General features: G+C 39.9%; 1 protein-coding gene and 1 long non-coding RNA gene across 15 annotated transcripts in view; one reads left to right on the top strand and one right to left on the bottom strand.

Annotated features, from left to right (window-relative positions):
- Positions 1 to 126,013: 126,013 nt before the first annotated feature.
- LOC118930175 (uncharacterized) lies at positions 126,014 to 484,133 on the bottom strand. 6 transcript variants are annotated; one of them, XR_008997686.1, is made up of 10 exons: positions 466,876 to 469,972; positions 465,953 to 466,120; positions 464,381 to 464,460; positions 439,548 to 439,653; positions 410,429 to 410,544; positions 407,216 to 407,277; positions 404,705 to 404,859; positions 242,189 to 242,359; positions 238,824 to 239,054; positions 126,014 to 126,278 (listed from the first exon to the last, which is right to left on the bottom strand). It is a non-coding gene; the product is annotated as an uncharacterized LOC118930175 (long non-coding RNA). The 6 variants fall into 6 exon arrangements; XR_008997687.1 differs by lacking the exons at positions 407,216 to 407,277; positions 465,953 to 466,120; positions 466,876 to 469,972 and adding exons at positions 476,459 to 476,542; positions 484,017 to 484,133; XR_008997685.1 differs by lacking the exon at positions 407,216 to 407,277.
- An 81,348-nt stretch (positions 484,134 to 565,481) lies between these two features.
- Positions 565,482 to 576,716, top strand: part of CPEB2 (cytoplasmic polyadenylation element binding protein 2) — a 63,229-nt gene continuing 51,994 nt past the window's right edge. For 3 of the 9 annotated variants that reach the window (XM_036921093.2, XM_036921094.2, XM_057502110.1), the window contains exons 1-3: positions 565,482 to 567,236; positions 569,707 to 569,988; positions 570,730 to 570,819. In XM_036921093.2, the coding sequence (XP_036776988.2) occupies positions 565,632 to 567,236; positions 569,707 to 569,988; positions 570,730 to 570,819 (1,977 nt within the window). In that variant the 5' untranslated portion in view covers positions 565,482 to 565,631. The other 6 variants (XM_036921095.2, XM_036921096.2, XM_057502111.1 and 3 more) reach the window with 4 other exon arrangements.

The following is a 576,716-nucleotide window of genomic DNA, read 5'->3' on the forward strand; positions in this document are numbered from 1 at the left end:
TTGCTTCCTTTCTTTTTCCTCTTTCATATCAAATAGGGGTGTTTCCTCTAAAACCTTCCACTGTGTTGAGTTTTTGGTCTATAGGCTATTGATGTGTATAACTCTTCATCAGGCCTGTGTGGGCCACTCTCAACCTCAGACAGAAATACATCCCATTGTCACCAGCCTTGTGGCTTTACTGCTGGGATTGTTGTTAAAGTTGTGAGTGACACTTATGATCCTCCACCTAATAAATGTTTCTTCTTATTTTCTTTGTTTGAGAGCCTGAATTTTATTAGATCCAGTGAACTAAGTGAAAGTTTAATGAAAATCAGGGTCTGGACACATAAATAATCTGTCAGATTTAGCTAGTTCCCAGGATGTCTGTCTTTATTTGAAGAAGAGCTCAATTTCCTTTAGTGGGCAAGTGATGATGCCCTAATGCTCTACCTGGAAACTCTCTTCCCGGAAGTACCTACTAGCTCAGTTTTGGGAATCTTGATCCTTCGCTTCTCCTTTCAACCCTGAGGCCGCATCCCTCATGCCGGCTTCCCTGTGCCTTCCTACTCTCATTGATCCTCTTCTCAAAATAGCTTCATGTAAAATTCACTGTAATGTTTATGTGTATCAGTTCCTTGTGGGTCTATAATTTTATTAATAGGTAACTTGATCTATATGATACTTTGCAATAAAATGTTGAGAGGGAAGTTAACTATTTTTTAAGAAATTAAGGGAAAAATCACAAAATATCCTAGAAGAGGTTAAGAGAGAAAAAAATTGATAAAACATATAAATCCATGGCAAGTAAGGATAAATCAAATTGAAAAAATCCTTTAAAAATTGACTGTTATAAATGAGATAGCATGTGTGAACACAAATGTGCAATTGCAATTGAATGGAATTGATTTTGTAGACCAAGTTGATGTTTCCTAGCAAACTACAACCCACTAATATCAATAAAAAATGATGTAGGAAATATGAACATTTAGAAAGGTAGATAAAAGTGTTCCAATTAAAAGAGAAACATACTTTAATCCCTTGATAAATTTCTATCTAGCCTTTAATTAGAACATACTTCCAATATTTATTCAAAGTTCTAAATTATATAGGGTAACTTCTCAACTCATTTTAGGGATAAAGCATATGTTTGATATCAAAGCTTTATAAACATAATACAAAGAAATTGAAACTGAAACATTAATTTGATCTATAAACACAGCTGTATGTTAAAATTTGTGAAAAAGTAACAAATGACATCTAAAAGTATGTCAAAAGAATAATACACTGTTAACAAGCTTACAGAATGGTTTAGCATAAGGAAATCCATACTAATAATTCCTCATGACAAAAAAGTTCAAAAATGATATGACACTTTCCAGTAAAACAACTGCCATTAGTACTAAACACTCTACATAAAATAGAACTAGAAGAAAACCATTTAATATAAGAAAGACTGTTGTCCAATAGCAAACATTAAATTAAATAGGGACATACTCAAAGTTACTTTTATTAATGTTAACTGTAAGCCGGAGATGTCAGCCATTACATTGTTTGGGAAATTTTAGCTAATGAAGGAAGGACAGATGAAGAATATAAGTATAAAGTTTAGGAAAAAACCCTTTATTTTAATATTGAATGATCGAAAACTTTAGAAAGGAAGTAAGGATGGAAGGAAGCAAGGAGTAAGAGAAGGGAAAAATGAAGAAAAGCCCTAAGGGAAAAAAACATCAAGTGCTAGAGTTAATAAAATCAGTTGACAAGGTACCTGGATCCGATATAAATGAACACAATTAATATTTTTCCCTTATACTAGTAATATCCAATTAGAAAAGAAAATGAAAAAAATACAAATTACAATATACATAAACTGCAAACCCCAAAGAATAAATGTAGAAAAATGAAACCACAAAATCTATGTGAAAACAACCAAAACCTTTTTTGTTGAAAATAAAATACAACCTGATCTAATGGAGAGAAACTGCTTGTTCCTGGATGGGAATAACTGATAGCATATATATAAATGTCAATCATTCCAAAACTACTAAGCATATGCAATTTTAATAAGAATGCTATTTTAATTTGAATACAACAATTTTAAAATTAATTGTGCAATAAATATCTTTGAATGGCAACAAAAGGAAGTAGATTAGTGAGGCAAGCATAGTTCTGCCTTTTCCAGATGTTAGAACATTGTATAAAACCATGTTATTACACCATGGAACTATCACCCAAGAGTAACCAAATTGATCACAGAAAAGGAATATATTTATCAAGTCTGAACATTGATGAAACCCTATATTAAATATATGACAAAAATAGTATTTCAATTCCAGAATATTAATATTTTATTCATAAATAGTGCAAATAATTATTCGTCTAGAAAGAAACATAATTAAGAATATATGAAACATTCCAAATGGGTTCATGTTTAAATATTTTTAAAATCTAAAACACTAGAAGAGAAGTTCAGAGAATATTTATAAGGGAAAGAAAGGTCCTAAGAAATTGAAGAAATTCAGAATACATTGAAAACAAATTTGACTATAGTGAATTCATGTTTTTTTAAAAGGCTAAAGCTAACATAAAAGTCTGGAAAGAATATTTGAAATATATATGACAAAGAATTGTTATTCTTATTCTGAAAAGAGTACCTTGAGACCAATAAAAATTACACAAATCATCTAATGGAAACATGGGTAACATATTTAAGGAGGCAATGCTCAGAAGATGAAAAATCAAATCATCAATAAACATAAAAAGCTAGTTGACCTCTTTTGCAATCACAGTGAGAAATTACTTAACCCACTGGGCTTTGCAATTTTTAAATGATGTAACTCAGAATTGGTGAGAATGTGAAGAAACAATCCATTATAAATTATTGGCTAGACTGTGAATTGGTTCCATCAGTAGAAGCTTCCCATGAGCCTGAAAAGAGACTCTTTTTTGAATTAATCCTTTCATAGCAGGTGAGTTTCCTATTCTACTAAATGACATATAAACCCTAGACAGTAACCCAAACATTCTTTTTTTTATTTTTTAAAAAGGTAATCAAATAAATATGAGTTTCAAATACAGCGGCTCTCAAACACATCCAAATCCTTGCAAGAATCATGTCGACATTTGCTGTCCTGCGTTTGTGTGACTAAGACAAAAGCTGACATAAGGCGATCCTCAAAGGGCTGGGGAGCCAAGCCGGGCTTGTCACCTGACACGTCCACCTGGGAGATGTAGACGCGTCTAGGACGAGCACATTATCTGCAGTCAGAAAGACCCGACTGGCGACACACCCTGTCCTCTCAATGGGAAATAATAAGGTTTCTATTTCAAATTTATTTCTATTTCAGACATTTCGTAATGTTTGAAATTTATGAGATTACAATGTATAGAAACAAGATGTGCATGTGCATATGTATTTGGATTTAATGATCTTATGAATATGAAACAACACATAATACATGAAAACACAGTTCTAAAAGCTTTATGTATATTAACTTGCTTAATTCCACAAAAATGGAATTTTTGGTTGTTTTTGGTTTTGTTTTTGGTGTTTGTGTTAATTCACCTCATCAACTAACCACTGCATAGAACATGTGACTTAGTTTACAGACATTCGGGTTTGCAAAGAGTCCTTCAGGAACATACCTTTTCACAGTATGAGGCAAAACTATAGAGATGCTTTCAATAGCTCAAGAACTGAATAACCAACATACGGGTCTTTGAGGCCATTGCTTACACGTCTCCCTTCCCCATTTGGCAATTTTTCTGCTCATTAGTCATTTCCTCCTGAGGATGATTAAGATCAGAAGGAAAATCAAGTTCCAATCAGTCAATTACATCTACTTGTCAGCAACTGAAATGAAAGGATGTAGGCTTGGTGGGCAAGGATTCAGAGACAACTGGAGGGATTATCTGTGAATTTCAATTACCCTAGTACTTCTTCTATTAGCATGAATAATTGAGAGTCCAGGAAAACTAGAAAGCTTATAAAAATGCAGGAGCTGGATGGCACCTTAAGGGTAATCTTGCCCTTCCTCTCTATTGATCACCGAGGAAACTTCAGACTCAAGAGGTTTGTCTGTTTGTCCAAGGACATGCAGCTTGCTAATGGCAGATCTGGAGATCCCCACAAATTCAGCCTCTTGTACTTAGTAGTTACATGAAAAAAATTATAATCCTACATTAGTAACAGTACAATTCTATTTAAAATAACTCATGGGTTACTTCATTATGATATATCCAAAATAGATGAAGTCTCAAAAGGAGCAGGGTATGATGGGAAAGTCCTTATGAATCAGAAGGCTTAGTTCTAATTATGGCTGAATGTTATAGTAGCTCTGTGATCTTGAGCAAATGCCTTGACTTCTCTGGGCTTTCATTTTTCACTTGCCAAAAAGGGATACTTACCTTTGCCTTGACTATTCTCACAGGGTGTGGGATAAAAAAACAAATCAGAGGATGTAAAAATAATAATTAATTAATGGTCATAGCTGTATCTCCAGATGCTTCTATAGCTAGAAAGAATGCTAAGTGCTCACCATGCATCATCTGTTAATGCTCATGACAGTTTGATGATTCAGGTAATGTTGAGGGTTTGGAAACTAAAGTTCAGAGAGATTAAATACTATGTTGAAGATCACATGGATAATCACATGGGGAATATTTTGTTAATTCTAAAAGTCAATTATAAATGTGTGTGTGTGTGTGTGTGTGTGTGTGTGTGTGTGTGTGTGTGTGTGTGTGTGTGATATTTCCCCCAATCAGTGCTAAGACAAGTTGTGTTCATTACTGTGGGCCCAACACTAAACCTAGGTTCTAGATTCTGGATGACTGGAAGTGAAGGCAGCAATTTGAGAAGGTGTTGAGATATGCCTTCTCAAAATAAGTGAGTCAGGAAAGTGTGTGTAAAATCCGTGAGGCTAAACTAACACTTTCAGACTTTAGTCTGAGAAAACAGCCAACTGTGGAAGAATTTTAGGAAGAAGGATTTTATCCAAGGTACCATTTATGAAAAATCAATCAGCTATCTGAACTGATGGTTGATGGCCATATGTGTTGAGGTGGGTGGGATGTATGTAAATAAGATCATGCTTTTCATAGCTTTGAACTATTAGGACCCTTTGCATGATGCTTTAGCTGCTTCTAAGCACATTCCCATGTGAGTCATTCGAAAAGCAGGGAAGGGAGCTGGAATGGAATTCTTTCTCTTTGTCTACATGAATATTTGTCAATGAAATTTTTCTAGGAGATGAGTCACATGTCATAGCATGTAACAACTGGAAAGACTTTATAAAATGAAGCTCCATATCATTCATAATTGTGAGATGGGGTTTTCAAATGGCCCTTCCCACCTTGACCCAGCCTGTTCTTAAATCTGAAGCCCAGAAGCACTTTCTGAGGAGAACCTAGCCTTGAAATAGCACTGAAGCCTTGCTCCTTCCCCATGTTTATGTTCATTTACTCAGGTGTCCCCCCAGTAAAATACCAGGCGATGTCAGGCACTGTGCTGGGCACACGGACTACAAAGGTGAGTAAGACAGAGTCTCTGCCTTCAAGGATGTCACTATCTAGCATGGAGATGGCTGTGTAAATACACAATCATAACCTAGGTTGGGAAACTTCTGCCTGAAAGCTCAGTCTGGCATGCTGCCTATTTTTGCAAACACAATTTCATTGAAACACACCATGCCCATTCGTTTACATAATGTCTATGGCTATTTTCAAGCTACAATGTCAAAGTTGTGTAGTTGTGACAGGTTATGACCTATAAAACCTTTACTGAAAGAGTTCACAGCTGATCTGGAAGACAGAATGCTGTTCACAGGATTGGAAAGGGGGGCAGTGAGACTATATTAGTAGATCTTCGACCCAGCTACTTACTGGAATCATCTAAAGAGCCTCTAAAACATATTGATGCTCAGTCTCTTCAAAATGATTTGAATTCATTAAACATTAAAAAAAAATATTCCTAAAATGATGCAATCTTAGCATGCCATTGTGACACCAGGGTAGAGAAAGACTCTTCCGGAGAAAATGTCATCTTGACCAACCTCACTGGCATCATAGTATGTACCAGGCACAGTAAAGTGGTTGAGTGTTTTATGGAGAGAGAAGAACATGAACAAAGATCTGGAGCAGAGAGATTGCATGGCCCATCTGCTTCCATTCATCCTATAGAGGAGGTGCTGCCAGGGAAGAGGGCAGGTGGCAGAGAAAGCAGGGACCAAATCACAAGTTCTTATATATCCTGTTAAAAATGTCTGGGGCTTATCTTAAAGAGAAAAATGTGGAACATGTATCACTGAAGGGTTTTAAACAGGAAGGATAACATGGTCGAATTTGTATTAGAATAATATTATCAGCTGTCTGTGGTATAGATTTTATTTGATGGGATGAGGGCAGAAGGCAGGAGCACTGATAATGTAGGGAACTGGAGGCAGGGGAGAAGTTAGGAGTCAGCCTCAGACCCCATGAAACTCTTTACCATGTGACTGAGCCAGGATTTGGAAGATGGTCCCTGAAGTCCAACTGTGCTGTTTGTAAGAGCCATGTGGACCTGCCATCACTCAGCAACTTCCTATCTGGAGTCTCTTTTGTCCCTTGATCCTATGTGGAGCAGGTCTCACTGCCACATTCCATACTAAGCTGCTCCAGGGGCAGCTCATGTTCTGGCCACCCTGTACCTTCCTTCCTCCTTTTGCATGCCCAGAAGAGCTCTTTTGCACATAGAAACTGCTGAAGAATAATCCATTAAACAACAAACATCTCTCTTATTATTATTATTATTATTATTTATTTTTATTGGAATATAGTTGATACACAATATTATATTGGTTTCAGGTGTACAACAATATTATATTGGTTTCAGAGGTATAACATAACAATTCAGTAATTTTATGCATTACTAAATGTTTACCACAGTAAGTATAGTTACACCATCACTGTTCCAAGATATTATAATATTATTGGCTATAGTCTCTATTCTGCACTTCCATTCCTGTGATTATTTATTTTGTAATTTTAAGTTTGCACCTTCCTATCCTCTTTGCCTACTTCACCCATTCCCCCACACTCCTGTCCTATAGTAACCAACAGTCTGTTAGTATTTATGGGTCTATTTATTTTCTGTAGGTTACACATGTAAGTGAAATCATATGGTATTTGTCTTTGTCTGACTTGTTTCACTTAGTGTCGTAAACTCTAGGTCCCTCCATGTTGTCACAAATGGCAAGATTTCACTCTTTTTTATGACTGTATAATATTCCATCACATATATACTCACCACATTTTCTTTATCCATTCATCTATTAATGGCCAGTTGGGTTGCTTCCTTATCTTGGCTATTGTAAATAATGCCGCAATAAACAAAGAAGTGCATATATCTTTTTTAATCAGTGATTTTGTTTCCTTTGGGTAAACTCATAGAAGTAGAATTGCTGGGTCCTATGGTATTTCTATTTTTAGTTTTTTGAGAAACCTCCTTATTGCTTTCCATAGTGGCTGCACCAATGTACATTCCCATAAGCATGTATGAGGGCTCCCTTTCTTCCACATCCTCAGCACTTGTTATTTCTTCTTTTGAGTAAGGGAAGTGACTGACACAAGCCACCGGGCCACCAGCCACAGAGCCTGGGCAGCAGCAGTGTGACTGGACTCAGGAATCAGATATTTCCCAGGCCAGGATGCCAGAGTTCTGCTCTGGTTCATGCCACACATACAGTACAACTACTCCATCACTTACCTCGTGAGAAGCACTCCCGTAAAGTGGTGCAATTTACACTGGACAGTGAATACCAGCACCACGTCAAGCAAAATGGTGCTCGGTGATGCTCACAATTTAGCGATAATTCCCAGCAAGTGGCTTTTGCCCCTTTGATTTTCCCTCTTTCTCTGCCAGCTCTTATTTTCTGAAATTATCATTTACTTTTGTATCTTAACACAAGGTCCAAGCTGAACTCCTTCTTGCCCTACTGAGAATTCCTCATCCCTCCTTCTATTGGCAAGAACTCTAATGACTAGTATTTGAACAATTTTATTTCTGTTATGAACTCTAATCCCCTGGTGCTAAAGCCTCCGTGAAGAAAATAGAATTATTTATGCTATTTTTAAAGAAGGCAGCTAGATTTCCTCTCCTCTTTTTTGTCAGGAAGATCTTAAAACGCTGCAAATGCTGGCCAGCTCAGCTGGGACCGAGCAGTCTCTCCTCCTGCTGGTGCACACAGCCGCTGCTTAATTTAGAGCGATTCCAAAGGCATGGGGGCAATAACGCGGCATTCATGCTGTTAGGAACGATCACTTTGCTTGGAGACATATGAAGCCGTTGAAGGCTGAACAGATCACAGTAGCTTAAGGTGCTGGGAGATAAAAGGGGCGGCTTTCCTGAGAGAGACTCCAGAGATGGCTGGTCACCAGCACACGCCGCCCGCTGATTTCATCGCTGCTTCTTTATCTCTTTCTTCCTTCCCTTCCCTCCCTTCCCTGCTCTTCCCTTCCTTCCCCTCCCCTCCTCTCTTTGCTCCTTCCCTCCCTTCCTTTCTTTCTTTCCTTCTTTAATTTCCTTAGTAAAACTCATGTGAATTTAGGGCAGGAGAAGGAAATGGGAGGATTCAGACCTCACAGGTGTAGTTATCATTTCACATAAAGAATCAATGCCCTGCATCTACAGACCCACTGAGGTGCAAAGACCAGAACTAAGATTGCCACAGATGCGGATATTGTGCTGTGCTTTCTGCATCCCAGTGGATAATAATCTCTAACTTTGAAAGATTAAATAGCATAATAAAGATTAAATGACGGTATAGTTATTGGTACAAATGAGTGATCAACAAAACCTACCTGTCTTCTAGCTTTCATCTATAGTTGTATAACCTCAGGACAGTCACTCCAGCACACTGAGTCTCACATTTAAAACAGGACTATTGGTGACACATTTAAAAGTATTAAATAAGGTAAGATGTTAACGTCCTTGTCACTTATGACGTGCTGTATAAATCTGGAGCATATACTTTGTTAGTTTATACGTAGCATGTCAATGATCAACTAAAAAGCACCCTTGTGGACAGATTAGTATATGGCAACCACTGTACTAGGAACTTTTAAAATATATGCTTTTTAATTATTACAACCACCCTGTGCAGGATGTAAGATCATTTTTACCGGATGGATTGCAAACTGGGTCAACAGCAGATGACAGCTAATGTTTATGTTCTAATGCTTTAGATGCATTATGTCATTTAATGGTCTCATCAACTCTATAGCATAAATACAGTCATCCTCATTTCCTGGTGAGGAAACTGGGGTACAGAGGGACTGAGTCACTTTTCCAAGGTCATATAACTAGTATGAGATAAAATAAGATTTGGAGGCAGGCAGTCTAACTCTGCAGACCTCAGTGTAACTCACCATGTTATATGGCAAAGTAACAACTTGGTTGTGAGTTTATTCCTTGAGCTCATAACTGCTGTCCTTACTTGAAATTAACTCATAGTAGTATTTCATGAGATACAATGTCCTTTCTATTTACTGCATTATTTCCAAAGACACAGAATGTAATATTTATTGAAGTAAATTCTGTTGGGAAAAACAGTGCCGTTTGTATAGAGATCACTCATTCACTGTCATCAGTGGATATCTGGGTTTGTATACTTATGCACCTATTTATTAATATATGTAATATATACTCCCTTGGAGTGGGGCTGCTATTTGGTGATTCCTCTCTGTAGGATGCAACAATCAGAAGACATACCAGACCAATATCTAGAAGTAATTAAAAAGTAATATAAAATCGTTATTTGCTGTGGGCTTGCATTCACAATCTAAAAAAGTCTACAAAACTCTAAGAATGCAGATATCTGGAATTTTCCTTTTTCTAATGTCTTCTTTGCATTTTCCCAAATCTGTTCTGCTTCTTCTGCTAGTATCTCCTTAATAGTACAAATTATTTTTATCTCTGTATTCTCTACCCAGTAGCCTGATCAACAAAACTGCTGAAAAATCAGCATGGTAGAAATAAAACAAGAGCAAGAGATGGTAAAAACTTGTGAAAACACAAGGAAACATTTAGCTTTGATGTGTGTGTGTGTGTGTGTGTGTGTACACATATACACGTATTCATATATATGTGTACACTTTATGTATGTGTGCAGTTTATATGCATATATATATGCAAATGCACATATATAAACTATTAAGAATTAGTGTCACTTGTAAGAGGGTAAAAGAAATACATTGCACCTCATTAAGATACATCTAAGATAAATGATTTGTCACAAATGTTTAACAGTTTTCTTAAAATGCCAAGATTTTTGTGTTATTTTGTATTATGTAACCACAATGACCTGCCCATGTGTTGGAAACGCATTCAGCTTCCCCACTTTCCTCCGTCACCTCTTGGTTGGAAGGCTCTGAGGATCATTTCTGTGTGTTTGCTGGCAGGCAGAGCCAACAAAGGGAAGCAAGCCTCCCCCAGTTGGACGGAAGCCTCACCCTTCCCCAGCAGTAAACAGGGAGGCCAGGGCTGTCTAATTGAGAAATCGTATGTCAGCAAAGGATTATATAAAGCCAGTGGGACATATTTTATTCAGCTTTTCACTTTTAGCTACCTCTCTCCCTCTTCCTAGAACAGATTTTCCTCTGGCTTTGAAAGATGCTAATGGAGCGTTATTAGTTCAGGAAGAAAATTGCCCTGGAGAATCATAATGACTTCACTGCTGCGGTGACATCAAACCAGACCATTTAAGAATAATGGGGTTTTAGTTCCTACAGCGAGAGTCAGATTTGGGAGATAAATAGCAAGTGAAAGTCCCATGACATGTAAGACAGAAAAGGAGGGCAGGCTTCAGAATTTCTTTGGTTGCTGAGCTTAGTGCGAGGCCACCCCAAAAGTCTCCTGACATCAGAGATTGGAAGACAGAAATTAAATATTTAAAGCTGAATTCAGCTCTTTCCTACTATTCCACGGCTTTAGGAGGTAAAAGACTCCACAGCAAATGAAACAAAACAAAACAAGAACACTTCCTCTGTAAGTTCAAAGCCTTTATTCTTATAACCAGATTTTCTAGAAGTTTTTAAGAACTGAGGCATACATAGCTCACTGGGCTTTATAATTTAATAAAACACAAGAAGAAATAGGAAGGTTAGAGAAGGGTTGGGTTGCTTGATGTCCAAAACGTGCTTATTTGTATACCATTAGGAAAACCATTTTGGGAATTCTAGGGCTTTCTTAATGGGATCTGTCAAACAAGAGGGCAGCTAGCCTATGCAGCGTTCAGGGCGTGATAACACAGAGAGCGTCAGAGCACACTTCACCTAAGGACCTCTGGCCCGTATGAATTCTGAGATGGACATGGTGCTAAGCCAGTGTCTTTGCTGACATGAGCAGGTGCAAGATAAAGATTTCAGAGCACGTGTCCGGGTCTTGGAGGAAGGGAGCCGTGGTGGGAGAGCAAGAGGGAAAGAGAGAGAAGGAACAAATGGCTTTGGAGGGAGACAGACCTGGGTCTGTGCCTAAGACGCTACTTCTCGTCCACATTTGTCGTGGGCAGTAGACTGATTGCCAGCATCGTGAGCGTCAGAGCTCTGCAGACCACCACGTTTGGAATCCCAGGCTGGAGATGGATTCGCTGTGCCATCTTAGTCAAGTTACAGAACATCTCTGAGGTACCATTTTTTAATCTGTCAATCTCAGAGAATCTATGTGAGGATTAAAATGGATAATGTTGAATATGGCATTTAGCACATAGTAATATGTAGTGGTATCTGGCACAGGAACTTAATTTTTTTAGTTACATGAATATTGTAAACTCTTTGATCTCCTAATATTCTCTCTTTTGCTAAGCCTTGTTGTTGGCCATCTCCCTTCTGATACTAGACTTCATCTTAAAACAACAATAACAAAACTAGTAGTAAAATATGTAAAGCATACAGAAAAGGAAAAGAAAATACAACAGATCCCTATGTTTTATGAAGGGCCCCCACCCATAAGATGGCGAACCTCTTGCTTCTCTTCCGAGTCCTCGGTTCCCACCAGCGCCACCTGAAGCCCAATCACCCCTCGCCCCCCTAATCCCAGCACCTAGCCACCAGCCCCCAGCCCCGTAGAAGTGACACCACAATCACCCCGTGCCCCTTCCTATATAACCCAGCACCTTTCCCTAATAAAGCGGAATTCTCCGGTGAATTGCTGCTGTGTGTCGCTCCCTTCCTTTCATTGGTGCCGAAACCCGGGAGATGGGACACCCCAACTGGGCCCCGTCTTCCCCCGACACCAGCAGCAGCTTGCCCTCGTCCTCTTTTTCCGGCGCTGGCTCCTCACACTCACCACTCCTCTCTGGCCTTTGGGTAAGTTTTCCCCCGGAGTGGGCCGCTCTTCCCCGACGAGGGGGGAACTCTCCCCGCCTCAGGCCTTCATGGCTGCGGCGGACGCTCAGGCCCCTCCTCCGACAGCCATAAACGAGGTGACTCCTTGGGGATGAGAACGCTCCCTTCCCCCCCACCCCCCCTTCTGTTCCTTCTGCCAAAAATTCCTAGTACTAGGCTCCTCGTGACTCCGGCATCTGCCTTCTTAGAGGAGTCTGGGTGACGACCCACACTTCCTGAGAAACCGACTCGTATACGAGTGTCCGCAGACCCCCAAGGATCACCGGGGACGCCCTTTGTCTCCTTGCCGTCTGCTCCCAGTCCGAGGGTCTCCGTTCATCTTCCCCTGTGTGTCTCCTTCTCTGTCCTTTAGCCATGGGAGCCTCCTCATCCCTCCCTGGAAGCTCACCTCTTAAATGCCTGCTCAAGCATCTAGCCACCCTCTCCCTGACGCCTGATATAAAACTAAAACTTCTGCATAAATACTGCTCCCAAGATTGGCTGACATGCCCCCTAGACAATCACAACCAATGGCCCGCAGGGGGAGCTCTTGATCCTAACATCACTCGCGATCTCTTTAACTACTGCCAGCGCCTGAAAAAATGGAAGGAGATTCCCTATATCGAAGCTTTCTGCCTACACCCCCGCCTCCCCCAAGTTCTCCCAGCCTGCAAGCCGTCTCCCCCGCAGAAGCCTCCTGGTCACTCCCTTCCCCCTCCTCTCCTACAACAGCCCCTCCCCCTTCCTCCCCCACCATCTCCTCCCCCACCTCACCCCCCTGCAGATCAGGCCTGAGCCTTTCAGCCCCCCTCTAAGTCCCAGGAGCCTCCTCCGTCTTTGCCCCCATCACCTGTTTCTCCCCCACAGACTGAGCCAGAACCCTCCAGTCCCCCACCGCCGTGGGTCTCCGCTCTCGAGATATCTTCGCCTGCTGCTTAATAGCAGGTCTGAAAAAGGCAGCTCGTAAAGTAGTCAATTTTCAAAAGCTCCAAGACATAATTCAAAGGAGGGAGGAGACTCCCTCCGAGTTCTTAGACAGACTCACTCAAGCCCTGTTACAGTTACCAGCCTGGACCCAGAAACGCCTGACTGAAGACATGTCCTTATGACATACTTCCTGGCTCAGAGCTACCCCGACATTAAAGCTAAACTCAAAAAGTTAGAACAGGGCCCTGCTACCCGACAGACTGAGACCCTAACAGTGGCCTTTAAAGTCTTCCAAAATCAGAAGGAGGAGAAAGAACGCTGTAAACAAAAGGCTGATCAGGCCAATTTCCAAATGTTGGTCCAGCTGATAAAACCACAACCTGGGCGCCCTTCTATAAACAAGCCCCCCCCAGGAGCTTGTTTCAAGTGTGGAAAAGAGGGACATTGGTCAAGGGCATGCCCCTCCCCCAGATCTCCTACCACCCCAGCCCCAGATGCACAAAAAGGGCCACTGGGGGTCTGATTGCCCAACCACCTGAAGGGGAGGCTGGACGAACAACCCCCATCCTAAGCCCGCTGTAGTGGGGCTGGCAGAAGAAGATTGACGGGGCCTGGGGGCCTCTCGCCCGACCATTTCCATCACCAAACAGGAGCCCAGGGTTACTTTAATAGTAGACGGTCGCCCCATCTCCTTCCTCCTAGATACAGGAGCCACCTTCTCAGTCTTGCGGGAATACCGGGGCCCTACCACGCCTGCCATTACTCCTATAGTCGGGGTAGGAGGTAAACAGATTTTCCCATTAAAACCTCCCCCCTTTATGCACCATCCAGGACAATTCCATACCTTTCTCCCACTCCTTCCTGGTTATGCCCCAGTGTCCCATCCCCTTACTAAGACAGGACATCCTTTCTCTCCTCCATGTTTCCATAACTATATCCACTCCCACAGCCCCCAGTACTCACTTTCTGATGGCCCTCATAGCCGACGACCCCCCCTACCCAATGAAAGCTCCAGTTCCACCCTCATACACCCTGTAAATCCCAAAGTTTGGGACATTACAAGCCCCTCCTGGCTCTATGTCCTCCTGCCTCTATCAAATTATGTGACCCCTCTCTCCACTGGAAACTGTTCCTGGAAACAATGGCCGCAGACGCCTGGCTTCTGGCACCCGTGTCCTCTTGGCACCGTTAGAATCAACAAGTCCTCGACCTATGGTTACAGGGAACCTTCACTGATTTCCAACCTGAGGAAGTCCACGTCTACTCGTCCTTACTGTGGGGAGTCCTACCAACCCTTTCCTCACGGTCCTCAAGCCCTCACTCCCTTCTCCGCCCCCGTTCAGCAGGAAGCAGTCAGAGAGACAGCAACGTCCACAACCCCATAGAGGAGAAAGGGGGGAATGAAGGGCCCCCACCCATAAGATGGCGAACTTCCTGCTTCTCTTCCCGGGTCCTCGGTTCCCGCCGGCGCCGCCTGAACCCCAATCACCCCTCGCCCCCTTCCCAATCCCAGCACCTAGCCAATAGCCACCAGCCCCGTAGAAGTGACACCACAATCACCCCATGCCCCTTCCTATATAACCCAGCACCTTTCCCCAATAAAGCGGAATTCTCCGGTGAATTGCTGCTGTGTGTCGCTCCTTTCCTTTCATTTTCAATGTCCAAAGTTCACATATTAATTGACTCACCAAGTATTGATGTGAACAAGCTAGAGGCTGGGGATGTGGCTGGGAACCAAACAGATAAATACCCTGGAGATTGTGACTGACAAATATTAATGAGGCTATATTTGCTTCAGGTATTTTTAAAGAAGTGATTGGTTACAGATATGGCTGGAGTCAACTGCCTATCCTATATTCTCCTCCTAAGCCTCTTAAAAAAGGTGTCTATCCACAACTGATTGATTATAAGTGATAGCGTGGGGTCAAGCCCAATCCAACCCTCCCCCGTTGGACTTGGTAGGCATTTTTTCACACTGACTTTCAGAACATCAACAACCAGGGGTGCTGCAGGTGGTGCTCTCGGAGTTCAGGGGGCAGCTTGCAGCCTCCTGAGGGGCCCCTGTGGATTAGTCTAATGGGAATTGAAAGGATCAGAGGAGAGGACATGTAGGAGAGATTTTATTCACTGTAAAAACATCCCCAAATGCTATGCATCTATGCATCTTTCTTTCATTGGTCATCTCTTGGGGGCCACCACACATTGGCTGGACCACACCTGTCTCCAGAGTCTCACTACTTTCTCTATTGCAGGGGCCACCTTGACCAGCTCTGGGAGGGCTCGGAGGCCATGCCTGGAGTTTTGAGCTCCTCAAACTCCATCAATGAAGGATCTCAAAACTGCTCAAATAGGAGCATCAAATGTTCCAAACACCCTCACACCCCGTTGTCCCAGCAGACAGTGTGTTGGAGAGTGCAAATAGTGAGCCCCCATCTGAAAGAGCACAGATCAAGGAATCAAAAGGGAGCAACAAAGAGGGATGAGAGACTAGGACTGAAACAGCTTCACCTTTTCTTGCTTAGATTTTACTCAAAGGAAAGAATATGAGACAAATGGGCTTTAATATAGTGAAGGGCTGAAACCTTTTGTTCTCCTCCATAATAACATTTTATCTTTCTTGTTAATGTACCAGCTCCTGTTTATAATTGTCTCTAGTGAACTGAACACCATTAAGGGCTATCTCTCTCATTCTATCCCTCTCTCCAGCCCCCATCACCCTGGGTCTGTCCTGCATTGCAGGTGCAGCCTCCCTACTGGTTTCCTTCCTCTCCGTCTCGCCCCAGCCCTCCTCCACACTGCAGCCAGAGCTCATTAGTCGCCCAGGCCGCCATAACAAAATCTCACGGACTGGAGGCTTAGTTCTCACAATCCTGGAGACTGGGAAGTCCAAAATCAACATGCTGGCTGATTAGGCTCTGATGAGAGCTCTCTCCCTGGTGTGTAGATGGCCACCTTCTGGCTATGTGTGCACATGGCCTTTCTTTGTGGAGAGAAAGGGAGGCCACTAGTGTCTTTTCTTATAAGGACACAAATCCTGTTGGATCAGTGCCTCGCTCTCATGTCTCATTAAACCTTAATGGCTTCCTCAGATTCCCTGCCTCCAAATCCAACCACACTGGGAGTTAGGACTTCCACCTATGAATTGAAAGGAGACACAAACTTCAGTCCATGACATTTTGTCCCTGGGCCCCCAAAATTCATGTCCTTCTTACTTGCAAAATGCATTCATTCCATCCCAGCAGCCCCCAAAGTCTTAATTCATGTCCTCACCAGCTCTAATGTCTAAAGTCCAAAATCTCATTTAAATACCGTGTAAATCAGATATGGGTAAGAAGCAAAATATGATTCATCCCAAGGCAAAATTCTTTTCCAGCTGTGAGCCTGTGAAACCAGACAAGTTAAGTGCTTCCAAAATGCAATGGTGAGCCAGGGGCATAGGATTAATATTCTCATTCCAAAAGGGAGAAATCAGAAGGCAAAAAGGGATGACAGGTCCGAAGCAAGTACAAAACCGAGCAAGCAGATTCCATGAGATCTGAAGGCTGGTGAATTAGTCCTGCTTGGTTCAATACTCTGCCCTCGCAGCCCATGGGGGAGGCAGTGTCACCCACAAAGCTCAGTGGGGTGCCCCCACCTTGGGCTTGGTGTGGCAGTACAGCCCCGTGGGGCTGGGCTTGCCCTTGAGGTGCTGGGTGGTGGCACCTTAGCCCTGAAACCAAACAGGACCCCCACCGTTTGAAACCAAAAACCAGTCCTATGTGGGCTGTGGTGGAGTGGCAGCCTTGCAGACACCTGAGTCACCTCCAGGGTCCTTCTTCCCTTTTCCAGAAGGATAACTCGTATTCCTGTTGGATAGCTCTATTGTCTGGTCCAGCTGAATCCCAGAAGTCAGACAGCCTTCTTTCATTCTACCCCCATAGCTTTCGTTCCCTTCAGTTCCTGCTGACAGCGTGTCTGCTGGTATAATCCCATGCCCACTGCTGACTCCTGCTGAGGCGATGAATTCAATTCATGGTTCATACCCACAATAATCCTAACAAACGGTTGTTCGGCTATACCCTGAGTGTGATCTTCAGAAAAGACTTCCTCACCTTTTACAACACAGATAGGCTGAAAAATTTGCAAATCTTCAAGTGCTGGTTCTTTTTTACTTAACTGTACCTTTGATCTCTCTCTCACATCGCACACTTCACTAATTAGCAAGAAACATGCTGATCTTTGCTTAGAAATCTACTTAACTAAATATCCAGTTGCATCGTTCACAGTTTCTTCCTTCCACAAAACACTAGAGTGCAATTCAGCCAAGTTTTGCCGCTTTATGATAGGGATTGCCTTTTCTCCATTTTATAGCTTCTTCCTTATTTCCATCTGAGACCTCACCAGAATGACCTTTACTGTTCGTATTCCTACCAGTGATCTCTGCACAGAATTCTAAGCTTTTTCTAGCAACTATTTTAAAACTCCTCCTGCCTCTACCCACCACCCAGTTCCAAAGCCACTTCTCCATTTTTTAGGAACTTGTTACAGCCGTCCCTCACTTCACTGTACAAAAACCTTCATTAGTTGGTGTTCCCGGAGAAAATATCACAACATGCATATATATGAGAGAAATGGAGAGATTATAAAGAATTGGAGAATTGGCCCCTGTGATTACGGGCTCTGACAAGGGACAAGTCCCAGTACCTTGCACTGGTAATCTGGAGACTGGTATGCTGGTAGCATAATCCCTGTCCAAAGGCAAGTTTGAATCCAGTGTTTGAGTTCAACTTGAAAGGTAGGAAAAAAAAATGTTCCAGCTGAAAGGCAAGCAGGCAGAAGGAATTCCCGTATTCACTCTGTGTGTTCTATTGAGACTTCAACTGACGGCCTGGATGAGAACCGCCGTGTTAGGCAGAACTGTTTTTACTCGGTCTGCCAATTCAAGGGTTAATTTCATCCAGAAATGCCGTAACAGACGCTCCAAAATGACGTTTGACCAGATATCTGAGCAGCCTGTGGCCTGGTCAACACATAAAATTAACCATCACAGTGAATGACTTTTCAAAGGCAAGTCTATGATATGATGGGTTGAATTGTGTTCATCAAAAAGGGTATGTGGGAGTCTTAACCCCCAGCACCTCAGAATGTGACCTGATTTGGAAAGAGAGCAGTTGCAGATGAAATTAGTTAAAATGAGGTCAGATGATAGTCGGGTGGGGGCCCCTAATACAGTATGACTGATATCCTTATAAGAAAAATGCTATGCAAAGAGACAAAGACACAGGAGAAAACCATGCGAAGCTGGGGGATGGAGTGGTGCATCTGCAAGCCAAAGAATGCCAAACATCACCAGCACCCCAGCCGCAGCTGGGAAGAGCAAGCAAGGAGCCCCCTGCAGCTCACAGAGGGAGCACAGTAATGCTGGCCCCTTCATTTTGGACTCCAGCCCCTGAAACTGTGCAACAGTACATTTCTGCTGTTCTAAGATACCCAGTTTGTGATACTTAGTTGCAGAAACTCTAGGAAGCCAAAATACTTTCCTATAAACATTTAATGCCTCTCTATGTTGAACAGAATTCAGATCACTCTATAGAACAACCTTTGAGCCCTCCTCACCATCAGGCATGATCTTCCGTCTTCCATTTGCAGTTCTCCTTCCTTGCAGTCACTAAAGCTCAGCCACAGTGGGCAACTATTCACTATTGCTGAAATAGGCCCTGAATTGTCACCTCTTCTGTCTTGATCCCACTTTTAAATGGGTCAATTTTGTCTTCTCCCCTTTTACTGCCATAATAGCTCACCATTCAAAATCTTAGTCGTTCTTCAGAGTTAAGATGGAATAATCTCACCTCTAGGAAGAGTTCCCTGTTGCCTCCATTGGGTAAGGATTAATTGTCCCTGCCCACAGATGGTTCTACAGAAAATTGCCATTGCCATTACCTTTAATTAGCATTCATGTCTTCCTATTTATTTCACTCAAATGCATATTTACTACAGCTTCTAGCATAGTAACTAGCACACAGGAAGTGCCCATACATTTATTCAACAAATATTACTGAATATGATGTTCCAGGCATTGTTCCAAGACAGCAAAGTCTCTGTTGTTATATAACTTATACCTGCTAGTGGAGGGGGGAGTACAGACTGCATAAAAGGAGATAAGTGAGTAAGTTCATTTGCAGCATTGGGAAGAATTATGAAAATACAAGAGAGAGCTCTGTGATAGGAAGTGGCTGCCATAAGGAGTGGGGAGTAATAGTAGATCAGAAGGCCAAGGATTTCCTCACTCAAGAGGTGATTTTTGAGCTGAGACCCAAATGACAGGAAGAAGCAGCCCATGCAGACCAATCACAAGTGCGTGGCAGGAAGAGGGCAGAGGAGGTGAGGAGGCCAGGGCCAGGAGTGCCCTTGGTGTTTCTGAGCCAGAAGTGGATGAGGAGAACAGTGGTGAGAAATAACTGCTGGATGGCTTTTAATGGCTGATGATTTTTCAACCACCTTGGAGGGTTTCCTTGAGAAATGGAAAGGGGATAGAGAAACTTCAAGTCTGGAAAGAATACAGAATTGAGAGGTAATTCGAAATCTCTCATCAGTGTTTATGCATGTTTCCCCCAGAAGTCACTGCAAAATGTGTAACAAATGCCCTCTCTGTTAGTCTCTGTCATTCAGAATCAACCCGGTACTTACTGAGCTGCCATCACAGGTCTCTTATCATCCTATTTAACCCCCAGACTGGCTGAAATGTTTCCTAACACTCTGTGTTGGTTAAGTAGGCTGGCCACCCCATGGTAACTGAAACACTGGTGTCTTCTTACCACAAAGGGCAGTTCCTGCTTATGTCCTTGCCCACCACAGAGTGGGGTGAGCTCTATTCTTCTCATGCACCAGGCACAGGAGGACCCTGGTCTCGGCACAGGCCTATCTGCCACCTTGACCTTTGCAACAAGGAAAGAGAGCCTCTGGGGAATTGCACTTGCTTGTCACAGCTTCAGCGTGGAGCCAACCAGTCACATAGGCGAGGAAGCTTTGTCCCAGTGCAAGGGAGCCAGGGAGTGTCAGAGAGCAAATAATAGTGGGTGAGCATTACCATCTCTGTCCCCACACACCCACTTTTGAAATAAGTCAAGGAGAGTCCCTAAAGGTTAAACACGTGCATGAAGTATGTGTGGTGTGTATGTATTATGTGTGTTGTGTATATTTACATACATTTAAGAGTTCCGGTGAGTGCCTATATTTGCCCTGTGAAAAACAAGAGAGATGTTTTTAAGAAAGTTCACTAAAACAAACAAAAAATCAACTAAAAGATGTTAACAATGGCTATGTTTGGATGCTGGGATTTGGTGTGATTTTTAATTTTTCTTTCTTTTGACTTTTTAATGATTTACTCCATTGTTTTGAGTTTCTGCAAGCATATTAAACACTCAAAATCAGAACAAAACCAGGAAAGCTATTTTCATTAAAAATTAAAAAATAAGAGCTCCCTGAAGGTTACCAGCCACAAGTCATTCCTGTTTTGATCATCAGGAATCACAGCAGTGCCTGCGCCACCGCCCGGGCATCCTGCTGCTGCCATTAGAATGCAAACGGAGAGAGTGTAGGGTGACCCACTTCCTCCGCAAGATCATGGAGGTTTTCCATTCCCTTCCTCTACTCTCCTTCACAGCACATACCTTTGAAACTAGTTATTGGGTGTCTGTCCTTCCAGTGGAAAGTCAGTTTCCTGAGAGGAGGGTTCTGCCTCTTTTGCTGACTGTGGTATCCTCTACAACTAGTTCCTGCAAGAGGAGATTCTTAGGAAATATTTCGAATGAACGAAGAAAAGAAAGGAAATAAGAAACCTACTGTACAACTACTAACAACTAGCGTGTGTTAGGTGCTCTGAATATGGTATACATGTAATCCTTCCCCTATCTTATGACCGAGCTACAATCATCCACAGTTAACAGCTGAGGAAACTGAGGATCAGAAAGAATTGTTGCCATGGTAGAGGCACAGGGTGGCAGCTTGGCTGGACTATGACACCCATAACATCCCTGCTGGATGGGCCCTGATTTTGTTCTCTGTTTCTGAGTCTCGCTGCTATGCAAACCCCTACCCCCACCATGTCCCCAGATCCTCAGGACTCAGTCCATGGTGTCCTCTAGCCAGTGTCCCTTCCTGCAGTTCTTGCCCCAAACCTACTGGGAGACTTCGATCCTGCTTTCTGGTAAAGCCCCCGCCGTAACACACCGTCCACATGACTCTTCCCTCCTTCCGCCCTCCTGTCCCATGTCATCCCCTTCTGGTCCTCTGACATGCATTGATCCACCAGAATGATTTCATACACTCTCAGTAAAGTCAAAGGTGCCTGATTCGTTCCAATCCAGACCTGAGACTAGTCAGGTAATAAAAGAAATGGCTAAGGAGAAAAGTCATAAAAATGGTACACACATGCATACATGTGTGCCACACATATTTTCATTACTAATTTGTTTGCCCATCATTTTGCTTGAGGCCATGATCTTTTCTGTGAACACGAGTATTGTAATTGTAGTCCTATTCATTCCATCTTGAAAAAGTAAACTCATAATTAACTCTTTCAAATGGAGTGATTTCTTATACATACTTGCAAATCAAACTAAGAGTAGATTCTCTTTATTTTTACTATTTTCCTCCAATCACACCACCATTAGGTAAAATTCCTCATGCCACCTTCAGTATGAATGTTTTTTAGTCATCTTTAACAAATTCTTCCACTGAATTTTCAAAGAAACAACAAGTTTCTTTTCATATTCCTATACATTAGTTTAGAAAATATATTATCAAATTATGTACTTAACATAGAATTACAATTGTCATAAATAGTTTAGTGAACAACATAACTCTTAAGTAGCTTACAACTCAAGGGGCTGAAGCAAAATAATATGGTGTACTAGACAGCTGTCTAATAGCTCCAAGAAATTAGGATGTCATGGTTATTGGAGATCATGCTTTAAAAAAGGAACCTAAACCTGATGTGTGAATAAGCTCATTTGCAGCACTGGGTCTGCCTGGCTAATTGTACTGCCTCCCAAGTCCTGCTGCTCAGCATTCTCCCCAGTCTTCCATGTGCCTGCTCCTCTATTAATATGTCACCTATTTGGGCCCACATCTCTGAGGAGCCCTAACTCCTTGCAGATAAACCAAGATGCCACATCAACAGTCTTGCTGGATTCCAGGCTGACTCTGACTTTCCAGAAAGCTGAGCGCCGTAGTTGTTATAGAGCTCCATCCGAAATGCACCGAGGGTATTGCACGCTGATTTCAGTCATCGTTGGGCATGTTGAACCTTGAGGATAGAAAGCACATTTAATTCAGATAAATGCCTCGCTCACTCTCCCGCCCTCATCCAATCAGGCAATTACAGCGCTGGGCCAGAATTTTCTCCCACATTTTGTACATAAACCATAATTCTGCCACCAGCTGCTCACCAGCATTTTGTTGTCTCCTCAACAGACAACAAAATGACAAAACAGATCAGCAGACGGTGGTCTGCCAGCATCACCAATGAGATGCGACCCCCTCCAAGCAGCCTGTCATTAGGAAGCTGTTTTCTGTTTCTAAAATAAACCCTCTGAAATCATTGCCTTCCCGCATCTGCGCTCCTACCTAGGAAAGAGACGTTCTCCCAGCTCACAGGTGCTGGGCGTGTGGAAGGGGCCCGCAGGAGGGCTGCATATCAGCAGTGAAGGGCACAGGGGCTGCTGTCCAGGCTCAGAGAATGGAACTTTTATACTTTTCATATTTACAGTATTCAGATTATTTTGGTATTAAGTATTAGGACTGTTTAAGAATATGATCGCCTGACCTGGAACCTCTCTCTTGTCACATCAGCTCTATGCTTTTCCTTCACGGTTACCCATTTTCTTCCTGACCTGACCATACTCTGCACACACTTCATTCAATCTCTCCGCACACCCCTTTTTTTCCCATACTCATTAAGAATCTACTACTGGTGAGATGCTTTCTGTGTAGGAAAAGAGGGATGGGAAGGAGGCAGTATTTCAGACCCAAACTGGCAGGAGCTGCCTCTGCTCTGCAGCGCGGTGGTGCATAGTGGGAACACATATTATGGCTCCCTCCCTTGGCAGGCAGGAGGAGGCGGAAAGGAATGGCATCGCGGAATCTCTATCAGATTTACTGGGTCTCTGAAGGGCAAGCCCAGGGCAAGATGATCCATGCATCCTGGAGCACGCTGGGGAGAGGAAGACATAAACATTTTGGAGGTTTCTGGAGGGAGGTACACTGAAAATTGGAGGCCCAGTGACTTTAGTAGGAGACAAGAGGGCCCAAGTTCTGCACAGTCTTTCTGGTGCTGCTTCAAAATTCAGGGAAGTCATCCATGTACCCAGCGTCGATGAAAAATTCATTTAAGTCACCTTTAAATAAAGATGGAGTTTTATTTGAGTCTGGCTGAGGGCTTATCGGTCTGAAACATTAACTCCCATGGATAGGAGAAATGTTTCAAGCAGTCCAAGTCATATAAAGGTTTTTATATCATCAGGGAGACAGGCAAGAAAGTCGGAGTTTCAAAAGTGATACATCCATTTATATAAAATGTGCAATGCGGAAAGGAAGGTTTAAGGTTGATATATATATTGGCACAAAAGGGCAGTAAGGGGAAGGCAAACGTTCTTGCTTATTTTATATCCTGGAGCAGGAATCAGCACAGCAAAGCAGAACAGTTGTGGTGATGCATACTTTGTTTAGCTTTTAAAATGGTTTTAATGAATACCTGGCATTACAGAGAAAGTTTAAGTTTTCAAGGGTGGCCATTTTGAGACTCCCAGAATTAATGAAACTTTCAATACTTTGGCCCTAGAAATCCTTTTGGTGGTCCTAGTGTTGGGTGGAAAGAGAGACAAGCAGCCGGGGAAGGGGAAGATAAGGTTCAAGTTAGGGGGTCGCACTTGAAGACAACAAAGGCTTTGCAGGGAGATAAAAGTCCCTGCCTATCGGGACCAGGCGCAACCGGTCCCGATCAGATCACAACGCAGGCACAATCGAACAAAGCTAAGAACCACCCAAACCACACCTCTTCATAATCTCATTAAAATAAAACTGCGGGTTTTACAGCCCACCCCTATGGGCATTTTTGTGTGCATTTTGGGAAAAGACATGTGCACCAAGAGGAAGGGATATATAACTAGAACTGTCAATCAAATGACTGAACCCTGTCAATCAAAGAAGTGCCTTCCAGCTTGGTCACGAGAAACAGACCCTCCGCTAAAAGTCTGGTGCCTTTTTCCACCTGGACTATGGCCCCCTCCTCCCTAGAGTGCATTCAAATAAAACTTGAGCTCTGCTTTGCTATTGTGTCTCTGCCTTTCAATTCTTTGTTTCAGCAGGACAGGAACCAAGGAGAACAAACCCAATCTGCAATACATTTGGTGTTGTGTCTAGGATTGCTACTCATTCCATTAAGGTGTGCTAAATAAAAGCTTCCTGTGGCTTTAACTCTCTGTCAGGTCTCTGGACTGAATTCTTTCCTTCTAGAAGACAAGAACTGGGGATTTCCACAATCCACCCCCTGGTAACATAGCATGGGGGTCAGCTTTTCTTTATTTCACCCCACACACCTTGTTGAGTATGACGTTGTTGACAGGGATAGAACAAAAAGGACTGGGTTTTACAGTGTGGAATGTGTCAATATGAGAGGGAAAAAGATCATGGCTTGACAGAACTCATTTAATGGGGTTTAGGAATGAAGGGGGCCAGGAAAGCATTTGCCTTCCTCTCACTACATGCCATGGAATTCTCGAGGGGTTGAGCCACGCATGGGTGGATGTCTCACAGTGCGTGGCACAGAATGTGAGCAGATTTCCTCTGAATTCTTCAGGACTGGACATTTCACCTGACATCTGTGCATAATCATGAATGCCCACAGCTAACATTTTCATTCCCATTTGACAGGTGAGAGAGCTGAGACTTAAGACAAGTTATATAATTTGCTTAAGGTCACATAATTAGAAGTAAAGCTATAAGGAAGTCAGGTATATCTTTTTTTACAGTGCCAAGGTTCATTAAGAATATCAAAATATCAACAGTAACATAGACCTTCAATTTATGTGGTCATTAATATATCTATGACTAGCTTCATAGATAAGAAAGTGTGGTAAAACACACTGCTAAATGCCACAGTTTTTTATTTTATTTTAATCCATTTCTTTCTCATTGCTAAACCCTGCATTCTGAGAGATGATGGATACCCACTTCTCTGCTCTGGTTGTTTGGGGTCCATGTTCTAGGAAGGGGTTCTTTTAGGGGAGAATATAAGGCTTAAAAATAAAGGAAACAGGTAAAATGAACTCTAATTTGAGACAGAAAGGAAAATAGAAATCCAAACAGATGCCACAGATCATCTCCAAAGGAAGCCAGAACATCAGAAAAAAAACATGACAGAGAAGACTATAATTTTTGAACCTCTTTTTAAAACCACTCTTTCATGATTGTAAAGTCTATATGCCTTTTTTGCATGATTAAAAATGTTCTAGAAAATGAAAATGGTCCATGTGGTCTTGAGGAGCAGCGAGGAATGTTAAAAATCTTTATGACTTTATTCCATTGTCCAAGAAGGCACAGAGGGAAAAGAGCTCACACAGGTAAAGCTGGCCCTGACAGCTCCAAAAAGCAAAGAAAAACAAGGTCAGACTAGGACAGAATTGCACCATGGCAGAAAGGATGAGAAGGTGGCCCTGGGACTAAGGAAGGAATACATACGGTTTCCCGATACGAACATCTATCCCCTTACCCCGGTTTTCCATAAGTCAATATATACAAGAACAATTTGTAACAATAAGCCATCCTAGCACATGGCACTGGAGTTCCTCTTGCGGGGAGATAGCTTCGTTTAGAAAATGAGTTGATGGATGACCACTTAGATGTGACAATGTAGGCTCCAGGGTAGAATCTAAAGACACCTTCAGAAGAAGGAAAGCCAAATTGTTATGCATAAGAAAAGAAGAGGATTTGAAACATGGGAATCCCAGAGGACAGGAGTTATGAGGAACCAGGAAGAGCATGAGGGTTGGAGGTGCACCGCTGGGTGGCCCAGCTCAGCTGTGGCAATTCCGAAGCTGTGGTCTCCACCGGGCTGTCGAGGAAAAAGTTGCCTTAACACTCAGTTGTCCACTGAGGTGCTGGCTTGCAAACCCTCTCTTGCCAAATTTTCAGTAGAGCCAGCTATCCAGAGACCTTGTGAATGTCATTTGAGTTGCTTTGTAGCTACTGAAATGCAAAAGCAGATTTGCATTCTTTACCTAGAAAATGTAATAAGAACAAGGTAAGCACATTCAAGATGCTGCGAAGGCATGAAGCAAAGCCTTCGGGATAAGTATAAGCACGGAGGTGTATACAGACCGAGTAGTCCAGCATCCTAAGAATTCACAGACATCTGCCGTGGGGAGGGACACTGGACTTCACATGTCACGAAATGGCGTGTTTTAGGCCATTTTTTAAATCTTAAGATACCAGTTTACGTTAGCTGACACTGCAGTTATATATATTTGAAACATCCTACTTCGTTTCAAATGATTTTCAGATGTAAAATGTGTGTGGCAGTTTTTTAAAAAAGTAGGTTAAATGAACAAAAGAAGGGCGTTTTTAAAATAAGTTCTGACATTTATAGGCTGGAGTGCCACTGAAATACAGGGAGGACGTTATCGTGCTCTTCCTCCAAACTGCCTCAGCTCGTGGCCAAGCAGGCGCGACGCCCTGCGATGTCAGGGGATCCCGCTCAGTCTGGGTGTGACTGTCCGTGTGGACTCCTTGCCGCTCTGCCACAGAACAAATGTCAGCTCACCGGGAGCCCCACATCTGGTGGTGATGAGCCAGCTTCCCTGCCATCCTTGAGCATTTAGGCCGGGTGGGGTGGACCTCAAACTGAGCAAATTCATGGATGCTGAGCTAGAACAGAGTTTATGCACCCCTATTATGTGGATATAGGAATATACTATATTTATTAACTTACTAAATAATTCCTTTGGTAGTGGAGTTTGAAAGGATTTTATTTTATTTTTTTCTCTTGGCTACTCCATATTACTTAGTCTTTCTATAATAACTATTTACCTCTGCATTTAAAAAAATACCAACATATGTTATTTTTTTAGTGGAGTGAAGCCAGTGTATGTGTCACTATTGCCGTCCTGTCACTTCTGGAGTTTGTCAAACAGAGTCAAGTATCCAAACACTCCTTAAAGCACTGTTATTCCAAGACAGATAAATCTGCTGCCAGAAAATCACAGTTTCATTTCCATTTCTGCAAGAGAAAAGGAATTTTATGCTGAATTGTTCAGGCTGGGCATATCAAAGGAAGCCCAGCACATGAAATATGAGCCATTTCCCATGATACAATACATCATGAATCTCCTGGAATATACAGCCTTCAGCATTACTTGTGAGTTATGTGTTCACTTGCAATTCACATAAATAAATAGTTTCCTTCTAATGTTTATATTGTCACACTCTCTTCTTCATATAGTTGTCCAGCTTAGCTATAAATTTGACATTCAATGCATTTCTAAAGATTGTATAAAGATTTCCAAGATCTGTTTTGAATACACTTTAATGTTTCTTTTTTTTAAATCCCCTTTTCATGTAGAGTTAAAGATGGTATGAATCACACTGCAGGAAATGAGGACCCAAATTAAAGTGAATAACTTTATTTGAGAACTCATCAGCCTATCTACCTATCCATCTACCCAGCCAGCGAGCCAGCCACCTATTCATCCATCCAATGATGAAAACTTCTGAATACAAATACCACCTTTTCAATTTACTTGTAATATGACCTAAGGCACTTTAGGTAGACTGTCTAAAAATGTGGCTTTCATATCCATATAATAATGGAGCAGTAACTATTAAGTCATATAATGTTGGAAATATTAAATGAAGTCATACATACCAAGTGCTTCTGATCATTCCTTTTTCTATCCAGTTGGGGGAGAGAGCATAAAAGCTATTGTTTGGATGCCAAAAAATTGAAATGTCTAGAGTGTTTCAGTATTGTTTAAGACAGCTGATGGGAATTGTGATTGTCCAGGCAAGTCCAGAGCAGAATGTCCCTGTAGCCAGCTCAGTTGTATTGAAGTTATGCTTTTTTCTGTTCTCTGCAACCTTTCCCATCTCACAGAGAGGCGAGTCAGGTTCTTTCCCAATGACTAGTGCTTTCAATGCCTCACTCATCTTGTACTAGGTATTGGCTGTAAATGCACTCTACAAAGTTTAGTTACACCTAGGAGTTCTTCATACTACACACATCCCAACTCATATCAGATGATAGGAGTTTTGTTTAAAGTGCTTCCATCATTAATTTGCTTTTAAGAGGAAGTCCTGTCTCTGACTACCCAAAGGAACTTGAACTCATAGATCTGGTACCCCACGTCCCCCTCGTTCCACAATGTAGGTTCTGCCGTTCATGCTGTTGACTGAATGACTCCCGGGTAATCGGCTAAAGTACATGATCACCAAATCTACCCATCAATATTTGAGCACAAGAGGATCCACTTGGGGGCTTGGTGACTGGTAGTAGATTTCCGTGGAAGCCATCAGGGAACTTATGATTATGTTCATGCTGGCCTTGAATTCTCCAAGGATGCAGTGACTCCTAGCTCTGAGTGCCAACCTTAGAGACTGCATTTTGCATGCCTGGATCCTTCCTGTTCTGAGTGCACTGGGCCCAGACACTGCCCTGTTGTCTTGGTGAACACTCTGTTTCCACAGCAATAAGAGAGATGAGATCCCTTGTTGCCACTCATCCATAGTTGCCACCACCATTTCTGTAACAAAAGGGACATTGACTGTTAAGGTTATAAACAGTTTTATATTATGTATGCACCAATGAATGATTTTCTATGCTCTTATTCTTTTCTGATGAATGTTTTCTTTTATTTTTTTTCCAGTGTTCAATACAGTGACAGAGAAAAAGCAATTAGAGTATGTACTCACCATCTATTTTACCATTTCTACTTTTTCCCTTAAAATAACTTTTTTTTTCTATTCATAATCTGTGACTGGTGTTTGCTATTATCTTCTATTTTGATGGTGAGTGTGGTGGCTAATTTTATGTGTCAGCTTGGCTGGGCTATGGTGCCCAGGTATGTGGTCTATGAGGGTTTTTTTTTTTTTGCCTTTTGGATGACATTAACATTTGAACTAATGGTTACCATAGGGGAGGGTTTGGGGTGGGTGGGTGAAAAAGGTGAAGGGGATAAAGAGGCACAAAATTTTAATCACAGTATTAGTTATTCATGGGGATGTGTAACTCTAGGGGGAAAATATGTTCCCAGCCCAGGGCAAATAACCTTTGAAGCTGAAATCAGTCAAAGGGAGAAATAAAGTGGGAGAAACTCATTTACTGCCTACAAGCAGTCGTCTACTTCTGTTTGACTGCGTCTTTTGCCACCCAGCTGCAAAAAGACCCCACCAAACCTCTCTGGGCCAGGTGTGCATTCACTCTCCATCCCCCTTGTAATCACCTGTTGATATGGAGATGGATTACTTCTCTCCATTTCCTTGGAAACACCTACTTATATGGAGATGCACTAAGGCCAGGCAAGAGATTCTGGAAATGTCTCCATTTGAACAATTAAAAAATATTATGTATTAAAATTTTTGAAGTTTTAAAATATTATTTTTTAAGGTTTTATGTTTTTCATAATTCCAAACCTACTTTCTACCAGGCAACACACTAGGATCTCAAACATAGGAACTTTGTCCTGATGCAAAGCCCATGAGGTGGGTGTGACTATTCAGATGAACAGGTAAGGACACTGGGCAATCCCTCATCAATGGGTAATACATACTGAGGGCTTCCTATATGCCAAACACTGTTTCCAAGCACTTTGTGTGTGATATCTCATTTTATCTTCATAACAGCTCTATGAGATAGCTGCTAGAACTATCTCCATTTTTACAGTTGAGGAAATCAAAGAACTGAAAAGTTATGTAATTTGCCCAGATTTACCCAGCCAAGGGATGAGCGGTCTGGGCAGTCATCTCAGTTGGCTTGGGTGCTGTACTAGAATACCATAGCCTGGGGGCGCCGAAACGACAGACGTTTGTTTCTCACAGTTCTGGAGGCTGGAAGTCCAAGATCAGAGGACCAGCCAATTCACTTCCTGAGAGGTTGATCAGAAAGGAAAGAGAAAGAGCCTGCGTTTGCATACAGGTCTGCGTGACTGTAACTTTTTGCTCTGTCCACTGCTGCATCAAAATGCTGTCCAGGATAGAGTCATTAGGCCTCTGAATTCTAGGCCTAATCCTAGCACAGATTAGTGATAAGACGTGTTGGGCAAGGAACTGAACTTTACCATTTGATGCCACAGTTGCTAGAAAGAATGCTTTCTTCTCCATTAAAGATGATTCTTTTGAAAAACAGGATGATGTTTTGGGGTAAAAATAAAAGCTTTGAAACTAATTGTGCTTTTCTTCATTTATAAGATAGCCCCCTCAGACCCAACCTGAACCTACTGGAGTTAGTTTAGAGCCTTTGAATATGACATGTAGGGTGAAATACTATCGTGTTTGTTTTTATAGTCTCACCCAGTCCCTTCTCAGAGCCGCATAATGATGGGATCATAAAATCTGGAAAACCCTCACGTATATTTGGCTCCTCTGGTTTCAGATATAGAACTGCAGACATTTACTGCATGCAGCAATACACCATTTCTTTCTTGCTCCCAGCCCTGTGAAACGTGTTCAGGTTTTTCTCTTTCCTAAAACCATTCTGACTGGGATAGTTAAACGGGGTAACTCAGTGAATGCTGTATGCTCCCTCCCCACAGGGCAGAGATAGGAGAGAAGGAAGCCTGAGCCTCCCTTCAGAGAGATGACGTGACCGGTTAGCTGCATGTGACTATCTTCAGAGTGCTTGGTCATGAGAAGGTATGAAATAAAAGATTCTGGAATTACAACAAAGATAAAACAGGGTTAAGGGAAGACATGTAATAGCGTGTGAAGAGCCCAGACTTTGGCACCAGACTTGGCAGCTATCTCATAGGGCTGTTATGAAGATAAAATGAGATATCACACACAAAGTGCTTGGAAACAGTGTTTGGCATATAGGAAGCCCTCAGTATGTATTACCTATTGATGAGGGATTGCCCAGTGTCCTTACCTGTTCATCTGAATAGTCACACCCACCTCATGGGCTTTCCATCAGGACAAAGTTCCTATGTTTGAGATCCTAGTGTGTTGCCTGGTAGGAAGTGGGTTTGGAATTATGAAATACATAAAACCTTAAAAAATAATTTTTTTTTCAGTATTTTCAGTAGCTGCATGTGACTATCTTCAGAGTGCCTGGTCATGAGAAGGTATGAAATAAAAGATTCTGGAATTACAACAAAGATAAAACAGGGTTAAGGGGAGACATGTAATAGCGTGTGAAGAGCCCAGACTTTGGCACCAGACTTGGGTTCCAAACCTTGCTCAGCTCTTTGTTCTTGGGCACAAGAATCCAGCGTCTCTGAATTGGATTCCTAGCTGGGAATAGCAATTATATCTTTCACAAGAATTAAAAAGAATAAATGAGTCCTAGCAGAGTGTCTGGCATTTAAACTTCCTGCAGAAATGAACGCTGTTTTAGTTAAATGCACACGTTAGCATGTTATGTTTAGCTGTGGAGTGCTGTCATCACAAGCTGTCTGTGGCAATCATGGTCGTCACCGTCACCACTGAAGTCCACTTCCATCTCTTGCTCTTTAAGTTCCTTACAATGGCTGGAAATGTAGCAGCTGTGACTTTGGAACTTCTTGGACTCTCGGTTCAGAATTGCTGATTTTTTCCCCCGCTATTTTGTCAAACATCAAGCGTCACTGAAGAAACTTCCCCAGAGGTCTGTGAGGAGGGGGTGAGCTGCTCCTGCTACAGTGATTCATAGCTGCAGGTTCTGGGCTGGGTGATTTAGGAAGGTGAGATTACGGCTGCTCTTCAAGGAAATATCATCTGTAATGTGACTCCTGAGCCAGGAAACCATTAACTCCCCCCCAGATCACAGCAGCTGTGCCTGAACATCAGGCTGTGTTTAGAAGATCCTCTCTCCTCCTTTTGTAATGGGCCCTTATTACAGAGGCCGAAGGCCTATTAAACCAGGATGCAGAGGCTGCTACTGTAAATTCGCCATGAAATCCTGTTGACTTTGGTTGACTGTCAGGCACATAAAACTGTCAGTGGCCACATTTTCAATTATAGAGGACAATTACTCTGTGCTTGTCAGGACACACACGCCACAGCTCACATGTGGGCACCATCCTATTCTCAGACATGTGTGGGACCAGAGGCAACCTGTCTGCACACAGTGAGCTGGGGGTCCAATCAATGGTCCCAGCCTGCCTCAGATGTGAATACTCAAGAAGGAGACGATGTGCTCTGGCTTGTTCCAATAATGTTCTGGGTTTTCCTCCATTACAGAGCATCAGAGGGTGGTGGAATTGGCATTTTATTTATTGATCTCCCCCACCAGCCATGTGAAGGCCAGAGCTGTGTCTGTTAACTTGTTTTAATCTTCAGAATCTGGAAGAGCGTCTTCTTTACTGTTGGTGCTCTATAAATATCTCGACATCGGCCCATGACCTCAGGACTCAAGACAATTAAGCTGTTGTGCTTTCATGTCTACACCACTTTCTGTCCTTGAGAAACCCTAGAATGGGTGCACTGAGCCAACTGACCCACTCTGGCTGAAGCAGACGCCACCATTCAAGGTAAGTCCTTACCAACTTCTTTGGGTCCGTCACCAAAGATGTCAAAGTGTTCTCTGTCTGACTCCCTCCCCCTGGAGGCTGACAAACATACCTCCAAAAAGAAGAGCGTTCTCCTGACACAGACAATGTGTCCTGCTAAGAACCCTATACAAAATGTTGATTTTGCAAACATCAGGTGGAAGCCCTTAATCTTAGCATTTGAGGCCCATTACTTCTGCCCTTCCACCCAGCTCCATGCGTTTCCTCAGTGACACAGGCTTGTAGCTTCACTGAGGCTTTTATCTACCAGATTTGGGGAGTTAAGACTTGCCACATCCAACTACATAACCTTGGAGTAATTAGGGTATCTTCACGAGCCTAAATATCTTCACCTGTAAAATGGGAATACACAGTGCTATCCACAGAGCTGTAGTGAGGGTTACATGAGACACGGAATGCAAATTTTCTGATGGTTTGTAGTGTAAAACAAATGCTAGCTCTTTTCTTATAAGCAGCACTGTTTTTCACTTGTGCCTGATTTGTCCCACAATCACTATCCAAATCCTACCATTCTTCACCAAACATCAGGATATACAGGCATTTGTAATTTGCAATGTGGCTTTTGTCCATACGATGCCATTTGATCCATACCCATGCTGAAGTGAATGACAGGGTCTTTGCATCCTCTACTCATGAGAGTAGCATGAGGAGGTTGAGCCCAGAAAAAGTAAGGGGGTTTGCAGGATGACAAAGCCCTAAACTTCAAAACTAAACACAAAGTCATGTTTATAAATCAAGTTCCCCATTTCCCCAGGCTCAACTTCTTAAAGCAAGGACCACATTTGAAACCGCTCAGTTGTCCTCTTTGCTGTGTTTCCACATCCTTTGGCAAGGCCCTGTCTCCTTACTGGGTCCTGTTCTTCATCTGCATCCCCATGTCTGTAGACAGACTCCCTCAAACCTGCTCAGTGTCTTCTATGGCTGGGATCAGAGGTGTTGACTGTCAGTTGTCAGTGATTTTGATTTTCATAGGAGACATTGGAAGACCTCTAATGTCAAACCCTAAATTTCAGACTGTAATTTTTTGGGGTGTTGTGGCAATACACAAATTTAGACATAGAGTGAGGATGTCAGATGCCACAGCCATCCAAGGACTTCACTGGCTTGTCAAAGTAAACCACCCACTTCATTCCTTTGCAAAGGTGCCCTTCCTTTTACAGTTATGTGAACCACATCAACTGATTCCTGCAGCATCCAGAGATTGTACCTCCCAAGTAGTTAAAAATTTTGCTCATACATCCCTAAAATATGCATGTTTATTTATTTATAAATCATGTATATGGATTAAAATACTAATATATTTTGTGTGTCATAAAAGTTGACATTAAGAGGAGGTCATAAATATGACATAAACAAAATATTAAATGTCTTTCTTATTTTGATGGCATTACAGCAAGCTACTAAACTTGGGCTTCATAGTTCTGTACTTCACAGTAAATAACTTCTCTGTTTCTCATTACTAAAGTGGGATTGTAACATGCAGAAATTATATTTACTTGTGTTATAAGATATGCATACACTTGAGAGGCTATGAATATAATAGAATTTTATAAGTATAATATAACACAGAGACTGATATATGCATGATGATGCATATATTATTAACCTTGCACTTTACCTTAAATAAGTGTTCATTAAATGTGTATTATACTGCAAGATATTAGCTAATGCTAATTCCAGAGCACATGTATCTATGTTTCACATGTTCTTCCAGATAATTTCAGGACGTTTGTTTGTTCACTGTTGTCTTGTGTGTCACAACTGTTTGTACCGGTATTATTTTAAGTCATTAATATGGCTGCAAAGACCTCAGAGCAGAAGGGCTGTCGGTTCTGACTTTTCTTCTTTGCTTGTGCCTATTTGGTGGCATTATCTTCCACCTGTTGTTTCTTTGTTGAGACCCTGCTAAGCCACTCATCTACTCTTGAGTGTTAGCATAGTGGACATGAGATCATGCAACCTGTAAATGTAATTAACCAGGAACATGAGCCTTACAGTACACATTGCATAACCCACTCACTGCCCTTCAATATCTGCATTCTCCTATAAAAAAAAAAAGAGTAGTTTCAGCTGGATGCTAAGATTACATATCCTGGTATTGCTTGCAGCTGATTTGATCATTTGACTAGGTTCTGGCTAATGATTGCAAACAAATTGATGAGTGTAACTTAAATAGGAAAGGAGAGTGCCCCCCCATCCCTTTTTCTCCACTTTCTGGAGAGCTGGGGCAGCCATCCTTACTCACAACAGAGAAGCATCATGCTCAGGGTGGCAGAGCAGCACTCCTGTAAGTTCATGCGTGTCCCACGCCACGGAGCCGCCACATCAGCCCTGGACAGCTCATGCCCATGCTGTAAGGACAGTCAGAAATGAATCTTTTTGTTTTTTTTTAAGTCATTGGTATATGCATGATAATGTGTGCATCCTACTTTTATTGTTATTGTGGGCTTAGCTATAGCAATGAAACCAGTATCCTAGCTAATAAAATATGTTTAAAGTGAACAAATTAGTGTGGGCCCCTATCAGTTCCCCTGTGTGGTATAAGTCCAAGTTTTCCTCCATCCCACAGGATATCTTGTCAACTATATAAATAATATTCATATCGTTTAATTTCTTTTTACCTTTTAGATAGAAAGTATAACAGAGATTTTTTTTCTTTCTGTGCTCCAATGTGCTACCTCGCTGGGGTATGGCAAACGCAGTAGATCTCTCATTACTTATCTCAATAATCAGACAATTGCCTTTTTTTCCCTTTTCCTTATTATATGCACTGATATCATTAGCTGAGAGTAGCTGTAACCTTCTTGAAGACCAAGCTATTCTGTACATGTAACTGTTTCTATGTATCAGTGGTTCTCAAAATATTGTCCCTGGAATTGGTAACCCCTGGGAGTTTGTTAGAAATACAACTTCTTGGCCTCTACGGCAGACCTGCTGAATCAGAGACTCTCAGGCTGGCCCCAGGTATTGGTGTTTCAACAAGCCCTCCAGGCGATTCTGAGACCAGCTTAAGTTATGGGGATCATAACAACTCTGCCAGCCACTCAGACTTCAAGAGCTTAAGGGGGAGCAGACTTCTGAGCAACCACTGGAGGTGAGGAGGGTAGACATGGGGGCATTAAAGTCATGTTACGCAGGAAGTGCTCTGGGGCTCCCTCAAAAGAAAGGGTTTCAACATGTCAAACAATGAAGGGCACATGTTTCCACCACAAGATTTAACAATATCACCTTGTCATAGTGAGATGGCAGGTGACAGGGCAAAGTCCTTCCTGAGGGGGGGTGTGAGGGTGCAAGGAGAGGTGGCAGAGTGGACTTCTTGTATGTCCTGGGTCACCACTGGGCTCCTTGAGGAAGAAGCCTGAGCAGGATTTCCGCCTAAGAGAACACACAGAGATGGAAGTATGATCCGAACTGACTACGTTAGTGGCCCCTGAAGGATAAAATACTGGCTTCGGAGGGCACATATAGGTTTTATGCAAAAAGGAAATTGTATGAGTGAATATATTTGGAAATTGCTGAGCTCAACAGAGTTGAACACTTCATCTACTGCATTACTGCTCAGAACCTTTAATATGCTAACGAACATTTTGAATCTCCAAGAATGGGTTAGAGTAGGCAGCATTGCTCAAAATCATTTATCACCTCACCCCAGGGAAATATGTGGATCGAATATTCTTTGAAACACATTTTGGGAGCCGTGTTCAGGAACAATATGTGTATAGACTTTAACTCATGAGTTTTGAATAGAGGGAAGGAATTGTAAGAATGAAGACTGAGCTTAAAGAAGAGGATTCCTGGGTGACTTCTCTGTGTTTACAACTTACTTTGTGATTTGGAAATGGCATGGGGCATTTCCTTCTCAAGCTCTACGGTGTGATTGCTGACCATTGGATTTTCATGATGGCTGTTTTATAAGTTGAATTCCGTTGGCTCTTGGCTCTTCTGATGTAGGTGCATAGATCACCCGAGCACCCATGAAGTAGGCTGGCTGCAGTGGGTGACATGTGGCAGTAGGGATTTCCTTAAAGTCAGCAAGGCTTGAGAGACATCACTGAAGATAAGGATTTGGGATGTTTTCTTGAGTCTGATCCAAGATGTTGTCCCTTACTGAGCGTATTGAGAGATTCTTGGTCAAAATCAGCCATTGTATCAGGGGAATGGCAAAAGTGGACTTGGTCCCAGCAGGAACTCATCCAGGTAAGGAAACCTGGTGTAGATGGGAAGCCAAAGCAGAAACCCAGTGGGAAAATGGCCAAATTCTGTGTCTTATGGGAAAGTGCCTATATCCTAGTGGGCAGATAGGTTCAATTAAGGCATTTTGGAAATACAAGACTCACTTCAGAGAGTTCGGTAGAACAGAAGCCCTGCGGCCCAGCGAGCTTGTTCTGTGCGGTGACTGGAGGCAGTCAGTACAGTTGGATAGTGACGGACAGCAGGCTAGGGGATGAGGCTTGAGAGATGCGCAGGGCTGAGAACAGCCTATACTCTCACATAGCAAAGGGCAGCAATCCTGGGGAGGAAGTGTGTGAGATGGATCAGCCTCTAACCAAATGCTCTTGGATGCTGAGAAAACACGGTTTCGTGGTTGGGTGCTTGGGCTCTGCCATCAGATGGAATAAACTGTACCCCAGTCCAGCCTCTCATTTGTGGGGTGACCCTAGCCTACTTAAGCTCACTAAATGTCATTTTCACACCAGCAAATAAGAGTCATAATAGTGAATGCCTTGTAGGGTTATTGTGAGAAGAGAGTGATGTAATGATATGTAACAGGATCACAACGTTGTTTCTGTTAGATGTGCACAGAAAATGAAAATTAAAAAAAAAATCTGGTCTTCCTCATAATCCTCATAAGGATGAGAATAATATGGTACTCATCTCAGATGCAAAATTTAAGGGAAAGCCAAAATAACTCAATAATCAAGATAAATAATATTATTTACAATAGTTGAAAAAGTAAACAGTAATGCCAAAATTTCCACGATGAACAAAAAATATCAAAAATGGAAGTCTTGATATACTGAACAATTTTCCTGAAGCAAAAGATAAATTCAGTAATGTTAACCTTGCCTTTATTTAACATGTTGACATTTTGGTCATCAAAAATGCGTGGACTTAATTTTGATTTTTTTTCAAATATTGTATGAAATATTTATCTTGAATACTGAGGTTTTTGGCATCTCCTTAACCTTTTGCAAACAAGACATCTGCCTTCCTTTGGTCTAGTCTCTACCCTTCCAACTAAATCCTCTCTCATTATGAATATATGGATTCTTGCCTCTAAGCAATCATGTTGGGTTTAAACCAAGTCTCACAAAAAACCTGTTCCAGTCCTCAAGTCAGGCAGTTGGAGAGAAAAATAGAGAGGTAGGAAAAGAATAAACCCTCTCTTGCACTGTTATTTTATGATACTCCAAGTAGTTTTGGGGGCAATAGATTATATCATTGAGCTCTCAAACAGCTCACCAAAGGGAAAAAGGAAAATACATCTCTCCTTGATTTTGGAGAAGTTTGCAGTGAAAACATAGCACTCACGACTGATCTCTCCATACATTCACTGCTATGAACTGAATTATACAGTCTCACAGGTATGACTGAGTTATAAATTAACTGCTGGAACTGCAAGAAGATCCATTTCAGGTCTATAATCTTTGAGGTTTGCTGAAGGAGGTATTCAGAGCTGGAGAACAGGGTTCTGCTTTTCAGCTCTAATGTGGGTTCTGGAAAATGGGGAGAAAGTATGACTCAGAAGGTAATTCCAGGTCCCCTTGTAATTGAAATTAACAGTGATTGTTAGCACTTAAATGTTGCCTAAGCCTGAAGTTCCTGCACGCAGACCATGCTCATAATCTCTGCGCAGACACTGACTCTGAGATAGGCCTTGTGGGCAATGAAAGCTGGTTCACTGTGAGCATTATTCAGTAGCAGAGATTGGAATCAGTTACCCTCCCAGGTCCAGGCAGAAACAGAGGATGAAAGGAATTTAAAGGAGGCCACAGAAAAATAACCTTTAAGTTACTAATTGGATGACTGAGTCATATGTGCACACACATATATATGTGTTTATTTTTCAACACAGAGTTGTTCAGAGCTTGCTCTCATCAAGATACTGTGCTAAATACTGAGTATATCAGGCTCAGCAAAGAGCAACAAAACTCTGCCTTCACAAATCCTAAAGTCGCTTAGGGAAAACAAATGGTAATAAAATGATCATAGAAAGTAGAAGAAAAAACACAAAACATGGAAGGTGCTTTTATGAGAAAAGGCATACAATGTCACGAGAGTAGCTACACCCCCCAGACCCAGGGGCCAGGAAAGGTTGCTTGGAAGAAGTGGCACTTGAGTGGTAGAAATAATAAGACAGACAGTGGGGACCTTTTCTGGCAGAACGACTAGGGTTCATCTAACATGGTGGTTCAGCTCAGGTTATCTTGAGTCAAGCTATTGGGGTACTATTATACCATATTATTAAGAAGGGGAGTAAAATCAGCAAGATTAAATCTTTCTTCTATGTTTGGTTAGTAAGTGGTATAGATCTGTTTCAGTTCTTGGTTTGCCTCATTCAAAACCATGCTTTTTCCATGCTTTCTCCCTATGAGCACTGGGTTATTAAGGAAACATTTTGGGTAGGGAATCTGGCATCATTGTTGGCTGGTAAGAGTGAGGAAATCCACCTCAAAGTCTTATTATTTTTAACTGAACTTCTTTGAAAATACACAGAGAAACCTCTACCTCCCCAGTTGATTCTGTAAAAATCCCAATGTCCAGTAAGATTGTCATTCTGAAACTCTCTCTTACCTGACCCTACAATGGTGAAATAATATAATGTTCTTCCATGTTGACCTCAACAGTTCTTGGTATCAGAATTAGAAATACGTTTTGAAACTCAAAATAGACTCTACCTGCATTACACCCTGGTCTCTACTGCATGGCTGAGTCTGTGACTGCTTTGTCTACTCTGGGTTTTCCTGGGCTCACCTTCTGGGATAAAATTTTGGATTGGATACACATTCCTGTGTCCAGATCACAAGTATCACCTTGAATCTATGTTTTTCAGTCCTTTTTGGGGAACTGCTGACTTCCCCACATAATGAGTAGTGAACACTTTTATACCGTTAATGGTGTTCACATCAGAAGTTAAAGCAAATGCTGGTGCAAATGGCTCTTATCTGAACAAAAGGGAAAGGTTAGCATAGGATGGTGGGATAGAATCGTTAGCATTGGAGCCACACATACTTGGCCTAAAATCCTGAGTTTTTCCTTCCTTCATTTTTTATTCTTTTATCATTCAGTAAAGATTTATCAAAACCCTATCACATGTCAAGTGCTGTCATAGGCACTGAAGATACAGCAGGCAACAAGAGAAATGCAAGTCTCTGCTTTCATGAAGCTCATATTCTGATACAGAAACAGAAAACAAATAAATGTGTTTTGTACTTGTCAATTAGATGGTGATACATCTCTGTCTGATACTACGTTACAGCTCCATAACATTGGTATAATATTCTCCCAACGTACAGGTGAGAGGGAAATAAAGTCCTCAGGGATTATTACATAGATGAGGTGGCAATTTCCCTTACAAAGCCAAGGTCGTCAGAGAGCACCACACTGAAAGGGCAGCATTTTGACAAGTTCCTGAAGGTTGACTGAGACACATGCATGCAGCTTCTGGGGGGAGTATTTTTTTAGGAAGAGGTAATAATAGCAGGGGAAAACCAGCCAACAGGACTAAGAAAGAGCAGAATGATCACTGGTTCTGAGAGAAACAGAGCATTAACACAGGCTAGAGCATCAATGGGGAGCCCAAGCCAATGGAAAAGTGCTAAGTGTAAGTTCTCTCCTTTTTGGAATAAAAGAAAAAAGAGGAAGAAAGGAAACTAAACAACCTAGCCTTAAAAAGAAAAACTAATAAAACATAGCACTTTTACAGTACTAGTCTCTTAGTCCTAAGTGTAACGTTCTTCCCTTTAAACAAAAGCATCCCACTCCACCATTCCAGGTAGTATCAGTCTATTGAGGCAGCGAGGCACTGAGCTGGGAGAACCACCTTAGGCAGCTCATTCTTCTGTGGGGGCATTGCCCCCACCCACATTGTTCTGCCTTACATTCTTGGCCTTGGCCAGCCTAGTGCATAACAGGAATAGTATTAAAAGATAGGAGGCTAACCCACTGAGAATAATGCAGGAGCACAGAAGTCTCTTTTACCTGTCCCTATTATCTTCTCCTTTCATACTAATCACTATGGAAAATTCTATAGGCATAAAAGTTACAGAATCACACAACTGTTTAAAATATGTATTTTTATGTATTTCTTTTTAATTTCAAGGTTCTTTGAGGTTTTATATGATTGACATATAAAATTATAAGATATTTAAAGCATACATTGTGATGATTTGATACACTGGGAAAAGATCCCCCCATCTAATTAATTAATACATCCACCACCTCACTTTTTATCATTTTTTTTAGATTCTACATATTAGTGATTCCTGGCAGTACCAGTATTTCTCATCATTATAATTTATGTTCATTCAGAGTATGAAAAAAACAAAATTCAACTGAACAGATTATAAAGATCTTATTGCCTTTATTTAATGATTCATAAATTGAGCAGCATGCAATCTGGAAGACAGAAAGGATCTCTGAGGAGCTGTACAAAATGAGACTTCTACAGGCAGAGGAGAGTGGTAACAAGGAAGCTATACTAGGTAAAAAAGTGGGTTGGTTATTGACAGGTTACTTCTCTTTAGGGGATGGCAGGGGTCTGTCAGGCCTGTCAGACAGATTACCTAACTAGTGATGGTTAGGTGATTTCTGATTAAATTCTTGATTGAATGTATCTCTATATCTCTATCTATCTGCATCTGTGATTCTAATTCTGGGAGGGCCAAAAACTAATTAAATTAGGTATCAGTTTTGGTGACAATGGGGCTTAGTAAGGGACTCCGTTTTGAACCTGTTGTCTTATTTTAAAAGAGAGAGATCTAAAAATCAGCAAGTAATTTTCAAAAGTCTCTCATATTTTGATGACCCCAGTAAGTCATTCTTGTTTATTGATGAGATTGAGGTTACAAATCCTTTGGGAAATAATCACAGAAAAATTACGATCAGAATATTGTCACCATTACTAGTATACTTGTGTTGCATGATGTGACTTGATCTGTGGACAGAATCAGATGTTCTAACCCTTTAACCTAACATTTATTTGGGATGTTCCACTTAAGCATGTACTCAACCAACTATAAGAAATACAGCCTCACACCCACTGATCTCAGACAGCAAAGAGAGCAGAAAAAGCAGGTCCTGGTTCTCATTTTGGCAAACTGCGACCTGGAGGCAGAACCATAGGTAAACCGGTGTCCCACGGCACTCCGTTTCCTCATCTGGAGGTGAAAAGGAGAGCATTTATTATTTTGCCAATACTCCCAAAGAGTAGGACTTCTGTTTTAAGATGTAATCACAGTCAAAGGAAAGGCAAAAACTGATTTTTTATAAAATGATATTTTGGGATCTAAATATCCAGAGTTTCATGTATATATATATATATATATATACATACATATATGTATATGCATGTGTTTGTGTTTCTGTGTGTGTTCATTTTGAAGTACCTCACACATTTCTTCCAATTTTCGAAGGTAGATTTTTATATATGTATATACATGCATACGTAAACATAAATACCTAATAGGTATGAGCTTAGTGTTTTAAGTTGTAAGATGCCTTAAAAGTCCTCTAGTCCAGTATTGTGTGACTAATATGAATTCTCCTATAAATGTCTCCATGCTGGGAAGCATAGGACTCTGTTTCTCCCAATAAACCCTTATGTAGCTCTGACCTTTCATTCCTTCTTAAAAATTGCTGAAACACTTTACCTTGTCACTTAAACATACTGGTCTTGATTTCACTTAAACATACTGTTTTCAGTTTTGTTTCTTGGGCCCCAATAGAACAAGTGACTTCCATATGACAATACATCAGGACTTAAAAAATAAATACAAAGACTGTTAATGTCTTCTACCATCTTCTCTTATCTAGGCTAAATACTCCTGGTTTCTTCAACATAATTCTTGCCAAGAACAACCAGTTGATACCCACTCTTTTGATGTGTACAAGGTAAAGGGGAGAATATGATAGAGGACTCTTCACTTGAATAATAACCATATCCAATCTCTCAGAGAAAAAGGTTATCATAGAAAGCAACTTCTCATTGTCCCTTTATAAGCCAACCTCTTTACTAATGAGGTCTCATTAATGGTATAAAAATATCTCTTTGGTGCAATTTCCTTCATTAAGTGTAGAAATTAAATTAAATGCACTCATTAATGTCATTGGGAGTATGAGGCTATTCCTCATACTAAATTTGTATGGACCTGGGACATAATGTGCATGAATTTAGGATAAATGGAGGTAAGGGGAAATATCAATCCCCAAACCCCCAAACTGAATGATAATTTATCTTGTAAATGATGTGATATCCAATTAATCAGGGAAATTAATTTACACCAGGCCTGGGATCGAGACTTTGGTTGTGCAACTTTACTTTATGTGGGACACAGGCCAACTAGAGCCTGCTCAAAGAAAACCAAATGGATTGCAGAGATCTGAATTCAAAGTTCTGGCTGTCTGGCTCAGTGCTGTGTTCCTAGTGTCTAGCACACTGTCCAACACATAACAGGCACTCAATAGATAAAAGCCATCAAATGGAAAATACTTGAAGTCTTCTCATATGGGAGGAATCAAATATTTTGAGAAAATTGTCTTTGGGGAGAGAAGTAGAGTACATAGTAATGGTCTTCAAGTGACCAAAGTGCTTAAGAAAAATCCCTTTGGGAAAGGGATTTTTTATGTCAGTCAGAATTTACTCAAGAAATGTTTTAACAAGCTCTCTCAATTCATAAACACCATGATTGTGAAGTATATATATTTCATATACACATATATATTTATATTTCATTCAAATATGTGAAAATGCATATATGTAATATCATATATATTTCACCAAATACAGTTTTTGTGATATAAAATTCAAATTACATTTGAAAATTTAAATTCCATTAAAATACATACACACACACACACATATATATGTGTATATATATGTGTATATATATATATGAATGAGAAGTGTTCTCTGTCTCCTGAAGGTATTGAAGAGTATATTAGACCTTGTCTGGTTGATTTCAACTAGCGAAACCAAGACTAATGATCAGAAGTTACAGAAAATGAAGTATTGATTTAATGAAAATATAAACTCCACCATTTCCTCATAACTCTCCTCCATTTGCCTAGAAGGCTGGTCATGGTCATCCCTTTCCTCAAACTGACCCCCTCTTATCAGTCTGTCTGCCAAACTGCTGCTTCTCCATCAAGACTCAATTTAATGGCTGCTTTTCTGCAAAGCCTTCCCTGACTCTCCAGGGATCTTTGACAAGATTCCACTGTACTTTACATGCTTCCTCTGAAACTCACCATCTTGTGTCATAATTGTTTGCATCTCTGTTTCCACCAGACAGAATTTCTGGGACCTGGTCATACTTCCTGAGCTTGTCAAGGACTGGTTAAAAATTGTGTTCAAGAATGCATCTATTGCTTGAATAAGTAACTGAATGAATGACTGCTTGAAAGAGACAGTGGTGAAAAATTGAGACAAGGTTGCATGTGTGAGTTGGGGGATTGGTTACTGGCTGCAAGGCCTCCTAGGACCTAACCTTGGCAGTCACACATGGCCACATGGACCTTTGCCCTGCTTTCTATTGCTCAAAACCTAGTCACAGTATAGGCTGGATTCTAGGGAAGAAGACCACATCAGGGTGTGCCAAAGTGGGCAGGAATCACTGGAAGGAAGTTACCACAGTTTGATCATCTGTAATTAAGATAATTATTCCAAATGGCCTGATAGTATGCTGTCTTCCTTCAAAACTGCCTAGTTTAAATCATTCAGAGGATTATGAGACTCTTTACTTTTACCCATTTATGTACTTTGATCTTGAAGAGATGTCTGCTCTTTCCCCATCTTAGTCAAAGGAAGTATCTAGTCCGGGGGCTAGCAACCTTATTTTGTAAAGGGATGGATAGATAGTAAATATATTAGGTCTCTGGACCATAGAGGTTGCTGTGAAAACTTTTCAGTTCTACACGTGTAGCACAAAGGGAGCTGTAGACAATATATAAATGCATGGGCATGGCTGTGTCAATAAAACTTTATGTACAAAACACGTGGAGGGCTGGATTTGGCTGTAGTTTTCTAATCCTTGAAATAGTCCAGCATGTAGTAGCTTCCACTCAAGTGCTAAGAGATACATTTTTCTACCTGTCACAACAACAGTGACAAAATCCTACCAGGAGAAAACAAAAACAACAGACCTGTCCCAGTGTCAACAGATGACAATTTCCTCTTTTAAAAATATGGCTTTTATACACAAAATCTAAGCACACAAAAGCACCACTGAAAATGGATATTTTGTGCTGAACAGCACCATAAATAACAAGATAATGATGACATTATTTCATATCCACTATTCCTCCAGTATCTCTGTTTCTAATTTATCTTCGATAAGATTTGAAGATAGAGCCAAAGTATTATGTAAAAGTGACATGATTGCAGGAGTGCTGCCAGCTACTACGGAAAGCTGAAAATGCCTTTGGAGCAGGTTGGAGCCCCAGGTTCTGAGGGTCTGTACATAGGGTATTTTTTTATGTCATAGGAACTCTACACTCTATAAATCAACTTTCATGAACTCCACATTTGTTTTCTTCAGGCTCTAATCTTGAAATAGGCTCAAATTCTGGGCTAGAAGGAAGATAGGCTAAAAACACCAGCAGCACAAGGTCTGTGTGGAATCTTTTCCGTTTGAGTTTCTCTAGGAACTTGATGACCTGAAGGATTTTTGGTATTTCTTCTCCCTTTTATGTTGCCTTCAGGCTCTGCTTTGAACAACTTGCAGTACAGGTCTGTGATTTTCCTGAGGACATTTATTTGTAAGGTCATACATATTTAGAGGCACGGGGTATCTATGGGCATGTGAAGAAATTGATACCATTTCCTAAAAAATGATCCTGTCACCTGACATACCTAAATCTTAGGGCAATATGTTGAGTGCCCCAAACCTCTTTGATACAGAGTTAAAGGATAATTTATTGGATGTTAGAAGGCTGAATTAGCCATCTTCATTTATTCATTGTTAGACTTTGTGTCTGTTGTTATTTCTGCCTTCTAATGTAGAAATTCTGCATGCCTAATATTTTATTTACATTTTCCAACTTTCTGGCTGATCATGTTTGATTACTCCACTAAATCGTGTATGTAGGAAACTTAGATGCCTGCAGATGCCAAATAGGTGATAAACAAAACAAACAAAACAAGAAAGATGAAATGATTCTACAAAATAAGAAAAAAATGGACATGAACAACACTAGCCTTCATGTTCATGGAGAGCACAACGACAGGAGCTGTGGGTCGGGAAAGCTCTCGCCCCATTCCAGGAGGGGGAGGGCAGCCACTACTTAGTTTAGCCAACATGCCTCGTGGAAGTGCAGACCCAGAGATCCCATTTCTTCTGAGTGTGAAAAAAGAGCTGTGTCTTTCAATTTAAATGTAAAAGCTCCAATTATTAAATCGATATTTTTAAATGCACCTTGTGGTCAACTATTGTGTATTTGTGGGTCAAATAGGAACCATGGTCCATCAGTCCGGGGTCTCTGTTGAAGTTCCAGGGGGAAAAGTGTTTCATTAGGTGTTTGTTTGTTGTTCTGCCTGTTTGTTACTGTTGCATCACTGCAATTATCATAGTAAGTAGAACATGGAAGATGCTCAACAAATGTCTGTCAAATGAATAAACACACAAGTGAATTGTGATTGTGAAGGGACACCTGTATCGAACTTGATCTCAGGTGGAGTCAGAATAAAGTTTCTGTGTCAGTATTTACTGCATAACAAAACACCCCAAAACCTAGTGGCTTAAAACAATAACTAATGGTCTGTTCACAGTTCTGTGGAATGGCAAATTAGGCATGGCTCCATTGGGGCAGCTTATTTCAGCTCCATGTAGTATTTCATGGGATCATTCCTGAATTTATCATCAGATGTCAGGTTATCTGAGTGCTGGCTGCTCCTGGGTGTCCACACTCACAAGGCTGGGGTTATTAGCTACAGGGCATCCATGTGTCCTCCTGAGCATGACAGAACTTCTTTATATGGTAACTGGGCTCTAAGAGGTAAATCCCAGTGTGCAAGCATTTTTCAAGCCCCTATTTGTATTACATTGATTCTTTCCCCATGGGCAGAACAAAACACATAGTTCAGCACTGAGTGTCGTAGGAAAGGACTGTAAAGGTGTGAGCACCAGAATGTGATTAGTTAGGGATAATTAATTTATCAGCCTACTGTAGTATGTAAAGTTATTTTAAAATGTCTTATTACTATGTGAACAATAAATATAGTTTTTAAGGAATAGGATCACAATATATCCCTAGCTAAAAAGAAATCAAACTTCAATGTCAGTTTCTTTTCTCCCTGAGAAGATCCAACTCTGCCAGGAAACAATATTTGGTTTACCTGTTTCTTTTCTCCACACAGAGCATTAATACTTATCTTTCCATTCAGGTTGTCATATGACACCAAGCTTTGTTGCGACGCTGGTGTCAGTGTTGTTTTTTATTTAATCTAAGACATTGCCCTCTATGCATGAATATAAGACCTCCAACTCATTCTACATAGGTCACTGAACAACTGTCAGGTAGTAATGACTCATTACAGACCTCATCAGAGAGGATTTGAACCAGTGAACTACAGGTGAAGGGTTCTCTACCCCATTAGCCTGGGGACATTTAATTCCTCTTGGAGAAGACTTTAGGTCTGAAGAATATTTGTGACCTTACATCAGCCACACTAAATACATGTATTTATTTTTGAAAAAGCAAAAGAAGGGCTGCAAGTGCCCCCCTTTTCCCAGTATAGTGAAGAATCTAGCACAGAGCTGAGTATGTGGCAAATTAACCCTACAGCAGGGGGTTATGAGAGGTAAGTACACCAACTGCCACATATCTATGAGTGGTCAGTTGCTCAACACACACTGACTGACTGTATTGAATGTTAAAGATCTATAAATGGGGATGCATGGTTCACATCCTCAACTGTGCACAATCTATAGTTACATGAAGAGCCAGTCTGCAGAGAGAAGGGAAGTAGGAAGTGTCTGGGGGGGAGAAGCAAGAGATCTGGGTTCTTCAGATTATTGATTTCTTCAATAAATCACTCTTTGACCTTAAATTACTTAATTCACTTTTTGAGAACACTGGCTTCTTTACTTGTAAAAGGGCATTGATTAAATCCCTACCATATTTTTCAAGTGTTCTGAATCAATTTTCACAACATTCTTATAATAATGAAAGTTTTATTTCTGCCTTATAGATAAATAGTAAATTGAGGCTCAGAAATATTTAAAATATGCTAGGATAGCACTCAACTCATAAGTAGCAAAGCTGGTATTTGAAACCAGATTTGACCTGGCCCTGGTACCTACTGTTTATTACACCACCATGTCTCTTTCTGGGATCCTGCTATGCCTGATTTGGTCTCATCAACACTGGAACTTGTACTGTGGTTAGCACAAATAGCCACAAGTCATCTAGCTCAGCCCTGGAATCATTGTTCCTGCACAAAGGTGATAGATAGGATGAGAGATTTCTCATTTCTTATAAGTACCCCAATATTAGCCACTATAGGCTTAATAATACTGCAGTAGCATTAATCCTCCCCTATAATCTAAGTGTCCTAACAATATAAAAGTTGACTTTTTCTCATATCATGATTCACATGAGTTGATGATGTCTTCTGATTCAAAGAATTATAAAAGTTTCACAATCTTGTAACTGCCCATGTAGAATCCATGGCTTTCTCAGAGAAAGAGACTAGAGAATTATGCATGTGTTTTACTAGGTCTCTGTTTGGAAGGGACCTATGCCATTTATGATCATATTTTATTAACTCAAACTGTTCTCATGTTCTGTCCATCTGCAGTGTAGCAGAGAAGTACCATCCTTTGTATGCCTAGAAGGAGAAAAGAAAGAAATGCTGGTGGATAACAGTCGTGCTTACCCTTCAAAAAATGCAAAACATAACAAAACAATAGCATTTCTTGCTACCTTGCTATAAGGCTAGACATATGTTATTTGGCTAGGGCAGTCTTCTCTGGATTAAAGTAGCATTTCTCAATCCCATTGGGCTACAGTCCATCAGTTCTTCTGACACGAGGACTTTAACAGGACTGAGTTCCCCAGGGGGAGATAGCAAGCTGCCTACGAGCTTCCTCTCCAGTCCTGGCTTCCTACCCTTCCCAGGGCATGTGCCCTGGAAATAGAACCTTGTGCTGCATAGCAATCTAGCTGTCTATCTTTTTTACAAATCAGATCTGCTTCAGTTTACCATGTCTTACTTTTGAGATTAAATTATTGGAATAATTATGCCAACCCTGGCCCTAACATTGCCTTTGCTCCGTGTTATAAGTGGTGATATGAAGAACTCGGGCCTCTTTTTCCTTCAGCATCATGAGAGCATATGCCAGTTTAGACTCCTTTGGTTGAAGGTGACAGGCAACAAGGCTGACTTTTTTGAATGGTATTTATTAGTTTACAAATGGTTAAAAGGTGTAGATGTGGCTTCAAGTATGGTTGGATAAAGGGATGTGAATAATGTAATTCTGGATTTGTTACTTTCTCCTCATTTTGAAGCTTTATTTCCTTTTGAGGTTGCAAACGGCTGCCAGAACCACTTAAGGCTACGTGCTTCCAAGTTCAACCCCAGTGGGAAATGGTAAAAGTTTTCTGAGGTTGCTCCTGTGAAGATCCTGAAATTAATTCTCTTTGGATGACATGCATCACATTCTAGTAAAGGCACTATACTTGGCATGTCAGCCCACATGTTCATCCTTTAATCTTTGCCTTCATCTACAATAGAGGCTAAAAACAAAATTCTTTCTTTCCTGTATGTGTTGGATATATAAAATAGACACTCAGTATCTATTCTCACCTCTTTCTATAGTGTCTATTTTTAATTTTATAGATAGAAAAAGTAAGAACTACGTTTCCAAGACTCCCTCCCTGCTAGGATTCTTACCACAAATTAGAGCTTTACTAATCTTATGTACACACATATTATTTAGAAGGGAAAATTAAATGAAAGACTATTTTCCTGCTGATCTAGGCTGTTTTCTGGAGACATTTTCCCACCTCCTGCAACGTTCTTGTTTTCAATATCCTGCTTTGGAGTTCTCAAGAAAGAGTTGCAAGAGGCAGTGGCCAGACACCACAATCTGATGCCTCATGACAAGCTTTCAGGATCTAAGATGGCAGTTATAATGATGGTCGTGGTGGTGACTGATCCTGGTTTTCTTCCCCCTGCTTTAATTTATGGTGCAGCAAACACATGCAGATTCTATATGGGCCAAGATGTAATCTTTATAGATACAGGTAACAGCAAAAAAATATAAATCAAAAAGTGACTGCACAGAGGAAGGGCAGAATTTCCTTATGCAGCACAGTGATCACGCACACAGGCTTAGTAATACATATTCAAATCCGGGGTCCACCATTAAATTATATGCATGTGGTCAAGTTATTGAAATGTGTAAGTTTTCGTTTCCTTCTTGAAGTATAAGCATAGTAGCATAAATGTTGAGAAGCTGTAGAAAAGAGTAAATAAAACAATGCATACAATATAGTGCCCACTCCAGCATCTGAAAACAAAAAAATAAAAAATAAGAAAACTTGTATGCTCTTGCCTGGCTGCCTGGCTGCCTTCTACCTCCTCACCTGCGGCCAGGTAACACCAGGCACTGATCTCAGCTTGGCTTTTCCTTGCCGTTCTGGCTCCCTGGCCCACTCTGTGGTTGTTCCCTTTTCTCTTTAGTCTCATCTTGCTGCCGTCCCACGTCTAGAGTCTCATTTGTACAGCGTTTTTCCTGTTAACACTTCATGACATCAGAATGCTCTTCTTTTAAGTGACATGTTCAGGAACGTGATCTTGGGAGGTGTTCAGCCCATAATTTGGACACTCCTATAATTTGGAGGTTTTGCCTGCCCTTTAGGGAACGGTGCTATTCGCAGAGCAGTTTATTTTCAGAGGGAGAGACCTGCTTCCCATGATTTAAGAGCACTCTGGCTTGCTGCTTCTGAGAATCATTCTTCCCTGATCAGTTCATCTTCAGGCCTTAGCTTTGGGTGCATGAATCCCATTTTGTCACCTTTATTCATTTGGAAGGTTCTTGCTATTTCAATTTATTAGAACCTATTTAAACAACAGTGAAAAAGGAAAACTCTTCTGTATAAATTTAATCCTAATTACTCTGACTCCTTTGCCGTCTTAGGGTTACATTTAAAGCTTTTTCCAAACTGACATGTTTAAAAGGTGATAATTCACTTAACAGCTGGAGAAATGGGATCATTAAATGGAGACAATTAACATTATTTTTAATGCAACATACTTATTCTCTGTGTTTTCAGAACACTAGCAATGCTCTTTGACATTTTGCAGCATTGCTTCCTTACTGCATGGCTGAAGATTCAATTTATTCTTTAATTTATTCAATAAATAGTTTCTAAGCATCTGCCGTCTGCCAGGCTCCCTGCTCAGTCTTGGGGACAAAAAAAAATGGATAGGACATGGTCTCACTTTTCTCCTCTCTTTTTATAACCAGCTATAGGAAAACATAAGGAAATGAATGGAAGGAGGTGGAAGAAAAGTCATGTGGTTGAAAAGAAGAAAAGAAAGAAGAGATGGTAAAAGAATAAGAAAAGATTAAAGGGGTTTGGAGAGGAAGAGGAGAAAAAAATTTGAAAAGAGATAGAGAAAAATACAAGTAAGAAAATGGTTGCAGAAAGAAGATGCAAGAATAAGAAAATGTGGTAGCCTTGAAATTTAGATTGCAATTCTTATATGCATGCCTGTAATTTTCTGTATTTTCTATAACTCATGTAACTTCATAATAAGCTCTCCACTTCCACTACTGTCAGCAAAAAAAAATGTCATCTTAATCATTTTAAGGTTATCTGTCTCTTCCAGTTTAAATCATAAACTCTCTTCAGGTTAATTCTGTGTATTCATGACTTTTTCTATTTCCCTTCTTCCCAGAATGTTATCTGAGCTCAGTAGGAAGGTTTTAAGACATCACGAATGCAGATTTCTAATCAGGATCTCTGTTTTGGGGCACCTGCTGGTTCTTCTGGTGCTGCAAGCGGTCTCTTGCATCCTAGTAATGGCCTTTGGCACCCAAGTCCCCTGTGGTAGACGGGACAATGGCCTGTCAGAGGTGGCTACCTCCTAATCCCCAGAACGGGTGACTGTTACTTTACATGCCAGAAAGAGTTAAGGTTGCATATGGAATTAAGGCTGCTTATTAGTTGACCTTGACATAGATAAGGAGATTATCCTGAATTATTTGGGTGGGCCTAATATAATCACACAGGGTCTTTAAAGGAACAAGGAGGCAGAAAAGGCAAGTCTGAGGGCTGTTTGGATAACGGAAGGACGGTAAGGTGACGCCATGTGCTGGGTTTGAAGGTGGAAAGAGGAGGCCACTAAGCAAGGAACATGGGTGGCCTCTAGGTGCCGAGAAGGGCAGGAGAACAGACTTGCACTTAGAGAAAGAGGTTAACACCTATTGATACTTGATTTGAGCCCAGTGAGACCATTGTTATGTATGTATCCACCATTTGGGTGAACAAGAAATCTTGGATTGAGTACATTTTAAACAAGCCATGGGAAACCAGAAGAGGACCCTTAGCCATCTTTCTGCCCAAACAAGCCATTGCACCATCTCAACTTTCCTGAGCTACTTAACTCCGTGTGAGCACAGGGCATCCCGCAGAGGGCTCCCCTGAGCAGTCCAAAAGAGAAGAGGGCACAATCCCTCTCTCCTCTCAGATTTTTCCTCAAAGGAAGGCTTGCTGATGCCTTGAACAGGCTTGGGGTTTCTCAGTGCTGGTCCATCTCAGGGAGTCAGGCAGTATCTTCCCTGGAGCTCTGTGCTCTCCAACTCTCTGCAAATGTGCCCGCCAGTCCACAAGGGGCGCTGCTTTTCTGTGTGAAGGGAGCTTGCCGTAGAGCACATCTTCCATCTCTCCTATGCTGTGGCTCATGGTGAGGCTCTATGATCTTCATTAGCAAGCCTGTAGTCCTTGACATTTAAAAGAAAGCTTTTAAGTTTTAGAAAACTCTGTTGTCCCTCAAAAGACTCTGACTCTTTAAAGCAAAAGCCTTTGCTTTCACAGTGTTGGTTCCTGAGTGCATTTTAAGAGCTTATTTTTAAAAGCAAAATGCTAAATAACTTCCCCCTTTTCTCATCTTGGTTTTCTGCTTCCCCAGAAGCAATAATTGCCTCCCTTTCAACGGATGGGGCCTAAGGAACAGGGAGACTTACCAAGACTAAAAAATTACCTACTCATCTTTCAAAATATTACCATGCTATAAAAAACTAGCAAAAGAAATTAGAGGGAGAAAAATGATAAAAGGGATGGAAAAGGGAGATGAGGCAAACATGCTTTGGCCCATTTGGAAAACAATGAACTAATTTTCATTGACAAAACTGATTTTCCGAAAGTTTCTTTGTAGAACAACTCAACTCTACTATGAAAGTGGTAAGGGTCTCACCCCCCCACTCAAGTGTGGGAAAAACTCTCCTTTTTCCCCTTTCCTTTTCCACAGAGCTGCTTGTCCCTCCAGACTCAAGGCTCTGCTCCTGCCAGGGAAGGCCCTTCTGTCTCTTCCCATAAGGTGAGCTGAGCCAGGCAGCACACCTGTGCATCTCACAATCGTAGTTCTTAGTTTCCTGACATTCTGCTAGCAGCAAATTTACCTTCTTTGTGACTCAGGTTTTCCATCCACAAAAATGGGGTTACATTAAAAATAAAATTCGCTGTCTAAAGCAGGCCTGCAGTCATTGATGCTATCACGTTTATCTTCTCTACTCTTTGTAACTGAACATGCATAAGCACTCCACATCTAAGAGCAAGTTGCATGCTGCCTCTTGGCCACAAAACTTGGGATCCACACTCAATTGTGCTCCTCTTTTCTCAATACAATCACTCTAGAAAAGAAAAAACCAAACTCCTCTCAAAAATGAAAAATAGGCACCAAGGTGTCCCAAGTTAATTGCACTCCAGAGTTAATAGGCCTAAAGGAATAACTGAGCCTCCAGTTTCTTTGCCAGAGAGAATTGCACAATAATACTTCTCTTTCCCTTTCACCCTTAGTTCAACTGATTTCACACAGGTTTTCACAAGCATGCACATGAAAACACACACACACCCTCTCTCACCTTCCCCTTGCCCCTCCCTCCTTCTGTGTCACTCTCTCTCTCTCTTTCTGCACTGCTCATTCCTGGTCCTGTAGAGCACACTGTCAAACAGTCTTACACATGTGAACTAACTCTCAGTTGCCTTATTACCTACCACTCCTTTTCATTCCTTCTCTTGAGGAAATACATGAGGGAAAGTGCACATCTCCCTTCTTGGCTCTTTTCTAAAACCCCACATGCATCTCCTCTCCTCTCTTGCATTTTGTTTTCCTACACTTCCTTCTCCAACCCTGCTTCATGATGGACACTGTGAATAGTGTGGCATGTGTGGTTATGAAGTGCTGCACATGTGAATGATAGAAGGCAGGCTTTGTTGAGACCTGCAGCTGTGTGGTTTGGGGTTTACCCTGGGGACTGAGAGAGTTCTGTAAATAGAACTTAAACAGAAGAGGCAATTCATCTGATTTGAGATTTATGAATTCATTTTGTCAGCCGGCAGGCTTATGATCTGGGATGGAGATCCCACGTTTGAGACAAGAATGATGAGGACCTATCTCAAGTATGGATGGGGGAAGCTACTTTGGGGGCTGAGTTAGGGGATACAATACAGATAATCATTACTGCTCACCATGGTGACAAAACCAGGCAAAGTAGGTGTGTGAGCACAGGCAGTATACAATGGCAAATATGAGAATCTCACTGTAAGTGCTAAGTGTTCCTGGGACTGAAGTAGGTTGGCTTCCTAGGATAATGGACTGCAAGGCTTAAAATTAGGTGTGTGTCTGATAAACCTGTTAATTGGAAAGGACAAGGATGGATTGTGAACTCAGTTTTGTGAAGGGTTTTGTTTTCTTTTCGTATATCTGACCAAAACCATCATTCTGCAGATGAAAAGCATCCCATCAGTGTGTTGAGGAAAATTACCTCCCAGAGAATTCTGGAACATTCTTAGACGAATTTTCTCAAGGTCAACTAAATGTGCATAGTAACTTCATGGGGCAGAAGAGCACGGATACAGAAAAAGTGAAGGGCATGTTATTTAAGGATCATAGAAACAAACAGTGTTTGATGTGAAAATTCTCATCAAGCTACCAGATGAACACCTTTTAACTTCAGATGCTGGGCCATGGCGGTGTTAGAGTAGGAAAATAGAAACCTTTTTTTTTTTATCTCCTAAAGAAACTTCCCAGCAGCCTTTTGCCTGGGTGACAACTTTGGTGTGCCTTAGTGTCACATTCATCACCCAGAAGATGAAATTTCTGAGAAGGTTTAGATTCAGAGCTCTCATCACTCAAACCACCCTCTTTTGCACAAGCTTATGTAACAACAATGATAGATGCTGGGTTATGTTTAAACAATAAAATTGGTTAAAACCATGTACTTCAAAGAGAGTAATCTATGAAGTGGCAGATAGGGATATCAAGAACTCCAACTGCAGCGTAACTTAGAACCTGTCTGAAGAAAGAAAGAAGGTTTCAGACAAGACGGTTACTCCCCAAAACTCCTGGCTCAAGTCCCCAGTACCCAGGTGAGAAGGGGTTGGGAGTTAACCCAACTCTCTGATTGTAGTCACACACGTGCAGTATTAATACGGCATCTGAGACATGTGAATTTAATGAAACTGTGATTTCCATACCTATACATCATTAATATTGTCTTAAATATATTTGGGTTTAAGTGTGATGTCAGAACGTGCACATTTGCAGTAGTGGGTTATAGACTGTGTGTTCTGGCAAGGGTCCATTGGGCATATTTCTTCCCAACTTCACATTAAGTGAAATCAAATTAGTAGTTTGAAATTAACCAGGACGGAAGTATTTCTCTATTGAAACCTTCAGGTTCTTTGAATCAGGGATATTTTTCTCTTTTGAGTACCAGTTGTTAAACATTTACTGGCACACCAGTGTATATTGAGATTTCTCAATGTAACAACTTCTCTGAATCCCTTACATGTAGAACGAAGCCTAGTCTAATGAATGTCTATTGAACAAATGGACAAGGAAAAGCAGGAGAGCTTTGGGAGAACAGAGAGACTCTTCAAAAGAATGTTTTAAGGAGAGAAACCTGAGTCTTGAGGAATGCAAAGGGGAAAGTACAGTTGAGAATGGCCGGTGAGAAATGTCTTCCAGGGAGAAAGAGGGGTTCGTTCAAATGAAGAACATAAGGAATTAGAATGATTTTTTAAAAGTTGAAAATGACTTGAAAGTGGAATGCATGTGGATAGAGTCAGCAGATGAAGACATGTTATGACAGAGAGATCTGGAGAAGCTAAGCTATCCCCATCTCTAGTCAGTGTCTTAGACCAGCAAAAATGAACAGACAGGAAATTATGCAAGAAGTCCCTGCTTCACAATGATGTTCTCAGACACAGCTTGTTTCTAGGCAATCACCCCTCATGGTAACTTTCTGAAGTTTTATTGAGGTATAATCGGTATATAAAAAGTATACACATTTAATGTAGACACTTTGATGAGTTTGGGCATATACATATACCTATGAAATCATCACCACAATCAAGGTTGTAAACCTATCCATCACCTCTAAAAATGTCCTGTGTTCTTTTATGTTGTGCGTGTGTGTGTGTTTAAAACACTTACCATGAGATCTATCCTCTTAACAGATCTTAAAGTGTACAATACTGCATTATTAACTATAAGTACATGTTGTACAGCAGATACCTAGAACTTATTTATCTTGCATATCTGAAACTTAATACACATTAGGCAAAAATGCTGCACTTCCTCTCTCCTGCAATCACCATTCTATTCTCTGCCTATGCGTCTGACTATTTTAAGTACTTCATATAAGTGGAATCATGCAGTATTTGTCCTTCTGGGACTGGCTTATTCATTTAGACTTCTGTCTGTCCTATCATATCCATGTTGTCTATTGTGAACAATGTTGCAATGAACATGGAGTCCAGATATCTCTACTAGACCTTGATTTCAATTCTTTTGTATAAACTTTTTTTTTTTTGAGAAAAGAAACATACAGACCAGATATCGTAGTCACAATGTAACTTGGTGCTGTGCAGTCTTGTTAGTTATAAACCCAGGGAACAATTTTCCTTATTTTCCAGGTGAGCTATTGAGGACCATGCCCAGAGGCTAAGAGCTGACCTGCAGCCACTTCCAGAAACATGACCAGGTGGAAGCATGCCCTTGCTTTTCTGGTGTCTCAGTCAAGAACAGTGGATGCCATGGTGACTTCTGCTAAACTGTAAAAGAAATGGTACACCAAGCATGTTTCCCCCAAAGAGCTGTGGATGGTGGAAACCCTAGGGATGAGGAGAAAAAGAGGAACAATTTCAGTCCAACACAGCACTGGCATACTAGAGACCTCATTCAACCCTCCATCGTACACCGTGGAGGAAAATGAAGATTGAAAAGGTGATTTCACTGGAGATGTTCCCTATTGAGGTTCCCTGACACTCCCTGTTTTGATTCTGTCCTTTACACCTGGAATGAGTGCAGTGAAATCAGTTGGATAGTGGTCAGTGACGGCCTTCGGAGTCAGGATGTGCTGGATCTGAGCGTCCACTCCAGAGGCGAGCTGGGTGACACAGCAGAAATTGTATGACCTTGCTGAACCACAGTCTTCTCACTTATAAAAAAAATGGGGAATTACAGGTGGCTGTGGGCATTAAATAAGCTCAGTAGGCAGATTGCTTTGTGTAATCTAGTGCATGCGATGAAGGCTTAATGTGTGTTAATATTTTTTTCTGTGAAATGACGATTTTATTTTAACTTAATCTCTGGATAACAATATTTTCATAGTTGAAGTGTTTTAGTAATCGGCAAGGATTTTTTAAAAAAAATACATTTCTAATATATGCAATTTAGAAGATCCCAGTCGATAATAGGCTTTCAATTTATTCCAACTGATATTTGGCAGTCTTGACACTACGCCATTAGCATCTCTCTAAAGAAGGACTATAATTTGATGAATAGCTGATAATTTTTAACCAGGTCCTCTCTGTCATGGGTCCCAGGTGAAGTTTTATGGGAAGGGATGACACAGAGGGCTGCAATAAAACATAACAAGCATCACCCAATAATTAAACAATTAATCACTTTGACCACCAAAGCAGTTGACCACCACAAATAGAACATTAAGACTTTGCAATTCATGATTAAAAGTCAAGATGTTCATAAAAATCAGTGTCTGTGAACATCCCAAAGAAAACTCACTTAACTCTGCAATATGGATTCCCTCAAGGGTTCTGGAGCACAGCCATCCATCACCTGCTCCTCATGTACTGCGGGGAACAGTCACTGGGAGGCGGGGTGCAAATCTTCAGTGGTTTCAGAGAGACCATGTGAGTGACGAATGTCTTGTGATGTCAACCTTCAGACCTTGCGGCTGCTAACTGACCTCCTTGTTTCCACTTTCCGTCATCTCCAATCCATTCTGCACATTTGGGCCAGAGGAGTCTTTAAAAAATGAGACTGGGTCTTGTTATGCACTTGCTTAAAGCCATCTGATGAACCTCCATTGTGCTTTAAAGTAAATCCAAATCCTTTACATTGGCCTTCAAAGTCCAGACTGATGGGTCTCTGCTCAGCCCTCCGGCCTCATCTTAGACCTCCCCACTCTTATCTCTGCCCTGCAGACATCGATCATTCTTTCAGAGCCTCAAACACAACTCTCTCTTCCTTCAAAACGCAGAGCCTTTGTGTTAGAACGCTTGGCTAGGCCACTTTGGGTGATGGGCTCCTGCCCATGCTTCTGATCTCACTTTAAATGTCACCCCCTCAGTGAGTCTTGGTTGGCTGAACTCCTGGATATTCTTTATCCCTGTTTCTTTGATTTATAGCAACTCACATTTTTAAAAGACTTCTTAATGATCTGTTTGCTTATTTATTACCTGCTTGTGACAGCTCTGTGAGGAAGAGAGTCTGTTTTGCTTGTCACCATACACCCAAGACACTTCAATGCTTGGTACTTATTAGATAATCTAGAGATAAATAATCATCAGCCCTAATGCTGTAGTTAACATGCACCAGACATTTGCAATGGGCCAGGTACTGATCTAAGTGCTGCGCATGGATGTTCTCATTTATTCCTCCCACCAAGCTGGTGAAGACAGCTACTATCTTGCCTATTTATTCAGAGAGGGCTGAGGCACAGAGTGGTTGTGTATTTAATCTGCGGTCACAGAGCTAGTGTTCGCAGAGCAGGATTCGTACTCGTGTAGAGTTTAGGATAATAATCTTTCCCTTGGGACTGTAAGAGTGAATGCAGGGCTCTTGGCCTCATCTGGTCGGCCAACTCCCTCTGGGTCTCTGAGACTTTGCTCAACCATCAGTCACTCGGTGAGACCCCTCCTCTCCATCTGAAATGGTGGCTCTGCTGTGATCTTTGTCACTGAATTCATTCCAAACTGAGCTTTTGTCCCACTATTTTGATACTGAATAGTTGTCTGTTTCCCCCACAACATCTAGAACTTCTTCTTGGTGGAGACTGTGTCTCTTTTATTCTCTTTTTCCTTTATTCATCTTCCATATAGAAAATACATGCTGAGCACATAACCTATCCCAGTTTCATATTAGAGAGTAGGAATATGACAATGAACGAGGCAGATAAAATCCTTCCCTTATGGAGCTCACAATTTGTGAGGGACAGAAGCAGACACTAATCATTTAAATTATTTAACAAATAAAATAATTTTAGGTAGTGATATGATTTATGAAAACAAAATGAAATGAAACAAAGAAACAGTGGAATGGGATCAAGAGAGTTCAGGGGAAAGGATGTTACCGTAGACAGGGTGGCCAGAGAGGGCCTCTCTGAGGAAGTGACATTTGAGTTAAGACCTAAGGATGAGAAGATCTGGGAAGAAAGTATTCCCAAAAGAGGACACGAGTAGAGCCCCATATGTAGGACACAGCCTGGAAGTCCTAAGCTGATAATGGGCCAGGTCTGTGCCAAGAACAGGAAACAGATACACTGGACCCAGGCTATGAGTTGCCCCAGAGCTGTTGAGCCTCACTTGTCCCTGGGTATGATAATTTTATGTACTAACTTGACTAGGCCACAGGATGCTCAGATATCTGGTTAAACATTAGTTCTGTGTATATGTGTAAGGGTGTTTCCAGATGAGATTAGCCGTTGAATCAGTGGACTGAGTCAAGCAGGTGGCCTTCCCCAGTGAGGGTGGGCATTGTCCAACCCACTGACGACTCGAAAGGAGCAAAAAGATGAGGAAGGTTGAATTTGCTGTCTGCCTATCTTCCTGAACTGGGATATCAATCTTCTCTTGTCCTCAGTGCTTCTGTTTTGCAGACCTTCAGACCTAGCTTAGGACTTCTATCATCAGCTCTCTAGCTCTCAGGCCTCCTAATGGCCTTCCTGGGCCTCCAGCTTGCAGATAGCAGATTGTGGGATTTCTCATCTTCCACGATAGTGCGAGCTAACACCTTCTTATCAGTCGCCCCCTGGACCTGTTGGTTCTGCTTCTCCTGAAAACCCCAGTTAATGCATCAGGCCTCAGCTGATTGTTAACAGCTTGGCTATCAATCACCCTGGGTGCTCTTCCTCCTTCCCCACATCATGTCCCATGATTTTCCACGATTGCTTCCTTGGAATGGCACACTCCAATGGAGGGTTGCTGCATAATTCTGCCTAACTGTTTTCAAAGGAGCTGGAATGAAGTCAGAAAGCTAGCCTGGCGGGCACATAGCAAAAGAGAGTACAAGAGGCAGGACATGAAAATGAGAAGATGGATGGCTCACATCTAGACTGGTCTTGTGAGCCTGAGGAAGGAATTGAGACTTCATCCCAACTGCAGTCCATGAGAAGGGGATAACATGTTCCTGTTTACCTGCTTTTAAAAGGTCACTTTGGCTACTCTGTGGGTAATAGTCCTTCACCAGCAGAGTTCATGCTGTGCTTTAAGAACTCAATACATGTTGGTTGATTGATTGCATGAATGCATGCCCTTAATAATGGGTTGTATTCTCCTAGTTAGTCTGGGTCAAACCATTTATCTTATGCATGGTCTCACCCATTAATAAATATTTGTGGTAAAGACTCAAGAAGCATACACACATTGTCATTTAACCTAATAGCTTTTGCTTTGATCTCATAAACTTTCTTCTCTCTCATAGCTCCGCATTCCCTCCCTTAGGCACCATTTTTTTTAATCGAGTTTGGGTTAAGAGCTTGAACTGTTAACTTAAATTTAAGTTTTTTAAGAGGTGATTTAGTAAGACTTAGCATTTCTGAAATTGTTCTGCAACTGAATTGAAAAGAGGAATGTTCTTTTTGTCAAGTAATTAAACTCTGATTATTTTGTGAGGAAGTCTTTTACATTATCTTTGCTCACATGCACTTGAAGTAGAATTGTGGCCACTTATAAAGGGAGAGCTAAGAATTTAAGCCTCTCCGCATAAGCCTCCAGGCCTTTTCTTTCCATTGAAGATAAATTGTGCATGCTGGAAGTTGTCAGTCTTAAGAAAGGATATTATTAATTTTCTCTGAGAGACAGAGTTCAGCCTTGGGTTGGTGGGGCATGGTAAAGGGTGGCGGGAAAGTAGGAGGCAAGTGCCACTTCCTCACCAAGGCTATAAAATTCCCCATGTTCTTGGTAAAGTCTTCTATAAATATTCACAGCAGAAGCAGAAAGAATGAGCAATTTAGTAAATTTTATACTGTTATGTTCCTTAGCCCATTACTCTTGAGGTCCTGCATAATTTTGCTACATCCTACCCTATCTTTCCTCCCACCTGTATAAACCCCTTCTTCTACTCCTCCTTCAGTATCGATAGATGAAGTAGGCCAGACAGGAAGGAAACTGAAGGGCCCACTACCGTGGTCCTTAATTCAAAGATGTTCTAAGCCAGTTCTGAGTAGCAACCAAAAGACAGTAGTTGAAGATTCCAGAAGCAAATCCCAAGACCAGAGCCTTAAAAAGAGAAATGTAAATGTAAGGAATTGAGAGACAGGATCTAGGGCTGAAATCAATTTAAATAAGAGTAGGCAGAGGCTATAAGTAGTAAGTTGGTGTGATTTCCTGAAACCTCTTTGAGGTACCCGGATCTTGCCTGTTTCAGTCACTGGGCTCATGGTATGTGCTTCTGTTGGGCTCAGTTGAACCAAAGGTTCAGATCAGGGACAGAAATCCTTCAATAACTCCAGCAGCTGTTATTCCAGATTATGCCTATAAATACCCTCATGGGATCACAGCTTCTGTCATTTCCTCTTTCCACCTGGAAACGCCCTCCTCTAAGCATAAGCAGTCTAGTATATGCCGTATATTCTACTACCATATATTCTACTAACAGCTGTGGTACCACAAAGGAGACAAAATCTTAAGGTTTTATGGAAAACAACTTAGAACCCAATGGTCTAGACAGATAATTAAACAGATAATGAAATGTAGAGATTTCCATAACTAAATTTTTATATTCTCACTATCCAAATATTTGCTATGACAACTTGCAGAATTTTTATGCAAATTCCACCACACAACATCAAACAAGGAAAACCTGTATGTGTGTGCTAGTGAAAACATGCAAATTGTATGCAAAATCTGGCGATAGAATGTGGATCACACTGTAGTCATTTCTTCAGTGCTCTCCTGAAAGATGTAACTTATTGCTCATGTTATTTAAACATGATATAAATGATTGCTACCATTTTCCCAATATTATTAAGTGAAAATATTTCCTAAGAAGCTGGAAGAGGGAAAATCACAGTGAAAGACTCAATGCCAAAGCTTTAAAAGAAATTATAGATCATTCAGACAAACTGACTCTTGGGAATAAACATCGTTGTGACATAAGCAGAGGTATCATATTAAAAAAATTGCAATTATAAGCCCGGTATCTTGTTATGAACTGTATGACTAGAATCAAAAGGGACAAAAACAGAGCTTACATTTAGTTTTCCTTATCATTATCATTGCTTGGTCGGTGACACTGCTTGGTACTATATGACACTCTACTTAACTTTCAGAAATCAAAAACTCCAAGAAATGAAGACTGTCCATCAGCTTCTCAAACTTGAACATGGGCAAGTCTGAGGTATTTTCCAATTTACTCATTCATTCATCAGCTCCATTCTCCTTTTCTTATAACCACATCTCACTCAGGCAATTATTCAATGGACATGTAATACTTTTTAATTGTGTTGTTTATAGGTTTTATTTTGCAAAGACCTATTTTCATTCATCATGCGTTTTGACATATTTCATGGTTTGTTTCCCTTATAGTATGCACTGGCTCCATGAAGATGGCGAATGTACTTTGCATCTAACATACACAGTATCAGTGTATGCTACTCCTGTGATACTAAGTAAAGGACAGGACACCAACAGCATCTGCCATGATCTGGGAAGATAATGATTTTTAAGACTCTCAATTTTAAGAAAATAAAATGTGGGCTTCAGCTTTCCCAAAAGTTGCCATCCAACACAATTTTAGGAAAAGATTAAATTTGGATAATGAAGGATGTTTTCAATAACAAAAATACTTATTGACTATTTAGATGGGGAAACACAAGATTCAAAGAAGGAGCCCAAACCATTTGAACCAAAAGCTGAGGGGTAATTATAGTTAGATAGGCAAAAATGGGGGAGACCTTGGCATTGGAGACAATGCAGGAGGAGACATTCTTAGATAAAAGAAACAGCAGGTGCTAAAACCTTATGCAAGAGTGTATTCTGTTCCAAGTTCTGAAAAAGAGTAAATATAAGTATGACGTAGAAGAGGAAGGGATGTGTGGTGAGAGGAAAGCCCACAGATCAAGGTATCTCATTATGTTGAAATACTTGGACTTCATCCTAGGAGCGAGGGCATGCTCCAAAGGATTCAGGTAGGAGGGCACTATGGTCGATTTGAATTCTAGGAAGATAGCTTCATGTGCTCAGTGGAACCTGGATTGGAGGGTTTAATACTGCAGTGGGGAGAGCTGTTAGCAAGCCATTGCAGTCGCTTCCCAAACTTTAATTTTCCCCTAAGCGAAGGTTATACTACTTTCCTAAATATCATTTGTAGTCCAGGTCTTTCCATCTTTAGTCTTCGCTAAGTTCAATGTTATTTCCATTTATGTTTGTTCAATAAACTAAATTATTGATATTTCATCTTTATAAATATTTACTCTTTTGCATAAATATAGATGTGTGATTTACTAGAGTTCTTAGTTTACCTGGCTCCAAATTAAACATGCTAATTATATCCAACATTTTTTGAGAACTTGCTGTGTCAAAGCATTGTGCTTAGGGTGTGGAATGCAGTTTTTCATTGAATCCTCATAAATCCATTTGGGTTATTATTATGCTCCTTTTATAGATAATAGATCTGAGGCTTAGAGGTCACAGCTTTCGCTCAAGGTCATGGGAGTAGCTTCTCAGAGAGCTGGGCCCCAACTCAGGTCCGCCGGACGCCAGGACCAAAGCTTTTACCCAGCAAATGTCAGGTGACCGAGTGCCACTCTTTCTTCTGTGAGTCACACAATATGGGGACATGAGAAAAGCAGAGGAGAAGTACCTCCTAGAAAGACAGAGACTGGAGAAGCAGTGAGAGGCTGTGAGGACATGTTCTAGCTCCTCAGACAGTGCTAGGTAGCCGGAGACACTCTATTCAGGGAAGATCATTTTTCTCTCTAACTCACCATTTACAGATGAAGAAATAGATACAGAAAGCTGACTGGATTTGCTTCTCATTCACCTAGTCTGTGGTAGAAGTGACATTCAGGTTCTCAAATATTCAAACTCTTTCCGCTTTCTTCAGTTGGGGATGAAGAAGCATTTTAGAGACTCAGTAGATTTTTAAAACCACTTGTGCTGGTCCCACAGTACGAAGATACATGAGGCAAGGTTTCCAACAACTTGATGAACTCACAGTCCCACCATGTTCACCCTTTCCTTCCTGCTCTTCTTCTGTGTGTTCACTTCCCTGTTCTCTTCACTCTCTGCAGCACTCACTACTCTTGGTGATATATCATATTATCGTTTGTTTGGAGGCTGAGTCATCCCGTATGGAAGAATATAGAAATGGACATAAGTAATCATCCAACCAAAGAAATTCAAGCAAACAGAACTGCCGGCATCTCCTAGAGAATACAGGGCTAAGTAAGAATTTACACAGTAGCCCAAGATGAGAAGATACCCTCTAAAGTGCTCTGATGATCCTTTGGGAAGGGTGGATGGGGAGAGTGGGGAACTTGTGTAGGAGCCACAGGGCTTTTGGACAGATTGTCATGTTTCTACCACTAGTTAATTTGTTTCTATTTCATAGCAGGAGAAATTGGGATCCTAAGTCATAATCAAAAAAGGGACTAGATCCATTACTCTTTGATTCTGCATTATTTCATACCCTCCCTTCTAGCTCTAGGTCTCAATCACTAGTTTGTGCATAATTAGTGGCAGTTCAGGTGATAACAATAATTTCTGTGACCCTAAGTGAGTTTGATGCCATTCCTAAATGGCCTCTAATTCAGACGGCATGCTTCTTCTATTGGATATTTCAAGGTGATAATTGATTCAAAACAGCTAGGACTTGTCTTAGAATTATAAATCATGTTTCAATACCTATGTATTTAGAAAAAATGTTAGTACTAAAATAAATAGAATGAAAGGGTCATTATCAATCATCCAATCTAATGTTTTAGTTTTGTTTTTTGACTGTATACAAAAAATGTCAGCATTCATGCCTTTATTACTTATAATGCCAAGTATAGACTTCTGGATGTATCTATGGCATATAGGGCAAAGAAAATGAATGTTTATAACTTCTCAATGCTTCTAACAGAGATGATGCAATGACAAATGTTACTTTTATGCTATAAATGTCAAGTGGGTTAATTCATTGATTAGTGAGCAAACTATCTGAAGAGTTAGATAAGAAACTTGGCTTATTGGACATAATTTTAATAAAAATAACATAAGCAGCTCTAACAAGAGCAATTATCTGTTAGTATCTTCTATGTTTAAGGCATTTAAAATATAACTAAGTAAAAAAAATCTCAGGAAGATCCGGTCACTTTCCCAAGGTCACACTACTCTAGTGAAACCAACTGATACCAGGTCTCCCTGACTTCACAGCCAATGTTCTTTCAACAGGCTAACGCTGCTATAATAATCAACAGGTTTGCAGCAAAGTTGACACCATCATAAAAAAAACTCCCCCAAACTAAAAAACTAACCAACAAAAACACTGCTTATCTAGAGAAACTTTCTCATTTGACAGAGGGATAAAATGAAATATTTAGGAAGGGACAGGAGCTGGCATGGCTGTTTAGCAGCAGAGCTAAAATAAGAATGATCCAGCTGTCTAGATTCCCATCCAGGGCTCTTTCTTGCCCACTTGCCTCTAATTTATGACATGTGCAAATCCTAGATTATTTCCTACAAATCTAACCTGGCACCACTGCAATGCTTGGTTTCCTTCAGGGGTTCATTTTTCTCATTCTAAGAACCCTAAGGCTTAGGAGAAGAGACAGAAAGACTCCAAAGCTGGTGAAGAAGAAAGAGAACTGAATGAAGATCCCAGAGATTGAACTCTGACCCACCTCTTCACCCACCTGAATGGGCTTGGGCAAGCACCCAGCCTCTCTGGGGCTTACATATCCAACTTTGTTAGGGGGAGAAACTACCCTTACATAATGCTGGTGGTTGTTGAGGAGACCAAGTGAGGGAATGAATGAGAAGGCCTTGCAAACTGTGGAGCACTGTATGAACTGTAATGGTCCACGAGTCCAGGACACTGTGAAAATGATCGGGAAATGTGGAAGACACAGTCTGAGCCTCTCCCACAGCGCACTCCCTTGGCACACATAACATATGCAAAGCTCTGAAGGGCATCTCGGTTGTGCTTCCTATACTGTCCCTTCTATTTTTTTTTTTGGCCACCAGGTTCATTCTGAAGTCTATAGAACTTCTCATTCCAGGAACAGGTGCAACCTGGGGATATGGGTGCAGTAATAGCTCACATTTGCAATGAATGGAAGAAGTGGGAGAATAAATGCTCCAGATTCCTGTGTTTCAGAGGGACTGTTCTGGGGTACATTCTACAGGATTCCTCAGGTGGCTTCCGTGGGGTTGAGCCTCAGCTGCTCCCCTGTGTCCAGCTCAACACCCCAGCCCTTACTGACTGTTCTGCTGTCTCACATCCTCTGACCTTGTTGGTACTTCAGAGAATCCTCCCTTGTGATGGTTTTTATGTGTCAACTTGACTGAGCCACAGTGTGCCCAGATATTCGGTTAAACATTATTTCTGGTTGTGTCTGAGGGGGTTTCTGAACAGGATTAACATTTAAATTAGTAGACTGAATAAAGCAGATTGCTCTTTCCATTATGGATGGGCCTCATCCAGTCTGTTGAAGGCTTGAGTAAAATGAAAGACTGAATGAGAAAGAGTTCTCTTTTGCTGCCTGACTCTCTTCAGGGAAGTACATTAGGTGTCCCTCTGTACTGGGACATGGACTCAGACTAGAACTTGTACCATCAGCTCTCCTATTTTTCCAGCTTACTGACCACAGATCTTGGACTTGTCAGCCTTCATAATCACATGAGCCAAGCCATTTCTTTATAATAAATATATATCTAGCTATCACCTATCCACCCCTCTATCTAGTCTCTTGTTGGTTCTATTTTTCTGGACAACTGAGAAGAATATACCTCCAAAATCAATTACTTGCACCTAAATCATTGCCTCAGGCTCTGCTTTAGGGCGATCTCAAACTAAGACCATTGAGTTGATTTTTAAGCTCTTTTCATTCTATCAACTGATTCCTTTTGCAGAGCTTCTACTATGTGCCAGGCACTGTGTTTGGATAGGGGAATATGACAGCCTAATAACCTTAAAAATATGCGGACTAGTGAGGGTGACAAACATGGAAATGGATGGTTGCAATGCAAAGCAGTGAGGACCAGAGGGAAGGAAGGTGTCCCTGCATCGTGTTCTCATCTCTGTCTCTGGATCAGCATCCATGTTTGGCTGCAGCTCCATTTATTGAATTTCTGGTCATGCTTCTTCAGTACAAATCCCCTCCCCCAGGCTTGGCACAGACTTCCAGCCAAGACATCTCCCCTAATGATATTTCTGGGCTTGTGCGCTGACGCAATGACAGCTATGAAGAATGCTCCATTTCCAGAAAGGTCAAGGAACAGTGTAATCCATGGACTAGCAGCCACTTTGCACAAAGCCTATTGCTAAAACACAGATTTTAACCTTTTGGTTTTGCTAAGCTAGTCTTCAGCTCCTGCCCCTTGCCTGGGGCTAGCAGTGATGGGGAAAAGTGGAGGTGTGATTCGTTACAGGAGGCACCTAAACCAGACCCCCTCCATTCCTGCCCTGCCAATATCTGCAAATACTGCATCTGGTGTTTTGTACCTGGGATTGGACAACAAATGCCTGATTAAAAGGGACAACTCTGCAGATCGCACTACAGCAAATACAGAAAGGCAGAGCATGGATATGCCACCCCACTTCTTCCTTCATGCTATGGCCCAGATGAAAGGACTCAGCTGCTGGGGTCCTGGCCTCTAGTGCAGCAAATCCCTCTTCTTTTGACTCTTACACAAACTAAATGGTTACTCTGAACCAGACACTTGACTGGCACTGAGGGTCAGAAGGTAATAGGATTACATCTGCTGTCCTGAGGCTCCCACAGTCCAGCAGAGAAGCCCAATGCAACACAGGGCTACAAGGCATCGAGGCCTTTCTTGTGGACACCTTCCTAGATGGGCATCGAGGCCTTCCTCGTGGACACCTTCCTAGATGGGCATCGAGGCCTTCCTCGTGGACACCTTCCTAGATGGGCATAAGTGAAATGGTTTAGACAAGCAGGCTTAGGGGCAGGCATGCTCATGTTTGAATCCCATCTCCAACACTTACTACCTTGTGAGTGCAGGCAAGTGACTTGACCTCTCCGAGCTTCTAATTCTTCATCAGAAAACGGGAGAAGAGTCTTGAATAACATCTCTCCTATTGCCATTCCCCAGACCCCAAGAAGTAACGATTACTAACAATTGCTGCAATGACAATCATATTACAGTGTATAAATATACCAGATCAACATGTTGTACACCTTAAATTTATAAATGTTATCTGTCAAATATCTTTCAATTAAAAAAATTAAAAAGGAAAATGGGACAACAGCATATCTATATGGTGCGCTTGTGGGAACAGTCTGTGGAAGAGACGATGCAGGGGGGTACCAGCGGAAGAGAATGTTGCTCTTTACCTCTATTCCCTGCCCTCTGTGCCCACTCCTGCTTATCGCTGCTATGCCTGTGACACTCCGTTTTGCCCTTTCCCCTCCAGACTGTGATCTTCAATAGACATGAAGTCACTGAAATGATGCTGAGTCTCAGTTTCCCATCTGTAAAATGGGAATGGAATACAACTACCAGGTCTATCAACCCCAGTGAATTGGTGAGTGCCAAATGAGGCAGTGGTTATGACATTCTTTTGTAAACTATGACACCCTCTAAACAGCCACTCATTATCTGGGTAAAGTGACACACAAGATGATAGTAAAGTGTCAAGGGGATTTTCCTGGGTAGTAAGTACCGCTATTCCTTCCTATTTGAGTTACGTAGCTTCGAGGTGTATCTTACATATTTTGTTGTAAAGCATATATTTTCTTCTTATGAATGAAACACATTCTCATAGTATTGCATTCCAAAACACAGGAAAAAGTTGAAGAAAACGAAGCCACCCTTTATACACAGTTTATCCTCCTAACAGCTTTGCATAGTTCCTTGCATAATCTCTGCATGTTTTGACTCCATCTGGCTTGGTTTCCAAGTGGCACAGCCCTCTGCCCAGCAGCTCTGGGTAGACTGGAAGCCAGCAGAGAGAGCAAGGGGAGAGTGAGGTCAGAGCGGATGAGTGAGGGGACACTGCTCCTGATTTTAGGGAAGTGGACCCGATTCTTACGCTTGAGTCCTTGATCTGAATAATAAAAGAGAAAACCCCAAAGGGGTGAAATGTATGTCCTCCCTCTTCAAAGTGTCTTCAAATAGTCACAGGACTCAAAGGCTTCTGGTTCAAGTGCCTAAACAATCACTTTACTAGGTACTAACACAGTGGCCCAGAGGAGAGGACTGGGATGAAAAGAGGCAAGCCTGGAGAATGAAGGGTGTGTGTGTGTGTGTGTGTGTGTGTGTGCGTGTGTGTGTTTCTTTCTGGGCTTCAAGGGAACACAGTAAGAAAATCACAGTGGGCCTCAGGGATAAGGGAACATTCATCTTCAGGAAGATTCAAGGCTTTTCTTACCTCAGCGATGTGAGAAAAGCCCCTGGAGCTGCCTTAACAGAGGATTCAAGGCAAAAGGCTTGCGGAGCAGAGACTGGTTCCCGAGGCCCTGGGAGTCCATGGACTTGGGCCTCGCTGCTTTCTCCATAGCTCAGGGCCCCTAACAGGAGGTCCAGGAAAGTCCAGAGCTGTTTTTAGTGTCTTGATAACTGGAATCCAATCACTGGTTTCACTTATAATTTGTTGTATTGTATTATTTTTAATGCAGTAAAAATGTTATTCTGGCAATGTGTCCAAAAAATAAATGATAGTCTAAAGGGATCCATGGCATAAAGAGGGGAAGAACCCCCACTTCAGTGCCTGTAGGTGAGCGTTTGGTTGTCAGAAACAGAAGAGTGGACACTGATTTAACATCAAAGGTACTTATGATCTCAAGTAACTTTAAATCCAGAGGAAGGGCTGGCTTTGGGGTGGCTTAGCTCGGCAGATCAGTAATCACATGAGCGACCCAGGTTTTATCGGCATCTCCCCTCTGCCATCCACTGCGACAGCTCGGTGACTGGGTGGTTCCCTCAGGCCACCACTCAGCTGACGTTCTAAGGCTGCTTGTGTTGTCTTTGTTTACATCTAGTGAGAAACAGGGAAATCTCTTTCCTGTTGCTCTCTCACAAGTAAGGGAAAAATGTTAAAATCTCTAGCAACTTCCCCTGACAACTCACTCATCAGAATTTGGTCACCTGCCTCCTAAACATAACCAGTGATAAACAGGAATGATGTGATCAGCGCAGATGGCTTGGGCTGATCAGAAACACCTCCTTGCCCCTTCAGGTCTAGAGTCAATCCCCAAAACTACATAACGTGGCCACACGGTGGGGAGGAAGAGGGGTGAGTCTTGTGCCGCCCACCCTGGTGTGTGGGGGCTTTGCCATCATCACCTTCTTAGTCTACAGATTAATGTGGCAGAGATGCTGGGTCCAGGAGTTTAAACACCTGCTCTGGCATCCTGCTGTGAGTCTCTGCATGCAGGAGTACCTGGAAAGGAGTGAGTGGGTAAGCAGGGTGCTAGGTGTGGGCTTGGGGGAAGGAACAGTGATCCTTCTCAGAGAAGCAGCAATGATTGGCACAGCTTTCCAATCAGTGTGCCCCAAATGGGCTAGAGGTAAGCAGAGACACTGAGCCCTGCAACCATCCAGGCAGCTTGACAGGGTCCAGGGCAGCTGCAGTCCAACCGTAAGAAAATGCCCCCACTTCTCCCACTTTATTTTATAAGTGTTCATCATATTTTCAGTGCATGCCAAGAAAAAGGCAGGGAAGCACTGGCTTAGTGATTGAGACCAAAGCCGTTGGAGTGGGACTGCTCCGTTCACATTCAAGCTCCAGAGCTATGCAGCTTCTCTGGACTTCGGTTTGCTTGTGTGTATAACAGGAAGTACAGGAGCGATGATCTTCTCACCGGATCCCGGTGTTTAAAGTGAGTCGTGATAAGTATGTTTTCAAAGTCCCAGGCAGATATAAAGGATGAAATAAATCCAACTGTTTAAAACTGGGCTCATATCCAGCGGGGTGTAAAAGAGATTGCACGGCCACTAATGGCTGCAGAGTGGTGTAGGCTGACCATGGAAAGCCATCCCTGCGGCCCAGCCCTCTGCAAGGGGCCTAAGCCAGACGATTCCACAAGCAGCCTGGGGGAGCGTCACCTACGCTCAGGGGCAAACCCGTCCCTGCTCCCTCCTCCCCTCAGGCTCCCATGCCGGTTCTCCCGAGGCACCTGTTTGTCCTCCTTATTGCTGCCACTGCCGCCAACTCCCTGGAAAACAGGTGCCTTCCTAGCATACTTGGCCCGGAAGCTGCCAAGCTGTTGAGGGGCCAAAGAGACCTGCATTCCCTCGAGACGTCCCCCCTCCCCGGAAGGCCGGGCCTCCATATTCTGTCACCTTTTGTTACCTGGGCTCTGGCTGACCCTGCTTGTTTATGAGTCTGAACTGCCCCTTGGCATTCTTCCTGCACATCCTGTATCTATAAGGGCACAGGGACCATCCTGCACTTCTGTGTCTTTCTCCAGGCTCCTCGCCTTCACACACGTGTGTATGCAATTATGCATACGCACAGATCCCTATTCACTCCTGAAAATAAAATAACCAATAACCCGCGGGGACAGTCTGGCCCCCACCGGTATCCTCACTCTCCTACCCCGCGGCTTTCTCCAGCTTAGGCGGCATGCCCTGCTGATGAGATACAGACAACTAGCTGCCCAGGCAGTGAGGGAAGGAAGGCACATGGGTGGTCCAAGGAAAAATTCAAGATGACAGTTTCATCAGGCAACAAGAAAAGAAGTCACAGGAGAAACCGTATTGTTTTCCTGCTAGGAGAGCAGAGCGTATAAAGAATAAATTGGGCAGTGTTGACGAATTAATGATGGCAGCATCTGCTAGGAAGCAGGCGGGGGCTCCCAGCGGCCATGAAGATGCTCCTGGAATCAGGAAACGCTCCCCAATCCCACCCCCGACCCCCGCTACACACACACGGGCTTTTACTTCCTGTCTTCACTTCAGAGTGTGTGAGATCAGGATGCTGCACACGATCCAAGAAGGAATCGGCTGAATGTGATGCTGACCTTGACGTGTCAGTCAGGCATTGTCCCTGTTAATTCAATCTTTCTCTGTTCCTGTATGTTCCTGTGTTATGAGGATCCCATTGCGAGACAAGAGAGATGGATCGGCCTGTTTTGTGTAACACGTATTTCTAAGATTGTGAAAGAAATGTGAGATCAATGACACTTTCTGAAGCTGATAGCCCAGGAAGCTCAGGGACACCGAGGAAGGTAGTCCCAATGAAGGAAGCCTGGGATCCCCTTGACTTCAGCGGGGGCCATGCTCTTGACTGACATTAACACACATACACGCACATACACGCACAGTGACAATCCCTCACCTTCTTCTCTCCCTGGCAGACGAGCTTATTAATGGGTGAGGGATAACCTCTGAAGAGTGTTACCATAGATTCTGGACTGCTGCTATCGAGTTAGAGGTGGAAAAAAATAATCCCTCTGTTTGTTAAGGCATCCAGGAAGGTAGGTAGGTAGCTCAAAACTTAGGACACGACTGAGAAGTGGTGTGCGTTGGTGTGGACAGGCTTGACTGTGCACAACTTCAGTGCCCTCCCCTAACACCTGAGGACCTGCAGCTTTCTGTAAGATATCTTACTGCCCTGCAGCATCTGGGGTGGTGTCCACTGCAGGACTTCTGTTCTGCTGAGCCAGCCGTCCTGTTCGGTGATCACTACTTTGTCCCAACTTGGCCCTGGGGTGTGATGACAGGACAAGCATTTCCATTTATGGAAGTACAGAAACGATGAGCTTCCTGGGCCTTTGTCTCCTCCCCTCTAAAATACAGAAAATACCAAGAGGTAACGCTTACTGAACACTCATTCTAAGCAGGTGCTTTTCCAAGCATTTTGCATGTGTTAACTCATTACATCCTTCTCTTAGAGTTATGGTAAAGATTAAGTGAATTAATAGATTGAGTGTTTAGGACACTGGCCTATAGCAAATGCTCTGCAAGAGTTTCTGCTACTATTCCTGTGATGACTGCAACTCTGTTTTTGGTGACTGTGTCCATCTGCTAGGGCTGCCATTACTAAGCACCACAGACTCAGAGGCTTAAATGACAGAAATTTATTTCCCAAAGTGGTGGAGGTTGGAAATGTGAGATTAGGTGTCGGTGGTGTTGGCGTCTTCTGAGGCCTCTCTCCTTGTAGGTGGCATCTTCTCCCTGTGTCCTCACACGTTCACGCCTTGGTGCACGTCTGTGCCTAATCCTCCTCTTATGAAGACACCAGCTATGTTGGATCAGGGTCCATACCTACGACTTCATTTTACTTTAATCACCTTTTCAAAGACCCATGTTTCAAATACAGTCATGGTCTGAGGTCCTGGGGGCTAAGAGGCCAGTATATGAATTGGGGAAGGGGACACAGTCTAGCCCATCACAGTTATAATACGTGTGTTTGCTCCTGGGCTCCTCTTGTGAACCTCTGGAGATGACTTTACAATAAGACTTCAAAGGAAGTTGAAATTGAAAATAAGAGAGAGATAAAGAAAGGGAATACAGAAAATGACTTAAAACTATGGCTTGATGTGACCAGGGGGATTAGCATCCTCAGGTCCCCTTCCGGAGTCCTTGAAGGTGGACACCACAGGACCCCTGCAGCCAGCAGCCAGCTCCTCTTTCCCAGCTGACAGCATCCTCTCAGTCCCAAGTCTGATCTACGATGAGTCCACAGAGAAGAAAGGAAATAACACGACTTACGTTATTCTAAGGTCATCTATCTCACTTCTGATTTCTTGACTCAAGATACACAGTTTCCCAGGATGCATGTCCATTTCCTTCAGGAAAAATCCCATCCAGCCTCATGGGGCTTGTTCTCTGGCCCTGACAATACAATCATAGTAAAACCTAATAGGTAATTCTGAATCATTCTTTAATTAAAAGACATTGCCAGTGTGATACAGGCTCTGAATATTCTGATACTGTTTCATTTTATATTCTCATATTATCCTTTGGCAAATTGTTCTACATTATTTTTTTTTATGTATGATTTCTTCAAGCCTATTTTCCTGTCCCAGCCATATTCTGTTACATTTAAGTAATTTTGTGTTGCTGTTGTTGTTTCAAAATATGACTATCAGCTGTGGTTTTATATTTCTCTTCCTTTATTTTTCTTTTTCTGATTTATTCTCACTTTCTTTTCCTTTTGTCATTTTTAGCTGAAGTATCATGAGACCATTTTCTTACACCATAAGCAAAAATATATTCAAAATGTGGTAAAGATCTAAATGTAAGACTTGAAACCACAAAACTCCTAAAAGAAAACCTAGACAGTAAGCTCTTGGACATCAACTTCAGCAATTATTTTGTTTTCTGGGTCTGTCTTCTCAGACAATGGAAACAAAAGCAAAAATACTCTCACTTTCAACCTCTTTCTGTAGCATTATCTGTTCATTTTCCTTTGATCTCTAAGATTTATCCTATGAGCTTTTCTTCCCCCTTCCCCCGCCCCCGAGTCAGAGGAACTGTCCTCTCCAAGCTCCAGACAAATGTAACAGAAGAGATGGCTCAGGGCTTCTGCATAGCTGTAACATGAAGATAATAATAATGCTGATGAAAGCAAAATAAAAGTTAAACTTTATCAGAATCAGATTCCAGTGTCTGATTCTTTGCTGTTTAGAGTAATTCTGAGTCAGTGATTTGCTCCCAGCAGTGGGAAAGCTGGCCAAAGGTGACGGGCTGAAAAAGTCAACACCTTACTTGTTGATTCATAGTCTCATTCATTCCTCAATGGCCTCTGCCCTGAGGGCGTGTATTCCCAAAGTCTGAGTATTCAAGGAGCTTTAGGGCTCACAGAAAAGTCCTAGAAACCACAGATTCTCCGTGTCATTTGCTTTTCTTCCCTCTCCCAGATTGCGCCTAGGTGGCTGCTTCATTAATATTTTTCTTAATACAGTTGGCATGTCTTTCTGCTTCTTCCTTCTGCTCCTTTTCCCAACCTGGCCTGTGGTCCCTGTGAGGCTATTTCCTCTTCCATGTTTCCATCTCTCTTACATACTTTCATCATTAAGAGGTTGCTGGTTGGGTCTTTCCACACTGAGACAATTATTTTAGAGAACTATATCTCTATCCATGAATTTGAAGAGGCTGTTGCCTCCATTTTAAAATAGTTTATATCTGACATTCTTCATATTTTGTGATTTGTTGTGTGGCCACTTCTCCCTTGTGTTACTGGCGAAGGGATTTTACTCCCATTTTAGTGATCTTTCCAAAATTATTCTGATGGATTTCTAGACAGGAGAGTGGATACAAATATTTAATTATTCCAATTGCTATTCATGCTTACATATAATTTACTTGGTTTAAGACATTTACCCTGGATATATTTATTTCTATTGATGTGTTTATGTAATGTGATGTTTTTCTCTACCCGATCAATTTGCATATTCATAATTAATGGCTTCATAAATAATAATGTCAGATTTGGAAAGTCAATGGCTAAGTGTATTTAAGGAACACAAAGAGCACGCTTTATTTTTTCCTAGTCACTCTTCTGGGATAAGGTGAAAACACAAGATTCATGAAGGCTGAGGCTTTGTTTTATTACTTAGCATAGCACATTGCTTATGCTAGGGCATGCAACATAATAAATCTCAACAAATTACGTTGACTGAATGAATGAAGTCCATGCCTACACGTCCTTACTGCCATCTTCAAATTCTCAGCTCTACACTGACAGCAAACAATCCCTCAAAGAAAAAGAACAAATAATTCACAAGAAAAAAGCTATAGATTAACCTTTGGTCCAAAGGAATAACTTGGTCTCCAATGTCTACATTCTGCTAAAAAATTTATCCAATTTATATGACCAGTAAGGACATGTTTTTCTGATTCTAGGATGATCAAGTTAACTTTGGCCTCAGGATCCTTCCCCTAGGCCCCCAAAAGAGTAATAATTTTTCAACCTTTTCATAACCAAAAGGACAAGGTCCTTTCCTTTACTGCAGAGCAAATAAACTCTTTGTTCCAAAGTTCAACTTAATTTATCTCCAATTAGAAGACAGGAAATGCTTGGCTTTTTGGTGACAAATTTTTTCAGCTTACATTTCTTCTAAAGTTAAAGAAAATAATTCACCACAGGTATCTTATCATGGGTATTTTTAAAACAAATAGCTGGTGGGTTGGGGTCAATGTAGGTGTTGATGAAAAGAGGAACAGTAATTAAAACGTGCAAGTGGTGTACCACAGAACAGCAATTAGGAGCTACAAACCAGATTTGTCCACAGCAAAATGGCTACACCTTCAAAACTTAATGTTGAGTGGGGAAAAAAGAGAAACGAAATAAAGTCTATAGCATACTACCATATAATGTAGGTTAAATATTCACATTAAAGAGTCCATGTTCTACAAGAATATATACAAGTGAAAAGTCAGAAGTCAAAAACACTAAGATGTTTGTTTTTGGAAGAGGAGAGAGATAAGAAAGGGAGACGGGGATACAATGTAACAAATAAATAAATAAATACAGTTAGACAAGTGCCTTGCAGAAATTAATGATAAATTGAAGAGTATGACAGACTCAACCTAATGAAATATGAGGTTATAAAATCATGTAAACTTGTAGGGTGTAAGAAGGAATATGATGAGAACTCACTGGATCAAGGGCCCCAAAGAAAGAATCTATGATAAGTAATAGGAAATGTGATAGGGGGCATGAAAGAGGATGGATAATAAAATGGATCTCCAAGGTTCTACCTAGAGAGAAAGACATCTAAAACAAAAACCAGGAACACCCATTCCAAGTTCTCTTAATTCTCCGGTGGTGTCTACACTGGAATGAAACACCAGTCTTTATCGTTCTAAACAGTTCTACAGTACACGGGGATAGAAGGAAGTTGTGCACTGCATGGGCAGACATACAAACATGAAGGTCACTGTCAGTAACTGCGGGAGTAGATGTGGGGAATTCTCAGCTCTGTCTTTCAGGATGCTGAGGCAGGATTGAGCCTTGAGGGAGAGGAGATGGAGACAGGAAGGGTATCCAGGCAGCAGCACAGAAAATGAAGTAGAAAATAAGAAAGAGCTTACTACAGAAGCCAGTTAAGTTAACAGGCTGGTGGTTTCATCACATCCATACATCTCCGTGCAGGCAGGAAGTGGGGATTTTATTCAAGTTTCTGAGCATTAAAATTTTTATTTAACTTAATAAAACACTGTATTTTGATTCAATATTTAATTGTAGAACATTTTGAAAATGAAGAAAAGCAGAACGAAGGGAAAAAATGTTCATTCCAGTGAACCACAACTATCATTTCAATGTATTTCTTTCCGGCCTTTTTCCAGATAGAACATTATTTTATAACCTTGGTATACATAACTGTAATTATACTTGTATAATACTTTTTCCCATTTGACATCACAATTTAAACAATATGTGAAATTATTGTATACTCTTCACAAACATCCATTTTAATGTCTAAATAATATTACATTGAGGTGGGTTAAACAAAACTGATACAACTTTTAGGTTATGGTCTCTCCTTTTCTCCTCATAATATGAAAAAAAAAGACTATTCTGCCTACTTAGTGCTTTATTTTTTTCTATATTTCACAATATTTTCTCAGGAAAGATTGCCAGATGTGAAAGTACTAAGAAAAAAGGATATAAACATTTTAAGGATGTGGACACATATAGTAAAGTGGCTTCCGAGAAAGGCTGTACCAATGCATGCCATCACCAGGGAAGGCCAAGCACATTTGTAGCAGTTGCCACAGAGACTAGAGGCTTCTAACCTTAGTTGTTTGCAAAAATCATATGGGCAGCTTGTTATGTTCCAGGTTCCGGTTACCTCTAATAACTACCCTGATCCTAGGTCTGAAACCTGCATCTTTATCAAGTAATCCAGTATAGCCAACATAAGAATTCCAAAGAATACATGCTGAAAATACCATTTGGAGATATGAGGATAGTGGAGATGCCTTTTACATAGAATTTGTTTCTATAGCGAAATGAGATTTCATAAATCCAGAAATCCCCCATTTTCAATAAAACATTAACAACCAATGATTCTGACAACACTGTCCTGGCTCTTAATGCCAGATTTGCACATTTAACTTTTCCCAGATAAGCCCAGACCAGTAGGCTCTTGATTAAATGATAATTTCATGAGCATAAATAAAACTACTTCCTCTCATGCCAAACAAAAATGCTAGTGAAGCCAAGTTGTCCATAGCCAAAACATTTTGGTAGAAAGCTATCTACAGGGGAAAAGAAATGAATTTCTGCATCTAGGAATCATATTCCTCCAAATAAGCCCCCTATTATCCTCTCCTGGGCTGATTCAATCCAAATATACCCGGGCTCTGGGCAGGAGGCAGGTGTTTGTCTAGCGATCAGTGTAAATTCTCCCCCTGCACTGTGGAATGGTCTTTTCGGTTTGATTTCCTTGGCTTCCGTTTGCTGGTGCAGGGGAGGCTTGGGCCCTTCTCTCTAGGTTAGGCTTTTTGCAGTGATTTTGAGTCAGAGTCACAGCATTTTCCCATTGGATAATGAGGCTCCTGGTGCCTGGGAGCTGTCTGTGGTCCTGTCCGCAGTGAAGGAGAAGGAAGGTGGCACAGAAACAAGGAGCAGGCCTAGGAGATGAAGCAGCTCTAATGGCATTTAAGTTCTCAGTTTTGAATGTTTCTTAGATCTACATGCTTCCTGAACTTTTGACAGCTTGACTATTCTACAGAGCACCCCAATATACTGGAACGGTTTCCCTTTTTATTCACAAGGAAATTTGAATTGGGTTTTTATCCCTTACAGGTGTAAAAACCCTAATTCATGCACAAATACACTAATGTGTGCTCTCTGAAACTGCCAACAACACCTTTGGGATTTGTCCAAGAACAATCAGGAGGTGAAGGTGGTGTGGGGAGGAATATGACTGTTGTTAGCAAGGCTATGACAGAGGAGTAAGCGTGAGGTTTTCCCTCCAGTTTTATTGAGATATATTGGACATATAACATTGTATATGTTGCAAGTGTACAACATAATGATCTGATACAGGTAAGTAGTGTGAAATGATTACCACTGGAAGTTTAGTGAACATCCTTCTCTTCACATAGTAACTTTTTTGTTGATGAGAACTTTTAAGATATAATCTCTTCACAACCTCAGGTAGATAATGCAGTATTATTAACTGTAGTCACCATTGTACTTTAGATCCTCAGAACTTAATTATCTTGTAATTGAAAGTCTGTATCTTTTGACCACCTTTACCCATTGTCCAAACCTCTTATGTATGTCTTTGAATCCACAAGTCTGTTCTCTGTTTCTTTGGGTTTGCTTTTTTTAGATTTCATATCTGTGAAAGATCATACCTTTTTGAATTAGTGTTTTTGTTTTCTTTTGGTAAATACTCAGAAGTGGAATTACTGGGTCATTTGGTGTTTCTGTTTTTAATTTTTTGAGTAACTCCCATACTATTCTCCATAGTGGCTGCAGCAATTTACATTCCCACCAACAGTGTAGGAGGGTTCTCTTTTCTCCACATCCTCAACAACACTTGTTATTTCTTGTTGTTTTGAGACTAGCCATTCTGACTGGTGTTGAAGTGCTGTCTCACTGTGGTTTTGATTGGTATTTGCCTGATGATTAGTGATGTTGAACATCTTTTCATGTGTTTGCCACCTGTATGTCTTCTTTAGAAAAATGTCTATTCAGCTCTTCTGCCAATTTTTTAATTGGATTATTATAATTGTTCTGGTGTTGAGTTGTAAAGCAAAAATAAATAGGACTACATCAAATTGAAAAGCTTCTGCTCAGTGAAGGAAGCCATCAACATAATGAAAAGGAAACCAACTAAGTGGGAGAAAATATTTGCAAATCATTTTCTGATGAGGGGTTAACATCCAAAATATACAAAGAACTCACAGTTGTTTCGATTTGCATCTCCCTAATGATAAGTACTGTTGAGCACCTTTTCATGTGTTATGCTCTCCATTTGTAAGTTTTTTTTGGAAAAATATCTTTCAGCTCCTGTTCTCAATTTTTAGTTGGATTGTTTGTTTTTTTTGTTCTGTTTTGTTTTGTTGCTCTTGAGTTATATGAGTTCTTTTATAGTTGGAATATTAACCCCTTTTCAGATATATGGTTTACAAATATTTTCTCCCACTCTGTAGGTTTCCTTTTCATTTTGTTGATGGTTTTTTTTCTGAGTAGAGCTTTTTTTAGTTTGATGTCATCCCACTTGTTTATTTTTGCTTTTGTGGCCCTTGTTTTTGGTGTGCGCTAAGCTTTTTAAGTCACAGAGATACGGATTCACTTCTGATTCTCTTATCTCGTAGCAAGTCTGGCCTTGGGTGAAAGTTAACCTCTCTAAGCCTCCATTTCTTCTATATGTAAAATTAGAATATTTTTCCTTGCATAACAATTATGGGGGCTTTGGTGAAATTTTAAGGAAGTGGCTCTAATATGGAACCTTGTACATGGTAGTGCTTGTATTTCCCACTTAGATTGCAGCAGGAGCACCTTCCTTCAAAATGACAGCTTTTGTGGCTTTAGGTGTTCTGGTTCTATTAACTCAGCCTCATCCAGAACCTCTGAAACCCAAAGTCTCTTATTCTTTTCACACAAGGGCAGGAATTTATGGGAATAAAGAAGGAGAGATCCTTTGAAATGGATTTGGAAAATTTTCCCAATAATCATTTTCCTCGGGTGTGACACCCTGGGACATGCCAAGGTCACCTACAGAGGAGGTTGCAGATAATCCTAAGAGAAAGACTTTCTAATTTTGCACCACATTTTAAGTCTACACATTTTCCAATGCATTATATCACCAAGTTTTATAAAATCTCTCCACTCCAAGATAGTTAATATGAATATTATCATCCCATAAACAGAAGTCAAAACTGAGGGTCTCTTATCCTTTACTTCCATCACAATCCATTGAACAAAACATTGTATTAGACTCTGGAAATAGATGAAATGAGAAAAGGATGTGATCTCAACCTTCTAAAGCCAGGATGGAGGATAGAAAAACAAACAAAGTATAATAGGAGGTGACGGAAGAGTCAGGGGAATACGAGGGCTCACCATGCAGATAGGCAGAGAAACCATGTCTGAAATAAGTGACTTTGCTTCACAACCAGAACAAAAGTTAAAGATGGAAAGTTACGGCTTTTTCTGATATTCGTTAATTGTTGTGTCATAGGAGATAGGCTAGATACTGTGTGTTCTGGTTAATCTAATATTTCATGTAATTGTGAATTCTGTCTATAATGACAATAGATGATAGTTTTTGAAAAAATAAATTGGAAAAAAATGTAACCAGGCACTCTCAGCTCTGGCCTTCACAGATGCTGTTCCAAATGTCAGTTCATATCATAATATAAATGAGAAAGTCAGTAGGCTGTAGCAATTAAAATTGAAGGCTGTGGAGTCATGCTGCCTGTATTAAAACCCTAGCTCTCTCACATGCCAGGAAAAAGTTGCTGAAGTATTCTGTGCCTCGGTTTCCTCATTTTTAATGGAGATAGTGATGATGCCTACCTTACAGGATTCTTATGAGCATGAAGCAAGCAACCCACAGCCTGTAGCAGAGTGCCTGCACACGGCAGGAGCTCCTTAATGTGTCAGGGCCAGAGGACACCGTGGCAGCTCAGGACAGAAAGGGGGTCCCTTTAAGACCTAGACCAGAGTGGTCCTAGGCAGCTGACCATGCTTTCTGAGACCTGTCCTTAGTTCTGCCGCACCAAGGGTGAGCGAGAGTCCCAGGCCTAGGTTATTTTACCAACAATAAATAGGCTAGACGAGAAGGATGAAGTAATTTCTTCCATTTCTACCATCTTCCTTCCACAAGAGGCTCTGTGGCCCTGACACTGAGTATTTTGCCTGTCTAGTCTTGCAAGCGAGAGCTCCACAGCCTAACACTCTGGCTCAGATGTGCTCGCAGAGGTTTCATTACATCGTAATCTCCTTAGGGATGGATCACAAGTAGTCCACCAAAAATTTGGAAACCTTCTCGGTCTCGTTCTCATTTTGATGAATAATTTAAAAGTCAACTCACTCATATTAATAGCTCTCATATACTAATTAGTAGGACTGATTAATAGGCACATTTAATGATCCAAGATCAGAAAGTTAAAATTCAGGGTTTTTTCAGCTAGATATTGCCTAAATGACTCATGCATATCTCAGAAAAATCTCATTACTCCTTACTAATCACCCTTCTCAATATAAGTACCCATTTTAATGCTGCACACATTATCCAGCCCTTCATAAAGGCCAGGAGTGCAAAGTCTGCTTAGAGAACTCTTTCCCACTCACCACAGTGCTTGTTTCTGACTACCCAAGGCCACATAAATCCACCTGAGCCCTAATTATCAAGCTAATGGCAAGTACAGATACTTGAGGAAGTTTTTTTCATATCTAATTTACCTTTTAGAGGAAAAAATAAACATTACACCGATTTTCTAATTTAACTTTTCACATAAAATCCATTTGTAACTATTTTGTTCATTTCTAAAAAATTGATTTTGTTTGCATATATATTCTCTTTACTAGAAAACATATCATGGAACTTGGATTTTCAATCAAAATTATTTCCTTTCAAACACAAGTTAAAAATCACTTTTCCTTGATATTCATACTTTATCAGGAGTATAAGCTTGATGTTTTTACTTTCTGATGAAATATTTATGAAGGGAAGAGAATTCCCTTATCTATGAAATTATATACTCTAATTCAGCAAATGCTTCATCTTCTGGAACATGCGTTTAATTGGCAAATACAGGCCTGGGCAATTCTTGCAAGATTACTTCAGATTAAGATCTCTAAGGTTTTGCTCTTATGCCAACCTTTCCAAGGAAAAAAAAAATCTGTTCTAACTTCCCCCAAAGTGTTTGACTTTTCGCAAGCTATATAACAATGGTTTTATTCAAATTGATGCAAATTTGAAAAGCCCTTGACATTTTCCCTTAACCAGGCATTAAAAAAAAAAAAAAACCCAAGTAGCAGGTGTTGACTTTTATGCAACCAGCCATCAAATGAGCTTCTTATTTTTTTTCTTCTTAAGTTTCCAGCAAACTCTGAACCCACTTTACAGTCTGGAGAAATAGTCCATTGATCCAGCAGCACATAAAACCAACTGAGTGTTTGCCCTGAAGTGGAGTGTTTGGCAGATGTTTCTGTGGCAATATGAGGAGCATCCTAAAACTGATTGTCAGGGACACTTTGGAACAAGGACAACTGTAAATCACATCCTTCCCTGTCTCTCCCTCTTCTTCCCACCTTCATCTATTAAGTCTGAAATAACAATTGAAACTTTTCTGCCAATACCAGGAGTGCCATGAGGACTCACATTTATTGCCAAACCTGTGAAACTCCAACCTTGTGTTTAATAAGGTGGGAGGAGAAGAGAGGGGAGAAGTCCCACCAAGTGAGGAGTTTATGGAATTCATTACTGGAAAATTCCACTGTGTGAAGTTTATAGACTTGTGATTTGATGCTGGGAACCTTTAAGAGCCTGGCTGTTTGTTTTTTGTTGTTCTTTTTTGTAATACTTTTTTTTGTTTCAGTGATGTTTATTTTGTTTTTTTCCTAATGTTTTAACTCAAAAAATTTAATTTTGTTTTTTGCCTTACCTCACAATTGAAGGTCAAAGTGTGCAGCCTTTTCATTGTCCAGTGCAATTTTTATGAAAATTTCCAATTACTTTCTTTCATTCTGATCTATGAGGATTTGTAGAAGGTGAATACTGTGGTTTGGGGGAGAGACATTTACTATAGATCGATATTTTGTACCAGGTCACTCTTTTTTTTCAAGCTCAGAAAGCATTCTGCCTTCTCTCAGGCATTGGAGTCCCTCCAAAACTCAGCCTCTAAGGTCTTGGCCATGTTTTTCTCTCCTTTTTTCTTTCAGTTCCCATTGTACTTTATTTATGCGCTTGTTAACACTTCCTGGTGCCAAACTACCTGGGAGGCAGTCCTGGGAAATGGGGTGAAAGTTGGGATTTGGTATCAATCAGACCCATTCTCATTCTATGAGAATCACAACGTCCCCATGAAGTTGGAGCTATTGTTACCCAACCTTTACTGGTATGGAGGCACGAAGGTCCTCGAGTAATAACAGCACCAGCATCACGGAAATGTTGTGGGAACTAATGAAAATTCACCATAAAACACCATGTAAGGCATGCACTGGTGGATTGGCCACTGTTTGTTGAGCCCTTGTTTATCTTCTCTGCTAACTGAAAGCTCCTCAAAAACAGAAACAGCATATTAATTCCTCTATACTTCTCAATCCAGAATAGTCTCTTGCATATAATTCACAGTCAACAAATAACCGTTGAGTGAGCAACTAACTGACCAACCCAAAATCCCACTCTCAACTGTTTTCCTGAATGACTGTCAAGCTTGGGAACACAATTTATGTTTAATCTGTACACACACCACCTCCCTCTTTTGGTGTTCTACGCGTCTTTCAAGACCCATTGCCTCCACATCAAACCCCGGACACTTCAGCCAGCCATAGCTGTTCTTCTGTCTGGACTTTGCAGCCCTTTGTGTACAGTCTATGCAATCCTAGATTTATTTCTTTATAAGACAAAGATGTAGATGGTGCAACTCAGAAGCCATCAACATGTAGGCTCCGCTGTCTTCAGGGTGGAGTCCACAGCCCTCATGGTGACATGGTGCTACACCCCCAGGCACTGCCCGCCTCTCCAGTTGCCTCACTGGCCAGGACTCTTCTAACACTCATTTTTCAAAAGACAAAAATCACTTTTCTCCCTCTGAGCATATTCCTAATGCTTATCATCCCACCATCCACACTTTCAAAGATTCTCTTTCTCTCATGTATTCCAGGCACATGTCTTCTAGACCATCAGGCTGCAAAATCTACTCTCCAACAAGGGTTTTACCAAGAGCTATCTCTTCCAGTTTGGTGGCTTGTTAATCAGCACATTTTCATGAATTGCTCAATAAGAGCTTGAGTCTAAATGATGATCAGAGATGATCAAATTGCCCTTAACAGTGTTCTGGGATTGCTGGAGATTAGTTTGCTGGATGAATGGGAAACCTGCCACTATTTGGAAATCAGAGCAATGAATTAACACACTGACTAAGCACCTCTGATGTGCCAAGCCTCTTAGAGGTGTCAGGACCTCAAAGGGTGTTTGACACTGTTACTGCCCGCCGAGAGCTCACATCTCAGTAGGAATAAGCTACACATGCAAATGCTTTTCTATCCTGTATCCCCTAAAATAAATGTTTAAAATTATGCTCAACCTTCATCTTTATTGCCAAGAGGGAATGACTCATGCTTTTACTTTTTATATTTCTTTTTAATTACATGTTTTGCCCTCAATTTTTTGTGTATACATTTAAGGTACAGCTAATCCCAGGGTGCTACAAAGAGAAAGAAGAGGAGCATGTAGCAGATTGTGGATTCAAGAAGCTGTTTTCTGGGGGACATGCTCCCTGGCTTGAGTGTAAGGCAAAAAAGAAAGGGATTTCAAATAGAGAGAACAGCATGAACAAAGACCTTAAGTCTAACATAGCATGGTAATGTGAGCATAACATATGATGGGAAGAGAAGCAGAGTGGAGACTGGAACAGGGAAAGAGATGAGATGTAGAAAGAGAAATTCCAGGGTGCTGGGCAAGATTGCATGTGAAAACTGATGGGAGGGATTTTAATCAGAAGGTGAGAAAATCGTGTTTGTATTTTAGAAAAATTACCTTGGCTTTAATGTGCAGAAGGGATTGGAGTTGGGAAAGACTAGAGGTGAGGACCTAAAATTGGGAAGAGATTGCAATAATGTAGGAGTGAGATGATAAGGAACTAGTTTAAAGCAATGATTGTTACTTAAACCAAAAGATAAAACCTCTTCTATGATTCAAAGGAATGAACCGTCTTGTCCATTTGTACTTCTTTCATAATCACCCAATATTTCCTTGTACACAGGCACCTGCCTACCTCCTCTGCCTTCCCAACCTGAGTTTCTCAACTCATCATCATATGCCCAAATGCAGCGTGAAAGTATTTTCACATACAGGTAAGAATGTAAGTGATCTGGGGATGAGAGAGACTTGAGAACCCTAGAGATAACAGCAAAGGAGACTTATAAAGGATTTAAATAAATGCATATTTTAAATGTCAAATATGCCATATGCAAAACTAAAATGAAACAGCCTCATAAATATTTGCCATAAAAGTACAAAAAGAAAATATCATTAGTATCCAAATAGCTCACAAAAATCAATTAGAGAAGCACTTAACCTCAAGAAGAGCAATGGTCAAAGAACTTGAATGGCACATTATAGAGAAAGAAAAACAGCTAATAAATAGGAAAATATTCAGTCCTACCAGTGCAACACAATGAAAATTGAAGAAACATGGAAAAACATTTCCATTTCAAATTGTCATAGTTGTTATAAAAGTTTATTGTCTTACACTAATGCAGATGGAGAAGGGACCACAATGTCCACAGAGGCTTCAGGAAAGAGGAGGGATAATTTTTGAATGGTTCTGGAAAGTAATTTCACTCTCAATAAATGGTGAGATAACATACATGTGAAATATATATGCATACATGCTCTTAATATGTATTATAAATAAATATTACATATATACATATATATATGTAGAGAGAGGGAGAATCTTTAAATAGTTATACCTTTTAAGTCATTAGTTTCATTACTAGGAATCTGTTGTAAGGAAATGCTAAAGATGCAATGAATATTTATTCCCAACAAATATACATCCCAACACTATTTACAGTGACCAAAATCTGAAGCATTCACAATACCTAGCAATGGAAAGTTGTGTCAATGAATAATGGCTAATGACACAGTGACCATTACACATTTTTAAAACTTCAGCTTTTGAATAATTTTATCAAGAAAAGTGTCCTTTTGTGGTGTAAAAGGGGAAAAATGCTACAAAAGTGCATATAGACTTCATTTCTAATCATGCAAACCTGTTTGTGTTTGTGTGTAAAAATGTGTAGGTATTTGTAGATATGAGAACATACAATATATAGTCTTGTTGAAGCATGACTTAGAATCATATGCTCTGCAAAGTTTACTAAACACTACTGTATTTCTGTTTTCATATCATACAGTTTGCTATTGCCAACTTATTGTTCAAGGCAGCAACTTTTGAAAAGTAATGAATGACTTTATTTCATTGAAAAAAAAAAGTCATCAGAAGAGATACAAAATGCAATGAAATTAAACATAACAACCCTTTGTTATGAGGAAGAATTCTGTGAAAAATGTGACTTTTGGCAGAAAAGTAATTATGGAAAACCCTAGAAACGTTGTTCACAAATTTGGTGTCTACTGATTAGGCATATTAAATAAACTGGAACAAAAACACCAAACTGTTAACAGTGGCGATCTGTGGGTTGGCAGATAGAGAAGAATCTATTTTCACTTTTATGATTCTGAATTTTCTTTGAGCATGCAGTGTCTTGAAGACAGGAAAAGAATATTGTTACATAAAAGCTAAAGTTATAAAAAGTAAAGTGAGGCTCCACTGACCTATTCACACCTCTGGAACTTCTCCAAGGAGACCAGGGAAAAGAGGGACACACAGTTTGGTTTACACCATGGTTCTGGGTTTAGTGTCTATTCTGTGTCTTTAGAAAGCTTGGAAAAGATTTCATTTTCAAATGGAGAGAAACCAGCAAGTCATTTTCCCTCCCATTAAATCTTCCCTCTCCTGTTACCACCTTCCCCAGTGCCTTCCCAACGCCTAGCGACTTGCTCTCCAGCCCTTCAATCGTGGATGTAGCCACCCCAAGGACCTCGTATTCTGGAAACTAATCATCTCCTCCGACTCCAGGGCAGGGCCTCTGGCTGCATGGCTCTTTAACTGATCCAGCTCCCAGCGCTTGGCAGCTCCGTCTGCAGACCCTGATTCTGTTGCACCTCATGAATAATCCTACTTCAGGGTGTCCTCCCTGCAGTTTTCCAGCCTGGCCTGTGATATTACTTGATCCTTCCTCACAGCAAGTGTGCAAGAGTTTGGAATTTGCAAGCAAGAATCTGCCAGCCGGGGTGAACTGAGGGCATCCCTGATGGCAGGATGGCTGTAGAGAGCAGAAAACATCCTGTGCACATCAGAGAACACCTCCTCCGGAAAAGAAAAATAATGAAGGGAAAATCACCCATGAATTCATACTGATCCAAAACCTACCTTGTACCTGTTATTAATTGCTATGACATTGTTAAATAGAAAGGATCATATTTAATTATCACAGCAACAGAATGGAATAGACATGATTAGAACCCTGCTTTATTGGTTAGAAAATTGAGTGCAGAGAGTCTAAATAGCTTCACAGAGGTCAAAGAACCAGGAATCACAGCCAGATCTCCTGACTGCAAGCGTGTGTTTTGCTCCAGATACTAATGTTCAATAGGCAGAAAGCAAGGCCTTCTTGGAAGGTACAGTTCAACTTGATTGAAAGGAACCAAAGGCTTGGAGGAAGGACAGCCAGTCCTCCCCATACCAGAGAGGTGGGGCTTGAGGAAGGGTCAGAGAACCAAGCTGGGACCGTCAGGCTGAGAATCACCAGGCAGGCCATCACGAGACTGCCCTTCTTTACTCTCAAAGGTCCAGATGAACTTGGGTGAGTCGCTTCCCTGGCTTCCAGTATATGTCCCAGTGTTCAACTTAAGTAGTATAGCTGTGCTCCTATAGTCTCCTTGCTTTTGTTATTCTGTAGATAAAGAACCTGTGGGTTGTTTTCCATGCCAAATACGTCCAGATTCTGACTCCACTATCTCATCATATCCACCCTGATCCACCATCATCGCTTACCTGGATGGTCATGATAGCTCTAAACTGGTCTCTGTCCATTTACTCTTACTTCCCTAGAGCCCATTCTTACCAGAAACCTGTGTAGGCTTTTAGAAAAGTCCAAGTCAGATAATGTAGTCCTCTGCAATGGCTCCCCTATCTATCAAAAGAAAAGGCAAAGCTGTTTGATGGCTTAGAAGGCCCTGTATCAGAGGTTGGCAAACTTTCTTTAAGGGCTAGAAAGTAAATAATTTACACCTTGTGGACCATATGGTCTCTGTCACAACTACTCAACTTTATCATTATAGTGTGGAAGCAGCTATAGACAATATATTTACAAGTGGTATGGTTGTGTTCCAATAAAATTTTATTTATGAAAGCAGGTGGTGGGCCACATTTGGCCCATGGCCCATGGTTAGTCAATCCCTATACTACAAGACTCTAGCCTATTTGCTCATTCCTGTTTCTGACCTTATTTCTTATCACTCTTTCTCTTGCTTACTATACTCCTACCACACCAGCCTTCTTGCTGTTCCCCAAATATGCAATGCAATCTCTTGCCCTCTCATCTCTTGCCATAGAATATGCCAGATGCCCAGGTATCTCTACCACTAACTCTCTCATTTCCTCCAGTCTTGGACAAATCTTACCTTCTCAGTGAAGCCTGATCTAGCCATCAGCTACCTTACCACAACCATACCCCTTATCTTGCTCTAGTTTTCCTGTTCTCCATAATATTTATCACTTTTAAACAAGCTATACTTTGGTTACTTATTATGTATCACTCATGTTTCACTCCCCAACTAGAGTGCAATCTCCATATGGGCACAGGATTGATATATTTTATTCACTCATGTAAGCCAAGTACCTAGAGGAGCATCTGGCATGCGACTGACACTCCATACACATTGTGGAATCAAAGCTGAAGACAAAACTAAAGCTGGAGAAATTTAAAAAATGTACAGAACCACTTTGCTAAGATCACTAACCTCCCTTTTAGCTTATCTGAGCAGAATGCTAGGAATGAAAGGAGATTGCATTAGACCAAGGAGCTGCACTTTGGGGAAAACAATGTGGCATTTTCCTTCCTCTCACTGTGTTTTCTCCATAAAAACTACGTAAGGACTCTTCAAATAAACTACTAGTAAAAATTAGGAGAGGGGTGAAGTTATTCCAAAAAAAAAATCCCAATTTATTTCCTGCTCCCTGAATCTGTGCCCTTTCCTTCTTTACAAAGTGAATTCGCGAGAGGCGAAACCTATCCCCCAACCCTTGAATCTGGGCTGGCCTTGTGATTAGTCTTGCCAAAAAAAAAATACAATGAAATGGCATTGTGCACTCTTCCATGTTTTCACCTGGTGCATCCCCAGACATCCTGCGAATTACCTCGACACAGTTTTCTGGAGAATGAGACACACAGAGCAGAGTTGAGCTGCCCCAGTTGTCCCAGTGAAATGGGTGGGAAATCCTAGACAAAGCATCAAAACTTTTCAGCCTAGTCATAGCTGACTACAGATGCATGTGGGAGCTCAGACAATATCAGAAGAACTGCCTGGTTGAGTCCATCCAAAATTGCTTGCCTCAAGAATGATGAATTATATTAATTTAAGTAAGTCACTAAAAAGTCACTAAGTAAGTCACCTAAATAATATTTAAGTAAGTCACTGATAACCAACCGATAACACATGCATTTTGAAGTGATACTTGGCATCTTACTCTTTGGTTGGCTGTACAGAAGCAGAGCTGATGAAACTCAACAGGCTTGTAAGGGTTTGCTGGTAGAAGAGAGTACAGTGAGCAAGTTCTTGGGGATATTTGATGCATGATCCAGTAAACTGGGGGTGAGGTGTGTAAACTGTGTTCTGTGGACCATGAAAGCATTACCCTAGGAAGAATGGTAATTTTTTTTAAAAGGAGTAAGAGATTGGGATTCTGGATGTGAAGCTTCCTTAGATCATCTTAGAGATAATCAATAGATGACACAAAAGGCCTAGCTGTTGGCACCTGTGTTTATAAAGGAAATTCTTGGAGAAGAAAATAGTGAATGGGGTGGAAAGCCCACGTGGAGGGATCAGTGAGGAACAGCAGAAGGGCCACCCACACTTGAGCCAGAAGGATGGGAGAAAAGATTAATAGAGAGGCAAGTGATCATGTACTTAGATGTGTGTGGTGGGGGGCAAAGGAGGATGGAATGAGGTAATTTATGGCTTTAGAATCTCAATGAACTAAGGGCAAAGCATTTTACATGGGGGAGGTGGTTATTAACTGAGTCAACTAATTAACTAAGATTCAAGACAGTGACGATGATTTGGAAGAGTGGCTTGGAGAGGTAGCTTGACCTTGAGCAAGTGAAATGATCACTGGGTGAGACAATGGACCCAGCTGGGATGGAGAATTATGGCCATTGTCATTTTCTCCATCACGCTTTCTGATGATCTTAGCATTTATTTCAAGAGTTCAAGTTTCCGAAGAAGAACAAATATGAGATAAACACAGATTTGGGGTGTTGTTAGGCAGATGTGGCAGAAGACGGGAACGTCACAGAGTTGAAATTATTAATTTTTTTAAAAGGAGCAATTTATATAGCCAGAAGTGAGGTCCAACTTGGTCAGGGAACTCTCTATGATTGGAAGGGCCTTACAGACTGAACAAAGTAAAGTGATGAAAGGCTAAAGGATTATTTGAATCAAGAAATGGAAGTGGTGGGTTTAAGAAAGTGGGAAAGTTGTAAGGCACAGAGACTGAGCAAAGTTTTTAATGCTAGAGTTCAAGATTTCAGAAGTGGAGCCTTTCTGGGTCTTGACGGCTTGAGGTATTATCATAGCAGTGACTCTTTGAAAGGAAGTTAGGAGCTAAAATTCACTTGAGCTGAGAAGGACAAGATACTCAAATTCTGGAGTGTTAGGAAAGAAATCTCAGAATACTACAGGTGAATAAAGGAAAGGAAAGGAGATTATGATGTGCTTTTTTCATGATCCCAATAAAACTTTCAACTGTTGGAATGCAGATGATGCAATCTAACTACACTGGGCATGTGAAAACTTTTCATAAATACATGCCAAATGACTGAAAGGGCTTGCCTTTCCTCTTCCTAGCTTCTGAGTAGCAACAGAGCTTAATGGAATAGATACCTGGCAAATGCTGAGAGGCAGAAGAAGACTAGTGGTGAGAGTGTAGGTGTATCAACACAAACCTCAGGATAAAAACAGGGACGCAGATACCCCTGCTTGTCCATTTCTAGATAAGCACCAAGGACAGTTCTTTTCTGCCCCCATCATCTCCCAGTTGCCCGTGCTCTGGGGGATGCGTAAGCTACTCCCCAGACTGAAGGTCTCAGAGAGGACAGTGGAGTGGGAGTTTTGGGAAGCCCTGTCCCCCAGGGCAAGTAAACAGCCCACAGAGTGCTTGTGAAGGTCTGAGGCAGAGAAAGAGTCTATTTATATTAAAAGTATTTTAAAAGACTAGTATAAATTATCCAACCCACCTTCATTTTGAAGATGAGAAAACTGAGAGCCCTAGTTCCGTAACCAGACACAGTGTGAGTCCAGCTCTGACACTCAGACCTACAAGACCACAGCCAAGCCACTTTCTTCTCCTAACTTCAGGTTTGTCATTTGCAAACTGAAAATAATGCTATCAAGCTCATAGCTGTGTTGAGGATTAAGTGATCAAGAACAGCACAGAACATAGGACAACTGTTAGCCATGTGTGAATGTCAGTATGTCCTTAAACTGTTATCATTATCTGAGATTCTGCAGACTGTTACTTGCACATCAAGGAAGGGAACGAGAGCTAGACCCCTTACATCAAGGATGGCCACCCCTCCAATCCCTGAGAAGTGGGGAAATATTATCTCTTGGTTTCCAATGAATGCAAATTTTACATACTTTGTCCTTGATAGGTAATAGATCTAAAATAAGCTCAATCTGAGGGTAAAGCCAAAACTCATTCCACAACATAATTCCTCTGCCCCCACCAAAAAAAAAAAGTTTCTAAAGGGTTTTGATAAGTTTCTGATTCTATGTGATTAGCAGGCATATGCAATAGAGTTTCATCTTCCTATATATGTGCTCAGGGTACCAATTATTTAAATATTTGATGCCTGATTTGAAGAAAACTTTTCTCAAGTCATGAGGTAGTATAGTAGCTACATCGCCACTAGTACCAGTCTTGGATGGATGGGATTTTATTAATATCCTAGTATATACACCATTATTGCAGTTAAGCTCCATTTTATTCATGTTTCTTTGCCAAAGCAAGTGTTCTATTTTCTGTGCAGTACTTTTTAGGGCTGATGTCACAATTTTAAGAACTTGTTTAACAGATGACACCAATTGAGCTCTCTATTTCTGTGCACTAGGTAGCATCAGAAATATATTAAATCACAGCATGATCAATGCCCAGGGATTTATTTATTCTTCTCCCATTTTATACTGAAGGAACTGAGAACAAAGCATAGCGAAGGGGAAGGGCCCTTTGTCAGAGTTAGAAATCTGTCAACCCAGCTCAAGTTAGTCTGTCATTTAGGCTTTAGGGAAAGGCATTATCCCTTGGCTTTGAGGGCTGATCTCAATAGAGGTAAAATAGATCATAAATTGACAAATAGTATCTCCCAGAATAAACCTGAGTTTGTTGTAGCCTGTGTACCTAATAGCTTAGCAGTAAAACCTCCAGTTAATGGAAAAGAATTTCATAGTTCCTGGAGAGAGTTGTGTGCCCTTGGTCAGTTTCAAAGTTTCTGAGTCTTCATTTCCATAACTATTAAATGAGGCTTATAATATCTATTTTTAAAGACCATAAAGGCATTTAATGATAGAACATATATAAAAAAATGGCTGAGATCTGATAGGCATTTTAAAATATGTTAATTCCTTAGTTAGAAGTACAGAGAAACTCACCCAGCAGGCTTCCTGCTTCTACAGAGATTCAGGGCCCGGAAGAGTCAAGCACCTTTTTACCAGTCCCCATTACAATGCAGTATACCACTAGGCTTTAGCAGCAAAAAATGATGATAATTACCTTTCTCTGAGATGCTCCTAGGATTAATACCTGAGAATTAGTATCAGATGTGAATGTGCATTGAAGATAGCAAGGCAATATGTGCTGAATATAATTTATGCATATTGTTATTTATTCAATGTTCTTCCAATAAACATTTTTGAGCTTCTGCTGTTGGCAAGGAACCCAGATAGATGTTGACTGAGCAAGATGGTCCTGCCCTTGCAGCATAAAGAAATGATTGCACAAACAAGTATCATACTTCATCTGGGAAAAGTGGTGTGTAAGGGAGGAGTGGCATGCTCTGGAGGCGGGGGAAGTCGACCTCATCAGAGAGGCCAGGAAGAGCTCTTCCTAAGAAGGCTGAAATCTGAAAGAGAATTAGATTCATGTAGGGGGAAACAAAGAGAAGGAAGTGAGAACGAAGAGCTCAAATGCTTTATGTCAAGGAGCAGCAAGGTAGGTAGGGGAAAATAAGAATGCCAGGATGCCCAGACCTTGAGGAGGAGATGGTGGAAGATGAGCTTGAGGAGGTATACATGGCCTTATAAGACACAGCAAGGAGTGCTGAGTTATGAGGTGGGTCTGAATATCTTTAACCGGGCAGCTTGGGAGTGTGAGTAGATACACATTTTAAAGGTCACTCTGGCTGCAGGCTGGATTTGTAGGGGTGGATAGATAGTGGTAAACCAATCAGGAGGCCATTGGTAATAGATGGTAGTTAACCTGGACTAGAGGGATAATGTGTCAAATATTTAGGAGCAGAAATTGACAGTATCTGGTGATACAGATTATCTACAGGAATTAGAGAAAGAAAGTTGTATCAGGATGATTCCTAGATTTATTGTTTTCGTAATGTTTTAGTTTTATAGTGAAATAAAAGCATTAAAAGAGGTCTAAGTTTGCTGGAGAATGATGGAGTAGTTCATTTTGGACCATACAATTGAGATGTACTTAACAAATGCAAGAAACGATGTCATGTGAACTACTAGATACAAGAGTCGTGATTGGAGAAGGGAGCAATGGGCTTTGGAATATATGTTAGCAAATTGCCTGAGTAGAGATAAAGCCAAGGGGACAGACAATCTAACTCTACTAAGGGAATTATGAAGTGGACAAAATATTGTGAATATTGAGAAACTATTGGACAAATAGAGAAATAAAAACAAAGCAAGAAGGCAGAGAAATGATAGAAAAAGAAGTAGGGAATCCCTAAGAACACCATAGATGGTATGAACTGAGAAGATTTTACATAAAATGTGTAGTTGACAGGGTAAGATGAAGCCGAGAAGTCAGGTAAGAGGAAGACCCTAGTAGTATCATTCTTGAAAGCAACTAATAATACACAATATGTGGAGAGACAAGGATTGAAACCCACTGAGATTTTATTAGATCACCTTCTATATTAAACTGTACTTCCATCACATACACACATGAAATAACCATCCATTCATCAAACCACAGGCACATTTCTTAACAGTAAGGTCAGCAAACCAGTATTCCAGATGAAAGATGGATCCCAATTTTCCCTGGAACAATACTAATTTCTTTTACACTAAAATAACCATTGGGTCAAAATATTTGCTGAACAATTAAATGAACCACTGAAAGAAAAGAAGAGAGAGCATATATAGACCAGTACCTAAGGTTGGGAATGATAATTCCATGGCAGAGAAGACCTGAGCCTTGTCGATCAACAGCCACCTCCTCGGGCCTCACCCAAGCTCAGCTCCCTCCTTGGAGTAGAAAAAAAGCACTGATGCATTTTTACTCACTTTTTTCCCATCAAAGTAGCATAGCAAAAACTGTTTCTTTTCTTTTATTTGTTTTAACTTCCTTTTCTCTTCTTAATTCTTCAGTCCTGCTTGTTTGTGTTTCCCAATGCTTGCTAATAATCTCCCATTTCTCTGGCTCATCCTATAAAATTCATTTGACCTTCACAGAGGGCATCATCATTAGCAAAGCTTCCTCGACAGCAGACCTCATGGACGAAGAAGGTGATCTGAATTTGAATTCATATCTCCCAAATATTGCTAATTATAATGGAAATCTAGTCTCCAAGGTGGCTCCACGTGGAATTTTCACATAATTAAAATCTGTCTCCCTCTGACTTTGAAATTCAAGGTGTTATTAGAAGCTGCGGCTAAAAGAAGAGAAGGAGGGAAACCCTGGTGTTTTTTTCAGATACAGTCTCTGTTTTGAGTATAGAGACAGCTGGACACTGGAAGAAAACAGTGAGAGGAGTAGATAATGAAGCACAGTGGAAAGAAATCTGTATGAGATGAAGAGGTAACATTAAAACACAGTGGAAAATTAAACCCTACCTTGGACATGATTACTGAGAGAGCTGGCATTGCATAATGTCAAATTAACGTTGTGCAATAAAAACTGAAAATGAACTACCAGAATAAAACAAAAGAACAAAATGATTAAAAAAAGCTTCCCTTAAAACCAATAAGAAATTCAAGTTTCCTAGAAGAAAGAATACCTGAAAAAAGAAAACTAGAATTTCATTAACTCTAAGGAAATGCAATGAATAGGCCACTTTCTGATCACATTAAAAACAATCTTTAAAAAAAAAAATCAAGAAAAATTCCATAACCCTCCAGGGCAAATAAATGTAGTTTCCTTCCAGAGAAAGAAAATCAGTGTCTCAGGCTTATCATCTCAACAGTAGACAAAGGAAAACAACAGGGCAACACCTGGTGAACTTTTAGGAAAAATGGCCATGGAACAATAATCCTTTATCTTAACACAGTTTTTTATGAGGGAAGCACAAAAAATCAATTTCCTTTATGAAGGGACTAAAAGATGGCCTCTGGCCCATTCTTGAAAAATAATCATTTAAGTGATAATCTCAACAATCAGTACAGGAAACAAAATTACAAAACTAAGACAGGGAAAACTGTTGTATAAAATAATTGATGTTCACTTTTCTATTAAAAAATATTTAAGAATCAGATATTTATACATAATTTTATGCTAAAAATGGTGCTTTTATAATAGCATGAAAATGGAAAGAATCTATCATATTAGGGAAATTCATAGGAGTAGAATTGAACATTCATTATATATAACGTTTTGAAAGAGATTCTAATGACATGAGAGAATGCGTATGATGATATGACAAGAAAACATAAATGCAGAGGCTCTAAACAGTTATAAACAGTTTAATTGCAACTATGGAAAGAAAGAGAAGCAGATAGGACAGAAAAACATATCTGTGATACAGCTGAGAAACACAGCAAGGCCAGGGCAGATGGAGATCAGAAGGCAAGGGAGAGTCCAACTGGAACCTTTCACACTGTTGATGGGAATGCAAAATGGTGCAGCCATTATGGGAAACAGTATGGGGGTTCCTCCAAAAATTAAAAAAAGAAACACCATATAAACCAACAATCCCACTCCTGGGTATATTCCCCAAAGAACTGAAATCAGAATCTGACAATACTTTGTTCTTTATGTGCTCATACTACTCCTTTAATAAATAATTTGAATCTTATTCCTCTCCCCTTTAATCTAGGCTGGCCTTAGTGACTTGGTTAACCAATAGAATGCCACAGAAGTGACATTTGGGGACTTCCAAGGCTAGATGCAAAGAACCCTGAAGTTTCTGCTTGGGACCTTGAAACTCTCATTTTGGGGCAAGCCATCTATGGTATAAGATGTCCAACTACGCTGAGGCTCTACCCTACCACGCTATAAGGAAGCTCAAGCTATCTCTGTGCAGAGATAGAGTGATTCCTGGCCATCCCCAGCTAGTCCAGCCGTCCCAGTTGAAGACCCACACATGTGAAAGAAGAAGACACTTTGAACTTCAAGACTAGTAAATCCTTTGGACAACTCAGCTGTTATATGATTGCAATTGTAAGAGAGACATGAAGCAGTAACTGCCCAACTAAGGCCATCAATCTACAGAACCATGAGAAATAATAAATTGTAGTTTCAAGCCATCAAGTTTTGGTGTTGCTTGTTATACAGCAATAAGCTAATCAAAAGGAACTCAGAAGAGTAAGATGAAGATAAGTAAACAGAAAGTTTTATCCCAGGAAGGAAAAAAATATGGGGAACAGAAAAGAACTTACAAATATCTCTGATTAATATCCTCAAGAATATTAGGAAATGCATTGCACCTGAAAAGCAGAAAGATATAGAAAGTCTTGGATAAAGGGACAATCAGAAAACTAGAAAAAATTACTTTGAAAATTTAAAGTATAATTGTCAAAATAAAAAAAATCATTTAAGTGTTGAAAAATTAGGAAGATAAATTTTTTTCCCCATCAAAAAAAGAAAGAAACATAAAATGAGAGAAAAGAAGCCATACGCATTACTCCTTAGGTCCAATATATGACTGAAAGGAGCTTCAGATTGAGAAATCACTGAAAACAGAGGAGAGGAAATTATTCAAAGAAGAAAAGAAGATAATTTACGAAAGCTAAACAACATGGAATTTTGCATTTAAAGAGCCCTCTAATTACTAAGTATCAGGAAGGAAATAGCCAATGACCCTCATTTAGAGCATCACTTAAATTTATAAGTACCAAGCATAAAAATACCCTGAAAGTTACCACAAAAAAAAAATAGGATCAACATTGGGTTTTGATGAGCAACAGTGAGTGCTTAGACACACAAAAAATGCAATGCCTCCAAAATTCTCTTGAACTCTTTTGTGAGGTCTACAATATTTCAGTGAACCTAATATACCCTTAACTTTAAGAAGCTTTGTTATTTTATATACTAATAAAAAGTGCAAAATTAAACATTGATAATATTGTCAAATGCCATTTGTATAAGATGCATCTTGATTTCAGATATTAAACTATGAAAAGGTGCAATTTAGAATCAATACAGTGTAATAGTCAAGGATTACCTCTGAAAACCCCTTAGAGTGCCCTTCTAATATCTGATGCATAATTTTGCATATTCACCACAGAGCAATTCTTCTGTACTTTCAAGTTTGAGAACCACAAAGCTAGAATAAATAGAAGCAATAAAAACAAAAGTTTATAAGCAGATGTCTGGGCTTCAAAATGATTCATCCTTCAATATAATTATGGAAAATAGATGAGAAATTCTAAAGTTCCTCTGCTTTCCTTCAGGGTCTATCTAATCTGCTTTATTATTAAGAATATATAACCTTATGATATTAATATATTTGTTGCTGAAGGGATTAAAGAGTTGCAATCTGGAAGAAGAGTGGACTTGGGGTCTGAAGTTTCACAAATGTGAAATATGGATTGATGAGGTAGCTCTTTATCCAATCAAACTAACATTTATTCTTAAAGGTAACTATGATTGAGATAATTTTAAGACATGAAAGGACTCTAAAAGTTGACCTTTTTAAAGCTACTTTTTTTTTTAAAGCTACTTTTTTGCTAAAATGCCTGAAAATATATCCAGCAAAGTCAAGAACAATGTGGATACAGAATAATGCATTTAATCTGGGAGAGCTAGAGAAGAAAATCTTATAAACACAGCTATGGAACAGGACTTGAGGTCAATCAGTCTTCATTACACAGAAATGAGAAGGGGGCTTTGGGAGGGAGGCCCCTGAAAAACAGAGAAGTCTCAGAACAACAGATTATGTAATGACGATTTATTCAGCAAACGAAGAGCTATCCTTATTAAGGCTAACAGCATAAAAAAAATAGACCAAGAAAAATGCAGTAAAATAAACACTAAACAAGGAAATAAATCATACTTTATGGACTGTATGAAATTTGCCCAATCATAATTATATAAACTATTGTTAACGTTTAGAATCAACATACAGATGAAGTAAGGAAGGTGCTTACAGAGTAGGATGTAGTGGTACAAATTTTGACATTGAAAAAATAAAAGCAAAGATAACCAAAATTGGAAGGTTCTACCAGGAGAAAGAGGGCTGAAGGAAAAAGACGGAAGGGGCATTAATATTCTTATCATACTGATGGAGAATCAGGAGACTATTTATATTTGATGAATAAAAAATGAAGTTGCAAATATATTCATAAATTTACAAAGAAAATGAACAGATAAACTGAAAATTGGAAAAAGAGGAAAGAGGTCTAAAGGAACCAGAGCAACATCAACCACATCAGAATATATGAAGAGAAATCAGTATAAAAATCAAAAGAAGTCAAGAGAAAGTTAAGCAATATAAAAGCAGTAACTAGTTTTGCAATGCTGAAAGGTGGGTAAGTAAGGATGGGTAGTGTAGTGCATAACACTATAAACCCTATTTCACTATTTTAATCTTCATTTTTAAGCCATAAGCATATACTATCAGGGGAAATTTTTTAAAATTAAATAGCAGGTTTGGATAATTCAGGTTCCATAGGGAGAACATAGTTCTGGGGTAAGGGGCAACTTGGGAGGGTTTAAGTGGTTTCCAGTGCTCCTGGCTGAAGATCAGGGGAGATGGAGTACAGTTTAAAGAACATGATCATTTCTGGTCAGCAGCTGAGAGGTGGGAGGGTACTGAGAAAAGCAATAAAGAGAGACAGAACAGGAAATGAGAGAGATCTGTGCCTTGAATCAAATGTACGAGGCTTTGGGGTGCTGTCAAGCTTGGAGACCACTTTCTTTGTAAACACCTCCATGGGCTTGTCATTTATGAGCCCTAAGTTCCGGGATGATCAAAGGAGCTCTTGAGTGAGAAGACAGTCTAAGACATTCATTGGCTGGGGCACGTTTTGTCAGCCCTCAAGGTGAATCTAACAGCTCCTGATGCCCCAGTCTGCTGATGGTGGAAACAGAGCGTGGCCAGGTTCTGTAACTAAGCAACACCACGGAAAGGTTTCAGCAAGTCCAAGTTGTGAATACCTGCTTTGGCAAAGCCGATTCCACCTCCATGTTCTGTTGAAATGCCCCCTGTGCTTCTGTCCGTGGTGACTCCTTTGCAAATGCCCCTTAGCTACTCTAGTCCTTGGGGGGAATATAAGGTAACCAACCAACTCTCTCAGTTTGCTCAGGACTGGCCCAGAGTTTTAGCTCTGAAAGTCCTGTGTCCACGGACTGAACTGGTGGGTCAGTTTCAGGGAAATGAGGACAGTTGACACATATCTTCTTGGAAGAACACCAGGTAACTCACTGTGTGAGAAATAATGCCACTGGGTAACAATTCCTATCTTAGAAAGTGCTGTAGGTTCCTTGTGATTTTAGTTAGTTCTCACAAGCCTATCCAGGCGACCTGGCACGGTTTATGCTCATCCCTGTTATATATGGGACTCAATTGAGGCTAAAGAGAGTAATCATCGGTGAATGACCACAGTCAGAAATTAGTTGATACAACATTTAACTCGATGCCTCTTGACTCCAGATGGCATGTGCTGTCCCATATGTAAAGTTGCTGTGTTGAAATCTCTTTCCTAGTTGATGATGGTAATAATGTTTCAGGATGTCATCCTCTGATCAGTAGATGCCATGAGAGTCTCATGTTCAAGATGAGGAATTAAGGTGCAGAGAAATTAAGAATCTCATTTGGGGACACACAGTGAATGAGGGTGGTCAGGATGGACCCATATTCTTGATACTTGCCTCAGCACCCTGAGCAAAGAAAATGCATCTTTCTCCTAATCCTCATGGATTCCTTGTGTGGCTCCCAAAAACACTAGCCCACTTTTTCAACTATACTACCTACCAGTTCCTTCTCATGGACCCTATGTGACGGCTGAGTTGAACTGCTTTCTGATTCTAGAATATGTATCTATTATTTTCCTGACTCTGGACTGATATTTTTCATGCCTGACCTTTATTCATTCAGGCAGTCATTGTACATTGGAAGTTGAGAAAACACAGCTACAATCAGACCTGTGCTTATTTCACAAAAATACTACCTATGAGCATGGGTGATCTTTGGAAATTTTCCCAAATTTCTCCAAGCCTTCATTTCCTCATCTGTAAGTTGGAGACAGTTGGGAATCATGCTGGACCATTTACAAATTAATAATCATATGCTCGTAAGTCATCTAACACTATGCATGGCACCCAGTCTGTGCACTCCAGTCTCAGGTCATGGGCAACACAGAGAAGACTGTACAACTGTTGCCATTGTGGTCACTGGAAGTAGATGATTAATTCAAAGAAAATTATCAGTGGACAGACCTGTATTTTGTTTATAGATGGGGGCCTAGGAAAGTTACACATGGTCTTTGCCGGGGAGCACTGCACTTCTTAGACGGTTATACGTGGAGCCTTGTGAATTCTTGCATAGTGTCTGTGTGACATTTTGTAGGGAGTATGGTACTCTCTGTACAGTGAATTTGAGGACATCTGAGTCATGCAGAGACATGCAGCACACAGACGTCAGCGCATTTGTTAGGCAACCATGCATTATTTTTTAAAGGAATTTTTAAAAATTCATTTTATTATCACTAATCTGCAATTACATTGAACCCACATGGTGAGATGAGCCGTGACATCACTCCGGTTGTAAATGTATCTCTAATGTCTTGTTGGTTACTGGTTTGTCTTCTAAACTTTCATTTTCAGTCTAAGGCTAGAGCCTTAGATATTTAAGTTTGCACTTGAACAAAAAACCCACAAAAATTCTTTCATTAATCCTTTTTAGTTGTGACTGAACATCTTACATATAAACATATGCATGAATGTGTTCAACGTTTTCCTGGAAGCACAGAGATTAAGAGGCTAAACATCCATTTTCAAAGTCTTTTACAGTTTAACTTAGTTTCTTCTCTTCTCTACCACTTCTCTTCAGCAAAGATATCATGGATTGAAAGAAAAAACTGCAACAGAGAATACGGAGTCATTAGATCTATATTAAAAATCATAAAAAATGTTAAAGTTGAATGTCTATAAATTAGGTATCAGGAATATAAGCACTGTGGTAAAGACTGAAACGTTTTTCTTTTTCTCCCTGGCACACAGCTAAGCTACATTCCCTGGCCTCCCCTAGAACTAGCTGTGGCCACATAGCTGAACTCCAGCCCAGGCCAGGAGCCACTCTGAACCAACCACCAACTGAGATGCATGAGCTCAATGAATGTTCTCGGTTTACTTGTGAGGATCATGTCAACCGCCTTTTAAAAGTGAGGAATTGGAGTCTCCCCAAAATGATACAATTTTTAAAGATCCCCAAATCAGTGCTCAGGGGACCAAGAAATTAATCTGAGTATTAACAATTAGATAATTGACGTAGAAAATCAAAAGTCTGTACAGACCATCTATTAAATGCAACGGGAAAGTCTGGCAACATGGCTGGAAACAATGTCCCTATATGACAAATTAATTAGAATAGTACTATTTCAATAGAAACACAAATTACAAAGTGTGTAGAAATTAAGAAATTAAGCTAGTACAATACACACAAGTGTTAAGAAAAGTGTGACAACATCATGGATATAAATTAAACAAATAATTTGTATTTGAGCACTCTGAGCCCAATACTTTTCAATACACACTGCAATTTGGGAGAGAAAACAAGATGCAGAAGCAGACAGAGACACAGAGGGAGGAAGCAGTTGAGAGGAAGGCGGAAATCTGGTCTTCCTATGGTTACTCAGTATTGATAGCAGGTCAGCAATTGAAGGGCCCAACCCTTTTGCTCTCAGGCCAGAAGTTGGATGAGAACAGAGTTCAGACGTGAGAAATGTTCATATGCTGCCGCTATTTAGACTGACAGGGCCCCTTTCATAACTCAAGGGGCAAAAAGAGATCAAGTAAGTGGTCCATACAATGAAGCTTGGTAGCTTTGTGCCAAGACTGAGCACGGTGCCCAGGATTCTGATGTAGCCAGTGCTTTCGCAAATTAACTGGCACAAGGAACAGACCCCAGGTTCCAAAGTCCCCCAAACCCATAGTCAGAAGGCGAGTCTCTGAATCTCCAGCCACGTCCCACCCATTGGGTAGGTGGTTTTCCTGGGAAGTGAGCTCATTTTTTGGATAAACTATGGAAACCCAGCCAGAAAGAATAGGAAGAGGTAGGTTGAGGTTGTGAAGAGAACATCTAACTATTGGTTGGGGTCCTGTGACTTGTCCCTCCTCTGTAACAGGCAAGATGGTCCTCTGCACCACTATGGCTTCTGTGAATGGCTCTTCCATCTCACCTCCCCTGAGGCTGTGCTTCTGTTGTTCTCCAAGGAGGAAAGGATCTTCTCTTCCACTTTGCAGAGAGGGCGGGCACACGGGACCTCCCAGGGGTGAAGTGATGGGCTCTTCCGAGGTCTGTAGGGTTGAACACACCCTCTGTGTTCAAGAGTGTTTCAGGGAAGATGTTCAGAACGGTGACCCCAGGCAGTCCGGCTACCACTGCACTCGCCTCCCTCACACAGGGCTTCATCAAAGCCCTGGGCTCCGGGGAACTAGCCACACGCCCTGCTGTGGCCCTAGTGACACACTCTCATCAAGAAAAATAAACCCTACTATAAATTCTTGAACTTTATCTTGGTTCCCAAGAAGGACATGCATGTAGCCCTTGGGTCTTACAAGTCTCTGGTGACCGGAAGCCCCAGATTGACCCTCTGGCTTTGCCCCTCACCATCTGGGTGACTAAAGGGAAGCTGCCTAATTCTTACAGCCTCAATTTATTCAATTTTCAAAGGGAAGCATTGGTCTGATCTCAAACTATTGTCAGGAGGACGTGAGTTACTGTATGTAAAAGGATCACATCATACAACTTCACTCTTATTTAGAGTATTTGCTCAAGTTTGGGGTATTTAACTCTGGATCCTTCAGCATGCTGCTGCACCTGTCTGACCCTCAATTTGTTCATCTGAATAATAGGATTAATATTATCTACCTCATAGTTAAAGTGAAAATAATTTCCAGCCATACCATATAAACTCTAAAAAATGGAAGGATTAACACCACTGCTATCAGCATTTGATTATTGATTTATTTTTCATATCCTTCTCTGGTAACCTAGTCATCTTCTTGACCCATTTATATAAAACAGTCAAAAAAGGGAAATCTTCCCTATCATCCACCTTGAGTTTTGGAACAGAAAAAAAGAGAGAGAGAGAGAGAGAGAGAGATTGAAGCCTGGAAATGTCTTTAGAACTTTTAAAACAAAAGTCTGGTGTTTTCCAATTTTCTTAGGTGAAATACAGCAAGGTCACCCTTTAAAAAATTAAAACTTTTCCTCTGGCTTCTTCACAATGGAGAAGCTATAATGAAACTTGCCTAAATTACTTTTTAATTGACAAAGCAATAAATCAGTGAACATGTATTCTTTCTGTATTACAGGATGACTCTATTGGATCTGGAAATTAATGACTTTGTGTGGAATTGTTTCTTTCTTTTCTCATTGGCATTCTTTTTTCTCCCCACAATTTATAGAGATAGAAACACTATGGGTGAGGAACAATATAAAGCCACATATGAGTCCTGGAATAATGATTTGACCTCTGGATCAAATGAGAAAATCCCTAAGCTTTAATTTAACCTAGGATCACAACATTTCAGAAATGATCTTCAATATCCTAAGAATTGTTAGACTTGATGGTATTTTGACAATAACTAAGTGCCTCAAAGGGCCAATCAAGGATTGTAGATAGTTTTGGTCTGTGCCTTCAGCACAAAAATGACAGTGGCAATGATGTTGTAATCATTCTGAACATTTGTGTAGCACTTTATATTTTACAAATCACCTTGCCTTTCATTAGCTAATCTCATCCTTCCAACCATCCTGGGGGCTACACAGGGAAAATATTGCCATTCTCTTCTTACAGATAAAGAAATGGAGGTGCACATAAGTTTCATGACTTGCTCAAAAGTATAGAAAACCTACAAAATGGCATAGTTGAGATTGAAATTAAGCTTTGTCTGACTCTAAAGTTCTAGAGGAAAACTATTACCAAGTTCTTACATTTCACAGAAAGAATATGCACACAGGACATCCCAGCAATGAAAGGGTATGAGATATCCCAAGAAAGAGTTCAATATTCCAAACCAGAGAATGATGTCAGTCCTAAAGATTCAAAAAGAAGGAAACCATACCCAAACAGTAAAATACCAAAATTAAATATCAGAGGAGAACCAACACTTTGGTCCAACATAAAGCATTTCTTGAAATCAAGAACCAGATGTTTGAAGACCAGAAGAAAACACAAAGTTGATAAAGCACAGGATTTGTGAGAGGGCTGCAAAGAATTTATTGCATGCACCTTAGGCAAGTTACTTTATTCCTCTGTGGTAAAATGAGAATAATGAGTCCTATCTTACTTGTAAAACAAGGAAACCAGTTTCTATCTCATGGAGTCACTGTGAGGGCCTGCACTTGATGATGTAGATGATTGTTATGGCTCTTAACAGATCATTTATATGAAAAAAGTCTGATGAGCCATCTTTTCCCTGCAACGTGCAGTTTATGGTGCCCTCCACTTGACCTTGGGCCCTGTTTGTCAGTGCATTCAAGCGGCGGAGAGCAGTGGCGTCTGCCTACACACGGTGAAGGACTGTAGAGTCCAGAGTCTAAGACACCTTACCGGGAGTATAGGCAGTGCTGTCGGAGAGGTCGGGAAGTGTATGTGGTGGAGATCTTGGCTCTAGAACCAGGAACTGGGTCTTACTCTGAAGGCTATGAAAGCCTCTGAGGGTTTTAGAATCAAGGGGTGACATTCTCCAGGCTGTTGGTGAAGAAGACCCATCAGGCAGTCACCTGTGTAGGTAGAGGAACCCGTTGGAAATTTGCCCAAGGACTCCACCCTAAGGAAGGAAGAAGTCAACCTATGGAGACAGCATTACCACTCCTAGGGGCGACTAGGGGGCACAGGCCACTCAAGGTTGGACACACCTCAATGCTGGACTCACTTTTAAGAAGGTTTTGTGTATTTTTAAAAATGTGTTTGCTGTGGTCCAGCCCATCAGATCAGGTGCTCTACACAGTCACTAGCTTCACGTGGGTGTGGTGTCTTTAAATATTGGTTTTTAATACTTGCTCTTGTTCTTTGTGTCCATCTGCAGGTGATTACAGTCCTGTCTGGTTTCACCTGGACTCAAACACCAGCACCTTATCAATGTAACTCTCTGCTGGCATCACAGGCCCTTTCAGGGACAATTTATTCCTTTTGTGCCCAAAAGGCCTTCATGTCAGACACCACCTTCCCTCACCCTGACTCTGCCCTTCATCCTGCAATCCAGGCCATTATCCATTCTTTCCACCTCTTAGCTCAACCCTGTTTTGTTTTCTTGCTATTCCTTTATTTCTTTTCACTCCTTTGTATAAACACAGACCTCTTCTCTGTTTTTTTCTTTTTCTTCCCTGTATAGTTGTTGTTTGATGGCATCCATCATCCCTGGGTATAGGATCATTTTTCCCCTTGCATCCTTTCTCTCTTGTTGAAGTTCACTCAATGTTACCTCTATTTCCCTCTAATTCTGCTCTGCTGCAACCTTACTCTCCACTTATCATCAGTCTGTTATTTATAGAGAGGAGAAATAAAGTAAGTCCCTTCTAATCAGATGGGACACAGGCAATTGTAGCTGGGAATAAGAAATGTGAAAAGGAAAATAAAGCTGCAAAAAGCAGAACTAGAGGGGCATTGCTGATGGTTGGAGGAAAAGTGGATAGCAGAGAGGACTGGGGTTGAAAAATGAGCTTGCAGCAGATATAGGTGTCTCCCAGGATTGGGGACAGAACGCTGATCAGCTGCTCTGTGCCAAGCACTGTGTGGAATTCTCTCACTGAAGCTTTCCTCTAGACAATGAGGTAGGATTAGCCCTACTTTCCAGGTGAAGAAACTAAGGTTTGAAGAGGTTATTTTCTGTCTGGAGCAGAGCCTGCACACAAACCCAAAGATTATAAAGATATAAATCATTCATAGGCAGTTATTGGGCTGTATCTCAAAAGGGTTAAAAGCTTACATCCAATGATCCACTATTTCTATGTCTAGGAGTCCATCATAAAGAAATATTCTTAGGTCCAGACAAATATTTAGGTGTGAACTGCTCACAGGATTGCTATTTGTGAAATATATAGTGATATCTGTATAGGCATAGATACAGATATATAGTGATCGTGAAGATGCTATCACACCATATTTCTAGAGGAATGGTAAATAATGGCATATCCATATCAAAAAATGTTATGAAAATGCTTTAAATGATACAGTATTTGTAATAAAAATCAGAAAGTCCTTATGTATTAAAAGTAGACATGCATATGTATTTGCAATTAAAAACAAAAATTTACAAATAAAATATTCAGTTTTATTTCATATTTTCTTTCTTCACTAAGCTATAATAAAATGTTTTTCCTAATTTAAAAAAATTACAGAATTATCCCAGAAACTTAGAAAAGACATCAAATTTAAGAGAGGATGAAAATGAGAGCCCTGATCTTTCAATTATTTAACTCTCTTTAATCTTCATAACAGGAGATAGACAATTGTTTATATGTACAATTTTCTGACTTTCCGATTCTCAGTTAATATTTTTGGAAAGCATGTTCAAAAGAAGAAAAATATATAAAAATTTCTCATAATTTTTATTTTCCATGGTAGAAATCTGGCTCCCTATACTGATATCTTAACAGAGGAAAAAAAATCAACACAGGTTTAATCCAAGGTGACTGGTGGTCTGAAGATGTGCGTTTATCTCCACCATTGTGCTCTTACTACAATTACCAACTTGTTTGTGGGCATCACACAGTAGACTATAAAGTCCCTCATGTAGACATATATTTTTCTTACAGATGTCCTGAAATCTAGAATAATACCTGGCATTCAGTAGATATTCAAAACATACAACGAGAGAGTGCATGATGACACAGGAGAATATGTTCTTGTATGGTGTATTTAACTGTAGATTTAAAAAATGGCTCAGCTAATTGAATGCATTTCAGAGATGCAGAAAATTATTTTTCTATTTCCTTGATAACAAAAATGGCCATCGATAGTCCAATGCTACCCACCTTAGTGAAAGAGTAAAAGAAAAAGGAAACATGGTTTGTTTGACAGTATTTCTGTCACTGTGTCCCAAGCACTGGATATGGTTAAATGATGGAAAACAAGAGCATCAGTAATTATTTTAAGTGATTTGAAACACATCAAGAGTGCAGTTTGCTTGTAAAGGAACACAGTTGCTGAGACTGATGAAAGCCTGAAGCAAAAAAGGGCCAAGATTTTTCACCACGGGAAGAAAACTCTGAAAAACATACAACCTTGATTTTGTAGAGTTTGGGGTACATATGAAGCAAGAGAAGAGCCACAAGTTCTTGAAAACCACACATTTTCCATTAGACGTTTCCCCAGTTTGATCGAGGCATAATTGACAAATAAATTGTAAGATGAAGTGCACAACATGATTTGAAAAAACGTATACATTGTGAAAGGATTCCTTACTCAGTTAATTAACACATCTAATGTCTCACCTATTTACTTTCCTTTTTTTTTTTAAGTGAAAACATTTAAGTTCTACTTTTTCAGCAAATTTCAGTTATATAATACCGTGTTACTGACTATACTTGTCATGCTATATATTAGATCTTCAGGTCTCACTCGTCTTCAAGCTTTCTACCCTTAAAATGTTTCTACCCTTTTACCAACCTCTCCCTATTTTTCCCACCCCTCAACCTTCAGTCCCTGGCAACTACTTTTCTACTCTCTGTTTCAATGAGTTATTTTTATTTTTAGAAATTGCACGTATCACATAGGAGGGATACCATACAGTATTTGTCTTTCTTTCTTTGTCTGACTGGATTATTTCACTTAGCGTAATGCCCTCTAGGTTTATTCATGTTGTCCCAAATGACACGATTTCCTTCTTTTTTATATTTACATTTATATTTTATACTATATTTATATTTGTATATATAACTATCACATTTTCTTTACCTACTCACCTGTCAATGGACATGTTGGTTGTTTCCAGACCATTATGCTATTTCTGATTATGATTTGTCTTTCCACCAATTGAAGCAGATCATAAAGTGATTTTTAAGGTCCTTTTTTATCATTCATTCATTTTTTTGTCTTTGCATAATAACATTTTCATGTTATTTGAAAGTGTGTCCGTATTTTTCAAATATGAATGTTGGCTTGGCTGATGTAACATGTTTAGTAACCTTATATTTTCTCCAAAAGCTGAAGCCTGGTTCCTTTGTCTTCTAATATTTAGTGATACAGAAAAATCTGAGAATAACTGAATACTCTCTATCAGTAGATATTTATTGCTTCCTGGATTTATTTTATTTTATTTTATTTTTTTGCTTTAACCTTGTAACTCTAATTGTCCCTAGAATATGCCTACATTTAGATCATTTAAACTCAGGATCTTGAAAAAAAATGTATCATTGATTTTCTTCTCTTCAAATACTCTTTTTTTTCCTCAGAAGAATACCTACAACTTTCAGGTTGGATTTCTATTATCTATTTTCCATACTTAGAATCTCCTCCATTATTATATTACTGTACATATGAAAAAAACACTTTCACACTTTAACCATCATTCTTTTAATTGATACATATTGTTGTTTTATCTCTTATAATTTGTTCCTCTTTCAGACAATGTCTTCTTAGAAATCTGCTTCTTGGAGTTCTAAAATTAATTAACTGAAAACAAAAATAGTTCCCTTCAAAAGTAATATTCAGAGGGTAGTTACCCATAAGTCTCGAAAATATTCCCTTCACCTTGGTCTGTAGAATATATTTCATGATCCTTGAGTCATTACTTCAATTATTGCACATTTTATATCTTATCACGATTGTCCAAATATTTGGAGATTTTATTTTACTCATTTTCAAAAGCGCTACCCACACTCAGCATTTGCCAAAAGACATCGTGCATCCTGCCTGGGTTCCCAGCTGATCCTGGCTGAGTTCCAGTCATGCCCCCTTCGCAGATCAAAAGCGGGTTATCTTATCTCATAGTCCCATAAGCAGCATCAAAAGGATTTTCACGCAGGTCTTCTTGGATGAAATGTAATCTTTTCCTGCCCTACTACTCTTCTTTTTTTTTTTTAGATAATTATTTTTTATTGAAGGGTAGTTGACGCACAGTATTACATTACATTAGTTTCAAGTGTACAACACAGTGATAAAACATTTATATACATGATTCTAGGTTCCAGCTATCACCCTACCAAGCTGTTACAATATCTTGACTATATTCCTTATGCTATACATTACATCCCGGTTACTTATTTATTTTACCATTGGAAGTCTGTCCTTTTTTTTTTTTTTTTGAGGGCATCTCTCATATTTATTGATCAAATGGTTGTTAACGACAATAAAATTCTGTATAGGGGAGTCAATGCTCAAGGCACAATCATTAATCCACCCCAAGCCTAATTTTCGTCAGTCTCCAATCTTCTGAGGCATAACAAACAAGTTCTTACATGGAGAACAAATTCTTACATAATGAATAAGTTACATAGTGAACAGTACAAGGGCAGTCATCACAGAAACTTTCGGTTTTGCTCATGCATTATGAACTATAAACAGTCAGTTCAAATATGAATACTCATTTGGTTTTTATACTTGATTTATATGTGGATACCACATTTCTCTCTTTATTATTATTACTTTTAATAAAATGCTGAAGTTGAAGTGGTAGGTAGATACAAGATAAAGGTAGAAAACATAGTTTAGTGTTGTAAGAGAGCAAAAGTAGATGATCAGGTGTGTGCCTGTAGACTATGTGTTAATCCAAGCTAGACAAGGGCAATAAAACATCCACGTATGCAGAAGATTTCTCTCAGAACAGGGAGGGTGAGGTTCTAAGCCTCACCTCTGTTGATCCCCAATTTCTCACCTGATGGCCCCCCTGCAACTGTGCCTGTCTTAGGTTGTTCCTCCCTTGAGGAATCTTACCTGTCTCTGGCTAACCAGTCATCTTCCGGGGCCATACAGGGAAATGTAAAGTTGGTAAGTGAGAGAGAAGCCTTATTGTTTGAAATGGTTAGCTTTTTATTTCTTTGCATATTTATGCCCTGTAGCTTCTATGCCCAGCATTTGTCTTGAGGTATCTTTACCACTTGGAAGAATTATGATACTCGGTAAATTTGATATGAGGCACGAATTCTATTTAAGGGTTGTAATTAGGAAGGAAGAAGAAAAGCTATAGAAGTAGCAGGCGGAAGAAAACATGGGAAGATTGATTATTTCTTTGACATATCTTCTTGTAGAGTAACTTCAGCATGTATAGGTTTTAAGCTACTACTTAAATTGTGCACACACATTAACATAATAGGAGTATAGTTACATAACCAAAGCATATCTGTAATTACCAGCCATCTCCAGTGAAACCAAGAAAACCAGTTAGGCACCTTAGGCATTTGTGAAAACTTATCTATGATATGGTGGATATTGTCCACCTGAACTTGAACAGTCTTAGAGAAATCAGACAAATTAAAACAACCCATTCCTGGGGAATGTTCACATCCGTTATGTTCTTTTAACAGTAAATAGTCTGTAGTTGTAAGATTTTGGAGCGCTACAATTTGCACTTCTCCTAATTCTTGGTTGAGTTCCAACAGTAGAGACCCAGTCAAATTTGTTGTTTTACTGTATGCACAGGCCAGCTTAGATATCTCCTTCATTCCCATGGCAAGTCCAGGAGCTGGTGGGATGAGTGCATTTACAGCTGTAGCAGGGCGTGGATCTTTGTTGGGGTTTTTTGATGATCATCTTCTGGCATGAGTCTTCCAGAGAGTGCTGATGTTGGAAGTTCTTTTTCATATTGTATCTTAGTTCATTTTCAGGGTAGCCCAATTAGGCTTTGATCTTCTGTATAAACGCAAACAGACCCTTTGCCTACACTTTTATATGCCCTTTATACCCTTGTGTAGAACTCATTGGAGGTCTCCACACAGGAACTGCCCTTTTTTTCTTTTGTTTTGTTTTTGGTATCACTAATCTACACTTACATGACGAATATTATGTTTACCCGGTCTCCCCTATAAATCCCTTTACAGTCACTGTCCATCAGCATAGCAAAATGTTGTAGAATCACTACTTGCCTTCTCTGTGTTGCACAGCCCTCCCTTTTCTCCTACACCCCATGCATGTTAATCTTAATACCCCCCTACTTGTCCCCCCTCCCTTATCCCTCCCTACCCACCCATCCTCCCCAGTCCCTTTCCCTTTGGTACCTGTTAGTCCATTCTTGAGTTCTGTGATTCTGGTGCTGTTTTGTTCCTTCAGTTTTTCCTTTGTTCTTATATTCCACAGATAAGTGAAATCATTTGGTATTTCTCTTTCTCCGCTTGGCTTGTTTCACTGACCATAATACCCTCCAGCTCCATCCATGTTGCTGCAGATGGTTGGATTTGCCCTTTTCTTATGGCTGAGTAGTATTCCATTGTGTATATGTACCACCTCTTCTTTATCCGTTCATCTATCGATGGACATTTAGGTTGCTTCCAATTCTTGGCTATTATAAATAGTGCTGCGATAAACATAGGGGTGTACTGATCTTTCTCATACTTGATTGCTGCATTCTTAGGGTAAATTCCTAGGAGTGCAATTCCTGGGTCAAATGGTAAGTCTGTTTTGAGCATTTTGATGTACCTCCATACTGCTTTCCACGATGGTTGAACTAACTTACATTCCCACCAGCAGTGTAGGAGGGTTCCACTTTCTCCACAGCCTCGCCAACATTTGTTGTTGTTTGTCTTTTGGATGGCAGCCATCCTTACTGGTGTGAGGTGATACCTCATTGTAGTTTTAATTTGCATTTCTCTGATAATTTGCGATGTGGAGCATCTTTTCATGTGTCTGTTGGCCATCTGTATTTCTTTTTTGGAGAACTGTCTTTTCAGTTCCTCTGCCCATTTTTTAATTGGGTTATTTGTTTTTTGTTTGTTGAGGCGTGTGAGCTCTTTATATATTCTGGACGTCAAGCCTTTATCGGATGTGTCATTTTCAAATATATTCTCCCATACTGTAGGGATCCTTTTTGTTCTATTGATGGTGTCTTTTGCTGTACAGAAGCTTTTCAGCTTAATATAGTCCCACTTACTCATTTTTGCTGTTGTTTTCCTTGCCTGGGGAGATATGCTCAAGAGGAGGTCACTCATGTTTATGTCTAAGAGGTTTTTGCCTATGTTTTCTTCCAAGAGTTTAATGGTTTCATGGCTTACATTCAGGTCTTTGATCCATTTTGAGTTTACTTTTGTATATGGGGTTAGACAATGGTCCAGTTTCATTCTCCTACATGTAGCTGTCCAGTTTTGCCAGCACCACCTGTTGAAGAGACGGTCATTTCGCCATTGTATGTCCATGGCTCCTTTATCAAATATTAATTGACCATATATGTCTGGGTTAATGTCTGGATTGTCTAGTCTGTTCCATTGGTCTGTGGCTCTGCTCTTGTGCCAGTACCAAATTGTCTTGATTACTATGGCTTTATAGTAGAGCTTGAAGTTGGGGAGTGAGATCCCCCCTACTTTATTCTTCTTTCTCAGGATTGCTTTGGCTATTCGGGGTCTTTGGTGTTTCCATATGAATTTTTGAATTATTTGTTCCAGTTCATTGAAGAATGTTGCTGGTAGTTTCATAGGGATTGCATCAAATCTGTATATTGCTTTGGGCAGGATGGCCATTTTGACAATATTAATTCTTCCTAGCCACGAGCATGGGATGAGTTTCCATCTGTTAGTGTCCCCTTTAATTTCTCTTAAGAGTGACTTGTAGTTTTCAGAGTATAAGTCTTTCACTTCTTTGGTTAGGTTTATTCCTAGGTATTTTATTTTTTTTGATGCAATTGTGAATGGAGTTGTTTTCCTGATTTCTCTTTCTGTTGGTTCATTGTTAGTATATAGGAAATCCACAGATTTCTGTGTGTTGATTTTGTATCCTGCAACTTTGCTGTATTCTGATATCAGTTCTAGTAGTTTTGGGGTGGAGTCTTTAGGGTTTTTTATGTACAGTATCATGTCATCTGCAAATAGTGACAGTTTAACTTCTTCTTTACCAATCTGGATTCCTTGTATTTCTTTATTTTGTCTGATTGCCGTGGCTAGGACCTCCAGTACTATGTTAAATAACAGTGGAGAGAGTGGGCATCCCTGTCTAGTTCCCGATCTCAGAGGAAATGCTTTCAGCTTCTCGCTGTTCAATATAATGTTGGCTGTGGGTTTATCATAGATGGCCTTTATTATGTTGAGGTACTTGCCCTCTATTCCCATTTTGCTGAGAGTTTTTAAGATGAATGGATGTTGAACTTTGTCAAATGCTTTTTCAGCGTCTATGGAGATGATCATGTGGTTTTTGTCTTTCTTTTTGTTGATGTGGTGGATGATGTTGATGGACTTTCGAATGTTGTACCATCCTTGCATCCCTGGAATGAATCCCACTTGGTCATGGTGTATGATCCTTTTGATGTATTTTTGAATTCGGTTTGCTAATATTTTGTTGAGTATTTTTGCATCTACGTTCATCAGGGATATTGGTCTGCAGTTTTCTTTTTTGGTGGGGTCTTTGCCTGGTTTTGGTATTAGGGTGATGTTAGCTTCATAGAATGAGTTTGGGAGTATCCCCTCCTCCTCTATTTTTTGGAAAACTTTAAGGAGAATGGGTATTATGTCTTCCCTGTATGTCTGATAAAATTCCGAGGTAAATCCATCTGGCCTGGGGGTTTTGTTCTTTGGTAGTTTTTTGATTACCACTTCAATTTCGTTGCTGGTAATTGGTCTGTTTAGATTTTCTGATTCTTCCTGGGTCAATCTTGGAAGGTTGTATTTTTCTAGGAAGTTGTCCATTTCTCCTAGGTTTCCCAGCTTGTTAGCATATAGGTTTTCATAGTATTCTCCAATAATTCTTTCCATTTCCGTGGGGTCCGTCGTGATTTTTCCTTTCTCGTTTCTGATACTGTTGATTTGTGTTGACTCTCTTTTCTTCTTAATAAGTCTGGCTAGAGGCTTATCTATTTTGTTTATTTTCTTGAAGAACCAGCTCTTGGTTTCATTGATTTTTGCTATTGTTTTATTCTTCTCAATTTTATTTATTTCTTCTCTGATCTTTAATATGTCCCTCCTTCTGCTGAACTTAGGCCTCATCTGTTCTTCTTTTGCCAATTTCAATAATTGTGACATTAGACCATTCATTTGGGATTGCTCTTCCTTTTTTAAATATGCTTGGATTGCTATATACTTTCCTCTTAAGACTGCTTCTGCTGTGTCCCACAGAAGTTGGGGCTTAGTGTTGTTGTTGTCATTTGTTTCCATATATTGCTGGATCTCCATTTTGATTTGGTCATTGATCCATTGATTATTTAGGAGCGTGTTGTTAAGCCTCCATGTGTTTGTGAGCCTCTTTGCTTTCTTTGTACAGTTTATTTCTAGTTTTATGCCTTTGTGTTCTGAAAAGTTGGTTGGTAGGATTTCAATCTTTCGGAATTTTCTGAGGCTCTTTTTGTGGCCTAGTATGTGGTCTATTCTGGAGAATGTTCCATGTGCACTTGAGAAGAATGTATATCCCACTGCTTTTGGATGTAGAGTTCTATAGATGTCTATTAGGTCCATCTGCTCTACTGTGTTGTTCAGTGCTTCCATGTCCTTACTTATTTTTTGCCCAGTGGATCTATCCTTTGGGGTGAGTGGTGTGTTGAAGTCTCCTAGAATGAATGCATTGCAGTCTATATCCCCCTTTAGTTCTGTTAGTATTTGTTTCACATATGCTGGTGCTCCTGTGTTGGGTGCATATATATTTAGAATGGTTATATCCTCTTGTTGGACTTAGCCCTTTATCATTATGTAGTGTCCTTCTTTATCTCTTGTTACTTTCTTTGTTTTGAAGTCTATTTTGTCTGATATTAGTACTGCAACCCCTGCTTTCTTCTTGCTGTTGTTTGCTTGAAATGTGTTTTTCCATCCCTTGACTTTTAGTCTGTACATGTCTTTGGGTTTGAGGTGAGTTTCTTGTAAGCAGCATATAGATGGGTCTTGCTTTTTTATCCATTCTGTTACTCTGTGTCTTTTGATTGGTGCATTCAACCCATTAACATTTAGGGTGACTATTGAAAGATATGTACTTATTGCCATTGCAGGCTTTAAATTCGTGGTTACCAAAGGTTCAAGGTTAGCCTCTTTAGTATCTTACTACCTAACTTAGCTCGCTTATTGAGCTGTTATATACACTGTCTGGAGATTCTTTTCTTCTCTCCCTTCTTGTTCCTCCTCCTTGATTCTTCATATGTTGGGTGTTTTGTGCTGTGCTCTTTCTAGGAGTGCTCCCATCTAGAGCAGTCCCTGTAAGATGTTCTGTAGAGGTGGTTTGTGGGAAGCAAATTCCCTCAGCTTTTGCTTGTCTGGGAATTGTTTAATCCCACCATCATATTTGAATGATAGTCATGCTGGATACAGTATCCTTGGTTCAAGGCCCTTCTGTTTCATTGTATTAAATATATCATGCCATTCTCTTCTGGCCTGTAGGGTTTCTGTTGAGAAATCTGATGTTAGCCTGATGGGTTTCCCTTTATAGGTGACCTTTTTCTCTCTAGCTGCCTTTAACACTCTTTCCTTGTCCTTGATCTTTGCCATTTTAATTATTATGTGTCTTGGTGTTGTCCTTCTTGGATCCTTTCTGTTGGGGGTTCTGTGTATTTCCGTGGTCTGTTCAATTATTTCCTCCCCCAGTTTGGGGAAGTTTTCAGCAATTATTTCTTCTAAGATACTTTCCATCTCTTTTCCTCTCTCTTCTTCTTCTGGGACCCCTATAATATGGATATTGTTCCTTTTGGATTGGTCACACAGTTCTCTTAATATTGTTTCATTCCTGGAGATCCTTTTGTCTCTCTCTATGTCAGCTTCTATGCGTTCCTGTTCTCTGATTTCAATTCCATCAATGGCCTCTTGCATTCTGTCCATTCTGCTTATAAACCCTTCCAGAGTTTGTTTCATTTCTGCGATCTCCTTTCTGGCATCTGTGATCTCCCTCCGGACTTCATCCCATTTCTCTTGCATATTTCTCTGCATCTCTGTCAGCATGTTTATGTTTCTTATTTTGAATTCTGTTTCAGGAAGACTGGTTAGGTCTGTCTCCTTCTCTGGTGTTGTCTCTGTGATCTTTGTCTGCCTGTAGCTTTGCCTTTTCATGGTGATAGGAATAGTCTGCAGAGCTGGGACGAGTGACGGCTGGAAGAACTTCCCTTCTTGTTGGTTTGTGGCCCTCCTCTCCTGGGAGAACAGCGGCCTCTAGTGGCTTGTGCTGCGCAGCTGCGCGCAGACAGGGTTTCTGCTTCCTGCCCGGCTGCTATGGAGTTAATCTCCGCTGTTGCTGTGGGCGTGGCCTGGCTCGGGCAGCTGCTCCAAAGTGGTGGAGTCGCGTTGGAGCAGGAGCTGCTGGGAGGCTATTTATCTCCGTAAGGGGCCTCCCTGCTCCCTGCAGCCCAGGGGTAAGGGTGCCCAGAGATCCCGGATTCCCTACCTCTGGATTAAGTGACCCGCCCTGCCCCTTTAAGACTTCAAAAAAGCACCCGCCAAAACAAAACAATGACCACCAAAAAAAAAAATAAATAAATAAAATTTTAAATAAAAAAATAAAATAAAAAAATTTTTAATTAAAAAAAAAGATGGTCGCTCGTTTTTCTTTATTCTCCGGTGCCAGCTTCAGGCCTCTGCTCACCGGTCTTGCTGCCCTGTTTCCCTATTATTGGGTCCCTATCCCTTTAAGACTTCCAAAAAGCGCTCGCCAAAACAAAACAGCAAAAAAGAAAAAAAAAAAAATGGTCGCGCGCTTTTCTTATGTCCTCTGTCGCCCAGCCTCCAGTGCCTGCTCACTGTTCTTGCTGCCCTGTTTTCCTAGTATCGAGCGCCCTGCACTCTGGCCCAGATGGCTGGGGCTGGGTGCTCGGCAGCCCTGCGCTCCGTCTCCCTCCCGCTCTGCCTGCTCTTCTCCCGCCGGGAGCTGGGGGGAGGGGCGCTCGGCTCCCGCGGGGCCGGGGCTTGTATCTTACCCCCTTCGCAAGGCGCTGGGTTCTCTCAGGTGCGGATGTGGTCTGGATATTGTCCTGTGTCCTCTGGTCTTTATTCTAGGAAGGGTTGTCTTTGTTATATTTTCATAGATACATGTTGTTTTGGGAGGAGATTTCCGCTGCTCTACTCACGCCGCCATCTTCCGCCCCTCCTTCCCTACTACTCTTCTTAAGATAGAATCTACAACTGCCAGCCACGTACAAACCCCTCTCCTAGATTGCTTCTGCTTTGGCATTTTCTGAATAGGGAGATAGTGAAAAACAGGGCAAGAAACCACAGAAAAGTGACAGCAACCTGGTTTTCTGACTGTTACAAATGTGCCTTTGAAAGGCAGGGAAAGGTGACAGAAAGCCTTCCTACCTTTTTTAAGTTACATAGCAACTTTTTTTTTCCTACCTAAGTTCTGAAGCAATTGAAGATTGACATAGAATCCAGGCATATTGAGACTAAAACTCACTTATTTAATAATAAAATTGGTGAATTTGGACTTAGGTCTCCAGCCATGTAGGCTTCTATTATTTTACCCTGAATTACAGACCTACTCAGTCCCAGGCAGAGGAAGACAAACTCAAGGAAAATCTTCAGCCTGCTGGTGCCCCCTCCATAAGGCCTGACCTGTGCTTCCCGTGGAAAAGTGAATAAGGGGCACTTATGGTGTTGGTGTAATGCTCTAAACGGGGTCCCTCCTAGGACCTGGAGTCGAGGGGGATAAACCTTCCCATCCGAGCAGGGCAATGTTCCTCCTACTGGAAATGGGCACCACGGAAGTGGATGGGACACCAATTGCACATTTCAATTCAATTCAACAAGATAAACAGTTGATGGAATTTTCTCTTAGATTCTGAGACTGGGTTGGTAAGCTTTCAAAATGGCATGCTATCTTTTTTCCTGTGTTTTGGAGATTTTAAGAGGAATTTAGGAAGTTTATTGTCAGGAAAGCTAGGCTGTCTCTATTTTTCTGTTCATATTTCCCTTATTTTTCAAGATTTTCTACAAGGAACACATTGCTTGGAATCAGAAAATAACAACTAATAGGCAGATGATGGTAAAGACTCTATTCCTTGATTGTAGATGGCTACCTTCTTGCTGTATCCATGTGTCATGTATCCATGTATCTGTGGCCCCTCCCTCTGTGCTCGTGTGGAGGGAGAGAAATCTGTTTTCTCTCTCCCTCTTATGAGCACACCAATCCTTAGATTTATTAGGGCCCTACCCTTAGGATCTCATTTAACCTTAATAACCTCCTTAAAGACCCTGCCTCCAAACACGGTCTTAGTGGGGGTTAGAGCTTCAACATATGAATTTGGGGAGGATGTTATATAGTCCAAAACAGTGTAATGCTAATTGAGATTATGATAAAAAAGTTTTATCAAGTAAGCATTCTGCCCAGTCTTGTGTACTAAACATAAATTTCCCCAAACATAATCTAAGTTAGCGGTTTTCTTAAGTACATAATGTGACCAAAGAACAATTTCTTCAAAGAGTCAGATACGTTATAGAAGTCCCGTGTCCTTTGCCAGCTCTCCTCTTCAGAGTCAAAACAGCAGTAGTCAGCTAGTTTCCCCACAATTATTGATGACCATCGTTATCAAGTATTTTATTTCAATGAAGTTTAACAAGTATTCATTTTATTGTTTTTCTAAAAATTTCTGGATATAAGCTTCATTAACACTTTAGTAAAAACCAACACCATTAATGCAGAGCTAATCTAGAATAGTCAGGAGGTGGCAAATGTATTGATTATAAAATAAAGTATTTAAAACTATGTAATACAGTGAAGAAAACATAAAATTTTAAGATCACCATGCTATTTTAAAAACAAAACTTACATTCCAGTTTTGGAAGTGTTATACTTAGTAAATGTTATGGTGGAGATAGTTTATCTTTCTGTTTGCTTACTTTTCACTTCCTGATGTGTCCTGGGTTCATGTGTTTATTGAAATATATTAGTTATATTATTAAAACGATTAATATGGCATTTCTTTTTGTTTAAATGGCAGCAAATAAAACTTTGAAGAAAAGGAGGCTCCTGGAAAAGTTAGGGATTGTATTTCATTGTTAATAGCCAAGATCTGAAATAATGGCACTAAGTCAAATAATGGCTTATTTTTCTTTTACAAAGTATCAAAGTCAGATGTCATCCATTCATGGCGGTATGAGAGAGCCAGGCCACTTATGCCTTTCGGCTCTGCTTTCCTTAGCGCCTGTGTCTTCGCCCTTGAGGTTTCTTCATGGGCCACAGACCGTCCCAGGAGCTCCAGACTTAGGCGGGTGTTTCAAGAAGGAAGCGGCAACTGAAGGGAAGGATTAGAAGGGTGTTTGCCAGTTGAGTAAATACCTCTAAAGGACTCTCTGCTTGTACTTATACGTCACCGACCTTCTCTGTCTGGTGGGGGGCTTGGGGGTCATCATTCAACTGGCCTCACTGACACAGTCTGGAGGTTGTTCAGTAAGGCATGAAAATAGATCCCGCCTGAACAACTGACCGCATCAGCCACGGCTCTTAATCATCTGTTGTTCAGCACAAGATTGCTTCCTGCTGTGAATGTGTATTTAAACATGCAGAATAATATTCTAAGTAATAAAAATTTCAAAGTTCTAGGTATTAAAAAAAAAGTTCAAACCTGTAAGGAACCTCTCAACAGGTAGTAAATAAATCTCTCAGTTCCATAGAAGCTGCTTTAGTGGGTGGGCTTGGGGGGTTGGAGCAGAGTAGACCAATTCTTCACATACTTATTAATTAATTAATTAATTCAATGAACATATATTCAGCACCTATCTTATTTAGGCATTATATAATTTGGGGGGATAATTACTAGATTTGTATGGTGGTTTATAGTTTATATGGGACTTTCATCTGTTTTCCCACTTAATCCTCATCTAACACCAACAGGTAGGAAGCAGGCATGATTTTCTCATACTATCAATGAGGATATTGAGGAACAAGGTGGTTAAATAAGAAGTGGACTTCATAAAATCAGTGTGGGTCAGACCCAGGACTTGAACACTTGAACTAAGAAATTCCATCTTCTGTGAATTTTCTATTCTCTTGGCCTTAGAAATTGGGTTCTGCGGCGGAGGCTCTCTCTTTTTTAAAGACTGGGGTGTATGCAGGTCAGGAGTCACCCAAGATGAGTATTTTGGGCCGCCTGCTTAGTTTTCATATGCACATTGAATGTAGCCATTTGAGTCCATCTAAGTGACAATTATTTTTTTAATTGTGGTAAAATTAACATGTAACATTCTGTTAATTTCAAGTGATTAATATGATTAGAATTATGGAAATCGTTGGAAACACAATGATTCCATACTTGTATATTGCAAAATGGCCACCAGGATAAGTTTAGTTTACATCCATCACCACACATCATTGTAATTATTTTCTTGTGATGAGAACTTTTAAGATCTACTTTCTTAGCAGCTTTCAAGTACACAAACAGCATTATTAACTACAGGTACCACACTATAAATTACATCCTCAGGACTTACTTATTTTGAAACTAGAAGTTTATACCTTCTAATGACCTTTATCCATTTTGCCTACTTCCCCCACACCCCACATCCAACAATCAGTGATCCTTTTTCTGCATTTGAAGTACTTTAAAATTTTTTTTAGGTTCCACATAAAAGTGAGATCATATGATATTTGTGTTTCTCTGTCTGACTTCACTTAGCATAACACCCTTAAGGTCCATTCATGTTGTTGCAAAAGTCAAAATTTTCTTCTTTCTATGACTGAATAATATTCCATTGTGTGTTTTTATATATATGATGTTCTCTTTATTCATTTGCCAAGTATTTTTTGATTAACTATGGGCAACCTTTTATCATAGGGGATATAAACATAGATAAGTTATACTTTTGCCCTAAAGGCAGAATATTGAGGAGAAATAATGCATTTATGTAAACAATTTTAACACAAGGCAGCTATTACTAGATGTAACACAATAAGGGGAGTGCCTAAAGAGTTTTGGACTCTAAGAAATTGCAATTTATTGAGCATCTGATAAATGACTTACATGGAGTAGGTATTCAATATTAGTGGACCAAACGAACAAGGAATAAGTAAGTAGATGACTCAAGAGCAGTAGAATGTAATTTTTACGGGCATGGTCTCTGGAGGGTAATACCTGTGAATACCATGCCCTTTAATAATAGAGTGGGACCCACGGATCTCCTTGGACAAGGTGTCATGTATAGACGGTTAAAGAAAAGACCCTGCTCTTAACCCGTGACCAAGAAGGGCTTAACACAATTGCTGGGAATTTCTTAAAGAACTGTGACATAATGCCCCTTTGGAGGTCAAAGGGCCTGGGAAGAATGAAGAAATTTGTGTCATTTGCTGCTCAGTGATCCAGGTGAGATAATGAGAACTTGGGTGGAAAGGAAGGTCAGCAGCTGAAGAGGAAGTTTCAATGTTGTGGACCCTGGTTTTATCTGTACAGAAGTACTCACGAAAACATTGTGAGTAGATGAAGTGCCCACATGAGAAAGTAAGGGGGAAGGTGGACAGGGAGGGAGACACAGAGAGATTAGGGTTGTGGAAGATGAGTACCAGCAAATGAATATGGGAGCATGCCATGAAAAAGGACACTGAAATGAAGAAGCAAATGTGGCAAAGACTGTGAAGGAAACATTTAAAATGTATGAAGAGACTGGCTTTTCTAAGAAGATCGTTAATTCAGGAAAGGAGGAAGGAGACATGTAGCCTGGGAACTCTCCTGAATGTGGTGAAGCTTTGATTTTCATCAAATAGCCACTTGCATTTTCCGAATTCATATCTTCTGATATCATTTTTTGGTTTCTTATTTGAGAAAATTGTCTTGAGAGTCTAATGAAGGCCAAGCTATGTTCCCAGTCAAGATAATGAAAAACTGAGGCCCTATGTGCAGACTCTATGCTTCAGTGGGTTTGGTACTCATCAACACAATCACATTCTGCGAGTCTGACAAATCCACCAAAGTCTTCTTTCTTACAAAGATAAGTCCCTTCTCATTTTTTATAAATCATTTTCAGTTTTATTCCCAATGTTTTCTGTTATGATTTAATAAGGTGAGTTGTCTCATGTGTGACACAACATGACTTACTGGTCTCTTTTTTGAACCAAATCATTCTGAGCCTTGGGGTCTGGGGTTGTCTTGTCTCTGTGAGGGATGAGCAAAGAAAGTGAATTTTGTTTGACAGAGAATAAGAAGATAAGACCCAGAGAGCCACATTGAGGACGAATGCTAACCATTCTCTTGATCTATTTTTAAATGAGTTGTAGTGGACGTAGCACAGTGATAGAATCGCAGAGCATACATTAGCATTTGGGATTCAAATCAAGTCCTAATAACTACTGTGAATTGAGCATATACACTGTAGCAGGTGTTTTCCATACGTTTATTGTCACATTCAATACTTCCAACACCACCTTTTCTCCCATTTTACAGGTGAAGTTTCAGTAAAATATCCGAGGATTCAAAGGTGTAAAAATAGAAAAATTAGGATTTGAAGCTCGTTCTGTTCAAAATGAAGACCTGTCATCACATCTTTCTCCACAGAAAGAAATGCTTTACAAAGGGTTCATGGATCACTGAAGCATTTTCCAAAACAATTGTTTTGGAAACAAATTAATTTTTATTGTGTTAATAAACTTTCCTGAATATTTTTATGAGGAACCATGGGGAGTTTTATGAAACTAAGAATTTTCATTATGTTTAACACATACCTTGAAGCCACTGGGAAATACTTTGTCAGCCCTTTGAGAACTGTTGAGGTTCTATTTTTGAAGTTAATAAAATACCATTCTGTTTTGATTTTTTGTTGTTATTTAATTTTGTGATTGCCAATGTCTGCAGTATCTTATATTCAGAAATTTAACATTCTCAGCAACTTACAGTTAAAACAGTATGTTTTTACCGTTCTATTGAAAAGTACACCTTTTGATTGTGGTTTTCAGGTGTTGACAATCTTATTGAGATTGTATACTTGGTTGATGAAGAAAAAATAATCCCTCTGCACTCCATCCTTGTTATAACTTTTTTCCTGAGTTTGCAGTCTTCTCATGATCAATATTTCTTCCTTTTTTCTATGTTCTATATTCTTTTCATTTCTCACGTTTTCCCCCTTACATCTCTTCATTTTGTCCTTCAGTAATGCAAAGTCTTTTACATTTTATTGAGTATTCACTTTATGAATTTTATCGAATTCCCATGATGCCTTTGAAATATGGGAATTCCCCATCTTTGATGATGAAGGTACCCTGCTCAAAAGTTTAAGTAGCTTACAAAAGATCACACAGTCCCTAAGTGACAGAATCATTCAAAGGCAGAATCAAATCATATTTCTACACATGTGAAAGAACATAAAAGTGGTTTACTTTCCCATGAGGTTGGCCAAATGGTGATCTCCGTCAGTGTGGGCTCTCGGAGCTTCTTATATGCCTTCGGGCTACTCTTTATTTTTCTGTTTAGTTGAATAACACTACTCGGCCACAAAGACTGGAAATCTCCATTTGGATCATTAGGCATGAAGAGGTTTAAGAAGAGATCATGGGTGTTTTTATCCCCCTTAGCAGAATTGCAGCAATGCACACATACTCCCATAGAAATACCAAGGACCTGCAGTAAAATAATCACAAGAAATATTGTATTGTCTTCATCATTATTATTTTTATATCAGATATTCTGTAAATGAAATCCTGCATCTAGTTGGCAGATATTCTGACCTTAAACTTCATCCTCGAGACTGTGGAATGTAACTATGGCTTTGTGACTAATTAATTCCATAAATACTTATTATGTTTCATATAAATCTGTCTTTCCAACTCAGTGGTAGTCATGCTGGCTAGAAGAAGATTAAGTCTTAGCAAGTAATATGTAAATGCATATATAAAAATGCTGATCCCCAACACTGTCAACTACTTCAATGGTTTTATAAGCCTCTAAATCTCTGTATTAAATAGTATTTTGGTCAAAATTTCTGGAGTGATTTGTATTTTACTGGTCAAACTCTGACTGATTGAATATATGGTGTCAGAAATAGGGAGTTGCCTAAGAAAATAAATCTCTATGACACTGTGGCTTAGTGGGTGGAAAGGAGATGGATGTTACTGGCTAGAATGATGATTATCATGTTACATTGTCAGAAACCAGCATGTAGTTCTAGGGGAGGATTCGGTAAAACAGAATATTAGCAATGTGTGCTGGTAGTTATTAACCATATCAAGGCATGAAAAGGAAATTAATTCAGGAAAGAATCAACTGGCTTACAAGCATAAGTAAAAAAGAATAGTCTAGAAATCTGAGACCTCAGTTGGAAGAAAAACCTATTTCTTCTGGACTTAAAAGAGCAGGGAATAAAGTTGAGAAAGCCAATTAGAAGCCAGCATTGTAAAAACATCAGATGAAGGGTACGTAGCCTTCTTACTCAATCCTGAGAGCCTAAAGTTACCAATAAGCTAACAGGGACAGAGGGGTGGGTGGGCAGGGTGCTGTGGATTAAAAACAGGAAGACTATATGCAAGTTTAAAAATGATTCTTAAGAAAGAGTTTAGATGTAGTACCTGGTACATGAAACCAACTGGAAGTCAATAGATCAGCAGCTGACTAAGCTATTGAGGGAAACTATTCCTGACAATAATGTTTTTGACTAGTTGAAATTGGTTGAGATCTCCCTTTACCATTGAAGACATCTCCCAAGATAACCGATACCCACTTTGAATGTGCCCAAGGGACTATGAAGCACAGAATTGGGGAAAGAGTTTGGTGGCTTGTGGGGGGTCTCACTCCCATGGAGAGATTGGAAGCAGTGCCCGGTCAAGTAACCTTCCACTCTCAAAACAGACATCTTTACAACATACACCCAGAAGGATCCCACAACCACTGTTGACTGGAGCCTATTGTGGATGTTTTAGTCCCCCATTTTTTGAAGAAAACGCTTTATTATGGTCATTTTGGACTCTCTTTAATCTTGTAATTTTGTGATTTGTGTATTGGCATATGGAAACATGTAACTTATATTTTTACTTCATAGGTTACTGGATACAGAGCTGCCGCATCCGGATCAATGGCACATACTATACTTAACCCAGAAACCCTGTCCTTTTAGTTAAACCTAGTGACTGAATGGAATGTTTGGTTTTCTTCACTGGGGAAGAGCAGAATGTGTTCTGTGATTGAAAGAAATATGTTTTGGTGGCCACCATGGTTCGCACCTTCTGGAATTCACACCCTTGAATAAACTCCCCTGGAGTTATTAAAAGCAATTACTTGTTTCTAATCCAGAGACCAATAACAATAGCAAAGGAGATGAAAAGCCTCTCCCATGATTATATTATGGTGCATGGCAATTGTGATGAGATATTGCTGCCATGTTATGTTACATTATATAAGATTGTCTTGGTAGCAGACACATTCTGGAATCTCTCTCTCTCTCCATTGCTGGCTGTGAAGAATGCTGCCTTGAATCCTATCTCCAGAGCAAATAAATTCCAGTAGTGCCCTGAGAGAACTAGAGAGTAGAGTTCCATCCAGTTGAGCCTCCAGATGAGAATTCACAGCTGACCTTCACCTTGATTGCAGCCTTGTGAGAATCTGGATAATGAGTCCAGCTGGGCCATGTTTGAACTCCTGGCCTATAGAAAATTTGAGATGGTCATTTTAAGGCTCTGAGTTTGCTGTCATTTTTTAGGTAGTAATAGAAACCTAACAGGTGCACTTGGATATTTGTTGACCAAAAAGAATGACAGTGAAAGAAATGGCTTTCAGACCACCACAAAATTTATCTGTTTTTTTCATGGTTTAGAATTATTATTGGGAAGGGGTTCTAATCAGGAACACATTCCCCATCTGTTTGTATCAAGGTGGGGCCATGTGGCCAGTTCTGGCTATTGTAATATTACCAAAATGATGGGTGCCACTTCTGCTTAAGGTTTTTTGGTGCTATACATGCCTTACACGTGGTCTCTTCCTGTGGGATCATATGTACTGATCTTAGAATTCCAAAAAGGAAAGAGCTTGGATCCCTGAAAGACTGTGTGAGGCAGAAGCCTTCCCCAACTCACTTTATTAATGGACCAATACATTTGGACTGTAAAGTAAAAGACAGATAAACTTATATTATGTTAGCCTACTGACACTTGGGATTATTCATTAAATAAAAGTCTCCTTTATTTAAAAGACTAGCACAGTAGAAGCAAAATATTTTTATTGTCTTTTTTTTTGTAAAAACAATTTCTGGAATTAATTTTATGATATTTAAGTAACAAGTCTTATTATATATACCAATGAATTTCATCTCTGAACTTGAGAAAAAAATATTTTTAAAAGTTAGTACTTGCTTCTAAGTGCATGAACACATCAATGGAACAAATGAATAAATGAAGCAAGGTCATGCAATTCCCATTTTGTGGACCAATGTATGAATCTTCCAAGGTGAACGTAGTATATACATTGCTAATCATATCATGCAGTTGAAAATAGATAATGATTGTGGCCTTTGGCAACTAGTAGAATGGAACTCAAAGCCTGGTTCCAAAAAGTACTAGGTGTCTGACCTTGGCAATATTATTAACCTGTTTCTCATTTCTGTCAGCTTGTAAATGTGCATAACATTTATAGTGGAAAACTGTTGTGAGAATGTAATGACAGAATATATTAAGAAGTACACTTAGGTCTTGCCACTTAGTAGGTGCCCAGTCACTGCTAGATCTCTTCCTTTTCCTCCTGTGTCTTTACATATCATAAAATGTCACACAGATAATGAATGACATCAATTAAGTATGACTTCCTTAGGACATTACTAATAGGGGTCATGCATAAAAACATTAGGCCTTTGAGATTTGCACCTTCTTGCTGAAGCTGTCCCTACTTTATTTTTTGACAGTGACTTTGTAGCTTTCTAAAACAGCAAAGACTGTATTTACTTTGAAATCTGTGAAGTGCTTTGTTTATAAAAGCAAGCTGACATAATTGTGCATTTGAAATAATTACATCTTTACAGAATCCTCTTTTGTGTCCAAGTATTTCTACCTAGAAAGTGAAAATTCTGGGAGCCTTTCCTAACAGCTACCTGTGTGTGTGCATGCATGTGTGTGTGTGAGAGAGAGAGAGCACTTGCAAATAGTTCAAGAGCTAAAGAAACTGGAGGTAAGTTTGCAGCAACTTTGGGATTAAATGAACAGTGTTCGCCTCTCACTCTCCCTGGCTGCACTGTGCTCACTCGACCTGCAGCAGGACACACAGCTGGCTTAGACATGAGTGGTTTGGAAAGTCCATGTCCATAGCTAACCCCATAGGAGATACTGGTATGGAGAAGCATAAGCCACACTGAAAGCTGTAGGATAAAGGTGAACTTAAATACCATGGAGAAGGTCTACACACCAATTCTGAAGGGATAAAGGTGTGGGTTTGCAGTTTTACAGTTACAAGAGATTAGTTTAATAAATGGAGTAAGACATAAAAAAATGTTTTTGTAATGCTACAGGATGAAAAACTGATTGGGCCAGCTGCCCTAGACTCTCCTGTGGAGACTGCCTTCTTTTTGTAGTTATAAAACTTCACTCTTTCTACTCATAGATTAATTATGATGTCAGGCTACATAGCCTGCAGACTTACATCTTGGCAGCTGAAAAACAGTGTTCTAGGTCTGGTTTCACAATTTGTTGACTGTGTCATCGTATTCGTGCTGCTGAGCTGCTTCTGGGACTCAGTTTACTAAGAACACAGGAAGTCAAGTAAGAGCCAGCTCATGGAAGGATGGCATATCAGGGAGATAATGCATTAGGAAATGTTTGCAAACTCAAAAATACTGAAGAAATGATAGAGAATATTATCTGTGCTATGAAACTGAGCACTAATAAAATGTTTCTTATTTATTAACTCAACCACAGATATGAAATGAGTTTTTCAGCCTCTTATAAAAACTTGATGGCAGGAATCCATATAGCATATAACTAAGTAGTTCTTTAAAGTATAGGTCCAGGAGTACATTACATATTCAACACAAGTTCGATGTTCAATGATTATTTTTCTCTCTGCACAAATTTACTAAACTGCTGGTTCTCTTACATCTTATAAAAAGCACAAACTTTCACAAATACTAACAATACTAACATGACAAGCTAAGTGATGTGATTCATTATTGTGAGAAATACCTGAATTCAATCCCTAACCTTATCACTCACAAAGCTTTTTGGATAAGTTGTCTACCTTCTCTTTATCTCAGTTTCTTCATCAGTAGAATGGAAATATGAATAGTTGCTCAGAGTGCTTCCAAAAGACCAAATGACTTAAGGTTTATAAAGTAATAAAACAGGTCATCTATAAATACTGCTTCCCTTTCTTTTTTGCCAGGATTGTCCTTTCCTTGAAGGATATGTACCTGGACGGTCTCACTATCTGGTTTTTGATGGGCTATCTTTTTTTGTGACCATCTCTGATTTTAAGTGTTATAGCTATAGAGGAGTTATTTCTCAGTGAGTAGCTGGAAAGGAAAATTTTCTTTTTATTCAAGCTAATAGATTTTACAAGAACAATAGCTCTGGTTGTCCCTACTTGATAATCCTCGCACCATCAGCCTACCTACAGATGAAAGGGCTCTCTCTCTTTCATAGCAAGAGGAAGGCTGTTTGATGTCATTTTGAAAGTTTTAAAGAAGATAGAAGGAAATCTAGAAATAAAATAACAGAGGCTGGCTCTTAGGAACTTTAGAGTAGAACAATACAGTATTTCTGTTCACAGGAAACTTCCCCATTCAAATGCATTCACTTTTCATAAAGCACCTCCTCAATTTCAGCCCAAACATTGAAAACTGAGCCCATTAAATCAGAACAAAAACACTTTTGAAAACATCTTTGGAAAAATACAATTTTGGCACAAAGCGATGAGAATCGAGAGGGATGAAAAAATCAAAATGGAATTCAGTATGAGTGAATGGTAACACTGGAAAAGTAGCCATCAAAGGGGGAGACTACACCCATCAGCACGTACTGTTCTGTAGTGCCCCTGATTCACTCTCCCAAACATTGAAAGAATCGAGTAATTATAGGGGCCAAGGATCCTATTTTATAGAGAAGTGAGGACATAGACTCTGTAGTTAAGGTATTTGGGGAAGTCTTCAAATCCTCTCCCTTCCTAATAGCCTCTTTGCATGTCCCACTGCACTTATAAAGCGTTCCCTGACCACTGTGCTTAACCATGCTTTTTCTCTCTTATGAAGTCTGGGAAGAGGTCTTCTCTGCACTGTTGAGGGCAGTTTGTGTGGTGGTTAGAACACTGGCTCTGGAAGCCACACTGCCTGGAACGAATCCTGGCTCTGGCACTTGCTGGTTCTAACATCTTGGGCAAGGTTATTTAAATGATTGTGAGTGTATTTATTCATCTATAGAATGGGGCAGGGTAGTTTTTGCTGGTATAACAATACCTAATTTATAAGGATTGAATGATCTGAGGGTTGCAACATACTTCATATGATGCCAGAAATAGGGTTAGTACTCCACAGTAAGTTAGTTTTGATCAGTTAATAAGACCATTTCCCTATCATTAGTTTGAAACCAAACACGCAGAAACCTTTCAAAAATGCAAATGAGTTTTAGCCACTTTGTGCCACAACATCTTCAATGATTATACTCATCTCTAGAAGAAAGCCCAGACTTTTTAACATACTGTGATACAAAGAATAATGCACACATATCCCCCAAAAGACATCCACACTGTAACACTGGAGCCCGTGACTCCATGACCTCACACAGCGAAAGGGGCTTTGCATGTGTGATTACAGCAGTAGACTATGAGATTGTCCTGGATTATCCAACCTGAGCCAGGGCATCCTTAAAAGTGGAGAACTTTTCCTGGCAATGGTTAGAGAGAGAAAACATGATAGAAAAGTGATCCGAGAGATACAACAACTGATGGTTGTAAAAGTGGGGGAAATGGGGCCATGAAGCCAGGAATACAGGCAGCATCTAGAAGGCAGAGGAGACAGGAAACAAGTTCTCCCATAAAAATTCCAGAAAGGAATGAAGCCCTAAAACCTTGGCTTTAGCTCCTGAAGCTCATATCAACCCTCTAAGATACAGAATTGTATGATAAAAATTTTTGTGTAATTTTAAGCCACTGAATTTGTGTTATTTTGTTATAGCAGCCATAGGAAACCACTGTACATGACATGCAAAACCTCGGCTTGCCTCCTGCCTTCCTCTGTGCCTACTGACAGGCCCTGCAGAATAATATGAGAGGCACTGAACCTTCTTTGGGTGTGGGCAAGATTCATGTGTGCATGCTGGCATTTTTCCAAGAAGGAGATAAAATAATTATCAGGAGAAAAGGTGGAAGTTTGACACAGACTGAAGGTAATGTGAAGGTAAGGGGAGGGTGTGAGATGTAGAGTTCAAAAACGTCCTTCAGTATTTTCATCTCCTTGTATACATGCCCTGTACAATCCCCAGGTCTATGACTATGATAGATATCACTTGCTGGTTACAGCTTGTTATAAAGCAAAAAGGATTTTGCAGATGTAATTAACCATCAAAATCAGTTGACCTTAAGATAGGGAAATTATATGAGTGGATGTGCCAATAGTATGAGGCTTTTGTATATGAATCTAGAGGTCACAAAAAGATGATGACCGATTCAAAACACAAGGAGGGTTTGAAATGTGATCACTGGCTTTGAAGATGCAGAGGACCGGGCAGTAAGGGTCATGGGTGGTTTCTACCCACTGAAAGTGGCCCCCAACTGACAACCAGTAGGTTACTGGAAACCTCAGTCTAACAACTACAGGAATCCTTTCAACCACCTGAATGAGCTCAGATTTGGTTCTTCTCCCGAGCCCCCAGAAAGAAATACAGTCCAGCCAATATCTTGATTTTGGCCCTATAATACCTTGAGCAGAGCACCCAGCTGTATTGTGCACTCTGTGTTAGGACTTGTACATACAAAACTGTGTGAGCCATCAGACAAAACAAAGAAATAAAGGGCATCAACATTGGTAAGGAAGAAGTCAAACTGTCACTATTTGCAGATGACATGATTTTGTACATAAAAAACTAAAAATTCCACTCCAAAACCACTAGAACTAATATCTGAATTCAGCAAAGTAGCAGGATAAAAAATTAATACACAGAAATCTGTTGCTTTCCTATACACTAATGATGAATTAGCAGAAGGAGAAATCAGGAAAACAATTCCATTCACAATTGCTTCAAAAAAGAATAAAATATCTAGGAATAAACCTAACCAAGGAAGTGAAAGACCTATACCCTGAAAACTACAAGACACTCAAGAGAAATTAAAGAGGACACTAAAAAATGGAAACTCATCCCATGCTCCTGGGTAGGAAGAATTAATATTGTCAAAATGGCCATCCTGCCTAAAGCAACATATAGATTCAGTGCAATCCCTATCAAAATACCAATAGCATTCTTCAATGAACTGGAACAAATAGTGTTAAAATTCATATCAAACCACAAAAGACCCCAAATAGCCAAAACAATCCTGAGAAGGAAGAATAAAGCAGGGGTGATTTCGCTTCCCAACTCAAGCTCTACTACAAAGCCACAGTAATCAAGACAATTTGGTACTGGCACAAGAACAGACCCACAGACCAGTGGAACAGAATAGAGACTCCAGACATTAACCCAAACATATATGGCCAATTAATATACAATAAAGGAGCCATGGACATACAATGGGGAAATGGCAGTCTCTTCAACAGATGGTGCTGACAAAACTGGACAGCTACATGTAAGAGAATGAAACTGGATCATTGTCTAACACCATACACAAATGTAAATTCAAAATGAATCAAAGACCTGAATGTAAGTCATGAAACCATAAAACTCTTAGAAAAAAGCATAGGCAAAAATTTCTTGGACATAAACATGAGTGACTTCTTCATGAACATATCTCCCTGGGCAAGGGAAACAAAAGAAAAAATGAACAAGTGGGACTACATCAAACTGAAAAGCTTCTGTACAGCAAAGGACACCATCAATAGAACAAAAAGGCATTCTACAGTATTGGAGAATTTATTCATAAATGACATATCTGATAAAGGGTTGACATCCAAAATATATAAAGAGCTCATGTACCTCAACAAACAAAAAGCAAATAATCCAATTAAAAAATAGGCAGAGGAACTGAACAGACAGTTCTCCAAAAAAGAAATTCAGATGGCCAACAGACACATGAAAAGATGCTCCACATTGCTAATCGTCAGGGAAATGCAAATTAAAATCACAATGAGATATCACCTCACACCAGTTAGGATGGCCAACATCCAAAAGACAAACAACAACAAATGCTGGCGAGTATGCGGAGAAAGGGGAACCCTCCTACACTGCTGGTGGGAATGTAAGCTAGTTCAACCATTGTGGAAAGCAGTATGGAGGTTCCTCAAAAAACTCAAAATAGAAATACCATTTGACTCAGGAATTTCACTTCTTGGAATTTACCCTAAGAATGCAGCAGCCCAGTTTGAAAAAGACATATGCATCCCTATGTTTATTGCATTTACAATAGTCAAGAAACGGAAGCAACCTAAGTGTCCATCAGTAGATGAATGGATAAAGAAGATGTGGTACATATACACAATGGAATATTATTCAGACATGAGAAGAAAACAAATCCTACCATTTGCAACAACATGGATGGAGCTAGAGGATATTATGCTCTGTGAAATAAGGCAGGTGGAAAAAGACAAGTATCAAATGATTTCACTCATCTGTGGAGTATAACAACAAAGAAAAAACTGAAGGAACAAAACAGCAGCAGACTCACAGAATCCAAGAATGGATCAACAGTTACCAAAGGGAAAGGCACTGGGCAGGATGGGTGGGAAGGGAGAGATAAGGGGGGAAAAGGGGCATTATGATTAGCAGACATAATGTAGGGGGGGTGGGCACGGGGAGGGCTGTGCAACACAAAGAGGACAAGTAGTGATTCTATAGCATCTTACTACACTGATGGAGAGTGACTGTAATGGGGTATGTGTGGGGGACTTGATAGGGGGAGTCTAGTAACCATAATGTTCCTCATGTAATTGTACATTAATGTTACCAAAAAAAAAAAAAAAGAAATCATAATCCCACATACACACACACAAAAAACTGTGAGAGCCCAGGTCAGATTGTAGACTCGGTTCTGGACTCCTTGTATGAACTTGGAAAAATGACATCTTCTCTAAGCCTTCATCTTCCCACATGGGTGTGGTGAGGAATGAATGAGATGACACATATGACAGATTTTCATGGCACCTGACATACATTAACGCCATCACATTATGTCTTTTTCTGCTCCTTAGTATCAACTTTTTCTTTCCCCTCCATGGGAACTTCCAGTGTAATTGGAAAGAGTAGAATAAAATTATATAGGAAGATGATTAGGAGTCAGATTGCAGAGATGCTTGAAAGAAAAGCTAAAATACTGTGTGTGTGTGTGTGTGTGTGTGTGTGTTTTGTCTAAGAGGCAATGGGATAATTAGCAAATGTTTTTGAGCAGATAAAGTACTTTAAAATTCCATTAAACATCCTGCAACAGTTGTGTGATTTCTGTCTGCTTCCATTTCTTCATTTGTAAGATGAGAAGTGTATCTGTGTGTGTGTGTGTGTATAAACACACACATACATACATATATATATATATAAATAAACTATCTCATGAGATTAAATGAATTAATACAAGTATATTGCATGAAAAAGTGTCTTACATGGTAAAGATGGAGTGTTATTTTTAACTCATTCATTCACTTACATTGCCTAATATTTATCAAGTACCTACTGGTGCAAGGCAGTGTTCTAGGAGTAAAGGATATATTCAGAATAAAGTAAGATAAATTCCATAAAGCTGACATTATAGTGGGGGCATTCAGATAAATAAAATAAATAATTTATAAAATGTGTGTGTGTGTTATTTCTGTAGCATGTTAAATGGTGATATTCTGGAGAAAAAATAAAAACTGGAAAGAGGAATCAAGGTGACAGGATGGAAGCAGGAAACACAGGTTCCAATTATAAATTGGTTACCTAGGGAAGGTCCCTGGGAAGATGACCTTTGACTGAGGATGGATGGGAGAGTGTGCAGCTGTGAGACTTTGAAGGGGAAGAGCAGTGCAGGCATAGAGCAGGGCTAGAACTAGGCCCCAGAGGCAGGTCCCTCAAGGGTATCTAACAGACAGAGGCCAGCATGGCTGAGTCAGTTTAGCCAAGGTACAAGAACTGGTCAAAGGAAATGACATCAGTGAGCTGGCAGGAAGGGTTGATTTTGTAGGACCTTATGGCCATTGGTAGAATTTGGGCTTTTACTCTCTTGGGAATAAAAGACAAGGCCTTTGATCTATGAAACATGAGAAACAGGAACCTAGATTCTAAATGTTTAAGTATCACTGTCTCTCCAAGTATAGATATTGGAAAAAATGCTTCTATAAGATTATGGATGAAGTAAAGAATCTTGTCTATAAATCTTCTGGAACTTGGGTAAATAAAATTTAAAAAAAAAAATAAGTCAGTCACCCTTGAGAAATCTAAATCCCAGACTTGTGCTCCTCAAGATTATGGGATTGGAATTACTGGCCACATTTGGTGCCAGTGTCTCAAACTAAGGAAATAACATGAAAATAGCAAAGTAACTTTGAAATCCATAGGAGCTCTCCACAGCCAGAACAGAATTGCTCTATAGATTCACTCATGGATTCTCATGGAGTATAAAATAAGTTCATTGGAGATACGCTCACAATTAAAAAGTACAAAGCAAGGAGCAACCTTGGAAAAGGGAGTGTCAGCAGACACCACAAATAGAATAGGTATTCTAAGAATGAAAGATAACCAGTAACTATGAACGCCTCAGTGATTAAGGAGGGAAACACAAATATACCAGGTAAATATAAAGGTGAAATAAATAAAGTTGCAGGAGGACTATTTCTAAATCATGACATTTTTTCTTAATTATATCAAAATGCATTTGAAATACAGATAAAATAGTCAGTACCAAGGAAGAGAAAATTTAACAAATTTTTTTCAAACCATTTGTGAAATATTGCTAGACTAGCTACTGCAGAAGTAATCAGCAAGCTGTCAGAGCTCTTTTCCACTTTCCAAGTCACTATCATTACATAGTTTTAGAGGTGAATTCTAGAAAAAAATTACATATATATTTAAATTATTTCACTTGAGAATGTTATCTAAATACCCAAATTATGTTTTTTCATTTAAAAAAAAGACATTGCTTTTCAGAACATGTTGAAACATCTATAGAAATGAGTACTACAAATCTTTAGAAAATAGAATGTTTCCATAATATTTATTCTAAACAGAAACAGAAGTTTCAAAATTATTTTTATCAAGTCAGTAAAGAAGTGATACTAAAACTTAACAGATTGCCCTGATTGACTTTACATTAGGATTTAAGTTAGATATACATGTTAGAAATTTAAAGACAACAATTAAAGTAATAAAAATAAAATCCATAACTTTCAGACAAATATATAAGAACAAAAACTTTGTTGTAAGATATTTTCTAAAAGAGAGAGTCTTACACTGAATTCACAAACAACAATAGCTAGCTTTATGCTGTTTACAAGAGATTTTGACAAGTTAATAAAACAGGTTTAAAGTAAAAAGTGGAAAATTAATGTCAGAAAAATATTAACCAAATGAAAGTTAGTAAAATATATTAATATCTGACAAGGTATACTTTAAGATAAAAATCTCTGTTAGTCTATACTATTTAGTATTAATAGTATCATTATTCTATTATTAAAATTCTGTATTTACCTATTACCAGATAGTTACAGGAAATTTTAAGAAAAATATTGAAAATATATATATCTGCCTCAGAATCCAAATAAACATCTAAAACTAACAACATAGAATATTTGAAAGGGGCAGTTAACACAAATGGATTTATGTAAAAGCTGTATCAATCTTCTCAGTCACAAATTGATCTTAAAAATACTAAAGAATTTGTAACTTATAGCTCACATTCTTGAATAAATACAATGAACTTAGAAATAAATGCTCCCCCCAAATTACTTTTCAAAAAACGTATGTTGAGATAAAATTAATACTTGCAAAAACAAAACATTTAAAAATAGTTATTGCATAAAAGAAGGAATAATGAAATTTGCAAAATAATTAGGAATGAATGACAAGGGAAACACTACACAGAGAAAACTGAAGAATATTGTGTTAAGTGATCCTTGTTGAGGGGGGCTGTGTGGGGTGGGGATGGCAGGGATTTGTAGCCATAAATGTTTACACAAGAAAATAACAAAGATTAAAGTTATAAATAGAATTCTTCAACTCAAGGAGTTAGTAGGAAAAACAAAACTGCAAACTCAGAGAAAGAAAATAATAAAGATAAGAGGAGAAATGAAAGAGTAAGCAAAGACACCATAAAAAAAAAAATCAATGGAATTCCAAGCAGAGCTGGTGCTCAATGAATAGCAGCTTCTGCCTACAGTGCATTTCCCTGCCGTTGGCTCTGTCAACCTGATTGGAAATAACTTCAGTCTTACTCAAGAGAGAGTTGGGACAACTGCTTGTAAGAAATAAACAGGTTTCTTAAACTTTATTTCTCCCTTTGACTGATTTCAGTTTCAGAGGTATTTGTCCCTGGGATTCCCCCCCCTGGAGTTACAGGCTATTTTGAAAAAGAAAGAGAAAAGGACTGACGAACAGGGTGCTCTGAGACGTCAGGTATTCAGGGGGCTCTTGGAGATGTTACTGTGGAGCAGGAGCAGGGAGACTGGAGTGACTGAGGAAGGAGAGGGAGTGGGGAGGGAATAGAGGGAACAGAGGACAGTGGGAGAGAGCGGGAGTTAGAGGCACATGCGGTTTTGGAGATTATTGCATTCATGATTGGAGAGATGTGGGAATATTTGCATACTGATAACATTCCAGTTGAGAAGGAAAGTTTGAAATATTTAGGAAAGAGAGGTGATCAATAATTTAAAGTTCAAGGGACTGTTTCAGGAAAGATAAAAAACAAAGACCACAATACAAGGTCCAGCCTTTCTAATAGACCAAATTGTTGAGTAAAAGTATCATAAGCCATAAGAAGAAACTAAGGATTTATCCAGCACATTCTGAGCTATGCTTGCAAATGGTATCTAGAATTACTTAATGAAAATGAACTAGCTAATGTGAACTCTCTATATATTATAGTAAATTATAGTTTACTAATGTTTATAGTAAGGAACAAAAGGTTCTGAGTACAAAATGTGGACTTGGCTATTTCTACAAATAACAGTCCTGAGCTAAATAATACTTAAGACATTATTACGAATAGCTACTTTGTGCAAATGCTATCTGGTAATTAGAGAAAAAGTTCAGATGTCTAGCATGTATAAGACCAGGTAAAATTCCCATCAAGTCTTCTGTAATAAAATAAATTTGTCTAGGAATGTTGCTTTTTTCAGATGTGCAACTGATGTAAAAATGTGTGGCAGATTTAGTATTACATTGAAGATATTTAGAATATTTAGAATATTACAATGGAGGAAAACTTGTACATTTGACTTCATCTTAATCTCATGATTCCACGATGGAGCTCATACAGGGAGACCCAACAGTCTGCCTCCCCAACTTGATCTTCCCAAACCTCCCCTGACAGTCTTTCATGCCCCCTCAACTTGACAAAATGAATCAGTCTTGGATGTCAGTATGTTTAGCATGTACTGACTTTTTAAATTTTCATTTTGACATTCTAATGATCTCTCTATAGAGTTACACAAAAATCATCTTGCCATTATCTTGGCACTTAAGTGTAGGTATTTTTGACTTATGGTTCTTTTGGAATTTCAGTATTGACTAAAAAATTTGACTCTATTTACATTAAATCAGTTTCCAGTAGTCCTCTATTGATCAGAGAAGTGCCAACTAAAGATAAAGGATATAATTTTCATCCTTAGATTGCTTGAAATTAAAAAAACTTAAATATGTACTGTTCAACTGATGATTTGGGGAATTGTGGGTCATAAATAATGCTGATGGTAATGTTAATGGATACAAACTTTTGGAAAGTGATAGAGTATTATGTATTACAATTAAATATACAAGTCCTTTGACCCAGTAATCCTTTTATGGTATGTATTTTCTACAGATATATGTATATAAATAGGCACAATAGCATTATCAAGACAAAAACATGGACATAAACTCATTGTCCTTCAATAGGAAAGTAGTTGAAAAAGTATGATATGTCTATACTGTGTAACAATATGCAATTCTTAAAATCAACATTCTAGACCCTCATGCAGTTGGTCTGAAGTGTTGTCCACAATACATGCTATGTTTTTAATTAAGAAAATTTAAACATACACTAATACATAAGCTCATTTTCATAAAAATGAACAACTCTGTATATGTGTGTATGAATATGAGGAAACATTGGAATGTCATAGACCAAGCTATTAATATTGTTTATTTCAGGAGAATTGGGAAGTAAAGATTCGGGAGAAGGTTATTAGCTGTCTTCCTTATTTTGTGTTTGAATTCTTTTCTTGCTGACATTATCATTTAATACTTTTGGAAAAAGAAAACAAAAGGACAAACAAAAAACAAAACTAAGGCTGTGAAGTAGAACTGATTACCAAGGAGAAGTATATAGAAGGAAAAAAAATAGATGCATATCCAAATCCTAAGGCATTCCAGCATTCTGCAGACAGAATTTTAACAAGGGGAAAATAAAATGTAAGTTTCTGGTAATGGCTATCTAAGTTGTTTTGAAATGACCAACCCTCTGAGAACAACTAGAAATGCTATAAAATACATTAAACATCTATTTGAAGGCATATAGAGCTTGCAAGGCAGTGGGCAGTTTGGGAGCCAAAATGTGAAAGAGAAATAAAGCCAAGAGAGGTGAGCTCATATTTGATGCTGGTTTTCTCCTTGAGATGAGTGTCTGTTCTTAAGGTGGGTGCTACCAGGCTGAGAAGCCCAGCAAGGATGGGCCAGTGTCACAGATCTGGGAGGCAAAGATTGAGGCTCAAGGCCCTATAAAGAGAAGGATCTCTGGTAAACACTGTAAGTTTTTTATTAATACTTTGAAGGGCTACACCCTGGAAATAAGGGCTATGCCCTGGCAGTAAGTAGCATGAAAAGAGCCTGTCCTCACAAGGACTGAAGCTAAACCTCAACTGTCTTAGTACTCAGTTGGATTAAGACTATCTGCCTCCCTAAGATGATAGGTAGACAGATAGGTAGATAAAAATTTGACTACCAAACCAAGATAAAATAGAAAGTAGGAAAAACTACTGGAGATCTTGATATCAGAGTTTTCAGACATGTAATTGTATACTAACTCTCATTATACATTAATTAAGTAGGAATAAAAGAAAAATAGGATGAATGAATAGATAATTAGAAACTATAAATAAGTGAATTGCACAGAAATTCTAGAACATAACAATATAATGACTAAAATTATGAACCCAGTGGGTATGTTTTGTTTCTCAACCAGGAATGATTCTGTCCTGCAAAGGACACTTGGCAATGTTTGGAGACATTTTGGGGTATACCAGCTGGGAGATGCTACTGGCATCTTGTGGATAGAGGCTAGAGATGCTATTGAACACACTGCAATACACAGGGCAGCTGCTAAAACAAAGACTTATCCAGCCAAAGTGTCAACAGGGCCATGGTTGCAAAACCTTTAATAGCAAATTAAACCACTTAAAAAACTAGCAAGCTGGAAGATAGGTCAAAAGAAAATGTACAGACCGAAAGGGGCAAATAGTGGCAGGAGGGAGAGATTACAAAGGGTCATGGGGAATCCTGATTGTGGTAACATTTGCACTTTGCATCCATATTTCAAATTATACTTAAAATTGTGCAGTTCATTATATATCCATTGCATTTCAATAAAACTATTAAAGCACAAAAAGCAAACTGCAGAGTGAGAGGAAACACTTGCCAAGATATACCATTAAAAAAAAGCTCTTAGAAATTGTTAAGCATAGATAATTCAATATGGGTGAAAGATTTGAACAGATATTTCATAAAATATATTCAAGTCTCAAGAAACATGAAAAGAAAACACTCATCCTCAGAAATTATCAGATAAATGCAAATAAAAGCCACAGTAAGATATTGCACACTTACTATTAAAAATACTGACAGTACCAAGTACTGCCAAGGATATGAAGATTCCTGGAAGTCTCATACATAACTGGTGGAAGTGAAAAACTAGAATTATCTAGTGAAATTTAACTAATAAAAATACCATGATCCAGCACTTTCTCTTTTAGGTATATGCTGAATATATATGTGTATATATGTGTACAAAGGTCATGGATAATAATGTACAGAGAATGTACTGTTCATGGTAGCCTCAAACTGGAGGCTAATATTCATAATGAGTGGTTAAAAGAAATGAACTTATAGTATATTTGGAATATGGAGTACCATATAGTTAAATAAATGAACAAATTTCTATTGTATGCATTGATATGGATGAATCTCATAAGCATAATATGCAGTGAAAGATTTTGAGACAAAGGAATATACACTCTGATTTCATTTATATAAAGTTCAAACACAGACACAGCTAAGATGGTGTTAGAGTCAAAGAGGAACTGGTAACACATTGTAGGAAAAATGGAAGTTCCATGGCCAGGATCCTCACCTGATCCAAATCTACTCACCCACTGTGGATGTGCAGGATGTAATGCTTAGCCTATTGCACAGGTGAGAGCTTGCATACCTGTTAGTGATAAGCCATTATTGCATGTACTGTTATAAAAAGAGCTCTGCCCAGTGCTAAGAGCAGAGGAGAGCAGAGGCTGGAGGTGAGAGCAGAGCCTGGAGCTGAGACAGAGCCTGGAGCAGAGGCAGCACCTGAGGAACAGGCAGAGACAGAGGCAGACTTGCAGGCTGGCCCAGAGGTGGACGGGATTCTAGTGCTTGGCCTGCCTCATGGTGATGAGAATAAAGCTTGGTATAACCCTTTTACTCACAACTTCAGTTGTTGTTATTCAGTCTCAGTGAATCCAGAGTGAACCTTCCCTGGCCAGGAGCTACGTACATATTTTGACCTGTGGTGATAGTTGCATGGGTTTGCCTGTTGTGATAACCAATCAAGCTGAACATTTATAAAATACACAATATATGCATATATATCATGTTTCAAGAATTAGGCTTATTGAAGGAAATTGAAAATATATAGCTTCCTTGCTATTTTTTGGTGTTTTGAATAAGATTATAATTCAGTCAATACACATTTATTAAGAGAATATATATGTACAATATATTGGTACATGTACTATGCTATTGTTTTGAGTTGAATTGTGTACCTTGAAGTTCATAGGTTAAAGTCCTAACCCCCAAGTCTTCAGAAAATAACTGAATTTGGAGTTAGAATCTTTAACAAGGCAACTAAGATTAAAGAGGTCAGTAGGGTGGGCTTTAATCCAATCTGACTGGTATCTTTATAAGATGATGAGATCAGGACACAGACACACACACACAGAGAAAAGCCACGTGAAAAGCAAGACTAGGAGAAAAACCTCAGAAGAAACCAACACTGTCGAGTCTTGATCTTGGACTTCCAGACTCCACTGTGCAAATAAGTCTGTTGTTTAAGCCACTCAGTCTGTGGTCCATTGTTAATGGCACTTAGCAAACTAATACAGATAGGTACTGGGACAATTAGACAGATAAGTCCTTGATACAAGGCATTGCCAGTCTGACAGGGAAAGCAATTCCATACCTCCTTGAGCCTCAGAACTATAAACACTAATTAATAGAATTAGAACTAGAAATCACAGTAGCCAGAGTAATGGTTGCCCAAACAGTCAGTGATGGTGTCTACTTAGGTGGATAAGGACAGGTTCACAGAATTAAGTGCAGTATTAGAGGACTTCAACTCATAAGGGCATTTTGATTCTCTTCAATTAATCTCCCAATTGTTTCGTAAAGAAATTCAGTTAAAATAGAAACCCCTGAACAAAGGATTCACTCTGCAAGTCACTTTGTCATCTGTTAAGGGACACCCCCCAAGATGCTACAAGCATTGTCTATGAAATGGGTCTGAAATGGTATTAGGTCAGGCATCAATAAAAAGTCCACACTTTTAGTGGACTTTTTCCTATGAAAATTATGGATGATTTCAAGATATACCTCAAAGAAAAGTGTTCACATTAGCAATGATAATATTTTAATCTTATTGTTACTGCATAAGAAATGTGTTGAGATATTATAATGCAGGGTTGAAAGAAGTAAAATTTCTAAATCATAATGAGCAAATTACTTTGTTTTACTGATTATAAATGAATGTTGACATTAGAATGTTATAATACATATTCAAGGAAGAAAATATTTTAAATATTTCCTTTTACTGAGAGTGATAACAGCATTTAGAAGTGCAAAGAATGGGGTTTAGGTTTTCTTGACGTAATTTTCCTCACTTGTAAAATATGTACCTCACTAAATTGTTATAAAGATCCAATGAGATTATGTATTTGAAGGCATTTCAAAAGCCTCAAAAATCACTAATAAGTCAACTGATTATATGTATCAATGGCTTTTGCCATTTTGGAATGGTTTTATGTGTTGACACACAAGGAAATGTTGCTCAGATCTCATCTTTGTCCTTCCCTTTTTGCAAGCAAATCACAAACTAGAATTCCTCTGCTGCAGATCTGAACAGTTCTGAAGTCTTTTCACACAGTTTGGTTCCACTTTAAATGCTTCTGCCTAACTCTTGAGTCACATTACCTTTTGAAAATAACCTATATTATTTTTAGTACCTAAGACTGTGGTTTTCAACCTTCTATTTATTTATTTTTCATTAAGACACCCGAAGGAGGTTTTCAGATAATTTTTTCCTAATTGATCCCCATGAAATTTTAATTTCATAGATAAGCTATATACACTTATGTAATGTGTGTATATCTGTGCTTTACACATAGAAGAATAAAATCTTCTTTTCATTCCACCAAGAACCAATTTTCACCCCTTTGGGAATGTATCTCCCCCCAGCACCCATTTCACCCACCCATTGAGAATGCATGGTCTTTGAGAAATTCCGTTTTAAATTTATGTTTTCCACTCATGTTGTTTAAGTCAATATTCAGGAAATGTTTAGAATAGTGCCAGGCATACATTGAGTTCTGTATAGTTCTGTATCTATTAAATAAATAAAATACGGAGTCACTTCAAGTACAAAACACATTTTTAATGCTAACTGTTGTTTGAAAACTAGGCTGTCTGAGTTTTTTGTTCACAAATCTCACTGGGGAAAAATTTCTGAATATACACCACAAAAACATTTATGTGTTTGCTCATCTGTAGGTTAACGGCAGGCATTAGTCTTCCTATAGTGCTATGAGGCTGAGATGCAGACCAGGCATGACTTGAGAAAGGAGTATGCGTGGTAAAAGGCAGAATCATTACTGGGTGTCATGCCTGCCTCTTTGCTCATCTTTGCTTAATTTTCCTTCTCAACCTTCCAAATACAAATGTGAGGATGGTGATTTTCCCCAACTGCACTAGTCTTTAAGGTTTATTCTACAGGTGAGTTCCTCTTGAAACCTCTATTCATGCACCATTCATTTAACAGACTCAGTGAATGTCTGCTTGTATGCCTGGAAAAATTCTAGGCACTAAAAATACACTATTTAAATAACAAAGAGATAGACAAAGTCTCTGCCTGGTAGGAAGACAAAAACAGACTAAAAATCACACATGCACACATATGCATATGTGTATCTATGTGAAAAGTACTGTGGAGAAGATCCTTGTGGAAGGTCATTGGTTGGGGTGAATTTTGACCAGATCTCTGATGTGCACAAGGGAATGAATTATGTGGATTTCTGAAGGGAGAACATTCCAAGCTGAAAAATTGCCAAGTTCTGAGGTGGAAGTGTGTGGACATGTTTAAGGAAAGCAAAGAGGCCAGTGTGACTGGAGCCATTTAAGCAAATCTATAGTGACACAAGTCTTAGCGGAGGAGAGGGAAGTGGGTGAGGAGCTGGGGCAGTGGCCCTCCATGACCTTTCCCATACGCCATCTCATTAGCCCTTATAATCTGGGAGGGAGGACTTCAAAGACTAAGTAAGTCACTTTTCTAAGGCCTCTCAGTTAACCTTCCCTAGAGTCAATGTTCATCTCCAGGTCAGGCCAGAACCCATGAGGTTTTCCCACTATTCCTCATGTGTACACACATGTTCACTTAATTTTTGCACAAGAGAAGCATTTATGTAAACCATAGCCATACTTGTAAGCTATACCTCCTCCCTTTCAAAATTATTTATCAACTCTTAGTCACATAGTATGACACTCAGAGATGCAAATGCTCTAGAGGACTGGTTATTCTTTTTTTAAAAGCTTTATTGAGGTATAGTTGATAGACAAAGATACTACCCATATTTAATGTATACAACCTGATGAGCTTGGACATATGCAAACACCTGTGAACACATCACCAAAATCCAGGTATTAGACATACCCAACATCTCCCAAAGTTCCCTGCTGCCCCTTTTTTTGTTTGTTTTTGTTTTAGAAGAACACTTAATATGAGATCTACCCTCTTGACAAATTTTTAGGTGCACAGTATACAATACAGGCACTATATTGTACAGATCTCTAGAACTAATTCATTTAAAATAACTGAAACTTTATGCCAATTGAACAAGTCCCCATTTTCCCCTTCCCCCTGACCCCTAATAAACAAAATTCTGTTTTCTCTGCTTCTGTGAGTTTGGCTGTTTTAGATTCCACACATAAGTGAGATCGCGTCATATCTGTCTTTCTTCCTCTGGCTCATTTCACCTGCTTAATGTCCTCCAGGTTCATCCATGTTGTCACAGATGGTGGAACTGATTTTTTTCTCAACTCTTAAACCAGTTGTAAATAGTAGACACTATTAGGTTCATCTGAGCAATTGCTTATGGACTAGAAGAATCTAACTGTTTGAAGTTAGTTGAGGTAGTATGGGCCACAGCTCCTGATCTAGAGGAAGAAAGTAGGTTGTATTGTATAATCCTAGCAATCTTGAGCTAAGCTGAGGGTGTATGTAGACACAAAAATTGGCATTAAGATTACAGCAACAGTCCATGCGACAAGTCTCATTAACTGTACTTGTGAAGGAGACTCTAGGCTCTTATTGAAATTCTATTTATTCATCCATTACAGGGATGTCTAACATGCTGTGATCTCAGTTTTACTAGATGGCAGCTCATAAGTAGAGCGACCAACTGCCATCAATGTTCCAAATTGAAGGGCTTCCTAGGATGTAGGCTCTTGGTACTAAAATCCGGAAGCCCAGGGGAAACTGAAGCTGGTCACTCAATTCTAAGCAATCTCCCAGAGTCATGGCAAGAGAGGCGAGGATGGAGGCTGAGGGAATGACAGCCCAAGCTGAACGCTGATTGGCTAGAGAGAGAGAGAGATGCCAAAACAAGACAAAGGACCAGACACACCCATGGTGAGCAATCTGGGGCAGAGTGCAGGGGAAATAGGCTTTCACTCATCACATGCATGGGGATAGCCTCAATTATAGCACAGCACAAACACTGATATTATTTTAGTTAGTAGAGTAGGGAAACACAAAATGCATTTGTCGTGTTTCCATTCACAGTATTTACCAAGTTCCATTGCTCTTCTGAAAGTATAGCTTTTGGTAGTATGCAAAATTATCTCCTATCAAAATGTGTATTTTTAGATTGGAGCCAAGATGGCGGCGTGAGTTGAGCAGCGGAAATCTCCCAAAACCACATATATCTATGAAAATGTAACAAAGACAATCCTTCCTAGAATAAAGACCAGAGGACACAGGACAACATCTAGACCACATCCGCACCTGAGAGAACCCAGTGCCTCGTAAAGGAGGTGAGATACAAGACCCGCCCTGCGGGACCTGAGCGCCCCTCCCCCCAGCTCCCGGCGGGAGAAGAGCAGGCAGAGCGGGAGGGAGACGGAGCCCAGGGCTGCCGAGCACCCAGCCCCAGCCATCCGGGCCAGAGTGCAGGGCCCTCGATACTGGGAAAACAGGGCAGCAAGAACAGTGAGCGGGTACTGGACGCCTGGCACCGGAGGACATAAGAAAAGCGAGTGGCCATTTTTATTTTTTTCTGTTTTGTTTTGGTGAGCGCATTTTGGAAGTCTTAAAGGGATAGGGACCCCAATACTAGGGAAACAGGGCAGCAAGACTGGTGAGCAGATGCCTGAGGCTGGCGCCGGAGAATAAAGAAAAACGAGCGGCCATTTTTTATATTTATTTTTATTTTTTTATATTTTAAATTAAAAAAAATTTTTTTTTTTGTGGTCGTTGTTTTGTTTTGGCGGGTGCTTTTTGGAAGTCTTAAAGGGGCAGGGCGGGTCACTTAATCCAGAGGTAGGGAATCCGGGATCTCTGGGCACCCTAACCCCTGGGCTGCAGGGAGCAGGGAGGCCCCATACGGAGATAAATAGGCTCCCAGCCGCTCCTGCTCCAACGCGACTCCACCATTTTGGAGCAGCTGCCCGAGCCAGGCCACGCCCACAGCAACAGCGGAGATAAACTCCATAGCAGCCGGGCAGGAAGCAGGAACCCTGTCTGCGCGCAGCTGCGCAGCACAAGCCACTAGAGGCCGCTGTTCTCCCAGGAGAGGAGGACCACACACCAACAAGAAGGGAAGTTCTTCCAGCCGTCACTCGTCCCAGTTCTGCAGACTATTCCTATCATCATGAAAAGGCAAAGCTACAGGCAGACAAAGATCACAGAGACAACACCAGAGAAGGAGACAGACCTAACAAGTCTCCCTGAAAAAGAATTCAAAATAAGAATCATAAACATGCTGACAGAGATGCAGAGAAATACGCAAGAGAAATGGGATGAAGTCCGGAAGGAGATCACAGATGCCAGAAAGGAGATCGCAGAAATAAACAAACTCTGGAAGGGATTATAAGCAGAATGGATAGAATGCAAGAGGCCATTGATGGAACTGAAATCAGAGAACAGGAACGCATAGAAGCTGACATAGAGAGAGACAAAAGGATCTCCAGGAATGAAACAATATTAAGAGAACTGTGTGACCAATCCAAAAGGAACAATATCCGTATTATAGGGGTACCAGAAGAAGAAGAGAGAGGAAAAGGGATGGAAAGTATCTTGGAAGAAATAATTGCTAAAAACTTCCCCAATCTGGGGGAGGAAATAATTGAACAGACCACGGAAATACACAGAACCCCCAAAAGAAAGGATCCAAGGAGGACAACACCAAGACACATAATAATTAAAATGGCAAAGATCAAGGACAAGGAAAGAGTTTTAAAGGCAGCTAGAGAGAAAAAGGTCACCTATAAAGGAAAACCCATCAGGCTAACATCAGACTTCTTGACAGAAACCCTACAGGCCAGAAGAGAATGGCATGATACATTAAATGCAATGAAACAGAAGGGCCTTGAACCAAGGATACTGTATCCAGCACGACTATCATTCAAATATGATGGTGGGATTAAACGATTCCCAGACAAGCAAAAGCTGAGGGAATTTGCTTCCCACAAACCACCTCTACAGAACATCTTACAGGGACTGCTCTAGATGGGAGCACTCCTAGAAAGAGCACAGAACAAAACACCCAACATATGAAGAATCAAGGAGGAGGAATAAGAAGGGAGAGAAGAAAAGAATCTCCAGACAGTGTATATAACAGCTCAATAAGCGAGCTAAGTTAGGCAGTAAGATACTAAAGAGGCTAACCTTGAACCTTTGGTAACCACGAATTTAAAGCCTGCAATGGCAATAAGTACATATCTTTCAATAGTCACCCTAAATGGTACTGGACTGAATGCACCAATCAAAAGACACAGAGAAATAAAATGGATAAAAAAGCAAGACCCATCTATATGCTGCTTACAAGAAACTCACCTCAAACCCAAAGACATGTACAGACTAACAGTCAAGGAATGGAAAAACATATTTCAGGCAAACAACAGCGAGAAGAAAGCAGGGGTTGCAGTACTAATATCAGACAAAATAGACTTCAAAACAAAGAAAGTAACAAGAGATAAAGAAGGACACTACATAATGATAAGGGGCTCAGTCCAACAAGAGGATATAACCATTCTAAATATATATGTACCCAACACAGGAGCACCAGCATATGTGAAACAAATACTAACAGAACTAAAGGGGGATATAGACTGCAATGCATTCATTCTAGGAGACTTCAACACACCACTCACCCCAAAGGATAGATCCACCGGGCAGAAAATAAGTAAGGACACGAAAGCACTGAACAACACAGTAGAGCAGATGGACCTAATAGACATCTATAGAACTCTACATCCAAAAGCAGCAGGATATACATTCTTCTCAAGTGCACATGGAACATTCTCCAGAATAGACCACATACTAGGCCACAAAAAGAGCCTCAGAAAATTCCAAAAGATTGAAATCCTACCAACCAACTTTTCAGACCACAAAGGCATAAAACTAGAAATAAACTGTACAAAGAAAGCAAAGAGGCTCACAAACACATGGAGGCTTAACAACACGCTCCTAAATAATCAATGGATCAACGACCAAATCAAAATGGAGATCCAGCAATATATGGAAACAAATGACAACAACAACACTAAGCCCCAACTTCTGTGGGACGCAGCAAAAGCAGTCTTAAGAGGAAAGTATATAGCAATCCAAGCATATTTAAAAAAGGAAGAGCAATCCCAAATGAATGGTCTAATGTCACAATAATCGAAATTGGAAAAAGAAGAACAGATGAGGCCTAAGGTCAGCAGAAGAAGGGACATAATAAAGATCAGAGAAGAAATAAATAAAATTGAGAAGAATAAAACAATAGCAAAAATCAATGAAACCAAGAGCTGGTTCTTCAAGAAAATAAACAAAACAGATAAGCCTCTAGCCAGACTTATTAAGAAGAAAAGAGAGTCAACACAAATCAACAGTATCAGAAACGAGAAAGGAAAAATCACGACGGACCCCACGGAAATGCAAAGAATTATTGGAGAATACTATGAAAACCTATATGCTAACAAGCTGGGAAACCTAGGAGAAATGGACAACTTCCTAGAAAAATATAACCTTCCAAGATTGACCCAGGAAGAAACAGAAAATCTAAACAGACCAATTACCATCAACGAAATTGAAGCGGTATTCAAAAAACTACCCAAAAACAAAACCCCCGGACCAGATGGATTTACCTCGGAATTTTATCAGACATACAGGGAAGACATAATACCCATTCTCCTTAAAGTTTTCCAAAAAATAGAGGAGGAGGGGATACTCCCAAACTCATTCTATGAAGCTAACATCACCCTAATACCAAAACCAGGCAAAGACCCCACCAAAAAAGAAAACTACAGACCAATATCCCTGATGAACGTAGATGCAAAAATACTCAACAAAATATTAGCAAACCGAATTCAAAAATACATCAAAAGGATCATACACCACGACCAAGTGGGATTCATCCCAGGGATGCAAGGATGGTACAACATTCGAAAGTCCAACAACATCATCCACCACATCAACAAAAAGAAAGACAAAAACAACATGATCATCTCCATAGATGCTGAAAAAGCATTTGACAAAGTTCAACATCCATTCATGATAAAAACTCTCAGCAAAATGGGAATAGAGGGCAAGTACCTCAACATAATAAAGGCCATCTATGATAAAACCACAGCCAACATTATATTGAACAGCGAGAAGCTGAAAGCATTTCGTCTGAGATCGGGAACTAGACAGGGATGCCCACTCTCTCCACTGTTATTTAACATTGTACTGGAGGTCCTAGCCACGCCAATCAGACAAAATAAAGAAATACAAGGAATCCAGATTGGTAAAGAAGAAGTTAAACTGTCACTATTTGCAGATGACATGATACTGTACATAAAAAACCCTAAAGACTCCACCCCAAAACTACTAGTACTGATATCGGAATACAGCAAAGTTGTAGGATACAAAATCAACACACAGAAATCTGTGGCTTTCCTATATACTAACAACGAACCAACAGAAAGAGAAATCAGGAAAACAACTCCATTCACAATTGCATCCAAAAAAATAAAATTCCTAGGAATAAACCTAACCAAAGAAGTGAAAGACTTATACTCTGAAAACTACAAGTCACTCTTAAAAGAAATTAAAGGGGACACTAACAGATGGAAATTCATCCCATGCACATGGCTAGGAAGAATTAATATCATCAAAATGGCCATCCTGCCCAAAGCAATATACAGATTTGATGCAATCCCTATGAAACTACCAGCAACATTCTTCAATGAACTGGAACAAATAATTCAAAAATTCATATGAAAACACCAAAGACCCCGAATAGCCAAAGTAATCCTGAGAAAGAAGAATAAAGTAGGGGGGATCTCACTCCCCAACTTCAAGCTCTACTATAAAGCCATAGTAATCAAGACAATTTGGTACTGGCACAAGAGCAGAGCCTCAGACCAATGGAACAGACTAGAGAATCCAGACATTAGCCCAGACATATATGGTCAATTAATATTTGATAAAGGAGCCATGGATATATAGTGGCGAAATGACAGTCTCTTCAACAGGTGGTGCTGGCAAAACTGGACAGCTACATGTAGGAGAATGAAACTGGACCATTGTCTAACCCCATATACAAATGTAAACTCAAAATGGATCAAAGACCTGAATGTAAGCCATGAAATCATTAAACTCTTGGAAGAAAACATAGGCAAAAACCTCTTAGACATAAACATGAGTGACCTCTTCTTCAACATATCTCCCCGGGCAAGGAAAACAACATAAAAAATGAGTAAGTGGGACTATATTAAGCTGAAAAGCTCTGTACAGCAAAAGACACCATCAATAGAACAAGAAGGATCCCTACAGTATGGGAGAATATATTTGAAAATGACACATCCGATAAAGGCTTGACGTTTAGAATATATAAGGAGCTCACACGCCTCAACAAACAAAAAACAAATAACCCAATTAAAAAATGGGCAGAGGAACTGAACAGACAGTTCTCCAAAAAAGAAATACAGATGGCCAACAGACACATGAAAAGATGCTCCACATCGCTAATTATCAGAGAAATGCAAATTAAAACTACAATGAGGTATCACCTCACACCAGTAAGGATGGCTGCCATCCGAAAGACAAACAACAACAAATGTTGGTGAGGCTGTGAAGAAAGGGGAACCCTCCTACACGCTGGTGGGAATGTAAGTTAGTTCAACCATTGTGGAAAGCAGTATGGAGGTACATCAAAATGCTCAAAACAGACTTACCATTTGACCCAGGAATTGCACTCCTAGGAATTTACCCTAAGAACGCAGCAATCAAGTTTGAGAAAGACAGATGCACCCCTATGTTTATTGCAGCACTATTTACAATAGCCAAGAATTGGAAGCAACCTAAATGTCCATCAATAGATGAATGGATAAAGAAGAGGTGGTACATATACACAATGGAATACTACTCAGCCATAAGAAAAGGGCAAATCCAATCATTTGCAGCAACATGGATGGAGCTGGAGGGTATTATGCTCAGTGAAACAAGCCAATTGGAGAAAGAGAAATACCAAATGATTTCACTTATCTGTGGAATATAAGAACAAAGGAAAAACTGAAGGAACGAAACAGCAGCAGAATCACAGAACTCAAGAATGGACTAACAGTTACCAAAGGGAAAGGGACTGGGGAGGATGGGTGGGTAGGGAGGGATAAGGGGGGAGAAGTAGGGGGGTATTAAGATTAACATGCATGGGGGGGTAGGAGAAAAGGGAGGGCTGTACAACACAGAGAAGTCAAGTAGTGATTCTACAACATTTTGCTATGCTGATGGACAGTGACTGTAAAGGGGTTTATAGGGGAGACCTGGTATAGGAAAGAGCCTATTAAACATAATATTCGTCATGTAAGTGTAGATTAGTGATACCAAAAACAAAGCAAAAAAAAAAAAAAAAAAGGGCAGTTCCTGTGTGGTAACCTCCAACGAGTTCTACACAAGGGTATAAAGGGCATATAAAAGTGTAGGCAAAGGGTCTGTTTGTGTTTATACAGAGGATCAAAGCCTAATTGGGCTACCCAGAAAATGAACTAAGATACGATATGAAAAAGAACTTCCAACATCTGCACTCTCTGGAAGACTCATGCCAGAAGATGATCATCAAAAAACCCCAACAAAGATCCATGCCCTGCTACAGCTGTAGATGCACTCATCCCACCAGCTCCTGGACTTGCCATGGGAATGAAGAAGGAGATATCTAAGCTGGCCTGTGCATACAGTAAAACAACAAATTTGACTGGATCTATACTGTTGGAACTCAACCAAGAATTTGGAGAAGTGCAAATTGTAGCGCTCCAAAGTCTTACAACTACAGACTATTTACTGTTAAAAGAACATGCGGCATGTGAACAGTCCCCAGGAATGGGTTGTTTTAATTTGTCTGATTTCTCTCAGACTGTTCAAGTTCAGTTGGACAATATCCACCATATCATAGATAAGTTTTCACAAATGCCTAAGGTGCCTAACTGGTTTTCTTGGTTTCACTGGAGATGGCTGGTAATTACAGATATGCTTTGGTTATGTAACTATACTCCTATTATGTTAATGTGTGTGCGCAATTTAAGTAGTAGCTTAAAACCTATATATGCTGAAGTTACTCTACAAGAAGATATGTCAAAGAAATAATCAATCTTCCCATGTTTTCTCCCGCTTGCTACTTCTATAGCTTTTCTTCTTCCTTCCTAATTACAACCCTTAAATAGAATTTGTGCCTCATATCAAATTTACCGAGTATCATAATTCTTCCAAGTGGTAAAGATACCTCAAGACAAATGCTGGGCATAGAAGCCACAGGGCATAAATATGCAAAGAAGTAAAAAGCTAACCTTTTCAAACAATAAGGCTTCTCTCTCACTTACTAACTTCACATTTCCCTGTATGGCCCCGGAAGATGACTGGTTAGCCAGAGACGGGTAAGATTCCTCAAGGGAGGAACAACTTAAGACAGGCACCGTCGCAGGGGGGCCATCAGGTGAGAAATTGGGGATCAACAGAGGTGAGGCTTAGAATCTCACTCCCCCCCTGTTCTGAGAGAAATCTTCTGCATACGTGGATGTTTTATTGCCCTGGTCTAGCTTGGATTAACACATAGTCTGCAGGCACACACCTGATCATCTACATTTGCTCTCTTACAACACTAAACTATGTTTTCTACCTTTATCTTGTATCTACCTACCACTTCAGCATTTTATTAAAAATAATAATAATAAAGAGAGAAATGTGGTATCCACATATAAATCAAGTATAAAAACCAAATGAGTATTCATATTTGAACTGACTGTTTAGAGTTCATAATGCATGAGCAAAACCGAAAGTTTCTATGATGACTGCCCTTGTACCGTCCACTATGTAACTTATTCATTATGTAAGAATTTGTTCTACATGTAAGAACTTGTTTGTTATGCCTCAGAAGATTGGAGACTGACGAAAATTAGGCTTGGGGTGGATTAATGATTGTGCATTGAGCATTGACTCCCCTATACAGAATTTTATTGTCGTTAACAACCATTTGATCAATAAATATGAGAGATGCCCTCACAAAAAAAAAAAAAAAAAAAAAGAAGGACAGACTTCCAATGGTAAAATAAATAAGTAACCAGGATGTAATGTATAGCATAAGGAATATAGTCAAGATATTGTAACAGCTTGGTAGGGTGATAGCTGGAACCTAGAATTATGTATATAAATGTTCTACCACTGTGTTGTACACTTGAAACTAATGTAATGTAATACTGTGCGTCAACTACCCTTCAATAAAAAATAATTATTAAAAAAAAAAATACATCAAAAGGATCATACACCATGACCAAGTGGGATTCATCCCAGGGATGCAAGGATGGTACAACATTCGAAAGTCCATCAACATCATCCACCACATCAACAAAAAGAAAGACAAAAACCACATGATCATCTCCATAGATGCTGAAAAAGCATTTGACAAAGTTCAACATCCATTCATGATAAAAACTCTCAGCAAAATGGGAATAGAGGGCAAGTACCTCAACATAATAAAGGCCATCTATCATAAACCCACAGCCAACATTATACTGAATAGTGAGAAGCTGAAAGCATTTCCTCTGAGATCGGGAACTAGACAGGGATGCCCACTCTCCCCACTGTTATTTAACATAGTACTGGAGGTCCTAGCCACGGCAATCAGACAAAATAAAGAAATACAAGGAATCCAGATTGGTAAAGAAGAAGTTAAACTGTCACTATTTGCAGATGACATGATACTGTACATAAAAAACCCTAAAGACTCCACCCCAAAACTACTAGAACTGATATCGGAATACAGCAAAGTTGCAGGATACAAAATCAATACACAGAAATCTGTGGCTTTCCTATACACTAACAATGAACCAACAGAAAGAAAAATCAGGAAAACAACTCCATTCACAATTGCATCAAAAAAAATAAAATGCCTAGGAGTAAATCTAACCAAAGAAGTGAATGACTTATACTCTGAAAACTACAAGTCACTCTTAAGAGAAATTAAAGGGGACACTAACAGATGGGAACTCATCCCATGCTCGTGGCTAGGATGAATTAATATCATCAAAATGGCCATCCTGCCCAAAGCAATATACAGATTTGATGCAATCCCTATGAAACTACCAGCAACATTCTTCAATGAACTGGAACAAATAATTCAAAAATTCATATGAAAACACCAAAGACCCCGAATAGCCAAAGTAATCCTGAGAAAGAAGAATAAAGTAGGGGGGATCTCACTCCCCAACTTCAAGCTCTACTATAAAGCCATAGTAATCAAGACAATTTGGTACTGGCACAAGAACAGAGCCACAGACCAATGGAACAGACTAGACAATCCAGACATTAACCCAGACATATATGGTCAATTAATATTTGATAAAGGAGCCATGGACATACAATGGCGAAATGACAGTCTCTTCAACAGATGGTGCTGGCAAAACTGGACAGCTACAAGTAGGAGAATGAAACTGGATCACTGTCTAACCCCATATACAAAAGTAAACTCAAAATGGATCAAAGACCTGAATGTAAGTCACGAAACCATTAAACTCTTGGAAGAAAACATAGGCACAAACCTCTTAGACATAAACATGAGTGACCTCTTCTTGAACATATCTCCCCGGGCAAGGAAAACAACAGCAAAAATGAACAAGTGGGACCATATTAAGCTGAAAAGCTTCTGTACAGCAAAAGACACCATCAATAGAACAAGAAGGATCCCTACAGTATGGGAGAATATATTTGAAAATGACACATCCGATAAAGGCTTGACGTCCAGAATATATAAATAGCTCACACGCCTCAACAAACAAAAAACAAATAACCCAATTAAAAAATGGGCAAAGGAACTGAACAGACGGTTCTCCAAAAAAGAAATACCGATGGCCAACAGACACATGAAAAGATGCTCCACATCGCTAATTATCAGAGAAATGCAAATTAAAACTACAAGAGGTATCACCTCACACCAGTAAGGATGGCTGCCATCCAAAAGACAAACAACAACAAATGTTGGCGAGGCTGTGGAGAAAGGGGAACCCTCCTACACTGCTGGTGGGAATGTAAACTTGTTCAACCATTGTGGAAAGCAGTATGGAGGTACATCAAAATGCTCAAAACAGACATAGCATTTGACCCAGGAATTCCACTCCTAGGAATTTACCCTAAAAATGCAGCAATCGAGTATGAGAAAGACCAATGCACCCCTATGTTTATTGCAGCACTGTTTACAATAGCCAAGAATTGGAAGCAACCTAAATGTCCATCGATAGATGAATGGATAAAGAAGAGGTGGTACATATACACAATGGAATACTACTCAGCCATAAGAAAAGGGCAAATCCTACCATTTGCAGCAACATGGATGGAGCTGGAGAGTATCATGCTCAGTGAAACAAGCCAAGCGGAGAAAGAGAAATACCAAATGATTTCACTCATCTGTGGAATATAAGAACAAAGGAAAAACTGAAGGAACGAAACAGCAGCAGAATCACAGAACTCAAGAATGGACTAACAAGTACCAAAGGGACTGGGGAGGATGGGTGGGTAGGGAGGGATAAGTGGGGGAGAAGAAGGGGGGTATTAAGGTTAGCATGCATGGGGGGGTAGGAGAAAAGGGAGGGCTGTACAACACAGAGATAGCAAGTAGTGATTCTACAACATTTGCTATGCTGATGGACAGTGACTGTAAAGGGGTTTATGGGGGAACCTGTTATAGGGGAGAGCCTAGTAAACATAATATTCTTCATGTAAGTGTAGATTAATGATACCAAAAAAAGAAAGAAAAAAAAAAGGCAGTTCCTGTGTGGTAACCTCCAACGAGTTCTACACAAGGGTATAAAGGGCATATAAAAGTGTAGGCAAAGGGTCTGTTTGTGTTTATACAGAGGATCAAAGCCTAATTGGGCTACCCCGAAAATGAACTAAGATACGATATGAAAAAGAACTTCCAACATCTGCACTCTCTGGAAGACTCATGCCAGAAGATGATCATCAAAAAACCCCAACAAAGATCCATGCCCTGCTACAGCTGTAGATGCACTCATCCCACCAGCTCCTGGACTTGCCATGGGAATGAAGAAGGAGATATCTAAGCTGGCCTGTGCATACAGTAAAACAACAAATTTGACTGGATCTATACTGTTGGAACTCAACCAAGAATTTGGAGAAGTGCAAATTGTAGCGCTCCAAAGTCTTACAACTACAGACTATTTACTGTTAAAAGAACATGCGGCATGTGAACAGTCCCCAGGAATGGGTTGTTTTAATTTGTCTGATTTCTCTCAGACTGTTCAAGTTCAGTTGGACAATATCCACCATATCATAGATAAGTTTTCACAAATGCCTAAGGTGCCTAACTGGTTTTCTTGGTTTCACTGGAGATGGCTGGTAATTACAGGTATGCTTTGGTTATGTAACTATACTCCTATTATGTTAATGTGTGTGCGCAAGTTAATTAGTAGTTTAAAACCTATACATGCTGAAGTTACTCTACAAGAAGATATGTCAAAGAAATAATCAATCTTCCCATGTTTTCTTCCGCCTGCTACTTCTATAGCTTTTCTTCTTCCTTCCTAATTACAACCCTTAAATAGAATTTGTGCCTCATATCAAATTTACCGAGTATCATAATTCTTCCAAGTGGTAAAGATACCTCAAGACAAATGCTGGGCATAGAAGCCACAGGGCATAAATATGCAAAGAAGTAAAAAGCTAACCTTTTCAAACAATAAGGCTTCTCTCTCACTTACCAACTTCACATTTCCCTGTATGGCCCCGGAAGATGACTGGTTAGCCAGAGACGGGTAAGATTCCTCAAGGGAGGAACAACCTAAGACAGGCACAGTCGCAGGGGGTCATCAGGAGAGAAATTGGGGATCAACAGAGGTGAGGCTTAGAACCTCACCCCCCTCATGTTCTGAGAGAAATCTTCTGCATACGTGGATGTTTTATTGCCCTGGTCTAGCTTGGATTAACACATAGTCTACAGGCACACACCTGATCACCTACATTTGCTCTCTTACAACACTAAACTATGTTTTCTACCTTTATCTTGTATCTACCTGCCACTTCAGCATTTTATTAAAAATAATAATAATAAAGAGAGAAATGTGGTATCCACATATAAATCAAGTATAAAAACCAAATGAGTATTCATATTTGAACTGACTGTTTAGAGTTCATAATGCATGAGCAAAACCGAAAGTTTCTGTGATGACTGCCCTTGTACTGTTCACCATGTAACTTATTCATTATGTAAGAATTTGTTCTCCATGTAAGAACTTGTTTGTTATGCCTCAGAAGATTGGAGACTGACGAAAATTAGGCTTGGGGTGGATTAATGATTGTGCATTGAGCATTGACTCCCCTATACAGAATTTTATTGTCGTTAACAACCATTTGATCAATAAATATGAGAGATGCCCTCACAAAAAAAAAAAAAATGTATACACTTCCAATGGTAAAATAATAAGTAACCGGGATGTAATAAATATAGTCAAGATATTGTAACAGCTTGGTATGGTGATAGCTGGTACCTAGAATTATCATGTATATAATTGTTGAATCACTATGTTGTACACCTGAAACTAATGTAATGTAATACTGTGTGTCAACTACCCTTCAATAAAAAATAATTATCTACAAAAAAAAAAAATGTGTATTTTTTTTATCAATGTTGGGCAAATGACGGACAACTATAATATCATATGTTAGATGATAACTAGCCACCCGCAACTAAACTACTATTCCATACTCTGGGCACAGCAGCAATTCTTTTAAGCTTCTACTAATTTCGACATTAAAGGGATAATTTATTACATAATATTCCTGTGGTGGGAAAAGGAAAAAAAATGAGGAAAAACAAGGGTTCTGTTCCTTCAAGAGTATTGTATTGATCACATCAGCAGTGTCATTTGCGCAGCAGTAAAATTTGTTCTTGCATGTGACTTAAAAGTGAGAAATCGTGATTCCATATGGTGGAAAATTGGCACAGACCTTGTCAGTCAGAACATATATTTTGTGGGCTTTAAAAATACTTAGTGCAAAGAGTCTAATTTTAGACTTGCCCTATTTAAAAATTTTTTAAATAAACCCATTTTTGTCAAAAACATCTTTGACAAAAATGTCTGAAATGAAGCCTTTAGAATCTTTGCAATAAAATATTTTCAGCTCTATTAATTTCAATTCTAATAATGAAATATTTTAACAGTGGTTTATTGTTTAAAGGGCACTTTATATATATTACTTCAATCCTCATCATTCCATAATAGAAATGTTACCATGCATTTATAAATTCAGACAGTTATTCTTGGAAAGAGGGATAAACTAGTGCCTAGTGCATTTTACAAGACATTATTTTATTTAATCCTACTAATAACCTGATGAGGCAGTAATCTCTAACACCATTACAAATGAGGAAACAGATTTAGGTAAATTCCATTCTTGGCCTTTCAAAATTCAAAACCCATATCCCCTGTACATTCCTCTCCTTCCAAATATCCTGTCAGGAAGCACTTGACAAATCAGCAAATTTCAAACATAGATCTATCATTAAGCCTATGGCCTTTCTGCTAAATTAATAAAATTAACTTGGTTGTTAAATTATTATTTTTTAATTATAATGATCATGCACTGACTCCCAATTGCAAAAATAAACAAAAAATCACAAACTTTGGTTATTTCCATATCTTGACTAATATAAATAATGCGGCAATAAACATAGGGGTACATATATCTTTTCAAATGAGAGATTTTGTTTTCTTCAGATAAATTCCTAGAAGTTGAATTACTAGATCATATGGTATTTCTATTTTTAGTTTTTTGAGGAACCTCCATAATGCTTTCCACAGTGGCTATACCAATTTACATTCCCACCTACAGTGTAGGAGGGTTCTCATTTCTCTGCATCCTTGCCAGCATTTGTTATTTCTTGTCTTTTGGATAGTGGCCATTCGGACTGGTGTGAGGTGATATCTCATTGTGGTTTTGATGTGAATTTCCCTGATGATTAGCAATGTAGAGCATCTTTTCATGTGCCTGTTGGCCATCTGTATGCCTTCTTCTATGTTGACAGATAGTAACTACACTAGTTGGGTGAGGATTTAGTAATGTATATAACATTGAATCACAGTGTTGTATACTTGACACCAATATGATATTGTATATCAAATATACATCAATAAAAAAAGTAAAAAATAAAGAAAACAATGAATTTGGTCTTACACAGTGAAATTTACATAAACAATGAGTTGTTTTGACAAACTGTCAATTATCACGTATCAAGCATGGTTTACTGGAATAGCCTGGTTTTTCAAATATATCATCCTTAAATTTGTCAAAATGGGTTAGGTATATTTTTTCTGTTTTATCTTGTAATCAATATGCAGTTACACAATTTAAACATTTGTTGAGCATCAACTATGTGTCAGATTTATCCTAAAACTGAGATTTGAAAGGGAGTAAGCTCAGTGCTGGACCCAGAACTCTCACAATCCAGATATGGTTCCAAACTGTTGGCTCCTCCTTGTGAGGAGAATTGCTGAGTTTTAAGTCTGACCATACAAGCAGCCCTGGCTGTTGGAGATGATGGTCCAATGTAGGGAAGCAGATCTACCATTTGGAGACATGCATGATGAGAGTTAGCTAGAGCCATTTTTATGTGAAACAACAATACAAAAGAGATGGCTATGGTGATCATTCTGTTGGGCACTGTATGTGTCATTTCATGGTCACACACCTGTGAGACACATCATTACCACCATATTACCAGAGAGGGAGCTGCACAGATGGTAAGTAGTGGAAATAGGATTCAAAGGGTAAACACTGACAATAGATTATTATAACACAGCAGGATAAGGTTTGAGATAGTTACACAGACATTGTTGTGGGACTATAGAATGCAAGCAATTCAATAAAAGGCCTATTTCCAGCAGCCTTATACTGCCTAGGGTAGAGACTAAATTTTGTCTAAGAGGTCAAATGTGGAAATATGTCAGTGCGTAAATGAACATAGCCATCATTGCATGACTAAATTGTTGATTCATAAAACCATCTGTTGCAATGCAAAATTAACCGAAGTTTAAGTTAAAGGAGACCAATCTGTAGTATAACTGATGGATACTCCCAATCTGGGTTTGGTCCCAAGAGTCAGAGCAGGACTACGTTAGCCAATAATGATGTGCAGTCCATAGGCCTAGAGAACCATGCTTTGATGACTCTAGCTAATATCAAAGAGTGATTTCTTTTTCTCTTAAAATAAACTCAGTGCTAATAGTATGATTAGTTTTGAATAATTTTGAAGGATACTTTGATTTGGGTAAAAGGTCATTCTAACCATCCTAGACATTACACCAGCTCACTGGAACCTAGACTATACAAACTAAATGCTTAAATTGAAAAATTAATGCAACTTACTAGAACTGTGTTTTATTAATAAAATGCTGTTCCGTGGTGGGCCTTCAAAATGAATGAAAGCCGCTGCCAGAGCCCTCTTGCAGTAGCAAAATCATGAACTTGGTTTTACATGGTGACATTTACATAAAATATAAATTTGTTTGATAAACTGTCAATTATTATGTGATAAGCATGGTTTATTGGAAGAACCTGGTTTTTCAAATACATCATTCTTAAATTTTTCAAAATGATTAATAGATATATTTTATCTGTTTTATCTTGTAATTCATATGCAATTATGCATTTTACCCTTTTAACAAATATTTATAAAGTATTAACTGTGTGTCAGATTTATCCTAAAACTGAGCTTTGAAAGGGCGCTAACTTCACCTTTCTTCAGCCTCACTTTCTAAGTTCTTCTAGCATCCGTAGCCTTTGTGAAATACTCATATTTGATAAGTACTACCCAACTCATAAGGATGTAAATTCAGTGGGGAAAAGGGTTTGTATGCATGGTCAACCCTTGTATTGCCAATTCTTACATGGTGGAACACAGTTAATTTTTGTTACATGAATAAATGAATGGCTCTTTTACATATATCTTTCTTGGAATTGTCCATAACTTTGTGAAGGTGATATGGAAATAATATTTTTTTATTTTCTTATAAATGTAAAAGCTTAAGTCAAGAAAGTATACACATTTGCCCCAAACTGTGTAGAAAGTCAATGTAAAATCCAGACTTCTTCCAGAGCATGACGATCACCCTTGGACGTATCATCTTTTCTCCTTCCAGCACACATCTTTTCCCCCTACCTGTACACAAAATAGATGCCCCATAAATGTTTCTAAATGAATGGCCATATGCTTTTGGCATGCATTTCCTTCAACTTATAATTCTGAGCCAGCTGGATTTGTTCTTTTTCTTCTAAAATTCCCCGCTTCTTACTAATTCTATCCAGAGCACAGGCAGAAAACTGTGTTAATGTTCATTTCTTGAATTCAGCTTATAGGCTAGAGCTTCTTTCAGATGATTTTCATCAACACTATGTTTGCTTTTTAAAATGATGATTTTGTTTTCACAATGTAAGTGAAATCTCTTTCCACATTGAGTGTGCTATATGGATGAAACACTCTCAAAGGGATGGGAATAAAGGCTTTTCTGGAACTCAGGTTGATTACTTTACATTTATTATTTTAATGGGTTTTTCATACTAGCCATGACATTTAGGCTTTGTTAGCATCCTTTAACAGACAAAAAATGTGAGTTTAAATGTCTTGCTCAGTGTAGTTGGTGAAATTGGTGGAGAGGCTATTTGGGCTCAATTTAGCTTACAGGTGCTTTGCATCATTTCCCACCCATCCTCGGAATGGCATTGTGTATAAAAAGAAAAAAAAATGGGAAAGGGGCAGAAATAGGATTTGCCTTGATCTTGAGGATTTGCTATGTGCTGGGAACTCTGCTCTTTTAGATGCTGGTGGTACATCAATGAACAGAACAAAAAGACAGGGCTCTTTAAATCAAGGCATGAAGGAGACAAGCTTAAAATCTAGTGCTGGAGATAGAAGGTGCTTAAGCAAACACATCAGTGAACACATCATTAGTCTTGGGCTCATCACGATGAAGGACATGATTGGAATTCAAGAAGAGGAAACAACAGAGGGGACTCACTTAGACAGAGAACCCATTTTCATACACCTGTGTGCATCTCTGAACTGGCAAAATGTTAGATTTTTTTCTAAACTGAACGGGCAAGATTTTTTTCTAAACTCTGAACTGGCAAATGTTAGATTTTTTTCCTAAAATTCCCCCCTTCTTACTAATTCTATCCAGAGCACAGGCAGAGAACTGTGTTAATGACCAACTCTCTCTGGTTACTAGTCAGACTTAAAGAAAATTATCTAGACACTTTTAAGACTCAGTTTCCTTATCAGAAAGATATTTATCACTTATTGATATTTTGAAAGTTAGATCATTTTGGTTGTGAAAATGCCACCTACTTGGTCACATATTAAGATTTCAATGTAACTTACTAAAGTTTCTACATATACCTGCATTTAGTAAACATTTATTGAAGACTTAACTAGGCCCAGAAACTAGGCAAAATGATCAAATACAAAGACGAAGAAGTCACAGTCCTGCTCATAGGAACTCATTCACTAGAGGATAAAAAGCAAGCCATAATTGGAAAATTAGATCCCACTGGGGCAAGTGAAATATAGATAAGCACAGAAGAGGAGCATCTAACACAAGACTTCCTGAATGATATGACCTTCCACCAAGGGGCAGAAGCACTTCTGGTAGAGGAAACAGCACAGACACAAAGATGGAGGGGGCCAGAGCTGAAGCCCAAAAGCACTGGAAGGGATTGGGCAAGAGATGGCCCATGTGCTCCACTATTATCACAGTCATCCCCGCCACCTGGAAGAGTATGGCAAGCTTGGCATAGTATAGTGGCCATTTCACAAATTAGAAAATGTTTGAATAATAAAAAATCCTGGATTCTGAGAACATGGGACTGAACACCTTGGATTAACAGGCAAATAACTGGAGGTGAGTTTAGGGGTGGGGAGACACAGAAGCATAAAAATCACAGAATGATCATAATGCAGAAAGGAGGGAGACTGTGGTATAGAGAGATGTATGGTCAAAGGACAGGTTTTGCTTTATGACAGGACGAATGATGATTTTGGAGAAAAGAGCAAAGAAAATATCAGAATACAGGTGAAATATAAGCCTTAACAATAATAATAATAATAAAGTTGGCATGGGTTTTAATGTTTACTCTGTGTGAGAAACTGTGGTAAGTGCATTAATTTACCTACTCATTTAATCTTCACAGTCTGTCTGTAGGGTATATGTCAATTACCCTCACCATTTTACAGAAGCGAAATACTAAGATTATGGAAGGGTAAAATAATCTTCCTAAGATTACTATGCTATTGAGTGATGTAAATGGGACTCTAATCCACCACTAAACTTTGTGAGATTACAAATAAGGTAAATATGCCTCAGTTTGTAGTCTGTGACATGACAGCACATGGTACACAATATTTCTTCATGAGTTCTAGGTGTCCAAGTGATAGACTTTAGATCTAATTAACAAGAGTGTATTGAAAGCAAAATTTTAATTCCTGAAGTGTAACTGCTATTTTTTTTTCTTGGTCAAGCAAAACAAAAGCTTAGCTAAGGTGATTTTATAAGCCCTTGAATTTTTTTCTTGTATAATACATAACCTATACCTTATTTATTACAGCTCAAGAGGTCCCATGAAAAATATTTAAAAATAATTTTAAATTTAGGGGCACATATTCAACAAAGAGTTATAGTTCATCTCCCAGGAGTATGTGTCTTCTGAAAAAATTTTTCAAGTGGTTGTTCTTGATACCGCTCTTATGGAAAATCAGCTTTATAGGAATCAAAAGGTTGATTTCTTTAGATTCAAGAAATGAATTAAAATGTTCTTCTTCTCTCATCTCAGGGCAATGATTCCTGCTAATTTAAATCCATCAGAATATTTTGAGACTGAAGTTCTTTATTAATGTGCTGAATCAGTTTTGGGAGACTGCTGAACGGAGCTGTTTAGTAAATCTGATAGTAAACAGTATCTCATAGTACTTGCCCAATCCTTGTCATTTTACTCGTAGGATTCAGTCATTCATTTCCTTCCAGTGATATCTGCCATAAACTGTTTCAAGCAGAAGTAGGGTAAATTGAAAAATACAGGATGTTATTTTATTTCCTGGCTATAATGGATTAACATAATCCAAAATTATTCTTTTAACAAATACTGCTATAACACTGGACAAGATATATGACCCAATTATTTTCAGACATTGAAAAATAGGTAGGAAGGTTCTGCAATTCCTGAAAGAAGGAGAACAATAAGGCAGGTCCTCCGATCACCCCAGCATTCTAACTGGAGGCACCTGTCAGCCCCGGAGCAGGGAGGAATAGGGCAAGCATAGCATGCTGGCCTCATTGAATTTAGGTGACAGAAATCAGAGTTCAGAGAGACTGAGGTCAATGGGAGCTGCTGAGCTTCACAAAGGTGTGAGCTAAACAGAAAAAAAAAAAGAGCTCCACAAGTCTGTGCAGGGATGCTTCCTTGCTGAAAACCAAGCAGAGGGTGAATTCCATTCACAAGGCCAAAGAACACAGGAATGCTGTGAGCAGAGTGGTTCCCATAGCCAGTTCAGGGCTAGACAATATTTGAGTTCTGACCTGCCTGAGAACTAAGTACTCACTAATCATTCGGGGCATTTAAGGGAGACTCCAGAAGGGCCACATCTTATCAGTGAGCACAAACAGTTCCTAAAATAAAGACTAGTTCAGATCTTCCTAAACAATGATTAAAGGCAAACCTAAGATCACTCTGAAGTAGAAATAACAGTCAGCCTGGACGAAGCCCAACACTCATTAAATAAAAACTAAAAATTCCAGACAATTCATAATAAAATATCACAATATGCAGAACCCAATCTAGAATTACCAGACATGCAAAATAGTGGAAATAAATAAACTGTGACCAGGAGGAAGGAAACAGTCAATAGAAGTAGACACATAAATGAAAGAGAAGATGGAATCATCAGATAAAGATGTTAAAGTTAAATAAAGTTGGTTATGTTATAACCAATGTAAGATTATTTAAATGAAGAGGTAGGAAGATACAGAAGAAAGATAAAAAAAATAACCAAGTGTAACTTCTAGAATGAAAATATACAATGTGTGAAAATGAATAGGAGGATTTGAAAAAAAGTGTGATGGGATTAATGTTAGGCAAGACATGGCAGAAGAAAATATCAATGAACTCAAAAAGAATTGCAAAAGAATTTATGCAAAAAGGGAGAATGGAAGACTAAAGAAAAAAGCCAATTGAGCATCAGTGAGCTAGAGAACAGTATCAGGCAGCCTAACATACAATGCAGCCACGATATCAAAGAGAGGAGCTGGAGAATGGAAAATACAGTTTTGAAAAAATAGCCAAACATTTTCCTGATTTGTTGGAATTTATAAACCAACAGATCCAAGAAACTCAAAGAACATTAAGTGAGATAAGTACAGAAAAAAGTCATACCAAGACGTATCATAATCAAATTGTAGAAAATGATTCATAGAAAAAAAATTCTTCTATCAAACAAGATACACAATCTATATTTAAATAAACAGTCACTTTATAAGAAATTATGCAAGACAGAAGTAAAGGCAAAGATATTTTTTAAGTGTTCCAATAAACTCACAACTCGGAATTCTTCATCTGATGATAATATGATCAATAATAAAAACAAAGTAGTTTGTCAGAGAAACAAACACTGAGATAATTCATCCCTGCAGAATTATCTCTGCTATAAGAAGTGTTAAAGGAATTTTTTGAGACATCAGAAAAATACCAAATGGAACTTTAGATCTACACAAAGGAATAAAGGAGACTGAAATAGCAAATATTAGGTAAACAACTTTTTATTCTCATGTTTTATATTCTTTTAAGGGTAATAAACTGTTTGGCAGAAGAATAACAATATATTGTGGGGTCAACAAGATTTGTGAAGTAAAATATATGAAATAAATTTCTAAGTGATGGGAGGAGGAAATAAAAGTATATCTTAGTAAAGTTCTTGATATATTTGAAATTAAAATTGGCAGGTTCAGTGATAGGAGTCACTAAATAATACAAGTAACTATAGACAATAAGGCAGTAATGGAGATAAACACTAAAGAAATATTTACCTCATTCAAGAAAAAGCTAAGATAGAGAAAATATGGAAAGTAGAATATATGAGACACATAAAAACAAATAATGAGATGGTAAATTTAAACCATTTTCAGGCATTTATATTAAAAGTAAATTATCTACACACTTGAATTAAAAGACAGAGCTTGGCAGACTGGAAAAAAGAACAACACCGAAATATAATTGTCTTTAAGAATCTCTTCTTAACCATAAAGTCATAAATAGTTTCTAAACAAAAAGACCTGGAAAAATAAAAATCATCAAACATTAATATTTAGAAAATCTCATTGGCTTTAGTAATGCCAGATGAAATAGATTTCAGAACAAACAATATTGCCAGGGATACAAAGGGATATTTCAATATGATAAAAAGGTGAATTTGTAGATGATAACTAATAATTAAAATGTGTATGCACCAATAAAAATGCCTCAAATTATATGAAGCAAAACTGATAGAAACAAAAGTAAAAATAGATCAACTTGAAATATTATTGGAGATTTCAACATTCTTCTTTCAGTAATCAATAGATCAAATAGAGAGAAATCTGTAAAGATATCAGTCTTGAACACTATTAACCAATTTGAGCTAATTGTCATTTATAGAAAACTTCACACCAACTATAGCAAAAACAAACAAAAACAACATTCCCTAAAAGAGACCATATGATTGGACAGAAACCTAGCTTTAATGCATTTCAAGAGACTGAGTATGTCTTCTGCTCACAACTGAATAAGATTAAAAATAAATTTTAAAAGAATGTCTGGGGAGCAACTAATAGTTGGGAATTAAACAACACATTTCTAAACAGCCCATGGATCAAAGAAGAAATCAAAGGTAAATTGAATAATACTTTGAAATAATTAAAAGCTAAAAAACTCTATATTAGATGCACCTAAAACAATGTTTAAAGTGAAACTCAAAGCTTGTAATGCACCTATTAGGAAACAATGAAGGTGTAAAATCAATTACCAAAGTTCTACTATAGGAAACTAGAAAAGTAGAGGGAGTGAAACCTAAGGTAGGTAGCAGTAAATAAATAATAAAAATAAGTACAAAAGTAAATGACATAATAAAGTAGCAAATAAGAGAGAAAAATCAATGAAATGAAAAGTTGTTCAAATGAAAAGACTAATACATGATTAAATTCTGCCTAGACTGTACAGACCAATAAAGGGAAAAAGAAAAGAAGAAATCAATCATGAGTATCACAAATGAAAAGGAAATCACTATTGTTCCTTCAAAATAAAAATGATAACAAAGGAATAAACTGAAGAAAGTGTTATCAGTTAATTAAACAAAATTAATGAAATAAACATTATTTGAGGAATACGTGTTCTCATAACTGATTCAAGAATAGAAAATCTGAATATTCTTACTATTAAAACATGGGATTCACAGTATTTAAAATTTCCCACAAGAAAACCTCAGTCTCAGATAGCTTCACAGGTGAATTCTATATAAACCAGAAAAGACACAAAGAAGGAATAACTTTGCAACTCAGTTTCTGATACCATCATTACCTTGATACCATCACCTTGACAACTATACCTGGCAAACCATTAGGAGAAAAAAAACAACAAACCTGCAGACCTACATTTCTCATTAACATAGACTTAAACTTCTGAGCATGTATCCAGAGGAACTGAAATTACGCCCTCAAAGAGATGTTTCTACTCTCACATTCACTGCAGCGTTATTCACAATAGCCATAACGTGAGAACAAGCTCAATGTTGATTGACAGGTGAATGGATAGAGACAAGGTGGTATACATATACAATGAAATATTATTCAGCCTTAAAAAGAAGGAAATCCTGTTGCTTTTGCAACAACATAGAGGAACCTGGGGAACACTATACATGGTCAGTGAAATACCACACAGAGAAAGACAATACTTCATGACCTCAAGTATATGTGGAATCTAAAATAGTCAAACTTATAGAAGCAAAGAGCAGAATATTGATTGTAAGGGGCTGGAAGGGGGAAATGGAGTTATGCTGGTCAAATGGAACAAAGTTGCAATTATGCAAGATAAATAATTCTGGAGATCTAATGCACAGCATGGTGACTATAGTGTAAATTTTCTAAGAGGGTAGGTCTTAAATGTTCTTATTCCTATGCCCCCAAAAAAGAAAATAGTAACTATGTAAGGTGATGAGTATGTTTATCAGCTTGATTGTGGTAATCATAATGCATGCATATATATAAAAGATCAAGTTGTATAACTTAAATTTATACAATTTTTATTTCTTAGTTATACTTACATAGCTATTATGAAAATAGACAAAACAAAAAATATTAGGAAATAAATCCAGCAATATATAAAAGAATAACAACACATGACCAAGCTTGGTTTATCCTGTCAATGCAACGTTGGTTTAACATTTCAAAAAAAAATCAATTTAATTCACAAATTAATAGAACAGAGGAAAAAAAACAATTTTATCATTTAATTGTGCAGAAAAAAAATAATTGGATTAAATTCTATGCCTGAAAGGACTAAAAAAACAATATTTAGCAAGTTAAGAATCGAAAGGAACTCCCTCAATCTGACAAACGGCATCTACCCAAAACCCTCTAGCTATCCTATGTAACGTTCAAAGCTGAACGCTTTCCTCTGAAGATCAATAACAAGGCAGTAGGATATTCTTATCATCTTTCTTCAACTGGGGGAAATTAGAAGTCACACTAATTGGAAAGGAAAAAATCTAGTCTTTATTTGCAGAAGACATACCGTATACATACAAAATATAAAGGAATCTATAAGAGCAACTAGAAGTGATAAGTGATTTCAGCAATGTCATCTAATATAATAATTAATGTTTTAATTAATAGCAATGATTAATTTTGTTATTATAAACTGGGAGTTTAAATTTCATATTTAAAATAAAAATGCAGTAATGTTTAAAATAGCATACAAAAATATAAAGCTAACAAAATATATGTAAGTCTATGCATTGAAAAAATTTTTTTAAAGAATGGCTGTGAATAATTGAAAACATAAAAAAATGGATAGAAATAGAGAGTCCAGAAATAACTCATATTGTTCATAGATTTTTGACAAAAATACCAAATAGAAATACCAGGTACAAATTGGAGTCTTTTCAATACATGCTGCTGAAAATCCAAATATCCTTATGTAGGGGGAAAAACATACCTGTCATAAAAAGAAACTTCAGGAAATATTAGTTCTGTTCCCCGTTTTTCCATGTGCAATTGGTATGATAATGTCAATCCTATTGATCCCTCTAACTTACGGTAGTAGGCAGGATGTTGTTAAGTGGAAATATCTTAAATTATAGTTGCTGTGGGTCATTGAGGAAATGGAGATGGTTGTTTATGGATGAATACTGAAAATGTCATTGTTAATGCTGGTTTATTTTTTTTTAATTTAGGAAGGAAAAAGTATTGATCCATTTTTAGCTTTTTGCAAGAAAGAGAAGTCTTTGTATCAAAATGATTTTCAAGTGTCCCCTTTCCATTGGAGTGACCAGAGAATTGAATGCACCAAGAGAAGATAGGAGAGAACAGAAAGGCAGGTGGGGTCTTGTGATCAGAGAGAGGATTGTGGAGAGAGACGATCATTTTGACTTGGCAGTAAAGCAAACAAACAGCATATTGCAAAGCACACTGAAACAAGATGAAGTCTTCCTCAGAAATAAATATTGATGTCTCAAGGGTTTGTTCGGAGCAAATGCATAAGGAAGATAAAACTTTAGCAAGTAACATGCATGTGTGTATGTGTGTATAGGGTGTGCCAGGACACTAGATGTAAAAACAAGGCCGCATGAAACATTCTGAGAATCAGTCTAAAAAATAAAATATAAGAATAATTTTGTTATCTCTACTCTGACAACTGAAACCACTTTTTTCCAGCTCCTTTCAACATGCATGATGCATACATACTACTGTCTTTGAGTCTCAGTTTCTTCATTAAGACCAGAAATCCACTCAGTTAGAGGGTCCCTGGTTCATTCCAGCTTGAACACTCTCTATAGCATTACCCTTTCCCTCTGAAAGAATGGATCATCTTTGAGAAACCTCAACCCAATCTCTAAAACAGCCTTGACAATGACAGCAATGCTCCATTGGCCCCTTGTTTCTTAAAAAAAAATGTTTACTTAATATGGAAAAATGTTTGCAGTCTGTGGGGTGATGATCAGGAGAGAGGAAATTTTATAACGTTTCTTACAGAACTCGTAACAGTCACCATTGCTACTATTTAAAATGTCCTATAAAACATCTGCCAGATGTTTCCAATGACTCTGGCTTTCCTAAGAGAAGAGTGAAGCCATGTGAGCCAGATGCCAACCCCATCTAATTTGTCGAGACATAAATCAATCCCAAAAAGGATATTAGATGAAGGAAGAAAGTGTTTTTATGACCTGTGGAGAAGTAAGAGTTGAGGAAATAACTTGCAATGGACTGAGGAGGATTGGTGGCCCTTGGAGACTGGAAAGTGAAACAGGAGTTCTTTTGAAGCCTCTTTTAGGGCCTTAGGCTTCTTTTTAAAGTGCCGCATGAGTCACTGGAAATCCTCCTCCTTTTCTTACCGTAACTATTAATAATACTCCTTTGGTTGATCTAGGGCTTTTACCTACGTATGTAAATGTCTGTTACTGTTCATATGGGAATGCAGGAGAACTCAGGTACAATCAAAATCGTTTTGTCATTGCCTAATAACGACACTTTTTATCACAAAGGTCATTCATTACTGAACGGGTCTGTATGTGTTTGTGTGTGTCAGTGAGCCATCCTCAGGAGCAAAACGCCAGGTTACAACAGATAACTGGTAGCCTTAGAGTCATTACTTCAGGCCACATCAAAAAGCTCTCCAACATTCTTTTCAGTTTCTCCTACACTGGCATGGTTTCTTGTGCTTTTAAACCTGATCAGATCTCTTTCCTGTTTGTAGGTGTGGTAATAATATTTCATTAATGTGACTACTCTTCGTGATTTTATGCTCAAGGTAAACGACACTGCCTCTCCACTTCTGTTTGCATGTGTGCTGTAAAGTCGGGTGACAGACTTTTTGTCATTAGACTAAGGAACAAAGGAATCACAGAAGGGCATCTTAAAGAGAAAGGAATGGGAACAAGGCTCTCAGGCCTCTGTTTTGGTGATGGCCTTGGGACTGAATGTGTGTACACCAGCTGTGGGTGGACAATCAAAAGACTAAAGGATAATCCAGAGGTCACCATTCCAACTGAGCTGCAGGCAAAGGTCAAACACAGTCTAGGAATCAAGGTCAGGGGCAAGAATTAAAGCCAAGTCCATTTCTTAATTGCCAGGGCCTAAGGCACAAAGAATCTGGCACAAAAGATCTCAGAGTCAGAGAGTCACAGTTGAGAACCAAGGTTCAAATCCAGTACTAGAAAGTAAGAATCAAGCCGGGGACACTGAGACACAGTCTAACTTAATTAGAAAAGAGCTCCTTGGGCAGGAGATAGCCTTAAAGGACTGGGCACCCAGGTTCTCGGATAAGCAGCATGCAGTCTCCCAAAGGTGTTGGGAGCTGGCAGCTGACACTAGATCTTACACGGCGCTTACTTTTACAGTCAGTGCCTTCCTCTCATGGGTGTGTTTCCCTGACTCATGACTCACTGCCAACAGCTTGTCTTAACTAGCGGTGCTACAAAGGGAGCCGACACCACTACAAAGCTGCTACATCATTGGCTGGTCTGATTGCACTCAGGTCTGCAGATGGTCCAGCAGTTCACATGCCAGTGTGTTCTGAGGATGTCTGTAACCCAGAGATTTAAAAAATGGCGACTGAAACAAAATTTCTATACATAAAAAATGGTGATAGAAATACACAAGTCCTACAGATAGAAAACAAAATTTTCCCATCTTCAGTCTTACCCAAGAACAGCCAGTAATACAGATTTCTTCATGTCCCTCCCAACTCCTCAGCATGCCTTTAAGGGGTACTCTGGATCCTTTCTGTCTCAGCTCTGGGCTTTGTGTTACAGGAGGCACTCAAAACACTTCCCCTCACACTGCGCTCCTGCGCCCTTCATCTCCCACGCCAAAGCGAAACAGGATGTCTTTCCCTCCAGCAGTTACTGACTTTAGAGAAATTGATCTTTCGTTTTTACCATCTCTTCTTCCCAGATCTAACGTATCTGCAATGTGGGCTTAGTTGGGAGTGGAAGGTGGATGAGATAGAGAAAAACCCTGGGACTCCCCAATCCTTTTTCCATTCACTGCCTTTCCTTGGCCTCTGCTTTTGCATTTTAGCTCCTTGTTTTCTTGGGACAACGTCTTTCTGTGGAACTCCCAGACCCCTCCTACTTACAGATTCCTATCCCTGCTCTCCATCAAGCCAACAGATGCTTGAATCTTGGAAGAAACAGGTTGTTACGGCACTGCACCTTTGAATGCTATGATGAATAGAAGCATTGGTGTTCTCAGGTATAGGGGTAAACACATGGATCTGAACACTCTGTAAGTCTTCCAAAGCTGAAGCACAGACAATTTTGCTTTCAAAATGCACTTAAAGTCTTTAAGTTGCAGCCTCTTTATGCACAGAGTGAGCAGTGATGAGTTGTCTTAAGTCTGTCTGGAACACAGGTGTTTTTCCTAAGCCCTGTTTCCCTCTCCATAAACCAGGGGGGTCTTTAAAAGCTCGTTCATGATATTTTTCCTGAAAACCATCAAGAAACATCAAGTATCACCTTATACGTCCCATGAGGACTTGATCTTTGTCTTCTTGAATTTTCAGTTATCATCTACCTATATATCAATCTATCTATCACCTATCTATCTAACTAACTACCTGTCATCTATCTGGTTTGGGAAACCCAGAAACAAATCCCATCACTCAGCGAGCAGCCTGAGACAAATTGAACCACCAGGTGTTGAGCTTCTGCTCTGCACATGTGTTGTCTGACTCTTGTGACTTGCTGACATGAATATTAGTAACCTCATTTTGCCATAAGGAAATAGAAGCTCAGAAAGGTTAGCTATCTCATTCAAGGTCATGAAGCTGTCAAGAACAGAGGCCAATTTTGAACCCAGATTTATCTCCAAAGCTAGCACTCTTTCCATTACTCATAATTCACTCATCTTTAGAGCTCCTTTTTTCTTTTCTTGGTGCCAATAATGCTAATCTCATGGGACAGCTGTGTAGATTAATTAGAAAATGCGAATGTGTCTGGCACAATGCCTTGGGTACATTGGAAGCCAAAAATACTATTTTTACTTAAATTTATCCCTTTGTTTCTGGAATTTCTTACTTCTTTTCAGCAGAAACCACTCCATAAAGGTATTCCGAGAGATAGTCTCCTAGAGGTGCTTAGTACACCATGGGGCAAGAGGAAGGAATTCTTCCCTGGAATACTGAGGGGGATGCTGCAGGTGTGCAGACAAGTTGACTGGATTCTAAAGGAAGGACTAAGGAGAAGAGAGGTTTATGAGCGAGACTGAAAAATCTGATCAAGAATTGGAGGGAAACTAAGAGAACAAAATATTACAAAGGGCAAGGAAGGGAAGACCTTCAAGGAGATGTTCAATCATGTCAAAGTAATGTGTCATAGGTAATGATAATAGTTAAGCTTGTGTGCCAGTCAAGTTCTGTGTCATATATATTATCATCGCATTTTTTACAATAATGCTCCAGGATGGATACGATTGTCATTTCCAATTTAGAACAGGCAGGGATCTAAGACATGGAAAGGTTGGCACCCAAAGTCACTGTATTAGTTTTCTGTGCTTCATGACAATATTATTACAGATTTAGCAGTTCAAATAAAACATACACTTATTATCTCACAGTTTGTGTGGGTCAGGACACCAACCATAGCTTAGCTGGATCCTTTGCTTTGGAGCTGCACAATGCTGCAGTCATGGTTTTTGCTGAGCTGTGTTCTCATCTGGAGGCTTAAATGGGGAAGACTGCTTCTCAGCTCTCTCAGTTCTTTGCTGATTGTGACTGGAGGCTTCATGCATTGCCTAGAGGGTCCCCACAGTTCCTTGTCATGGGAGTCTCCCCAACATGGCCATATCCCTCATCAAGCTTGCAAGAAGAATCTTTAGAGTGAGTCTTCCGGCAAAGCTTAATCTTATATAATGTAATGCAATCATGAAAGTGAAAACCTTTGTCATATTCCATCGATTAGAAGCAAGTCCCAGGTTCTACACACACCCAAGAGAAGGAGATTATACAAAGGCTGGACTAGCAGAAGGCAGGGATCATGGGGGGCATTGTTTAGGGTCTGTTAATTATGATTACCCAGCAGAGATCACTGGGGTGGGTCTTTCCATCACAATCACCCATCTAGTTTGTGTCAGACAGTTTAACTCCAGGGATTTCTCTTATGCATTTTGCTATTGGGTTTGGCAATGTGGATGCCAACAGAAACTTAAGAGAGCAGTTTCACAGGGATGATGAGTAGAAACCCAGTTGCTAGGGCAACAGGCATGTTTCATTTTTGTATGTTTGCTTCTTTTGTTCCTTTGTTTTGTATTCTTTCCATTTCCACTTCTCCTTCTGCTCTTTTTTTCTTTCTCTTCCCCTTCCTTCTCCTCTCTTAAGCAATCAATTGCTGATACTATATTCAATTGCAAATCTCATTTAGTCAAAGGTTTGTTTGTACCAGGTACTCAGCAAGTTGTTCAGGATGCAGTTCTGAATTAGAAGCATGCTTCCTGCCTCCCCAGAGCTTATCTTCTGCCCCACCCTCTGAGACAAACCTATTGTCTCAGAAATGACTGACCCTCAGCGAAGTCATTAAGCGAGCACAGTCGTATCCTTTGTCACTGGCCCTTTTATTCTGGGTCCTTCCTGGGAGGAAGGGAATATAACTGCAAATCTATAGGGACTGTGAAGTCAGCTTAGGCTAAGTTTGAAACTGGCTGGTAACCATAAAGTTTCCTAATGAAAATACTAACTCTTTAGAAAGTATGGAAAATTCAAACAATGTATCTAATGCATCGACTGTAAGGGCTGCTAGCCCCTATAATATGTTCTAATTTATAAGATAATGACTTCTCCCCTATACAAAGTACTTACAGAATGATCTCTAAAAGTTAATTCACCAAAAATGAACAAGCAAACAGAAGAAAAACAAACTGATAAGCCAAATGAATTAAACGTTCTATTTCTCTATTTAGTCCTTGGGGTCATCTTATAATAAAATCAATACAGACCTTAGTAAAAGTTGGTCACATTTCTTGAGTTACCACATGAACAAAAGAACAAATGAAGGAATGAATAATAGAATGAATGAACAAAAGAGGAGTGAAAGCTGAATGAATGAATAGATCAACTACCTACCTACTATCAACTACCTACCTACTACAAAGAAGCTAGTGTTGGCCAAAGAGGATAAACTCATTTATGAAAAGGCATATGTTTCTTTTGCAGTTTCCCACTCTTCTTCCATTTAAACGATCTATGGCAAAACATAAAGAGCAGACGTAGGAGTCTTACTGAAATAACAGTGGCAAGAGTCCTGGTGACCTTAGGGCTCAGACATTCACCGGTCTGGCAGAGGCGACTGGAGCTGAAGGAGAAACTCCTCGGGTCTCAGATGAACTCCAGCAAAGACAGCACGTGCTAAAGGGGAATGGAAGTTTGATCTAAAGCCAGATGTTTCCCAACTAGACAGCCAGGGAAGGGGGAGTGTTTAGTCAGGGAGAGCCCAAAGAATACCTTGAAAATGGGCTACCACTGACTGAGTTCTTACTGTGAGCCAGGGACTCCGCCTTCCTTGAACCACGGCAGTTAACTCTAGGCAGGAACAGGGCCACAGTCCCTCAGGTGAAGCTCCTGAGGCCTGCTGGCTTTTGAGATTCAGGGGTTTATGGCTCTCCAAAGGCAGCACAGTGCATATGTTGTATGCAGTATAACATTCCTAGCATGATCACATTAATATTTCCATATCTAAGATTGTATAATGAAATTGTGACAAATGATGACAAATAGGTGTGTGCCAGTTCATGAAAGAGTTTGTGGCCAAAAGAAGCTGTTGCAAATTTAGGAATACAATCTTTCAGGTTCCAGGGCCTTTTGGATTTCAGAAATGTGGAAAAATGATCACAGACTTAAATTTGCATCGCCATTTTATAGATGAAGAAACTGAGACCCAGAGAGCTGAAATGATTTATGTTGCTGAGAAGCACAGCGGCTGGGATGTGAGAATGAGGGTATCCTAGTCCCAGCGAGCTGGGGGCCAGCGGAAGGAGGTCAGGCCTTCCCATTGAATTTATAAGGGACTGTGGACATGGAGCCTTTAAATGACTGGGGCTTTGCCCAATTTCTGAAGAATCCAGGGTATTAAAAAACAAAGTAATGCCAAGAGTAGATTATGAAAAATACACATGTGAACAGACAAACACACAGACTGACCTCCATTTGAGGGTAACATTTGAAAATCTGAGTTTAAGGACTTTTGCTAATGTGCACTGGTGAAATGTCCTGCAGTTCCCTTTGCCAGAATCAAAACCCTCACTGAAATAGTCCCCACTGCTGAGCCCTGACTGGTCTTCTCTCTCAAGAAGAGTGTTATCAGTGTAACCCACCATATCTCAACAGCATTAGGCTCGAGAGAATTGATGATTGATGGAGAAGCTGTCAAGGAATTAGAAAACACAATAAGCTAGTGCACAATCATCATTATTAATAAACAACTCTAATCTCTGCAGCCACAGGTTCTCTGAATTAGATTTTTCTGCCCTTTTTCAGTCTATATGCAATGGTAGGCTGTATGTAAAAATAATGCTGTCAACTCAGCAACATTCTTGCCCATATATTAAATCTTACATAAAGCCCTTGGCATATAGTTATATGAAAATTTTGATTAAACACAAAGTAATGCCTATTCCCTTCAACACAGAAGCTAGTGCATACCACCACAGGCCTCTCTTCTCTACACTATCAAATTCCCAATATCTCTTAATATTCTTTATTTCCATCATGATGACTATAAATGCAGGACATTTAGTTATCCCATTGGACATCATAATTTCTGGCATTTAATCTATTGAAATTCATTTATTCAGCAGATATTGAGTACCTACTATATCTTTGCCACTGTGACATGCATTAACAATGCTGCAGCTAACTAGACAACCTCCTGACACTGGGGAGATTTTAGTCTAGTGCAAGAAGCAGAGAATGAATAAGGAATCATTCAGTAAGTATTAGCCTATGATTGTGAAAGTGTAGTAAAAAAAATACAGCATTCTCTGAGAGCTTGTGAAAGAAGGGCAAAATGAAAGCTGGCTTGGGGAAAGATTCGGTCCAAGACCTAAGAGGCGGTGGGAGGCACTCAGTGGAGCGTGTGAGATCATCTCCAACACAGGGAAGGTGGAGAGATCGGCATATTCCAGACATGAATAGAAGGCCAGCGAGTGGAGGTATGAATGTTGTGGAAGGAAGCTGTGGGCAGGCTGGATCCCGAAGGACCTCCCAGGTCAAATTTTGAGGCACTGGCACTGCCCATGCAGATTGCAGCTCTGCTCTTTTGGAAACTCCATCCGACCTAGAAGTCGTATGTTGTCCCAAGCTGTGTAACAGAGACGTACTCTGTGTCAGGCACTGTGCTAGAAGCTGTGCATCTAGCTCAAGTAAGACATGGCCCCTTCCTCCAAAGTGCTTGCTGTTCAAGGGGAAAGCGATGATTAAGGAAATCAATCACACCCATGTGAACAGTGATTCCCAGGTGCCTTCTGGCATGCCCCCACCTCCTAGTAACACTTGGTGCTCCCCTCTACATATGCCAACCTCTCTGATTTCCAGTGTCTGCCTATGGAAGCCTCTCTTGGGTCTTATTATCTTTCATGCTTCAAAATAATCTCTCTCATATTCTCTACCCCAAGATCCATTAAACTAAGCCAGCAAACTCTTTAAACTAATTCCTGAGGTACAGAATGAGGGATAGTGTTTAGGAGGAGTCTTTCAGTACCCCCTACAGAGCTTTGTAAAATCCCTGGGAATTCAAATATCCTGCCTTTCACAGAATTTGGTAGGTTGGCCTGGGGACAGAGGGTGGGATTCATTTAAAAAGGGGCTCATGAATGTTATGATGCCCCTTACGAGTGAGATGTGGTATTTACCTATTTCACTGTAAAGACAGACCTATTTGAATTTAAATCCCAACTCTGCACATATATGCTGCTTGATCTTAGCAAAATTACTTAGTGTATTTTGAAGGTCAGTTTTCTCATCTGTGTAATTAAATTATCATACTACATTCATGTTGTAAGGGCTGAAATTGTCTAAGGATAGCAAAGATGCCCAATGCCATCCTAGCTGTTGCCATTAATCCTTCCCAGGATGACTGGTAGTCCTGGTGAGCCATATAGTTGCTTTGGGACACAGAAAAAGTAACTAACGTTATCCTGTGATGTGGTACATTATATGCTCTTCTCTTGTAACATTTCCTATATTGTGTTACAATTATTTGTCTCAAGTCTTTCTTCCATCCTAAGCTTGAAATTCACTAGGGACAGGGAGTGAATAATTTTATATGTACTTGTATTCCTGTTCAAAACATGAAACAAACAAACAAAAAGAATTAGGAGCAACATTGGAGAAACTTAAATCTCTTCAGACCAGGGAGACTAAAGATTTAGCAGTGGGAAAACAAGATTCTTTTCATTTATTTTTGAGCAGGAAGTCCCATTTATTGAAATTTTAAGAACAGTAGAATGAGAGGAAGACATCTGCTTCTCCCCAGAATATCCCTATTCTCTCCACCCCCAGGGCTCAGCACAGGAATCCTCACCCAGCAGGTCCCCCAGAGCAGTGTTCCAGGGTGGGGTGGGGAGGGGAGGGAGATACTCTATGCTAGGTGGGGGATGGGATAAGTGGGTAGGCATGTATACTTACCACTTCCCTCCCCTGCAACCTGGTGTTGCCCAGACCCTGGGGTGGGCTGGTATACGGGCTCATGCAACAGTGAGCACACCTTGGCCCCGTGGGCAAGATAAGACAAAGGTCTGCATCCTGTTGAGATGGTGAGCTATCATGGCTTTAGGAACAGCATGGCCACATTTAATTTTGAAAAGATGATGTTGAATGCACCAGAAGAAAGTGGATCTGGCAGCAGGGATGCCAGTTAGGTGGCTGTGGCCACAGTCCAGAGGAGAGACGTGGCAGAGGAGATAGAGGAAAAACATCTAGTTGATTGCATCTTCAAGATAAAGAAGAAAAGCATCCAAAAGATTGCAACTTCACTCACTCAAATGATTTTTGCTGGTTACTCACTGTGTACTGGGTGTACTCAGCAGACTAGGTTGGCAATATCTCCAGCCCAACCCTCAAAGAGCTCGACTATTTTAGATAGAGTAAAAAAGTTTGTCAGAATCTTTCTAACCTATGAAATGAAAATAAATACGTTTTATATGCAAGTGTTTTAGGAGAATAAAATGCAATACTATCTATGATAGTACTCCTTAAAATATTAATTACTACTTATCTCTTAATATTCTTTCAAGTAATAATACTGGCAAGAATTACTTACCATTTTACAGTTGAGGAAACCAGATTATTGTTGTTATTGCATCATACCAACTAGCCTGTCTAATTGAAAAGTCTTTCTCCCTCTTAGAATATGGTCTCAGTGGATGATAAGAACCGATTTAATAACACAGGACAAACTGGGTGGTCTTTTTTCTAAATTTTAGTGGCATATGCTGCATGAATATAGGTGAGCAAGACTGGATCAGCTAGTACTTTGCTGGGCTTCCCAATCCAACTTGCTGAACTAAATAGGTGGCTGGGTATATGGAGGTGTGGATGGATGGTGGGATAATGGATGGATAGACAGATCCATCTCAACACTTGACTTTTAAGGTATTTGGACCCACTTGAGCCCATGCAGATAACACACAGGATAGCCCTTAAAGAGAAGTCAAAACATTCGGGAGTGTCTGAAGACACCCGCCAGTATCTGGATGTATTTCCTGTGGGACTTCATCATCATGATATATTCTCGCCTTTGCATTTAGAGTTTAATTCAGCATCTGGCTTTTAAACTTGGCTCCACCTGCTTAGATCATCTTGGACCATTCACATTCCACATTCAGAACTTTGCAGCCAAGCCCCAGTTCAGTGATCCACACTCCAGCCCATCTAACCAATGTCCATGAACAGAGGGATTCAGACTAGACGGATGGATGGACATATTAGCAACTGGGCCTTATGAATAACTAGTTTAGTGATGACTGTTGGACCCAGAAGTGTATCTTTTATTCCTCAATACTACTTTATTTTTGTTTCCACTTTCTATCACATGTCTTGGCAGAGTAATTTTTTAAAAGATTAACTCTAATTGACTGTCTTGTTTAAGGTGGTGTTACATCCATGCCCAGAGCAAAATTATATAATGTTTCGCTAGGGTAAGTGGGAGTTCAGTAATTAATGACACAAGCATCAAGCCATGAGATTTTCCATTCTCTCTGGAGTTGCCTGTTTATATAACTTTGTCCTTTGAAGGTTTTTCTGAGATAGCAGATTTCACACTTCAATGTGTCCCTACCCTCAGGATTAACTAATACGCCTTTCTTCTCACTATAGCTGATTCTATTCTGTTTTACTTGGACTCTTAGTATCTCTTCTTTTAGGGTTTGGTTTGATTTCACACACCCAACATCTGGTCCTTTTATTATTTTCCACTTCTTTTTTTTAAAGGAACATCCAGATTGCCTCCAGTTCTATCACCGAGTCAAGTGCCTAAGAGTGGGAATCAGACCATGGATCAAGGGAGGGCCAGATTTTACAAGACAGAAGGACGAGGCATGACTCCGGGGTGCCCTGGGGACTCCAGGCTCAATTGAATTTATCTGCTTTGTACGTAGTATTCCTCCCAAATAGAGTTTATCTATCAGAGAGACAAGATGGTTTAGTAGAAAATACGTCAGCTTTGTTACAAGAGTAGAAAGTTATGAGATAACCCTCAATTTACTAATTTTAACGTCTTCTTGACTTTCTTCCCCCACCCTACCCTCCTTTTCTCCCTTTCTTCTTTCCTTTTTTAAAATTTTCTTTCTCTTTTTCTTTCTTCCTTTAAACACATATTTACTGTGCGCCTGCAATATGCTAGGCCCTGTATTTGCATGAAGAGGAAAACCACATATTCCTTATTTCAGATTCTATCAATTTAGAGCATGAGATGTTAATCCCCCTGCCCTGGGGCTCAAACCTATATAGAAATAGTAAGTTTCCCTGTGAACATCACGATCTGCTTATTTAGCACAGCCAGCTGGGAAGAAGAGTGCTCCTGGCAGAGGGGTGAGCAAGAGCAGACACCCCACGGAAAGAGCAGAAGGGCAGCTAGTGCGGCCAGGGCCTGAGGCTAACGGCCAGGCAAGGAAATGCAGATGCTCTACTAAAGAGGGGAAGAGCTATGTCTGAAGTGACTAGATCGGTATTTTGAAAACAGCACTCTGGCTACTGAGTGAAAAGCAGGTTAGAGAAATGCACAGGACATGTGAGTGGACCAGGTGGGAGGGTGTGGCAGCAGGCCAAGGGTAAGATCTGGGAACTTCTACTCGGGTGGGGCTGATGGGCATGGAGAGAAATAGATTGACTCTAGATGAAATTAAGGGGAAAGTCCTTCTTTAAACTTCTCCAAGAGAATTTCTGTTCTTTTGGAAGCCTTTTCCCTTTTGTTGAGATAAATGGAATGCATTTTTATATTTATACCATCTTGTTCAACTTTATGACGAGGTTGAGCTTTATAAAGTTGCTCATTTTATGTTTGTTTTTAACAAGGCAACAAGTGAACAGGTGAATAAAGCCATTGTAATTGGCCTTTGTGTTTCAAGCAATGTGGTGTGAATCTATTCCCTCAACCCTGAAGAAATCGTTCTTGAGAAGCACCTAATATTAAGCCCTGAGGAGTTCAGAAATAAATAAGCCACTGTGCTTATTTGTCCTGGAGGAAATCTTTGACTAGTAGAGAAGGACATGCAAATAGATCATCCCAACTGAAGTCAGTAGGCTGTGATGATATGATGTGAACAGTGGGGGAAAGTATGTGGCAGATGCAGAAAAGGTCTCAGAAAGGAATTGGATGATTCTGACGTCAAGAGAGAAGAGTTCTAGCATCACAGATCACACAGTATTGAGATAGACAACGCTTTCCTACTGAAGCCAAGCTTATCACTACCGAGGCAGAGCCTGGGTGAGTGGGCTGAGTAACACAAGGGAAATTAAAGTGGTTCTGAAAGGCTCTGGAGGCACATGGTGTTGAGCTTACCATCACCTCTGTACTTTCACAGAGTTAACTGTTTCCCAATTATCCTAACAGCAGGCTTTCACAAATGTATATTCATTTAGAGTCATTTTTTTTTTAATTGCAAGGTTTGCATACTTCTGGTGTTTGCAGCAGGACTGAGGGAGGTGATGTAGCAGCAGCAAATGCCCTGCCGCTCCCATGGCAGGGCTGCGGGGCTCTGGAGGGGCAATGCCCCTATGATTGTCCTGAATTTTGGTAAGGCAGTAGGGCTTTTATACTTCAGCATTGGAACAGTCACTGGATAAATGATGCGCCTGAGAAGAGGTTATTGTCTTCTGTGAGGTGGATTTCCCTAGAGCTGTCACTTGAGAGTCAGATGAAGCTCTGAGTTATTAATACTTCTTTCCCTCGGGGGAATGAGCATTTCAGTCTTGAATGGAAGCAGGGGTCTGATGGTACAGCCTTGGCCACATTTCTTCGCCAGTTACAGCACAGTGTGATGGTAATTCAGATGCGTACTTCAGCCCGTGACTCCGTATCAGTGAGCTGGTAACAGTTCCACCCCAGAGGCAATGCCACAGTGTGGACTAGAATTATCCTGCAGCTGTGGTTACAGCCACCTTCCCCTGATGTTCCACAGGAGGACCTAACAGGAGCTCTCCCCAAACATCTCCTGGGCCTGTTACTCTGAGGTCACAACTGGAAGCAATCTGAATCAGAGTTCTGCAAAGGATTAGGCCTGTGGGCTTGTGGTGCAGAGTAGGGAGGCTGAGCTCCATGAGGTCATTCAAAACCCCAAATCCGCCCACCTTTGGCTCTGTCCTCTTCAAGAGCCTCAAAGATTTCTTTTTCCCATCAGTGGAGGGGAACAGGTGCTCTTAAGGACCAGGATGGACATGTCTTCAATCACTTCTGATCACACTGCCCGTCAGTCAGTTTCCTGGGATCATCTGAGCTAAACAAGAAAGTGTAAAAAATGCATTCCACCTGTTTGTCCAGGGAAGAAAGGACAACATGAATATTTGTCCTCAGGAGTGGACTCTACCACACAGCAGAAAGACTTTAGGTGGATGAGTTTCACATTCTAGTCATGATATACTTAGCTGTGCATCATGGAGCCAATTGTCTAACTTTTCTGAGCTTCACTTTTCTTGTCTATAAAATGACAACTATCAAACCTTCCTCAGCATTGTTGGAAATATTAAGTGAAGTGAATTTAACCTCACAAGAAGTGTTTTCCCTTCTCTTTTCTTTTTTAGCTCTACTGAAGCATGGTCTTGCTAGTATTGGAGCTATCCAACAGGGTGTGACAGCTTAACTGAATGCTATGTGCTGCGGGGCAGACCCCTGCATGAAGTCGTAGATGGGCCTCATCGACCTCTGAAGTCCTTCAACTCTGTAGGAGCCACTGAAATAGTCATTAACACATACCAGGTTGAGGCAGAGTCAGATGGGGCATTTATACTGGAACCAAATGCTGGTATGTGCTCAGTAACCACAGCTTTCCTTTTCTCCTGGAACTAAGTCTTCTCAGCAGAATATTGACATCTGTAAAGCCCTCTGACTTGGCTTTTCATTTCCCCTCTTTGCAGAAGTGTGCTTGTCTTGGCCTTTTCGTCTCGACATTTAACTGAGAAGAATTTCAATTGTTTGCAGTCAATCCCACAGTGCTTTTCCAATTTCCCTTTGTTTTCTTTGGGATTTTCGGGAAACTTCATGTGCCCTAAGTAATTCAGTTATGATTCCAGAGGAGCCTGGTGTCTCAAAGTCACAGATGATTTTTCAAAGATATTTCAACACCTGAGTATTAGCAGCAGCATCGGCTTAGGGGCCAAGAGGCCAGAGCTCTTCCTGGCCCCGCGGTTCATCAGCTGCGTGCCCTTCAGCCTGTGATTTGTGCCTTCTCAACTGCGTAAGGAGGCAGCTGGATCAGTGGTTTATAAACCATGCTCCGTGGAATGCAGGGGTCTCAGAGATATTTCTAGGGTTCTAGGGGTGACCGAGGGGAGTCTTTGTCCTCCTCAACTTTGCTTTTCATTTACTTCGTATACTTGGAGTTCTAGTAAGGTCTCATTGACAAAAAGTTTTCTCTGAAACATTTTTCTTAATCACTAAATTCAGATGATCTGTAGAGGTCATTTGTTCTACATTCTTCACCACTGTAATTTGACTAATGAATATGTGTTTTTGAAATGTATTGTGGAATGAGGAGCTGAGCAAACCTCGACATTAGAGGAATTCACATGAAGCCAGTTGTATCATAAAGACTCTGATCCAGTTCAAATACAAGTCCTACCTTTATCTGCCCTCTGGTAAAACAGCTAAGTTCTCTAGCGTTAAGTCAGTCCTCGTAATATGGGAAAGGAAGTGCTTGCCTTGTAGGTTACGAGTCCTAACGTTTAAGATAATGCTGTGTCGTGCCAAGCGCAGTGATGGCTAATGTGTGCACATGCCGAGGGGTTCATTCTGTGCTCAGACATATAGTTCACCCATCTGTGCCCAGCTTTCTTCTGAGTCCAGGCCTGGCTCCAGAATCCTTCTCTTACCAAGAGCCAGGTAACCACCACTGATCAGAGGGAGTCAGCATTTGGGACCAAGCACAGCTGACACCCTGTCTGGTCACAATTTTCTATCTGTAAAATGGAAATTGCTGTGGACTGAATGTTTGCCTCCCCCACCAAAAATTCCCTATGTTGAAGCCTCAGCTCTCAAAGTGACTGAATCTGGAGATAGGGCCTTTACCAAAGCAATTAAGATTTCATGAGGTCATAAGGTACCCTGATCCAATCGGATTAGTTCCCTTATAAAAAGAAACAGCAGAAAGCTTGCTCTTGCTGTCTCCCTGCCATGTGAGGACATAGTGAGAAATGGCCATCTGTGAACCAGGAAAAGGGCCCTCACGAGAACATGACCATGCTCCCTGCTACCCTTATCTTCTAACCTCCAGAACTGTGAGAAAATCAATCTCCATTGTTTAAGCTGCCAAATCTAAGGTATTTTGCTATGGCAGCCAGAGCTAACTAATTAAGGAACGTCAACACCTTCCTTAGATGTTTATTGTGACATTTAAAGGCGTCATCATTCATTCAATCAGCATCATGGAATGTCTACTGTGCATGGGACTCTGAGAGAGGTGCAAGGCTTACAGAGACTCATGTGACGCGTATCCCATTCCCAAGGAAGTGACTTAAAGAAGGTGTTAATAGACTATCGCTGTATGAAAGAAACTAGAAGCACATGCCAATTCTTAGATACACACACACAATTCTTAGAGCACAGATGCCAGTTAGATGCAGAGTTAGATGTAAGTAGTAATAACTGCACATTTGCATTTAGTGTAACTTGGAAAAGAACTCCAATTAATATTGAGTCTGATAATAAAATACTATATTATCTCTAAGGTCAGATTCCAGATCCCTATTGCTTAGCTTTTACCTCTTACTCCCCACCCCTAGACATAGTAACCCAAATTTTAAGCATTTGTAGAATAAACACATCAATCAATGTTGAAGTGTAATATATTATATATATTAGTTATAGCATGACCCATATATATGAGGTGATAAGGGGGAAATACACAGTAAACTGACAGCAGATTTTCTCTATTGTGCACACTTTTACTTTTATGTACATAATAAAATTAAGATTTTACTGACCATAAGAGGAATGCAGTCTAGGGATTCTGCTGTGGACTGAATGGTGCTCCCAGAAATGTGTTCCCTAACATGATGGTGCCTGGAGGTGGGGCCTTTGGGAGGTGGCATTCAGATGAGGCCATGAGGATAGGGCCGTCATGAGGATTGAAGGTGGCTGTCTCCAACCAGGAAAAGAGTTTACAGAGGAAGCAAATTGACTGGACCACTGACCTTGGACAGTTTGATGAGGATCCAGGGGCCCTCAAATGCTGGGACTTGACAATATGTGAAGCCCTAAGCTTTGAATTTGTTGCTATGCTCCACATAGAACAGGGTTTCTCACCTTAGTGCTATCAACATTGGATAATTCTTTGTTTTGGAGTGACAGTCTGTGCACTGTGGAATGTTTAGCAGAATTGCTGGTCCCTACTCAGTAGCACCCCTCCCCACAAGTCATGACAATCCAAAATATCTTCAGACACTTCCAAATAGTCCCTGACAGCTATTGTAAGGTCTTTGTGTTGAGTGTAGTGGGAACCATCAAAGGGCTTGGTTTTATGGAGAGGAGAGAGATGAGCTGATATGCCAAATTGTGGACCAGAGACAACAGGGGATGGGGCAAAGGTCATGAGCAGGAGGAGCAGTGGGGAGGCTATCCCAGGGGCCCAGATGACACAGGATAGTAGCTCAGAATAGGGTGGATTATGTCGAGGAGGTGGAGCCATTAGGACATTCTCATGCATTTTGGGTGTGAGAGAAAGACAAAGGATGACTCCACTTTTTATGCGGCAAGTTAAAGCATTGCAGTTAAAAGCCAAAGCTCTGCAGACAGACTGCCTCACTGTGAAGGTCATCTGTTATCCTGGAATGAGTTGTCTGTATACTGGAGATGAAGGAAATACCTGTCTATCACATAGGATCATTGTGAGGATGTCATGAGATGATATGTGGAAAGAGCTTAAAAGAATGGCTGGTATACAGTAAGAGCTCAATAAATGCTAGCTATGGGAAAACAGGAGAAGAGCATGTTTACAGAAGCTTCTCATACAGCTGTGGAAACAGAGTCTGCCTACTCTGCATCCAAAAGATAAATTCAGCTTATCTTTGTTTTATACTAAAAATCAATGTGTTTTTCAAATCACCTAAACTCTGGTTGACACACACACACACACACACACACACACACACACACACACACACACACACAGGGAGACCGGTAATACAGACATCTGGTGAAATTCCTAAATCATTGTAAGTGTGTTAGTTTTCTATTGTTACATAACAGATTAGCACAGGATAATGCTTTAAAACAATACTCATTTATTATCTTACAGTTGGGCAGATGTCTGGGGGTGGTGGGCAGCTTGGTTCTTTACTTAGGGTCTCCCAAGACTGAAATCAAAATATCAGCCAGGCCAGGCTCTTATTTGGAGGCTCTGGGGAAGAATCCACTTCAGCTCATTCAGGCTGGTGGCAGAATGCAGTCCCCGTGTCCTTGCCCTCTACCAGCCAGCTCTCAAATTCAAAGCACCCCGCATGCCCCGTCATGGGGCTCTCTCCATCATCAAACTAGCAAAAGTGACCTGAATCTTCCTCATGCTTCAAGCCTCTCTGATTTTTCATTCTGTCACCAAATGGAGAAAACCTTCTGTTTTTAAAGGGTTCATGTGATTATAATAGGCCCACCTAATTAATCTCTGTGCTTTTACTGAAAGAAAATCATAGACAGAAATATCACAGGCAAAGGTCATGATGTCATTTTGAAATTCTGCCTCCCATGCTCCTTGTACAATTTGATGAGTTTTGACAATTTTTATACCCATGTTACATGATCCCCATTGAGATTCAGACCATTTTCCATCAGAAACTTCCCCAATCCCTATAGGCAAATGCTGTTCTAATTTCTACCACCCTAGATTAGTTTTGCCTTCAGATAAGTGGAATCTTATAGTATATATCTTTTGTGTTTAGCTCCCTTCTCTCAGCATAATATTTTTGAGATTCAGCCATGATTTTGTTCACATCACTAGTGTGTTCCATTTTATTAAGGAATAATATTCTTTTGTATGACCATACCACAGTTTATCAATCAAAGTGTTTATGGACATTTTAATTGTGGGTATTATGAATAAACCTGCTGTGAACACTCAAAAATGTTTGTGTGCTGGTAACATTTTATTTCTTGGGAAAATAACAAACTGTGGCAATTTTGGGGTCTTTCGGTAGATGTATGTTCAACTACCAAATAGTGTTCCAAATTGGTTGTGGCATTTTATATACACACTCCCACCTCCTGACGATGTATGAGAGTTCCAGCTGGTACACACTGTCACCAACATTTCTATCAGTCTTTCTAATTTGAGCTATTTTAGAGGCTATGTACTGGTATCTCTTTGTGGTTATAATTTGCATTATCTAATGGCTAATGATCCTCTGCACCTTTTTTACATGTTCATTGGTCATTTATGTATCTTTTTTCTGAAGTGTCTGTACAAGTCATTTGACTAACTTTTAATTTGGAAATTAGTCTTGTTTTTGATTTGTAAAAGTTAATCTGGATAAAGTCTAGATAAACTACATTCCTGGATAAAGTCCAGATTAATATACATTATATATTCATCATACATATATGATATACATAATTGAATATTTGTAAATGAACATTCAAGAAAAGAAGGGGTGAAAAGGAAAACAGATAAAGGAAAAAAAGCTTTAAAAATGTTTAAAATTCTGATTAATTAACTTACATATCTGTCTCTTCCCAATATGACAGATAAAAAATAAAACTTACAGTGATTGAGCAAAGGACTATAATGTGTGCTGTAGAAATTGTATCTTATCCCATAAGAGGGAGAGCTTCTTAGACACAGATATCATATGTTTATATTATCCATCTTTCTATCACTCAATTTGTTATAGTATCTGTCATTTGAAGACAGTCAAACATATTTGTTGAAAGAATGAGGTAGTAAGTTAATTGGCTGATTATCTCTAGCACAAAGGAGCGGTTCAATCAATGCACTTTGGGGGAAAAGAATAAATGCTAATAAAAGCAACATGTATATTATATATTGATTGTGCTTGGCTTCCCCCAGGTGAGGGGTGGCCGCAGCATGGAAACAAGATAAACAGGAGGGAACACACATCCCCAGCTCCTAAACATCCATAAATCCCTTGTAGCCAAAGGCTAAGAACCAAATCATGCACCAGTATTTCTGGACATAATCAATTTCCCTCTGTTGTATCATGACTTTTCTACCCTCTCCTGGATCAATCTTATCAGCATTCACATGATTTTTCCTCCCTTCCCAAACCCTCCCTTGACCCCACATTCTCCTCTAGCATTTTCAGATTTTAAAAATATACATATATATATTTGAAAAAGTTGATGACACTAGATGTCTGTTCTTTCCAATCTCCCATTTACTCTTTCTACATTTCCCCTCTGGTTTCTGCCAGTCACCGTGCCATGGATATTGCTCTTGTTAAGGTAGTTCTGCTTCTTAGTCTTCCTTGGGAATCTCCGTAGCACTGAAGAGGACTGAGAGAGTCAGTTTCACAGAGCAGCTTACGTGGGGCGTGAAACCACACTGCATGGACTGGAATCTCAGCTCAACTGCTTAGACATCCTCCCAGAGCCATCGTGATATTTTTGCTCTTCCTTGAAAGTGGTAGTTCTTTCCCACTTGGAGTCTGTACACGTGTGCTTTGAGCTCAGAATGCTCTTTGCTTTGCCCTTGCCCAGGCTTCAGGTCTCAGCTCAGATTTCCCCTGCTCAGAGAGGGCTTCTGAGTCCACCTTTGTGCTTAAATGTCATCCCCTGTAGATCCTGTATCTGGTTCTGAAGCAAGACTCCCATGCGCCCTAGCCCTGCTGCAGGCCACCGCCAGGACTCACTCAAGTGAACACCCCCTTGCCCTGCCGTTTCCTCCTTCATAAACCACGGACACTCATGACACCTTCTTCAGTAGATTGCTCTGAGCACGCAGTGTGTTAACGCCAGCAGACTAGTAAAGGGCTTGGCACATAATGAACTACTGTTTTAAGAAATGTCCACATTCAGTTTTCCCTTTCCAGCTACACCTAAAATAATTGGTGTGATTTAGATTGCCCACTTTCCTCTTTTAGAAAAAAATCCCATGGTATGGGAACAGACCATATCTGTGGGGTAAATAAAATTATTCATTTTAAGATGGTCACACTAGAGGCAGGATAGTGGTGAAAAGGCTCTAGAGACAGTGGGAATGGGCCTCCCCCATATTTTTTAATAGAAGTGCTATTTAAATCTCATAGGAGTGCTGCAGAGAAGAGACCCATTTCTGCTTGGTGAGCTTACAAACAAAACAAAATAAACAGGCAAAAGAGGCAATGGGCTTCTGAGGAACTTCCCCAGAAGACACACAGCAATTGGAGAATCAAAGTTAACTGGCTGTGTTTATTCCCTTTTAACTTCTGGGCTAAGCTTTCATTTCTGCCCGAGCACGTGCAATCTCTCACTGCTTACTGTGGACTTTTCCTTAAGAAATGCTAGACCCAAACTCCCTCTCTCTCTCCTGCATGTTCTCCTTGAACTGGTGACCCAAGCATGTGAAGGGGCACACGCCAGGCCACACGGCACCGTGGCTAAGGAAAAGCTCCCATCAGACAAGTGTCACTCTGTCTTCTGACTACCACCTGACCCAGAGGGATTTTCTTAATAGTTCAAGCCACGTTTTTAAACTGAAGAAAGAAAAGTCACCTGGCTCATAGAATTGTGGAAAGGTTTAAATAAGATGATTCATGAAGAGCCCTTGACAGTTGTCTGGTCTGGAATAAGCCATGTTCAGTATTAGGTTGCTTCCCACCACCAGAATCATCATCACTACCGTTACCCTCACCGTTAACATCGCCATTATTAGAAGCAACATCTGGTGGGCCCTCCCGTGGCCCAGCCTGGCCGGTTGGCTTTCAGTCTCTGACTTGTCCTGATACTGGGGTGGTCATATTTCATAGAAGACATTCAAGGAGAGGTTGGTCAGCACTTCTCAGAGTGCTGGAGAAAGGGGCCTGACCACGTATGTTCGGTCCTCCATCTGTTCAACTCAGACAACACAAATCTGAACAACTGTGACAAGTGCACCAGCCATTTATACTTCTGCTTCAGGTCTTGGCTTGTTCTTTCACATGAATTCTGGACTCCCCTGGGTTATTTGAAAAAGCCTGATATTTTTCCACCATAAAGAGGAAGAGGGGAGGCGGGTTAGATCACCTAAAGTTCATCAGAGCACCAAAAAACCACTATCCTCACTCCTTTGCTACAAAAAAGGTAACAACAAAACAATGTGTGCATGCACCCTGCAGTAATAGAACTCCCAGACGCTTGTATTTTATTCTTTTGCATCCATCATTCTGTGATTACTCCCTTCGTGATGGAGGTCCCTGAATTGCTCCATCTCTCTGAATGAATGGAGCTGCTCCTCTTTGCACCTGTACCTATCCAAACGCCCCTGTGAAGACCCATGATCCTTGGGTGAAAACTGTAGCCCACGGACAGAGCTGGGTCAAGACTCCAACCTCCTATTGGAAATGAGGACCATCATTACTGGATGCCTTCTCTAGGCAGGGCCTGGTTTGAACAATCCCTCTCCAATGGAGTGAACTCTTTTCTGATTAACGCCGGATAAATATGGAGACTATTACTTAGATACCACATGCCAGGAAGCGGGCATGATAATTATATCTGTCAATCTGCAGAACCCCCTGGTCTCAATTGGAGTGAAATGCTACCATTTCAATCTCATCTGCTAGAGAGGCAAATGGAGAGGGGACGCTAACTACGGAGCCCGCTGAAAGCACCCCAGCTGTCAGTACCCGTGTGGGAGGCAGCCGAGGCTTTGGACGGCATCGCATTAGAAATCTCTTTCAATGAAAAGGAAGTCTGGCTGCTTTGTGCCTTGAAAAGGAGCAGCAGTTGAAAGCATTAAAATTAGTGCCATTTTGCTGAATATCATGATTATTTAAAATGTCAGTTGCTTTCCCTAAAATTATCATTTATGACGGAACACAGGGAAGAATATCAACACAGCAAGAGTCTGAGCCTCACATCGAAGAAGATGCACCATTCAGATGCCGCCAAGGAGTCACCGAGGTAGAGGGCGCATCGCACGGCGCATGTGTGTGCACGTGAGCCTTCGGTGTTCCCAAAGCCCCTCTGAATTTTCTTTCACTGACTGGGAGAGCTCGCCACTGGCCCCAAGCGCAGGCTGGGGAAGTCAGTGGGGAAGTCCAGTCCATGAATGAAAGGGAAGAGGCTCAGTAAGACACAGTGAAACACCAGCAACGTCCCAACAGGAAAGAACCTCAGAGCAACAGCAGGAGCTACATAATAACGACGGTGATGATGTTGGTGATGATGGCAGCTAAATATCTACAGACTGTCAAATATAGGACTATTTTACTCCTGCTAATCCATCGAAGGCTTACAACAGCTTTATGAATTAGAAAATATTTCTAATCGCCTCTTTACAGATGAGTAACCTGAAGCACAGGTAGATGAAGTAGCTAGCTCAAGGTCAAATGATGGTGGGAACTTTGGGAAGTAGATGCAGAGTTTATGCTCTTATCTTCCAAGCTGGATGCATCCCAGAGTCATGGGTTGGGTAAACAAGGAGACGAATGTGGAGTAGTAGTTGGTTCATAAACAGGGAATGGCCAGGGCAATTGCTGCAAAAATACCTGGGTACAATGTGGGGGTACAGGTGGGGTTGCAGCATGTAAAAGGACAGGTGGGTTCTAACAATATCAAAGCTCACCAGGGAGCTGGGCCAAGATGTGCAGTTGGCATTGAAATGTGCAGTCCAGAGCATGTTCCGAATGTGTGTGAGCAGAGACTCCTAGGATCTGTATTGGCCAAGACATCTTGCTCTTCTTTTTTCAACACCTTGAGACCCTTCTTACCACAAGGACTTTTTGGGTGCTTTATTCTCCTCTTGACATTCTCTTCTCCAGAGAAGCTATCCCTGACCTCCGAATTAAGCAGCACCATATTAGCCCAGCAATCCCCTTTATGCACTTAACACCATGCAGAAGGATTTCATTTTTATTTACTTGCTTTTTTGTCTTTTCCACTGAAATGTAAGTTCCTTGAGGGCAAGGGCTATGTCTTTTATTAATTACTGCATCTCCTAGTCCTAGCACAGGAATAGTATACAGAAATACTGACTAACAATGTTTTTTTGGTGAATGCTTACTATATATAGCAGACTGTGTTCTAAATGTTTATATGTATTATGTTTTACATCTTCATGATAGCTCTATAGGATATTTTATTATTTTTTTACAAATGATGGAACTGAGTCACAGAGCATTTAATTCCTAGTGATTGAAGCAGTGGGGCTGAGATCTGAACACAGAGAGTTGGGCCCCAAAGTCTAGTCTCTTCATTGTGCTTAAGTAACTGTCTCTTCTATAAGTCCTCAGGTAGGATTTATTAAATAAATGAAAGGACAAATAAAAATGAATGAATGAATAAGTAGGTTGACAATAGGCCAAGGTAAAGTTTCCTGAGGTCCAGTATCTGAGGTAGAGCAAAGCCTGGGGGGTAAAAAGTCTGAAAAATTCTAACAATGGTAACTGTCCATAGAGAAGGGAGGCAGATTCTGCTCCTTGGTTTGATGGATTGGGGTTGAGAGTCTGAGGGAAGTCTGAGGGTCAGCAGGACAGAGGTCACACAGCTCAGAAAGCACAGGATGATTTCAGTGTAGCTGCTCTTTTACCACTTTGCAATTTCTAGATACTTCTTAGCTGCAATCTTAAGGAACTGAGGGAGATCCCACACGTGACCAATACCTGAGTGTGAATATTTCCATCAAATTAAGCAGAGCTGTGATCATATTGATTAATCCACCATTAATCAAGTCAATCACTCAAAAATACTATCTGTATCAGATCCTTTATGAAACAGACACCAAGACAAAATTAGATGCATGTGAGATTTATTGGGAAAATAAATCTCTTCACAGCAACACCTGTGAAGAACAATGGGCAGTGTGAGCAGGAATAAGAGGGAAGAGCCTTCGACTGTGATGTTGCTCTTGCACCTATGAAAGGAGAGAAGGCAGAATGATGGCATATAAAGAGCCTCAGACCACACTGAAGCTGTAAGATGGTCTCAGCCAGGTCAATGGGAAGTCCCGGAGCAAAGGTTCCTCATTAGAGGAGTCCCACAAAGAAACAGCCCTTCTTGAGGAACCCCATTATGTTCAGTCATTGGCTAGGAATCGCAGCCTGAGGTGAGGGCTATGATGGATTCAGAGAAAAGGTATGGCAGCTAGAGGCTGTCAGTCTACAGTGATTTTTGCAGTACTTTCTCTTGAAAGGAGTTCTGAGTGGTACAACTCCATGGCCACTACACTACCAATTCTTTAATGCTTTATTCAAATACTACCTTAACTTTGAAGTTTTCCCTATCACCCCACCCGGCAGTAACTTCTTCCTCCAAAACTCTTGAAACTTGCATTTCCCCTCCTCTTATATCACTTTGAATTTTAGTTTAATCATGTATGGCAAAGTTCAAGGTAGGGTGGGTGACTCTGGCCTACATGCTTATCATGGTAATTCTCAGATATCAGAGCTCAGTGATATTTGGACACCCATGGCCTTTGCAGAGAAAATGTCATGTGAATATGGGATATGCAATGAATAAGAAAGCAAGACTCATGAAGCCATTATGGGGGAAATGTTACCCAATAATCAAAACAATAATTACCATTGTGACATGTACAGCCTAAGAAATGGGCATGATGCTATGAAACATAAAACAGGGAAGCTGATCAATTCTAGAGTTATGGTCTCTTCCAACTTACAATTCTATTTCCCCTAATGTCAGGTTGCTGTGAAAAGATAGCAGTGATTCAGTGGGGGGATAGATATAGTACCATCCATATCTTTCTGTGGAAACAACTACTTCTTGCTTTAGAAAGCTCTTAGACCAGTCTTAAATATCTACTCAAAATATAGAGTTTAAGGACTGAGTCTCTACCATCTGGTCTCAAAAACCAAAGTTCTGCTTCCTTTCAACATGCTAGATTGTTGCTCTATCTGTTAGGAAAAATGAAGAGAATGCTACAGCTTTCTATTGTATTGTTCAGGAAATTTTGTATCTAAGTTTTTTCTGCATACTTTTATTTTGAGTCTTTACCATGGCATTGAAATATTAAAAGTACCTCTGTCACATTAAAAGTTATTTTGCAACTATTTCAGATTAATATAGAAGATGCATAAATAGTAAAGAAAATTCCTGTGTCCTCTTCATTCAGTCTCCTCCAATGATAACATCATCCGTTTAGCATGGTAACCATAATAATGACAACTATAGACCATAATCAGAATTCTCCAGTTTTCCTATGTTTCATTTTTTTGTGTGTTTGCATTGCTGTGTGTACATGGTTCTGACATTTCATAACTTGTATAGATTTGTGTAGCCACCAGCACAGTCAAGAGGACTGTTGCATCACCACAAAGGAAATTCCTGCTTTCCTTTTTATAGGTGGAGGGAAGACCAGACAAGCAGCATTAGTGAAATTCATAAAAATGTGTACAAAGCCAATGGCAGTGGAAATGAAAAGGAGAACGACAAAAACAAGTGCATCATGTTGTGAAAGAAGAACCCATATAACAACAGGATGATAAGATTTAAGGTGACTCCAAGATGATTAAAACAGAAATAAGAAAGATGAATTAAAGCCTGGCTTGGTATAAATAGAGTGGCTGGGGAAGTATTATCAACAAACAGGACTAACAGATGGCTGTGCTGTGTTTCATCTGGATCTCATGATCCTCACCCTGGCTCCATGACACGCAGACAAGCAGCTCCACCTACAGATGAGGAAACTGAAGCCTAAAGAGGTCAGGGACTTGTCAGATATCAAACAGCGAGTAGAAATATGGTCCCATCTGTGAAATGGGACAGTAATAATAGCAGTATGATTGTTGAACCATTTAAATAACATCATATCTATAAGCTTTTATGGGTCATATGTTATCTGGTATTGTTTTGTCAATGATTCTTCTCTAAAGATTGAATTCACCAAAGAACCCCAGGAATTTAATGATGGGCAAATGTTTTCTACAGAAAAAAGACATTATCACTCTTTAAATGCTTTTTATATCCAAAGTACAAGCTCTGTGGGCCTAATTCCATGATCTCCCATTAGAACCCTTAATTTAAAAATTGAATATGATGGGGCACTCAGGAATCTTTTAATTTTCTATTATGCATGCATATAAATGTGTGTACAAGCAAATAATGCAGTACTAAAATAATATTTTATCCCCATTTTTCTAAAGAATGTCAAGAATGATAAATTTGAATATTTGGGGTAAACACTCAGTGAAATGTCAGAAACATAACTTCTGCAAGACATTGTCTTACTGTCAGCTCTTTGTAATCAGTTTAATTTTTATTGAGGAAAAGCAACAATCACAAATCAGCCTTCTTGTGTCCTTTGAATTCTTATGGCTGCAAATGAGGCTTCCAGCCGCTTCAATTTCATTTGCAAAGGCACCATGTTGAATCATTAATTACCTAAGAAGGTACTGCATTCTCATCTCCTTCTTAGAGAAAAAATTATAAATCAGATTGGAACCTGGGGCTGTGAAGTCATTTTTTTTTCTAAATGCCATCTGCCAGGTTCCACTTCAGAACATCCAGAAATCATTAAAGGAAAGGGAAGGAGGGAGGTGGGAGGTAGAGAAGCATCAGAGGGTCAGGGTGTCTTGTTGTAGCAGTCTGTGTTGTCACACGTGCTCCAGCCTTCTTCAGCCCACCACCGCCACCCCGGATTACTGACGTAGCCTCTGAACTCATCTCCCTGTCATCAGTCTTATCCACCCATCAATCTGGGCAGTTAGAGCAGTCACTTGATTAATGCCCATCTGACCACGTGTCTTTCCTGCTCATAATCTTTCAAAGGCTTCCTGTCCCTGCAATGTCAGGAGTCCCTGCAAGACCAGCAAGGCCATTCACACTCAGCTCCTATGTGCCTCTACAGCCTCATCCTTCCACACTATCCAACGGATGCACCATACTCCCATTGTCTTTAACTATTAAAGTCACCTTAACCAGAACCTTATTGCTTTGGCAACCCCTACCTGAGGCCAAGTCCAGAGTTCAGGCCATGTTTCACCTTTTCTAAGTCCTCTGTAACCATCTCTGGTGGCGGATCACCATTACTCACCCATATCAGTCAGCAGGTTATGGTGCTCTGCACACAGGTTTCAACTACCTTCAATAGTTTTCACATGGTGATATAATTGCCTATTTCCTTTTTCCCATCTTTTAATAGATTGTGGGATGCTAAAGAGCAAAGATCCTGTTATATTTTCCAGCATAAGTGTGGTCCCAACATTGCAAAGTGGCTGGCAGGGAAAGAAAAGTCACCTGTGAAGGCATTTGGAATGAGACAAAGAGGGGAAGGGAGAAGAGAAGCATGGAAGCCAGGGAATGAAATGTAGGGTCTGGGTGACTATGTTTTAGACCATATGAGCCTATGTTATTGAATCTGTATAGTAAGATCTAAAGAACCCATGGGGTTTATTTTTACTTTGAAAATTCTGATTCCATGATGCAGGGTCAATAGTCCCAGAGTGACTTTAGCAGCAGGAAAAGGCAGGACTTCTGGGGAAACTGGACATTCGTGTCCTATCCTGGGAGCTCAGGAACTGCCTCAACACACAGCCTTCATTTAGATCTACCCAGGCACAAAAATCTCTATAGAAACCCACAAGCTAATGGTAGCATTCTGAATGTTCCTCACTTAGCACCATTATGAAACACAACCTGACCATGTCTGGGGCTTTCAACACTCCAAGCAATCTGAGTAAGTGAGACCACATCTCAGGGAGTCTGGGGCCCCCCTGGAGTCTGACACCACACCACACATATCCATTTCACAAGTACGTATGAGGAACCTATTCTTTCACTGTTATTACATTAGGCACTAGCATTTTAATTAAGAATGAGACCCAATTCCTTTTCTCCTAAAGCTTCACCTTAGTATTAAAGATGACACTAAATAAATGTATCAATTTTGATGATTTTTTGTAGCATGACAGTAAACCCATCTCAAACTGGATAAATCAAAGAAATGTTGGCTGTGTAACTGAAGACACAGTACCTGTGTCCGTTAGGTACACATCGAGCCAATTACTCAACTGATGATCTTAAAGACATGTACACACATGCACATGCAATGTGCGCACACACACACACACACACACACTCCCTTTTCTCTTCCTTCACTATCAGATGGCTACTTTAGCTCCAGTCTTTTCCTGATTATGTCCACAGGAAACAGGAATAACTTTGTGTAACTCATAATTGCATTTCATTTGGCCACACCATCCTGATTTGAGTCTGAGAGAGAGCTGTGACCCAATCCCCATGAGCAGAGGAGTTCTGTGACTGTTATAATCCAGGCCATGTAATTCTGCTCTGCAGCTTTGGGATGAAATCAGCTTCCCCTAAAGCTCATGGTCTCCCAAAACCTAAACTGCAACTCTCCTGAACCAAGAAGATTCTGGGCAGCAAAACCCCAAAATATGCTCTACTAAAATTTACTGGTAAGTGATGCTAAAGAAGGACTCATCTTTCAAATACAAGAAGGAAACAGCCATATGGAAATCCATGGGAACACTGCAGGCGAGGGAAATGGCACAAATGCCCTCAGTCTGAGGAGGCTGCCGTTTCGGGCACCATCCACCCAACACGGCCACTGTGAGACAGGCGGGAAAGGGCCAAGGAGGAGGTGAGAGAGGTAGGCAGGGGCCCGGTATGGAGGGCCTTGTGCCACTCAGGGAGCTTTAATTATATACTAGATATTACAGGAAGCCCCTCCCATGGGATGATTCCTCCCAGTTTTGCTGAGCTAATTATTCAGCATATCTTTATACTTGATTTATTTGATAAATAAACACACGGAAGATGCCCAGAGGCAGGTGCGCTCTGAGCCTCCAAGGGCCTTTGTAGTCTCTGCACAGGCTGAAGAGCGGGAGGGAAACAAGGCATCAGCATCACAAAGAAATAGAAAGGGAAGTGGTCGTACCTGGGCATCTGCTGGACACCCGAAACTGTGCTGGCATGTTATCGGCATTTCCATTGGTCTTTACAACCAGCGCACAAGATGAACATCATTTTTTGAGAAAGAGGACATCCAAGAATCTAAAAGCTAAGGAGCTGGCCCAAAGTCTTACCCAGAGATTAAGTGGTAGAGATGGGGTTTGAATTTAGGCCTGGCTGACTCTTAATTATACTAGCCCCTCTTTATGTAATAATTAAGCCATAATTTACATATAGCTTCTGCTAGTCCTCCCAACAGCCACACAGTGGATAGGACCTTCTCCTTAATGATATAAACAGAATGGGCTCAAATACACAACCATTTCCAAGGTCACAGAGCAAACATGTGCCACAGGAAGATGCCAAAACCAGGTTCATCTGGGTTCAGGGTTCTCTCCATCCTACCACGCTGCCACCAAGATCTTCAGAAACAAAGTGCTTTGGTGACTCAGAAAAAAATGAGGGTGCGGGTCAGGCTGAAGAATTAAGGGAGGCTTCTTTTTTGAGTAGCAACTTGCTGGTGAGGCGTTGGATGAACCTCTGCAATCTCAGGAGGAGCCTGTAACTCTGAGGAGCTCAAGCAGTTTCCACCACTCCTGTCTCCCCAGAGGGTCCTGCTGGACAGAAACTAACATACCCCTCCTACGGGCCAGTCTTCCCCATATGGTCTCATGCTGGTTGGGACTCCTGCCCCTTCACAAGTCTCCTGTCCCTTTCTGTTGGCCATCAGGGAAAATTAGTTTCCAGTGAACAGAGAAAGTAGGAAGCCAATGATCTTGGCTTCTCCCACTAAACGCTAAGCTAGTACTCACAGTTGACTACTGTTTACTATCTCTAGCATCCCCCATAAGATACCCATGAGTAGCAGTGGAGGAATGAAGCTGGTATAAGACTCAGGCGATATCACTACCCATGAATCAGTCCTTCCAGGGTGCTCAGCTTAGTCGTGCTTCTCCATAGTATATACTAAATAATGTGTGGTGAGCTTCCAGTGTGTGCCAAGCAAGGGACTGAGTGTCCTCAGTGAACATAACAGGGAAAGGAAGCAACAAGCACTACAATTCAGTGTTATGTTTTTCTTTTCTTTTTAGGAGGGGAGGTCCACTGGATCCATCAATGTCCTCTACAGGAACCTTCAGAGCAACCACTCTGTCTTGCCTGGACCCTAAGGGCTTTGAACAGTCTTAAACCCTGTGCTTCCACATTTAAACCTCAGGGGACACATGCCCTCTTTTGGGTTTGCTGAGAGTCCAAATTAAATAAAAACCTTTCCAACAAGGATTTATTTCCTTGAACTCAGAAGGTACCTGTTACAAGGACAAATAGCAGACTGCATATTGAGCAAAAGGCACTGATGATAGGGAAAAGATAACTCTGGTGCGGGGTGCACAGTCATGCTCCTTGGCAGCCCCTCTAGGGCTCACAGGAAAAACGGCCAACTCCTCAGTTTGGTTACCAGCCCTTCTGTCCCTGGCTCCTGGTCTGCATTTCCAGCATCGACTGCCACCACTTCACCATTACAGCTGCTTCACCAGACTCCCAGCACTTCCCATGCCTCCTACCCAAACTGCTGCATCCTACTTTTCTCAAAAGTGGATAGCTTAATGATCCAGCTCAAATAGCTCGAATTTTTACAGGCAAATTAATAAGTCTTGCTTCTGTGATCCTGAACCAGCTGATAGGACACTTATCATAGTACAGCCCAGAGAAGTGTGTATGTGTCCCTCTTCATGGTCTGTGACTCCTCCATACCCCTAACATGTAGCACAGTGCCTTGCCTTGCACATGGTATATTCATGATATATTCAATGATTATATTCATGATAATAAGGTAAGATCATGGATCTAATTAAGTTGCAGAACAGTAGTCTAACAAACGGCACTAAGTACAAAGGGAAAAGGAAGGAAAGGGAATTGGCATGGTACACTTGTCTAAGCAAAAAGAGATGTGTTTGAGAAATCCCCACAGGAAGCTTCATAGCTCTTTTTCCATCTATACCACGGTTGGAGGTCAATTTATCAGAAATCAGCAAACAACAAAAAATACAGACCAGCATAAAAATCGAACCATTTGGTTTTGGTATTAAAAACATATTTAACACAAATGTAACATACGTTCTTTACAGGAAATTTAGAAAATGCAGAAAAGCTAAGAGAAAAAAAGAGCATTAATCCCTCCACAGAGATAAAACCACTAACAATTTAACGTATGCTCTCCATGTGTGCTGGTTTAGCATCTCACATATACATCTTGACTCTGTCCTTCCTCCTCCTCTTCTTTCTCTGTCCTCCCTTCCTTCCTTCCACCTTTCCTCCTCCTATGTCTCTTTCTCTCTTAATACAGGCAGTTCTCCAAGACATAAAATGATAAAGAGTGCATCATCTCCTTTTGTGTAGGAACTAGGGAGAATAGAATGCACATTTTCTTTTGCTTATATTTCTATAAAGGATCCGGAAGGACATGTAATAAAGAAATAAAGTGGTTACCAGTTGGAGAGAGCTGGGACCAACCGGGAATATGAGGGCAAAAATGGAAGAAAGTCTCCCTTCCTCCTCACCAAGTGCCAGTCCAGAGTGCTCTGCTTTTGCACTGGGTGTGTGCACTATTAAATAAAAAGAACATGTAGCAGGTGACATGTGCTCTTCTTCAATATGCTCTTGCTGCTCCCTGTCACATGTTTCCTATGCCCTCTTAATCCAGTGGAAGCCTGGACTGCTTGTCCAGTAGAATGTGGTGGAACTGATACTGTGTTCATTCTGGATGCCATTAATTGGCCTACAAGCTTCCACTCCTGGTCTCAGGGAAGCTAATGGCAGTGGAGGAATTGCAACTATATGTGGACTGCCCACTATAGGAAGCCTAGGCTTGTGGAGAGGCCAGGAAGTGGCAGGGCCCCAGACATATTGTAAGGAAGCCCAACCATACCTTCCACTACAAACACACTGCAGCAGCATGGCAGACCCCATGTAAGAGCTGCCCAGTCAACCCACAGAAACCTGTGAGTTGTGCACAGTAATTCATTTGTATTTTAAGAAATTACATTTTGGAGTGGGTCAGAATGCAGCCATGGATGACTTGAGTAGAAATAATAAAATGTATGTTAATTGATATTTAATCTATGCCTGTTCTGCAGCAAAGAACTCAGATTTTAGGGCTAGACTGACTGTATTTAAACCCTGGCTCTAGTCCTATTATCTGTGTGACTTTGGACAAATTTCTTTACCTTTCTATGTCTAAGTTTTCTATAAAATGGAGACAATAATACCCATCTTGAAATGGTGGTATCATGATTTAGTAACATTCAGAATAACACCTGACACATAGTAAGTGCCCATTAAGTATAAGCTATTATTATTATGTGCCAAGAACTGTAAAAAAAAGAAAAAATTGTCAACTTATTTCTTAATAGTAAACTATTCCTCAGGTAAACAATGCGCATTATTCTTGAAAATACCATGATGAATTTCCTTTGTGACGTGTGTGTGTGTGTGTGTGTGTGTGTGTGTGTGTGTGTAAACTTGAACCTCTATGTTCATAAGTGTGGTTGGACTAGAATTTTGTTTTCGGGACTGTCTTTACAGGTTCACAAGGTTATCTTTGTCTTAAAAAATGCCCTGATTTGGAATGTTTGAGATAACATATGACTAATCTGTTCCTTAATAGTTGGAAATTCACTATAAAAATAGTGGATTTTGACTTTGAATTTATTCTTTGAAAATATATATACAACGAGTTTGCAATTTATCCTAACTACAGTGGGAAGAAACAGAAGCTATTTGAATGGGTGGTATCACACTTGAATTATTTGAGTGGGCTTTTGCCATGTGGTGCTATGGAGGAGAAGCGGCAACATGAAATTTTTGCCATTGTAGGTACAGTCTTATTTTATTTACCTGCCTAAATTACAGATTCTTGCTTGTTTTCCTTTTCACTGGGAATGTCACAAGTCCATGTCTAAGAATTCTAGTTATGAACCTCATAACATTAATTTGATGGATGAGCTTTTCTGATATGAACATTAATCATTCAGTCTTATTTTATTATTTCTTTCATTTCTGAGCTTATCCTACATATCATTTATTCTCTTTTGTCATATTTCTATCATTTTCCTTGACAAATGGAAGTATATTTGAACCAACTTCTCAAATACTAATGTGTTAACTTTACCCACAAAATTCAATTCTGTCCAGTGCCTCCAGCACTTTTTTCCTCAACTCTGAAATCATGTCTTTCAACTTTCCAAAATGTTTTGGTTTTAAATCATTCCATTTCAAAATCACCTTTTTTAAAAATCAATTTGATATCTCCTCTTATATCCTAGGCCTCTGATGGGCGTGGCTTCCACCTACTCTCCAGGTGTGCCTCCACCTGCTTCCCAGGGAACCTGCAGGAACTCCTGAAAGCTTGTGCCAAGTGGAAGGTCCTCTGCTCTCATTTCTGTATCTCATGAAATGTTGTTCTAGTTTAACAGCACCTAAAGCACGGTGCCACCCAATAGGTCAGAAGTGGGCACAGAATTGAGTGCTTTGTGCTCGTGAGGGAATTCTGATGGGATCCTCCTACCCTTAAAGGGCCCCCTGGAAAGCTGCTCACTGCCATTCCGTGTGCCAAATGTCTTTTAGAAAGGAGAATAAAAATTGAGGTTATCTTAAAGAGGCCAGTTACCCTAAACTATGCCCTGGAGGACAGCTCCTGACACTTCACCCTACGGATTAGTCTGCACAGCTGAAGTGGTGCATTTGTGCATCCATCGCATCCCTGGGCTGTGCTGGACAAGAAACCTAGAGCTCAGAGAAGGAAATTAACAAGCACAGGGCAAGTCCAGGTCACAGAACCAGATCTGCAAACGCCGGCCAGTGTGTCTTCCCTGTGCAGTGTAAGGCCGCAGGGATAGGCTGGGCCCACATGCCCATCTGCCCATCTATAACATACATGATGTGGGCAATCGAGCATACAGTAATATTAATAAAAGATGTCACTTCATTCTTTTACATTTATTATGTCATTTAACCCTTAATACCATCTAGTAAGGTAAGGAAGGGGGGCAGGATGCTTACAACATTACAGCTGAGAACCTGAGTCTCAGAGAGGGTGTGTGGACTGTTAGAGGCCATGTGACAATTAAAGGATAGTGGAGAAAGGACTCCAGCCTGACACAGGCCACTGAACTCCTCCACCCAGAGTCAGGGCCAGCATTCTGTCTTTACAAAAACGGATGACAAAAGTGGTTGTGGGATCACAGGGTGGCGAAGGGATATGGAAAGGATTTAGAGGAGTCTGGGAAGCAGGGACTGGCTGAATGAAAAATGCTCAGCAAAGGACTTCAGCACAAAGAGGCTCAGAAACTGAAAAAGAGGATGTGGGAGAATGGCCGAGAAGAGGAAGACGGCCTGAAAAGTGGGAAGGAGGGAGAAGCACATCACCGTGCTTCACGAAGACCTGCACCTTTTGTGTCTCCCTATGCACACGGGGGGGAGCTATGGGTCTGACACCCCCACAATGCACAGGAGAGCCTGTGCCTTATCCATCCAGACTAAAATGTCAATAGTGCCAACATTGAAAAACCCTGTCCTAAGCTGGTCAAACCAGAATTATGGCCAGAGGACTCCATCAGAGATCAAACCCTGGCCCAGCCCATACCCTGCCTGCTAAGGCAGGATTTCTGAGAAGACAGGAGAAGACACGGAGGGCAGGGTCCTGGCTGCAGCAAGCCCAAGGCAGGCGCCCCTGCCGCATCACTGTGCCTGAGAGTGTGACTCTCCAGTCCAGGGCTGAGGCTCAGAGCTCCCAGGGCCTGGGGATGCAGGGCATTTTAATAGACAGAGAATGTCCAGGAGAAAGCAGAGCCACCCACATAGTTCTGAAGCTCCTGTGGTAAAAGCACTCAGTTTCCAGGGGAGCCCTGGCTTGGGAGTACAAAGGTCAGCTCCTCACTCTGCCCCTGGTGACCTAGGTGCTAGGGGATGTAGTAAACGACACTAGTTTTGGGGGCAGGTAGACTGGAGATCATTTTCTGCCTGCTTCTTGCTGTCTTTGTGACTTCAAGCAACTCTATCCACTCTGAGTTTTCTTTTCTGTGTAAGTTCAAAACAGTGATGACACAACAGTTTCCAGGGGCACTCGGAGTAGAGTAACTCACATAAAGCTCATGGGACTAACTCATAGTGCCTTTTCCACCCTCCGCCTTCACAAGCCTTAGGTTCCTTAATGATAAAGTCAAATCAATGTGCTCATTCCATTCCAAAATCCTTTCCAGTCTGAAAAATCCAGGTTTATGAGGCTCTCCGGGAACTTTCAGGCTCCAATTTGGGCATTGTCATTCAAACAACCAGCACTCTCTCTCTCCTTAGGTGATGAATTTTTCTATCAGCCTTGAAATTTTGCCCTGCTACAATTTGCATGCTCTGATGTCAGCCACCACACCTCACCCAGCCATGGTCTGTGCCTGGCTGCTGTTTACACCGCCTCTAACTTATCTCAGGTCTGGTGGGAGCACACACCCCTTCTCTCTGTGACCCACCTTGTAGACATCCAGCGGAGTACTATCTGGCATATTTCTAAAAGGAAGACATTATGTTACAGGAAAGGGTGTGATTTATTATATAAGAGTGATTTTAGTAGAATGATGTTTTCACTTTGATATTTAACGTGTTATTATTTTTATTACAGAAAATGCACACAAAAAGAAGAAAGTGAAATTGTCCATAATTCTACCTTCTAGAGGTCATTACTATAATATTTAGGAATAATCCAAGTGCAAGATAGATCATACTGTACAGGTCAGTAATCTGCATTTTCCCTTGACAACATATGAACACTTCCTAAGTCAATTCATACAGCCCTGCTATATGAGTAAGGGAGTAAGGGGGTTCCCCTCCTTGAGCAAATTCCCTATGAATCTGGTGAAACCAAAGTAAGTCAAGGGAAAGGTCAGGTTGGGAGAAAGAGTTTTTATTGCTCACAGCTTGCTCGAGTTCACAAGCCAGGCCTGGCTCCATCTATCTCTTCCGACCCTGGTTCATGCTTTCCTCCCTGCCCACCCCTGCTGGTAGGAACTCCACGGGTATGTCCTTGGTGACTGGCCAGCACCAGACCAGAGTGAAGTAGAGAACGGCCATTTTCTCTCCACCCCTTGCCCCGGATTGACCCCAAGGCTCTATGGTGATAAATGCCAATTGATATGTAAATGGACTAAAGCTAGGTGGGAGATCCTGGAAATTCTGCCATTTATCCCACACCTGCTCTTACCTTTTAAATGGCTTCATGGTGTGCTTTTCTGGAATATGCAACGATTAATTGATCTAATTTGTATTGATGGAATTTAAGTTCCAATTTTGAGCTATTATCAACTATTTGAAAAAAAAATCCTAGCATCCATATATTTGTATACTTGTCCAACCATCTATTTAAGATATATTCCTATGGAAATGGAAATACTATATGAAAAGGAGGGAGGTATAAAGATCTCTTTATCCCCAGTGTCTAACCATAGTATCTAGCAATAATACAACCTTAAAATATGTATTTTTGATTAAGTGAATTTTCTGAAATGGAATTATTGAGCCAAAGGGTATGTATATTTTATATTTTAACATGCATTGTCAAGTTGTATACAGAGATACCAGTTTCATTTTTTTCTTGCCAGTATTGAACATCACCAATGTTTCAACCATTGCCAAAATTATAGTCAAATAATTATATCAATATACTCATCTCTTAGAGTCCTTGTGATACTGAATTTTTTCACTTATATTATTTCCCCTTTATATATATATATATCTTTTTATCTGTTTATTTTCTTTGTTCATTATTGTATTGAGTTTTTTTTGTTTTTTTCAAATTGATTTGTAAGTGGTTTTTGTATATTAAGGATATTACCAGTCAATTTTTCATTCATGTTAAGTATTTTACTGAATGTGGTTTTTCTTTTTACTTTGTCATTTTATTTCTTATATACATACACACATTGTTTGAACTAAAATATTTCAGAATCTATTCTTCTGTGATTGGGGAGAGGTCACAGAAAATGAAATGTCTTCAGGAGCTATGCACGTAACAGAAATGTGTAAAAGGATTATGTAAGACCACCGAATATTTCGTTATTGAGACAAACCAGAAATGGTGTATCTTTGGAGCCTCCATTTCAATTACTTTATTTCCTTTCTTTCGTCCTTATTTCTCTCTCTGTCTCTCTCTTTCCTTTCTGAAATTTCTTTCCTGGCTAACCTGAATGCATCTGTGGGCAGCATGGAGCCAGCTACCATCAATTTCTTATATCTGTTTTCATGACTCCTTGGATCTCTGCCCTACTGTGAATGCATATATATAAATCTATCTATCTATCTATCTATCTATCTATCTATCTATCTATCCATCCACAACTTCATGTTAGAGTTTCTAATGTTTATCTCTTTTTAGATCCACCAGGAATTCACTTTAAAGAACAGTGTCATACATAGATTTGATTTTGTTTTCTAATTAAGTAGCCATTTTTCTCATCACACTTTTCAAATTGCCCCTCTTTCTCAGGGATTTCAAATGCCTGCTGTTATCATACACCAATTTCTTACAGATAGGAAAGTCTATCTCTGTGCATTTTGTCCTTTGCTGTCAACTTACGTGTCTCTAACTTTGTGCCACTACCTCTCTATTCTTTTGCTGCATATCTATAGTAGATCTTTTATAAAGCAATCCCCCAAGTCACCCTACACAGCTCTCTGTGGTATTATATTCTTCCACAGAAGTTTATTGGATATGCTTATGCATTTATTTCTGCACATAACCAATTTGTCATGTAGGAATGTTTTATTTGAATAGGGATATATTTATATTTTGGAAGAACTAACATAGTAGATACTGAGTTGTTATCTAGTACTATTACAAATAAATCCATTAAGTTTTCTTTCTTTTCACCTGGGTGCAATTTTTTATTTTTCTTAGCCAAAGTGGAAACTTTCCACTTCTCTTGTTAATTGATATCTAGGTATTTAAAATTTCTATTGCTCTTTAGAATGGGAGATAGATAGATGGATGATAGATAAATAGATGATATAGGTAAATATACAAATAGAAATTATGTATGGGTATATATAAATTATAAGAATGAATAGATACATACATGCACACACACATAATCTTATGGCATTTTTGGTAACCTCAAAATGCTGAATATTAATGTTCATACCAGGCACCTTTCCCTAGTATCTTGTACTAGATTTTAGCTGAAGTGCTTGTAAATGCTCATTATGGCTTTTTGCATAGTAAATCCTACTTTAAAGTCAGCTGCCCAGCTCAAATGACAGCTCTATTGTATGATTTTGGTGAAGTTGAATCACCTTTTTACTCCTCAACATTCTTATCTGTAAAAAGATGAAAAGAACACTACATTCCTAGATGTTTTTGAGTACTAAATGAGTTAATGTATCATTAGAAGTATGTAGAATCATTCCTGCCCCATAGCAAATGCTTAGTGCTAACAGTTATTAGTAAACATGATATTTACTGTTAGATTTTGATGCACACTCTATTATGCCAGGGAAGTTTTCCCCCAAGATTAATTCACTAAAATCAAGAATATATATTTAATTTTATTCACAGACTTCTAGCAATCAATCAGGAAGTTCAAAACTATTTTCTCTTAATCCAATAAATGTTATTAACAATTTCTTAATGTTGAACCATACTTGAATATCTGGAAAAAATTACTTTTGGACATGCATTATTCTTTTAACACACCGATTGGTTCAATTCATTGTTATCTTTGTAGTTATTACACTGTTCAAATATTCTACTTCTTTGTGATAAAATTTTGTTTTATATACTTTCCTAGGCAATTGTTCATTGTGTTGAGCTATTCAAATTTGTTAGTAAAGTATAACTTCAAACACATTATAATTCATAAACTTCATGTCCATATATATTATTTCCCATTTTAGAATTTCCCTTTTAAAATTTCTGATACACATTTTCTCTCTTGAAAAAACTTAAAAATATAAGTATATTTTATGAGTTTATTTATAAGACAACCTGAAAGAGTCTCCTTAAGACTTACTCATGTACACCAAAGTTTGTTCAATGTTCAAATAAATCTTTCTGAAAGATTTAATGTAGTAGATTTAGCTGTTTTATTCTGGGATTTAAAATTTTAACAGGCATCTAGAGCCTCTTAGGTCAGGACTTCAAAATTAAAATCAGCCATTTAATGAGTATCTACTATGTTCCCAGTATCTTAAATATATTCATCTTACTTAATCCTAATAATAACAATAATAATTAATAATAACACAATGGGTACCATGGACTACTACTCAACATTGGAAAGGAAAAAACTATGGATATCTGCAACAACCTGGAAGATCTCGAGGTGATTGTGCTGACTGGGATAAAAGAAAACCAATTGCCAAAGTTCAGATACGCTATGTTCCTTTAGATAGCATTCTTTAAATAGCATGATTATAGCAATAGAAAACAGTGATTCAGAGGGTTTAGGGATCTCGGAAGAAAGGGTGGCTGTGATTTAACAGGAGCAGCAGTGGTGATGGAATGATTCTGTACCTTGATTTCTGTGGTGGTCACACATAAAACAATACGCACACATAACACTCATATCAAATTTTTGGTTTTGATTTGTTCTACAATTGCGTATGATGGACCGATATGGAATCTGGTATTTCTTTCAGTACTACTTTTACAACTTCTTGTGATTTTGCAATTATTTAAAAATAAGAGCTTATAAAAATTTTTTTTGAATTTTTACTCATTAGCTTGGCAGTGACTGGCTGGCTGATCCTGCCACTCCCTTCTTCACCAAGAAACCGGTTATGTCTGTCTTTGCTCTGTGGTCAGCACTATACTCCTCCAACTGTCACCTGCTTCCCCCACTCTGATCATGGGGCAGGCTTTACAGTCACTTTGGGGAGTAGAGTCTCTTTACGTTTGGGCTCTAAATCAATAACAAGGGTACCATCTTCTCAGTGCATGCCCCTTCCTATGTCACACCACTAAAGGGCCCAGCTAGAAGTAATGCACAGCATATAACTATTTAATCATATCAGGTTTAATTTTGTATAGATTACACTACAGTTTGCTTCCAAAACTTATGTAGCTTTCCTTTTGCAGCTTGGCATGTGCCATAGTCTGAGTGTTTATGTCCCCAAAATTCATATGTTGAAAGCCTGATGCTTAATGTGATGGTATTAGGAGGTGGAGACTTTGGGAGGTGCTAAGGAATGGAATTTGTTCCCTTACAAAAGAGACCTCAGGGAGCTCTCTTGCCCCTTCTGCCACTTGAGGACCCAGTGAGAAGACGGCCATCTGTGATCCAGGAAGCAGGCTCTCGCCGGACACCAAGTCTGCCAGCAGCTTGGTCTTGGAGTTCCCAGCCTCCACGACAATGAGCAATACATGTTTGTTATATATAAGCTACCCAGCTTATGGTATTTTTGTTCTAGCAGCCATCATAGACAAAGACAGTATGCTATAGTTCTTCTCTAACAATATAACTGTCAATCAAGGAAACAGCACAGTTTGTTAAAAAGAACATTGGACTAGGCATGACAACTTAAGTTCAAACTTTTACACTATTTAATTATATTACTGAAAGCAGGAGAACAACTTGTTCAGAGTTTTAGAAAGACTGGTCTCTGGACATCATCTGGAGAAGAGGAGACTGAAGACAGTGAGGGAGCTATGGAAATAGTCTGGCAAAGATAACATGGCAGCTCCTTCTATCTTTGCTAATGTTCAACTTCCTGCCTAGAAGTTACTATTCCACCTCAATTCAAATATAATATATGTTGAACAATGGGTGAAGAACTTTTGGTTGTCTATCCAACAAGAATACCTGATTTTGTTTCACACCTTTCCCATAGGGTCAGAGCCAAACCCTGCTCTATTTCTCCCAAACATGGCAATCCTTTTCCCATTGACAATGACTGCCTAGAGGGACGTCCATGACCCAGTTTTAGTCAGTAAGTTGTAGAAGACAGGTTTGCTGGGGGTTCTTCCATAAAAATCCCCTAACCCTTAGACATAAACAGTAGAAATAAATAGTCCCTCTTCCTCCGCAGAAAGTGACCATGCAGGGTTGTAGCCAAGGACAAAGTTAAATTAATGAAGATGGTAACACTGAAAGATGGAAAGAACCTGGGTGCTTGTTGAAATCGCTGAGACACTGAACAGCCAACTACAGGGCCACACCTCACAGACATGAGCTAAAGTATAGGTCCCTAAAAAGTTAAATAAGCTTAAGTCAGTCACAATGAGTGTTCTCTTAGTTTCAGCCAAAAGCATCATTACTGATATAAACCATTACCAAGAACCAGGCACAGTCCTCCAGATTAGAAGCCAAAGTATCATTGCCATGTGTCTTGCCCTCTAGGAGCTTGTCGCTTTTGGGAGAGTTCATAGTCTGGGTGCTAAGTGTTAAAATTCATCTCATCCTTCCAAGCTCCAGACAAATTCCTCTGGGTCTTATAAGGCCTACTCAGATCAATTTCATTTTTCTCAAGGATTTTTAAAATACTTCTTTTATTGCACTTATTTTAGTCTGCCTTGTCTTGCCAGTGAATAAACATATCTCCCCACTACAGGAGAGAACTGAAGCTATACAGGAGTAGTGTATTGGTTTGATTTGAATTGATGTGATTATGAGGCTGGGAATTCAAATTACACAAACAGGTATAGCCTATACATAATCACAGCCCTGCTGTAACTCTGGCCTGATGATTTAATCTTCTGGCCCTGACCACAGGCCCACAGACACTACTAGTAAATATTCAATGGAGGAAAGGTGGACTACTCAGTAAACAGTGCCATTTTACCTCTTGTTCCATTCCCTTCTGAGGTTAATGCCACAGGGGCATCTTCAAACCATCCTCTTTATCCCCCTGCACATTATTATGGCACTAACCATTTGGTGATGAAAACACACATGGTGTATCCTATTATCAGAAATACACACTTTATTCTATTGAGTTCTTTTAAAAAGAGCACACACTCACTGGTACCCTTCTGTTTTATCCGCAGGCTTACTCCATCACACACAAGTTGACAAGTCTGAATTTGGGGAAATCTATAAGAGTGTAACACATTTACCGAGTGTAATCGTGCCATCTGTCAACATGTTCACCCCTGAGTTTGGTTCTCATAATAAACTTTAAAGCCCAAACTACCAAATTAAAATGGAGAAGTTTGCTCTTCAGGTATAGGAGCAGTTGCTACATCTTAAATTGAGAGAAGATCATGTAAATAAAATAAAATGCTGGGGCAAAAATGTTATGCGAATACTCTATATAGTGAAGATCCTTTAAACAGAGATTAAATTCGACAGTTTTGCCTTATACATTTAACTTGCTCATTGCAAGGAAGAAGGAAGGTTTTAGGTAGATGATCCGGTTGGTTGTCCTAAGCTTATCAACAGTACCAGAAATTTCTCTGGTGCTGATAATCATATACAGCCCTATTATTGTGAGTCACTTACTGATTTTGCTGCCACAATGATTCTAAATCTTTGAGCTTCAGAATGCCTCCTTTCTGCAAAAATGTTCTCCATAGTTTCAAAGGTAAATAGCTTCTAGTCAGTAACTATAGTTTGACCCACTCTGCAAAATGTATTAAATGTGTGTACAGTCCTCAATCTTACAGTCTCTGTGGCATCTCCTGCAGCTAAACCAGCACTCAGAGGCCACAGGGGATCAATGATCAAAGTCCCTAAATCTGAAGTTGCTGGTGATTCCTCTGCACGGAGCCCTAAACACAGGCCCTCCAAGCTAATTGGATTTTCCCATCTTTGGGAAGGGAAAATGCTTGGATGACAGTCCTTGGAGTCTGGTACGTGGTCTGGGTCTCCTCAGCTTCTATCCTGACACCCTAAGTCAGGCCAGATTTGCCATCTAATGCTCCCCTTCCTTGGTTACCTCAAGTAGTAGAGACAATCTTTACCCTGCTTGGAAGCAAAAAACATGGCCTTGTTCCCCCAAGGGTGATGTTTAAATGGAAAGACAGTTGAGAAGAAAGAAACCAGAAGGGTGATGGAAAACTGACAAGAATGGAGTTGAAGGGGCTTTGTGCTGATGTCATTGGTCGCCTCTGTGGGAGTATGTTGGTCAGGATAGTCATGTGAACAGGCTTCAGTAGACATTAGCATAGCAAAGGTCAGAAGGGGAAATGACTAATTTTGCAAAATTCATCTTAACTCTGCTTCTCTGATACTCTGGCCTGTCTTCAAAAATTACCACATTGCTGCCTCCTTGTCACAAGCAAAATTGGATCTTTCAGTAACTTTGGGGGTGGGTACTTTTGGTTTGTGGTCAGGTGTACAAACTCTGCCTTTCAGAGTGAACGAGTGTGAAGAGCAAGTTGTATAGTTTAACTCTATACAGAGCCGAGGTGTGGTTCTTGAGGGCCAGACCTGGATTAGAAATAAATGGGCCAGGAATAAAATGAGTTAATTGAACAAAGGAATAAAACATGTCACTGAACAAATGATCAGTTGGAAACAAAGTCCCTAGACTGGGTCACAAAAATTAGTGATAGATTTATGGTCCAAAGAAGAGCATTGTCTGAGTTAGCTATAAGAACCCACACCAAAATTAGTGGTTTAAAATAATAATAATCATTACTTTCTTCATGAATGAGCAATTTTTTTCAGGGTTCACGTGGTATTACGGGGATGGAGGACCCACTTTGAAGAGAGCACACTCACACAATTGGCAAGTTAATGCAAGTGTTATGGGTAGAATTTTGTCCCCTCAAAATTCATATGATGAAATTCTAACCCCCAGTACTTCAGAAGGTGATCTTATTTTGGAATAGGGTCTTTACACAGGTAGTCAAGTTAAAATGACATTATTAGAATGGCCCCTAATCCAATATGACTAGTGTTCTTATAAAAAGGTGGAATTAGGACAGAGACACAAACAGAGGGAAGACTGTGAAGACATAGGGAGAAGGCGGTGATCTACAAGCCAAAGAGAGAGGCCTGGGAGAGAGGCCTAAAACAGATGCTTCCTTAACAGCCCTCAGAAGGAATCAACCCTGTTGGCACCTTGATCTCAGACTTCTGGTCTCCAGAACTGTCAGACAATACGTTTCTGTTGTTTAAGTCACTCAGTTTGTGGTACTTTTTAATGGAAGCCCTAGGAAATTAGCATCACTAGCTATTAGTTTCCCTGCTCATGGGCTTCTCCCTGGGTGATTTGAGCTTCCTCCTAGCATGGCGGCTGTGTTCCAAGAATGAACATTACAAGAACAAAGAAGCAGAAACAGCCAGTTTCTTCCAGCTTGGGTCCAGAAGCTGGCATGGTGTCATTTCCTCTGTATTCTATCAAAAATCAATAGGTCAGATTGAAAGGGAGGAAACATAAACTTCACTTCTTGTTGAGACAAGCATCAGAAAATTTTGAGGCCATGTGCAAAAACTATCTTGAGCACTGAGACTGGGAAACCAAGTCAAGGATAGAGCATCTTTGATATGCTTTGTCAAAGATGACAGCTAACACCTGTGGAGTACTTAACATGCCTTATTTCTTTCTACTTGCCTCATAATTCTCAAATATCAATGGTGTTGTTACTATTCCCAGTTTGGAATCAGAAAGATCAAGCAATATACCTGGGATCACATAGTTAATTCAAGTCAGTGCTGTCAGTTGAAACTGGTGTCTGACTCCTGAGCCTGCAGTTTTTTTAGATGCTGCTGAATGGGTCTTTCAGAATGGCTGGAATAGAATTTTCTCTATTGGACATTACTCAGACCTGAGGCTGGTTGGTAGCATTTTCTTCCAACACATGTTGTCCCAATCCTCTAGTTTAAAAAGACAATACAACCCACTTTCTCTCATTTCATTTTTCCATAAAGGATGAGAATGAAATCTAGCAAGTTCTATAAAACACCCATAGATTTAAGGAGGAGAGATACAGGCCAGATGAAAAAGTTTGCTACTCCAAGAATAAACTCAAGTGCATTGAGTTTATAGGCACTGGTAGGAGAGTAAATCAATTTAACTCTGTATCCCATCATTCTTTACAGGTTTGTAACAAGGTGTACTTTGTTAGATTTTAATCTGCCTACATTTGAGACAGCAGAGCTCTCCACAATCATCTTTTAATGGCATCGCAATTTATAGACAGTAACTAATTTCAAACTTCATAGCACTTGGCTTTTATGATTATTTCAAATCATTTAAATGCAAATGAATTTCCAGAGAGAGAAAACATCAAATGCCCTTGAGTGGCACATGTAATAGAACTGTGCACGGAAGCCACCGTAGGAATCTGAAGCGGTCACATGGGGTTGTATGGTAAGGCTGCATAAAAGTATTTGCCTAAATCTAATTTACATTTTGTTCCACACTATATTCTATTTACCCATTTTGTCATTTTAATATGACTTATTTACTTAATTCTCCTCTGAAACCCCATCCACTTCTTACTGCAAACCTAAGATTTACATTAGGAAAAGTAGGAGTGGTAATGCAACATTCCAGAACAATAATCAAACACTCCTAGATACCTCTTGCTTCTCCACACCTCTTTGCAGTTAATAATGTTAGCGCTTGATGCAACCCCAAACATCCATGCATGCATTAAACTATTGTTCTGCTTTCAAGCTAAGCTTGTGTTTGCCTGCTGATCAAGTAATATCCCCTGCACAGAATTGCTAAGCAACAATATACATATAGTGTTGAGGAACAGAAGGCTGGCCTCTGTGTGAATTCATCCTAGACTGAAGTTCATAAAAGCAGTGGAACTACCATGGCAGAGTCCATTTAGAGAAAAGCTGAGCATAGTGATGTGCTCTTCACAGACGTGGAAAGATGATACTTCATTCCCTTACTCAGTGTATGTCAAGCTCTGGGTTAGGCAGTGGGGATTTAATCATAAACAGAGCATCCTTGGTCTGTATGGTGTCAATATATGACAGGGGAAAAAGACGTAATTAAATAGCTATATGTCACGAGCTATGCAGAACGGCAGAGCAATGGACATCTCTGTGACTTAAAGAATATGGAGGCAAAGGGGAGTGTGGAGGACGTAGCAGATGTTAGAGAACAGATTGATTGGGTCCTTGCTTTCACTTCTCGTCCTTGAGGCTTTCCCTTAACATTTTTAATTAGTATGCCTTCTTCTAGAGTGGAAGATCCATTCAGACTAGGGCTGTTTCTGTCCTGTTCAATGCCATATCTTACAGTTTAGCACAAGGCCCTGTACATAGTAAGATAAGTTGAATATAAGCACCAATCTAAAATCTTTAATTTCCATCCTCACAGTTGGCTTTCATGCCAGTCATGTGATTTCTTATTCATCCCTTTCTTACCTGGGCTCATGCCCACTTCACATTTACCTGTTTGAGTCTTTCTGTTTGGACCACATTCCTCACTCTTCTCTATGTGGCCCTTCAAGGGTTAATTCAATGACTTGTTTTTATCATAAGAACTGACCTAATAATTCCATCTTTAGTGATCTCCATGCCTCTGAATTTGTATACCGTAAGTCATCATTTTCATGCCTTTCAACATAAAATTAGAGTGCTGTTTGTGGTTTCATGAAATGGATGTTGGTGAATCTCTGCATGTATGTGTGTTCAGCATGGAATTCCTTAATAAACTTCTTTAAAGTGAAGACTAATAAATAAGTCTTCTGTTGTGTTCTCTACTTTGTAGAACATTAGTGCCAACCTCAATGAACAGAATTTCCAAGCCTGATAGGCCCTTATGATCGATCACCTGAACATTAGACATTGCTTTCCATTTTCTAAAGGAACTAAATGAATGGCAGGGGCATGAAGTGCCCTGCACAGCATCAAATAGCAGGTGGGGACAGAAAGATCAGGGTCCATTCTCCTGAGGTCTAATCTGCTCTTGTTTTCACTTTTTCATGTTGCTATTCTTAGATGCACAATTATGAATCACATGAAAGATATTTGCATTGAAAATCCATTACTGTTCAAGACCAGTTATTTCCCTCTTCTGGACCTCTGTCTTCTCACCTCCAAAATAAAAAGTCTAGATTTGGGGACTTTCTCAATCTCCTCACAACCCAGAAGTTCCAATTTCCATTTTCTCAGTTCTACTGCTGAGGGAAAAGAATAAAAGGTTCTGAATCTCAAAATGAACCCTATAATTTATGACATAATAAACTTCTCACCCTTGAATTTCAACATAATTATCTTTACACATTAGCTTGTACCAAAAAAATCACCTAGGAGGGGAATACAACATGTAGGTATCACTCCCAAATTTTTCTAAGGAGCTTGAAATTCAATTAGATAGACTGACAAGTGAGATGAAAATTACAGGGTAAACATGAGTAGCTACTCAAAGAACATATTGCCCATGGGCACGCCTCATTGTTATGTGCTATGATTATGGTTTGTTCAAACCCCATCCACTAATTTTATAAGAATTTCATGAGAGCTTCTAAAATAATATTTGGAAAAGACTGTGAAAGGACATTAGTTAGATACTGAGAGTGATTCATTCAGGGCCACGGGACATGATGGGTGACATGAAATAATGGACAAGTGCATAGACTTTGGATTCATTGAGATCTGAGTTAAACATGGACACTCCATAACTTCTATATCCAACCTGAACCAAGTTACTTAATAGCCATAAGCCCCAGTACAATCATCTTCAGATAGCGGTAAGTAAAAATATTTCTCTCAAGTGTTTTTTGTGTAGTTTTGGTGATATGATTTATGTAGCTCCCAGGGCATAGCAAGTGCTCAATGAAGTTAACATAACAGGAGATCAATATTTATTAAGTTGAATTCATACGGTTTTAGAAAGCTATATTGCCGAAACTATTGCTTCAGATCCTTTTGGGAAGTCAGAGATTGTAGATAAGCCACACAGATTGGAAATGGGATGGAACAAGAAAAGCAAGTCGAATAAAAATTGTCACTAATTTTGCAAAGTACTTTAAAGACTTTGTCAGTGCTTATCTCCCTGGATAGTCTCAGCAGTTCTTGGAGCATGCAGAAAAGGTGAGATGTGGAGTGCCTTGTTTGAAGTCCCCTACTTATAGAGATGTGGAGACAATTCTCATGCCATGAATTCTGTCTCCAGCTCTTCCAAACCAATGTCCTCAAAGTTTGTGTCAGGAGACTTTCAAGTAAAAAGCATGGATTGGGTTTCAATAGATGTCAATAGGGGTTACAAGTCAAACTTAGAGGGGAAGGATGATAAATTATAGGAGGGTGCTAAGTGGGCGACAAGTTGACACAAAAACACAATTAATAACATGGCAAAAGATGGCAAAAGAGGCAGGAAAATGGCAAAGGAAGAAATTTCAAGGAACCATTCCAGGGAAAAGAATCCCTGGTTGTGGTCTCAAAGTGTGGGCTAAGATTTTTAATTCTTGTTCTGTAGTGTTGGTATACACATGTGAGCACCAACTTCATATCTGTTCCCAAAAGAGGGCTCTTATCTGGACTTGGGATGGAGGGTGGAGAGTATCAATTCCCTGCCACCATTTCATAATGTTTCATAGTATGGGCCACTATTTTAGGGGCTAGAGGTACATAAATGAGAAGCTAACTCTGCCAGTGTTATCAAGACCTAGTAGGGGAACCAAATAAGGAAAAATACAATTAATAATATGGCAAAAGATGGTAATTGAGGAAAGCATGGGGTTCTCTGAGATTGGAGTGGAAGGGGTTTATACAGGGATACAAGTCAAGGAAAACTTCCTTGACCAGTGTTGGGGGGCCTCAAAGGATGAGCACGAGGTCAATAGGGAGGGAATAAAAAGAGGAGATTCAAAAAGAAAGACCCCAAGTTACAGGCAGGAGCACAGCCCATGCAAGAGCAAAACAATGTCGGGTGGGTTCATCGAAGTTTGTCTACTCCTAGGCCAAATCAGGAGAACCACTGGCTAGAGATGTTCCTGATCCACCCTTTGCTCCTTCTGAAGATACCTTCTCCACTCATGGTAAGAACTAGCCACTGTAGTTTGTCCCACATGGCATGACCCCAGCTAGCCACAGCTGATAAGACCAGGCTGGGCACCTGGCCCATGGTCAGAATAATCAGTGGCATCTGAAGTACGACCTAAGGACTGAAATGAAAGGATGGTTTGATCGCATGACTCATGCATTAACTTAAGATAGGTAAACAGAGGGACCAAAGTAGTGAATCATAAAAGCAATAGTCAAAATAATATATCTTGAAGAATATATATCTTGTCAGAAGATGGGGGGAGATAAGAAGACAAAGTGATAGAAGACAAAGTCAGCAGGGAAAGGGACAATGAACAATCAAAGACACTCAGTGGGTAGAGAGAGAAAAGTAAGGATATCAGCAGAGAGGTATCAGAGCTTCCTGTGAGAGAGAAGAGAGGTCTACTGCAGCCTAGCCCCTGGCATTATTGCCACATTACATGCTATGGGAGATTTATAGTAAAACAAAGTGAAAATAACTGAGAAAATTCTGAGTCATCATTCTTGACAGTTTTCTAACCAAAGCCTAATTTAGGGGGCTAGACCAACTTAAAACAAAAAGAACATTTGTGTAGCAATGCTAACAAAATTTAAATTTTAAAGAAAGTGAATGGAAAGGAAATATTTGAACCATAAAGATTGAGAACTAATTTGTCCCTGAACTTTCCAGTAGCCAGAGCAAGAAAGGAAACATGCTAAGTTACTAAATTTCATTAGTACAAGAAGAAAAATCCCAGTTGAAAAAGCCCATAGGAAAGAAAATATTTTCTGTCTCAAACTTCAAAATGAATTTCCACATGTATTATTTGTTGGAGCTACTCGTATTATGTAGTAGACACTGTTCTCCATGATAATCTCATGCAGAAATTGCTTTGCAGAAATGGATTTGAAATGAGCACATAGTCCTAAAGCATAAATGAATGAAGAATCCTGGGAGAACTCCTACGGCACAGCTGTAACCACAAGGTGGCTCTAACTAGAACTCATTCTCTGGACTCTGGCCAGAACCTAGCCTCATCTCTTCCCTTCCTCTCACTCTCCATGTCCCAAGACATGTGGGCAATGGAATTTAACATTCAAGAAGACAGGAAATTTTGTGTTTTTTTTAGTAATTGTTGTATTACCAGTGCCTAGAATAGGGCCTGGTACACAGTTGGAACTAGGTAAATATGTGTTGATGTGTAATGACTCACTCAGATCTCAACCTATAAATAGCAATAGATTCTCTTTGCTCAATGTCCTATCCAGCCTTTTTCACTCATTACTGGAGTTCCGTCCTTGAAGCCAGTCTTCCTAGATGACTGTAAACTCCGGGCAGCATTACTTCCTGCTGTATCCGAGGCTGGCCCTGAGTGCTGCATTTAGGTGTTCAACACATAAATGATCAATGAGTGCTGACAGAAATGAATAACCTGTGAGGCACATATTAAATGATGAATGCAGGCTCTAAGTGCAAGGTTATTGGAGACTTAAACAAGATGGAAGGCTTTCAGGACTATTAAAAGCAAAGAGAAGGGATGTAGTGAAGATGAAGGGCAGAAAGGTAACAGGGATAGGTGGAAAGAGGTCAAGAGCAAGGAAAACTGGGACAAGGCTGTATCACGTATCAATGATAAGAAGGAGGATGAACCCATATCTATCATCTTAATTTTCCAGATTCTGTGAAACCTAGATTATAATTCACCTTATAAAGAGACTAATAGTCAAAGTGTCTAAGTAAGATATATTCAATGGATTCAGTTGAAGATATAAGGGCGATGCTTGTTAAAGTTTGTGCCAAACATCCACTGAATCACATTGCTGGTATAGCTAGCTCAGGACCTCCTGGCCTACCCACTGTTCACAGACAAGGGAAAAAGGTCCTGAGAGATGTCATTGGTTGGCCAAATTTGCCCAAATTCCTGATTAATGTTGTAAGTGTCTCTCTTAATTGACACAAAAGATGAGTCTTCAGTGTTGTCACATGGATCCTTTGGAAGTTGTCAGACCCATAGCAGAGGCTGACTGGGGGAGAGAAAGTGCAAGAGGCCGCTGTTTTCACTCACTGCTACTCTTCTCAGAGGGGCCATGCCAATCCTGGAAGCACACTGAACTCCAGGGCCTTGTGAGTGTGATTAGCCTCTCTCTATATATAATTAACTGATGCTCTTGACCCTGAAAAATGACCCAGCAAAAGCCAAAGGTCAGATCAACCAAAGACCAAAACAGTAAGTCTGACCTATGCAAGGATGAGCATACTGCATGGAGATTTGTAAGGATGGGGGCTTGTCTTGCAAAGATCAGCTGCCTCGTCTGAGCAGAAGCAGCATTCTGAGCATCTGATGCAGAGGGATGGCTGCAGGGGCCCCTGACAGTGGGCTCATCTGGCATCGGTGAGGCAAGTGGCTGTCCTCACACTGACCACCTGCTGAGCCACACACGCGTGGGAGTCTGAGAGAACGGACCTTCACTCCCTGAGGGAATTCAGAAAATTCTCCTGGCTCAATGCAGTGGCATTCAAGAAGATAAACACAAAAGAGCTGGGCCTAGAAACAGTAGAACCCCCTGAAAAATATGATTGCTTTAGCATATAGCACATTATTCATTCTAGAATCCAGGAGTCTGGCATTTTTGCATGTGACAAAAATTCTTTTTCAAGCAAAACCTTATTACAAACTCCAGTCAAACAAAATCTGAGTGTTGCTAACTAAAACAGAGATGGGGACCAGATCTTTCCTTTAAGCCCCCTTATTCCTACAATTGCCCCAGAATCAACTCTAATGGACTTATTTTTTAAAATAGCTGTGTAATAAAATGAACTTCAATAGCACACTTGCTTGTGTGATTATTCGCTTGATGTCTACCTGCCCCACTGTACTACTGCCTCCCCAAGGGAACAAATCCCATTTAATTTTGTTCAGTGTGGCATTGCCAGTTCCTGGCAAATGCTTGAAACAGTGCTTGAGACAATTTGTGGGAAAGAACTTTGTAACTTCTAAAAAAAACTCTCGAAGGCTACCGCTAGAAGGGAGTAGTCTCCATTCTCTAATCAGAATCTATTTTCAGGAAGCAATTATGTTCAGTCGAGTTGAAAGTGTTTTCTCAGTAAGTTCACTGGCTCCCAACAAACAAACAGAGAATTATTGTTTGACTGATGCCTGACAGACATTTGAAATGACTCCCAGGCCTATTGTTGCTTGTCATCCTTTGAAAAATACCCATCCTTCTCGCTCGTGCCATGTTCCACAGCTCATTGTGAGGCATCCGTTGTCTCTGAGTTCTCTATCTCAAACACCTGCTTTGACTCCTTTCAAACTGCCACACAACAGCAGAATGTAACTGCACTTTCATCTTCCTTAGGTATCATGTCTAAAGAAAAATCTGCAATGGACCTATTCTTCTGATTAGGTGGGCATGCCAGCAGAAAATAAATTGAACCTCTGTCTTTCTATGAAATCCAATATTTCACAATATACTGTTTGACACAGCTTGGACTGCATTGATCTGAATCGGAGCATTGGAGCACACCAAAAGAACATTCCCATTTATTATGTTGTGTGGATAAAGAGAGGTTTAAAGGACCAAGGCATAAACAAAATCTTGAGCCTTCAGTGCTGGATCACTGACATACTGTATATTAAATTAAGTCTTCAGAAAACGTGTTGCTTATTGCATGAGCTGAAGTTACATAATGACAAAGACTTATAGGTCTTATGGGAGCATCTTAGAAGGTTATGTGGCATAAAACAGGGATTAGGAAACCTATCAGGCAGAACTCCCTGCCTCATGGGGAGACACACCCCCGCAGCCTAGCCTGTGGTCATTCCTTTCATGGAAATGCCATCTGCCTGGAGATGACAAGAAAGCCCCTCTTGAGGAAGAGCCATTGAGAGGAGCCTTGGAAGGTCAGTTGGCTTCACCTGGTGGCACCAGGGATGAGAGTTCCAAAAGGAGGGAACAGAATGTGCAGGTGAGCAAGCACAAAATCTCTCACATCTCTGGGTTTCTATATTCCTCCAAAAGCATCAGTAAGGTGTTAGTACACCTGGGGTCATCCAATGTGCAGAAATGAGGGGCTTTAACAGCCAGGACTCTGCTCCTTGAATCCATCACTCTACGGCTGATTAAAGAAGGCTTGCAATCAGTGAAATCTGCAGTTATACTCAGTGAGCAGTTGTCTGGTCAGACCTTTTCCTTCCTGCAGTCATGAAATTAGTTTGTAACCTTTTCTCATGAGCAGTTCCACTTTTACTACTTTTTCACTTTTACTACTTTTCAGAATATTCATGTCTCTGGGGATTATTTTAATCTCATCTCTTTTGTTAATCATATGAACTACCAATACCTCCCTCTTTTGTCGTATGAATAAGCTTCATAAGCAACTTGTCTCCATCTCTATGCACATCTCATAAAATTGCTGTTCACAAAGGATCAGGAGAGCCCTGCAGTGCCCCAGGAGAGGACTGACTTGGGGGTCGCATAGAATTATTCATCAGTAGGCTCTGCAGTTAGGATTCACCTACCATCTTCCACTGTGACTTCCATTATTACTCTGTAATCAAATGATTTCTGGCAACACAACACAACAGAGTAAAAAAACATCAGAGAATGAGATAGGGTTTAAGTGTGAATTCTGACTCTGCCACTGTCTGTACAAAGAGGGGAGGGATGTTTTTTGCTAAGCCTCGGTTTCTTAAACTCTAAAATGGGGATAAAAATGCCTACCTCTGATGAAGAGTTCGAAAGAGTAGTTCACTGACTCTCAAAGCCTGGAGTGTAACAGGCCCACAAACACACAAATGCCTGTGGTGCTCGTGTTGATGCTGATACTGGTCCATGCCTAAAAATAAACATCTCTCCTTCTTATTTCCAGGTGTTGAATAACTTAGAATGTTTTCCTCCATCATTTGTTTAATCTGTCTGGGACCTTTACTCAGTGACACCTTTCAAAATATCTTCCATCCGGCAATAACGGCTTGCTTCACTGTGGAATAATGAGGGCTAACAAAACTGATTGCATCTGTTCTTTAATCAGAAATAGATTGCTTCTCCTGAGCAATGTGTTTGTTTGTTGCAGAGCTCAAGAAATGAAGGCTTACAGATCAGACAAGAATGGCCTCCTTCTACTTGCTCCTTTGAATGTCCATGAATTGCAGGTGTAGCTGGAACAGAACAGCCGCTCGTAAGGGAACATGTGAGCCACATCAAAAGCAAACACAAGTTTTACAGTTAAAACTGGCATTCATGCCCAGGTCCACTTCTGAAATCACTATGCAATCTTGGAGAGCTTATTTTATTTGTCTCTTTCTTTTCCTTATCTAGAGAGTGGGGACAATATTGTCTACTTTGCAGCATGGTTAAGAGAATAGTATGAGATAGCACAAAGTACACCTAAGAAGAACGTACATGCTATTCATAAAATGGCTCTGAACAAATGCCACTTTCAGGGTCTTCCACCTTGTTGAGGAAGCTGTTTTCTAATATGTAAATTCATGAACCAAACTATTGTTTATTGAGCATTTGCTGAGTGAAAGTCCATGAGGCACTCCAGAGAAAATGAAATGCAAATCATGCCATCAGTGAACTACTGTTCTCATATGGGATGATATTCATCAGATGTAAATATACTTCTGAGAAGGTATGGATGGTAATGGACATGAGAGAGGTGAAGGTAAAACTTGGTGTGCCTTTCCTGGGTCTTTCTAGAATCATGGGAGAAATCTGAACAGGTGTCATGGACCATGTTCCAGGGAGGAAGATGGCTAAGCAGGAGAGTTGAAATGCCTCATTTAATAGAATAATTATTATAATACAAATAATAATACGCCTCATACTATTATACTCATTTCCTAAAGAGTTGTCACTGAAAGAAAACAGAGGCAGAGATCAACTGATCCAGGCATTAGATGGCAGATAAATCTAAGAGCAGCAGCAGGTTCAGCCATGACTAGCCAGTCAAAAAAGGAAAACAGCCAAATTCTCCAAGAGGCACTAGGGGACACTCTGTAGCGTCATAATGTCGAGGGACAGACCTAAGCTCTCTGATGGGCATTTCTTATTGGTAACCTCTGCTGCTGTAACTCGTGATCTTTAATCACATAGTAGGTAATGTTCTATGATGCCTCCTGGGAATTTGACACAAAACGAAATTTCAAATTAACAGGTGATTAAATTACAGGTTCACACTGACTTGAAGAATAATCAGATTGATCTGAGAGTTTCCTGGAATTGGTGAGGTTGAATTGGCTGCTAATACAGTAGCAGCCACAGCTTATATCACTTCTGATGTTCTCTATATCTCTTAAGCTGTGATAATGAGATATATTCTAGTACTCAGCAGAAGTGTCAGTGAAAGATTCTAGACTTTGCAGATGAGAAGACATGAGTGTAAATTCATCCTCTACCACCACTCTGGGCAAGATTTTTTCTTCTCCAAGACTCACTGGCTTTCCTCCATGTCACAATGGGGATAATAAAATGGTGTGAAGATGGGTGTGTGATTCAGATGCCAGTGTCTACTAAGTCCTTTGCATAACTGGACTTCCTCATGACTGACCCCATATCCTGTGAGAAATCCTTCACAGGAGTTCTGGGAATCCTGAGATTTTGCATCTCTCCCAATCACCTTCAGCTTTAATTTTTATCTTTTGCTAAATTCTCCATCTTCACTCTGTGAACTGTGGCTTGTTATTTATTTCTGCTTCAGTATAAATCCAAATTTGGACATGTGTCCTGCTCAGTTATTTGTCAGCTGCCTCTAGTAGATTATTATCCCTTTAGGGGATTCACATTAAATTGCACAGAGAAAATACATTTCTATTGAATATTAAATATTCCTAATATTTTTAAGGCTCTTTTCTATTTCTAGCAAGTCAGGTTTAGCCCCCCACTATGTCTCTCAGCTCTTATCTCCCCCAACCTGCTTTCTCCTCTCACCTCTCCCCTTTCATATTTTTTCCCCTTTACTTGTGAATGATATGTGTGTATATAGAGAGAAGTCACATATATGTCATACATAGAACATGTCATATATATGTAGACATGTATATAATTATAATTATGTTTATATTTACAGTTGTATTTACATAAATATAATAAATTAATAAATATATAAAATATAAATAAATATTATATATTTATATAATTATGATGTAAAATTCGAGAAATAAAGGAAAGAACTAAAAAAATGAAAGAAACAAGTCATCCTAAAATAGCACTCCATTGGAACATGCCCCAGCATTAGTGGTTAAAAATTATCTGGGTTAGAATCCTAGCTTTACCACTTACTATCTATGTTGGTTTGAGTAAGTCACAAAACCCTACTATGCCTCAATTCTCTCATCTCCACAATAAGGAAGATAATAATGGCACTGTCTCTTAATGTTGTTGTCAGATTAAATGAAGTATTATATGTACAGTGCAAGGAAAATTCCTGCACTGGACAAAAATTATTAGCTGCTATTATTACTTTTATTATTATTATTAGCATAAGTCTAGATACCAATTTCACATATGCATATATGTGAAAAGGATAAAGACATGAATAAATAGAAATAATTCTTAAAGGAAAGAATCAGTCTGATAAATGCTACTTCACAATTTTTAGTTTTTAAAATAATATTGAACTTAATTTTAATAAACAAATTAAATAGAAGAAATTGTTGAATGTCATTTAAGAATTCCTTCACAAAAATATGAAATATCCCTTTACAGTTAAGAGGAAAAGATTATGAAAAAAACTATAGAATTGGACTCATTAGTTCTTTTAACTACATGCTTTAATTTGAGGAAGTTTCAGTTTATTCTTCACTATGAAATATGTCAGATCAGGCAGTGACCCTAGCCTGCCTACAATTCCTCTACCTTATCCATTCCCCACTTCTAATCTTCATAAGCTGTATTATTATTTTTATACTATCAAGGTTCATAGTATCCACATTCTGTTTTGCATATATAATTTCCTAAGTCTTAGGTATAAATTAAATAAATTCAATATTCACCTCAGGCCTTTTAACACAGCTTTTTCTTTTTTAAATTTTGTGTGTTCTATCATGCCAATTTTGTTTGTTTTGTTGTAAGAAAGGCCCATGGCTATTTTATTTCTTGAGTATTTTACTTAACACTACTGTACTCTTTATTCGTGCCACTGGACCTATATAGGAATCGATCCATTATCTTTAGGCCTTGAATATCACTATCAAGAATTACAGATACAGACCCCTCATTCCCCTCGCGGGTGGCTCATTTTTCTTCCAGGCTATCTGACGCATTCTTTCTTTATCTCTGACGAACAACCAGCAACTCCATTGGAACGTGCCCCAGAGTTAATCAGTCTGAATTTTATTTTCTAGCTACAGGTTTCACTTCTTTATTTCTTTCAAGAAATCTGCATGCATTATATCTTTAAGTACTTTTGTTTCATTTGTTGAATTCACTACATAAGGACACAGTTTATCCTTATGCTTTCTGCCTTCCACATCAATCACCTGTTTTCTGTTAATCTTTGTCCTTTTTATTCTCTATGTTCATTGTGATCATCCTAAGATTTTTTTCTATGACAAACACTCAATTATCAACCATTTTATTCTCTGCTGTTTCTAATTTACCTATTAGCTCTGTGTTATCTTCTCTTATAGATGATGTATGTGTTATCTTTCTTCATGATGTTACAATCTGTTTCTTATCACACCAATCCAGTTTTCATACTGAAGGTGGCTGTAGGTTGTCACTAACCCACTTCCTACCCACTACCTCAAAAATCTTCAAGAATCCCCTGACTCTTCCACTTACTCTCAGGCGTTAGAGAACTGCTGTCATCAGCCTCAGTATCCTCCCGTTTGTTTTGGTGGATTCCAAAGCGAAGCTTCTCATGGTGATGGCGATGCCAATGAGAACAGAGGACACACACTGGAAGCCTTGCTCTGCGCTAAGGGCTGTTGAAGCCCGACTTAATTATTGCCTCATTTAACCTTTGTAACAACTCTATACGGGAGGTGTAACTACTATTATCACGCTCACTTGGCAGATGAAAAAACAAAGGCACAGAGCACTTATGGAAATTCCCTAAAGTCAGACAGCAATTGAAAAGAGGCTGCTTGACTGCAAATTGTTTTTCTAATATTTCTTAGAATTGTTGTGTCTTTACTGGTACAAAGGAGCCACCTGCCTAACAGAAGGAAGTTCTTCCACCGACTGTGCCTATGTTGTGAATTTCTTTAACAGCAAACAACACCATTCACTTCACAATCCTATCCAGGCCATTTCCCACCTGGATGTCAGAGTCTAACTGGTCTGTGTCCAGCCTCCCCCGTACTAACCCAATCTACACACAGTTGCCAGTATTTTTCTTCAGAACATACTGTTGAGCATGTTACCTTTCAATGGTCCTGTAGGGAATTTGAAAGTTCCATGGCCAGGATCCTCACCTAATACCCATTGTGTACATACGATGAGGTAATGCTTAGCCTACCGTACAGGCTCAGGCTTACATACCCATTGGCAATAAATATTATGGCCCGTATTGCTCTAAGAGTTCCACCCAGTGCTAAGGGCAGAGGGAAGCCGGAGAGCAGAGCCTAGAGAAGAGAGCAAGAGAGCATGAAAGAGGGGTGCAGGGGCTGAGCCAGGGCAGAGACGGAGGTGGATGGGAGTCTAGTGTTCATCCGTGAGAATAAAGCTTGACATGAGCCCCTTTTTACCCCCAACATTCCATTGTCATTGTTCAGTCTCACCAAATCCATAGTGAACTTGTCCAGAACTCCCTCTGGCCAGGAGCTAAGGTCCCATTGGCTTTAGTATAAATCTCTAACTCTTTAATATGATTTAAAAGGTTCTATATACCATCTGAACCTTATCTGGTTCTCTGGCCTCATTTCCTGCATCTCCTCATCTTGAATTTTTCACTGCAGACAAAATGAACCCCAATTTCCCAATGCTACATTAGTTTTTGTACATTTGCCTTTCTTCTCAGTCCTCTGTTCCTACTCCTTTGTTTTGGGTCAATCCCGTTTGTCTTACTTATCTCCGCTTTACTAGCCTTTCCCCAGGGCTTTCCCTGACCCTATACAGACGTCTTCTATATAGTCCTATACCTCTAAATAGTCCATCTCTTATTGGAATTATTCATTCAACATGCAGAGTCCTCCACTTTGATTTCCACAGTGCTTAACACTGGGTCTGGAAACAGTAGACTTAAAGTAAACATTGCTTTGTTGATGAATGAATGAATACTATTATATTATTTTTTATTGTATTTATTTTCATTTTTTATTAAGATATCATTGATATACAATCTTATGAAGGTTTCACATAAGCAACATTGTGGTTATTACATTCACCCACATTATCAAGTCTGCCCCACACCCCACTACAGTCACTGTCCATCAGCATAGTATGATGCTATAGAGTCACTACTTGTCTTCTCTGTGCTATATTGCCTTCCTCGTGACCCCCCTACATTATGTGTACTCAATCCCCTTCCTCCCTCCCTCCCCACCCGCCCTTGCCTTTCATAACTGCTAGTCCCTTCTTGGAGTCTGTCAGTCTGCTGTTGTTTTGCTTCTTCAATTTTGTTTCATTTTATACTCCACAAATGAGTGAAATCATTTGGTACTTGTCTTTCTCCACCTGGCTTATTTCACTGAGCATAATACCCTCTACCTCCATCCATGTTGTGCAAATGGTAGGATTTGTTTTCTAATGGCTGAATAATATTTCATTTTGTGTATGTATCACCTCTTCTTTATCCATTTATCTACTGATGGACACTTAGGTGGCTTCCATATCTTGGCTGTTGTAAATAGTGATGCAATAAACATAGGGGTGCATATGTGTTTTTGAATCTGTGATCTTATTTTCTTTGAGTAAATTCCTAGAAGTGGAATTCCTGGGTCAAACAGTATTTCTATTTTTAGTTTTTGAGGAATCTTCATATTACTTTCTACAGTAGTTGAAATAATTTACATTCCCAGCAACAGTGTAGGAGAGTTTCCTTTTCTCCGCATCCTCACCAGCATTTATTATTGCTTGTCTTTGGGATGCTGGCCATCCTAACTGGTGTGAGGTGATATCTCCTTGTGGTTTTAATTTGCATTTCCCCGATGATTAGTGATGTGGAGCATCTTTTTATGTTCCTGTTGGCCATCTGAATTTCTTCTTTGGGGAAGTGTCTGTTCATTTCCACCATCATTTTTTTAATCAGGTTATTTGCTTTTTGGGTGTTGAGGAGTGTGAGTTCTTTATATATTTTGGATGTTAACCCCTTATTGAATATGTCATTTATGAATATATTCTCCTATACTGTAGGATGCCTTTTTGTTCTACTGATGGCGTTCTTTGCAGTACAGAAGATTTTTAGTTTAATGTAGTCCCGTTTGTTCATTTTTGCTTTTGTTTCCCTTGCCCGAGGAGATGTGTTCAGGAAAAAAAATCACTCATATTTATATTCAAGAGATTTTTGCCTATGTTGTCTTCTAAGAGTTTTATGGTTTCATGACTTACATTCAGGTCTTTGATCCATTTCAAGTTTACTTTTGTGTATGGGGTTAAGCAATAATCCAGTTTCATTCTCTTGCATGTAGTTTTCCAGTTTTGCCAATACCGCTTGCTGAGTGACTATCATTTCCCCACTGTAGATCCATGGCTCCTTTATCATATATTAATTGGCCATATATGTGCATGTTTCTATCAGGGATCTCTATTCTGTTCCTTTAGTCTATTGGTCTGTTCTTCTGCCAGTACCAAATGCTTTTGATTATTGTGGCTTTGTAGAGCCTGAAGTTGGGGAGTATAATCCTTTCAGCTTTATTCTTCCTTCTCAGGATTGCTTTGGCTATTCGGGGTCCTTTGTGGTTCCATATGAATTTAGAACTATTTGTTCTAGTTCATTGAAGAATGCTGTTGGTATTTTGATAGGGACTGCATTGAATCTGTAGATTGCTTTAGGCAGGATGGCCATTTTGACAATGTTAATTCTTCCTATCCATGAGCATGGGATGTATTTCCATTGTTGGTGTCTTCTTTAATTTCTCTCATGAGTGTCTTATAGTTTTCAGGGTACAGGTCTATCACCTCCTTGGTTAGTTTTATTCCTAGGTATTTTATTCTTTTTGATACAATTGTATATGGAATTGTTTTCCTGATTTCTCTTTCTGCTTTTCAATGTTACTATACAGGAATGCCACAGATTTCTGTGTATTAATTTTGTATCCTGTAACTTTGCTGAATTCAGTTTTTAGTTCTAGTAGTGTTGGGGTAGATTCTTTAGGATTTTTATGTACAACATCATGTTATCCGCAAACAGTGACAATTTAACTTCTTCCTTACTGACCTGGATGCATTTTATTTCTTTGTGCCGTCTGACTGCCATGGCTTGCACTTCCAGAACTATGTTGAATAAAAGTGGGGAGAGTAGGTATCTTTGTCTTGTTCCCAATGGAAGAAGAAAAGCTTTCAGCTTTTTGCTGTTAAGTATGATGTTGGCTGTGGGTTTGTCATATATGGCCTTTATTATATTGAGGTACTTGCCCACTATACCCATTTTGTTGAGAGTTTTTATTAATGAATGTTGAATTTTGCCAAATGCTTTTTCAGCATCTATGAGATAATCAGGTGATTTTTGTCCTTTTTGTTGATGTGGTGTATGGTGTTGATGGATTTTTGAATACTATATCATCCTTGTATCCCTGGAATAAATCCTATTTGATCATGATAGATGATCTTTTTGATATATTTTTGAATTTGGTTTGTTAATATTTTGTTGAGTATTTTTGCATCTATGTTCATCAGGGATATTGGTTTGTAATTTTTTCTTTTTGTGGTGTCTTTGCCTGGTTTTGGTATTAGAGTGATGCTGGCCACACAGAATGAGTTTAGAAACATTCCCTCCTCTTCTACTTTTTGGAAAACTTTAAGGAAGATTGGTATTAGGTCTTTTCTAAATGTTTGATAAAATTTGGTAGTGAAGCCATTTGGTCTAGGAGTTTTGTTGTTTTTTGATTACTGATTCAATTTTATTGCTCATAATTGATCTGTTCAGATTTTCTGTTTCTTCCTGAGTCAGTCTTCGAAGGTTGTATTTTTCTGAAGAGTTGTCCATTTCTTCTAGGTTATGCAATTTGTTAGCATATAATTTTTCATAGTATTCTCTAATAATTCGTTGTATTTCTGTGGTGTCCATTGTATGTTTCATTTCAGATACTGTATTTTTCAAAGTTTATATCTCTTGAATTTTTACCTGAGGTTCTTGAATATTTTTCTGTAGCTCCATGAACATGTTTATGATTTTTATTTTGAAATCTTTATCAGGATGATTGGTGATTTCAGCTTCACTTAGCCCTCTTTCTGGAATTTGATAGATTTTGTTTTATACCAGGTTCTTTTGCAATTTCATATTTCTAATGATTACTATGGAATAATAACTTTGTGTTGGCAGTGCCTCTAGTGCCCAGAAGCTCCACTCTCTGGAGCTGCCCAGTACCTGGAGCAATAGCAGAGTTTGCAAGTGCATGGTGCCAGTGCCTGTCAGGAAGAAAGAGCTCTTTCCTTCTTCCCGGCTGCAGTGCCTGCCTCTACTTCCAGGGCCAGTGGACCAAGTGTGCAGGGAGGAGCCTCTATGGTATGACCTTGTTGCTGCCATAGGCAAGGCTGCCCTCTGGCTCACCTGGCACAATGGGGGGCAGCAGGTTTGCAAACCAGTTCAGCAGAAGGAACAGCAGGCTGCATATTGCAGTGTTGGCCCTCGGCACTGTATTGCCAGCCAGGGGGATGGAGTACATGAAGCTTCTGAAAGTTCCCAACCTGCTGGGCTCAGTGTGCCAGGACGATTTTTCCCAGCTGTTCCTTCTCCTGAGCAGCAATCTCTGTGTAATCCTTGCCCCTTTATCAGCCCTCTCACTATTGGGAAGTCTTTCAAAGTGCCTGCCTTTCTTTTTTCCCCGCAGAGGCCAGTAGTGAGTACCTGTTCTCCCCAAGCAGCTGGATCTCAGTCTCTCCAAGTATTTCACCTGTCTTTGTTTTCTGACCCCTCTAATCTCCAGAGAACCATGTGATGTGGGTTTATGCTCCCACAGTAGATCTCCATGGGTGGATTTTTAGTAGTCCTGGGCTTCTACTCCCTCCCCATTCCATTTCTCTTCCTCCCTTCAGTGAGCTGGGGTCGGGGGGAGGGCTTGGGCCCTGCCAGATCACGGTTTTGCTACTTTACCCTTTTCTGTGAGGTCTTCTCCTTTCCCCAGATGTAAGCCATCTGTTGCAGTCTTCTTTCTGGTTGCTCTTTCAGGTTTAGTTGCATTTGCTGTATTTTCATGTTATATGTGGTTTGGGGAGGAGGTTTCTGCCTTATTTATCATGCCGTTATCTTGTTTAATCCCCCATTCTGTTGACCAAATGAAAACCATTTTAAAGTAAAAACTAGAAGATAACCTACATGAGGAAGGTCACTATGGAAGAAGTAGTTAGGTTGAGGGATGAGGTGTGCTTGATAATTTTTCTATGCCCTGCAAATTCATTGAAAATTATTTACTTTTGTGTCAGTTTTCACCATTAGATTGTGGACTTCTTGAGGAGAGGGACCATATATTTCTCATGTCATATATTCATTTACTAAAAATATATTTGGATAATAATAAATTTTTTGTTTCCTTAATTGTCAGTTAGTACCCACTGCCCACTAAAAATTAGCAAAGTAATCACACAGTTAATGAATGCTGTTCCTGTCTTTTCAAAAGGAGGAATTACACTGATTTTTAGTAATATATCTATTGCATAAAGTGAGGCCCTCCATTTAAGGTTGCCTCCATTTAAGATTGGCTGAGTCATTTTCTGTTTCCAAGTTTCAACTGATTTTAAGGACAGCACTCTTTTTCTGGTTTGGAGTATGCTTTGCTTGCTAATAAAGTTCTACCTACAGGAGACAATGATGAGGTTTATTTGAATTACAAAGCACATAATTCATAAAACCCATGGTGCCTTAATAATGCAAAAATGTCTTGCCATACTTCTGGGAGGAAATGCTATATCTCATCTTAATAATAAAGACGCAGGAAATGTAACTTGTCTATGGTTTTTCTCTACATAGTAACTTCCCAGAGAGAGAAAGCAAAAGTCCTAGAAGATGAAGACTCAAAAGTCAGCTACCCATTACAACACTAAACTATGTTTTCTAATTTTGTCTTGTATCTACCTACCACTTCAGCATTTTATTAAAAATAATAATAATAAAGAGAGAAATGTGGTATCCACATATAAATCAAGTATAAAAATCAAATGAGTATTCATATTTGAACTGACTGTTTATAGTTCATAATGCATGAGCAAAACCGAAGGTTTCTGTGATGGCTGCCCTTGTACTGTTCACCATGTAACTTATTCACTATGTAAGAATTTGTTCTCCATGTAAGAACTTGTTTGTTATGCCTCAGAAGATTGGAGACTGACGAAAATTAGGCTTGGGGTGGATTAAAGATTGTGCATTGAGCATTGACTCCCCTATACAGAATTTTATTGTTGTTAACAACCATTTGATCAATAAATATGAGAGATGCCCTCACAAACAAACAAACAAAGTACACACTTCCAATGGTAAAATAATAAGTAACCGGGATGTAATGAATATAGTCAAGATATTGTAACAGCTTGGTATGGTGATAGCTGGTACCTAGAATTGTCATGTATATAAATGTTGAATCACTATGTTGTACACCTGAAGCTAATGTAATGTAATACTGTGTGTCAACTACCCTTCAATAAAAAATAATTATCTACAAAAAAAAAAAAAAAAAAAGTCAGCTACCCAGACAAACCACAGAGATGATGAATGAGCTGTCAAGGAGATGAATAAACAGTAACTCTGTCATCACACTCAATATTTTATTTTGATCAAATAAGTATCATTATAGAAATACTTCATTTGAGAATCACTGAGGTGGAGACAATCTAGAGATATTATTAATAAGAGTAGCTAATGTGCATTCAATATATTACCTAGGGGACTATCAACTTATATGGATTGCAATATATAGTCTTCACAACAACCTTATGAAATAGTTAAACTGGTGCCATTGTTATAGACTGGGTCACTGATGTAAAGAGAGAAGTAACTTGCTCAGAGTCTCATAAAGATCATATACCAGAACAAGGATTTGAATGAAGACAGTATAGTTCCAAACCTGTGCTCTATAATGCAGTTAATTCCTTTACCATACAGATGAAGACAACAATGTAACAAAGCTACAATTTGCTGAATTCTTAATGCAAGTCTCTCTATAAATAGCATATATTTGTTATGTTTCTATTTCCAAAATAACACTAAAAATCTAATCCTAAACACCTGGGAGTGGAGTAATTATGAAAAAGTAAGTCAGTTAAACCCAAAGATTCTAAGAAATGTTCAAAACTCATGTTACTATGTACTCTGGAAAATTCAAGTAAGATCTGGAGCCTAAATGTGGGTTTGTCCCCCAATTATCTCCCCCACCCCATGAAGAGGCAGTAAGCTATTTTTTCCTGGCTCCTTTAAGAGGCCAGAATTAAATTCTTTAGAGAAATGAAACCCAGAGAGGTCTTAAAAACAGAGTCATTGTGTCTGGCAGAAGTTGAGGGTGAGACACAGAAAATGTGGATTGCATGGAAGCCTGAGTAATGAATGAATCAAACCCAACCACCACTCTTTATCCCCACACAGCAGCAGAATGGAAAGTACAAGATGGTTTCACTCACATGCGTGGATCTTCCTCAGGTTGGCTTGAAGACTGAATTTAGCTGAATGCTTCGCTCTCTCCATGCAGTTGCCAGATCTCTCCATGTGGTCAATCTCATAGGGTGCATTCAAGGATCCAAAAGACTAAGGCAGATGCTTCTTGCCCTCTCAAATGCTAGGCAGAAGTCAAATGTCACTTTCCAAGCATCATTTCCCCATGCTCCATCAGTCCAAGCAGCCACAGGTCAGCTCTGATTCAGGAGGAGAAAAACAGACCCCATCTCTCAAATGGAGGAGTATTACAAAATCTGTGGCCATTCTTAATCATCTATAGTCCATTCTCTGACCACAAATCATTTACATTCCTCCTAAATCCAAAATATGCTCTCTGCCTTCCAAGACTTCCTAAGCATCACATTAAAGCATCAGCTCAACGTCTAAGAGGTTACATATAAACTATTACCAGGGATGGTGAGGCTCTTCAGGTGTGGCTCCTTAGGTACAGTTTGTCTCAATTTAAAGACCTAGGAACTAAACACAAGTTATATGGGCCCTGCACACCCAGTATACAATGATGGAACAAGACAGGATAATCGTCATAGACACTCCTGTTTAAAAAGAGACAAACTAAGAGGCACGTTGCAGTCACTAATCTAGAGAAATTTTGAAATCTAAGTAGACATTTGTTTCCAGGGCTCATATTCCACCCCAGTCCTGCTTCTTGAGACAATTCTCATGACTCTTGAGTCTACCCTATAGGCTTTTGGTTCCTTCATGAATCATCTTTCTTTCTCCCGAAGAAATGACCTAAGTAGCATATATTCCAGTCTGATTCTTGCAGAGAGGTTAGAGGTTCTCATGTTTCTTCTATGTCTCTTTTCATGTCTCTTTTCACATACAGTAGGTGATATATAAATCATTTAAATTATTTTTCAAGCTTCCTGGGTTTCCTTTGAGTATTATAGAGATTCACTATATTAGACAATTTCACACCCATATAACTTCCTGACAAAGGTTCTTTTATATTATTATTTGGTTGTGAGGTTGCTGTGGGACATGTCTCAAATTCTTCAGAGCCCTCCTTCCTGGCAAAGAGAGACCACAAGTAATTCAAGAGGATCAAGGCAAAACTACCAGTCCTCCTAAAGGCTCGATCCAGAGCTGATAGAGGTAGCATCACTTCTTCTGCATTCCAAAGACCATAGTCACAGTCTTAAAGGAAAGGGTGTTAAAGAATTTGCAGAATCTGAAATCCCACAACTGTTTTAAAGAATGTAAGGGGAGAAGAAAGATATGAATGTAAGAGAACTAAGTATTCAACTACCATGACACACAGTTGATAGATAACATTTACAATTAACCAGTGAAGAAAGAGAAATAAAGGGATATCACAAATACCAGAAATGACAGCTTTAATAATTGAAAGCAGGTGCCTCTAGGGAGAGCATCTTGGGTCAGGAGTATTTGTGGGACGGACAAAGCTCATGCTACATTTCACTCATAGCCTTTTAAAAATATCTAATTATGTTCACTATGCACATGAATTGCTTGACAAAAATAAAAGTTAATCTCCAAAATAGTTTCTCTCCATTTTTTTCAACTATACTGAAAATTATACCTCAGCAGTCTAAAATGCAGTTTAATGAATTTGGCAACTTGTTATTATTCTGCATTAAGTCACACAAAAATTGACCAGAAATCCTCTCTATCTCTCCCTCAGGATAAGCACAGTAAGTTTTAAGAAAAAATGGAGGAGCCAATACTATCATTTATGGAAGAAAAATAACTGAGATAATAAATGTACATATTCCTCCATTTAACCAGCATTTTTCACATTTGTCTCTTAAAATGCATGCCAATTTTATAATTGAATTCCAAAATAACACCCTTGATAATATCTGTGTGGTGCTGTGCCTTTGATAAATGACTTTCCTAGGCAAATATACACTTTTTTTAATCCTCACAACATCTGTGTGACTTTCATTGAATAGGCATTATTATTATCTTCTTTTTCCAAAAAAGGAAAGTAAAATTCAGATGAGCCAAATACCTCATCCAAGGTCATACGGTTATTAGGGTCAGAGCTGTTCTAAACCCTGTGCTCTTTCTTCTCACTTTGGTATTGATCTGCCAGACCTTAACAGGCCATGTGCAGAGGTGGGAGGAGACAGCACCACGAACATTCCTGTGGACCTGGAGTGGACCACCACATCACAGCAACGAGTGCGGCGGTCCTGACGTATGTGGCCATGGTCGTGATTGTAGTTGTAGTAATTACTATTTCTATAGCAGGAAGAAAACAGTGTCTTTCTTGCTGCACACAGTGACAGAAAAGAATTCCAATACAGTAATGTTTCAATGAGAGTGTTGAAAGTCTACCTCTATAAGCAAAGGAATATTATCCCAAACACTTCCTTCAAAACAGTGCCAAAGCATATGTGATTTAAACTTGGCCACATTTCAAACTTCCAAGAATTCAAATCCTGGGTTGCAGGAACTCTGACATGATTTTTAATAGGAATGAAAATCTGGGACCTGGGTGAGACACATTTCACGGCTCAGAGGACTGAGACTCCTCTTGAATGGAGTGGTGTAACAACTCCACACCTGCTCTCTGAACAGACTCAGCCCACAGGCCGTAGCTTTGGCTTTGAAGAACAGGGTTGTGGCCTTGTAAAGCTGATGAGCCCATAGGAGGTGTGGGCTGCAAGCTCGGCCATGAGTGAGGCAACATTCTCATTTGCGGGTTGATTAAGTGGCATTTTCCAAAGTGTGGTGCCTGTAGCACTGATAGCCCACAAGCCATTCACACTCAGGACAGTGTTGAAATGTTAAATTGTGATAGTTATTTGGTTATTTTAATATGACCTAGAATTAAAAACACAGCATCTTAGCTGCTTTGAGATTTCATATATCATTGCTTGGGGATGAGACTAGAGTAGGCGTTTGAACTGCCAAAATTATTTCCCTTTAATTTGGTTGTGAGATTGCTGTGGGACAACATGTCTAAAATTCTTCAGGGCCCTCTTGTCTCACAAAGGGAGACTTTGTTAAAGGGAAAAAACCAACTAAATAAGAATACAACAAAATAATTAAAAAACAACTAAATAATAATATAAGGAGCCCATAGAGAGGAAAAAATTCTTAAAGGTGAGGAAGAAAATGGGAATGCTAGAGAAGAAGAGTCGTTTCTGCTTGAAAATGATTTTTTTCTTAAAAGATGAGAAAATCAACAGCAAAACAAGGAAATATTTTGTACATAAAAGCAGCTACAGTTTACAACAACATTGCAAGGAACTATTTTTTTCCTTATTTAATAAATAAACGGCAGTTCAGAAAGATTGAATAATTTGCCAAGAACCAAACAACTAACATGCAGCCATACCAGCATTCAAAGAAGGTTCCTGATAACTGAAGCCTATGGTATCTGCAGGCTGTGGTAGAAGATAGCGGATAAGAGCTGGGCAGTCCGGACTGGATTTGACATCTTGGATCCATTATTTTCCAGTTGTGAGACTTTGAGCATGTTGCTGAACCTCTGTCTTGCTTCCCACATCTGTAAAACAGGGCTAATAATAATAATGAAATGAGAAGGTGTTGGTCAAATGGCAGAAAGCTTCAGTTATGCAGAGTGAGTAAGTTCTAAAGCATGGTGACTATAGTTATAATGCTGTATAATATAGTTGAAATTTGGCAAAAGTAGATCTTTAGCATTGTCACCACACGTTACCAGATGGTAACTATGTGCAGCAATGGATATGCAATTAGTTTGATCATGACAATCCTTCCATAATGTATATGTATATCCAAACATCACATTGTAAACCTTAAAAAAAAAATCCAATGTCTTGGGACTTTCCCAGTATGAAAGCTGTTTTAACCTGCATTGGCTGCCAATTTGAAAGACTCTTTTTCCATGGTTTTGGCCTTTCAGAATCAATTACAATGATCCTCTATGAGCTATAATATCTTACAGTAAAGGAATGACCATTAAGCAGCAGTCACCTGAGAGCTGAGAACCTTCTATTCCTCTTTTGTTGTCAAGAACTTTTCTCAGGTGCTTCATTATATGTGAGCATCCAGTGATATTTCCAATGGGGATATGACAGAATTGAAACTGAAATGCAGGTATAGGAAAAGAGCAGACAGGAAGGGACTTGGGGGGATTATCACCTATGTGCCTGGCATTGTTTTGAATCCTTGTATGGATATTCAATAGGTGATATGATTTAGTCTTTTATTAACTTCATTTCTGTTTATGTCTGTCTTTACCTATTTCCCTATCAAGACATCAGACTCTCTTGTCTAAACTCAAGCACAGAGTGAAACCTGGGATGAGGATTAGCTCACACTAATGTTGGTTCTTACTAGGTATGACCAGTTGGGTGATTTTATTCTTGTTTTCCCTTTGTACAGTTTCTTTTTGTACGACTATTTTTATAAAAATACATTATTTTCAAGATAGATAAAAAGGGAAAGAAAGTGTCTTTGAGGAGGTAATTGTAGAAAACTTCCCCAATATGGGGAAGGAGATAGTCTCTCAGGCCATGGAGATGCACAGATCTCTCAACACAAGGGACCCAAGGAAGACAACACCAAGACATATAGTAATTAAAATGGCAAAGATCAAGGATAAGGACAGACTATTAAAAGCAGCCAGATAGAGAAATAAGATCAAATACAAAGGAAAGCCTGTCAGGCTATCATCAGACTTCTCAGCAGAAACCTTACAGGCTAGAAGGGACTAGCATGATGTATTTAATGCAATGAAACAGAAGGGCCTTGAACCAAGATTACTTTATCCAGCAAGATTATCATTTAAATTTAAAGGAGGGATTAAACAATTTTCAGATCAGCAAAAGCTGAGAGAATTTACCTCCCACAAACCATCTCTACAGTGTATTTTGGAGGGACTGCTATAGATGGAAGTGTTCCTAAGGTTTAATAGCTGTCAACAGTGGTAATAAAACCACAGTAAAGAAAGCAGAACAGCTAATTACTAAGTAAATGCAAAATTAAATTAACTATCCCCAAAGTCAATCAAGGGATAGACAGAGTCCAGAATATGATACCTAATATATAAAGAAAGGAGGAGGAAGAAAAAGGAGGAGAAAAAGGAAAGAACCTTTAGATTGCATTTGTAATAGCATATTAAGTGAGTTAAGTTACACTCTTAGATAGTAAGGAAATTAACTTTGAACCTTTGGTAACCACGAATCTAAAGCCTGCAATGGCAATAAGTACATACCTATTTATAATCACCCTAAATGTAAATGGACTGAATGAACCAATCAAAAGACATAGAGTCACTGAATGGATAAAAAAAAAAGACCCATCTATATGCTGCCTGCAAGAGACTCACTTTAAACCCAAAGACATACACAGACTAAAAGTGAAGGGATGGAAAAAGATATTTCATGCAACTAACTGAGAGAAAAAAGCAGGAGTTGCAATACTTGTATCAGACAAAACAGACTTCAAGATACAGAAAGTAACAAGAAACAAAGAAGGACATTACATAATGATAAAGGGGTCAATCCAACAAGAAGATATAACCATTATAAATATCTATGCTCCCAACACAGGAGCACCCACATATGTGAAACAAATACTAACAGAATTAAAAGGGGAACTAGAATGCAATGCATTCATTCTAGGAGACTTCAACACTTCACTCACTCTGAAGGACAGATCAACCAGACAGAAGATAAGTAAGGAGACAGAGGCACTGAACAACACAATAGAACAGATGGACTTAACAGACATCTACAAAACTCAACACCCAAAAGAAACAGAATACACATTCTTCTCAAGTGTACATGGAACATTTTCAAGAATAGATCATATACTAGCCCACAAAAAGAGCTTCAGTAAATTCAAAAATGTTGAAATTGTACCAACCAGTTTATCAGATCACAAAGCTATGAAACTAGAAATAAATTACACAAAGAAAATGAAAAATCCCACAAACACATGGAGGATTCATAACATGCTCCTAAATAACCAATGGATCAATGACCAAATAAAAACAGAGATCAAGCAATATATGGAGACAAATGACAAGAATAATTCAACACCACAAAATCTGTGGGATGCCGTGAAGGCCATGCTTAGAGGAAAGTATATTGCAATACAGGCATACCTCAGGAAAGAAGAACAATCCCATATAAGCAGTCTAAACTCACAATTAACGAAACTATAAAAAGAAGAACAAATGAGGCCCAAAGTCAGTAAAAGGAGGGACATAATAAAGATTAGATCAGAAATAAATAAAATTGAGAAGAATAAAACAATAGAGATAATCAATGAAAGCAAGAGCTGGTTCTTCGAGAAAATTAACAAAATAGATAAGCCCCTAGCCAGACTTACCAAGAAAAAAAGAGAGTCTACTAACATAAACAGAATCAGAAATGAGAAAGGAAAAATCACTACCGACACCACAAAATAAAAAGAATTATTAGAGAATACTATGAAAAATTATATGCTAACAAACTGGAAAACCTAGAAAAAAAGGACAACTTTCTAGAAAAATACAACCTTCCAAGGCTGATCCAGAAACAGAAAATCTGAACAGACCAATAACCAGAAATGAAATTGAATTGGTAATAAAAAACCTACCTAAGAAAAAACTCTTGAACCAGATGGCTACACCATTGAAATTTATCAAACATTTAGTGAAATCTTAATACCCATCCTCCTTAAAGTTTTCTGAAGAGTAGAAGAGGGAATACTTCCAAACTCATTCTATGAGGCCAGCATCACTCTAATACCAAAACCAGGCAAAACACCACAACAAAGAAAGAAAATTACAGACCAATATCCCTGATGAACATAGATGCAAAAATACTCAACAAAATATTAGCAAACCGAATTCAAAAATACATCAAGAGGATCATCCATTATGATCAAGTGGGATTTATTCCAGGGATGCAAGGATGGTACAACATTCAAAAATCCATCAACATCATCCACCACATCAACAAAAAGAAGGACAAAAACCACATGATCATCTCCATAGATGCTGAAAAAGCATTTGACAAAATTCAACATCCATTCATGGTAAAAACTCTCAACAAAATGGGTATAGAGGGCAAGTACCTCATCATCATAAAGGCCATATATGCCAAACCCATAGGCAACATCATACTTAACAGTGAGAAGCTGAAAGCTTTCCCTTTAAGATCAGGAACAAGACAAGGATGCCCACTCTCCCCACTTCTATTCAACATAGTACTGGAGGTCCTAGCCATGGCAATCAGACAACACAAAGAAATAGAAGGCATCCAGATTGACAAGGAAGAATTTAAACTGTCCCTGTTTGCAGATGACATGATATTGTATATAAAATACCCTAAAGAATCCACTCCAAAACTACTAGATCTAATATCTGAATTCAGCAAAGTTGCAGGATACAAAATTAACACACAGAAATCTGTGGCATTCCTATACACTAACAATGAACTAGCAGAAAGAGAAATCAGGAGAACAATTCTATTCACAGTTGCATCAAAAATAACAAAATACCTAGGAATAAACTTAACCAAGGAAGTGAAAGACGTATACTCTGAAAACTACAAGACATTCATGAGAGAAATTAAAGAAGGCACTGATAACTGGAAATACATCCTGTACTCATGGATAGGAAGAATTAATATTGTCAAAATGACCATCCTGCCTAAAGCAAAATACAGATTCAGTGCAATTCCTATCAACATACTAGCAGCATTCTTCAATGAACTAGAGAAAATCATTGTAAAATTCATATGGAACTACAAAAGACCCCTAATAGCCAAAGCAATCCTGAGAATGAAGAATAAAGCTGGGGGGATTATGCTCCCCAACTTCAAGCTCTACTACAAAGCCACAGTAATCAAGATAATTTGGTACTGGCACAAGAACAGACCCATAGACTAGTGGAACAGACTAGAGAGCCCTGATATAAACCCAACCATATATGGTCCATTAATATATGATAAAGGAGCCATGGACATACAATGGGGAAATAACAGCCTCTGCAACAGCCGATGTTGGCAAAACTAGACAGCTACATTCAAGAGAATGAAACTGGATTATTGTTTAAACCCCATACACAAAAGTAAACTTGAAATGGATCACAGAACTGAATGTAAGTCATGAAATCATAAAACTCTTAGAAGACAACATAGGCAAAAATCTCCTGAATATAAGCATGAGCAACTTCTTCCTGAACTTCTCCTCGAGCAAGGGAAACAAAAGCAAAAATGAACTCATGGGACTACAACAAACTAAAAATTTCTGTACTGCAAAGGACACCATCAACAGAACAAAAAGACATCCTACAGTATGGGAGAATATATTTGTAAATGACATATCCGACAAGGGGTTAACATCCAAAATATATAAAGAACACACACACTTCAACACCCAAAAAGCAAATAACCCAATCAAAAAATGGGCAGAGGATATGAAGAGACAGTTCTCCAAGGAAGAAATTCAGATGGCCAACAGACACATGAAAAGATGCTTCACATCACTAATCATCAGGGAAATGAAAATTAAAACCAAAAGGAGATGGCATCTCACACCAGTAATGATGGCTAACATGGAAAAGACTAAGAACAACAAATGCTGATGAGAATGTGGAGAAAGGGGAACCCTCCTACACTGTTGGTGGGAATATAAGCTAGCTCAACCATTGTGGAAAGCAATATGGAGGTTCCTCAAAAAAGTAAAAATAGAAATACCATTTGATCTGGGAATCCCACTCCTTGGAATTTACCCATAGAATACAACTTTTCAGATTCAAAATGACCTATGCACCCCTATGTTTATCACAGCAATTTTTACAATAGCCAAGATATGGAAGCAACCCAAGTGTCCATCAGTAGATGAATGGATAAAGAAGAGGTGGTACATATACACAATGGAATACTATTCAGCCATAAGAAAGAAACAAATCCTACCATTTACAACAACACGGATGGAGCTGGAGGACATTATGCTCAGTCTAATAATCTAGGTGGAGAAAGACAAGTGCCAAATGATGTCCCTCATTTGTGGAGTATAACAACAAAGCAAAACTGAAGGAACAAAATAGCAGCAGACCCAGAGACTCCAAGAAGGAACTAGTGGTTACCAAAGGGGAGGGGTGTGGTAGGGCAGGTGGGGAGGTAGGGAGAAGGGAATTGAGGGGTTTTATGTTTAGTACACATGGTGTGGGGGTCATGGGGAAAACAGTGTAGCACAGAGAAGGCAAATAGTGACTCTGTGGCATCTTACTGCACTGATGGACAGTGACTGCATTGGGGTGTGGGTGGGGACTTGATAATATGGGTAAATGTAGTAACCACATTGTTTTTTCATGTGAAACCTTCATAAGAGTGTATATCAATAATACCTTAATAAAAATTAAAAAAGAAAAAATCAAACTGATTAAAAAAACAAACAAACATTATTTTCAAAGTTGTTACTCTTAAAGTAAATAATAGCTTGGGGTCCCCAGAAGCAGATTCTTAATAGTTTAGGGTGCTGACTGTACCCCTGGGAACAACACCTATGGAATAGGCAAGGGGGCAGTGAGCAAATAAGCTGATGCAGACCTGCCAGAAGGCATGGAGCGGAAACGGCCCATCACAGTTGTTTCACATGGGGCACCAGCTCTTTTGATGCCTGCCAATCAGTTGGGTTTTTTGGTTGGCCCCAGGAAGTTGTAATCTTGAACACGGTAGCTTTCTACAGCTGAGGCCATCCTTAACATTCCTTGTAGGTGGGGCACCAAGCTTTTTCTTGAATGGTCATCTGGCTAGTGCCAGAGCCCACTTTATGGGCATATGATCTTAGGGCCCTGTGTCAAAGCTCTGCTATTGCTGTCCTAAATTCTTGATAATTACAAATAAGTGCCTGCATTTTCATTTTTCACTAGGCCTTTTAAATTAGGTAACAGGTCCTGGTTGTCACATCTCTATGTCCACCAGAATCATTACTCCATGAGATTCTGATGTAACCTGATAGGGTGGCCCATCCATCAAAGATGTACTTCCCAAGTGAAACAAGCCTAGTGAATACTACCCACAGTTGTACTGATGCAAAATAAAAATCTTGAAATCCACTTCAGTAGATTTAAAATCCCACACGATTTAGCTAGTTAGGTCTAAGTAAATGTAATTAGAGGTTACTTAGTGAAATTAGGTAACTGAGTCAAAATAAAGCATTATGAATTTTTTTTCTCCTTTTTGTTGTGACTTTTTCGTATGTTTTATTATGGGGACGAATGTTGAATAGATTCAGAGCTGATTTGTTTGTATCATCACTTCCTATCTCCTTTTTCCCTTAGCTTATTGGTAACAGAATAGAAATAGATTACTAGGACTAGAGGCTCTCCAAATGTGGCCCTTTATTTATAAGTGAAAAAAATAAGCCCTTGCAAGGACATTGCCTAAGGTCATACAGCTGCTCTGGGCCAATCCATGAACTAGAACTCAATTCTCTTGATTTTAAATGAGGTGTTCTTTTCCACATTATATTTGAGATATAAATTCTTCAGTATGTTACATCACCAATAATCCTGACATTAGTTCTCTGATGGGAGGCATTTTAGATCACGCTTAATTTCTCAGTAGCTCAGAAAATTTCTAATAAATCAAATCTAAATTAAAATCTGTATACCAAAAGTAGGACAGCAGATTTATGAGGTGACTCTCCCAGCTGCAAATGCTGTCATTTTCTCTATTGAGTTGGTGTTGTCAGTTGCTGCACCTGGAAGGTTTCCTTCCAAATGGTTGCAGTGTATTCACTTCCAGATGCTACCTGTTTCCCTTTGTGTGAGCAGAGAGTTGTCAAAACAGGAAGACCGCTTATAATGGGGCCACAGAATCAGCCTAAGGCTGTATTTGCACATCTGGTAACTTCAAATATAACATCCCCAGAGATGAGAGCCTTTATGAAAATGTAGAGGGCAGAAACTGTGATTCTGCCCTCAGAGACAAAAATGTGTTGATGGAAGGCTGACGGTTTAAAACAAAGCCAACATGCAAAATTATGCCAAATATCCTTGCTACTGAGGCTGGTTGGAGGATGAAGTATTCAGGACAATTATTCTTTCCTGGAAGCTAAAATAAATGTAGAACAATGGAATACAATGCTGGATACAGGCCAGAAGTGGTCACAGAGCTTTGAGTAGCCTGGGAGAAGTCAGGATAAACCCTGTCTTCAGAATTTCAAATCACCAGCAATCACAGGTGATTCTGATATATTGTTTTCCTAATGACTTAAATTCACATTACAGATGCATTTTTCCCTGACAACTCCTGCAGCTGTACATGTTTGCCTCCATCTTCAAACAGAAAAAAACAGAAAAGAAACCCCCACCTATAAGTAGCATTCTTACAAAGTAAGAAAGAACTTCACTGATGAACGAGAGTGGGTATTTCTTGTGTCACCTCATCTGTGTCCTTTCCATCCTTTTACTTTTGGGAATCCATGCCCACCCATTTAGCTAATACATTTAAGTTGGGTTAATCTACTTCCAAAAGTGAGTCCCCATTGGCCTGAACTAATCATAAGATCATCTGGCCATGCCTCTGGACATAATCGTCAGTTCAGACTTGGGTTCATAACGAGGTTAGAGCCTCCAGCATGCTGTGGCTTCTTCAAGGAAGCAGTTCTTTCCTTGCTGTGGTCCTCGTAGTAAAAAGATACAAGGCTTAGGGCCATTTTGCCACCATTAGAAGAGACAGGCTGGTGATGAAACTAATATAGAAGAAGGCAGATACAATAAAATAAGCACATGCCTGAGTTTTCTAGAAGAAGCCATATCTTTGCACTTTTGGGGTACCTAATCCCCAAAACTCCCTTTATGGCTTAGCCAATTCGAGTATATTTTTGTCCTTCATGGCAAAAAAAGTAAAAGCCATTAAGTCATCAATTAGATATCAAACCCTTTACATGAACCCAATCTGCCTACCAGTACATTCCACTAGGAAATTCAGAAATTCCTAGCCTCAGGATTTGACTTCCACCTCCCAGTATTTGTTACACTTTCCCTACCCAGGATTTCCACACCACTTTTATTTGTTCTACCTTCCTGTGCATCCTTGCTCCAAGTCAATCCTCTTGATTCTTGACCACAGAACTCAATACTTCCCTAGAAATTCCTACTGCGGCTACTCACGTGGGCTTGCTTCATCAGGATGACCCTGAGTATTCTCACCTGGGGAACATGGTCAGTGTGGGGACTTCTTGCCACATTATTTGGCTGGGAGTAGGAAGTCCCCTAAAATCCCTAGCTCTGGGAAAGGAAAAAAGATGGCAGAGTGAGAAGTGATGCAGAAATCTTCTCCTAAAAGCACATATAATATGAAAATACAGCAAATACAACTATTCCTAAAAGAATAACCAGAAATAAGATTGCACCACCCATCTACATCTAGGAAAAGAAAATGGAAAATCTACATTACGGAAAAGGGACAAAGCTGTGACCCGGTCGGACCCAAGCCCTGCCCCCACCCCAGCTCACTGGTGGGAGGAAGAGAAACAGAGTGGGGAGGGACTAGAAGCCCAGGACTGCTAAATACCCAGCTGTAGAAATCTACTCCAGAAGCACAAACCCACATTGCATTGCATGGTGCTCTGGAGATTACAGGGCTTGAAAAGCAAAGTCAGAGACTGAGATTCCAGCTGCTTGTGGAGAACAGTTTTGCACAACTGGCTTCTCTGGGACAAAAGAAAAGTGGGCACTTTGAAAGACTTCCCAACAGTGAGAGCATTGCTAAAGGGGCAAAGATTACACAGATTGTTGCTCAGGAGAAGGAACAGCCGGACAAAATCATCCTGGCACACTCAGTCCAGCAGGTTGGGAACTTTCGGGAGCTTCAGGCGCTCCATCTCCCTGGCTGGCAACACAGCTCTGAGGCCCCCCACTGTGATAAGCAGCTCGCCGCTCCTTTCCCCCGGCTGGCACCTGTGTGCAAACCTGCTGACCCCACCATTGCACCAGGCCACCTGGAGGGCAGCCCCACGAACGGTAACTACAGCTGCTTAACACAGAGGCTGCTCCTTGCACATGCACATGGCTAACTGGCCCTGACAGCGGAGGAAGGCACTGTGGCCAGGAAACAGGAAAGAGCTCTGTCCTGTGGCAGGCACTAGCACTGCTCACCTGCCACCCCCGCCATTGCTCCAGGCCAGCAGGAGGGCAGCCCCACCTATGGCAACTACACAGGCTTAACACAGATGCTGCTCCTTGACCATGGCTCACTGGCCTTGACAGCAGAGGCAGGCACTGTGGCCGGGAAGTAGGAAAGAGCTCTGTCCTCCCGGCAGGCACTGACATGGCTCTCTTGTGACCATTGCATTGCTCCAGGCCAGCTGGAGGGCAGCCCCACCTATGGCAGCTTAGGGGCTTAACACAGAAGCTGCTCCCATGCACAGCTCACTGGCCCTGACAGCAGAGGTTGGAACTGCGGCCATGAAGCAGGAGAGAGCTCTCTCTTAGGGTAAGGACTGGCACCACTCATCTGCATCCACTGCCATCGCTCCAGGTGCTGGGCAGCTCCAAAAAGCAGGGTTTCTGGGCATTAGAGGGTGCAACCTACACAAACTTAATATACCTCATTATCAAAAGGATTATAAAAAAGGCAGAAGAACCTTGTTAAATATGAAATCCCTCAAACACCAGAAAGAGGGCTCAGTGGAATTAAATCACCAATCTTCCTGAGAAAGAATTCAAAATAAAAGTCATAAGCATGCTAATGGAGCTATAGAAAAATATTCAAGAGCTAAGGGATGAATTCACAAGGGAGACAGACACCTTGAAAAATACAGTAGCTGAAATGAAACATACAATGGAGGAATTTAAAAGCAGATTAGATGAGGTAGAGGAGATGGTAAATGAAATGGAAATTAGAGAAGAGGAATACAAAGAAGCTGAGGCAGAGAAAGACAAAAGGATCTCCAGGAATGAAAGAATAAGAAAAGAATTGTGTGACCAATCCAAACGGAACAACATTCACATTATTGGGGTACTAGAAGTAGAAGACAGAGAAAAAGCGATGGAAAGTGTCTTTGAAGAAATAATTGCTGAAAACTTACCCAATCTGGGGAAGGAAATAGTCTCTCAGGCCATGGAAGCCCACAGATCTCCCAACAGAAGGGACCCAAGAAAGACAATGCCAAGACATATAATAATTAAAATGGCAAAGATCAAGGACAAGGACAGAGTATTAAAAGCAGCCAGAGAAAGAAAAAAGATCACCTACAAAGGAAACCCATCAGGCTATTATCAGAATTCTCAGGAGAAACCTTGGAGGGAATACTTCCAAACTGATTCTATTCGGACAGCATCACTCTAATGCCAAAACTAGGCAAAGACACCAGAAAAGAGAAAATTACAGACCAATACCCCTGATGAACATAGATGAAAAAATACTCAACAAAATATTAGCAAACTGAATTCAAAAATGCATAAAAAATGTCATACATCATGATCATGGGGGGATGCAGAGATGGTACAATATTTGAAAATCCATCAACATCATCCACTACATCAACAGAAAGATGGACAAAAATCACATGATCATCTCTATAGATGCTGAAAAAGCATTCCACAAAATTCAACACCGATTCATGATGAAAACTCTCAACAAAATGGGTATAGAGGGCAAGTACCTCAACATAATAAAGGCTATATATGAACAACCCACAGCCAACATCATACTTAGCAGTGAAAAGCTGAAAGCATTCCCTCATAGATCGGGAATAAGACAAGGATGTTTACTCTTCCCACTTTTATTCAATGTAGTACTGGAATCCTAGCCATGGCAATCAGACAACACAAAGCAATAAAAGCCATCCAGATGGGCAAGGAACAAGTTAAAATGTCACTGTTTATAGACAACATGATATTGTACATAAAAACCCTAAATAATCTACTCTAAAACTATTAGAACAAATATCTGAGTTCATCAAAGAAGCAGGATACAAAATTAATACACAGATATCTGTTACATTCCTATATACTAATGATGAACTATCAGAAAGAGAAATCAAGAAAACAATTGCATTTACAAATGCATCAAAAAGAATAAAATACCTAGGAATAAACCTAACCAAGGAAGTGAAAGACCTATACCCTGAAAACTATAAGACACTCTTGATTCAGTGCAATCCCTATCAAAATACTGAGAACATTCTTCAACAAACTAGAACAAATAGTTCCAAAATTCATATGAAACCACAAAAGACCCCAAAATGCCAAAGCAATCCTGAAAACAAAGAATAAAGCAGGGGTGGGGGGTGCTTATGCTCCCCAACTTCAAGCTGTACTACAAAGCCAAATCAAGACAATTTGGTACTGGCACAAGAACAGACCCAAAGACCAGTGGAACAGAATAGAGAGTCCAGATATAAACCCACACATATATGGTCAATTAACATATGATAAAGTAGCCATGGACATACAATGGAGAAGTGACAGACTTTTCAACAACTGGTGTTGGAAAAACTGGACAGCTACATGCAAGAGAATGAAACTGGATTGCTGTCTAACCCCATAAACAAAAGTAAACTCAAAATGGAAAAGAGACCTGAATGTAAGTCATGAAATCAAAAAACTCTTCGAAGAAAACATAGGCAAAAATCTCTGGAATATAAACATGATTAACTTTCTCCTGAAGGCATCTCCTGAAGGGGAACAAAAGTAAAAATTGACAAGTGGGACTACATCAAACTAAATAGCTTCTGTACAGCAAAAGGCACCATCAGTAGAACAAAAAGACATCCTACAGTATGGCAGAATATGTTCATAAATGACGCATTCAATAAGGGGTTGACATCCAAAATATATAAAGAGGCTCACACACTTCAACACCCAAAAAGCAAATAACCCAATTAAAAAATGGGCAGAGGATCTGAACAGACACTTCCCCAAAGAAGAAATTCAGATGGCCAACAGGCACATGAAAAGATGCTCCACATTGCTAATCATCAGGGAAATACAAATTAAAACCACAATGAGATATCACTTCACACCAGTTATGATGACCAACATCCAAAAGACAAGCAACAACAAATGCTGGCAAGGTCACGGAGAAAAGGAAACCCTCCTACACTGTTTGTGGAAATGTAAATTAGTTCAACCATTGTGGAAAGCTACATGGAGGTTCCTAAAACAACTAAAAATAGAAATACTATTTGACCCAGGAATTCTACTCTTAGGAATTCACCCAAATAAACAAGATCACAGATTCAAAAAGACATATGCACCCCTATGTTTATCAAGCACTATTTATAATAGCCAAGACATGGAGGCAACCTAAATGTCCATCAATAGATGAATGGATAAAGAAGATGTGGTACATATACACAATGGAATATTATTCGGCCATAAGAAGAAAACAAATCTTACCATTTGCAACAACATGGATGTAGCTAGAGGGTATTATGCTCAGTGAAATAAGCCAGGTAGAGAAAGACAAGTATCAAATGATTTCACTCATCTGTGGAGTATAACAACAAAGCAAAAACTGAAGGAACAAAACAGCAGCAGACTCACAGAACCCAAGGAAGGACTAACAGTTACCAAAGGGAAAGGGACTGGGGAGGGTGGGTGGGGAGGGAGGGATAAGTGGATTAAGAGCATTATGATTAGCACACATAATGTAGGAGGGGCATGGGGAAGGCAGTATAGCACAGAGAAAACAAGTAGTGACTCCATAGCATCTTATTTTGCTGATGGACAGTGACTGTGATGGGGTACGTAGTGGGGACTTGATAATAGAGGGGAAATGTAGCAACCACAATGTTGTTCATGTGAAACCTGAGCATAAGGTTGCATATCAATGATACCTTAATAAAAAAATTTCCTATTTCTGCCTAATGGGGCCTGAGATAGTTGGATACATCTGTCCCCCAAACACCCTAATGAAAAATTAATTAGATTGCATTGATGTATGTGTCCCTGTGGTCATAGGTCAGACCTGGAAAGGACATGCTGAGGAGTGAACATATTTTTCCCCAATGAAAAGTTAGGTGAGCAAGGTGTAAAGAGGAGCCTAACTGGGAATGAACACCTTAGTGTTGCTTCTGTGTTTTTTTCAACTGCATCATCTTTCCCCCAAAAAAAGAGGTTCTCAGCCTAGAGATCTTGACTACTATAATATTAATAACTTCAAAATATGAGATACTTTAAACTGTTTGGGGTGGGAGTTAGAGGCCTCAAATGTCTTTACTCTTTGGAGAAAAAAAAATCTTAATGAGGAGGCCTAACAAAAAAAAAAAAGGAAATCAATAGGCTCCACATTCCATTAACTGGTGTAGAACCTTTGCCTTAGAGAGCAGGGAGGGAGCACAGAGCAGGGCCACCTCCCCCATCTTAACAAATGAGAAAACTGAGGCTCAGGATCCTTCCTCCACTGGCCTCAGATCACACTGAGATTTGGTCTAGTGCCAGAATAGAGCCCAGTACCCTGGTTCTGCTCAATGTACCTGCTCTCTAAGCACTAAGTCATACATATGGCAGTTACTGCCCATTTACCAAAATCTGACTGAGCACCTGCTATTTGTGGGATAACATACTAGTCACTCTAGATGAAAATCAGTGGGTCAATTCCATATGCTAGGATCATCAACTTGCTTCCTTTCTCTTTCAACATGAAGACAGCTCATTACATTCCAGGCTAAAGGGGTTGCAATTATACAATTTCATAAAGTGAAGATAACATCAAGAGCTGCAGAGGATCCAACTACATAGTTTGAAGAGGCCCAGAACTATCCTTTAATTCTCCCATGTTGAATAAACTCTTATATCTTACCTATAATCATAATTTTATATACTGATATCAATATTTATCTTTTTATCTCAAGGCATTAAAAAGATGCCTTTTTTCTCTCTTCAGAGCAGTAATAAAGCCTATTCAGAAGCAATGGTGAGAATAAAATTTATGGTCCAAACTTGTCAATATTTTCAATACATTGCATCCTGGAAGTTTTTAGCTTATTGGGCTATACTCTCATCATGTTTCATGATTCAACCTTTTTTCTGTAATAGTGATTCTAAAATACATTATCTCCATCAAAGGCCCTCTTCCTCGCTCCAGACCCAAATGTCCAAACATGTATCAGATTCATTCAGCAATGTCACACTGAGGCATCACAATAGCTCTAAACTCATCACTTCCAAACCTGAACCGTCCACCTTTCTTCCAAAGTTTACCCCTCTCTTCTCTAACTAGTGGCATCAGATGGCTAAATTAAAAATAAACCCACTCTAGCTTCTCTCAATCCCTCCTCCTATACCCAAACGATTACTAAAGCTTATCATTTTTTGTCTCACTAAATTACTTTGTCACTTAAATTCTCACTGCCCTACCTGAGACCCTTACTGCCTCCTAATTGAACTTCTATTAAATATGCCTTCCAATTCATCTACTACTTTACCACAAGAATTCTACTTCTTCAAAATAAATTAATCATGTTACTTCTCTACCTAAAACATTTCAACATTTAACTACTACCTACTAAAGTTTAGATTCCTATCTGATAGTCTAGACTCTGCAATCAGACTCCAACTTTCATCTATACTGATGTCTGTCACTCCTCCTAAGGTAAAATATTATTTAACCAAACTACTAGCCATTGTCATAATGTGGTGTATATCTTCATAGCTGTCTTTGTCTGGACTCTTCTTCCCCAATTCCTTACTTGTGCAAATTTTACCCATTAATATCTATCATATTCCACAGTTGAATGTCATGTATTCTGTCAAGGCTTTCCCCACCATCCTTACAAATGGAACTAGGCTCAGTCACTAGCCCTTTCTTCACACCTATACTATAGTTTTCTTCACATTATGCTATCATTCACAGCACACCTGTTAATCCCCTTAATTAAAATGTACACTCTGAAGATGGCGGCGTGAGTAGAGCAGCGGAAATCTCCTCCCAAAACCACATATATCTATGAAAATATAACAAAGACAACTCTTCCTAGAATAGAGACCAGAGGACACGGGACAACATCCAGACCACATCCGCACCTGCAAGAACCCAGCACCTCGCAAAGGGGGTAAGATACAAGCCCCGGCCCTGCGGGACCCGAGTGCCCCTCCCCCCAGCTCCCAGCGGGAGGAGAGGGGTCGGAGCAGAAGGGAGAGGGAGCCCAGAACTGCTGAACAACCAGCCCCAGCCATCTGTACCAGAGTGCAGACACAGTGCATGCATGGGGCCCTGGATTATACGGAAACAGGGCACCAAGAACAGGGAGCGGGTACCGGAGGCCTGGTGCCGGAGGGCATAAGAAAAGCAAGAGGCCATTTTTTTGTTGTTGTTGTTGTTTTGTTGAGGTGAGTGCTTTTTGGGAAGTCTTAAAGGGACAGGGACCCCAATACTAGGGAAACAGGGCAGCAAGACTGGCAAGTGGGTATCGGAGGCCAGTGCCCGAGAACAAAAGAAAAGTGAGCGGCCATTTTTTTTTGTTGTTGTTGTTGTTTTGTTTTGGCGAGTGCTTTTTGGAAGTCTAAAAGGAATAGGTACCCCAATACTAGGGAAACAGGGCAGCAAGACTGGTGAGCAGGTGCCGGAGGCTGGTGCCGGAGAATAAAGAAAAACAAGCGGCCATTTTTTATTTATTTACTTTTATTTTTAAAATTTTTATTTTTCTATTTTTTTTTGTGGTTGTTGTTTTGTTTTGGCGGGTGCTTTTTGGAAGTCTTAAAGGGGCAGGGCGGGACACTTAATCCAGAGGTAGGGAATCCGGGATCTCTGGGCACCCTAACCCCTGGGCTGCAGGGAGCAGGGAGGCCCCTTACCGAGATAAATAGCCTCCCAGCCGCTCCTGCTCCAACGCGACTCCACCATTTTGGAGCAGCTGCCCGAGCCAGGCCACGCCCACAGCAACAGCGGAGATTAACTCCATAGCAGCCGGGCAGGAAGCAGAAGCCCTGTGTGCGCGCAGCTGCCCAGCACAAGCCACTAGAGGCCGCTGTTCTCCCAGGAGAGGAGGGCCACAAACCAACAAGAAGGGAAGTCCTTCCAGCCGTCACTCGTCCCAGTTCTGCAAACTATTCCTATCACCATGAAAAGACAAAATTACAGGCAAACCAAGATCACAGAGACACCAGAGAAGGAGACAGACCTAACCAGTCTTCCTGACAAAGAATTCAAAATAAAAATCATAAACATGCTGACAGAGATGCAGAGAAATACACAAGAGAAATGGGTTGAAGTCCGGAGGGAGATCACAGATGCCAGAAAGGAGATTACAGAAATGAAACAAACTCTGGAAGGGTTTATAAGGAGAATGGATAAGATGCAAGAGGCCATTGATGGACTTGAAACCAGAGAATAGGAACGCATAGAAGCTGACATAGAGAGAGATAAAAGGATCTACAGGAATGAAACAATATTAAGAGAACTGTGTGACCAATCCAAAAGGAACAATATCCATATTATAAGGGGTACCAGAAGAAGAAGAGAGAGGAAAAGGGATGGAAAGTATCTTGGAAGAAATAATTGCTGAAAACTTCCCCAAACTGGGGGAGGAAATAATCGAACAGACCACGGAAATACACAGAATCCCCAACAGAAAGGATCCAAGGAGGACAACACCAAGACACATAATAATTAAAATGGCAAAGATCAAGGACAAGGAAAGAGTTTTAAAGGCAGCTAGAGAGAAAAAGGTCACCTATAAAGGAAAACCCATCAGGCTAAAATCAGACTTCTCGACAGAAACCCTACAGGCCAGAAGAGAATGGCATGATATATTTAATGCAATGAAACAGAAAGGCCTTGAACCAAGGATACTGTATCCAGCACGACTATCATTTAAATATGATGGCGGGATTAAACGATTCCCAGACAAGCAAAAGCTGAGGGAATTTGCTTCCCACAACCACCTCTACAGGACATCTTACAGGGACTGCTCTAGATGGGAGCACTCCTAGAAAGAGCACAGCACAAAACACCCAACATATGAAGAATGGAGGAGGAGGAATAAGAAGGAAGAGAAGAAAAGAATCTCCAGACAGTGTATATAACAGCTCAATAAGCGAGCTAAGTTAGGCAGTAGGATACTAAAGAGGCTAACCTTGAACCTTTGGTAACCACGAATTTAAAGCCTGCAATGGCAATAAATACATATCTTTCAATAGTCACCCTAAATGTAAATAGACTGAATACACCAATCAAAAGACACAGAGTAATAGAATGGATAAAAAAGCAAGACCCATCTATATGATGCTTACAAGAAACTCATTTCAAACCCAAAGACAAGTACAGACTAAAAGTCAAGGGATGGAAAAACATATTTCAGGCAAACAACAGCGAGAAGAAAGCAGGGGTTGCAATACTAATATCAGACAAAATAGACTTCAAAACAAGAAAGTTACAAGAGATAAAGAAGGACACTACATAATGATAAAGGGCTCAGTCCAACGAGAGGATATAACTATTCTAAATATATATGCACCCAACACAGGAGCAAAAGCATATGTGAAACAAATACTAACAGAACTAAAGGGGTAAATAGACCGCAATGCATTCATTCTAGGAGACTTCAACACACCACTCACCCCAAACAATAGATCCACCGGGCAGAAAATAAGTAAGGACATGGAAGCACTGAACAACACAGTAGAGCAGATGGACCTAATAGACATCTATAGAACTCTACATCCAAAAGCAACAGGATATACATTCTTCTCAAGTGCACATGGAACATTCTCCAGAATAGACCACATACTAGCCCACAAAAAGAGCCTCAGCAAAATCCAAAATATTGAAATTCTACCAACCAACCTTTCAGACCACAAAGGTATAAAACTAGAAATAAATTCTACAAAGAAAACAAAAAGGCTCACAAACACATGGAGGCTTAACAACATGCTCCTAAATAATCAATGGATCAATGAACAAATTAAAATAGAGATCAAGGAATATATAGAAACAAATGACAACAATAACACAAAGCCCCAACTTCTGTGGGACGCAGCGAAAGCAGTCTTAAGAGGAAAGTATATAGTGATCCAGGCACACTTGAAGAAGCAAGAACAATCCCAAATGAATACTCTAACATCACAATTACCAAAATTGGAAAAAGAAGAACAAATGAGGCTTAAAGTCAGCAGAAGAGGGACATAATAAAGATCAGAGAAGAAATAAACAAAATTGAGAAGAATAAAACAATAGCAAAAATCAATGAAAACAAGAGCTGGTTCCTTGAGAAAATAAACAAAATAGATAAGCCTCTAGCCAAACTTATTAAGAGAAAAACAGAATCAACACAAATCAACAGACTCACAAATGAGAATGGAAAAATCATGACAGACTCCACAGAAATACAAAGAATTATTAAAGACTACTATGAAAACCTATATGCCAACAAGCTGGAAAACCTAGAAGAAATGGACAACTTCCTAGAAAAATACAACCTTCCAAGACTGAACAAGGAAGAAACACAAAAGTTAAACAAACCAATTACAAGCAAAGAAATTAAAACGGTAATCAAAAAACTACCCAAGTACAAAACACCCGGGCAGGATGGATTTACCTCGGAATTTTATCAGACACACAGAGAAGACATAATATCCATTCTCCTTAAAGTTTTCCAAAAAATAGAAGAGGAGGGAATACTCCAAACTCATTCTATGAAGCCAACATCACCCTAATACCAAAACCAGGCAAAGACCCCACCAAAAAAGAAAATTACAGACCAATATCCCTGATGAATGTAGATGCAAAAATACTTAATAAAATATTAGCAAACCAAATTCAAAAGTATATCAAAAGGATCATACACCATGACCAAGTGGGATTCATCCCAGGGATGCAAGGATGGTACAACATTGGAAAATCCATCAACATCATCCACCACATCAACAAAAAGAAAGACAAAAACCACATGATCATCTCCATAGATGCTGATAAAGCATTTGACAAAGTTCAACATCCATTCATGATAAAAACTCTCAGCAAAATGGGAATAGAGGGCAAGTACCTCAACATAATAAAGGCCATCTGTCATAAACCCACAGCCAACATTATACTGAACAGCGAGAAGCTGTAAGCTTTTCCTCTGAGATCGGGAACTAGACAGGGATGCCCAGTCTCCCCACTGCTATTTAACATAGTACTGGAGGTCCTAGCCATGGCAATCAGAGAAAACGAAGAAATACAAGGAATCCAGATTGGTAAAGAAGAAGCTAAACTGTCACTATTTGAAGATGACATGATATTGTACATAAAAAACCCTAAAGACTCCACCCCAAAACTACTAGAACTGATATCAGAATACAGCAAAGTTGCAGGATACAAAATTAACACACAGAAATCTGTAGCTTTCCTATACACTAACAATGAACCAATAGAAAGAGAAATAAGGAAAACACTTCCATTCACAATTGCATCAAAAAGAATAAAATACCTAGGAATAAATCTAACCAAAGAACTGAATAACCTATACTCTGAAAACTACAAGCCACTCTTAAGAGAAATTAAAGGGGACACTAACAAATGGAAACTCATCCCATGCTCGTGGCTAGGAAGAATTAATATCGTCAAAATGGCCATCCTGCCCAAAGCAATATACAGATTTGATGCAATCCCTATCAAATTACCAGCAACATTCTTCAATGAACTGGAACAAATAATTCAAAAATTCATATGGAAACACCAAAGACCCCGAATAGCCAAAGCAATCCTGAGAAAGAAGAATAAAGTAGGGGGGATCTCACTCCCCAATTTCAAGCTCTACTATAAAGCCATAGTAATCAAGACAATTTGGTACTGGCACAAGAACAGAGCCACAGACCAATGGAACAGACTAGAGACTCCAGACATTAACCCAGACATATATGGTCAATTAATATTTGATAAAGGAGCCATGGACATACAATGGCGAAATGACAGTCTCTTCAACAGATGGTGCTGGCAAAACTGGACAGCTATATGTAGGAGAATGAAACTGGACCATTGTCTAACCCCATATACAAAAGTAAATTCAAAATGGATCAAAGACCTGAATGTAAGCCATGAAACCATTAAACTCGTGGAAAAAATCATAGGCAAAAACCTCTTAGACATAAACATGAGCGACCTCTTCTTTAACTTATCTCCCTGGGCAAGGAAAACAACAGAAAAAATGAACAAGTGGGACTATATTAAGCTGAAAAGCTTCTGTATAGCAAAAGACACCATCAATAGAACAAAAAGTAACCCTACAGTATGGGAGAATATATTTGTAAATGACAGATCTGATAAAGGCTTGACATCCAAAATATATAAAGAGCTCACACACCTCAACAAACAAAAATCAAATAATCCAATTGAAAAATGGGCAGAGGAACTGAACAGTTCTCCAAAAAAGAAATACAGATGGCCAACAGACACATGAAAAGATGCTCCACATCGCTAATTATCAGAGAAATGCAAATTAAAACTACAATGAGGTATCACCTCACACCAGTAAGGATGGCTGCCATCCAAAAGACAAACAACAACAAATGTTGGCGAGGCTGTGGAGAAAGGGGAACCCTCCTACACTGCTGGTGGGAATGTAAGTTAGTTCAACCATTGTGCAAAGCAGTATGGAGGTTCATCAAAATGCTCGAAACAGACTTACCATATGACCCAGGAATTGCACTCCTAGGAATTTACCCTAAGAACGCAGCAATCAAGTTTGAGAAAGACAGATGCACCCCTATGTTTATTGCAGCACTATTTACAATAGCCAAGAATTGGAAGCAACCTAAATGTCCATCGGTAGATGAATGGATAAGAAGATGTGGTACATATACACAATAGAATACTACTCAGCCATAAGAAGAGGGCAAATCCTACCATTTGCAGCAACATGGATGGAGCTGGAGGGAATTATGCTCAGTGAAATAATCCAAGGTGGAGAAAGAGAAATACCAAATGATTTCACTCATCTGTGGAGTATAAGAACAAAGTAAAAACTGAAGGAACAAAACAGCAGCGGAATCACAGATCCCAAGAATGGACTAACAGGTACCAAAGGGAAAGGGACTGGGGAGGATGGGTGGGTAGGGAGGGATAAGTGGGGGGGAAGAACAAGGGGGGTATTAAGATCAGCATGCATGGGGGGGTGGGAGAAAGGGGAGGGCTGTACAACACAGAGTAGACAAGTAGTGATTCTACAACATTTAGCTATGCTGATGGACAATGACTGTAAAGGGGTTTATAGCGGGGACCTGGTATAGGGGAGAGCCTAGTAAACATAACATTCTTCATGTAAGTGTAGATTAAAGATAATAAAAAAAAAAGAAAGAAAAGGGGGATTACTCCATGATAGGATAAAACTAAGTGTAAATGAATGATTAATGCATGCTTTAAATGTCCTTAATTTTGATCACTTAAAGGGTGTCAGATGATCGGCTATGGAGGTACACTTTTCTGATAATATTCCTTTCTCTTAAAAAAAAAAAAAAAAAAAAAGCAGTTCCTGTGTGGTGACCTCCAATGAGTTCTACACAATGGTATAAAGGGCAGATCAAAGTGTGGGCAAAGGGTCTGTTTGTGTTCATACTGAGGATCAAAGCCTAATTGGGCTACCCCGAAAATGAACTAAGATACGATATGAAAGAGAACTTCCAACATCTGCACTCTCTGGAAGACTCATGCCAGAAGATGATCATCAAAAAACCCCAACAAAGATCCAGGTGATGCTGCAGTTGTAGCTGCATTCATCCCACTGGTTCCTGGACTTGCCATGGGAATGAGGAAGGAGATATCTAAGCTGGCCTGTGCATACAGTAAAACAACAAATTTGACTGGATCTACACTGTTGGAACTCAACCAAGAATTTGGAGAAGTGCAAATTGTAGCGCTCCAAAGTCTTACAACTACAGACTATCTACTGTTAAAAGAACATATGGGATATGAACAGTTCCCAGGAATGGGCTGTTTTAATTTGTCTGATTTCTCTCAGACTGTTCAAGTACAGTTGGACAATATCCATCATATCATAGACAAATTTTCACAAATGCCTAGGGTGCCTAACTGGTTTTCTTGGCCTCACTGGAGATGGCTGGTAATTATAGATCTGCTTTGGTTATGTAACTATACTCCTATTATGTTAATGTGTGTGCGCAATTTAATTAGTAGTTTAAAACCTATACATGTTTAAATTACTCTACAAGAAGATATGTCAAAGAAATAATCAATCTTCCCATGTTTTCTTCCGTCTGCTACCTCTATAGCTTTTCTTCTTCCTTCCTAATTACAACCCTTAAATAGAATTCGTGCCTCATATCAAATTTACCGAGTATCATAATTCCTCCAAGTGATAAAGATACCTCAAGACAAATGCTGGGCATAGAAGCCACAGGGCATAAATCTGCGAAGAAGTAAAAAGCTAACCTTTTCAAACAATAAGGCTTCTCTCTCACTTACCAACTTCACATTTCCCTGTATGGCCCCGGAAGATGACTGGTTAGCCAGAGACGGGTAAGATTCCTCAAGGGAGGAACAACCTAAGACAGGCACAGTCGCAGGGGGGCCATCAGGTGAGAAATTGGGGATCAACAGAGGTGAGGCTTAGAACCTCTCCCCCCCTGTTTTGAGAGAAATCTTCTGCATCTGTGGATGTTTTATTGCCCTTGTATAGCTTGGATTAACACATAGTCTACAGGCACACACCTGATCACCTACATGTGCTCTCTTACAACACTAAACTATGTTTTCTACCTTTATCTTGCATCTATCTACCACTTCAGCATTTTATTAAAAATAATAATAATAATAAAGGGAGAAATGTGGGATCCACATATAAATCAAGTATAAAAATCAAACGAATATTCATATTTGACCTGATTGTTTATAGTTCATAATGAGTGATCAAAACTGAAAGTTTCTGTGATGACTGCCCTTGTACTGTTCACCATGTAAGAACTTATTCACTATGTAAGAATTTGTTCACCATGTAAGAACTTGTTCATTATGCTTCAGAAGATTGGAGAATGACGAGAATTAGACTGGGAGTGGATTAATGATTGTGCATTGAGCATTGACTCCCCTATACAAAATTTTATTGTTGTTAACAACCATTTGATCAATAAATATGAGAGATGCCCTCAAAAAAAAATAAAATAAATAAATAAAAATGTACATTCTAAGGGAGTTGGAGTCATGTATTTTATCCTCTTTGGTACTCCTAATGTCTGCCAACTTGCCCAGCATAGAGAGGTCAATTCAATAACTATTAAATATAGGAATACATGAATGAACTCAGGAACAGTGAAAGAGACATTTTGTAATTTGACATGTAAGTGTTAGATGCACATAGATCTAGTCTAAATCTCTTGCTTAAATTGAGGAAAATCAAAGTTCAGAATTGTGGAGGCTGATGAGAGAAGACTCTTATAGTTAGCTGGAAGCAAAAGAACAGGATTAGAGTGCAGGTCTAAATCTTAGTACAGCCCTTTCCACTCAACCAGTTCTTCTGTATAATTCCATAATCTAAGCCTCCACTACCCCAAATTACGATGCTACCCTTCAAGTAACTTACTTAATTAAGAAACCAATACTGACTTGTATTTGTCACTATAAAATAGGAAAATTCAGTGATATAAGCATTTGCATGAAATTCAGGACAACTAACTTTAATGCTGGGTACTAGTTTTAAGAGTGCTACTAATGAGCCATGTGGTGTTGGAAAAGATGTACTAACAGTAAAGAAACATTTGCTGGTCAACTATTCACTTTAAAGCGAGCTTCATGAGGGCAGAGGTTTTGATGCCAGTCACCCCTGCATCCTCAGTATCTAAATTGATATCTAGCTGCACAGGAAGTCCTTATGCAAATATTTAGCCAGTACAAGAATAAGGAAATATGTAGATTACTATTGCTCTTGGTGCTTTATATGTATTATTTCATTTATTATTTATAATCACTCAATAAACTAGGTCTCATTTGCTTTACTGTGAAAGTGAGATAATCAAGGATCAGAGGATAAAGATGCTTCTGGAGCACTCAGATTTATTCAGTTTAGCAGGTGTTCACAATCAGGTTTGTCCAACACAAAAGGTCTTGTTTTTCATTCCCTGTCTATGAAATAGGAAAGCTAGAAAAGTTCAATATGTTCTAGCAATTCCTCTTCTGGGTGTACAGCAAAAGGAGATTAAATCACTATTTCAAAGAGATATCTGCACTCCCATGCTCGTTGCAGTAATATTCACAATAGGCAGGACGTGGACACAACCTGAATGTCTACTGACAGATAAGTGAACAAAGAAAACACCACACACACACACACACACACATACACAGGAATATTATTCAGCCATAAAGAGAAGGAAATTCTGCCAACTACAATAATGTGGATAGACCTTGGGGGCATTATGCTAAGTGAAATAAGTCAGACAGAGAAAGACAAATGCTGTATAATATCACTAATATTTGGAATATAAAAACATCAAACTCATAGAAGCAGACAGTAGTAGAGCAGTTGCCAGGGATGAGGGGTGGGGGAAATGAGGAGATGCTTGTCAAAAGGTACAAACTTTCAGTTACAAGACAAATAAGTTCTAGGGATCTAATTACTGCATGGTGACTAGAGTTAGCACTATATACTGTTATTATATACTCAAGAGTTGCTATGAGAGGAAAGCTTTAGTGTCCTCACCATAACAACAACTAAATAGTAAACTTACACAGTGTTATATGTCAATTATATCTCAATAAAGCTGGGAAAATAAAACAAACATATCAGACACATATACAAGCACCAGCAGGGCACACACATGACAAACACGGATACTCAATTGTGTACACACCTATCACAACTCAGAGACAACAGTGACACACAAACAAGAACATACCAGGAATGACAGATAGGCAGATTTGAGCATGTTTAGACCCAAAGGAATGTTAAAAAAAAAAAAAAGTTTGGAAAAGTTTAAAGTCAAGGTTAAGAAAAAACAGAAGAATTAAATAAATACCTAAATGTTTACACAGATACATACATACATACATACATACATATATACAGGGAAGAGAAAATAAACTCATCCTTTACAGATCAAAAGACATACATTTGAGTTAGAAATTTAAAATCACACTATTCATTACTTAGTTTGTTCATAAAATTGTCATGATTGACATATTTAGAATTGTTAAGGATGAGAAGAAAATTCATGGGAAGAATGTTAAGAGTTTTCTAAAGAATTTTTATACAGATGAATGTTTCCCTTTAAAAGTTCTTAAGAAATATTTTCAAAATAATCCAAAATTTATTATTTTTCCTTCTGGGCTTTCACATCTCTAGGACAAGATTAACACCAAGGTCTAATCAAGCAATAAAAATTTTATGGTTGTAATAAAGTACAGAATGGAATATCAAGAGCCAAAAATGTATGCTCCAGAGACCAAGTGTGAAGAAAAGTCAGGAAGGAAAAAGATAATTATTGCCTGAAGTCATCGAGGCAGGCCTCTCAGGGGGTATGAGACGTGAGCCATATCAATACGGGGGATATCTCGATAGGCTTCCTTTTTACTTTTTGCCTGTCCAGCGTCCATTTCCCAGTTCTGTTTTTCTCTTGGAAACTTTCCCCAACCCCACTTCATCCATTTGGTTTGGAAGGGGACTAACTATCTAGTACCCCCAATCCATGGGGTGGGCTCTGGCCTGGGGTTTAGTTAGAAGTATTACATGGGTTTATTAAGGATGTATAATAAATTTAAGCCAGTAGAGTGAAACATGAGACTTTTGTTAGAATATCTGGGAAGGAGAAAATATCTTTCTACAGGAGCTGCATTCTGGAGCTATGAATGATCGTCTTCACAACTCATGGGAAAAATTCAGAGATGAAGACCCCAGACACACATTTCTGACATGGCGTCATGAGTTCCTGGATCTGCTCACACCTGAAGGAACTGGGCATCCTCCTGAGCTTTTCACTAATTTTATTCACAAATTCCTTTTTTTGGTTCAAGCCTGATTGAAATGTTTGTTTCTTGTAACCAAAAAAGTCCTGACTAATACAAGTACAGATGTGAACAGATTAGAATAGGTGGGAAAAATGATGAAGGCATTCTAAATGAATGACTGTACATCTTGAACAAAGGCCAGGCACAGGATCAGGAGCTACAGTGGGAAGCAGACTGGATACAACATACTGGGGCAGAACCTGAGCTAAATGTTTGTACTGGTAAGATGAGGCCAACAGATGGAAGAGTAAAACATACTGATGGAGGACCTCATGCCACTGCTGTCAGAGAATCACTGAAGATTTCTGAGCAGTAGCCATAGTGATAAAATAAATTTATATCTCTGTAGAATCTTATAGCTTCTAGAGTGATTACACATGCATTTTCTTATTTAATGATCTTTCAAGGACATTAATATTATTATACCTATTTTAAAAATGGAGAGGCTCGGATTTAAAAAGGTGTTACAAAACATTCATCACATGTATTGCCGCCCAACCCCTTCAACAGTTTTTCTTTGTTCTTAGAATAAATTCAAACTCCTTACAGAGACTACAAAGTCCTGCATGATCAGACCACTCATGTCCTGTCTAGTTTTGTCCAGCTCCCTGCCTTTACACACTCCCTGCTTTGTTCACAGTTTTTCAGGACTCAAGAGTCCTAGCTCATGTTCCTTTGCCTGGAGAAATGTAGAAGCAGTGGAAATATGTACTTTTAAACTTTGTAGTAGTCACAGTAAATCAAAGTAAAATATGCAGTGCAATTAATTTGAAAAATGCAATTTAATCCAAATATCTAAAATACTTCAACTTTCAATCAATATAAAAATTGCTGAATATTTACATGTTTTTTTCATACAAAGTAATCAAAATCTGATATGCATTTTATGCTTACAGCCTATCTCAATTTAGACTAGCTAATTTTCAAGTGCTCAAATAGGAACATGTGAGTAGTGGCTATCATATTAACAGCACAGGTTAAAAATATTTGGCTAAATTTAGATTGGACTAGATGTTTGATTTTTTTCCCTGGATGGCAGTGCATGAAGTTTACCAGGAAGACTAGAGCAAACAGAACAATTAAAGGAATTACATTTTGTCTGCATATCTGAGTTTCCACTTGAGTTTGTGTTTCAACCCTTTCAACCTCCCTATATTTATAAATTACTTACAATGATACCTGGCATAGTGCAAGGACTCTAAGAGTATGAACTATTTTTATTATCACCATTATTAATAACATGGACAGAATGGGGGTCCAGGTCTCCTGACTTTTAGCCAAATGCCCTTTCCAAAATCCCAGGGGTCCTCCCATGTTGGCAATACATTCATGCTACGAATACAACGTCATGGGCAGCTGCCAGCATTATGAAAACTTGCACATTGGGTTCCTAGTGCTGTAAGATCTGAGATGCTTCAAATCACCTGCTTGCAAAACAAAGCACTGAAAAACAAAACAACTTCATTTTCCTGGATTGACCTTTAAATCCATGCATGCTGCCTCCACTCTGCAGCCCTGGATGCTAAGCACCCTGATGCTCTTATTAAAGATGCAAGATACATCCAGCTTGTTGTGTGCAGGAAGCAGGAAGCCCTAGATGCCTGTCACGGATGAAAGTCGGAGCTGGGAGGCTGAGTATTTATGTGAATGTACTCCCATCAATGAAAGGAATTAATGAAGCTACACCTGAGCTACATTCCTACTAATTAATCAGCAGAGGAAAATAAGGCTAAAAATACCTCATAACCGTCTTTTAGTAACATCCTCAGAACTGACAATTGAAAAAAAATGCATTTTCTTAAAACAATATCTCAAGGACAACCATAGTAGCCAAATCAAGGCCAGATTATGACACAGAAGGGAGGGGATAATAGTAAACAGCTAAAGTACCTAATTAAGTCTATATTCCAGACATGAATCCCCAAGATACATTTGTTTTTCCTACTCACTAAATATTTTTTAAAGGTTACTTAGTCTCTCTGGAAGCCTGTCATCATATTACTAATTCAGTGAAAGACAGGAATGGGCACAAATGCTTTTGACCACTGATGTGACAGAACCTTAGGTAGCCAAGTAGGACCCTCATCCACACCTCCACAGGTAATATGCAAAATCCACACTTTCTCACTATGAGCAGCAAATGCAGCGGCCCAGGTATAGGGTGGATTAGAGGGCTGTTATCAGCAACAGAAAGTGGTGACTTCATTGATTCCTTTATCACAGTGAAGATGTTCATCTAGCACTGGCCAAGTACTATGTTAGATCCTGAGGCGAGAAAATAAATATTGCCTTGCCTTCATGGAACTTACAGTCTTGTGTGTATGTGGGGGGCAGGTGGGTTGAGGGACATAACACTTATCAAATAGTTACATAACAATAAATAAGTTTAACAACTTGAGTAGCTGAACACTACATTCTAAGACTTGTAATCAGTACTTAATATACACTATCTCAATTAATCTTCCTGCTAGAAATGAACATCAACTTACAAACAAGGTAAGAGCGCCAAGGGAGAGAAGCATGGTTGTGATAGCTTTTAATAGGAGGCTTTAATTTGAGAGATCAGGAAGTGACAAATGAGCAGCGGCATTCTGGTAAAGGTCTGACAAGCAGCTCTCCAGGGGAAAAAGCATAATGTGCCATGTTTGCCCATTTCCATGGTATAAATATTCCCACCATGCCTTATCTTAAGCTACCAATGTGATGGCACTGATGGGGGATTGGGAGTAGATGTGCACAAGCAGCCCTCCTCATGAGCAGATATAATCTAGCTCCAGCATATCACTTCAATAGGCTAAGTTCTGTTGAGAGAACATGGGCAGCAAGTTCAATGGGTCCCAGGCCTCCTGTTGCCAATGAGTGTATGCTGCAATCCTCTGACAAATTTTATTTTGACTTGGGGTCACCGTCTATGAATATACATTATAACTATGATTCTAAGCACAATTTTTACCAATAGCATTTGGAGAAATCTATATTTTGTTTCACTTATTTATGCTAAAGATCTCCAGCTTAAGGCCTTTGGTTTAGAGTACAACAGGGGAGAAAATTTTGTTTCCAAATGAAGGATTTGGAACAGAGTTTTGTTCTGACTTCAAGCTAAATAATGCTTTGTTTTCTTGTTTTTAAAAGTTTAGAATCATTTTTTCTAAAAATTTGGGACTTCAATCTGTCTGTGACAGCAAGAAATAAAGTCAGAGAGTGGAGTAAATTCAAATAGCTGAGATCCTAATTGATTTCTGTACTCAATTTTTGCAAAATGTTCAGCAAATTCTTAAAGGAACCCGATTATATGTTTTTGTCCTCTCCAGGCACTATGGCTAACTTCTCCCCTTATTGCCCATATCTTTTAACTTAGAATATTATAAAAATAATGGGAAGTTTTTCTGAGAACGATCTAGCCCACAAACTGGAAAGAAAATTTTATACAGTTTCCATTTCACCACTTTAAAAATGGCTGTCAATGCAAATGTACTTTCGGATGTGAATGGATAAACAAGCTATGGTACATCCAGACAATGAAATATCACTCAGTGCTAAAAATAAATGAACAATCAAGCCATGAAAAGACATGGAAGAAACTTAAACGCATATTACTGAGTGAAAGAAGCCAATCTGAGAAGGCCACACACTGTATGATTCCAACTCACTGACATTCTGAAAAAGGCAAAACTGCAGAGACAATAAAAAGGTTGTCAGGGACGGTGTAAAGGAGATGAATAGGCAGAGCTCAGAGGATTTTTAAGGCAATGAATATACTCTGTATAATATTATAATGATGGACACATATCATTATACATTTGTCCAAACCAACTGAATGTACACCACCCAGAGTGAACCCTTAGGTAAATCATGGACTCTAGGTGGTTATGATGTGTCAAGTAGGTTCATACTTGGTAAAAAAATGTATCACTCTGGTGAGAGATGTTGATAATGCATGTATGGGGAGAGAGGGTAAAGGGAAAATCTCCATACTTTCCTCTCAACTTTGTTGTAAACCTAAACCTAAAACTGCTTTAAAAAAATTAAGTCTTTAGAAAAAAACAGATCTTGAGCATTTGCATGCCATATTCTGTTAAATTCTTATATCAGTTCTATGAAATAAACACTGTTATTATTCACACTCTATAGATGACGATTCTGAAGCTTTACTTGTTAAAGGCACCAAAGTCAAAAGTGGTGTGAGGACAGATGGAGACTTTTCTGGGACTTTTCTCTGACTCTAGAAGGATGCGCTATTCTCTGACTTCAGAGCATGGGCCTTTAACCATGCCACCGTATATGTGTTTTCTTTTTCTTCTATGTCCAATCAAGCCCCAAGGATAGCCTTGAATCTGTCATCTTTTGCCCATTGCTCAAAGCTACCATCCAGCTCTCCTGGACCATGGCAACCACCATCTAACCCATCCTCTTCCAAAACAGACTCCAAATACAAATCTGATCAGACCATTGTACTTATTTGTATATACCACTGACATCATAATAAAATCAAATATTTTCAGTAGTTTTAGAAGGGCCAACATGAGCACACCCCTACTTGATTCTACAGCCCCTACACTTCATGATCTATGTTCTAGACACACTGCATTATTTGTATGCGATCATCTCATGAATACATAACACTCTTTCTTACCCTGGCTTTTTACATATGATATTTGATCATAGACCTCAGAGAACTGGAAGGCAAATTAGCTGTAGCCCCAAAACTTCAATCTAACATAAAAACATTGGCAAATGATCACTTTGAAATACTTTTACATAATACAAAGACAGGGAGGCTTTCTTTATAAGGTACACCAGTTGTCAGCAAAAGTTATAAATAAGATCACATGCACCAAAATCTAGTGTACCATGATTTCCCAAATGTCCTAGCTCTCTCCATTCTACCTTCTGGAGTTACTTAGAATAAATCTAATTCATTTGTACACAATACTATAATACCAAATATTGAAAGTCAACTCTCATATATTTCTATGTTAATGTTTATTTTTAGGCATAACTATGTATGTACGTGTGTGTGTGTGTGCTTTGCATCAGAACATAAGAGAAAAGAGAGCATAAGACACAAGGAAGCAGATGAGAGTAAGTGGTGTTATTTTGAGAGCAAGGGCCAGTGTTCTCATCTGGTTATACCATCTTACAGAATATGGTTTCAAGATCCTACCTGCCTCATTCACATATTCTATAATAGTGGTTCTCAAGCTTCATTTTGAATCCACCAAAAATAGTACATTCACATTATGGCCCAGGACACACACACACACACACACACACACAAACACCCCTCAATTACTATCAGCAATGAACTCTACTGTCTTCTTTTCCATTCAGTTCTAGCCAACTTATTTTCAGATACTGGTCATGATTCACAAATTTGTTTCGTAAGTTGCCAATGTGTAACAATCAGCATTTTGAAAAGCACTGTTCCAGAAGAACTTTCTTAACCATGTTCCTCCTAATATGTAGATTGAGAAACTAAACCAACGAATCCATCTCACTGCATCCCTAATCAAAGATTAGCTAATTCCACATGGTCAACTATTACATGGCAAAATTCTAAAGCACATGGGGCTCCTAAACTACCAGAGACATAAGGGTCAGATGTGGGCTGCACATGTTTCAGGGAACAAGATACACAGCCCGGCCAGCAAGGATTTAGGGATCATAGCAGACTGAACAGTTAAGTCTCTGAAAGTAGATAAAAGGTAAGTTCTCAAAATGAGTTTAGAAATATTCTCTGTGCCTCCATCCATATGCAAAACAAAAGACAGAACCAAAGTAGGACACCTCACTTCCCTATTCCTGGACTAGGCTCAGATCTACCAGGAATGAACTATGAAATATCAAATACATCTTTTATCTCAATGGGCCTTAATCTCCTCATCTAGATATGAATCATCTCCCTAGAGAAGATAAATGGTCCTCAGTCCTGGCTATTGCCTGGCCACCCCTAAAAATTGCAGAGTTGGTACCATCCTCAAGAAGTCCTGGTTGAATCAATTGGCTGAGAAAGTACCTGGGGTGAAGCTAGTGATGATCCAGGGCCGAGCACTGCGGCCTCAGATAGTTCCTAGGGCCCTTACAGCGCATGCTGCCACCCTAAAGGAAAGGGGAAGAAAGCTGTACCTGCTGAGCCAAAGCTGGACCCCAAGTGCAGGACGGCAAGCTGCTCGCAGCACAGGCCCTGAGGTGAAGGCCACCCCCCCTCACTTGCCTGCCGCAGGTCTGCCATCTGTGAAACAGAGCAGTAGTCCCTACCCTATGAAATCGTGACAGCAGTTAAATAGGAAATACAGATTCTTCTTTTGCACAATGCTAAGTATATATATGCAGAGAGAGAAGTCTTTCCATAAATGTGACTGGTCCCCCTTATCAGTTTACTCAGTTAATTAACTGAGCCTATTAAAAAATATATAAGTGAAAGTGAGCTATGTGTAATCTCATTCCCAAACTTAAAAATTTTCCTTTCTCCCCAAAATAAAGGAAAAGAGAATCTGGAGAGGACACCAAAGTAGGGGTGAAATGACAATGATGTCTGAATTTGCTTTGAAATTATTCACAAAGAAAAAAAAGAGAAAATGAGAAGTAAAATAAGTGTGACAAATTCCTGGCAATGTCAAATCTATGAGCATATGAGGGCTTATTGCACCCATAATTCTAAGGTATTCTAAACAATTCTAAATATTGTACTAGTCATTCTTTGTACATTTTTTGTGTTGTTTGAAATTTTTTATAATAAAATATTTTCAAAAACATAATCCAAAAATAAAAGAATAAAATTGTGGCCATGTTACTGTTAGATATGTAGACAACATACAAATAAAATTAGTTTGCATGAGAATCCAGTATTCTTTCAGAAGAGCTGGGAGAGAAATTCATGCACAGATTTCACAGCAATGAGAAAGAAATTTTAAAGTCACTAAGTAAATCCAGTTCTTGTTGGTTTTGCTTTGTTATTCAATTGGTATTTTCTAGAGAAAAACATAGATAAAGTGTCTACTTCCTAGGCATCTTATACAACATGGTGCAACAAATAGCACTGCTGAATTCTATCCTTGAAGAAATGACTTTGGAAACTTCTGAAGTTCCTGTATCTGAATGGATATTCAGAGAAATCTCTGCTTTCGGTGTGAACTATTATAAGAAGTTTTAGTTTCTCAGAAATGTGCCCTCTTAGAACCACAGGAAAGCTTGAGACCTGTTGATGCAATGGTCTTTATGATGTGACACATGGAGCTCCAAGGATTCCCTAAAGGAGCCTTATTCATTCAACAAGCATTTAATGAGCACCTACTGTGTGTCAAATAATGATCTAGGAATTTAGTGTACAAAACAGACTCAATTCCTGCCCTGTCCTGGAATGGAAAGGAGTGGGTTCTCAGTGTCCCAATCATTAACTCCTGTAGGATTGCTTTATGAGTTAGTGGTGTGTTGTAATATTTGAAGAAAGGATTTTGATAAAAAATGAGCCAAAGCTATTTAAAAATAACTATTCTTTTCCTTAACCTTACTTAAAGATTGAAAAATTATGGTTCAAAGAGAGAAATCAGACTGCCCAAGGCTATACCCAGCCTGGACGAGAATGCAGTGCTGCTGGTTTCCAAGTGATTGCTTTTCCCACTCACCCACATTTTCTGTTCTCTTTTCCCATGGCCAACTAACCTAATGGAAGCTCACGGGTTTTGAGTCTGAGTTTGGAGGCTAAATTCCATGTAAATTAATTACATTGTCTTGGCCTTTGATTTCCTCATTCATAAGATGAAGATGAATGTGGTTTGGTGAATCAAATTAACCAACACATTTTGTACACAAACTATAAACTATAAAATACTATACAGATGTTAACAATTATCATCTGAGCCCCTAAGTCTTTTCACTCATACTTCTCAAAGCAAAATAATTGAAGGATGGAATAATAACAATAATAACAGCAAAGTGAAAGGGAAATAAGATGTGCCAGTTGGTCAAATTGTTTTAGTTGAAGTAAAAACATAAAAATACCTAGGATGCATCCTGGCCTTCCTGCTTCTTGTGTGATGTGAGTTGAGAGAGGCCCTTGTCTTGTCAATGGATTTCAGCCCCGGACAAGTTCACTATGGATTCAATGAGACTGAAAAATGACAATGGAATGTTCTTGGGGTGAAAGGGTTATACCCAACTTTATTCCCATGGTGGAAGGTCAGTCACTAGAATCCCGTCCACTCTGAGCAAATTTGCATGCAGCAAGTCGGTCTCTGCCTCTGGGCCTCTCTGCCCCCACAGCCATCCCAGTATCTGTCCTCGGCACTGCCACCACTCCAGTCTCATCCCTGCTCTCCTGCAGCCTTGCAGCCATGCCACCGTGTCACTCAGAGCACTGGGCAGAGCTCTTTATATAGAGTCAATAACAACGTATTGCCCACACGTGTATAGTGAGCTAGCCAACTAGGGCCAGGTGAGAATCCTGGCCACAGGAACCTTCACTTTACCCACACGGCACATTCAGTGGTTGAGGCTTGTGCCCTCAAGAGTCAGACAGACTCTCATATAGTTTAAAGTCCCAAAGCTCCATTGCTTGTACTATAAAGCTGAAATGAAATAATAGGGCCCATTTCATTGGGCTGCTCTTTGAAATGGTGCTTTGAAAGGATTTAGTACTACTAGGACACAGTAACTTCTCAGTAATAATCATGTTAATTTTAATTCTAGAATACTGACAATAATTCCCATTTCATAGGCTATTCATTAGGGTTAAATGAACTAAAGTTACTTGCACATCCAGCAAGTGACTGATACATATAAGACATTGAAAATATGTTCTTTTCTGTCCTTTCTCCTGGAGTGTGAAACCAGTTGCAAGAACTACACTTAAGGAAAGTTGTAAGGGGTGTGACATAAGTCCATTTCTCTAAGTCAGTGGCTCGAATATTTTACTATATGCCCTAATCTTCTCGAGATTCATTAAAGTAAAAAAAAAAAAAAACATAGCATCCTTGGTCCTACCTCCAGTGGAGAGGGAGGCTAGAAGTCTGTTTTTTAACAAATAACCCCAATGCAAATAATACAAATGCTGAGTAGACACTTCCTGAGTGGTCTAAGTCCTTGTTACCTAAGTGTATTCCTTTTTCAACAGGAACAGCAGTATCGGGGGATTTGGTTGAAACACAGAATCTCAGTCCCATTCCTGACCTGTGGAATCCACATCACAGTTTAACAAGATCCACAGGTGATGCCTGTTTGTGTCACAGTGAGATGTGTTGGGCTAAGCTCTGTCTCTGGGGAGTCAGGTAACTGATGCTCACCTGGATCTCATTAATATCTCCTCTAAGAAAATATCTTCATTGTATTTCACTATAAATGTCAGCCTTACGGAAGACTCATAGAAAAAAAATGGGCATATTAAAAATATCTCAACATTTCTACTGAGTTACTATCAGAGATCTGGTCTATTATATAGTTTCAATGTCTTTTATTTGAAAGATTACATGGTGAGTTAATTGTAAAAGGAAAATATCACTTCCAAAATCTCTCTTTCCTGATGATTTTAATTCTTCTTTTAAAAAATGGTAGTAAAAATGATTAGAAGTTTTTCATTGGCTTCTGTCTCAAAATTAAACTTGATATTTAACAACAGTAATTCTATTAGCCTAAGTTTCAGGTATGTTGATTTTCTTTCCTTCAGCATAGCTCCAGTTTTTCTATTGCTCTTAAGAAAATTTTTTAAACATAGGTATAATTTCTATACTTAAAGTGCACAGGCTGATGGATTTTTGCATATGTATACACTCACATAATCACCACCCAGAACAAATCATAGAATATTTTCATGTTCCCATAAGCTCACCTTGTGACCTTTCCCAGCCACTGGCCCCAACTCCAACTCCATCATTTTGATTTCTGTTACATAGATCAGTTTTGGCTATCCTTGAACTTCAGATAAATTAAATCATCGAGTGTACAATTCTCTGTGTCTGGCTTCTCTTATTTAATGTAATGTCTTTTAAATCCATCTGTGTTACTGTGTTTAGCAATAGTTTGTCCTTCGTGTTTCTGTGTAGTATTCTAGTATATAAATATATCACAATTTTTTATCAATGCTTCTACTAATGGGCATATGTACTGTTTCTAGTTTGAAAGTATTAAAAATACAACTGATATGAACATTTGCAAATAATAATTTTACTGGATTTGTGAACTTATTTCCATGTGTATATACCTAGGAATGAATTGCCCTTTTAATAGTCTTCTGTGTACTTGAATAAATCCTTTCTGGATATAGGTAGAGTATACATTAGGATTGGAAGGAAAGAATAAAAATGTACAAGAAGAAGCATAAAAGAAAAAAAATAAATGAAATATAAATATAACAGCATTTTAAGATTAGAGGTGTGATAGGGGACATAAGATAGGGGAGAAGGCTGATTTAGGAATCTGGGTCCCGGAACTCTTCTATCCAGCCAAGTCACTTCTTTCCGGAGCTTAGCTTATTCATTCATTCATTCATCAAAGAGATGGGTTGGTAGAGTATATGTCCTCCACGATCCTTCCATCTTGGTAATTTAGGAATATAGCAAGAATTTTTTTAAGTGAATTATCTGGTAGTTTGAAAAAAAATACACTGAAGCATCTTTATGATTATTAACTTGTGGGAGAGGAGACTTCTAGAACTTTTCCTTCAAATGTTGAAGATGTTTTTCATGCAAGGTCTGTTCATACTCTTTCCTGAATCCCTCTCTCAGAATGAGGACTTGTTGAGCTGGCTGATCAGACCTCATGTATTCATTAGGCCACATTTACTGGAGGGCAAGGCCATAGTGCCACATAGGGCAGGAACTCAGGTTGCCCTGTCTCTTTTTCATGTCTCGTGGTACAATACACTCCTCTGAGCAGGGCCTGAGCTCCAGGGCAATCCAGTCCTCCTTCTTTCCACGCCATGTGCTTGGCTGGGGCAATACATTCAGGGAACTTGGTGCCCATTTACATGTTTCCCATAGGCATGCTTTTGCATATGAGTCCCAATATTTAAACTTGGGGGAGACCAGACACCTCACTTCACCCCTAATCTATCAAACTCTAACTCAAAGTTATCAAAGATCTACATATTAGTGGGAACTGAATTTTTTGCTATTAACAAAGCGTTTGTTTTTTCAGTTGAGGTTTTCTTGTTTTTATTTTTTTCTTTCTCCCCTTACGTGAAGGGCTCTCTTAAAAAAAAAGAGAGAATTAAGAAAGGGTGGTAAGATAACTCAGACTCCCTCAGGCTGTCAGAGAAAAGATACTGAGAGATCACAGAAATCCTACACCCAGGGTAGTCAAGAGTGTGCCAAGAAAAGTGAATTGTTAAAACAAGGAGCCATAGGAGAATCCTGGCCCTGATGGTGGCAGCCAGAGAGCCATACTCCCTAAACATTCAGACACAAACCCCACAGCCACAGACCAGAAGACTTGCCTGGGTTGGGATGCCAGAGGAAATAAAGGTGCCGAGAGAGGCAGGCGCTCTGGGAGCTACACCCCATCTGCAGACTCACCCGCAGGACCTGAGCATGTCACGGAGCTCTGACCTGGGCATCTGCCAGATCCCCTCCTGAGCTTTTCTCGTCATAACCCATTCATCTGCCCCCAACAACTTTGTAATTTAAAGGTTTGCTACAGCCCTAAATAATCCCAGCAACAAGGTCTCGGTCCTCCCCTGCACTGCCCTTCCCTACCTGCTTCCCTCCTTTATTCCACCCATTCTCATTTTCTTCTTATTCTGTCCTGATTGCCTTCCATTCTCTTTGACCCTTCAATTAGAAAAAAAAAAAAAAAAAAAGGTTTGCTACACATTAAAAGATGCGGAAAAAAAAAAAAGACATTTAGAATGACGAAGGCACCTGCCCTACCTAGCACACAGTATGTGGTGAAATCAGCTTTAGACTGACTGCAGAGTCCACGCCTCTTTGTCTCAACCAGTGAGCTCCGTCTATCATCTTGCAAATGAAGACATTATACTCCAGGAGGCCAATGCGGGGTGTCAGAGACAGGATGAGAATCTGGGGTTCCTGATTTCCCTTGGGTCAGCTACAGCCCTGCCTTATTAATGCAAAAACAAAGCAAAGCCCCATGCAGCTCTCAAGACATTTTCTGGGATGCCATGAGAGGCTGTTTTATCGTTTCTTCTTTAAAGACTAGAGTACTGGAGTCGCACTGTCTTGATCTAAAGCCTAGTTCTTCCATCTGGAGTATGACATTAGTAACTTACTTAGTTTTTCTGTACTTTAGGGTCATTATCTATAAAATTAGAAAAATGCAGTGCCTTCTTATTGAGTATTATGAAGACTAAATGAGGTAGTCCATGTAATTAGTTTACCACCAGATTGAGCATATAATCACTGTGCCACAAATAGTAGCCATTATTATTTCTGTTCTGCTTCTGACTCATTAGCAGGGAAGGTGGTTCCACTGAGAGATCAGAGGCTTGGGGGTGAGGCGGGTGATTATTTGTCCCATGGCGCACAAGAGTCTATGTGGGCACACTTTGCTGAGTTCTTAGGCTGGATCTGCATCATAGGCCAGAGCAAAGGGACAGTCCCCATCTCACCCTCATAATTATCCAGCAGGTTATTCATCATAATGTGCCAGACCTTGACCTGGGCTCCGAGACTCTGAGTGCCTCCCTCGCAGCTCAGCCAGAGAAAAGCACACGAATGAGTGAAGACAGTCCCATGAAAATGACTCCTGCTGTGTGGAGGCAGAAGCGACACCCAATCTGTTTGCTGACTCAGGGCCCTCAGACAGCTGGGTGGCCACCACCAAGCTTCTTTGCTTTAGAACCAGCTAGGTCCCCTGGGAGAAACAGGAGAGAATGCTCTGGGCTAAAAATCAGGGCCGGGACACTGGGATTAAGACTGAGGAAAAGGGAGAGGATTGCTTGACCCTGATTAAGGCTCTTCTCTTCCCTGGGCTTTTGATCCCTCATCTGTAAAATGTGTAGATTTCTCAGTATTACTATAAACACTAAGGACAAAATATGTTTGACATGTAGGAAGTACATCCTAAATAATAAGAATCAACATAATAATAATAATAAATCTTAGAGTGCAAAAAAAAAGGTTTCCATTAAAATATTCCCTGAATCAGTCCTAGATTAATTTGTTCCAAGATCCAAAAAAGAAAGAGAGAGAGAGAGAAACAGAAATGAAGGAAGGGAGGGAGGGAGGGAGGGAGAGAAAGAGAAGGCTGTAAGGAAACTGCTGAGGAGCTACCCAGCCGGTTCTAACCTCATGAAGTGTTTCTTTCCCACCCCACACGAAGCTGCCGAACTCCAGTGAGAGTCAAGGGACAGGGCCTGTGGGCCCAGAGAGTTGAATCCAAGACAGAATCAGCAACTCTGGCTACAACCATAAGGCAAAGAATAGAAATCAGTCCTAGAACTACCAGAAGAACACTTCACTAGTCACCAAGGAGAATACGTGAGTCTTCCAGGACCTTGAAGAGGGGCAGAAAGTTAAGGGATTGGAAGTATAGTAATCCTTCTGAGTGTGAGCTCAGATTCCAAAGTGACTTTTTCTTACTGTTGTAATATCATCCTTCCCTGGGCCAGCATGGCTTAGGGAGTCAAGACTGTGTGTGTGTGTGTGTGTATGTGTGTGTAGTTACCCCAGGAAATGACCTGTGGACTAAGGTTTTAGGAGCACCAAACACTAAAAGATGCACTTGAATGTAGGAGGTAGAGGTGAGGTGGGAGTGAAATGAGGGCAAACTTTACAAGAGAATCACTTTGTCCCACAAACACCATCAGAATGGAGACTGTGTCAATATAATCCACCACTGAAACTTCAGCCTGTAGCACAATGTGTGCAGCAGGCAGTCAGTGAGTGTTAATTGAAAGGATAGATGAATGGAAAGGAGGAGAAGAGCATTCTGGACACATGTGTACAAGACATAGGACATCACTTTCCTCCTTCTAATTAGTTAGACACTTAAAGTCTAATTAATAGAGATGAGAAATGATTACCTAAGAGAAGGTCGCATTACCTGCTTTTTATGATAAGCATGGGCCCACATATTGGCAAAGATAAGGCTGCTTATTGGAGAAGGTGATGGGGTCTTTTATCTTGTATCTCACCTGTGACTTACCAGTCAGACACAGGTGGGCTTCCTCCTCAGCAAAAGGACTGGCTATTGTGGACAGACCACAAGTGATGAGGGAGAAAAGGAGAGCCTGCTCCTCCAGAGAGAACAGTAACCTTTACTTAAGAATCCCTGTTCAAGAAACCCACGGGATGTCAAGCTGTCTTCAAGAAAAAAAAGACACTTCTTTTTTGGATAGTGGTGGTGAAGAAAGGGAAATATTTGGCTCCAGGATGGGTTAAAACAGAAGCACAGAGGACTAGAGGATAAGGATCCCTTACTGTGGGTTTAAGTTAGGCAAAGACACAGGAGAGGGGAAGATAAAATAGTTCTGCCTCCAGCACAGCGTGTTATGAACGGGCACAGTGAGGCTGCCAAGGTAGGCAGGGGCCAGACCATGCCAGGCTGACTTCCGGAGTTTATTCTGAAGATCAAGGGTGTCATGAGAGGTTTATAAGTTGGGGAGTGGCAGGGTCATATTTGAAGCTGGAGAACAAATTCTCATTCAGATTCCTAATGTGTGGAAGACTGAGGATGACCCCAAGCCGTTCCTGCCCCGGCATGCAAATCACTTGCATCCAGGGCAGAATACATTCTTCCCTTTCACTCCTCTTGAACCTGAACTTGGTTATTTGACTTGCTTTGACCAATAGGACATGAGTGAACATGATTCAAACAAGGTTGGAAGAGCTTGCACCTTAGGCTTTCTCCTCTCTTGCCACACTCAGAATCCTGAGACCACCAGGGAAGCGAGGCTGAACTAGCCTGCAGAAGGATGGGAAGCCATGAGCAGGACACTGAGGCACCGACGGGAACAGCAAACCGATGGTCAGACTCATGAGTGCGACCATCCTAGATGATCCAGCCACTGGCCAATACACCAGCTGACCACAGGTCCACGGGCATGCCCAGCAGAAACCAGCAAAGTGACTCGGACTAAAAGAGCTGCCCAGCCAACTCACAGAATAAGACTGATTAAAAAGAAAAGAAGAGAAAGAGAAAGACTGTGGCTATAAGGCACTTAGCAACAATAACAAACTAGTACAGAATGTGACCTGAACGTCAACTCCTCTACACTGAGACCAATATAGTACTGGACGGTAATAGACAAATAGAGACACTGAAAAAGTATTCCAGAAATCAATCTCAGCATACTTAAAAAATGTTATATGTGGCAAAGGTGGTACTTCATGAAAAGTGGAAAAGGATAGGTTATTTAATAAATAGTCCTGATGTAGGTGCTTATCTTTCTGAAGAAAAATAAGGTTGGATATCTATCTCATGCTAAATATAAAGAAAAAATGTAAAGTGGAATAAACTACTTAAATGTAAAACACAAATAATCAGGGGAACATATACATATACAACCGAGGGGTTGGGAATACCACAATAAACACACAAAAAGCAATAAAAATAATATTGATATAACTGACCATAAAAATTAAAAAAATATATGCATGCCAAAAGATACCATAAAGTCAATAAAATGGGGAAAATGGGTGAAAATATACCATAAAATAAATAAAATGGGGAGATGATGGATAAAGGATCAGTATCTAACATACAGTTATCACATATTATCAAAAAATAAAACAGTGAAGTCTATATATATGTAAATTGTAGAAGAGAAAATTCAAATGGACAACAAACACATAAAAAATGCTCAAGTTCACTCGTAGACAGGAACAACAAAATGTTGTCATATATCAATTTACTACCAAGAGTTAAGAAGTGCAATAAACTGCTGGCATGGATGGGAGGAAGGTATTCACAGACACCGCTTGTAGGCATGGTACTTATTACATCCACTTGGAAAGAAATCTGGCAACATCATTTTAAAATTAAAATACACTTTTGACCTAGAAATCTCAGTCTCAGGAATCTATCCTATAGAAATAAAAGGAGCAGTATGTATGTAGAAGTGTGTATTGCAGCATTGTTTCATGGGGGCAAAGAATCAGAACAAAAGACATATCCATTAGTAGAATAAGATGGAATAAATTTTAGTGCATCTACATTGTTTATGCAATACTGAGCGGTCATTAAAATAAATTCGAGCAATAACAGTTAACTTAATGGGATTTCTATTAAGTACAGACAAATAGGAAAAATAAGATGTAGAGAAATGTATTTAAGATACAATGCATGTTTTTCTAAAGCAAACAATGAGTCCTCAAAGCCCTTTATTTATGTATTTGTGTGTGAATAGATATCTGTATGTTTATAAATGGTTATAAATGGTTATAGATGCATGGAGAAATGATGCATAAAAACGCACTTCTCAAGTTAGCATGGGTTGAGGAAGAGAGGAAGGAACAATGTGGGCAAGAAAAATAGCAGAAATTAGAAATAAAAATAGGAGAAGGAGAAAAGATGACACAACAGAGTGACATATAGGGTATAATCCCATTTGTGAAAAACATAAGTTTGCCTATTAAAAAATAGAGCAAAAAATTATATACAACTTATATTATACATGTATTTTATATATAATAGTATTATGGAATATAATATATAATTATATATGTACATAATTTATAAATATTATATATAGTCTAGTTTAAACCAAAATGGAGATGATAGAGGTAAGAAGCATTTGAACTTGGAATATACTGAAAGAGAGTCAAAAGGATTTACCTAAGGGTTTGGTGCAGCCTAGGAGAGAAAGAGGACTGATGGGTGGCTATAAGATTTTTGAGAGATGAGCCAATAGAATGATGGACTTTCCATAAATTCAGATGGGGCAGGTACAGGTGGTTCAAGGGGAGAGAATATTAGGAGTTCCATGTTGGACCTGTTAAGTATTAAGTATCTATGATAGGAGCAAAGAATGATGATGAGTAGGCAGCAGGATACACAAGTCTGACTTCAGGCAAAGGTCCCATCTATTAGCATAAAGGTGGGAGTCAGCAACCTAGAGATCTGTAATGGCTTGGGACTGAATGATATCACCAAGAGACTAAGTGGGCTAGAGAGCAGGTCCAAGATTAAACTCTGGATGAAAATAACCATGATTTATGGTATATATTCATGTATATACATGATACGTTATCAAAAACAAGTTTCAAAGCAATATGTATAGTATGATGCTTTCTGGTTTAAAATAAACCTAACTAAACCCTTACATTACTTTATATAATACATATACAAGAACAAGGGGAAAAATAGAATAGACATGAGCTTATTATCATTGCTGTGCTCTGGGGCATGGAAAGCAAAGTGCCACTGTGGAGGGGATCATTAGCTTTGCCTTTAACATTTCCACAGTGTTTTTTTTTTAATGTATTTGTTAAAACAGGCAATTGTTATATGTCATAAAATCTCAAATAATGAACAAAAATGAAGTTTTCTTCCCACCAATATAGTAATTTCCAATTTCCTTCTAGGTGGGAGGAATAATAACACAAGTTCTCTGCAAATCCCCATGCAAATATTCAGCTAAATTGGAAAGGTAGGAAGGCCTCTTCCTGCACTACAATTTCATGGCATATCATCTGGAGATTCTGAGGAAGGAACTGGTATTCAAAGTTGCCTAGAGAAAGAGCTCAGCTCCAGAAAAAGGTTCAGCTCATTTTCTTTGGCTGTGGTTAACTGAGCTGGAGAAGAGCAGAATCCGTTCTGAACACTGGAGATGAAAATTGGGAAAGCATATCCATATAGACAGGATGTTTCAAATGGAAAACAAGGGAACGGCAGCAAGAGAGAGGCCCCACATGCTGGACTGGAGCTGGAGGAATTATTTGCATTTCTGCTGGTTTCAGGAACAATTCCTGGGTTAGAAACGGATGTCAACTGTACAAGATACTGGTTGAGACTATTGGCTCTGGACTCATACTGACTTTCTTCCAACTCTAGCTTGGCCAATTCATTGTCTCACCTGAGGAAGGTATCCGACTTCTCTGTATCTCAGTCTCCTCATAGAAAATGGTGTGATGACGGTTATAATGATGAGAATAATCATAGTAATGGAAATAACAACAGGGCTTGCTTCATAGGGGTGCTTTGCTTAAATAAGGCAATACCTGTATAACATCTAATTCAGTGCCTAGTATATAGCAAGCATTTAATAAATATCTGCCATTTTTCCATTATCATCACCATTATTATCTCAGTAATATCAATTTGGTTAATGTTGTGGTTGAATTGTGTCTGCCAAAACAATATTTCTATATCATATTGCCTGGCACCTGCAAATATGATCTTATTTGAAAATAGAATCTTTGAAGATGTAATCAAGTTGAGATGAAGTCATACCGGACTGAAGTGGGTCCTAATTCAATAACTGGTGTCCTTATAAGAAGAAGAAAATTTGGGCACAGACACACAGTGAGAATGTCATGGGAAGATGAAGACAGATAGGAGTGATGCAGTGATGCAACTATAAAACAAAGAACACCGAGGATTGTAGGCACCCACCAGAAGCTAGAAGAAAGGTAGGGAACAGACTCTATCCCAGAATCTCCAGAAGGGATCAACCTTGTGAACATTGATTTCAGACTTCTCACCTACAGAACTATGACAATAACTTTCTGCTGTTTAAGCCACCAAATTTGTAGTAATTTTTAATGGATGCCATACGAAATTAATTATAGCTTAAGATAGGAAAGCAAATGAAGAACTTTTCTAGCAGTAGCCCCAACATCACAGAAACCACTTTGTCTGAGGATGCTTAGTCTTATGAACTTGCATATGTTGATAACTGAACATAAAAAGGAATATTTTGTCATCCCTTCTATTTAGTGGGACCTCAGATAACTTATGGACTTCATAATAGGTCAAAGAAGACAGACAGCCCCAATCTTTCCTGGGAAACAAACTCTTCAGGCACAGTAAGCATTAAATAAACATCTATGGAATCAAATAGATTGAAGTGAATACCAGTGTAGAATAGGATCTTGTTGGAACCCTAAATGACCAGTTAAAAAATAAAGCTAAAAGCCTATTTTCTTAGAATATATAACAAAAATAATAACTATTAATTTTATACTTATTATGTGCCATTTATTATTCTAAGCATTCCACATTTATTAACCTATTTAATTCACATTACAACCCCATCTAATAGGATTAAAGAGTAGTTGATACCATACTTTTTCACTTGAGGAAAAAGGTATTATATAAATGAACCTTGGAAAGTGCCCAATACATATGACAAATTCAGACTACCAAAGATTCATGTGCCCTTATTATGCTACAGAGTTGTTGCCAGGAAGTAGTTTCCAAATCAGGGATTATATTTCCCAGTCCTCTTCCATTTACTTTACTGGGGCCCTGTTACTCATGGGCCAATATGAACAGAAGGGATATGTATCAATTCCAGGCCAAGGAATTTAAATATATGGCAAACATCCACCATTTTCTCTTTCCCTTCTGCTTCAGTTCTGGAAGCCCAGTGATGAGTATGGCTTCCCATGCCAGAAGGAGGCTGCCTCCTTCATTGGAGGCAAGTCACCGAGGAGGGCTGCCCCACTAGGAATGCCAATGATTCCAAGCCACCATGGGCTTCTTGTTTACATCACTGAACGCACCTTGTTTCATTATTATTGTCTTCATTAGGATTACTATCACCTAACTTTTCACTTTTAAAAGAAAAGAATGGACAGTTGAGAATCACTGCTATACTGAAGCCATCCCAACCAAAGAAACTTTGCAGTCTAGAAACTCACTATGATGTCTCCAACGTCTGAAGTTTAGGTCAAGGGAAAAATCTTTCTTGATGTATTTGTTCATTTTCTTTCCAGGCCCCATCTAAACAAAAAACAAAAGAGACATTTTTCCCTGAAGTGAATGGATATAACACTTTTGTTTTGTTATTTGGCCTTCAGGTTGTGACTCTATCTGTATATTAGGATGGCAGCTAGACCTGGCTGACTAAGCTCACCCAGCCCCTGTATCTCGGCAACTAACATGTCAGAAACAATTTGATACATGTCCACATCACTGAGTGGCTAAGCAGATGAAAAACTTGTTCCTCTCAGACAGCAATTTAAGTTTATAACTTTGCAATGTTTTCTGGAAAGAGAGAAATAGAGAAATGAGTAGCTGCAGTATTGGGTACTATTTTGAAAAAGATCCCTAAAAGCCAATCCCCTCTCTCCAAATTTGAACTGGTTGAAACTGATTAAGGGACATTTCCTTAACATGTCAGCAGTCTGTTTTCCCTAGGGTAATATGCTGGATACTATTTGATTTATCTTTTTCCCTAAATCTATCAAATTGTCCTTTATACACTCAAGATTTGCATCCAAGTCAAGGTGGTTGGAGAAAAGCACTTAGCACAATTCATTGCACAACTTGTGGTAAACACTCCATAAAATATATTTCCTTTCCCTTTCATCATTCATCATCTGCTGTCACACATGGCTCAGCTGTGCCTCTGTAGCATGCAAGCAGTCAGAGGCAATATGTAAATGAATGAGCATCACTCTGTTGCAATAAAACTTTATTTACAGAACAAGAATTTCAAACAGCATTTCAAAGATGAGAAAGCAAGTAAAACAAACCTAAGGCATCAATCTGAGTGTCACATTCAAGGGAAAGAAAGGTCATCTGACCAGGGATTGATGAGTAAGGAGTAGAGCAGTGGGAGAAGAGGTCCCAGAGATGTCAGAGGCCAGACCAGGCTGGACACTGTAGATAACAATTTAGATTTAGTCTCTGTGCTTCTGATGGATTAGATGTGCAGTGAGAGAAAGAGAAATCAAGGAAAATTACTAAATATTTTACTTAAGAAACAAGGTCACCCATAGAGGGAGACTGGGAAAGTTTGGAGAACAGAACTCAAAAATTCTATTTCGGCCAGCATGTGATTTGCAAACTATTTTCCCTACAAAAAGTTGAAATGATAATTAGTAACCAATCTGTTCAGTCTGAAACTCTGGTTCTCATAATTCCCATAATTCTATATTATGGTTTGGGGCCTTGGAAGGAGGGTACTGTAGTGTAGACAGAAGCAGGTTGAAATGCCAACTTTCACACTGTTCAGCTGTGTGAATGAGAGACGCCATCCTCTCCGAGTCTCTGTTTTCTCATGTGGGAAATAAGTCTATTATTATCTACCTCACAGAGTTGTTTTGAAGAAAAGTTCTCAATGAAGGATCTGGCATTAAGTATGCTCTCCATAAAAGTTGTTTCTCTTCCTTCTCATTTATTTATTCATTTAGTAAATACTTATTGTATCTTATGTCAAGTATGTGTCAGATACTGTTCCAAGCACTGAGATAGAAATGTGAGCAAGACCAATAATCTCAGCCCTCATGAGCCACACATACATACTGATGCAATATATATGGATATGGATGCATATAGGCACACATCAGTTATTCTCAAACAGGAGTGATTTTGCCCCTAAGAAGACATTTGAAAATGTCTGGAGATATTTTTGTTTGTTATAATACGGGAAGTTGCTACCTGCATCTAGTGGGTAGAGGTTAGGAATGCTGTCAAACTTGCTAAAATGCACAAGTCAGCCTCACCCACAACAAAGAATTATTTATCCCAAAATGCCAATAGCATGTTGAGAAACCCTATATAGGGACGTGTGTGTGTGTGTGTGTGTGTGTGCACTGGGGGGAAAAAAGCCTATGAAGAAGAGTACAGGGAGGGAAGTAATAGAGTGTTCGAGAGTTCTATTTGAAGAGATGAGCCATGAGTAAAATCAAAGCTTTGTCTTGGTAATATCTGAAAAAATTATGTCCCCAATAAAATGACTGGGACTTATACATGACCATGAGCACAATTTAAAAAAAAACTTGAATCCAGCCATAAATGTGAATTCCAAGTCAGCTATTAATTTTGCTTTAATCTTCAAGGCTTTATGCACTTTCTTATTTTCTCATATTATGAGCTATGATGAGAAAGACAGTTTTGAAGTTGAAAAGACTTAGGACCAAATCCTGGATTTACAATTCATTACATAACCTTGAGCAATCTCAATATCTTGTAGCCCTGGTTTCTTTACCTGTAAAATAAGGTTGATAATAGATAATACATAAAGCAGAGTTGTTTGGAAGCCTAAATGAAATATTCCATTTAAAAATGCCTATATTAGTGTCTGACACACAATAGGAATTCAATAAACAACCATCCTTCTCCTACCCAGTCGTCTTGGGAATGGGAGTGGAGAGAGGGATGATACAATGACCCCTGGCTTTTTCTATCTGTTCATTACCATCAGCAAGTCAGTGACTAAAAATCCCAGACTCATTTATGAATTTAATGTCTTTCCCTCTTCTCTGGCATTCTCTATGTGAATCTGTCCCAGTCATATGGATGCAGTCTTTTCAGTAGAAGTGGATGAGTTTGGTATATAACAGTTTATAAGCGAACCGAGGGAGCTGTCCAGCAGTAAAGCAATACCAGATTATATAAACGAAGCTAATTCTCTCCTTGACATTAGGGGAGTACATCTTATAGCAATACGACAGATGAAGAGAACCTCAAGGGAAAACGAAGATAAATGGACTTTAGGGAAGACTTTCATATAAGGGAGGCTACCCATCCAGTTGCCAGAGAAAGAAATTTCTCAAAAGCCTGAAGAATGGAGGCAGTCAGCAAAATCAGATGTGTGGTGGGATACTGAGGACAAAATCAATCTGGTAATTATAAGGGCACTGTCAACTCATCAATTTAGTGGAGTTGGGTGACTGGAATCCAGATCACAGGTGGATCCATTGGAACATAATAACATGGTGGTAGTTGATATATACAGGATATTCTCAAGCTGCTCATAGCAAATGTAAGAATGTAATCTTTAAAAGGAAGTAGGAATGGTAACCTAGTGCAGAGGTAAAAATATTAATTTCAGCAAACAGTAGAGGAGAAGCAATGGAAGAGAAGCTTTGTAAAGATATAGAATAGATATGAAAGACAGTAACAAACAGATAAACAACAACAACAACCAAAAGAAAAACCTCTTACCATATCTCACCAATATTTCCAGTGAGGCAGGAGTTGAGACAATGGTGAGAGAGTAGGTAAATAATTTAGATGACAATGAAAAAGGTTTGCAAGTGTTATTTACAGAATACAGAAGATCTCTTTAGAGGTAAATCAGGAGCTGCTAAGCTGTGGGCAAATCCTAACTTGAGGTTAAATGGAATCAACTTGTCATGAACTTAACTACCACACTTGTGTGACTTTCTTCAATGACAGTGGCTGGCATGGAGCAGAGTAAAACCAGTCGACTGGACAGTGGATGACCCATGTCAGCATCTTGGGATGACAACAGTGAAGAAGATAAAAGTTGGAAGGAAAAACCTCAGTATGGCAGCAGGATGCAGGGTTGGTCTATACATTGCTGTTCAGTGTGGCTGAGAAGATGTGGGGGAAGAAAAGGAATAGGGGGAGCAGTTACTCTTTCAGCTGTTCATCAAGCATGTACACCTAGTACATAGGGCATAAGTGAGACTTTGGGGAGACAACTATGGCAGAACACAGCCTTGGCTTTTAGGGATCTTGCCATCCAGTGGGGAAAAGAATTAGTCATCACCTCGCAAGTTTTAGAAAGCATCCAGTTACAAGGAAAGAAAGCCAGTGAAATGACTTTAAACTCACTAGGGAATTTTCTATAAGGACAAAGATGTATCTCATAGAACCAAAGGTCAGGGAGTACAAATACTATTCAGCAAGGGCTAGAAACAGGAAGAGGAAAGACCCAAGGAAGAGGAATAGGAAAGCTCTACCTCCTCAGTCCCTGTTTTTATTGAATCTTATCATTTTTCATTCCTTTCAGTCATCTTTATCTACAGTCTGTTTTTCTCTACTCTCCTATATATTCTCATCGATGCTTTAGCACCTCCCAGTTAAGAACCCAACCAAAAGAGACTAGTGCCATGATATACTGATATCAAATTCTAGGGAGAAACAAGATTGGATCAGCTCTATCAAGGGTATTGATTCCCTATGGATCAGATGTCCACCCTTCAGGCAGTCAGCTATAGTCAAGGGCTACAGGGTTACTCATTCAAGATGTAAGGGGTTGTGAATGGGCAAGAGACTCGAGAGGAAGAAAAAAAACTGTCCAAGAGGTCAGTCTCAGAAGGGAAATTTTGGTGGATCTTTTAGCTGGTTTCACTTCAAAGCAGTGGGTGCATGAAGTAAACAATTACACCTACTATTTATTGTACTATGTGGCAGGAAATGTGTTTTAGTGGGATGAGGGGGCTTAGCCTGACTTTCCTGAAATTAGGGACTGAATCAAAGGCTTGTACACAGGTTGCTTGTTTAGGAAGGTGATCCCAGGGAGGATGAGTGAGGGTTGGAGACATGAAACAAAGGAGGAAAGCCAATTGGTCATTAGTGTTGAGACTTTCTGAAGAGATTTATGAAATATTTCTCAAAACTGTTTGTGCGGGGGATAGGTGGGTACAGAATTTATGGGTCAGATCAAGGAAGACTCCATAGTTACTTCTTTCCCCATGCTTCCAGATATGTGTGCAGTCCATCCCAATCTTCAGTGTCAGGGAATCTCCAGGGAAGGAAGTAAGAGGTACTCAGTACAGGTTTAGGTGAGATGCTGTCAGGTTGCAACTGGTGAAAGAGGTCCAACTTCCATGAAATTGATCACTACAGCAGTGGCTGTATAAAAGTAGTACACAAGGCCATCAAGTGCTTTCCATGAATAATGCATCATCATGGGACATAAAGGTAAGAGAGACAGCTGTAACAGGAACCCAAAAGGGAAGGGGGAAAATATTTACCTGGCCTGCATTTGTTGCCATGCACAGAAATATAAATGCAGAACCATATTAATTTCCCCAATAGCTCTAAGGTTTCAATATTCATGTCTCTTATTAAATATAAAGAAAGGTTCAGGTTAGTAAATAATGTGTACAAGGTCACATGACTAGTATTAAAATCCAAGTCTACTCTTCTACACACACTTTTTCTTTAAAACTTTATTACATACAGCTCTACTCTTCAAGAAGCTTGCAGATTAAGGGAAAGGAATAAAACATATAAACACTAGTGATCAGGATACCATGTGGAATCATCTGACCACTGAGCAAGAGAAAGCCAATAATTGGACTTTGAATTCCAAGGATTGGGTAGAGATGCTCCAAAATATTGATTATGCCATGCCATTAGATGACTTTAGGAAACCTAGGATAAAAAAACCAATAGGTGAGTACTTAAAAAAATTTTTTGGCTACCATGCAACACAGCATTTATTAACATTTTGAACAGGTTCTGCTAATAGGAATAATAGAAGGGAGAGTGGGAAGGAACCACATATTCACTTGATGGGCCCCATTAAGTCGCTGCCAGGCTGGAGACGTTGGCAGTGTATCAGGTTAGGACTCTGGAGGCAATGAGCAGAGCAGAAGTAAGATGGAGAGTCTTACCTCTGTAAATGGGGGAAATTAGTTATTTACGAGGTTAAGATTTGCTTGCTGGGACTCTCTGTTTTCAAACAGAAATTTAATATTTGTAACATACTTTGCATATTAATGAAATAGCTTCTTACAAAGTTGTCTTTGAGGACACATACATGAGGACTATCGGGGCTGCCCAGTGCTGTAACTCTTGGTGGTTTTCCAAATGGAGTCCTGTTAAAGCAGCACGAATCATGATAGAGCGCAGAGAAGCTAAGCCATAGGCAGAGCCCACAGTGGAGGTCAGAGAATATAGTCCTGCCGTGGCTTTCCCCTGTGGCTTTCTTCAGTAAGAGTGGCTGGCAAGGAGAAAAGCAGAATGTGGTGTATTTGATAGTGGACGTCAGGCAAGACGTTGGAAGGGTGGGGTGAAGAAGCCAACCTGAGTCTTTGTGGCCACACACAGTCTCATCACTAGGTGGTGAGAGCTTTTGGTCAAACACACTGATCCCTCTTCACTTCCCCTAACCATAGCCATTCGCACACACATGCATGCACAACACATTTAAATAAGAATTTGGGGGGAGGGGAGGAGGAATAGGAAACCAGAACTCTTAAGAGATGAAAATTCTCAGCTGTCAGTGAGATGTCTTGTTCCTGAGACAATTTGTTTAGGCTAATAATGATAGCTTCTGCTTATTCGGTGCTGATGATGGACCAGACTCCCTCACACTTAATGTTCAAAACAACTCTTCGGTGTGAGTGTTTATTATGTTCATTTCACAGATCAGGGAGCTTCAGTTCAGGCAGATTAAGGAACTTGCCCAGAGTCCTCAGCTAGCGAATGATGAGACTGAGATTTTATTCCATTTCTCCCTGATTGAGAGCTCAGATCTTCCCAGCATACACATCTGCAGACCCTACCTTAAGATTCTTTTACTGAGGAGATATTTAATTGATTACCCATCCTATCTGTTCTGTTTCACTAGACAAAAGTAAAAATCACCACCCTCAACCATAACACTGGATCAAGACTAAAAAGTGACAGATTTTTGTACATTTCCCATCTAGTTTTTACTTCCTTGTATTTTTATGTACTTTTTGGATACCATTAAATGATCATTAAATGATTTTTTGAATGACGGACCATGGTACCACTGCCCTAAATTTTTCATTAATTTATTCAAGAGTTATTATATTGAGCATTGCACCAGATACTTAGGAGCAAATTAGAAATAGTGTGCTAAATGTCACATTGACAGTTTATACAGCATACTGTGAGAGGACAAAAATCTTTGCCAAAACAAAATAACACATCCTAAATGGGTTGGGAAGATTCTTGGACTTGGCAAATGAAAGGAAGGAATTATCATCATCTGAAATGGGAAGGTGGCAGAGTAGATCAAGTTTTGATGGTGGGTGGATGTAGGGAGATAATTGGCATGTTGAGTTTGAGCTATTAGACTTGCAAATAGAGTTGTGAAATCAAGAGCTGAATATAGGATCTGGAGTTAAGGTGAGGTTTGACTCTTCAGCATATAGATGGTGTTTAAAGCCTAATATTGGGTAGGATTATCAAGGGAACAAATTTGTAAGGAATGAGAAGAAAAACAAATGCTGAGCCTGGAACAACCCCAGATGAAGAGGCCATGAGGACAAGGCACAAATAAAGGAAACTGAGAAAGAACCGCCAGTAAAGTAGGAAGAAAATTTTGAGGCTTTAGCATTAGGGACCATAAAGAAAGTATATCAGTGAGAAGTGCATCACTTGCATCAGGTGTTGCTGATAAATCAACTAAGACAAAAATTGAGAACAGACCACCAGATTTAGCAATTTGGAGGTCAGAGGTGACCTTGAAGTGAGAAGTTTCCATAGAGCAGTGGGAAGAAAACCTGCTTAAAGTGGCTTTAAAGGAAGAGTACAAAAATTGGAAACATTGAAAATAGACAGCTCTTTCAAGATTTGCTACAAAGGGGAACATAGAAATGGGGTGAAGACTCCCAGGAGAATTAGAGTCAAGTAATTGTGCATGCTGATTGGATAGATCCAATAGAGAAGAACATTCAATGAGGATGTAACACATGGGGGAACAATTGGTAAAGCAAAGTCCTTGGTAGGAGATGTGTATATAGGAGTATGATGTGAGTTTTTCATTTGTCATATTAAACATAGAGAAGAAAACTAGTTTATTTGGCACCCACTGCATGCTAGGTAGGCACCATGAAAAATATTTTGCATTCACTATTCTATACAGTTTTTTGGAACAGCTCTTTTAGACTGTCCTCAAGGCCCATAAGGATTAAATATCTTGAATAGCAGAGCCAGGGCTCAAATCTTCACCTTAGCCCAAGAACCATTCTCTTATCAGGACACATGCTACTTCGTCTGAGGAGGAAAAGAAGCAAACAAAATGGAGCTTCTAGCAAGTGTAAATGATGGGGCAAATCAGGAGTCAGGAAACAAAATAGGAGGCTGGTTTAATCATCAGCATGAGCAGTGGTGACCATAACGGTCCTAACTAAGAGCTTGGCAGTAGGACAGGAGAACTGAGACCCAACCCAAACACCTCTCTGAGGAGGATTCCCCCAGGCCTGGGCTGCTGAGAGGTGAGGAGAGGCACTGGAGTCAGAAGAAGCATAGAGGAGGGCAGGGGAGGAGCCTCAAACATTTTCTGGCTTCCCCTGTGGGTATATGGTGACCCTCTGGGCTGATGAGATTAGGAGAGGGAGTTCTCAAAGAAAAAAAGAATTAACATGGAGGCTTAATGGTTTTGCCTTTCTCCTTTCTTTTTTGCCTGTCACTCACTCCCTAATGCCACCTCCCACCTTCACCCCTCACTCACTGAGCAAACACAGGTCAATTCCTGACAGAAGGATCACCTTGGACAAAGAAGAGTGGTTATAGGAAAAGAACAATATGAGAGCAGAGGAAGAGAGGCCCTATGAATTGGGTAGAGAAGAGGAAAGGGAAGGTTGTTTCATGTAGTCATTGTTGATATTTACTAACCACTTATATACATGGCAGATTGTGCACATGTGTGTGTGTGTGTGTGTGTGTGTGTGTGTGTGAGTTGTGGGGAGGAGGTACCACGTTTAATCATCACAACATCCAATGAGGAAGGTGCTTTCATAAGATCCATGTTACATTTGGGAACAATGTGGTAAAATAGCCACCCAATTGATATCCACACTCTAATCCCTGGAACGTGTGAAAGTTGCTTTACGTGGCAAATATGGGTTTTTCACAGATGATTAAATTAAAGATCTTTACTACACATAGAGGAGAATGCATGTGAAAATGGAGCAGAGAGAGATTTGAAGAAGTTGGTCTTGAAGATTAGCAAGATGCAACCACAAGCCCAGTGATGCCAGCAGCCATGGCAGCTGCAAGAAGCAAGGAATGGACTGCCCCTTGGAGCATCTAGGGGGACATGGCCTGCTGACAACTTGATCTTGGACTCTGAAATACTGATGTAATGTTCTGACCTCCAGAACTGTGAAGGAATAGATTTCAGTTGTTTTAAAAGACAAAGTTCATGGTAATTTGTTCTAACAGTCATAGGAAACTACTACAGACACCAAGGGTCTGAGAGTTTAGGTAAATGGTGCATTAAATGGCCAGGCCCTCTTACAGCCAGGCAGTTTGATTTAAGTGGCTTTAACAACTTTGTGACTGTCCCTCTCAGTAACTGGTCTCCTTTAAATGTTTGAAAAGATAAGAGCAAATACCGGAATTCCTGTTCATTTTAAGTCTTGAACAGCAACGCCACTCTGCCACTGACCTTCAGGGTCTTAATTGATAAGCATTTTAGTAGGAACACAATAAAGATAGTGAATTATTAAACTAAGTTTTTAACAACTACCCTGCAACAGCTCTGGATAGGGTCTCTGGGAGGCGGGTGAATATTGCCTGTGGGGTTGGAGCCTTCCCATTTGCATAGTCTTGTACTTCCAGCCAGCCTCCAGGGGAGGCAAGTCTACTCCCATGGCTGTTGTCTGTCTCACCTTTCACCAAAGAGCAGATGGAACCTTGCCTTCACAGAGGGGAGGGGTTTCAACCTTTCTGCCAGCCCTTCACAGCCCCTTGTGCATTTTCTGTGGGCATTTCCCAGTGACTGAAGGAACTATGTTTCTGGCATGAAAAATATTTGGCAAAAAATTAAGTTTCTTCATTCTCCCTCCTTTCCTGAATTGGGAGTCCTCTTCACTTGTGCTTTTGAATAAAATTGTTTCATATTTCCATGAAAAATCTCATCTGAACAATTGCAGAGTCTCAGTATTAAGAATCTAGTACCTCTGTGCTCCTCAGCACCATGGACAGTCCCTCATCCAGTGGAGGGTGAAACCTGCCTACTTAGTTTTATCCTTGCTTACTCCATTTCCTGAAATACTCCTTTATGCACACACATCTTATTCCAGTCACAGGATTGCCTCACCTCCTCCTGTGCACATGATACTCTTTCTTCCCAAAAGAACATTTTTTGCACCATCTAGGACATGCACAGCACTCCATCCTCTTTGGCTTGACTTCATCATACTCTCAATGGTCACTCTGCTGCCAGTTCCTCTAGGAAACCCTTTTGGAGCAACCTCCCACTAGATTTCTGGACACTTCTGACCTCTGTACATATCCTTGTCATGGCTTGTAATATTGAACAATATAATCACCTATTTCATTGTCTATGAACTCCACAGGCAAGCATTTTATCTCATTTACTCATTTAATTTTACCCAGAATCATAGCACATCATAGGGGTTCACTAGGATTTGTAAATGACTGGATGTGTGTATGAACAAATGAATGTGTGACTTCAGGTCTGCTGTGTCTGCACTCTTTGTTCCTCAGCAGAGAGTCTAATGTGGAGATAATGCATCTTACTCTTTCTTGTCTTTCACAAAGCCTTGCCCAGAGCAAGTACTCTATACTGTAATATTGATTCATTCCCACCAAAAATCAATTTTGATTGAAGAAATTTCAGATGTTTCTGATCATATCAACTTCAGGTCTTTGAGTTCTAAAAACCTAGACCCAGAATCCATTTTCAAATCACTTACAATACCCTCCCCCCTCAAAATCCTTTAACATACTGGATTACTCACTGTTCACTAACAGGACATACATTTGACTATCTCTGTCTTTTTGTCTATGCTATCGTCTCTACTTAGGAATCCATTTGCATAGTCTTGGACATCCCCCTTCTGTCCAGCTAGAAAATACTTTCCTGCTCCAAGTTCCAGCTTTAATATCTTCCTTGCCAGCCAGACTTCTATTGGATTTTTCATCCACTCGTATAATAGTATTTTATATAATTAAATCAATTTAGTTGTTTAAGTGTTGGTCCAAGTATGCTGTGAAATTCTTGAAAACAGAACAGTATCTTGTTGAACTATATTCCAATGCCTAAGGCTTATTCTGGAGCCCGGAACATTGAAATGTTCAACAAGAGTCAGGAATGAATTGGGATACCCAGCTTGCCCAAACCAGAGCCAAGGAGGTCACCCCAAAGAACAACAAATTAGATTCTGTACTTTCAGAGCCACTTTCCTAAGAAAGTATCTGAAACACATAAAAGGCAAATGGCCAAGCCCAATAGCACTGTGTAAGTTAGTGGGGTAGCCAGAACAAGAACTGAAGCCCCCCCACACACCCTCATCCCCCTTAATGCCTTTTCCACCTGCCAGCCCAGCCTTGAAAAGATACAGCTCCGTCTTCTACCATCTTCCTTTATCACTAGGGCCGGCAGGGTCTGGTTGCCTCAGAGTCCTCGCACTTTTTTGACTCCCAGAAGCAAGCAGCTCCTTGCCCCAGCCAGATGCGTCCTCTCTGGGGGAGCTGCAGACAAACGTGATTAGCTCCCTTCTCAGTAGCCTAGGAAATGCAAATGTGTTTCACTCTCATAGCTGTGACATCCATTGTCTGCCTCTGCGCAGGGGCTGATAATGCCAATTAAATGCCAAGGCTCACTAGCAGGTGTGCTGATTGCCTCTGTAAAATGATTTACTGGAGCAACGCTCCAAGTGTAAAGTAGATAGGAAAGATCATTCTGCCTCCCCGTGATCCTCATCTCGGTTATTTATTAGCTTTTACACTTGGTCTTGGATGCCGAAAATTAACTTCTCTCCCTAAAAACAAAATCAGAATCATACTTCTTATGTGAAAGCTAAACTAGCAACATTTCTGGTATTCCACCTCCCCCTCACTGCTTCACCACCACAGTACTGATCCTGAGGTCTTTCTCCTAGTCCCCTCCTCCAAATAAAACACCCAGCTTCTGGGGTGACCTTCCTACTCAAAAGCCGTCAATGACTTCCCATTGTCTGTTCAATCAAGTACATATTCTTCAGATGGGCATTCAAAATCTTCTATCGGCCCTGTCCTATTTTTACAAAATAGTCTCCCACTCCACAACAGCCTGCCATGAACCTTGTACTCTACTTTTCATGTCTGCTTCCTTGAGCAAACTGCTGTCTGAAATGTCTTTCTTATGACCCCGGTCCAGTGAAGTAATATTTCCTCCAGAGTCACCTCTGCCTTTTAGAATCACCTTAATCAGAACTTCTTTCTCTTTCCCCACAATCCCAAAGTTATTGCTGTAAAATTACCGGTTTTTGAGCATTTGCTGCACATGCCAGACACATGCCAACTGCTTTGTGTAACTTCATTTCATCTTCACAGAATGAAATATTATCATTCTCATTTTACAGATGTGGAAACTGAGTCTCTGAGGGATAAAGTGACTTGCCCAAAGTCAGAGTTAATAAGAGGCAGAGCCTCATATTAAGCCAACATATGGAGCAATTCAGATGCACAGGCTCTGATTCTGTACAGTATGTGTTGATATCCTGGATAGAATATTACTGATTTTCATGCACATGACAATTACTTCTGTGACTATTCCTATTATCAAGTTATGAATCCTGAGAGAAGAGGGAACATGCCATTCACCTGTGTATGCCTCTTACTCTAAATCAGAAGAGCAGAAATAGATAGAAATGATGTTGCTGAAATATTTAGAAGCAATTCAATCTGTCCTGGGAAGAACATGTCTATCCCTGTATCCATCTCTCACTTCAAGAGCATCTATAAACATGCTACATGAACATGTGGATTTAAATCCTCCTGGCATATAGGCCGGGATCAGTGGTCGTATCTCTAAGGTCTATGGCTGGGAGCCACAAGGGTGATTCATTTCATTTTACACACTGTGAAATCAAGTGGTATCACCCCAGACTCATTAGAGCACTGTATTGCCATCATCTTTGGTTTCTGCCCTCTACTAGCCCAACACCCTACCCAGAGAAAAACTTTGCCCATCCCTGTTGCCTCCTCAGGTCTGACTTCCCTCCCTCAAGTCCATGGCATGATGCAAGTCCCTGCTGCTCTCAGATGGAGCTTCAGAGAAGCCTGACAAAAGACAATTTTCATTTCAAAGCTCAAACATGAAAAGAGCTCCCTTGCTGAGAAAATGAATCCACTGTTTTCTTGTTAAAGCAAGCTCTGTTGAAGGGAAGCTAGAATGAAACTGGCAGAGGGATTGGAAAGTGGGGGAGTGGAAACCAAAACTTTGATAGCTTTTCTTTTTCCATTTTCAATTTTTCGGCTAAGCTTACTTAACTTGGCTGAATAAACAAACTATGTTTTCCTAAGATGCACTGAGAAGGGTGAATAGTGGGGAGGCCTTGTTTAATGATAAGGTCTCAGTCTGTGGCCCTTGATCTATTTAAATGGATAATTAAACTGCTTAATCCAGCACTCAGAGAGCTGTAGTAGTTGAGATTTCATTTGTAAAAAGGTAGAAGTTCAGCTTCCTGGAGCCCATATCCATGAAGCAGCAGTCTCTTTACTACATCGAGAAAACTACAAAAGAAAAAAAAAAAGGCAGGAAGGCCTTCACAGTGGGCAAGATGCAATTCTACCTTCCTTGAATTTATCAGTCTGCTTTGGGTCTAAGCCATTTCTTCTACAATAGACTGCAATAATTCTAATGGTTTAATGATTAGTAAAACTCAGTTACTTAGTTCCCTGGAAGAAAACAATCTTTTGTTTCTCTGGGAATATCTGTGTCTTCAGACGGTTTTAAGAGAACCCTGCATAGTCAGAAGAAAGGAAGGAGACCAGGAGAGAAGAAGGGGACAACTGCCGGACTGATTGTGCAGCTGGTCACCATGATGCCACAGATAGAGAGTAGCTTTCCCTTCACAGATGATCTCTCAGACTCTGCCCACATGTGTGAGCTCTGTGATTTTGAGGACACACACTAGTAACCCTCAGATAAACAGCAACGAGCCCCATCCACTATGATTTGACTCTTTCTGTGACTATTCCTATTATCAAGTTATGAATCAAGATATCATATCAAGATATGAATTTCAAGTTAGTAACAGGAGACCTTTAGGGCCTCAGGACTCTGGAGCATGCAATTGCTTCAGATGTTTCTTGTACAGCCTCCTTTGGCCATCTACCCCTTCTTTCTTCTTGATGACTGAATCCATTCCTTCAAGAGCTGTGGGAGAGATATAAGAGCACATGCATGCCCACACATGCACAGGTTGGCATGGGTTGGACTCTGGCTGAGGCTGGGACAGAGCTAGAAATAAAACCCCAGCACCTAATGCAGTTAACTGGGTTTGCAGATGGGACCACAGAGAAACTTAACACTCCATTAGTTCCCCAATTCTATATTACTTCCCTCAATTCTTAACCCCTAGTCCTAAATGTTAAAATATTCTGGGTAACTGCAAAGAAGAACAAGAGAACACCAGCAGGACCTCCTTCCACTGAGAGTCAAGGGAGAGCTTGCTTCCTCTTTGTTCTACACCATGTTGAAGTTGACAGTCTGCAGACTGGAAAAGGATTCTCACCAGAATCCAACCATTCTGCCACCTTAATTTGGACTTCTAGCCTCTCAAATTGTGAGAAATAAATTTCTTATTTTTATAAACAATCCAGTTTATGGTATTTTGTTATAGCAGCCTAAGAGAAGACACTGCTAAAATAGAAGATTCAGATAGGAACAAGAGTCTTATAATATTCAAAACATCCATACTACAATCCAAATTATTCATATACCAAGAAACAGAAAAATCTCAACTTCAATGAGAAAAGACAATGAACATATATCAATACCAAGATAACACAGATGTTGGAATTGTCATGTGAAGATTTAAAGGCAGTTATAATAAAAGTGCTCTAATGAGTAATTATAAACACTCTTGAAACAACAACAATAAATCTTAAATACACAGAAGATATAAATAAGAATCAAATGAAATTTTAGTTCTGAAAAATAAAATAACTGGAATAGAGTTAAAGTGACTGAGTTTGATGCAGCTACTTAATAACTGTGATTCTGTTAAAATGACAGCCTCTTAGAATTCTAGCTTTATGGATTCCCCTCTTAGAGTTTGGGTTTAAGTCCTGCGAAAAATGAGAATAAAGCATAATGTCTCTTAGAGCTTCTGAATTAAATGTTATCAAATAACCATTTTAAAATGTATTATCAATTGTTATGCAACAAACTTCTAAATTTTGTGGCTTAAAACAATAAAAACATTTTCTTTGCTCATGAATCTGAAATCTTGCAAAGGCTTGACAGAGCAAGACTGGTCTCTGTTCCATTTGGCTTCAGCTGGAGTGACCAGAAGATTGGGAACTGGAATCATTTGAAAGGTCACTCATGCATGTGGTTAGCAGTTGGGCTGGGAGGACTCAAATGCATGGGAGCTGGAACTCTGCAGTCCCTGCATGTGCTTTCTCCAGTATAGCAGTTTCAGGGCAGATGAACTTTTTATGTATGAGTTCAAGACTCTCAAGTTGTATATCCCAGGAAAGACAAATGAAAGCTGCCTCATCTTTTATGATTTAGCCTCAGAAATCATGGAGCACACATCTGCTATAGTGCCAGGCACACTCAGATTCAAGGAGTGGGATTCTAGCCTCCATTTATGGGTGTAAGAATATCAAAAAAGCTTTATATGAGGAGCATATGAGATGGGATATAGTGGTGTGGCCACCTTGGAAAACACAATCTGCTGCAATATATGAAAGTACATTGTCTAATACTGTAAACCATGGATTGGCAAACTACAGCCAGCTCGCCAGTCTGGCCCTCTTTCTGTTTTTGTAAATAAAGTTTTATTGGAACACAATCAAGCCCATTTATTTACATATTGTCTTCTGCTATGCTTGTGTTTCAACAGCAGAATTAAATAATTGTGTCAGATAGTGTCCAGCCAAAACTTAAAACATTTACTGTCTGGTCCTTTACAGAAAAAGTTCACTGGCCCCTGTCGTAGACAACTTCAATATCCTCCTAGAATCTGTACCTCCCCCAGAGCTTCCGTAACACTTTCTCCATCCTCTACTGGATTTGGAATTATCTGTGTAAATATTAGATCTGACTCTTACCTTAGGACTTTTGCTATTGGTGCTTCTTCTGCTAAACGTGTTTTCTTAAACTCCTCTAATGAGTAGCTCCTTCTCAGAACGGGTTCTCATGTTCATGCCATCTCTTAAGAAAGGCCTTCTCTGTCCATCCAGACTGATTCCCAGTTATTTATTTCTTTCATCACGCATGTCACTATCAGAAATTACCTTGTTCACTATTACCCTACTCTTCACTACAATATTAGTTTCAAATGGTACGTAACATGTCTGTTTTTTCTGTTTGTTTGTTTTTGGTTTTAGAGCATTCCTGGGACTCTAGGCTCTCAATTAATACCAATAGAATTGAGAAAATATGTCAGTTTTGACTCAACAGATTGTGAGTAATTTTAAAGCAAAGTGTTATATTAATTACTAGCCTTGAGTGCTCAGCAAAGACCAGGGCACATAGTATGTGCATTACAGATAGCTTCTAAGTAATGGTCAGATGACAGACCTCTTAGAGTCTGCATCACAGTGTATTCTACAGGACATTCCAACAGTTTTTGGCTGTTTTCTATGATCTTAACTTGTCTCCTCATTTATGTCACATGCTACTTGAAGACAGAAATTGTTTGTCTACTTCTGGGTATTTAGAGTGACATCTGGGAGTTAATGAACATATATTCACCCACATGTCACCATACACAAATGATGACTGCAGCAGGATGATGGCCAGTGAACAGAATCCAAACACTAAGAGAAAGCTCAAGTGAGGAAGGAGTTAGGATCAGATCATGAAGAATTTCCTGGAGGCCTCAGCAAGGTGTGAAAAATATCAAGGGTCTAGAGTAGGAAAGAAGGATTTTAGGAATAAAGATCATGTTCAGAGGAATGGCATTTTAAACTTCACACTTCTCACGTGCCAAATACTATGCTTAGTGTTTGCATGCATTATGCCATTTTTTTCTTACATCAATCACATGAGAGAAGTAATAACTATGTCCTGCCTTAAAGAAGAGCAAACAAAATTTGAGTACTCTAACACAGGTCATTATGATCATCAATAATAATAATAATAATAGCTAATATTCATATAACAATTACTATGTGCCAGACACTGTCCTGGATAATCTTTGTATATTATCATACTTAACCACATAAGATCCCTGTGAATAAGGTACTATTATTATTCCCAGTTCTACAAATAAGGAAACAGAAGCACAGAAGTTAATTGCCCAAGTTCACTCACTACAAAGGTTCAAACCCAAACAGTTCAGAGTCCCTATTTATAACCACCACACTTATCTGCTGTCTAGGGCTTTCTTCTTGTCTTTTGTCTTGTTCTTACTGAAATCTCTACAGTTAGCATCATCATTGTCAACATTTCCTTATGTGTCCAGTTTAGCTCAACCGTAAATTACAGGGTTAGGGATGATGACAAATGAGAACAGGTGTGTCTTAGGTGAGATGACAAGTAAACTTGGTTTATAACAAGAAGGAACTCAAGTGCCATACTTGAAATTATATGGAGATTTACCTATTGGAAGTTTAGAGCTAGCAAACAATTTTCAGTAGAATTCTGGGAACCCAGAAAATAAGCTTCTAATTATTCTTTTGTTGTAATTCTTGTTGAGACTGGTATTGAAATATTTGTGCAAGATGTGTGGACTGGACTTTATAGCAGATTTAAATCTCATTAATATGGAAGATGATGAGTTGGTTGGAGGAGATACATAGCCTAGCTTTGAATCTTGGGTTCCATTAACTTACTAGTCATATGACTTTAGAAAAATGGCTTAAACTTTCTAAGCCCAGTTTGAACACTTGTTAAATGGAACTAATATTAGTTTCAAGCTCCTAGGACTAGTGTTTGAAGTAAGCCAAACCACCTTTACCTTTGATTGTATCCATGAGCAAAACTGAAGTATTTTAATAGATGCCCTGCACAGAGTAGTCAGTATAAATAAGTACACTGAGTAAAGAGTTTGCATCTAGTATCCCAGCTAGTATAAATCATATACTCAGTAAGAATCCACCCGGCATTTTTATATCCAGATGATAAGAATGCAAAATGGTTATCTGACAAAGAAGGAGAAAGTAATCTGGAATAAAATTATTTTAAAAAGATAAAAATGATAAAGAATTATCAGAAAAGGACAAAGGGGAGATTCGTTATTATCTGTCTTAAGTGAAAATTAGAAGAGAGATGCCTAGCTTCCATAACCACATCCTTGACTCATCCCCTGTGTTAGACAAAAGGAACTCCATGGGCAGGGCCCTGTTTTGGACTACATAATTAGATGGCAAATGATAATTAATCTTAGGCCCTGAATTAGCCCCCTGCCAGTACGCATCCTTCCTCTCTTCCAGTTCTCCAAAGTCCACACTCCCTCAGCATCTCAAACCCAAAACCACTCATTTTAGTTGGCTTAATTGATTTCCCCTCCAAAGTCTCACCTATTGCTCTGCTCTTTGTTAAGCTTCTATTGACTTTCCCCACAGATTATATCTGTTTCCTCAGAGCCTGAAGGAAGGGTAATACATACGGAATCTCTCACTCTTTGCAACAGTCTTCAAGGGCATGGTGAAGAGCACCTCCCCCTTTTCATTTTTGCCAAAAGTCTGCATGAAGTTGACATTATGTTCATGTATAGTTTGTAAAGGATTGCCAAGAACAAAGCCCAAAGAATGGATGTGTTTTTATTTTAAGTTCTGTTATGGATAAACAAGGTTGAACATATTTCGGTGGCTCCCACTATCACCAGTGACACCTAAGTTATTCTTGGTCCAGTCTTTGCTGATGCTCAGGTGTGTGGTGTAAAGGGGATGGAAATAAGAAGATCAGGTACTGACAGGGAAGAACTGGAGATCATGCAGGTTTCTGCTTTCGTGCCAGGATGAACAATGTGGGCATTCTCTGAGAACATTGGTAAAGAAGCTAATTTGAGGAGAAAATGTTGATGGGTTCAGTTTTGGAAATTTTGAATTGGAATTGCGTTTGAGATTTAATAGTCTTATTCCAGTTTCCTTTCTTTATAGGAGAATCCTATCAAAGAAGTATTTGTCTCAGGTTAGGGTTCTCAGACGGGGACAACACAAGGATTTGTGTGGAAGTGATTTATTAGGAAGTGTTCATCAGGCAGATTCCCACAGAGGGTAACCTGGCTCAATTCCTTGAGAAGCCGTTGAGATGGTGCAAGTGACAGCTCAGAGTATGCAGAATTGAAGGGTGAGCACTGAAGCCTCAGTTTTTCTCACTTTTCCCTGCTTGGAATGCTGCCCTCTTGGGCTTTTGCAGGACTGTCTCCTTAAGGTTCAGATTTCCACTCAGATATCATTTTTTCATGCAGACCTTTACCAACTTCCTAATCTAAAGTAGCTTTCTACCACTGCACCACCACCACTTCCTGGGACCACCATGATCACTGCCACCTCCACTGCCTCTGCTGCCACCAACATCACCTCCACTGAGACCAGCCGCCCCCACCCTACCGCGCTCACCACCATCGCCATCATCACCACCTACAGCTCCCCTGCTGCTGCCTCTCACCTTGTTTTATTTTTCTTCCTGGCATCTTGTTCTACCTGACGCTGGATTACACATCGTAGACTTGTTTAGAGCCTCCTGTCTCTCCCTTCTTGAATACAGACTCCTCGGCCACGAGAACTAATCTGCGGTTGGCTCTCCAGTGTCTTCAGCTTGCCTGCCACACGGCAGACATAAAAATGTCGACAAGTTGTCTGTTAAAAGGATACCTAATGAGGAACTGGAAAGAAATGGAATTGCTATGAGGAATAATATGAAGGAAATTGAAGTAAGAACAGGAAAGAAGTGGAGTTACCAGGGCAAAGAGAAACCTCCCATTCTGATGCTGAAAATAAGGTGTGGGTGGGATTTCAGACCCGACTGGCTCCATTTCCTGTGTGAAATGGAAGGTGCCCTAAACCTTTGCCAACCTCAGCCCCAGATGAACTCCTGAAACATAGTCTAGGGAAATTTATACATTTTCTAATATTTAAGAATCTTGTTTCATGACCTTATCAATTAATCCAGACACTTCATTCATGTTTGATATTAGAGGCCTTTATGACATTTTATGTGCTTGAAACCAGAGACTTGGGGTCGGGGGATGAAATCTCAGATGGAGGCCTGGGGTTGCCTGCGTCCTGGTCTCACCGGCTGCAGAAGCCCTCCCAGACGGCAGCGGAAGAGAAGCAGGCTCCCAACGCGCTGGCATAGACACAGCCGTGTACTGCTCGTCATATTTGATTCCACAGGAACAACACGTTCGAGAAGACAGAGTTTTAGACACGAGCCAGGCTCCCCTCTCCTGGTAGCCAAATGGCCTCAGGCCAACGATGCCTTGTTTCTGAGTCTCCGTTCCTTCGGGTCCACATGCCAGATGGAGTAAGCAGGCCTCCTGGCCCCTTCAGCTGTGGGGTCCTCACAACTGTACAACATGATCAACCTTGTATCGTCACACACTTTTTATAAAAGAGGAAACTGAGGCTCAGGGACAAGGAGCAACTTGCCCAAAACCACACAGCTCCTGAGCAACAGTCTAGCCTAAAGCCTGCAGCTGTCCAGTCCCAAAGCCGGCCTCTTGCCCTCCATCCACACAGCCATCCTTGGGGCTCCTCCCAGAGTAGTCCCCAGACACGCTCCCGACAATCCAGCAGCTCAGTTCCAAGCCCCAGGCCGGGCGTGGCAGAGGTGGCCGCCTGCGCCCTGGCACCTTGGCACTAGCTTGCTTGGTCCTCCCTCCTCGGCTCTGCCGGTTCTGCATTCCACCGAGTTGCATCATGCTCCCTATCTCAGGCCCTGGTGCCGGTGCTTAGGCCACAACTACCCAATGGTCTGGAGACCCAGGAAGAGAGGGGCAGGGAGATGGGCAAGACGAAGAAGCGAATGGCTCAGTGAGCGTAGTGCCAGTTTAGACTCAAGGCCTTTGGGGACCACCATGCCTTGGCGTGGGGAGCAGCGTAGCTGGCTGGGGAGGGCCTGGCCTTGTTCTCTGGGCACACCTGGCTTTATTCCAACCTGCTATTGTGTGTGCCGATGAGGAAGGGAATTCTGCTCTCCAAGCCCCAGTTTCCTCCCTATAAGTGGGGAAACAATACCTACCTCACAGGTGGTCATTGTCATATGAATCAGAGAAAAAAATCTTGCACAATGCCTGACACCCAGCAGGTATTTGATAAAGGGTGGTCATTCTTATTTTCCCCTGAACTGAGTAAGGGAGGGCTTATATGAAATGGTAAGGGTGCAATGAGCTATTTGCCATCCTGAGAAGGGGGTGGTCTTCAGACAGATGGCTGCACCTTCCTGGGGCACAGCATCTCTCCCTGACATCTGTCACCCCAGCTCAGCAGGGTACCACTGCACAATGCAGGCAGGTGATGTCGTTGCCATGGTGATGGAGTTCCATGCCAGTCCAGCCCTGGTCATCCAGGACACACCAGATGCAGGTCAACAGCTCTTTGTTTGGAATGGAAATGAAACTTCTAATGATGAGGGAGGCACGGGATGATCGGCAGCCTCAGAACTGTCACTAATGCCCAGTGTGTCTGGAAGCAACTCACTTGAGTGCAGTACACTGGTTTCTTCATCTGTGGGAGGGAAATACTGACACCCTACTCACAGGGCTGTTTGGAAGACCGAATTAGGTCATGCATGTAAAATCACCAAGGATGGTGCCTGACACATAGGAGATCCATCTTGAATGCTAGCTTTTTTCTTCCTTTCCTGTTATTTTTAATGAGATAAGAAGGAAGAGGGAAGGAGGAGGATGAGAAGGAAGCAAGTAGTAAAGAAGTATGAGGGAGAGGAAGGAAAGAGGGAAGGATGAGGAAGGGGGAGAGAAAGGACAACAACCACCTGTATACATAGTTAACAATCTCCACTGTATTTGTTTCCCATAGCTGCTTAACTAATTATCGCAAAGGTGGTGGCTTGAAACAATAAAAATGTATTATCTTGGGGTTCTAGAGGTCAGTCTTCTAAAATGGGTCATCAGGCAGTGCTCCTTCTGCGAGCTACAGGCAGAACCCGTTTTCTTGCTGTCCCAGCTTTTAGAGGCTGCGCTCTTGCCTTGGCTTCTAGCTCCCCCCACCCCCGCCCCCGCCTGGCTGCATCACACCAGCTGCTCTTTCCTTTGCAGAATCTTCCTCTGACCCTAACTCCTGGTTTCCTTTATCACTTAGAAACGTGCTTGTGAATACATTAGATCCACCTGTACAATCCAGGATAATTTCCTATCTCGAATCCTTAATGCCATTTGCAAAGTCTCTGGCCATGTAAGGTAACGTGTCCACAGGTTTCTGGGGATTAGGATATAGATTTATACACACATAAAATTTTTTCGGAGGGTATGTCATTATTCTACTTACCACATCCACACAGACTACTAGGTAGGTATTATCATTGTTCCCATTTTAAAGGTTGAAAATATGTAATAATAAAAATATGACTCATAAAAATTAATTCTCCAAAGATCACACACTTGTAAGAAAGAGCAAGGATTCAAACCACACTCTGATTCTGCTGCATATGCTCTTTCTGTTGAATATATATTAAGATACTCAGGAAATGTTTCCTCTAAAGCTAAGAGGCTTGTATTGAACGATCTTTGTGGCTCACCTTATGTCTAATATTTGGTGGTTCTCTGCTGAGAAAAATCAAAGTCTCACTTCCAGCCAGTCTAGACCATTGTTAGTTCTCCTCTCAGTCTCTAAACAAAAGGGGGAAAGCAAACAAGGCCTGGGCATCTGCAGAGTGGAAGAGAAGGATGGGGAGGGAGCATTTTCCAAGCAAGAATTTAGAAAGATGCAGAATAAGCTCTGCTCCTATATATACTACCTTGGAATAATAAATACAAAATCTGCTTAAGATCTTGAAATATTCCCCCATTGAATTTTTGTCCTGGCAGCCCAACAATCAAAATAAATGACAATCACATTGGTGTTCTGCTAATTGAACCAAACAGGAGGTAACTGGTCTTGAGAAATCCTATAATGAAGTAATTAGTTACTCCATCAGAAAACGGAAATAATCATCACAGATTGTTAAAGCTGAAAATAAACTTTCTGATTATAGACGGGGTACTGAGAGCTAAGAAGTGTCTGACACCTGACACAGCTGTGAGGGACAGAGTCGGAGCAGGCACCCAGGTCTCCTGGCTGCTGCTTGGGAATTCTTTCCACAGGACCATCAACATCTAGAAGTCTGAACATGACGAGGTGGTTTGCCTATAAACCAGAACATCAGAGGTAAAATGACACATTGCACACACATGACAGGCTTTGGGCCAGGTGAGGAATGGATCGCTGCCAAGTCCAGAGCCTGTGTGCGGCCCGGTCTGAGGCTGAGGCAGGAAGAATCCTTAGTGGGGCAGGACTCGTGTACACACCATCTACTGAGCCCACCAGCACACTCAGCTCTCAAGAACCATTTGTTCCTCTTTCTTTTCAATGATAAAAATAATGCATCATGACTAAAGATCATTTAGAACCTTTTTTTAAGTAAGAAATAAAATAATCATCCATTATGAATTGCACATGTGAGTCACTACTGATATTATGGAGAATTTCCTTCAAAAAATTTTTCCCCATGTCTACTCAACAATTCTTTGGCAAAAGCAACCACCTCCTTTATATAAAAATAATAAAATATCATTGTGGTCCAACAAGCCTCACCCACTCCCCAGCCTCTGAGTGTAGTGCAGTGAGCCCAAGGGATCTTTGCCACAACAGTTGGTTTAAGTACGCATGCGAGCCGAGCCCAGGCAAGGAAGACTTCTCTAGAACTACTGGGAAGGCACCCTTACTCTGAAACATGAGTTCTCTGCATCAGGTTGGCCATAGGCTCTGTTTTCATGTGGGGGAAAATGTGATTGAAAATAAATTCTGAGCTGAAACAAACAGAACTTGGAGAGAGAGAGAGAAAATAAGGGAAGAAGCAAGGAGAGAAGAAAAGGGAAGGAAGAGAAGGAGGAAGGAGAAAAGGAGGGAGAGAGAGGGGGAGGCAGAGAGAAAATCCTGACAGCATCATTCCATATGAATGCCTCAGCCTAAATTTGCTTAAAACTAGCTTTTGCCTAGTAGATTTCCTAGTTTTTATGAACCAATAAATCCTCTTTTTGATTAAGTCAGTTTGAGTGTCTGCCCCTTACAACTGAGGGAAAGCTGAATGGCACCAGAACCGGTGTCTGGTTGGCATGTACAAGAGGCAGGTACACAAAAACATGAAAGCGGTTAGTTGAGGCAGGGTGTGGAGCAGTAATAGGGAGACTGCCTCGCAGCTTCAAAGCAGAGGTTTGCGGTGATGGGGACTCTGTGCAGTCACTTCACGCAACGCATAATGACAACAGTTTGTAATTACTGAACACTGAGAACTGTGTGCTGTACATTTTCCAGGCACTCTCTCATTTTATTACCCACCCTTTCTCATAGGCAAGTGCTAGTATAATCAGCATCTGTGGGCCTAAAGAAGTTAAGAAACCTGCTTGAGTTCAAACAACTGAAGAATTGAAACCCTATTATTCCTGGTCCAGAACAAGAGTTCTAAACTACTGGTTAGTTATTAATTTATTTAATAATCCTGTTTCAATGGATTACTTAGACCTTGTAAATATTTTTAACAGTGGCATACTATTCCATTGAGGACATGTAGCAACCATTTCCCTCTTTTAGGAAGTGACACAAATGAAGACACAACAACACATGGGTCAGGGCTGCTTAAACAAGGTTTGGATCTTGGTGACAAAAAGTTGATCTTCGTAGGGAAAGCTGATCAGCTAAAAATCTTCACATGAGGTTTATCATTCTCCTTCCCTTCCCACCAAGCCAACCAGCTCTCTTCATCCCCACTCCCACTGGCCCTACACAGATAACAAGGTGGATTGTAACAGCAGAAGGAGCCTTCTACAGCTGCATATTGTGTATGACTAGAGCTAAAGGAGTGAACTAGAAAACAGAAACTCCTGTCCTCATAAAGCTAACATTCTTTTTTGGGGAAACTGGCTAAACCAAGCAGCCAATCAATTGGACATGCAATGAGAAAGATACTGGTAAATACTAAAGAGAAAAATGAAACAGGGAAAGGGGTTAGGGAGGTGGGAAAGGTCTCAACTGAACAGAGTCATCAGTGGAAGCTTTCAGGGTGAGGTGACATTTGAGCAAAGATTTGAAGGCTCTATGAAACCCAGCCATGTGGATGTACAGAAGAGCATTCCAAGGATGTGTTAAAGCAAACACTAACGCTCTGAGGCAGGAGAATGCCTCATGTGTTTGAGGAGTAGCAGGGAGTCTAGGAATAGCATGTGTCAGGAGTAGAGCATGTGAGGAAGATAGTATTAAGGGATGAGGTCAGAGACGGGGCAGGATCAAGAACACACTTGGCATTTCCTGCGATGTGCGTGCTTTGGTGTGTTCTCTGAATGTGAGGAAAAGCCGTTTGAGCTGAGGAATGGACTACCTGACTTAGACTTCAACAGGATTCCTCTGGATTATGCGTCAGAATAGACTGCAAGGAGAGCAGCTGATCACTGTAGTGCAGTAAGCGTGTGTTGAGAACTGGTCAGGTCCTGTGTGAGTTGAATATAGAGCAGAAAGGATTTGGTGATAGGTCACATGTGGGATGAGGGAGTCAAGGATGGCCCCTGGGATACAAACACCTCCCAGAAAGTACCTCTGCACTGGAAAGTTGAAGTGGACCATGGCCATGGCCTCCCACTTCCCTGGAAGGAGGAGTTGGGTGACCGCAGATGGCCCATGCCCTGCCCCTTCTACGGTCATTTCATAGAAAGTATGGCAATTTAAAAATATCCCTGGTAATTGGTGTCTCTAATACATATTTGGTAATACTGGAGAACTGTAGGGCTATTGGTCTTAAAAAGTGTGCCTTTCTCAGAATGTTCATGGTGAGTTCTACATTTTTTTCTATTTTTCTATTTTTTTCTTTTTTTATTGAAGTATAGTTGATATACATTATATTGGTTTCAGGTCAACGACATAGTGATTCAACAGTTATATACATTAATTAAATCCTCACCCCTAGTGTAGCTACTATCTGTCAACACAGAAAGATGTTACAGAATCATTGACTATATTCTCTATGATGTACTTTCATCCCTGTGACTAGTTTATATTATGACTGAATTATAATAGCCCACAAATGCTGATTATAATAGCACTTGCCTATGAGAAAGGGTGGGTAATAAAATGAGAGAATGCCTGGAAAATGTATAGCACACAATTCTCAGTGTTCTGAGATTTTGTACGTCTTTAACCTCTTCACCTATTTTACCCACCCACCCCAAACCCTCCTCTGTGGTAACTACCAACCATTTCTCAGTGTTTATGAGTCTACTGCTGTTTTGAGCATTTTGTTTTGTTTTTAAATTCCACATATAAGTGAAATCATGTGGTATTTGTATTTCTCTGGCTGGCTTACTTCACTGAACATAATACCTTCTAGGTCCATCCATGTTGTCACAAATGGCAGGATTTCATTCTTCTTTTATGGCTGAATAACATTCCACTTTGTAAATGTACCATGTCTTTATCCATTCATCCATTGATGGACACTTTGGTTGCTTCCATATCTTGGTTACTGTAAACAGCATGGCAATAAACATAACGGTGTGCATATCTTTTCAAATCAGAGATTTTGTTTTCTTTAGGTAAATTCCTTGAAGTGAAGTTACTGGGTCATATGGTATTTTTATTTCCACTAGTCCATTTCTAAATCATGTTTTGCCAATTATTTCTCTTCTGTGCAGTTTGTGGGATTGAATAGTGGGGATAACCTAAATGTCATGAATTATTTAGAGGGCTGAATAAACTGTGGAAGATAACAAAAGAGTATATTAAATCTCATCATTTTAGTCAATATGTAGAGAGATATTAGAGAAGATTTTAGGCACCTACAATGCACAGTTTTAACAGTAGATGTTTAAGTGGGGAAGATTATGAATGTTCTTCCAGATTTCTCTTTAATGAGTTTCTATTACTTCTTTAACAAGAAAAATAAAATAAATGTAATAAAAGATGCAATAATAAAAGTAGTAAAATAATTCTATTGCAGGTTGTTGGGGCATTTCAACTATCTCTTGCTATTGGACTTCAGGTTCTTTCATGTTATTATTCTTAATGAATAGATAATCAATCACCAGCTGAATCATTTGTCATTGAAAAAGAAATAGAGTAGAAAAATATAAACATTAACACATTCTTAATAATTTTGCCTTTTTTCAGAAATTTTCACTGTAACTTATTTATTAATTTTAATTAGAAATTTGTACCTCTTTATCCCCTTTCTATGTTGTCCATCTCCCCATTCTCATCATGGCAACCACCAGTTTGTTCTCTGTATTTATGAGTCTATTTCTATTTTGTTTATTTGCTCATTTGTTTTATTTATTCAGATTCTACATATAAGTGAAATCATACGGCATTTGTCTTTCTTAGCCTGACTTATTTCACTTAGGATAAGACCCTGTAGGTCCATCTATGAAGTCTTAAATGACAAGATATCATTCTTTTATGGCTGAGTAATATTCCATTGTATATATGTTACTACACTCAGTTTGTTTTGGCCAAGTTGTCATCTACAACTTATGCAAAAAGAAAACAGAAAGGCATCTGTGACCTCATGGAGAAGATAATAAGTGGTGGGCTCAGCTCTCTAGACTTTAACTCAGATACAACTTACCATTATCCTTTTGACATTGGGAAATGTATGGAACACCAGTTTTATCTGAACAGTGCTAATGACAAGTTTCTCCCCCTTGAGATTGTTGTTGTGAGAAAAAAATAATAATGCACCAAAAGTCCCTAAGCATTTAGGGTTTTTTCTCAATAAATGGTGACTGTTGGTATTCCTTCAGATGACTCTTGAACATCTTGAAATCCCTACATGTCAATCTTCAGCTTCCAACCTTCCAATCTTCAGCTGCCTGCTAAGCTAGGTACCTACAGCATACCTCTTACGTGGTAAGCACAGCTTCTCAGGTGTTGCTGTGTTCTAAGGGGATGAAACAGAGTTGGAACCAGAAAACACCTATTTACTCATTACCCCAGACCTAATGAAACACTACGCAACTCCCCTAGTGTGGCACTGAAACTTTTTTGCCCAAAAAAACCATATGTGGATTGCTATCTATGCAGCACATAGCACACTGTATTACAATTAACTGTAATGTTTCCCCATTTAGTCTATTTCCCCAGCTAGACTGAAAGCTCTTGGAATAGGGATTATACCTTATGCACATTGCCTTTGTAGTGCCTGGGACAGTCCTTCACACAGGGACATGCTTCTTAGATGATGGATGAATGGGTAAATGGATGTATCAATAAAAAATACATAAGAGTATAAAGATCATAAAGATCAACAAAATATAAGGCTTTCTCAGGTGTATATGTTTTTTCTAGCTTATTTGTTTTTTGAATAAACAAACAATTCATAACAACAGGGTAAAAATAGTCATATGAATATCTTTCCAGGGCTATAAATGAGATAGATTTAGCTTTCTCTGAGCAGCTACCAATAGTAATAAAAAGGCATAGAACTGATTTCCCAATTCTCTGAGATAATACATCAGTTAATATTTTGTTCACTGGAGGGGAATAGAGTCTATTTAAAACTCTAAAAATGTATTTAATATTCTTTTTCTCAAAGTGATGAGAGCTTTAGTATTACTAATTGGCTAATGGGAAGGAAGGAAGGCAGAAAACAAAGAAAGAAAGCTTAGTAAATTCTTAAGAAGGTAATGGTCTGAGTATTATTTATTAAGGCTTACTTTAGAATCATTATCTTTTCTCTTATGCAAATACACGCAAATTTTAGGAGGTTCAAATTGATGTTCAGCCCACCTGTCTAGCCCTCCAACTCCTCTCCTTCCCCTTCTAGGCAGATTACCTCCTTTCCTGTCTGAGTTTTGCCCCCTGCTGCCCTTCTACAGTGTTCATAGAACAGTCAGACTAGACTTAAGTCCTCAAGAAGCTAAACTCTCTCCAGACTTCATGTTCCAAACCTCACCTGCCACTCCTGCCTGAAATACTGTCTCCCATTATCTCTCTTTGACTCACTTTTACTAAATCTTTAGGAGAAAGTTAATGTCGTCTTTTGCAGGAGCCTTCCCTGGCCTCTCTAACTGTGTGACATTTCTTAGATGCTCCTGAAGCACACCATTCTTACTCTAATATAATACTTACCACACTTCCCTGGAATTCTGTACTTAAACTTTTGTTTTTGCAGCAAGGCTGTAAGTTCAGAGAGAAAAGGGTCTTATTTGCTGTTATAACTCTGGAATCTATTAGAGGTACCCACAAACTGTAGATATGATAAAATATTTATACAAGAATGGATGATAGATACTAATCAATTGATTAAGCAGCCCACTATTGTAGGTGGTTAGTGGGAATGAGTAGAGTTAAGCAACCATTGCCCAGGGAAGTAGGTATTTTCTTAGATTATAGATTATGTTTAAGACTGAACATGGATCATACTCTTTATCCTTGCTTGATAATAGCTATTGTTGAATATTAATAATCTCCATTCTCATCATGGAGTCTGCAATAGGCTTTAAAAATCACACACACACACACACACACACACACACACACACACAAATATATTGATGAATTTCCCGATCCTTAAAAGAGCCCATTAGCAGTCTGTCTACATCACCTTAACATTCTCATTTTACAGCATTCCCCAGCTTTAAACAAACTTTTTCAAGGTTTCCTGATCATTCCATATCCTCTCATCTGTCAGCATCTTTGCATCTTTTTATCAGCTTTTATCTCCCTGAGAGAACTTCTGTTTACTAAATCTTACCAGATTTCCTCCTTCTAACTTCCAAACTTACTTCACCTGAGACTTCCCCTCTTCTCTATACAGCGCCAGAAGTGGAAGCCCATTTTTTTTCTCATCTTATATTTCCCAGTCTAGCACAGATGAGACTTTCAGAAAAATGAATAAATAAAGTGAACAAAATGAAAGAAAGAATAGATGGGTGGATGAAACAATGGATGCATGCATTCAGTAATTAAATGAATGATGTATTCTTTGGAAATCTCCCTGAATTGTGGCGGGGATGAGGGCATACACTGACCTCATCTCACTGGTTGCTAAACTAAATCTCAAAGACATACTATATGTACAAGTGATTAAGCAAAAAAATCATAATGGGAGAAATAATTCATTGTCCTAAGTACACATAAGGAATCTGTGTTCCAGGCTGAGAAGTACAGCTTCTGTCTGACAACATCAATGACAGATACCACTGAATAAATACAAACTTCTCTCCCATGAAATCCCATATATGTTTCATACTTCTCTGAAACTTTCTCTAAGGGGAGTTTTCCATGAGTGGACATCTAGTCCTCATAGATCACCTCTCCACTGTTCAGAATTTGGACTTGACGACCTCTAAGATCACTCTAAATTTGATAATTCTATAATTTATTACAGGCCCTGAAAATTACAATGGAAGAAAAGAGTCTCAGAGAAGAATCAGCGTGCAATCAGGAAAACAGAAGCCACACAAGGTATTTCAAGAGAGGAAATGCAATATTAGGAATTAGTGAAATGGGTGCTAGAGAACTGAAAGGCAAACATACATGGAGATTAACCAGGTAGCTACTACAGGAAGCAGCTGTCATGGTCAGGACTGGGGGTCCTATTTGTAACTCTTGGGCAGTTGAGTTCCATTGCTGGGGCCCAAGTGAAAAGAATAGCAAGCAAATAGGAGTCCAATCTTTTGTGCCCATTTCTGCCTTCAAGTCTTACTCTAGCATCCTTTATTGGCAGGTCCTAATAGCTAACAAAGCAGAAATATAGTTTGTGGGTTCTCAGGCCCAGCATTAAAAGAAAGAGCACAGAAGAATGGAGTTGGTATTGAGACACTGAGAGATGATAGCTTACTACAAGGCAAATATAGTAATCTTGCTTCCTAAAAACTGAGATGCTTAAAGCAGTGTAGGGGAGAAAAAAAAATTCTTTAATAACACTAAGATCCTGAAGAATAGCAGCTGAATAAGCAAAATGCAAATGGAGGATCAGGAAAGAAAAATTAATTTTATAACTTCACGATAGCTTTGGTAGCCAGTAGAAAGAGACTCAAATGGAAGATGCCAGACTTTGGAAAATTAAAATGTTCATATGATCCAAGCTATGTGTCTACATTAAAAAAGGAACCCATGTAAAAGAGAGTAGAGCTGAATCCTGTTCTTTCCCCAGTGAGGCAAAGCGGGCTTGCACGTCCAGGAGGACACACAGAATATCTGTTGAGAGCCAGGTCTCTGGATCCATGAAGCCAAGTGTTCGGTGCTGCTGCTGCTGACCTCTGTGACTGGCACAGTGTATGTTACCTGCCTGGTCTGTGTTTCCTCACCATTAAAATTGAGACACAAGACTGCCTTCCTCCTAGTGCAAGTCAAATTAGATAATTTTGAGGAATAAATAAAATAAGATTTTAACATGCTTTATATTATTTTCTGATCAGATTCTGTAGTTGGCTCTGGTTTCATAGACTTTTTCATCATATATTTTTATTGCTTATTTTATCAACAGAATGCAAGTTTTTGTCCATGTTTGACAAAAATGTCCCCCCAAAATTATTGTGTCCAAATTGCTCATTTCCCTCACCCTCAAGTATCCAAAGCATGGTAGCCATTATTGCATGGCTGCCTAACCCCCTCCTCCCTTCAGTGGGCTCTTGTCATATTTTCTTCAAAACTAAAAAGTTGACAGTTTAGGTCTCTTGTGGAAGAGAGTGTGTTAGGGAAATGTCTAGAACTAAGAAGGTTATTAAGTTCATTCTTGTTCTCTGCCTCTACATGTGAAAGCTCCAATTTTCCCCTACTTCTTTCTCATTAGACAAGATTAGTCGAGATTCCTTTGACCAACTCTGTCATTTGTACCCAAGGACCAAGGGAATCCCCTCCTCTGCCCCCAGCTGGTCTAAAATTTTCAGTCATGCCCTGCTTTCCCTGGGTGACTTCTTCCTGCCCCCAAATCATGCTCATATAAAAGCACATTAATTGGTCAAACAACACATGGGTTAAACTCAGGTTAGAACAAAATGAAATAGACTTCTTCTCTTTATTAACCCAAGCTGATCTTCAGTTAAGGAGGTGCTGCTACTGCGAGCATTTGTTTTCTCCACTGATGAGCATGAGAAATCATCTTTTTCTCTACTTGAATTTGAATTATTCCATTTTCTTCAGAAGGGGGTTGAGGGTGAGGGAAATGAGTAATTCGGACACAATAATTTTGGTGGGACATTTTTGTCAAAAATGGACAAAAACTTACATTCTGTTGATAAAATAAGCAATGAAAATACATGATGAAAAAGCCTATGAAACCAGAGCCAACTACAGAATCTGATCAGAAAATAATCTGGTTTTTCCTTCGTTTTCTTTCTTTTTTGCTTACAGGATTGAAGCAAAACAAAACAAAATATGCATTTGGCCCATTTGTCATTGATCCATAGAAAATAGTATGAGATTTACTTAAATTCAGCTTGTTGACACAATCACATATTGGGCAAAACTTATTTAATTTTGTCTCCAAAATCAAGTAAGGGTTGGCTACACTGGAGTCTTCTCATAAACTGCATTACTATTTCCCTTATTTAACTAATTACCCACAAGTGTCCTTCTTCAGAGGGTGAACATTCTATCATGGATGGTTGCAACTGGTTAAATGAGAGGTGCTTAAAATGTTTTCTGCTTTCTTGGGATCCCAGTGGCTCTTCTAACTCAGACTCAGATGAAGTCCTAAGTGGAAAGCATGAATTACATCTCCAGATCCGGGGAGTGTTTCCCATCACAAAACAACATTCTCTTGCCTCTTACTCTAAAAATATAACAATAATAAGATGGTTATGTGGTTTCAAAGCAAGCTTCTCCATGCTTGAAAATCATATGAACATGCTATCATAGTTTTTAAAGAAAATCTGAAAAGAAAAGATGAGGAGGTGCTAATTGCTTCAGGATAAAATGTAAATGCTATGGATTTTTCCCACGTTAAAATTTTCTGTTATTTTTCAACAATTTATCTCAGTCCTGTATCTCAATTCCCATTTACAGAGTGTTTTTCAGTTCATGATGTACTCTTATTGTGCATTGTATGGATATCACAATAATATTTGAGGAATTATTCTCAAAACAGGAAATATACTGCTATGCCTTTCTTACAGGTAAGGAAACTGAGGCCCAGAGATTGAGTGATTTTGTCACCAAGGTGACACAGCTAGCAAGAGGCAGAGCTGGGACTGGAGCCCAGGCCGGCCTGATGTCAAAGCAAATCTCTTTTCTAGAAATCCTTATTGTCAACAGTCCTTGTTCTCCATTTCCTTGCTAACCTCAAGAAATTCCTCGAGAATTTTCCATGCTTAGAAAAGATTTCTAATTCATCCCCATAGATTTGAAGGACAGAGGCTAGTTCTTGTCCATCTGTACATTCAGAGTCTAGTAAAGGCCGGCAGAAGAGCATCCATCCATTAGAACACTGCTGACTGAGGGACTGTTTCTCTATTTAACCTATACTTGTTGAGCCCTGTGGGAGAGGGAAGCGGAAAACAGTGATGAAGACCTATAGTCTAGTCCTGAACCCCAGTGGGAAAAGGGGAGTGGGGAGGGATGGAACTGAGAATGGGGGCAGAGAGCCCCAAGGATCCCCAGAGGAACACTCATGACATGTGATGCACTTGAAACCCACTCAGATTTTGGTCGACCTCAGAGAGGCCTTTTGGGGACTAGAGTGAGAAGAATAGGCCTGAAATTAAAAACCATCAGGATAAGAATACCTAGTACAGAATTTTCTTGGGTTATCAGCAGGAGAACCAACAAGAGGTAGAGGAAACAGGTTCTTAATAAAACTTGTCCTACTCTCACACTGTTAAATTTTACATCCTTGAAAATGGAGACAGGCAAATTTACTAGTTTAAAAGCAATGTTAACCAGCATTTATTGAGTTAATAATCTGGATCAGACACTCAGCTAAATGGTCTTGCATATTGGTCTGATTTAATTTAATCTTCACAACAATTCTATGAAATAATTACTATCATTTTCCCTTTCACAGATGAGTAGAAAAATACTCAGAGAGGTAAGTAATTTGCCCAAAGTCACAAAGCAGTAACTTTCTAAGTATAAACTTTCTCATCTGTAAAATAGGGATTATAATCCTATTAAGGTTATGTCAGGAAGAAAAGAGAAAGTGTATGTATTGGAACAGAGTCCAGCATATAACAAAAAGCAGGTCTTCATTCTTCTGTTTAAAGCAGAAAAGGAGATATTGTGTGAATGCATGTAGTTAAAATCCCAAGTTTTACAGCCAAATACAAAGGTTCAAATACTTGCTCTGATGTTCACATGTGTGTGGGTCATCTTGGCTCTGTAAACTGTAGCTGTTTTCTTGTCTCTAGGTTCTAATAATAGCAATAGGATGTGCCTTCTCAATCTGAGAATTAAATGAAGTTACACATTATGGTAGACAGAATTCTACTGTGTCCCCATGATCTCTACTCCCTGGTGTTATGCCCTGTGTGATCTTCTCCCCCTGAGTGTGGGTGGGACCCATAACTTGCTTCTAACAAATAGGATATGTCAAAGGTGATAGGCTGTTACTCCAATGATTCAGTACCATTACATAACACTATTTTAGCAGTGGAGAGGAATTCCCTTGCTGGCCTTGCAGAAACAAACACCAGTACTGTGAACTGCCTGTGGGTGGGGACAATTTGGGAAGGAACTGTGGGCAGCCAGTAAAAGCTGAGTGTGGCCTCCAACCAACAGCCAATAAGAATTGGGGCCTTCAGTCATAAAGTCACAAGGAAGCAACCTGAGTGAGCTTGAAAGCATATACTTCCCTAGTTGAGCCTCCAGCTCAGAACATAGCCCAGTCAGCACCTTGATTGCAGCCTCATAATTCCCTGAGTGGATCAGCTTAGAATCCTAACCCACAGAAACTAACATCATAAATGTGTGTTGTTTTAAACTGATACGTTGTGACAGTTTCTTATGCGGCAATTGACAACTAACCCATGCACATAAAGCATTTGATACAGAGCCCTGAATATGTTAAACCTGCAGAAATATTAGCAGTGTTTTCCACATATATCAATCAATAAATGGATGTTTATAAATATTTGCATACATGCATAGTACATCTCTACAAAAGGTTACTCTAATGCATTACTGGATTCATGCTTTCTATATTATTGAGAAAAATGTTTTTGTAGAATTTCAGTAAACTTCTCCTTGATAAGGTCTAGAGTGAAAGAATTATATCAGAGGCTGTATACAGTTGTACTGTAACAAAATTTCAGAGAGGCTGTGATTGTATAAAATTTAACTATACCTAAAATATTAAGGGCCTCCACATAAAGAGGGACCCTGTGGAGTGGGTGGGTGGGAACAGATTTTATATAATAAGCCATGTCATTTCTTTGTAGATTTTCACCATATTATTAAATTAAATGACAATTTTTGGCAGATTGAATAATAGCAGCAAACATTCAGTTTAACAGCCATGATACAATATGCACATGGTTTTAAAACTTCTCTAACAGCCGGTTGGAATGCCTGAGATGAATTCTTAAACATGTATTTTATAACCTGCTTAGTGGGCTATTAAAAAATGAGGCTGGATTTATCTAGAAATTATTCAATGAGTGAAAATAGAATACCTTCCGAGTAAGGACTTCTCCTTCTCTAAAGCTGTCACTGTTTGGGGGTTTCTCCCTCAGATCCTAGATATCTTCAGAGAAGCTGGAACAGGATGATGAACACCCTCCCAGCAACACCAATGACAAATGAGAAGGATGTCAGTCTTTCTATGCACAGAGTTCTCTTTGGCTGCAATGCTGAATGAAAACTCCATTGGCACAGCCTTTTCATACTCAGTCTTGCATTTTTGTTTTCATTCTGTCAACCATGGAAGACGAAGAGAACTTTTGTTTTTTAATAAATTCATCCATTATTTCAGTAAATAAGTTATTGAGTACCTATCATAAGTCAAAAAAATAAGAACCGAGAAATCTAAAAAAGTTTAGTGACTTGACTGTTGTTGCACACTTGGAAAGCAGAAGAAATAGGACTCCAACTCATGGCTCAGCTCTGTTCGGCTACTCCCCACACATCCTTGGCCACAATAGCACCTACTTGTTTCTGTCATAATGATATAAGACTCAACTTCAAAGGGAGCAAGATTCAGTAAGAAAGACTTAATTCCAAAAGACAAATGATGCCTTTTTGTGCTGAAGGGTTTTGCCTAGGGCTGTAATCATCACTGGGCACATACAGAGGTATCCTCCAACCTCTACCCAACATTCGAAGGCTGCAGACAGTGTCACAGGAGGCACCTGACCATCTACAGTCCAACAACATTCAGATTGACCAGTCACTTCTGTTGAGTTTTGTTTGCCATTGTTTCAGTCTAGTATGGACCCCTGCTCTGAAGTACGCCACCTATTTCAATGTATTTACCATATACTACTATTAGTACTTATAATCAGCTACACTGAACATTCATTCATTTATAACAAATGTTGATAGAATACCTCCTATCTAGAGGCAAGTCAGGGTGAAATTGGTTTCCACTAAATAAGAATAGCTTTCAATAATTTCCCTCTGTGTTGTATGTATCTCCCAGCTTTACTATGAATTGCTTCTAACTCCTGCTGTGGTACCCTAACAAAGCATTCTGTTATTTCCAGATCTTGTACCGAGATTGGCATATACTGCTACGCTGACCAAGTGAACAGGCACAGGAATAATAACCGTAGAAGCAGGGACTCTTGAACCCATGGCCATGAAGGTGAGTGGCAAGAGCCCTATAGCTCAACCACATGGATTTGAAATATGGCTCTGCCACTCAACAGCTGGGCCTGATCCCAGGCAAGCTACTTTCTCTCTCAAATTATCTAACCTTACCTGCTAAAAAAAGAGAATAATGACTATTGTAATCATCTCATAGGGTTATTGGGAGAATAACAGGAGCTAACACAAGTAATGAATGCAGAACAGTAACGGATATTTGGTAAGTAGTCAGGGTGAGCCATTGTTATTATAAAGAATATTAAATATTTTTATCCAAACTCCAGATTTGAGACTTTTTCTTTAATCATAAAACTATGATTTAAAGCATGCATTTTTTTCTCTTATTCTGGCTGCTGCTTCTCCTCATCACAGTTAAAATTTGTCAGTTCTTTTGTATGTACCAGGCCCTATGCTACTCTGCCTTTTTGTCCTGGTTGCTCTTTTCTGGCTCTCAAACCAGACTTTCTAGGCTGGTGTTTTGGTTCTTCTACTGCAAATGTACTTAACTCTCTATGCCTCAGTATTTTCTTCTACCCAATGGGGAAAAAACCTTGGGCTCACCCCTTAATGCTGTTGGGCCAGCTAACCCTTTGTACATAATAAGATCCCAATAAATTCTAGCTACTGTTATTACCCTGAGATCTCAGGACAATTTCTGACACTGCAGTTGTTAAGACCACTGAATTTATTTTCTATGAACAGCAGTAGCAAAGACTCAGAACAAGGAAAGTGCAGAATGGATTATGAAAAATGCAGAGTTCCATGAAGCCTGAGCATGCATTGTTCCAGCCATAAGAGCCAGCACTCTCTCCGATGTCAAAGCATTGCTACTCCCAGGTGTAACCCAAAGCCAGGCCTCCCTGGTTTGCTTGGCAACTAAGGCCAATAAGCCGCCTTAATTTGGAAAATTCCACTCACGTTTCTGGTCTCTAGCTCTCCACACATCCCCAGGGGCTTTTATGCCAGCCTTGAATCCCAAATGTTCAAGAGGAAGAAAGGAGGGAATGGAAAAAAAAAAAAAAAAGAGGGAGAGAAAGGGTTGGAAATTTAAACTGAATTGTTTGGTAATGGAAAGTCCCTTTCAAGTCTCTTTAATTCTTTATTTGGATTCCATTGAGTGTGTGCCAAGAGAGAAAAAGGAAAGGTTAAATCCTTCTATCAGATCTGGCAAAGGAGCTCAGTCAAGCAGCTTAAGAGACGGATTAGTTTGCCTGCAGTGCAGAAGTGTTAATACACAGGATGCCAGCAGGCTCCACAGACCCCTCCTCGCAGGCCTTGGCATCCGCTCGCCCTGGGAGGCGGCCTGCGGGAGGAAATTGGCTCACAAGGTGAATAGTTAGATCCCCAAGGAAGTGCAAAACGGTCCCTCTACCCAGGGATGGACCTAAGCCTTACATTCACCCTTTGAGAATGTGATAAAGTTTCCGCCTCCGAGAAAAATTCTCCCATATGCAAGATTTTGCCAAAAACCTTAGGGGATGCAAAGACCTCATATATCCCCGCATAGACCTCAACCCCTGCCTTAAAACTTAGAAAACTTTTTTCCTAAAACTCTTACTGTTTTTCACATGCTTCTTCTTGGCACGCTTCCCTGGAGTCAAAACACTTTTTTTTTTCTTTTTAACTAGGATTGGATCCAAAACTCAAAATGTATTTGTCTGTGGACTCATGAGTCTGTTTAATTCAACAGAGCAGGAGAGTTTAGTGAAAAAACAATGAAATGAAATAGAATAAAATAAAATAAAACAAAACCACAAAACCTGGCCTTCCTTGGAGTAAATCCTGGGCTCTGCTCTTAGTTAGAACAATCCCAAGCTAGGAAATGCTTAGTTTTTCAGAGTTTCTTCAAGAGATTTACTAGTCACCTGCCAGCCTCTTCAGTCTTTTGTCCGGTCACATTGCCTGTATGGCAAAGTGATTTTATAAAAAGGACTATATAAATATGAAAGGTAGTAAGCTGCTACATGACAAACACTGGAGATGCTTCCATGGAGTGAGGAGACAGACCGAGAAATCAGTGACCACAGGCCTCGCAATGAGGTGCTCAGATAAAGGCCTTGTGGGGAGAGAATCCATCCCTTCTGAGAGGATCAGGAAAGGCTTCCTGAGGGAGAGAGATCTCTGAGCTGAATCTCTAAGGTAGTGAGAATACCACCTGGGAAGAGGAGGGACAGGACATTTCAGTAGAAGGAGTCACCAAGGTCAAAATCAAAGAGGAAAGGTGTGACCGTAACTGCTGAGAGTCTCATGCCACATAGGTACAAGTACTTACTGTGTCGCTGGGAGTCCAGAATTAAAACATAAATACTTAGAGGACACTTCAGAGCCAGGGTAAAGGGGCTCAGGAGAGAAAGATTTTTGAGCAAGTCCCTTCTTGCTGAGTGTCTTCACTGTCCCACAGAAAGGCAAAGGTTGGTTGTTGAGAACATTCCTGTCCTCTACCTCCGCAAGTCCTAGACCAATGCCCTCAGCTTCCAGGGCTCTTTTGAGGGGAGATGCAACAAATGGCCACACTGACCCCAGACTTCAGATTCTTTTGCCTTCTTTTGAATTCTTCCCCAAATTTCAGATTAGGGGAAATGCTTATGTCCTTGGAATCTTTGGGGTCTTGTCTCAAGTGAGAGACCCAGGAGAGATGTCTAGCTCTCTGGGCTCACTGTCTTCAAGAGATTACAATTTCAAAATATAATTAGTATGATAATATTCATGAGATACTTATATTTCCTTTACTCATACTAAGTCTTCAAAACTTAGTTATGGCATATGCCAAATTGGACTAGTCATATTTGAAGGGCTCAGTAGCCACCTGTGGCGGTTGGCTACCATACTGGACCATGCAGTTCCTGACTGGGAGAAGAGTGTCACAGAGTCCCTTCCAAGTAGTAGCTAATAACTCTGTCTGTAAAAAAACGTAATATAGGAGGAGCATGCCCTAATTCCTACCATTGAAGTCCTAAGGCAATAACTGAGTTTTGTCATCAACCTCATCCATAACCCATGCCAATTTTCCCAGGAAATGGTAATTCAGTTCAGTTAATGGACCTTTCAGTCTCCGAGTTAACTCACATTTTTAAACTAAATGAGAAACCACAATTTTCTGTTGCAGAAAGAAAGGAAGAGAGGGAGGGAGGGAAGAAAGGAAGGACACTAGTTATCTATCCATCTGTCCCCTTGCAACAACACTATCTTTTAGCCATTGCATTTATTGCATGCTGTCCTGTGGGTCAAGGTATTCGGATCACCACTTTGACTTTGCTGCACACATTGTAATTATGCCCACCTGTTTCAGTAGTTAAGTGCCACCGCCTGGTCTTTGCTAGTCTAAAAACCCACCATTTCATTTGGTACTAGAGAACCAACTCCTTGACAATATCTTCCATGGTCAACAGTGGCCTACAGAGGACTGACACTCTTAAACTTCTCAAAGATCTCCCCTCTCTTAAAGCATTTCTTAGTGTGGGTATGTCCTTTCCTATACATTTGAAAGTGTAGTCAGAACACTAAATTCTCTTAAACATTACATGTATTAAAAAAAAATATGTAGACTACTTAACACCAAGAAAATTAATTTAACATATTTAGAAACTTGATTCTCCCAGATAATTTTATAATTTGAAGCTGACATAGTCTCAGTCTTGTACATGGTGTCAACAGTGGCTTCATGACTTAAAGAAGGGCTAGTCTCAAGATCCTTGTGCTAAACATGAAGCCCCTTCCAGACCTACTCACCTAAGTCATCAGGCTAATCTTGTGCTTGTATTTTGTATTGGGGGGCTCTTGAGATAATAAAATGAATTTTCCTGCTAACTCTGTAGACCTTCGAACTTGATGGGCTCCTGCATTCTTTCCATGCACAATCTATATAGTACTGAAATTATATCTGATTGAAGTCTGGATCTCCCTCATGGCTTTACAGGACTATTTGCTTACAACATCAAAGGCCATTCACTGACAACTGCCACTAGAAATGAGACTTTCTCCACAGCTGCTGTATCTGATGAGTGGTAAATCCAAGTCTCATTTATTGTCACTTCCTCATCAAAACAGGTTGCTATGTGTGGTCTTATTCATCTATTCACATGTGTGTGTGTACACACACAATTCTTTGACCAATTCTTATATGCTTTTGTGAATTATTATATTCTTAGAGCATCAATTTTATATGAATTTTCTCCTTCTCTTCCTGGATTTTTGCCTTTGGCACATAATAAATACTCGATAAAATACTTCTTGGCTAATTGATATACTGAACAGATTCTAAGAGGGAATAATTTTGTTTAATCCCTTTAAAAACTCACAACTGAACACTTAAACACCCAAGAGCAGTTCCGTTTCTCTATCACTACAATCCCCTCAACAGCCTCACACCATTTATAATGTGAAAAACTCTATAACATAAAGCTGATGCTGTTAGATGGTTAATGGGACAAAAATTACAGTTACTATGAAAACTTTAACTTAGAATCCCCAGATTTGAGGATAATTAAAATCACAGCTTGGATGCTGCAGGAAGAACTATTTGAATTTAATTTACTATTGTGTGTGTGCAGTAAAAGGGCTGATTATCCCCCCCCCCCCCCAGCATTTTGGACTTTATATAATTTCCTTTTTGTGAGTTAAATTTACTTAAGTGTCAATATTTTGCAATTCAAAGTACAAATTAACTTTATGTGTTTTTTTCCCTAATAAAAGCAGCTTTCAACAAAATTGTAAATGTTCTCTTGTTTTGCTTCTGTCAAACATTTGCACTTGAGTTTTGTTTTAGAAATGTGTGGGTGTCAGCACCAGCAAACCCAGTATTCCTAGACCAAGAGCCTTAATTATGAAGTGGATCCATCATAACATTGGTTTTACCCTTGGACTCCTCCTGCTTTTAAACCTGAGAAGGCAGTGTGGTTTAATCAAAAGAGCATGGGGGTCTAGAGAACATTTGATTTGGAACCCAGCTTCTGTGGGACATTGGATAAGAAATTTTAACTTCTTTTAGTCCCTCCAAAATAACAAGAATAACATCAATAATAATTGTTGTTGTTATTATTTAATGCCAGGCTCTGTTTTAAGTACTTCTTGAAGATTATCTCATATAGTAATTATGAAAACTGATCTCTGCATTTTGAAAATAAGGAAAATGAGGCTTAAAGAGGTCAAACAACATTCTCAGAATCACATAGCTAACAAAGAGTAGAACCTTGATCCCAATTCATGCCACAGAGTTCCGGGTGCATGCTCTTAACCCCTCCCTACTCACTGGCCGCTGTTACCGGGAAGTGGCACCATTAATTGCACACAGACCAGGAAAGTTGATGCAGGGGCCATACACCTGGCTCAAGACATTGTTGAGAGTTGATCATTAGTGTATAGACCCCTAAATTTGTCTTCTTTCTGTCCTGAAAAAGAATCACCTAGAACCAGAATGTCAACATCTTTTCAGGGGTCCAAACACACAATCCTGCAAAATAAATATTGAACCAACCACTAGGAGCAAGTTGTTTCCTAGGCTCACTTTTGGACAACCCTGCAGGCACAAGTCCCAGACCTCCTCATGGTATCTGGTCAATGCAACTTGAGGTTCAAAGTCATGGAGAGCCCCAAGGGGCCTCACAATCAGACAGCGTGACCAGACCTGGAAGCAAGGGCTCCAAAAGTTCATCAGCCCTTGATGCTCAAGCCAAAGCAGGGGCCCCTCTTGTCTGGGTCTAAGAACAATACTATAACCAGTCAGCTGGCTACCATGAGGAGAGGATGAATATGAGAGTTGAGAAGAGCAATGGAATGACCACATTGACAGCATTCACTTTCCAGAGGCCATATTGCCCCCACCCCCTCCTTTTGCTTACATGTAATGTCCTTCCACTAAACTTACCTATTTTTGCTTAAGCAAATTTGAGACAAGTACCTGTCTCTTGCCAAAAGAATCCTGAAGAATATACCAATGAACAGTTTCATGCTGGTGATCTGTCCTGTATTTGGCTTTGATAAAAAATTCACAGAGCTGAAGTCAACTAAATTGAGAGTATGAGACCATGAGATAGGACACTGAGGGCAGGTTCCTGTCTGTCACTTTTTAACTGCATGACTAAGCAAGTTATTCCATTTTTCTTGCTCAGTTTACTCACCCTGTTTAAAATTAAACACACACACACCAGCACTCCCTATCTTCCTTCCTGGCTGTATTTTCTCCCTAATACTTTCCATTTCTAATATACTAAGTGATTTACTTATTAATTTTGTTAATTATCCTCACCACTAAAATGTAAGCTCCAGACAAATGCAGCTGGATCTCCCTGGTCCAGAATGGAATCCCATATAGAAGAATGCAATACATATTTGTGGCAATTGCTGAATGTGTTCTGTGAGTTGATTAAACCATACTCAGTGGTTACCCTCTTGAGAGCCTATGCACTCTGTGAGTTCATGAAGACAGTATTAGAAAAGCCTTAGGCTAATTTGAATATTACTAAAAGCATAATGGAGATAATACATTTCAACCATCATGATGTTTCTCTGGCTTATACATCTACTATCTCATTAAACAAGAGAATTTAATGTTGTTTAGAATTGCTATTTATTATTGCTTTTCACTCTTCTCATGAATTATCTATGCCTCTCATTTAGTAAAAATGATAACGCCATTAGTATGACTGAAAGTGCAGTTTTCTGAATGACCAAAACAAGGGAGAAAATGGGTGCAGGGGGAGAGAAGCTATACAAGAATTATTTGGTGTGTGACATTTCTAAAGTTAATTAGCCTTCTCCAACTGTATGTCACTACCTTAAACATGGTCATGGCCTAAGATAGCACACATATGTAACACATCAAGGATTCTAAGTTTCAGCAGTTTGTACAAGTGTAAAACAATGTTGAAGTTCAGTGGAAGTCCCAAATTTCTAAAATATCCTGTTTTCAGGTTAATTCTTTAAAAAAATTTTCAGCAGATACATAAGATTCAATGAAACCATATTAAACTAGCATACTCTCGACCCTCACAACATTACAAAAATGGTTGAGGAGATGAGAGCTTAGAAAAGTCAAATCAAATTCAAAGGCAAGAGGCACAGGTAAGGACAGAGCTTACCTCTCTGATTCTCAGGAAAAACGACCAATGAGAATGTTTATTTGATTATTTCTGATTACAAAAGGAGAGTGTAGGCACAGGTGGAGGAATGAGATACGGTCTTAGAAGAAAGAAGAGGACATTGGAATATAGGGAACGTAGATAACCGAGACTAGGTTTTGCTTTGTGCTGATGCTCCTGTTTATGTGCAATTAGCAGCTGGGGAGTATAGGAAGAGCATATTGCTTTTTTCTACCAGTTGCTAAGCATCTACCATCTCATTACCAAAAGAATTGAATGCTGCTTAAAATGGCTATGTATTATTGCTTTTCACTATTTTCATGAATTATCTATGTCTCTTGTTTAGTGAAAATTATAACGCCATTAGAATGACCAAAAGTGCAGTTTTTTAGATGAGACAAACAGGGGAGAAAATGGAAGGAAAAAGCTGTAAAAGAATTCTTTGATGTTAGCTAACCTTCTCAAAGAAGATTTTATACCATAGAGAAGGTCAGAAAAGGAAAATTTGAAGTGGAAATTTCTTAAATTTCTCATTATTTCCCATGCTCTTTGATGGCAAGGACCTTTTCATGGTTGCCTCTGTCTAGGAACCGTGAGAGTATGCACTGGATCTTAAACATAATAATAACTATCATTTAGGAACAATTATCTTATGCCCAGATGTTACCTTGAAGCTTTGCACATATTATCTTATTTAATTTTATCCTTCAAAAATCCCACAATTATGTACATATGATTAGTACTGCTTTTAGGAAGAAGAAACTGAGGCTTAGAAAGGTCAAGAGGTTTTATTAATGAAAGACAAGCTAGAATATGCTAAATTAACTAGCCTTCCCCAAATCTCAGTTGCTCATAATAAACATTTATTTTTCACACAAAGTACTTTCTGATCTGAGTCCAGGGGACTCTCCAAGAATGGCTTTCCTCACTGTGTTGAATTACCCACTCTTCTGAATCTGTTATCTTAATCTCAGGCCTCCTTGATAATTATTGAAGCAGAAGAAGAGAAGAGAAGTCAAAATGGAAGAACTCACACTGACAAATGCCACAGCCCGGAACGGCCTGTGTCACTTCCACTCGCCACTCACAGGCAAGAATAAGGCCCCACTCAACTGAGGTTACCCACAAAGAGAGAAGAACTAGATGTCAGCGAGGTTGCTACCCAAGGTCACACAAGGAGAAGACAGAGTGGCAAAGATCCCATCCTAAATCTTTTGATACCAAATTTCTATTCTATTGCTTTGTCAAACATCTCAAAGAGAGTTTGCATTTAAATAGAAATCTCAAAATGTATAAAGGAAAGATTCTTAATTATGGACAAAATTTTAGGAACCGTGAATACTTAGAAGAGATTTAGGACAAGTGAGAAATTTCTTCCCACCTTGAATTATGCTCTAGTGTCAGCCAAATATGCAGGACACCTCAGGGGCTTTGGAAGAACCAGAAGAAGTCTAGCCCTCCTCCCTAGTAGTGCCATCAAGATCAGCTCGGTACACTACCCCACATAAACAAATAACAGCGAATATTACTATTGCTAATGTTATTATAGCCTGCATTTTTTGAGCAATTCCTCCATAACAAATGTTCTTCTAAATTCTTTACATATATTCTTTTTTTTAATTTCATCCTTATAAAAATCTCAGTGAATTATGTACTGTCTTGTTTTCTCCTGTGGGTAAAAATGGGGTCAAATAATCTAAGTTCAAACTGTGGGCTTACTATGTAAATGCAATTGAAGAAACATCCCATACCTTTACCTTCTTTTGACAGATTGCTCTTCCTAGGTTACTTATATATACAAATTCTAGAGATATCTCCATGTACAGCCATCTCCAAGCAGGAACTGAACATGGACAAGTAAACACGCCAAGTATCAATAAATCAGGAAAAGTAACTGGCCATGTCTAGAAAAGCTGGTATCAAAGTTCAAAGTTTTGGTTAAGTACTAGGCTATACAAATCAGTTTCCAAGTAACTCAGTGAAAGAAAGAACACTAGAAACAAAAGAACAAGCGCTGGTGGGAGCTTGTTGGACCAGAGCAGCGGGAGAGCTCAGCATGCTGCAGAGGTCAGTTCTATGATGCAATCCCAGCCCTCCGCACTGAGCAGCAGCCCCGCTGGAAGCTCACTGTCAGCTGTGACAGTCTGTCTTCCCAGAGCACCCTCCTTCTCTGACCAGTTTTCAAACAAAAGAAAACAGCAGAGTAAAATAACAATCAACTCTCCAAATGTAACAGCTTTTGGGTAACAGGTGAGCACTGTTCATGCAGCTTCGGTAGCTAGATTGTTACAGATTAAAGCTCTAAGAACACACCAGAAGGGATTCAGTGTACCGTCTTTCAAGGCCCATCTGTATCAGTGGTGGGAAGACCACTGGACTTAGAGTCAAAAGAGAAGATTTTCAGTTCACTATCCATGGCCCCATGAGCAAATCAGTCAATCTCTGTGAGACTCATTCCCTTATATTTTAATGGTGAAAACCTGCTTCTCTTACCTCCTAGTGGAGGAATGAAGATCAATATAATAGTGCCTGTGGGAAACACAGAATTCTCATAATACCCCAGATTCATCCTCTAACCCTGGGGCCTCTGCAATGTGTCTCCCTCTTTCCTGAATGTCCTGTTCTACTCAGTCCTCTTTCTACGGCTAACTCCATGACAACATGTATAATCCTGTATTGTAATGTCCTGTTTACACACCTGTCTCCCACCTCTACTGTGAACTCCGTGAAGGCAAGCATGGTGTCTTGTCATTGCATCATTGTATGCCCAACACACATAGGGGGTGGGCTGCATGCTGGGGACTTGTAACTCCAGAAATATAATAAACAAGATATTCTAATGTTTAAAACCCTGAAAGCATGGGATACAATACAGAAAAGCTTTCTAAATGCATCAGTGAGTTTTGACAAGGAAGAATACATAAAAGTCAACATCTAAGTGCAAAAGGGGATTCTAGAAAGTCAAGCAAAGAACTGAAGTCAGCTCTCATAGTGCAGGGGTGTTTGCTGAACCCAGGGACCTTAAGCCCTAACTAGCAAGGAGACAAGCCCAAGGCCCACCAAATAGGGCATCTGATAGGAGATTTCCCACATGTTTATAGTTGGGACTTCAAAGGGCTACTATTGTAATTTAAGGGTAGACACAAAATAATCCCAACCTCTCTCAAACCCTTACGCCAGGAGAAGCGGAAAAAGTTCCCTGAAAATTCTTTACCACAAGTTGGCCTCCAATCATGTTTGCAGTCCTGAATCTCTGTAACTAGGTGGCCTGGAAACCTCTAATGGAATATTTTCTTTAAAGTATTCCTAGACTGGCAGAACAGTTCTTGTCTGGAGGAATCCAGCTCTATTTCAGCCTCAAATAATTCTCTGGATCAGAAATAAGAAAGTAGAACTTACTATCACATCTTTCATTAAATGTTTGTTGAAAACCTTAGTAGAAAAGAAGGTGTCAGTTCATAAAAATAAAATAGCAAGACCCTCATTATTCATGTATATATGATTATCTCACAGAAAACCCCAAATCTATAGATTGTTATTTGACTCAATAGATATATTATCAGAGATTCTTGATGAAAATAAATACAAAACAATGAATAAGAGAAAACACATTTTTAAAAAGAAACAATGTATAATGGCATAAAGTATCAAGTACTTAGACATAAGTCTAACAGAGATGGGAAGGAGCTTTATGGAAAATCTTATAAAACTTCATTGAAAACATGAAAGAAGAACAAAATTAAAGAAGCACTATACCAAGTATGTGAACAGAAAGTCTCAAATTTATGCCATTTCTTTCCAAATTGATCTGTATATTAAAGTCAAGGTAATTCTAAGAATGTAATTCTAAAAGGTTATTTTTAAGAAACTTGACAAGTTGACTCAACCATTTGATGCGGAAGAGCAAAGAGTTAACGATAGCCAGGACACTCCTGGGGAAGGAGTGTTAGGATTTGGCTTTCAAAATACCAAGTGTCATTATTAGGTGATGGCTATTAAAGCAGGCTGGTGCTGCCTGCATATGCAGCCAAATAAGAACATGAGGAGAAAGAAGATCCTAAAGAAAGGATCTACACATATGTGGAAAGCTGATTTATGAAAAGGCCAGCATTACAGATCATGACAAAAGATGAGCTAGTCAATAAATTATCCTGAAGCAATTAGTTATTCATATGGACAAAAATGGAATTTGACCCCTATTTCATACCAAAAACAATGCCAATTCCAGGTGGATTAAATATTAAATACTAAAAGTAAAACTGTAAAACTTTTAGAACATAATATAGGAGAACACCAGAATATCTTTATGACTTCTGGGTAGGAAAGGATTCCTAAACAAGAAATAGGTAGCACAAATCAGGAGGAAATGATGATATACTCAACAATATTAAGAACATCTGTTCATCCAAAGACATAATACAAAACTGATATGAAAAACCACAAAGTGAGAGAAGATGTTTGGGAATCTGTAATGACAATATTGGTATCCAGACAGTAATAGAATGTATATTAATAAATTAAAGACAAACAACTCAGTAGAAAACCATGGGCAAAGAATTTAATAAGTACTTCATAAAAGCAGAAATGCTAATGACCAATACAATTTAAAAATATTCTTCAACTCTCTGGTAATCCAAGAAGTGCAAATTAAAACCACAAGAAGGTACCATTGTTTATCCAACAGAATGGCAAAAAATAAAGATTGAGAATATCAAATATTGGCGAGGATGGGAAGCATTCATAACCTTTACGTACTACAGATAAGATTGTAAATGTGTACAGTTACTTTGTAAAACAAGACAATAGCTGTATATAGTAACATTGAACCTGTTCAAATTCTGGAATGCATTAGTTTCACCCCCAAAAATCTATCCTACAGAGAACCCTGTTCATGCACATCATGAATTTGAATAATAATGCTGATAGAAACACTAATAGAAATAGGAAACAATTTTAAAAGGAAGCAATTAAAATATCCATTAGGAGGAAGTGAATTCTGCCGTATCTATACACAAGTATACTCTACTGTATTGAAAAGAATAAATCACAGGTACATGAACACGGAAGTATCTCAGAATACAATGTTCAGCAAACAAAGCAAAGAGCAGAAGATTGATAGCAATGTGATTCCATTTATATAGATGTCAAATGCATGCAAAACTAAAAAATTCAATTATTAAGAAATACCAGTATAAATGGTGTACTTATGAAGAAAAGCAAGGGAAGTCTCAACATAAAATCCAGGGCTGCTTTTGCTCTGAAAGGAAGACAGACATCTGATGAGAGGTTCATATGGTGGCTTTCAAAAGTATTGGGTGATGATATATAAGTGTTTGTTTTGTTGTCACTTTACATAATGCATGCATATTTTAAATTAATATATTTTTCAATATTTAATATACATTTTAAAAGATACATTGAATGCCTGAATGACCTAATTCTATACCATCTCGCATTGGAAATCATTAACTTATGAGTTTCCTTTTATTAAGTATTTTAAGTCAATGACATTCATAACTAAAACTTATTAAACACTTACTACATGCCAGGCACTGAGACAGTACTTCATATGTGTTATCTCACTTAACCTTCTCAAATCTCTTCATTTTTATGCCCATCAAATAGATGAGAAGACTAAGGCACAGAGTGGTTAAGTATATTCCCAAGGCTTCACAGGCATTGAAGTGGCTCCTGTTGGCTCCTTTGAGCTCACCAAGCCTTAGCTTTCAGTACCCATGCAATATCTAGTTATTCAATACATAGTTAGTGATCAATGGGCTAGAGGTATGGTACTGCCCAGAAGCTTGAATAGTATGATTCAGTAATCTGAGGCTTGAGAGCATGACCTCTGTAAGTAGAGACTGGTATCTAGGTAAATCAACAGGAAAGATGTTAACCATCTATTGGACACTATAAATAAGTTAACTCATAGGATGAATCCAAACAATACAGGAATGTATGGGTTTGTTTCCTAATAGAATTATCAAAAAAACCTGAAAGCCTGCTGTTATGGAGAAGGAGTAGATAGAATCTTCAAGGATGGAGTAGTCCTCTGGGTGATAGTTTCTTTGTCCTCTCACTTTATTTTCACATTCGTCCTGACATGGCATAGTTTATTTATTTTATAGATGAGAAAACTGAGGTGCAGGCATGCTTTCTGCCTCATACAAGGGTCTGTCCATCTACAAAGCCATCTTTCCTCTACAAGACCATATCAAGAAGGAAATGCTACTGAGCCTCTGCTATGTGTCAGTCTGTCCAGTAGGTACAAAGAAGAGGACACTATGACATCTCATGGAATATCAACTTTGGCATCAAACGATATATTCAGGTTTGAATATGCAATTCATATGAACCTTGATCTTTATAGATTTCATTTGGGAACTTATCATCATTTATAGTAATAATAACAAAACCAAACTTCCAAGATTGTCATAGTGATTACAGAAACTATTACATATAAAATGTTTCCCATCTGGTAGGCATTTATACAGTTCTGTGCTCTCACTTATCCCTCCTTTTTCTAGGTAGGAAGTGAGTGAGCTGGGCTTGGATTTTCCACTGAGTAGAGAGGCCTTGGTGAATTGATTCCTCTCCTCTAAGGCTCCATTTCCCCATCAGCACTAGGGCGGTAGACGAGATGACATTAGGAAGGACCAACCCCCAAGGGCCCCAGGGGACTAATAAAGCTTCAAATGTGAGATGACAAATACCTTCTATCATGTGAATGCAGAGGAGAGAAAAATGAATCTTGATCTATTCTCTTCTGATATAACAGGAAACTTAACTCTCACCACCCACCTCGCTGGGATCTGGGAAGGATTAATGAGACATAATGCTCAGTGCTCTGCTGAGAGCTATTACTGCCTTACAGAGGGAAAAATCCTATTGTTGCCAGCAAACAAGACTGACAATTTGATGAGGTGTGAATATTTTTAGTGTAACAGTATGTAAACACTGTTTTTTCATCCAAGTTATCACTCTATGCACACACCCTTATGCATTTTTATGAGGCCATTTCTACATGGCTGTAAATATTCTGTGCTTGCCCTTTTCTATGAGCTCAAAGAATGTGCTGACCAGGGTCCCAGCTGAGACTCTAAGCTGATTCCTAAGACTCACCACATTCTCTGGGAGAAATGTTAATAGGCATATTCATATTTCATGCTAATGTACATGCCTTCCTCAGGTCAATACAAATTGCATCGTGCAAGGTCAGGGGCAAAAGGAGCCCTCTGTTGGAGAAGGTTCAGCCATTTCACAGCGACAAATAAAGAGAAGCAACATGATTACCAAGACATAGAAGTGGAAAAAAGGCAGGATGTCTGGTTCAAAATTGTGTCCCTACCAGACTTGTAAAAATGTCTGAAGGCTTAAGTCCTTAAACCAGTACCATTTCGATAAACAACTCCACCATTCGTTCATTTGACAAGTGTTTCCTGGGCAATAAGTGCCTGATACTGTGCCACTTACTAGGATAAATAAATGAATACGACTCAGCTCCAGCCTTCACTGTGACTATATTTTGGTGAAGGACTTGGCAAATAAATAAAAAACAGTGAGAACTCAGAGGTACGTGTGCAGTGCAGAGGTTCTCTTCCACCCCATCCCTCCCCTGAAGTGCCTCTACAATAACTGAGAAAGAGGAGGTTTGTCTCGTGTCAATACCATGGGCAATACTCAGGGATACCATGGGCAACTGTTTCCACACTTGATATCTGCTCCCCAGTTCTCACTCTGTGGCTGGTCTCATCTTGAGCTCTAGATCCATGGCTGCCTGGGACCCTGTTATGTGCTGTTGATAGGTGTGGGCAGTGGGAAAATGAGGGGAAATTCACATTTGGCTCCCACACTGCATTCCCTAGGGAACCACTGCCAAGAGCTTTACACACATATCTAATGTCATTGAAGGGTGTCGTGCATGGAAATAAGAATGTCAAACCATACATTAAAAGCAGCAAATACTGCCATGTCCTCCCCCAAAACATCCCTAAACTAACCACTTCTCACTGCCAATGAAATCGTCCTGTCTGGGCAACACACAATTATTTATAATTTGGTTAATGTAATAGGCTCCTAATTAATTTTTCAGATTCTACTCTTTGTCCTCCTACCCCCAAAATCTGTTCTCCCTCAACAGCCAGAGCAACTTTTAAAAATATAAATTAGATGATACCTGCATTGCATGAACTTGCCAATACTTCCGCCACACTTAAAATCCAAATCTTCACCATGGTCTTCAAGATCTGGCTCCTGCTGACCTATTCCAATCTCCCTCTGACTTCTCTTCTTCCTGTCTAGATTCAAACCACAAGCCCTCTCTGTGCCTTGAAGATGCTCAGCTTTTTTACCTTTGGGTCTACTCATTTCCTGTTTTATTCTGTTTGAAATCCACTGTAGCCAGGTCTTCACTCGGCTGATGCCTTCATATCATGTCTCAGTCCAATCCCCTCTTCAGTGACTCTCCAGTTTATCCCACACCACTTGATATACTTGCCTGACAAACTATGTGCTTCTATTTCTTGCATAGCTATTATCATGACCTGAAGGCATCCTGCATATTCTTGTTTTTGTATTTATCGTATGTCTTGCCCCACAAGGTTCTAAGTCCCATCATGAAAAGGGTCTTGTTGCCTTTTTATGCTGTATCTCTCGCACCTAGCACCTACTAAATGGCAGTGGTTCAACAGATGAATATCCTCATAATCAAAGGAAAACTATAAGAAAAGTTGAACTGTTCACCAGTCCACAGTTCAGTATACCACCTTCTTCAAGCCTTCAGCACTGATCCCTGATCCTTAGCCATAAAAGTTGGTCTGAGCATATAATCGATTCCCTGCTAGTGACCGACCCCTTTGCTCTACCCCCAGGCACTCTAGGACATGCAGCTGTCACACAGCAGTACATTTTTCAAAGTCTAAATCTTTTAGTCCAAGGTTTTAACAAGATGTTTCAAGATAAGTGCTAGCTCTCAACATTTATCACAATGGTTCAGCCCCTTCAAATTATTTTTTCTAAAAGAGGTCCTGAAATGCCCCCTACTCATTCTTCTTTGTCATCCAATGAAAGATATTAGATCAAGAAAACGCACACATTTTCCAGGAATAAGTATCAATTCTCAAACACAGTGTCTTCTAAATCCATCTTAAATTAGAGGAACATGTTCCTAACAGCAATAATATCTGCATAATTATTATAACCCATTGGTTGTAGCATCTTCCAATATTACAGGCAGCAATGACCACTTGCCTTCAGACTTTTTCCAGGATCCTAAATGATTTAAGAGAAACAAGGCTCAGTATAGAACCACCTGCTCCAATTGACCACCCCTTTTAATTACCAATAAGCCAATAGAAGACTTGAAACTATTTTAATGTTTTTTTTTTCTCTTACTTTTTAGACACTTCTTTGGTAGATTTGGTAGGGCTGTGTAAGAATCTGTCTGTCTAAGCTGGGGAGGAAGGCTGTTTTCCCAGGGAGGAGTTGTTCTTCCAGGTACAGATGACAGTGGTGAACACTGAATGATTTGACTGCCTGAAGGAGAGGTCGCTGACACAGCCCAGGAGGGACAGCTGGGCGTGGCAGAAATGGGAGGAAGAGGTTAAAGAAGAAACTCCTCAGGCAGGTAATACCGGGGCCGGCCCTAAGTAGTGAGCAGAGCTTCTAGGCAAGGAAAGGAAGAGGCGAATTTCAGACAGGATCAGCGTGGGCAAAATCCTGAAGGCAAGTGAGAGCATGAAACAGCCTGAGAACCCAGGGAATTTCACAAAGCCAAAGTTTAAGGAGGCAGAAGGGAGGAGTGGCAACAGAAATGTCTCAAGTAAGACGTGTCCCTGTAATGAATAACCTGGTGACTAATAACAAGAAGTCTGAACACTTCTCTGACAGCCAAAGGGTGACAGGTTTCAAGCAGAGGAGAAAGGAGTTTGGGTTTCAGGACTTCGTGTCAGCACTGTTGCTTGCCTGGAGGACACCCGGCCCTGCTCTGTTGGTGGGCATCCAGTCAGGCCCTGTTTCCCTCCCTTGCTGCCCTGTACCTAAGCACTGAGTCATCACCAGGCACTGGGATTTCTAAGAACGCCAACTACAAACCATTACCTGAGAAACAGGTTTGGGCTCTTCACTGGGGAAGAGGCCTAATTGAAGCTCCCAGTAATTAAAATAGGCAAATGTTACTTATGTAATGGTTATTAATTAGACTGCTTATGTTTCCAATGTTTTGTTTAAATAGATCTTGATATTTAGAGGGGATTTTTCATTGTCAAAGGTGTCTTTCTCATGCCTTATACTTGACTGTTGATCCTTATCCAAAACAAATTGAGGTCTGCTAGCTAATATTTAGGCGATAGACCTGACATTTTCATTCTTAAGGTTATTAATCAGCTGTTGTATACCAAATCGGGTTCATGTAAGGGAAAAAAAATAGTGCTCATGTATTAGCCACAGCTGCCCTTCAAAGCTTCTAAATATTGTGTGTGTATTGAACCAGTATCCTTCTCGATAGTGTTCCCAGCAAGCCAAGGAAGGAAAAGATCAATGTTCAGTTGTGGTAATCTGCCTAAGCCTAACACAATAAATGCAGCTTTGTTTTACAAATGGAAAAAATAGTGATAAAAAGTAATTAGAATATCAATTGCTGAATATATTTTAGAGGCCCTTCCAGGTAGAGGAATGAGCATTAAACTTGGGATCAAAGACCTCCATTTGTACCTAGCTCTGCTCCTGGGTGGCTTTGTTACTTTGGATAAGTTCTGTGGCATTTCTGAGCACTTCTTCATCTGTGAAATGGGTTACATGAAGGATGTTAACATGAGGCTCCCCATCAAGACTGAAAGCATTGTCCTGATTAGGAGACGGTGGCATTACTGTAATCATCACCACCATTATACTATTGGGTTAAGAAAAAAAAAGGAATGATTATTAGAGACCAATTTTTATGGTATTTGCATTGTTGTAAGCAGGAATTCAGGTTTGTTTCATTTTTCCACTGGATTTGAGTGGGGGGGTGGGAGCCAGAAGGAATGGGGCCCATACTCACCAGGCGTGTGTCCTCAGCAAAGTTAGCTGATCTCTGCTAGCATCTATATTGCCATGAGCATAATATCTTCCCCTCAAAGAGCTTTTATGGCGATGAAGGAAGCCTTTGCCCAGGGTTTAGCTTGTGCTAATGCTTTGCTAATGCTTATTCTCTGCACCCTACAGAAAAGCTTTGCCAATATTTTCCACTGGAACAAAGGAGTTACTGTCAAGAAAAGCCGACAGGATCAGGAAAGATAAGCAGTGCCTTCATCTCTCTGGGACTTCCCTGACCTTCCATCTGTCCTCTGAAGTACTACTTCAGGACACTGAGCTTCCCCTAGTGTAATTACTCATGCCATGTTTTTATCTACTGTTCATTGGATCATCTCCTCAACCAAAAGTTCTTTGAGGAAAATAACTGTATTTTCCTTACCACTGTCCCTTCAGAACTATCTACATTATCTAGCACATTTTCATAAATATTGCTGACCACAGATAAAATGAATGAAATTTGCTAAAATTTTCAGGACATATGTGGTACATATACACAATGAAATACTATTCAGCCATAAGAAAAAAACAAATCCTACCATTTGCAACAACATGGATGGAGCTAGAGGGTATTATGCTCAGTGAAATAAGCCAGGTGGAGAAAGACAAGTACCAAATGATTTCACTCATCTGTGGAGCATAAGAACAAAGAAAAACTGAAGGAACAAAACAGCAGCAGAATCACAGAACCCAAGAATGGACTAATAGTTACCAAAGGGAAAAGGACTGGGGAAGATGGGTGGAGAGGGAGAGATAAGGTGGAAAAAGGGGTATTAACAATTAGCACACATAATGTAGCAGTTGTGGGGGACACAGGGAAGGCAGTATAACACAGAGAAGACAAGTAATGATTCTATAGCATCTTACTACATTGATGGACAGTGACTGTAATGGGATAGGTTGTGGGGACTTGATAATAGGGGGAGTCTAGTAACCATAATGTTGCTCATGTAATTGTACATTAATAATACCAAAATTAAAAATAAATTTAAAAAAATTCTTAGGACTCCTCCACGTGGGCCATAAGAGATAATGAAGATGTACAAGTGTACATTTATTTCAACCAAGTTTTTTCAATTCCTATTATGTATCAGGCATCTTAGGAGATTCTAAACTTGGTTTTTGAGGTGAGCTCCATGACAAGGAGAAGCAATCTTATATGAAAATCTGAATGTGTGTTTCAAAAAGAGTTGCTGAAGCTCAAGAATTGGACATATGAAAAAGAGATCCAGCCTTGAGTACATATAGTAAAGGAATGGAACACAGTCCTCTTTGGAAAAAGGAAAAGTGAATACTATAAACATAATTAGGAAAAATGCATTAGGCTGCACCAGAAAAATCTTGAATAGGACACTGCTTCCAGTCTTGATGGGAAGCCTCATGTTAAAGCATTAGCACAAGCTAAACCCTGGTGCTTGACATGCAGATTTGGGCTATAATCTGCATGTAAAGAGGAGCAACTGCCCATTACTGATCAAGAGAATAACAGCAAAATAGGGGAAGCACACATCACAGTCCTTGCCAGGCACCACTCTCAAGCACAAACATTGCTTAGGATAGCTCATTTACATGACAAGCTGGTGATTCTGTGGGAATGCCTTTCTTGATTTCTCTTTCCTTTGTTGGATAAGCTGATCTATATTCTCATTAAATAATTAAAATTAAATAAGCAAAATAAAATAAACCATTTCCTCCAGAAAAAGAAACTTTTCTGTAACTGCCCACCCTAGCCCACCACCTTCCTCCTTCCCCACTTCCTTCTTCCTATCAAGAAATGGTAATGGACTATTAGGGATTAGAGATGCAATGGACCCAGCTGTGGGCCTAGCCTTCACGGAACTTACATTACCCAAATAATAATTTAAATTGTACCACTGCCAATTTTGATGAGTGCTATAAGGGACAAGCATTGAGTACTGTGAAAGCACAAAACAAGATAATCTGATCTCTTCTGGGAAGTCAAGGACATTTTTTACTGTGAAAGTGTCATTGAAACCTCAATAATGAGTACAAATGTCATTTGTATGTGTGTGCATAGGTATTTGTGTGTATGAGAGAGGCAGGAAACATTTCTAGGAAAGGGTGTAGCATGTATTCATATCTTCAGGCATGAGGAAAGATGATTCTTGAGCACTTACAGAATGAGGTGATATTCAACAAACATTCAGTGAACACTTAGCGTGTGCTAGGACTTTCAGGTAACAAGACAATACAAAAATAAGTGAGAACTCTCTGATATTAAGAAATGTACAATAATAATAATGAAGAGCCATAGGCAACTGGTATTAAACATTTATATAAAATAATAACAAATTCACATACTTTAATGCGCACTCACAACATGCCAGGTAGTGCTCTAAGCCTATTTCCCCAGTGTGTTGTTTCATTTTTATAACAACTTTATGAAGGAAATTCTATTTTTAATCCAACCTTATAGATGATAACACTAAGGCTTAGAGACATAAAGTATATTACCCAAGTTGGTACAGATAGTAAATGACGAATATCAGATCCAATCATAGAAATACTTGCATTCAAAGCTGTTGTCAGACCATGGAACATTATTCTACCAATAAATATTCATAATCTATTATGCCAAGTATACTGGTTCTAAACATTGCCCTCACGAAACTTACATTCTAGATTCTAGTGGAGGAGACTCACAATAAACCAACACATGAAATTGATTGATTATTATTTTAATAATTTAAGGTATGATTAAATATATATATATACCAATATTAAGTTTAAAATTAGATGAGTTTTGACAAATAAACATCATCATACATGCACTGCCCTCGTGGTCAAGGGCATACCACTACTCCAGAATGCAGACTTATGCCTCTTTTTAGTCAATCCCCTACTCTACCCACATCTCCTAGCAACCAGTGACCTGATTTACCATCACTTTGCTTTTTTGTAATTTAACATAAACAGAATCATGTAATATGTAGTATTTTGTGTCTGGCTTCTTTTGCTTACCATAATGTTCTGAGATTTATCCATGTTCTTGCATGTTATAGCACTAATATCTTCCTTGTTATTGCTGAGTAGTTTTCCATTGAGTAAGTACACTACAATATGTGTCTCCATTTACTAGGTAATGGACATTTCAGTTTTGTCCAGTTTTTAGTTATGAATAAGGCTACTATGGACAGACAAATATATGTATGGGCATATTTTTCCATTTCTCTTGGGTAAATACTTAAGAGTGGGATTGTTGGAGAATTAGAATATATTGTACTACATAAGGAACCACCAAGGTGTTTTCCAAAGTGGCTATTCAATCTGAATTCTATCACTCTGCTCTCTGGACCTGTCTTTCATTCATCAACCAAATCCTTCCCCGTATTCTCAATCTCTTCACTCTATGCTCCAGTCACCTGCTTCCTTTAACACATACTGTAGAAGCGAAAGGAGCAGTAGGAAATTCTGGATCCCATCGCTGTTTTCAGACCATCTCTCCTCACTTGTCCCCCAGAAACTCAGCTCCTACTGAGGCATCCTCCACGACCCTGCTTGATACAATGCATCCATGTCGCTCTCATCTACTGTCCTCCCCATTACAGCTCCTATTTCACTGAAGGTGTTAGGGCCCGCACCCTTGTCTTTCAACTATTATTCCTTTCACCATATATATTTTATTCAAAAAATATTTATATAGGGCTTATTTGGTGTCAGGCACAGTACTAACTACCGGTGATAGAGCAGTGGACAAAAAAAGCCTCAAATCCCAGCTCACATCCAGCATGCATTTTATTGAGGAGATACATCCATCCATACATACATAGGTATATGTGCACTATGCTTTTCTCCCTATTTCTCTTATATTCTATATCCTTCCAATATATACTTCTATTTCTTCTTATATATATTCTATATTCTTTTAATATATATACTTCTAATATTATGAAAATTAGAAGTATAGAGAAAATTAAAACTGAAAAGGGGCTAGGCAGGTCATTGGGAAGGTTAAGGGATAAAATTGTTTTAATTTTTAATAGGATATTGAAGAAAGGGACCAAGAAGGTCACAGTTGAGCAAGGCGACAAGTGACAGACAAGGCCATGCATATGGTGGGGAAAGAGTTCTGAGTAGAGTCAACCACAAATACAAAATTCTTGAGTCTGGAATATGCCTAGCATGTTTAAAAAACAGCGAGAAAGCCATTGTGGCTGGAGCAGAATGAGTAAAAAAGGGGTAGAGAAGATGAAGTCAGAGAGATGAAGGAAGGATGCTGTCAGTAGGCCATGGGAAGGATCTGCAAGTTAGTTTAGGCTCGGATGTGAAGCTACTCTTGGGTTTTAAGCAGAAGACCAACAATATCAGGCTTATATTTGTAAAAGTTTACTCCAGCACTATATTGACAATAGAATAGTAGATGACAGACCAGTCTGGCAAGTTATAACAATAGTTTGGGAGACAGATATTTCAGGTGAGAGTGGTTGGATTCTGTGTATATTTTTAAGGTATAGCCACCAAGATTTGCTGAGTAATTAAATATGGGGTGTGAGGTAAAAAGATAATTCATTTATGTTCCAAGGTTTGGGGCAAGAAATAAGTAGAAGTATGAAGACACCATTTAACTGAGATGGAGAAGCCTGCAAGAGGAGCACATTTGGGGGTGAGATTGGGAACCCAGTATTTGATGGCTTTTCTTGATGACTTCAACATCTGTATGTAGCACTTTGACTCCCTGTTTCAAGAAATCTTATCCCCTGTTTTGTTTAGGATGCTATTCCCAGGGTGTGGTCTCATAGTCATTTCCTAGATCTTGTCATCACCAAATATTGCTTCACCTCCAAAGGGCTGATTTTAAGCATCCCGCTCTCTGGTTACCATCTTGTCATCTCTAGCTCATTCATTAGTGCTGTACTTCCTCCTCCCTCTGTCCCCAATGGGAAAGTCAACCCATCTATCTCACAATAGCATTGCTGTTGTCCTGTGCTTTTCTTCATGTTTCTACAACCTTCCCTATTCACCTTAGATGCCATGGTCCATTATTACACTGACATCATTGCTCGCTTATCCAGCTCATTTTCTCCTTCTCCTGTCCATACTCCACATCACAAAACCCTGTCCTATTAAGCCTCAAATGTCCATTGCTCTGTTGCTATGCTTGAATGTGACTAGTGAAGAACTCAGCTAGTGTGCTGAGTGGTCTCACATTAAACAGGATCGCAAATATCCGAAGTCCACTCAGCTCCGCTTGACAGCCCTAATTTATGTCCTTAATAAACTTGCTTACTTGTGCTTTGGAATAACCATTCTATATCTTCTCAGAACTTCTAAACATGTTAATTCTTCCTTCCCTGTATTCTTATCTGATGGTCATGTTTCTTATGAAACTGAGAAAACAGAAGCAGCTGTGAGTGTCCTAAAATCTACCACCCTGTCTGTATCTGTGTGTTTTGACTGGTGTCCATTTAAATGGAAGAACATCCCTGTGACTGCCTGAAGCCATATCTCTGAACTGGATTTTTTCTTGTCTCACCTAATAAAGATTTTTGTTCTTACAATCATTTTTCTCCCACCTGAATTTTATCCTGCCATCTATTACACTATTCCCATTATCATTCAAACATGCCATAATAAAATTCATCCTAAAAAAATCCCCACTTAGCCCACATATCCACTTACCTGCATCCATATTTCTTTGCTTCCTTTTAAAATATAACTCCTCCAAAGTGTTTTCTATGTGTGATTCTAGTTTCTTCCTCTTTTAAAAATTTTTTTGTTGAAGTGTAGTTTATATACAATATTATATTGGTTTCAAGAATACAACATTGTGATTTGACAGTTATCTAAATTATTAAATGCTCACCCCAGCTAGCATACTTTTAACATAGAAAGATGTTATAGAACTATTGACTACATTCTATATGCTGTGATTTCATCCCCATGACTAATTTATATTATGATTGAGATTTTGTTTCTCTTTATCACCTTCACCTATTTCACCCGCCCACCCAACCCCAGCCCCTCCCACCATGGTCACCACTAGTAACTTCTCAATGTCTGTGGGTCTACTGCTCTCTTGTTTTGTTTTTAGATTCTACATATAAGTGAAATCATATGATATATGTCTTTCTCTGCCTGGCTTATTTCACTTAGCATAGCACCCTCTAGATCTATCCATGCTGTCACAAATGGCAAGATTTCTTTCCTTTTATGGCTGAATAATATTCCACTGTAAATATGTGCCATATCTTCTTTATCCATTCATCTATTGCTAGGAATTTATCAAAAGAAAACAAAATCTCTGATCCAGTTTCTTACTCTTATTCTCTCTTTAACACGTTTTGATCAGAAACTTCCCTACCAAGCCACTGAAACCGCTCTTTTCAAAGCCAATAGCAAGCTGTATCTAACCAACTTCAACATCCAGTTCTCTTCACCTCACTCAAAACACCCATAGCATCTGACACAGCTAGTTTCTCCCTCCCTCTTTAAACACTGCCTTCACTTGGTCTCCAGAGCACTACCCTTTCCAAGTTTTTCTTTCTACCCCAATGGTGACAACTTCTCAGTCTCTTTTGCAGGGTCTACCTTGAAGAACCTCAAGGCACAATCCTCAGGCCTTTTCTCTCTCCTGACCTCCTTGGTGATCTCATCCTTCCCCATGATCACAAATACCTTCTACATTTCTGAGTGTTCCCAAGCACAACAATTATATGTTCAGGTGCCTACTAGGCATCTCAGCCTGAACAAGGTCACAACAGAACTCTTGGTCTCCAGCCACTACCACCAATCCCCACCACCCAACACGTAAAAATCTGCTTTTTCCCCCAATTTCCCTTTAATAGGTGACAGCACTACCTTTCTCAGTTTCTTCATTAGTTTGCTAGGGCTCCATAACAGAATACAACATACTGAGTGGCTTAAATCGTAGAAATTTACTTTCTCACAGTTCTGGAAGCCAGAAGCTTGGAAATAATGTGCCAGTCAATTCGATTCTTTCTAAGGCTTTTCTTTTTGGCTTGCAGATGACCACCTTCTAGCTGTATCTTCATATTTCTCTCTGTATGCATGCCCATGTCTGCTATCTTTCAGGGTTTCCAAATTTCCCCTTCTTTTAAGGATTAGATTGGATTAGGGTTATAATGGGTTAGGTCCACCCTAAAGACCTCCTTTTAACTTAATCACATCCTTGAAAATCTTATCTCCAAATATGACTATGTCCTAAATACTAAAGTTTGGACTTCAACATATGATTTCTGTGGAATTACAATTCAGCCCCTAAGAGTTTCCCAGTCCAAAATCTTAGATGCTTTCCTTATTCCTCAGTTTTCCTACTCAGAATGTAAATTAATCTTGTTCATATCTCAAATATGATCACATACTGTCTCTACTTCTAGAACCCAGGCATGAGGCAAGCCCATCACTCAATTGAATATGGGATACTAGAGTTGCTTCTTAACCAGTACACCTGCTTCCACACTTACCCACACAGTAGCTGAGAGATAGTAAATAAACAAACAAACAAATAAATTATTCCATGGTCTCCTGATGCACTCAAGAGTAAAATCCCACTATGACTTTCTCCTAACTAGTTACATCTGCAATGACCCTGTTTCCAAATAATGTCACATACTGAGTTCCTAGGGACATCAACATGTCTTTTGGGGAAGTACAATTCGACCCATAACATGGGAATTGGGAGATAAGCGTCGGAAGGGAACATGGATCCAAGCACTTCTCATCTTTCCAAAATGTCCAGCAGGACACAAATCCAACCAGAATGCTCCCGCACTGTAAAATGGAGAACGAGCCTAATACATTTTCATTGACAATACTGACATTGCAAGGAATTTTACAACCTCTGCCAATCAAATGCCAGCAGCAGCTGGCTCCCTCCCAGTGCCAAGTCAGCTTTCCCTAAACAGCTTATGACTGGCTTCTCAGCGGCTGTTTATGTTTTCAGAATATTAAGCAGTGTTTAGTCACTTTCTCAGGAAGGGTTTCTCAGTGCGGTTTCTAAAAATGTGCTGAATGTGTTTCCAAAGAGGAAAGGCGCCAGAGGGCCTTTGGTGGGGCACGCTGAGCCTTGTAATCACAAACAGATGACACAGCTTCCTGGCTCTGCCTCCAAGAGACTACCAAGGGTCCTGAACACCAGCTCATGATCAGCCTGTGTAAAAATCCCCATGGTTTACTTTACAAAGATTGTCAAAAAGTGTCATCGACTCAGTTCTACCAAGTCCCCAACACCCCTGAAAGGACTCAGTTTTCTGATATAGAAGGGAACCCAATCTTTCTAGCACTGTGTTAAAAAAAATAATCCATGAAAGCACTGCTAGGACTTCAAGTTGCCAACAAAACAATCCTCAGGGAATTGAGTACTGAGGAAAACCAGGGCTTTGGCACCACACCTCTAGGTAATCCCCTGCCTCTGGTGAGCTTTTCTTTCTGCTAAGGTTCTTAGAGTGCAAGCAACAGAACCTGACCAATGTAAACAAGGGAGAAAAGTGCTTATTAGATGGAAACTATGGGGCCATGGGAAGCCTGAACCATCTCAGGCCACAGGAGGGCAGGAACAGGGAACATGTTGCAGACCTAAGCAATGGAAGATCTCCCACTATAGCATCCTTATAGTGGATGGATCCAAGAGCGCTGGGTATCTATTATCTTTGACTAAAGTGTTCTCATATAGAAAATGAGGAGGAGAACCCTTACCTTACAGAGTGTGAGGATTAAATGAGACCTTTGCGATGTACCCAGTGGAGGGCTCCACACAGCATGTGCTCAGTGTATATGGGTCCCCTCCCCGGGCTTAGCTCTGCCTTTTTCATAGTGCCCTTTCTGCTCTTACTCTTCAAGATGATAATAGGAAACCACCTCCTCAGTCTTCAACAGCCCTAGAATTCCTTGGCTTGAAACTGTAGCATGTCATTCTTGGTCTTCATGGTCACATGACATTCTCTCCTGTGTGCCTTGTCTTCACATGGTATTTTTCTTTTCTTATAGGAAAACCAGTCATACTGGATTAAGGACATATCTTAATAACCTCATTTTAACTTGATTATATCTGCTAAGACCCTCATTCCAAATAAGATAACATTCATAGGTCTCAGGGATTAGGAATCTGGTCTTTGGAAGACACAATTCAACCCAAGAGAGGGAATAAAGATGGCAAACACAAAGAAGTCTACCGTCGTTGCAGGGGAACCAGTACTGAGGAACATGCTTGGATCTTTTGGAAGATTTGCTTCTCTCAAGCAGGAAACACGAATTACCCACCAACACACTCTGCAGGGAAGATATCAGTGGATCAGGAGGCCAGACGTGTTGAGGAAAACTGCTTTCTCAACAACAGGAGGAGTACTTTCTCCCCTAACATCTACTATGTACAGAACCCAGTCCATATCACCTCATTTAATCCTTCAACACCTGAAGACATTACAGCTGAGGAAAGTGCATTGACACCTACAAATAGATTAAGCAATTTGCTCAAGATGAGACCACTGGTAAATTTCAGGCATGGAATGTGAACCGGGCTCTGCATGACTCCAGAGACTGAGAACCGATGAGAGTCACTACAGGAAAACCCCATCACAGCTGTTGAGAGCTGTACACACACAAGGAATTAAGGTTATTATAGGTTAATATAATTGTGGGCCTACTATTATAGCCACATGGAAATGGCAACCATTAGATGTCGATAAGCTCACCAAGGGGATCCAGGGCTCCTTGTTCAACTGATCTGACTTCTCTAACCATCCCCATCTTCCTCCTCAGATGCCAGATTATCTCTGGGCCCAGATGGGCAATCCCTGAGGTGTTTATGCAGCTATAACCCATTGAGACTCCCAAAAATTGGCCACAAGGTGGAGGGCTAAGATGTTATGCAGAATCTGAGTCTCCCACCCCTGAGTTGACAACCTTGCAATCTTTAAATAGCTCTGTGACTTTAGGCAAGTCACCTAATATTGCTGTACTGCTGTGTCCCCATTTGTAAAATGAAGATAATTATATCTAGTCATAGAGTTGTTGCAAAGATTAAATTAAATGTGGAAACACATGAAAAATACCTGGTACAGCACCTAATATCTAGTATGTATTCAACTAATTATAGCTGATATAATAACTTACATACCTCTATAAGGCAATAAACTCTCCTATATTTTAGCTCATTGCACTAGAGTCCTGTAACTTGATCCCAATAGAGAAGGCGTGTAATGAAAGATCACTGGAATCATAAAACACAAACACAATAGGATTTTGCCCAAGGGCAACCATATTTCAAACCAGGTGGTACAAGATACAAGAAAACACAGGGAACATTTCTTTCCTAGGGTTGCTGTAACAAAGGGCTACAAACTGGGTGAGTTAAGACAATGGAAATGTATTGTTTCACAGTTCTGGAGGCTAGAAGTCTAAAATCAAGGTGTTGGCAAAGTCATGCTCCCTCTGAAACCATTAGGGGATGATCCATCCTTGCTTCGCCCAGTTTCAAGTAGCCTCAGCAGTTTCTCACCCTATTAACGCATCACTCCAATCTCTGCCTCCAAGTTTACATAACCTTCCAATGTGTCTCTGTTTCTTCACATTGGATATCTTCTTATAAGGACACCATTCACTGGATTAGAAGCCCACCCTACTCTACTGCATTATATATGACCTCATCTTAATTAATCACACCTACAATGACCCCATTTCCAAATAAGGTAACATTCTGAGGTCCTGGGGGTTAGCAGTTTAATATATCTTTTGTGTAGGACACAGTTTAACCCATAAGAGATCATGTAGGCTGAATTCCAAGAGGAGGGCTTTCCAGTCTCTCTTCCAGGACCCACACTATGGTCTGACTGATGAGGGTTTGAACCCTCAGATTCAGGAGATCTTACTGAGTTCATCACTTTTCAACTCTGCTTTGAGTAACATCACGCTGATAGCTTGAAATCAGCCATGCTGGGAGTATCCACACCATGACAATCAACAAACACTGCCCAGAGAGACTGTTATTCAACATTTACAGGCCTACAGCTGCCTAAGGGAGTTACTTAGTCCCCAAGGGATAGAAAAGAGCCAAGACCTCTGGATTTCAGGGTAGAGTGGGCAGAAGTGAGGAGGACTCTCCCACAGGGACTGAGGAGTCAGTTCACTCCTCTTGGAAAGTGTGTACTGAAGTCAGATGTCTTCTATGCTATCCCATAGGCCTCTGGTAAGGACTGAACGAGATAAGGGGTGGAAATGCACTGTGTTCTTTATAAACATGGGATTACTATGTTGCATTTTTCTAGCAGAGACTAGTTTTATTCCCTTTGAAAAATTCAAACAAGCCTCAGGCATGATGTATGGTGGTTGCTCAATATTTGCTAAATTAAAATATTATCATCCCAATCAGAAATTCAGGTTTTCTTCACCTTGCCTCAATGTGGCTTCAGTAAAAGTATACATAAATCTAGAATACTGGCCAATGGCTAAGACAGATGACTTCTAGAAAGACCTTGTCAACAATTCACCTTATCAACAATCACACACCACTGGCCAGTGTTTTCTCGTCTGTCTCCAGCTGGAACCTGGAACAGAGCATCAAACCACTTTGTTCTCTCCGTCATGCACCACAGTCCTGGCAACCTCTTGCAAGCCCTTGTGTTTAAGGCCTTACTTGGACTGTAACATCTAACACTGGCATCACAGTGGGGCCTCAGGCTCCTATCAGCTCCACTACTCAGTCATTTGATCACCCTGCACCTGGGGTGCTCTTTCTAAACACAAATCTGTCCATTTCATTTCCCTGCTTAAAACCTGAAAATGATTTCTGCCACTCTCACAAGCAATCCAAACTCCCTAGCATGATATCCAAGGTTTGGGGACAATTATTTGGTTTGGGCCTGGGCAGGATGCTTTCATCTCTCTCTACTGTAAGCAGACCCTGACCCCACCACAGATACAAATGGGAAGTAACCCACATTGAACCAATCAGATTTCCCGAGCCCAGTCACTATTATTGATGAACCAGGAAGATCACATGACCTAAACAAAGCCAATCAGTGTTCCTGGGATTTATTCTTCCTAACAAAAGAGTTTCTTTTATTTCAAGTCATTGTGTTGGAAGGAAATAATCTAGACTTTGCTAGGACCACATTACTCATCACATGAGGACATCTTATCTTATCTTTGCATTAAGTGTTGTTAACCTTGGATCTAGTTTCTCTGAGCCAAGTCCTTTTCTGCCCATTCCCAGGCTTTGACACACAACCCCACCCCTTTTCTCTTCTCTGGTTGAGTTTCTGTCATGGAAAAGAATCCTGACTAACAGGACAGCCCTTGGCAGTCTGTCTGCTGCTTGCTCTTCCAGCCTTGCCCACTTCACTCTCCCTGTGATCTGTGCTGTCACATTATCAGTGGACTCCTAGTCTCAAATTTTGCCATGTTCTCTACACCTCCACACATTCACACAATCTGTTATCTCTTCCTGGAATTGTCTTGTCCACTTGTTGAACATCCGCTTTTCTTCTCTTGGTTATTCATTTCTTTGTATGTTTTTTGTCTATCTTTCCTAGTATAGATAAACTTCAAAAGATGAAAATAAAAATTCACTATGTCTCTGCCATCTAGACTGAGCTGGGAACATAGTATATACACAATAAATACTTTTTTGAAAAAATTAATGCATTTATCTTCAAGATGGGAAAGAATGTGGTCATGATAAAAGATCATGGGCTTTGATGTCATTCCTTGCTGGACTTTGAACTTGCTGATGACAGGAAGTGAGGCCTACCATTTCTAATGTCCCAGCCTACATGCAGTACCTAGCACATGGTGGGTGCCCAGTAAAAGTGTGTGGAATAAATCAGCCTATAACCTTTTGTGACTTGAGGAGAAGTGCAGGAGACCTAAAAACTTCAGGGCACACACTAAACCTGTGTTTGGATCTAGGTGACAATTAGTCTAGCTTTTCTTCCCTAATAGCTTTTCTACCTTTTTGGAAAGAATAATAAATCACTTAATTGTTGATAATAGTAGCTTACATTTATTTATGTCTTATTGAATTCAGTATATGTTTTATGTCATTTACCTTATAAGAACCCTACATTGTAGCTGTGTGAATTTCACTTTTTACAGATTAAGAAACTGAGGCTCAAAGTTGTTAAGCGATGTGCTTAAATGTCCATGGCTATAGGTGTCAAAGAGTGACTAGAGCCTAGGGCCTTCTGACAACACTGCCCATGCCCTTGGCCTCTCTGCCATAACCTTCCCTTAGCAGAGACTCCACAGTGGGACCCATGCTCACATTAGGGACACAGATGTCAATGGGACACCACCCATTTGTCAAAGGGCTGAGGACTCCAGGGAGAACAAATGGTAACATGTAGTCAGGCATATCAAAATAAGGTACAGGAAACAGAACTAAACCAGGCTGAGCGTAGCTGGAATGGGAATCAGAAGAGGCCCTTAGGACTAAATTCCAAAAGATGAGTGGGAGTTTCCCAGGAAAGGAAACAGAAGGAAGTGGAGAAGAAGGGAGGAGGGCATGCTCCAAAGAGAAAACAAGTGAAAAGAGCTAAAACCAGAACTGAGCATAGTTAGTGAACAGAACTCAACACTCAATGTTTAAGGCAGGGAGTGAAGGAGAAAAGCTAGATTATCAAGATGCCAAAGGCCATGGACATCCCACCAGGAAGTCAGCCTATCCTGTAATTCATATGTAGAACCATCATGGGCATGGACTTTAGAATGGGACAAACTCTGAGTTGCTGCAGATTGTTTTCCCTGGGAAGAAAAAGTAAGGGCCTATGTGATATTTCTTTATTATGTTCCCAGAGAGCAGGAGTAAGAGAGAATGGAGGAAGGATGGAAAAAGATACCTCGTGCAAATAATAGGGAGATAAAAGCAGGAGTTGCAGTACTTGTATCAGACAAAATAGACTTCAAAACAAAGAAAGTCACAAGAAACAAAGAAGGACATTACATAATGAGAAAAGGGTCAATCCAACAAGAAGATATAACCATTATAAATATCTATGCTCCCAACACAGTAGCACCCACATATGTGAAACAAATACTAACAGAATTAAAAGGGGAAATAGAATGCAATGCATTCATTCTAGGAGACTTCAATACTCCACTCACTCTGAAGGGCAGATCCACCAGACAGAAAATAAATAAGGACACAGAGGCACTGAACAACACATTAGAACAGATGGACCTAACAGACATCTACAGAACTCTACACCCCAAACCAGCAGAATGCATATTCCTCTCAAGTGCACATGGAACATTTTCAAGAATAGGTCATATACTAGGCTGCAAAAAGAGCCTTGGTAAATTAAAAAAGATTCAGATTGTACCAACCAGTTTCACAGAACACAAAGCTATGAAACTAGAAATTAATTATGCAAAGAAAATGGAAAATCCCACGAACACATGGAGGCTTCGCAACATGCTCCTAAATAACTAATGGATCAATGACCAACTAAAAACAGAGATCAAGCAATATATTGAGACAAATGACAATAATTAAACACCACAAAATCTGTGGGACGCAGACAAGGCCATGCTAAGAGGCAAGTGTATTGCAATAAAGGCCTACCTCAGGAAGGAAGAACAATCCCATATGAGCAGTCTAAACTCACAACTAACGAAACTAGGAAAAGAAGAACAAATGAGACCTAAAGTCAGTAAAAGGAGGGACATAATAAAGATTAGAGTAGAAATAAATATAATCGAAAAGAATAAAACAATAGAAAGAATAAATGAAAGCAAGAGCTGGTTCTTTGAGAAAATCAATAAAATAGATAAACCCCTAGCCAGACTTATCAAGAAAAAAAGAGAGTGTACTCACATAAACAGAATCAGAAATGAGAAAGGAAATATCAGTACAGACACCACAGAAATACAAAGAATTATTAGAGAATACTATGAACAATTATATGCTGACAAACTGGATAACCCAGAAGAAATGGACAACTTTCTAGAAAAATAAAACCTTCCAAGGCTGACCCAGAAAGAAACAGGAAATCTGAACAAATTACCAGCAACAAAATTGAACTAGTAATCAAAAGACTACCTAAGAACAAAACCAATGGACCAGATGACTTCACTGCTGAATTTTATCAAACATTTAGTGGAGACCTAATACCCATCCTCCTTAGAGTTTTCCAAAGAGTAGAAGAGGGAATACTTCCAAACTCATATTATGTGGCCAGCATCACTCTAATACCAAAATGAGGAAAAGACACCACAACAAAAGAAAATTACAGACCAATATCCCTGATGAACATAGATGCAAAAATATTCAACAAAATATTAGCAAACTGAATTCAAAAAAACATCAAGAGGATCATCCATCATGATCAAGTAGGATTTATTCCAGGGATGTAAGGATGGTACAACATTCAAAAATCCATCAACATCATCCACCACATCAACAAAAAGAAGGACAAAAACCACATGATCATCTCCATAGATGCTGAAAAAGCATTTGACAAAATTTGACATCCATTCATGATAAAAGCTCTCAACAAAATGGGTGCAGAGGGCAATTACCTCAACATAATAAAGGCCATATATGACAAACCCACAGCCAACACTATACTTAACAGTGAGAAGCTGAAAGCTTTTCCTTTAAGATCAGGAGCAAGACAAGGATGCCCACTCTCCCCACTCCTATTCAACATAGTACTGGAGGTCCTAGACACGGCAATCAGACAACACAAAGAAATAAAAGGCATCCAGATTGGCAAGGAAGAAGTTAAACTGTCCCTGTTTGCAGATGACATATTGTACATAAAAAACCCTAAAGAATCCACTCCAAAACTACTTGATCTAATATCTGAATTCAGCAAAGGTGCAGGATATAAAATTAATACACAGAAATCTGTGGCATTCCTATACACTAATAATGAACTAGCAGAGAGAGAAATCAGGAAAACAATTCCATTCACAGTTGCATCAAAAAGAATAAAATACCTAGGGATAAACCTAACCAAGGAAGTGAAAGACCTATATTCTGAAAACCAAAACACACTCATGAGAGAAATTAAAGAAGAGACCAATAAATGGAAACACATCCCATGCTCATGATAGGAAGAATTAACATTGTCAAAATGGCCATCCTGCCTAAAGTAATCTACAGATTCAATGCAATCCCTATCAAAATACCAACAGTATTCTTCAATGAACTAGAGAAAATCATTCTAAAATTCATATGGAACCACAAAAGACCCTGAATAGCTAAAGCAATCCTGAAAGGGAAGAATAAAGCTGGGGGGATTATGCTCCTCAACTCCAAGCTCTACTACAAAGCCACAGTAATCAAGACAATTTGGTCCTGGCACAAGAACAGACCCATAGACCAATGGTATAGACTAGAGAGCCCTGATAAAAATCCAACCATATATGGTCAATTAATAAATGATAAAGGAGCCATGCACATACAGTCGGGAAATGACAGCCTCTTCAACAGCTGGTGTTGGCAAAACTGGACAGCTACATTCAAGAGAATGAAACTGGATTATTGTTTCATCCCATACACAAAAGTAAACTCAAAATGGATCACAGACCTGAATGTAAATAATGAAACCATAAAACTCTTAGAAGACAACATAGGCAAAAATCTCCTTAATATAAGCATGAGCAACTTCTTCCTGAATGCACCTCCTCAATAAAGGGAAACAAAAGAAAAAGTGAACTCATGGGACTATGTCAAACTGAAAAGTTTCTGTATGGCAAAGAACACCATCAACAGAACAAAAAGGCATCCTACAGTATGGGAGAATATATTTTTAAATGACATATCTGACAAGGGGTTAACATCCAAAATATATAAAGAACACACATGCCGCAACACCCAAAAAGCAAATAACCTGATATAAAACTGGGCAGAGGATATGAAGAGACAGTTCTCCAAAGAAGCAATTCAGATGGCCAACAGACACATGAGAAGATGCTCCACATCACCAATCATCAGGGAAATGCAAATTAAAACCACAATGAGATATCACCTCACACCATAAGGATGGCCAGCTTTGAAAAGACTAAGAATAAGAAATCCTGACGAGGATGTGGAGAAAGGGGAACCCTCCTACACTCCTGGTGGGAATGTAAGCTAGTTCAACCACTGTGGAAAGCAATATAGAGGTTACTCAAAAAAGTAAAAATAGAAATACCATTTGACCCGGGAATCCCACTTCTTGGAATTTACCCAAAGAATACAACTTCTCAGTTTCAAAAAGACCTATGCACCCCTATGTTTATCACAGCACTATTTACAATAGCCAAGATACGGAAGCATCCTAAGTGTCCATCAATAGATGAATGGATAAAGAAGAGGTGGTACATATAAACAATGGAATACTATTCAGCCATAAGAAAGAAAGAAATCCTTCCATTTGCAACGACATGGATGGAGCTGGAGGATATTATGCTCAGTGAAATAAGCCAGGCAGAGAAATACAAGTGCCAAATGATTTCCCTCATTTCTGGAGTATAACAACGAAGCAAAACTGAAGGAAGAAAATAGCAACAGACTCAGAGACTCCAAGAAGGGACTAGTGGTTCCCAAAGGGGAGTGGTGTGGGAGGGTGGGTGGGGAGGGAGGGAAAAGGAGATTGAGGAGTATTATGTTTAGAACACATGGTGTGGGGGATCAGCAGGAAAACAGTGTAGCACAGAGAAGGCAAATAGTGAATCTGTGGCATCTTACAACACTGATGGACAGTGACTGCACTGGGGTATGGTTGGGGACTTGATAATATGGGTAAAAGTAATAACCACATTGTTTTTTTCATGTGAAACCTTCATAAGAGTGTATATCAATAATACCTTAATAAAAACTTAAATAAATAAAAAATAAAAAGTAAAATCTACATGCTTTCAATCTTCAGAAAAAAAGGCTTGCCCCATGGGGCATTTATCCTCTGGTTCTTCTGAGCTGAGTATGCCCAGGTCGCTAGGGACACTGTGGATTCAGGGTCACAGAAAAGTCCCAAAACAAGAGGCAATAGCCATCCTACATCTACAGGATGCCCAGAATTAGGTACCAGCGGATCTCACCTGCCTTGAATTGGTAGAACTCATACAGAGCTTGTTGCTATAGTAACCCCTGGACCAAAACAGGTGAGGCCTGAAGGATCTGAAGATGTATGTAAGTTGAAGGCAGATCTGCCATCACTTACTGGCTATTGGATCTTATGTGCTGGCTAAAATTCACTCTATGTCTCGGTTTCCTCAGGTGAAAAGAGGAATAGTAATTATCTAGGTCATCAGAAAACTGAAGTGCTTAAGATTGTGCCTGAAACCTAGAAAATGCTCAGTAAATGGCAGCTATTATTATAACTGTCACCAGCAGCAGCAGCAGCAGTATTATTGAACAAACTTTCCCTGAGATCCCTACTTTGAATCATCATTGGTTTTTAACCTATTATTATATACAAAGCAGTTTACTATTAAAAGCAAGAATAACCTTGAGTTTTAAAAATAAATATGCAGCATTTTGTTTTAAATCCCTCTGACCTCTGTTCCTGGAATCAAAATGATCCCTCTCTCTAGAAAACTGACTTGGAAAGCACCATGAATGAGGACTCAGAAGACATCAGCCTCAGTTTCATCCTTGCACACAAGCTGTGTGTCCCTGGGCAATGCCATTTGCTGCATCTCACTAGATACACTGACTCTGGACAGGCCTTGGGCCTCACCTGGGGATCACAGATCAATCTGGCTCAGCCTTCTGAGAGCATACAGTCTAGTACGCAGATACAGACCCTGAAACAGCCGACTGAGGTATCAGGCAGTACATTCTTATAAGCATTACAGAAAGCCAAGGGGCAAACAGAATCACACAGGACCTCTGGAAAATTTCCTCACTGGTCAAAAGAATGCACCATGGTGTCCCAAAGCATAGATCATAGACCTCCAGTGAAACTGAGACAGTGAGGTGGTACACAGACAGGACATTAAATTACACTGAACAGTATAGTGAAAAAAGTGTCTCTCTTTATAATTCTTCTGTTTCATCCAGGAGAGATCTAAAATCTGGGGCTTGCTAATCTTCATTTTTAATAAAGAAGAGAACAGGTCAATGGCTCAGAGATTTTTCTGGCTGATGTGGTATCCATGTATAATTGTATAACTTTGTTTCATTTTATTTTATTGATTTTCTATAACTTTCATGGAGGTGCTACTTTCTAAACGAAGATTTTATTTTTAAATATATTTATTTAAGTTTTAAAATAGTAAGTTGATTTAAAAACACATATAAAAATTGTATAGACAGTTTGTAAATGTAAGGAAATAACTTTTTCACTACATGATTCAATATGAAGTAATCACTTGGATGGATAGCATGCAAATACAGCAAACATCAGGAAGGTGGAATGAAAATTTACAGTTTGGGAAAAACTAGAGTAGATGACCTATAAGGACTCTTACTTTTTAAAATATCCTTTTGTCTATTACACAAATACTCATGGAAAATACTTCTTGGAAGAGTCCCTAAGGGGAGCTGACTCAGCTAAGATGACTTACTTATCTGCTCCGTCCTTCTGTGGCTTGGATGTAATGGATAGAGTTAAAGCAGCCATTTTGGACTGTGAGGTGGTCTTCATGATAAATGCCCAGCTCTTGGAGCAGAGAGGATACTGCAATGCTGATGAATATAAAACTACTAAAGAGGTCTAGGCTATGTACTGCAAGACCTTTTTTACATAAGACTAAAATAAACCTCTTCTTTATATATTCCACTGTAATTTTGGATTTCTCTTAGATGAAGCTCGACCTAATCTTAAATGATGTAGAATGTAGTTTCTGCAAGAGAGGAATGACAAGAAACAGAATCTAAAATGTGGGCGTTGTCTTCCTGGATAAGGCACTACAGGCAAAAATATTAAGGACTAGGATATCGCAGGCAAGAAATCAGGTGCTGCGTGCTATACCAGGGCAAAGCATTTGACCAACTTATTACTTACTGTAAGTTGGACACAAGCCACATACTCACTGAGGCTGTAACATTAAGACAAAAGAAAGGAAAATTCCAGAACGTTGGTATATTAGTTCTCTATTACTGCAAACCAATTACCCCTAAAACTTGGCAATTTAAAACAGCAAACATTTATTATCTCACAGCTTTTGTGGGTTAGGGATCCAAACACAGCTAAGCTCTATACCTCTTGATTAAGATTTCTTTTAGGGTTGCAATCAAGATATCTTCTGGGGCTTCATTCTGATCAGAAGGCTTAATTGAGATCCAGTACATTTCCCCACCTTCCTTGTTGCAAGGTAGGACAAGGCGATTACGTTCTCAATGAGATGTGAGCGGAAGCAGTGTGGGACCTCTGGGAAAGCTCCCTGAGGAGAGCTGACTCACCTGGAAGGTACGTGCCTTTTCCTTACCTTAGCACTTTATTCTTTTTCTGCTCTCTAGGATAAAGACATGATGGCTGAAGCCCCATGGAATATGTGGTGACCTGGAGGACAGAAACTAGTACCTGAATGATACTTGACCCAGGAGCCTAGGTCTCTGATAACCACAAAGAAATTAACTTCTACCTTATCTAAGCTGCTGTCATTTTAGGTTTTTACTGTTACGTGCTGCTAAACTGACACATGCACCTAGATCGTGCCCACTCTATAAAGAGAGAGTTCTCAGAATAGTGGCAGGCACAGAGTAAGTGCTTAAAAACTGTGAGACTGCTACTCTACTGCCACTCGTGGGGAATCCATTGGATATCCCAACAAGCCTAGGGCACATATACTTTATGCCATTTTTATTTTACACATGTAAATTCTGAGGCACATTACCTTGACCAACTATGAGTAAATTAATAAAGTAGAGATTACACCCAGTCAGTTTGGCACCAGAATCCCTGTTCTTAAACATTACCTTCAAATGTCCCCCCAATAAAGTGAAACTACTACCATCTTTACAACCTACATACCCATACATCATTCTACACTTTCAATGAATCAGAGAGATATTAAATGGTAGTGGGGGGCTGAGTGAACCGTAAAGGGTTAATGAAATTGAATTGTAGGAATATAGTTCCTGCTATGGTGGACAACCCCCTTCCACACACGTTCTGTTTTCCATTCCCAGCAAACCAGAGCCCCATCTCTCCTTTTGACCAGTCCAGAACTGGGAGCAAGGAGCTGACCCCTCTTCTCCCCACCCTGGCCCTGATCTTCAGCTATTCCCGAACCACAGGGATAAAAGAACAAGGGAGTGGCTATTAAACTGCGACTAATCTAATTAGGTGACAGGATGGAGGCCAAGTTAGGACTGTTGTAAGACAAGAGGGGAGAAAGCAGCCTCAACAGTAGAGCCTCCAAGATGAACTCCTCCTTGGAAGCTGGTGCCTCATTTACACCTTTGGGTTGACTGTTTTTCTTGGTTAATCCCCTCATACCCCACAGAAAGGACTGAATTTCACAGGAGCAAAAGTGAAGCAGAAACTACTGGAAATCAGAGGAGGGGAAACTTGGGGCAGCTCAAGTGCTGCTTAGAGGCCCCAGGCCGGCAGCTCCCAAAGGGAGTTGAGAAGGTTAAATGGACACCCTTTGCTCACATTGTAGTGTTTTCCATTCTTAGTAACACTCAGGAGAGAAATGTGTCAAGTCAAAATTTCAGGACTGATTTGGAAGTTGGGAAACTAAGCTTCCCCAGGTTGATGCAATCTTCCTGTTGTGGAGAGGGAAAAAAATAGGAAAAAGAAAGTGAAACAGAAAATTTAGAAGTAGGGCACAATACCCAACACAAACTGACAATTCAAAAAGGAGGATAATGGTGGCTGTGTGATGACACTGATTAGATTATGTCCGGGCATTGTTCCAGGCTCTTCACACACACCACTCATCATTTAAGTTTCTCAACAAGGGGTATCACTTATCCTCACTTTATACATGAAGATATTGCAGCACAGATAGGTTAAGTAACTTCCCCAGGGTCACACAGCCAGGATACTGACCCAGGCATTCAGTCTTAGGGACACGACAGAAAGATGGGTAAGTTACATTTGCATAGAGAGGAGTCTCAGGACATACCAGCAGTTTCAAAGAGGTGAACTCTGAACCCAGTCTTGGAGGATGGCCAGTAGAAGTCTTCACATAGAAATTCAGGGTAGGGAACAATCACATCTTAACACTTATTCTTCAGGTGTTCTGAACCACCATTTAATTTAACTTAGCTCTGCTCTCAGGTTGGAATCCATCAGGCCCCTGGAGGTAGAGCCTCTCAGGCCTTTCTAGTCAGTCTGACATGGAAAGACCTCATGGGTGGTCTCTGAAGTTGTCAGCAGCTCTGGCCACTGCCACCGATAATTTATTCCCTCTGCTTGGGCTTTTGCTACTGAGAGGGACAGACTAATTGGGTCTACCTGACAATCCACGTCAGCCAGAGGCTTCCTGCTAAGATCCTGCTACCTCCGTTCCAACCTTTCTCAGTGCCAAGGCATAAGGAGGAGGAATATTTATAAAGCGCGTGCCTGCCGAGCATACCCTCTAGTGATTGTTTTCCTCAATCCAGGCATTCCCTGCCAGCCACTTCAAAGGCGTTTGAAGTCACTGCTAATTTAAAAGCAATAATAAGATTGACACTGAAATGCTTCCCAGCTGGTTTTTCTGGGCAATAACTCTCACCAGTTCCTTTACAACCTGCTTTCTGTTACAATTTGGGGTTTGCAAACATGACTTTTAAAATACATTCAAACAGAACAGAACATGTTTCTAAAACAAAGAAATAACATGGTTATATACTGATATAAACATGTTCTTCTCCATTTAGGACATATTTCTTAATAATAAACCTCAGCGAATTTGGGTTTTAGAGCCAGTGAATCCTAGGTTCAAGACCCAACTCGTCCATTGATGAAATGGATGTTCTTGACAGGTTATTTAAACTCCCTGAGGCTCTGAATCCTTCTCTAAAAATGAAGCATTAAAGCACCTCTGTTAAAAGTTGGTCAGGGAACTGGAAACCCCAAGAGCAGAAGACACAGGCATGGGATGCAGATCAGACCTGAAATCAAATTTCAGCTTTGCCACTTGTCGGCTGGTACCCTGAGGTTTAGTCAACTCACCTAACGTGCCTGAGAATCAGCTTCTTTAACTATAAAATGGAAGTAATAAGGTATATTTCATATGGTCGGTATAAGGATGAAATCTTATGACACATCAAAAGCACAGTATCTGGTACCAAATCAATGTTCAATAAAAATGGTAGCTTTTATGGATGTAAAAATGAAATTAGAAAAAATATGCAAGGGCCTGGTGCAGTATCTGGCACTGAACAGTGCTTTACAAGCATCATCTATTATAAAACTGTTGTCATCGACACATCTATATCAGCTGTTCCTTCATAACTAATCACCGAAAAGCTCAGTGATTGATTTTATTATTGCTTTTATTAGCTTTACAGTGTCTCATTGTAAACATTTTATCAGTATTAAGTTCGGACTTTAAATAGTTACAGGTAAGTATGGCTGATGATTCTACAGTTCAGGGGCAGCCAGGACTTCTGATCTAGGATGGCCTTGGTTGTGATGGTTTCTCTCTGCTCCACAATGTTTCTCATTTTCTGGCAGGCTAGCCCCAGCTGGTTTACATGGGGGCTGGGCAAGGTCCCAAAAGGGAGTGAGCAAAAGCTTGAAACTGGCATTTCATAACTTCTGCCACATTCATTGGCCAAAGCACATCACCAGATCCAAAGACTGGGAGAAAAGATTGCACCTCTTGATGGAAGGAGCTAGAAAATTACATGCCAAAGGGCATGAAATGGCGAGATATAGAAAGCATGCCCATTTTTACCATCTACCATATTGACTCAAAATAAATTGTAGTAGATTTTTTGATGAGTTCATCATAAGAACTCGGATGCTCTTTAGGTAAAGTCTTAAGAAACAGCCTCTCAGAAGTGATCAGCTACAAGATTTTCCTTTTGGAAAAAAACTTGTTAAGCAGGTAGTGTGCATCAGATGTCCTTGAGAGAACTATCCTGGCTTTACTCACATGCTGTCAGTAAGACGTTTCACTATCTGATGGCACCTTCCCATGCCCAGAGTGGGAGGTGGTGAGTGGCAGTGCCATGGATTGTCATTATGCAGCGGCTGCAATGCTCTTGCTGAAGCTAGGGTAGGATAATGGGCAGGAGAAGGTCCTCAGATTATCCAGTTCAGACTGGGTAGCTTTGCTGAGGATCTAGAACTTGGGGCTACAAGAAAGGGTAGAGCCAGTGCCTTCAGGAATAGGAGAGGATCAGAATACCAATCCTTTCCCATCTTAGTCACAGGAAAGGCCAGAATTCCAGTTAACTCAAGGAAGGGGAAGAAAGTGGTTCTTAAAAGCTGGTCTCATTTCCAAGGTTTTATAGAAATTTTATTTTTAAAGAATTTAGGATTTAAAACCAGAACTTGGTGTGAATCACCATTCTGCTTTTTACTTTGTGACCTTGGGTGAATTGCTTACCACTCCTGGCTTTCATTATTTCCAATTTCTAATTTGGGGACAATAATACCTAATTTACAATGATGCTCTAAGGACTAGATTAAGGAAATGCCATATGCAAAAAGCTTAACACAAGGTGGACTTTCAAGAAATTTTAGTACACATTCTAGCAGCCTCCCAAGGTTGAACATTGTTTAAACAAATCAGAGCAAGCTCTTTGAATGACAAATTTTGCATAACTTCTTTCTGAGGTAATAGGATCAGTGCACTAACTAGAGACGGTGAAGAAGATAGTGACTTCACTTGAGACTTCAAAGAATTGGACTCATATAAATGCTTCCTCTACCTTCCAACCCATTTTGCCCCTTTCTGTGGCTTCTTATTCCTCAATTTTCTCTTCCAGGCTGATCTGGGTAATCGGCTTACCCAGAATTGCTTGTGTGATTGTGAAGCCAGACCATGATGGAGCCCTTGGGGTTCTGAACTCCAACCTTCTGCTCCGATATCTGGCCAATCACTTCTAACGCAGATCAGGTCCTAGAAGCCGGTCTTTCACAGGCAGACCCTCAGTCAACTAGGGGAGGACTTACACTAAGGCTGCTAGACTAGCTTTTAATCTCTCTAAAAAGAGCAACCTAAGAGAACTTTTCAGCCTGGAACATGAGTTTCACTTGATACAATTCTCCTAATACAAAACAATACAATTTACTGAATATGTAATATGTGCAAAACTAGGTAATATTACAGTACTAATAACTAGTACTTATTTGGTATCTACCATGTGTCAGGATATTTAAAAAATGTATCTAATACTTACAATGACCCTAAAAGAAAAAGATTATATACTTACGATGAGGTTTTGCTAAAAGTAAGGGAGACCCGATAAACAACACTGGGATAAAAGAGAAGTTTATTCCTCTTCCACTGTAAGTTCTAAGACAGAAAATAGGCTAATATGTTGACTGTGCTCCAAAAATTTTTCAAGAATCCAGACTTCTCTGAAAGTGACCTCCCTTCTCAAGGTCTACTTCTGGTCTAAAATAACTACTTTAGCTCCAGCCATTAGGCTTGCATTCAACCCAGCCAGGAGATGAAGGGGCAAAAGGGCAAAGAGTATGCGTCTAATTGTCTTTCTAAAACATTCCAAGTAGGAACCTATGACATGTTAACATGCATGTCATTGTACTACTTTATCAATCTGTGAGATTAGCTGGAAAATGTAGTTTGTGCTCTGGGTTGTGATTCCTTATCCCTAAAGAGGAAAAGAAGAATAGTTATTGGAGAAAACTAGCAGTCTATGCCATTGATATTAAACCCCTGTTAAACAGAGAAGGAAATGGCCTCAGAGATGTTGTCACTTGCTCAGCTGGTAAATGGCTAACCAAGATTTGAGCCCAGGATTGTGTGAATTTCTATACCTCATTCTTTCTACTAAATTATATTGTCGAAATACCATTATTTCTAGGGGAACCAAGACAGTAGATCATGTCATTAATGGGTAGGTTAGTGTAGTGTAGTTCCAGAAATGCCCTTCCCAAACTTATCACTTCCTCCTTCCACTACTGTGCAGGAAGGCTTACACTTAAGGATTCTTGTTCTATCAGAAAACCATTTTCTAGCTGGATGATCTCAGAGAAAAAACACAAAACTCATTGCTCTTGAGTTTCCTCATCTACAAAAGGGCATAATGCTAACTATCTACTAAAGTCAAAATACAGGGCTTTAATATATGTAAAAGCAATATACAAACAGAAGAACACTATAAATAGATGTTAGCACATGTTTTTTATATAAGGCATTGGGTAAGTTATTTTATGTGTGTCTTCAGAAGTGGGGAAGATTTGTTTCTCCTTGGGTCATCTTTAAAGTCTTCATGGAAGCAGTGGCATTTTTATTGATTTGGTAGTCAGGCAATGGAGAGGAAGGTGCTCAAGACAGAAGGTGCCCGTGACAAAGGGGCATACATGGTGTTTGAGAGAGAGTAAAGAATGAAAGGAAAATGAACTCCCATGAATCTTTGATAAAGGGCAATTACCCTTGCAATTATGTGGCCACACTGAGGGTGACCTTCATTCTCAAGGTGAACTTACAGCTATGGTTTAGGGTGGCCGTTCCAGCCACTCTGGTCACCATTGTCTTGCCCCAACGGTCCATCTGAAGGAGAGGAGGAACTAACTGGCAGAGGTTGTAGTGACACTGGAGAGTGACTTAGAGCTATTCCCAGTAGAATGTCAAAAAGACAGGTCAGAAGGCAATACGAGAAAGGATCCAGCAGAGAGGAGGTCTAATTGTATTTCCAAATTTGCAAAGGCCAAGATTTAGAAGATGCTTTTAGACAGTCCCACATCCTGAAGAGTCCCAGATTTTGATATTCTCATTCTATTACTCCTAATTTTATCAATAAGGAACTCAGAAGACTTCAGGAGAGTTTCTGTACTTCCTTAGCAACATGTGGATGTGTCCACAGCAGCCAAAAACAGACCAAGTGCTGCCTTGGATGTGAGGGAGGGAGAGGCAACAGAGAGTAGCAGGCAGGCTGGTCCCAGAAGCCAAAAGGGTAAGTTCATAAGAGTGACAAGCAGGCTTTCTAATGCTGGATCCTCCTGAATGAATCCTCAGCCTTCTCCCTTATCTTAAGGCTAAGACTCATGGCTAAGTCCAATGCATGTCTCTCCTTTTTTGCCAAGGCATAGGAAAGACTCCTAGCTGCGTGGGTCCTGAGGCACATGCAATTGAGGAGCCCTTCTTTGGAAATGGGATACAAATTTAGGGTTACAAAATTAATTATGAAGCCTTAAAAGAGGCCTGTGCAAAAGAAGTGAAGGGGAAAATAAGATAAAGAAAAACACCAGACAGTAAGAAAATATTAACTGGCATTCATGTGATTGGATTCTTGACTTGTCTCTATCATTAACCAGACATGTGGCAATAGATGCAACATTTCCCTGTACAAGACTCACCTCACCTTTCCTTCCAGAAAATTAAGGTGCCCTCAATCAGTTAGGGTCATGGCAGGAAACATGACTCATTCAAAATAGGTCATAGCAGAAGGATTTAGTAGGTGAGGGCTGGGAAGGGTACAGTATAAGCAGTGCTGGTAGGGCACCCAGGGCTTAAACAGCTATCAAAACACTAGGGCTAAGGACAAGGTTGAAAGCAGGTTCTGGACCACAGAAAGGCAAGTAACTATATGGAGAGGATCTCCCACCAGTGACCTCAGAGATGCAGACAACACTGAATGACCTGCAGGAAAGGGCTTTGGAGAATTAATACCCCAACATCACTCATTTCCCACGTTCTGCCAGGGCTTCCTGTTGGAGAAAACAACTCAGAACTGAGAGGGTGAAGGAGCCCATTGATGTAGTCCACACAGGTCAGTCTTCTGAGGCCAGAGGTGGAGAAAGACAGATGGAGGTGGGTCTGGAAGAGCAAAGACACAAGTAAGGTTTCCTGGGTCTCAGATCTGACATACTTAGTGAGATGTCTGTATAGAAGGTCTCCAAAAGCCTATTGACTTAAAACATGAGTTTGATAGACTTATCTCCTTATTTTTCCCTCCCTACTGTAAAACCTGGCTCTGCCCAAAGATAAGTAAGTGAGCTGTGTAGGCATGCCCCATTTCCCCTGAAAATGGAGTGCTAGTGCTAGACTTTAATTCTAGCTCTGGGTCCATCATGTCATTTTTCAAAGCCCCAGTTTCTTCATCTGCACCACAATATTGTTGCAATAACTAACTCAGATCATGGATTTGTGTTTTAACCTATAAATCAGCACACAAAAGTTGGCCATCCTCCTCAGAACTGCACATAACAACAATAAGTAGTATTTTTGAGGTTGCTCTATGCTCCTGAACTAAACATCTAACATGTATTCTCCCAAATAACCCTATAAGGGAGACGCTATTATCCCCCCAATTTACAGATGAAGAAACTGAGATTGAGAGGGATATATAATTTGCTTAAAGTTATATAGGAAAAATGGCGCCTCTCAACCATTAATGCACCTTGAAATCAACTTGTGTACATCACAATCAAGCAGTAAAATGAAAATTCTGATGAAGAAAATCTTGGAGGACTTAAGATTCTGAATCTCTGATAAGTGATATTACTAGTTCACCAATCATGTCCTGAACAGCAGGGAACTAAAAAGGGGAAAGCAGAGAAGCAACCCAATAATCTGGATTATTCCAGAGTCTGGATGTTAAAGCACTACACAGCCGCAACACTGACACACACCCTAATTTAAGGGGCCTGCCGGGAAAGCAGGGCCTGCTGGGAGAGGCCAGGCCTGGGGACACTGGTTGCACAAACACTTAGGTGGCAGCACGGGAGAGGATGGACATGCCGGAAAAGTGAATCACACAGCCAAGCCCAAAACTTGGGTGGGATTGAGGACCCAGTTACTTCCCTGACCCTTTCACCCCAATCAGCCCCTGGTCCTTGAACTTCTACCTCTTCTTTTTCACTCCCACTGTCATGCGCCTATTCTGGATCTTACTTTTCTGAAGCCAGCCCTCCAGGTTCAGATCCCACCTCTGTCATTCTTAAGCTGGTTAACCTCTTTATTCCCCTGTGCCAGATGCAGGAAAGCATTCCTCCTAAGATTGTCATTGACAATGTATTAAAAGAGCTTAGAACAATACCTGGCACACAGAAAGCACATCAACTAGTCACAGAGCACTGTCACTGGTCTCCTTGTCTCTAGGCAAATTCCCCTCACATTCTTCCCCTCCACTATGGTCAGAGAGATCTTCCCAGCCCCTGGATCTGTCCCTGCCAGTCTCTGGCTTCAGACCCTCTGGTGACAGCCTTTGACTTCAGCGGGACATGCTTGGTCTTTCCTCCGGGTCCTGATCCCTGATGTGGCCTTACGCACCCATCATATCAAAGGACCCACCAATCCTTGAAACTGGCATTTACCTTTTTGCCTTTGAGCCTTTGCACACACTGTTCCTTCTGCCTGGCTTGCACTCTTGCCTTTCAAGATCAAATGCAAACATCCTCTGTAAGCCAGTCCCAGTTCTTCTCCTCTCCCCCAATACATGACCAGGTTCCAAGAGGGCGCATCGGCCCAGAGCTCCCCACATCCTCTCCTATGGATATCAGAGGATGAGCACTTGTCCATGCCTCTCACTCTCCGCCAGATTCTGAGCCCTGGGCCTAATTCGGGTCCTGGCATCTGGTAGAGTGTTTTAGGTGTTTGAAGAAAGATAAAGAATAAGAAGCAAAGGGAAGAAGAAAAGAGGGCAAATGAAGGGGAGAGAAGAGTGCTGACGGGGACCTGGGTTACAGAGGTGACACAGAGCCACCAGGACAGAGATCTGCCCATCTCAGAAATAGATTTCATTCCCAAAGGTTGTAAGACAAAACTGTCCTGGTCCTTTGGGCCAAACCCGCCTACATCCCCCCAGAAGTGAGGCTGTATTGCAGGTCTGCGGGTGTGATGTTAGTCAGAGCATGTATTTGTGGATCAGCCTCAGACCAGTTCCAAAAGCCTTTGTCATCCTCCACGTCACCAAGCAGAAGGCTGTTTCTGAGGGAAAACACCCCCTGAACAGTGACTGGGCCCCTAGGATGGTTCCCCTGACATTGCTGGGTGGGGAAGGATACAAGACAGGCTGCTCTCTGGGTCAAAGTTAGGAGTTTACTTAATTTGCAGAGTAAAAGACACCTTTTACCTGCCTGTGTGTCTGTGAGTTGTAAAGGCCTGTTACTGTGGCCTTGGAAGTGACGCGCAATGAGGATTCAGTGAACTGGAGGCACACTGAGAGCTGAAATAACTCCAAGGATTAATCCCCTCTATTTATCTGTCACAGCAACTCTGTGGGCCAAGGACTGTTGATGTTATCATCCTTGGAGGCAGTTGAAAGTTTAGGTTCCATAATCACCAGCTGTTATGAGGTTTGCACAGAAAGACAGGTCCACAGCCTGACCTCCAGAACCTGGGAATATGACCTCACCTGGAAAAAGGTCTTTGCCAATGTCATTAGGTCAAGGATCTGGAGACAAGTAGATCTCTGGGACTCTCTGGGTGGGCCCTAAATCCAATGACACGTGCCCTTAGTCATGCAGGGAGAAGGCGAAGCAGAGAGAGAAGTGACCAGAAGCCGAGGAGCCCAGTGGAGCCGAAGCAGAAGGGGGTGAGGAAGGAATTCTCCCCTGGAGCCTCCAGGGGCAGGACAGACTTGCTGACCCCCTGATTTCAGTCATCTGACCTCCAGAACTGTTGGAGAAGTTGTTTTTGTTGCTTCGGCCTCCAAGCTTGTGGTCATTTATTACAGCAGCTTCGGGAAATGTATACAGTGGCAAAGCCAGGATTCAAACCCAAGGCAGCCTGGCCCTGCTGTGTAACTTGGGACAGATTATTTCCATTTCAGAGACTGCATTTCTTAAGCTATCAAAGGGGGTTACAACAAGAATTAAGTGAGGTAATGTGCTTGTGTGAAGTGCCTGACACACCATGTAGGAGGGAGCCCTCAACAATAACACAGAGAGAGCTTATGGATTGAGGAAGGCACAGAAAGAAATGAACCTCAGGAGGCCATGAAGCTGGAGTTCAGAAGACCTGACGACTTTCATTTCTTAGCTCTGTGACTTTGGTCAACTTAAGTTACCTCTCTGAGCCTGAGTTTCTGCATCACTAAAATGAAGATAATATCTAACTCTCAGGAGAGTTACAGATCTTAAATGAGATCAAGGCATGAATAAAAATTAACATACTTGGTTTTCCTTTCCTCCTTCCTGGTTGCTCAGAATTAGAAACATAAGCCCAGTTTCTCTGCTTAGGACAAGTTAGCTAAGTACAGGCAAGGTGTGCCTACATTGTCGTTACATATTCAATGAAAAATCCAGTTCTTCAGTCCTTAGATGGTCTCCATGGTTAGTCCACACTGGGCTCATCGTTGGAGAAAGTGCTGAATACAGATGAACAGAACACATTTTTACCAACTTTGAATTCTGTCAGAATTCATGATTTGAGCACTCTGAACTGCACTTGAATGCTTTGGCATTCGAATTGGCTTATTCGAATAATTCTCCTCTGCAAGGAAAGAGAATTTTAAAAAGTCATTAAACAAGGTGAAAAGCCTTATTGGACATAAACTGGCTCTTAAAGAATATTACAATGATATAAAGCTCATATGGGTCAGAAATTTATGAAACTCATTTCCCTTAAATAAAACATGATTTTAAATATTCAAAGGAGAATGCTTTTCAAAATACACTTAGTGTTTTAAAATATCTGAAGAACTGCAAGAGTTTTTGCTGATTCCAGAGACACTGTGCTGGATGTCAGGACAGCTGCCTGAGGACTGAGGCTCCAATGGGCCATGGTTTATATGCTAAAAAACCTGCACAGCCCTGCTGGTCTCAGACAGAGCCACTCTGACCTCTCCTTGTCTGCCCAACCAGGAAGGTCCCTTAAGACCTGGGCGTTGGACACACAGGTTAGGACCCCAGTTATTACTGGCTATGCTGTGTTGGAACTGTCTGCTCTTTAAACACAATGTGAACTTCCTGAGAGAAAATAATAAGCCATTTTCAATGTTAGATTTGCCAACACTTAACACAATGAGGCAGCCAATAAGCAGGAAATAGATGGTTGAGTAAGTGAACAATAAAAGAAAAAAAGGGGAAGGGGAAATGGTTATAGGTAGATGATAAGTAGGTAAGTAGATAGACTGATGGAAGCGCAGATCCATAGAAGGATGTATGGATAAAAGGGTGCAAGAATGTATGGTAAATGGATGAAAGAAACAAAGGAAGCGAAAGATGGATGAATGGATAGACAGATTGATAGATGAAATTAGTGTCTACCTAGGAATTGCTGTTTCTATGAACTAACACACTTGAAGTTTCTAGTCCCAAGTTTCTATTTTTTCTTTCAAAAGACCACACTTACCTTTTAAAATGGAGGCCTAGAATGCCTTAACCCCAAAATAATACAGTATATCTTCATAACACTTTCTAGTTTAAAAAGAAATAATAAGTGTCAGTGAACAAAATGATTTGGGGTCTGAGAATCTGAGCTCCCATACAGAACCTGACACCTCCAGGCCATGTGGCCTTACTGTCACTTTATCTCAGGAGTTCTGTTATTATTTCTAAAATAAAGGTGTATCCAATACTGTTAGCTGACTATTAAACAAACATTTCCCCTTTTCCTATCTAACAGTATTTTCATTTGATTCAAAAGCAATTGCCCAATCCTAGAGGGTAAATCATGATTGGCCATAGAATCCCTTTCATGTTTACCAGTTACCCAATTCTGCCCAATAAGAAATAAGGGTAAGTCAAGGATCTCTGGGGATAAAATAAGCAGCTGACTGAGGAGAAAGTCCCCTGGCTATGATCCCTTTCCTTCCTGTTTCAGTTTGTGTTTGTATGAAGCCTTGAAGTTTGGGGCTGCAGCAGCTCTTTTATAGCCATGAAGAGAAGAAAGACAAGGAATTTCAACAAACCCTTACTCTTGACATTATTGGGGCTGACAATTCAAATTCAGAATCTACCTACTTTTATCTTCTTGCTGTATGATACCCATATATCATACTCTTCATACATCAGGCACTGTACTATTCATTTAATCAACTCATTTAATACTCACAACTGCAATTAATATTATATTTATTTCACAGATAAAAAGAACAGGAAGGCTTGAAAACTTTTTAAAGATTGATTCAAGTTGGCGGCATAAGAGGTAAGACAGAGAACTCCTCCCAAAGCCACATATAGTATGAAAATATGGTTAATACAACTAATCCTAAAACAGCAACAGGAAAGAAGGCTGTACCAGACTGCATACATCTGGAGAACAGAGCAGACCTCACGAAACAGGATAACATACCAAAGCCTAGATCAGGCAGGACCCAAGCCCTTCCCCTACCCCAGCTCACAGGTGGGAGAAAGAAAAATGGAGCAGGGAGAGGGTGGAAGCCTAGGACTGCTGAACACGCAGCCCTGGAGATCTGCTTTGCGAGCACAAACCTACACTACACTACATGGTACTCTGGAGATTAGTAGGGTTGGGGAGCTGGGACAGGCAGAGTGATTGAGAAACTGAGATTCTGGCCATTTGTGGAGGACAGGGATCCATATCTGGTTGCTCTGGGACAAAAGAAAGGTGGGGGGTTTGAGAGGCTTTCTAGCAGCACGAGGGCTGCTGAGGCAGCGGGGATTGCACAGAACTTGCTATGCAGGAGAAGGCCAGGTGGACAAGGTGTCTGGGTGCACTCTGCCCAGCAGGTTGTGAACTTTGAGGAGCTTCAGGCACTCCATCCCCCTGGCTGGCTACTCAGCTCCAAGGCCCCCAATTGTGACACTCAGCCTGTTGCACCTTCATCCTGGCCTGCCGGCACAGGCTCACAAACCGGTAGTCACTGCACTGGCATCAGCCCAGCCAGAGGGAGGCCCCACCTACAACAGCTAGAGATGCAAAGCACAGAGGCTTACACCTGTGTGCTCAGCCCACTGGCTCTGACACTGGAGACAGGCACTGTAACTGGGAAGCAAGAAACAGCTCTTTCCTCCCACCAGGCACCAGCACCACTCCTCTGTGACCCCCAACCTTACTCCAGGGGCTGAGAAGCTTCAGAGAATAGAGCTTCTGGGCACTAGAGGGTTCCACATAGAAATATGAAATGTCAAAGGAATCTGGTTCACACCAAAATCTCACAAACCCCAGAAAAGGGCTAAATGAAACTGAACTCACCAATCTTCCTGAATGAGAGTTCAAAATAAAAATCATAAACATGCTCGTAGAGGGACAGAAAAATATTCAAGAACTCAGAAACGAATTTAAGATGGAGATTCAATCATTAAGAAATTCCATATCTAAAATGAAACATACAATGGAGGGATTTAAAAGCAGATTAGATGTAGTTGAAGATATGGTAAATGAAATAGAAATTACAGAAGAGGAATACAAACACAGACATAAAAAAGGATCTCTAAGAATGAAAGCATATTGAGAGAACTGTGTAACCAATTCAAAAAGAACAATATTTGCATTACAAGGGTACCAGAAGAAGAAGAAGAGAGATAAAGGGATAGAAAGCGTCATTGATGAGGTAATTGCTGAAAACTTCCCCAATCTGGGGAAGGAGATAGTCTCTTAGGCCATGGAGGTGCACAGATCTTCCAACACAAGGGACCCAAGGAAGACAACATCAAGACATATAATAACTAAAATGGCAAAGATCAAGGATAAAGGCAGACTTTTAAAAGAAGCTAGAGAGAGAAAAAAGATCACAAACAAAGGAAAACCCATTCAGGCTATCATCAGATTTTGCAACAGAAACTTTACAGGCCAGAAGGGAGTGGCATGATATATGTAATGCAATGAAAAAGAAGGGCCTCAAACCAAGAATACTCTACGTGGCAAGGTTATCATTAAAATTTGAAGGAGGGATAAACAATTTCCAGATAAGCAAAACCTGAGAGAATTTACCTCCCACATACCAATTCTACAGAGCATTTTGGGGGGACTCCTATAGATGGAAGTATTCCTAAGGCAAAATAGTTTTCAGCAGCAGAAATAAAACCACAGCAAAGTAGAATAATTAATTACTAAGAAGATGCAAAATCAAATCAACTACCCCAAAGTCAATCAAGGGATAGACAAAGAGTGCAGAATATGATACCTACTATATAGAGAAAGGAGGATGAAAAAAAAAGGAAGAAAAGAAAAAGAACCTTCAGGTTGTGTTTGTAACAGCATACTAAGTGAGCTAAATTAGACTGTTAGATAGTAAGGGAATTACCCTTGAACCTTTGGTAACCACGAATCTAAAGCCTACAATGGCAATAAGTACATACCTATCAATAATCACCCTAAATGTAAATTGTCTGAATGCACCAATCAAAAGACATAGAGTCGCTGAGTTGATTAAAAAGCAAGGCCCGTCTATATGCTGCCAACAAGTGATTCACTTCAAACCCAAAGACATACACAGACTGAAAGTGAAGGGATGTTAAAAGATATTTCATGCAACTAATAGGGAGAAAAAGCAGGAGTTGCAGTACTTGTATCAGACAAAATAGACTTCAAAACAAAGAAAGTCACAATAGACAAAGGACATTACATAATGATAAAGGGGTCAGTCCAACAAGAGAACACAACTGCGATAAATATCTATGCACCCAACACAGGACCACCTACATATGTGAAACAAATACTAATAGAATTAAAGTGGGATATAGAATGCAATGCATTCATTTTAGGAGACTTCAACATACCACTCACTCCAAAGGACAGATCAACCAGACAGAAAATAAGTAAAGAGACAGAGGTACTGAACAACGTGTTAGAACAGATGGACCTAACGGACGTCTACAGAACACTCTATCCAAAAGCAACAGGATACACATTCTTCTCACATGTACATGGAACATTTTCAAGGATAGATCATATACTAGGACACAAAAATAACCTCAGTAAATACAAAAAGATTGAAATTGTACCAACCAGTCTCTCAGATTGCAAAGGTATGAAACTAGAAATAAATTACACAAAGAAAACAAAAAATCCCACAAACACATGGAGGCTTAATAACATGCTCATAAATAAGCAATGGATCAATGACCAAACAAAAACAGAGATAAAGCAATATATGGAGACAAATGACAACAATAATTCAACACAGAAAAATCTGTGGGATGCAGCGAAGGCCATGCTAAGAGGGAAGTATATTGCAATACAGGCCTACCTCAGAAAATAAGAACAATCCTAAATGAACAGTCTAAACTCACAATTAATAAAAGTCAGTAGAAGGAGGAACATAATAAAGACTAGAGCAGAAATAAATAAAATCAAGAAGAATAAAACAATAAAAAACAATCAATGAAAGCAGGAGCTGGTTCTTTGAGAAAATAAACAAAATAGACTTATCAAGAAAAAAAGAGACTCTACACACATAAACAGAATCAGAAATGAGGAAGGAAAAATCACTACAGACACCACAGAAATACAAAGAATTATGAGAGAATACTATGAAAAATTATATGCTAACAAACTGGATAACCCAGAAGAAAAGTACAATTTTCTAGAAAAACACAACCTTCCAAGACTGACCCAGAAAAAAAACAGAAAATCTGAACAGACCAATTACCAGCAATGAAATTGAATCAGTAATAAAAAAACTACCTAAGAACAAAACACCTGGACCAGATGGTTTCACTGCTGAATTTCAGCAAACATTTAGTGAAGACCTAATAACCATACTCCTTGAAGTTTTCCAAAAAGTAGAAGAGGAGGGAATACTCCCAAACTTATTCTACGAGGCCAACAACACTCTAATACCAAAATCAGGCAAAGACATCACAAAAAAAGAAAATTACAGACCAATATCCCTGATGAACATAGAGGCAAAAATACTCAACAAAATATTAGCAAACCAAATTCTAAAATACATCAAGAGGATTATCCATCATGATCAAGTAGTATTTATTCCAGGGATGTAAGGATGGTACAACATTCAAAAATCCATCAACATCATCCACCACATCAACAAAAAGAAGGACAACAACCACATGATCATCTCCATAGATGCTGAAAAAGCATTTGACAAAATTTGACATCCATTCATGATAAAAGCTCTCAACAAAATGGATATAGAGGGCAAGTACCTCAACATCATAAAGGCCATATATGACAAACCCACAGCCAACACTATACTTAACAGTGAGAAGCTGAAAGCTTTTCCTTTAAGATTGGGAACAAGGCAAGGATGCCCACTCTCCCCACTCCTATTCAACATAGTACTGGAGGTCCTAGCCATGGCAATCAGACAACACCAAGAAATAAAAGGCATCCAGATTGGCAAGGAAAAAGTTAAACTGTCCCTGTTTGCAGATGACATATTGTACATAAAAAACCCTAAAGACTCCACTCCAAAATTACTAGATCTAATATCTGAATTCAGCAAAGTTGCAGGATACAAAATGGATACACAGAAACCTGTTGCATTTCTATACACTAACAAGGAACTAGCAGAAAGAGAAATCAGGAAAACAATTCCATTCACAATTGCATCAAAAAAAATAAAATACCTAGGGATAATACCTAACCAAGGAAGTGCAAGACCTATACTCTGAAAACTACAAGACACTCATGAGAGAAATTAAAGAAGATACCAATAACTGGAAATACATCCTGTACTCATGGATAGGAAGAATTAATAATGTCAAAATGGCCATCCTGCCTAAAGCAATCTACAGATTCAATGCAATCCCTATCAAAATACCAACAGCATTCTTCAATGAACTAGAGAAAATAGTTATAAAATTCATATAGAACCACAAAGACCCTGAATAGCCAAAGCAATCTTGAGAAGGAAGAATAAAGTGGGGGGGATTTGCTCCCTGACTTCAAGCTCTACTACAAAGCCACAGTAATCAAGACAATTTGGTACTGGCACAAGAACAGACCCATAGACCAAAGGAACAGACTAAAAAGCCCAGATATAAACCTGAGCATATATGGTCAATTATTATATGATAAAGGAGCCATGGATATACAATGGGGAAATGATAGTCTTTTCAACAGCTGGTGTTGGCAAAACTGGACAGCTATATGCAAGAGAATGAAACTGGATTATTATCTACCCCATACACAAAAGTAAACTCAAAATCAATCAAAGACCTGAATGTAAGTCATGAAACCATAAAACTATTAGAAGAAAACATAGGCAAAAATCTCTTGAATATAAACATGAGCAACTTTTTCCTGAATGCATCTCCTCTGGCAAAGGAAAGAAATCAAAAATGAATAAATGGGACTACATCATGCTAAGAAGCTTCTGTACAACAAAGGACACTATCAGCAGAACAAAAAGGCATCCTACACTATGGGAGAATATATTTGTAAATGACATATCTGACAAGGGGTTAACATCCAAAATACGTAAAGAACTCATACACATCAACAACCAAAAAGCAAATAACCCTATTAAAAAATGGGCAGAGGATATGAACAGACAATTCTCCAAAGAAGAAATTCAGATGGCCAAGAGGCACATGAAAAGATGCTCCACATCCCTAATTATCAGGGAAATGCAAATTAAAAACACAATGAGATATCACTTCAAGCCAATTAAGATGGCCAACATAGAAAACAATAAGACCAACAAATGCTGGCAAGGATGAAAAGAAAGGGGAACCCTCCTGGACTGCTGGTGGGAATGTAAACTAGTTCAACCATTGTGGAAAGTAGTATGGAGGTTCCTCAAAAAAGTGAAAATAGAAAAACCATTTGACCCAGGAATTCCACTTCAAGGAATTTACCCTAAGAATATAGTTTCCCAGTCTCAAAAAGACATATGCACCCCTATGTTTATCACAGCACTATTTACAATAGCTAAGAAATGGAAGCAACCTAAGTGTCCATCAGTAGATGAATGGATAAAGAAGATGTGGTACATATACACAGTGGAGTATTATTCAGCCATAAGAACAAAACAAATACTATCATTTGCAACAACATGGATGGAGCTAGAGGGTATTATGCTCAGTGAAATAAGCCAGGCAGAGAAAGACAAGTACCAAATGATTTCATTCATCTGTGGAGCATAAGAACAAAGCAAAACCTGAAGGAACAAAACAGCAGCAGACTCACAGAACCCAAGAATGGACTAACGGTTGCCAAAGGGAAAAGGACTGGAGGGTGTGGGTAGGAAGGGAGGGAGAATGGGAATAAGGGGCATTATGATTAGCACACATAATGTAGCAGGGGGGCATGGGGAAGGCAGTACAACACAGAGAAGACATGTAGTGATTCTATAGCATCTTAGTACGCTGATGGACAGTGACTGTAATGGGGTATGTGGTGGGACTTGATAATGGGGAGAATCTAGTAACCACATGTTGCTCATGTAATTCTATATTAGTGATACCAAAAAAAAAGAAAAAGAAAAAAGAACTTAATAAGAACAGTTTGAAGAGGGTTTGGCTTCTCATCTTATTGCTTATGATATGAAGCAAGCATCTTTTCTATGCCTTTGCAAATTGTCATACTCTTTTCTAAGTTTGGTTCAACATCCAGTATATTATGTATCCTTTGAACTTCCAATGTCATGAAATATCTCTGAGGGCTCCTCTAATGTGAAGTTGTCTCCTAGTGTCATTTTTTTCTGGGACAGTTTCATCCTTTTCATCACAACCACTTTCCTCACTTACGTCATTAAGTTCATGCTCACTAGGTTCCTCTGGCTGCACATCTAGAGACTCTTGAAGGTAGCGGTGTCAGCATTTTCACAGTCAGCTATTTTGGTGGCAGCACTATCACTTTTTTTTTTGCTGCACGTTCATCTTTGTTGGTCAATTCCCTATACACATGTTTGTAAAATGTCATGTGGCTTTATCACTGGAAGACAAGAAGCCACACAACTATATGTTCCACTGTCTGTGCGTGAGTAACAGTTGCAACCCTAACAGTAACTTATCACTAACAGATTGAAAGATGCTGTGTGATTTTCACTGATCATGGTGCACATTTGTTATTCACAAAATCATCTGTGGACTGAAGGGCTAACATCAAAATTTGTATTTTATGCAATTATTCAGTTAATATATCATGGTAACTGAATTATGAACTATTTTCAGGAGACTGGTATTATTTAATCTTTGGTAACTAAAATTTATGTGTATTGTAACTGTTCAAAGCCAGGACTGCTGCATAGTTACCTTCTGTGTAAGAAAGAAGAATAAAAAAGAAAATATGAAAAAAAAAAGAACAGGAAGGCTAAATAACAGGAAAGGCTAAGAAATCTGCCCAAGGTGACAGCTAGTAAATGGTAGAAGTCCAGTTAAATGCAGGCAATGGCCACCATCCCACCATACTGCTTTCTTGTGTTTGGTAAGTGTGTAATTTTTTATGAAGCCAAAACTATACCAAGTTAACAAAGCCTATCTTTCTATCTTGCATGATTGTTATGAATACATATTGGTGCCATGTGTCATGTAAACTTCAAGGCAAGTCTAAGAAATATCTAATATTGTTCTCAAATGGAGAAATTAGGAAAATAATGAACACAAAGGTTGAGTCATCTGCCAAAACCCACACAGCAGGTCAGTGGCAGAGCGGGGATGGAGGGAACCCTGGTTCCCTTGGTCTGAAGCTGATTGACTTTCCATCACTGTGCCTGCCTTCCTATGAGATACTCACTTTTTTGTGCAGTGATAAGGAAGCCCAAAGGGGTCCTCAGTGATGCTAATGAAACCTGAATCCTAGGCTGAAAATAATCCAGCCAGCCAGTGGGGGAATTTGGGAGCAAATCCCAACGGGGTATTCAATGCTTTCAAATGTTCTTGCAGTCTTACTGTCCTCTGATTCAACTCCTGAAAGGTCACCTCTTTCTGCAACTTTCTGATTCAAAAAGACATACTCTCCCTTGGGGACTTACCACTTAGAGTTTCAGGATCCACAGTCTTTCCTCGGCATGGGTCATTTCAGTCTTGGTGCTGAGAAAGCATGGCCAGCATCTAACGAGTCGATAAACTGAGTTGGTCTTTGAAATGTCCTGAGCTAAGCCTATTGCATTTGGTAGAGGTTGGGATGGAGTTAGAAGGGGAGTAGGACAATGCAGAGCCCAAGGGCTGAGGAGTGGCCAAGAGTTAGAGACCTCATGTCCTGGAAAACATCAAGCCTGTCTGGTCTAATACCTTCAGTTTATACACAGTGGACGTGAGGCTTAGAGACATTCACCAATAATTGCAACAATCATCCATGTATCATATGCTATGATGTTTGAACTCACTTAATACTCACAAAAAATCTGAGCAGTAGGTGATATTCCAAAAATAAAACTAATGCTCAGAAAGAGTGGGTGGTTTACTTTAGGTCAAAGAGCTAATAAGTGGTAAGCCATGTAGGCAAGATTTCTGTCTTCAGACAGCTGCTCTTTGCAGCTACTGGGCTTGTTGAAGGTGCTATGGAGGAGCTGACGTTCAAAAAGAAACCAAAGAGTGAGAAGGAGAGCATCTTACTTTAAAAGAGCGCTGAGAATGGAGGAGGGACTCAGGGGCGCTTTGACGGGATGTGCAACCCCAGAGGAACACATGCAGAAATGTGTGGCTGTCGGCATGCCTGCAGAGGAGGGAAAGGACGAAAGCTTTCACTTTCTCAGATTCTCACAGCCTTCTGCTAAGGTCTGTGAGGTGCCACTGGTTTGTGGGATTGCAGGGCAGCAACCAGGGCATCTGTCCAAGTCAGAGGACAAGATATCCATATGTGAAGAGAGGCGTGTGTGAGTGTGTGTGTGTGTGTCCTTGTTTTTTCAGGATCACGCAGTCTGTTTTTTTTCAGGAGATGGGCTTTTCCTCACAGTTTTTGGAAGGTTCTGAGAAATTATCTGAGAAAAGAGTGGGAAAAGAAATTACAAACAGAATACAAACACCTTGAAGTCTGGAAGGCACCATTAGTTGTCAGAGGCAGGTAGGTGGTGGGGAGGGAGTGCCATTTGGCTCCTGCTGAACATTTTTGGTGTCTTTGTTGATATCATAAAACAGACAGTCCACCCATGAGTTTCCTTCTGGCTAAAATTAAAAGCTAATCGAGAGCACCCCTGCCAGTTTTCTCTCCTCACTGAGACAGCTTTAGCATGGAGGGTAGATGTAAGTGTGACAGGGTTTGAGAGTTAATTATAGCCTCCTAGGCACTGCTCCTTGATGCCCTGGTGACATCTTGGTAAGCCATGCCTTACTCTGAGGTTGTTTTTTTATCTGTAAAATGGGGACAGGCCAGTAACCACATCTGCTGCCTTTCTTTGCTGTGCATTTTGGCGCACTGGCTTTCCTCATGCGTGTCCTCTGACTTCAGCCACAGGACTTTGGCACAAGCTATTCTTCTCCCTGACCCTTCCATCATTGTACAGCTTCCTTGATAAGCCTCTTGACCCTCACAGACCCGTGTTTGCCCTTTTACATTCACTCAAAAAGACGTGGTCTCCCCTGGGGACTCAGCACTCACAGTTTCAGGATCCACAGTCTTTCCTCGGCATGGGTCATCCCAGTCTTGGTGCTGAGAAAGCACCGCCAGCATCTATCAGGTCGATGTGATGTCCTCCCTCTCCCACATCAAAACTGAAAGTTCCCCCAACATAAGGGATCATGTCTGTTACTGACTGTTGTTATAGCTCAAGATCTCAGCCCTGTGCCCTCTGAATATAGTAGATACTCAAAAAACACATGTTGAACTATTGAGTCTCCTTCAAAGTGTTGCCTTAAGGTAAAAGAATTTAATGTACTAAAGGAGTCATGTAAAACTCATCTTTTTTTAAAACACCAAAGAAATGTGAATTATGATAATTACATGTACACAAATGCAGGATCATATGCAGTAGGGTGTTGTTTTGTCATGAGCACCCTACTCTCTCCTCTTGTGTCCATAGTCAGATGTGCAACTTTCTCAATTCCCACTCCCCTGACCTTGAGCAGATGAGGCAACCTGAGAGAACGCACAAGAATGCACATAAAGCACTAGCTCACTGCCTGAGAAATTGTGACACTCAATAATGACAGTTCTCTTTCATTCTATTTGGTTTATGGGATCCTTGTGAAGAAAACTTGAGACTATGGTCATAAAAATCCTTTATAGATTTTAGGTGTCTTTGACATTACTTCTTGTTTCCTGATGACATGCCAGACTTCCATTCCTTGATTTCATGTGATTTAACAGTCTCATCTTATTTAGCAGATAGGAAGACCTTTTCTACATGTTCTGTTCTATTGCTCCACCTTTGCTTCTCTCTGAGATATAATTATTTACTTAGTTGATGGCAGTGGTCATGGGTTCATTATGTGGAGCTGATCTACAAAAACCCCAAGCTTGCAGATTTAGTCTCTATCTCCCCTTCCCCATCCAGACCAGTGAGAGAAGTGATCTAAATTACCCCCAAGAGGGATCTGGGTTGTAGACTCAAACCTGACCAGGATTTGCTGCACTGAAACCGAGACAGGGGGAGTGGGAGTTAGCAAGTCCATTTTCAGTCACTCTGTGTTCTTCTGCATAGACTTTGTAAACAATAAATCTAACATTTTGGCTCCCCACCTGCTGATTCTCTAGCCTATTTCCCAATTGTTTCAAAACTCAGACAGTAAAGAGGGGTGTTAGTTATGAACCCAATCAGAGATTCTGACACTGCCCACTACCCCTCCTATCTCATTTTCTAAAAGCACAATGCCAGACACACAGCAAGCACTCACTAAGGGAATAAACACCATGTAACATTTACTGAATGCCTATCACGGCACCTTTCTAAAAATTCTACATGTTTTGTTTTGTGCTGTTTTACATTTCATCCTCATAACAACCCCCTTGAGGCTGATTTCAGTATTACCATGCTCACTGTGCAGAGCAGTAAATGGAGGAGCAGAGTTCATGCTACCTGCCCGTATCACACCACCAGGAAGTAACAGATGTGGGCTTTGAGTCTTGTCAGCTTGGCTTAACGGAATGCTGGTTGGTGTAGTCACTACCCTCTAAAATACCTGGTTAAAGAAAACATCTACAAATGTCATTTTATTTCAGCTATAATGAAATGAATTTATAAAAGTGTTCAATTAAAAGGAATCCTTGATTTTTTTAAAAATCACAAATTTGATGAGTCAGGAATTGAGAGTGAGAGTGGAGTATCCAGTTATTTAGCATGAATTTCATTTCAATGCCTATCATAATGAAAAATGGAGTAGGTGAGAGAATATCCCTGTTTTACATTCATTTATTTAAAGGTAATAGATAGAAATAATGGGAAGCCTAGGACAGGGGGAATTACCCCCAACCCCAGACTAACTGAGACCATCAGAAGTGGCTTGCCTGACAAATCACCCTCAGTTCTGCATTTCTCTGAAACTATATGCTGTGTCTCACCCAAAGCCTGTCCTGCATTTAGGCCCAGCCCTGCGGAAAGCCCTATCACTTCCAGACAAGGTGGTTTAATGCCTGTGTCATAGAGAATCAGAGCAATTGCAGCCATGCTCACCCAGTGTTTTCCCTCCTAATGACTCACTCACTTATACCAAAGCTTGTGCAAATCAGTCTTAAAAATCAAATGTAGCAAGCCTACCTGTTTAAGATTTTTAAAAATTAACAGGCATCTAGAGCATCATAGTTCAACACTTCCAAATTAAAACCAGCCATTATTGAGTACCTATTATGTGACAGGTATCTTAAATACATTCATTTTAATCCTAATATTAATAATAATACAATGTGGGTATTATTATTCTAATTAAACAGGTGAGAGACCAACTATCTGGACAATGGACTTGCCTAAGTTAACACAGCTCTCAGCAGCAAAGTCAGTATTTGAACCCAGATCCGTTCCTGACACTGTGTTCCTTCTACTGTAAGTTTTGTTGTCTAGATAGCCAATGACTTGTGTTCTGATTCAATGACCACAGTCACCAGGGGTAACCATGCTGTTGCTTAAACAATAAATGACACAATCCTTTCACTTCAGATAAACCTCATGAGCTATGTTATCACTGCCTACTATCTGCATCTTGGTTAATGGAGCAGCCCTGTGATTTCCTCCATAAACCTCATCTAGCATGCAGGGCTGCCTATTTTCCGAGAATAAGGCTGCAATCAAATCCACCTGATATTCAAACAAGGCTCAATACCATTTGCTTTTCTCATCATTAAACCCTTGTGGTTCTCATTGTCAGAAAGTTTCATCAAATCAAGAACATGAGGCCCCGGCTGATAGGGAGTTCCAGCTAGTAAAGCCCTGAATGACTGAGAGCTGACTGTACGTTGTAGGCATGAAAAACAAGCAGAGAAAATTGTTTCTGTTAGACAATGCTGGTGGGAGCATTAGAAGAGTTTGGTAAAACTGAGAAAAATTATAAACATATAAATACTTAGGTTATGGAATTCCTCTTTGAAGAATTTACCTTATGGATAACCCCCATAAGCAAGGAATCATGTAAGTATTGGCATTGTTTGTAAGAACAAACATTGAAAACAACATGTCCATCAAAAGAGGCAGGTTAACAAAACATGATAAATGCCCACAGTCTCTTATCCAGAATCTTCGGGCCATTTTTGATTTAGAATGCAGGTTGTTCTTTTTTTATTTTAGTAAAGTGCTATAACCCACATATAACAAAGTTTCCATTTCCAGCAGACTCTGAGCAACTCTCAGCAAATATATTCACACTTCTGAAGCATACCCCAGAAACACTAAGTGGGATTACCAAAAGTGTCAATATTTTCTTATCAGTTCAACTCAATTTTGCTACTCAGTACATCTGGGTGTCAAAATTTGGAGTAAAACTAAGTCTTCAGAGGTTTTGGTGTTCAGAAATTAGACATAAGAATTCTGGACATGTACTATGGAATATTGTGAAACCAGTTAAAAATAAGTGGAATGACTCTATTTCTGATATGGAATGTCCTCCAAGAAACATTGTAAAGTGAAGCAGATACAACATATCAGTCAGTATACAGGATGCTGTTGTTGGTTATTTACACACACACACACACACACACACACACACACACACACACACACATATACACAGTGCTATAAATTCATAGACTTTGCAAAAATACACCAGGAACAAATTTTAGTTTTGTCTTAGGAAAAGGAAATGCGTGGTTGGGAAGTAAAAGTGGAAAGGACTCCCTTTTGCTCTATTTATACATTTTGGAATATTTTGAAATTCATGCGGAATGCCTCCAAATTAAATTAAAAACCTACATTAATATCCTCTTGACCACCTCTCAGAAAAGCTTTCCCTGAACTCTGAACCCTCACCATTCCCTGGCACATCTCCATGTTTTATTTTCTTCCTAGGACTTTCTACAACCACAATTTCATTTGCTTATCTTGCTATTGTTGGCATCTCTGTGTAGAATGCAATCCGACTTTTCCCACATGAAGGCTAGTATCTTGACAATGGTTGGCACTGAAGAATTAGGAGGAACTATGAATCTCACACTCATGGGCAGGCTGAGGTAGGAAGTTCAATGTAAATTATACGAGACCCCTTAGCAAAGCCTGACCTTGCTGTGCAGACAAAGGTGGCCCTTTTGGTTGTTCATAAAAGACACTTTTAAAATTACTTTCTCAGTTATAGAGATGGAGTCCAGAAGCTTGGCCATTGTAACCCCTCACCCAAACATTTTGAACAAGTGTTTGTTGGAGCCTAGAGGTTCTGAGTCAAGAGGTCCCTCTCTCCCTGTCTTCACAGAAGGAAACCCACATATCGGCACCTGCCTATGAACCTCACTGCAGACCCTCTTCCATGAGTTCCATCCAAAACCCTTTCCCCTGAAAAACTACACCCCCCACCTCATATGCTCCTGAACTGTTTGTCCACAAGGTCTTCCATGACCATTCCCTGCCTAGCAGAGCCTTATCTTTCCTTTAAGATGTATCTCTAAATAACACTTCCTCCATGAAGGTCTCCTAAGACCCTCAGTTCAAACCAGTTGCTTCTTCCTCTGTTCCTCCAAATACTCATTCAAGGAGCTCAGTCCATCTGGCAGTAAAGTCAGCTCCTCCCACGTGCACATCCCAGGTAGAGAATGAGTTCCCAGACCGCAAAGACCCTACCTGAAGCGACAGCTCTTTCTAATTCCCAGCACTTAAAATGGAACTTAAAACATCCTTAGAATGTAACTTGTTTTAACTTTATGTCAGGGAACAGAGGAGAGATTATAAGAATATTCAAAACCAATCCTTTATGCTGTGAGGAACAGTAAATGCTTAGGAATTAATTGAAGTCGGTTTAGAGCCTTGGTTCTGCCACTCACAGCTCTGAACCCTCAGCCATGTCCTCAGCTTCTCTGATCTTTAGGAACCTCAATTCTAAAATGGGCCGAGAAGGCCTACTTTGTAGGAATGAGGTAGAGATTAAGTGATAGAAATGCCTACCCAAAGACATAACACATAGTAAGCACTCATTACAAGCCATTTCTTTAGCTTCCTTTATTATATGAAAGAAAGGATGGGTAAATAAATGATCAATTGCCAATGAAAAAATAATATGGATACTTACTGTTACATCAGGTTCATATTGGGCCATATAGGGATTAAACCTTCATCTCCTTTCCCCATGCCCAGGTCTAGTTTTGATTAGGATAACTGAAGTTTAAAGAGATTGAATCAATCCAGAGGAAGAGCAAATGGCTTTAGCCACCTTGCATTGATCTATCATTCCCAGAGGTAAAGACCTAATTCCTCTGAGCCTCCAGATTAAAAGCAAATCTTCTAAAATCCTATCCAGACAAACTTAGCATGTCAAGATTTCTCCAACTTTTAAGGAAAATAAACAGTGGGGCCATGATATCCTGCTTCAAATTCTGATTCCGTTTCCTGCAGAACCAGGTGGAAGATCGAGGACACCTAAGGGAAGAGCATTGTCCCAAAGCAGCCGCCCTTCAGCATCTCTGGGGGATGGAACCTGGTGCTCTGTGCCAGAAGCAGGCTCCTCTGTTTACAGTGTGCCGCCTGCCTCTCCACCTGCCTGTCCTGTTGGTCTCCACTCTTTTTGCTCTCAGTTGAGTCTGGAGGAATTAGCTCCTTTGCAAAAGAGAATCACAAACAAGAGGGAGGTGACTGAAATACCCTACACCTGCCTAATCCTGCTTATTACCAGTTCAAGAATGGGCATGAGTGGCTACAGGCCTGAAGCATCAAGCCACATTCTATTAGGTCAGAGGTGTCTGACCACTTGCCAGATAGATGGACAAAATTGACACTGGTTTCAGGAACCTCGGTCAAGAAATTTCCATGTCACCTTGCTTACTTTGTACTCAACATGTAATTCTAGACTGACCTTCTTTGGGATCTTTCCCTGGGAGGAGGGAGGCATTATGCTTCTGGGGCTCCTACAACAAAGGCCACTTTTAAGCCTTTGGAGGATCTAGTTACTCCTGTTTTCAGGGCCCCCTGCATACTTTATTAAAATAGATGTATCCACACCCCATAGTAGCTATGTTGTTTTATTTAAGGAAATGCTAAGCATTGTAAAAGTAATTCTGAATTTGTTTTAGTATAAATTATTGTCTTTTGTCCTTGTTGTTTAAATTATATATATGTATAGGTCAGTGTATATATATATATATATATATATATATACACTGACACTGGTTTATATATTTCTCAGTCATACAGATGGACATGTACTATGGAATATTGTGAAACTTTGTTATATATGGGTATATATACACACAAACATGAACATAAATATTTTATATATTTATGTATATGTTGAGTTGTAGTATTCTAGCTGACATAATGTGAAGTTTTATAAACATTTAATTTAGCATTTGTTCATTTTTTATTTTGAAGTTTTGCCCTTTGGAGCTGCTATTTTGTTTTTCAGGTATCAGACATTTGTATTTAAGTTGATGAAAATTTTACAGACCTAAGACACTCCACTTCAGGTGTCTAATGCATTAACAAGATCAAACCACAGGCCTTCTACTTGGCATGTTTGGAAGAAAGTACATTTTCATGGAGGTCTTCCCATTCAACTGTAAATGTCTCGGGACAGAGCCCTTTGCTATGTGTACGTCTGTATGTGCAGGGGGCCTCCACATAGTGGGAACCTTCGGACCATGTTGCAGAAATGAGGTACACCCAAAATGCTCCTATTTTTTGATCAGACGTCATTTCTAGTTTCCACCAGATGGGAAGCTACTAAACAAAAAACCACACAGATCAAGCTACCTGCATTCTCCTTTTCTTCTTCAACAAAAATTTCATAAACTCAAATGCCACTTATTGGTAAACTTTAAATATTCATTTAAATAGGGCTGGAATGTGAAGATTGGTGCAGAACTTCAAACTTAGAAGGTTACTTTCTGGAGCTGTAGCTCAGCCATGAAATTTTGCTCCAGGCATATTTCAACATGCTAGGTCTCAGCTGGAAGATGAATATTTCATACATCTATTTCACTTTAAAACCAGAAGCTTTATATACCTATATGCACATACACATATATATGTGTTATTATTTTACACCTAAAAGCAGGTCGAAGACTATTCTCCCACAGGATTCTCTCTAAAACTGGATCCAACAGAACAGTCTAGAATGTTTGATCTAGTCTCCTTCTTCATGAGAAGAAAACTGCCCTTGTTGAAGAACCATTAAGTATTAGGCACAGTGTTAAGTGCCTTTCACATGCTTTATCTCCTTTTTAATTGGGAACAACCTTGAGGAAAGTAGATAGCATTGTTCCCATTTTACAGATGAGAAATCTGGAGTTCAGAAAGGTTAAAAACCTTGGCCACAATCGAATATTAAAGATGCTTCAAAGTCAGAATTTGAAATTAATTCTTGCTGCTCTATGTTTATACAAAGCTGCCTCAAGAGCCAATTGAGGAATACAAGACATTAAAAGGAAATATATTCTGCAGATTGTATCTGCTGGTTGTGTTGGTTCTGGGAGAATTTTCCCATCAAGAAAATTAGACTCAAGTGTGCACTGAAGCTACAAGTAAGAGATCCAGTGCTAGATGACCTCACTGTCCGCATTCACTTTGCAAAGATCAATTTTCTTGATTATGTTGCAATGCAAATCCATCTGTTAACTTCCCCCTTTTCATCCCTTCCCTTACCATCCCATTCCTAGATTCTTGCAATAGCCTTTTGCTTGACCTCCTCGATTCCAGCACTTTCTTCTTCTCTCATGCCTCTCTTAGGTAACAAAGTTAGATTCGTCTCCTTCAAATATCCTATGGAGGCCCTAAGAGGTGGACACTGCCATGTGCTGTCCAGATGCCCTTTCAATGGAATTCTTGCTGTCCCAGCCTGAGAACACTGAGGGTGGATGTCTTCAACTCTAAGACCTTTTAGAGATGCCTCAGCTCTAGAGATGCCCCCTCAACTAAAGTTACACCCCTTCCTGCGGGCCCCACATCCAACTCCCAGAACTCTTGGCTTGATTCAGGACAATTCTGAAGGATCCTTGTAGTTCCAAAGGCCCTTGCAGTGCTGTATGAGGCTGTCAAGCATCACAGTTCAACTTGTCCCATGCCTAGTCCCACTTCTTCCTGTTTTCCCCAGGTGTTCATCCTGAGAGAGCTCTTCAATAAACATCTTACCTATTAAACTGTCTTGCAGGGTCAGCTTTCCAGAGAACCCAACCTGTAATGTCTTACCAGAGGAAGGAAGAAAGGAAGGGAAAAGGACAGAGACAGGAGGAGAGAGAAGAAGGAAAGTAGGAAAGCAAGGAAGAGAGAGAGAGAGAGATGGATGGAGGGAGGGAATGAAGGAAGGAAGGGAGGGAGGGAGGGAAGAAGGAAGAAGGGAGGGAGGAAATTAATTTAAGCAGGATTATTCAGTCTTATGAGCTGCATTTTTCTCCCTCTCCAGTTCTCCGTCAGCTCCACTATTGCCACTCTTTCCATTGATACTTGAACATTTGACTAAACACATCTTCTGTGATGAGAACCTTGATTTATCTGCTTAGAAATGGGATTCATAGACTAAAAAAAGATGCTAAGACTTACAGATATCCACAAATATGATCGGCTTAGCTGATTTTGCCCACACTGCCTTCCAGTTACCTGACTGAAAGAGCTAAGCAGGGTCTACCCAGCTCTAGACACACATACTTGTGTGGACCCTCTGACCCAGATCATATAATAACAGCACAGGTTTACTTAAGAATCACCTAAAACTATATTGTGGAGTAAAGTGCATATGAATCTACTTCACTGAACAAGTAGCGTAAGTGAAATTATTCACCATTAACTCCCAAATGAGTGTGGTCTACTATTTATTTTTGATCACCACTCATAAAAGTGTTTAGGGGTGGCAGGGAGAAGAGGCCCTGTTAAGGTCCAGACTGGATTTCCCTTCCATTTTGCATTGACCAAGTTCTGCTGGTCCTCTTCTTCATCCTCATATTGCCCTGCCCCTGTACTCTGTGGTGCCCTTTCCTTGTGCCAGTGCTCATACTCCTAGTTTAACTTCTAGTTTAGTTTACGAATCATCTTAAACAAACGGGTTAGATATATGTTCACGCAATGCTGGACCAACACCTGCCCATGGCTGTCTCTTGGCTTTAGAATGGTTGCCGTGTTTGCATGAGCTTGCAGTCCATTGTCTGCATTGGTCTCTTTGAACTGGGCACTTTGTGTTCTGAGTTCTATCTTTGTGCTTTATGCCACGCTTTTGGCTTTCATATACACGATACACATTGAAGTGACTCACTACTGGGGGTCTGAGCTCATAAAAGGTCCTCTGTAGATAGAAACAGATGCCATGACACTTTCTGAGTTTCAGCACTTGCTTACACTGGCTGCTTGGCTGGGGATTAGCTTAGTCTGGACTCTGAAATGCAGGAAGTCACACTCACGATCATGTAGGCAACACTAGTTGGCTGTTCCCACTGACCACCCCAAAAGACACTGACTCTCTTTGCTTTAGTTCTCCCAGTTTCTCAGTATGAATCTTCTGCTCTAGGACTAAGAGCCCTGCCATTCATTGTCTCATGCTTTTCTACTCTATTTTCTACTCATCGGGGTTCCTTAAGAGGACCCAATAAATAGTTACCTTCTTTCTTACCTAAGTTCCAAATCAAGAAATAAAACAAAGGGGGCAGGCAGATGAAGCTACAGTTTGACCACTATCAAGCTGATATTAGAGAATTCGGCCCATGCCCACAGGCATTTGGAGCTCCCTGGAACTGGTCAGCATCAGCCACTAGCCGTGCAGCTCTAGGCCAGGGCAAACGGTTCTGGAGGAGCTCGATCAAACATCTGTGCCACAGATCACCCCTAAGAGGAAGAGAAACTTTTATGGAGGCCCAGTTTTTCCCTCTAAACTCCCCCATGAGTTGAACTACTCCTCTCCTCAGGGAGAGGAATTCAGGAATGATATAGAAATGGATGTTTCTCTACATGGATTAAAAGCACTAAGAGTAGACTAGTATTGAATAACTGTTCCTGGTGTATCATATGCACCAGACACTGTTCTAAACCCAGTGCAATTTTAACTCATGTAAATCTCATAGCAGCCCTAGCAGGGAGGCACTATTCCTAACCTCCATTTCAACAGATGAGAAAACAAAGGCACAGAAATTAGTAAAGTCTGATGTCACTCTGCTGTCAGGAAGTCAACCCAAGAAGTGAGATTCCAGAGCCAAGACTCTTAACCATCAAGACATTTCCCTTCTCTATAGCCCAATTCTGCCAACCCTTCAAAGCAAGGCACAAGCTCCAGTTCTTCAAAAGTCCTCCTGATAAAGGAGCTCCTTAGGTCACCCTCATCTATTAGTCCTGCAGGGCTTTAGATCCACATGAACAGCCTTCACCTTTAAGCCAGCTCCTCGACAGCCCAAGCACCATTCCAGTGTTTACAGAAACCAAGGGATACAAGGGTGAAGCCACTAAGAGATAAGGCCTAACTTGTTTGGGTCTATTATTGGATAGTTTCAGGTGAATGAAATGATAGCAAAGAGTAGAGTCTGATTTGCATCTTGCAACTTACTTAGTACCCAGTTATCCACCACCTCACTGTTGTGAGTTCCTGCTCTGGGCTGGGCATTGTTCTGAGTCCTTGGGAGAAGCAGCTGAAAACAAAACACCCAAACAAGCAAGCAAATCCTCCCTGCTCGCAGGGACCTTAGTGTCTGGTCAGGAGGTCCAGTGTAATCCTATAATCACACAAGCCTGCTACAGCACCCTGGAGGATTAGGAAGAGAACAGAAAGGCACTATGTGAACAAAGGGCAGGTGAAGCAACCATGTCTGGGGCACAAGATGTCAGGAAAAGTCTTCCTGGGGAATTATTTAGCCGCAAGTTGAGGGATGGGGAGTTACAGTATAAGATTGGATATAGCAGGGGCACATTCCCGACAGAGAGTGAAGGCCCCAAGGCACTGAGCATGGAACTAACAGGCAGCTCCTGTGGCTAGTACCAAGTAGAGGTGGAGTTAAAGCAGGCTGGTAAAGTACGTAGGCCGTGTGAGGGACCTTGGGTTTTATCTTAAGAGCAATAGGAGGCTTTGCTTCATGTGTAATTCATTCATTGATTCATCCATTCAACACGAATTTTGAAGAATCTACCAGGTGCCAGGATCTGCGCTGAGTGCCGTGGAGATTACAAAGATGAGCAAGAAAGACAGAATCCCTTTCTTTCCCTCTCAATTTTTCAATTGGGGAAAGTGAATAGGACAATTAATAAGTATCATGTATTTTATTATGGTGAGACAGACTTGTCTGCAAGAACACAAATCGAATCCTAACCAGATACAGTAAAGGAATCAATGAAAGGTGAAAGGGAACCAGCCAGGCTATTCCCAGCAGAGGGAAGGACATGTGCCCCAAGAACATGGTGGGTCCAGAACCTGTTATGAGTGGGTACAGAAAACAACTATAGATGACCTGTCAGATAGATGAAATTAGAAAAAAAAAAAAGGCATTACATGCCATTCTGATGTGCTCAGACTTTATCTCATTGTATTAGTCTGCTTAGGCTGTTATAACAAAATACCACAGACTGTGGCTTAAATAGAAGTTTCCTTTCTTACGGTTCTGGAGGCTGTGAGTCCCAGATCAAGGTCCAGCATGGTCAGTTTCTGGTGAGGGCTCTCTTCCTGGCTTGCAGATGGCCACCTCCTTACTGTGTCCTCCTGTGGCAGAGAGAGAGCTGAGAGCTTTCTTCTTATAAAGCCACTAATCCAATCAGATCAGAGTTCCACACTTATGAACTCATTTAACCTTAATAACCTCTTTATAGGCCCTATCTCCAAATATAGCCACATGGGGGTTAGGGCTTCAATTCAAATGTGAATTTAATGCAGACACAATCCAATCCAATGCACTCACAGTCTACAAAGAGCCATTGAAAGACTAAGCAAGAAAATAACATGATCAGATTATTAATTTAGGGAAGTCATACTAGTGATTGGGTTAAATTCAGTCAGAGAAGAGACAATATTTGGGGCAGGGAAAGAAACTATGTCATCCTTTTGTCTTCTAGGAAAAAAAAAATGATGAGGACGTGGTGATGGAGGGGAGACGTCAAGTAGAGGATTGCTAAGGCAGTGGCCTCAGCAGGAATTGGTGACTCCCAGGTCCCTGGCATTGGTGATTGGGTGGAAGGTGATGCCACTCACTGAGATTAGACACACAGGATGAGCAGATTTGGGGGTAGTGGTGAATAGGTAATGTGTTTGAGCCTGTGAATGTTGCTTTGAAGCAAAGGTGGAGATGTAGAACATCTTAAGCATCCATTCTTATGTCAAGATCATTACTACACATAAGGTAAAATTTAAAAAATAATTGGGATTTGGTTGATTGGTCAGTTTAGGAGTAAACTTTTAACTTAGGGGATAGAGGCTTATTTAAAAGTGCATCACTACAAAGAATATCTCAGTCGTTAGGCTTGATCCTGATTCTTGGTTCAGCATATTCCCTTCCAGCAGAATTCTACTCCCTGAGGTTGAAGCTTTTATGATGTGGCATTACATGAACACTAATTGTATTTCTTTCTAGGGTGCCCAATGCTTCAGTTCAGAAAAACAGAACTGTAGTAAGCTTGGTGACATGTAGCCTTTGGAGTAGCTATTAGTCACCCCTTATTGTACTTCTGACACTGAGTGCTTCTCTTTGCTTACAAATCCTCAGAACAAGTCTGTAGTTGGCTAATATCTGAACTTAGAGTTAATCAGTGAGGTGATGGGTATCTTAATCAGACAGCTTAACTATAATATTTTGTGGATGAAGAATCTGAGACCCAGAGAGATTAAATAATATGCCCAGATCACAGAGCTGAAATAAGAGACTCAAGTTTTAAAACCAGACCACTTGGTTCAAACCTATGTTTCTTCCATTTTCCTGATTGCATTCTCTTAGGGGAATTTTTATGCTCCTGTTTTAGAAAGTACTAGTTTCCACCTTTCCTATTTGAATGTGTTTCCTTGTGCTTGGACAGGGCCTCCAATCCAGATCACCTCTTCAGGGTCTACACCCCTGGTTCAAGCTCCCTGACTGGTTCCTACCCTTGCCTCCCTTTGCAATGCCAGGTGTATTAGTTTCTTATTGCTGTTGCAACAAATTACTGCAGACTTAGTGGCTTTAAATGGCACAGATGTATTGTGTTACTGCTCTGTAGGTCGGAAGTCCAACATGGGTCTCACTGGGCTAAATCAAGGCATCAGCAAGGCTTCACTTCCTTCTGGAGGCTACAGGGCAGAGGCTGTCTCCTTGCTGCCAGCTTTCCTTGCCTCATGTCCCCCCTTCTTCCACCTGCAAGGCCAGCAACATCAGGGGGAGTCCTCCTCACGTAGGCAGCCTCTTCCACTGCTAAGGACTCCTGTGACTGTATTGAACGCATCTGGACTCTCTTAAAGTCAGCAGATTAGAAAGTGTAATTCCATCTGCAATTTTAATTGTGCTTTGCCATGTAATCTAACTTATTCACATATTTGGAGATTCTAATGTGGACACCTTTAGGGGCCTTTATTCTACAGACAATACCAAGTATTTCCAGATTTTCGTCTCAGCCTTGTAGGTGACAAGCAGAATGAAAGTTCCACAGGTAGGGCTACGCCTGACCTTCCCAAGGCGTACAGGATGGCCACCGTAGACAGGAAGAGGGAGGTAACCCTAATAAGAAGTCACTGCATTTTGGGGACCAACCAGGTTTTCTCAGAGTCCTTTCCCAGCCACACCGGTCCAGTTTTGGTTCTCCTTCCCAGAAACTCCTGTGGGGTTTCTGAATTTGGTTTGGGAAGGTCCCTGCCTGCCACAGAGAAGTGCATAGACGTGTGCTGGGCGTTCAAAGTGTCCTTCACATCCTATCAGATGCCTCAGGGAAATGGTGGGTGGAACAAGAGGTCTCAAGTCGTCATCCCGACCTCTTATCACCTAGTGTGGCTCCTTCCAGCTCTTACCGCCCACACTGTAGACCCTGCAATCTTCCCACAGGTGTTTCTGACTCTGGGGACCGTCAGCATACACACGTGAACAGACATGAGCATCCCAGGTCTATCTTCATGAACTCTTTCTTGCATTACGGGTTTTCCCTTTTCCTTTTAACCCAATTTTATTCAGGTTTATGTGCTGTGAAGGCAGAAAACATGGTTGGAGTCAGGCTGACTTACTGATTTCAGGCTCCAACCATATGCTTTTGTCCGACCTTTAACTTCCCTGACCTTTGACCTTTAGTCTCAATGGGCTTCGGCTTCTTCACCTGTAATGTAAAAAAATGATACCTACCTCACATTTATAATAAGTATTAATATTTATTATAATATTTATATATGTGTATGTATGGAATTGTTTGACTCAGCAAGGGCTTCCCAGAGGCTTTGTCAACCCTCCCTTGGACTAAACTGTGGTCTAGGATGCTTCCATCCAGCCTCCTCTCCCTCACCCCTTCATAGGGCCCGACTTCACTGACATCTGAGGCTCTCCTTTACAGACTCCCTCCCTATTTCCTTTCACACAGGCATTTCCTCAAAAAGAATCTTCGCATGTTTAATCTCATCTTGGCATTTGCATCTTGAAGGACCTGAGCCAACATGGGTCAGCTCATTTAAGTCTCACAATTCTCTCTCTAGTTTTTAGATGAAATCCTGAGAACTTAACTAGCCAAGAGTGATGCGGTCAATCATAAGGCTTAGCGCTTAAACTCAGTTTGTCGTGACTCCAAAATGTGCATTCTCTGCTCAGTTCAGTTTTCACAATGGACTGTCTCCTTTCTGCACAGAAATCCTTTTGGAGGTTAGCAGAAAGCATCAGGCACTTCCTGCCTGGCTCATGGAAGACATAGAGGATAAGAAGAAAATACACAGTGTTTTGAGGTAATGTTCAATGGAGGTAAAAAGACAAAATGAGGGGTTTGTGGTGTATTAGGGCATGATCCTGCAAGAGAGAAAAGAGGGACCCCCCAAAACACCCACTAAGGCAGGATGACATAGCAACTGAGTTGCTGAAAACTGTTTTTAGGATTCTATTTAACAAGAAACTGTTAAGACATACCTGTAAAACGGATGGAAAAGAAAACCTAAAACACTATTTTTAAAAAGCAAGAGAAGAAAATAAAGTAAAACCAGTTCGATTGAAATCAGAACCTCTGGTGAGTGATTTAGGATTTTTGTAAACCTTGTGACTTTGCCTTAAACTTCACAAACAGGCGAGGTGACAGCAAAATACATGGTAGAATACAGAAGGCCTCTATATTGGTAAATAGCCACTACCCAAATGACCATGCTCACCTCCCACCCTGCCTTACCCTCTAAGGCTCCTGGAGGCCAGCAGTGCAGGATTAATGCATCGCATAATCATCCAGCTCCTTCATCGGGACGTACTCTGACTGGTCCAGCACCTCTATAAACAGGAATATGTTCATCTGATCATTTCCTTCAGGTAACCTTACCAACCCCCTAAACAGGGTCAGTTGCCCCTCTCTCTGCACCCCTTCCTTTGCTTTTTTTCAACCACAATCTGTGCCACCCTGTACTGCCTACACACTAAGAGCCTATACACACACATACACACACACATACACACATACTAGGCAGGATGATCACATCTATTATTCTCTAATGCTGTGTCTGGCACATAGTAGGATCTCCATGAAACCAAGTTGAATGGCCGAATGCATAGATGGTGGAAGGTCCTAATGTATATAGCTGTAGATGGCAATTGTTTTGTTTCATCCTGACCAGCATAACCAATGCACTCTCTGAAGTGCTTATAACACATCTGAATGTATCCTTCATTCTTACTTAAATATAACTCTTTCCAATACACCACACTTCTGGCTGCACCCATACTAGCTTTGTTTCTCTAAGAACAAATGACTTAACCTGTCCAAGGCTTATAGAAGCTAGGGTATAACCCAGACTTCAGAAGGCAGCTTACTCACATAGCCACTAACAAAGCAACAGCATAACTGCAAAAGACAGGTTACAACTAAAATGCCACTTGACTGGTTTGGAATGGAAATACCATTTACTTGGAAATACCATGGGCCAGAAACTTTTCATTTGTCTAATGATTTCATCTGCACAAGAACACTTTGAGGCAGTTATTATTATTCTCATTTTACAGATAAGGTTGCAAAGGGGGGTTGATACATCTTACACAAGGATACAGTTAATAAGAAGTACTGCCAGAATTCAAATCCAGGACTGTCTAACTCAAAGTAAATGGCTTTCTACCTAACCCATGTATCAGGTCTTCCAAGTCTAGACAATGGTTTGTTCTTCTTTCTGAGAAGCCTGTTCAGTTCAGAAGCTCAGGCTCTTTTGAATGTTTCCTGGGAGGGGTTGGGGGGGTGTAGAATTGTGATTGTGGGTCTGCAGAAAGAATAGAAGAGAACAGAACAATTCTAGGAGATGCTACCCAGGCACACTGGGCGGGAGATAAACTGCTCACATCCTGCTTGATGTCCAATGCCAAGAAATGCCCCAAAATTTTTTCCTTTACGGCCTAAAGGTATACAGAATTCAAATACAAGGATGGGCCATGCCTTGCTCATTCTTCTATCACAAGAACCAGGCTTAGTAATTGTCTACGGACTTCAACTGAATTGCATTTTTAAGCCAGTGGTTTTAAACTTAAGGGCATTTCTTTTTAAGCATTAAGGAAATGGGACGGGGGGGAATCTATTAAAATTGGAGAGAATCCAAAGAGAATATGAAGAGGTTTACTTAGGAGAGAAAGAGCTAAAATGTACAACTTGGCTAGCAGACAAAATATAAAGAGTGTAAGAGCCTACATATTTGAAAGGGAACACCATTTCCTATGGGTTTTAATATGGTATATAGGTGGGAGTAACTAGGGAAAATGGTCTGAGATAGGAAATGAGCATGACAGCAGGCTGCAGGAACAAGTTGATTCAGAGAAATTATTTGGGATGGGAAATTTAAAATCCCAAGGCTCCGGATTCAACTCTCAATATGATCTTGGCAAAACATTGCATTCATTCACTCACCATCTAATCAGTATTCACTGAACAGTGGCTGTGTACCAGGAGCTCTGCACATAGCAGTCTGGCCACTTGCCCTAATGAAACTCACAATCTTCCAGATTAATAAGAAGCAACAGCATAAAGTGGAGAGTTTTATGTTGGGAGCTATAGAAACACATACAGGGGTCTGACTTGGTTTATGAGACAGTGAGTTTCCCTGGGGAAGAGATGGTTAAATTAAGACTACAAGACTGAGGAAATAGGTATAACTGAAGGTAGATGTGGAGAGGGGAAGAAGGGGAAGCATGTTTGAAGGTGATATGGACTGAATGTTTTCATCCCTCCCAGATTCATGTGCTGAAGCCCTAACCCCCAGTGTGATGGTGTTTCGAGGTGGGCCTTTGGGAGGGGATGCAGTTAAGATGGGGTCGGGAGGGTGGGGCTCCCATGATGGTATCAGTGCCTGTGTAAGAAGAGGGAGAGAAAGGCAGCTCTTTCTCTGCCATGTGAGGACACAGCCGGCAGGTGGCTGTCCGTTAGCCAGGAGGGCTCTCACAGCCATGCTGACCCCTTCATCTTGGGTTTCCAGCTTCCAGAACTGGGGGAAAATAAACGTCTGTGGTTGAAGCCCCCCTGTTAATGATATTTTGCTATGATAGCCTCAGCTGGCTAAGACAGAAACAGAGGAGTTGAGTGAGTGAGAAGCCACCAAAGAGTTAAAGAACTACAGAGGTGGGCTGGTGGGGTAGGATCCGAGAGAGGAGGAGGCGAGGGCCAGCCAGGCCCAGCCTTGTTGCCAGGCATCTTCAGAACAATAGGGAGCTTCTAATGGGTGAGGAACCGGAGAGTTGTAGAATCACTTATGTTCTGGAAAGTTCTTTGTGGGCAGAAATGGTGTGGGATTGGTGAGAATGAACTTAGGAAGAGCCCACTAGAAGCTGTGCAGTCATGCATGAAAAAATAATTTTAAAAGCTTCTCTATGACAGTGACACATGAGCTGCGTGTGTAGAAAATGACGAAGGGAAGTCCTGGCAGACACATGCGCTGAGCAAGGTAGGGATGCATACCAGACGCAGGGCATCCAGGAACAGCGAGAGCCTCTGTGGCTACAGGGTGGCATGAGTGAGCAGCGGAGACGCAGCAAGACAGAAATGCCTCGTGTGTTAAGCCAGCAGCTAGAGCCTTTCCTCCTATAGGCCAGGAGAAAGGAACAGTCAAGGGCAGGGCAGAGGCTCGGGATCAGAGCAAGAGGGTTCAAATCCCAGCTCTGCCACAGCCTGTGTGTCTGTGGTCACTTGACTTGTGGCTGGGCCTCAGCTTCCTTACCTGTAAAATGGGAGCGCTGTACTGAGCAAATGGTTAAATGCTCAGCAGTTTGTCTCAGTGATATGATGGGGACCCCTGCAGGCATGGAAGCAGTGTGGCCACATTCTGGGCATTCTTTGGACATCACATGAACATGCTCTGACATTTCTTCTCTAGAGACCCCTGGAGAGGTTTACTTAGACTGATTCAAAGGGGTTGAGTGGCCAGTCCCCAAGTCTCATGTCATGTTAAAATGTAGTTTTTCTTAGGACACAGAACCACCCAATGTGGAAGCTCCAAGAATGTCTCCTTGAACTCAAGTTGCCTCAGTGTCATGATCTGGCATTTACTCCTTCATGCCCAAGTGCCATCCTGTACCCTGACAAGGCACATCATTGCCTGAATGAGAATGCCAGCAAGGAGACTGGTGATGCTCAGGCATGCCCTTCAGCAGTGCGGCCCTCCCCTCTGCATCCCAGGCCTGGCTGAAGGCAGCGTTCTCACTGGACAACCAGGCTGGGGCAGCTGTGACCCAGAGAAGACATGCCATCTGTCCTCAGCTTCCAGGCTTGGGATTGGTCTGAGACTCACGCAGCATGCTGGCCCTCTGCACCAGTGCTCGCCCAGCTTCTCCACTGGGTGTCCTGCAGCCTGTGGCGTGATCATTTACCTGGCTGACAGGTAAGTCCCATGGCGAAGCGGCAGCCTCAAAACTCTAACCATCGTGATCCACTTCGAAGCTGTGTGGCCCTAGTCACATTACTTCTCTGGGTCCTCTTTCCTCGTCTGCAACATGGGATAATAATGGCACCTGCCCCACAGGTGCTTTGAAGGTCAAATGAATTAATATGTGTAAAGCATTTAATAAATGTTTACTACTACTGTGATAATTTTGGTGATGATGACAATGAGTCTGGGGCAACAAGGGTTGAGGAAGCCACCTTTCCCTTCTTTGGAAGAAAGTTTAGTGGATTACACAGGGGGCGCCTGCCTTGCCATGTTTCACCAGTGCACACCTGCTGGAACGTCCTGCCCGTGACCTCTGCCATCTAAAGCTGAGCCAGAGCAAAAAGCAAATCTTTATAATACAGTCATCCATGGTAAATCTTCCCAGCCTTCTGGGAAACTGGACCTATTAGAGCAGAAAACCCAATATGACCTCCTAATCATAGAGTAAGGCTATCCAGGGCCAGAAAGGGCAGTAACTGGCCTGAGGTCACACAGCTAACCAGTGTCAGAACCAGGTCTATAATCCAGGACTCCTGACAACTAGCCTCATACTCTGCAGCCAGTCTGTAAAAAAGGGACCCACAAAATTACCAGTGTTCATCGAGGGCCTACTATGCACCAGGCCCAGGGACAGGGACTTATGTTCATGATCTCATCACATCCTCCCAATGAACCTAAGAAGTAGGTGTCATTATCACTATTTATGGGTGAGGGAATAACCAAGGTCGCAAACCCATACAAATGCACACTATGAGTAACGCTCTCTTCTAGTGTGTGTGTGTGTGTGTGTGTGTGTGTGTGTGTGTATCTGTGTGTGTGTGTACTCATTTGTTCATGTGATGCTCATAACACTTTGAGGAGGCACAATATTGTTCCCATTTTGCAGTTGAGGAAACTGAGGCACAGAATGGTAAGTAACATGCCCAAATCACAGAGCTTGTAAACATAACGCAGTTGAAATGTGAAACCAGGAGGTTGGTCCCCAGAGACTTCCTCCCAGCTGAAAAAGGATAAAGGTCTTTCCGTTGCCCAAGTAGAGCCAGGATTCAAGCAAAGCCCAAATGACAGAAAGCCTCGGTCTCCGCTGCCCCACACTCATCCGCAGCTCCCCCTGGTGATGGCCGTGTCTGAGGGCCCAGGGGCAGCTTGAGCCAAGCAGAGTAACACTGACAGATCCTCGGGTCTGGGGCTGCCAAGTCCAGTTGTAACTGTCCTGGGTTAAGAGAAGGGAACTTGATTTTGTCCCAGCCTGCCCCCCCACCCCAGGACACTGAGATCAGCAGAGTAACTGACAGATGGGTTACTGAATCTCCATGTGTCCCAGTTACCACCACCTAAAAGCCCAGCTCCCATTCCAAACTCAGTGCAAACATCCTCTTTGCTCCGAGAATGCTCACCGAGCAAGTCACTTCAGTTTCCGAGCTGGCACATTCTCATGGCGGGCACTTTCTTATTCCTCTCCTGACTCTTTATCTTTCTGTTTTCATTGAGCTGAGCTCTGTGAAATGAGTGGCTGCTCCCAGCCTTGCCCATAACCCCCAGCACCCTGTGCTCCACACAGTGGACAAGAAACAAAGGTTCCCCTATCAGCAGAGCCCAAGGCATGGCTGGCAGGACAAGAGACCTCTGCAGTGGACCCACACACCAGCCCCTGCGGCTGGCCAGCTCCCCAGTGCGCCAGCTGCAGCTTTTCACTAGTGTCGAAGCACAGCAGCTCTTTATAAAGCAAAGCCCTTCCCAGTCTGCAGCCCCCTCTGTCCTGAGAAAGGCTTTCTTCTCCTGTGGTGCCAGGCCCACACCCCTGCATTTGGAGGCCCTCAGACACGGGGGGTCCTGGGCCTGGAAGAGGGGAACTCCTTTTCATCTCATTTCGACAAACACTTATGGCATTTTTACTAGTTCTGGTGCTTGGCTCTCAGCATGGAGAGAATGCATGAAAATATTTACCCTATTACCCTCAAGGTACCCATTATCTGGAAAAGGAAGGGTGAGGCAGGGAGGGAAGAAGGGGCCCCACAGAAAGGCAGAGACAGTACAAAACCGCCTAAAGTTTGTTTAAACAAAATAATGAGAATCACAATCTACTATAAGGGACAGCAAAGGGCAGTGCTAAGGCTGAGGGATGTAAACTCAGTCTGCCACCTGTTTTTATAAATAAAGTCTTACTGGAATACAGCCACACCCACTTGTTTACATAATGTCCATGGCCATTTTTGCCCTGCAACGGCAGAACCGAGAGACCATAGACCCTGCAAGTCTAAATCATTTGCTCTAAGGACTTTTACAGAAAACATGTTGCTCACCCCCAGTCTATGTGAGAACTTTACACGTTTGATTCCATGTAATCATCACAGTAACTCTTATCCTATAGGTATTATTAACTCCACTTGGCCGATAGCAGTGTAGAGAAGTTAAGTAACTGCTCAAGGTCACATAAAAGTAAAGAAAGTACCTGGATTTGCCTGAAAGCCACTGCTTTTTCTTCACACCTGTGAGCTAAGACTTGTGCTCAACCTCTAAGATGGCAGAACATTTTGATTAATGGGGAGGAGTTGGAGGAAAAATACCAGTGAGGAGGAGTTGCCTGGGGGATGGCAGAGTGGCAGGAATAAACACAGCTGATAACAGAGCAGAACTTTAGGAAGAATAGAGAACTGCCGAAGGAACCTTCAAGACCAAGTCATAAAATTCTGTGTCTTAATTAGCTTGGGCTGTGATAGCAAAACACCAGAAACTGGAGGTGGTGGGAAGGGGGGTTCTTAAGCAATAGATATTTATTTCTCACAGTCTGGAAGGCTGGAAGTGAAAGATCAAGGTGCTGGCAGATTCAGTTCCTGGTGAAAGCCCACTTCCTGACTCTCATGGTATAGAGAGATAGAGAGCTCCCAGTCTCTTCTTTTTCTTATATAGACACTAATCCCATCATAGGGGTCCCACCCTCATGACCGCATCTAAACTTACCTCTCAAAGGCCCACTTCTAAATATTACCACCTTCTGGGTAGGGCTTCAATATATGAATGGAATGAGGGGAGCAAAAATGTTAAGTCTATATTACCCTGAGAACAGAGGAGAATGGAGACCAGAGAGGCAAAGCAATATACCCAAGGTCACACAGTAGCAAAGACCAAGCTTTAAGCAAAACACTCTTAGAGCTTTACAGAATCTTGGCCCATTCTGGGCAAGTGTGCCTCCCTAGCAGATGCTCTGTGTTTACTCTGGGCTGATCACAAACCCAGGGAACCCTGGAGCCATGCGCCCCCTCATGCTGTTTAGAGTCATAATCAAACCAGTATGGACTTGCTTTGTTTTAACTGCACACACTCATGTGACTGTAGTTTCTGTTTTACCAGGTGTACAGAAAGGACACAGGATTGGAAACCAGGCAACCTGACATCCTGTTTGTCACTGATTCCATGTGTGACCTTGGACTAGTCACTTAAATGCTCTGGCCTCAATCTCCAATGTGAAAAATGTGGGGCTGGGATAGATAACACTTTCCTTCCAACTCAAATTATTCATATTGAATAAGGTTGATTAACACACCAGTTGACTGATGGTCCTTCTTTTGTAGCCACACTTGACCTTACCAAGTCAAGAATCAGGAATGTATTATTTGAATTTGTGAGACATAAAATATCAGTAACTAGAATTCCAGCATCCAGTCCATGAAAAGCATTGGGCTTAATTTTTATCAAGATTTATACTTCATGCTAGGATGCAGCTGTGAATAAAACAGGAGTAACCACACCAAGGAACGCAGTGTGAGAAATGCCACACCCAAGAGGCAGGCAGAGAGCAGCTCTACCAAGTGGTTCCAGAGCCGGACAGCCTGGGTATAAAGCCTGACTACCCTGAATTAACCCTGTAGCCTCAGACAAGTTAGTTAACTTGACTGAGGCAGAGTCTTCTTCTGTAAAATAGAGATAAAAATGGTATCTGTCTGAAGGTTATTGGGGAAGATCCCCTGAGTTAATTCTTATAAAATTCTTCCAGTTGTGCCCACATAGGTGAAGCACTTTGTGAACATAAACTATTATGACGAGGATGGAGATGTACTTGGTGGCAAAGGCCAGGAGTGGGATGACGTAAGCAGTGAAAACTTCCCAAGGGAGTGACATCAAAACTGAGGCCCAAAGGATAAGTGGGGGGTCAGTGTGGTGGAGTATGAGGGTGAGAAGTCTCCTGGGCAGTGGAAATCATGTGCACAGGCCCTGAGATGAACGAATGGGAATTTGGGTAAATAGGAAGAGTGCTGACAGGTGAAAATAGGGCAATAAACCCAAGTCTGATCACATCAGCTGCATAGCCAACCTCTTCCACTCCTGCTCTGAAACTAGAGATGTATAACCCATCACACAATTCCTCTCTTTAGCCATGTGAAGAGCTCTGGGGGACTTCCATCCCTGCCTTAGTTGCCACACCAGAACTGGGGGTTGGGGCTCAAACTAGAATTTGGTCAGCAGGATATTTGCTAGAAGGTACTAGGGACTGAAGAGCCCAGGGTGAGTGTTGGTTCTCTGCAGTGAGGCTCAGCCCAGAAACCAATTGCTCATTGCAAAAATCAAAAGAGCTGGAGGTGCTGGAACTAAAACAAAGCCAAGAGGGGCAAGGAGCAGCCAGATAGACTTTGGAAGAGGGGAAATAGAGAGAGATCTGGGGTGGGGAAGAAGACAGCCTGAATGCCAGCAGCCTGTTTGTATGGGCCTGAACACATGGTATGCAGGGAACCAGCCTGGTTTGATGGTCAAGGGTCTGGATGGGTAGCAGGCACCATCATGCGTTAACAGGCTGAGGAACGAGGGGTGGTATAGGTGAGGTGAGCAGAGGGAAGATGGATATTCAGACTCATGACTGTGCTCACACACCGCCCTCCCTCACCTGGGATTGGGTAAGGGGGATCCCATGGGATTATTTTCACTAGTACCCAGTGTGTCTAAGAGGAAGATGTCAGGAGAAACACAGCTTTCAATAACTTCTGCTCTAAAGAAGGTCTGCAATCACCACTGCACCTCTGTCTCATTTACATGTTAAGTACAGTGAGAATGGAGTTGTCAGCTTGTTTTTTTATGAGGGTTACATGAATTAATATAGGCAAAATAGTTAAAACAATGCTTGAAAGTGCTCTGTGCTATTATTACTTAGTTTGGTTTCATTTTACTGCTTCATTTAAGAAAATTAATCAAAGCCTATGTTTTGGGCTCTGTGTCAGCTGCTCAGAATATAAAGAAGAATAGGGCCCAATCCCTGTACTCTAATAAGAGTTTACAATCTGATGTGTAAGCCCGGCAAGTGAGTGGATGAGTCCAGGACAGGATTATAGTGGTTGCAGAGAGAAGCCAGTGAGTGCTACAGTGGGAACCCCAGGGAAGCTGAGAAAGGGAAAACAGACTGGGGACAGGAATACAGATGGTACATGCAGAGTGATATGTCCTGCTTGCTCACACTTCTAAAGAGAGCCCAGGGAGAGAAGAGGAATAAACAATGACAAAAACAAGAACTGTGAAAATTAAGTGGGGACCATGCCTGGGTAAGTGCAGGCCTGCTACGTCATCAACCCATTGGCCGCCTATAGAGAAGACAGTGTTTTCCCTTATTAAAGTGAAAGGGGTGTGAGGCACAGCACTTTTGTGGGTTTCAGAATGAATCTATATTTCAAAGAATTACCAATAAGTTGTGACCGAGTCTCCTTTCCTTCCTGACATTCAGGCTTCTGGGTTTTTATGGTTCCCAATTGATTTATAGATGCAATAAAAATAAACATGAGAGGCAATGGCTTTGGCCTATGTAAAAAAAGAAGGCATCGGTGAGTTTCTAATACATTCAAGGCTCTTATTTACTTGGGAGTTCCATGTTTTGAAAATTAAATATATGTAAGGGTTAGGATAACTATAATTCTTAGTACTCAAACATCAAAACATGTAAAACAAGAAAAAAGGTCTTTGTCTATGAAGTAAAGTGAGTATAGAAACAGTTACCAGAATAATTCAAGGCTCCCTCACACGCATTTTTTTTCATTTTCTTCCAGTTTCTGGTAACTGTGACAATTTGATCCAAATCCTGTGTTTATAGACCCATTTTCCATCTGCTCCCAGGAAGACACTTGAGTACAAATGTACACATGTTTTTTCTGACTAGAATACACCAAAGTAGTATAGTTTTTCAAACTATTTGTTTTTTTGTAAATTGGGTTTTAAAACTATATGTGCTTTTGGTAGGAAAATTTGAAAATAAAACTTAAAGAAGAAAGCATAACCTAGAGTTCCAATTCTTTGTGGCAACCACAGTTAATTGAAGCATTTCTTCTCCAATGTCTTGTTTTGATGCATATTTTGTTGTTTGTGTATTGTTTGATTTAAATCATCAAGACTATGCTTTTATCCACATTTGTGCTCAACTTTTTCACTTACTGTAATGCTGTAAGCATTTTGAGAATGTTATTATGCATTGTTCCCACATGTCTGATGACTGTGCTACATCATTTTCTCAGAAGGGCAACTCAGCCTTTTTTTCTTTTTTTCCTGAACTAAACAGAAATGTAAAAGGTAAGGAAATTCCTGCTTGAAGTATTGCTCAAAAGGACTGGGCTCTTGGGTGAGGATGCTTTGAAGTCTTGAAAATAGTGACTCCTTTCCAGTTATGGCACTGGCTAGACCCAAAAAAAAGCAGCAGAACGAGCCTGGGCAGCAATCACAGGGGAGGAGGCAACAGTGGTTTAGAACACAAAGCAAAGTGCTCAGGTCTGCAGCTCCTGGGAGCCAGCTCACATCAGATCCTCGGAGGGCACCTCCAGCTTCTCCTGCCTTTGTCCAGTCTGACAGGTAAGACTGGTGTTTCCTCTCCATCTACTGTGTGGGCCTATCAGGCAGCACCCCACACCTTACCACCTCCACCCACTGCAGATGAAGAGGGCTCTACTTCAAAAACCTGCCAAGGCTCTCTATTGATTGACCAGGATAGAGTTGGCACATGTTTGGTCTAAAGGACCAGAGAGTAAATAGTTTAGGCTTTACAGGCTTCTGACAGTTCTTGTCACATATTCTTTGGTTGGTTGGTTGAGTTTTTTGTTTTGGGGGGTACTTTTTGTATTTCAATGACCATTTAAAAAAAAAAAACTTTTTGGTTTGGGTTGTATAAGGCCACAGGCCAGAGCATGTGGACTCACAGAAGGGACTTCTTTCCTTTCTTATTAAGAAATAAAATAAATAGATATACTGAGAACCATTCCAAAATTACTGAGAAATGTTACACCAAGTCTAGTCCAATCTTAATCAACATCCTGAGAAATAATCAGTACAGGGAGTTAAATACTCTTTGGAGACACCTCCAGTTCCCACAGCAGCAATCAAGAGTGGCAAAAATTTCTGAGATTACAGGCATTAAAATATTCTTTATACCTTTGAGAAATCACAACTCTTATAAGGTTTAAGTGGACACCTTTTCCTGAATCAGAAAAGGCCAACTATTGCATTCAACACATAGTTTGTAATACTAATGAACTACAAAAGAAGAATTCTGGAAAGATCTGTTGTTTCATCTACTGTTATCCTTACCAAAAGCACAAACCATGATCCTGGACACACTCCCTCAACTTGGAGAAGTTTTGGTTGAGTTGAATTGAGAATTTACCCAAATAGTTCATGAGGATGAAAGACTAAATATATAAACAAACAATGGCTAGATCATATATGAAAGTAGAATTCTGAACCCAAACCTGCAGCAACCAGCCCAGGAAACCAAACCCTTAGGTACAGTAACCAACCCAGGAAACCAGCCTGCTATAAGTCAGTCCAATAGGAAGTCAGACTGCTATCTCAAGTAACAATCTAGAAAGCCAATCACTAGCTCCTGAACCAATCAACCCAAAATGGCCAGGATTTGACTAATAACTGACAGCTTCCCTAGTTTTTGTCCCTGATTCCAACTTAGGACCAACCAGAGAAAGCCAAATATGCAACCCCAACCCATCCCACAGGCTGCCCACTTCCAGCTCTCCTGCCTACGGCTTCCCCAGGTCCACAGTGTTCAGCCCGGGCACACCTGAAGCCTTCCTTGTTTTCACTACAAAGCTTTCCCAGTCCTCTGCCTGCATCTGACTCTGCCAAAGTACAGGTGACAGTGATGGACTCCCTTGCTGCAGCAAGCTCAGAATAAATAGCCTTTGTTTTTCTCATTCGTCTCCAGTTATTTCCACAAGGTCATACTCCCTCCTTCTATTTTACATTCTTTTGTCATAAACTTCACCAACTTTACTGACCCTAATTCATAGTTGCCCAGAATTTAAAGATAGAAACTAATACAAGGGCTCTTTCATTTCAAACATGAAAGTTATAAATGAGGAAAGTAAGCCACAGAGATTTTTGTTCAAATAGTCCCTCCATGATATTTCACGGCCTGCCTGGAGGTGGGTTAATTTCACACTAGACTGGGCTCAAGTGTTCTCTCTGTGAACCTAAAACAGAACCCAGTGAATTGGTTGAGCAAAATTTGTTTTGCTAAGTACTTACTATATGTTCCATACTATGATATATACAAGGTATATACAAGAGATATATACCAAAATATTTGAAAATTAGAGGATCATGCACAAAGGATTAGGGAATTATATAAGGTGCACAAAGAATAAAGAAATTACATAAGATCCCATTTCCAAAATGTATTCCAAAGAATGTTAGTAACTAGTAATTGAAAAAATAAACTCCCATATCTAAAGCATTCAGAAAATATAATCCAAGCAAGTTATTTTGTAGATATTGATAACCTGATTCTAAGGTTTATATGGAGAAGGAAAAGAAAGACTCAGAATATTCAATGCAGTATTGAAGGAGAAGAACAAAATTGGAGGACCGATAGCACCCAACTTCAAGACTTACTATAAAACTACAATAATCAAGACAATGTGATATTGGCAAAAGAATAGACAAATAGATCAATGGGACAGAACAGAGAGCCCAGAAATAGAGTCCCTTAAATATAGTGAATTGATCTTAGACAAAGAAGCAAATTAAATAGAATGGAGCAGATATAGTCTTTTCAATAAATGTTGCTGGAACCAACTGGACATCCACATACAAAAAATGAACCTAAATGCAGATCTTACACCCTCACAAGACTTAACTCAAAATCTATCATAAACTTAAATATAAAACACAGAACTATAAAGCTCCTAGAGGATAGCATAGGAAAAAACCTAGATGACCTTGGATATGGTGATATGTTTTTAGACACAACACCAAAGATATGATCCATGAAAGAAATAATTGGTGAGCTGGACCTCATTATAATTAAAGCATCTGTTCTGGGAAATACAATGTCAAAAGAATGGGAAGACAAATCACAGACTGGGAGAAAATACTTGCATAAGACACATCTGATAAGGGACTGTTATCCAAAATATACAAAAAACCTTTAAAACTCCAACATTAGGAAAACAAACAACCCGATTAAAAAAGGGTCAAAGACTTTAACAGACACCTCATCAAAAAAGATAGACAGATGAGAAATTTGCATATGGAAAGGCGCTTCCCATCATATATATAACCAGGGAAATGCAATTTAAACCAACAGTGAGATATCACTACATACCTATTAGAAAGGCCAAAATCCAAAATACTGACAACCCAAATGCTGGTCAGGATGTGAAGAAAGAGGAACTCTTATTTATTGATAGAGGAAACACAAAATGGTACAGATACTTTGGAAGAGAGTTTGGAGGTTTCTTACAAAATTAAGAATACTCTCATTATACAATCCAGGTATTGTATTTACCCAAAGGAGTTGAAAACATGTCCATACAAAAAAACTGCACACAAATATTTATAAAAGCTGTATTCATAATTGCCAAGATGTTCTTCAGTAGGCAAATGGATAAATAAACTGATACACCCAGACAACAGAATATTAACCAGCACACACACAAAAAAATGAACTATTAAGCCATGAAAAGACATGGAGGAAACTTAAATACCTATTACAAAGTGAAAGAAGCCTATTTGAAAAGACTACCTACTGTATGATTCTAATTATATGACATTCCAGAAAAGGTGAAGTATTTTGACAGTGAAAAAAAATCAGTGGTTTCTAGAGGTTACATGGGGTCAGGAAGAGGGATGAATAGGTGGAGCACAGAGAATATTAAGGGTCTTGAAAATACTCTTGTATAATACTTATAATGGTGGGTTCATGTCATTTTACATTGTCCCAGACCCATAGAATGTGCGATACTTAGAGCAAACCAAAGGTTAACTATGCATTTTGTGTGATCATGATGTGTCAGTGTAGGTTCATCGGCTGCAACAGATGTCTCACTCTGGAGGGGGTGTTGATACTGGGGGGAGCTGTATATGTATGGGGGCAGGGACTATCAGATAAATTTCTATACCTCTTAATTTTGCCATGAGCCCAAAACTGCTCTAAAAAATCAAGTCTTCAAAATATTTTAATATTTTTTTAAAAAGCATTCAAAAGATACCATCTGAAACCAAGATTAACAAGTCTTTATTATAAAATTCTCAAAGCATTTAATTTACAAAGAGAAAGAAATCACATATATTTCCAAAACAAAATTGATCCTAGAACTTGTTCAGAGTACAGTTTTTTGGCTCCAAGATAACAGGGGCACATCTTGTGAAATACTATTGTAGAAGGTTGTCTAAGATGTTTGTAGTATCTTGAATATTGAAGTTTCATTGAAGGGGAAGAAACATATGCTGCTCATTTCCTTAATAACATCCAAGAGTTTATTAGGGGCTTACCATGGTCCAGGTATTGTCATAAGGTTTTTTACATACATTATCCATTTAATTTTTACAATCTCTCCATGAGTTGGGTACTTTTATTGTACTTTACCAATGAGCACCAAGGGGAACTGAGAGATTGGATAACTGGCCCAAGTCCTTCCCCAGGAAGAGTTCATTAACCACCCACCATCACTGCACTATCCTCAGGGATGCTGCTCCCCTTTCATGCTGTGACCCAAGAAAGGACAGAGGGTCCTTTCACCTTTGTGGGTACACCTGAGGCAAGACTCAACTGTTCCTTCTAAAAGATTTTACCAAAGGATGCTAACAACAGTGAAATACAGGTCTCCAATAGTCTGGCTTGTTTAAACCCCAGAGAGTATGGTTTGGGGGTCAGAACCACAAAATTCAAATTCCAGTACCTTCACATACTAGATGTGTGACTTTGGAAAAGTTATTTAATTCCTATAAGCCTCAATTTTCTTATCCTCTTATCCTCAATTTTGCAAAATCAGGATAGCAGTAGCACCTATTGATCTTTTAGAGTTGTTAAGAAAGTTGACGTGCTCAGTCACTGACTAGAGTGCCTGGTATATAGTGAGTGCTCAGTCAATGAAAGCCATTATTACTATTAGCATTCATCCATCCCAAGGTGACAGAGCCTGTCTTTAACTTCCGCTACTTGAGAGTGACCTGTACGCACCTGGATGCCTCAAGTACAGATCAAAAATGAAAGACAAAGGCAAACTCTTTGTCTACATAAACTACCCACCCTTTCTTAGTTCCTAAGGACCCACTTAGCCCAGGTGATTGACATTGGGAATGTCAAAGTGTTCCCTGCTATCAAGGTAGGTTTAACCTTGACAGCAGAGCCCACATATGTCTAGATGTTTCCATATTGGCCACACTGAGAGAAAAATACGCACACTCAGTACAAGGTCAGAAGGTGGTAGGTTTCTACCTTAAGCTAATAAAAAGCAATTTTATTTATTAAGGTAGGACCTCAAAGAACAAGCAGTTAGTAGCATTTTTAAAAAATGTACCTGTAGCAAATATTAAGTTATTGAAATTTCTCTCTGGAATGCTAAAAGTTCAATCTGCTACTTGGTAGTTGTATCAAGGCAAATGAAGAAGGTTCTTCTGGGGGTATTAGCATGCTACTGGTGTCTTTCTGACATGTTCCAGGGATACAGCTCTCTTTCTACCTCTTTTATCTTATATTTAAAAGAAAAGTGGACCCAGTAGGGTGTTTCATCTTAGTCACATCCAAAGAGTAAATCCACTGGCCAGTTTTGAGTGATGTCTAACGGATGTCAAGCAAACTAAAATTTTCAAGCTATTATTGAGGAACTTGTATTCTAGCTCAGTTAGTTCTCTTGACAGATTTTCAAAGTAGGCTAACATCTCATTTTACAGACTGAGTTCAGTTCTGTGGTGGCAGTGTGTTTATGGAAGGTCAAAACTCTAATAAAATAATTTTCATCTTATTAGTGACTGCTAATATTTCATCATGCAAACTATTTGCTAGATAAGGTTTTTGATTTATGCAATAAACATTTATTGAATAGCAATTATGTGCTAGACAACAGAACATATGATCAACTTTCTTGGAGCAGACATTCAAGTTAGGAAGACAGACAATAAAAAATAAATAAGTACATGAGAAGTCATAAGATGGTAAAGATTAGAGAAGAATGAATAATAGGAGGGAAATAAGTGTGAGGCACAATGAAAGGGAATGTGATTTGAAATAGTGATCAGGAAAGTCTCCTCTGGGAAGGTGACATTTGAGCAAAACTAAGGATGATTACCTTCTAGCCATTATCACACTTAGTCTATCCTATGACTAGATATCATGATCATCCCTGTTATATAGCTGAAGAAAGTAAGGCAGAGAGCTTAAATATCTTAAAGTCACAGATATTGTGGTAGCTGGCAAAGCCAACACTTGAACCCCAGCAAATATGGATTATTTTAAAACCAGAACTCTCAACCACCACTATGCAACAGTGCTTCCTGGAGATTAGAAGTCTGGCCCCTTTGTATTTAAACTAGTGGTTCTCAGTTCTAAATAAACCCTTCTATATTCTTCTTTGGGAGATGTGAGGGGTGAGATGGCAATCCACAGTTCTCCTTTGCCAGATGACCTGCTCATAGATCTGCCAAACAGGGGAGTAGAGAGAGGTTAAAGCCACTGAAAGAGGCAGGGACCTGGTTCTTCCCACTGTCCATGCTCCCCCAGCCACACCCTACACACAGCAGCAGCCAGCCTCAGTTACAGTCTCCAGCCCTATTCCACAGGTCCAGAACCAGTGGTGTGCAGAAAATTGACTCTGGAAAAAAACAGTCTCGTTTAGTAGCAATTGCCCATTCTGTGTAAATACTCCCACCATGGGTGCCCTCAAGCATTAAAGGTTTAACAACTGGCTCCCAAAATTCCTGGAAATTCAACAGTTGTTTCTCCCAAGCCCCTGCCTGCTAGCCCCAGCACACCACTGGCAGTGTACACGGTGCTCAGAGGCCCCTGAAGCCCCCAGACAACACCCTTCTTCATGTCTGAGCTTCAGCTCCTCAGGAACATCTTTAAACTTCTAATTCCTAATCATCCTAATTTCTGCCCTGTGCTCCTCGCCCTGAACCCCATTGGGGCACGTACCATCTCCATTACCCTAGGCTTTTCATTTTGCTTTCTTAGCCCTCCAATACCTGCTTTAACCAGTCCTCTATAGCAGAAGCTTGTTGTTAAAATAATTAATGTGATTTATGTTTTCCTGACTGGAACCTGATGGATACTCTGACAATTTCATTCTCTCATGATTTTTTTTCACAAATTCCCTCAGCCAGATTTTGCCCTTTTGCATCACTGCCTCCTGGTCCTTCAGCTCAAGTCCCATCCCCAGCAACTCAGCTCCTCAATCGATTCCTTCTCACACCCCAGTAACAGTCAGCTGCTGTGCTGTTAATTGACCTCCTTGCACTTGAGCATCTTGGATGCAGGGACTCTGTCTTGTGTTTGCTGCGGCCCCGTATTCCCAAAGTGCTGAGCTCAATTCCTAGAATATCATTGTGTTAGGGAAACAGAGAAACAGAAGCAATAGGATGTAGGAGATACATATATATATATATATATATATATATATATATATAGGAGATACACACATATATTATGTATAGAAATATATTACACATGTAAATATATATAAATACACAAATATACATGATTATGGAGGCTGGCAAGTCCCAAGAACTGAAGGGTGAGCTGGCAAGTCAAAGATCCAGAAGATCCAATGTTTCAGTTCAAACAGGGAGGAAAAATTATCTTTCATTTGGGGAAGGGTCATTATTGTTCTATTCAGGCCTTCAACTCATTGGATGAGGCCCACCCATATTAGGAAGGGCAACCTGCTTTACTCGGGCTACTAACTTAAATGTTTATGTCATCTAAAAACAGCCTCACAGAAACACCCAGAATAATGTTTGATCAAATATCTCGGCAACCTATGGTCCAGTCAACTTGGACCATTCCAAGTGCAAAAGCTCACTGTACACTGTTTAAAAGTTTAGGTATGGAATGGTATGACCAGAGAGACCAGGATTTAAATCTGACTCTGCCCTTTTCTCGCTTGTGTGACTCAAGGCACAGGACCTTGTTTTCTCATCTGTAAGGTGGGCATGGTCATACCTGCCCCTCAAGGGCTATTAAGAGAATTAAAAGAGCATGTGTACAGTGCCTAAAACATTTCCTCAACTGGGGCAAAGAACCCATGCTGCTTGTTGCTTGCACTCTCACCAAGTGGGACGGAGCTGTGCTGGACAGCCCCCATAGGACGGCTCATTATACGTCACCTTCCCTAGGGCTCCTGGCTGGGCATGCAATTACTCCTGGCCAGGATAATCACCCAGATTTCTGGGGTCCCAACCTGAAGGGAGGTTTTCACATTGGTCTTTACTCTTTGGAAGCCAGGAGATACGGTAGCCCAAAGAAAGGAAAGATTCCTAGCAGATGGGTGTGGCTGGGGAAGGAACCTGATTATCCACTTAGCATGAAGTCATTCAAAGACTTAGGAAAACAAGGCCTGAGACATGATATCTTCAGCTTCTGATCAAAATAAGCTAAAAGTTCTGCTGGGATCTCACAAACAGCTCAACCTGAGTCAAAAGCTCTCAGTCCTGCATTTGACCTAGTAAAAGTCCCAGCTGCCATGGAAATCAGATATGCTGCTCTCTCTCTTTGCTGTCCTCTTGACAATGAGAAGAGGGAGTCCTGGGTCCCTGGCTCTCTTCACCCCCAGTATGGCAGCACCAAGTTCATTTCCTTTTGCCTGTGCTTCTTCTCCAAGGGGATTTCTCTCTTTCACTTTGGAACAGACCTAGGTGGAGCCATGGCTCAGCAGCTCAACTGTCTGACCTTGTTGAGTAAGTTGTTTTACTTTCCAGACCCTCAGTTCCTTCATTTATAACACAGAATCAATAAAGTAGCTGCTTCTCAAAGCTTTTTCAATAATTTGTTGATATCTTACCATGTCCTAGGCACAGCAATTATTAAAACAACCCTTGGAAGGGTTGTTGCCCTTCCCGTTGCCCAGGGCCCTGTGATCAGAGGGACCATCTTGAAATTCTCAATAACTTTTGAACAAGGGGCCCAATATTTTAATCACTACTAATTTCTGCAAATTTTGCAACCAGTCCTGGCTCTAAGAAACAGGAATTGCCCTTATTTTCCTTTTATAGATGAGTAAATCACAGCACAGAAAAACTCAGTAACTTGTCCAATGTCGAAAAGCTAGTTAAGGGCACAACAAGGGAGTGTCCTTCTGACCCATGCTTTTAAGTACTTCTGTACAGTATATTCATGAGGGAACTCAATTAAAAGCCATTAGGTGGTGCTTCATAACTCTAAGTGACTTCCCTTCCCTGCCATTGTCAGGCTAATGACCCTTATCCTAGAAGCTATTAAGAAATGACCCCATGTTGCAAATACATATGATTCTTGAATAAGGTGCCTTGTGTCCTGCTATGATTAGACAGAGGGCCTGACACAATAAAGTCACTGCCCTGTAAGCTGGGTTGAGGCAGTCTCTTTAAAGGCAAGCAGGCAGGGAAGGAATACCTGATATGAGTAGCCTGGGAAAGAAACAAGAAATCACAAAGCTGCCAGAGCCTAGGATAGTGTCTGGTCCAGGGGGATCCAGCCCTCTGACTCTTGACCACAGAATAATCATGGTATCTCAGGTTTATATCACTATCTCTGGTCAGTGCCTTGCGGGGTATACCAGTGAACTGTGAGAAGGCTCCCTCCAGGAAGCAACAGCATTAGATGTTGCAGAATCATGACTGTTTTCTCTGTGTTGTACAGCCCTCCCAGTACACCCCCCACATTATACATGCTAGTCGTAAGGCCCCCTTTCTTTCCCCCCCACCCTTGGCCCTCCCTTCCCACCCATCCTCCCCAGTCCCTTTCCCTTTGGAAACTGTTAGTCCATTCTTGGGTTCTATGATTCGGCTGCTGTTTTGTTCCTTCAGTTTTTTCTTTGTTCTTATATTCCACAGATGAGTGAAATCATTTGAGACTTGTCTTTCTCTACCTGGCTTATTTCACTGAGCATAATACCCTCTAGCTCCAGCCATGTTGTTGCAAATGGTAGGATTTGTTTTCTTCTTATGGCTGAATAATATTCCATTGTGTATATGTACCATATCTTCTTTATCCATTCATCTACTGATGGACACTTAGGTTGCTTCCATTTCTTGGATATTGTGAATAGTGCTGCAATAAACATAGGGGTGCATCTGTCTTTTACAAACTGGGCTGCTACATTCTTAGGGTAAATTCCTAGGAGTGGAATTCCCAGGTCAAATGGTATTTCTATTTTGAGTTTTTTGAGGAACCTCCATACTGCTTTCCACAATGGTTGAACTAATTTACATTCCCACCAGCAGTGTAGGAGGGTTCCCCTTTCTCCACATCCTCACCAGCATTTGTTGTTGTCTGTCTTTTGGATGGTGGCGATCCTTACTGGTGTGAGGTGATATCTCATTGTGGTTTTAATTTGCATTTCATATATGTGTCTGTTGGCCATCTGAATTTCTTCTTTGGAGAACTGTCTGTTCAGCTTCTCTGACCATTTTTGATTGGATTATTTGCTTTTTGTTGAGGTGCATGAGCTCTTTATATATTTTGGATGTCAACCTTTTATCAGATCTGTCATTTATGAATATATTCTCCCATACTGTAGGATGCCTTTTTGCTCTACTGGTGGTATCCTTTGCTGTACAGAAGCTTTTCAGTTTGATGTAGTCCCACTTGTTCATTTTTTCTTTTGTTTCCCTTGCCAGGGAAGATATGTTCATGAAGAAGTTCTCATGTTTATGTCCAAGAAATTTTTGCCTATGTTTTTTTCTAAGAGTTTTATGGTTTCATGACTTACATTCAGGTCTTTGATCCATTTTGAATTTACATTTGTGTATGGTGTTAGACAGTGATCCAGTTTCATTCTCTTACATGTAGCTGTCCAGTTTTGTCAACACCAGCTGTTGAAGAGGCTGTCATTTCCCCATTACATGTCCATGGCTCCTTTATCATATATTAATTGACCATATATGTTTCAGTTAATATCTGGACTCTTTATTCTGTTCCACTGGTCTGTGGGTCTGTTCTTGTGCCAGGACCAAATTGTCTTGATTACTGTGGCTTTGTAGTAGAGCTTGAAGTTGGGAAGTGAGATCCCCCCTGCTTTATTCTTCCTTTTCAGGATTGCTTTGGCTATTTGGGGTCTTTTGTGGTTCCATATGAATTTTAAAACTATTTGTTCCAGTTTGTTGAAGAATGCTGTTGGTATTTTGATAGGTATTGCATTGAATCTGTAGATTACTTTAGGCAGGATGGCCATTTTGACAATATTAATTCTTCCTAGCCAAGAGCATGGGATGAATTTCCATTTGTTAGTGACCTCTTTAATTTCTCTTGAGTGTCTTGTAGTTTTCAGGGTATAGGTCTTTCACTTCCTTGGCTAGGTTTATTCCTAGGTATTTCATTCTTTTTTATGCAATTGTGAATGGAATTGTTTTCCTGATTTCTCTTTCTGCTAGTTCATTAGTGTATAGGAAAGCAGTAGATTTATGTGTATTAATTTTGTATCCTGCAACTTTGCTGAATTCAGATATTAGTTCTAGTAGTTTTGGAGTGGAGTGTTTAGGGATTTTTATGTACAATATCATGTCATCTGCAAATAGTGACAGTTTGACTTCTTCTTTACTAATCTGGAGGCCTTGTATTTCTTTGTTTTGTCTGATTGCATGGCCAGGACCTCCAGTACTATGTTAAATAACAGTGGGGAGAGTGGGCATCTCTGTCTTGTTCCCGATCTTAGAGGAAAGTCTTTCAGCTTCTCACTGGTTAAATATGATGTTGGCTGTGGGTTTGTCGTATATGGCCTGTATTATGTTGAGGTGGTTTAGTACCTTTTTTATATGTTTTTCCTTTTTAAACTTCATCTTTGCTTTGCCTTTGTCCTTGGTAAGTTTTGTTTGTTTTATTTCTAATAAATTTAATTATGCTTAAAGGAAGTAGGAAAATAGACTTGTGACCATACATGGTCCAGAGTTTAAAAGGGGTGACAGCAATATATGCCTAGTAACTCTCTCTACAGTGCACAGTGGTGGCACTGTAAGCTGAAAGGAATGGTCAGGGGAAGATGCAGCACCTTTAGATAACTGGTGCCCCCTAGACTGGTGCTTATATCCCTTTATTGTGCATGCAAATCACCAGGACATCTCAACGAAAGGCAGACCCCAACTCAGGAGGTCTGGGTAGGCACTGAGACCCTGCACGTTTACCAGGCTCCTGGAGGGAATAGATGCTGGTCCACAGACTGCTCTTGGGCAGCAAAGTCCTAAAAAGGGGCTACCCCTTAAGGTCTGGGCCACTAGTCAGATGTTTTACTGTGGAAATGTGAAGAGGAGAAAATGCTTGCATGCTATTTCCAGGAAAGAATGCATCCCCCAAACAAAGCCTGAAAGCATTTGATGTTATCATTGCTAAGAGAACAATGAGGAAGACAGAGAAGCTGAATAGTTTTGTTAACAAATTTCTCTTTTTTTTCATGAAGTTCAATATAATTTTAGGAATCACTAGAAGCCCAGCTGTGTCTAGTACCCACTCCTGCCTTTCTATAGTGTCTGAAATTCCCAGCATGAGGAAAAACTACTTTATTTTACTACAGCAGCATTTCCTCAAGAATGTCCAACACAAAACAGTTGTTCCAAGGTGTTAATTGAAGCTATACAAAAAATGAGTGGTCTCTGATGAAATTATTTAGGGGAACACTGAAACAACATGTTGTTTGACTGGGAATCTTTAGAGAGAGTCCATGTGAATAACTAAGATAGGAATGCAACATTTCCTAAGTTTGCTTACTATATAAAGCTCTCTGTTTCTCTCTTTCTCTCTGACTCCCTCCTTCTCCTTATTAGCAATTAAGTGAATGCCAACTACACCATCAAAATGCTGGGGGTAGAGAAGTTCCTTATTTGTTTCAGCAGAGTTTTACTTTTTTTCAAGTATTCAATATTGGTGGCAGGGCAGTGAAGTGAGGGCTCATACCACTCGTGTGGATTTGAATTGTTATGAGCATCTGGGAAAGTGCTTTGGAAGAATGCAGGAAAAATAATAAACATTTATAAACTTTTAAACAACACATTAATGTCTATGATTCTATATTAGGATATTTGAAATAACCCTAAATAGAAATGTTTCCTCTCCACAAATCTACATTGTGCCCCAGCAAACAAAACAGAAAATTTAGATGTTTTAAAATATGGGAATGTTTAAATTATGATAGTGTCACTCAAGGTAATACTATTTTTAGTAATATTATTTAGTATTACATTTATTTACTATTTATTTAGTATTTACATTTACCAAATGTAGTAATACTAAATATATTTAGTAATATAAGGTAATATTAAAAATGTCTATGAAATAATGCAGAAGTGTGCTTCTGTTACTATGTGAGATCAGCTGCAAACTTGAGATTCAATTCTTCATGCCCCCATCCTTGCCTGTTGCATATGACTAGGGAACCCCATCCGGCAGAGCTGTGGAGGCTCCGTCCCCAGCCCTTGAATCCGGGCTGGCCTTGGGAATTGCATTGGCAATAACTGTAATGGAAACAATGCTGTGCCAGTTCTGCATCTAAGGTGCTCGTGCTTCTCTCTCTCTTGGATTCTTGCCACCACAAAACACACAAGCCCACGCTGGCCTCCCAGATGAGAGACCAACTGCAGGAGAGCTCCAAACCCCCAAACAAGTGAGATTGTCCGGCCAAGGTCACCTGACGGCAGACCCACGTGCAAGCCCAGGTGAAACCAGAGGCTGAAGAACCTTCCAGCTAACCCCTGGACTTATTAGCAATCATAGATGGTTTTTATTTTAATCCACTGAATTGTGGGGTAGCAATAAATAACTACTAGAGTTATAATGTAATATAAAAAGAAAAAAGCCACAGGATGTAAAATTGTTGAAATACTTATAAAAACGGTACACATGAAAATGTAATGAAGGTTGTTTTGAGGCAGCGAACTTATTGAAATATTGATATAATTCTCTTTATCTTTCTACCCTTCTTGCATTTCCAAATTTTCTCTGATGAGTGTGCACTACTGTCATAATGTTTACATGTTGTAAAAATGGTTCTTTTAAAAATAATAACTCAGGAGTTTTATGTATATTTGGCATCCTCCAGACACTCTTGAATCTAGACTAGTCCAAGGAAAAGTGTGTTTTGAAAATCATAAAATATCTTACAACCTATAAGGTGTTACAGTTTTTAATATGGTACATGCTTTTAAAATTGTCAAATGCTATAATATGGTACAGGTCTTTCTGTTTTAAAATTGGTGGGGTTTTTACATTTAACTTTGATTTGAGATAAGAATGTAATAACCTTAAAAGGCCAACAAACCAACAACCTGCGAATCTGAGCCAACTTCCTTATCATTAAATAATGGGGAATATCAATAATGAACACATTTCCTCCCTGTATCACACAGCCACTTCTCATGCTAAATAAAGCTGAGCTTTCATCTCTAGTGCTAGCTTTGGAAACACAGAAAGTGTGGAGTACTACTTGAACTGTTTACAGAGACAGTAAAATGAGGAACACATTCTCTCAGGGTAAAAGCTGTTTTATGGTATATAAAGTCCCTCTTTGAAAGTACGGCTAAAGTTGAGAAGGAGACTTTGTAGTCTACAGTAACTTTCATCCAAGCATCTGAAAGTGTTTTATTGGCACACACCTTTAATCTCCACAACCTCCCAAGGGTAAGTAGCAAGTTTTATTATTCCCATTTTAAAGGTAGGAAAAGCAAGGCAGAAAGATACCAGATAAAGATATATATTAGTTAAATTTCTTTGTTTGTATGTAACAGAAAAAGATTGGTTAATATAAGCACATACAAAAAAGATATCTATTTCACATATATATATATGTATATATATATATACATATATATATATGATGAAAAGACATGTCTATGAAGAAAGGAAGAAGGGCCCTAGGCTCCAGGAACCAAAAGAAGGAGCAAGCCAAAGCCATTTCTCATTGTTATATATCACTCCATTCAAAAGCACACTGTAGAGCAAGAACACCTGTTGACTTTAGTTTGGATCACAGGCCAATCCTATGGTGTCACACAACATGGTTGAAGAGTAATGCCCCAAAAGGAGAATCCAAAGAATAAAAATGGATGTTGGACAGGCAAAAAACTGCCCATGCACACTACATAATAGATAAAAAGTCAAGGAAATCTCTTATTGATTTCTGCCTGCCCATCTTTCTGTCCTTCCTAGAATCAACCAGAAACTTCTGGGAGCTGGATAGGATATCCTTGAACCGATCCTTGGGCCAGAGTTGTGTTCAACAAAAGGGCTTGGAATGGCTGAAGGAATGCATGAACTGTTTGGCACCTGTGCAGTGCCTGACAAAATATTAAGGAGTGGCATTTGTCTCTCACTTCTCTCCCACCTATTCCCACGCACCTCACCATCCCAGGCCATTTTCTGTGTTCAGGCCCCTTACCAAGGGTAGTGAGTGTTTTCTACCCACAGTTAAGATTTTCAATCGCTCTACTATGTCACCCATCATTTTTACCACCTACCATGTGCCTTGTGCCAACAGGACCCTGTCCCTGGAAGAGCTCATTGCAGGGCTGAAAAGATAGGTGATGCAGTAGAAAACCAGAGCACAGTGAATGCAGTGAGGGCTGTGCCACAAGAAGTCCAAGACGTGTGTCAAATGCACAGAGCAGGCACCTAGCTCAGTCTGGCAAATCAGAAGAGGCAACCGCAGAGTTGCGCCTCAGAGACCAGAAGAAGCTGGCCAGGTGAAACAGAGACAGGGTGGGAGAGAAGGGGGGTGTGTGTGTGTGTGTGTGTGTGTGTGTGTGTGTGTGTTGCGCGCACACACGTGCACGCGTATGCACTCTTTCTTTTCTATTCAAACTATAAAAATATTCTTCCTCTTGTTAAATAGAAGTTCAAGGGAAGTCATTAAAGAGCTTAAGCATGAGTGTGTCATGGCTATGGGGTCGTCTGGAAGGAAGCCAAACTGGAGGCTGGAGGACCAGTCCCGAGGCTCGTTCTCTGCTTCCCTGTGGCAAGAGCCATCTGCTCATTGTAACCTGCCAGTGAAGCCCTGTGGCCTGTGAAGACACAGCACTAAGGGGTCCCTGTGTTTTGCTGGTATCCCTAATAAGTTTCACTTGACAGAGGACTTGACCTCCCTCGTTTCTTAATTCTTCTGCAAAACCCCAGAATTCACCTGAGGCCTCAGCCCTGGTGCATGTGTGACCTGGTCTCTGACCCAGGAGTACCCCCTTGACTGACAGTCCTCTCAGGGTGGACCAAGGAGGGAGCAGTGAGCCAAAAGGGGAAAACCCACAGAGGCACAGAGTTCCCCTTGGCTGAAGGAGAAGTCATATGCCAACCACAATGGTGTGGCTTAAAGAACTATGGTGCTCATTGGCCTTGGAACATTGGACTTAAATTTATGGTTCTTGTTAGACCAGAATGAATCATGACCTGCTTGGCTTGTGGGGAGAAGCGGACAGTGTGATGTGAGTCATAGGGGAGAGAAGGACTTGTTAGCACGGGGCTTGAGAAAGCCCTGTAGTAGAGGGCGACGATGACAGCATCTTCTGGTTTCTTGCATGTTTCCTTTAAGATTTTGAGCCAAGCCAAAGGCTGCAGAAGGAAATATATGGTGGCCTCTTCTTAATGAGACTAGATAATTAGAGGAAAAAGAAAACCACAGGCCAGGATCACAGCTGGCCCAGAGGAATCAGAAATATAGGTCATTGTAGAAAAATTAATAAATGAAAACTTGTGTTTTGCCCTTCCTCCAAAAAAGTGCAATGTGGTAAAACCATGGCACCATAAAAAGTATATGAGTGACAGTTGGGGCCAGATCGGTCTGTGCTGGACTCTTGCTCTGCCACTCCTATAGCTGTGTAATTTTACAGGCAACTTGCTGAATCTCTCTAAGCCTAAGCTTCCTTATCTGTCAAATGGATTTAAACAACAGTAATACTGGCCACCACTACTACAATTAATATGTGCCAATCAGTGAACTTGGTTTCTTACTTACATCATCTTAAATAATTCTCATCCCTATTTTATAATAATATATTCATTTTAGGGTTATCAGGAGGATTAAATAAGACAATGCAAAAAGGGTCTAATTCACTTCCTAGCAAAACATAAGGACTGAGTAGATACTATTTTCCTTTAAATGTGTAAGGAGGCATAACTATCTTGAGCTCTGGACATGTTTACTTGAGTTTAGTTAAGTCTTTACATGTCTCCCTTGGGGAAAAAATAATACATGCCTTTTATTTCTATCATTCTTGTACTGCTTTATTTACATCTTTTCCACCAATGTTAACTTTGCACACATCCTAGGTAACTCTTATGTCTAACAAGTGGTATCTCAGAACTAGCCTGGGACATAATAGTGAAAAGCCAATCTGTTTGAGTAACAGAGAGATTGGGAACACTTTTTAATTTACCTACTCTCGTGAGACCTCAAAGTTAGAAAGAGACAGCTCATCTGGCTTTGCTAAACTGCCCTTCAGATTATACAAACTAAGTCCATTTGGCACTGGAAGCCACACTGAAATCCAGATTCTAACAAAAAGGAGCACAAGAGGGAAGAAAAGGGGAGAAGCCTCTGCTTTGGTAAACAATGTTTGGAAATTGTTCCACAAACTAGATAAATGAAAGAGGGAACAGGAGAGAATACTGAATTCCAACTGCAAACAAGAATTCCTGGTTCCCATCTGCCCACAACCTGAGAGATGTAAGAAGGGCACTGGCTTTGGAACCAGACAGTCGTTGGGTAAAATCCAAGCACTGCCACTGACTGACCTTGGGCACGGCCGTCACCTCTCTGAACCTCCATTTCCTCACCCTTAAAATTGGGATAGCAACACCTCTGTGTTATGCACAACTTTGTCATCTATATATAATTCTCTCTGTCTCCTTCGCTTCTCTTCTCTCTCCATCCAGCCAGCTATCCATTCATAAGTGAAGACCCTATGAGAAATTTCACTCCTTTTTGCAGAAGGAATTTGTTCTCCATCATTATTGACATCACCATCATCATCATCTTCATCTTCATTTGAGCAGCATTTTACAGAGTGCTGTGTCTGTCCACACACCCCCTGAGGTAAGCTGTGATAAGAGACGGCTTAGCGAGGCAGAGATTCAAGATATGACAACGGTTAAGGACCTGGGCTATGGGAGCCACGAAGCCAGGGCTTGACTCTCGGTTCTACAAACAGTTAAGTGTTCTGGTAAAATAATGAAATCCTCTGTACCCCAGTTGCTTTATCTGTAAAATGAAGACACTAATAACATTAACCTTCTAAAGTTGTATTAACAGCTGACATAAGTAAAGCACTTAGAACAGAGTCTCGTTCACAGTAAACAGTCACCGAATCTTACTCAATGAACCATGCCCCTGTTGTTAACCTCACTTTACTGATGAGTACATAGGCTCAGAGAGGCTGTGGCTTGCCTAAGGTCACACAGCAAGGAGAACATAGCTTACACCTTCTGCCGCAGCCTTAGTCTCTTCCTAGTCCACCACACTGCAAGTGGGTAGGAGAAGGAGAGGAAGGTTCACTGTGAGGCTTACAGCAGACAGCCTTGCAAACCACAGTGGAATTATGTGCAGCTCTTAGATTGGACTGCTCCTGCGTTCAATCCTTTTCACATTCCCAGCACCCACTGCAGTGTCTGGGTCACAGTAAGCACTAAGGGAGTGCCTGTGGGATGAATCGATAAGGAAATCAATGAGATAAATTGGGGATGGTTATAATAACAATATCAAGACTTCTGAACCCTGAGCCAGGTCTGGGGGGTGCAGGAAATACAGCTTTCTAGGGAATGAGCCACAGGCAGCCTTGCCCCAAGAAAATACAGCTCAGGTGTAACCAGTTGGATGGAGAAGGGAACACCACCCTTGATTTGGGAGATCAGGTTCATTAAAGAGTATGTCCAGGGACCACGGAGCACATGGATGAATTTAAAGTTCTTGGCAAAGGCCTCCTTCTGAGGCCCAGATATAATCCTTCCTATATCCACTTCCACTCAAGCCTGGATACAGCTTGGTAGAAACTGAGGAAGAATCAAGTGGTTGGTCAGGAGGAGCAATTACCAGCTGTCCTAGTGAGAGGAGTTTTTCACAGAAACACCAAAGTTCTCTTTTCATGCCAAGTTATAAAGTTATAATAATTGTCACATTTGCACTTCACAAGGCATATTCCTGTCTGGGATCTCACTGCAGCCCCTCAAGGCTGCTCCAAGGTAGGAAAGGCTCAGTCTATCATCCCCATTTCCAAGGTGTAAACACTGAGGGCTGAGCATCCTGCCCAGGTCGCTCAGGGAGTTAGGGTCAGAAGTAGGCTCTGACACAGATCCAATTCCACACCCTGGCCTTCCCACCCAATTTATCCAGGTTCTAGATGCACATGTGGCAAATCCAATAGCCTAGGTGATTAATGGGACTACGTAATTCCCCCTCCCACCCTCATACCACACCCTCCCATCCACCTGTTTAGGAGTCATGATCAGGGAGGGACACTGGGTCGCTGCTTCCCAGGGTAGGAGGGAGTCTTGATCTGACCACAGCTGTGATAACCTTTTGTAAAACTACTGGACCATCTGGATAACTTAAGTGGCCAGAAGAATGGATTCAAATCCTTAGTCAGACCCATACTGGTTGTGGGGCTTTGGGTAAGCCACTCAACCTCTCAGGGTCTCAGTTTCTTCATCTTTAGAATAGAACAGCTATTTATTTATTTCTCCGAACAGCTGGAACTCTTCATAATGAGCGGCCCCATGAGATAATGAGCCACCTGTCACTGGAAGTTTACACACAGACTGATACATACAAGCACCTGTTCTTAGGGAGGATCCTCAAATGGTGACATGAGCACTGGATGATGTATAGACAAGACCACTGGTTCCCAAACTACCACCTACATCAGAATCACCCAAAAAGCATTTAGAAAATGCAGGCCCGTTGGCCCCACTGCTGGGTGTTCTGATTGCAAACATGTCAGATGGAGCTCAGAAACATGTATTTTCTTAGAAGTATCTAAGTGTATTACTTTGCTAGGGCCATCAAAACAAAGTGCCACAAACTGGGTGGCTTAAGCAACAGAAATGTATTTATCTCATAGCCCTGGAGACCAGAAGTCTCAAATCAAGGTATGGGTAGGGTTGGTTTCTCCTGAAGGTGTGACTCAAAACCTGTTCCAGGTCTCTCTCCTGGCTCCCAGTGGCTTCCTGGCAATCTAGGGCATTCTTTTGCTTATGGACATCACCCCCAGCTCACCTTGACCTATGCATGGCCTTCTCCTCGTGGGCATGGTTGTCTCTGTGTCTGAATCTCCCATTTATAAATCCTATTGGACTAGGGCCCAGCCTAATGATGTTGATTATCTGCAAAGACCCTGTTTCCAAACAAGGTCTCATTCACAGGTACTGGGGATTAGGACTGCACCTTTTTGGAGGACCCAATTCACCCCACAAGTCCAGATGAGTCTCATGTGCAGCCAGGGTTAAGAACCAGTGTTGCAGTCTAGGGCTTTTCAAATGGAATGCACATACTCCACCCCTGAGGGGAATCTTGTGGAGCTCCTGACTCAGTGGGTCTGGAGGGCCTAGACTGCTTTTCCAACAGGACGTGTTGATGTTGCAGGTCCAGGAACCACTGCTTTGAGTAGAGAAGCCTTAAGACAAGAGCCCCAGGAAATCCAGAAACAATCAGCAAGCAAATGAAAGCCATTCACACCCCATTTCTCTAGGGGAAAGGACTGCTTTCTTCTACTATTATTATTGTTATTATTATTGGTGTTGTTGTTGTTGTTATTATTAATCTCTGAGTGCACAGGAAGAAAAAACGGCCAGTAGAACTCTGGCTCCTTCATGCCTGTGTTGGAGGAAAGCAGCCTGGTAGTCGTGCTGATCGTAGGGTGGGAAGAAAGGAAGGATCATGCTCCCAAACCCTGGAAATTTCCCTCATTCCCATGCCCCACTCCTACTCTGTTTAATCTTACATATTCAGGGTTATTTTGTTGTTCCGTTGTTTTTGTACTGTCCCCGCCCCTGCAAACCCCCACCCCAACACCACCATCTGCTAACCCAGCCCATCCTGAGCCCAGGCTGGGTGCAGCTGGCTGCCACGAAGGCGACGCAGTCGCCTGGTCACCTGCGCTAGTCGAGCCAAGGGCAAGAGGCTCCTGGCCCAGCCAGGCCAGGCCCAGCCCACCCTTGGGCCCTGGTGTCAATCCCGGAGGCCCGGTGAAGATGCGCCCCGCCCCGCCCGCACGATCCGCCCCTCCCGGCCGGTAATCGCGTCCACAATGGGGCGGCCTGGCTCCGCACAAAGGCGACAGCTGCGCGTCCGGGCCAGGCCACAGCCAGAGGGGCGACCGCTTGTGCTTCGCAGCCTCCTTAATTTATTTATAGATGCGCTGGCTCTTTATGCGGCCCAGTTAAGGACGCCTTTCCATAAATACATAGAAACGGATGTTATTCTGGAACCCACCAATAATAGACGCAGCTGTAGAGATTGTTGCTGGATTAACAGCCCCACCTCCTTCTCATCACCCCCTGCCCCCAAAATAGAAAATAAAGTTAAAAATGCATGTGGGGTTTAGTGTGTGTATGCAAAAGAGAAATTCTACTTAAAAATGAGACATTTCTTTGAATGCAAAGACAAGATTTCTTAGGAAACAGAAAATTATGACTAAGGCTGTATTTTTGCCCACCAAAGACATAGCTTTCACCTTCCCCCTCCCATAGTATTGATAGCTGGGCCCTCTACTTTCATCCTTAACTGTGAGCATCCGTAACCCAAACATAATCCTCCTGTTGCAGAGGCCCCACGTGGTTCATTTCTCTGCAAAAATATGATTTGCCAAATACAGTCCTAGCTCTTCCCAGTGCAATCAGTTGTTTGGGGCACTGGCCCAGGAACTGCCCTTTGGAGTCAAGGGGCCGGGAGGGAATCAAATCATTACAGAGCTGTGAACCAGTCTCCAGCCTGTATCCCTTTGTTATTTCTCCCAGTTCGTTCTACAGACCCTTAATTCTATTATCCAGCTGTAATTTGGCTCTGTGTCTCTCCAACATTCTTTCCTTTCTTCTGCCCTCTTTCTTTTTAATCGATTGATTCATCTGTAATTGGATTTTCTCTGGCTCTTACCAGCTATTAAAAGTAGCTATATGTGTGTATGTGAGTGAGTGTGCTTTCTAACTAGGCCACACTTTTTAATGCAATCCTGAATCTTGCTCAGGTTTCTTAGTATGAATTTAATTCCCTGATTCCTTTCAAGGCAGCAGGGAGTAGCAGAGAGAATACCAGCTTTTCAAGTGGTCAAGACCAAATTGTGCCTTGTTTTGTGTAGGGCTGATATTTACTGAGCTCATACTATGTGCCAGGAGTTCTTCCAGGCACTTTGCAGGTGTAAACAACTCTCACCACATCTTTTAAGGACAATACTATTACTATTTCATTTCACAGATGAAAGAATGGAGACAGAGTTGATTAAGTAACTTACCCAAGGCCACAGAGTGAGCTAGTGGCAGAGCTCTGAATCGCAATGCAGTTTTCCTAAATTCTACCTCTTCATATCCTTGTAACTGTTGGGCCTGGCTTATTTCTTTTTCTGTCTCAGTCTCGACATCTGCAAAATGAGTAAGAGTAGGTTTCCCTCACAGGTTGATCATTAGAAGAGAGTGGGAGCATGGCACCTGACTCACCCTGGGAGTTGAACATGGTAGATCCTGCATCAAACACCACAGGAAACCCCTGTGCCATGGATGAGACCAAGGACTAGCTAAGGGAAGCTGTGAGCAGGGAGAACAGAAACAGAACGCTGTCCTCTGATGCTGGCTTACTGAACTGCCACAGTCTTTGCTTTGGATGACAAACCGAAACCAAGCAGATCACTCTGTAGAATTTCTGTAAAGATTCTGCAGCTGCTGAGTAGTGGGACTTCAGACAAGCATTTCTGCTCTCCAGCTGTTCATTTGCCCAGATGTGAAATGATGGAGCAGAGCTAGTTGACCACCAGCACCTCTTCTGTCACAACCTTGGGGACTCAAGGCTGGACCAACTCTGCTGTGGCAACCATGAAGTCAGTATTCATATCCCCAAATCACACCAATAGGGAAACTGAGCCACAGAGTGGTTAAGTAACTTGCTTAAGGTGGCACAGTAAGTGGCAGACCACAACTCAAGCCAAGTTTTCTCCACTAAGGCAATAAGGTCCCCCTACTTGTTTCTGGGTATAGGACCTCAGGGAATATCTGCATAACTTGGCTTTGTCATTGAGAGGGTACAGGGGTGAGTCAGGCACTGGGAAGGAGTAAACTACTGAGGGATAGTGGACATGTCAGATCAACTTCAGAATGGCTTTTTGCTTGACCACCATTCAGGCTGTATAATACTTCCAACCTCCATTTCTTAAGCAATCCTGTAGATGATTTCTATAGATTCATTCATTATTTGAATGAAATAATGCACATGAAACACATAGCTCCTCGTCCTCATAGTCTCATGACTTCCTAATTCATGGGAGTCCTTATAATAATAATTTTTTTTTGGTTTTGGAATGAATTTTTATATATGGCCTATATAAGAAAATACTTGTTTGGGGAATGAATTTTTAAATATAATCTACATATGCAAATGTATGCAAGGTTTTTAAAATAAGGTTACAAGATTCCTTTTATGTCAGAATTAGTCCTATTCTTCTTAAACTCAAATCTAAAAAATCACTCCTAGAAACTGTGAACTGAATCGGTTCTACCTCACACCCTTCCACCCACTCTTCTTTCTACCAGATCCTAATACTGCTCAGAGGAACACAAAACACAATTTTGACTATCACTTGAGGAGGGGGAGCCAGGAATTAACCTCTAATGTGAAACTGCAGAGTAATATAATTTCACAACTTCCAACCTCTGACAGACTCCACAAGCAGTATTTGCAAAAGCAGTTTTGCAATGACCACACTCAGGAAATCCCCCAAGAATGTTCAGAGTTTTGCACATTTAGAGATTTGTTTTAATTCTAAATTTTCCCCAAACCACATCATCTGAAAATGTAATGCTCCTTTTCAAATTAGTTTGTCTGTATTAATTCTAACATAGTGCAAAAATACCATTTCATTGGACCAAAATTTCACAGACTAGTCACTATAATATTGTTTAAAATCATACATAGTTGTAAGCAACTCACATATGCAATGGCAAAGAATCAGGTCAAGAACTCACAGCATCTGAACTACAGTTATTGGTAGCCAGGGGCTAGAGGAAGGAGGGAAGAGGGGGTCACTGCAAATGTATATTGAGATTTCTTTTGGGAATGGAGGAAATGTCCTTGAATTAGAAAAATGTTACGGTTGCCCCGCCTTCTGACTATGCTAAAAAACCACTGAATTGTATACTTTAAAAGGGTGAATTTTATGGTATGTGAATTATCTCGATAAAAAAAGGTCATGGAAAAAGATGGGTAGAATTCTTTGTGAACTGAGTCAATAAATTATGATAGAATGTGGAGAAAAGGTGCTGTTACAGCAATGTGCCTAGTGGCATGGAATAAGATTCAACATACTAAGGGAGCGAAAAAAAATCATGTTCCAAGTGACCCTATGACCCAGACTGATGAAAAATAATAGGTGTCTAGATGGATCTAAATTTAAGAATATATACCAAATTGTTACCTGGTTATTTCTGGGATTATATGTGTTTTTAAATTTTCTTTTTGCTTCTCTAGAGATACATTATTTTCTGAATAAAAAGAATAAAAAGACAAAATCTCTAGGTGCGGGAGATAGATAACAGATGGAGTTTTACTTTAGACCACCAACCAACCCAAATGGAACAAGGTTCAACAATGTTTCCATTTCCAGGGAACTCCACAATGTGTGCTGCGTTGGAAAATAGCCATCAACTGCCAACAACGCAACTGACAAAGCCCAACAACAGTGCTTCAATGCTTCCTAGTTGACTGACTTCCCCCATCTCTTTCATTTTGATTTAGAAAATACAGGGAAGGTTCTCCTGATATGTTACAAGCAAAGTCAGTACCCTTTTTCAACTACTTTTTGATAAACACAACTACATTTCAACTTATTATAAGAAGCCTTATTCAGTTTGTTATGAGCGATTTTTTGGTTGGTTAGTCTGTTTTATTGACATCATGTACAAAGTGTTTACCTATTGAGAAGGGGAGAAGAAAATGATATTTTTGAAGTACCTACTTTATGTCAGGTGTGTTTCAGACAGTCTTGATGGTGATATTCATTTAACCCCAACTACTGGCCCATGAGGGGAGCGGTGTGGTCTCTACTGTTAGAGACAGACCGCTGCTGGTTGACCCAGCCTGAGGCTGCCTGGCTGGTAGGTGGCTGAGCCAGGGTCTGAATGCCTAAATATCTGACTCCCAAAAATCATGCTCTAATCCTCTACAATCCTTCCTCACCCTTTGGTCCCACAAGGTTCTTGTAGTCAAATAATTGTCAAACTGAACCAGATTTCTGTAATGGCTTCTATGAAATAAAATGTATCAGCTGCCAAACAACTCAGTTACTAAATTGCCAGCGCTCAGCCCTGACCTTCCTCATTGAGGATGAAGCCCCCTCCTTCTCTGTGCACACACACGCCATGTGCTGGAACCATCCTATTGGAGGAAGAAGGAAGACAGGGAAGGGGGAGGAAGCAAGCCCTTCTCCCTTGCTGCTGTTCCACACATCAAGGACTCCCCTGGCCCCAGCCTTGCAGTTGGTCCCATTATCGCTTCCACCCCAGCTAATTATAGTCGCTGATTACCTAACAGCAAGCCCCACTGTCACCTGCTTTGGCCTGACAGATTATGCCATCTGGGCCACGTGGCCAGGGTCCGAGAGCCACAAGAGGTCATAGAGAGGGGCAAATGGCTCTGAATGGGAAGAAATGTGTTTACAGCCCTGACAGCTGACTGGGCCATTAAAGGAGCTTTAGCTGTGAGTTCCCAGCTGAAACCCCTCTCCAGGGACCTTACTATTAGCTAATGGGATGTGGCTGCATATTGCTCTTGTTCCAAATGTGGACATGCTAGAAGACTGCATGGTCTCCTTAAAAGGAAAAGAAAAAAGACCCGGGAAAAACCTGGGGGTTTGCAGTTGTTTGGGGTTCTTGTTGAACAGACACCAGAACATGTCCACAGAGGCCATGCTCCAATGCTGGCAGTATTCAAACACATTTTCCACTTTCTGTGCTCACGCACATTATATTAAGCAAGTGTATAATACACAGCTTATAGCATTAAATAAACTCTGTAGGATGACTTCCATTTCATTAAGAATTTTTGTGTTCTTAACAACAGTGAACCTATCTCAAACATACCTGTGTAAGACCTGGGAGTATTACTACAATGAAGATTCTGAATCTGTGGATTACAGGAAGGGGAGTGGCTAGTAGAGGGCAAAATCTACATTTCTAGGAGCTCCTGGAAGATTGCTGGTTCCACTGGTCCCAGGACCAAGCTTTGATCCAAAGAACTAGTTAGTTATTGAATGAAATTAAATTACTGAATTAACATTAAACAGAAAACCTACACACAAGTATTTCTCAAACTGTATTTCAGGAGTCGGCTAACCTGGCTGCCTCCAGTCCAACAGGTTTTCAGTGGAGTGAGTTCAGTGAAATCACTGCACTCGCTGCCGCGGCATCCCCCTGAGGATCCCCGTCACTCCTCATTAGCATCCTGGAGCTGAGGAAGCCTTCAGTGATCTCTCCCACTTCATATGTGAAACTAAAAGTTTAGTGCTCTATGCCCTAATTTTTGCTGCAACCCTTGCTGAAGGTTTTATGTTTTCCTGATTTCTTAATCTGCCCATAAATTTCATGAAGATTGGACATGCAGTAGGTTGGGAGGCCTGATAGTCTATGGAGAATAGAGCTTCAAGACTGATCTGTTGAAAATTTACCTTAAAGAAAAGCAAAATTTGCCAAACCACTTCTACAAAGTGTTTACACATATCATAAAATGCTTGCCATATAATATTTAAAAATAAAAAAAGACAACAAAATGGAAGACATGATATAATCACAGCTTGTGTGTGTCTGTGTGTGAGGCATGTGTATTCAAATTTGTAACGGATCCAAGTTTCTTAACCTTTGGTTTGTATCTTCTGTGAAATAGGCCTGACAATCCCCACCTCGGCTTGTGTGGGAATTAAATGAGATGATGTCTGGCAAGCACTTAACACACTGCCTGCCTCGAATCAAGCACTCACCAAATGGGAGTCATGATTGTAATTACTATAGAAAAAGGCTGTAGGAAAATTCACAAAATGTTAACAAGTGAGTGAGTTAGAAGTGACTTTTGATTTTCTTCTTTGTATATTTCTGTATCATCCAAAAGTATTCAAAGTGCAAGTATCATTTTAAAATAAACAATTATAAAACAAACTTTATGAAGTGAAATGTTAATTGTAGTTTTCTCTGGTTGGTAAAACATAGGTCATTTTTATTTTCTCATTTATATTTTCAAAATTTGTAAGTTTACCCACAACTCTTTAGTCTTAATGATTTTTGAATATGAAAGACCCATCCATTTTAGACCTATTGGGGAACTACAGAAAAACCCTGAAAGGAAAGTAAAAATCACAATGTCATCATTTCTCTGTTGTTTAAAGTTATGAACTATAGATTCACTTCTAAATGAACATCCCCTAGAATTGTGCAGTGCACAACATGGACAGCCATACTTAATAGTACTGAAATAACACCCTCCCACCTATTTCTCATCCCACTCCCCAGAAGAAGTCATTGATAAGTTTGATATGAATACTTTCAGTATATGTGTAATACCCACATTTAGTATACACATCATACATGCTCATTTGATTAGGTAAAAGTGCTATATAAGAAAACTCAAGAAAGATTTTAGAGGTCCCTTAAATGTAGTAGATACAATTAATCCCTCAAGATCAGCTGTAATGGGGAGGCACATTCTCCATCTTTCCTCTGCATGAATTTACTTTAGCAAATGTACATTAAGCATCTACTCTATTTCAGGCCCTGTGCTATTTACTAAGGAAACAAAACTAAAGACACAAGCTTTCTGGTCTCAGCAGGTGTCTGGTCTATGCTGGAAATGTGCAGGTCCAGAGACAGTAAAGGAGAGAATAAATCCCTCCTCCCATGGGGATCCTGGAACACTTTCTGGAGAAGAACTAATTCAAGCTGCATCTAAAAGGCCATGGATTTGGTTTCCTTGTGCACCTGCACACAGGTTCTCCCACTTCCATCACACCCTCACAGGTCTCTGGTCTGAGGCTGAAACATGTTGCCTCACTTCTACTCCTAGGCAACCCTACTCATCTTTCAAAATTTAACCAGGAATTATTTCTGGAAACCATCCCTAACTACCCAGAGTGGAGGAGGTGACCTTTGTCCTGGGCATACATCTTTATCCTATACTTACCCAAATGATTAATGAGATTGGAAGTCAGTATTTTCCCCCAATTATCGTTGTATGATGGGGCAGGACTGACTACCACACCCAGTTCACAATGGCCAATAAATGTTTCCTAAAATTAAAAAAAAACAGTGTTAGAGTAGTAGCACTACTTTTAGCCCCCTAACACACGTGGACTCTGTTAGCACCAAGAGTACATATGTGCAAAGTAGGAAACTGCTCCTCTGAGCTGAGGAATTAGAAAAGGCACCTCTCTGGGAGCACCCACCTCCTCAAGTCTCAGCTTAGCACACCCTTGTGCTTATTGGAAGAAGTCACCTCTTCGTCCTAGCTGTTCTTCCAGGCCAAAGCAGCCCCAGACAAAAACAAGAGAGGCTGAATTCCAGCCCCAACACATTCAGCTGTGTGCTTGGACCCTGCTGATTAGTGGTGAGCAAGATGCAGTCTCTCCCCATAAGAAGCTGAAAATCTGTTCAGCTCAACAATCAAATAAACCCAGGTAGTGAGAGCGTGCTTATAAAGTGCTGAGTCAATGAGTAAGTGAATGGATGTTAAAAAAAATAGATGGATTTTCTCAGACTGCTTTTGATTGGACTCAGGTAAGTCTACAGTGTGTTTGCTTTGTGTTCTAAGCATTGCTTTGAATCCTCACATAGGAAGTTCTAAAAGGATTTCTTCCACAGGCTACAGAGGCCTCTGGCTTGTTTTGAACAGGTCAAGTGTCATGTTGCACAAGGGCCTGAAGAGCAAGTGGAGCCCAAATCTGCACAGACAGGGCTCTTTCTGGTGTTTTCATATAAACTGACTCACCTCCACTTTGACCAGGCTACTCAACAGATGTCCTGTCTTTCCCTCTTGCTTTTGAGTGAGCTTTTTAATGCACACGCACACACTATTTTAACTCAGGCAGAAGAAGCAGTGATTAGTGGCAGCCCCCCTTGGGTGTGTAACAGGGAGGGTGGTGAGCAAGATCTGATCTCAGTGTTACCCACAGCACTTTGCACGATAAGCAGCATCTCGATGTTGATGTTCTAGGAGAATATTTCAATGCTAGAACTCCTGTTTGATTGGGTGCCAAACGTAAGCCAATCATCATCATTTGTGACAAACATGGAAAACAAGCCCAGGAAGCTGCAAGGGTGACCTAAGGCAATCCCACCAGTGAGGCAGGGCCCAGTCTAAAACCTGGGCTTCCTGACCCTGACCAAAGGGTTTTTAATTGCCATACACAGACACAGGCCTCTAGCCACACACTGGGTGACTCTAAAGGGCCTCTCAAGTCCCCAGACATCAGTAAAAGCAGGATCAGCAGTCATTAAAAAGCAAATTATGGCCTACGGTGGCTTTAACTGCCTGTGGGATCAGGCTTTTGCTGTGCAATTGCAAGCCACCACTCTTGTCTCATGTCAAGACTGTTGCAAAAGTATCCTTATTGGGCATTCCAGACTGCCCCCCTCTCCCTGTTCACACACTGGAATCAGACCACCTCTTCGCTAGAAGGCAATTAGCATCTCTCAGACCATCCTGCAGATGCATCCCCAGCTTCTCAGCCCAGCAGTAGAGAGCCTCTTGAAACTGTCCTCCCGTACATTCCTGGCACTTTCCACATTTCCCCAATGCCCCTCTCCCCAGAGTCCCTCCTTTAGTTAAGGGGATCTATTCCCTGCCTTCCCCAACCTCTTTACCTGGGGCCTTACCCTCTACCAGCCTTACTCTGGTGCTTCACCTTCTCAGAGCAGCCTTTCATCCTCTCTCTACCTGTGCAAACCCTTTATCCTCTGAAATTTTGTTCAAATTTACCTGTCTGGTGAAGCCTTCTTGGACTCTTGCAATTGCAAGAGCTGGTTCTGTTTCTGGCTCCCATAGTACCCTTGAAATTTACTTTGGACAGGCATTTGGAAGACTTTCTCACAGTCGCTTCTCTCTATCCAGGTACTGTCATGTCTCAACTAGATAAAAAATTCTTTCAGCCTAAGTACTGCATGTCCTTCAACATAACGTAGTGGAAAAAATCTCAGGGTCTCAGGCCTAGTTCTAACCCATTAGTTGTCTTTATCTGGCCTGGAGCAAGCTTCCTTTCCCTTCAAGTCTCAATTTTTTTCTGTAAAAAGAGAGATAATGATAACTACTCCATGGGGTAGTTAGGAGGTTTATTAAGAATTCAGATTGAGTGATCAGCAAGTATGTGGCATAGCCAGCACTCAGTAAATGTCAGTTACTGTCATCATGGAAGAGGGTGGGATATATTCAGGAAATTAGCTGGTTTTCTGGTGGCTGAGGCTTTTGCTGTGAGGGGAGGATGGATGGAGATGGGGCCTGGCAATGGAAGGCACCTTATGCCACGTGAAGAATTCAGGCTTACCCAGAGGACAAGAGTAGTCATCGAAGAATTTTAAGCAAGGGAAGGACTGACCTAATTTAGGTCTTACAGACTTCCCAGACTCCCATGGAAAGGAAGGTGTAGAGATTGGGTAAATGGAAGTCAGAACAATGAGGTAGAGGCCGCCATAGTCACCCTGGTGAAGGCTGATGAGTATCTGAGGGAGTGGTCCCATGTGACCTGTGAGTTAGTCTGTCTTTAAGTTAGTCATTAAATTGACAAGGTATATGAGACCCAGCCTCTGACTTTGAGGAGCTCATGGTCTACTATGGAAAGACAGGTAAGAAAGCTAAGAAACTAAATGGAAAATCAGGAAAAGAATGTGCAGCACTTGGAAGCACAGAGAAAGAAAGCACCACTTGTACTTGACGGGAGGGATGTTTCAGGAAGGTTTCAGGGACCCTAGGAGCTGGGAGGGCTTCACCTTTCCAGAAGGAGCCTCTATGCTGCCCTTAGGTTGATCTGGATGTAAATGCCTCCACATTCTAAGAGGGTCCACTGCCTCCAGGAGAGGAATTTCCACCATGTATACTGAACAAGAAGAGGAAATAGTGAGGATCCCTTTTAAGGATAAGATACCATGAGTTTTTAAATTCTCTAAATTCCATTTTCATCTCTATGCTTCAAGTCTTTAATCTCCCCTTTGAGCTTAGTGTCAGTATTTTGCATTTTGGAGGGCAATTATTTGAAGAGGGACAATCATTTCTCTTCTGTTTTATCTATTGATCTGCCTATTTATTTTTAAAGATTCCCTGAGAAAAATTTTTAGATAAAAACAGAGCTCTGAAATGAGCTGGAATTTAACGTTGTTCCATTAACACTTCAGAAAATGCCAGTGACAAGGTGGAGGAGATACTTACAGACCAAGGGGGCTAACTGGGTGTGCACACCATAGGTCCACCAGAAAGAGTATGTTTCAGAGTGTGCTGTGTCACCAAAAATTACTTGGTCTCAACATTTATGATCTAAATAATGTTTATCTTTGGATAGGTGGTTTCTAATTAGGTTGACCATTAAGTGATTGAGTATAGGAACTGTGATCAAATGAAACCTAATTTGAAAGCCTCAGCAGGAAGGCAGTGAGTACTTGTGGAAGTGAGAAATGCACAACTCCTGGGGATCATCTACCATCAGTTGTGCCAAACAGATGGAGCAGCCAGGGACTAAGCCAGCAATGCCCAGCTCGCTGAAGGAGGCCCACTCTTTCACAGAAGTTTACAAAGCACTTTCCCATGCACGACCATGTTGGATCTCACCACTCCGCTGAGAATAGACAGAGCTGATGCTTTGTTTGTCCCCATTTACAGATGCAGAAAACCAAGATTCAGGTGACACACTAAAGGTCACAGAACAAGGTCAGGAAGGACAATTCAGGCCAGCTCTTCTGACCCTCAATCCTGTGTCTGGCCACCTGTCTCTCAGAAACCTTCCAGTAGTGAGAGCTTATTGCAAGAGCCTTGACAATGAAGGAGTGTGTAAATGTGGTCAGTGCATTAATGGGTATATAATGACTGCACAGCAATGACCTGACCCACTCCTCTAGCACAGGGGTGTGTGCAATGATGCTACTGGGCAGGCCCAACTGAGCAGCTGATTTCAGCTCAGGCCCAAAGCTGCTAGGGTCTTACTGGCCTCTCCAGGCAGGGAGAATCCAGTGAAAGAGCCCACATAAAGGAGGCCCTTTCATTAGATTGACTGGAATCAGAGTGACCAGGAGAGTTCCGCCAATGAAGTCTTGGAAGACAAACAGTATTCTTTGAAGAAGTGCATAAGGCAACACTTAGGACCCTCCTACGGCTGGCATCAAAGTATGCATAGCAAGAAGCAGGTACCCAGCTCAGGCTAGGAGACACACAAGGTCAGGGTGAGACAGCAGACCAGAGACATATCTCTTCACATTGCCACACTAGGTAAGGGGTCCATTACAGAGGCAACCTGGAAACCGTGTCAGACCCACCAGCACTTTCAAAGACTTCCTCAAGTACAAGGGCATAAAACGCATTTCTTAGGAGGAATCACAGCACCCCATGGTGCCACCCTTTGTTCCTCTTCAGCCTCATTCTTTATCACACTCCACACCCCACATATTCCTACATACAGCCCACACACCATCATTACAGCTATCCAAGATATTTCTGCTTCACTTCCTTCGCCAGAGCATGCTCTCTCTTGCTTCTCAGCCTGGACCCATCCTATTTTTGTACCTCATTTCCACCTTCCTATAGCAATTGCTTACCTCCTACTCGTCCTTGGGTGTCAGTCTAAAAGTCACTTGATGCATTGTCTCTCCATCACCTCCACCCTTATTAGGCTATGTTCGCCTGCCATGCTCCCCCATATTCGTCTGTGCTTCCTCAGACCTCACTGTAACTGCATGATTCACATTCTATCCTCACCACCCGACAATTACCTGATTGAAGTGGAAATTGCTAGCACACTCACTATGATAACCCCAAGCACAGCGCTGTATTATTTGCTGAATGATAGGATAGATTAATTCTTTAATAAATTTAGCTGGTGGTAAAATCTAGTAAACAGAAAGCATTTCTCTATTGTAGATGGCAAGCTCAGTTGCTCTTAGCTCCACAAAGATCCAGCTGGACAACCCTTCTATGTAATGTTGCATAAATACGTATTAGAGTCAAGATTCCATTGCAAAAGTGAGCAAGAGTCCTATTTACAGAATTCTGTCTCAAGATGGCTTACCTCTGCCTGGGTGTGAACCAAGTTACTAAAGGCTTTAAATAATTGGGAAAGACATTATCTTTGGAAACGAAATTCCAACCTCTGTCCCTTGGTTCTTGCCAAATATCTCCCACAACCCACATTAAGTGGATTATTCTCTCTTTAATCACATGCTAAATGCCTGCATCTGCGGTTGGCATCAGCTGGTTGTGAGGCAGCTGCAATCACTATGTACATGTCCTATTACAGCAGGAAAAATACTGGGCAAAGAGCTCCCAGTAGTGGGTGAGAGTAAGATCTTCACTCACTCATTCACTAGTTAAGGATTAGTTATATTCTAGGTATTAAATAGAGATAAATAAGACACATTTATTTTCTCCAGAGGAGCTCTCTAGAAAAAAGTGTTTGGAGAACTAAAAATTCCATATAATTATTTAGTCTTTGCTTTTCAAACTTTAATGTATATTTGAAATACCCTGGAGATCTTGTTAAAACAATATTCTACCTCAGTAAGTCTGTGGAAGAGACTTAGATTTTGCATTTCTAACAGGCTCCTCAGGGATGCCAAAGATGCTGGTCTGGGGACCACACTTTGAATAGAAAGTATCACAATATGATCTATAGAGAGAAACAATAATTATACCTTCATCACCTCATTCCATTCTTGCAAGAATGCTGGGAGTAGAGAGGGGAGGTATGTTATGACCCTTTCACAAACCAAAATATTGAATGTAGAATAAATCAGCTATTTTTCTCAATGGTATCATGTGCTATTCATATATTCATACCAAGGACCCCAAACCCCAAGCTTAATCCTCTACATGCCCCTACCCTTAGCTGCTGATCCTAGCTACCATGCTCTCCCATCTCTGGACACAGACCTGGCATACACAGGGTGGCACATTGGCAGTCAACCCTCTCCTCTGCTTTAGGTCTTAGCTGACCTTCATGCGTTTGGTGACCCCCAGGACAATGGACAGAGGACAACAGGGAGCAAAATAAGAAGGCAAGTGTGGACTTTCCTAGAAGCCCTTTAACCTCTAGGTCTTAGCAAGGTCTATGGGCACCTGTCATCTCCTCCATACTTCTGCTGTGTCCCTACTCAAGTTCCCCACAGATGACAGGCCACTATCTTAAGGGGAACAGAAGAGAGCTGCACTTGACAAGCACCTACCGTGTGTGGGCATAGCACAGCTGTTTTTTCTGAGTTACCTCACTGAATAGGTACAGCATGGTTAACAATCTTCACACATGCATGCATTCATTCATTCAACACTGGTCAAGGGCCACCTATGTTCTAGGCACTGAATAGAGATACATATAAATAATAAGACATTCTTTCTCTTCAAGGGATGTTCAGTGTAGGTGAGCGACACACCAAAATTACCCAGCTAGGGAGTGCTGCAGCAGGGCCAGGAAACCCCCACCCCCCAGCCTAAACACATCACTTTTTCCAAGCCCAGTGACCCTTGAGGCCAGCAGCCCTCATCACCTGGGGAACCTGTTTTAGAGGCCCAGTGTCTGGATTTTTACAATCACACCAAGGGATTCTGATTCAAGCAAAGTTTAGATTATCCTTTGAAGACAATGACTTCAGACCCACTGTAGAAGTCAGACAGGAGCACTGCCTATCTAAAAGGAACCTGACTGATGCAGAGAGAGCAGACATCCTCCCACCTAGGACAGACTAAGTTGATTGGAAATGAGAGTGCTATTACTGCATCCAACCAAATTTGGAAGCAATATAACAAGTGTTACATCTAAGACCAGGAATGCAGCCATGCTAGAATGCTGCAGCGCTAGCAGGGTGTGTATGGGTAGGGTATTTTGCAAGTGCCTCCCCCACACCACTCACATCAAGTCATGTGATTGTGATTGGTGTTCCTCTGTGTCACTGTCCTGCCATGTGATTATCACTTCATGGTTTCCAGCCCCACAATATTAAGGGATGGGTGTCCTGGGTCTTGAGGTAGGCAGATGCCCAAGATAAACATGCACCCCTAATAACCACACAGCTGAGATTAACCCTGAGCTCTGGGACCCTAGAGGTATTTACCTGCCACCATCAAGTTGGATGCAAGAGAGAAGCATAATGAACACATGTTGACAGATAAGCTGAGCTCAGCTTTATAGACTGGAGACAACTGAGATAGTGGGAAGAACAGTGGGCTGAGAACTGAGAGGCCTGGGTTCCAGATCCAGCCATTAACTGATCCCAGGAGCCTTGACCCCATTCTGAGTCATGGTGTCCTCAGTAAAATGCTTTCAGCTCTGGTTTTCTGACAATCCTTAATTTTGCTGTAAGTCTGGGGAGAGGAAATCCTGGGGCAAAATACCTCTAAAAACCGAAATCAGTCAAAGGGAGAAATAAAGTTTAAAATCCATTTATTGCTTACAAACTGCAGTCCAGGGTCGTCTCTCTCCTCTGCTCCTGAAGAAGCAAGCAAGAAGCCCCTCCCTTTAAACTCTCAGGTTCAGACACACCCCCAGTTGCCCAGGTAATTACCCACTGATATGGAGATGAACTTCTCTCCACCCTTGAGGATATGCAAGTGCACTAAAGCCAGGCAAGATATTCTGGAAATGTTACAATTTTACCCACAAGCCATTCCTCCAGAAATCTCTCCTTACAATCTACTTGTTCCCCTTCTTCCACAATGGTCCCTGGGCAAGAAAACTGGATCAGACTAATGACATAACAATAGCAACAGCATAAAATCAGGACAATCCTCAAGCTGGAGGATTTAGCAAGGTTCAAAGTCTTATGCATATTAAGACCATAGCTCGTCCATGCCATAGATAGGCAGTTGCTGAGGGTTCAGAGCAATCATCATGCGGCAGTTGCAACCAGGGGGCACATTCAGGCCACAGGACTGTAGGAGAAAATAACCTTAGGGGTAATAAGACACATGTTTTAATGACATGAGCATAGGCAAATCTTGTTCATCAGGTAGGATACATTCAAGAGAGTGGTCTTATGATAAAACAGTGGCAGGAATGGGATCTCGTCCTGGTCTAGTATATCAGACTTTCAACCCCCTCCCTGTGGGAGATACAGATGGGTTGATACACAGGGCTACAGGAGGTACATGCACTGGCCATAAAGATAAAACAAAACTTCCCCGCAAGATGCTCTTACTTCCAGAACATTTTGGGTACACTACTGAGGCCTTTGGGGGCCATTTAGCTGTTACTCCAGGAATACACATGAGGCTTCCAGGCCTTTCTCCCAAGATGCCAGAAGGACCAGCCATCACTGGTCCATGTGTCAAAAGTCCAGGGCCAGGTCCATTCAACGGTGTCTCTAGGGCTTAAGGCAGTAGGGCTGGCAGCAGGATGTTGCTCTGCGGGCCACATCCTGGCTTCAATAACTATTCTTTGGTTTGGATGTACAATTGTACAAGAGAGGCAGCAAAGTGTGTGAGCATATTCACAGGGCTCAAAGCTCCTTTACGTGGCCTCTCATTCAATGCCACAGCACCGTCCATAGGTGAACTGACCAACCCCGAAGGCTATTGGTGTCTGACTTCAGGCCAGATTTCAACAAACCATTGTACCTCACTATCATGCCTGCCATGGTAGAATTATATGGTACATGAAATTTCCACTTTATTCCTAATTGCTGCACCCATTCTTATAACACATGTCCAGTAAGGTGGATGCCTTAATCACTCTCCATCACCTGCGGCCAGCCATAGGCTGCAAAGAGATGCTCCAGGCCCTTCTTGGTGGTTTGCTGATCTGCATAACATGCAGGAAAAGCAACCAGTAGTCCAGTAGCCATGTCCACACAAGTCATAGCATACCAATATCCTTCTGATATGGACAGAGGCCCAATATAGTCTATTTGCCACCTGACAAGGGGTATTGGCCCCCTTATTATTGTCCCATGTTGCTGTGGGACTCAGTGTAAGTCCCTTTTAGAGCACACAAGGCAGTCTTTCCAGGTTTTGCTGACTTCTTCAAAGGTCAATAGCAAGTCCCACTGATGGGCTACAGCCCACATTGTTTCTTGCCCCAAGTGCAACAAATGCTGGTGCAGCCATTGGGCCACATCAGAGGCAGGTTTTCCTTCTAGCCAGTGCACCACGACCAATGTGTCTGCTTCATCATTCCCTGGGGATGCCAAAGGCAAACGGCCAGTCACATGATATACAGTAACAGTCTTAGTCTGAACAGAGGCCCATAGGTCTTGACACAACTCTTGCCCCCAAAGGGGCCAGTGACCAACCATCTAGTTGGCATGGTACCATGTCGGTAGCCACAGGGTCAAGCTCTGATAGATGGCCCAGCTGTCAGTGCAGACAACTATAGGGAAGGCTTCTGGGTGATCACGAATCACACTGCCCACAACTCAGCCCACTGACTGCTCTTCCCCTCTCCATCCTCCATCCATATTGTCTCAGTCTTAGGATGGAAAGCCACAGCTCTCCACTTCAGGGACTGCCCACGACTGGAGCCATCTGTGTACCAAGCATCTTCAGGTATAGGGGCTTTTCCCTCCTGATAAGGAGTCTTGGCTACCAAGGGCTGAAAAGCAAGTTCTTCCTGCTTTCTACTGGTATAAGTCCCTGGCCCCAATAAGCATTGAAGTTCTCCACATAAGGGACTAGTAGAGAGGGCACTGCACTGCTGTAAATATGTGCCCCATTTGGCCAATGTAGGTGTCTGTGCCATGCCACTCTGTGGCCTTTGGGTCCAGCCTTGCACCCACCCCACTATGGGATAGGTGGTTATTACCTTGGTCACAGCTGTTCCAGCAATGGGTGCCACAGTCAGCAAGGCGTGGTGCACAGCAGACTGTTGCTTCTCTATCAAGGTGTACCAGACCTCTGCTCCTTTCCATAGTTGTGACCAGAATCCAATAGGTTGGCATGTCCATTCAAGCCACTGCCAAAGACCCCATCCATAACCATCACCGGTTACATGAACATCTAGCTCACAGGGCCTTGATGAGTCCATTTCATTTAAGGCCTGTAGGGCCTTGACTGCCCGCTGGACAGCAGTAAAAGCACCTGCACATGTCTCATCCCAGTCCCACCTGATGCCCTTTCATACCAACTGGTATAAGGGCTTCAGAATTTGTGCCAAGTGTGGGATAAACACTCTCCAGTAGCCCAAAAGACCCAAAAGCTCTTGTAATACTGCCACAGTGGTACAGGTGGGGAAAGCCTGGACCTTGTCTATTAACTGCTTCAGGAAAAACTTCAGTTTGACACAACCAGACAACCCCCAAGAATTTCACAGACAAACCAGGTCCCTGAACCTTGGTGCTGTTCACAGCCCATCCTTTTTCCTGTAGATGTTGCAACAGTCTAGGAACTGCCCCTTCTAAATCTAAGATGTGAACATAATATCATCAATGTAGTGATACAACCGCACTATTTGCGGTTTCTTCCATGTGGACAAGTCCTGGGCTACAAGTCCATGAAAAATGGTGGGACTGTGGAGATATCCTTGTGGAAGGACAGTGAATGTCCACTGTCAGCCTTCCCACATGAAGGCAAACTGTTCCTGGCTTTCCTGTGCTATGTCAATAGAGAAGAAAGCATTAGCAAGGTCTACAACATAATGATACATCCCCAGTTCATGACTGAGGGTGTCCAGATTGTCTGCTATAGAGGGGACAGCAGCATGCAAAGGGGGTGTGACTTTATTCAATTCCCGGTTAGTCTACATACGCCAGGTGCTGTCTGGCTTTCTCACTGGCCACACTGGGAATTAAAAGGACTATGAGTGGGCTTTATGATGCCCACCCTCTCCAACTCCTATAGTTTCTCCAATTTCCTTGTGCACCCCCAGGCAAAATGAATATATTTTGGGGGTAAACACCCTATCTCCAATGAGATTTGGGCTTTACCATCCTGGGTATAGGGGCCGAGTATGAAGTGCTCCACAACCTGGGGAGGGGGCTGCTCCTTCCCCTGAGGAGCCCACGGTTGTTCCATTTTTATTTTCTTAATTACAGCTGGGCGGGCCTTTGAAACAGGAGAAGATGGTACCTCTGGCAGTGGCCTGGGTAGTAGATCTGCCAACAGCCCCGCCTCCTCCTCTTCTCCCTCAGGCTCCTCCACCAACGGCTCCTCCTCCACCATTTCCGGGGCTGAAGGCACCACTCTTTCCTCCCCCAACCCCCACAGCCTCCTGCAACATGGCTTTTCTTGCTGTCTCCCCCCCTCGCTGCTGCTAAGCAATCATCTGGGAGTGTGAGCTGTCTTTTCAGTAACTGTCTCTCTTCTTTAAAAGCATCCCATAGGTTATCACCCAGCTTCTCCAAGCAATGCTGAAGTGTGTCTCTCTCTCGCCTAAGTCCCTCAATAATCCTCTTTCTCCTGTGTAACATTTTCCACTATCTCGATGAAAAGAGGCCCTACAATGCCAGCCACTACGTGGCCCCCTAAGGTCTCCAAGCAGTCTTCCAACTCACAGAGGGCTAACTCTACAGCTTCTGGTGTTTCCACCCTCCCCAGTTCTGGGGAAGGCCCCAACCCTCTAAGAGGTACTTTACCCTAGACCAATTCCCCACTAGGGGTTCCCAACTCAGAAGCCCGCAGCTGGGGGGATAATAACAGGTGAAGCGGCATCCCCTGCCACCGCATCCACTGGGGCCTCCCCACCATCCACAGGAGCAGCCCTCCCAAAGGTGGCACCCCTTATGACAGACTTCGGGTTCAGAAGCACCCTACTGACTGCCGCCAGATGTAAGTCTGGGGAGAGGAAATCCGAGGGCAAAATACCTCTAAAAACCAAAATCAGTCAAAGGCAAAAATAAAGTTTAAAATCTGTTTATTGCTTACAAACTGCAGTCCAGGGCCATCTCCCTCCTCTGCTCCAGAAGAAGCCAGCAAGCAAACCAGCCCCTCCCTTTAACCTCTCAGGTTCAGACACACTCTCATAGCTCAGGCGATTACCCACTGACATGGAGGTGAGCTTCTCTCCACCCCTGAGGACATGCAAATGCACTAAAGCCAGGCGAGATATTCTGGAAATGTCACAATTTTACCCACATTGCTGAAGGGAAAAGGCCACTTGTTCAGCTCAAAATGGTAAGCTTTTGATACCCTCCTGGTTCTTTTCTCATTACGTCTTCACTCCTGGGAGACTGGTCAGTTCCCATCCCCAGAAGGCCTCAAGTCTCTCTCATCGCAATCCCCACATCCTCCAACTCCTTATTCAGAGTCACTGGGGGACATCATAAAGTCAAGAAGATTTGACCCAGGAAGGGCAAAGAAATGGACATATTCCAACAGTTAAGAGTTTATAGCTTTTTTTCTCCTAGGACACTGCCATATTTGAGTCAGATGCAGCCAGGTGGGCAGGGTCACTAAATGGAAATGTGGCCAGTTATACTCTGCTGCATGTGAGAGGCAGCTCCTGGGGAAGGAGGCAGCCATGCCAGGGCTGAGCACAATCATAATTTATGAGCTTTTCCTGTCCTTCCAACTCATTTACAACATCTGCTGGTGCTCTGTCCTTTCCTAGGCCCACATGTCAAGCATTGGGAGCTGAGCTGCTGCAGGCTGCAAACATGGCTGTGCTGTGTGGTCACATAACTGCACCAAGAGCACCAAACTTGCTCCTCTACAATTCACATACTACTATGTCCCTCGGGATATGTCACTCACCTATCCCCAAAGGTCAGCCCCCACTCAGAGCTCCTAAACTCTGGAGTTGGATAGCACACTGGCTATGATCCACCCAGCAGCTGCCACGCCACTGCCCTCTTCCAGAAATCTTGTAAGTAAATCTATATGCAATATTTATAATAATGCAAAGGTCTTTTGGGTGCTGGGGATGAAGATAAGTCCATACATATATAATCCCTGCTTACAAGAGGGCCATTAAGAGGGACTAGAAAACAGGTCACAATATAATAAAACAGTTCTTCCAGAAGCCCGTTACAGAAAGCAGTGGATAAACTTCAGGTGAGGTTCAGAATAGCATTTCCTGAGAAGGTGATACTTTCCTAAATTCTGTCTTAAGGAAGGATTAGAGGTTTTCCAGAAAGAAGGATGGGAGAGAGTACTAGACAGGAGGAATAGCATGTGAAACCTCTCAGAGGCATTCCACAATACAGCAAAGGAGGGCGACATAATGTGTGAGGCAAGGAATCCAGTGAGGATGAGGCTGGAGAACAGGGCAGGGGCTAGATAGACTATGTAAGGCTCAGTCAATTGGGCCCAAATCTGCCAAGTGTGGAGGAGGGGATGGTAGTGGGCAAAAGGGAGGAAGAGGGGCCTGTAGGGATGGTTACAGTCATCCAGACAAGAGTTGATGAAGATACACTGCAAGGTACAATTTAAGCTAAGACATAAAAGACACAAAGGAACCAACCACAGAAAGATCAGAGAAAAGAATATTCTAGAAAGAGAAACAAAAAATGGGAAGTCCCAAAGCATGGCTTGTCAGAGGAATAGAAAGTGGACTAGTTAGTGGCTGAAGAAGGTACAGGCAGTGAGGTCTGAGAAGTAAGCAAAGACAGAAGACCACCCTGTAAAGTGGGGAAAGGTACTTGGATTTTCTTTAAGCAGAAGCCTTTGAAGCACTTTAAGCAACTATTTTATGTGATTGTATTAACATTTATTTTTAAAACTACTGCTCTTTACTCTGCAGGCAGTGGACTAAAGCAGGGAAGAATGGAAGCAGAGAGAGCAGATAGGAATCTGTTGACGCACTCCAGGCAAGAATAAGGATTACCTGGGATTGGGACGGTCATCAAAAGCTAGAATGTCTCAGGCCGACTAGGGAGAAGTTTTGGAGGTAGAATTGACAGGAAACCTGATGTTTTAGATGAGGGGTGGTAAGAGAAGGAGAGAAACCTTGTCTCATTGGCAAGGGCAAGGGCATTTATGCCATTTACTGACATAGCAAGACTTGGTAAATGAGTAAGGACATATTTTGGTAGGCAATACAGACAATGAATAAGGTTATATTTTCATAGGCAGTACAGAAATTAAGAGTTCTCATTTGAATGTGTTATTTTTGAGGTGTATTTTAGATGTCTAAGTGGAGATGTCAGGGAGCAGATGGTTATATAGGTTTGCTTCCGTGACTACAGACATAAACTTTATTATTATTAACATATAGATAGCATTGGAACACATGGGACTGAATATGATTATCTAGAGTGAGACAGAGAAGAAAAGGAGATTCAGGACCAAATCTTGGGGCCCTCCAACACTTTAAGATAGAGAAGAAGAGGGGGAAATTGAGGAGCAAGTCTGTGAGCCGCAAGTAAAGAGAGAATGTGGCCTCAGGGAAGCCAAAGCAGGGGTGGGAGCAGGAGCAGGAGGTACCTTAAGAAGGACAAAGGGGCTGACTCTGCCTAATTTTGCAGAGGGCAGGAAAAATAACTACTGGATTCCCATCCCCAGCTCTTAGGACCACAACTGGCACATAGCAGATGCTCAGTAAATAAGGTGAATTAATTAACTGAAGAATCTACCCAGGGATAACAAGTACAGAACATTCCAGGGTACTACTCTTCAACCTCCTTCCTCTGTGAGAATCATTGATAATCAACTACTTTTTCTTTTCTTTTTGTAATCCTGACTCAGATCTGGAATCATTCCCATGGAGGCTGACACTGTGAAGTTATCAGAATTGTCATGCAAATGTAAGCCTATTTACCATTCCTGGTATAGGCTAAAGAGTCTGGACAGAACTTCATGTCAGTTACTCAGCAATGGCACTCCGTTAGGGCAGCTTCAGGAGGGGCCATAGACCATTAGTAAAGCACACTGCAGAGGGAATCCTGCTCACGTGGGGACCAAACCAGGTGATCATTAAGGCTCCTCAGAGACTTCATGGTTCAGTTGGCTGTTCTCCTGCTTAAGCATGCAGCTGCTCAAAGCACAAAGAGAAAAATCGAACCCAGCCTAGGTTAATAACATGTGGACTAAATCTTTCTTAAAAAATTCCTCCTATGCATTTCTTTTCCCTCTTATCTTTATTGACCCCCTGAAATGCCTTATCTGCAAAGGCAAAATTCTATTCTAAATCTCTGTCTATGAACACAATTACCGTTTCTGCTTCTTTCACAAGGTAAAAATGAACCATGAGATGGAAGACATTAACTTAACTTACCCACCAAGCCATACACAGACTGACTTCACCTCTAAATGATGCACTCCCCCACAAAACATACAAGCAGACTGTTTTATTCTTCAGCTACCGTTACAGGAAGACATCTGCTGCAGACAAATCTTGGGTCTTTGGAGCCTTAATACTTTAAAATTTATTCCTCTCTACCACCTGGAGGCTCATGAGTCCATTTGTGGACTTTTCCACCTAATGCTGCCTTGCAAGCTAATGAGCAGTTGGTTCATAGATATGCCAAGTTGTTAGCTCTTCTATTAAAACTCCTGCATCCATACTGCAAGCAGAAAGGGCTGAGAATTAAGCATCAGGAGCCTCTCAGAGCCCTCCATCTCCAACTCCTCTCACCTTTATTAATTGCTTCAATAAGCATGCACTGTGTACCAGATTCTATGCTGTTTTCCTGAATAGAATCTAAAGGTATAGCAAGAAATAAGATACAGTTTGTTTTCCCACCTGGGGCTCATGAATGGACTTTAGAAGTTCTGTGTATCTCTCTGAAGTGAAAGGCAAATGCCATGTGTACATGTACATATGTGTATATGTCTCCACAGAGTGGTCTATAATTTTCACTGGATTCTGAATCCAAAAAGATTAGGGATCAATGGGAGTCTGAAGGCAGCTTTGATTGATATCTATCTTTCCTTCATCCTCAGTCATGTATGAACCTATCACCAAGGCTTGCCAGGTTGCTCTAAATCAGTCCCCTTCTCTTCATGCCCCTAACTTACTCTAAGCTGCTTTTATCTCAATGGTGAAGTGAAAATGGCCTCCTCATAGTCTCCCCATGGTATCCTTGACCTTCTCCAATCTATTCTCCAACAGACACTAGCAAATATTTTTGGGTTGCTAACCTGACCATTTTAATCCCTTGCTGAAAACCTTTTAATGGCTTCCCACTGAGCACTGATGGCGTGCAATGACCTTCCACATGATCATTAGCGATCACACACCTTCACCCTCCACTGTGCTCCTCGCTCCATGAACTCCAGCCTGATCAAAGTGCTTTCACATCTTTGCATTCTCCGTCAGCTCTTCTGCCACTGGGCGTGAGCGCATTCTGTAAGCAACACCCAAAAGGCTTCTCCTCTCTCCTTCTCTAAGCGGTGTTGTAATGGCCACTTCTCCTGGCTACTTCCCCTGCCCAGGTCAAATGCCCCTCTGTAAAACCTCATAACTCTATAAACTTCTTCATAGCTTTGTCCAAGCTAGAATTATGCCGGCTTTATATTGATTAATACTTATCTGTGGGTAAAATTCCAATATTTTCCAGAATCTCTCACCTGGCCACCTGGCTCTGTATCAATAGGTGTTTCCAAGGGGTGGAGAGAAGTAGTCTGTCTCCATATTAATAGGTGATTACAAGGATCGAGGGAGCGAGGGCATATCTGCACCAGAGAGGTTTGATAGGGTCCCTTTTTGCAGCCGAGTCATCAGAGACACCGGTGAGCAGAAGCGGACGACTGCTTGTAAGCAATAAAGGGGTTTCTCCCACTTTATTTCTCCCTTTGACTGATTTCAGTTTCAAAGGTAATTTGTTCCAGTCTGGGAGACATATTTTTCCCCTGGCGTTATACTATCCCTTAGCAAACTGGACTGCTATCGTGTCCCTACTGCTTGTCAGAATACTGGGTACAAAGAAGGCAAGGACTTGGTTAACTCCCAGTGAATGAACAAATAAATGTGTGGGTGAATAAGTAAGCAACGTGGTAGATGCTATAATAAAAGAAAGTATTAAGTATTGCTGGGGCACAAAGCGGGGAGAACATCTCCTCTGTAGGTGTGGGGGCAGGGACCCTCATTCATCTTCAGTGTGTGGTCCAGACCAGGCTCATCACACAGTGCATGTGGGAAATATGCACTGACTTAGCACATGAAATAGCAACCAGCTCTGCCTGACAGATTGAGCAGGGGCTTTCAGAGGAGTCAGCAACTGACATCAGTCACGAAGGGAAACAAAGTATCAGATCAAAGGGAGAAAGAAGTAGGCAAAGGGCATGTGCAACAGAAGAAACAAATGCAACGGCATGAATCCACAAAAAGGAAGTGAAGATTCTGTGGAGAAAAAGGAGGATAAGTGAAGTAGACATGGAAATGTGTTCCTGGTCCTCCTTCTAGGAGGGCATCTTTTGCCCCCATTGCTGGGTGTGCTGAGGACAGACTTCCATCTGTCAGCTCCTTACGGGTGCCCTCTGCTGCAGAAAGCTGCCTGACCCGAGCTCACTGGTTCCAGGACCAGTCCACTCCCTGGCTGGGACAGGGTATAAAGGCTAGCTAGCCATTTTGGACCAATGGAGAACAATTTCTTGAAGCTTCTTAGCTCTGGCACTCCCAGTGGAACTGGCAGAAGCCACTGGCATGCCCAGTAGGACTGACAGATGCTACCATCAACCCTGCATCCTCACATCTTAACCCCTTTGGAAAGGTCTTCAAAGAAGAGAAGGAAGAAAGGTATGAATCTGCAAAAAGGGAGGCCAAATTAACACAGATGGAAGACAAACCTGGCAGGAATATTCAACAAATATTTATTGAGCATCTTCTATGTACTAGGGTCTGGGAATACAATGATGAGTAAAATCCCACAGATTTCATGTCAGAAGCAAGCCCATAACTAGGGAAATATAATACAAAGAAATTATGTGTCCAGCGTGACCCAGCACATCAGCTTAGCTCAAATACCGTCTTATTAGGCATTTGCTGCTTTGGGTTATTTTTGAATTTAAGTTACTTTTCATGTTTCGTCTCACCCATCATGGTACAGTAGCAAGAGTAGACAGACATACCACTCCTGGTGTGAACCCTTCTAATGGTATGACCTTGAGCAAATTACACATCAATCCAAGGGGAACATCCAATGAGGATAATTATACCAATCTCTCTCAGGGTGCATTTGAAATTACAGTAAGGTACTGTGTATGGTAGTTATTTTGCTACAGTGACATATCATATAACAGTCATCTTATGTGACTTCATCTATAGCAAATAGGGGCAAGGAGGAACAGAGAGGAATAATAACAAAGGTATACCCAGGACTGACTACATAATTTGTGGGGCACAGAAAAAAATGAAATTGAGAGGACTCTTGTTCAAATATCATTAAGATTTCCAAAATGGTAACAGCAGAGCATTGAGATAAACCCGAGGCAATTCTGAGCATAAGGCCCACCCAGCCCAATTACAAGGATGAAGCCCACAGAGATGGCCCTTGATACAATTTTCCCCATCCTGTTCTCTCAATGGTTCTTGGTTCCCATCTACTTCTAATATGATGACCATGTTGTTCTATAATGAATGTGATTCCAGTGTAAAAATATATGTTTGCTTATCTGGTTTTTGTCGACTTCAGCCACTAACCAGAAGCAATCTTTTCATCTGCATAAAACCATATAGGCTGACTGATACAAGCGATTTTCAAGGGTGTACTTTACTGTTTTTCCTTTTATATACTGACTTCCTAAAGCCTGCAGGAGAGGAGAGTCTAAACCTGGGACTTCTACTGTAGGGGTCAACCTTGAACCAGAGTCCAGACTGCCTGCTTTACCTTATTCCACCCTCCAGCAACCTGTAAGGTAAACATTACCTTCCTCATTTTCTAGAGAAGGAGGAAGCTCAGACTCAGAGTAGGGAAGTGATTTGTTCAAGTTACCCAGCAAAAAAGTGGCAGATTTTATATTCAAATATGAGTCTTTGGTCCTAAAGGTCATGCACTTCCAAGGATATCATACTAAATGTTTGCTCCTTCCAACTTGCTTCTTTTCTGCAAACCTTGCCCCAACCCTTTGAAATGAAGAATTGTTTAGTGAATAGGAAAGATGCTTTTCTGCACCATGGTAGAAGATAATGGTTCATCCATCTAGTTCAGGCACAGAAAGTGAGAGGAAGAGCAACAGAAAGGAGCGGAAATCTGCCCTATACTTCTGGAGCTCTGATTGCGACGGTAAAAACTCTGGGCTGACATCACTCATCTCCAGCCACCCAAACATGAGCCCAAGTAGAGAGGATATTATAAGGAGGAAAAATAATAAAGGTCATTTTAGAATGAGTGATAGGTGTAATTAATGTTATTGACAACGAAAAGTCTCGGTTGCTGAGAGACAAACGAGTCAGTGGTAAGACTGATGTTGAAACTACATGCTGTCTGTTGTTGCTCAAATACTCAAAAAAAAAGCAATTTATTGATTAATGCACACAATTTTGGGGTTGAAAACACCATCTAAAAAGTAGGTAAAAAGCAACCTGTGTGCCATATTTCCAGTGCACTTACCTGAGTTCATGCACACATGTACTCATGCAAACACACACACACACACACACACACACACACACTTATTTTTATGCATAATACTGGGCTTTTTATTTCCCTGTAAGTTGTTTTTATTGCCTTCTCTTCACATTAAGGTCTTTAATAACCCAACCCCACTTCCCCTCCCTATAATAGCCCTCTCTCATCCCTTCACTAAATCTGCAAATCCTACTGGTCATTTCAGAAACAGATTTTCCTTGTCATGAACCTGCCCTAGTCTTCGAATCAGAAATGCAGAACATAAAAGGGCATGACCTTTTTTCAGAACAGTGAAAAGTTCAATGTGTTCCCCAGTGTCAGTCCAAAATGCCCCTCTTCTACCTCCCTGTCAGCATACATGTCATCTCCACATTGAGTTAATCATTTGCTTCTCCAAGTGTCATCAGCACTTAGTTCACACATTTACTATGAGGCTCAGCATGATACATTACATATCCTTCCATCTCCCTTGTAAGCTCAGAAAGTATCTGATACATGACTGAATGGATACATGGGAGTATCTTCCCCACTAAACTACTGAATTTGTAAAATCAGCATCCTTACATTGCTCATCTTTGCACCTCTCTCTGTGCTTAGCATATTGTTTTGAACAAAGTAGGTACTCAATAAATAATAAACAGATGTAGTTGCATCCATCAAGATTGCTATTAAATAATCACAAATGTGTCACTTTCTACATGACATTTGATGTTTTTTGAAAACAGAGACAAACTGATTATTTGATAACACAAGTATCTTACCAGATTGCAGGAAGAATGTGAGGAAAAATATGTACTGGACCAACACAAATGTTGCTGTGTCAAATTATTTAAAAATTAAAATCATGTAGAATGCGTAACTGGTAGAGCATCAAAGGTGAAAGGACAACTCAACTTGTCTTGAAAAGAATCATCTGGCCCATTTTGGTATTAGTCTTGACCCTAGGAAGTTAATGCTGATATTAATAATACTGATTTACCACATACCAGATGTCTTCTGAGTCCTTTAGCACATTAAATTTTCCCACTATCCCCATGAGAAAGGAATTATTATCACTATTCCCACTCCATATCTCCATTTGGAGATTAAGCTTCAGAAAGATAAAATAATACGCCTGAAATTACAGAGCTAGTAGGGGTGGGAGAGCTGGATTCAAATTCAGATTTGTGGCTCTCAACACCCATGCTCTAATCTATTCTGCTCTGTAAGGTAAAATAAGGTTAACAGGTTATGCTTTTAGTTGAATCACAGAGGGGATCATCTATTAGACTCCAGTCCCCTCATTTTACAAAAGATAAAACTGAGATCTAGACAGATGAAGGAACGTATCATCTTAGAATCTTATGACTGAAATGGACTTTAAAATTCACCCAAACACCCTTATACCCAACTATTAACTTAATAGCTGCTACTTTTTAATAGCTTTATTAAGATATGATTCACAAACTGTACAATTCACACATTGAAAATTACAATTCAATGGTTTTTAGAATATTCACAGAGTTGTGTGTGCTCATCTCCATAATCAAATTTTAGAATACTTTCATCACCCCGAAAAAGAAACCCTGTACCCATCAGCAGGAAATCCACATCCCATCCCCAGCCCCAGTACTAAGCAACCAATAATCTATCTCTATGGATTTACCTATTAGTAAGATAAATGGAGTCATACAAAATGTGGTCTTATGTGACTGCTTCTTTCATTTAGCATAACATCAGCTACTGAATATCTTGACATCACCTCAAACTCACATGTGGCAGCAGATTAGTGTGGCAGCACCAAGGAATGGTAGGGGCAGCACATTTCCTCATTTAATTTCATTACCTCTACCCCATAAGCTATCCCGAAGTAAACATAAAATCTAAGTGAGAACAGCATGCTTGATATTTATTATGGGTTGAATTGTGATCCTTCCCCCAAAATTCATATGTTGGTGTCCTAAAGCCCAGTACCTCGGAAACTGAGTTCATTGGGAGACAGGGACTTTACAAAGGCAATACAATTAAAACAAGGTCATTAGAATGAGCTTTAATCCAATGTAACTTCTTCATAAGAAGGGGATGTTTGAAAACAAGACAGGCATACAGGGAAAGTGACATAGAAGACTGGAGTTATCGTACCACAAGACAAGGAACTACCAGAAGCTAGGAGAAGGGCCTGGAAAGATTCTCTCTCAGAGCTTTCAGAATGAAAAACCCTGCCAACACCTTGACTTAAGACTGCTAGCCTCCAGCTGTGAGATAATAAATTTGTTTGTTTAAACCACCCAATTTGTGGTACTTTGTTATAGCAGCCCTAGTAAACTAATACAATATTTAAACATACCTTCAACACTAGTTTCCTAGTCCATCCTCTCTCTGGCAAGGTTATTGTCACCCATAGCCATTTAGGCAAAATCTGAAAATCAAAATTTCTCTAAAATCAAATCCATGAGCTATTCACCCAATTCTAGTCTTCTTCCAGAGCTCCCTATTTTAGACAATAGTACCACTATCCAAACAAATGGTTATGCTGGAATTCTAGAAGTCATCATTAACTCCTCTTCTTCTTGCCACAGGCACACACACACACACACACACACACAGCTTTAGGATAAGGGTTTCACAATAGGATTCTAACAAGTCTTTGAAGACAAATAATCAAATAATTCCAATACTGTTTAAAATATTCCAGATCACTAAGGCTTCAACTTATAAATTATTTCATAAAGTCAGCAAGTTATTACCAGAGCCTAAACAAAATAAAAAGAAAATCTCAGAATCTCAGTAAAGAATATCTTTACAAACCCTAATTAAGACATTAGGCTGCTTAATTCATGGCAATTTAAAAGAATATTACATCAGGACCATGTGCAAATTAGTCTGAGAATGAAAGTCTATTTCCTCTCAATCTACTGGTTCAGAATGTTATTGTACAAGAAAATCAGAATAGGCTAACATGATTGGCCTGTTAAAACCATACACTGCATATTACTCAGTAAAATAATCTACTCTCAATATTTTTAAATATTTTCCATGCTTTTTCTCAGAAATCTTTATAAATTTTTTGGCTTTGGATGCCATGTTTTCCCCTTTTTTAAATACACCAATGTTTTGCCAAACCTTAATCTATTGAAATGTCCTTCTACACAAAGCCTCTTGCCAGTATAGATGCAGAAAAGCCCTCACTGCCAATATTTAATGGAGGTGACCAGTTACATAATAGTCAAAAACGGCCTTTCCCACATACGAATTTGAATTTCAAAGACAAAAGTCCACTTACTGGAAAATAATTCCCTGGAAAATTCCTTTGGGTCTGAAATTCAACCCAACTCAATGTCACTGCTATGATTATCTACTGCTGTGTATCAAAACATCCCCTAAATAAAAGAATAACTTATTATTATCTTTTGCAGTTCCTTGGGTTGACTGGGCTCACCTGGTCAGGTCCCTCATTGGATTTCTTATGTGGTTGCAGTTGGTTGAACTTTGACCTCTGCTGATCTAAAGTCTTGCCTGGGTTGCAAGTCCAAGGTGGCTCACTCACATGGCTGGCAATTGATGCAGGCTATTGGTAAGGAAATCAGTGGGGATTGTTTACCAGGACATTCTTTGTGACTCAGATAGGCAATGCTGTCAAAGAGGTAAGCCCTGGGACTTTAAAAGGCACAGCAGCCAACAATGGGCTGGAGCAGCTCAATGTCAGCTCCATTATATCCTCTATAGTGTGAAAACACATTGTGGGAAGTCCTTTAAATTCCTGGAAGGATCCTATGACATTTAGAAGCCTGGTTCTCAGTCCTGTGGGGTGATCTCTGGAATACTACTTCTGACTTCCTTGGAGGCTCTTCAAGCATTTGGCTTTGAGTCAGACAAAACTGGGTTCCCAGCTGAGTAGATTTGACAACTTTCTAAACCACGTCTTTAAAATGGGGACAGCACCATCCAACTTGTAATGAGTTTTAAGAAGATGAATGCATCAAGTAATTTGTAGACTGCCTGATATACGGGGGGGGGGGGGGAGGCATTAATGAATAGTAATTACTATCATTACCATTAATATCATCAGGTTTTTTTGCACAGAAAAGGCTATATTTGAAAAAAGAAATTATTTGCATATTTTGAACATGTATAGAAATAAGATATTATATTATGACCCTCTTTTATTTTACCATGGGTTCCATTTTAATATAAAAAGTTTAATAAGATTATTAACCTACATTCTCTCATCTTGTTTCCTGTCTGAACATATTTTCATTCTATGTATGATTAAATAGAAATGTGTGTGTGTATGTGTGTGTGCACAGGGAAATATTCAAAGAATATATACAAAAATGTTAAGACTGATCATCTCTGGGTGATAAGATTAGTCACACCTTTATAATTTCCCTCATATTCCAAAGTGTTTATAATAAGTATTACTTTTAAACTCAAAAGAAAAAAGAACATGGTGTATTGCCATGTATGTCAGATTTCCTTGCCAGATTATAAAATATAAAACACAATAAAACTATTTTTCCTGCCACCATGATGATCCTACAAACAATGTAAAACAGCATCTCTGTGGCTGCAATGGCTATTTATTTATTCACTCTCATTTTTTCATTTATAGTCAATAAGCAGACATCGAGACCTGCAAAGTCCTGGGCACTCTGACACTCTAGAGATACTTGAATGAAATGAGAACCTTATCCCTCTTAAAATACCCCACTCATTCCTGAAGCTACCCCTGCCTGTCAACTTCCTGGTGCAACCTTCCCTCCAACCCTCCCCACAGGTCTCTCCCTGTTTGCCCCCACAGTATAACCACACCTCTACCATAGCTCTCACTGCACCTTGAGCTGCCAGAGGAATGTGGGCATGTATTCTTGCCCCCAGGGGACCACATGCTCCTTGGAGGCAGGGACTGACCCCTCTCTACATTTGTCTTTACTCTGATTGATCTACTAACACTCACAGGTGCCAGATAGTTGTCTGTTGAATTGATTGCTGGCTCATTTTATAGTTAAAATAACTCACACCAAGGCAGGTTGTGACTTGCCTGGAGTCACAGAGCAGAGCCAGAGATAAAATCTCTGCTCCTTCCTCCTTCACAAGTGCTATATGCTCCCCAGCCAGAGCTACAGCCAGCTGGGACATGTAGGATATGTAGGCAGTGGGATATGAGGAAAGAGGTCCACAAGTTTGTCCACACAGTTAAAAACAAGTTCTCTAAGGACTCTTCACCACACTTGCCTTTCCCACTAAAAGCCCTACCCAGTGGGAAGACCCATGGGGAGGGCTTGGCCTACTTAGGTGAGGTGGTTTTGCAGCTGGAAATCACAATGTCACTAATACAGCTCGGAAGTGGCAGAGCAGAAAATCTGGGCTCTCAGCCAAGCAGACCTAGATTTGAATTGTATTTCTTCTGCTTACCAGCATTTAATCTTGGATAAATCACTTCTCTCTCTGAGTCTCAATTTTCTTGTCTGATCAATGGGAGTTATAGCATCTACCTGGAAAGTACAAAGTCAGTGACTAGTAAAGGACAGCTATTATGTATTAATGCTTTGAACAATGATATAGTGCCCTGGTTGCCCACAAATGCCCCTGTCACACCAAATCTATATCCACAATTGCAACTCTCATCCTCTGCCCCATGGATGAGAAACTTGCCCAAGTACACCCGGCAGATTAGCATGAACTCTATGCTGCCTGGCTGGTACGACCTTTTCCTGGAGTTCTTAAGGAACCACCTTTGGAAAGGCTGTAATATTTGGCATGGGTACCTATCCACCCTAGGAGTTCCTGACTACTTGGGGTTTCTACACACTCTCTCTGCCTCTCCCCTCCCTCTGTCTGCTACATATTTACTTGAAAGAGACATTCATATAAGATAGTATATTAATTAGAGTTCTCAGTTTTAGTTGTTCTAGATGCCCAGAGAAGAGAATCATTAGTAGGATTTAGAAGTATTTAGTATCTCCTAAAAGAGATGATATAAGGGCTGCACTTAAAGGAGGGGTACAACTAGGATCAAGGGGTTGGTCAACTCACACATGCCACAGATGACAGGAATTGGATTCAGCAGACATGCTGTAGAGAATAGCACAGTGTTGTGTGCATAGTGGGCGTGAGGATAGTTGGAGACTGGTAAATTGCAGTAATGGCCCCAGTTGTCTCCCCACCCTGTACCCAATCTCTTTGCCATGCAGCTCTGTGGAGCTTTCTCATGCTGAGCTAGCCCAGACATGTTCCTGTGGTGATGACAGAGGCAGAAGAGCAAAGCCCAGAGTGCAAGGCCTTTTCAAGACATTACTGTGTCAGGTCTGCTAACCACCCACTAGCCAAAGCAAGTAACCCGGTTGAATCCACACTTAAAGGGCCAGGCCGAAAAGTGGCATGCTAAAACAGCCTCTAAAAGCCAGCGGACTTGGATTCAAAGGCCCAGAGAAAAAGATGATGAAAACAGGGGCAGCCCCTGTGGCCCAGGACCTCCTGCCTTCCTGCCCAGCCAACTTCTACCAGTTCTGCACAACAGAAATTAAGGAAAGGGCATGGAACAGGGGGATGCCTGTGACTTGGTTAGGGGGCCCAGTTCTTCTCTCTCACTCACTGTGACTTGAACAGGCCCCTGCGTTGTGTGTGTCCTCCATTTTTCCTTGAGTGGGGAGAGGTGAAGATGCAAAACCTTGCTCTAAACTCTTCCCATATTTTGTTTTGTTTTGTTTTGTTCTTTGAACAGCTTATTGAACACAAGACACCCAACAAAGACTTCCAAGTAGCTCTCCACAGCCTACCTCTAAATCCCAAACTCCTTAGCTAAACATTCAAAGTTCCTCCTTTATCTGAGCACTTTCTACCTCCCAGTCCATCCACATTATGCTTTGTATTGGGGCTATTTCTGCAGGAATCTTATCTTAACTGCTCAATTGTAAGCTTCTTCAGGACAAGGATTGGGAGTTATCCAGCATTTATCAGAGAACCTGGCTCATGTCAAACACTTACCATGTTTTTGACTGGGTGTTGAGATAAAGCATTCAACAACTCCAAGATACGGCTAATGTAGAAGAGCACTAGATGTGGAGTCAGAAAATCTAGTATGAGGTATTGACTCTGCGTCTTGTTGTTGAGTGACCTTGAGATCATTCTTTACTCTCCCCAAGTATAAATATTCTATATAGCAAATGGGAGTGATAAGATCAATTTCCTTGGTTTTTGTGGGGGGAAATGAAATTGCAAATAGAAAAGAAAAACATTCAGTACAACTCAGAAAGAAATATTACTAGAATTATTATTTCAACTAGAGCCTTCAAAGAAGCCAAGGCTGTCACTAGAGACCTATGACAATTCAGAGTTTAATAGGAGTTTCTCCCCTATGAAGTCAGTTAAGTAAGTGCTCTTTTGCAAAACTAAAGTCACATTTTATTTCATCACATTGTAGATCTTAAAACTAGAGTTAACATCATTGAGTAGAAGACTTCAGATACGTGAATGGCTTTGTTAGAAGTAAAATGTAAGAGGTACTAAGGCATCATTATATCTATTTTACAGCAAGAACACTATGAACCACGGAGGCCAAGTGATTTGTACATGACAAGGTGTGAATCAAACAGTATATGAAATATGTGAAGAGGGAGAAAATAGTATACAAAATATGTGAAGAGTATGCAGACTCTGGTAGATACATTTACAAACACAGAGCTGTGTTTAGCTACTCAGATCGTGAGAACACTTCCTGTGGCTGCTCCAGGCTGTCCAGATTCGGATCTCTCAAAGAGCAGCGTTGGCGTTGAAGAGCAGGGAGCTTTCAGTAAGGGCAAAACCAGACAAGAATTTTCCACATGAAAACTTATCAGTAACTAACACAATTTGGTACCATTACAAAAATGAAGATTTTTTGTCTTTTTCTATCACAAAATCAAACTCACCAACAGTCCAAACCTGTCCCTCCACTGAAGACCCAGAGCTCAGGTGACTCCACAATGGGGAGATCCCCTTTCTCACCAGATGAGCCTTTCATTGCTCTGGGGAGAATTTGCAAGTGCTGAGAAAGGAGAAGGAGAGGCCTGGGTACCTTGGGAAGCTCCACCTTCTATCCTAGGGCACTTTCCTATTCAGGTTTTGCAGGTATCTCCTTGCAGGCCTCCGTTTCTTCCTGCAGCCTCCTCCTAAGTGCCCCTAAAATCCTTGCCAGCAAAAGAAGGGGTGGTCCTACATAGTCATCTGCTTAATGGCCATTCATTTAAAAACTTTAACTATGCTCCCAGTCATTGTGATCTTGTAGCTTTGGGCTGAAGTCAGCCTTTCCAGGATGCAAAAGATGTGGCTACCTTCACAAGGACAAGTGGGGACTTGAGCAGACTCTTTGGTTAGGAAACATTGCCTTTTGACTTAAGTCAGTCTCAAAGTCATTCATTCAATATTTACTTCAGTTTAGCTTCCTTTGAGAATCCCACAGAGAATATCCTAGTATTGATGGTAACTAGACCCATAGTGGTGATGATAAAAAAAGAAAAGGATAATCTTGGGGAAGATTCCCATGGGGCACTGTTTAGGGATCTTTAGAGGTCATCTGACCAACAGCCTTTGCAGAAAGGAATGAAGAGGCCCTGAATGGTCAAGAAACTTGCCTAAGGTCATCCAGCTAGTTAGCAGCAGAGTAAACATGAAACCACATTCTCACAGACCTCTAGTCCAGCCCACTTTCCACTGCACCACACTGAACTCTTCAGCTACTTAGTAAATCCCAGCAAGGATTGTTGGGTCTCATAAGCCACTTCCTTGGGCTTGACCTGAGGGGAAAGAAGTGAGTAGGATGCAATTTCCACTTAGAATGTTTTCTCAGTTTAGACAGACACACAGTCATGAAACAAAGACAAAAGTAACCCATTGGAATAAGTATATCAATGGAGGCTTGCCCAAGATGCCAGGGAGAACAGGAGAGGAAACACCCTCTGGGGAGACAGAGTTGAAAAGGCCTCTCCAAAAAAAATGACAGTTAAACTGACTCTCAAAGAAAGAATATGATGTGACAAGAAAATGAAAGAATATGTTCAAAACCCAGTCATGTTTTGAGAACCCTGAGAAGGATCTAGATCCTATGTCAGCTGTCTCTAGAGGACAGAATGGTAGAAGATGCTAGAAAACAGGCCAGAATTGGATCTTGGATGACTTGTACATCATGATAAACGACAGGGATGGGATTTTACCTAGTAAGCAATGAGAAGCATACTAGTTTTCTAGGGCTCCTGTAACAGTGTACCACAAACTGGGTGGCCTAAACAACAGAAATTTATTGTCTCATCATTCTGGAAGCTGGAAGTCTGAGATCCAGGTCTACATAAAATTGAATCCTTCTGAGGGCTATAAAAAAGAACCTGTGCCTTGTCTCTCTCCTGGCTTCTGAAGGCTTAATAGCAATCCAAGTGCAGATAGGAAGAAAGCAGTTGGAAGTACAAGAAAGAATGGGATTTTCTTGCCACAACTATTTTGAAGGACCTTCTAAGTATATGGCAGTCCACTGGAGTTTGTGATACAAATGTGAGTTAGAGTAGAGAGTCTTGGTTGCATAATGAACCCCCCCAAACCTGTTTCCTTCTCTATGTGGAAAATCCCTGACTTTGTTCATGTTAATCTTCCTATGTGCTTAAGATGTTCCAATCTAGGCCCAAGGAATGACTACCACTCCAAGCCAAAAAAGGAGTTTTGACAGGTCTATTCCTTTTGACAGGTCTTGACTTAGTCATGGCCATGTGCTGCAATCCTGACATATGAGGCCCAAAGAGGAAGTCCACTGGGGCATTTGTAAAAGGTTTTCCTTCCTGATAAAAAGAGATAGGTGCAAAGAAACTTGTTTGTGACTTACTTGTGTGAGAATGTGAGGGCTAGCAGCAGCTATCTTGACATAATGAGAGGACATGTCCTGGATGAATGCAACAGCTGTAGATGGCAAAGAGGAGTGATAGGAGATCCCCTGTCTTACCAAATGAGACTTTTATTGCTCTGGAGAGAAATTGCAAGTGCTGAAAAAGGAGAAGGAGGGGCCTGGGTACATTGGGAAGCTTCGCCTTTCATCCTAGGGCACCTTCCCATTCAGGTTTTGCAGGTACTGTTCCTTTGGCCACCTACCCCCGAAAATAGACTTCAGGTAAACCATTGTCTTTAAGAAGAGTGCCATGGTTACCCAATGTATTAATCAGGGTTCTCCAGAGAAACAGAACCAATAGGATTTATGTAGAGAGGAAGAGATTTATTATGAAGAATTGGTGCATATGATTATGGAGGCTGAGAAGTCCTAAGATCAGCCATTAACAAACTGGAGACCCGGAAAAGCTGGTGGTATGATTCCAGTCTAAGTCCAAAGGCCTGAGAACCAGGAAAGTTGATGGTGTAAATCCCAGTTGAGGGTAGGTGAAGACTAATATCTCAGCTCAAATAAGCAGGCAGGAAGCAAAAAGGGGTAAATTCCTTCTTCCTCTGCCTTTTTGTTCTACTCAGGCTCTCAATGATGTCCACTCACACTGGGAGGGAAAACTGCTGAGTCCATCAATTTAAATGCTAATGTTTTCCAGAAACACCCTCACAGCCACAGCCAGAAATAATGCTTAACCTGGGTACCCCTTGACGCAGTCAAGTTGACTTATAAAAACAGCCATCACACCTGGATTCTTTGGAATATATTCTCCATTACATGATCTGTTTAGTCATATTACTGTGACTAATACAGCAATACCAGCCGTAGATGCTTTAGCCACAAGACCCTCAACTTTCCAAGATCATACTTCAGGCACTCTTTCTCTTAGTCTTGGTTGCTTGCTAACTATTCAATAGGTGAAGGATTTTATCTTTCCCTGAGGTTTTGAGTTAGAAAGAAGAAGCTAACATCCTAAAACCTCCACCTGAGTACTGAATGAAGAGTCAGAGTCATGCTTTAATAAAGAACTGCTAATCATCTCACCTGCCCATGGAAGCATGGATAAAATACACTGTCAGTATTTTTAACTCTTTATCTCCATTTGCCCTCTATATAAGGCTGCTATTTTCCCTGTGGTCCATGACCCCCTCTCAAGTTATGGACAGTGGAGCATGCTTCAGGCCTGAGTTTTCCAACATGTGTCATTGGTTGTGTTCCACAAGGCATCAATAGGTATTTTACACCACAAAGAAAGTAGAAATAAGGAGCTTCTATTGTTTTATACATTTGTAAAACCTTATACAGGTTTATGTCTATATTTATTTACCTCTAGACACACCAGAGACTCTAATAATAACCTAATGTGTTAATACATGTAAACTACTGTAAATGGTACCTGGCACATAGTAAGTGCTCATTAAATGTTAGCTGTTTTATCAGTCAGGATAGGCCAGGATATGTTTCTGTGACAAACACCCTCCAAATCTCAGTGGCTTAGAAGAACAAAAAGTTACCTCTTGTTCATCCTATTTGTCCATCACATGTTGGTGTTGGTGTTGGTGTTGGTGTTGGGGATTCATTTAGGGAATGTCACCAGACATACAGGCAGAGAGAAAATCAAACCGAAGGGGTGAGTGCTTCCAATTCCACATCTCATTTCTACTCACCTTTCATTGGCCTAGGAAATCATGTGTCTGTACCTAATTCAATAGCAGGGGAAATTCATTCTCTGAGGATGCCCAGAAGTGGAGGAAGACTGCGTACTGATGAGTGGTAGTAAGGCTATGTCAGCAATTATCTGTATGTCTATTTTCATTATTGCCATTATTTTTATGCTTATTATTATTCCTACAACATGTCTCTCCAAGAATCGAGTTACACATTTTCAAAATTACTCAACAAAAGAATCGTTTTCTCTTAGAACACCAATTGATAAGGAACATAGCTTGAATAACTCTCTTCTCTATAATCTCAGAATGAGTCCCTCTCTATTCCATCCCTCCAACACTTGGTTTATACTTGTCTCACCTATATGGTCCTGAATTCTTTGCTCTATGCTCTGACTTTCATTCTCTGATTTACAAGTCCTTAATCCTCTCCTCTCCTCTTGGCACTTTGGGTCTTTGCCCACCAATCCCTTGTCAACCTTGCCTTTGTTGTACCTCAGCACTCATTCTGTTCTCTGGTCTCATTCCCATCTCCTCTCAGCACCTCCCACTCTGCCCCACACATGCCTCCCCACTTTAGCAAGGCCTGTCTCAAACCTGAAAGAAAAACAGAGAGAAATTTGAACAATCAGCCAGCAATAAAGCTTTTGTTGCTATGTGTAGCAACTGAGGATCACACAAAGAAAATCTAACTTATCTTCAAACAAATTTCAGCTTCCAGCAATTTTGTGGAATAATAACTGGGTCTCCATAGGGTAAGGAAAGAGAGAGTTTGTGCCCCTCATTTCCCCTTTTGCAGTTGACTATTCTGGGTGGAAAAGTTGGAAGAAATGACTATAATGGCAGGATTGCTGACCCATTTAAAGCTTCTATTATGAAACCGAGTTGCATAAGCTGTAAGAGAAAATAAGTTATATTCTCAGGAACAAATTCTAGTGAATCAGCTCATTTTAGCCTCACATCTTCATCTGTCTCTGAAGTGGCTTATTTAAATTTTAATAGAAAATGTTCAAAGTGGGTCTCAAATGGAGGGAATGAAAATAACACTGTTTATCCCCAAGATAAAATTGTGTCAGGAGCAAAAAAAAAAAGAGAGAAAAATACGATGCTAATTTTTTGAAAACAAACCTCCTATGTCCCACTTTGTAGAGACTGGACAAAGCAATATAAAGTCTATTGTACTGAACAAAAGCCACAATGGTACATTTAGAGACTCACTGTCCCTTTTTATTTGGCTTTAAAAAAAGTCATTCAAAGAAGAAAAGTGCCCTTGGGGGAAAATGAAAAAAGCTTGCAAAACAAAATTTTGCCACCATCATGGGCTGGTTACAGCGGAAAAGGAATAGGAAATAGCCTGGGGTAGCAAGAAGGTCTTTCATGGGCTTGGAAGTAAAAGATCTGGGTTCTAATACCATCTTTGCTGCTTACCAGCTGTGAAACATTGGACAGATGAATTAACAGTGCCAGAGTGCAGATTATTATCTTTAATGAGGAGAATGATAACAGCTACTTCATGGTTCGGTAATGAAAAGAAAATGGTGTAGGCAATTATTTGCCTAGCCCATCCTCCTCCAGGGGACCATATCTCAATGATGTTCACACCCTCCAGACCAGAAGTTAGCAAACTATAGCCCCAAGGCTAAATCTGGCCTGGTCCTGTGTTTAAATAAGGTTTGATTGGAATAGAGGCACATCCATGTGTTTACTTTTGTTTATGGCTGCTTTTGCAGGACAACAGCAGAGTTGAGTTAGTTTCAAGAGACCATATGGTCCAGGAAGCCTCGATTATTTATTATCTGGCCTTCTGTTGAAAAAATCTGCCAACCCTTGCTCCAGATAGTCATGACATTTGGGAGGCATCTCAGGCAAGCCAGCTTCTTCAGTCCCTTGTCCAGTCATCACTGCATCTTGTGGATTCATCTCCAAAATATCTCTTGGATCTTTGTACCTCTTCATCCCAGTAGTTACCACCCCTACCCAAGCCATCATCATGACTACCTTAGTCTGCCACTCTTGCTCTCCTTTCCTGCCCACCCCATCACATACCTACACACACACACACACACACACACACACACACACACACACACACACATACACACACATTAATCGTCAAATAGCAGCCTGAGTGAGCTTTTTAAAATGCAGCTCATGCCAATTCTCTGCCTAGAATTACTCACAGGGTTCCCATTCCACCTAGAATAAAAATCAAAATCCTGACAGAGGCCCTGTGAATCAGGTAGCCACCTCCTCATTACCTCTGACTCCTCTAACTCTGTCCTTGTGTCACACCAGCCTTCTTTCTGCTTTTCTATTGAAAAGAGGCCTGATCTTTCTTCCCTTAAGGCCTGTGAGTAAGAAAATTCTTAGTCCAGGAACAGACTTCCCCTCACATCCTCCATCTTCTTCACTTAGATACCTCCTACTCTTTCTGCAGGCCACAGCATAACTCTCACCTGCTGAGACACAACTATCCTGACCTTCAGCCCCATCCCTGCTCCAGATCACATCTGAATACCCTGATTTGCATTGTGCTTATTGATGCTTGTTTAATACCTTCCCCAGGAATGTAAGCTCTTGAGGGCAGGGTAAATCCAGGCCCATGGCCACCTCTGCATCTCCAGCATGTGACACAGTACATAGCTACATTTGCATATAGCAGTACAGTGTCATGGTTAAGAGTGGAAGTCAGTGCACGGCTGCCTGAATTGAAATCCCACCACTGCTTACCAGCTGTGTGATCAAATTTGTTAACCTCTTTGTGCTTTAGTCACTGCATAGGTAAAAGAGGAATGAGGGAGTGTAGTACAACAGTATATCCAAGTTGTGAGGATGAGATTATTTAGTATGTGGAAAACACTGAGAATAGCACCAGGTACATGATAAATGCTACATGAGTGCCTGCTATTCTGACCAAAGGAGGTTTTAAATAAAAATGCAATAGAGGAAAGATCAATTTTTCCAAGGGAACATGTTTTTGGAGTTTGTTATTTAATGAGAAGTTCATATCCATGAACCAACAACACAAGGTAGTTGACTTCCCCAAATTCCATCTGTACTGTGCCCCCTATTTGCTTTGGCATATGCTGTTCTTTTATTATCCCCATTTCTCTGGTAAATTTTATCCACTGATCACAATTGTTTACAAATGCTACCTTCACCTAGAACAACCAAGAAAAAAAAAACCCCTTTGCCTCTGCATAGTGAGTTATATGATAGATGGATATATAGAGGATGGATAGATAGGTAGAATGATATATTGCTCTTCCTTATAGCTTATAGAGATCATTATTCCATAATGCTTTAAGACACTTGTTTCTGCACAGGAAACATGGCAATCAAAATTTTTACCACGTCAACATTCCCCAAACATAGTGTTTGTACTTTTGGTATAATGCTCATGCTATTTTATTTCAATGCTTTTAGTAATCTACTTATATTTTCTCCAGGAAATTTTAACCTATGAAAGAGAAGGGACACATCTTACTCACCTTAGACTGGCCCAAAGTGCTGTCTTCTTCTATGCATTCAGTAGATGCTCAAAAACTGCTTAGCAATTTGCTACCAGTGGTTGAATTCATTTCTGTGTCATCAGCACCTGCTTCAACATAGTAGGTTTTGGGCAAATGTTTGTGGAATTGTGCCAAAATAAAGAAGTGACTTTGGCAACTGGCCTCTTGTTTTCTGAAATTAAACTTCAAGGACCAGCAGCAATGCAACCCAATGCCAGAAGGATAGGAGTTTGCCATTTGTTGAGCCAGAGGGACAGGCAAGGAATATGTTCCTGAAAACCAATATAGTAATGAGTCAGGGAGGCCTGATGTGGAAATGTATGAAGCATGTCAGCTAGAGAGGGCAGTGAGATTTTCAGACCTCCTCTCTCCAAGATCGAATTAAAACCCTGATTCCTGAGCATCTTAGGAATTGTCCTCAGTGAGATATTACTGTGCATTTTAATGCTCACCATTGGGTTGCTTGTTTCTTTGTGGACAATATTATCCTAACTGACAATCCCCCACACACATATGGAGACCCACCATTTGTGGGGCATGTAGCAAGGTGCTAGAGATACAGCAATGAAGGACAGTCATGTCTTGCCAAGAAGCTCACAGCCTAAAGGAGGAGAGAAAGGCACCTAGAAAAGTCAGGAAGTCACAGACAAAAAAGAATAGATGTCACTGTGCATGAAAAGGTGCTTGTATATACTGTTGGGTAAAAAAAGTTTAAACATTTTTGTGTTTATATATTTTTTCTATAGGAAATCACATTATAGGAATATATATATATATATATATATATATATATATATATATATATATACACACTTTTCTTTTTTTTTCCAGTTCAGCTCTGCACTGATATAGATGATTCAAGAGTCATGACATATGGGGAACTCTAAGTCCAGGATTCCCCTTGTTGCATGAGCCCCAGATCCATTTTCTCATGGTTTGTGTGATCAATAATCATCAAAGCTTCAGGTTCGTGGTTGTATCATTTTCCCCAGGATTACTCTGCCTTCATGATTTACTCACCCCTCTGGTTTCAGCTCATGGTTTGTTAATTTGTAGTTTTGACCTTTAGGAAATGCCTTACTTTCTTGTGGTCTCAGCAATGCAGTAGCAAGTGTGTGTGTTTGTAATTTATTCAATACATAGGTATTCCACAGCGGACAAGTTCTCCAGGCCATCTTATCCACCACAGAGCTGGAAGAAGAAATTCATACACCTATAACAACTGTACTCTGAGCCAACCCAGCCTGGGAGGAAGAGGACCACCCAAACTTCATCCCTCTTGCTCTCACCCCTTTCAAGTGCCCCCAAAACAGTCCTGCCAGGAGCTAGAAGGGTGGCTCACAGGTGCTCTGGGAATTACCTTTTAACTTTTTCTCTTGTCTACTTTGGATGGTGGTGCTACTGGTCACCAAAGTGGCTACTCCATCCCCTTTGTCTACCAAAGGACCCTCTGACTCTGCTGCTGTCCCCCACTTTTTCAAATGAGCATCTACACCACATTGTGTTAAGAATGCTGGTTTTGTAACCCCACTGTGTAGATTTGAATTATCCTGCTGCTGCATACTCTATGTGTGGCTTTGAACAAACTAAGTCATCTGTTCCACAGGCTCAGTTTTCCTGTCTATAAAATGGAGCCAGTCAGGGGACACACACCCTGACACATGACAACAGGGTTGTCATGAGTATCAGATAAGAGAAGCACCATGAAATGTTTGGTTCCATGTCTGGCACATTGTAAGTGCCAAGACATTTTTGATGTTTTGCTATTACTGTGTATATTAACATAAAAATTAATGAATTCAGGATAGATTTTGTTCCATTGTGTCTTTTCCACTGAATGAATACTAAAAGTATATATATGAGTCTGATAATATCAACACTAAAAGAGGAGCCACAGATTCAAAAAGATTATAAACTGCTGGCCTAAGGAGATGCATTCCTACTGCACAGAGCTGTAGTGAAAATTAAGAGAAGATGGAACTAGGTGACATAGATCCAGAAGGGTCACACCCATCTGTAACTTCAATGGAGATCAAGGCCACTGAGACCTGAGGTATGAGCTCTAGAACAAGAGCACTTCACATGACAGATTTGGGGGATTCTGCCAAATCTTGACCCATAACCCTGATTGAGATTTGATAGGCCAGATCTGCCTACATGTTAGAATTCTGAGGGATTGGTTGTAACACACCAAGTCAACATTTTCTAAGATGGGGATCTCACAGTAGGTGACAGGAGAATGACTTTCAGGAATCTCTTAAGGTTTCTGAGTTAAAAAAGTGAAAGATACACATCAAAATAACATATAAGACAAGAACAAAGGGAAACCAAATGAATAGCACAGACTTGAATATATAACAGGGAGATTGTATTTTTATCTATGTTGATATCCACATCTATGCCATATCTATATTTGTACCTGTGCTTTTATCAACAATCTTCATCATGCAATTAGTATAATCTTCTGCAGACTTGGCAAGAAACATGAGATTCAGGAATGGCCCTGAAATATAAAAATCCACAGTGATAATTGCTTATTTTCCATTTCTCTCTCTCTTTCTCTCTGCACACACGGCTTGTTTTTCTCTTTCTTGGGACATGGAGTCCTCATTTATACTCATTAAAATGTGTTAATGAGAACTCCACAGAGAGAAAAATGAGGAAAATAAGAAGGGGAAAGACAAAAAAGACACATCAAGGGAGTTTACAGTCTAATTAATAAGCAAGACAGAACAAAGTTGGACAAACCTAAATTTGAATTTTTTTGACCACAAGCACTTCATTTGCTTATTAAAGATGCTTATTACTCATTCCCTAGTTTCTATAAGTCTGTAAAACATTCTTTAGTGACATGAATTTGTTTTCAATTCAATAAAACTATTTTGAATATATATACTGGTCAGAAGGCACACACACAGCTGGCTTATGTTGGAAAATATAAAGCTCAAAAATACGTCTCCTTTATTTTTGCCCACGCCCATTCAGATCAACCGTAGTCATCTTCCAAGGCTCCTATGTGCAACCTTCTCTGATACACAGTGCTTGGAATATGGTAGCTACTCAATAAATATTTGCTTAGTGAATAACTAAGTAGTTCTCCCTAGATACACAAACACATTCAAGGCACACCACAGTGCTAGTGGACAGGACCATGCCTTTCTTTAAAAACAACTCAAACTGGCCAAACCATGTCTATTTGTATGAAACTCTGTGTTTCCTTCCTGTGAAACAGCCCGCTTTGGGGATTCCTCTTACCTCACTCATGTTGGTAGTTCTTATTCCATTTCACCTCCCCAGTCCGGTTCTGGTACCTTCCCACTATTGCATGCTATGAGTACAGCTACTGGAACACCTGCCAATTGATCCTAACTTTGTTGCAATTATTTCATGCCAGATCTTTCTGACTGGTCTAAGGCGAGCTATCAGCTCTTCAGAAAGGAACCTCCAGTACATACTGGGTTCCCGTTTCGCTCAGGGCTGCCTTTCCTCTTTACCGTATTGGCTTTTAAAGGAGGTATTAACATGATCAGAGCTGTGTGCTTTGGGAATGATCACCCTGAAGAAAATGGTAGCTTAAAGGGAAATTTGACTGGAGGCAGAAGGTTAAGAAAATATTCAGTCATCCAAGTGAGAAGAAATGAATTCTCAACTAAGGTGGTAAAGGGAAGAAGGAAGGAATGAGAGATGGATTAGGGGAGGCAAATGGCCTGCAAAGTGATTGTATGAGATTTAGGCTCAATGGGCTACGATGAACTGGTGATCTGTAAAGCATGTGCTGTATCAGAGAACTTTATGGAAAAGAGCTGCCCAGGAAGGTGCCTTCAAGATGATGGAATGGGAGCTGAGTCCTCAATGATAAAAAGAACACAGTGGCATGGGAGTGAGTAAGATGGAATTCAAGGTGGGAGACAAGTGAGTCAGGAGCACCTGGCAGGGTCCACAGAAATGATCTTGGATCTTGTAGTGTCCTTAACACTAAGAATGATAGGTATAAGAGAAGCTACAGTGGATGGACATCTGGGGTTTTTTGGGGTTTTTTTGTTTTTGCTTTTGTTTTTGTCTGTCCAGTACTCATTTCCCCTTCTTCTGAGAACAAAGCCTGTATGTCCTGTGGAGAATCAGATTATTGTGAATCAGAAATGGCTGACCCCTCCTTTACACTGGCTGTCAGAGTGAACAAATAACTCAGGCCTACCTAATGTGAGGATTCTTGATGTTAGAAGCCTGACTTCAGTGATTGGCTCAAGTTTGGACAATTGGCAACAAAAGATCCAGTGAGAATTTCTTGAAAGACTGAGACTACCTAGTCAGTGGCATTAGGATTAAGATTTCTTTTACTAGCTAGATTGTAAATGTACTCTTATTTTTCCCGTTCCTGTACCACCCACACTATTGCATTGCAGGGATCTTTTATACATACAATAAAATCCCACTGCCAAATAGCTTAAGAGCCTAACACCAAAAAAAAAAAATTATCTTAGTTACCAGGCTAATTTTCCTTCCATCATACCCTACTATCTTCATCACCCTTGTAGAGACTTTAGCAAGTTGTGTAATAGAGAAAGCTTATCCCTTCCGAGGAAAAAGATTTGTTCTGCTAATTACACAACAGTCTTCTCAACATTTCTGCTCTGCTACCTCTTCACACATGCTTTAAAGATATGTTAGAAGATGCTGTTACTTTACATTACACACACACCTGCCCTTAAAAAGTGCTACTAGCTTTTATCTGTGCATTTTGGCAATTTTTACAGTTCTCTTTTTTTTCCTATGCTGGGATTTCAAGGCAAAACATTAGTCTTAGAATTGGACAGAGGTTAGGGATGAACCAACAGCACCATGGAAACAGCTGAGGAAACTGCATCCTCAGGAAAAACACCCATGTTTTCTGCATTGAAGACACAGGGCTGTGGGAGATTCCAGAGTCTGCATAGTCACTGAGAATCAATCCACATCTCTAGGCACTTACATTCTAAAAGGAACCAAACTAGTTAATTGAGGTCTTGGAAGTTTCTTCTAATATCACCTGCAAGTTTAGGTGAAGTGTGTTTCTCACTGGACACCATTCATGAGGTAAATGGATAGATCAGGTATGTACATAGCCAACAAGTTTTATTGAACTTTAGAGAGGCACATTTAGAAAATGCTCAAAGTGATTTGAACAGCAATATTTAAATAAGCCCAAATTTTTAAAACACTGCTAACTAGAAAACTTAAGCTACCAGACTTTTTTAGAAGGAAACTGGAAAATCACAAGAGCACTTGAAGTCAGGAATTATCTCAAAAAATAAAATTTGAAATGTCTATGCTAATCACATAAATAATTAGTCATATTTTCTAGGTTTTTACCATTTGCAGAGATTTCACTCATGAATTCTTACTTGAGTTAGGGAGAACAGGCACTATTATTTTTATCCCCTTTTGACAGCTGCTAAAATTGAAGCATGGAGTGGTTAAGCAAATTTCCAAAGGTCAGACAGCTAATAAATGGAGAAACAGTGACTCAAAGAGTACTCTTCCTCTGTGTCCAGAGGGCAGCATGAAAGAAGATGGGATCTAAAATCAGAGCTCCCCAGACATTGACTAACCCTGTAAAGTTTGTCCAGTTACTTAATCATTTTAAGATTTTAATTAGTTTCCTAACTTAGGAAATTTGGGGGACATTTGCCTAGAAGTCTTGTTTTGGGGATTGAAATAATATAATGGAAGTTCAGACACCCAAACTGCAGTATGTAGTCAGTGTTAGGTTAGTTCCCTCCTTTCTCTTGGAGTACATTGCAAATTCAATACAATCGTACTTCCAAAGCCATGGCCAACCTGTAGATGTTCACATATTCAGAATAAAAACTATCAGGAGTCCTCAGCCATCAGGTAAATATTTATTTACACTTATTTTCTCCAACCAAATCCCTGCCACTACCCCCAATTGATTACCTCCTTTTTTTCTTGTATCAGCAGGTGACACCACCATCAATCCAGTTTTCTGAACTTGAAACCTACAGGCAAAACCTTGTTTCTGCCATAGATATACCATTAGTAATTGAATCCTACTCATTCCACCTCTTAAAAATGTCTGCTAAATGTGTTCTGTCCCCTCCATCACCATCTCCGGTGCTCTAATGCATTTCCAGTCAATGCCGTAGTACAGTCTGCCCCTGGTCTCAGTCTGTGCTATTCTATCCTCTAGGATGCTACCCACTGAAAATCGGTAAGAGCTTGATCTGATGCACCAAGTTACCCAATCTCCCCATCTGCCTGAGGAGCCCACAATCTCAAGATCTCAAGCCTGGCACATAATATGCACCATCAGCTGGTCTTCAACTTGTCTTCTGCCACATCTCCCATACCTCTTCCAAACTCACCCTGGACCATGTCCAACTATTGCAATTCCCTAAAGGGGCTTCAACCTTGTCTCCTTCTGTGTTATTCTCTGCTTTGAAAATTTTCCCCACTTTGTCTCCTAGAAAAGTATCTTCATCATTAAAATTCAGTCCAATATCATCATCTTCTCTAGGATAACTTCCCTGATACTTACCCCTCAAAAACTAGGTTATACATCCTCTTATATGCTCCTACAGTACCTCATGTTTGCCCCAGGTTTTAAAAGCACTTTTCAGAGTGTACTGTACCTGGCAGTTGATAGATCTCTGTGAATACAGAGTTATGAGGTACGATATTCTGTTAAGATTGAAGGCAAGCTAAAGCTGCCTGGGTTAGTCTCCTGAAATATCACTTATAAACCATGGGATCATAGGTAAGTTTAATTGACTCTTCTATGCCTCATTCATATTTGTAAAAAAGTATGTATTAGTTTCTTATCCTTGCTATAACAAATATGCACCACAAACTTGGTGGCTGAAAACAATAGAAATGTATTTTTCACAGTTCTGAAGGTCAAAGTCTGGTATCAAGGAGTCAGCAGGCTGTGCTTCCTCTGAAAGTTGTAGAGGACAATCTATTCCTTGTCTCCAACTTCTGGTGGCTTAGGGTGTCCCCTGGCTGGTAACATCAACTGCAATCTCTGCCTCCATTATCACATGGTGTTTTCTTCTTCCCTATATGTATCTCCGTGTGTCTCCCACAAGGACATTTGTCATTGACAATCTAGGTGATGTCCTCATCTCAAGACCCTTAACTTCATTACATCTGAAAACACCTTTTTTCCAAATAAGGTCACATTCATAAATTCCAGGGATTAGGATGTGGACATCTTCTGAGAGAACCACCATCCAACCCACTCTAAGGTGCTATGGTAGTTTGCCTAGCTCTTATATTTCTTGGGAATATTGAATGACATCCATGTAAAACTCTCAAAACAATACCTGGAAGAGAATAAATGTTCAATAAATTATAGCCATTGTTATTATCATTAATATTCTCATGTTTCATAGTGACTTTCCCAGAGGTTGGCAAGTGTATAATCCTTAATACTTAGTTTCCTATTCAAAAAAAACAAAAACTGTTTCTTAGGTCAAAAAAGTTAACTAGAATACTTGACACATATTTATTGTGAACAGCAAGGGTTTAAATATGTTTCACTAGTTAATTTTCACTTTAACAAGAAAACTCAATTAACAATCCTCATCCACCTTCCCACATGAATCTTGGCAGTGCTTCCAGTAACAGCGATTTCTTGAAGGGAGGTAGTTTGTGCCAAAGGCTTGGAGTTCTTCACTCTTTGACAGTATCCGAGAAATGAATGATTTATTTGAAATAATTTGGAGAGGTCATGTGCCTGTGATTATAGACTTGGAAAGGTTAGGAGAGCACCCATCTGATAACCACCATGCACGATTATCGATGTGCAGATGGACCAATGCTGGCAAAGAAATGACTTTCCTCAGGTAATTCCTTGAGATGGTGACAAAACAGAGACTAGAACCCGGATCTCTATATTCATCCAGTCTTATTCTCACCAATGACCTGTTTCATCTTGTTGATTTCATTCGCAAGAAATTAATACAAATAATAACATCAGTTCTTTGAAAGGATGGAGAAAGGCCAAACCAATTTATGTGACTTGGCACAGTCTTATTGTTCTAAGTTTTCAATGCTCTATTCTAATGGACCATGCAATGATTTGAATAGTAACCTTAATTAACTTATATTTCACTTTTATTTGCTAACAGCAACAAAGGAAAGCAGTGTGGTATTCCAGCCACCTTATTTTGATAACCAGTATCTACAATTTTCCTTGATAATATGATCACCTTTTCCTCCCCTTCACATACCCTTTGCTCTAATTAAATGAAATGCTCACTAACTCCAAACCTATTCCATGCTTTCTCCAGCTCATATTTTTGTTCTAGCTATTGTTCCTCATATCTTGAATACCTTCTCCTCTATTTCTACATCTCTAAGTCCTGTCATCCTTGTGGATTCAGTTTAAATACTACATGATTGAAAGTCTGCCTTGTTTGCTCCCACATAAGAGTGATATTTCTTGTCTCTGAACTTCTGTTCCATATTTTTTACACGTCTTGCACCATTAGTCATTTCCTTATTTGTATTTGTTTGTCTTCATTTTATATCTTTCCTCTTAATTTATTAAGGTCTGAGAGACGCCCAGAAAGTGAGAGTTCAACAACTAGTTATTTACAGTTTATTACAAAATAGGAACTGACCATCTCACAGGGCTTTCTGAGTGAGGTTCAACAAATGATCCTGATACCTTGGCCACAGCTAAATGGACCAGGGTGGGAACCCAGTTCAAGCCCAGCCAATCTCTTGGCTCACCAGAAAGTAGGCAGTGGTAGACAGGGAATACAATGACGTGCTAGAGCTGACTCACAGGATCCCATTGTTCAATTTTCAGGATTTGAGGAGCCAGGTGACATGGTGTTGGAAACTTGAAATTAACCATAATGGGAGCATTGGCATCATGGCAATTGTACCTTGGAAACTGGCAAACACTCCAAAGCAGAAGTCCCCTCACCCCCACCTCCCATAGATGGCCAGCTATTAAACATTTACCCTCACACCACTGCTGCTAGAAAACTGAATTTTCTCCCTTAGCAGTTTGAGTGTGAAGACCTACAGAAAGAGTTGGTGGTCCTTAACAGAGACAAAAGCAGAATAACTCAGAAAGAAGGCCGTGAGTAGGAGACATGAGATAGCAGAACCTTTGAGGAAGCAAAAGTCGTTCAGAAGAGAGAGAGGAATAGAAATAAGTTCATTAGTAATGCAGGTTCTGTATAAGCAGAGACAGAGAATGGTGAGGTTGTTATAATGACAAATGCCTGGAGTAGGAAAAAACAGATGCCTCTGCCTTGGGATGGTGACTAATCTTGGTTCCTGGAGTTTTGCTGGATCCCATCGGACCTTTCCTAAAGCCTTCTCTTCCGTGAGTCTGACTCTGCAGTGACTCTTGTTTTCCTTACCTTCCTGTCTCTCCTGAAAGATAAATCCTCATGAGAGAGGACTTGTAGCCCAATGAGTCTGACAGTGACCATGACACTTTGCATCTCACAAAGGGCTTTCACAGCCATCCTCATATTTAATCCTCACAACAACCCTGGCGGACCCATAGTCCGCTGACTCTTGTTATCCTCAACCAGAACGTGAGGCGAAGAGGCTGAGACCTAGAGAATCTGCAGGACTTGCCCAAAGACATGCAGCAAGGGGGAAAAAAAGAGGCCAGATGGGAACCCAGGTCCTCCAGCATCAGGATCTGGAGCTTTGTCCGCTTTGGGCCTCGGTCATCTGCAGGAATCATGTAGGACATCTAATGCTCTGACACTCTGCAACCCAGATCATATTCTGTGAATGACAAGGAGGGCTAGTTAACAATCAGAAGGAACTAAGAGGTGGGGAAAATGAGAGAGAAGACAGAGAAAGAGAGAAAAAATGTGATTTAAAAGTTTGCATGTCATTTATAGATAGTATGGTATATAGACATACACATACATATATATATACATGCATATGCAATAGCACAGAGATTTGATTTCATGTATATTACATGGCATCAGACATACCTGGGTTGAAGTCTCAGCTTCCTAATCATTGGTTTGGAGTATCTGGGCAAGTCATTACTCCTCTGAGATGTCACCCATAAAATGGACATTTATTTCTTTGTTACTTCACAAGATTCTAGTAAAGGTTAATGAGAAAATGTATATAAATAACTTGGTGCAAAGCTTGACACAGAATAAGTGTATGATTATCCGGTGAAAGTTGCTATTATTTTAAGTAAAGTAATAAAAATAATGAATTAATATAATAAATTTAATTAATCAATTTTATCCTAAAAATCATTGATTGCTAATGAAAGAACTACTATTCATAAATTAATGGTATTTTATACATGCACAGAGTCTGATCTACAAAAAAGAAAACATTGGAAACACACAAGGTTCAAAATTAAACATCTTTAAATAAAACATAGAACAAAAATAGTTGCTGTTCAAACTTGGTCCCTAGGCAGATTTGATTTTCGAAAATGACAAAGAAACCAAATTGTGCTTCGATTCCTGGGCTGCGTGAAGCTCAGGGAATGTGGTTGCTTCCCCATGCTGACAGCCTTCTTGAGGGGTAGATGCAGATGCTTAAACAAAGGATATTGTCTGCTGGACACACAGCTCCCTGACACCCTGAGCCAGCAGGGAACTCTGCAGCCACATCACAAACAGTGTTGCTGACGCTCCTTCCATTTCTGAAATAGCAACCACCACAAGCGAGACATCCTGATGGGTGTCATAAATGCAAAAAAAGAGCAAATTCATTAGGCCGATGGAGGATAATACTCCTGCCGTTGGCAGAGAAATCACCTATATTTCCAGAGACCTCAGTATGTGGCCTTATCATTTCCTAACAGAATTTCTGCTAATATATTACAGACCAAGACCAAATCCACCTGGAAGATGAGTTTCTTGTGCTGTGACCTAGAAACTAGACCCAAGAGGACTGTCAGAGATATTTTTGAATGTAATTCAAACGTAATTCTTTTTAAATATAATTTTAAAGTTAGTAAAACAAAACCAAAGAAAACATAAAATGTAAAAGCAAGAATAAAATCCTCCACTAAACACATCACCCTAACACAATTACTGTCTTTTGTGTATGTGCTTTCCAGCCTTTCTCCTCTCAGGTGCTTGGCTTTACGGAATTGAAGTCAGGGGTATCCACACAATTTTGCAATGTGGATTTTCAGATACTGGGCTGGCATTCTCTGCAGTGAAACAGAACCATGGAAGATGATTTGAAGTGTGTCTGTTTACCATACCCACCTGCCGGGGTACCAGAAAGTACCTCTCAGAGATTTATTTCTTTGAGGATAGGATTATGGATGCAGGGGATTTCCTCCCATGTGAGTGGGAATATCCCTGGAATGAGAAAGAGAAACAGCATCTTTGTAATAGCCCTGGCCTGCCTTTCTTGCCTTTCTATATCATTTTCTCCCTCATACGAGTGTTCCAGACACACTGAACTGACTCTAGATTTTTAGCCACCTATCAAGGTGTTCACGCTGTCTGAAATTCTCCTCCAGATTTCATATTACAGCCTCTCTGCTAGGAAGCATTTGCTGACCCTGACCCAGTCCCCTGCCTCAGACTCAGGAGGTGGTTCTGAATACTGCAGCAGTCTCTTATTGGTGCTCATTATATTATTGTAATTTTGGTTTTCATGTCAATGTCTTTCCCAAAGGGGAGACACAAAATCACCTCCAGAAGGGAAGTTAAGGACCAGGAACCTGGCTTGCGCCACCGCCCACAGCATGGTGAGCCACAGTGGTATATAAGCAGCAAGAGCCTCTTGCTAAGAGATTGGGAAGCATGAGCAGCGAGAGCCAGGGGTGCAGCCATGCTGCAGACTGCAGGTGAATCCATCTGTAGGCCCCTGTCCTGGAGTTTCCCACAGGCTTCTAAGTTGAGGCTAGTCCTTAAAAGGGTCACACTCAAAGAGAGGGAATCTTCAACAACTTGGAGGAATACAGTCATAATCAAACAGCCTGAAACTCTGGAAGGAAATGGGTCAATATCAGTTCCCACTGTCAGACACATGATTCCAGGGAAGGAAGAGGAACAGGTGATGAATCCCCCAGTGGGAGCACTCTGAGAAACTCCAAGGCCCTGAATTGTTGAGATAAGCAGGAAGACGTGGAGCCAAGGATGAGAACACAGGTCACCACAGCACTACCGGTCATATCCTCATGTGCAGAGCAGAAGGCCAACATGAACACAGGGCTACGGTCTTCAGGGCTGAGGCTTTACAGAAAAAGACATTAGAACTTCCCCCTACAGTCCTCAAGGGTAGAATTTTTCTACACCACAGACCTCCAAAATAGTTTATCTTATACACTTGTGGGCACAGCCCCTACTCTTCGTCCCCCACCCCCACCCCACTAATAGCACCCAGAGCAAGAACAGGTAGGCAGAAGGCACTGGATAAATATTTGTTGGGGATGCATGGATGAATAGACGAGAGAAATGCTACAGGATTACTCAGGGATAATTATGTCTTAGAAAGTAATATAAAAATAGATCACTCAGGCAACCATCATCTCAGTCAGGAGTCTGAAGCAAAGAGGCAGCAGTTGGACAGACACACAAAGGAAAGCCTCATGACTGTGATTCTACTCTTCAGCGGCACCCTGCTGCTTAACTAGGTACCACTTTAGGGAATACTCAAGGGCGGGGTTCCAGTATGCACATGTATGTACCTACAAATGAAGAAAACTGGAATTTCAGAATCCCAAAGGACTTCAGGAGTCCTGAAAGGAAGCCATTGTAGTCCCCAAACTTTTTCAATAGTTCAGATATCCTTATAGGAAATGGTCAAATTAGGTTCATATGAGTCAAAGATACTGGTAATCACAAAACATAAATGGGTTAAATTCTTGTATTAAAAGATGGACTCTAAGAGTTTTTTTAATGTAGTTAATATATCATAATATACACACTTAAAACACAAACATGGAAGAAAAAAGAAAAGCAACTGATTAGAAAAGGATACAACAGGCCAAATTTGACAAAAAGAGAAGCAGATATAGCAATACTAGTATCAGGTCACCAAGTTCAACTATAAAATTGCCTCTTTGCTAATGATTGGGATTTTATCAACATAATTAGGTGTTAAGATTGGTCATCTCTTGCTAACTAGTTATTTCTATTGGCATTTGAGTCTTTGATTTACCTAAATAAAAGTTAAATAAATGAATACATGTAACACTATCACTTAATAAAAAATCAATAAAATAAATAAAAACTAAATAAAAAGTAAATGCACTCAAAATGTTTGGTAAATAAAAACTTTCATGATATAGGTTCCAGGTAGTAAATAAAAGGGTAGGTGCTCTACAGAGAAAAGTATGGGCACCCCATCCCAGTCCAAAGTTCTCAAAGGATGGCACTGAAGCTCACAGAATTTCTGAAATCTGCTCATAGACATATCACTGGGCCATTTGACTCAGTCATGCTCTTTTGTACTCAATCAGTTCTGTCCTACAAAATTAAAAACGGTTGCAAAATGCTGAGTGACTAAAGACCCTGCTACCTTGCTGCTTAGCCCCTGCCCTAGCAGCTAGCTTGACACTAAGCAGGTGAGGTATAGAGTCTCCCTTTCCAAGTCTGTAGTGAAATGCAGACACCCCACTAATGCCACTTGAGTCCAAGGGCATCTTTCTGCTTTGGAGGTTATAAACACCCCCAAAATAGAATTGGCAGCAGACTCTACAGGCTACTTTATTCTTGGGTTCTAATCTGGGAAGCAGAAAGGATAGCACCTACCCATAGAGTCCTTGTGAGGTTTACAGATACTGGATCCTGAGTGCTTGACGCCAGTGTGCACTGAACAAAGGCAGCAATCTTTGTATGTTCTGTTCATGACTACATTCTAAGCCCTGAGAATGGTCCCTGACACATAGTGGGTTCTCCATAAACACTTGCTGAATGAGTGAATGGATGAATGAATGAAATAAAATGGACTTTGAAGCAGAAAACTCAGGACCTAAATCTACCTCCATCCTGCTCTTTTCAGGAAGATAGATTAAACTCTCTGAGGCTTAGTTTCTTCATCTGTAAAATGGGAATCATAGTTTATAACTCGTAAGATTTCTATGAGGATTAACTAAGAGAACTTTATATATAAAGTGCCTGGCATAAAATAGGCTTTCAAAAAATATTAATTTTCTTTCAACATTTTCAAAGACAGCACTAGAGTACCTATGAAGAAAAGTTGCTTATTACGATATTCTAGGCTGAAAGAATCAATAAGCATTTGCAAACCCCAACTCTGCCAGGCTGGTGAGTAATAAGAACAGATAAGAAAGTAACGATGCCTTCAGGGAACACAGAGTCCTTGAGACAAGTAGATTCAGCACTTCTAAGTATGAAATATTCTATTAGAAGCATTCAAAAGGCATTATGAGAGGAAAAAGCAGCAGAAATTAACTTTCTAAAAAACTTATTTTGAAAAAACTTTAGACTTACAAGAAATTGCCAAATAATGCAGAGTTCTCATGTGATGTGTCCTTTCTCCAGAATCCCCCAGTGGTAACATTTTACATAACGATGATATTTCATGAAAACCAAGAAGCTGACATCAGTCAATTTTAACTACAGCTTTTATACAGATTCCACCAGTTGTGACATGCTTTCTCTCTCTCTGTGTATGTGTGTTTAGTATTATGAGATTCTATTACATATGTAGAGATTAACTGTTAAAGAAAATCAGGAAAGATCTCACAAAGGTAACAAATATATCTTGTTTATTTTTATTTTTCACCAATTTCTAGACACCAAGATATAGTATTTCCATTTAACAGATAACATGAGGAAGCTCAGAAAAGCTAAGTGGCTTTCCTAAAATGCCATAGTTCCTCAGGGACAGAGTTAGTACCTGCAGCTTTCTGACACTCAGCATGTGTTGATGAGAGTAACCTAAAGGTCTGAGGTTGGGTGCAATAGTATTAGAAGGAATTATCAGGGCACTATTTTCAGACTTCATTTGCCACAGACAAGTTTGCTGCTACACAACTGTTTTAAGTACTAACTTGCCATTTTCTTTGATTTTGCTCCAGTATCTGGGCTCTGGATTACCTTTTATAATATGCAGGGAAAAGAGCCCCTGGTATTTCAGTATTTCCTGGGGGAAGGAATCCCTCACTCTTCTTACACATTTTACGTCTTTGGGCAGCCAGTTAACTTCCTGCAGAGCAAAGAAAGCAAAGAAGTTTAAAAATGAGGGACATGGAGAGAGGCTTAAACAGCCTGGGAAGAATCAATCCTGCAGGAAGAAAGTGACTGTTGTCCTTCCCTCTGAAACTCCTTTTTGTTGCTCAGGCTGGCTGAAAACAGCAGGGTCTGAACCTCTGCCAAGGGACAAAGGGCTTTTTTGGCTAAGAGAAGTAATTATGGTCATGATGGGCCAAAGCAGGAGGGAAGTATTTTATATAGTAACAGGACCTACCAAATGTCAGAATTGGGTCCTGCAGGATATAATTTAATTCTGCAAGCATTCCTAAGCACCTGTTTTGTTCCAGGCATATTCACATGATTAAGAGACAACCCCATCTTTCAATGAACTCCCTAACTAGTAGAGGAGCCATGCCTTCTGTTCATTCCCTCAGTTAATCTCTCAGTCCTTTGGCCATATAATTCAGCTATAAAGAACATAAGCTTGAAATAAGAGAAACAGTTTCATTCACTCATTCAATAAATATTTGTTTGGTGCCTACTAAGTGCCAAACACTGGTCAAGACACTAGGGAAACAAAGGTAGATTTTGTCTAGACAAAATATTTATAGATCCCTACCCTCAAGGACATTGCCTGGTTGGAGGCTGGGGAGGGAGAGACAATGAAAAAGAAACATAACAGGAAATTATATAGTATATTAAAAGCTGATAAGTGCTATGGGAAAAAGAAAACATAGAACAGGGGAAGGGACCAGGAAGTATGAAACAGAGAGTTTAGCATGCAGTATTAAATAAGGTCATACTTTATTGAGAAGGTGGCATATGAGCAGAAACCAGAAGCAGGTGAGGGGTTGGGCAGCCATGTGGATATGGAGAGGGGACAGCATTGCAGGAGCGGCTGGAGACAAAATCCTAATGTGGTAACACATCTGCTCTGTTATGGAACTTAGTAAGGAAACTCAGAGAAGTTAGGCACAGAAAGGGAGGGACAAGGAAGAAGTGAGGGACAGCAGGGGTCAGATAATGCAAAGTCATGGGGGCCATGGTAGGATTTCTACCTTTAGTGAGTGACATGGGCAGCCACAGCAGGGTTCTAGCAGAGAAGTGCCAAGACCTGTCCCATGTTTCAACAGGACTGATTCAACTGCCATGGTGGAAATAGACCTTATGTGCACAAAGCTGGGGGGTGGCAGGGGACCTGCTAGAGACCGTTGCATTAATCCTGGGGAGGGTGACAGTAGATGGTAATGAGAGCTGGCTGAATTATGGACCTATTTTGAAGGTAAAACCAAATGGATAGACTGTGGTGTCCAAGAGGAAAGGAGAAATGAATGATGATTCTAGAGTGAATGGCGAGAAGCCAATAATAATTCTTCAAATGCTAATTTAAAGTCTGACACTGGACAAGTCTCTAAACTTCCATTTTCTTCTTTGTAAAATGGAGGATAATAACATCAACAATGTAGGGTTGCTGTGAAGATTAGAAAATACCTGCAAAGCATTTGTTTTGTAAGCACATGGTAAGGATAATCAATTAAATCTTACAACACGTGAAGGCAACAGAATAAGACACTGAGGAACTTTGAGAAACATTGAGTATGTATAGGGTGGAGTAGGGAAAGATTGAAATAAATGAGGAGACCAAGGGTTCACTCTCATAACGACTACTATAGTTGTTATATTACATTAAGTAAGTCTTTTAACCTCACTCTGCCTCTATTTGTCATGTACAATGAGAGGGGTCCACCAGCAAATCCAAGACATGTTTTTGTAAATAAAGTTTTATTGGAACACAGCCATGCTGCTGCTGTCATTTGTTTCTATGTGGTCTATAACAGCTTCCCTGATTCAATAGTTGAATAGCTGTGACAGAGACAGCATGGTCTAAAATTTTTTTAATATTTATTATCTGGCCCTTTACAGAAATGAGTTTACAAACCCTTGATATAGATCATTGTTTTTCACATAGATATAGATAAGGAGCCATGAAATCCTTTCTCCAGATGATGGCTGAGAAGCCTAATAGATAACAAGAAATCCATGTGGATCTGGCTGGGAGTGGAAGTGATATGGGAAGGGTCTATTCCCACTCAGACTCTGGCCACTCTCACATCTAAGGTATAAACTATAAGGAACCTCCTCTTAATCCCTGGGATTCCTAAGAACATAGTTTGAAAAACAGGACTGTAAAATCATCTCTGGGGGCTCTTCCAGGTCTGCAATTCTAATAGACTATAGGTCAAGTTCAAAGTCTTAATATGCTCAGAGTAAGACCGAACAGTACAACCATCTTCAGCAAGGAGACCATGCCAAATAAATGTTAAAAGTTGAATAAACTAATAACTGGGTTGAAACCCTCAAAACTGTTTTTTCTCATGCATGGGAAGTTAATGTAAAGTCAAAATACAATTCTTGTTGTGACAGATAACTTCCAATCTCAAAAGTTAGAGAGGTAGCATTTCCACATTCCTGGCTTCTACCAAATGATGAATTAAGGTGAATGTTTTTCTCCTAATATTACAGAAACACCTGAAAATTTTCAGCTTCAATCACTTTTGGCTTTTCTAATAAAACTCTTATAGGAATTTTCTCTACCCTACCTTCTTTTACTTTCTCCTGACTTCAATACCTGTGCATTATGGACTGAATGTTTGCAAAACTCATACGATGAAGTCTGAACCCCCAATGTGATGTTATTGGAGATTATGCCTTTGGGAGGTAATTAGGTCATGAGAGTGGAACCCTCATTATGACATCAGTGCCCTTAGAGGAAGAAATACCAGAAAGCTTGCTCTCTCTCTCAATCTACCATATGAGGACATGATGAGAAAACAACAACCTGTGACCCAAGGAGAGCTCTCACCAGAAATCACATCATCTGGCACCTTGATCATCGATTTTTGGCCCCCAGAACTGAGAAAATAAATGTCTGTTTATGCCATGCAGTCTATGGTATTTTATTACATCAGCTCAAGCTAAGACACTGTGTCTCCAGTCCCATTAGCTTACCAGTCTTCAACCTTCCCATTCAAATAATCCATGTAAAAATACGTCTTCCAAGCAACATTGCTGATTTGACTGATGCTCTCTCCTCAACACTAGTCCAAAAACAAGAGCACCTGTTATTCAACATCAACAATCTATCCCACACAAATATCCTATTACTAATGTCCAAAATAAAATTAGCCATCCTCCACTTCCTCCTCATATTCATCCTGCCTTCTTCATTTCTATTAATGTTACCATCCTCCTCCCAGGCACCCACATTAACAAACTTCAGACTGTTTTTACATTTCTGTCTCTGTCTTCCACAAATCCAATCAGCTGACAGTATCTATTATCCTATCTTCAGAATATATTTTGCATTCATCTCACCTACTCTATTTCTTCCACTATTTTTTAGTTCAAATCCTGGTGCTCTCTCCCCTAGTCTATTACATTGCTCTCCTAACTCATTTCCCTGGCTTCAGCGACTCTCTCTTCAAGACCATGTTTCACAAGACTACCAGATAAATCTTCTTTAAGTGCAGATCTCATCATACCATTCCTATTCTCAAAAACCATCAATAGTTCTCCATTGTTGGTGAAATAAAGTCAGATACTTGATTGTTATTTCAGTTCCTCCTCAAAATTTGGATTCTTTCTATCTTCCTATCATTAATTCTAATTATTCTCCTTTATACATTCTACATGTAATTTTAAAGGAGGCATGCACTATCCACTGAACAGTGCCCTCACTCTCTTCCGGCTTCTTCTGGCGATGCCTCATCCATTTTCGCTACATGGCCAAATCCTTCACGACCCAGACAAAACCCTTCTCTCTGAAAAGGTCTCTTCTGGCCCCCATTCTCTCTCCTTTAAATACCCTCAACATTTAATTGGACCTTTATCATTTCCTAATTTCTACTGTGTTCTAAATCTGACCTGCTTACAGTTCATTCCTGGTACCTTCAGCATTTAGCACACTCTGTTTGTTAGGATAATAATAGCTGATTTAACAAATAAATCCCCAAATTATGGTGGCTTGTCACAATAAAATTTCCTTTCTTTCTCAGGTAAGAATCCAATGATGGTGTTCCTACTCAGTAGAAAACTTTTTCCATGTGGTGATTCAGGGACCCAAGTTCTTTTCACCTTGTGATTTTGTTATTTCCTAAGATCTCAGAGTTCTCTGCTTCCATCTAGCAGAAGGGAGAAGAGAATGTAGAAAAGCCACACTTCCTAATCACCTTTACCAAGACAGGCATCACTTATAGCCATATTCTACTGGGAGAAGCAGGTACTTGTCCCAAGGGCAAGAGAAATATAGTCCCTAGCTGGACAGGTTCTTCCCAGGGACAGCTCTGTCCTATAAAGGAAGAGTGAAAATTCTGAGTGGAGACTTAGTTTTCTCTGCCATGCTTTAGCACATAGGAGACACTTTAAATAAAAATGTATAGTTGGTGCTGATAATATTTAAAATGATCTCCCTTCACATTCCTTAACTAAAATGTACATAATAATAGAAGTTGACCTTTATGGAATGCTTCCTATTTGCTAAGCTCAATTATATACTGAGTCTTGTAATATTTAACTTGCAACATATTATATATAATATATATGGTATGTTATGTATAAATCATATATCACAATATGTTGTGGGTTAAATAATTCAATACAGGTTAAATGTATATAGTTGAGCCTGGCAAACAGGAAGCATTCCATAAATGTTAACTTCTATTATTTATTATTTAATGTTAATGTGATATGATATATCTTATATATGTACCATAATATATTCTGTGTATACATATATATATGTGTGTGTACATATATACTATATGAATATATGTGTGTGTGTATGTACACTATATGGTATCATTATCATGTCCTTTATACACATGAGGAAACTGGAGCACAAAGTGGCTAAATAACTTGTCCACAGTCTCACAGTGAACAACGGCTCCTGCAGAAGGTAACCTGAGTAGCAGGACATCATAGCCAGAGCTTTGGGTACAAAAGCTCACCACCTGTGCTTATTCTGTTGATTCAGAGGCCTGTTTGTCTTTCCTGACATCAGATTGTGAATCCATTAAGGACAGGAACTGAGCTGTATTCATCATTTCACGCCCAGTACCTAACATTGTGTGGCATACTTCAATAAATATTTATTGAATTGAATTAATGAAGTTCGGGGGAAACTGCTATCAAGGGGAAAACTGGAGTTCAGAATCTGTGAGGTTAGAGAAAGAGCAACAATTTCTGCCAGAAAAAGATAATAGCCTGGCATTTCAAGAAGTAAATTAAAAGTCCAAGTGTTTGGTGAGCTTCTCACTGTTTGTTTTTCTGGTGAACTTCTGTATTCTTGGCAATGCACCAGGGTTGGAGAGTCCAAGTGGAAAGAGGCTGTTCTAGCTTGCCCAGCCTGTCGAGAATGCTCTTATAACCCTCTTCTTGTGTATCTCTCCAAAACATTGCTCAAGGACTAAAGAGACAGGAAAATGTGTTTCTGCTTCTGTTGGAAATTTGGGGACTATGTCTGAGACAGAGAAATCCCATAACTTCTTTAGAAGTCCATCTTTTATTTTAAGGACATAAATACGGGACCTATGGGAGTTCTTAATCCAGTGACATGGACACATAACCATAAAGTAAATAGATTTGTGAGGGGTTTTAGATACCACAAAGCACGAGCATATACTGTATCCTGCGTAAGCCATCCAACTCAGACCCAGTCAAGTCTGACCACTTTTTACTCAGTGAAAGGGAATGAGCCTTCCTTTGTTCATTGGCTTTGTGGTTGCTGCTGTTTTGTTAGTTTTTAATGAAAAGGTTAGGCTTTCTATGAAAAGGGTGTTTTGAGCTCATGCTTGGTTCCTCTGTTCCCAAAAGAAAAGTGACAGAAAAAAATACATATATTAGTACATGCAAAAGGACATTGCCAGGAATAAAGGGGGGAAAAGATTATCATTCTTCGATGAGGAACAGAACAAAGATGTAAATGAGTGAGAAAAGCTATAGCCAAAAGCTTCCTGGGCTCTGAGTCTGAAGTGGAGCTGAGGATTCAGTGTCTGCAAAGTGACTAAAATAAAAGACACCACTCTAAATGAGAAGCCAGGACTAGGCTCACTACTCATAGCCAGTGGACAAATCCATAGGGTTTTCCCACTTAGGAAAAGGAGGAAATACATGCTACCCACCACACCTGGATCTATGGATTTCACAAGTTTTAGACCTGAGAATGCCTGGGGCTCACAGGTACTGCCTCTCAACAAAGAATGGAATCAAGCAACATGCTGACTTGGGGACTGGATGGGCAACATTCCCATTATTGTTGTGTGTGGAACAGGATTCCTGAAATGCTACAGTAAGACCTAGAGATCTATATATGGCCCTGGGAGCAAGGGGATGGCAGCTGCCCAAGCATTAGCTAATGTGGGATTAATGCAGATAAGGAGAAAGAGAGGAACAAAATTTGTTCATTTAACTCCAAACTTGACCCTAGCTTTATTTCCAAGCCTAACCCTAATGGAAAAGAAACCAGGAATTAGAAGTGCTAGATATTTCTGAAATTGGAGGCATAGTGGAAGAAAGACTGGAAGGACTGATTAAAAGTGTGTACATGTATAAGAAGCAGTTAGATCCTACAACATCTCCTATACCCAAATGACATAATTAATATTCCCACTGCACTCAACCTCAGGGCCACAAAAGTCTGGAAGTCTGTCAATGAACCAGAAGACTCTGGACTCAGTGACACCAGGCAGAACTGAGGGAAGGGTGCAGAATTGAAAACACTGAAAATGAAAGCCTAGTACCCTTCTTTCACTCGATTCCCAGAAGGCTGTCAAGTAGGCTTATCCCCACAGGCAAGAAACTGGAGGATACTGGAATTCCTTAGAAGACGGATAAGCCCAAATGAAAAGACCTACAGTTACTGGACAACTAGAGATTCTGCAAGGAAATAGTTGACTATTTGCTCAATTGCCCAGTAGTGAAGCCTACCACTCAATAAATCCTGACACCATAGGTTGGATTTTCAATCCACTTTTAAGTGCCTTACTTTTGAATATAAATGGACCACAGAAAATCACCATTTTTTTGAAGAATAATTCTAATATAATAAATAGGCCAATGCAATTATAAGCAACAACAAAAAAGAAATAGATTAAATATAGAAATCAGAAGAAATATTTTTTAAACCATAAATATTCCCAGAGAGGTAAAATATATGTCATCTATGAAGAAGAAATAAATACTATTTAAAAGGGACAGTCATAAAACAAACAGCAACAGAAAAGAACCCTTTGACATTAAAAATATAACAATAAAATATTTAAACTCAGTATAATATTTGGAAGATATGCTGTAGAAATCACCTGGAACCAAAGTTCAAAGAGATAAATGTATAAACATTTTTTTAATGGAAGATGTATTTAGGAAGACCAATAGTTAAATATCAGAAATTTTGTAAAGAAAGAATAAACACAGGGAAAGAAATAATCAAAGAAATAGTACAAGAATTTCCCAGAATTGAAGAACATCAGTCTAGAGATTGAAAGAACCACTGAATGCTTAGCACAATCCAAGTATAATAAATTAAAAGTGATTCACACTGAAGCACAGTATTGTAAGATTTCAGAACAGTGAGGATGAATAAGAGATTATAAAAGCCTCCAAAGAAGGGAAAACAGAGAAAATTGTATACACTGATCATCAGAGTGGCACTAAACTTCTTCTTTTAAAACTGGATTCTGGAAGAAAATGGAGAAATATCTTCAAAATGTGGAAGGAGAGTGATTATAAACTTAGAAAATCAGCACAATCAATCAAATATGAGATAGAAGAAAGAGTTTTCCAAACTGGCAACATCTGTCAAAGTTATCTGCCATGAATTCAGAAGGATAACAAAGGGTATGTTCTTTCCACTAAACAAGGTAGTAGACCTAAAAACAGAAAGCAAGGAATCCCAAAAAACCCAGAGGGATGCAAAGGTAATTATCATGATGATGGTAAAAGTATCTCCCCAGGCAACTGCTGCTCTAGAGGCCATAGAGTAGATCAGAGCTACGCACAAAGACACAGGGCTTCAAGAAAGACACACCTGTCTTATTCTGTCTGATAATTCTCTCCCCTTTCTCTCTTTTTCTCACACACACACACACACACACACACACACACACAGTGATATATTGTCTAATGTCTGAATATACTAAAAAGAGATTACATTACCTTTGTGGGTTTCAGAATGAATTAATGATAAGTATATAGAAAACTAAGCAGTGAGAAATGTATTAACTCTAGAGAAAACAATATATAAACTACATATGGACACATATAAATAAGAAAGGAAAGTTTATCCAAGTACTACAAATTGCTCAGTGGTGAAGAATATTTATACACCATAACATAAATACTTATTTAAGCAAAAAAGGTGATATAACTATGTTTGGAAAGGAACAGAGTGTAAATAATTCATTTTCCAAAGAAAGAAATGAATAGACAATACCTAAAACTGAAAAAAAATAGCTATATATCAATATCTAAAACTGAAAAAACAAGAAACAGAAGTATATTCATCTCATTTGGAAATACAGAGGTAAATAGAAGAAAAGACACTACAAAATTTGAAAGAGGTTGCCCCTGGGACTAGCAATGAGGAGTGGGTCTTACTATTATAGAACTATTTGATTTTTAAAACTGTTCACATGATACTATGGAAAATCAAATTAAATTTAAAAAGGAAAACAAAAGTCCACTAATATAATATATATTAAAAGTATAAAGAAAAAAATCTGAGATACATAAAAAGATACATGCAACAACTCAGCATCCAGCTGACACAAAATTCATAAAACCTCAGATTCATCAAATTACTCAAGTTTTGACTAATAAATCCTTGCCACTGCAATTAATTAGAATCAGTTGAACACCTACCATATGGAGATAACTTCTTTGGGCTTTCTTCCAAATACATTATAGAATATGTTTCAGGTGTCAGTTTGCTTGTGCTGTATTGGCTTGTGAATTCTGGGGAATTCCCTAAATTTCTGATTCCCTGTGCTAAGGTCAATGCATTCCTCTCTTAAATGAAACTGCAGTCAACAAGAGAAAGGTGAAAATGACACTCTTCTTGGAAGCATGGAGGCTGTGAGCACAATTTTTCATTCCCTTTCCGACAAAGATCTATCTAGTAACTATAATTGAGACCCCTGGCTCCATGGATCTCTGCTTAGTTGAGAACTTCCACCAAAGAGCACTTTATGATGCCCCACCACCACCAGCACTGCACAGATTAAATTAGATGCCCCATCTCTTTACTGCTACAGTATTCTGTTTACTTGTATCTTAGTCTGTTTCCCCATCTCACTTCCTTTCCTATGCTCTGAAGACCTGTTTACCTGCTCACCTGCCCCAAAAGACTGGGATCCCTTTAAGGGAAAATGCACTGTTTTGGTCACTGGGGTATTCCCAACACCTAGCCCAGGGTCTAGGACACAGTAAGAGTTCAATAAATACTTTTTTAAATACATGACTAACTGAATGTCAGCCTTCTTTCTTTCCCATTATCTAAACACTGGTGTTGCTGCTTGATCAGAGCAAAGATGTCCAAAGCCTTCCTTTATTATGTCTAGTTTACACAACTATTAAACACTGCACAAGGTACAACTGCCAGAAATTAATCCCTGCATGATCCTTTTCCAGTATCTGGTTTGGAACTTGCCTCAACTGAGCTGTCAGAATTTAGAGGTTTTAATTACTGGGAAAATAATTCTAGCTACCAACAGAAAAGTCACAGAGAACAACATCCAGCTAGGTTGGTGTACCTTAGGATTTTGTGTGAATAATGGACTGTCAGAATTTCTACATCAAAAGAAAAGGCAAAGCAGAAACCCTCTGTCCAAATCTTCAGGTGCCTCATTCACTTGCTGTTTTTCCAATAAATTTGCATTAGACGTAACCCTTAACCTTTTCAGATCTCAGTTCTTGTGGAGATATATGCATCTTCCCAAAGCTTTACAAGAGCCTAGGACAACTAGGATACATCGTTCCTTAATCTTTTCTGCCTCATGCTCCTCAAAACAACATTATTAACATTTCTGAGTTCCTTCCACATTTTATAAGGCAATGAACTGCATACATGCATTCAAGGAAACAATCTATTTGTCATCTACATTAAGTTTAAGGACTTAAAAATGACAAGAATAGTATTGTTGAAAATATCACTGCTGCTATTTATAGTTAGTTGAATAAGATTCTTCCAAAATTCATGTTCACACAGAGTCTCACAATGTGTCATTGAAAATAGCACCTTTGAAAATGTAAGTAGTTAAGAATCTCAATTTGAAATCATCCTGGACTTAAGGTGGGTGGGCCCTAAATCCATTAACTGGTATCCTTATGAAAGGAAAGACAACACAGAGAGACACTCAGGAAAAAGGCCATGAGGAAATATGGAGCACAGATTAGTCATATCTGCCGCAGCCAAAGAATGCCAGGATCTGCTAGGAGCCACCAGCAGCTGGAAGAGGCAAGTGACTGTCTTCTCCTAGAGTCTTTGGAGGGAGTGTGGCCCTACAGATAACTTGATTTCAGATGGGCTTCCAGAACTGTGAGAAAATACATTTCTGTATGTGGTACTTTATTATAGAAGCCAGCAGTTTGTGGTACTTTATTATATCAGACTTAGAAACCTAAAACAGTACTGGTTTTGAAGACATCAAACTAATAATTGCATCATTGGTTGAAAAGGGTAAAAATATTACATTACTGCAAAGCATAACAAAAAACATTTTAACACTGGAAAGGATTTTGTCACTGGGAATGATAATGAGATATCAGGAAAACTGGGTTCCACCTTAGCCACAGTCAGGTCCCATGATCTATGGTAGGTATAGAACAAAAAAGTGCTAATTAGGTGAGTAATCTGTGTTTCAAATGACCAGTAAAAGTGACATTGATGCCATTTCAAATGCATTCTTTCAGAAACAGGCAATTTTTTTTAAACATAAAGAGAACTTGAGAATTGCAGAACTCTGTAAATAAAATAATATTAGGTGTTATTATCACTTCTTAAGGCCACACGTGTCTCAGACACTTGCCCAGTGTTGGCTCTTCACCACCCTGTGCATTAGATACTCTGCGGTGCCTGCTGGATTGGAAGCAAAGCAAGCACAGGGAATGTTACTCTTTTGTTTGCTAAACAGTGCCTGGCACATACTCGAAGCTCAATAAATACTTGGTGAATTAAATGGAACTGAGACTTGCCTGAAGAAACACAGCTAATAAGCAATGAAACCAGGACTCTATTTGAACCAAGGTAATATGGTTTTGAAATCATACTCTTGTCCAGTATCCCATTCTATCAATACAAATGGAAGCTTAAATTTCAAAACATTTAAATAAATCAAGACCAACCATTTTAGGAAACTGCAAAATAGAGAAAAGGAAATAATCGCCTAGTAATCTACTATTAGTTGGTCAACGTATTTTGTTGATATTTCCTCCTGGGACTTTTCTATTTTTGTTGTATATATGTTTCCCAAAGTTACGTAAAAACTTAAATACATGTTCTGCTCTTTAAATTTAGCATTGGAACAAACCATATTTCTATGCCATTATAAACTCTTCATAGATAATATGTCATATATTTCATTGAGAGGTTGTTACTTAATTTACTTCAAGCATTGCCTATTGTTGGAGATAAGTCATTTCCACTGTTTCTTCTACTACAAATAGGTCTCCAGTAAATATCTTAGTTCATAAAAATTTTAACAGTCATTACAATTATTTCCTTAAGTTCCAAATCAGAAAATAAATAAATAAATAAATAAATGAACTCCTGGGCCAATTGGTATAAAAAAATTAAAGGTTATTATTACTGTATACTCACAAAATGTTTTCCAAAAGGGGAATATCAATTTATATTCCCTCCAGCAATGGATGAAAGTGGGAATGAAATATGGTAAATACTCTATATACTAAAATATTTACTAACTTCATAAGTGAAAAATGATATCTCATTATTTTAATTTGCATTTCTTAGAGGCTGCAATGAGAAAAAAAGCATATGCCTAAACTATGACCCACAGACTCACTCTCAGAGAAATACTCAAGAGAAACAAGTGTGTGTCTACCATAGTTATTTTGTTTATAATACCCAAACACTGGAAAGAACTCAAATGTCCATCAGCAGTCAAATGGATAAATCAAGTGGGGTATATTCATAAAATGAAACATTACAGAGAAATTTCAAAAAGAATGAACTACTACAGACAGCAAAAATATAGATGCTTCTTACAGACATTATGTTACACAAAAGAAGTCAGGCACAAAGAAAAATACTTTATTATTTCATTTCTATTGCATTCAAGGTCAGGCAAAACTAACCAATGATAACTGAAGTCAGAAAGTGATAGGGGAAGAGTGGATTGTGGGTATTGACTGGAAAGAGGGATGAGGGAGACTCTTGGGTGCTGGAAAGTTTCTAAATCTTGATCTGCATGGTGGACTAATGGGAGTATACAGCTGTACAAATTCACTGAGCTTTAAATTACTTCAATTTATTACACACAGGTTATGCCTCTATAGAAAGGTAAAAATTGTAAAAATAAAAATAAATAATAAACATGAATCTTGAAGGGTCACATAAGTATATGAACCTTCTTGTGAAGGTCCTTTAAGGTAAATGGTTCATTGCTCCATTTTATGGAAGTGAGAATTGGCTTTTGGATGATATCATGCTTTGCTGTGCAGGGAGTTAGATAATGAACACACTGAACTATTTACACATACGTTTGAAGGTTATAGAAAACTGAAACGATGCCCAAAAGACTTAAAGAGTAAAGGAATTGATTTTAGCAATTACCATCTGGCAAATCTACCACTTCAATTATTATTTAAACAACTCTTGTAGGGACAAAAAAATGATAAGCATAAAAAGAAAAACAGCATCATAAAAATCTTCAGTAACTGGGGAATGGTACAATGCTAAGAGTCAGAACTGCATTCCAGTATAGGTTTCTCAGTAATGATTTCCAAAACATTTCCCTGGATTTCTTCTACCTTCCTTTTTTTAAGTCTCATTTGATGCTTCCCAATCTTCCTCTCTTCCTTTAAATGTTGGTGTGTTCCAGGGTAACATCTTCCTAGATAACTGATGTAATTCCATGATTTTAAGTACCGCCAATAAGCCAATGCCTCCCGTATTTGCATCTCCAGGCCTGGCCTCTTATCTGAACTTCAAACTCACAGAACTGTCTTTTTGACATCTCCATTATATGTTCAATAAGAATCTTAAATTTAAGATCTTGATTTTCCACATATACTCTCTTCCCCAAAACTATTCCTTTCTCAGTCTCTTGACCTCAGAACAGAGTAACCACACTCTGCTCAAAGACCAAAAGCCAGAAATATAGAAGGATCATGAAATGAGGAAAGCCTATTTCCACTTTTGCTTTTATTCATAGCACTTATCACTGCTTCCCATAACAGATAACAGTATTTTTTTTGGTATCATTAATCTACAATTACATGAATAATATTATGTTTACTAGGCTCCCCCCTTCACCAAGTCCCCCCCACATACCTCTTCACAGTCACTGTCCATCTGCATAGTAAGATGCTGTAAAATCACTACTTGTCTTCTCTGTGTTGCACAGCCCTCCCCGTGCCCCCCACACACTATACATGCTAATTGTAGTGCCCTCTCTTTTTCCCCACCCTTATCCCTCCCTTCTCACCCATCCTCCCCAGTCCCTTTCCCTTTGGTAACTGTTAGTCCATTCTTGGGCTCTGTGATTCTGCTGCTGTTTTGTTCCTTCAGTTTTCCTTTGTTCTTATACTACACATATGAGTGAAATCATTTGGTACTTGTCTTTCTCTGCCTGGCTTATTTCACTGAGCATAATACCCTCTAGCTCCATCCATGTTGTTGTGAATGGTAGGATCTGTTTTTTTCTTGTGACTGAGTAATATTCCATTGTGTATATGTACCACAACTTCTTCAGATAACAGTATTTTTATTATTTATCTCTCCAAACAAGAATGAAAACTCCGTGAGAACAAGGACTTTGTTTTGTTAATTGTATCACTGTGCAGTCATGTTACAGGCACCTGGAATATTTTGGTTCAATGAAAGAATGATATATTGATCATATATTCTTTTTTATAAATTAAAAAAAATTTTTAATAAAGGTATCACTGAAATACACTCTTATGAAGGTTTCACAAGAAAAACAATGTGGTTCCTACATTCACCCATATTACTGAGTTCCCCTTCCTATACCCCACTGCAGTCACTGTCCATCAGTGCAGTAAGATGCCACAGAGTCACTACTGTCTTCTCTGTGCTACACTGTCTTCCCCATTACCTCCCCCCACACAATGTATACTAATCATAATATTTCTCAATCCCCTTCTCCCTCCCTCACCACCCGCACACTCCGACCCCTCCCCTTTTGTAACCGCTAGTCCCTTCTTGGAGTCTGTGAGTCTGCTGCTGTTTTGTTCCTTCAGTTTTGCTTCATTGTTATGCTCCACAAATGATGGGAATCATTTGGAACTTGGCTTTCTCTGCCTGGCTTATTTCACTGAGCATAATATCCTCTAGCTCTATCCATGTTGCTGCAAATGGTAGGATTTGTTTCTTTCTTATGGCTGAATAGTATTCCATTGTGTATATGTACGACCTCCTCTTTATCCATTCATCTAGTGATGATCACTTAGGTTGCTTCCATATCTTGGCTTTTGTAAATAGTGCAGCAATAAACATACAGGTCCATATGTATTTTTGAATCTGAGAACTTGTTTCTCTGCATAAATTCCTAGGAATGGAATTCCCAGGTCAAATGGTATTTCTACTTTTAGTTTTATGAGGAACCTTCATATTGCTTTCCAGAATGGATGAACTAGTTTACATTCCCATCAGCAGTGTAGGAGGGTTCCCCTTTCTCTGCATTCACACCAGCATTTGTTGTTCCTAGTCTTTTTGATGTTGGCCATCCTAACTGTTGTGAGGTGATATCTCATTGTAGTTTTAATTTGCATTTCCCTGATAATTAGCCATGTGGAGCATCATTTCATGTGCCTATTGGCCATCTGAATTTCTTCTTTGGAGAATTGTCTGTTCAGATCCTCCACCCATTTATTATATAGGTTATTTGTATTTTGGGTGTTGAGGTGTGTGAGTTCTTTATATATTTTGGATGTTAACTCCTTGTCAGATATGTTGTTTACAAATATATTCTCCCATACTGTAGGATGCCTTATTATTCTGCTGATAGTATCCTTTGCTGTACAGAAGATTTTTAGATTGATGTAGTCCCATTTGTTTATTTTTGCTTTTGTTTCACTTGCCTGAGGAGATGTGTTCAGGAAAAAGTTGCTTGTTTATATTCAAGAGATTTTTTGCTTATGTTTTCTTCTAAGAGTTTGGTGATTTCATGACTTACATTCAGGTCTTTGATCCACTTCAAGTTTACTTTTGTATATGGGGTTAGAGAATAACCCAGTCTCAGTCTCTTGCATGTAGTTGTCCAGTTTTGCCAACACCAGTTGTTGAATAGGCTGTTATTTCCCCATTGTATATCTATGCCTCATTTATCATATATTAATTGACCATATATGCTTGGGTTTATATCTGGGCTCTCTAGTCTGTTCCATTGGTTTATTGTTCTGTTCTTGTGCCAGTACCAAATTGTCTTGATTACTATGGCTTTGTAGTAGAGCTTGAAGTAGGGGAGCATAATCCCCCCAGCTTTATTCTTCCTTCTCAGGACTGCTTTGGCTATTCGAGGTCTTTTGTGGTTCCATATGAATTTGAGAACAATTTGCTCTTGTTCATTGAAAATGTTGTTGGTATTTTGATAGGAATTGCACTGAATCTGTAGATTGCTTTAGGCAGGATGGCTATTTTAACAATATTAATTTTTCCTATCCATGAGCATGGGATGCGTTTCCATTTATTGGTATCTTCTTTAATTTCTCTCATGAGTGTCTTGTAGTTTTCAGAGTATAGGTTTTTCACTTCCTTGGTTAGGTTTATCCCTAGGTATTTTATTCTTTTTGATGCAATTGTAAATGGAATTGTTTTCCTGATTTCTCTTTCTACTAGTTCATCGTTAGTGTATAGGAATGGAACAGATTTCTGTGTATTAATTTTGTATCCTGCAACTTTGCTGAATTCAGATATTAGATCTAGTAATTCTGGAGTGGATTCTTTAGGGTTTTTTATGTACAATATCATGTCATCTGCAAACAGGGACAGTTTAACTTCTTCCTTACCAATCTGGATGCCCTTTCTTTGTGTTGTCTAATTGCTGTGGCAAGGACCTCTATAACTATGTTAAATAAAAGTGGGGAGAGTGGGTATCCTTGTCTTGTTCCCAATATTAAAGGAAAGGCTTTCAGCTTCTCACTGTTAAGTATGATGTTGGCTGTGGGTTTGTCAGATATGGCCTTTATTATGTTGAGGTACTTGCCCTCTATACCCATTTTGTTGAGAGTTTTTATCACGAATGGATGTTGAATTTTGTCAAATGCTTTTTCAGCATCTGTGGAGATGATCATGTGGTTTTTGTCCTTCTTTTTATTGATGTGGTGGATGATATAGATGGATTTTCTAATATTGTACCATCCTTGCATCCCTGGAATGAATTCCACTTGGTCGTGGTGTATGATCCTTTTGATATATTTTTGAATTCAGTTTGCTAATATTTTGTTTAGTATTTTTGCATCTATGTTCATCAGAGATATTGGTCTGCAATTCTCTTTTTTTGTGGTGTCTTTGCCTGGTTTTGGTATTAGAGTGATGTAGGCCTCATAGAATGAGTTTGGAAGTATTCCCTCTTCTACTTTTTGGAAAACTTTAGTTTGCCTGTTCAGATTTTCTATTTCTTTCTTGGTCAGCCTTGGAAGGTTGTATTTTTCTAGAAAATTGTTCATTTCTTCTAGGTTATCTAGTTTGTTAGCATATAATTTTTCATAGTATTCTCTCATAATTCTTTCTATTTCTGTCGTGTCCATAGTGATTTTTCCTTTCTCATTTCTGATTCTGTTTATGTGTGTAGACTCTCTTTTTTTCTTGATAAGTCTGGCTAGGGCTTTATCTATTTTGTTTATTTTCTCAAAGAACCAGCTCTTGGTTTCATTGATTCTATTGTTTTATTCTTCTTGATTTTATTTATTTCTGCTCTAATCTTTATTATGTTCCTCATTCTACTGACTTTGGACCTCATTTGTTCTTCTTTTTCTAGTTTCATTCATTGTGAGTTTAGACTGTTCATATGGGGTTGTTCTTTCCTGAGGTAGGCCTGGATTGCAATATACTTCCCTCTTAGCACGGCGTTCGCTGCATCCACAGATTTTTATGGTGTTGAATTACGTTGTCATTTGTCTCCATATATTGCTTGATCTCCATTTTTATTTAGTCATTGATCTATTGGTTATTTAGGAGCATGTTTAGAAGCCTCCATGTGTTTTGGGGATTTTTCATTTTCTTTGCAAAATTTATTTCTAGTTTCATACCATTGTGGTCTGAGGAGCTGGTTGGTACAATTTCAATATTTTTTAATTTACCAAGGCTCTTTTTATTGCCTAGTATATGATCTATTCTTGAAAATGTTCCATGTGTACTTGAGAAGAATGTATAATCTGCTGCTTTTTGGTGTGGAGTTGTGTAGATGTCTTTTAGGTCCATCTGTTCTAATGTGTTGTTCAGTGCCTTTGTCTCCTTACTTATTTTCTGTCTAGTTGATCTGTCCTTCAGAGTGAGTGGAGTGTTGAAATCTCCTAGATGAATGCATTGCATTCTATTTCCCCTTTTAATTCCGTTAGTATTTGTTTCACATATATAGGTGATCCTGTGTTGGGTGCATAGATCTTTACAATGGTTATATCTTCATGTTGAATTGATCCCTTTATCATTATGTAATGTCCTTCTTTGCCTCTTGTGACTTTCTTTCTTTTGAAGTCTATTTTGTCTGATACAAGTATTTCAACTCCTGCTCTTTTCTCCCTATTAGTTGCATGAAATAACTTTTTCCATCCTTTCACTTTCAGTCTGTGTATGTCTTTGGGTTTAAAGTGAGTCTCCTGTAGGCACCATATAGATGGTCCTTGTTTTTTATCCATTCAGTGACTCTATGTCTTTTTATTGGTGCATTCAGACCATTTACATTTAGGGTGATTATCGATAGGTATGTACTTATTGCCATTGCAGGCATTAGATTCATGGTTACCGAATGTTCAAGGTTAACTTCCTTACTATCTAAGAGTCTAACTTAACTCACTTAGTATGCTATTACAAACACAATCTAAAGGTTCTTTTTTTCTCCTTATTTTTCTTCATCCTCCATTCTTTATATATTAGGTATCCTATTCTGTACTCTTTGTCTATCCCTTGACTTACTTTGGGGGTGGATGATTTAATATTGCATTTGCTTAGTAATTAACTGTTCTACTTTCTTTACTGTGGTTTTATGACCTCTGGTGACAGCTATTCAACCTTAGGAACACTTCCATCTATAGAAGTCCCTCCAAAATACACTATACAGCTGGTTTGTGGGAGGTAAAATTCTCTCAGCTTTTGCTTATCTGGAAACTGTTTAATCCCTCCTTCAAATTTAAAAGGTAATCTTGCAGGATAAAGTATTCTTGGTTCAAGGTCTTTCTGTTTCATTGCCTTAAATATATTATGCCACTCCCTTCTGGCCTGTAAGTTTTCTGCTGAGAAGTCTGATGATAGCCTGATGGGCTTTCCTTTGTATGTGATCTTATCTCTTTCTCTGACTGCTTTTAATAGTCTGTCCTTATCCTTGATCTTTGCCATTTTAATTATTATATGTCTTGGTGTTGTCTTCCTTGGGTCCCTTGTGTTGGAAGATCTGTGGATCTCCATGGCCTGAGAGAGTATCTCCTTCCCCAAATTAGGGAAGTTTTCAGCAATTACCTCCTCAAAGACACTTTCTATCCCTTTTTCTCTCTCTTTTTCTTCTGGTACCCCTATAATACGAATACTGTCCCATTTGAATTTGTCACACAGTTCTCTCAATATTCTTTCATTCTTAGAGACCCTTTTTTCTGTCTGTGCCTCAGCTTCTTTGTATTCCTCTTCTCTAATTTCTATTTCAATTATTGTCTCCTCCACCATATCTAATCTGCTTTTAAAACCTTCCATTACATGTTTCATTTCTGTTATTGTATTCCGTAATGATTGGATCTCCAACCAGAATTCATTCCTGAGCTCTTGAATATTTTTCTGTACCTTCATGAGCATGTTTATGATTTTATTTTGAAATCTCTCTCAGGAAGATTCATGGCATCAGTTTCCCTTGGCCCTTTATCTGGTGCTTGTGGAATTTTGGTTTGAACCAGGTTCCTTTGACATTTCACATTTGTATGTGGTGCCCTCTATTGCCCAGAAGCTCTACTCTTTGGAGCTGCTCAACCTCTGAAATGATATTGGGGGATGCAGGGGAGTGGCACTGATGCCTGTGGGGGAGGAGAGAGCTGTTTCCTGCATCCCGACTGCTGTGCCTATCTCCACTGCCAGAACCAGTGTGTGGAGCACACAGGTCTAAGCCTCTATACTTTGTGCTTGTAGCTGTCATAGGTGGGGCCTCCCTCTGGCTGGCCTGATGCCAGGGCAGGGTTTGCCGGTTTGTGAGCCAGGTGCGAGCTTGCCGGGAGGAAGGCACAGCAGGCTGCGTATCACAGTGGGGAGCCATGGAGCTGCATAGCCAGCCAAGGGGATGGAGTGCCGGAAGATCCTAAAAGTTACCAACCTGCTGGGCAGAGTGCACCTGGAAAATTTTGTCCACCTGTTCTTTCTCCAGAGCAGCAAGCTCTGTGCAATCCATGCCCCTTTAGCAGCCCTCTCACTGTTAGGAAATCTTTCAGACTGCCTGCCTTTCTTTTGTCCCAGAGCAGCCAGATGTGGATTCCTGTTTTCCACAGGCAGCTGGAATCTCAGTCTCTCCAAGTATTCTGCCTTTCCAACCCCACTAATCTCCAGAGCACCATACAATGTAGGTTCATGCTCCCAGAGCAGATCTCCAGGGCTGGATGTTCAGTAGTCTTAGGCTTCTAGCCCCTCCCTGCTCCATTTCTCTTCCTTCTGCTGGTGAGATGGGGTGGGGAAGGGCTTGCTTCCCACTGGACCACGGCTTTGGCATGGTACCCTGTTCCTTGAGGTCTGTTCTTTTCTCTAGGTTTATGCAGTCTGATGCAGCCTTCTTTTCTGTTGCTCTTTTAGGATTAGTTGTATTAACTATATTTTCATATTATATGTGGCTTTTGTGAGGAGGCCTCTGTCTCACCCTCACGCTGCCATCTTTAATCCAATCATATTTTCTTGATTGAGATAATTTCTAATGGTAGCATAAAAGACAATTTTAGGTAGTACCATCGTTTACTCATTGGGTTGTTGTGAGGCTTAAATGAGATACATTATAGAAAATGTCTTTTTTGTGGATTTTTTTTTTTTTGTAATAAAATGGCATATCGTTCTCCTGGCATCTGTAGAACAATAGCCTCATAACATCTCTGACATTGGTATTTGTATTTGGAAGTCAGAAAGTTTGTGCTTAAATTCTTACTCTGTCCATGAATAAACGGAGGCCGTTAGGTTATATGTATATTCTCTCTAAATCTAGGTTCTCTCATCTATAATTTGAAGATAATTAAACCTACCTCACAAGGTTAAAATGCAAATTATTTTAAGTGATGTAATATTTATGAGCATGCCAAGCAAGCACAAGAACCTCAAAAAAATGACAAAACGTGTCTGCATTTACATAAATTACGCCATTGATTATGCTTTCTTGAGTATTATTTTAAATCATATTTATTATCCTTTTTCTTCTCAATGTAAATACATACTTACTGTAGAAATTGTGAACTGTCCATAGAAATATTTTCAAAATGAAAGTTACTTAGTATTCTGCCTCCCAGAGATAACCACTGTTAACATTTTGGTCATTTTTTTCAAGTTTTTTTAACATACATATATTCATGTATGGTGTTTCACCCTGTCCTTATGTTAACAATGTCATCCATATTATTTTCTCATTGTTGCTGCTGGGATTTTTGTTTATACCTGCTTATCCCCTTCATTTGGTTCACTCATCTGCCAGTGTCACCCAAATTTTTAAAGAACATGGCTGTAAAAGCTGTATTTCTTTTTTCTGTTCTCTTATTGATGGCCTATTGGGTTGATTTACATGATTGCAACAATAGTAATATTGTTAGTAAAGTTTTTGTCGTTATTTCTATGGGTAAAATTACCAAATGGAATTACTGGACAAAAGGGAATGAAAGCCATGGAAGATTTTGATTCATTTTGCCAAATTTTCCTCAATAAAATTGCACTAATTAAGACTGCAGCCAGCAGTGTATGATTGCCTATTTCCTCATATCCTCATGAAATACTGAATTGTAATGTGGGAAAATAAAAGCACAAACACCATAGTGCTAAACAAACAAAGCCTTACTATTATTTTGTTTATGATAGTTAATGCTATATTTTTATCATCAAGTTTCAATAATGACATCATTACATTTCTAAAAATGTGTACTACTGTATTTTTGTTTTCAAATACAAATTTAAAATTCCACCATCCAATAATAGTGTTAGTCAACTCTTGTTGAGTACAATTCCAGACATCTCTCTATGGATAGAAAATGTAAGTGAGGTGGGTAGGTTAGATAAGGAAGAAGAGAAAAAAGAAAGGTGAAATAAATATTTATTACATATACAGCCAATTATCATTATTTGTGGATTCTGTATTTGTGAATGCGCCTACATGCTGTATTGTAGTGATTATTTCACAATATATACAAATATCTAATCACTATATTGTACACCTGAAACTAGAATGTTGTATGTCAATTATATCTCAATTAAAATGTTTACTAAAATTTTTAAAAATGTTTGTAACCTCCAAATCAACATTTATAGTGCTTAGGTAGTCATTTGCTAAGATGCACAGAATGGCAAAAAAATTGAGTTAACCAACTTGCACATTCCTAGCTGATGCTGAACAAGGCAGTGCTCTGTCTTCCTGTTTCAGAGTAAATAAATGCCCTTTGCCTTCTATTTATATTCAAGTTTCACATTTTTGTGCTTTTGTTGATGATTTCACTTTTAAAGTGGCCCCAAGCATAGTGCTGAAGTACTTTCCTGTGTTTCTAAGTGCAAGAGGGCTATAATATGCCTTATGGTGGAAATACGTGTATTAGATAAGTTTGTTCAGGCATGAGTTACAGTGCTGGTAGCCAGGAGTTAACTGCTAACGAATCAACAGCATATATTAAACAAGGTGTCTTTAAACAGAAATGCACATATAACAAATTTATTTATTAATGGATTAATGAATATGCTGTGATCAGAGGCTCGCAGGAACCTAATTCTGTGTTTTCCCTAGGAGCAATGATTCAGTATTTGTTAGTTAAGTTTTTGCAAAGACTTTATAGAATGTAACTACCATAGATATTAAGAATTGACTTTACCTTAGAAAACTTAGAAATAAGATAGTTTTAATGGGTCAAGCTATATGCTACTATTAATGAAAGCACTAATTACTTTTACTTGAATTAATAGTAAAAGTATAAATCATGTAGAATTAAAAGAATTGCTGAAAATTATTCAATTATCTTTCCAATAAGAAATATCAACTCCTAAGTGATCCCTCTAGATCATTAAATCTAAAGGGATGAAAATGGTTTTGAATTTACTAAGAGGCGGGAGTTACCATGTTTTTAAACTATGTTTCAACTGTACCATTCATGGACTCTCTGATATGAGGATTGGAACACTTATTCTGCCCAACACATGTCTCCCCTCCACCTCTCACTCTGTATTTGTTAAATTATTTTTTGTGGCATTGTCAAAGTCTGTGTCATTTGTATTTGGAGCTGTGACCATAAACTCAACAGTTTTTCAGATCTGATCTTTTTTTCATCTGACTCAATATCCATTACCAGTACTTTGACCACCTTTTCTCCGGGCCTGAACTCTGATTTTGCAATGAAGTGGTTTGGTATTATTGTTCCTATTATTCTTATTATCAGTGATAATTAGAATAGAATTTTATTGTTATCTTCTGAACAGAGGAATACACCTTTGTAATGCCCATATTCTACACACACACACACACACACACACACACACACACACTGAATACCAAACCACATCACATGACAAAAAACTCCCCCACCCCCGGGCCTGCTTACAAGGGCACAAACTGGGACAGGAATGGACAGCAACAGCCATCATCATCAGGGAAAGCCAGCCATCCCAGACATACTATTTCTCAGTCCAAGGGCCACACTGCATGGTGCATGTTGACAGTCTGAAGCTGACCTAGAAAGAAACAACTACCTTGCTATATTTCATTGATTCTAAGACATACAGTTTTTCCACATTTTAACATCTCTGAAAATGAAATGTGCCTTATAATTGATGTCATGTCAGAGTTTAATTGGCAGTGGCTTTTGTTTGTTTTTAGGATACATAAAAACAACGATGCATCTTACAGTTGATGGCATCTTTGATTTAACAGAATACAGCAGCGTGAACCTAGAAAAACTGCCCATGTAGGCTAGGGGAACTGTGAGTGATCGGCAGGGAGAAAAGAAGGTTTGGGTAATTGGGGCAGAAAATGGTGAAGATGAGTGTGTAGGAAGATTCACAGTCATGGATGGAATATTTTAGTTGAAAGACTTTGCAAAGGTCAGTTGTCCATGATCATCATCCTCAAATATTTGTAGGGCTGCTATTTGTAAGGAAAGAAAACATTAGTTTCATGCAGCTTCTGAGAGCAAAATGAGGATGAACAATGGGGTAAATCATGCTGCTTTTGGCTGAAGAAAAGGAAGGATTTTAAAATGTTTGCCTTTTAAACATATTGGGTGAACTTCCATGTGAGAAAATAAAGTTTATTGGAAGAAGTCAGGAAGAGGCATTTTGTTTCAGAGGGCATAACTGTCATGAATTTGAGAACTGATACAGCAACTTCTCCAGTTTTAAGATTCTAAAACTCTTACCATTTAAGATTCTTAAAATTCATACCCATTTTAGCTTCTAGTAAGTTATTTTATATAAATAATCAAAAAAGAATAAGATGTATGTGTAGAAAGAAGGTAATTGTAGAGTAAGAAAGGCTCAATCAACATATCCATTCACTGGGATATGAATAAATAAATACAACATGATGAAATATATAGAGGTTCAAAATAACCATGGGGGAGGATTTGGTGCGGGGAGTGAAATAAGTGAAGGGATAAAAAGGCACAAAATCTCAATCATTATACAAATTTGTCTAGAATGAAAGTACAGCATAGAAAATACAGTCAGTAGTTATATGATATATTTCTTTGTTAATAAATAGTAACTACACTAGTTGGGGTGAGCATTTAATAATGTAGATAACTTTAAAAATGAAGTAAAATTACCATTATGAAAACCATGCACCAGCAAGGAAAACTGTGATAAAATCTTAAATAAGTAAATCATGATACAATACTATATCTTCACTGATAGTATGTAAAAATATCACAGCTGCATATGGACAAGGACTAGATAGGCACAAGGAAATGAAAACAGGTGATTTTATGAGTGGAAAAATTTGAGGTTAGTCTTTCTTGATATTCCATTTCTGTTCTTATTGCTTAAGCAATACCTGTTGTGGGAGTCAGCTCCGCCCCTCCCCTGGGGAACACAAAGTGGAGCCTCTCCAATACGAAAAATAGGCACTGGAAGCTCCTGGCGGTCCTTCCTGAAACACTTACATTTATAAAGGATATCCTTAAATTGTTTGAATTTAACGCCTCAGTAAATAGACCTGCTAGGTATTTCTTTTAGTCTAGGGACCCCATAAAGAAATTACTGGGACAATAAGGACAACACAAACTAAGAGATTTTGGGGAACCTCTCACATAGACCCGACATTCAAAGAGCTTATCATCTAAGGGCAAAAAGTGGACCATAAACGAATCAACAAAACTAGCATAATAAATCATATCATCTAGATGAGTATGAGATAGGGGAGGAGGAGTTGGGATGGGAAGAGAAGTAATTTGGATTATCAGAAGGCATCAAGAAAAGCTTCACAAGAAGAATAATTTCTGAAGTTGGTTGTTTTATTTTATCTAAATAGAAAATGCTCTTATTTTTTAAATCAAATAAATTGGTTTACACTGAAAAATGGTCATCTCCTGCTCCAGTTCTTTCTCCCTAGAACCAACCTCTTTCAACTGTTTTACAAGCTCCTCCTGGTTATTATCTCCCTATCTCTAAATTCATATACTGCTATATCTTGTTTTATAAACTTAAGACCTTACATATTGACTTCTTTTATAGAAGTTAAACATTTAGCTTTCTGACACTATCCTCAACTTCGTAAATATATATCAAATACTGGGTTAGTCAATAACCAGTATTTGCATCATATGACTATATAAATGTTATTTATTACTAAACCAAGTAATATACTGTGATTTCATACCCTTTCTCAAATTACTGTTTTTCCTAGAATTATTAATGCTATTTGTTCATTTTTAATATATTTAATATATTTTTCCCAACTGTCCCAACAAAACTTTCAAACTCTTTCAGTAATTTTTACAAATTTTACTCAACCATAGTTTCATACCCTTTATCCATCTTTGTCTCCTGCTCTCCCCTCTTTCTCCACCCATCCTGCATCCTCTAGCTCATTGCCTTTAGTCGTCTGTCCCTTCCTGACTCATTGATCTCTGGGCCTGGTACACAGTTTTCATGCTTGGCTTCTTTTCTCTACCCTCCTCTACCCCAGGCATTAAATGATCTGGTTTTTTAAACCTGTGTCTTCCGTTGTCTTGACTGACTCATTTTATAAAGCACATCCTTTAGTAGCTTCCTAAGAAAAGATGTGTAGTGGGTAAAATGTTTGAGACTTTCATGACAGAAAAATTCTACATACTACCCTACACCCTCAGTCAATAATTTGAGTATGGAACACTGGGTTGACTATAATTACCCCTCTGAATTCTTAAAACATTGCTGTTCTGTTCTATCATCCAGTGTTGCTATGGTTAAAGTTTGAAGCCATTTTGAATTCTGAATCTTCTGTCTCTGTCTCTCTTTGTCTCTCTCTGTCACTCTCTTTCTCTTTTGTTACTCCAAGTGTTCTAAAATTCCACTGCAATGCACTCTGGTGTAGGATCTTCTTGCATCCAGTGTGCTGAGCAATGGGGAAGCCTGTCAGTGTAGAAGTTCACACACTTCAGCTAGTGGAGACATTCCTACATTATTCCTTTGAAAATTTCATCCTTTCCGTCTTCTCTTTCTTAATCTCTCAATGTACAGATGTGGGTGTCCTTAAATTGAACTTTTAATTCTCTTCCTTCTTGTCTGTCATTTTTCTTTTTTGGGCAACAAGGTTATTTTTCAGCATTTTAATGGGCTTTTAAAATTAAAATGTCATCTTTTTTTCCCCCCAAGAGCTCTTTATCATTCTGATTCTCCCTTTTCCCAGGCATTCTATTGGTATTCTACAGATGTAACAAATTTTCTTATCTTTCTGAAGATATTTGTTGCAGAATATTCTAAGTTTTCCTCTGCTGCCACCAGCAATTTCTCTGTTTTAATGGGTTCCTTCTCATCATTGTTTTCTGTTGGCTTGTTTATTTCATTGGTTAGTTGGCTTTTTGATGCATTTTCATTACTTTCATGTGGAAGGCCTTCCTAAAATACCTAGTTATCCTGGATTATCCATTTGTTTTGTTTTTTTAAGAGTAATACACCAAATGTTTTATTTGAGGCACTGTGAGCATGGGCAGAGACTTAATGACTGGGTTTTACTTGGGGTAATGAAAGGGTACATCATCCTTGTGGACAGAAAGCTTCATATGTCTGTCTCTGGAAATCTTCTCTCTGGAGTTACTTCATTTCTCCATAAATTATCTCCCAATATGTTGCTAGAGAGGCTCAGGAAAGGGACATATGCCTGAATTGTGGCATTCTAAGGCAATTGGGGAAGGGCGCTGAGTGCCTCACAGTTTGCCTTATCGCTCACCCATAATTCTCTGTTGTAGCGCCATTCCACACCACCTTTCTCTTCCCAGATCTTGGTGTCCTTCATACCAGAGTCTCACTGATGTAATTCTCCAAAGGCAAGGAATGAACTGCCTTCTGGCTACGAAGGGCTAGGGAGGCACCTAGGCACCTGCCAGTCACCCTGTTTTAGCCAGTACTTCCAGGACTCCCACTGCGCCTAGAGCCCTTCTTGCAGAGCCTCTCAGAGGCTCCATGGGCAAGTCATCTGCAACTGTTTAAGTGGGAACTTTCTCCACTCTGCTAAGTTGTTTGCCATGCCTGCATCTGTTTCCTGTATTCAGAAAAGTGGTTGAACCATTCATTATTGTCTCTCCTTCTGTTTCTGTCTCTGTAGTCAGGACCTTTCCTCTTCTGCCACTATTTCAAGGGTTTAGGGAGGGAGAAGAGATAAACCTTTATGGACAGTGTGTTATGATTATCTGGAAACCTAATGTCAATTTCAGAGGAAAATGGAATTAGCCAACTTAGAGAATAGAAGGATCAATCCAAGCAGAGTTCTACAGGATAGACTTCTAGCACACATTTAAAATAATCTATCCGTGGATAATATCTTCTGCCTGCTCCAGAAGAAGACATTGAAGTAGCATTGCACTCAATTTTGGAAGGGCACAGACTTCATCCCAGGTTTCTTACTCAGTAGCTGTGTATCTATCAGGAAAATTTAACCTCTCTGGACCTTCATCTCTCTATCAAATATGTAGAATACCTGGAACTATTTCATAGCATTACTGAGTCAATTAAATGAGATGATGCCTTGTGAAGAGTGCAGCACCATATCTAGCAAAACAGTAAACATAGACTATTGTCATCATCATCTAACTACACGAATACCCCTTAATGGGGAAACTGACTAAAGATATGGGCAAAAATAATTTGGATGAGCAATAAAGAAAACTGTATGCAGTCAGTGAAGGAGTTATGAAAGCCTTACACTGGATTCTGGTTCCTGACAGAAACTAGGGTTATTCAAAGGATCAAGCTGAACATGAGTATTTGTGTAAAGTGCTACCCAGGAACTTCTCACACTGAGACATATTAAATGAAGTTATTTTATCATTGCTAGTAAATGTGATTAGAGTGGGATAAAAGAAGAACCTTGAAAGTCTAGAAGTGGAAAGAGGTTAAACTGTAAAGGAGATTGGTCGTCAGGCTTAAAAGTTGGCTTAGAGGTGCTCTGATAGTTCAGTCAACCCCTAGTAATAATGAGGTGCCTGTTATGTCCTCCTATAGGGCCTTAGACTTACCTTAATATGTCTCACTACCTGCTCATCCCTTTTCCTTAAGAGACAATAGCTGTGGGTGGGAAGGATCCAGTGGGTCTCACTTTCCTCAGTATTGCCAGCACCCAGCACAGTATCTAGCATATAGTAGTTTTTGGTAACAATTGAAAATTGCTAATTCTCTACATAAACATTTTTAAGAGCAAACACGAAGTGGAAAAGGATAGAAATAGCAGATGTGTTATATCTTTCATTTCATGTTCATGGCCTGATGAACCCCAAAATAATCCATATCCAGACTTCAAAAAAAAATTTGTTATGCACAAAACTAGGCACGTTGAGCAGAAGAAGACAACCCAATTTGACTCCAACTCTTTTCACCAACTGTCAAGGCTGGTAAATCCTGGCAGCACTGATCTCCCACTTAACAAAAGGGTTGATAGCTAAGCGTTCAGGAAAAGCCTACAGTGGTGACTGTATTTCTCTTTACTTCATGCACTGACCATGCTTTTCCTATTAACCAGACATTTTGTCACAGATTATTAAAAAGAAACAATGCTTTTAAAACAAAATGGAAAAAAAAGATGCTCTCTGCAATGCTTTGCATTTTACTTTTTGTAGACTCCCCAAATTGCAGGATTCTACATTGTTTCCTGTCACCTAAGGGAACAAGTGACTTTTTCTGCATAGTACCCAGGATTGAGAGGCATCCTATAATGAAACCTCATATTTTGAAGGTGCATTTATAGTTCTTAAAGTGCTTTCACATGCTTATATCATTTGTTTCTAGGCAACTGTCTAGAGAGAATAATTCCAGTCCTGCAACAGAAAAACTAGGATTTGGGGGGTTTCAGTGACTCAAGTCAAGGTCACACAAGGGACTGATAGTATACAGCATGACAGAAAAGTAGCTGGATGAGCAGCAGTCTGGGAAGAAGGAGACCTGGGTTCTCTTCTTGACCTGGGGTATACAATAAGGTATGCAACCTGGGGCAAGTCACTTCATCATTCTGGGTCTCAGCTTCCTTAGTTGAAAAATGAGAAGGATAAATTAAGAACCCTTCCAATCCTAATACTCTGAAATTATAGAATCCAACCTACATTTTCTGATCTCTTTCCACAGACGAGCACAGGATAGTTTATTTTCTAGGATTAAACCTTTTCTACTACTAAAGAACCCAATGCATCTTTGTTTCTCCATTTCCATTTGCTTACTTTGAAGACAACAAACTATATACAAATGGATTGACTACCTGCTATTTGTCAGGTATTATACTAGGCAATAAGGATACCAGGGTGAAGGTAAAGAGACCTGGTACCTGACCTCAAGGAACTCACTGCCTAGAGGAGGCCCATAAACAGCTACAAAGCTATGTCATGGCTGCAGTAATAGAGAGATGATATACAAGGTGCCCAGGAAGCAATAAAAAGAGTCAAGCACAGGTCTGTCTTCCTTAAGAGGTGATGTTTGGGTTGACTCTTGTTAATGGATAGGAACAAGACATTGTGGTGATAATTGATAGCAGATGCACAGCCAAGAAGGCATGATACATCCAGAGAACAGCCAGTCCTTCCGAAGTTGGGACAGAATTAGTGAAAGGAAAAGTATACAGAGCAAGTGAGAAGGTTGGAGAAGTGGCCACAATCCAATCATGAGTGATTCCTCCTGTTGCCATGGGCTGTCAAATTTTAGTCTTATTTTATTTATTTATGCTGTGCTTTCCTCCCAAAAGGGTATGAGGTAGTTTGCTGAAGTGAGAACAACAACAAAGTAACAACTCAGACTGCTTAAATAATGAGGAAATGTGTTTGGCTCAGGTAAGGAGAAACCTTGAGACCAGTTAGACTTCAGGACTTATTAACTCAAGACACCATAGCTCCATTCCTCTGCAGGTCCATAGTCATCCCCTCCTCAGTGTGCTTACTTCCCTACTGCATCCAGTGGTTTTCTGTTTGGAGATAGGAAATGTCTGACTCAGAGCCCAAGAAACTTTTCCTCGTGTCTCTCTAGACTGAGATGGGTCACATGTCCATTTATAAATCAGCTCTTAAATAAAGGGACCTGCCAGGTGCTGGCTGTTTTAGGTTTCGATTTTTGAACCACTGTGTCAGCATTGGAGGGTTTATCCTTAGATTGCTGACACCCACCTCTGGAGCTAAGAATGGGGTCAGCCTCCCTAGAACCACAGGCTGCAATGGTAAGAGGGTCCATCAGGAAATGAATGCTAGGATAGTTTACAAAGTGTGAAAAGAAGGATGGATATGGGCTATGTAAACAGTAATGTCCACTGAACTTAGCATGCATTAAAAAAAAACAGCCACTGTGATGCAATTTAATTGCATTATATTATCTTATACATAATATTGTTATATTGAATAAAACAATACATAATACTAGTATATTATGAATAAAAATAAATAAAATATGAAGGGATAATAAAGGTAAAATGGTAAAATGAGAACAGTGGAAAAGTTACTAGATAGACATCAAGTAGTAAAAGTTCCAAATATTGAAGATGAAATGGTAATTTAATTTTGAGCTTCCTAGCAGACAAAGTAAAGAAGGACAAATAATCAGTTTAAAAAGTCAGTACATTTTGGAAAAGGAAAGCTATTTCTGGCCTAGAGTCCTCAGAGAAAATATTCTGCTCATGTCTTCATAAAAGGATCACTAAATGATATTATGAACTGTCAGTAGCAAACCTACAGTAAACATAACAAGTTTTAAAACATCTGTCAACACCAACAAATTTAATTTAGGCTACTCTGAGGTATTTAGCCCAAACCAAGACAACTCTCAAATGCTTTGGATTAATTCAAGGATAAACCCTAGATTGATCAAAGCCAATGTTTCTGAAACTGGGGTAAAGTGAGTACTGTGGGTGATCCAACAGGAGATAAAAATGGTATTCTCTCTTCCTGGAGATAAGTAGGAAACTATTTTGACTTGCCTTTTTCTTTGTGATAAAGGATTTAAAACATACTGAAACCAACATGAATGTATAAAAAATAGAATATAAAATGCATATGTGCCTTTAAAAAGAGAACATGAAGTCTCTGTGAAAGGAATGACCCACTTGTGTGGTCAGCCTTGGGTTTACATGTCCAAAATCTGCAAAGAGGCAATATCACACTCTTCTATGCTTCTATCCACACACTTTAGTCAGGGGAGAGGTTTCATGTCTTATATTTAGATGTTTGATCCATTTTGAGTTTATTTTTGTTTATGGAGTCAGGCAGTAATCCAGTTTCATTCTCTTGAATGTATCTGTTCAGTATTTTCAACACCATTTATTGAAGGGACTGTCTTTTCTCCTTTGTATATTCATGGCTTCTTTATCATATATTAATTGATCATTTATGCATGGGTTTATATCTGGGCTGTCTATTCTATTCCATTGATCTATGGGTCTGCTTTTGTGCCAGTATCATACTGCTTTGTTTACTGTAGCTCTGTAGTATAATTTCGACTCAGGGAGCAAAATAACCCCAGTCTTCTTTGGTTCCACATGAATTTGAGGATTATTTGTTCTAGTTCATTGAAAAATGCCATTGGTATTTTGATAGGGATTGCACTTAAGATGTAAATTGGTTTTGTCAGGATGGCCATTTTGACAATATTAACTCTTCTTATTTCTGAGCCTGGGATGAATTTCCATTTATTTGTGTCTTCTTCAATGTCTTTCATCAGCATCTTATAGTTTTCAGGGTACAGGTCTTTCACCTCTTTGATTGGGTTTATTCCTAAGTATTCTATTCTTTTTGATGGAATTGTCTTCCTGATTTATCTTTCTGCTAGTTTATTGTTAACATATAGGAAGGCAACAGATTTCTGTATCATGACTTTGTATCCTGCAACTTTGCTGAATCCAGTTATTACTTCTACTAATTTTTTGGTGGAGTCTTCAGGGTTTTCTATATATATAGTAGCATGTGATCTGCAAATAGTGACCGTTTTACTTCTACATTAACAATTTGGATGTCTCTTATCTATTTATCTTGTCTGATTGAGGAAACTAGTATTTGTAGTAGTATGTTGAATAAAAGTAGTGAGAGTGGGCATTCTTGTCTTCTTGCTGATCCTAGAGGAAAAGCTTTCAACTTTTCACCATTGAGTATGATGTTAGCTGTTGGTTTGTTGTATATGGTCTTTATTATGTTGAGGTATATTCTTCTATACCTATTTTTGTTAAGGGGCTTTACCATGAATGGATACTGAATTTTTTCAAATTCTTTTTCAGCATCTATTGAAATGATCATATGATTTTTTATCCTTCTTTTTGTTAATGTGGTGTATGACATTGATTGACTTATGAATATTGTACCATCCTTGCATCTCTGGAATAAATCACACTTGGTCACAATGTATGATTCTCTTCATGTATTTTTTAATTCAGTTTGCTAATATTTTGCTGAGGATTTTTGCATCTATGTTCACCAGTGATATTAGGATATTAGGCTATAATTTTCCTTTTTTTTTTTTGGAATGTCTTTGTCTGGTTTTGGTATGGAAGTGATGCTGGCCTCATAGAATGAGTTTGGAAGTAGTCCCTACTCTTATATTTTGAATTCTTTAGGAAGGTTGGGTATTAGCACATCTTCAAACGTTTGGTAGAATTCAGTTGTGAAACCATCTGATCCTCAACTTGTGTTTGTTGGAAGTTTTTTGATTACCAATTCAATTTCATTAATGGTAATTGGTCTGCTCAGATTTTCTGTTTCTTCCTGAGTCAGTCTTGGAAGGTTGTACTTTTCTAGGAATTTGTCCATTTCTTCTAGGTTGTACAGTTTATTGGCATATAATTTTTCATAGAATTCTCTAATAATTCTTTGTATTTCTTTGGTGTCAATTGTAACTTCCCCTTTTTCATTTCTGATTTTGTTTATTTGTGTCCTCTCTCTTTTACTTGATAAGCCTGGCTAGGGGCTTGTCTGTTTTGTTTTTCTTCTAAAAGAACCAGCTCTTGGTTTCATTGACTTTTTCCTATTGTTTCATTCTTTTCTATTTTATTTATTTCCACTCTGATCTTTATTATGTCACTCCTTCTACTAACTTTGGGTTTCACTTGTTTTTCTTTTTCTAGTTTCTTTAATTGTGAATTTAGACTGTTAATATATTGAAAGAAAAGAACCTATAGTCCACAATCCTCTACCAAGCAAGGTTATCACTCAGAACTGAAGGAGAGATTAAAAGTGTCCCAGATAAATGAAAGTTAAAAGAATTCACCATCACAAACTGGCCTTATAAGATATGTTAACGGGACTTTTGTAGATGGAAATGTTCTTAAGCTTAAACATTTTTTTATCAGTGAAAATGAACCCACAGTAAAGATAGTAGACCAATTACTTACTAAGCAAGTATGAATTTAAAAAAACAAAAGTAGTAAAACCAACTATACATAAAATCAGTGAAGGGATACACAAAAGTTGTAGATTATGACATCTTATATATAAACTGTAGAGAAGGAAGAACAAAAATGTAGTACTCTTAGATTGTGTTCTAAATAGAGTGACCATCAACTTAATACAGACCATTATATATTTAGGAAACTATGAATGAACCTTATGGCAACCTAAAACCTAAAGCCAAAGCAGATTCTTTTAAAAAATTTTTAAAGAGAGAAATCCAAGCATAACACTAAAGAAAACCATCAAATAACAAGAGAAGAGTATAAGGGAAGAAGAAAGAAACAGAGAGGAATTACAAAAACAACCAGAGAAAAATTAATAAAATGGCAATAGGTAAATACCTATTAATAATTATCTTAAATATAAATGCACTTAAATGCACCAATCAAAAGATATAGGGGGACAGAATGGATAAAGAAACAAGACCCATCTGTATGCTGCCTACAAGAGACTTATTTCAGACCTAAGGACATACACAGACTGAAAGTGAAGGTTTGGAAAAAGATATTCCATGCAAATAAAAGGAAGAAAAAAGCAGGAGTAGCAGTATTTATATAGACAAAATATACTTCAAATCAAAGAAAGTAACAAGAGACAAGGACACTACATAATGATAAAGGTATCAGTCCAACAAGAGGATATAATCATCTCTATGCAGCCAACATAGGAGCACCTAAATATATAAAACATGCCAATAGAACTAATGGGAGAAATAGACAGCAACACAATTATCTTAGGGGACTTTAACATCCCATTTACATCAATGGACAGATCATATCCAGAGAGAAAATAAATAATGAAACAGGTGTTGAATGACACATTAGACCAAATGGACTTATAGATATATACAGAATGTTCCACACAAAATAAGTAGGATACATATTTTTTCTCAAGTGCACATGGAACGTTCTCCAGAATAGATGACATATTAGGATGCAAAAAGAGCCTCAATAAATTCAGAAAGATTGAAATTGTATCAAGTGTCTTTTCAGATCACAATGGTATGAAACTAGAAATCAATTACATGAAGAAAACAAAACAAAAGCACAAAGACATGGAGCCTAAACAAGCTTCTAAGTAATCAATGGGTCAATGAACAAATCAAGGAAGTCAAGCAATACATGGAGACAAATAAAGACAAAAATTCTAAATATGTGGGATGCCACAAAAGACGTTCTAAGGGGGAAGTACATAGCAATACAAGCCTACCTCAAGAAACAAGAACAGTCCCAGAAAAACAGTCTAAAGGAATTAGCTGTCTTGATGCTTCAATTCCTGGCATAGTTTCTGGTCTAGTAAAAGGGACCAATGATAATATGTTAATGAACTAAAGATGTCTGGTTGTTATGAGTTGAATTGTGTCCCCCACCAATTTGTATGTTGAAGTCCTAACCCGCGGTACCTTAGAACATGACCTTACTTAGAGATAGCCTATACTGAGTTAATTAAGCTAAAATTAGGTCATTAGAGGCCCAATCCAATATGACTGGTGTCATAATAAAGGGTAAATTTGGACAGAGACATGCAGAGAGAGATGATGTGAAGATAGAGGAAAGGAGAGGGTCTTGGAACAGATCTTTCCCTCAGAGGGTTCAAAAGGAACCAACCCAGCGGACACTTTGATCTCAGACTTCTGGCCTCCAGAACTATAAGAAAATTAATTTCTATTGTTTAAGCCACTCCATTATAGTACTTTCTTGTGGTAGCCCTAGAAAACTAGTACAGTGATCTTCAGATCCTTCAGATGAATGCCCTCTCCATGAATATGTTTCTCCCAAATGGGCTTTTGATGAAATCAAGTCTTTTGCAAGGAGAGTAAGGATGACATTGACTTCCTCCACAGCCATTGTTGTAGTGACAGGCCAGATCTGTGTTGGAGACTGAGGTGTCCTGCAGGTATGAGGGCTTCCTTCCCCTGCACTCTCTAACCTGTTCCGAACCCTGTGTCTGACAGACACACACAGACTACTGTGTTTATATATGATCTTTGATGTTAACTGTGTGACTTGAGACCTGTTGATTAAACTCTCTGTGTTCTTTCTTCATAAGGAAAAAATGATATACCTAAATCAAAAACCAAATTAATGCACACAGAAATTCCTCATATGGTGCTGGCTATATAATAGGACTCCAACATGTGAGTCTCCTTCCTTGCTCTCTTGGTCTCCTTGTAATGGAAAACATATTTCCTCATAGAAGGAGTAAGCAAGTCTATAAATACTTAACAATTTTAAGACATCTTTTTCCTTTAATATTATAACCTTACAGCCTTCTACATGGCAGAAAATCAAGGAGATAGTTTAAGAAAAAGACAACAATTATGTGCTATTTTATTTTAGAAAGAATTAAATTATTATGAACTAAACATCCAAACTGGCATCTTTAAAATTTTTCATTAAAAAACAACTCCAATCCACTGAGTTTACTTATATAAAGTTTGGCTGAGGTTTACATCTCAAACAAATGTTCTTAATTTCATTATGCACTACCAAATCAACCAAATGATTGTATGTGTAAACTCAAGCTCTGTATCTTGTGAGTGTGCTTTTTTTCTCATGCCTTACTTTGTGTGTTTTTCATTGTTTTATTTTTTTCTTCCTTTATTGTTTCTCCGTAGCTGAGTGCACCTTAAACCAAACAAAGAAGACTAAAAAGAACATTCACAATCATGGGTTTAAGGTCATTTAACCCCAGAGATTGTTTTCTGGAGAGTGAACTTTAAACTAGAGTGAAGCTAAATTTAAACTCTAGAACTTTTCCAGAACTAGGAATAGAGAGATAGATGATTCTGTTACAGGTTCATGTGCCATGAAAAAATAGAAAAAATTCAGTACTGTTATTTATTCCAAGCCCTAGACACTTTTGCAAGAATACCAAAACCCCAGGTTAACATTCTGTTTCATTTAATATGAACCAGTGTTAACAATTAGTATGTAAGTCCAAACTAGATGTAAAAAATTTAAAAACTCTATTAACATGTACTTAGCATCAACTATGGAGCCTTCAGGTACCAGCCACACATTTGAAATTCATGTAAATCATAAAGCGTTCAACAAATTTAAAATAAGAGACGCAAGGCAGTATCACTCAAGACATTTAGGACTGGAAGAAGTGTTAGTTGACATCCTTACAACAAATGAGTAAGCAGGAAAATCACAAAAAACAGTCACAAGTCCATAAAACCCCAGCATTCACTTTTTATAAAGGGACAGAGAGTTAAATGTACCATAGGCCTCAGGACATGACTATAATAGAGAAGATATTATATTTTAATATAATATAGACATAGAAAATATAATATTATAATACAGAATAAGATAGGGCAGCTGCAGGGTTTTCTTGAATGTCAGGGCCTCTAAAGGGCCACTGATTAGCCAGTTCTCTTGGGAATAGTCATTTAATCCCTCAAAGCCCTACTTTAGCCCCAAAATGTAAATGCTTTTGTCACTGCCTACTGCACAGGGTCATGGTGGGGATCGAAAGTAAACACTGTGTAGAGTCACTGACATGATTTCACACCTCAACCTGTCCCTTCTCTCCTCTTGGCTTCCAGAACCCCAGACTGCCCTGTTTCTTTCTATGTATTGGCTATTCCTACTCAACCACCTATGCTGGTTCCACTCTTTAATCTCTAAATTTGGAATACCCTAAATTTCAGTCCTCATTCTTGTTTTTCTTCTCTATCTACAGGTCTCTTCCTAGGTCATCTCAAAGCTAAAGTCTGCCTCATTTTGCTGGTCATTCCCACATTCATATCTCTTGATTCTCCATCAGCCAACCCTAATCTACCTTATTTTAGTTAGTGTCATCCACTCAGTTGCTCAAACCAAATCTACGAGTTTTCTCGAGTCTGCTTTTTCCCTCTTCTCTCACATCCAATCCAATGACAAGACCTATCAACACTACTTCTGAAACAGACCTCAAAACTGTCTGCTTCTTTATACCTCCATCACTGCCCTTGTCCAAGCCACCATCTTTGCCCATCTGAATATCCAAAATCAACTCCCAGCTGGTTTCCATTTACCTATTGCTCTATGCAATTTTTTTACATTTATTGTAACCTTTATATAATTTAATGACATTCAAACAAACAATGCATACATAGATAGCATTTTTTATTTAAAAATCCACCAAACAATAAAAATATACATGTATATGTAAAAAATCAAAACTCAATAAAAGCCTAGAAGTATACACAAAAAATCTTTGATACATTTAACTTCTTAGAAGGAAAATAGGATAGGAATGAGGTACAAAATGGACTTTGCCTTTATACATAGTATTTCCTTCTTTTTTCAAAAGAATAAGAACTTGAAGTGAACGTGTATGTTAAAATGTCAGTTCTTCATTGCACATTTGAATATTGTTCTCTGTACATTAAATAAAATGAAAATAAAGAGAAGGGAATATAAAGAACAATAAAATAAGTAAAAAGGGAAAATATCTTTGAGCTAAAGAATGCATTAAAAATTTAAATATATTCTATGCATAAACAGCTAGTAAAATATTTCAGTTCCATGGGGAAAAAAATCTTGCTCTATTCCTGATTATAAATGGAATGTTTCTATTTGCTTCCACATTGTACAAAATCTTAAAAATGTAAATCATATTATAACCTGTTTAAAGTCCTCCAATGGCTTCCCAACACATTTAGAATCAAATTTAAATCCCTTACCATGTTACACAAGGTCCTACCTGATCTGGTCTCTAACCACCTCTCCATCCTTCTCTGCGGGCACTCTAATCATGAAGGTCCCTACCATGCCACCCTTCTGCCTGTCTATCAATCATAAACTCTTTCCCACATGAAACACTCTGTCTTGGTCCCTTCTCTGCCTGGATAGCTTTTTCCCCATAACTGAACTTGGCTTAAAATTTCTTGTCATGGAAGACTTTTCAAATATGGCTGCCTCAAAGATTTCTCTTGATCAGTTGATCCAAAGGAATCCCCCAGACATAACACCCTGTTATAATTCTCTCCACAGTACTGAGCACAATCTGATTTTTCACTGTGTGTTTATGTACTGGTTTTTCTTCATTGTATCTCCATTCCCCCACTCTCCTTCCAGAATATAAGCTCTATGAGTGCAGAAGCCATGTTATATTCCCAGAACCAAGTACTGTACCTGTCACATAGAAGGTGTATTAGTATGGCTGCATAACAAATTACCATCATTCTAGTGGCTTAAACCAACACCCATTCATTAGCTCACAGTCCTGAAAGTCAGAAGTTCAGATGCAGGGTGGCTAGGTTCTATAATACCGTCAGGGCATTAGAAACTGAATTCAAGGTATCAGGCTGAATTCTTGCTTGGGGGCTCTGGAGAAGACTCTGCCTCCAACGTTGTTCAGATTGTTGGCAAAATCCAGCTTTATGAAGCTATAAGACTGAAGTCTCCATTTCCATCTTATCAGCCAGAGACCATTTTTAGCTTCTAGAGGTCACTCACATTCCTTACCATGTGGGCCCCTCCATTTTCAAGCCAGTAAAGGCATGTAAAATCCTTCTTGTGCTTTAAATATCTGACTTACTCTTCAATAACCAGCTGGAAAACTTGTTTTGAAAGGAGCCATGTAATTTAATCAGGTCTACCTGGATAATCTCCATATCTTAAGGTCCACTTGCCAAGTAACATAATACAATCACAGGAACAAAATCTATCATAGTCTACTCTAGGGAACAGGGGATCTTGGGGCCCATTTTAGAATTCTGCCTATCATAGAGTGTATGCTGTATTTACTGAATGAAAAAAATGAATAACAAATGTTACTAAAATCAAAACCTCACAAATGTTAGCATTAAAGTAATTTTGAGTTGTAAAGATGTCCTGGTGACATCATAAAAAGGTTAAAGTGGGTATGATTTGCCACAGTTAAGAAGAAATCCATCAAAGCAAGTCTATTTTTTCTTTAAGTTTGGGGATCAGAAAGATAAACTCTAGTTAGTTGACAAAGACAGCTTAAAAAGACAAAAACCAAAACCGTAGCCTAACTAGTAATGCTTGGTTTCCATTTAACTCAGCTACTTACTATCTCTGCCTTTGGCCAATTAATTTAACATGTCCAGTTCAGGTTGCTTCTTTCTAAAATGGGCAGTGATTTCACAGGTGGTTGTGAAGTTTAAATTATTAGATGTATGTACATTATATTACCTACTACATTACCCAGTAGTGTGGAGAACATCTCTCAGTTGTTTAGAATGACCATTCACAGATTTGCTTCATCCAGGCTAGGTTTTTCAGTGGAGTTGCAGGGTAAGAAACAGGGGTAGGGGAATGTTCTAATGTCAGAAAATTAGCAAAAAGAAAAAGGTAAATACACACAGAATAGTATAAATTCAAATACAAATATAAGATCAGCATTCTTCTTTAAAATCCCTTAGGAAGTTGTCACAATGAAGATTTTCTTTAAAAAAATTCTTATTTCATTAACTTGCTATTATGAAAGATAAGTGACTAAAGTTTAGCAGAGACTTAAGTTTAGCAGACATACTTTATTAAAAATAGTTATCTTTGGATACTGCAATCTCAGCACAGCTAAAGGACTCCTAACATGAGAAACATCATATTGCAGTGGAAGTACATTCTAGTGTTGCCACTTAATGGCTATGTGATGTTGGACAAGTTTAAATAATCTCCCTGTACCTCAGTGTCCTCATCTGCAATATGGAAATAATAATTCATCACAGGGCTGATATGAAGACTAAATGATTCAGTATATGTACAACACTTAGAACTATGCCTGGCATGCAATAAGTGCTATAAAATATTTATTGAAACAAATGCGAACTTTGAGAAACAAACGGTACCTGGCTGAGAGAAAAGCAGATCTGCATCTCTTGCTCACTCAGGATCTGGTGCCACTTGATAGGTAGCAGGAAAATGTGCCTACTGTAATAAGGCACTCTTCTTCCTTGCCACCCCCCCCCTTTTTTTTTTTGGTGAGTTGCTGTATCAATTCATAATCCCTGGGAGACAGGCACCAAGAATGGATTCGAAATACAGGAGATTTGGGTAGGAAGAAGACACCCATAGGATAAAGGAGAAGGGAGCAGGTGTGGGCAGGGAGAACATCAGACCATGATACAGGTCAAACACTCAGTGAAAGGAGAGAAAAGGAGAGGAGACTGGCTGGGAAGAGCCTCAGACCTTGATGCTGTTCTCAGAAAATCTCAGCCAGGTTAGTGGGAGTTCCACAGGCAAAAACTGCCCATTAGAAGAAACCTACGGCAGGCAAAAAAGACTTGGCTACATGGCCCCTGCCATGCTAGGATGCTGATTAGGAGGAGCCCAGGGGAGGTGCAGCTGTGGCACTTTCAGATATAGAAAGTCCAACAGCTGACATCATCTGAGATTCCTACAGCAGGTTCACTCAACAGAATGGGTGTCACAGCTCCATAGCTGCCATGGCCCCTGTGATTGCATTTATGCCAATAAAATGCACATACGATGCCATGTCTGCTAAACACCTTTTGGTTAGGCCCTCATTTAAAAGAAATCATTGTTCTCTGGGGATCAGCAAGGAGGAAGCAGCTGAGGCTAGTAGAGGCTCTCGGGTGGGATCCAACAGTAGGGAAAGTGGGTGCATTGCTGGGAACTGACGCATGGAACCCTTCTAGATTCGGCATTTGCTGAGCATGGAATCCAATGGTAAGTAACCTCCTTTTGCATGATGACAAATCCAAGAACAGTATTTATGTAGGCAGGTAGGTAGGTAGGTATATGGGTATGGGGGTGGGTGTATTATTCAGAGACAATATTTCTTTCATTAAAAGAAAATCGTTTTATTGGGTTCCAAAGAAAATATGTCTATTCTTGAAATTCAAATTACCTACTTTATTGCATAGAAGAATATCCTTAGGAAAGTTGGCATTGCTTTCAGCCACTAAAATTATAATACCCAGACTTCTTTGAAAAGCATCAACAATAGGGCAACTTTATAAGTTTCTCCTCTTGAAATGAGATCAGAGCCCACATGCCCAAGCTCAGCTGCCAAAGCTGGCCCTCGGCTTGTGTGCTTCTCTGTTCTATCCCCAGCACTGTGAGGGCACAAGGGATATAGAACTCAAACACTCAGAGCCAGTGCCTATTGATGAAAAAGAGACAATGGCAAAAGAGCTATAGGTGGTGCTTGGCAGTGATTTCAGAACTCAGAGAAGTGAACCACAAATAATGATTATGGGAACAGCAGTAATTAGCTGGGACCTCCAGACATCCAGCTCTGCCTTGGCAGGTTGCTTTACACACCTGTCAGCCAGCTTTTTCCTCCTCTTACTCCAAACCTTGGCTTCTAGCCTAACCTTGGCTATCCCAATACAGGTAGGGTCAGTATGTATGATTGTTGTCTTCCCCAGTCCCTGAGTGATGCTATCATTCATTCACTCATCTTCTATCCTTAAGTAAGGACATATTAAGCACAGGGTACATTTAGATCACAGTTTGGGACAGTAAGTATCTACTTTGTTATACTGATCTTTAATATTAGTCACTCAAATCACTTTGAGAATTAATGGAAAGATAAAGAAGGAAAACTGCAGTAATTACAAATGACCTTCTTTCTCAGCTATATTTTTAGAGATGGCATTGAAAGACTATGAGCTTGGTATCATAATCTCAGCATTTACTGTGTGTGACTAGACAACTTTCTAAACCTCATTTTCCTTGTCAAAAATCTGATAAGTAGAGATAAAAACACTTATCTGGCAAAGTATGTGTTGAATTATATATGCAAAAGGCAAAGTATAGTGATTGGAGCAGAATAAAATGAATGTAGAAAATAAACTTATACACATGCAAAAAGTAGGACAAGTCCTTCTAAACAAGTAAAAAAAATCCAGAATTAATAGGAAAAGTATAATAGATTTGAATACATAAAAATTGTTAATCTTCATAGGGTAACTTGTAGCACAAAACAAAATTCCTAAAAAATCATATAACAGACCAAAAAAAAATAGTTGCAATGTCTATAACTAAAAAAGATTAATAGCCATAGTATTTAATGAATTCCTGCAAGTTAATGAGAAAAATACAATCCCACAGTCCAAGAACCCAATATTATATATGAGCAACTCACAGAATTACAAATAGTGAATAAAAATCTGAAGATATTTTCAACCTAGCCACTTCTTAAGGTACACAGATTTAAACAATAATGTGATTTGACCTTTGTTTTCATATGGTGGGATTTGACCCACCATATGTCTTATGTTACTAATTCCACTTCTAGTCATTTACCTAAAAAATTAACATATATACACAAAAAGAGACTAATTATTAATTTATTCATCAAATATTTGGTGCTTACTATACCTTTACTGTTCTAAGAGCTAGAATATTAGCAAAAGAAAGAAAAGTTTCTTGAGTTTATGTTTAAGTGAGGAACACAGATAATAAGCAAGTGATTGGCACATCGCAACTGTTTATTAAGCATTCTGTCCAATTTCAATTTCTAGACTTCATAATCTCACAATATAAATGAATTTTCTGTTTATGCTCAGGGAGTTTTCATTATCTTCAAAGCTCCATTTGTGACACTATATATATTTGCAACTGGTGGTATATGGAATTGTACACTTTACAAAGAGCTTTCACATCTGCTATCTCATTTCTCTCACACAACAACACTGTGACTTAAGTAAAGGCAAATATTATTATTATTATGTTCACCATTGAATCTCCAGAGACAAGCAAGATGCAAGGTATAAAGCAGATACTAAATAAGAGTTTGTTGGAGGAATCCAGATTAAGAGAGGGATGGCTAAGGACACAGAGCCAGTTAGGTAACTGGGTAGCACAGCAAGTCACCTAACTCAGGACTGCAGATTCTAATTGTTGGGTTTTTCCAGCTACACTATGTTTGCAATTTCTAGAATCATCTAATTACAAGATTTTAGGTACCCTCATTTTATTTTGTAGCATGCCATTCCTTCTAAGTTTAAGGAGTTTTTGTTTTTTTTGTTTTTAAATAAATAAATAGATATTTTATTGGTCAGTTCACAAAACATGAACTGCTCTTGTAAAACCTGGAACCAATAGCAACTAGAGCTCAAAGTATGGAGTATAGAAAGAAGTGTTGGGGACTACTTCTGAGCCTCATAAGAAATCTAAGACTCGTGTTTCATTTTAACCACATCTATGTGACTTGGACAAGTCACTCTGCCTCTCTATGAAATGAGGCAATTATTCCAATTGAATGCTTATTCCTTTGGCTCCAAAATGTGATGATGCACCAACATTTTCAGCCATGCCTGCTGGATAATTGTGGACATCAAGGGTGGCATTTTAATTGACTCTGAAGGGCAGGGATATACATTACCAAACAAAGTCATTTCAGACAGTTATTTGAATAATTGAGTGTTTTAGGCTCCATGAGTTGCAAATCTAATTATAACAAAGAACCACCATTAGTTCTTTTACATGATAAAATTAGTCTACAGCAAGAGTTTGTTTGGGCCCACCCTCCTTACTAGAAAAGTAAGACTCATCAAATGCTATGATAGGACTTTGCAGATGCCTAGATAAAAGCAGTGGATGTGCAAAAGGGAAGTCTGTTCTTAGGCAATCACTTTGTACTGAATGTCTGTTGACAGAACCAACTCAGACACTATATAACACCATTAGCTGCATCCTTCCACATTACAAAGAATAGCAAAACACACATAGTCCTTCATCTAATACTCATGACAGCCTCCTGCAGTGGAAAGAATGTGCTTTGGAATATCAAAATATCTGGTTGCAAATTCCAGCCTTTGCCCTGAATAACTTTGACTAAACCATTTAATCTCTTAAAACCTTAAGTTTCTAACCTACAAAATTAGGACAATAATATTTACCTTTCAATAATAAGCAAATATTTTTAAGCACTTGGTAGAGTCCTGACTCCAAATATATGCTGAGTAAGTACATGGATGTACCACCATTTGCTTAACCATTCATTTATTGAGGGACATTTCAGTTGTTTCCAGTTTTGCCTATTATAAATAAAGCTTCTTTGAACGTGCACATGCAGGCTTTTGTTGGAATATGATTTTTGATTTCCCTGAGATAAATGCCCCAGAGTGGAAATGCTGGATTATATAATAGCTGCAAGCTTAGGTTGTAAAGAATTTGACATACTTTTTCAAGAATGGCTATACCTCCAAAATATATAAAGAACTCACACGCCTTAACACCCAAAAAGCAAATAACCCTATTAAAAATGGGTGGAGGATATGAACAGACAATTCTCCAAGAAGAAATTCAGATGGCCAACAGGCACATGAAAAAATGCTCCACACTGCTAATTATAAGGGAAATGCAAATTAAAACCACAATGAGATATCACCTCACACCAGTTAGGAAGGCCAACACTGAAAAGACTAGGAACAACAAATGCTGGTGTAGATGCAGAAAAAGGGGAGCCCTCCTACACTGCTGGTGGGAATGTAAATTAGTTCAACCATTGTGGAAAGCAATATGGAGGTTCCTCAAAAAACTAAAAATAGAAATACATTTGACTCAGGAATTCCACTCCTAGGAATTTACCCAAAGAAAACAAGTTCTCAGATTCAAAAAGATATATGCACCCCTATGTTTATTGCAGCACTATTTACAATAGCCAAAATATGAAAGCAACCTAAGTGTCCATCAGATGAATGGATAAAGAAGAGGTGGTACATATACACACTGGAATACTATTCAGCCATAAGAAACAAACAAATCCTACCATTTGCAATAATATGGATGGAGCTAGAGGGTATTATGCTCAGTGAAATAAGCCAGGCAGTGAAAGACAAGTACCAAATGATTTCCGTCATTTGTGGAGTTATAAAGACAAAGCAAACCTGAAGGAACAAAACAGCAGCAGAGTCACAGACTCTAAGAAGGGACTAGCAGTTACCAAAGGGGAGGGGTGGGGGAGGATGGGGAGGGAGGGAAGGAGAAATGGATTGAGAGGTATTATGATTCGTACACATGGTGTGTGCTGTGTGTGTGGGGATCATGGGAAAGACAGTGCAACACAGAGAAGACAAGTAGTGACTGTGGCATCTTACTACTCTGATGGACAGTGACTTCAATGGTGTACAGGGGGGACTTGATAATATGGGTGAATGTAGTAACTACATTGCTTTTCATGTGAAACCTTCATAAGAATGTATATCAATGATACCTTAATAAAAACAATAAGAGTGGCTATACTATTTTACAATCCCACTAGCAACAAATGTATGAGAGATACAGTTTCTTTACATTCTCACCAGCATTTGATATTGTCACTATTTTTTTATTTGAGCCATTCTGATAGCTGTATAATGATATCTCATTGTGGTTTTAATTTGCATTTCCCTAATAGCTAATGATGTTGAACAAATTTTCATGTGCTCGTTTTCCATCTGTTTATCCTCATTGGTAAAATGTCTGTTTATAACTTTTGCCCATTTTTCCAATCATGTTGTTTGTATCTTTGCTGTTGAATTTTGAGATTTCTATATATAGTCCAGATATTAATTAGTCCTTGTAAGATAAGCAGTTGGCAAATATATTCTCCCAGTCTGTATCTTGTCTTATCCCCTTAACAGTACCATTGCCCCAAAGAAAAAATTTTTAATTTTGATGAAGTACAACTTATCCATGGTTTCTTCTATGGACTGATTGTGCTTTCAGTGTTATATCTAAGAACTCTTCACACACCCCTAGGTCACAAAGGTTCTCTCCTATATTCTCCTCTGAAAGATTATTGGTTTTGTGTTTTGCATTTAAATTGATGATCCATTTTGAGTTAATTTTTGTATAATGTGTGAAATTTAAGTTGAGATTCAATTTTGCCTATAGTTTATAATTGTTAAAGCACTATAGGTTGAAAGGTTAACAATGCTAAATTGAATTGATTTTTCACGTTTGTCAAAATCAGTTGGGCAATTATGCATGGTCTACCACTGGATTCACTCCCTATTCTGATCTATGTGTCTATCCTTACACCAGTAATATGCAATCTTGATTCTTATAGCTACAGAAGTCTTGAAATTGGATAGAGTGAGTCCTCATAATTCATTCTTTTTCAAAATTGTTTAAATATCCTAGTTCCCTTGCCATTCCATATAAATTTTAGAATAATACTTTCTATATCTACAAAAAACAATACAGAGATTTTTATAGACGTTTCATTAAACCTTCATATTGGTTAGGGGAGAACTGACATTTTTACTATACCGAGTCTTCCAATCCATGAACATAGCATTCGTCTTCATTTATTTAGATCTTCTTTGATTTCTTTCATCAGTATTTTGTAGTTTTCAGCATGCAAGTCCTGTATGTATTTGCTATATTTTATCTAAGTATTTAACTTTTAATCTATTGTAAATGGTATTATATTTTAATTTTGGTGTCTGTGTGTTTATTGTTAGTATATAGAAACACAAGAGGCAGTTCAAAATGGTAACACAGGAGGATCCTGAACTCACCTCCTCCCATGGATACAACAAATCTATAGCTCCACTTGCAACAATACCCTTTGAAAAAAACACCCTGAAAACTTGTTGAATAGGTCCTCCACAAAGATAAAAAGACATATTGAGATGGGTGGGAGAAGTAGAAGTGTGGTCTCACTAAAACCCCACCCCTGGCACAGTTACCCATAGTTGGGAGAAATTAGGAGGGATCTCACAAATGTGGAACAAGGGGTTTATATCCTATATAAGGCATCCCAATCTTTGGGACCTGACCTACAGAGACAAACTCCCAAAACATTTGGCTTTGAAAAACAATGAACTATGGGTTTTATGTCCAGGAGAAACATGGGGCTGTAGGAAATAGAAATTCTGCTCTTAGAGGGCATAAATGCAGACTCATTTGCTCTGAGACCCAGAGAAAAAGGAACAGATTGAAAAGTGCATAGACCATACGTGAAAGAGATTCATTGCTAACTTTAAGGTGTCTGCCAGAGGAGCAGTAGCCTTCAGGGACACAAGTGCTGGTGGATGCCATTCTTGGAATTCTCTCTCTACCTTGCTAATGCTGGCATGGTCAGGCACCATCTTTGCTACATTGACATAGGTGGGTACCATTTTAGCATTCTTACTGTAGCTTGCTAGCACCAATGAGTGAGTGTCCCACTCCTCCAAACCATTCCCATGGCCACTGTCAGACCTGACAGGCAAGCATAGCCCACACAGGGATGCCCCTTGAGTGGCTCTGGTGGTCAAAGGGGATTGGATTTCTGAGCCCATGGGTCTGAAAAAGAATTGAAGAGACAGTTTGAAAGACAACCAAGAGTGAAGGAAAGGTTAAAAGATAAGCCTCATGTCCTGTACAAGGCTACTCCAAGATTGGGAAACATAGATGTTTCATCTAACATACAGAAACATATACAAGGAGTCAAGCAAAATGAGGAAATGGAGGAATATGTTCCAACCATAAGAACAATATAAAACCTTAATTAAAAAGGGATGAATAATTTGCCTGATAAGGAATTCAAAGTAATGGTCATAAAGATGCTCACTGAACTTGAAAGAAGAATAGATGAACACAGTGAGAAGTTTAACAAAGAGATAGAAAAATATAAGAAACTACCAAACACAAGTCACAGAGCTAAAGAATACAACTAAACTGAAAAACGTGTTTGAGGGATTCTAAGAATCAGTGAGCTAGAAGACAGGATAGTGAAACTTACCCAAACAGAGCAGGAAAAAAGAAAAGAAAAGAATTGTAAGAAGTGAAGATAGTATAAAGGACCTATAGGACAACATCAAACAGAGTAACACTCACATTATATGGTCCCAAAAGGAGAAGAGAGAAAGAAGCAGAAAACTAAGAAATAATGGCTGAATACTACCCTAACCTGTAGAAGAAAACAGACATCCAGATTCAGGAAGCCCAGAGATTTCCAAATAAGGTGAATCAAAAGAGACCCATACTAAGACACATATAGTTAAAATGTCAAAGTTAAAGATATAAAGAGAATATTAAAAGCAGTAAGAGAAAAGCAACTTGTTACTTACAAGGGAACCTTCATAATACTATTAACAAATTTCTCAGCAGAAAATTTACAGTCCAGAAGTGAGTGGCATAATATATTCAAAGTCCTGAAAGGAAAGACACTTTCAACCAAGAATACTCTACCTGGCAAGGTTATCATTAAAAATTTAAGGAGAGATAAAGAGCTTTCTAGACAACAAAACTAAAGGAGCTCATCACCAGTAGACTTGCCTTACAGAAAATGATAAAAAGACTTGTTTAAGATGAAAGGAAAGAACACTAATAAGTAACAAGAAAACATATGAAAGTAACAATCTCACTGGTAAAGGTAAATATATAGTAAAACTAGAGGATTAAACATTTTTAAAACTAAGATGAAGACAATAGAAAAGATCAATGAAACCAAGAACTTGATCTTTGAAAAGATAGACAAAATTGACAAACCTTTAGCTATACTCACCATGAAAGAAGAAAAAGTTCAAATAAATAAAATCAGAAATGAAAGAGAAGAAGTTACAAGTGATACCAAAGAAATACAAAGGATCATAAGAGACTACTATGAACAAACTGGACATCCTAGAAGAAATGGATACATTCTTAGAAACATACAATCTTCTAAGACTGAATCATCAAAAAATAAAACAACCAGAAAGTCAGAATAGACTGAAAACTAGTAAGGAAAATGAATCAGTAATCAAAAACTTCCCAGGAAACAAAAGTCTGACCAGATGGCTTCATAGGTAAATTCTACTAAACTTTCAAAGTAGGTTTAATACTTATTCTTCTCACACTCTTAAAAAACCTGAAAAGGAGGGATGTTTCCAAATTTACTTTATGAAGCCAGCATTACCCTGATACCAAAACCAGACAAGACCATAAAAAGAAAATTACAGGCTAATATTCCTGATGAACATAGACTTTTAAAAAATCCTCAACAAAATAATAGCAAACCAAATTCAACAGTACATTAAAAGGATTATATACCATGATCAAGTAGGATTTATTCCAGGGATACAAGGATGGTTTATAATCCACAAATCAATCAATATGAAACACCACATTAACAAAGTGAAGGATAAAAATCATACAATCTTCTCAATAGATGCATAGAAAGCATTTGACAAAGTTCAGTATCCATTTATGATAAAAACTCTCAACAGAGAGTTTAAATAGTGGATATAAATAGAACACACCTCAACATAATAAAGGCCATATATGACAAGTCCACAGATAATATACTCAGTGATGAAAATTTGAAAGCTCTTCTTTAACATCAGGAACAAGACAAGGATGCCTACTCTTGCCACTTTTATTCAGTATAGTATTGTAAATCCTAGCCAGAGCAATTAGGTAGGAAAAAGATATAAAAGATGTCAAAATTGTAAAGGAAGAAATAGGATTATTATATATGTGGATGGCATGATTTTTATAGAAAAAAACTCTAAAGACTCTACCAAAAAAAACTGTTGGAACTAATAAACCAACCTAGTAAAGTTGCAGGATATAAAATCAATATACAAAAAGCTGATTTGTTTTTATATACTAACAGTGAATTATAAGAAAATTAAATTAAGAAAACAATCCTATCTACAACTGCATAAAAGAGTATAAAACATCTAGGAGTAAATTTAACCAAGGAGGTAAAAGACTGAACACTGAAAACTGTAAGACACTGATGAAAGAAACTGAAGACACAAATAAATGGAAATATATTCCATGCTAATGGATTAGAAGAATCAATATTGTTAAAATGACCATGTTACCCAAAGCAACCTACAGATTCAATTCAATCTCTATCAAAATTCCAATGACATTTTTCAAAGAAATAGAACAAGCAATCCTAAAATTTGTATGAAACCAAAAAGATCCCAAATAGCCAAAGCCATCTTGAGAAAGAAGAACAAAGCTGGAGGTATTATGCTTCTGGATGTCAAACTATATTGCAAAGCTAAAGTAATCAAAACAGGATGGCACTGTCATAAAAACAGCCACATAATCAATGGAACAGAATAGAGCTCCCAGAAGTAAGCCTATAAATTTATGGCAAAGGAGGCAAGACTATACAGTGGGAAAAGGACAGTCTTTACAGTAAATGGTGCTGGGAAAACTGGACCGCCACAGGCAAAACAATGAAACTGGGCCAATATTTACACTATACACAAAAATTACCTCAGTGTGTTAAAGATCTAAGTTTAAGTCCAGAAACCATAAAACTCCTAAAAGAAAACATAGGCAGTAAGCTCCTTGGCATCATTCTTGGTAATGCTTTTTTTGAATCTGACTCCAAAGGCAATGGCAATAAAAGCAAAAGCAAGCAAATGGTACTACACCAAAAGCTTCTGCACAGTGACTTAAACAATCAACAAAATAAAAAGGCAGCCTACTGAATGGGAGAAGATATTTGCAAATCATATATCCATTAAAGGGTTAATATCCAAAATATATAAAGAACACATAAAACTCAATAACAAAAAAACAAACAATTCAATTGAAAAATGGGCAGAGAATCTGAATAGACATATTGAAGAGAACATACAGATGGCCAACAAATACAGGATAAAACACTCAACATCATTAGTCATAAGGGAAATATGATCAAAACCACAATGATATACAATCTCATGCTTGTCAGAATGGCTATTATCAAAAAGACAAGATATAACAAGTGTTATTTTGACAGGATATGGAGAAAAGAGCCCTTATGCACTGTTGGTGGGAATGTAAATTGATGTAACCACTATGAAAAACAGAATGGCAATTCCTCAAAAAATTAAAAATAGAACAGTCATATGATTCAGCTATTCCACTTCTGTGTTTATCTGAAGAAAATGAAAACATTAATTCAAAAAGTGTTTCATTGCAGCATTATTTTATAATTGCTGAGATGTAGGAAGAACCTATACATCTATCAATGGGATGAATGCACAAAAATGATGTAGTGTGTGTATATATATGTATACACACACACACACATACATACAATGGAATGCTACTCAGTCATAAAAAGTAATGAAATCTTGCCATTTGTGACAACATGAATGGACCTTGAGATAGTCTAAGTTAAATAAGTCAAAGATAAATACCATATGATTTCATTTATATGTGTAATCTGAAAAGCAAATGAACAAACAAAACACAGCAAAACTCACGGGTACAAAGAACAGAGTGATTGCCAGGGATGGGGGGATGTTGGGAAGTGAGTAAATAGATGAAGAGGATCAAGAAGTACAAAGTTCCACTTAGAAACTAAATAAGTCATTGGGATATAATGTACAGCATGATGACTATAGTCAGTAATATTGTATTGCATATTTGAAAGTTGCTAAGAGAGTAGCATCATAAGTCATCATGAAAGTTCTCATCATAAAAAATCAAAATTTTATATCATCTGCCAATCTATGTTTATTTGTTGTATTCAGAAGATTTACATGCAATGCAATTACTAATATTTATGTAAGGGCTTGAGTTCACCATTTAATTCCATGTCTTCTCTTTGTTCTCTCTTTTTTTATCTGTTTTCTTTTTCTTACTTTCCTGTGGGCTACTGAAATATTTTCAGAATCCAATTTTGATTATCTATATTGTCTTTGAGTATTTGTCTTTGAGTTTTTCAGAGGCTTCTCTATGTGATATATATATATATATATATAATTTATCTCAATTTACCAGTGTTGAAATTTTTCCAGTTAGAGTGAAGTATAGAAACTTTTCTCCCTTTATGTTGCTTTGCCTTCCCACATTTATAATTGTCTTTAATGTTTCTTCCAAATACCTTTAACACCATATCAGTGTTATTATTTTTCTTGCAATCATCAAACATAATTTAGAAATTTCCTTTGCCTGAAAAGGCATATATTTTTGCCCATAATTTTTGCTTGTGACATTCCTTCTTCCTTCCCAATTTCCAAAAATCTTTCTTTTTGCTCACGGAACTTCACTTGACCATTCTTTAAAGGTAGTTCTAGTGAAAATTACCCCCCCTTTTTATTTTCATCTTAGAAAGTCTGGATTTCCATTTTATTTCTGAAGGATATTTTTACAGACCTAGAATTCTGGGTTAATCATTTTCTTTTGGCATTTAAAAAGTGCTGTGACACTTCCTTCTGGCCTCTGCGATTTTGGATGAGAAATCTGTCATATGAATGGTTTTTCTTGTAGGGTAAGATGTTGTTTCTTTCTCACTGTTTACAGAATTTTTATTCTTCAATTTTTATATGTATGAGTAAAATGTGTCTTGGTATGGATTTTAAAAAATTTGTCTCTCATTTAGGGTTCACTCAGCTTCTTGAATCTATATATTTAAGTGTCTTTTGCCAAATTTGGGAAGCCACTATTTCTTCAGACACTTTTCAGTCTCAAGATCTTTCTCCTCTCCTTCCAGTAGTCTAGTGTTTTGTATAGTCATACAAGTTCCTGAGTCTTGATTATTTTTACTTTAGTCTATTTGGTCTCTGTTGTTAAGACTGACATTTTCTATTGTTCTTTCTTTGGGTTTACTGATTCTTTTCTCTAATCTCTCCATTCAGTTTTTGAGTTCATCCACTGAGTGCTTTTTTTTTTTTGGTTATTTTATTTTGATTTTCCAAAGTTTAAGTTTTTATGGCTTCTATTTATTTGCTGAGACTTACTTTTTCATTTGTTTCAAGCATGTTTGTAATTGTTCATTATAGCATTGTCAAGATGGCTACAGTAAAATTTTGTCAGCTGAATGAAAGAGACAGAATAAGAATTAATGAAAGAAAGAATAATAAAAATTACCCAATCTGAACCACAGAGTAAATAAACTGAAGAGAGATAGAGACAAAGAGAGAGGAACCTCTTTAAATATAATAAAAGTTCTAACATTTATGCCACTAGAATATAGAAAAGAGAGGGGAAAACTGAGGGGGAAAAAAAGATGGCTGAATAGTTCCCAAATTCTAACATCTCTGTCATCTCTGTGTTAATATTCATGGTCTTTATTCATTCATGTTGAGATTTTCCTGGTTCTTGATATGATGAATCATTTTCAACCAGAACATGGACATTTTCAGTATTTTTTTAGGAAACTCCCGAATTTATTTTAGCTGCCTGTTTTAGAGAGCTTTCTATGATATTGTTCTGGTAGAGGAAGAGGGAATTACTGCCTCTTTATTACCAAGCAGAGGTAGAAAACCAAGTTCCTCACTTGATCTCTGTTGACACCTGAGAAAAGCAGGGGGCTCCATCATAACACCAGGAGCAAGCAGGAGATCCAGCTGCCCTTGAGGCCTCCTCTAATACTCCGTGAAAGTGAGGAGCATCAGAGTGCCTCATAACTGCTTTCCACATGTCCTCCAATGTCATCACAGGGGTTGAATGACCTCATTACCCCTAGAAGGTGGTAAAGCCTTGACTCTCCAGTAGGTATCCTCTGACATCAGGCCAGTGGAGAGAAGGTGGAGAACCTTCTTACTGCAGGACACAGGCGGAAGTCTAGGTTTCACACGCAGTCTCCTTTCACACTGTGGGTGGAGTGGAGGGCTGCATGACTACACTGCAGGAATGAAAGTCCTGGCTCCCTGGCTCCTTCCCTGACACCACCCAGTGTGGAAGAGTACTTGTTACATCCTAGTGAGACTAGGTCTTTGCTGACATGGGTAGGAAGTGAAGCCAGACTTTTTCTATGGTGTTTGGATGGAGTAGAATGGCTATTGTCTAAAAGGTTTTTTTGGTCCTTTGGCTACAGAGAGCAGCCTTTGTTGGGGCTACTTCTGTCTGTCCTGTTGGCATTTACAGTATTCCAGCTTCTCCAGCTCCAGTATTGGGACACATAAGGTAAAAAGAAAACCCAACAACCTTACTGCCTTATTGTCCCATGGATTCTAAGGCTCTAGACAGTTTGCCTTCTTCTCTCCACCTTTCAGACAGTCTATATTTGTTTTAAATATAATGTTCAGAGTTATAGTTATACTTAGTGGGAGAAATAGGGGGAAATATATGTTCCATCTTCATGGAAGTGAAAGTTCCAAACATTCATCATTAAAGACACTTTATTGTGAAAAAACAATTTTGAGTGACATTAAATGAAATTGTAAAGCATATAGAGCTTAGAATTCCTATAATGTTTAGTAATATTAACATTGTAATTACATATAAGATTAAGATTTTCAGGTGGTATTTATTTTTCATATCCATAACAAAGACATGCACATGTCTGGCCAATGATCTAAGCTAAAGGCTGATCCAGAAAGGATGATAGATAACTGCTTATGGGTGTGTGGCTTGATGGAGCTAAGTAAGCCAGCCTTCCTCAAGTACATCCTCTCACTGGCTAGTACATAGTATTACCAGGCCTAAGTGTTCTACCCTTAGCTTACATCTGTAATACCTGTTGAAATATAAACACCCATGGAGAATATATGGTATGATTCTAGACCTCAATAGTGCTACATGCCGTGAGCACTCACCAACAGAGAAGAGCAAACAGATATGAGGACAGGCTGCCACAATCCCCAGATACGTTTTTTTAGACATACATACACAGTCATACACATGTATGTCTGACAAGTAGCCAAATGAACAAAAATTCCCAATTTAAATGGTACCATGGACTATAACTAATATATTTATTAACAACTGCTGGATGTTTTGCAAAGGTCTCAAGAAATGGGTGCAATATGGCTTCCCCACTAGCTAGAGGAAAAAAGATTTGGTTTTCTGTGGTCTCTTTCAGCTATTCAGAAAATAAGCTCAATAAGTGTTTATTAAACATTTACTATGTGATAGGTACTACATTATATGACAGATAAGAATTTATAAATTACTTCTCCATGCTTTCTCTTACTTGATGACTCTTACACCAAAAAGATATTTCTAGGAAATTCGCTTTATTATAAATCTGCAGTGCATTTTAGAAACTGGTTTCCCTTATCTCAACCCATTAATTCTCAAAATAAGTTGGAAACATTACCTGTTATTGCTCATATTTAACAAAGGAGGGCAGTTAAGGTCCAGAAACTTGTGTCTTTTCCACAGTCCCACAACTAGGAGAATGAGAAAGAGGTTTTAAATAGTGGTCTTCTGACCCTGAGCCCAGGACACTTTTCACACTACATCTCAATGCTGCTCAGTTCCTGAGAGCCATTTCCCCACCAAGAACTCTCAATCTTTGGTTAAAATCCCACCCAATGCTTATGTTCATTTTTTAAAATCTTTCCATCAAACCACAAATTCCATGAGTGTGGGCACTTTACAATTTATACATCTGTCCTTATTGGTATTCAAATAGCGTTTGCTTAGTTAACTTGAATGCTTGCAGAGAATCTAGGTTCTGAAATAAAAAATAACCCTTAATGCTCTTCCTTATAGTCAAGAGACCCACCTCAGTTCCTTCTTAGCTTTGTGATCTCAGCTAAATTAATAATATTCTCTTGGTTTTCTTATATGCAAAATGAGCATAATAATGCTTACTTTACAAGGTTTTTATGAATATAGGAAATACTCAATAAATAGTGATATTATAAAATAGATAAAATTCCCAAGATACTGTTTGTCATGAAGCAGACCCTCCTCCCTCAACCCCAACTGGATAGCAAACCAGGAGGACGGGACATGTCTATTTAAAATCCATAGCACAGTGCTTTGACTTACCAGCCATTTAAAACAGATTTGCTAAATGAATGGATAAATGAATACAGTTCTGGAAAAGGATATTTAATTATTAGTGTTATAAAATGCTTTCGTAAGAGCAAGTTGATAAAGTATTTTGGCAGTATAGTAAATCTGTGTTTATCTTCTAGACTAAAATAAAATATATGATCTTCAATCACTCTGAATCTTTCACTTTAATAGATTTAGTCTATTATTTATTTTACCTTTAAAGTCCCCATCAGCTCCCTACTCCCTGTCTTTATCTTTTTCTGGGAACTAATCATTCATTCATGCGTGCAATTAACATTTATTGAGCACTTACTGTCTACCACAAACCAGGTTGCAAAGATCCATAACACTCTCTGATTCTAAAGGATTTATACATTACAAGGAAAAACCGATGCATAAACAATTTATAATTAATGGAGGTGTTACAATAGAAGTACAAAAAGGTTCAATGGTTATAAGAGTGACTCATTCTGCATGGGGAGTTTGCTCATGGGAGTCTACATGTGGAAAAGTAATTTTTCTCTTTGTAAACCTAAATTGACTTACTGGTAATAAAATTAGTTTCCATTAATTAGTACTTTGAAAAATGCTTTCTCATCCATTTTTTCTTTTAATCCTCACAATGAAGGCTCTTATAGTTTATTTTTTTTAAATATATGTTCATCAAAAAAGATAACTATGAGGTCAACAAATAAACTGGAAATTCTTAAAGTTGATTGGCAGATGAACATGAGCCAAAACTAGAAACAAGTCTTTGTTGGATCTTCACAGAAATTCTGTGAAGAGCTAAAGCTAAGACCTGTTCCATTTCGTTCATCCTGCATCACTGTCTTACTTCAGGCCTGATCCACCATCTTGCTTGTAGGTTATTGTAACAACCTTCTAACTGGATTCTCTGATTCCTATCTCAATCTCTCTCCAAATCATTTGCTACACTGATCACAAGATGATCATTTTTAAATGCAAATTGAACCATGTGATTTTCCTGCTTAATATTTTTTCCCCTGTAGGGCTCCTCACTCCCTGTAGAATAAAGTCCAAATTCTTCCACATAGTGTATAAAACTCTCCATCACCTAAACCTATCAAGTTCTTCAAATTCTGAGAAGGCAGGTACTTTGGAGAGGATGGTCCGTGAAGGTCCCTATGAGGAAATCACATTTTGGATGAGACTTGTAAAATGAGGAGCCAGCCATGAAGATGGGAGAGGAATCTGCTGGGCCAGGGAAAATCTTAGAGTGTTTGAAGAACTGAAATCCCAGTGTGGCTGGGCACAGTGAGAGGGAGAATGGTATGAGCTGATGGTAGATCATGCAGGACCTCATAGGCCAAGGCGAAGAAATCAAAGATTTTAAGCAAGTGAATTACCAATCTGATGCCACACTCACTACAGGGTGGGAATGGATTCTCAGAGGGCAGGAATGGAAGTGAGACCAGTTAGGTGGCTGGCATAGTGTTAGTAACAGTATCCAGTATTCATGAAACCCCAAAGCTCAGATAGTATGTGATGTGCTACAGGGTAATTTTAAAACATGATCACCATATACAGGAGCCATGATGGGTTTAAGTCCTGGATGTGGGTTTTCAGTGATGAGTTCTCTCTTTGTCTCACCATGTCTGGCCCTTGACTACTTCTGTAGCCTTATTCTAATAGCCTCACCTCACATCTCAACCCAGGCAACCTTCTCTCCTCTTCCTCCAATATGTCCTACTGTTTTCCTCCTCCAAGCCTTTGGTGCTCTTGCTGATCCCTTATCCTGAAATGTTCTTCCCATTTTGCTCTGACCATCCCATCCCCAACTTCCTTGTCCTTTAAGACTCAGTTCAAGAGCAGAGCCACAGACCAATGGAACAGACTAGAGAATCCAGACATTAACCCAGACATTTATGGTCAATTAATATTTGATAAAGGAGCCATGGACATACAATGGCGAAATGACAGTCTCTTCAACAGATGGTGCTGGCAAAACTGGACAGCTACATGTAGGAGAATGAAACTGGACCATTGTCTAATCCCATATACAAAAGTAAACTCAAAATAGATCAAAGACCTGAATGTAAGTCATGAAACCATTAAACTCTTGGAAGAAAACATAGGCAAAAACCTCTTAGACATAAACATGAGTGACCTCTTCTTGAACATATCTCCCCGGGCAGGGAAAACAACAGCAAAAATGAGTAAGTGGGACTATATTAAGCTGAAAAGCTTCTGTACAGCAAAAGACACCATCAATAGAACAAAAAGGATCCCTACAGTATGGGAGAATATATTTGAAAATGACACATCCGATAAAGGCTTGACGTCCAGAATATATAAAGAGCTCACACGCCTCAACAAACAAAAAACAAATAACCCAATTAAAAAATGGGCAGAGGAACTGAACAGACAGTTCTCCAAAAAAGAAATACAGATGGCCAACAGACACATGAAAAGATGCTCCACATCGCTAATTATCAGAGAATGCAAATTAAAACTACAATGAGGTATCACCTCACACCAGTAAGGATGGCTGCCATCCAAAAGACAAACAACAACAAATGTTGGCGAGGCTGCGGAGAAAGGGGAACCCTCCTACACTGCTGGTGGGAATGTAAGGTAGTTCAACCATTGTGGAAAGCAGTATGGAGGTACATCAAAATGCTCAAAACAGACATACCATTTGACCCAGGAATTGCACTCCTAGGAATTTACCCTAAGAATGCAGCAATCAAGTATGAGAAAGATCAGTGCACCCCTATGTTTATCGCAGCACTATTTACAATAGCCAAGAATTGGAAGCAACCTAAATGTCCATCAGTAGATGAATGGATAAAGAAGATGTGGTACATATACACAATGGAATACTACTCAGCCATAAGAAAAGGGAAAATCCAACCATTTGCAGCAACATGGATGGAGCTGGAGGGTATTATGCTCAGTGAAACAAGCCAAGCGGAGAAAGAGAAATACCAAATGATTTCACTTATCTGTGGAATATAAGAACAAAGGAAAAACTGAAGGAACAAAACAGCAGCAGAATCACAGAACTCAAGAATGGATTAACAGGTACCGAAGGGAAAGGGACTGGGGAGGATGGGTGGGTAGGGAGGGATGGGGGGGGAGAAGTAGGGGGGTATTAAGATTAGCATGCATGGGGGGGTAGGAGAAAAGGGAGGGCTGTACAACACAGAGAAGGCAAGTAGTGATTCTACAACATTTTGCTCTGCTGATGGACAGTGACTGTAAAGGGGTTTATAGGGGAGACCTGGTATAGGGGAGAGCCTAGTAAACATAATATTCGTCATGTAAGTGTAGATTAGTGATACCAAAAACAAAACAAAACAAAACAAAACAAAAAAGGGCAGTTCCTGTGTGGTAACCTCCAATGAGTTCTACACAAGGGTATAAAGAGCATATAAAAGTGTAGGCAAAGGGTCTGTTTGTGTTTATACAGAGGATCAAAGCCTAATTGGGCTACCCCAAAAATGAACTAAGATACGATATGAAAGAGAACTTCCAACATCAGCACTGTCTGGAAGACTCATGCCAGAAGATGATCATCAAAAAACCCCAACAAAGATCCACGCACTGCTACAGCTGTAGATGCACTCATCCCACCAGCTCCTGGACTTGCCATGGGAATGAAGGAGATATCTAAGCTGGCCTGTGCATACAGTAAAACAACAAATTTGACTGGATCTATGCTGTTGGAACTCAACCAAGAATTAGGAGAAGTGCAAATTGTAGCGCTCCAAAATCTTACAACTACAGACTATTTACTGTTAAAAGAACATAAGGGATGTGAACATTCCCCAGGAATGGGTTGTTTTAATTTGTCTGATTTCTCTCAGACTGTTCAAGCTCAGTTGGACAATATCCACCATATCAGTGCCTAACTGGTTTTCTTGGTTTCACTGGAGATGGCTGGTAATTACAGGTATGCTTTGGTTATGTAACTATACTCCTATTATGTTAATGTGTGTGCGCAAGTTAATTAGTAGTTTACAACCTATACATGCTGAAGTTACTCTACAAGAAGATATGTCAAAGAAATAATCAATCTTCCCATGTTTTCTTCCGCCTGCTACTTCTATAGCTTTTCTTCTTCCTTCCTAATTACAACCCTTAAATAGAATTTGTGCCTCATATCAAATTTACCAAGTATCATAATTCTTCCAAGTGGTAAAGATACCTCAAGACAAATGCTGGGCATAGAAGCCACAGGGCATAAATATGCAAAGAAGTAAAAAGCTAACCTTTTCAAACAATAAGGCTTCTCTCTCACTTACCAACTTTACATTTCCCTGTATGGCCCCAAAGGTGACTGGTTAGCCAGAGACGGGTAAGATTCCTCAAGGGAGGAACAACCTAAGACAGGCACAGTCACAGGGGGGCCATCAGGTGAGAAATTGGGGATCAACAGAGGTGAGGCTTAGAACCTCACCCCCCCTGTTCTGAGAGAAATCTTCTGCATATGTGGATGTTTTATTGCCCTTGTCTAGCTTGGATTAACACATAGTCTACAGGCACACACCTGATCATCTACATTTGCTCTCTTACAACACTAAACTATGTTTTCTACCTTTATCTTGTATCTACCTACCACTTCAGCATTTTATTAAAAATAATAATAATAAAGAGAGAAATGTGGTATCCACATATAAATCAAGTATAAAAACCAAATGAGTATTCATATTTGAACTGACTGTTTATAGTTCATAACTCATGAGCAAAACCGAAAGTTTCTGTGATGACTGCCCTTGTACTGTTCACTATGTAACTTATTCATTATGTAAGAATTTGTTCTCCATGTAAGAACTTGTTTGTTATGCCTCAGAAGATTGGAGACTGACGAAAATTAGGCTTGGGGTGGATTAATGATTGTGCATTGAGCATTGACTCCCCTATACAGAATTTTATTGTTGTTAACAACCATTTGATCAATAAATATGAGAGATGCCCTCACAAAAAAAAAAAAAGGACAGACTTCCAATGGTAAAATAAATAAGTAACCGGGATGTAATGTATAGCATAAGGAATATAGTCAAGATATTGTAACAGCTTGGTAGGGTGATAGCTGGAACCTAGAATTATGTATATAAATGCTTTATTACTGTGTTGTACACTTGAAACTAATGTAATGTAATACTGTGCATCAACTACCCTTCAATAAAAAATAATTATCAAAAAAAAAAAAAAAAGACTCAGTTCAAGTATTAACCTCTTCTGCGAAGTCTTTCCTAATGTACCAGGTCTGAAGTATACATTCCCTCTTTTGTACCTGCTTATACCATGAACAGATGGCCATTTTTAAAACCATGTCTGGGACTTCTTAAAGGCCAGGAACTCTTGTCTCACTTCTTTACATATGTATTTATTTAATCATCAGCACCTGGAACAGATCCTGGATAATTTAGCCATTTTCACTGACTTAGAGGGTGGGAGGAAGGAAGGAAGGGAAGAAAGAAAAAATGGCACCATCCATTTATATGGCATTTGACCGAGGATAGGGGTGAATGAATGCTTTAGTGGGCATGAATGCATCGGTGGGAATCTCTGGTCCTGGTTGCAGTAAGATCAACAAAGAAACCATCCTAGCACAAAGCCATCAGCTTCTCACAGACCTAAGATTCCATCCATGCCTCTGCTACATAAAGATGCACTGCTCCAGATTGCAGTGAGAATCAGTGGTCTAAGTAAGTGGAAGAGTCCCTCAGAGCTACACAAGAGAGAGTTCAGTTACAAACCTTGTAAATTCCTTACATCTCCATTCCTCTATATTCACTCCTATCTTTGAAACATTTTCTAAAGTCCCACCACTTCTTAGAAGTCTCTCCAGTTTAGTGGAAACAAAGTCCTAAGACTCATGACGACAATTTTAGCACAGTGGGTTAAGAGCAGAAGCTCTGGAATTCTGGTTCTATTAGCTCTGTGGTTTTAGGCAAGTTCATTAATACTTCTGTGCCTCAGTTCACTCACCTGTGAAATAAGGACAATAATAGTATTTATCGTAGAGTTCTAAAGTGGATTAAATGCTTAGAATAGCACCTTGCAGGTAGAGAGTACTAAACAAAAGTTAATATTTAATATTATAAATTGTTAAAACTTAATACTATAGACAAGAATTAATGAATTCTCTTCCTTCATTTCATCCTTAGACAGAAAGAATGTTGGTGCCTCTGTTTTAATTACTACACCATTGCTTATTTCAGAACTTTAAGGGACTAAATATATTGGTCACGTTGAGGACATATTTCCACCTTCTGTATAAATAAACATGTTTACACTTAATTTACAAAACAGGAGATTTCTCATCTATGAATTCTCTGTGGTATTTGTTGCTTCAGAACATATATTAGCAATGATAAAACTTGCCAAGATAACCAATCCTGTATAATGGTAGAGAAATGGCAGGACAACTTGCCTATGATTCATAAAATTCAAACAAGGCATTATCTGTCAGATGCACTGGGGGCATTTTTTTTCTAAACTGGAATGAGCTAAACACAGTATAAAGCTTATTATCAATCTCATTTTCAGTTTCTTTGAAATCTTTTGTGAGTCTTTCCTATCTAAAGGAGACCAGCCTTCAAAGAAGAGTCTATGTGTGGTAGGGGATTAGGTTAAACAAATGCTTAGAGAAACTCAGTGTCCATCATTCTCTTTTCCGTTCTTCTATTAAGAGGTCAAATCTTATTCTCCTTAGTAAATGAACTACAGAGGACTTTAAAGAGGCTGGGGCTTTTAGACTCTAGGGGAATCCCTGACATGCTCTAGGACAGATTCCAGGTTATGTCCCCAACAGGGGGGAATAAATAACAAGTCAAAAGATTATCTTTTGTTTACATTTAGAATCAACAAATCAATCATTGCTTACACATGGGTTCTGACTAAATTTGAAACATTCATGATTATTAATAAAAGAGACTATGTTAGCATTCACAAGTAAGTTTGACCCACAGACATTTCATAGACTTGCCAGATGAAGTTTTTAAGTTGCTCAAGGAACTATGTCCTGGTAGTTAAAAGTCTTCTTGCTTCTCCCACAGCCCTTCTTTCTGGATTCTCCCCCAGCTACCTGATGAAGCATTCTATCTTCCTGAGCAACCAGCAGGCAACCAGACTACTCACAGGGAGCAAGACTGAAACAGATCACAGGTGATAACTCAGAAGACGGTGGTTTGGCTTCTTGTTGGCACTTACCAGATATGGTTCCTCTTGATGTCTCTCAACGTCAGTTTTTATATACTCAGTAATAAAAATGTCCTCTCACAAAGTTACTTTGAAGACATTAGAACTGTCTATGAAAACAATTCTAAGTTGCACATAAATGCCAAACAGTTGTCACTGACTCCACTCATTCCACAGCATGGCAGTTAGGTGCTGGCAGCCTCTGGTGTTAGACTGGCTGAGCTTAAATCCTTGCTCCCACTCACTAATTGTGACCTTGAACAAGTTTATGCTTCTGTTTCATATAATATGAAATGGAAGGGCACCTGTATGGCACTTAGAATAATGCATAGAATCTAGAGAGCATTCCATAAAGTTTTGATCTGATCGAGCAAGGACTTTTAAAAGTCACTAAGTCTTGATTATGTGTGAGCTTTGAGGATCAAAGAACGGATGAGATACAGAAACTATCTTTGGAGGGCTCACAGACTTGTGGAGGACACTCAGGTAAACAAGCATTATGATGGAAATAAAATGTAATAACACACAGGGCGCAGATTCATTCATTTCTGATCTCCTCCTCTGTCCTTTTGTCCTTACTCTGTTTCCCGCTGTCCCTACCCAAATTTCCTAGACTATTGCATCCACTTCTATAGCTTCAGTTATCAACTGTGCACCAACAGAGCTAAGATCCATAGCCCAGAACTCTACCTCACTGCAGTATATCTCCATGTACTTACTCCCTTCCCACACCCCTGAACCTACACTCTTATAACTCTCTGCCCAACCTAATCATTGACCACATCAGGACAATTCCATCAGAGAAACACTATGCCCTACTTCTTGATCCAAGATATGGAAGCAACCTAAGTGTCCATCAGTAGGCGAATGGATAAAGAAGATGTGGTACATATACACAATGGAATATTATTCAGCCATAAGAAACAAACAAATCCTACCATTTGCAACAACATGGATGGAGCTAGAGGGTATTATGCTCAGTGAAATAAGCCAGTCAGAGAACGACAAATACCAAATTATTTCCCTCATTTGTGGAATATAACAACGAAGCAAAACTGAAGAAACAAAACAGCAGCAGAGTCACAGACTCCAAGAAGGGACTAGCAGTTATCAAAGGGGAGGGGTGTGGGAGGGTGGGTTGGGAGGGAGGGAGAAGGGGATTGAGGGGTATTATAATTAGTACACATGGTGTGGGGGGATCATGGGTAAGAAAGTGTAGCACAGAGAAGACAAGTAGTGACTCTGTAGCATCTTACTACACTGATGGACAGTGACTGCAATGAGGTATTGGGGGGGACTCGATAATATGGGTGAAAGTAGTAACCACATTGTTTTTCATATGAAACCTTCATAAGAATGTATATCAATGATACCTTAGTAAAAAAAAAAAATTGTTAAAAAAATCATGTATATTTGAACAGTTTAAAAGTCTTACTCATTTTAAGTCATCTAAAAAAATTCTACTAAGTTGAGATTGTTGCAAATAATATAATTTTTCAATATATATTTAATATTGTAATCTTAAATATAATTATCATTTAAGCATATCCAATGAAATTAGAAAATTATAACATAATGGACAAGTTATTTTGTAAAATTAGGAAATTTTAGACCATTCCTTTTTCTCTTTGAACTCACATTTCCATTGTACTTTCTCCCTGGATTTTGTACATATATATGAAGTCAAAACTATGGAGCTGAATATTTAGCTGAATTTATGGAAAATATCCATGATATACCTGACTGGGAAACCAATAAGCCAAATTACACTTTCTTTCAGAAAAATTCTGCCTTTTGTTCAATTTAAATAAATGTGTTAATAAGCATTGCAATAAAAATTATAAAAACATTAAGAATAAGTTAAAAAATGAATCCTATAAGACAGATTATGAAAAGTAGTCAAGATTAATATATGTTAATAATATAGATCAAACATAAATAACCCATTTTCATAAATTATAAAAAGATAAATCAATATTCTAGTTCTCATTAGCTATTTTGTAATAAACCAATGAATGTAGTTTATGAAATAATGATGCTATCATTCCCCTACTAAGAATGCATATCTCCATCCAGTCAAAAAGAAAAGAATGGTAGAATAGTGCAAACATTATGTGACTAAAAGAGACACACTAGATTCAAAGATACAGTTGAAAGTAAAAGGACAGAAAATTTATTTACCATACAAATAGATTCCAAAACAGAGCTGGAGTGGCTATACTAGTATCAGAAAAAATAGACTTAAAGACAAAATGTGTTCCTAGAGACAAAAAAGGACATAGTAATAAAAGAGTCTATCCATCAGGAAAACAAAACAATTATAATGTACCTAATAACAGCACACCCACAAACATGAAGTAAATCACATAAACTGAAGGCAGAAACAGACAACACTGATATTTGGAAACTTCAATAACCCCCTTTCAATAATGGATAGAACAACTAAACAGAAGATCAACAAGAACATTGAAAACTTAAACACTATAAACCAAATAAATGAGACAGATATCTATAGAAAACTCCAATCCAGAACTGAAGAATATGTATTCTTCTCAAGTACACATGGAACATTCTCCAGAATAGAGCATATGTTAAGAGGCCATAATGCAAACCTCAGTAAATTTAAAAGCATTTAAATCATACAAAGCATGTACTATGACCACAATGAAGTAAAAATAAAGTCATAATAGCAGAAGAAGTTTTTAGAAATTCACAGATATGTGAAAATCAAAAAAAACTCTCCTAAATAACAAATGGGTTAAAGAAGAAATCACAAAGCTAATTACAAAATAATTTGAGATAAATGAAAGCAAAACACAATGTACCAAAATTTAAGAGATGAAGCTAAAATAGCAATCAGAGGGAAATTTAAAACTGTAATTCTTATACTTATAAAAAGAATAAGGATCTCAAATCAATAACCTAAACTTCTACCTTTAGAAACTATCAAAAGAAGTATATACTAAACCAAAGCAAGCAGAAAAAAGAAATTAATAAAGATTGGAGTACAAATAAAATGAAACAGAGAATACAAATAATAGTGAACATCAATGAAACCCAAAGTTACTACTTCAGGAAAACAAAATCAACACAATTAACAAACTTTTAGCTAGGCTGACCAAGAAAAGAAGAAAGGACTCAAATTACTAAAATCAGGAATAAAAGAGGTGATCTCAGTACCATCCTCATAGAAATAAAGAGGACTTCAAGGGAATACTCTGAACAATCATATCCCAACAAATTAGATAACCTATATGAAATGGATAGAAAAACACTAACACCTGAAACTGAAATAAGAAGAAATAACTCTGAATAGACATATAACAAGAGATTGAATTGGCAATTTTAAAACTTCCCACAAAGAAAATTCCATGACCAGATGGCTTCACTGATGAATTTTCCCACACACTTGAAAAAGAATTAATACTAATCCTTCACATACTCCTATAAAAAATTTGAAGAGGAAGGAATATATCCCAATTCATTCTATGAGAACAGTATCACTTTGATACCAAAATCAGAGAAAAATATCACAAGGAAAACTACTACAGACCAATATCTCCTACAAATATAGATGAAAATATCCTCAACAAATACTAGCAATTCAAATTCAGCTAGAGAGAGAAAGAGGAACAGAGAGATATAAAGATATATAGTTACATACCACGACTAACAGTGATCTTTCTCAGAAATGCAAGGTTGGTTTAACATCTGAAAACCAGTCAATGTATTATATTATATTAATAAATAAACCACAGAAACCACAATCATCTCAATAGATGCAGAAAAAGCAGTAATAATTTTCTATTGATTATATGATGAAATGATATTTTGCATTTGTTGAATTAAACAAAATATATTACTCAAATTAACTTCACCTGTTTTTCTTTTTATAAATGTGGGTACTAAAAATTTCACATTACATATGCAGCTAGCATCTGTGGCTCCCCTTATATTTCTGTTGGATTAGTTTGATGTACCCCAGCTTGAAGACTGGTGCTCTAACAGCATTTGGTGTCTTACACGCACAGTTCTCTAAATTAATGATGAGAAAACTAATACTGAAAATGGTTAATCTGTCCAGATTAACTCACTCCAACTGATAGGTGTCGGAACTGGTATTGGAATTCAACTCTATCATTAAAGCCAGAGATTACAGTATTTATATCACTGATCTTCCTTAGGGAAGTAAGGTAATTGGGTAATCCCTAGGTTTATAGTTATGTTTAACATTTAACTTTCAGAATTCATTTCTTTCTTTTCAAATGTGGGAGGAATTTAGCCTTCACTTTTTCCATTTTTCACTTAGATTTATCCTTCCATTACTATTAAAGGGATTTCACTACCATTACCATCATCTATTTGCTTGCTTCGGCTAACGTTTTTTTTTGTTTCTGCTTTTGTGATCCTTCCACCCCCCAGGACTACCACAGTGTTCTTCTAGCTGGCCTTCTAGTCTACTCTTTCCTTTAAGCTGCATGGCAGATGATAGCTAAGGTTGTTTGTTCACACATCTATTCTGTGTCAATTATAGAAGACTCTCTTAAAATGTTGCTAATTCTCTTCACAACAACCCCCATTTCTGAGGTGAAGCTCTTGTTGCTCCCTTCCCTTCAAAGTTGAGAAAACAGAAGTTCCCAGAGCTTAATTGCTGAAGTCACACTGTAACAGAAGAGCTCAGAGGAAAAGCCAGGTCTCTGGCTCCATGATTCTACATGTCCATCTTATATATTCTTCTTCCCTGTGTCCTAATGTGGATAACTATGGACCAACTGTGGGCCTAAAAACAGTATTTTTATAGATGATCTATGCCCTTATGAAAATTTTCAAAAATTTCTTTTTTTTCATAGAAGTTCATTTATAATCTTTTTCTATTGAAAATTGAGGTCTATTTTTCTTAATGCTATGTTATGCAAACTTAATACCATGGCCTACATATAAATGAATTTTGGATATAAGATGACATAAAGTCCTATAGCCCTACCTAGAGCATTGTATAAAAAGTGAAGTCAGTAAAAGTGGCTTGATAGCAGTGAGGATAATGAAGTCACCTGGACTAAGATCAAACATCCCCCTTTCCTCAGAACATTTTTCATCCATTGTCTTTACATTTAATCCTTTACAAAGGCTGGTAGTAATGACTGCAACCAAATAAACTTCATTTTTGTTTTTTTACCAAACACTCGTAGTTTCTATATGCAGCTCTTGGGGGAAGGGTGTTCCCCGCCAGGGCCAATGCCCCCCTCAACACCCTTCCCCCACCACCACCATGAAACTGATGAAACCAAAATAAGTCAAGGGAAAGGGTAAGTTGGAAAAAAAGCTTTATTACTTATAGTTGCTACCCAGGCTGGACACCATCCATCTCCTCCTTCCATGGCTCACACTCTGTACCCTGGCACACTCTCTACTTTCTGCCAGCCTTTCCAAGAGGAACTCCATTGGTGGGTCCTTGGTGATTGGCAGACACCAGAACAATTACATACTAGGAACAGAGAAGAGGAGAGAATGGCCATTTTCTTTCCACCCCTTGCTGCACAGGCCACAGTAGTAACACCTATTGATATGTAAATGGACTAAGGCCAGGTGGGAGATTCTGGAAATTCTGCCATTTACCTCACACCACAATAAACAGTTAAAGCATTCAATCTTTTTAAGAATCTAAAAATATTAGGATCAAGTATGATAGTTTATACTCTTCACTTACATAAAGTCTAAATATTTCATTTTTAGTCCAAATCCATGCTTACTTTTCTCTGCATAGATTAATTAATCAATTGAAGGAGTTGGCTTTCCAGATGTGGAAGAAAATAATTAAATGCAATATACCCAATCTATACTATTTAGGCATAGTATTATTCAGTCAGACCTTATTCTTCTTATTGGAGAAAAACTGAGCAAGTATATTTGAGAAGAATTTCTGAATTTTTGTGGGATATGTATTCTGAAAATAAAATGCTTTCACTCAGAGATCACTACTGCCAATTGTTATTCATTTAGTTAAGTGTTACTGGAAAAGTTTGATAGATTATTCTTTCCATCCCTTATCCTTTAGTAGAAGTAATAACCATTGTTTTTCATGTCTGTCACTGGGGCTCTGTTCTGTTCAGATGTGTGGCATACCTCGGTTGACAGCTCAGGGGCCAGCTAATGGAGCAGCAGACTAAGAAATGCGGAGATGGGGGCTTTAAACCCAGGCCATGCAAACTACTAGAAGCAAATTATTTTGTTTCTGGACCTTGGATTTCCAACAATAAAATAGGAATATTATTTGCTTTATCTACTCACAAAGTACATTGCAAGAAGTAAAGGGGATAATAAAAATCTCATTTCAGGATTATAATATGTTTTAGTGTGTAATTTCTTCTGCCTTCCTACTGAATTTGCCTTACCCCAATATTCCATGTTCATTCCTCAACTCACATTCATCCATGGGTTCCATCCATGACCAGCCCAGCAAGACTATGTTGCAGCACATAGAGTACAATTTAGTGGGTCAGTGTCAGCCTAGAATCTATTTATAACTGTCTAGACAATTAAGGCTCTGAATTATCATAGCTAGTATCAACAACAAACATTATCCACAGACTCTATAACTATGCACAGAAGAATATATGTGCCTTCTGTTTTGTTAATGGCTAAATCCCCAGTGCCTAGCAAAGTGGCTGGCAAATAGTAGGCACTCAATAGGTAGTTTCTGGATACAAACATGAATAAAAAAGAACTAGAAAAAATAAAAAATGAACTGCCTCCAAAGACTTATAATTTAGTCAAGTTGACTATGCCTAAAAATAAGTCAAGAAACAATGGAACAGTTAAGTCAGTCTACATAAGTACCCAATGAGCATTGGTCCTTACTGAAGACACTTTAGACTTCTCTCCTAAATAGAGTACTGGAATTGAATGACAAATCTCCCAAGATGCTTATATGTGACCCTACCCATGAAGACCTTTTATTGTGTCTGAGGTCTATACTTGTATCAACAGGGGAAGGAAGATTGCAGATATTTTCCTTTGTCAATGTGATCATTTTTGAATGGTATATAATAACTAGGTAAAGATTGTAATCACCAGAATGGAGTCAGGAAAGGCTATGGCATTTGAACTGGGTTTGAAAGGTAAGGAAGCATTAGCTAATGAAAAAGAGGTGAGAGGCATTCCAAGAAGTAGAAACATCATGTGGAAAGGCTCAGAGTTTTGAAATCACATGGCTAATTCAGAGTACAGGTGACAAAGGCAAAGGCACAAGTTGTGAATAACTTCTGAAGGGTCCTATCTATTAGCAAATTTGGACTTGATATTGTGGAAGCTAGGGAGGTGGTTATTCACTAGAGCAGTGGGACAGGATCATAGTTGTTTTCTGAGACTATTAAAGGCATGAAATTTAGAAGAACTGTTATGGAAGCCAGCTAAGAGACCATGCACTAGGACAAGCCAAAGAAAATATTTCAAACTAAGACATGTAGGGGAGTGGGATGAAGGGACTACACTTGAGCAATATTTCTGCAGAAGAATTGACAGAGAATGGTAACCACTTGCATTTGGAGGGTGAGAGAGGGAAGTAAAGGATTGACTCACGTTTCCAGCTTGAGAAACATTGCTATCAACCCAGATGAGGAGCAAAGAGGAGGAGCACCCAGGTTTGGGGGAAGAGGGTAAATTCAGGTATGGACACATTGAATCAATGTGTTTGATGGACATCTGGGTCAAAATGTTTAATAGGGAGTGGAAATATGAATTTGACCTTTGGCCTAGAGATATGGACTTAGAAAACATGGAAATATGATAGGAGATATGGTCACCTAGAAAGAGTACATAGAAGTAGAGGACCAAGAATATAAGCGTAAGGAACTCCAACATGTAAGGGATGTGTGAAAAGAAAGAAGGCCATAAAGGAGTATATGAAGGAAGGGTTAGAGACAGAGGAAAACCAGAAGTAATTGAAGATGGTGCTATTCTGTGGTGCTGTGTCAGTAAAGCACACTGTCATTGGACAAGGTCAGTGTGGACCTTGATTTCTACTTTTTCCCCCAACCCAAAGCCAGGATAACGAGCTCCCACTACAGACTAACTCTTCCCATTCTGTGGGGTCAGTCACATTGACAGGCTGGGAAGCAGTAAGAAACCAACAGCTAGGAGGTCCAGCATCAAGCTGGCCTCATTGCCATGCTACAGAGACTGGTTCTCTGCTTTTACGAGCCAGAGCCTTGACTCTCCTTCTTTTCTCAGGCTCCTATAATGAACCTCTGTATTTCAATCTCTTTCAACCATACCCTAGTCCCTGGAGCCTGGAGCCTCCAGGCTCCTAAAACAAAAGCTCTGCCTTTTGGGGTCAAGTTTATCTATTCACTGGTGTTAAAATCCTGAGCTGTCCTGTTTTTCTTCACTCATTCTGTTGATGCTTGGATTTACCTTGCCTTGCTTATAATTCCTAGGAGCATCTGGGTGGTGTTTAGGTAGCTACTGCCAACAAATAAGCAACTGATAAATAGACTCTCATTTTACTACAGTATACAGTATATTTATAGCTATTATTTCCTAAAACTGCTATTCATTAATTCAACAAATTCCTTCATTAGGTGCATGCATTTGATAACTCTTGGGCACCTGCTGTGTGCCAGGCATTTATTCCAGGTCCTGAGGATGCACTGTTAAACAAAACAATGCACCTTCTCTCACGGGGTTTGTGATCAAATGAAGAGGACAGTTAAACAATTTAAGTACATAGTATATTTGATGGGGAAAAGTCAAACCACCTACAGGGAATTGGGAAACTGGAAGGGAGGGAAGGGGAAGAGGCTGCTATTTTATAGTGGTGGCTAGGGGAGATGGCACGGAGAAAACAAGCTTGACTACAGGTCTAAAAGACAGACATGAAAAAAAAAAGTGATAGAGTGAGTCCTGCTGGTATTTCAGGGAGAAATATTCCAGGTGGTCAGGACTGCAAGGGTAAATAAAGACCCTGAAGCTGACTCGACCTGGTTTGTTAAAGAAATAAGCATTCCATTGTGGGGTAGAAATGGTCAGAGGGGTTAATAGGGGCAGAATGTAATCTCATGAAGAACCATTTGGTTATTGAAAATGTCTTGACTTCTGTTGTGATCTGCTTTGAATTTTGAAAGAAGCATTCTGGCTGCTGTGTGGCGGATAGATTATAGAGGTACAAAATCAGAAGGTGGGGGATCAGTTAGGAGGTGAGAGAAACAATCCAAGGGAGAGATACTGGTATTTTGCATCAGGGTGCTTATGGTGGGAGCAGTGAGAAGAGGTTGGTTTCTGAATATAATTTAAAGGTAGGACAAGCAGTATGTAATGATAGCTTGGATACACTGCAAAAAAATAGAAGTCAAGGATGACCCTGAAGTTTTTGGCCTGAGTAGCTAGAGCAATGGAGTGCCATTTACCAAGATGGGGATTAACCAGGCAGAACTCAATTTGGGGCATGTTAAATTTGGGATGTCTATAAGAACCTGGAATAGCTATGAAGTTATATCCTGAGCAGGTGGGGGATGATCTGGTACATACACCAGTGGAGGGGCTACTGTGGGGTATGGACAGGCCCCCTGTGTAGCAGAAGGGAAGTGAGTTGTACAGGGACAGATACAGAATGACTGGAAAGGGGAGCATTGAGGACCTGCAGATGCTCTGCTGTAACTGCTTCTGTTGTCTCAGTAAAATCAGAAGCCAGGTCTGCAGCTGAGAATGAGGCTAGGAGGGAAGGTGTGAGGAGGATTTAAGACAGAAGGGATGAAATAGTCTTCTAGGACAGAGCTTTAAAATTTCAGCTCATATGACCTAATCATGGGTCTTAAAATCAATTTAGAGACTTGAGAGCATTTTAATGAGTTTTAAAAGGTAAACAGAATTCAGAAATAGAGTTTGTTGCATGTGTTAGGAGCAAGAATTGCTTAATGAAAACTTTATTTCAGGTGCATGAGTATCCAGGGTGGTAGCAAAAATATTTTTAAAAAGAAGGGCCCAAGACAGTAGGAGGAAATGAACAAGGGACTGCTGAATAAAGTCAGGGATTAAGTTAAAATGGTCATATAGTTAACATATTTCCACATACACAAGATTAGAATATAGACTCATAAGATCTTGACATCAGACCACAAACTCTCCACTCTATTTCCACTAAACGAAACCTTTCTGTTCGAATATTTTCAGTGATGGGATGCTTGTCAGCTTGAAAGTCATAGATTTCAGAAGGTAATTTTCCTCTCTATAAAAAATGGGGCCCTCACAGCACTCTCTGAGATGTTAAAGCAGTGAGTAGAGGGTCTGGCAGTTGGACTTTGGAATTTGGTGTGTACTTAGTATGAAATTTGACCTCATTACATAATAGCAAACGACGTTTGTTCTCTGTTTTGGAGATCTCTAAATCCTCTAAAACAAAATGAATCAGAACTCCAGGAAATCTTGTTTTTATTCAAACTTTAGCCCAGAATGGCACCCTTTGGCTTTTAAATATATGCTCTCTCTCCTCCTTAGTTTGCACTAACTGCAATTTTAATGGATAATTGAGCTAATTTTTATACCTGCATTTTCCTCCTCTTTCAAGATTTGTTGTTGGATCTGTAGATGATGCCAGTCACATATAATTGATGAAAAAAATCTGTTCATTTTTAAGACTTTATATGCCTCAGTTGCTGAAATAGTTTTTCCCTGTAAAATACATTAATGAATAAGAGTTAAGAATATGTCAATAGGTTCTGTGAAATGGTCATTAATATTTTTAACTGTAATGAGCTCAGGTTATTTTCTAGACGTTATAATTTACAATAATAAAAGTAGTTCTCCAGTTCTATATTTTGCCTGATTGCTAAAAATGGTCTTGAGATTAACAACTTAAACCAGTTTTCTATGCATGTAACCAATTTGTGAACCATTTGAGTTTTTTAAAAGGTACTTTTCCTTATTGTAAAGGTACTATCAAACTTAGTTCATTAGGGTATCAGACATAAACACTATACATGAAATGTATCTTCCCCTTGCAATGTTGTTCTCCTACTCTATTTATTCTATCTATATAAATTTGAAACATTGAAATAAAATGAAATTTACCTAGTAGAGGAGGGCTCATAAAAAGTACACTCTGCTTACACCAGCGAGTGTGATAGTTTGTAACACTTTAATCTTAGTCCAGTTGTAAATCAAACTAAGGTTTTTCTCACAGAAAAAGGTGCAGCTATATGTGGCGATGGATGTTAACTAAAGTTGTGTTTTTGCAAATACAAATCTTTATGCTATACACCTAAAACTAATACGATGTTATGTCAATTTTATCTCAATTTAAAAGGAGGAAAAAAAAATCAAGAACACCCTGAACCCACCTTCTATTACTTTGGGAATTAGTCTATATTCCAGAATTCTTTCAGAAGTTTCACTTCTCTATCAAGAGAAGGTTAAAATTCCAAAAGAGAACCATGAAATTCTTATTTTTTTATGTGTATGAATCATTCTGTTACTCTCCTTCTAGACGCTCACATAATCTTTTCATATAAAGCGTTTCTTTAGGAAATACACAGTATTACTTCTCTATTGCTTCCAACGAGAGCTCTACCATGGAAAGCTCTCTCCCCTTCTATGTCGCAAACCTCAACAAGTCTGTTGCTGAGTCAGAATCTCCTTTTTTCCCTGATGTGAGAAATCTTTCTCTCTTGAAAATTCATAAAGCTTCGGAAATGTTTAAATTAGAGTCTCCCCGGGGGGAAGGGGCGGGCATGCCGGAATGAGTGCGCTGCGGGGAGTCTCCGACACACAGCGGTCCTGGGGACAGCACAGCGAAAGCTTCCGTGAAACGGGAAGACCTGGAGCTGGCCCAGGTCACCGTGGGCGCTCTCCGCGGAACCCATCATATGCATGCATGGGTGTAAACAGCCACACGAGCCGTGGTAGGTTCCTGGTACGTTGTTCCTCATTACCGGGGGGAAAGTGTGCGGTACGCCGCCGGGGCTTCACGTTTACAGAGAGCACCTTCTCGCGGCTGCTCCAAGGTCGGCGACAGCACGCAGCACCAGAGGCTAAAGACAGAAACGGGCCAGAGAGGGCGCTTTCCACGGCGACGAATGAGCCTCCAGCCGGGGAAGAGGTGGGGCAAGAGATGCGGGAGAACAGCCCGGCTGCCTGCTAGGTGGCAGAGCTCGCACGAATGAGGCGGCCGAGGGACCCCTGCTCGGAGCCCCGAGGGCGGGAGGGACCGGGCTCCCTGCTCCGCTCGCGCAGTAGAGGCCGCGCGTCGCCTCCGTGACAGCCGCTCCCAATCTGGCTTCCCCGCCTCAGTTTCCCCAGATCGTCCGCGCCGCACTGTGAAACCCGTCCCCATGGCCGCGCCTCACGTGACCCAGGGCGAGGCAGAAGTGACAGGAAGGAGGCGGGGCCGAGAGGCGGCAGGGTAAGGCCGGTCGGCGGAGTGCACGAAACCAAGGCGGACTCTGCGCGGACCCCGCACGGGGAGGGGTCGTTGCAGGGATCGTCCGTGCCGTACGCGCGTGCTCGTCCTCGTGAGCGCGCGCGGCGGGCGCTCAGACCGTTGTCGGCCGCCCTCCGCCTCCACCGGCCTCCCCTTTTCCCTGGGTGCGGGAGGGGCCCCAGGAGCCGCGCCGCTCGGCCCCGCGCTCCCCCGCCCTCCCCGGAGTCCGCGGGCGCCTCTGGACGAGCCTGCCTGTCAATGAGGGGCGGGGCGGAGGGGGCGCGGCGGCCTCGCGTCCGCGCGTGCCGGGACGCACCGCGGGGGGCGGTGCGATTGTGAGGTGGCGCTGACGTACGTTCCGGGGTTCTTAAGCGGCGAGGGCGGCGGCGGCTGCGGAGGCGCCCGAGCGGGTCTCGGGAGGCGACGGGGACGGCCGCGGGGGCCGGCGGGGCTGAAGTGGGTGCCCCTGGCTCAATCACGGTGTCCCGCTCTCACTGACTCCCCCTCCTTTCACCACGGCCGCGCCGGCCCAGATCCGGCGGCTTCCTAGGCGGGGCAGCGGACGGAGCGCGTCTCCTCCCGCTGCCGCCAGCCTGATAAATGAGGGACTTCGGGTTTGGGGTGCTGCAGACCGCCCCGCTCCGAAGCAGCAGCCCCGGGCCCCTGTTCAGCGGCGGGACGTACCGTCCCTACGCCTCGGGACCCACCGCGACCGCCGCCCCGCTGCCCTCCGCCACGCCCTTCGGCCCGCTCTCGCCGCCGCCGTTGCCTGTCACCGGCTTCTCGGAGGCCGCCTCCCCTTTCTCCATCCCCCTCAGCTGCGGCGGCGCAGGCAGCTCGGCCGCCGCCGCTTCCTCTTCCTCCCCGTTCCTGGCGCATCAGCAGACCATGCAGGATGAGCTGCTGCTGGGGCTGACACAGCAGCCGGCGCGGCCGCTCTCGGGGGCGGCGGCCGCGGAGAAACTCCCCAACCAGAACCCCGGCGGCGGCACGAACGCGGGTGTGACCCACCTCCTCCCCTCCCAGGACTTCAAACCGAGTCTGCACCACCCCTCCTCCTCCTCCGCCTCCTGCTGCTGCCGCACCTCCTCCCCGCAGGACTTCAGTGAGCCGCAGCAGCAGCAGCAGCTGAGCAGCCAGAAGAGGAAAGAGTTCAGCCCGCCCCACCTTTCCCACCCTCCGGACTCGAAGCCGCCGCCGCTCCACTGCCCCGGCCGGTTCAGCTCGCCGCCGCCCGGCCCGCTCCTCCAGCGCCAGCAACAGCAGCCGTTCAGCCTCCCGCACTCGCAGCACCACCCGTCGCAGGAGTTCGCCCCGCGGCAGCGCCCGGACGACCTGCCCCCGCTCCCGCAGCTCCAGCCTTCGCCGCCCGCAGCCCCGCGGCGCCGCCACGGAGGCGCGGGCAGCCCTCGCAAGACCGCGGGCGAGGGCAGCGCCGCCGAGCCCCCCAATGCGGGCTTGGCCCCCTCGACGCCGCCGGTGAACGCGCCGGGCTCCATGGAGTCCCCCAACCACCCACTGCTCAACAGTCCCAGTAACCTCCTGCCTGGCGGGGCGCTCGGCGCGGGCGCCTTCAGCAGCCTGCAGAGCCCGGACCTTCCGCACCCGGGCGGCGGCGGCGGCGGGGGCGGGGGGCCCCCCGGAGGCGGAGGGGGAGGCAGCTCCGCGTCGCCGCCGCCGTTGCCCGGCTTCGGCACCCCCTGGTCGGTGCAGACCGCGTCGCCGCCGCCCCAGCCGCAGCCGCCGCCTCCGCCCCAACAGCAACCGCCTCCGCCCCAGCAGCCACCGCAGCCGCAGCCGCCGCAGCCCGGCTCGTCGGCCGCCACCCCGGGCGGCGGCGGCGGCTCGCTCAACGCCATGCCGCCGCCCAGCCCCGATTCAGAGAACGGCTTCTACCCGGGGCTGCCGTCGTCCATGAACCCGGCCTTCTTCCCGAGCTTCTCGCCCGTGTCCCCGCACAGCTGCGCGGGGCTCAGCGTGCCGGCGGGCGGCGGCGGCGGCGGCGGCTTCGGAGGCCCCTTCTCGGCGACCGCCGTGCCCCCGCCGCCGCCCGCCATGAATTTACCTCAGCAGCAGCCCCCGCCGCCCGCGGCGCCGCAGCAGCCGCAGAGCCGGAGGTCGCCCGTCAGCCCGCAGCTCCAGCAGCAGCACCAGGCGGCAGCCGCCGCCTTTCTGCAACAGAGGAACTCCTACAACCACCACCAGGTACGGCGGGCGGCGCCCGGCTGCGCCGCGGGGCCGGAGCGGCCGCGGGCGGGGGCTGCCGGAGACCGGACTCGGCCCCGGGCGGCCCCGGAAGCAGCGACGCGGGCCACTCGGCCCGGTGAGAGCCGGACTGGGAGGGCGGAGAGCGGTGAAGGGACTCGGGTCACCAGCGCCCGGAAGGGCGGACGGCAGTGGCCACCGTGGGCTGCGGGGCTCCGGAGGAGGGTTTGCGCTGGAAGCCGCTCCGGCCGGGCGCCCCCTCGAACGACCCGGCGAGGCGGTGGGCCCTGGGGCCGGCGGAATTGCGCCGGGGGCGCGGGCGGCTGGCGGGCGCGTCGTCTCTCCCGGGCCCGGTCGGCGCGGCCCGGGACCCTCGCGCCTGGGAGACGCGGAGAGGACGGGCGGGGGCCGGCGGGCTCGGGCGGCGGCGTGGGCGAGCGGCCGTGGGAAGCGAACTTGAGGAGTAGGAAAATGATTACCGGAGACGGTGCGTTTGAGGGCCCGTGACTTTTTCCGGTCGTCCAATGAGGAGCAGGCCGAGGGGCTTTTTTTCTTTCGAGTCTCCTCGTTCCTAACTGGCCAACGAGCCGTGTAGCCGGTGAAACGGCCGCCGGCCCGACGACCTACCCGCCGCGCGGCTGCGCCCGGCCGGCCGAGGGCCCGGCGTCGGGAGAGGAGCGGCCCCGGCCCCGCGGCGCCCGCGACCCGCCTGCCTGCGTGGGCTCAGTCCTCTGAGCTGTCAGACGCTTTCCAGAGGAACTGGTCACGGCGCACTCGGTTCAAACTGAGGTGCCCCAAGATTGTGTTTAGAGTCTGTGCTTGTTAACATTTCGGTAATACTTGGTGGGTTTTAAAGCAAAACTAAACTTGAATCTGGGATTGTGTGTTGCTTTGAAGAGGAAGGCTTTTACATTTTTGGTGGCCCTAACCTTAAGTTTCCCTTGAATTGTGGGGTGTTCGTAATCAAAGCAGGTCATGAAATTCTGGAATAACGCCGGGCAGTTGTTTTTTTTTTTTTTTTTTATTCATCCGGGTCCTTTCTGATTCAAGATCGTTTTGTTATCCTCGCAATGCGATGTTTGAGTGACTGCTGGGTTGGCTAATTGACGTTGAAAAAGTGTTCTGTTGTTCTTCTGTAACGTAGTTAGCATTTAGTATACTGATCATTTTGTTTAAGGCCGTTGGCGTGAGTAACGATTGAGAGAGAAGCAAAACTGGACTTTAAACCAGTACTTGCTTATTTACTCGTAGAACTTTTTACATTGACCAGTTCAAGTCTTAAGGGTTAACCTTTTTAAAGGTGAATATTATCTAAATTAACCAAAGTAACAGTTGGCAGTTTACATTAATAAGGAGTAACAGTTACCAGTTCTTGTTGAATCACTGGTTTCTTACTGAGAAAGGGGTATGTGTCCTATAACGATTGAAAATAAGGAATTTTGAAGTGATCTACTTTTCCACGATTTACATAATCTTGAGCAGCTATCTTCGTATACATGTCAGGGTCTTCATTTTTTAACTGGAAACTTGCCACAGAAAATTACTTACAGATATTTTAGTATTCTTAAGGCCATGCTATAGAACATTAAAACTCCATATACCATGATCCATATTTGACTTTAATCTGCTTTTTGTCAAAAGATGGGTCTCAGTGCGGTGTAAGAGATCACACAGCTGTCATACGGAATTTTAGATCACTGGAAGAGAAATTTGAATACTGTGTCAGAGAGGAAAGTAAGGCCTTCAAGAACGGAATGGTTTTGTCCCTGGTTCCTTAGCTTTGTTTTTGAACTATGTAGAGGGAAAATGGTAGTATATATTCATGATTATATTGGCATTTAATTTTTTAAAAATAGGTATTATGGATCAGAGGCTTTTTAAAATTTTCTTTATAAGAAGCAGGTGTAATTTTAAGAGTGCTTAACATTAACCTAACTGATTTATAGCAACTGCACGGTCCACACTTCATTAAGCTAAACATTAGCCCAGAATTACTAAAGTACATGCTTATTGATGTATGGTTGCTAGCAATTAATACTTTTCAAAAACCTGCAGTTACAGCTCCTTGGTGGATTTTCCATTGTAATGACTTAACTTTTCTTGCCATAAATTCTAGCTTGGAATATAATTTATTTTTGAAAATTAATTTAATACACTTGCATTATTAAGATATCTCCCAGAATAATCAAATCATCTAGTTGCTTATCTTCAGGATATCTCAGTGGATCCACCTATGGGTAGTAACATCAGATAATTGCTTAACAGTTCATGGATAATTAAGTGAAATAAAAGCAAAAACACTTCAAAAGAAAGATCTGGAGCATATTACTTTTTGTAAACTAGTTAAGATATAACCTGTTGCCTTAAAATGTTTCATTTTTTAAAGATAGTCTTAGTTCAGGCCTAATTTTGAAGTTGAATTATGAACTCTTTAAATGCCTATAATTTTAAATAGATGTGTTTTCCCCAGCCTCTTCTGAAACAATCTCCTTGGAGCAACCATCAGAGCAGTGGCTGGGGTACTGGAAGTATGTCATGGGGAGCAATGCATGGCAGAGATCATCGTAGAACTGGAAACATGGGAATTCCAGGAACTATGAACCAGATATCTCCATTGAAGAAACCGTTTTCTGGTAATGTCATAGCACCACCGAAATTTACTCGCTCTACTCCATCACTGACTCCAAAATCTTGGATTGAAGATAATGTGTTCAGAACAGACAACAATAGTAATACACTCTTACCCTTACAGGTAAGAATGGTTTGTAAATGGCCTTATTTCTAATGTTAAACTTTCAAAATAGGAAATTGGGTGGTGGTTGACTAGTAGTTATGGTACTATTAATGGATTATAAACAAAGTCCTAGTTTTTAAGCATATAATTTAATTATCAAAGGTTAAAATACCTGTAAGGAGAAAACTGAGACTGTGAAAAGTTGTCTAAACACACAACAGAAAATAAGCTTCATAAAATGTAGAATAACCTGCTGTATTTCTTACTTGAAGCTTTTAATTGGCAGCTCTGTAAGAATGCTTTATTAATCTTTAATAGGCCACCAAAATATATGGCTCCTCCAATATAGCTAACCTACAATATTCAGTAATTGTGCATAGATTTGACAATGATCAGCTGTACGTACATTAGACTATACTTAGTACAGCTATGATTACAGGAAAACAATATTAGGGCTTTTTACATCGAATTAAAATTTGTCTTCACTGGTTCAGTGATTTTTTTCCCCTAAATGTGGCCTAATAATTATGATTAGACATTTTTTTCCAGGCCTTTTAATATTTTGTTAATACTATAGATTAATAAAGTTCCCTTATTGTTATTTAAAATGAGATTTTTTTCCCTAGACTCTTTATAGGAAGGAACAAAGATAAAAAAGGAAAGAACTTTGATTGTTTTTTGTTTTCTTCCTTTTTTTTTGCGGGTGGGTGTGGGGAAGAGAACTGCATATTTCTGATGAAAACTTCTATGCTATTGAAGGTGAGATCTAGTTTGCAGTTACCAGCTTGGGGCTCAGATTCTCTCCAAGATAGTTGGTGCACTGCAGCCGGAACATCCAGAATAGACCAGGTAGGCTGCACAGTGTATATTTTTCAGGATTTTGGCTAGGAGTTTAGTATTTATATTATGAGTAGGATTTATTATTTTCCAATTACACCTATTTAAGCATATGTCGGAGAGCATTTAAGCAATTTATTTTTAAAGGGTCACTTGACCTAAACTATTAGTATATAAAATGCTTCATTTTCAAATTTAAAAGTAACTCATAATCATTTTGTATTTCCAAAACATAATAAATTTTTGGAAAAAATTATATACCCAACAGCACCTGACTTTAAACATCAGTCAAACTGAACAGATTTAGCCTCTTTTGAGAATTATTTGGCATTAGGTACAAAATCATGTTTTCCTAGCATCCAATTTTATATTTCATTAATGTTTTACAGAATATTTTTGTCATGAAATCTGTATTTGTCTCAAGATAGATTTCTAAAACCCTATCTTCAGTTTTTCACCTTTCTAAAAAGCTTTATGGCATAATATTTCTTTATTCTGTATTTTGGCCCTGCCCTTGTATTAACTATCTCCCAGATAATTGGTTTCCTGTGGAAAAACCCTGAGTCAAAAAGCTGGAAGTCAGTCTTCCTCAGATTACTTTCAAGCTCTTTGCTGTTACAAAATGTTATTTCTTAGTCTACAGACTAAAATTGCACACTGGGTACCAGGTGAGGAGAGTTATTATGGGACAGATAGAAAACTGAATCCTTGCATATGAGAATTCTTTCTTACAGAGCCCAAGTTTTGAATAAGCACAGATTTGACAACGTGGGAGTCTGATGCATGGAGCTGTGGTACCCTTAGCTAAGGCCGTTCCTTAATTAATTTATCAACATGCGGTGATTTCACAAGGACTATGTAGATTAACAATACATTGTAAATAGCATTATAATCTGGAGGGTTAGCAGTAACTTCAGTATCAACCATTAGCATTTACTTTAGGCAAATCCTACCTATTTACCAAAGTAGTCCTGCCAGATACCACTTAGAAATAGCTATCTCATATGATTTGCGATTTATTGTCCTGTTAATGTAAGTTACTTATCAATCTGTTTCTGCTCTCATCTCCACTCTGGCTCTGTTAGGCCATATTAGTGACATTTTTATGGTAGCACTTCTGTGTTGTTCAAATTGAATACATAAATGCTTAGGATAGGGTATATTAGAAAAGGAAAATTATGATAATTATTTTGAAGGTAACAAAGGGACATGTCTTTAGAGAGGAAAGGACATAATGCTTTGAAGAGCATGTACAGGCAAAAGCAAGAAGATAAATGTATGAGAATGATAGGTATCTGTGGAGAAGAAAGAGGACAGATTCACTGCATAAAGGACCCATGAGGGCAAGGGGTAGATGCTGAGAAATTAGGTTATTGAGATGGTTTCAGTTGGTGAAATGCTAGAAAATGCAAGGACATGTTGCAAAGATGAATGTTAACACTGGACTCTCCAAAGATGCTATATAGGATGAAGGGCTCCAGGCCCTACTGAGTCTTCATCAAAGTCACTCTGCTCTTAGCTATTTTATAACCTAGGATTTTAGGTAATTCATTTTAGGGAAAAGGATTTTGTTCTTGAAGGTAGTATTTTTTATAAACTGCTAAGATACTGGCATTCCCTATGGATTCTTGAGCCAGAGGTGTAATGTGATGAGGTTTAAGACAATGGTAAAGAAAATCTAATGGCAAGTGAACCGAACTAGAAGGAAAGAAGGTCTGAAATCTGAATCTTCTTCCTCTTCTCACAATCTTTAATGACATTGGATGACACAGTTTATGAGCGTTTATCTCTTTGAGTCATAGTTTCCTTATTTATAAAATGAGGACCTTGAACTAGAATCATGATGGCCTTTTGAGCTCTTACACTTTCTGTGATCTATTTTGCCATTTCTTTTCTTCCGTGCCCCTCACCTTTTATTTTTATAATACAAGGGTCTTGCTTTCCTGGGGGAAAGGGATGGGCATTGATCCCAGGTAGTGAAGGTGCAGTGTGTGAACTCCCAACTAGTCTTAAGGCAATATTATTGTCTCTTTTGAGTACCCTAAGGTTACTTATTATACAAAATTTGTTCTGTGTTTCTATCTTTCCATAAAAGGTTGAGGTATTTGAAGTTGAGGTTCTTAAAAATACAGCAGCAGCTACAAACTGCAATTGGTATTTTAAATTGTTAGGAAGTTCCTATTTTGCAGGGTTAAAATTATGGAAAATACTTAAGCACTTAGATATCTGAGGAGATTATTTTCATTTCTGATCTTTTTTCATCATCTGCAGCATTTTAATACTAATAAACTGTAGTTAGCAAATATGCTGTTTTAAAACTTTTAACCTTTTTTTTTTTACTTTAGTCTCAAATTGATGATGCCTAAATATGCTACATTGTAGAACTGAAGTCTTAATTCTTATACCTGGATACTTTAGTCTTTACCTATACCAAGAGCTGGATATATAATTGAATTCAGTAAATGGGAAAGATACAGTTTCGTAAAACTTTTTTTTTTCAGTAGTATATAAAATTTTTCAGATTGACATTTCCTTATTTTAAAAACTTACTTTAATGGAGAATCTTCAAATTTAAAGCTCTTAAAAACAAATTAAGTTGTGCACATTTTTTACTTTAAAATGAGTATAGCTATCTCTATTAAGTTTTTAAGGTTAAGAATTACTTTCTTTAAAATAGTATTAACTAGTTACCCTTGTAAGAAGCATACTCAAAGTATAAATTCTAAATTACCTTAAAATTGAATTGTCAATTAGATATTAAGGTTACGGTATGTTTATTCATTAAGATATTAAGGTTACAGCATATGTTGTCATTAATACTTGAATATTTTAAATAAAATAAATATACTAGTAGCTTAGGGTTATTACAAGTTTATATATGACTCATCTGTCATATATAAAACATAACATAAATTACTGTCATATATTGCACAAACAACCTTCAATTAATCGAGGTATTTTCCACCAATCATTAATACCCAGGCTACTATGATAATGTGGTAAATGATAATTTAGGGATCTCTTTTAGAAGAAATACAGTATTTGCACTTTTTATTCACTTACAGAAAATGTATATAGTAGTAGACCAAGTTCAGTTTTCCATATAATAAATCCTTAAATTGTGGCTCTTAAATTAGATGAGCATCAGAGACATTGGTAGTCATCAAATGGCTAACACTGAAAATGAGAAAATGTGCTTTTATACCTGCTTAGGTAATAGGTACTTTCTTTTTTTGTTTCCTATCTTATGTGCAGCTTTTTAAATTATACTTGATTACTTGACATTCTTATACCAAATATTTTGTTACTTGCCTATCCATTTATCTTAACCAGTGTAAGTACCAGTGACCATTTTGGACCTTAAATTAAAAAAAAATTTTTTTCAGAATCACTGTATAGCATTTTGTTGAGGATCATAATACTAAAGGAAGGTCAAAGAAATGTATGTTCATTGTGTATGTGATAGTGTTCTCATTACACTTGGGATATATGAGGGAAGTACTGTTCTTTGCCTCTGAGAAGGTAAAAGACCAGTTGAATAAATACAGGTTACCTGTGTGGAACAACTAGAGAATGATATGACAGCATGAGATGTGAGTGCTACATCTGCTGCTAATTTTATACAGTGCAGTAGTGGAGTGTCATCAGGGATGTATAATCAGTATTTACTTAAAGTTGAGATGGTATTAGTACAACTTTGCTGTTTTAAAGAAAAATGGGAGAACTAAATACAAAAAATACACAAGAAAAGCTGATCTTTCTACTTAGGCAGAAGAATGTATGTTCAAACGTCTAGTATGTCTTTAAATATGACAATACAGTGTTTTTCTGTGATTCATTTCCTTTTTCTTTGGGAGAAATACTTCATTGTCAAGAGGAAGGAGTTCTACTTGATGACTTCTTTTGAAATAGAACAGGGTTTTGAGTCTAACAAGGCAAAAATGTAACATCCCATTACAAAGTTTCCTCTTAATTAAGTTTGACTTCCTTTTGTGGTACTATTTTAATGTTGTTCATCTCCTTAGTTATTTTTCAGCATTTATAATTTTTTTCCAGGTTATTTTTTTTAAGATAAGGTTACTTCTTTCTGTGTTTTTCAATCTTTCTAGGACTTTATTGCCATTTCTATCTGTAAGTCTTTGTGGCAATGTCTCGGTTTAAAAAAAGATAAAATATTAGAATATAAGAGATTATAGTTTTTCCATCAATGTGTTTTTAATTTTTGCATGTTCCTTGTGGGATTCTGTAGTCTCAGTTTCTGAAAGTCCATTTAGTTGATTCTCAGCCAGATAGTTTTAATATTTAAAATAGATTGCAATAAAATTTTCCTGATAGAGATTCTTACTTTTGTGAAATAGCTCAGCTGTTTTCAAATAGCCATGTAGTAACAAATGTAAGTTACATTACTTTGATTTTCCGTATTAATTTATGCTAATCAGTTTTGGCGTGTTTATGGTAACCTTAATATAGTTTCAGGATTTCCATTTCATTTTTATTTAAGCCAGTGGTAGTTTGAATGAACACAAATTACTATCCTTATTTCAGAAAAATGTATAAGTGTTTTATAATCAGATTTATTTCTGTTGTTTTTTTACAAGTCGTATTTTAATCCCCACACTGTACTTAAATGGAATTATCTGTATTTTTTTAACATGCTCCTATAGGTTTCATTAAATCCAGAAAGTAGTTTTGAAATATCATTAGCTCTTTGCTTGCTGAAGGCTATTTTGTGTTGGTACTTTAAAAATCATGTGGGATGCAGTTGATACTTACCAAAGTAGACTTAGCTAATACTTTTAAAATAGCCTTGGTATTTTCTTTGCTAAGTAGGAGTTTGTTTCATGATGAAAGACTTGATATGCAAAGGAAAATAGGGGACCTTATAAGTGGGCATCTATGATTCAGGAACTAAAGCTATAAAGCTTTTTGAATAACATTTGTCAGAGTTTATTGTGTAGTGGTCACTGATAGCTATTGAATAGCTTGCTTATGTATTTTCCCTTCATACCTTAAGTATTGCCCATGGCCTACTGACAGTGTATATAGAATTACTTCATAATTTTACTGTGCTGTAAAGCAAGATCACACTCCTTGAAATGGAGGAAAAGGGTAGCCAAAAAAAAAAGAAAAGGAAAAAGAAAATATTGTGTGGGAAATATCGTTGGGTTGATGCTAATAGTCACCACTAATTAAGTTCGTAAATTGACTAAAGATTCTTTCTGTTCAGTAAACATCAGTTTGAGAAGATAACCCTGAAGTATAACACATTTTCTTTGCAAGAATTCAAGGTCAATAGAATATAAAGTATTTATAATATACTCTTAGAATATATATGATATAGCATACCTTCTGAGATTCTTTTTGCTTAATTGTATGCCATAACAGTTTACATTTTTAAATTCTACTTTAAATACATTTGGAACTTTGAATATAAGAGCACTTAATCTTCTATTGTGTGGTCAGAAATTCAGGTTGGCAGCAAGGCATATTAATATCTGGTATTTGTCTAGTTTAGTCAGTTAACATTTAAGTACCTATTCCATGGAGGATTCTGAGAAATTTTTATAGTCTTTTATAATTACCATTTTAAAAGTACAGAGTTTGCCCTCAGAGTTCAACTTAAACATTTTCACAGTTTTTATTGTAGAGATAAAGTACTATTCATTCAACAGACCTTTGAGAGCTAGCTAGCTATGTTCTATAATTAGAAGGTCCCTACTCCTAAAAGGGAAGTGTAGTGGCAGAGGCAGGGAAGTCAACAAAATGGTTATGAACAAAGCATAGTGGAAGCACAGAAGACAGAAATATTTGGATAGATTGCTAAAATTCCATGTCATTTTTGCCGAAGGACCATGCTCTTCTCTAGTCTAGCTTTATTTCATTTATTATATAGTACTATGAGTCTTTTG

Source organism: Manis pentadactyla, chromosome 5 (assembly GCF_030020395.1).
Source record: "Manis pentadactyla isolate mManPen7 chromosome 5, mManPen7.hap1, whole genome shotgun sequence".
NCBI classification, from domain to species: Eukaryota; Metazoa; Chordata; class Mammalia; order Pholidota; family Manidae; genus Manis; species Manis pentadactyla.